This window comes from Amblyraja radiata, chromosome 1 (genome assembly GCF_010909765.2).
Source record: "Amblyraja radiata isolate CabotCenter1 chromosome 1, sAmbRad1.1.pri, whole genome shotgun sequence".
NCBI classification, from domain to species: domain Eukaryota; kingdom Metazoa; phylum Chordata; class Chondrichthyes; order Rajiformes; family Rajidae; genus Amblyraja; species Amblyraja radiata.
In genome coordinates, this window is record NC_045956.1 from 148,637,562 (window position 1) to 149,214,277 (window position 576,716).

General features: G+C 42.9%; 2 protein-coding genes across 7 annotated transcripts; one reads left to right on the forward strand and one right to left on the reverse strand.

Annotated features, from left to right (window-relative positions):
• The first annotated feature begins 74,535 nt into the window (after nt 1–74,535).
• On the forward strand, nt 74,536–401,672 carry cntfr (ciliary neurotrophic factor receptor). Of its 6 annotated transcripts, none has more exons than XM_033032521.1 (11): nt 101,562–101,674; nt 102,699–102,782; nt 114,673–114,727; nt 216,764–216,842; nt 242,765–243,004; nt 321,593–321,710; nt 332,373–332,539; nt 336,123–336,286; nt 384,095–384,278; nt 386,113–386,230; nt 400,630–401,672. In XM_033032521.1, coding segments are annotated over exons 4-11 (1,071 nt in total). In that variant the 5' UTR covers nt 101,562–101,674; nt 102,699–102,782; nt 114,673–114,727; the 3' UTR covers nt 400,631–401,672. The 6 variants fall into 6 exon arrangements, with proteins under 6 accessions (XP_032888416.1, XP_032888388.1, XP_032888412.1 ...); XM_033032512.1 differs by lacking the exon at nt 102,699–102,782 and adding an exon at nt 106,306–106,599 and having other exon boundaries at nt 101,574–101,674; XM_033032525.1 differs by lacking the exons at nt 101,562–101,674; nt 102,699–102,782 and adding an exon at nt 74,536–74,554.
• Nucleotides 198,386–198,829, reverse strand: LOC116984048 (uncharacterized mitochondrial protein AtMg00860-like). Its single transcript, XM_033038150.1, has one exon. The coding sequence runs from the start codon at nt 198,827–198,829 to the stop codon at nt 198,386–198,388; it is 444 nt and encodes a 147-aa protein (XP_032894041.1).
• Nucleotides 401,673–576,716: the final 175,044 nt, after the last annotated feature.

Genomic DNA, 576,716 nt, shown 5'->3' on the forward strand with positions numbered 1-576,716 from the left:
GTTGTGGAAGGCTCGATCACGTAGGTTCTAGGGTGAGCTAGCCTACTGGATGCAAAACTGACCAGGTGGAAGCAGTCACAAGATGGTAATGGAGGATTGTTTCACTGTTTGAAGGAAGACCCTGAGAGCAGTGGTCCACTGCTGTTTCTCATCTACAGTAACTATTTTTATGACAATGTAGTCAATATGGTTAGTAAATTTGTGGATGACATCAAATTTGGTCATACAGTGGACATCTAGGTTTAAAGAAAGATGTGGATCAACTAGGGAAGTGCACTAAGAAATGACAGAAGGCATTCTGACAAGTGTGAGGTTTTGGCAAGATTTGAAACATAGAAAATAGGTGCAGTCGTTGCAGATGATGCAGTTGAGTGAAAATGAATTCTTTATTTAGAACGATAAACAAAGCGTTTCTCTCAACCATGTTCTAAATAATACTAAGCTCCTTCTACATGGGTGGAGCTCGACTGATTAACTGATACAAAAACCTGTGAAAACGCGCCCGCGGTCACGTGACCACGCCAGCCAATAGCATGGGTTTGTGTTGCCCCCAAGCCACCACTAGGTGCCGCTACAGGACCCCCCCCCCCCCCTCCAGAACCCGAGGTACGGAACGGAGCGGGAGGCCGAATGAGGCGACCGGACCGAGTGGAAACGGGGGGCATGACGGGCGGTACAAGTGGGACTGGCGGAACAGAGCCAGGAAACAGTAACGGTGCAGGAGAGAGAGGCACAACCGGTGCTGGGGAAACAGGCACAACAGGTGCACTCGGAGTGACCAGCGGACAGCCTCTACGCCGTGTCTGAGCCATGATCACCGGGCTGGGAGCCATACACAAGCTCGGAGGACGACGTATCTAGATCTGCCTTTGGAGCCGTGCCGATGCCCAACAGCACCCAGGCAACTGGTCGACCCAGTCCGGGCCCGTGAGCCGGGCCTTCAGCACCGACTTCAAATGGTGGTGGAACCGCTCCACCAACCCGTTGGCCTGAGGGTGATAGGCAGTGGTATGATGCAACTGCACCCCATACAGCTGCGCCAAAGATGACCATAAAGCTGAAGTGAATTGAGCCCCCCGGTCGGTGGAGATCTCTCCCGGCACGCCAAAACGGGCAACCCAATGAGCCGCGAGGGCCCGAGCACAAGGCGCGGTGGAGTTGTCAGTAAGCGGAATTGCTTCTGGCCACCTCGTGAAGCGATCCACGATGATCAGCAGTGCGTGGCGCCACGAGACGGCAATAGTGGGCCCACCAAATCAACGTGGACATGTAGGAAACAACCAGAAGGAACCACGAAATCCTGCACCAGCGCCCGCACGTGCCGCTGGACCTTCGATGTCTGGCAGGGAATACAGGCCTCTGGCCCATGCCATGACCTGCTTATGAAAACCCTGCCAGATAAACTTGTTCACCACCAGAGCAGAAGTTGCCCGGATGGAAGGGTGGGCCAGACCATGGATAGCGTCGAAAAACCGTCGCCGCCAACCCACGGGGACAATAGGGCGCGGTCTCCCGGTTGACACGTCACAGAGGACCGACACCCCTGCTGGACCGAAAGGGACATCGACCAACCGCAACCCAGAGGCAGCCGTCCGGTAACCGTCCATCTCACCGCTCTCGCGTTGCGCCGCGGCGAGACCCGCATTATCCACGCCGAGGTCCACAGCCGCCACGGCCGGGACCGCAAGATGAGTCAACGAATCCGTGACCAGGTTCAGTTTACCAGCCACATATAGGATGTCAGCAGTGAATTCAGACACAGAAGCCAGATGCCGTTGCTGACGGGCGGACCAGGGGTCGAATACCTTGGTGAAGGCGAACGTCAGGGGTTTGTGTCGTCTGTGAAGGCCATGAAGGGCCTGCCCTCTAAAATGTATCGGAAGTGATGGACAGCCAACTGAAGGGCTAGGAGCTCCCGGTCGAAGGCACTGTAGCTCCACTCCGGGGGTCGCATATGACGGCTAAAAAATGCCAGCGGCCGCCAGCGGTCGTCAATAAGCTGCTCGAGCCCCTCCGACAGCTGTATCAGAGGCGTCCACAGTGAGGGTGGTCGGGGCATCAGCCCGTGGGTGCACCAGCATGGTGGCCTTCGCCAATGCCTCCTACGCACCATTGAACGCGGCTACGGCCTCGTCAGTCCACACTAGGTCCCGTGGCTTACCAGTGGGGCACTGGAGCAAAGTTCCCATGACCCTGGCAGCTGCCGGCACAAAACGGTGATAGAAGTTCACCATGCCAACAAACTCTTGTAGCCCCTTGACGGTGAGCGGCCGAGAGAATTGGCGAATGGCCTCCACCTTAGCGGGCAGCGGGGCCACACCCTGAGAGGTGACATGGTGTCCCAGGAAGGAAATGGAGCGCAGGCCGAACTGGCACTTGGCAGGGTTGATGACCAGCCCGTGATCCTGGAGCTGTTGGAACAATGTCCGCAGATGCGTGCAGTGTTCCTAGTGGGAGCGGCCAGCGACCAGGATGTCGTACAGATATATAAAGACGAAGTTCAGCCCCTGGCCCACCATGTCCATGAGCCGTTGGAAAGCCTGCGCGGAATTCTTTAACCCAAACGGCGCAGCCATTCAAAAAGGCCAAATGGGGTGATGGTGGTGGTTTTAAGCACATCATCAGGGTGGACGGGAATCTGGTGGTAGCCGCGCACCAGGTCCGCCTTGGAAAAGAAGGTGGCAACCTCCAGGTGGGCGTGAAATCTGGGGATATTGGGGACCGGGTCACGGTCCACGGTCATAACGGCGTTCAAGCGCCGGTAACCCACACATGGTCTCCACCCCACAGATTATTTAGGGACCATATGCAACGGGGATGCCAGACGCCGTACAATTCCCATGTCCTCCATTTGGCGGAACTCCTCCTTTGCATCCTGCAGCTTGTCGGGCGGGAGCCTATGCGGCCGTGCATGCAGTGGGGGGCCCGCGGTGGGGATGTGGTGCACCACCCCCTTGCTTGAGGGCGGTTGCTCGAAACGGGGGGGGGGGGGGAGTCAGGAGCTGCGGGAACTCGGCGAGCAGGGAGGTATACGGGCTATCCCCATCAGCTACCCCTCCCAGCTGCAGATCGGGATGGTCTGCGGTCCATGGTGTCGCGGGCTTGGGGAACTCCGGAGGGACGAGGCCTGCACGTCCACCAGTAGCGAAAATGCTCGAAGGTAATCGGCGCCCAGCAGCAGCAGGGAAACATCTGCAACGGTCAAAGTCCATGAATACAGGCGGGAGTCGAAAATGAGGGAGAGAGTCCACGTGACATACGTGCGGATGGGGCTACTGTTGGTGGCAGTCAGGACGGGGCCTCGCTTACCGGCACGGGTGTCCCGTCCAGTCGGGGGGAGGATGCTCATCACGGCCCCGGAGTCCATGAGGAAGCAAAGTCTGGAACAGTGATCCCGAATCAAGAGGCGGTGATTCTGGCCGATCGCGATAGCCTCTACTGACGATCGGCTGAGGCATTTCCCGCAAACGAGCAGGGGACGCGGCATCAGCGGGCCTCGGCACACCATCGTTGGTGGTAGTAGCACCACCTTGGCACTTACCACGGTCCCCGGGTGGCAGCTGTGCCGCGGCGACAGCAGCAGAAGGTTGGACGTCTCTGCGAGGCAGCTGGTGCGTGAGCGCGAACACCCGGCTGATGGAACCACCGTCCTGCCGTTTGGTGAGCGATAGTTCGGCGGCCCGTTCAGTGAGCTGCAGGGGATCGGCGAAATCCGAACCCACGAGGAGCAGGCATCTGCTCCAGGAAGGCCAGGCATGGTCAGTGGCTGTCCATCAAGGCAAACATCTCACTCCTGAGCGTGGACACCTTTCGATTGCTGAGGCCGTCCATATGGAGCAGGCTGGTGGCACGATCGCACCGGCTGAGCCCGAACGTGCGGAGCAACAGCGCCTTGAGGCCCTTGTGCTTGCCGAATGTGGGAGGGTCCTGCAGGTAGGCAGCAAATGGGTGGCCGTCTCTTGGCTAAGCGCCCCGACCACGTAGAAATATCGGGTGGCGTCCGCGACAATATTTCTGAGTTAGAATTGGGCCTCAATGTAGGAGAACCACACTTGAGGCTGCACCACCCAGAAAACGGGCAGTTTCAGGCCCACAACATTTTGTTGGGTAGGCTGGGCGTCGGGGTTAGCGGCGGCATTCATGATCGAGGTCCAAATTGATGATCGGACCTGCGGGGTCACCACTTTGGCGAGACGACACAGTTGAGTGAAAATGAATTCTTTATTTAAACGATAAACAAAGCATTTCTCTCAACCGTGTTCCTAAGTCAGCCAAATAATACCAAGCTCCTTCTACACGGGTGGAGCTCGACTGATTAAGAATGCAAGAACACGTGACCACGCCAGCCAATAGCGAGGGTTCGTGTTGCCCCACTGCCACCACTATGTGCCGCTACAAGGTGGTACTTTTTGGTAAGTCACACCAGGGCACAGTAAATGACAGTCTTGGAGCGTGCTGTAAGCAGAGGCAGGTGTATAATTCCCTGAAACTATGGATGCAAAGTGTGCATTTGACATGTTTGCCTTTATTATGAAGGGTGTTGAGCACAGGAGTTTGAATATAATTCTACTGCTGTACAAGACATTGGTTAGATCACATTTGGAATATTTTCTCTCTCACTCTCTCTCTCTCTCTCTCTGCTTTTCTGGCTGCAATGGCAACTGTAGCAGGTGTTGCTGCCATCTAGTTTACGTGGGGAGTGAGCGTTTATAGTATCTTGTCTTATGTCTGTGGCACAGAGCAAATTGGCAAAAAGCTGTGATCAGTTCAGCCTCGTCCATCTGCAAATCTTGTAGATCTTGCATCAATCAGGGTGTAAATTTCTCTCATGTTGTTTTAGGTGTTATTTTGGCCAATTCTCTCCATTTCCAATGATGGCCGAAACGGCAGTTAGCACTGAATTACAGGGATGATTAAAGTATCGATCCAATCACAAAACAAATCCTAAGGATTCAGCTGGTAACTACACTCTCCTGAGCCATAAAGATCTGGGGACTGATCCTTGGTCTACACTGATCTGAACTAGGATGGCGCGCAAGAGTAATTTTTAATGCAGCTCTGCCACAAAACGTCAAGCACCGGACTTTTTAAACATAGAAACATAGAAACATAGAAAATAGGTGCAGGAGTAGGCCATTCGGCCCTTCGAGCCTGCACCGCCATTCAATATGATCATGGCTGATCATCCAACTCAGTATCCTGTACCTGCCTTCTCTCCATATCCCCTGATCCCTTTAGCCACAAGGGCCACATCTAACTCCCTCTTAAATATAGCCAATGAACTGGCCTCAACTACCTTCTGTGGCAGGGAGTTCCAGAGATTCACCACTCTATGTGTGAAATTTTTTTTTCTCATCTCGGTCCTAAAGGATTTCCCCCTTATCCTTAAACTGTGACCCCTTGTCCTGGACTTCCCCAACATCAGGAACAATCTTCCTGCATCTAGCCTGTCCAACCCCTTAAGAATTTTGTAAGTTTCTATAAGATCCCCCCCTCAATCTTCTAAATTCTAGCGAGTACAAGCTGAGTCTATCCAGTCTTTCTTCATATGAAAGTCCTGACATCCCAGGAATCAGTCTGGTGAACCTTCTCTGTACTCCGTCTATGGCAAGAATTTCTTTCTCAGATTTGGAGACCTGAAATTGTACGCAATACTCCAGGTGTGGTCTCACCAAGACCCTGTACAACTGCAGTAGAATCTCCCTGCTCCTATACTCAAATCCTTTTGCTATGAATGCCAAAATACCATTCGCTTTCTTCACTGCCTGCTGCACCTGCATGCCTACTTTCAATGACTGGTGTACCATGACACCCAGGTCTCGTTGCATCTCCCCTTTTCCTAATCGGCCACCATTTAGGTAATTGTCTACTTTCCTGTTTTTGCCACCAAAGTGGATAACCTCACATTTATCTACATTATACTGCATCTGCCATGCATTGTCCCACTCACCCAGCCTATCCAAGTCACCTTGCAGCCTCCTAGCATCCTCCTCACAGCTAACACTGCCCCCCAGCTTCGCGTCATCCGCAAACTTGGAGATATTGCCTTCAATTCCCTCGTCCAGATCATTAATATATATTGTAAATAGCTGGGGTCCCAGCACTGAGCCTTGCGGTACCCCACTAGTCAATGCCTGCCATTGTGAAAAGGACCCGTTTACTCCTACTCTTTGCTCCCTGTTTGCCAGCCAGTTCTCTATCCACATCAATACTGAACCCCCAAGCCCCACTTGGGGTAAATCAACGTTAGTTTGAAAAGATGACAAAAAATTGTTCAGGGGCTGGCAGATGATGTTCACCTATCTGTGGGGTAGAGAATTTCTCTTGCGGAATTAAAAGAATGAAACATTCTTTTCGAACAGAAGTGATATTTTTTCTTGACATCAGGATTGGGTATATAAGGGAATAAAAGGGTTGAGCTGCCAGTTTTTCAACAGAGTCTATCTGGAATTTATAACTGATCTGTATCATCACAGCACCTCTGCAAGACCAGCTCATACACCTCTTAAACTGCTTGGTATTCAAAGCAGCATTGGAAATATGTTTTTAAGGGAAGTTTCATTGCCTTTTCCAGTGCTTGAGGCTGTGTAAAGTAAATGGAATGTGCAAATAAATGGAAAGTGTAAAGATAAGCAGATCAAAGGATTCTGCTGAATTCTTTGAAGATCTGTAAATGAAAGTGTATGATGTCTGTATTTTTGACCCAGGTTTGCTAATTTTAAATCTTTGCATTTCTAAACTAAAAAGTTAATATAAGCTTTAATCTCTTAAATCAAATAATCAAAGTCAAATGATACCTTATTCATTTTGTTGGTTGGACTAGAGGTTAAAATAACAATTTGAAGAAGGGATTTTGCTTAACTTTCTTGGGAGAGCTGGGGCCGAGCAAAGTCCTTTAGAGGAGGCCATTTGGTTCAGTATTGTTATAGAGTCTTGTAACTTGGAAACTTCGGCCCAACTTGCCCACACCAGCCTACATGTCCCATCTCAACTAGTCCCACCCGTCTGCGTTTGACCCATATCCCTCGAAACCTGTCCTATCCCTGTACTTGTTTACATGTTTCTTAAATGTTGCAATATTACCTGTATCAACTATCTCCTCTGGCAGTTCGTTCCACATACCCACTGCCCTTTTTGTACACCTCTGTAAATTCATGAAATTATGGCTATTGTAGTTAAACTGAAAGCACAATGGTGTACCCAGGAGAGCTGCTTCTTCATAGCCCCAGCAATTTGAGTACAATCGTAATCTCCATCACTGTCTCCATGGAGGTTTCATGTTCTGCCTGTGACAACATGAGATTCCTCCAGAAGCCGTGATGTCCTTCCTCATACCCATAGATGTCAAACCTGGTAAGTTCTGGCTTCTGCAAATTGCCCAGTGTGTCCATGAGGGGTAGGAACTGATGGTAAGGTAGGGACAATGCAGGAAATGTCGGGAAAAGAAGATGTGTGCAGGATTACGTAAATAGTGCTTCAAAGTTAGCACAAAATCACTGGTCAGATAGGTTGATTCCATGCTGTATGATTCAATGATTCGAGTGCTTGTTCCTGGACTGGCATCCAGAAACCTAGAACTTGGCTATTGATCAAGAACATTAATTCAAACTGCATCAAGTTAGTCAGGGGATTTAAACTGAAGTTATTAAAACTGGGATAAATAAATGAGTCTCATTGATGGTGACCATGGATCTATCAGACTGTTGTACTTTGAAGAAGAAAATCTGCCATCCTATTCAAATCTGGCCTACTTGACATGCTATCAGTGTGGTAGATCCCTCATAGTTCTCTGAAAAGGCTTTAGAAGCAAGTTGCTTCAATTCAAGGTCCAATTGGTGATGTGCACTTATAGTGTTGGCCCTGCTAGAGACTTTCACATCCAGTAAATAGAGAAACAAAAGAGAATCACACTTCTGGTGTTATCCTGATAAATGTTCAATCTTCATCCCTGCATCTGATTCACTTAACGTAATTTTTTTCTATCATGCACACATCCAGTGCAATCCAAATTGTACCAGCACTCCCCAAACAATGCTTTTGAATGCCTTTAAATCACCCCATATCCACAGATATCTGCTCTTCCAAGGATCTGAATGTTGGAATTCATCCTGGGATCCAAGACATTGTCAATAGAAGGTAGGGGTATGAAATTCTCAAATGTTCTCTCCTTGGCCTTGTCCCTAGCTGATGGCAGGAATAATGCTTGATGTAGAATGAAGATCTGTTTGCCTGAAAACCATGCTCATGATTGTTGCCCGGATTCTGGGTGATGCAGAGAAATGTCACTTTTAAGGAATAATCTTTCCGTTAAAAAATGGAAAGTTATTTTCAAAGTACAGGAAATACATAAGCCATTCAACCTCTCAGAAAAGACAAGATAATCTTGATAATGGTGGTGATAATCTTGTTGCCAATGTTAATGCAGTGTAAAGCCCCTGTCCCACTTTCCCGAGTTAATCACGAATTCTCCCGAGTTTTCCTCTTGCTTCAAACTCGGAGAATGTCTGTAGCGAGTCCGTAAGCATCCGTAGATATTTCGTAGCGGCACGTAATGCTAGCCGTAGGTACTCAGGGCATCAGGTAAGTCGGGACATTTTTTCAGCATGTTGAAAAATATCCACGAGTAAAAAAAATAGCCCCGAGTCCCTACGGCTGGCTATTACTGTAATTCTCCGAGTTTGAATCAAGGGGAAAACTCGGGAGAATTCGTAAGTTACCTCGGGAAAGTGGGACAGGGCCTTAAGAAATTGGAGAGAATAATTTAGTTTAGTTTAGTTTAGAGATACAGTGCGGAAACAGGCCCTTCGGCCCACCGTGTCCGCATCGACCAGCGATCCCCGCACATTACATAGATACATAGACAATAGGTGCAGGAGCAGGCCATTCGGCCCTTTGAGCCAGCACCGCCATTCAATGTGATCATGGCTGATCATCCACAATCAGTACCCACAAACATTAACACTATCCTACACACACAAGGGACATTTATATATTTATACATTTTAACATTTATACCAAGCCAATTAACCTACAAACCTGTACATCCTTGGAGTGTGGGAGGAAACCGAAGATCTAGGAGAAAACCCATGCAGGTCACGGGGAGAACGTACAAACTCCGTGCAGACAGCACCCATAGTCAGGATTGAACCCAGCTCTCGTGCGCTGTAAGGCAGCAATTCTACCGCTGCGCCACCGTGCCGCCCTGTGAATGAGACAAAAACTGCATCTATGTCACTGATGCTAATTTATGTCTTAAAGATGTTCCTCTCACACAGATACCCATCTACTTGCCAAGTCATTTTACTCCTCACTTCAAATCACTTTTCATGCCATAGTTTTTAAAAATACACAGGTGTTTTGTATTCCTCGAAAATGGGGTCTTTTACATTTGTCTGTAACGCGAAGCTCTGTCATTGTGCATGTGCGAAGAAAAGCTATTTGAAAAAAAACAATGTGTTGATTTATTTACTTTTTACACTCAAATTCTCTGAGAGTGAATTTTAGTCTTTCTCTACTTTTGTGGCAAGTGATTTGTTAAATTCTGTAACCTGAAGAGCCACAACATGCGGGTGATCAGCAATATATTTGCTGCCCATTATTTCTGGATGTGTGTGGGTGGTCTGCATTAATGCAAATAAAATAATGAAAGCATAACAAATTAATTTAGACATAGCCTGTTTTGGATGTATTGTTTTGTAAGATATAAATCAATTGTTGTACAAGGCTCTGGTGAGGCCACAGTTGGAGCATTGTGTTCAGTTTTGGTCACCCCACCAAAGGAAAGATGTTGTTAAGCTAGAAAGAGAGCAAAGATTTACGAGGATGTTGCCATGACTTGAGGGCCTGAGCTATAGAAAGAGGTTGAACAGGCTGGGGCTGCATTCCTTAGAGCATTGGACGATGAGAGGTGATCTTATAAAGGTGAATCAAATCATGAGAGGAAAAAACAGGGCAGTTGCACAGTCTATTACCCAGAGTAGGGGAATCAAGAACCACAGACATAGGTGTTCGGTGGGAGGGGAAAATTTTAATAGGAATATATGGGGTAACTTTTTCACACAGAAGGCGGTGGGAATGTGGAATGAGCTGCCAGAGGAAGTAGTTGAGGCAGAAACTGTAATAGCATTTTAAAGACATTTGGACATTTGCATGGATAGGAAAGGCTTAGAACGATATGGGCTAAATGTGGGAGCATGGGACTAATGTAGATGGGACACGTTGGTTGGCATGGACAAGCTGGGTGAACGACCTGTTTCCATGCTGTATGGCTCTAATACTCTAAATTGTTAAATAAAATTTGTCGGTATAAATTCATGAAGGAAATTTACTGGTGTGTCTAATTTTCCAGCTATGATTATAGTCCGAAATTAAATATGATTTAAAATAAGACCAGTCAAAGAGAAATGTAGCAAACAGGCTTTCACTGCTGTGTCTAAGGTGGATAAAGAATGTACAGAGTAGAAATAAGAATATGTGCTGAATCCCTGTTAACAACCAGTGAACCACTGCTCTTACCTGAAATTGTGAAGAAGCAGAAACATGGACTCAAAAAATTAAGTTTAAATTAAAAATTACAATTTAACAAAAAAAAATGTTTAAGTAACATTTGAACACACCAAAATAATGTGCAGCAAATATATTGCTTTCAATCTGGGGACAAAACAAACAGCTCTATTTGTGGGTAGCAAAGCTCCAGAAACAAAATAGCGAATTAGTGACCAAATCATCTTTGAAACAAGGAACTGCAGATGCTGATTTACTAAAATAAGACACAAAAAAGATACAAAAAAGGATACAAAGAAAGACACAAAGTGCTGGAGTAACTAACTCAATGGGTCAGGCAGCATCTCAGGTGGGAATGTTTATTGAGTGAACATGGTCAGAACACAGGGAAATTTCCTTAATTTACTTTAACTCCTACTGTGAAACCTATTGCATCTGCCCAAACTTATTTAAAGTATTGATTCAAAAAAGACCCACTTACGACAATGCAGAACTCTCAAAGTACAAGATGGAGCTCAGGATATACATCAACCCATGAAAATGTAGGGAGAGGAAAGAAGTTGACAAATGGAAGGAGAGAAACTTATCAAAAGAAGAGAAACAGTAAAGTAGATGACATTTTAACAGCTGCATCATTTCAACTCTATTTCTGTTCCAGAGGACATGTACTGCGGATTTATTCAAAACCACATGTATCATTGCAGGGGACTTGGAAATGGCCTGCCATACGCTGAATTGGCCCATGCACAAAGTAGTGTGCTATTAAATGCTTTCAAGTGGTTGGCCCCAAGAGATTCTCAAAGTGATGGGTGGTACTGCAACAAATGAATCAATTATTTTGTTGGGTTTTTAAAAAAAAATCCTTATCCTTGGGTGGCTTGATGAGACTAAACATTCATGTTTGCAACGTGCCGGTGTTTGTCATGTGGGTCCCCATTGGTAGGTGGTGGGCAGTTCTCCAATCCTCTCACTAACATGAGTAATAGCCTTGGTTAGCTTTGTGAAGGATTACAAGGTGGGACATCCCATCGTGAATAAACCCATATAGAAACTGCTGTAAACAATTTGTATGGAAATTAAACTTAAATCATTAAAATGTGATGCAGATGGAATGCGTTTTAAGCTATAGTCACAATTTAGCAGTGTGTAATTTGTTAGCTAGAACCAATTTTCTGCATTTTACAGTTAAGAAGAATGTTTTACATTAGGATGAATGACAAATTATTTTGGTACATTGAAAACACATGGAGCCAAAGATTTAATCGTTTAACCATTGAACCAGAAAATAAGTTAAATTAGTGCTAATGAAAAAGCAAGCAAATCCTGTGCATGTTCAGCCTGTTAGATTTAGCTAGTTTATTGTTCTTCTTTGTAGTGGTTCACTTACACATCATTGAAGTTCTACTTGCCTCTTAACAAATAATACTGTTGCCATATTTATGCATTCAAATGCTGGTTCCTCAAAGATGAAATCTTGGTACAGCACTAAATTAACTCATCAGATCAATTTTGTGTTTGTCAGTGTAATTAAGAAACTGGTATTGCTACCACTGCTAGATACCTCCATTGGGGATTATTCTTACTGTGGCTTGGGAATAAATATTTGTTTCTGGGATGGGTGGCTGATTTAACAGGGCAATGGGTTTTTAGGAACCCAGATTTGAAATTTTACTATTTTGATATTTTGATATATATTGATATTTTGTCTATTATTTATTATTGTTGTTTGCTGGCTTAATGTTAGAATCTTACATATTAAGATGCACTTTGTTTTGTCCATGAGACACAGCAACAGACTTAAAAGGGAACTCAACTTTGCTCAAAGATAGACACTAAGTGCAGGAGTAAGTCAACGTGTTAGGCAGTACCTCTGGAGAAAAAGGATGGCTGATGGTTTGGGTCAGGGCCCTTCTTCAGACTGTGAGAGGTGTGAGGCGTGAAGAGTTGGAGGCCAGAAAAGACCAGTACAAAACTCACATCCAGCTATTTACCCACCCCCTACTTTCAGTCTGAAGATGGGTGCTGACCCGAAACATTTTCAAGAGAGAGTTAGATTTAGCTCTTAGGGCTCAGGCAATCAAGGGATATGGGGAAAAAGCCAGAACAGGGTACTGATTTTGGATGATCAGCCATGATCATAATGAATGGCGGTGCTGACTCGAAGGGCCGAATGGCCTACTCCTGCACCTATTTTCTATGTTCTATGTTTCTATATCACCTATCCCTTTCTTCCAGAGATGCTGCCTGATCTGCAGACTTACTCCAGCACATTGTGTCTATCTTTGGTATAAACCAGCATCTGCAGATTTCTGTTTCACTTTTGCTCGTTTGGTTAATTAGCATTAAACAATTTTTTTTAAGCTTACAGTCCTAGCATTCTTTTTTCTCACTGAAAAAAGGTGTTTTTTTTAAAGTTCTTTGTTAAGGGCACATCTTGCTGGGAACTGCTGAGATAAAAAGGAAAACAAAAGAGGGAAAATGGGATATGTTAAGAAGTAGTGTTCAATTTCACGTCACCTTTCCCACCCATGACAAAGGTCACATCCTTGACCTGGTCTGCTCCACAAATCAACCGGTACTCGACCTCTATCCATGCCTCTTCCCCCTCTCTGATCATAAGCTTATACGGTTCACCATCCCTTCTCCGACACCTCGCGCCCGCTTCCTCCGAGAAATCACCTTCCGTAATCTAAAATCCATTGATCCCCACCATCTCTCTGTCCTGCTCCCCACCACTGTCCCCCTGGACTCAATCCCCATCTCACCTGATGATCTCACATACTATCTCAACTCCACCTTGTCTACCTCCCTTAACACTATGGCCCCCCTCAAAACAAGAACCGTAACTTTCAACACATCTTCACCCTGGTACACACCTGCACTTCATAAACTGAAACAGACTGGTCGCCGACTTGAACGACTCACAAATAAATCATCTCTCACAGTCCACCTTGAAGCTTACAAACTCCACCTCACTGACTACAAAGATGCCCTCATTGCTGCAAAATCTGCCTACCTCTCCTCCATATTCACCGATCCCTGCCTAAACCACAGAACCCTCTTCTCCACAGTGGGCAACCTCCTCAAGCCTCGAGCCAACACTCTCCCTACCTCTACTCCGGTTCTCTGCAACTCATTCCTCCACTTTTTCGCTGATAAAATCAGCACCATCTATCAATCTTTATCCCCTGTACCCGACTCCCCAGCATCTACTCCACCACCTACCAAGGCCCCTCCTTTCAACATCTCCACTGACCTCCTTACCCCTCCTCCACACTGTTTCCTCTCCCAGTTTGACCTGGTCACCCCTACTGAAATCTCCAAACTCATCAGCTCTTCCAAACCCACTACCTGCTCCCTCGACCCTCTCCCCACTCCCCTGCTGAAGTCCTGCCTCCCCGTTCTCTGCCCCTACCTCACTAATCTCTTCAACTCCTCATTGTCCCAAGGAATTGTCCCCTCCGCTTTCAAAACTGCTGCTGTCACACCAATCTTAAAGAAACCTGGTCTTGATCCCTCCTCTCTCATTAACTACCGCCCAATCTCAAACCTCCCCTTTCTTTCAAAAACCCTGGAGCGTATCGTTGCGTCGCAACTTCATTCCCACCTCCTTGCGTATAACCTACTTGAACCCCCCCAATCTGGCTTTCGCCCCCTCCATAGCACAGAAACTGCTCTCCTCAAAGTCCTCAACGACCTGCTCACCTCTGCTGACACTGGTTCCCTCAACATCCTCATCCTCCTCGACCTGAGCGCAGCCTTCGATACAGTGAACCATAACATCCTGCTCACCAGACTCAAAGACCTCGGCATTGAAGGCTCTGCACTCAGCTGGCTCCGTTCCTACCTTTCCAACAGATCCCATTTCATCTCTCCACAACCACACCTCTGCTACAGCCACAGTCACTCAAGGCGTTCCCCAAGGCTCCGTACTCGGCCCCCTCCTCTTCATCATCTACATCCTCCCCCTTGGTCAGATACTCCGCCATTTCAACCTGGACTTCCACTGTTACGCCAATGACACCCAGATCTACCTCGGCACCAAATCTCCCCACAACCCCCCCCCCCTCTCCCATATCAACTCCTGTTTGTCAGCTATAAAAACCTGGTTGCAACATAACTTCCTCAAACTCAACAGCGATAAGACAGAATTCCTCCTCATAGGCTCCAAAGCCACACTCAGCAAAATCAATAACCCCACTCTCACCATCGACGGCACCACTGTCTCCCCATCTCCCCAGGCCCGCAACCTTGGCGTGATCTTTGATTCCACCCTCTCCCTTGAGCCTCACATCCGCCATGTCATTAAAACCTCCTTCTTTCATCTCCGCAACATCGCCAAACTCAGACCCTCTCTCACACCTCCCGCTGCTGAAAGACTCATCCATGCCTTCATCTCCTCCCGACTGGACTATTGCAACTCACTTCTCCTTGGCATCAGCTCTACCTACATCAACTGACTCCAACTGGTCCAGAACGCAGCCGCCCGACTCATCACCCACACCAAATCCTGGCATCACATCACTCCAGTCCTCAAACAACTTCACTGGCTTCCCATCTCCCACCAGATCACCTACAAAATCCTGATCCTCACCTACAAAGCCCTCCACCATCTGCTGGCCCCCCCATATCTCACTGACCTCCTCTCCCCCTACCAACCCTCACAGTCCCTCAGATCCACATCAGCCGGTCTCCTCTCCATCCACAAGTCCAACCTCCGCAGTTTTGGGGACAGAGCCTTCTCCAGGGCAGCTCCCAGGCTCTGGAACTCCCTCCCCCAACTGATCCGCAATTCTGTCCCTCACCATCTTCCAGTTCCGCCTCAAGACCCATCTCTTCACCTCTGCCTATCCTTAGCCCCACGTCCCCCTCCCTTTTCATCTGTGCTTGAATTGCCTCATATTGTGTTTTGAATTGAATTCTGCCTTTACATTGTGTACTAGTCATGTCTCTACTATTTATTTCATTCCCCTTACATGTTTTTCCTCTACCTGCTAAATTTTTGTAAGGTGTCCTTGAGACTCTTGAAAGGCGCCCATAAATAAAATTTATTATTATTATTATTATTAAAGTCTTGCAGTTTGTAGGTTAATTGGCTTGTAGATTAATTGTCCCGAGTGTGCAGCGTTGAACTAGTCTATGGGTGATCCTGGTTAGTGCAGATTTGGTGAGACAAAGGGCTGTTCCTCCCTCCCCCCCTTATCCCTCTACAATCGGTCTGAAGAAGGGACCCAACATCACCAATTCATGTTCTCTAGAGATGCTGCCTGACCCATTGAGTTACTCCAGCATTGTGTGTCTTTCTTTGGTAAAACAGCACCTGCAGTTCCTTGTTCATAGACCTTACCTTTAACAGGGCAGGTCACTTTGCTCGGGCCCATTGATGGTTGGCCCTGGCTGCAGGGACCCACTTGGTCCTAATATGAAGGGTGGCCTTGCTGGCCCTCTGCAGTAAGCACTCAGTGGCAATCAAGCCTCAAGGCACGTGGGCCCTGCCACTGATGGTATTGATTGAAGGAAATTCTGGGGATATAACATTGCCTTCTATCATAGTGATAAAGTGTGTAAACAGGCTCTTCGACCCAACTCACCCACACTGGCCAGCAATGGCCCAGCTACCCTAGTCCCATTTGCCTGCGCTTGGTCCATATCCCTCCAAGCTTGTCCTATCCATGTACCTGTCTAACTATTTCTTAAACGATGGGATAGTCCCAGCCTCAACTACCTCCTCTGGCAGCCTGTTCCATACTCTCACCACCCTTTGTGTGAAAAGGTTACCCCTCGGATTCCTATTAAATCTTTTCTCCTTCACCTTGAACCTATGTCCTCTGGTCCTTGATTCCTCTACTCTGGGCAGAAGACTCTGCATCTACCCGATCTATTAATCTCATGATTTTGTATACCTCTATAAGATCTCCCCTCATCCTCCTGCGCTCCAAGGAATAGAGATCCAGCCTACACAACCCCTCCCCATAGCTCACACCCTCTGGTCCTGGCAACATCCTCATAAATCTTTTCAGCACCCTTTCAAGCTTGACAATATCTTTCCTATAACATGTGTCCAGAACTGAACATAAAATTCTAAATGCGGTCTCACCAACGTCTTATACAACTGCAACATGACCTCCCAACTTCTATACTCAATACTCTGACAGATGAAGGCCAAAGTGCAAAAAGCCTTTTTGACCACCTTATCTACCTGCAACTTGACCTTCAAAGAACATTGCACCAGTACTCCTAGATCCCTCTGCTCTACAACACTACCCTGAGGCCTACCATTTACTGTTTAGGTCCGGCCCTTGTTCGACGTCCCAAAATGCAGCACTTCACACTTCTCTGTATTAAATTCCATCAACCATTCCTCCACCCACCTGGCCAATCGATCTCGATCCTGCTGCAATCGTTCACAACCATCTTCACGATCTACAAAATCACTAACTTTTGTATCATCAGCAAACTTGCTAATCTTGCCCTGTAGGTTCTCATCCAAATCATGGATGTAGTTGACAAACAGTAACGGGCCCAGCACCGAACCCTGAGGCACACCACTAGTCACAGGCCTCCAGTCCAAAAAGCAACCTTCCATCATTACCCTCGGCTTCCTTCCATGGAGCCAATTTGCTATCCATTTAGCTATCTCTTCTTGGATCCCATGCGATCTAACCTTCCAGAGCAGCCTACCATGCGGAACCTTGTCGAATGCCTTACTGAGGTCCATGTACACAACATTTACAGGTCTGCCCTCATCAACCTTTTTGGTCAAGTCTTCAAAAAAATCAATCAGATTTGTGAGGCACGACTTCCCACGTATAAAACCATGCTGACTATCCCTAATCAGCCCTTGCCTATCCAAATGCCTGTATATCATATCCCTTTGAATACTCTCAAGTAACTTACCAATTACTGATGTTAGGCTCACCAGCCTATAGTTCCTAGCATTTTCCCTGCAGCCCTTCTTGAAAAGAGGCACAGCATTTGCCACCCTCCAGTATTCCGTCACCTCTCCTTTATTTAAGGATGACTCGTAAATTTCAACCAGGGCTCCCGCAATTTCCTCTCTAGTTTCCCACAATGTCCTCGAATATGTCTGATCAGGCCCTGGAGATTTGTTTACCTTGAAGCATGACAGTACCTTCAGTACTTCTTCGACGGTAACCCTCACTGCTCCAATTTCCTCCGCCCTACTGTCTTTTTCCTCTGCAAATACAGAGGGGGATTACTCATTTAGGACCTTGCCCATCTCCTGTGGCTCCACACAGAGGTGACCGCTTTGATTCCTGAGATGTCCCACTCTCTCTCTAGTTACCCTTTCCCCCCTTATGTATTTATAAAATCTTTTGGGATTGTCCTTAATGCTACCCACCAGAGCTATCTTCTGGCCCCTTTTAGCCCTTCTGATTTTCTTTTTTAGTATACTCCTTAGTTCCCATAACTCCTCCAGGGATGCACTTAATCCCAGCTGCCTATACCTGTTCCATGCATCCTTCTTGTTTTTGACTGACGTCTCAATTTCCCTCGTCAGCCAAGTTCCTTACATCTGCCTGCTTTGCTCTTCACTCTAACGGGTGACGTACACAACCTGAGCTTTCTTCAGTACACTTTTAAAAACATCCCACTTGGCCGATGTTCCTTTCCCCTCAAATAACCTGCTCCAGTCAACTTGAGCAAGATCTTTTCTCATACCCTCAAAGTTGGCCTTACCCCAGTTGATTTAAAAAAAATTTGATTCGGAGAAAAAAAAAGAAATTCTATGACAAAACATTATGGAAGTTGAATTAGTTAGAAACAAATTATTTAAACATTTCAAAGCACAAGTAAAGCCACAAAACACGAAATAATATAAACAATCATTTCATAATAACATTGAATTATTTTAGTTAATAAGCATTGAGTACTAACTTCCATGTGTCTCAATCTTATTGAACTCAATGCAGTCTCATATTCCACACCTGTTCTGAGATGATATAGATCCAATTAATTGCAGATGCTGGTTTACAAAAAAGATGCAAAGTGCTGGAGTAACTTGGTGGGTCAGACAGCATCCCTGAAGAATATGGATAACTGATGTTTCAGCTTGGGATCCTTCTTTATACTGAAGAAGGGTCCGACCAAAAACGTTGTCTACCCATCTTCTCCAGAGATGCTGCCTGACATACTGTGTTATTCCTGCACTTTGTGCCTGAACTAATGTAGGATTAGAAAGACCTTGGTATGTGTGGTGCCACAAAATTCCAGTAAGACTGATCGCTGGGAACGGATGTTTGTGTTGAGACCAATGATGATGTTTACCAACAGATATGGCACCACCCATTATTCAGGAAGCTTCAGATGTCTGTGCTTGACATCCCAAGATCCGAGACTAACTCAAGGTTGAATAGCTGAATGAACATAGATAGAGTGTAATGGTTGACATGGATGAGTTGGACCAAAGGGCCTGTTTCTATGCTGTATGACTCTATGACTATGATACTATGATTTACCTTGCCCTCATCCTGGTGCTGCCTACACACCTCATCAAAGCCCTAAATCACTAAAGCCTACACTTTGGCCACCAGCAGCACTTCCACATCAACGCTGCCCTTCTCAAAATGGCCACTCCTAGATGGCCACAACGGTGGAGCTTACCTAGAGATCCTAGATCCCTCCTTGCCACTCACAATAGACACTGCTTTAAAATGACCATTAACAAGTTAGATAACAGGTCGGTTATTGACATGTGTAGGAAGGAATTGCAGATGCTGGTTTACACCGAAGATAGATGCTGGAGTAACTTAGCGGGTCAGGCAGCATCTCTGGGGAGAAGGAATTGGTGATGTTTTGGGTGGAGACCCTTCTTCAGTCTGAGGATGGAGGCTGGTTTGTGTGATGAACTGGGCTGCATTCATAATTCTCTGAAGTTTCTTGTGGTCTTGTCCAGTTGCTATACCAAACTGCGATGCATCCTGATAAGATTTTAATTCTGTTAAGTTAATTCCAGGTGTTGGTCACTTATTGCAAGTGCATGCGCATGAATTGATGACCTCTTTACTAAACATGTTTTTACTCATGCTGAACCTACGTCTCCTTCTCCCAGAGTCCACAATTTAACTTAGTGTTGATTTCTATATTGCTCCAGTTTTTTACACTTTTAACATTTTCTATACTGAGTTAATTCTCTGACGCTTCCTTACAGTGCTGAATGTTCTATTAATACTAAAGAAAATTGTGAAATATATAGTATTACACAGCCTTTGCTCAGTCATACCTTGGACTCTGCCATTTATGGCTATTTCCTCCATCATCTCTTGGGCTTCAAAGTCTCCTCTGTGTCTAACAATCTTGGAAATTTGCACAAGGCGGTTACTTTTTAAACTACAGAGCAAAACTTAAAAACACCTTTAATATTGTAGAAAACACACAGAACAAGCAAAACATTAGGTTAGAGAAAACAGCATTCAGTAAAAATAGTTAAATATAAAAATATATTTGGAGTCTGATATATTATAGTCTGAAGAAGGATCCCGTCCCAAAACGTCACCCATTTCTTCTCTCCTGAGATGCTGCCTGTCCCGCTGAGTTACTCCAGTTTTTTGTGTTTATCTCCAAAATATATTAGGAAATGGATGGTCATTTTTGCTCAGATTGGGGCAAAATGAGTTTGTGTGTTAAATGAATTAAAAAGTTAGTTAAGTTTAAAACAGTGTGCAGCATGAGCAACAAATAAAAAGGAGGTAAGCTCCACCATTGTGGCCATCTAGGAGTAGCCATTTTGAGAAGGGCAGCGTTGATGTGGATGTGCTGCTGGTGGCTAAAGTGTAGGCTTTAGTGAATTAGGGCTTTGCGGTGGATGATGGCAAGGTAGGTCATAGCATCATAGTCATAGATTCATACAGCATAGAATCAGGCCCTTTGGTCCAACTCATCCATGTCACCCATCCAGCCCACAAAGTTTAATGTGGGGGGATTGAGTTCTCTTCTGGGGCAGAGGTGACACGTAAAAGAGGGACGGGTTGTACATGAACTGGAGGTGGGACAAACATCCAGCTTTGCTCAAGCTACTTGGAAGGGTTTAAACTAGCTTGGTAGAGGGATGGGACCCAAAGTGGGTGTAATGTAGCAGATGAGAAAGTTGAAGCAAATATAGCAAGTCATTTTTTTTGTTTCGCTCCACTGCGGCAAGCCTCAACGACTTCCGCCCAGTTGCACTTACCCCCATCATCACCAAGTGCTTCGAGAGGCTGGTCCTGGCACACCTCAAAAGCTGCCTACCCCCCACACTGGATCCCTATCAGTTTGCCTACCGCAAGAACAGGAGTACAGAGGATGCCATCTCAACGGCACTTCACTCCGCCCTCTCCCACCTCGACAACAGAGACACTTACGTAAGAATGCTGTTCATCGATTACAGCTCAGCATGCAACATCATTATACCATCAAAACTGATCACCAAACTCGGTAACCTGGGCATCGACCCCTCCCTCTGCAACTGGATACTGGACTTTCTAACCAACAGACCCCAGTCTGTTAGGTTAGACAAGCACACCTCTTCAACCCTCACCCTGAACACCGGCGTTCCACAGGGCTGTGTGCTGAGCCCCCTCCTCTACTCCCTCTTCACCCACGACTGCACACCTGTACATGGTACTAACACCATCATCAAGTATGCAGATGATACAACGGTGATTGGCCTCATCAGCAACAACGATGAGTCAGCCTACAGGGAGGAGGTCCAGCATTTAGCAGCATGATGCGCTGACAACAACCTGGCCCTTAACTCCAAGAAGACCAAGGAGCTCATTGTAGACTTCAGGAAGTCCAGGGGCGGCACCCACACCCCCATCCACATTAACGGGACGGAGGTGGAACGTGTTTCTAGCTTCAGGTTCCTGGGAGTCAACATCTCCGATGACCTCTCTTGGACCCACAATACCTCAACTCTGATCAAGAAGGCTCACCAGCGTCTCTTCTTCCTGAGGAGACTGAAGAAGGTCCATCTGTCTCCTCAGATCCTGGTGAACTTCTACCGCTGCACCATCGAGAGCATCCTTACCAACTGCATCACAGTATGGTATGGCAACTGCTCTGTCTCCGACCGGAAGGCATTGCAGAGGGTGGTGAAAATTGCCCAACGCATCACCGGTTCCTCGCTCCCCTCCATTGAGTCTGTCCAAAGCAAGCGTTGTCTGCGGAGGGCGCTCAGCATCGCCAAGGACTGCTCTCACCCCAACCATGGACTGTTTACCCTCCTACCATCTGGGAGGTGCTACAGGTCTCTCCGTTGCCGAACCAGCAGGTCCAGGAACAGCTTCTTCCCGGCGGCTGTCACTCTACTCAACAACGTACCTCGGTGACTGCCAATCACCCCCCCCCCCCCCCCCCGGACACTTATTATTATTTATTCAAATCATTTGCTATGTCGCTCTTCCAGGGAGATGCTAAATGCATTTCGTTGTCTCTGTATTGTACACTGACAATGACAATTAAAATTGAATCTGAATCTGATACAGCGTGGAAACAGGCCCTTTGGCTCACCAAGTCCGCACAGGCCAGCAATCACCCGTACACTATCAATACCCTACACAATAGGGACAATTTACAATTTTTCCCCAAGCCAATTAACCTAGAAACCTGGGCGTCTTTGATTGTGGGAGGAAACCGGAGCATCCGGCGAAAACCCACGAGGTCACGGGGAGAACATACAAACTCTATACAGACAGCATCCATAGGCAGGATCGAACCCGGGTCTCTGGCATTGTAAGGCAGCAACTCTACAGCTGTGCCACTGTGCCACCCTTAATTGTGGAGAGTTTTGTATGTAGCCCAGTCCATCAGAGCAAACTCCCCATCATTGACTCCATTTGCAACTCTTGTTGCCTCAGGAAAGCAGTGAACACGATTAAAGACCTTTCCCACCCAGGTCATTCCATCTTCTGTCTGCTCCGTTGGGCATATGATACAAGAGCTTGAACACAGACTCAAAAACAGTTCTTCCGCTCCGTAATCAGGCTTCTGAATTGGCCTTCCATAAGCTGGAGTACAGTCCGTTACTGCTCTACCCCACTGGAATTAGTCTCTGGAACTGTCTTGCTATAATACAGAGAACTATATTCTGCATTCTGCATCTTCCCCTTTGCTCTACCTATTGTACTTGAGATTGACTTGATTGTATTTATGTTTAGTATTCTCTGATTTAATTTGATTGCACACAAAACAAAAGCATTTAAGAATAAGGGGTAAGCCATTTAGATCGGAGATGAGGAAACACTTTTTCACACAGAGAGTTGTGAGTGTGGAATTCTCTGCCTCAGAGGGCGGTGAAGGCCAGTTCTCTGGATACTTTCGAGAGAGAGCTATATAGGGCTCTTGAAGATAGCGGAGTCAGGGGATATGGGGAGAAGGCAGGAACGGGGTACTGATTGGGGATGATCAGCCATGATCACATTGAATGGCAGTGCTGGCTTGAAGGGCCAAATGGCCTCCTCCTGCACCTATTGTCTATTATCTATTGTCATTTTACTGCATATTGGTGCATGTGATAATAGTAAACCTAAATCTAGAAATCGAGTAGGCAGGACTTGCAGGGAAGAACAGGGAGCGAAGATGGACTAAACCACATTTATTTTAATACAAGAAGCCAGACAGCCCTGACAGACCTTAATGCATGGATCAACGCATCGGATTGATATATTATTGCTATTTCAGCAACTTGGTTGAGGGATGGATGGGACTGTAAGTTCAATGATTTGAACTACTGATGTGACAGATGATAGAAATGGATGTAGGATCAGAGCGGCATTGGAATATTGATTAGGTGAATAACACTGTGGCACTTAGAGAGGATATTCCTGAGGAGGCATTTGGTGCAGCTATTAAAATAGAGCTTAGAAGTAAAATGGGGCTGATCAGGGTGACGGATTTGGTCTAGAGGTCTACCAATAATCAGGAGGAATTGGAGGAGCAAATATGTAGGGAGATCACAGATAGTTGTGAGATAGAAATTTGTAATTGAAGGTGCAGGTTTACAAAGAAACACAAAGTGCTGGAGTAACACCGCAGTCACGGTGGCGTAGTGGTAGAGTTGCTGCCTTACAGCGAATACAGCGCCGGAGACCTGGGTTCGATCCCGATTATGGGTGCTGTCTGTACGGAGTTTGTACGTTCTCCCCATGTCCTGCGTGGGTTTTTCTCCGAGATCTTCGGTTTCCTCCCACATTCCAAAGACGTACAAGTTTGTAGGTTAATTGGCTAGGTAAATGTAAACATTGTCCCTAGTGGGTGTCAGATAGTGTTAATGTGCGAGGATCGCTGGTCGGCGCGGACCCGTTGGGCCGAAGGGCCTGTTTTCCCGTGCTGTATCTCTAAACTAAACTAAACTAAACTCAGCGGGTCAGGCAGCATCTCTGGAGAACGTAGATAAATAATGCTTTGGGTCTGAAGCAAGGTCCTGACCCGAAATGTTACCTATCCATGTTCTCCAGATATGGTGCCTGATGCGTTGAGTTACCCCAGCACTTTGTATCTTTTTATCATTAGACTTTATTTCCTGTTTACTCTGGGAATCTGCAGAGTAGTAAACACAGCCCAGTCCATCATCGGCTCTGACCTCCCTACCATCGAGGGGATCTATCGCAGTCGCTGCCTCAGAAAGACTGCCAGCATCATCAAGGATCCACAGCATCCTGGCCACTCACTCATCTCCCCACTGCCTTCAGGTAGAAGGTACAGGAGCCTGAAATCTGCAACATTCAGGTTCAGGAATAGCTACTTCCCCACAGCCAACAGGCTATTAAACTCAACTCAAACAAAACTCGGAACATTAATAGCCCATTGCACTTTATCTGATTATTTATGTGTATATATATATATATTCAATGGTATACAGTCACACTGATCTGCTCTGTATTTATTTATGCATACTATATTCTGTTGTGCTGAAGCAAAGCAAGAATTTCATTGTCCTATCTGGGAAACATGACAATAAACTCTCTTGAATCTTGATTTTTTTTTAAATCTGGACTCAGCTGGTTTAAGATTATTTCACGGATGTAACAGACCTTGTGCTGTCATGACATCTAAGAACACGCCACATTTATTTTAAAGACAATTTATAGTTAACACATTATAAATTTCATTATGTGGGTCTATGTTGAGAATTATACAGGCTTCAGATCACAGGATTTAGCCGCCTAGCTGTGGCGAACTGTCCTTTGAATGTGATTCTTATTTCCTGTTGTGCAGGATCAAAGCATCCAGTGGGGAACTTCACTGAGGTAGGGTCTGCTTGAGGCTCAGGGAAAAATGTTTTGCATAGACAAGTGACTTGATTCACGTGACGAATGAGGAGTGTTCCTGTCCGCTAAAGGTAAAGAAATTAACTTTGAAGGGTGTCAAATGGGCTCAGCTGACAGCACACATCCCTGAGTAAGAAGGTTATTGATTCATGTCCCACTCTGGAGCTTCAAGGGCGAACACTTGGAGGGACTTTTCAGTGCTAGGTGAAGGACTGCTGAAGGTTGTAATCATTGAGATGATATGGAAAACCATTGGCTCCATCTGTGCTCTGAAGTGGACGTGACAATGCAGATATTGCATTGTGTGATGTGTATTTTTAACAATGCAGATATTGCATTGTGTGATGTGTATTTTTAGAGTGTTATGTAGACCGAGCTTAGCTATCCCCAAAGATCATTAGTGGCTTAAATCATGACAGACATGAAACTGAACCAAGGTCTTCCATGTGCAGTTCACATTAGCACAACTAACATTTTCTGACACCAGGTGTGCATCAAATGCCATTAATATTTTGCTCACACCTGCTCTAAAGGAAAGAATGAATTTTGATAGAAATAATGGAAAATATAGACAGATTGACATAATTTTACACTAGTTTATGTGTCACATCATGAAAAAAGGACATTTGGTTAAATATTCACAAACTTTGACATATTCTACATTTGGACTTACCGAAGAAAAAGCAAATAGATGATACTGGAAACTACCTTTCGATATGTTCTGCTTGAAAAATCATTTTCTTCTCACCTTTCTATCTGATAATTATGCTCTTACTTGACATCAACTAGAAAGCTGCATCTTTGACAAGCTCTGAGGAACCAGGAGCGTAGGTTGTTTTGTTTTGCTATTTGAAATACCATTCTGTCTACATCGGGAGACTTCATCGTGTATCTTCAGGAGTGATTGCTTAAGCATCTTGCAATGTCCACAGAGTGTGATGCAATTAACAATGAATGTTTCTTCCAACATTTAGCTGCTGAAATACTTAGTCCATGGGAACTTCAGTGGTGACATTACAGGCGGAACTCTGTTAATGGAGTGCTATTTTGTCCATGACAACCCAATCAGGGTATGTTGGGGATCTTGAGACACAAGGCAAAGAAATGCCCATCAGCATAGATCTTACGGCAAATATAGTGTTTTCAAAGCCATTGCATCCTATTAGATCTCTCCGCGTGAACAATGTGTTCATAGGCTCATCTTTTTCAAGGCTATCATTTCTAAGACGTGTGATGATCTGCAGGAAGACCTCACACAAAGGGCGGTGGGTGTATGGAACAAGCTGCCAAAGGAGGTAGTTGAGGCTGGGATTATCCCAACGTTTAAGAAGCAGTTAGACAGGTACTTGGGTAGGACAAGTTTGGAGGGATATGGGCCAGGAGCAGGCAGGTGGGACTAGTGTAGCTGGGACATGTTGGCCAGTGAGGGCAAGTTGGGCCGAAGGGCCTGTTTCCACATTGTATCACTCTATGACTCTATGGCCCACAGCTGTGCCCTCGTGCCTGTTCTGCTCTCTCCATGGTGATCAAGATCACATTGCTTCTCCACATCTTCCTAATAAGATGCAGCAGATCTCGGCTGTGTCTCTAAGGTTGCTGCAGCTTCTTCACCACCGCTATCAGACTCCAGAACGAAACACTTATTTTACACCCATGTCCTGCAGATTCAGCAATGTACTCTTACCTTCAACTCTATCTCATTTGGTTATTCTGATATTGTACTTTAATATTTGTTTGGACTACTTCAGATTGCACTACAATCTTGTACCATTCTACTATTTGCTCTTGTTGTATTTATCATTTCTCTATGAGCTTTACTCGGTTTGCTTCAATTTCATTGCACCCTGGTTTATATAATAATAAACTATTGTAAATCTGAATTACTGACAATAGCCAAAGACTTCCTGAAGATTCAAGTTTTTTATTGCTTGCAGCAGGTCAGGGTCTCTTACAATTCACACCAAAGAGGACTGACTTCATTGTGATCTGTTAAGATGGTGGCGGCAATGGATGGAGGAGAAGTGCCAGTGAGCAGGCTGTGGGTTCATCTCCCACGCCCTTGGAGGCACTCTGGGGGTTCCAAGGTCGGCTGTGAGAGGTGCCCTGGTGCACAAAGGCAGAGTGGTGGTTGCGGGAGGCAAAGGGACTGCCTGTTCCCGTGTCGAGGTGTCGGTGGAGTGGGCAGCTTGAGGCCCTACAGCAGCCGGTGAATCAATTGGGTTCAGGCTTTGCTGGATGTCCCAAAGAGGTCAGACAAGCACATGGATCAGACACGGCCTGCAGCGGCACAGACTGACAGTGGGGGTCATCAAAACCAGTACTGACCCAGTGCCTCACTATATCTAGGTACATGTGACACAAAGGTGCAATTGGACTGTTGATCTGTGGTATATTGTACAACCTTCTCAGAGGACGAAAATAGCCAATGATTACCCTTAATCTGTTTAATTTTCTACAACCCCACAATTTAATGAAATATTAAGACAGTTTCAATTCTGAAGTGTTGATCATTTTCAAATGTAATCAATTTGTTGAAGCTAATTGTGCCAATTACCTTGCTCTGAGATTCTTTCCTTAATTCTTCTGCGTCTCTACTTGTATCTTTCATCCACAAACTGCATCTTAAAACCTATACTTCTGACCAAGTTGATATTGTGTGTCTAGCTATAGGAAAGAACTGCAGATGCTGGTTTAAATTGAAGGTAGACACAAAATGCTGGAGTAACTCAGCGGGTGAGGCAGCATATCTGGAGAGAAGGCATGGGTGATGTTTCGATTCGAGACCCTTCTTCAGACTGATGTCGGGGAGGGGGTGGGACAAAGATAGAATGTTGTCGGAGACAGTAAGACGAGTGGGAGAACTGGGAAGGGGGAGGGAATGGAGAGAGAAAGTATGGGCTTTCTGAAGTTCTCCCTGCTACCTTCAGGTAGAAGGTACAGGAGCTACTTCCCCACAGCCATCAGGCTATTAAACCTGGCTCGGACAAAACTCTGATTATTAATAACCCATTTTCTGTTATTTGCACTTGATCAGTTTATTTATTCATGTGTGTATATATTTATATTATGGTATATGGACGCACTTATCTGTTTTGTCGTAAATGCCTACTATGTTCTGTGTGCTGAAGCAAAGCAAGAATTTCATTGTCCTATACAGGGACACATGACAATAAATTCACTTGAACTTGAACTTGAGTTAGAGGTCAATGTTAATACCGCTGGGATGTAAATGACCCAAGCAAAGTATGTGTTGTTCCTCCATTTTTGTGAATTAAAGGTCAAGTGTACATTGGAAGATTTCTTTCATGACTCGATAATGCTTTTTGAATGGAGCTGTTTGGTACCATGCTGCATATTTTCAAGGTATATTAGCCCACTTATTTACTGCTCTATAGAGAGACAATCAAAATCTATTTCCTATTTTAATCTGGTATTTTCCATTTGTAGAAACATATAATTCGTAATCAAGTGCCAGTAGTTCTGACTTTGATCTGGTGCAAATGTGTGTAATTAGAAGCAGAAACAGGTATATCAGTTGGAATAGAAAGAGTGACATTTCTTTGGACAGTTACTATTGCAGCATTTAAGAAACTGATTGTGGATGATCATATTGAATGGCGGCGCTGGCTCGAAGGGCCGAATCATAGAATCATAGAAAGTAGGTGCGAGAGTAGACCATCAGGTCCGTCGAGCCCGCACCGCCATTCACTCATGGCTGAACACTAAACAGACACACTTACCCACAAACAGTAGACACAAGACACAGAACACAAGACACTACCCTCCCCTCTATACCGCTATCACCCCTCTCCACCCCAAGAACCGCGTGATCTCCTGGGGGAGGCAAAAAAACGGATAAAAACCCAGGTCCAATTCGGGAAAAAAATCCGGGAAATTCCTCTCCGACCCCAATCCAGGCGATCGACACTTGTCCAGGAGATCACTCAGGTCTACTATACTAACCATACCTAGGTCCATATCCCTGCCCTCTCCCCGTAGCCCCTTATCCCCTTGGCAGCTAAAAAACCATCTATTTTTGACTTAAATAATTTAACGTTTCTGCTTCCACTGCTCCCTGGGGCAGTGAATTCCACAAACTAACCACCCTCTGGGTGAAGAAGTTCTTCCTCATCTCAGTTTTAAAAGAGCCCCCCCTCACTCTGCAACTATGTCCCCTAGTTCTAGCCTCCCCGATCATTGGGAACATCCTCGGTGCATCCACCCGATCAAGGCCCCTCACGATCTTATACGTTTCAATGAGATCGCCTCTCATTCTTCTAAACTCCAAAGAGTAGAGTCCCAGCTTACTTAACCTTTCCTCATATGTCAATCCCCTCATTGCAGGAATTAATCTTGTAAACCTTCGCTGCACTGCCTCCAGGGCTAGTACATCCTTTCTTAAGTATGGACCCCAGAACTGTACACAGTATTCAAATGTGGTCTCACTAATACCGTGTACAGCTGCAGCAAGACCTCCGTGTTTTTATACTCAATCCCCCTAGCAATAAAGGCCAAAACTCCATTGGCCTTCCTGATTGCTTGCTGCACCTGCATACTGACTTTTAGTGATTCATGTACTAATACCCCTAGATCCCTTTGCGTTGCATTACAACGCAGCTCCTCCTCATTTAGAAAATAACTTGCCCTATCATTTTTTTCCCCAAAGTGAATGACTTCACATTTATTAGTATTGAATTTCATCTGCCAAGTTGTTGCCCACTCACCTAGCTTATCTATATCCTTTTGCAGACTCTTCCTATCCTCCTCACCCCCTACTTTCCCTCCCATTTTCGTATCGTCCGCAAATTTCGATATATTACACTTGGTTCCCTCCTCCAAATCATTTATATAAATTGTGAACAACTGGGGTCCCAGCACCGACCCTTGCGGAACCCCGCTAGTTACCGGTTGCCATCCCGAGTATGAACCATTTATCCCCACTCTCTGCTTCCTATTCGTCAGCCAATCCTCTACCCATGCCAATATATTACCCCCAATCCCACAATTTTTTATTTTTAGCAATAGTCTCTTATGTGGTACCTTGTCAAAAGCCTTTTGGAAGTCCAAGTATACCACATCCACCGGTTCCCCTTTATCCACCCGGGTTGTTACTTCCTCAAAGAATTCGAGCAGATTCGTTAAACACGATTTCCCCTTCACAAAACCATGCTGGTTCTGTCTGATGAAGTCATGTTTATCCAAGTGGCCCGTTAGTGATTCTTTAATAATTGTCTCCAACATTTTACCCACCACCGATGTTAGACTAACCGGTCTATAGTTACCCGCCTTCTGTTTACTTCCTTTTTTAAATATAGGTGTTACATTGGCCATTTTCCAATCCACTGGGACCGTTCCTGCCTCCAGGGAGTTTTGGAAAATTATCACCAATGCATCCACAATCCCCACTGCTATCTCCCTCAAGACCCTTGGATGTAATCCATCAGGCCCAGGGGATTTATCCTCCTTCAGTCTCATTAATTTCCCTAATACCACCTCCTTGGTGATCTTAATAGTATTTAGCTCCTCCATTCCTACCGCCTCCTGTTTATCCAGCGTTGGAATATTTTTTGTGTCTTCTATGGTGAAGACTGATACAAAATACTCGTTTAATGCCTTTGCCATTTCCATGTTCCCCACCAACAACCCCCCAGTCTCACCCTCCAATGGACCAACGTTCACCTTAACCACCCTTTTTCTTCTTATATAGCTATAAAAACTCTTACTATTAGTTTTTATGTTGTTCGCTAAATCCCTTTCATAGCCTATTTTCCCCGTCTTAATTAATCTCTTAGTTACTTTTTGCTGACCTTTAAATGCTTCCCAATCCTCTACCCTCCCACTACCTCTGGCTACCTTGTATGCCCTTGCCTTCAGCCGAATACTATCCTTTATAGCTTTACTGAGCCATGGCTGACTGTTCTTACCCTTACCCCTTTTTTTCTTCATAGGAATAAATTTATCTTGAAGGTTATACAGTAGACCTTTAAACGTACACCACTGCTCATGTACCGTCTGATTCTTGAGTCTGCTATCCCAGTCAACTTTGATCAGCTCAGTCCTCATACCTTCATAATCCCCCTTATTTAGACTAAGCACCCTAGCCTGAGTTTCAACCTGCTCCCCTTCTATCTGAATATGGAATTCGACCATATTGTGGTCACTTGTTCCCAACGAGTCCCTAACTATGACATTTTTAATTAATCCTGCTTCATTACACAGGACCAGATCTAAGATTGCCTCCCCCCTTGTCGGTTCCGGGACATACTGTTCTAGGAACCCGTCTCTAATACATTCTATAAACTCTTCCTCTAGTCTACCCTGCCCAGTTTGGTCTGCCCAATTAATATGAAAATTGAAGTCCCCCATGATTACAGCAGTTCCCTTGTTACATGCGTCAACTATTTGCAGATTTATGTTCTGACTAACAGCGTCACAGCTATTTGGAGGTCTATAAATTACACCCACTAGTGTTTTTTTCCCTTTGTTATTCTCTATCTGTACCCAAGCCGTTTCACTATCCTGATCCTTCAACGCAATATCCTTCCTCTCCATCGCCGTTATTCCCTCCCTTATTAAAAGGGCCACCCCTCCTCCCTTTCTTTCCTGTCTATCTTTTCTAATTGTCGAGTACCCCTCTATATTTAACTCCCAGTCCTGATCCCCTTGCAGCCATGTCTCCGTAATGGCCACGATATCATAACTATATATACTTAATTGCACCGTTAATTCATTTATCTTATTTTGAATACTCCGCGCATTTAGATAAAGCACTTTCAGATGATTTTTACTACCCTTCCTTTCCGTTTTTGCCCCTTTTACATCTAGAGCTTTATCTTCACACATTCTGGATCCTCCTGTCACATTTTGATTTTCCGCTTCCCTAGCCTCCCTTAGCTCACTGTACCCTTACTAAATCACTGTACCTTTAACCAAAAAGCAGAAATGCTAACCTGAGGTTGCACCCAATCAGCTGCTTCCTCTAGTCTGCTCCCACCACTGAATGGCCTACTCCTGCACCCATTGTCTATTCGGACAGGTACATGGATAGGATAGGTTTAGAGGGATATGGGGCAAATGCAGGCAGGCACGACTGGTGTAGATAGGACTTGTTGGTCAGCCTGTTTCCACACTGTATGATTATGATTAGGAACATGAATGAAAAGGATGTGTATGAAATGACAGAATAATGAGGGGACTGGACAAGACAAATGTACATAATTTCACACCAGATTTAAGTTAGATACAGATAACCCTCATTATAATGGATCATGTGTGGGAGGTGGGGAGGGTGAAATGATTTTTGTTATTGTTGATTTCCGCTATAACCGAGTAAGGCATTCGTTCCAACCTCCCAGCAGTCACTCCGTGAAAATATATTTTTTGTCAAATAAAAGCTGTATTTTTGTTACTGCAACCTAAAAATATTTATGGCTGTTTGTTCCATTGTTTAATAGAGTGTCGATCGAAGCAATCGTTTGTCAATTTCAATGCCCTTCACAGTGTAACAAGCCACCTGTGTTCTTAGACAGTGGTGTTTGATTACTGTTGGGACGTTCCATCCGCTATAACCAGAATCAGTCATAAAGAGGGCCGTAATAACAAGGGTACACAATACTGAGAACTTATCATTGATTTCAATTATTGAACGTTCACAACTTTTCTCAAATTATGCAATAGATCCACATTAGAAAAATCTAAGAAATTATACTGTGAGCTGCCTCTCAGTATGTTTTGCTTGAAAATCATTCCCTTCTCAGCTTTCTGTCTGGCGTCTCTGACAAAGTGTTACAATATTCATATTTAGTCATTATAATCATACTTAGTTTAGAAATACAGCATGGGAATAAGCCCTTCAGCCCACTGGGTTCCAGCAGACCAGCGGCCCCTGTGCTCTAGTTATCTCCAATACTCTAGGGACAGTTTACAGAAGCCAATTAACCTGCAAAATTGCACGTCATTGGAATGTGAGAGGAAACTGAAGCAGAGAAAAGCCACCTGGTCGAAGGGAGAACGTACAAACTCTGTACTGATAGCACCCATAGTCAGGATCCAATCCAGATCTCCAGTGCTGTAAGGCAGCAACTCTACCGCTGCACCACTGTGCTGCACCTTCAACATGTTAGGGCTGTATGTTTTTATGTTAGAGACGTATCATGCAAGAGGAAAATAAATTGATGAAGGGATGGTGGATAATTCCAGTCCAAAGCACTTGCCTCTTGTTCAACTATGTAAGCATCTGACAAATTTAAAAGCTAAATATCAATTATTCTTTTGAAAATACTCTTTCTGCACCGGCTGTAATGGTGTCCAACAGTCCTGTGACTTTTTGTACATATCTTTTATAACAGAAAATTATGGTCATATCTGGATTAATGAGTATGTCAATGTAGGTATTATAGCCTGGATAAGGAAGTCAGCCAATTACAATTGAGATGCAAAATCTTTAGAATTCACTGCCACACAGGGTAGTAGATGGTCAGTCACAGAGTCGTAGAGTTCTACAACACTAATTGTGTCCCTTGCCTATCTATGCGAAACCCATTTACCTGCATTAGGCCTATATCAACCCATTACTTGTCCAAATGTCTATTAAACAAGGTAGTTGTATCTGCCTCTACCACTCACTCTGGCAACTCATTCCATGGAATCACCCCCGTGCGTGAAAATGCTTTCCCATCAGATCTCCTTTAAATGTCTTCCCTCTCACCTTAGTGCATTTTAATTCTAAATCCCCCAGTCTGGTGAAAAAGATTCCATCTATCCTACGGATGGCCATTTTAATTTTATAAACCACTGTAAGGTCATCTCTCAGCATTCCAGTGGAATCACCCAAACCTATTCAAACTCATAAATACAATAATATATTCCAGGCAAAATCATGATGAATCTGTTCTGCACTCTTTTTAATTCTACAACATCCTGCCTATGACGTGGTGACCAGAACTGCACATCATACTTAATGTGCATGGTGACCAATGCTGTAAACAGTATGTTCAATATAAGTAAGACTGGTATCAATATTTTTAATATTTTGAAAGGAATCAAATGATTTGGTGATCGGCATGGTGAATGAATATGAGGCACAAGATCAGCCATGAGTTTCTTCAATGGTTGAACAGGCACAAGTGTTCTCCCGTGTCTACATTTTTAATGTCCTTAAATTCTTATTTAACCCTATACAGCATTGGTATGAACTGTTTTCCCTTTGCTTCCTTGATAACCAAAATAGCTGGCCAACAGAAAAGTTTAATATCGGAAAATATTCTTATTTTACAATATTCACTGGCAACACTTAACTCTAGTTTTAGGATGCAGAGCCCACTAAATTTCAATATGAATAAGATTAATTAGAACTGATTTTATCTGTTCTTTATCATTTATGCCAAATCATGCTCATTAATAAAAAAACATTCCAGGCCATATGCAGTTTATTTTATTGGCTTTTGAAATGCATATTTAAAGATTTAAAAAATCAAAATTAAAGTAAGAATAACATTTACCTTTTGGATGTTCACTACATCTGCTCATAATCTAGACAGACACTTCACCACAGTCCTGCTGAAATGGCCTGCTGTTGGGATGCAACCAAGATTTGATTTGTTTATTCTGCTGGGTGTAAAAGATAACATGACATTATTTAAAGAGACGTAAGGAATTTCTTTGGTGTATTGATCCACGTCTCAGAAAACACAGATCACGAGAGTTTAAGAAGATGAGTCACCAGAATCAAATTTTAACAGTAATTTTGGACGGGTAACACATACTGGCCTTGACAAGCATACTTATCTTGAGGAATAATTTTTAAAACAAGAAGTGGCTAATGCCCCTGTCCCACTTAGGAAACCTGAACGGAAACCTCTGGAGACTTTGCGCCCCACCCAAGGTTTCTGTGCGGTTCCCGGAGGTTTTTGTCAGTCTCCCTACCTGCTTCCATTACCTGCAACCTCCGGCAACCACCTGCAACCTCTGGGAACTGCACGGAAACCTTGGGTGGGGCACAAAGTCTCCAGAGGTTTCCGTTCAGGTTTCCTAAGTGGGACAGGGGCATAACACTGTGATCTGGCAGATTTTCAGCTTGTTAAAATTAAATTTGAATTTGCAGCTGGTTTATTTTTCTTTTCTGGTGGCCAAGTACCTGTGGAGTCAATTATACTCATTTCCAAAGAGATTTGGTAAGGTTTACAGTCATAGTCATGGTAATAGATTCATGCAGCATGGAAACAGGCCATTAAGACCATCAAGTTCATGCAGATCATCAGGCACATATTTACACAATTCCTAAATTAACCAATGTTATTCGTCAAACATTCCCATCAACTCACCCAGATTCTACTGCTTATTAGTATAATGTTTATAGAACCAATTAATAGTAAGATTAATCAGGCGGCTGTCTCTGCCCCGAGCGGGCGGTGAGACGTCACTGTCCGACGAATCGGAAACCACTGGCCGGATGGTCTTCTTAGTGGCTTTACATCCAGTCCGCTGCTCAGGCGCTAGCGAGACTGGGCTCGGCTCGGTGTCGGGGATGGCGGAGCGCTGGGCTAGCGGTCCTACCGCCTCTTGCCCCCCACTGATGGAACGCTCCTCTGTTGGAGTCGAACGGGGGACAGGCTTCTTGGAGAGCCTTGTTCTGTTCATTTCTCTTAGCTGTTGGAACAAAGCAAAAACTCTCCTTTTGCCAGGAAATCCCGACCTCAGAGTAGATTTACCTGACCGTCCATCTTTTTTAAACTGTAGCGGGAGTGCCTGACTCCCGCTGCTTCGGCAGAGAGTGAAGTAAAAACTGTTACACGGTTTGAAATCACAGAGCTTTGAAGTCTTCACGTAGTCACTCACGTGACTCCGAAGTAAAATAGTAAGATTAAACGAGAACTTACCAGTTTGAAGTTTGATCTGTATTTTATGAGGATTTACGATGAGGGATTACGTGAAGAGCCCACTCAGCACGCATGCGCGGCATACTTCAAAGCAGCGGTGTGGAATCAAAGATAGACACAGTTATTGAAGTAAACATAGTAAAGAAATGGAGACATCAGTTTATCAGCTTGACCCATATTAATGAGGGTGGGAGCGGAGGGCACGTAATCCCTCATCGTAACTCCTCATAAAATACAGATCAAACTTCAAACTGGTAAGTTCTCGTTTAATCTTACTATTTTACTTCGGAGTCACGTGAATGACTACGTGAAGACTTCAAAGCTCTGTGATTTCAAACCGTGTAACAGTTATTACTTCACTCTCTGCCGAAGTCCTTGAGGGAGGAAGTGTGTTATCGTAATCAACCAATGAATCTTGGTATTTTTTAACAATAACAACAAAGAAATTAAATTGCTCCCCTGGGCTTAAATTAAATATTTGCAGTCTGTAAAAAAAAATTCTGCAAAATAAAGCAGGTTTTGCCAACGGCTTATTATAAAATTTCTGAACGGTCTTTCCCCCCGACCATCCTGCTGTAGCCAGGATGTGGTCTATAGGCACGTCCATTCTTTTTAGCCGTCGACATGGATGCTGCCCTGGTGGAGTGAGATTTGTACATGTTAGTGTTCATCCCAGCAGCTTTTAGCACCTGCTTGAGCCATCTCGAAATGGTTTGGCTCGTCACCCGACCATAAGGCTTTTTATGACTGACCCACAAGACTTTTCATCTCCCTCGAATATTTTTGGTTGTGTCTATGTAGGATAGTAGGTGGGTCATGGCACATAACCGTGGTTCTGGCGGGTAAGTCCGGAATTCCACGACTGGATTAGGTGTTCCTGGTCTGCTCTGTTTGATCATTCCCTGGATAATGACAAAGATCTGGTCTGGAGCTGTGAGCATGGTGTCCAGTCGCAATAGGTGTAGGGACTGGACCCTCTGTGCAGATACAAGTGCCATCAACATGAGTGTTTTGAGCATAGATTGTTCCAGGTTGAGGGATCTGGCCGGTGGCCATCCCCTGAGGTATGTCAGGACCACACTGACATCCCATGTATGGGTGTACCTAGGTCTAGGGGTTAGAGTTGTAAATACCCTTCATTAGTTTGACCACCAGCGGTTGCGACCCCATGGCCTGTTGTCCTGGAGCTGGTTTTAAATAGACAGACAGGGCACTTTTTGTTGTGTTGATGGCTCTGTAGCTGAGTCCTTCATCGTGGTGAAGGTTTGCCAGGAATTCCAGTACGTTAGTAACTGTAGCGGTTGAGTAGGTGGTCCCTGTATCCAAGCAGTACTTCTCCCATTTTTTGATGCTGGACAAGTGCTGTTTTTTAGTGGATGTTCGGAGGGATGCTGACATGGTGTCGACGGTTTGTTCTGATAATCCCAGTCCCAGAAGTGGTTTGTGCAGAATCTGCAACCCAGGAGTTTGATTTTTTCCATGGCACGGGTGGCTTGTGCCCGACACTGGGTGTTAATAACTCGGTCACTAGGGAATACCATCGGAGTTTCAACAACCATGTCATGGAGTATTGGGAACCATGGCTGCGTAGGCCAGTCGGGTACTATCAAAATACCTGAAGCAGAGTCCATTTGTATTGTGCGTAGTCCCCGACTGATGAGGCAGAAGGGAGGAAATGCATAGAAGAAGAATTTCCCCAATCCAGCGCGAACGCATCTACCGCTGCTGCCTCAGGGTCTGGTTCCCAAGCGACATACATAGGTACCTGGTGATTTAGCCTTGATGCAAATAAATCAATATCTGACGTGCCATATTGCTTGATAACTTTTGCAAATTTTTTGGGGTTTAACATCCATTCGATGTTGTCATTAAATTTACGTGACCTGGTGTCTGCCACTGTATTTAGCTTACCTGGCAGGTAAGTTGCTGATATCCAAATATGTCTTTCGACACACCATTGCCAAATTGTGTTGACCAACTTGTTGCATGATACCGATTTTATGCCGCCCATATGGTTAATGTAGGCCACATGCAAGTGATGCATATTTGTGCATATGCTTTTAAACCATAAAAGTCACCCAACATCTCTAGATAATTAATGCCCAGTGTAAGTGGTAATGATGACTCTGGGTTAGTCCATCTACTACCTGTGCTGGATATAGAGTTAGTTGCTCCCCAGCCTTGAGCACTGGCATCTGTTTGGATAACTAACGTAGGGTTAGTGATGATAATGGGGCTGAAACTATGCCAAACGTTTTTTGCCCACCACTGTAGTTCTGATATTGCTTCAGTGGGTAACTTCATGACACGATCATAATGACCTGTATGTCGTTTTGGTGCCTGTACCTTTGCTCTTTGTAAGTTTTGACAGTGCAAAGGTCCAAATTGTGTAGCCGGAAATGCTGCTACCATTTTCCCAATTACTCTGTTACTTGTCGAATAATTGGTAGTTCGTTGACCATTAAATTGTTGCATGATTGTGCCAATTCAACTGTTTTGTCTCTTGGCAATGTTACAGCCACGTAGACTGAATTAATTGTGAAGCCCAAGTAGTCCATGATTGTGGCTGGCTTCAACTTAGATTTATCTGGATGTAAGACAATCCCAGGGATTTGAATAACTGTTTGGTAGCTGATACAGCTAAGATAGTCAATTCCATGGTCTTGCCTATTATTTAAGATATCATCAAGATATGCCATGACAATATGTTTTTGTCTTCTGAATATTGCCAGAGCTGGTTTTAGTACCTTGGTGAATAATCTATGGCTGATGTGAACCCATTGGGTAACGCTTTAAACTGCCATAGCTGCCCCATCCAGGTAAATTTCAGGTATCTGCGATGATCCTTGTGAATGGTACTAAATAGTAAACATCTTTAAGATCAATGCTTGCCATGAAGTATCCTTTGGAAACTAGTTGTTTGACAGTAACAACCGTTTCCATTTTGAAATGTATATACTTAACAAACATATTTAGTGAAGTTAAGTCAATGATGATGCGACATCCACCATCATTTTTGGGTTTAGTGACGAATATTTGATACGAATTCCCAGGGTTCATGTTTTCCCATGATACCCTTTGTAATTAGTCTCACCAGTTCAGATTGTCCCTCTCGTTTCTTTAACGGAGAGGGAAAATACCCCCTGGGGTGAATGTTGAACTGGTGGCAATTTTTCTATTTTGTATCCACTAATGCCATTGAGTATATACTGATCACTCGTGATAGACTCCCGTGCTTCTTAAAACAGGTGTAATCTCCCCCCTGTTAGTATTAAGCCCCTATTTTCTATATGCTGTTAGGAACCAGACCCACCTACCTCCATTGTTATGGGTATTCTTCTGTTTCCTGCCGGTCCAATGAGTCTTACACGTTGTCTGACGTGGCGGTGATGTTGGGGGGTGGCGCATTTTCCATGGGGTCCGCTCTGGGCCCTGGTCTAAAGAAGACTTCCGGGGATAGAATGCGGACCCCGAGCTTTACACCAGTCCCATATGGTAGACGTCGACTGATGGACGCGATGAGGTGCTGCTGCTTAGGAATTATTGTTTTTGGTTTGCTCGTCCCGGGGCCTGCCCTCATGAGACCGAAAGTTTTTTAAGGCCTCTTCCATATTCTTCATATTCTTTGTGAGTTTTTTGCCAAAGCGCAGTGGGTCTGGCTCAGTGGCTGGGGTTTTGCACAACCCCGCAAATTTTGGATTTTATGGCAGGTCTTATGATTTGTTTACGAAGGTTGTGGTCATCTCCGTATTTGTCCACGGAACGAGCAAATGATGTGATGGCTGACGTCAGGAGCCTGAGGATCCGCTGCAGTTTTAGCTCCTGGTTCCGAATATTTGCCTCAACGTGCCCCCACTTTTGGCTGTTTACAGCCGGCACTTTAAGGGACTCACAGTTCTCTGGAGCTGTATACGTTTCTAAGGCCTCATTGACCACTTCTCCTGTAGGGGCCTGTTGGAGAGGTGGTTAATGCTGACCGCTGGTTTGGCCTTTAACGGCCTCCTGCACGTGGGGTTGCCACGTAGCGGTCCACCACACCTAGCAGCTCTTCCAGTTCCTGCACCCCTTGCATACTCCCGAGATCTTCAGCCATCGTCCCCTCTTCTTGACCAGCCCAGTCCTGGTCACCAAAGCTACCCTCGGGTAAGGAGGAAGCAATGGGCAGTGCACAAGGCACTGTGGAGGGAGTGCCTGAACTCCCCCTGCGAGAGCGCCCCTCACGAAGCACGTCTCGCTGGAGCTCCTGCTCCAGGAGCCGCTCCATGCAGCTCAGGCGGCTGTCTCTCCCCCGGGCGGGTGGAGAGACGTCCCCATCCGACAAGTCGGAAGCCACCGGCCGGATGCCTCTTCCGTGGCTTTACTTCCAGCCCGCTGCTCAGGCGCTAGCGGGCTGGGCTCGGCACGGTGTCGGGGAATAGCGGAGCGCCCGGTAAGCGGTCCTACCGCCTTGTTGCTGCCCCCCCCCAGATGGAACGCTCCTCCGTGGAGTCGAGCGGAGGACAGGTTTGTCCAAGAGCCTTTCTTCTCTGCCTGAAAAGCAGAAGGCTCCCTGTGAAAGAAAACCGGACCTCAGAGCTTACCTGACGGTCCGTTCTTTCACCTGTAGCGGGAGCGCCTGACTCCCGCTGCGTCGCTGTAGCCTGCGTGAACGCAATGTCACGCATGCGAGCTGAGCGGGCTCTTCACGTAGTCACTCACGTGACTCCGAAGTAAAATTAATGTTTTAGGGATGGAAGAAGAAAGAGCATCGGCAGGAAATGCGTGGAGTACATGCAAACTGCACAGAAACAGTACCAGAGGTCAGGATTGAGACTGGATCTGTGAGAGCTAGGCAGCAGTTCCTCCAGCAGTGCTACTGTATCAGCATTGTTAAGGAACACAATGTAATTTAAAAAATGGCTGGGTTTGGAATTGGAAGTAAAATTGTACAATGGGTTATGTCGCATGGATTTAGGAGACAAAGAATATAGGATGTATTCTGAAACGTCCACCACAATTACACGATTATCATATGAGGAATAAATACATCAAGATATTAAAGAAAATGTGATTAAATAGGATAGGGACAGATAAGCTTTCTTCCCTAATGGAAATTCAGTGCAACAGGATATGATGCTAAATTAACCTTAAACTTAAGGACAAATACAATTATTTTCACAAAAGCATGGCTGAAATCTTGTCCCTCTCTCATTAATAATCAATCATAGTTTTTAAAGGATAGTTGACAGAATAGATTTATTTTATTTGTTACCTTTCCCTGGAGTGTGGGGAGGGCTAAGGGATGACCTTGCAGAGGTATATAAAGTCGTGAGAGGTATAGTTAAACTGTTAAAGTAAATGGTTGTCTTTTCCAAAAGTAGAGCAGTGCAGAACAAGAGGGCCTAGGTTTAATGTGAGAGGGGAAGGATTTAAAAGAACCTTGCAGGGACATTTCGTCATGCAGTGGGTGGTGTGTACACGGAACAAGCTGGAGGAAGCTGTAGCAGCAGGTACAAGATATTTAGACAAGTACATGGAATGGAAAGGTTTAGAGGGATTTGGGCCACATGCATTCATCATCGTTGAAAACATTAGCGATGCAGTGGTGCTGGTTTCCAATGGGAATGGTGACGGACGCACCACGCATCTCTGTCCTCCAGTTCCTGCAGACTTCTGCCGCTGGAAGTATAGGATTTTGGTGTGTGTGCTTTATCATCATTCCATACAATGCTATGTACGACCGTGATCGCAACTTTTACTGAAGTGTGGATGGCTGTTGGCTCGCTAGAAGCTCATCCGCCCTTTGACAGGTCTTGTTTTTGGGCCTGCTGGGGGTCCACAGCCCCCTCCTCACCTGGCAATCGCAGACTATCCGACCATGGAGCAGGTAGCACGGGATTACATGGTACCCGTGGCGGGGGGAACTCCCCCCGACCTGACCTGCAAATGTGATTAAATCGGTTCTAATACTGTATCTGGTCAGCATGGACTCAGTTGTAATATCTGGTCAGGCTTATAGCCCTGTGACTCCATGACTCTATGCATACCCATTGAAGTAAGCCCTAGCATACAGCATATCAAAATGTAGAAAGCATTTTGTTTTCTCAATAAAATGGCAGAGCATAAACCTCTCAGGATACTAAATGCTAGCTTTATACTGAAGATAGGCACAAAATGTTGGAGTAACTTAGCAGGTCAGGCTGAATCGCTGGCAAAAAACGTCGAGATCCTTCTTCAGACTGAGAGCCGGAGGAGAGGGACTTCCTCTGTTCCCTTACGATGTTCCTCGGAAATATAAGGAAAGTGAGTTTTGGGGTTTTCCATATAAAGTGTCATGCCCAAAATTATCCCTCACGCTTCAAATCCACACTCTCCACGATATAAAGTAGATAAAAATAATTTTTTGTTATGGCGGAAATTTACAATAGAACTTGATTACAATCTACTGCAAGTGGACATTATGATATTAAGGGGCTGTCCCACTTAGGCGACCTAACTGGCGCGTTTAAAAGAGTTTGAAAAAATGTCATGATGAAGACCTCCTTCGACTATGTAGAAGACCCCCTTCGACCTCCTTCGACAATATTGAAGACCAGCTTCGACTAGCTACGACTAGCTATGACTTGGGAAAAAATTGGACACCAAATAGTGGAGAGTGAAGACGACCTCCTTCGATCTCCTTCGACCTCCCTTCGACTATAACGAAGACTATCTACTACTACCTTCGACTACCCTCGATTACCTATGACTAACATGCTGATCTACTACGACCTACTACGACCCACTATGACTAAACCTACGAGTAAAAAAAGAATCTATTTTTTCCATGACGACCTTTTTTTACTCGCGGGCATTTTTTAGCATATCGAAAAAAACGCCGCGACCTTGAGTACGCGGTGACCACTCTCGAGCAAGAAGGAGAGTTACAAAGACCTCCTATGACCTCGTGTCGACCATGCTGCGAGTATGAGTCAAGGGCAAACTCGCCAGAACTCGCGGATTCGGTCGCCCAAGTGGGACAGGCCCTTCATGAGATGTATTCAAGCCATTGATTTTTTTACATTGTAATTTATGATATTCGTATGCAACTGGAACAATATGCATGATAGAAGGAGCCTATTTAGACTATCATGCCTTGCAAGCATTTTGCTACTGTATCCCGGAGTGCTCAATAATTTCTTCCTGTTTCAGGAGACCAGTAATGCACAGACTTTTGGACAGCCTTCTTTCAATTAATTAATTCAACAGAGATTGGGATCTAATTTTTCCTATGCTCCACTATCCCTACACCACCCCAACACCCCTCACTCCCCGTCCCTAATTTCAGATTGAAGAAGGGTTCCGACCCAAAACATCACATCCTTTTCCTCCAGAGATGCTGCATGTCCCGCTGAGTTACTCCAACAATTTGTGTCTATCTTCGGTATAAACCAGCATCTGCAGTTCCTTCCTACACATGTAGTCTAGATCTTCTTGTCAAAGCACAGTTCACTGAGAAGATTTGAGCCATTTTAAGCCATCTGAGTAATTTTAAGAGTACATTTTATTTTTTCTTGATAGAATTAAAAATATAAAGCACAAACGTTGAATGACTATTTATCATAAATAGGAACTGAAAATATTGAGAACAATCAGAAGGTCAGGCAGCATTTGCAGAAAGAGAAAAAGGAAAAATAAAAGATTTATTTTCACTGATGCTGCCTAATTACTGAGTGTCTCCACCATTTATTTTTGTTTTTATTCCATAATTTCATTATTTATACTTTTGATTTTCATTGAGGACTTATCACATTCGTTTATGCTCACTTCAGAGCTGTGTGTGAGTGATTTTAAATCATGCTTTGTGGAACTAAATTATGTAGCTCTTTTGGGATTTTGTGCACATGTTGGAAACTGGAGTTTACTAATGCAGACAGATTTAGACGGAGAAAATTGAATGTTAATTACTGTAGTAGGATTTGGTTGAATGGTTGACAATTATATCAATGGTGACATTTTTTTTTGTAAATTAGAGTTTCCAGGTTTCATTATTACAGTTGCACAATATTAGACACTGCTGAGATAATGTGTTATTTCCCGGTTATAAAGAATGGACAGACACATCATTCACTCTGCTTTGATCAATTACACGATTTGGGCAAAAAAAATACATAAAGTGTTGGAATAACTCAGCGGGTCAGACAGCATCTCGAGAGAACTTGGAAAAATGACAGCCATTATTCCCAGGCCAGACTGATCCCACTGATCCTCATCTCCACTCCAACCATTGGCAGGCTGGGGCCATCGACTCACCAGGGTTCAGGCCCCAGTTCCAGGACAAGGGCCTCAATGCTGCTGGCTGCATCACATGGACTGACTCCTCTGAGTCCTACTAATTCCCTCTTGCAAGAGGGGACCTCAGTAATGGCACAACTGCCCTTTCCCCTATTCCAACCATGCTATTTTTCCTATGCTCCACTATCCTTACACCACCCCAACACCCCTCTGAGCCCCTGTCATATTTCTGAATATGCCACGGAAGGCAATGGAAGCCAATTCACTGGATGTTTTCAAGAAAGAGTTAGATATAGCTTTGGGCTAATGGAATGAAGGGATATAGGGAGAACACAGGAATGCGGTACTGATTTTGGATGATTAGCCTTGATCATATTGAATGGCAGTGTTGGCTCAAAGGGCTAAATGGCCTACTCCTGCACCTATGTCTATGTTCTTATTTTCCTATCTCCCACAAGCCATGCTCCACCCCACCTGCCCTCATGTGACCCAGCCCTTACTCCTGTTGGGCTTTGACCATCTACCCCCCTGAACTCCCACTTGAGGACTGAGCATGCAGACCTCCAACCCGACAGTCCCCTCGACCCGAGTAGTAGCAGTCAAATATGGGACAAGGGCAGTCCCGTATGGGACAAAACAATTAAGCCCAATATAGGGGATGTCCCGGCTAATACGGGACAGTTAGCAACCCTACTTGGTACCCCCATTGTTTCTGCCTCCTCCTGCCCCACAGAACTCATCTCCAAATACCTTGACTCCATCCTCTTCCCCTTGTCCAGTCCCTTGCGTCCTATAACCAAGACACCTCACATGCCCTTCAACTCTTCAATAACTTTCAGTTTCCAGGCCCCGATTGTCAACTTCTCCTTTGACTCCTCTCACTTTCTCCAAGTCCAAGATGTGGCCATGGACTCTCGCATGGGCCTCAGCTATGCCTGTCCTTTGGTCAGTTATGTAGAAAAATCCTTGTTCCAAACATATACTAGCTTTCACCCATGCAGAACTCATTGTTTTTATTAACTTTACCACTAACTTCCACCATGCCCTCACATACACTTGAATTATCTCTGACACCATTCTCCCCTTTCTTGGTCCGTCTATCTCCATCACAGGAGACAAACTAACAACTGACGTCTACTCCAAATTTAACCGACCTCCAGTTATCTGGACCATGCTTCCTTCCACCCTGTCTCTTGCAAAGACCCTATCTCCTACTCGCAATTTCTCCATCTCCACTGCATCTGGTCCCAAGATGAGGTTTTCTATTCGAGGATATCCGAGATATCCCCTTTATTGTTAGTAAAACATGGCTTCCCCTCTGCTATCATAGATGGATCCCTCACCTACATCTCCTTTGTCTCCCGTAGTTCTGCTCTCGCTCCCCTTCCCCCCAAATGGAACTAAGATAGTGCACCACTGGTCCTCACCTTTCACCCCTCAGCCTCCGCATCCAACACATCATCCTCCGACATTTTCACCACCTTCAATGTGATCCCACCACCAGTCACATCTTCACATCATCACCCCTTTCCACCTTCCTCTGAGATCACACCCTCCGCAATCTAGTTCACTCATCCCTTCCCACTCAAACAATTCCCTTCCTGAGTACTTTTCCCTGCAACATCTCCATCCAGAGACCCCAACAGTCCTTCCAGGTGAGACAGAGTTCCTCTAACTTCATCGACTGCATCTGGTGTTCCTGATGTGGCCTCCTGTACATTGCTGAGACCAAGCGTTGACTCGGTTTGCTAAAGGGCCTGTCCCACTTAGGCGATTTTTCAGCGGACTGCCGGCGACTGTCAAGTTTGCGGCACTCGCCTGAAAAACCGGGAACTGGAATGGCGACTGTCAGAGTGGAACACACACACACACACAAAATCACATCGCAAAGGCGGGGGCCAGGGAAAGCGGGGGAGTGCTGTCTGAAATTCACACGGTGCAAAGCCAAGGCGATACAGACACACACCACGATGAACAGGAAGGTTAAGATGGCTAGCACAGTGTAAGTCCTTTAAAAGAGGGGGGGAGGGGAGAAGGGAGGAGAAAGTGGGGTAGAAGGGGGGGAGAGAACGGGGGAGAAGGAGTGGAGACACTTTTAAGAAACCAGACAACTTTTAATTAGCCAGAGATACACAGCTGTGAAGTTTTGCGGACATTTAACATTACCGGTCGGTTATCCTTGGTTCTGAAAACTCGTGCTTACGTTTTTTCAATGAGCCAATGAAAATGCCTGGTCAGCAAAGGTGATTAACTAAAACTACCTACAACTACCTCGACTACCTACAACTACATGGTGACCCCACTACAACTGCACCTACGATTACAGGATAATCGATTTTCTCCATGGCGACCAATTTTTGGTCGCAGAAAATTTTTCAACATGTTGAAAAATTTGCGCCGACCATACTGAGGCCACGACTAGTTCTCAGAATGCGGGAACTCCTCGCGACCATGAAGGAGACTCACCAGAGACCACCAGCGAACACGTGGCGACCATGTGGCGATCATGAGGCGAGTGTAGAGTCTCCTGCACTCGCCTAAAAAGTCGCCTAAGTGGGACAGGCCCTTAAGGTCTATTGGATCTCTCAGTTGCAAATCATTTTAACTTCTCTTCTCTTTCCAATATTAATCTCTCTGTCTTGGGCCTCCGCCATTGCCAGAATGAGGCCACATGTAAACTGGAGGAACATAATCTCATAATCCACTTGGGCAGCATACACCCAACAATATGAACATTGAATCTTTCAATTTTAATTTTAGGTAACTATAAAACTCTCCCTCTCCATTTCCCCCCTAAACTCCCTGCCCCCCCCCCCCCCTTCCCTGTGCCCCACCTGGACTTGCACCTATTTATTTTCCCCACCTCCCCTTCCACCTACATTCCATACTCTAGCTTTGCAATTTGTAATGCCCCTGTCCCACTTAGGAAACCTGAACGGAAACCTCTGGAGACTTTGCGCCCCACCCAAGGTTTCCGTGCGGTTCTCGGCGGTTCCCAGAGGTTTTTGTCAGTCTCCCTACCTGCTTCCACTACCTGCAACCTCCGGCACCCACCTGCAACCTCCGGGAACCGCACGGACACCTTGGGTGGGGCGCAAAGTCTCCAGAGGTTTCCGTTCAGGTTTCCTAAGTGGGACAGGGGCATTACGCTTCAATCCTTTTATCTCACAACTTCTGCCTTTTCATCTCTGGCCTTGTCCACCATCTGCTTATCAACCACCCCCTCCCCCCTCGCCCCTTCACCTGTTCACCTCTTACCTTTCTGGCTTTGCCCAGCCCCGACTCTCTTCCAGTTTTCTCCTCCTCATCTTACAATCCCTGACGAAGGGTCCTAACCCGAAATGTCACCTAGCCATGTTTTCTCCATGCTGTCTGACCTGTGGAGTTACTCCAGCTCTTTGTGTCTTGGTTTTTGTAAACCAGCATCTGCAGTTCTTTGTATCTGTATGAAGTGGGCAGTAAGCAGACATCACACAAGGCAATATAGATGTACCTCACCAGCACCTCCATGGGACTGTGAGTGAACAGAATTTAAGACTGTCTCTAAACTCTCGAGCCTCCAGTCAATAGGATTCCCAAAGGCAAGGTGTCTGCCAGCTGAAGGTTGATCAGCTGGGTGGCTGTGGTCCTTGATGATGCTGTGTGCCGTCCGCACGCACCGCCTATGGTAAATGTCCTGAATGGTCGGGAGACAGTTGCCAGTAGTCAGAAGGGGCCTCCATGATTTTGGACATTACTGTAATCTTGGTAGAATTTACCACTCAGTCTGCAATGCGCAGAATCCTTCACCCAGGATGAATCATGAACCAGAAAACATAGGTTTAAGGTGTGTGAGGAAAGATTTAATAGGATCCTGATGGGCTACCTTTTCACACTGATGGTGGCGGGTGCATGGAATGAACTGCATGAGGAGATCATTGAGGTAGGTACAATAACATCATTTAAAAGACTCTTGGACAGGTACATGCATAGGAAAAGTGAAGAGGGTTATAGGCCAAATGTGGGCTACATAGGGCATTTTGATCTGCATGGACAAGTTGGGCTGTAGGGCCTTTATCCGTGCTGTATGCCTCTGTGCGTCTGTGGACATATTCAGTGGATCTATCATGAATTTATGCCAGAACTCACAGCAAACAGACAAATAAAGTAAATTACTCTATTTAATTGTGGCCGAGACAGTTCCCAATAAAATCAGGTTAAGATTTGCAAACATTGCTGTGAGCTAGATACAAATTGCATGGGCTAGGTACTAATTATGTGCATAAAAGCAAATTTAGATACTAACATAGTAACTTGACTAAACTTGATTGGTAATGAACTGTTCATGTACCTTTTAGTGTAGCACAAGATGCAGCTTGTTGGAGTTTCTGCATTTTGCTGTACAGAGCACGAAGTGGAAAATTGAAATCACAAGCTGGAAAGGGTACAGAGACGTTTTATGTTGCCAGGACTAGAGGGTCTGAGCTAGAGGCAGAGGTTGAGTAGGCTGGGACTCTATTCCCTGGAACACAGGAGGATGAGGGGTGATCTGGTAAAGGTGTATATAATCATGAGAGGAATAGATCGGGTGGATGCACAGAGTCTCTTGCCCAGAGTAGGTGATTCGAGGACCAGGGGACATAGGTTTAAGGTGAAGGGGAAAAGATTTAATAGGAATCTGAGGGGTAACTTTTTCACACAAAGGGTGGTGGATGTATGGGACAAGCTGCAGAGGAGGTAGTTGAGGCAGGGACTATCCCAACATTTAAGAAGCAGTTAGACAGGCAGATGGATAGGACAAGTTTGGAGGGATATGGACCAAACGCTGGCAGGTGGGATGACAAGTGTAGCTGGGACATGTTGGCTGGTGTGGGCAAGTGGGTTGTTTCCACACTGTATCACTCTATGACTGTGACGTTTTTAAAAAACAGATAATGTTTGAATTAACCAAATGTGACGTCTGTTCCAGCACTGCCAACATGCTTTCTTTGAGGGGGTGAATAAAGATAGCTTGATGTGCCAGATTCCTGCTAACCTCTCCTACATAAAAGAAGGGAACATGTTACTAATCATTTTTATGAGGCTTTTAGTGACTGTGCTTGTCATGATTGATCAGCTGGTGTACAATGCATAAGACGTGAAGTTTAGGGAAGTTTCTGATGGAATATGGTGACAATTAGAGTTCAAAAACAATGGTGCTATCAAGTTATAGAGTCAGACAGCACCAAAACAGGCTCAACTTGCCCATACCGACCAACATGTCCCATCTACACTAGTCCCAATTGCCTGCGTTTGGCCCATATCCCTCTAAACAGATCCTTTCCATGTACCCATCCAAATGATTCTTGAATTGACAGTGAGTCTCTCTTCCAATCAATTGACATGGTGCTGGCTCCTTGCACCCTCCAAACAAATCCCGAGTCCAGTCAATTCCAGGGTCAGAATGCATCATTCCTAGATTTGTTCAACTTGCCAAGCCGATATAGGAGCTCCTGAATCATGACAGAGGCAAAGTGCACGAGAAAAGGGCAGTGGAAGATACAGCATCAGTTAACTTGAAAGTGCCATTTGTACAGGACGAAAGTTAACTACCCCTGGACACAACTCAACTATTCTCCATAGAGCAAAGAAACTAGCGCAGTGCAATCTAGAGACAAATTATGTTGTATCCTATCAGGGAGTTAAGACCTATACAGTCTGCAAATGGCATTGTGTGACTACCTTCATACACAGTTTACGTACATTACCATGCTCAAATGAGCGGTTGCCCAACCTGCCCACGCCGACCAAGATGCCCCATCTAAGCATCCTATCGGCCCATGTTAAGACCATAACCCTCTAAACCTTTCCTATCCGTTTCCTATCCATAAACCTTTCCTACAGTAAAGGGTATGCCTGTACTGATGAAAATGCAGGGTTAACCTGCGTATTAAATTTTGGCTGGCACAAAAAAAGCTGCATGATGTGCAGCTCCCCACTCCTGCACATTGGTGTTTGTCAGCTTATCTGTTCTGCCTTCACAGCCTGTGATTATTGAGAGATGCCTCATGAAAACCATCGGCAAACTAAGCACTTTGTTGTAGCTCATTTTAGAACTCAGTTTTCTGCACATTCTTAGGTCTGACAGTTGCAGCTTTGGATACAAGGAACTGCAGGTGCTGGTTTACAAAAAAAAAGACACAAAGTGCTGGAGTAACTCAATGGGTCAGATAGCATCCGGAGAACATGGATAGGTGATATTTCTGGTCGGGGCTCTTCATCAGACTGATTGTTTTAATTTAGTTTTAGAGATTCTGCACGGAAACAGGCCCTTCGGCCCACCGGATCCGCGCCGACCAGCGATTCCTGCACATTAACAGTATCCAACACGCACTAGGGACATTTACACATGCACAAGCCAATTAACCTACATACCTGTACATCTTTGGAGTGTGGGAGGAAACCGAAGATCTCGGAGAAAACCCACGTGATCACGGGGAGAACGTACAAACTCCGTACAGACGGGCTGCAGTTTCGACCCGTCCTCGCGGCCTACCAGCGGGCCTGGAGTGGCGTTTCCTGTCGGGGACCACCCAGAACCACGGCTTCGGCAGCGGCACAGCGCTGGAGCGCTAATGCGGAGCGGAGCGGGCGATGCCTTGCCCGGGTCACCGCGCTGGAGCTCCGGTGAGCTGAAGACCGCCGAGAAAAACATCTCGGAGCTGCGGGACTGTGGAGCGGCTGGCCGCGGGCAGCGGCGCTGTACTTTACATCGGGAGCCTGGGATCTCTCGATGAGATCGCCAGTAGTGGAGCTCCATCCGGCGCGGCCCTGTTGGCCTCGGAAACCGCGGCCTCCAGTACGGAAGCGGCCGTTCCAGGTGTCCCAAGCCGCTGTGAGGATTCTCCCGACGCCGGAGCACCATCACCCGGCGAGAACGGCCTGGAACATCGGGTCTCCGTGGAGGCAACTGTGGAGGCCTCAATAGGCCCGACTATGGGTGAACTGGGGTTGGGGACTGGACAGCTGTAGTCGGGATAAAACCCGGGTCTCCGGTGCTACAAACTCTACCACTGTGCTACCGTGTTGCCCTATGTGGAAGGGTCGGTAATGTTTCTCCACCCGCCCACACCCCCCCCCCCCCCCAAAAGCCACCACAATCAGTCTGATGACCCAACTCATAATGACACCTATCCATGTACTCCAGCAGGGATGCTGCCTGATCTGCTGAATTACTCCAGTACTTTGTGTCTTGCACTGAGCTTTGGTCTGGCTGGTTTCCTCCAGATAATGGAAGGAGATCTCCAGAAAATGTTTTGATAATTAGACAAAGAACGCAAGCGATACATTGCTTTACGACCAAGCAATTAACTACATTTCCTAATTAACCCAGCCAGCAACAAAAAAGGGTCTGGCATTTTAACCATTTGGCAAAAGTTAACTTTATAATTGACTGCGCTCAAACATGCCCATGTGTGTCCCTGGGCTGAATGCAGTACCATTCATGAGCAGAAAGCTTTACTGTTCCTTGAATGTTGATGTGGTTTGCAAGCCCCCATGATTCTTTCCATTCAAGCCAGCCAAAAGCCTAAGATAATTCCCAGAATAGCTTTTGGGGGAATCAAGCTTTTGGCTGCCAGAGTTGAAAGAAGTTCGGAAGAGACATAATGTGATAATTGGACCCACTGGGCTCATATTGGCTCTTTGGTTCCTGCAAATAGCAATTGTACTGAACAGGGCTAGCCTTAGAACTCAGTTTTCTGCACACTCATAGGTCTGTCAGTTGCAGTCAGCTATGTTGAACTTTGGTACGGCAAGTTTCCTCTAGATACGTATAATTCAATGAAGAGATGAATTGCTGTCCACAATTTGCGTCGAAGCAAAGCAGCCAGAGGAAAGACAGCTGTAAGCTGAAACCGGTCAGAAGATAATGTTTTTGGTTAAGAAGCTGACCAGATTGGTGCAATAATCAAAGAGTCTGAATTATCCTAATGTTATATTAATAGCCTTCAATTCACTTCACCATGTCTGCTCATTTCCTTTATTTCACCTGGAAGCAAAAAATAAAACTGAATTTGTTTAGGGTTTAGTTTAGTTTAGAGAAACAGTGTGGGAACGGGCTCTTCGGCCTACCAAGGCCATGCTGACCATCGATCAGCTGTACACTAGTTTGATTTTATCCCACTTTTGCATTACACACTAGGGGCAATTTACAGAAACCAATTAATCTACTAACTTGCACATCTTTGGAAGGTGGAAGGAAACCAGAGAACCCAGAGAAAACCCATGCGGTCACAGGGAGAAGGTATAACCTCCACACAGACAACACCCAAGGTCAGGATCGAACCTGGGTCTCTGGTGCTGTGAGGCAGCAACTCTACCGCTGCACCATTGTGCTGCTCTCACATTTCCAAAGATTTGCTGGAAATCTAGAATTACATCAGAAAATGCTGCAAAGGTCAATTAATTTTTATCAAGGCTATGAATAGATATCGCACGTGATTTAAGTTGAAAAGAGGGGGTGAGGTGGAGAAAAGAAATGGAATGTCTCTGTTCAGTCAGAAACCAAGAGACTAAATGACACAAATAGTGATCATTCTGGCTGATAGTGTCATGAAAATTTGTTGATACAGTTGATGTATATAAAGGAGGTATAAAATAAAAGAAGATAGGGGCAGCACAGTGAAGCAGCAGTAGAGTTGCTGCCTTGCAACACCTACAGCGCCAGCGGCCCGGGTTTGATCCTAACTATGCCTGCTTGCCTGTACGGAGTTTGTACGTTCTCCCCGTGACCTGTGTGGGTTTTCTCTGAGAGCTTAGGTATCATCCCACACTGAAGAAGGGTTTCGGCCCGAAACGTCGCCTATTTCCTTCGCTCCATAGATGCTGCTGCACCCGCTGAGTTTCCCCAGCAATTTTGTGTACCAGGTCTGTAGGTTAATCAGTTTGGTGTAAATGTAAACATTGTCCCTGGTGTAGGATAGTGTTAATAGAAACATAGAAACATAGAAAATAGGTGCAGGAGTAGGCCATTCGGCCCTTCGAGCCTGCACCGCCATTCAATATGATCATTGCTGATCATCCAACTCAGTATCCCATCCCTGCCTTCTCTCCATACCCCCTGATACCTTTAGCCACAAGGGCCACATCTAACTCCCTCTTAAATATAGCCAATGAACTGGCCTCAACTACCTCCTGTGGCAGAGAATTCCACAGATTCACCACTCTCTGTGTGAAAAAAAAATTCTCATCTCGGTCCTAAAAGATTTCCCCCTTATCCTTAAACTGTGACCCCTTGTTCAGAATGTGCAGGGATCGCTGGTCGTTGCAGATTCAGTGGGCCGAAGGGCCTGTTTCCACGCTGTATCTCTAAACTAAACTAAACTAAACTAGGATGAATGAATCAGAGGGTAGAGAAAGGCAATGTTGGTACTGTGAAATGTGAAATAGTGCAGATGCTGAAAATCTGAATTAAAACAGAGAATTCTAGAACTAATCAGCAGGTTAGAGAACGTGTAGGAACAAGGAACTGCAGATGCAGGTTTAAGGGAAATGACAAAGTGCTGGAGTAACAAAGCAGGTCAGACAGCATCGCTGGAGAACATTGATTGGTGGCATTTTAGGGTCAGGACCCTTCTTCAGAATGATTGTGGGGGGGGGGGGGGGGGATAAAGCTGGAAGAGAGGAGGGGCAGGATAAAGCCTGGCAGGTAATAGGATGATACAGGTGAGAGGGGGGTTTGATAGGTAGATGGTTGAACAAAGAAGAAAACATAGAGATGCAAAAATAGAAGGTATGTTAATTGTGAGGCCAGAGAAATGAATATAGATGGAGGGGTGGGGGAGGGAGGAAATATGTGCGTCCAGGTACGGGAGGGGGGAGTTGTTAGAGGTCACCTAAAATTGGAGAATTCTATGTTCATACTTTGGGTTATGAGCCACTCAAGCTGAATATGGGGTTTTTTCTGTTCCTCCACTTTGCCTGTGGTCTCACACTTTCCAGTCTGTGTGTGACCTCACTCTAAGGGAGCATACCTGGTGAGGAAATAAAACAGATTTAATATTATAAAATAGGAGCTCTTTCATCAGAACTGTCCAGTTGTCACATTGAGAAAATCTGGTTATCTTGTCCAGAAATGGAACTCCTCAAGGTTACTTTCACATCTTCAACCTGAAAATTTAACCCCGCTTCTCTCCATACAGATCTCTTAACCTGTTAATCCCATCTCCCTTCTCCCCAACTTTATGATAAATCCTCTGTTTTCCAGTATAACCTATATTCATTGTGGTCTAAAGCACCTGTTTCTGTGCTATACTGTACGATGTAAATGTTGCTGTTGACTTCAGTGATAATTTCTCCGAGTATTTCTACTTAGTCAGCAAGTTTAATGGGTGATTTCAATTTTACTTCGGAGTCACGTGAGTGACTACGTGAAGAACCCCGCTTCCAACGCATGCGTGTCATATCGCTACACGCATTGCAATGAGTCACAGCAGGGGGAACAACGTTCCCCTAGTGGAGAATTTGAAAGTCGGGAGCAGCAGGTAAGAGACTCTGCGTTCCTTCCACTTACCTTTTAGGTGGAGACATGGACCGGATCCATGAAGGCTGCGGAAAACTGGCGGGGGAGAACCGCGGAGTGCGGGCAGCCGGCAGCAGCAGCAACGGCACGCGAAACTTCCGGAGAGGAAACAGTTAATCCCATCTCCCTTCTCCCCAACTTTATGATAAATCCTCTGTTTTCCAGTATAACCTATATTCATTGTGGTCTAAAGCACCTGTTTCTGTGCTATACTGTACGATGTAAATGTTGCTGTTGACTTCAGTGATAATTTCTCCGAGTATTTCTACTTAGTCAGCATGTTTAATGGGTGATTTCAATTTTCTAACCTTGTGTTCTTTCCAGGTATTCACCTTCAGCTCATTGGAATTCCGGACAATGCTTAAACCTTCCTTCCACTCTCCATTCTTTAAAGAAAACCATGTTTTAAATACCTGTTTCAGGATCCTATCTATCTTACAACTTCAATTTCAGGCTTAACATCAAATACACTCTGACAAGGCTCAAGTGAAATAAGAATTGCTGCATTCTGCTTGTGTTAAAGGTATTTTTCAAATGGAAGTTGTCAGAGCAAAATGCGACCGGTTATTCCATGTCAGTATTTAAGTGGCTCCCAAACTCCCACCATTTAACTCATTTCAATTGGCATCTTAAAGAAAGGCGCAGTCTCCAGAGGTGAAGTGGTTGCCCAAAAGCTTGTACAATACAATGCTGGTACCTCTGTATCTCTAGTTTAGTTTAGTTTAGTGGTACCTAGTGTAAACAGGCCCTTCGGCCCACCGAGTCCACGCCGACCAATGATCATCCATACACTACACACGATAGACAAATTTTACGGAGGCCAAATAACCTTGAAATCTGCACATATTTGGAATGTGGGAGGAAACACATGTGATCACAGGGCGAATGTACAAACTCCGTATAGACAGCACCTGTGGTGGGGATGAAACTTACCCGTGGGTAAACTTACCAGTGGGTAAGGCAACAACTCTACCGCTATACTACTCTGTCGCTTGCTATTTATTTGCTGTTGAGCGTTACCTCAGCATGGGCAGCTTTCTATGTGAGGGAGAAGAACTCGGTGGCAGTCGAACAAAACCTGCATTATAACAGCCACCCATGGAGAATGCAGAGACGTTAGACCATTATAGATTGCAGCGTAATTAGGCTTCAAAGGTTTGAAAACCTCCAGTCAAAGCATTTACAAAGGCTAAACCTGAGACTAACATGGCATTGAAAGTAACAGGCCGTACCTTTATCAAATTAGTTATTTTTTCCCATTTGGAAAACTGGTTCAATAATAACCATTCATGTACAAATATATTTATACATATTTATCGTCCTTTATAAATGCACTATCTACTTGCAAAAACCCATGAGATCTTTACTTTATCTATATTTTCTTTCATAATATTATTTTACATAAAGGGTTTTGAAAATCATACCTTCTGTAATGAAAAAATCTGCTCAGGAAATAAAAACATACATTTTACTGTTTATTCCACAAACAGTCAACATTCCTGCCAAAATACATATTTTATCACATTTACAGGCTGTTTGCCCAAACGCATCTCCAGAATAATCATCCGAACAAGAATTTCTCTTCTGGCTTTCAACCAAACTATGCGGTTAAAATGCAATTGATGTTTATATTTGTTGTTCTAAATTATTACCATTCATACATGCCATTCAAAGTATTTTTACAGGGGAATAAATTACATTTCTTTTCTGGGAAGAAGGAACAGGATCCTTCTTCGGAATTCTGAAGAAGGATCCCGACCCGAAAGGTCACCCATTCCTTCTCTCCAGAAATGCTGCCTGCCCCACTGAGTTACCTCAGCATTTCGTGTCTATCTTTGGCGTAAACCAGCATCTGCATTTCCTCCCTACAACATTACTTTTCTGTTAATTTCTTATTTTGGGAAAGTGCTTTTCCCTTCCCGTTTTAACCAAGGTCCATTGTGGACCTGTCCGATCAGGCTCAGAAAACCAGGGTGAGCTAAATCTATCTATTTCAGTGCTTCATCTCCATGGCTGATAAGCAGCAGAAGAGGTTTTTGGGTTGACTTGTGTGATGCAGTGTTTCCTCCCCTTATGCTACTTGCCATCCAAAAAACAATGATTCACTTCCATGCAATGAAACAGCTTTAGAATTTAAGAAATGTAGTCACCTTATTGACACATTAACTTGGCTGGCTTCCTTTTACTTTTTGGTCAAGACAAAATTGTTGTTTTACCAGTGCAAACGGTCCATCATTTTAGTGTGCATTGCTTGAATTCTGACCTTGCAGCTCTGTGTGTGTGTGTTTTAGCTCTGCTATTAGTAGGGGCTTGTGTTTCAATGTTTGGTATTCTGAGTTCACGAAACTGGTAACTTTCAAAAGTGTCACATTACCTTGAAGAAATATTTGAGGCTCAAAACAAGTTATTAATTCATCTGAGACATAAAATGATGGCTTGGCTTTAGCTGTCGGCCGTGAAGGAACTGTGTTTACCGTTCATCATGCTGGCTGCTGCCCACAGATTTTACATGTACTTTTGGGCAGCAGTTTGCATTTATTTATAAGTTCATAAGTTCATTGTTCATAAATTCTAGGAGCAAAATTAGGCCATTCGACCCATCAAGTCTACTCCACCATTCAATCATGGCTGACCTATCTTTCCCTCTCAAATCCATTCCCCTGCCTTCTCCCCATAACCCTTGATACCAGTACTATCTCCGCCTTACAAAATATCCATTGACGGCCTTCACAGCCATCTCTGGCATTGAATTCCACAGATTCACCACCCCCTGATTAAATAAATTCTTCCTCACCTCCTTTCTAAAGATACGTTCTTTCATTCTGAGACTATGGGCTCTGGTTCTATACTCTCCCACTAGTGGAAACATCATCTCCACATTCCATTTATCAGCAGTCCATTCCAGTACTACATTTTCCATAAGGTATCAAGGGCCAGGTGAACAGCTCAAGTAACCACACCAGAGGGCCAGGTTCGATCCTGCCTGACTACGGCTGCTGTCTGAACGGAGTTTATACGTTCTCCCTGTGACCATATGGGTTTCCCCCTTGCGATCCGATTTCCTCCCACACTCCAAAGACATACAGGTTTGTAGATTAATTGGCTTTGGTAAAAAAAAAATTGTGAATTGTCCCTAGTGTGTAGGATGGTGTTAGTGTACTGGCTGATCACTGGTCAGCACGGGCTTGGTGGGCTGAAGGGCCAGTTTCCGCACTGTACCTATAAAGTCTAAAGTAAAGTCTGAATTCTATCTAATTTGAATAAAAAATATTAAGTTAGATATGGTATCCTTATTTTTTTGTGCCAAGTACACTATTCAATTGAGAAAAGCACAAACAGTGGAGTAACTCAGTGGGTCAGGCAGCATCTCTAGAGAACACGGATAGGTAACATTTCGGGTGAGGATCCTTCTTCAGACAGAAGGGTCTGAAATGTCCCAAAAAGACCCGAAGTGTCACCTATCCATGTTCTCCAGCAATGCAGTCCGACCCACTGGTTTACCCCAGCACTTATTGTCTTTTTTTCGTAAACCAGCACCTGCAGTTCCTGGTTTCTACACTATTACAATTCCATTCCACTGAAGTAAAAATAATTAAATGTTGGAAGAGACATATTGTACACTTTATGCATAAAGAGGAAGACCAGTTTCTTCATCACAGAGCCTGAATGAAAAAAATATTTAATTCCATTTAATGTAATTCACAGAATGTCAAAATTGGATTGAGCTTGGCCATGATGCCAAGACCAACTCTCATCCGCACATAATCAATATCTCTCCATTTCCTGCATATCCATGTACCTCTCCCAAAGAAATAATAATCATTCTATTTGTTTATTTTTACAATTTATAATTGTTAATATCTGTATGAATGAGATTCCGTGTTTGTATATGTTAATTGTCAGTGCCAGATAATGCGTTTGACATTAATTAAGATATCACTTCCTCTTGATTGTGCAAGCCTTTACATTTGCTGGTGTATTTAAATTATAGCTAGTGGAGCAACAACATGTCGTTTGTTCATTGGTGTGCTTTCCTGGCCATTGCTTTGATATGGCTGATCCAGGACAAGTTGCTGGTGATATTTACTCCGAGGAACTTGAAGATTACCCCTCGTGTGTAGGAAAGAACTAGTATACAGATGAACGTTGGTTGGTGCAGGCTCGGTGGGCCGAAGGGCCTGTTTCCACGCTGTATCTCCAAGCTAAACTAAACTAAAGTTTGTTTAGAGCTAATGATCTTTATAACTAAGCAAATAAACAAAGATGTTAACCCTAGGTGTATGTACCAAAAGAATTTGGATGAAAGAGTTGATTAGGTGTACAAAATTAACATCAATACAGTTAATGCCATGTTGCAAAATTACCTTTAATACATTAGCAAAAATGCTGGCACCAGCACTGTATAATTATTCATAATATATCAAGGTTCCACTTTGGTTTTGACAATGAAAATTAGTTTTGGTGTTGGCTTCAGATGACTCGCATAATTTAACCAAGGCTGACTGAAAAACATATTTTAGCAAACAAAAGGATACATTTGCCTGAAGCTGAAAAATAGCTCCCAATCAAATGTTTTACAAATAAATGTTTTACAAATGATATTAAAAAAATTCCAAAGCACATCATCGCCACAAGAAAACTTTGTTTTTACAGCAGTCAGTTTGCACTTAGCAAGGCCTGACTGACAGTATTAAGATAAAAGATAAGTTTAACTGCTTAAAGATTTCAGTAAAGGTGGTAATAGCCCCAGGCTTTACCGGTAAAAGAGTGGTCTGGTAGTACTTCTGTTGCATGGAGGTGGCTTTAAAATGCTCTGTGATTCAAAATAGATTACTTTGAATTATATGTTGTAAGCATGCAAGTCCTGTATGATTATGTGTGTGGCGTAGGCGGAGGAATTGGGAGTAGGTGATGGAGTCTTTACAGGGGGCAGGGTGGGACTCCAATACACCTGGACCATTTCCGACACTTCCCTACCATTCCTTGACCTCACCATCTCCATCACAGGGGACAGACTTCTGACCGACATACACTACAAACCAACTGACTCACATGGCTATCTGGACTACACGTCTTCCCACCCTGCCCCCTGTAAAGACTCCATCCCCTACTCCCAATTCCTCCACCTACACCGCATCTGCTCCCAGGATGAGACGTTCCACACCAGGGCATCGGAAATGTCCTCGTTCTTCAGGGAACGGGGATTCCCCTCCGCCACCATAGATGAGGCTCACACCAGGGTCTCATCCATACCCCGCAACACTGCTCTCTCTCCCCATCCCCTAACTCGCAACAAGGGCAGAGTCCCCCTAGTCCTCACCTTTCACCCCACCAGCCGGCAAATACAACAAATAATCCTCCGCCATTCCCGCCACCTCCAACGTGACCCCACCACTCGCCACATCTTCCCATCTCCCCCTATGTCTGCCTTCCGCAAAGACCGCTCCCTCCGCAACTCCCTTGTCAATTCTTCCCTTCCCTCCCGTACCACCCCCTCCCCGGGCACTTTCCGTTGCAACCGCAAGAAATGCAACACCTGTCCCTTCACCTCCCCCCTCGACTCCATTCAAGGACCCAAGCAGTCATTCCAGGTGCGACAAAGGTTCACCTGTATCTCCTCCAACCTCATCTACTGCATCCGCTGCTCTAGATGTCAGCTGATTTACATCGGGGAGACTAAGCGGAGGTTGGGCGATCGTTTCGCCGAACACCTCCGCTCAGTCCGCTAGAACCTACCTGAACTCCCGGTGGCTCAGCACTTCAACTCCCCCTCCCATTCCCAATCCGACCTCTCTGTCCTGGGTCTCCTCCGTTGCCAGAGTGAGCAACACCGGAACAGCACCTCATATTCCGCCTGGGTTGCTTGCGTCCGATGGCATGAACGTTGAATTCTCCCAGTTTTGCTAGCCCTTGCTGTCTCCTCCCCTTCCTTAACCCTCGAGCTGTCTCCTCCCATCCTCCCGCCCTCAGGCTCCTCCTCCTCCCTTTTTCCTTCCTTCTCCCCCCCACCTTCCATCAGTCTGAAGAAGGGTTTCGGCCCGAAACGTCGCCTATTTCCTTCGCTCCATAGATGCTGCTGCACCCGCTGAGTTTCTCCAGCATTTTTGTGTACCTATTATGTAAGGATTAATGGTTTATACAACACGCTGGATTGCTCATTCACCTTCTGCGTTGTATGGTACCCTGAAGTAGAAAATAAGTCAGCCTTACTTGGTAGTGATTGCTTCTGAAACCCACGTTTGACTTCAGCAACGACCCTCAGGCATTGGAAATTGTTTGTTTGGTTATGCTTGGTTACATCAAGAATCTCCATGTACTTCACTGCTGCTCCTGAGTAGTGGTTTGTGAAATCTGGCTGAGCTGCACCATGTCGCATCCCCACCAGGAAGAAAAACATTTTCAGTTCCCCACCAGAACTAATGGAAGTAATGGAAATAATTCAGCCACAGATGTGCAAGAAAGAGAATGAGTTGCCAATGGTCGTGATCACGATCTCCGTGCATATTGTTTTTTATGGTCCCTGCAACAAAAAATGTCCATATATAAAACGCCATCCAGCTGTAAGATAAAGGCGAAATTTGCATTTGCAGGACTGTAAAGCCATAGAAAGATATAGAACTTAAGACTTGGGGTTGTTTTGGCCTGTTCCTGCCCCCATTTACTTGCAAAATACTTAGAATACATTTGGACAGGTACATGGTTAGGAAAGAGAGATGGGCCAAACATGGGCAATTGGAGCTAGTGTAGATGGGGCAGCTTGCTTGTCATGGGCACGTTGGTCCGAAGGGCCTACTTCCGTGCTGTATGACTATGATTCTAAAATATTTAAACACAAATGAAAACAGTTAAACACATTGAATGAAACTGAAACAATTTTAAAGGAAGTAAATTAGTTGAAAATTCTCTTTGTTCCCTGTAGCCATGCTGCCTCCTTGAAATGAGTGGAGATATTTTTGAATGTGTCGTGACACATTCTTGAAATGATACCTCAAGCAGCCAACAGTGACCGGGGCCCCCAGGTTAGCATAGAAAATGTGGATTTGTTGTTGGTCCCATGGGAATGTCAGCAGGTCACTCATGAAGTGGCCAACACAAATCCATCCCAATATTTTGCAGAAAGTTCAGCTGTATAAACACAAAAATGCTGGAGTAACTCAGCGGGACAGGCAGCATCCCTGGAGTGACGTTTTGGGTCGAGACCCTTCTTCAGACTGATGTCAGGGAAGTGGGTGGTACCGAGATAAAATGTAGTCGGTTACAGTAAGACTGGTCGGACATCAGTCTGAAGAAGGGGCTCAACCCGAAATGTCACCCATTCCTTCTCTCCATAGATGAGGCCTGTTCTGCTGAGTTACTCCAGCATTTTGTGTATATCTCCAATTTAAACCAGCATCTGCAGTTCTTTCCTACAAAGTTGTTTAAACAGTCAGTAATGTTCGTGATGGGAGAATCAGTCACATCTGAATAGTTTATCTGACTCCAAGTACTCCCTAGTTTTTGCCATAACATGTCCACCACTCACCTGGGTTGACACAAACCCAATGAATGCTTTATTGATCTTCTGAGTGACTCACTGGATTGCTTATACAGCTTTAAACATTTTTGTCATTGTACTGCAGGTGATACTCTTTCTTTTCCCGAAAGTGTGCTGATGATGATGGCCTACGGGGATCTTACAAGGGATGACTTAATCTGATGTATGTTTACCAAATAGCTATTTTTATGGGTCAGACAGCTTGTCCCCGATAGGAAGATTTCATTTTCCTCAGGTTTGCATTAGATCGCACATCATCCTTCAGTATGTTCCCACTGCCCTTCAGGGCAGAAGTGGTTGGAATGCTAATAGCCCTCTAGATCCGTGTGTCAAAACAACTCAGTCATCATCACTTTGATCTACAGTGGTCACGTAAACAGTGGGGCAGTTAGTTTGTTTTTAACATTTATGCTTAAAGTGATAATTTTAGAATTATCTCTCTCTCTCCCACAGAGGGTAGTTGAGGCCAGTTCATTGGCTATATTTAAGAGGGAGTTAGATGTGGCCCTTGTGGCTAAGGGGATCAGAGGGTATGGAGAGGGCAGGTACGGGATACTGATTGGATGATCAGCCATGATCATATTGAATGGCGGTGCAGGCTCGAAGGGCCGAATGGCCTACTCCTGCACCCAATTTCTATGTTTCTATGTTTCTATTATTAATAACCCATTTTCTGTTATTTGCACTTGATCAGTTTATTTATTCCTCTCTCTCTCTCTCTCTCCCCCTCTCTCCCCCTCTCTCCCCCTCTCTCCCCCTCTCTCCTCTTTCTCCCCTCTCTCTCTCTCTCTCTCCCTCTCTCCCCCTCTCTCCCCCTCTCTCTTTCCCTTTCCCTTTCCCTTTCTCTTTCTCCAATATGACCTATACTTTCCTTTACTATCCTCCTTCCCTTCACATATTCATAAAATATCCCCAGGCTTTCATTTATTTTGCTTACCAATATCTTTTAACGCATCCTCATTGTTTTCCTATTTACCTTTTTAATTTTATAACTACAATTTCTATATTCCTCTAGGCTTGCTTCAGTTTTGAACTTACCATATATGTCTTTATACCTTTTTTTAATTCATTATCCTCTCCAGTATGCTCCACAGCATCTATGGGGTTTTAGATTTGGGATTCTCCCCTTTTTCTTTTATAGCTGAACTATTTGGGTTACATTTTAAATCTTTTTTTTAGGGATACAGAGCAGAAACAGGCCCTTCGGCTCACCGAGTCCACATATTAACACCATCCTGCACACACTAGGGACAATTTACATTTATACAAAGCCAATTAATCTACAACCCTGTACGTCTTTGGAGTGTGGAAGGAAACCGAAGATCTCGGAGAAAACCCACGCAGTTACGGGGAAAACGTGCAAACTCCATGCAGACAGCACCTGTTGTAGTAGCCATTTAGCTTAAGCACTTCAACTCCCCCTCCCATTCCGAATCCAACCTTTCTGTCCTGGGCCTCCTCCATGGCCCACCGTAAATTGGAGGAGCAGCACCTCGTATTTCGCTTGGCCAGAAGTATGAAAATTGACTTCTCTAATTTCAGGTCTCCCTTGCTTTCTTCTCCCTTCCCAGCTCTCCCTCAGCCCACTTTCTCCGCATCTTCCTTTCTTCTTCCCGTCCCCCCCACCCTCACATCAGTCTGAAGAAGGGTCTCGACCCGAAATGTGGGTGGGATTTATGCGTAGTCTGGGGCGTGTTCGTGGCTAGGATTCTGGCGCAGAAGCCCAGATGGTTTAGTTTAGTTTGGTGAACTATGGGAAGATATATTTTTCGACCATGAACACGACCATGAACACGACCATGAACACGACCATGAACACGACCATGAACACGAGCATGAACACGAATATGAACACGAGCATGAACACAAGCATGAACACGAATATGAACACGAGCATGATCACGACATGATCAGGAGTATGATTGGAACATATATAGGCTGGAAGACAATGTACTTCTAGGCTTTCTGGAGTTTTGAACACATGGTATCTGTCTTTCAACGCAGTCAACATGGGCCTGTACTTCATCCTCCAGCACGTAGACTGCCAGGGGACCTATGCGAGGATTTTGTTTGTTGATTTTAGCCCTGCATTCAATACCATTGTGCAGAGCTACTACACTCCAAATTTTCCGAGTTGACTGTGCCTGAACCCCTCTGTCGGTGGATCACCAGCTTCCTGACAGACAGGAAGCAGCATGTGAGGCTGGGAAAGCACATCTCAGACCCGCAGACCCTCAGCATAGGAGCACCGCAAGGCTGTGTACTCTCTCCTCTCCTCTACTCTCTCTACACCAACGACTGCACCTCCACTGACTCCTCTGTCAAGCTTCTCAGGTTTAGCGGATGACACAACCCTGATTGGACTGATCCAGGATGGGGAGGAATCTGCCTACAGACAGGAAGTGACACAGCTAGCGTCCTGGTGATTGTAGACTTTAGGAGAGCTTCTCCTCCCCCCACCCCACTCACCATCAACAACACCACAGTCATATCTGTGGAGTCTTTTAAGTTCCTGGGAACCATCATCTCCAAGGACCTTAAGTGGGGGGCTACCATCGACTCCACAGTCAAAAATGCACAACAGAGGATGTACTTCCAGCGGCAGTTGAGGAAACACAATCTGCCACAGGCAATGATGGTCCAATTCTATATGTCCATCGTAGAGTCTGTTCTCACCTTCTCCATCATGGTCTGGTTAGGCTCAGCCACCAAGCACAACATCCGGAGTGAATCGTCTGATCAGCTGAGAAGGTTATTGGCTGCAACCTTCCCTCCATTAATGAACTGTACACTGCAAGGGCCAGGAAGCGAGCGGGTAAGATCACCTCTGACCCCTCTCACCCTGGCCACAAACTCTTTGAATCACTTCCCTTTGGAAGGCGACTCCGGACTGTCAAAGCTGCCACAGCCAGACATAAAAACAGCTTTTTTTCACGAGTAGTAGCTCTACTCAATAACCAAAAATCTGTAGCCTTCTTTTGCTCTGGTATTTTATTTATTTCACATATTTAATCAATAATGTTTTATTATGAATGTTTAATGTTTTATGTGTCATTCCTAACTGTCACTGTATGTCATGTTGTCACTTGTGGGCGGAGCACCAAGGCAAATTCCTTGTATGTGAATACTTGGCCAATAAATGTATTCATTCATTCATCCATACTTATACAAGTAGAAGTTTTTATGAGTGTTTTGTACCACTACAATAAAGAAACTATTAATCAAGAGACTGTTTCTGGAATACTTGTCTTTCGACGGCTTTGAATGTCTCGTGGAGAGCTCGTGGAATGCGTAAGATTATCTTCTGATCCAAAGTCAGCACATTAGTGACTACCGAGGACTAAATCCTTGAGACGTCGCAAAAACTGTCACTGCATCTGTTGTCGGGATCGAACCCGGGTCTACAACGTAGCATGTGCTGTAAGGCAGCCCCTACATTTGTAATGTGCTCTCTGATTTTTCCTATATAAATGCTGTCCAGTTCTCTGCCACTCAAGTCATTGTATCCACCCCTACTTTTCCAATAAAGGTTATTATGGGAGTGGGCTTTATATGTGAGCTTTAATTAGTAACAATAGAGACTCTCTATTTAACGGAAAATTATGACGAATGGTTTCTCTCCTGTTATGGTAGGCCAAAGGGCCTATTCCTGTGCTGTACTGATGTATATTGTATGTTCTACATAAGTCTTAACCAGATCGCCACAGATATTGAGTGCCATATGTAATATGGTTTTGCAACAATCATAGTTACTTTAAGACTGTACCACATATTTAGTGTTAGTAGATCACAGTAAGAAATGCTGTCCAGGCCTTTGAGCATTTCTTTTATTTAATTATGCAATTTGATTTTAGTTTGAATTATTTTCTAATATCTAAAAAGAGAGTTGCTGGGAAATGGTGCCAGAGGAACTTGTTGATGAACCTATGGAATTTAGATGTTGACATAAGGAACTGCAGAAGCAGCTTTACCATAAAAGACAAAGTGCTGGAGTAACACATGGCACAATGGGCTAAGTGTTCGGCTGGCAACCGGAAGGTAGCCGGTTCAAATCCCGCTTGGAGTGCATACTGTCGTTGTGTCCTTGGGCAAGACACTTCACCCACCTTTGCCTGTGTGTGAATGTGTGTGAGTGATTGGTGGTGATCGGAGGGGCCGTAGGCGCAGATTGGCAGCCACGCTTCCGTCAGTCTTCCCCAGGGCAGCTGTGGCTACAGAAGTAGCTTACCACCACCGAGTGGGACTGAGGAGTGAATGAATAATGCGATGTAAAGCGTCTTGAGTATTAGAAAGGCGCTATATAAATCCCATCCATTATTATTATTATTAATCGCCGGATCGGGCAGCATCTCTGGATCAAATGCCTAGGTGACATTTTGGATCAGGACCGTTCTTCAGTCACATAGGCATGTCCTCCAGAGATGCTGCCTGACGCATTGAGTTACTCAGGCACTCTGCGTATTTTATGAAATTTAGATTACAGTGCCTGGATTAGAATACTGAATATCAGGCTCGCTCTCTCCTAATTGTGATACCATGTGGCTGTGAGCCAAGAGTTTTGTGAATTATTTGAGAGAGTGTACATTGAGAAAAAATACATTAACCCAGGTTGCTAAAGCTCACTTATTTACTAAGCCATTCGTCATATAAATTGCAACCGATTCACCTCTAACCAAATGAGGACACTGGACTTAGTCGATGGAACTGGTGCACTACAATGCTGAGAATTGTATTCTGCACTCTGTTTCTTCCTCATTGCTCTATCGACTGCACTTGAGTTTGATTTCATTTTTTTTATGTACAGTATTATCTGATCTAATTGAATAGCATGCAAAACAAAGCTTTTCACTGTAGCTCAATAATGAAGCTAAACTTTAAACTAAACCTAGCCACAAAAAGCAGGACACATCCAATCCAGCTAATTATTAGCCTACTATTGATCATTAACAGAGCCAATATGAGAGCCAATTTGTTCACTGGTGCTTTGTTTTGGTTCTGCTGGTTACATTCTCATTCTGTTCAGTTCAAGGGTAACATAGAAACATAGAAACATAGAAACATAGAAATTAGGTGCAGGAGTAGGCCATTCGGCCCTTCGAGCCTGCACCGCCATTCAATATGATCATGGCTGATCATCCAACTCAGTATCCCGTACCTGCCTTCTCTCCATACCCTCTGATCCCTTTAGCCACAAGGGCCACATCTAACTCCCTCTTAAATATAGCCAATGAACTGGCCTCAACACCCTCTGTGGCAGAGAGTTCCAGAGATTCACCACTCTCTGTGTGAAAAAAGTTTTTCTCATCTCGGTTTTAAAGGATTTCCCCCTTATCCTTAAGCTGTGAACCCTTGTCCTGGACTTCCCCAACATCGGGAATAATCTTCCTGCATCTAGCCTGTCCAACCCCTTAAGAATTTTGTAAGTTTCTATAAGATCCCCTCTCAATCTCCTAAATTCTAGAGAGTATAAACCAAATCTATCCAGTCTTTCTTCATAAGACAGTCCTGACATCCCAGGAATCAGTCTGGTGAACCTTCTCTGCACTCCCTCTATGGCAATAATGTTCGTCCTCAGATTTGGAGACCAAAACTGTACGCAATACTCCAGGTGTGGTCTCACCAAGACCCTGTACAACTGCAGTAGAACCTCTCTGTTCCTATACTCAAATCCTTTTGCTATGAAAGCCAACAAACCATTCGCTTTCTTCACTGCCTGCTGCACCTGCATGCCAGCTTTCAATGACTGGTGTACCATGACACCCAGGTCTCGCTGCATCTCCCCTTTTCCTAATCGGCCACCATTTAGATATTAGTCTGCTTTCCTGTTTTTGCCACCAAAATGGATAACCTCACATTTATCCACATTATACTGCATCTGCCAAACATTTGCCCACTCACCCAGCCTATCCAAGTCACCTTGCAGTCTCCTAGCATCCTCCTCACAGCTAACACTGCCCCCCAGCTTAGTGTCATCCGCAAACTTGGAGACATTGCCTTCAATTCCCTCATCCAGATCATTAATATATATTGTAAATAGCTGGGGTCCCAGCACTGAGCCTTGCGGTACCCCACTAGTCACTGCCCGCCATTGTGAAAAGGACCCGTTTACTCCTACTCTTTGCTTCCTGTTTGCCAGCCAGTTCTCTATCCAAATCAATACTGAACCCCCAATGCCATGTGCTTTAAGTTTGTATACTAATCTCTTATGTGGGACCTTGTCGAAAGCCTTCTGGAAGTCCAGATACACCACATCCACTGGTTCTCCCCTATCCACGCTACTAGTTACATCCTCGAAAAATTCTATAAGATTCGTCAGACATGATTTACCTTTCATAAATCCATGCTGACTTTGTCCAATGATTTCACCACTTTCCAAATGTGCTGCTATCCCATCTTTAATAACTGACTCTAGCAGTTTCCCCACTACCGATGTTAGACTAACTGGTCTGTAATTCCCCGTTTTCTCTCTCCCTCCCTTCTTAAAAAGACTGGGAAGCTGTATTCCAGAGATCAGGTTTGACATCAAGGCATCAAGTGTAGTGTCAAATGATCTCAAAATCCTCAAAAGATCTATAAAGGTATTCTAAAACTTATTAAATTATGTTTTCTGTTTTCCCAATGATTTCCCAATGTTTTCCCATTGATACTTGCACCATTTTACCTGCCTCCTTTCTTGGAATCAAGTCCACCAATGTTGCCCCTATCTCAGTTGCCCAGTAGTTGTACTAGAGCTCTTCTCCCAACAATAGAAAAGGCATTCAAAACAGGTTAGGGGCGGCACAGTGGCGCAGCGGTAGAGTTGCTGCCTTCGAGTGCCAAAGATCTGGTTTCGATCTGACTACGAGTACTGTTTGCATGGAGTTTGTACGTTCTCCCCATGACTGTATGGGTTTTCTCAGGATTCTCCCACACTCCAAAGATGTACAGGTTTGTAGGTTAATTGATCAAGGGTTGGTGGGGACTCAGTGGGCCGTAATACCTGTTTCACACTGTATCTCTAAAGTCTAAACAAAAGCTATTAAAACCAGAGGTACAAAATAGTCATAAAAGGCAACTGGATTCAGCTAAAGTAAGACAGACACACAATGAACAGAATACGAAAGAATGGAATGGAATACTTTATTGTCATATGTAACTAGGCACAGTAAAATTCTTTGCTGCATACTCAATGTATACAAATAGCGGCCACCTACGTCGCTAACAACGTTACGCGCACGCCGACTCCTCCTCATGTTCCCCCTCCTTCACGGTGGTTCCCCCACGCCGGGTCCTCCATTGTTCTACCCCATCCTCCTCACAGTGGTCCTCCACGGTCTCATCGACAGTGGGTCGACCCGCCAGGCATCGCCGCCGCGGCCCCGAGGCTTCACTGCCACCGAGGCCCCATCATCGCGAGGCCTCACCATTGCCGCCACTTCACTGCTGTCGAGGCCTCACTGCTGTCGACGTTCCGCTTCACGCCTCCGTGGTGCCGACCCGAGCCCCAGCCATGGGCTCCGTCAGCCGCTCTGCCAACCCGGACTCCGTCCTGCGAGCCCCTGGCCGGGCCCTGATCCGGGCATCTACGCAGCAAGATCGAGGCCGCGATGCCTTGATAAAGGCCTCCAGCTGCATTCCCAGTCCCCAGCCACAGCCCGTCGGGAAGATGTGCCACCAATAAGAGTTTGCGATAAAGTGAGGATAAACCCCACAACAGGGTGATATCAAATGTAGCAGAAGGCACACACCACACCTCAAGTCACAATGACGAGGAGCTTCCTACGATGAAATGGATTCCAGAAGGGCCACCTAATTTCTGAAAGCAGAAATGAAGAAATCAGTATATGTTTTTAGTCACCCAATGAAAAATGAGACCACTTTAGCTCAACAATAGGCGTTTGACAGAACTACAACTGTTTTGGACTAGGTCAGGAAGGCCAACCCATCAATTGAGTTTGAGTTGAGTTGAGTTTAGTTTATTGTCATGTGTACCGAGGTACCATGAAAAGGTTTTGTTGCGTGCTAATGGGGCCTTATCACGGGGCGAGTTGACGCAAGATGTCACCAGTGAAGAGGTCGTGGTCCAGCACGAGTCTCGCACGATATAACGGGGGTAGATAAAGAGTTCCCACGGTACTCGGCATTTCTGTTATTTGTGCGAGTGACTTGTCCGTTTCCCGAGCTTTCGCGTTAAATCTTGAATGAACATCGTGAACTACACGTGACACAAATGATGTAACTTTTTTTTTCACACACTATATATATCCTCCCTTGGTTGAATTGGCTCATTTGGAGACATATTTTACTGTGTATGTGGGAGACACAGATGGACTGAGCACAGTACCTCGGTCTTACTGTGTGTGGGAGAGGGGGAGAAAGAGACGTACACTCACAGAGGCAGAGTCTCTCAGCCTGTGTAAGAGGGAGGGAGAGAGAGAGAGGCACACACAAGGTGGATGTGAAATCTCACCTGCCTGTTTCAGTGACAGACACCCGCCGCCAGTAAATGAAGACACCCCCATCTGTCTCCCCCTCCTCTCCCGCGACTCCCCACCTTTCCCTCCCAACTCCAGTCCCGTCCCGACCCCCTGGGAAACTGAATAGAGCAACAATATAGATATAGAAACTGAAACAATATAGAAACTGAATAGCGCAACATGGCAAAAACATCTCTGACACGCTTTACCCCCTTTCTTTGAGATTTTCTGGGAGCCATCTCTGCAAGTGTTCCTGTTAAAAAGATTATCCAACAATGACAATTAGGTGGGACGTCCTCGAAGGACACATGTTCCCTTGTCGATATTTTTACTCACCTTCTGTCCCCTCTGTCCAGCTTCCGGGTTTACCGTTCGCAGGAGTTCCCACGCGCTATATCTCTAAAATCTGAAGTTAGGTAATGTCTAAAGGAACTGCAGACGCTGGTTAATGCTGGTTAATACGCACAGAAGGACACAAAATGTTGGTGTAACTCAGCAGGTAAGTCAGATCTGGGAAGAAAAACATAAAAAGCTGGAGTAAGTCAGCGGGTCAGGCAGCATCTCTGGAGAAAAAGAATAGGTGACGATTCGAATCGGAGCCCTTCTTCAGACAGCCTAATCGGAATTGAGTCTGAAGATGTGTCTCGTCCCGAAACATCAGCTTTTTTTCTCCAGAGATGCTGCTTGACTCGCTGAGTTACTCCAGCTTTTTGTGTCTGTCTTCGGTTTAAACCAGCATGTGCAGTTCACTCCTTACACGGGTCTCTGTACAACATTGATTGGTAGCGTTCCGGACCCCTGGACCCGAGGACTCCGACCTGTATCTCTCAAAGAAGTACATGTGAAAATTTTCTCACGGACCATAAAAATGCGTAACCTTTCAGTAAAGTCCCTTTTAAAGTCCCTTTTAAAGATTATAGTTATTTTCTTGAATCTCATTAACATAACTCATGAATAAGTTGATGTCCATATGCGGATGCAAATCTTTATTTTTATTTATTTTTTAAATTCAATCCCACAGAAGATAATTTTTACTCACCTTCTGTCCCATCTGTCCAGCTCTCCGGGTTCACCGTTCGCAGGAGTTCCCACGGTACCCGCAAGAGTTATTACGGATATCGCACTGGCCACTACGTTCATATAATGTTGCAATACTCAACCACAAGTGTACAAGTCAATCTTGGAGAAATTCAAACTTTCTTGAATTTTCTCCCGAGTGACCAAGTTACACGACTACCTGCCGTTAGCGCTACGGTGGTCCACGGTGGTCCACGAATGCCGTACTGTTATCGCACGAGGTTCCCACGATGTTAAACTCCGGTTAACTCTTGCGTCAAGTCGCCCCGTGAAAAGGCCGCTTTACCAGTCAGCTTGGTTACATGATTACAATTGAGCCATCCACGGTGTATATATACATGATAAAGGCAATAACGTGAATAATGGTTAGTGCAAGATTAAGCCCGTAACGTCCGATCAACAATAGTCCAAAGGTCCCCAATGAGGTAAATAGTAGTGCAAGACTGCTCTCGAGCTGTTCGTAGGTTAGTTCAGTTGACAGAATGATGGTACAGTTGCCTGATAATAGCTTGGAAGAATCTGTCCCTGAATCTGGAGTGGAGAAGAGGGAGTGGCCAAGGTGCGAATCGTCCTTGATTATGTTGGTGGCTATGCCGAGGCAGCGTGAGGTGTAAATGGAGTCAATAGAAGGGAGGTTGGTTTGTACGATGCTTTGGGCTGCGTCCACAATTCTCTCCAATTTCCTGCGGTCTTGGATGGAGCTGTTCCCAAACCATGCTATGATGTATCCCGATATATTGCTTTCTACGGCGCATCTGTAGAAATTGCTGAGAGTTGTTGGGAAGTAGAGGTAGCAGTATACCTTCATGGCTATTGCTTCAATATGCGTGGTCCAGGAGAAGTTGTTGCAGATTTTTACTCCGAGGAATTTTAAGCTTTCAAACATCTCTGCTTCGGTTCCGTCAATGCAAACTGGGGTATGTGTACCGCTTCGCTTCCTGAAGTCGATCTCTATCTCCTTTGTCTTGCTGGTATTGAGATAAAGGTTGTTTCAACACCAGGACACGAGGTTCTCAATCTCTTTCCTGTACTCCGTCTCATCATTATTTGATATCCGGCCTACAATGGTGGTGTCATCTGAAAATTTGTAAATTGAATTAGATTTGGACATGGCTGCACAGTTGTGTGTGTGTGTGTGTGTAGTAAAGAATGGGGCTGAGGATGCATCCTTGTTAAGGATTCCAAGTATCCATAACATTTTGTACCAAAGTAAACTACTCAGAGACTGAGTTATTTTGGATCCCTCCCTCCATGGCTTTTTGTTTTGTTTATTAAAGGTGGAGTGAAACTTATGTGAAAATGGCGGGGGTGGGCATTCATGTTGTTTTAAGGTTAGACTACAAACACATTGAACATTTTATCCCAACTGCTCCCTGTAATATTGCATACATATTTAGTATATACATTTCCTCGGTCTGCATGGCTCTGTGGAGAAAGTCATACTAAGATGCTGACTTGTTATTGGAAGCTGTTATTTCCTTTAATTAAGTAATCTCGTTGGTTTGAGCTATTCATTATTTTTCTGAATCTTCAAGACGGGTGCATCGCCAATGGGCAGTTTGGTGCCTCGGGGTTGCAGGTCTTGTGCCTCTGCCATGCTGTCAGCTGCCTAAATTGAAGTCTCAGTAATGGTCTTCGTCATCTTTAAATGCTCATCTTGTTACAAATGTTGACCTCGCTGTCATCGTCCATCCTGAAAAGGATGCAAGCTTCCAGCGACAATCAGTGGAAGCCATCATTATAGACAATAGACAATAGACAATAGGTGCAGGAGCAGGCCATTTGGCCCTTCGAGGTGACGTTTCGGGTCGAGGCCCTTCTTCGAACTCTAATCTGGGTTGGGTACGAACTGGGATGTCTGGAATCAGAGCTGGAAGAACCGAGGCAGAAGATGGAGGCGCAAGCAAGTCCCGAGAACACTGTGATTGTGGCGGTGGTAGCGAATCTGGGTCAAAATATGGTTGGAGAGCAGGAGGAATCACAGGGAGGGAGAGACAGTCTGAAGAAATGTCTTGACCCATAACATCACCCATTCCTTCTATCCAGAGATGCTGCCTGTCCCGCTGTGTTACCCCAGCATTTTGTGTCCATCTTGAGAATAACTAAAACTCATTGACCACTCAAAGCTCTTCCTGTACAATTTTTATGTTGTACCCCAAAGACAAATTCTGTTACATTCCTCCCTGATGTCCTGAAGTGACATCATAGTGAACTCCAGATTTTCCTCCCCACTGCTCTGAACTCTTCTAATTAGTATTTTGTCTTGAAAGTTGCACAGGAATCATGAAAAAATAAATAAACCTGCAATTCCTTCATCAAATGGGCTGATAGGGACAAGGGTGATTTGATCGGTTTGTTTTTTAAACTTGGGCATACAATTTCATGATGAATGCAAAGGTCAGATTTTCCTCATATCAATTAGACATAAAAGATTGTTTGGGCAGAATGTATGGGGAGATACCAAGCAGGGGGAAATCACATATCTTTGGAACATCTTGACAGAATTTTACTTATTCATTTCAGTAATGCTTGCTCTATTACGGACGAGTGAATCTCCCCACTTACTTGCCCTTTATGGCTTTGTGATACTTTATCCCCCAAGCAATATAAAATGAAAGACCGCCCTTAAATCTTAGCTCTGCGCATTTATTCAGCTGAATGTAACTTTGGTTGCTTTCACTAGGAGTCTATTCCATATGGCCACAACTCAGTGGGAAAAGCTTTTCTAATCACTCGTTTTGCTTGAGGCTTATTAACTGATGAGAGTGATTTTTTTTTTTAAAGAAAAGCATAATAAAACTTCAGGCCAGAAATAAAGCTTTGAAAATAACCCCCGCTGAGATAACCATATGTATGGTATATGAAAGCAAACTGGTGAGGATTTTTAATTAGGTTTTAACTTAATTTAAGCTTGTGATTTGCTCCCACTTTGATTATTGTAAGTATATAAAGGCTGCAGGAGACTATATATAGTGCAACTGCTGTTCCAGCTGAGTTAAATGTTGTCCAGTCCTTGATACCACAAGAAGACGTCCAATTTTGAGGTAAACACAATTGAAACTTAACGTTAGTCTAAACTAAGCAATTGAGCCTTTAAAGTTGCAAATTGCTGTATTCGGCCAGAAGATCTTTACAGCAAAAGGTGGTAACAGACATTTTTTAATCAAAGAACTGGGTGAAACGCAACACCCCAACTCTACGTTAGAAGTTGGAAAGTGCATTAGCAGAGGTGATGCAGATCAAGAGCCAAAATTTACATGGTGCTAAATGTACGTTTGGAAAGATTCCAGGAAGGAGGATGGTGTGAGGTAAGGTGTTCCATAGCTGAACTCTTGGGAAAGCTTCAGCAGGAATAAGCTTGATTTTATGAAAAGTACAGAAGTGAGGATTGGCTAGTGAAATTAAGATATTGGATTCAGATTCCAGATTGTGGAACATTCCAATCCACCCTCAATTAGAGAATTGGTTCAGGTGGGCAGTGCTAGCCCGTTACAGTTTAATTTATTGTCACGAGTACCGAGGTACATTGAAAAGCTTGTGTTGCATGCCATCCAGTTAGCGGAAAGACTATACAGGATTACAATCGGGTCATTTAAGTTTAGTTTATTGTCATGTGCACTGTGGTACAGTGAAAAGCTTTTTGTTGTGTGCTAACCAGTCATCAGAAAGACAATACATGACTACAATCAAACAATTCACAGTGTATGGATATATGATAAAGGAATATATGATAAAGGAATAATTTAGTGCAAGGTGAAGCCAGCAAGGCTGTTCAAGGATAGTCTGAGCAACATCAAAGAGGTGAATAGTAGTTCAGCACTGCTCTCTGATTGTGGTAGGATGATAGATTACGTAAGGAATGTGGTGGCTGAAGGGAGGATAAATGTGGCTAAAACATGGAAAGGGATGATCAGACCAAGGATAACAGTGGCCATGGGACAAATAGTGCTACTTGGGGCAGAGAGTTATTGTAAGTGGAGAGAAGTTTCCATTCTACCAAGTTTGACCATTCTTTCAGTGGGTAGAACTGGGAGCAATATGCTACACTGCTGACATCTCCAAAGTTCAGCCATACTGCACTCCTGGTGAAACTCTGAAGGGTTTCTATGGCCTCTTCACACAAACAACATGCCTTCTGCAGGAATTTCCAGACCCCTCTGACTCCTTAAGGACCACTATCCCACATCATCTCCCAATCCCTGAGCACCCATTCATATAGTAGCAATACTCACGTACACCTGGAGAGGTGGAGAAGGAGTTTCTACCAAGAGGCCATTAGGATTGTAAACTCTTATCTCAACAGGGACTAACTTTACTGTACCACTCTACTGCTTTTTTTTAAATTGCTGTTTTTCCCTTTTTCATTCCGCCCACAATATTGAATATTCTGTTCCATTCTGTTTGTAGTTTGTTTGGTTGTTTGTTTGTTTGCCTTTTTGCACAAAGTCCGCGAGCATTGCCACTTTTCATTTCACTGCACATCTCGTATGTGTATGTGACGAATAAACTTGACTTGACTTGACGACTTGACTTGAAGAGCGTTGTTTGTACAGGTGCACCACCTTTTATCCGAAAGCCTTGGGACCAGACACTTTTCGTAATTCGGAATTTTTCGGCTTTCGGAATGGAAGATTTTTAGCGTAGATTTTAACGGCTGGCTCAGTGGTAGAGTGCTCGGCTCATATCCGCAAGGTCGCGAGTTTGCGCCTCGATCCCGGCAGTTACTCGATCGCGAGTTTGAGGCTTCAATGTAGTTTTTTCTTGCAGAATAGGAGAGAATAGGGAGGGTTAGGCTGGGATCATTCTCTGCGAGATGATCTTAGTGCGGGAGACAAGTGTAGGAGAGGTGTACTGACTGTGTGGGCAGAACTTTGGAAGTGATTGCCCACCATTCTCAAAAGCCGCTGTGTCTCCCTGTCCCTGGGATAGCAGGGGGCGATCAAACAGCACAATACCCCCCACCCCCTCCAACTCCAGAGGAATCCGTTCCCCGATGGGCCGCTACGGCGACAAGTGGCAGTTCGCCCACAGCCCGAGCTGCGCCACCCCAAGAACAAGACGTACCTTGCACACCATCAGCTTCTGCCCCTACGGGCAGCGTGTTCCTCTGGAGTTGGAGCGGGGCTGGGCTGGAGTTGCTGATCTGGGATCTCCGTGCTTGCAGTGGGCCTGGGGGTCGGTGTCCCGATGAGGGGGCGCAGCTCGGGCTGTGGGCGAACTGCCACTTGTCGCCGTAGCGGCCCATCGGGGAGCGGCTTCTGGTGGTCCTGACGTATCCGGCCAGTTTGCAGTTTTCCTCTGGAGTTGGAACGGGGCTGGGCTGCTGCTGGCTGTGGGTCTCTGGGATCTCCGTGCTTGCAGTTGGCCTGGGGGTCGGTGTCCCGTTGGTCCTGACGTCTCCGGTGACTGGCACTGACCTGCTGGCATCGCCGACGTGAAGACAGTGCAAAGCCCCCGCGCCGGTGCAATGGGCGGGGAGCTGGAGAGGGGAGGGAAGGGGTCACACACATGGCCGGGAAGCAGAGGGGCGTAGGTGGGGTGAAACTGAAGGGAGCGACAATCTGCTGCTGCCTGCCCGCTGAGTTAAAAAGTTCCCACGCAAGACTCACGATACACTGTGTATCATGAGTCTACCGTGGGAACTTTTTAACTCAGCGGGCAGGCAGCAGCAGATTGTCAATTATTAACCCTCCTGCGCAATATACCCTCACCTTCTCTTTTATGAATGGGGATTTAGTTCCCCTTTCTTCGAGGACCGACCGGAGGTTCCGCTGTCACCTCTGCGGGCCGCCTTCGGTGAACGTCTTCAAGGACCTTTCTTCAAGGACCGAAAAAATGTCCGCTATTCGGAGCTTTTCGTTATTTGGAATTTCGGATAAAAGGTTGTGCACCTGTATTGAGATGCATTTATTTAAGAGCTGACTGGAAAGTTCTGGGAAGTAGGCTGATGAACTTGCAACTGAATTCAGCAACTGAAACATGAGGATGTTGATTTTACAAAGACAAACCTGAAATGCTGATCTATCAACCGCAGCTGTGCTTCCCACTCTGAAGAAGGGTCCTGACACAAAACGTTACCTATCTATGTTGGGACGACAGATGGCACAATGGGCTAAGTGTTCGGCTGGCGACCGGAAGGTGGCCGGTTCGAATCCCGCTTGGAGTGCATACTGTCGTTGTGTCCTTGGGCAAGACACTTCACCCACCTTTGCCTGTGTGTGAATGTGTGTGAATGTGTGTGAGTGATTGGTGGTGGTCGGAGGGGCCGTAGGCGCAGAATGGCAGCCACGCTTCCGTCAGTCTGCCCCAGGGCAGCTGTGGCTACAGAAATAGCTTACCACCACCGAGTGTGACTGAGGAGTGAATGAATAATGCGATGTAAAGCGCCTTGAGTATTAGAAAGGCGCTATATAAATCCCATCCATTATTATGTTCTCCAGAGATGCTGACTGAGTTATTTCTGCTATTCCAGCACTCCATGTCCTTTTCTTGCTCTTAAAGTTTCAGATATTGGATAATGCTTTGTTAATACCACAGAAATGATTTGAATGAAATGCTATGCTGGTATATTTTCATTTAGCTTACATTCTGGACTGAGCTACTGCTCACTTCTTAGATATGGGTATTAGCTACGTGCCCACATACTGTGCCTGGAGCACCCATCGTTCCTTGAAACAGCAGCAAGATTTTAAAAAATATCTTGTTGAACCAGGTCTTGAACTTTCCACCAAGTCTTTTTTTCCCCTGTAATGATACTGCCCTCCTCCCATGAACGAGAACATCTCTGGTTGTATTTAGACAGCCGGAATACATCTGGCTATTGTAATTAGTTGATCATGCTATTTATGGCAGGGCAAACACCATGACCTGTGACACTAGTCCCACATCGCACATTGTGCTGCAATGGGCCAGTTGTTTTTATGTTAACTGTTTTTTTTGAGATAGCACCAATATTTCAATTTTAGCCTCCTCACCTTCCTCGTAGATGGAAGATTGAAGTCTAGGACTATAGAGCATAGCGTCAGAATAAAAGGACGTACCTTTAGAAAGGAGATGAGGAGGGATTTCTTTAGTCAGAGGATGGCGAATCTGTGGAATTCATTGCCACAGAAGGCTGTGGGGGCCAATAATGGACATCTTAAGGCGGAGATTGACGGATTTTTGATTAGTATGGGTGACAGGGGTTATGGGGTCAGGAAACCAGGGTTGAGAGGGAAAGATAGCTCAGCCATGATTGAATAGTGGAGTAGACTAGATGGGCCACATAGTCTAATACTGCTGCTGGAACATATGAAGTTACTCACCCGGTCCAATTTAAAAAAAAGAGAAGGGGAACTTTTTCTGACATTCTGGCCAAACCTCAGCCCTCGAGCAACAGGCTGCGAAATCATTTCCAAATTGTTGATTGTTGGACCTTGATGTACTCATTTCTTTCATGTTACCACACATTTAAAAAACCCTTTATTGTTCCTGATAATCGAAGGGATGTCAATCAAGTGGGAGCAGCATTTATTGCCCATCTCACTGTGTCCTTGAGAAACTGATGCCAAGCCATCATTCCGAACTCAGGAAGACTGTGTGCTGACAATACATTCAACACATTGTACTGTGTTCAACCCTGGCAATATCGCCATGGGCAGATGTACCTCTGACAGGTACATTGAGGATGAGATCAAGCAGATGTCCCACTGGTACGACTCTCAGACCTCGGGCTAGTTAAAATCAGACCCCTGTCCTAAACAATCACCTTTTTAATCAGCATTTAGCCCAGGAATGAACTCAATGTTAACCTGTGTGCCTGCTTGGATCCTGCTTGGAGTTTTGCATTCCACATTTAGTTCACCTCTTTCCCCCACTCTGTTGCTGGTGGTTTGTCCACTGAAGCTACAAGGATGGAGCTGAGAAATAAAAATGGAATGATCACTTTCTTTAAGTGTACTATAGGCATGTGGGTATTCATGTTTCACAAATTCGATTGAGTTTTTTTGAAGAAGCAGCCAAGAAGTCTGACAAGGGAAGGCCATAGGCATTGTCTAGGTAACTGAATACATAATTGGTTTCATGTAAGGAAGCTGAGGGTTGTTTTGGAAGATTGTCAATAGACAATAGACATTAGGTGCAGGAGTAGGCCATTTGGCCTTTCGAGCACCGCCATTCAATGTGATCATGGCTGATCATCCCCAATCAGTACCCCGTTCCTGCCTTCTCCCCATATCCCCTGACCGCTATTATTAAGAGCCCTATCTAGCGCTCTCTTGAAAGCATCCAGAGAACCTGCCTCCACCACCCTCAGGCAATGAATTCCACAGACTCACCACTTTCTGTGAGAAAAAAAGTGTTTCCTCGTCTCCGTTCTAAATGGCTTACTCCTTATTCTTAAACTGTGGCCCCTGGTTCTGGACTCCCCCAACATCGGGAACATGTTTCCTGTCTCTAGTGTGTCCAAGCCCTTAACAATCTTGTACGTTTCAATGAGATACCCTCTCATCCTTCTAAATTCCAGAGTGTACAAGCCCAGCCGCTCCATTCTCTCAGCAAATGACAGACCTGCCATTCCGGGAATTTACCTTGTAAACCTACGCTGCACTCCCTCAATAGCAAGAATGTCCTTCCTCAAATTAGGGGTCCAAAACTGCACACGATAGTCCAGGTGTGGTCTCACTAGGGCTCTGTACAACTGCAGAAGGACCTCTTTGCTCCTATATTTGGTTCCTCTTGTTATAAAGGCCAACATGCCATTCACTTTCTTCACTGCCTGCTGTACCTGCATGCTTTCTTTCATAGTCTAATGTACAAGGACCCCCAGATCACGTTGTACTTCCCCTTTTCCCAATTTGACGCCATTTAGATTGTAATCTGCCTTCCTGTTTTTGCTACCAAAGTGGATAACCTCACATTTATCCGCATTAAACTTAATCTGCCATGCATCTGCCCACTCCCCCAACCTGTCCCAGTCACCCTGCATTCTCATAGCATCCCCCTCACAGCTCACACTGCCACCCAGCTTTGTGTCATCTGCAAATTTGCTAATGTTACTTTGAATCCCTTCATCCAAATCATTGATGTGTATTGTAAATAGCTGCGGTCCCAGCACCGAGCCTTGCGGTACCCCACTAGTCACTGCCTGCCATTCTGATAGGGACCCGTTAATCCCTACTCTTTGTTTCCTGTCTGCCAACCACTTCTCTATCCATGTCAGCACTCTACCCCCAATACCATGTGCCCTAATTTTGCCCAGTAATCTCCTATGTGGGACCTTATCAAATGCTTTCTGAAAGTCCAGGTACACTACATCCACTAGCTCTCCCTTGTTCATTTTCCTAGTTACATCTTCAAAAAATTCCAGAAGATTAGTCAAGCATGATTTCCCCTTCGTAAATCCATGCTGACTTGGACCGATCCCGTTACTGCTATCCAAATGTGCGGCTATTGCACCTTTTATAATTGACCAGCAACTTCCCCGCCACCAATGTCAGGCTAACTGGTCTATAATTCCCTGTTTTCTCTCTCCAGCCTTTCTTTAAAAATGGGATAACATTAGCTACCCTCCAATCCACAGGAACTGATCCTGAGTCTATTGAACATTGAAAATTTATCACCAATGCATCCACGATTTCTAGAGCCACTTCCTTAAGTACCCTGGGATGCAGACCATCAGGCCCTGGGGATTTATCAGCCTTCAGTTCCATCAGTCTATCCAACACCATTTCCTGCCTAATGTGAATTTCCTTCAGTTCCTCTGCCACCCCAGATCTGCTGACCACTACTATATCAGGAAGATTGTTTGTGTCCTCCTTAGTGAAGACAGATCCAAAGTACCTGTTCAACTCATCTGCCATTTCCTTTTTCCCCAAAATAAATTCACCTTTTTCAGTCTTCAAGGATCCAACTTTGGTCTTAACTATTTTTTTCCTCTTCACATACCTAAAGAAGCTAAAGAAGATAAATACAAAAAGCTAGACAGACAGTCAGACAGTGTCTCGGGAAAAAAGGTGACATTTTGTGTCGAGACCCTTTTTCTGGTTGGTTATTGGAAAGTTATTTTTTGGACAGGAAGCCTGTGACCAGCGGTGTGCCTCATGGTTCAGTGCTGGGGGCACTGCTGTTTGTGGTTTATATCAATGAGAATGTGCAAGACATGGTTGGTAAATTTGCATATGACACTAAGTAGGTAGTACATAGACAGTGGAAGATGGTTATCAAAAATTACAACAGGATTTTGATCAGCTGAGCAAATGAGCCAAGGAATGGCTAATGGAGTTCAATGCATCTAAGTGCAAGGTGCTGCATTTTGGGGAGTCAAATCAGTGCTGGACCTTCAGAATGAAAGGTAGGCCCCTGAGGAGTGTGGTACAGCAGAAGGAACTTTGAGTGCAGGAATAAATATTCATGAAAATGGCATCACAAATGGATAGGGTGGTAAAGAAGATATTGGGCTTGTGAGGGTATTGAGTAGAGAAGTTGGCACTCTATGTTACAGTTGTGACAGATGTTAATGAGGCTGCATTTGGAGTATCGTATACAGTTTTGGTCACCCTGCTATAGAAAGGAAGTTATTAAGATGGAAAGAATGCAGTTGTGATGGGTCCGTTGGGTCCCAGCATCACACGGTAAGGCTGGTCCCCCACCGCAATATTCAACCTCTCCACCAATTCCAATATTGGTGGCCAGTGGGGTGGGGGGGAGGGGGGGGAGGGGGGGCTTTCTGGAGCGCTAGTATGGGTGTTGTGGGCTGAAGGGATGGTTTCCAGAGGGCTAGTATGGACATTGTGGGCCAAATGGATTCTTGGGCTGGCGCCTCAGTCACTCAAGCCTGTTGTGCTGGCAGCTCACTAACTCACGGCTGGTGGGCTGGCAGTTGACTCATGGCTATTCCTTGAAATTCCATTTCAAGCAGGGTGCAAGGCTACCAAATTCAAGTGCAGTTTCTTACCACTTCAAGCAGGGTGCAAGGCCACCAAATTCAAGTGCAGTTTCATACCATTTCAAGCAGGGTGCAAGGCCACTAAAGACAGCGAGTCGTGACCTTTCCCTCCACCATCTTGCAGAGACTGAGCCACGCCCACACTTCTGGGTTTTATGGTCCCTCCCCCTTCCCACCAGAAGGGACATGGCCTTCATGGTGTGAATCTCAACATTTTTTAAACACTAATAACTCTTTTATTTTTCATTGATGGGTAAAATCCTTGGCACCTGATGAGCGGAGGGGGAATCTGAGTAAGATGGCCAAAAATCACAGCCATACTTCATAGCGCTTTCCTAAAATCAATATACAGTGCAAACAGGAAGTGGTCAACATTAGACTTTTAATTATATAGATGGCAAGGCAACTTTAGCATTCTCAAACCAACTTTTCAATTAGGCAAGGCAACTTTGTCATTCTCAAACCAACTTTTCAATTAGGCAAGGCAACTTTAGCATTCTCAAACCAACTTTTCAATTAGGCGGCAACTTTAGCATTCTCAAACCAACTTTTCAATTAGTCAAGACAACTTTAGCATTCTCAAATCAACTTTTCAATTAGGCAAGGCAACTTTAGCATTCTCAAACCAACTTTTCAATTAGGAAAGGCATTCTCAAACCAACTTTTCAATTAGGAAAGGCATTCTCAAACCAACTTTTCAATTCGGCAAGGCAACTTTAGCATTCTCAAACCAACTTTTCAATTAGGCAAGGCATTCTCAAATCAACTTTCAATTGGGCAAGGCAACTTTAATTAGGTAACACAGCTTTAGCATTTCCAAACCAAAGGCAACACAGCTTTAGCATTTCCAAACCAAAGGCAACACACCTTTAGCATTTCCAAACCAAAGGCAACACAGCTTTAGCATTTCCAAACTGTATTTTCAAACTGCATTAAGGGCACTGACAGGTCAGTAAAACCACTCAAAATTTAGTAGACATGTGTTCAGTGTCATTCACAGCTCAGACTGAGAGACGTGACCCTCTCGCTCCCCCATCTTACTGAGACTGACTGAGGCATTCAACACTTCCAGGTTTTATAGTCCTTCCGGTAGGGGCGTGACCTTCAGGAGAGAGTATCTCAACATTTTTTAAACACCAATAACTCTTTTATTTTTCAACGATGGGAAAACTCCTCTTGTCCTGCGCAGCGGAGGGGGACTCTGAGTAAGATGGACAAATATCACAGCCGTAAGTGGCAGCGTTTTTTCTAAAATCAATATACAGAAAAACAGGAAGTGGTCAAGATCAGACTTTTAGTAATATAGATTAGAGAATTGATAGGGCAAATGTACGGAGTTTTTTTATGTAGGGAGCGGGAATCAAAAACCAGAGGACACACAGTAAGTTTAAGGTGAGAAGGGAAAGATTTAATAAGAATCGTAGGGGCAACTTTTTAACACATAGGGTGCTGGGTATATGGAATGAGTTGCCAGAGGAAGTGGTTGAGGCAGGTACTATAATAGCATTTAATAGACACTTAGACAGGTGCACGGATAGTAATGGTTGAGAGGGATATGGGCCAAATATCGGCAATGGGACTAGGTTTAATAGGGCATCATGGTTGGCGGGGACGAGTTTAGCCAAGGGCCTTATTTTGTGATATCTCTCTGTATTGATATTTTGATCTATAAGTTTACTACTATATAGCTTTGACCCCTTCCCTTTTGCTGGACTAACCTAGTTCCAATCCAGGCAAACTCCAAATCAATCTGAATCTTTCCAGTTAGTGGTCATCCCATCTGAACGCTTTGGCTGTACATCTTCTTTTTTTTTAATTTTTTTTATTTTATTAGAAGTAAGTACAGTCATATGGCACCAAAGTGCCTAATATATATTTTCATAATACATTTTATGTACAACTTCTTTTTTTTTTTTTTTTACACTGAAAAAAGATTAGAATAAGAAAAATAAGTTAGATAGTAAAGGATAGAAAGATGTGAAATATATAGTGTGTGAAAAAAGAAAACGAGTAAATGAAGAAAGTTGAGAGAGAGAATAGAGAAAATAAAATTAAATTAAAAAAGAAAAGGAGATCATTATTTATAGTCTTGACCAACCCTCTTCCAGTCCTGAAACAGTTATTTTTTACAATTGTGTTGCACCACATGATTCCAAAAAAACGACGAATGGAGACCAACTCGTTATGAATTGGTCTGATTTATCCATTAGGAGGAATCGCATTTCCTCAAGATGAGCGGTGTCCAACATACTTGCAATCCACATTTTAAGCGTTGGTATTGATGTACCCTTCCAAAATTTAAGAATTAATTTTTTTGCTATTATTAAACCATAGTTAAGGAATAGATTTTGAGATGTATTCAATTTATTACCATCTTCCATTACGCCAAATATAATCATTTCAGTATTAGGTTCCATTCTTGTCTTGAATAATTTTGTAAATATTTCAAAAATATCATTCCAAAATCTATAAAGTTTTATGCAGGAAACTAAGGAGTGTGTTATAAGGCTGTACATCTTCTAAGTTCACATCTCCACTGTCATATATTTTGTAACTAAATGTTCTTACTTTTCTCAGTTACTCCTTGGTTTTGTGGTATTCTCCCCCTTGCTTCCCAGCAGTAGAAAAGAAGAGAAAAGTTCAATTTTCTTTCCCTTTATAGTCTAAAAGCATTTTGTAGCTAATTAAGTACCTTTTTGAAATGTGATCACTGCACAAGTTTGTAATTACTGGACTAGGATCCAGAGTCTGGAACCATTGATTCAGGATAATAAGTTTGAACTTGGTGGGAGTTGAGTTATTTAAATTAATGTTTGTAAATAAACCTGGAATTTAAATAAACGACAACTCACAGTATGGTAGGTATGGATCAACGAGATTATAGTAAAAAAGCTCACTGGTTAGCAAATGTTTTTCGTGGAAGAAAATCTGTCCTGCTTGTGACTCTGGAACCACCAAAGTGGTTCACTGTAATTGCCACAGCGGTTCAAGTGCAATCAAGGATGGAGAATGAATGCTGTTATTTCCAGCAATCTCTGTATTCACTGAACAGATCATTTAAAAAGAAAAGATGGCAGCCAGTGTGCATTCTGCAATCTCCCACAATGCGAAAATGGCCAGGTAACCCCATTTGGATAGAGATGTTGGTTGAAGGATAAATGCTGTTCCGGTCACTGAGGCAAAACCCTCGCTATATACGCAAGGGTTAAAAGACTATAGAGTTTCTCAATAACGTCTGTGCAGAACTTTAGCATCACATTGAAGTATCAGCCTGGAATCTGAAATCAGAGTCTCTGGAGTGGAAATTGAAGTTACAGCCCTAAATTAATGAGACAATTGGTCAATCAATCAAACTGTGGATACTATCTACAATGTACAATTCTTTAGTATTCATAGCAGAAACAGGAATTTCAATCTAGCTGGTGTTCATGGCACATAATTCTTCTGTCTTACTCTTCATAAATTCTCCTGCTGGTTTATTGAACAACCTCTTTATACATTGCTTCATCAGTATCAGTACAACCTTCAACCATTATCTCCTTTGTACAATACTATTCACTGTTGCTACTGTGCATTTTGTTGTCTGGAGTCTAACCTCTAGAATTCATCTCCTTGATATATCTATTCCTCTGTCTCTCTTTTATTTAAGGCAGTCTATATGCTAACATTTTTTTCATTAACGTGTTTACATAGAAACATAGAAAATAGGTGCAGGAGTAGGCCATTCGGCCCTTCGAGCCTGCACCGCCATTCAATATGATCATGGCTGATCATCCAACTCAGTATCCTGTACCTGCCTTCTCTCCATACCCCCTGATCCCTTTAGCCACAAGGGCACATCTAACTCCCTCTTAAATATAGCCAATGAACTGGCCTCAACTACCTTCTGTGGCAGAAAGTTCCAAAGATTCACCACTCTCTGTGTGAAAAAAGTTTTTCTCATCTCGGTCCTAAAGGATTTCCCCTTTATATCTTAAACTGTGACCCCTTGTCCTGGACTTCCCCAACATCGGGAACAATCTTCCTGCATCTAGCCTGTCCAACCCCTTAAGAATTTTGTAAGTTTCTAAAAGATCCCCCCTCAATCTCCTAAATTCTAGCGAGTACAAGCTGAGTCTATCCAGTCTTTCTTCATGTCAAATCTTCTTCTACATGTCAAATCTTTTTTTATTTTTCCAATTTAGAGCTCATAGGAACATTTTCCTAAAGGCCGCTAAAGGCTTTATGTAACGCTTAAAGGGCCTGTCCCACTTAAGTGATTTTCTTCGGCGACAGCCGGAAAATAGGCTGTCGCCACATGATCGCGGGGTGACGCCTGTATTGTCGTGAGTTGTCTCCTCAAGTGTCGTAAAGGGCCTGTCCCACTTACGTGACCTCATCGTCGCGTTGAGGTACACGGGCATTGTATGGCCGCGCGGGGCCGGTCTCACTGAGAAGCGCGGAGGGGTATGTAGTTGTGCGCAACATCATGTGGGGCTCCGAAATTTTTGTAGCGGACGAAATCTTCACGCGCCAACGGCCTGTCGCTTAACTGACGGACAAAGTGGGACAGGCCCAAGACCCTGGCGCGACGCAACGTCTCACCTCCAACAGCAGGCAAATGATCGTTGAGCTCAGCCTGGGGCTCAAGGCCGTTGCGGTCCGGATCCGCTCCCACTTCTACTCCCAGAGCGGGGCCAAAAAAATTGAAGATGGACACAAAACGGGACCGTCGCGCCTCAACGTGACCACGAGGTCGCGTAATTAGCATGCCAAGGACACGTAAGTGGGACAGGGGCTTAACTTTTTTCTCGTCGCCGCTGGATTTTGAAATGTTCAAAACCTTTCGGCGGCTGTGGGCTTGACGTTGCCTGTCTTCTCCTGTCATAGTTGCTGTCGTAAGTTGTCACTAGGATGATGCCAGGATGACGCCAGGAGACGTTGGTTGTCGCCAGGTGATGACCTCGGTGAATTACATTGGCGACCACCTACGTCATCCTACATCAACCGGCGACAGTACCGGCGACTCAATTGTCTTCAGTTGTCGCCGACAGGGTCGTTGCTTGTCATAGGTTGTCACGGGTGGACGTAGGTTGACTTCGATTGTCATAGGTTGTCGCCTGTGTGGTCGTAGGTTGTCATAGGTGTGGTCATAGGTGGATGTCCTAAGTCGCAACGATTGGGTCACCGGTTGTCGGTAGCTTGCCGTAGCTTTGATGTCGACTAGGTGGTAAATTGTCGTAGACATTGGTGTAGGAGGGGTCCAGTCGCCACTTTTTCGGCGACCTGCTACGACTGTGACAGTCGCCAGCAGTCACCAAAAAAATCGCCTAAGTGGGACAGGCCCTTTACTCATTGTGTAATTAGTTGTTGCTTTGTTGCTTTTTCCCTTTTGTACTTCATAAGTTCATAAGTGATATAAACAGACGTATGCCTTTCAGCCCATCATGTCTACTCCGCCATTCAATCATACCTGATCTATCTTTCCCTCTTAACCCCATTCTCCTGCCTTTTCCACATAACCCCTGACACCCATACTAATCAAGAATCTATCCATTTCTGCCTTAACAATATCCATTGATGCCCTCCCCAGCCTTCTGTGGCATTCCCATTATTACCTCTCTTCTCAAATTGCAAAGGCATTCTGAAAATCTGTCACCTTTTTTCTATAACCTCCTTTTTTCCTTCTCAATGTCCCTATCTCTTTTATAAATACAGTTGTACGGTTTATTACTGACGGTTGTTTTTAAAAAAAAATCCTAAGGTACTTAAATTAAACAGAATTCACCTCGTCAGTTTGCTCTGATATTGTACAAGCTTGGTAGAAAGGCAAGCATGTGCTTTACAACAGGTACAGAAGCAGTCAGTATCTTTATCACAACTGGAATCTTACATTCAAGCATCATAACATCTCCAGTTGTTGATCCTTTGTAATGCTTCATGACCCCTAGTGGTATCCCTTGCTCATTACTTCACTCTCAGCTTCTCTCTCACCATTGGCAGAAAAAGCACAAAACATGATCACAAAATCCAATAATTTTACTTTTAGATCTCACACCAGGTATAAATAAGTTCATCAGTGATAGGAGCAGAATTAGGTCATTCGGCCCATCAAGTCAACTCCGACATTTAATCATGGCTAATCTATCTCTCCCTCTCAACCCCATTCTACTGCCTTCTCTCTATAACCCCCGACACCCGTACCAATCAACCCTTATCATTATGTTGCAATCTCATTTAAAATGTTTCATTTTATATGCTTTTTTTCCCACTTTATTAATCATTTTTACCACTCAATGCAACTTATTTCCACAGGAAATATACTACTCTTATGACAATTACAATATTTTCTAAGTAGAAACAAGAAACGACAGAAGCTGGTTAATACACAAAAGGACACAAAGTGCTGGAGTAACTCAGCAGGTCAGGCTGCATCCTTGGAGAACATGGATAGGTAATGTTTCAGTTCAAGACCCTTCTTAAGAGTTTGAGGTTTCATTGATGCTTAAAGAATAACATGCACTCAAATGACCCAAATTAGTCTAGGAAAAGTCCATTTTTATTTTGAATGTCACAAAAGCTTGAGGACAAGAAAGAGGCTTAAAAGCCAGGTAACAATTCTCAAGTTGTTTACCAAGTTCTACTTCTAATGGGCTCACTGGCAGAGCCTTACTCTTAATTAATTCCAAAGAAATATGAAATCAGAACTGAAAATAAGAAGCCTTAGCTCATTGTTATGGCTCCAACAACTTATCTCATCATCCAGCACACTGTGATGATGAGATCACAAAAAAATTTAAAAGAATATGAGCAGGGAAAAGTTGCAATCTTGATTTCAAAGGATGAAGTCCTGCTGCAGTGTATGAGTCAGCCTTTGTTTAATGATCTCATTTTCAGGGGACCAGTAATGTAATAACTTGTCAGGTCATTGCAGTCCTTGCTCTATACCTAACCAGAAAAATCAAATGTGTTGCTATAATATAAAGGATATTGTAGGAAGGAATTACAGATGTTGGTTCAAACTGAAGATAGACACACAATGCTGAGTAACTCAGCGGGACTGGCAGCATTTATGAATAGAAGGAATGGGTGATGTTTCGGGTCGAGACCCTTCTTCAGTCTGTCAGGGGAGAGGGGGATACAGAGATAAGGAAGTGTAAGGTGTGAAAATTCTACAGGTTCCTCGGTCTACATCCCCTTTGTCTCGTTTTCACACCTTACACTTCCTTATCTCTATAACTCCCCCTCCCCCGACTCAGTCCGAAGAAGGGTCTCAATCCGAAACGTCACCCATTCCTTCCCCTCCAGAAATGTTGCCTGTCCCACTGAGTACCCCAGCATTTTGTGTCTATAAAGCATATTGTCATCACTATAGTGCTTAAGTTATATCATGTGCTTTAACAAAATCTGGAATGAACAACACAAAAGCAAAATAATGCAGATGTTGGGCCATCATTAAAAGTTTTGGCCTCTTGAAATGTTCAGCATCTCAGGCAGCATCTCTGGAGGGAAACTGAGTTAATATTTCAAGCAATTGCCTTTTACAGAACTGGAATAGTTAGAGCTAAGTGAATCTTAAAATGCATAGAAAAGTAGAAGAGGACAAATGTCAAATAAATGATGATATGGGTAAAGCTGCAAGCCAATTGTATGAAATTGTTGAGATTAGTGTTATCCCAGAAAAGATGTTGAAGTGCTTTTCATTGTGCTTCCATTGAACATTGTTGGAATGATGCAGGGGGCTGAGTACAGAGGGGTCAGAGGCCAGAAACTTGATCGTATACTTGCAGATTGGACAGATGTTCTGAAGTTTGTCAACCGAGTTGCAGTTAGTCTCCTCAATGCATATCACTCTAGAATTAAGATTTTTGCTATCCTGCTATCTTGTTATTATTTTTGACTAAAATGCTTCAAATATAAAGTGTGAAACGGAAAATGTTGCAGTTTAGACTTTAGAGATGCAGCACGGAAACAGGCCTCTCGACCCACTGTGTCCACGTCGACCAGCGATCACCCCATATACTAACACTATGTTACAGGATTAACCCCAAGTCTCTGGTGTTGGATGGCAGCAGCACTGCTATACCAATGTGTGCCCACCCTGTGAAATGACAAACCAAACAAGGCAACCAAATACTCTAACTCAAAAAAACACAAAAGATAATGGTTCCAATCACACTCAATTCTAGCTGTAGGTTCCATAGGGAGCACATGGCAATGTCTTCCTCGTGGACCAGCTCATCTTTGAGCTCGACACCAGACGTTGTAACATGGGAGTCAGAACCAAGCTGGAGGTCAGATGCTGACTCACCTGACTTCAAACGCCACCATGTGACACACCATTGAGCCTAATAGCAGAGCATGCTGAGCTGAAGGGTCAGGTGCAGCTGGCATTTAAACCTCCGCTTTGTACCAGGACAAGCTGAGCTGAAAATATATTAGATATTGTTACTTGAACGACGTCCAAGAAGCATTTTGACAGGTACATGATAGAACGGGGTTAGAGGGATAAGGGTCAAACGCAAACAGATAAAACTAGTGTAGACGGAGCATGTTGGTCGGTGTGGGCAAGTTGGGACACAGGGACTGTTTCCATCTAGTATGATTCTTTTAACATGCTACTGTTAACATGCTACTGTTAACATGCTACTTTTAACATGCTACTGTTAACATGCTACTGTTAACATGCTACTGTTAACATGCTACTTTTAACATGCTACTGTTAACATTCTACTTTTAACATGCTACTGTTAACATGCTACTTTTAACATGCTACTGTTAACATGACATTTTCAATGGATCTCAACATAAAAACTGCCCATAATTTTCTGAAGAATGGTGGACTGTCCTTCATACTCTTATACGCATTTGCTTATATTCGTTTTGTGTACTATCCAGGCAGATCACACCAGAAAATTGCTTTCACTCTAGGTCCGAAATAGCCAAAGTTGGTTAAAATCAGAATTCAGCTGGGATCAGATTACCAATTCTGGTTCTGATGTAAATATTTTAATGTAAACGTGACAATGGAATTGTAAAACAAGAGAGAACTAACAGCAGTTCAGTTTATTTTTGGTTTTTGGCTAATGTACCGAGGTACAGTGAAAAGCATTAAAGGAATGTAAGCATATCATTAATGCCATTTTAGTTCCGTTTGTAAAAGAGAGGTTTTTTTTGGCAACTACGGTACTTTCACGAATGCAAGTGAAATGAAATTTGAGTGCACAACTGTTCTTCATTTCCATTTTTTAATATTGGGTCTTAAATTTATGCTCTGAAGAAATCTCAGGCTTGCAGACAAGTATTTTCATCTCTTGAGACATATGTGCTTATTTGTGGATGGAAGGAAATGTCTTTCACATAATGCACTATGTTTCAGTTTAGTTTATTGTGTACAGAGGTACAGTGAAAAGCTGTTGGTGTGTGTTAACCAGTCAACAGAAAGACAATTCTAAATGGATGATTACAATTAATTCATTTACAGTATATAGATAAATGATAAAGGAATAATGTTTAGTGCAAGGTAAAGCAGCAAAGTCTGATCAAGGATAGTCAAATGGTCATCAAAGAGTTAGATAGTAGTTCAGCACTGCTCTCTGGTTGTTGTAGGATGATTCCGTTGCCTGATAACAGCTGGGAAGAAACTGTCCCTGATTCTGGCGGTGTGCGTTGTCACACTTCTCTACCTTGTGCCTGATGGGTGAGGGGAGAAGAAGGAGTGGCCAGGATGTGACTCCTCCTTGATTAATGGGCATGTTAACATCAATGTAGTTAGGTTGTGCACATGCATTATAAAAATTCCATGCTTGGTTAAGAACAATTGTGTTTTGACTCCACATTCATGCATGGGAAGGAACTGCGGAAAGGAATGGGAAAGGAAGAGCGGAACGGTGGCACAGCGGTAGGGTTGCTGCCTTACGGCACTTGCAGCGCCAGAGTCCTGGGTTCGATCCTGACTATGGGTGCTGTCTGTACGGAGTTTGCACGTTCTTCCCGTGATCGCATGGGTTTTCTCCGAGATCTTCGGTTTCTTCCCACACTCCAAAGATGTACAGGTTTGTAGGTAAATTAGCTTGGTAAATGTAAAAATTGTAGGATAGTGTCAATATGTGGGGATCACTGGTCGGCACGGACCCAACCAGCCGAAGGGTCTGTTTCCGCGTTGTATCTCTAAACTAAACTAAACAAAACTGAACTGCAGATACTGGTTTAAACCAAAGATAGACACAAAAGGCTGGAGTAACTCAATGGAACTGACAGCATCTCTGGAGAGAAGGAATGGGTGACGTTTCGGGACGATACGGGTTACTCCAGCATTTTGTGTCTATCCACCGTCATAAAATGGATTGAGTCCATGTCCTGTTCTGCTTTATACTATAGTAAAATAAGGAAAACTAATCAAATGCTGTATGCTTTGGGTGTTCCAATATATTTTATAGCCAATGATATACTTCTGTAATTTAAACAATGTCATAATTTAGGAAATACAAAAGCTAATATACACACTCTGTTTGAACAAACATCAATGCAATTTAAGTTAAGACGTAATTATTATCCATTCCAGGCTTATTAAGACTGACTCACCTGAGTTTATTTGTCCACTCTTTGGACAGTTGCTTGGGATTAAGGGTGACAATTTTTACTCCAGTTTTCAAAGTGGTTAATGAGGCCAATGTGGGAACCACATAATTTTCTACAGATGTTAATGGGACTGGTGGGGGGAGGGGTGATTTCAAGAGGTGAAAACAGAACCAGCAGATCCATCCTCAGATATGGTGCCAAAAATTGCTCACAATGCTCCAAATGCGGCCTGACCAGCGCCTGATAGAGCCTCAGCATTGCATCTCTGTTTTTGTATTCTAGCCCTCCTGAAATAAATGCCAGCATCAATTTTATTAGTTGACCTGGAGACACAGGATGGCAGTTCTTTCTTAAACAGTTGAGTATCTTAAATGTGTTGTTAGATTTGGTATCCTTTCTTTGCCTTGGTTCTTTTAAACAACCACATCCTCTCTGATCAACCTTTTCTTTGCTTTATCTTTGTCCCAAGCCTCTTCCGCTGCTGCTATTTCTTCTAGCTTGTTTTTTGCCATTGAATCTGCCATTACAACTATAAGCAATATTTAATCTTTCTTGCAACGGATTCCTCCATCTTGTTCAAAATTATTCGAAGGAAATAAAATGAACTAAAGATTGACTGTTTCGTGAACAGTTCATCTGAAGAAGGGTCTCGATCTGAAGTGAAATGTTTAAGAAACATTTAGATTTAGGATAGGTTTAGAGGGATATGGACCAAATGTGGGCACGTGGGACTAGTGTAGATGGGACATGTTGGTCGGTGTGGGCAGTTTGAGTCAAAGGGCCTGTTTCCACTTGTATGACATAATCAAGGATATGTCGCACCCCAGCCACTCCCTCTTCGCCCTTCTTCCATCGGGCAAAAGGCATAAAAGTGTGAAAACGCATACCTCCAGATTCAGAAACGGTTTCTTCCCATCTTTTATCAAGCAACTGAATCATCCTACCAGCAACTAGAGAGCAGTCCTGAACTATTATCTACCTCGTTGAACTATCTTTGATCGGACTTTACTGGGTTTATCTTGCACTAAATGTTATTCACGTTATTCCATTTATCATGTAAATGTACACTGTGGGTGGCTCGATTGTAATCATGTATTGTCTTTCCACTGACTGGTTAGCATGCAACAAAAGCTTTTCATTATACCTCGTTTCACGTGATAATAAACTAAACTCAACTGTGACTATGACTTTCATTCCAGATGAAGGACCTTGAGATGTCATCTGCCCATTTCCTTCCGCAGATGTTACCTGACCTGTTGAGTTCCGGCAAATGCTTTTTTTTTTTTGCTCCTACTCAAACACTACTTCTTTTGCAACAATTACCCTTTCTTTTCACTTAGATCTCAGTTTACCTTTAATATGATTCCCTTTTGTGTTCAAATTCTACCATGCCCATTTCTCCAAGGATACTGTATAAAAATATCACCAGCTGTCCATTTCTTGTCTGCCACAACCTTTTCATACTGTTCGGTGAGGCTAATATCATCTTCATCTCCCTCCCTCTATCCTCCATTGTTCATCTTCTGGTTGGTTTCAAAATTTGTGCTATGGTAGCACCTCTTCCTCTGACATGCCAGCATGCACACATCAGTTTATTTGCTTTTCATGCATCGGATATTGCTGCCATTCAACAAATTGATAAATATTGTGCATTGAGCCACAAAAGATTAATGACGACTCACAGGTCTAGGAAGAGTAAAAACATTACCACCAATATATGAAATAAAGTGGGGTCATCAATGCAATGAGAATTCTTACCAAAGTAATAGTTCAATATATAACTAGGGCTGTCAAACTTAGATTGCACGTTCTGATGTTTCCACCTAATTAAAACCTCCAGTTCTGGAAACATCACACTTTTGCAAATGTTCACATTTTCTTATCTGAAAGACAAATTCATAACGTTATTGCCTTTGGAAGGCTCATTCTTCAGTTCCTAATAGATGGAAACCATCCAAAAAGAAAATCAACTGAATTATTTATGATTCATCTATATTACTCTATTCAACTGCAGATTTTCTCTTCACGTAGGAAACATATGATTAATATAATAATTCACCAAGGACATTCAAGTGGCAATGTTTTTGTTCCTGCATAGAAAGACCAGCATAATGCATGTCTCTCTATGCACATTCATGAGCTAGTGCCCTCATATCACATGCCTTGTGCTTGCATGTGATGGATTTATTACTATATTTTCCATCAATCTTTTAATTTGATTTGCACAAGGTCACAATAATGGCAGTCACTTGATGGATTATTTCAATATGCTCCATTTTCCTCCTGCTTCCTTCTGTCATTCTTTGTTCCTTCAATCTTTCTTTCCTTTTATTTGGCTCTTATCTCTATATTCTCTCCCTTTGTTTTCATCGCATCTGATTTAAGTGGTCAATGTGATATTAGGCTGTGAATTTTAAATTATTATTTGAGAATTGGGAATGACTTGCCTGATGCCAAGCCTGTGATATTGCAATGAAGGAAAATGGCTGCAAATTTGAACTCACCAAGCTCCTACCAACAGCATGGTGATAATGGCCACATCATCTGTTTTAATAATGACATTTTTAAAAGTATTACTTTTAGAGATACAGCGCGGAAACAGGCCCTGTGGCCCACCAAGTCCGCGCCAACCACCACACGAACACTATCCTAGTCATACTTTGGACAATTTACCATTTTATCAAAACCAATTAATCTACAAACCTATATGTCTTTTGTGGGAAGGAAACGGAGCATCCGGAGAAAATCCACACAGGTGACGGGGAGAATGTACAAACTGTACAGACAGTGGTCAGGATTGAACCCTCTGGTCAGGTATGAATTATTTTACGCCTATTTACATCAGTATGTATACTTCAGAAGTACACCATTAGCTCACAAATGTCCTGGGGTCTTCTGACATCATGGAAGGTGCTATCTAAGTGAATTTTTTTCTTTGCTCTGCTTTTACTTAAGTTCTTTTTCCGGATGATGCCAACATTATTTTAAACCCCCAGCCGTCGGAAATATGTACATGGAGCTGATCTCAGATAAAGGAATTCCTGTGCCAACCCACTTCCTTTTCACTCCAGTTGTACCAATTTAGCTGTGACACAATCAGGCTTGAGTCCAGTTGTTTTCCTCTGGAGTACATATCTAGAACAGAAAGCCAGGAATTATCGGAACCACATGTTCATGCTTCTCTCTCGTCAGAGCAGAAAATCTTTAACCTGCCTCGAGCTGAACCGGTGCTGCTTCACCAGTGCACAGTGAATCTGCAGAGGCTTACTACAGGAGCCCAACCATTCTACACGCTCTGAGGTTCATAAACCACAAAGCATTATTTCTTTATGGACAGTGTTTGAGGGATTTATCCATGCACATGAAATGCATGTACTTTCATTTGGTTTAGTCATGGTGAGATTGTGGTAGTTTCTGATTTAGAAGGCAGCAAATCTCTATTTTTGTATTGAAGATAGACACAAAAATACTGGAGTAACTGGGCGGGACAGGCAGCATCTCTGGAGAGAAGGAATAGGTGTTGTTTCGGGTCAAGGGTCTGTTTTTGTATGAATTAGTCTGTTTTTATGGAACAACACAGGCAGATATTATATATACTAAAGTGAATATCAGAACAATAGTTGCACTTGGTTAAATCAGGTTAAATATATTTAATTTAAATTAGTTCATCACACGATGTGGAAGTTGTTGAAAAAACAGCACTTACTTCCTATTAAGTTCTCCCCGAATCAAATGATCTTTTTGGCAATTTCAAAGAGTAAAGAGTCAATTTCATTGGTGGGTCAAGAATCATAAAAAATGCTAGAATGAGTAGATCATCAGATTTGTATTCTTAAAGGACGCTAATGAATCAGATTTTTAATGACATATCAGTAGATTCATGACAGACTTGTCATTTTAGAAAGAAAAATCTTATATAATTACCTGAATTTATTTTCTGCATCTGCTGTGATGGGAATGGAATTATGTTTTCAGATCAATAGGCCTGGTTTAATTTAGTTTAGTTTCATTTCAAGATACAGCATAGAAACAAGCCCTTCGGACCACCGAGTCCGAGCTGACCAGCAATCCCCATTGCACTTGCACACACTACACATTAGGGACAATTTATACTGAAGCCAATTAACCTACAAACCTTTAGGTCTTTGGAGCATGGGAGGAAACCGGAGCACCTGGGGAAAACCCACGCAGTCATGGGGAGAATGAACAAACTCCGTACAGACAGCACTCATTGTCAGGATAGAACCCAGGTCTCTGGTGCTGTAAGCTGCAAATCTATCGCCGTGTCACCATGTCACCCCTACATCCTTGCTGTATAATAGAAAAGTAACCAATACTATCTTTCCGTGTCCCATCTTGCTCTGGAGAATTCACAAATAAGATCACATCAGGAACAGATACTACATCAACTTTAATATTTTTTAAAGATCTATATCCATTGACTTCAGAAAGCCCTTGCTTTCTCTGTCCATCCCCTTCCCCTTCCCAGTTCTCCCACTAGTCTTACTGTCTCCGGCTACATTCTATCTTTGTCCCCCCCCTCCCCTCCCCCCTCCCCTCCCCCTCCCCTCCCCTCCCCTCCCCTCCCCTCTCCTGTCATCAGTCTGAAGAAGGGTCTCGACCCGAAACGTCGCCCATTCATTCTCTCCAGAGATGCTGCCTCACCCGCTGAGTTACTCCAGCATTTTTTGTGTCTACCTTATATCCATTGATAGTTGCCAACCCAAAAAACATTACCTGTGTTTTAAGTTGGTGTGATACAGTGCTGCACAAGCAATAAAGGAACAGCTTTAACGCCAATTATATGGTTTGCTATCAGATCTCAATGAAGGCAACAGTTGGAATTGTGAGGTGTGGGATATCCACAAGTGGTTCAAGTGAATAATTGGGTGGAAGTCAGGTATTCTAATCTGAATCACCATCCAGTGACCTTGACAGAGCCCTTTAGCAACCGTTCCAATGTTTGTATGACATTCTTGAGGGAGAGGGTGAGCAGCCAGAAGTTGTCGTGCAGAGATAGGAAAACAGATGAAGTCCTGTAAAGTGAATAGAGGAAATTAGGCAAAGGTTGAAAAGCAAGTACCTGCAAGGGATTACTCCCAGTGCCAAATGCTGGTGAGGATAAAAACTGGAAGGTTGGACAGGCTGAGGAGTTGGTGCAGGGAGCTGGGATTCAGATTTTTGGACCATTGGGATCTCTTCTGGGACAGAGGTGATCTGTGCAGGAGGTTTAGGTTTCACCTGAACTGAAGGGAACCAATACTCCGGCAGGCAGGTTTGCCAGTGGTAGTCATACAGCATGGAAACAGGCCCTTTGGCCCAACTTACCCATGCTAACCAAGATGCCCCTTTTACACTAGTCCCACCTGCCTGCCCTTTGCCCATACCCCTCAAAACCTTTCCATGTATTCACACTATCTATTCTCATGCTTTGTACACCTCTACATGATCACCCCTCAGTCTCCTGCGCTCTAAAGAACACAGTCCAAGTATGACCAAGCTTTCCCTACAGCTCAGGCCCTTGAGGTCTGGCAATATCTTCTCTACGCTCCTTCCAGCTGAATGGCATCCTTCTTATGTACGGTGACCAAAAGTGAGCATGGTACTAACTATGCACCTGCACTCCGAGATCCTTCTGCTCTACAACACTACCTAGCAGTGTACCATTCACGGTGAATGTCCTGCCCTTATTTGACTAATCAATATGTAACACCTCGCATTTATCTGCATAAAACTCCATTAGCCATTCCTCAGGTTACTTGGCCAGATGATCAAGATCCTACGGTAATTTTTGATAACAATCTTCACGGTTTACGATACCACTCACTTTAGTTCCTTGGAAGTGGCAACACAGATAGATCAACACTGGTGGTCAAGAAGGTTTTCGCCACATTGGCCTTCATCAGTCTGGGTATGGAGCATAGATGTTGTGATGTTATGTACAAGACAATGGTGAGGCCATATTTGAAGTATTGTGTTCAGCTTTGGTCATGCAGCTATATGAAGGATGTTGTTAAGCTGGAGAGAGTGCAGAGAAAATTTAGGATGAGGGGTGATCTTATAGTGGTGCATAAGATCATGAGAGGAATAGACAAGGTACATGAGTCTTTTACCCAGAATTGGGGAATCATGAAGTAGACCACACAGGTTTAAGGTGAGAGGGGAAAGATTTAATAGGAACCTGAGGGGTAACCTTCACACAGGGTGGCGGATATGTGGCATGAGCTGCCAGACATGTTAATAGAAGCAGGTCGTAGAACAATATTTAAAGGATGATGGATAGGACAGATTTAGAGGGATATGGGCCAAATGCAGGCAGGTGGGACGGGCATAGATTGCGTATCTTGGTTGGCATGAACGTTGGACTGAGGGGCCTGTTCCCATGCTGTATAACTCTGTGACTATATTATAGACCCAAAAAGCTGGAGTAACTCAGCGGGCCAAGCAGCATCTCTTGAGAGAAGGAATGAGTGGTGTTTTGTGTTGAGACCCTTCCTCAGACTCTATGACTCTATTACTGTATATGAACATTGATTGATTTGTGATGCCTACAACAGCCCAATAATCTGCTGAATTTATCTGTAGAAATCTGGATTCATATGGCAGCAAGTGTATCTGTCCACAGGGTGATGAAGGGAATGTTGAAAAGATCAAAAGGACCCAATAAGAAATTGATTTTTTTTCTCCTTGCTTATTTCCCAACTAACCGTCCTAACCTAGGTTAGATAGTTTAGCACAGACTGGTCTTTTTGTCTGCAACTTCAGTATTTCATATGGCTTGTTCAGCAGCATATCATGCACTTTTCATTGAACCATAAGGGAAAGCCCACATTTTATCTATAATATACACTTCCTGGGTTTTCTGTAAGCAATTTAATTAGGATAGGGAAAACAATAAAAGTGTGGAATGGATTCCATCAATACAAACATGTGTAAAGAGAGCAGACGATGTGAAATAGGCTCATATTATTGTAAAGTCTGGTAGTAGCATTAGAGCACTACCACTCAGCATCAATTACTTGTTTAAGTTTTAATTGTTCTCCTGTTAGTAATTTTGGCTGGAGAATTTCTTTAATGATTAGCACATTAAATACACAAAATGCTGCCAAAACTCAAGCATGCTTTTAGAAGTCTAATCAGTTTTGTGTGAAATATGATTTTCCTGAGTGTTTTCTGCTATTACTGCTCAGATTGAATGGCTTGGTGAATTATTAAATTTGCAAATTGGCTTTTTCAATCTGAGATTAAAAACCCTCAGCCAAGCAAAGGATTTCTTGCCTAAAAGGCTATTCATTTATCAGATGTGAATTTGCCACCATTGGGGAAGAAAATAATTCAGTTCTTTGGCTATTTCAGATGCCCTGCAAAGCATTACTGGAGCTGACAAAATGTACAATAATAGGAGTAATCAAAGAGGCCAACAACCTCCTTACAACGTTCATGGATATATTAATTTCAGCTGTCATGTAAAACAATAACCGTAAATTATTCTGATCCTCAGATTCATACATCAGTCTGTTAAGATTTTTTGAAAAGGTCACGTGAAGTGCTAAGGCAAAACTCCAGTAAAGTTGAGAAAAAACTGTTTTGAAGAAAATGACAGAAGGAACAAAGATTAGTAGAATGGATAAAAGGGAAAGGTCTAAATACTATTTTGGCACTAGCCGCCAGTAACTGTGAGAGTTAACCTTGCATTGCTGAATCTCTTTTAAATCAGAGCAAATATTTAACCAATAAGTTACTTTTCTTATAGTTCAACACCCAATGCTTATTTGTTGGCTAAACTTTGAAAGGAAAGTTGGTCAAAGATCTATAGAGCAAGGATTTTGAAAAGAATGCCATATTTTAAGATAATTGAAATAAACATTGCTTAAGTATTTTGAGTAAATGAATGCAGCAGCTGTGCAGAAATATGGAGTAATCAGAGAAAAAATAGATATCATTTCCATATTTCTGGCATGTACATAAATATATAAATGTGTATGCATATACATAATCACCCCACACTTGTCAGCTGAGACAGCAGATAGTGCGTTCTGAATGAGGTGGCAGGATCAGAGCTCAATTAGGATAAAGAGCTTCATGTTTTATGCAGAGATTCCAGGACCTTTGTTTGTATTGATTTGTTAATGTGTACTGTGTGTTTAGCTGCCGTGCTTTAGAAACTGCCTTCAAGCTTGCTTTCCAAGCAGAGGGTTAAAAGGGGAGAAAAAAAGCACACACAAAAAGAAATAAATTTAAGACTTCCCCAACCGTTTAGATTTCCACCACCTCAAGACCTCCAACACCCCTCTATTAAAAAAACCCCTCTATGTTCCACACCTCCCCCTCCTATTATTCAAGAGCAGATACATATTTGCGCTATGTGTAGATGCAGAGAAGATATTTTATCTCCTGTGCGTTTGGCTGGAGGCTGAGCTCTAGGAGGTTTGGCAGACACTGGTGAGTTTTTTTTAATACAAAGCTACACTTCCCCAAACATTGGCTAGGGGGTGCACGGCTCGTCTGATAATTTATTCTGCCCATCACAAATGATTGCTGGTCACATGGTGAGGCTCTGGAGTTTAAAAGTGCTTTAATCTGCATCCAGTGCAGAGCAGCTGGTGGCAAAGTAGAAATATTCTGGCAACACTGGCAACTTTGTCTTATGCTGCGAGGTGCTACTGTGAGAGCGTTTTCAGTAAGTAAAAAAAATCACAAGATGACAGCAAGCTTGAATAAGCTGCATTACATATTTGTTCTTTTATGTGCTCAATGAATTATATTTAAAATACAATGTTGGCTTAGAAATGCTTTTATTCAGATATTTCTTCTTTTAAATTATTTGTTGCAACACTTGCTGGCAGGACAGTCTGAGCTTAATGGGAAGGGGGGGGGTGAGGAAAAATAATTAAAATAAAGAAGATGAAAGATGTTTCACTGGATTGTCATGAAATGTGCGGGTGTGGTTGGAGTTGTATTGCTGGGTGAAAGTGAAGAAAGCACTGCACTGCTAGACAATTAGCTCGGATTCTCTCATCTTTTTCTGTAGTGCTGGTCTTGTGTTTAGGGGTCACAGAAGCTGGTGACCCAGTGTCAGCAGTTCTGCATGGAAGCTATTATGCATTCCTGATTGATTAGATTTAACGGAAATCCTCTTGCTTTTTCTTCTCTTTGCTCTCTCCATTACTTCCAAAAACCTTCAGACCAGGGGTGTGCTTTAGCTTATCACTGCTAGCTGCTAATTGCTAATCTTCCAACGATGTTTATTTGCAGGGGAACAACCGTTAGTCAGTTTCAAGTGAGCAAATAAAAAAATGTGTGCTGAAGGGGATTTTTTTTTAATTCAGCTGCCAACAGTTTTTAGAATATCCGGTTTTCTTTATTTCTCCAAACATGATGCTTTGGAGTCAGGAGTGGGTGGACTGAAGGTTAAGTGTTGAAACTGAGATTCAGTGCATTTGAGATGGAGAGACTTGAGCAATTGACTGTCTCTTTGCTGCTCCAAGCTGTCTTAATTTTCCAGTAAAGACGGAAGCTTTGCTACACCACGCTGCACTGTTACCTTTTAACATGAATGACAGCCCATTTACTCAATTGTTTCGTGGAAAAGTCTATCAGGTAATTTATTCTGTGCTGCAGTTTTAACGAGAGCTATAACTCAAAATGGGATGGCATGATATGAGTCACTCTGCCTCATCAAATCACTGCGATCGTCCTTGCAGGCAGGTGTTTGGAAGAAAACTCTGTTGTTTACGGGGGTCACAACATTCATTTAAAGCCAGAAAACTGCAACAAAAACCCTCGGGGTAAGAGATTGAGGAATGAATATTTCATTTTTAAAGCAGAGCCTTCAGTAGAATAGAGCAATATTGCGCGACTGAGTATCAATGCTTGCAGAAAAATCCTCCTTCAAATATCTATCAGGCGAACAGGTTTAACTGTGTGCCAAAGGAAAATATTGTCTGTAAATTATTTGTGCCATATGTGTTTATGTATGCTTTTGATGTGTCTCCGATTATCTGGTATACTTTATACGAAGGGAATTATATTGAATTTGATCTCGTATGATTCTTGGTAAAAGGTTTATCTGAAATCCTGCCCTCTATGTGACGTGCAGTACTTGAGCAGTTCATAAGCGCAATTACTTTGCAGCTGGTTACAACATGAAGGCTAACAAGAAGGTTGCTGTGAGAAGTGGGAAAGGCTGAGGTTTCCACTGGATGTGTCGGTGGGGAACTGAAGCAACCTGTGTCCACGGCTGGAAAAGGGTAGCTTGGAGTGGAAGTGCTCCAAAAATAAGTTGCAAGGTGGATTCCTGCACAGAATATGTCACCAAATATTTTTATGCAAGTGAAAGATTACTGTGGCTGTAGCTCAGATTATAGTTTATGTACTGTGGCTGATTGGTGCCAAAACTTGCAGAGTGAAATGAATGTCTTGTATTTTGCGTTCAAGGACAATCGTTTTGTCCATTAGTTGCAGCTGATGTGAGAATTTTCATTTTTCTCCTGTAATTATCCAGAATCCTAATCTTCTGCGGTTTTAATCCTTTCAACAATGCAAATACTGAAGCATCTTACCATGATACTTTCTCCGCACTATTTTGAAAGACGGGTTGTAGAGTATTATGATTTAGGATGAGCATGCAAGTTATGATAAAAAAAAATAGGCGGTGCTTATTGCAGAGACCAGAATACAATCCACAGAACTTGATTAATGGTCCTTATTAGTGCATTCCCAAACCGTTAAAATAACACAAGGCTTGACAGATTAAATCCTTTTTGTTGCCTAATGACATTCATATCATGTGCCTTGACCCCTCATTATGCATTCTTCACTTGAGATCCCCTTCTGAATAGAAAATACATATTGGAGCATACTTTAAAAATCCACTTGCGTGCATTTGACCAAGCACGAATTTAATTTTATTAAATCTTATTTCCAAGATATCGTTTAATATCCATAAATAAAAATTGGGGAAGGATCCCTTGTGGCAAACGGAATCATGGCAAGATGTAAATGGTTGGGAACATTGTAATATTAGCTTTGTGTTGATTAAAGTTGATCCAACTAATGTTTCTTAAAAACTTGTTTGTCTCCTTTCTCGATGTTCTTTTGAAGAAAAGTAGCCTGGCCAGTGGTTTCCCAATTTTTGGAGATGTAGGTTTAAAATATTGATATCGTTTTTGAGGAAAATGATAAGGCAAGGTTTACTTCAATAAAGCCATTGTGAGAAAGACAAAAAGACACTTTCCAGAAGAGGAGCTATTGCCATTGAATGGTATTAAATAACTCGTTGTGAATTTAATGTAACATTGCATTTCAAAAGTTACCATGTACCTGGACAGAATCCATTGATCCTGTTAGTACCTAACATTGGTCTACTTCTCCAATTTAACTTAATCAAATTCAGTTACAACCTTTCACGATTGTGGAATTCTATGGTTAGTTTGGAGCTGCTTTTACATTGTTTGAGACCGAGACTCTCTTGGGAACAGCAGAGAAGGAGATAAAAGATTGTAACTGCCTACCACAGCTAAAGTACATTTGCAATCTACAAATCAAGTTGCATAGCACAGAAACAGGCTTTTCGGTCCATCAAATACCAATCCCTTTTTATTTCCCTTTGTCCATTTGCAGAAGTTATGGATACTTTTTAATTTAAAGTCAAGGGGGTGATTAGTTTGATAGGAGTTTATCGCCAAGATCCTTCAGATGATAGAATAAGCAGGCTGCAAGCTGATCAGTTGCACGATTGCTGAGTAGACCAAGTACCCGGGTGGCAAGCCATGAGGTAAATTCTTCATAAATCCGCTGTGCTGACCATTTTCTGAAGGCACCAAACAGCTCTGCAAGGTCAGAAGTTAAGAATGATAACAATTATTCTACGTACCAAAGAAAGGTAATTAGCACATTCATTACAAATGCCAGCCTGCCATCAAATATTATATTAAGCACTTAAATAGATTAGCCATCAAAGTACGCAGTTGTGAAACTACTTTCAAGTGTTGGGACAAGAATTTTCCTCTCTGCAACCAAAATTAAAGTCTCTGCTTGCAGATGAAAATAAGTGATTAATTCATTGGCCATTAAGGAAATCTCAAGCCTGGTAAAGTTGAAAATAGTTGCATTCAGCCCAAATTACCAATATTGTTCAATTAATTATTTGATTAAAAATAAAAATAAAACTACTCTTTTAACATAGTGATAACTATATTGTGTTAATCACAGAAATGCCGTCAATTTGTTGGCCTTGGGTTAACTGAGCAACAGAGTGGACTACTGCTACCGGCATACATTGAATGAATGAGGGCTACATTGTGGATTGTGTCTCTGCGAGTAGGTAATCTCAGTCACTGAGTTCCTATTCACTGTGGGTTGATGTCAGGGAAAGGGACTTGAGATTTTGGTTGGGGTTCTTTGGGTGAACTTGTGTCTACATTTAGAGTGATATACAGCATGGAAACAGGCCCTTCGACCCAACTTGCCAATGTGTCCCAGCTACACTAGTCCCACCTGCCCACATTTGGCCCATAATCCCCCCCAAACCTGGTCTATCCATGCATGGCAACAATTGAGGGAATGTTTGTCAAGGCAGGGAACTAAATGTGCCTTGGCATATTAACAAGGATTCAGCTGAGTCAGATTAACTAATTGTAATGGCAGGAGATTGTGCGGCATGTAGTGGGTATGTAGAGCCACTCATTTGAGCATGGTAATGTATGTAGACTGTGTATGAAGGTAGTCAAACTATGCCATTTGCAGATTGTGTAGGTCTCTACTCCCTGATAGGATACAACATAATTTGCCTCTAGTCTGCACTGAGTGAGATTCTTTGCTCTATGGAGAATAGTTGAGTTGTGTCCAGGGGTATTTAACTTTCATCCTGTACAAATGGCAATATCAAGTTAACTGATGCTGTGTCTTCCTCTGCCCTTTTCTCGTGCACTTTGCCTCTGTCATGATTCAGGAGCTCCTATATCGGCTTGGCAAGTTCAACAAATCTAGGAATGATGCATTCTGACCCTGGAATTGACTGGACTCGGGATTTGTTTGGAGGGTGCAAGGAGCCAGCACCATGTCAATTGATTGGAAGAGAGACTCGCTGTTAATTCAAGAAACATTTAGACTGGTACATGGAAAGGATCTGTTTAGAGGGATATGGGCCCAACGCAGGCAAGTGGGACTAGTGTAGATGGGACATGTTGGTCGGTGTGGGCAAGTTAGGCTGAAGAGCCTGTTTCTACGCTGTCTGACTACAACTCTAAATGTTATTGAATCATTGTGGCTTTATTTTATGATCTGACCTCCTATCATGTTGACTTGCAGCTGGTCAAGTACCTACTGGTGTTAAAACAGAATATTGCAAGGCAATGTGTGCTAGAAGCCATCTTGAAGGAACATAATATCTCCAATTGGTCCTGGGAATTCTGGTCTCTATCCACACAAAGTGAAGAGGGAGCATTGGAAATGCCACTGACAACCTTGAGATAACACAGAAGACCCGCATGAGAGTCAAAAGGAATGTACCTCATCATAAGCTAGAATACGCACCACCCACCCTACCAGAAAAATCAGTGGTTCTCAATAACCGTCTCAGAAAACCACAAAACCAAAATAGAAGTAAATCGTCCTCAATCCCAAGGGATAGTTCAAAGATAAGTAATCCATGAGGAGTTGCAAGGTTCTGTAACATTCAAGCCTTGCTTTGTACACTGAAAGTCCTCCAGATGGCAGAATCACATAAGTCCGATGTTGGAGGCTGAATGCGTCCTTGAGAAGCCAAGTAGATTCTAGTTTGTATATCAACGTGTATAAAAGCCAGCAATAACAATCTGGCAGCGGCATATTAAATTTTTTTAAAAACCCTCAGTTGAACGGATCTGTTAATAGTTCCTTCATCCAGTCATATTTGTGTTAGCAAAAGTGACTTTTATGCACATTATGACCATTATAATTCAGCGGGATGGGAAATGTAGTGTCAAAAGCTTAACCATCTTTTAATTGCAAACATTGCACGAGTATCAAAAACTATGGACTGACTCGCCATCCAATGCTCAGCAATTAACAAAAACAACGGCGCCATTTTCTGACATTTCACACCGTGAGAATACTATGACAATGCATACATAAATGAGAAGCTCTGCTAAATAATGCGCACATTTTTAAATGTGAAGAAAAGACCCTCGTACTATCTTAAATCAGACTTTACTGGACGTTCTCTTGCACTAAATCTATGTATCATTGTGTCTATGTATGTATCTATATCTATACACTGAATGGCTCGATTGTAATCATGCATTGTCTTTCTGCTGACTGGTTAGCAGGCAACAAAAGCTTCTTGCTGTACCTCAGTGCACATGACAATAAACTAAATTAAAAGCTTCATGAGGCACCGGCCATGGGTGACCCAATTTTGGTGATTCACAAACTCCGTCTAATTCATTAAGAAGCTTGAAACGACATGGTGTTTGGGCGACAAATTAAAACAATAGTTGATCCCATGATGGCTGGCACATTTGTTGGAGAGCTCCAATTACAGAGGAACCATGTGGAATTCCATTCCTGACTGAATTGTGGAGGTTTGACCCTTTTGTCTAATGGTGTTGGAATGACTAGCTGGAGGTGCAGAGGGAATTTGCTGTTCACCTGTAATTTTTATAGCCAAACTACTGCTGTTCACATGGTCTTGCAAGTCACATATGGTATGACCATGGGAGAGTACTTGGGGCAAATAAAACACCTGCCTTCTAAACACCAAGGGGAAATGTCCCAGGTAACCTCAGTTGTAGCGGCTGTCTGTTGACATCCTGGCTTCCCCCTATTTGTGGAATTAAATGAATAGTAAGGGAATAAATGCGTTCATACAGGAAAGCACTGAGATAAAAGGTTAACAATGATCTTATAGAAACATAAAAAATTGGTGCAGGAGTAGGCCCTTCGAGCCGTTCAATGATGGTCCAATTCTATACTGCCAACATAGAGTCTGCCCTCTCCTTCTCCATCATGGCCTGGTTTGGCTCAGCCACCAATCCCGACATCCGGAGGCTGCAGTGAATCGTAAGATCATCTGAGAATGTTGTTGGCTGCAACCGACCCCCCCCCCCCACCCTTGATGAACTGTACACTGCAAGGGTCAGGAAGATCGTCTCTGACCCTTCTCACCCTGGCCACAAACTCTTTGAAGCGCTTCCCTCTGGAAGGTAACTCCGGCAGACATAAAAACTGCTTTTTTTTTCCCCCACAAGTAGTAGCTCTACTCAATAACCAAAAGTTTGTAGCCTCATTTTGCACTGGTATTTTATTTCATTCACATGTTTAAACTGTAATGTTTTATTATTAATGTTTTATGTGTCATTCTTAATTGTTTACTGTATGTAATGTTGTTACTTGTGAGTGGAGCACCAAGGCAAATTCCTTGTGTACATACTTGGCCAATAAACGTGTTCATTCAATATGATCATGGCTGATCATCCAAAAGCAGTACCCCACTCCTGCTTTCTCCCCATATCCCTTGATACCGTTATCTAACTCTGAGCTGTATCTAATTCTGTCTTAAACACCCAGTGAATTGGCCTCCCCTGCCACAGATTCACAACTTACTGGGTGAAAAAGTTTTTCCTCCCAAATGGTCTACCTACTCCTTATTCTTAAACTGTGACCCTTGGTTCTGGACTCCCCCCAACATCGGGAACATTTTTCCTGCATCGAGCCTGTCCAATCCCTTAATGTTATGTTTCTACTAGACCAGGTGTGGACCCATTGGGCCACATTCCCCCAAGGCAATATTCCACCACTGACCCATGGTCCCAAACTGCACAGGTGCAGAGGGATTCTTGTTGTGACGCGAGTCATGACAACCATCCCACAGCTGCGCCTCACCATCCCTCTTCCTACCCCATCTTCCTCATTCCCACTCATCCCCAGCAATCCCTCCTCCACTTTCCCTCCTCACCTCCCCCACTGCCCTCCTCTCCCTCTATCACCCCCCCCTCTGCTATCGCCCCCCATTCTCCCTCCTCACCTCTCCCACTTTCCCCTCTCCCCTCCTCTCCCGCTATCCCTCTGCTCCCCACTCCTTCCCCCCCAATGAAAATTGTTTTTATTTATATATTTATTTTTAAATAAAAAATAAATAAAAAAAATCAAATGACAATTACATTTTTTGTTTAAAATAACCTAAACACAATAACCATATAACAATTACAGCACGGAAACGGGCTATCTCGGCCTTTCTAGTCCGTGCCGAACACTTATTCTCCCCTAGTCCCATCTATCTGCACTCAGACCATAACCCTCCATTCCTTTCCCGTCCATATAACTATCCAATTTATTTTAAAATGATAAAATCGAACCTGCCTCCACCACCTCCACTGTAAGCTCATTCCACACAGCCACCACTCTCTGAATAAAGAAGTTCCCCCTCGTGTTACCCCTAAACTTCTGTCCCTTAATTCTCAAGTCATGTCCTCTTGTTTGAATCTTCCCTACTCTCAGTGGGAAAAGCTTATCCACGTCAACTCTGTCTATCCCTCTCATCATTTAAAAAACTTCTATCAAGTCCCCCCCTTAACCTTCTGTGCTCCAAAGAATAAAGACCTAACTTGTTCAACCTTTCTCTGTAACTTAGTTGCTGAAACCCAGGCAACATTCTAGTAAATCTCCTCTGTACTCTCTCTATTTTGTTGACATCCTTCCTATAATTAGGCAACTAAAATTGTACACCATACTCCAGAATTGGCCTCACCAATGCCTTGTACAATGTTAACATTACATCCCAACTTCTATACTCAATGCTCTGATTTTATAAAGGCCAGCACACCAAAAGCTTTCTTTACCACACTATCTACATGAGATTCCACCTTCAGGGAACTGTGCACAGTTATTCCTAGATCCCTCTGTTCAACTGCATTCCTCAACTCACTACCATTTACCATGAACGTCCTATTTTGATTTGTCCTGCCAAGATGTATCACCTCACACTTATCAGCATTAAACTCCATCTGCCATTTTTCAGCCCACTCTTCCAAATGGCCTAAATCTCTCTGTAGACTTTGAAAATCTACTTCATTATCTACAACACCACCTATCTTAGTATTATCTGCATACTTACTAATCCAATTTACCACACCATCATCCAGATCATTGATGTACATGACAAACAACAGTGGATCCAACACAAATCCCTGTGGCACCCCACTAGTCACTGGCTTCCAACCTGACAAACAGCCATCCACCATTACTCTCTGGCATCTCCCATTCAGCCACTGTTGAATCCATCTTGCTACTCCACCATTAATACCCAACAATGTTGGCTGTTAATGAAAATGGAAGAATTTGATTAAAACTGAGTTTTTTTAAATTGCGATTTTAAAAAATTTAAAAAAAGGAAATAATATGCAGGATACCATTGTGACGTTGAACACGGCTGACGTGCAGGTCAAGTGGAAAAGTGATTTTTGTAAAGTTTAAAACGTCAATAACGTAAAATATAACATCAAACCAAACAAAACCACACACACACACACACACACACACACACACACACACACACACACACACACACACACACACACACACACACACACACACACACGTACCATTGTACTTGATTAGGGAACAGCTTTGGCTTCAATAATTTCTGAAACCCTGTTCGGCGATGTTGCCATTTCTTCAGCTTGCCTTTGTACAATTTCTATCTCTGACGTCTCTAGGAGTGGAGTGGGTCAGGTTACCTTGACAAATCAAATGTCAGAGGTATTGGAATGTACTGCGGGTATGAGCTCTTTCTGTCCACATTCTCAACGTATCCACTTCACTGAGGCATGAAAGGATCAGGATTTCTTTGAATGATATATCTGAATTTGCACTTGCGCAAGAGTGCAACAGGAAACCTTGAAACATGCTTTGGGAGAGGATAATAAAGAAATATTTTAACAAAACTGTGTACTAATTTTGTATGATTATGTTTAAAAACTTCCAATCAAATTGCTAAGATAATACTATATTTCCCCCAAATTAATAACATCAAACTTTTTCAGTTTGAAAGCATTGCTGTTACTTGTTTGCTGTTAACAAATGAATAGTCCTCACTGATACACATGGTTAACTGGGTGAGACTTCTCTGCTTTATTTGGATTGTCACAATCTAGATGATTACAACACACTATACTCCTTTCCATATCCAACGTGCCATCATTATCAGCACAACCTTTTGCCTGTATAGGCGAAAAGGCAACCACAAATGTGGGATGATAGCTTGGTTTTCCTTTATATCATGAATATTTGGTTTACAGTTCGGTTTTTTCAATGTTCAATGTATTTGCAAAGGATGTGTCAAGAATTTTAAACCTTTCATCTTTTAAGTGTTTTTTATTTCCCCTTATTTTTAGTTCATGTGGCCAGTGTCATCTTGGGCAACTCAAACTGCTGTTGTTGGATCATGCAAAATGGGCCACAAATTCAATGTTGCCACAATTTTTGGTATAGCCTCATCTTATTTGCCTTCTATTTCTATCAACTCTTTGTTAGCCTCTTGTTCCTACTCCTCAATTCAGTGGGAACAAAAGTGTTTGGCATACAAAATTCGTACAATATCTGACCACTAATTTTTATTAAATAGTCCATCTTGGAATAATATATATTTGCTCCTTCAGAAATGTAATTGCAATGTGTGTTCAGGCCCATGAGCATAGAAACTATTGCTTAGTGCCTGTGTATCTGGACCAGTATTTAATATTGTATTTACAAAATATACCATGGCAGATGTTTGTTTTTCTACTGGTTACTCTTCTAATTACAGACTATTTGTTAGGCTTGGCATGACCTGCAGCTAGCTTAATTATCACTGAGTAAACCATTCTCCTGAAATATGAAGTATTGCAAGCATGCAAATTCACCTTAATTGAGGAATCTATGGTATCAATTAACATTAAATATACAAATGAATAGTCTTGTCACATTCTTTCCTCTAGTTCTTACTAGACTAAGTGGGACCCATTGGGTCTCAGCATCACATGGGAGGGCTGGTCACCTGACACAATATATTCCACCTCTCCACCAAATCCAATATTGCTGGCCAGTGGGGGGGGGGGGCTTTCTGTTGCGCTGGTTCATATTATTTGTTGATCACACACACCCTCCACCTCACACACATGCGCAGATTCATTCACTCGCACACTGGCAGGCAGACGCATTCGCATGCAAACTCATTCGCACAGAGACACACTCACGCAGAATCATTCGCACAGAGACACACTCATGCAGACTCATTCACACAGACACACTCACGCACATTCACACAGACACACGCAGACTCATTCACACAGACTCATTCTCACACGCACTCATTCACTCACACTCGTGTACACACACACACACGCACAACTAAAATGTTAAGTAACTTCAGAACATGTTGAATTTACGGATTGTAAAAGGAATGTTTAAAGCCTCCTGTAGAGGCTGCTGCTGCTGAAGCAAAAACGTGCTTTAAATAACATCCAACAAGCACACTCACCATAGACAGAGCAGTCAGCTCTCTTGAATTATTCAACGGTGCCTGCGCTTGCCGCCATCTTGACGTCACCCTCTCGCTTGTTGCCACGAACTGGAAATTACGCACTCAGCACCAGCTAACCGGAAATGACGTCATCGGCGCCATCTTGCAACTAAGGAAAATCACAGAATGAGCGCCAATTTTGAAATTAAACAGTCCTGATCTAATAAAATGTTTATTCACGCTTGCAAGCAAGCCCTTTAAAAGCCAAGCCAATTGGACAAAAACACTTTGCAAGCCAACAAAACACATTTGCTGAAAACCACATCCCGGGGACTCACCGTGGAGTAGATGTGCGTTCAGTGTTATTCGCAGCTCAGAGCCGTGACCCTCTCGCTTCCTCCGTCTGGCAGAGACTTCGTGAGCCACGACATTTCCAGGTTTTATAGACCCTGCCGCCAGAGAGAATGCAAAAATTTTTAAAAACATTAATATATGAATTTTCATTAATGGGAAAAATCCTCCAGTCCAGTCTGGCGGAGGCGGGCTCTGAGCAAGGAGGCCAAAAATGACGGCCGTAAGTGGCTGCGTTCTCTCAGAAATCGCTTCACAGTGAGTCAAAAGCGGTCAAGATCTTACTTTTAGTAATATAGATAAAGGTATTGGAAATGTATGCAGCAACCGATTTCATGTTTGATTCTGCTGATTTATTACCAGGATGATGATGGATCTGAAGCAAGCCATCTCAGAACAGTTGTCCAAAATTGAGCATATCTGTAACCTCCATCACTTTTTTAACCTGTGGAGAAGTTTATTTATGTAGACATTGTGTGAGATAGACTTTGAAATGTTGCTGCTGGCTCATTATCAAAAATGATAACTTGGACAAGCTGAAGGTGGACTAAGATTGATACATTCCGAGGAACTGTCTCTCAATTTTCTGGGGCAAAATATGAATAAAACAGATTAAGGCACCATGTGTCAACTCTTGGGTAGACACACAATGCTGGAGTAACTCTGTCTGAAGAAGCGTCACCCATTCCTTCTCTCCAGAGATGCTGCCTGTCCCGCTGAGTTACTCCAGCATTTTGTGCCTACCTTCGATTTAAACCAGCATCTGCAGTTCTTCCCTCACATCTGTCAACTCTTTACAGGATGAATGGAAAAATAATTGAAAAGCAAATTATTTCTGCCAATAACATTCAATGGCCAATTGGCCACTTCAAGGGCTCAATGGAAATCTGAAAGTTCACATCCTCTAGGATGGTTATGACATCATACAGCATAGAAATGGGCCCTTTGGCCCAACTTGCCCATGCTGACCAATATCCGCCATTTACACTAGTCCCACTTGCTTGCATTTGACCCATATCCCTCTAATCCTATCCTTTCCATGTACCTATCTAAATGTTGCTTAAACGTTGTGAAAGTACATACCTCAATTACCTCCTCCAGCAGCTTGTTTTATATGCCCAACACCCTTTGTGTAAAAACAAAAATTGCCCCTTGGACTTCTATTAAAATTTTCCCCCTCTCCTCACTTGTGGTGAGAAGCATCATGAAAACATGGGGGGAAATAGAACAAACTAAACAAAATAGTGTTGATACACTTTGATATGGAATGAATTCAGAAGAGAATAGCAACTGAACCATCCTACCAACAACTAGAGAGCTGTCCCGAATTACTATCTACTTCATTGGAGACTCTCAGACTAGGTTTGATCGGACTTTACATTGCACTAAACGTTATTCCCTTTATCATGTATTTGTACACTGTGGATGGCTCGATTGTCACATATTGTCTATTCGCTGACTGCTTAGCACATGATGAAAGCTTTTCACTGTACCACATGTGACAATAAACTAAACTACATCTCAAACTCAAAAGAACCTGGACTTTTACCTGTCTGCACATCCGGACGCCCGCAGCGACGGCTGCGGAGGGTTGAGGTCCAGACCACGGGGGGGGAATTGGAGGAGGACTGGCCAAATTTTGTGCCTTCCACCACAGTGATGAATGCTGTGGTGGATGTTTGTGTTAAATTTTTATTGTGTATTGTGTGTTCTTTATCATTGTACCGCTGCTGACAAATTCATTTCACTTGCACTTTATGTGTAAGTGACGGATAAAACTGATTGTATTGTATTGTTGAATCTTTGGCTCTTTACTAATTAACACACTGACTATCTCTTCATTGCAGGACACACTACCTGTTCCGTGAAACCTCTGTGTGTTTGCCTCCGTAACCCCTCCTGGTAAGTAACTTAATCATATTTTATTGATCATATTCGATTAACTGAAAATGCCTATTGCCACAAATGGGAAGACCAGGGTAACCTTTACAAATCTCTGACTGTGGTTTTCAGAATTGTTTCATATTTGTACCAGATTAAGCGAGCAGCTTTAAGGTGAGTAGCACATGGAAGATGGGTCTTCCTTTGTTCGATGCCCATTCATTGTATCTGATATTCATCATGTGATGATGGGTTGATTGAAGCATTTGATGATATGATGAACAACTGCTGTGCACTTGCACTATCGCAAACCAGAGGTGACTAACTGGTTTCAGATGATGCACTTTGCAAAAAGAACTGAGCTGATTTGACCCATCTGGAACAGTTACCAAGTAGTTTTCATACACTTGCAGTTGAGCTAAAGGGAGCCATATTGTCTTTTTTCATAGCTCACAGCTGGGCTGGAGAAAGACTGAGCGCAGAATCAGGCTCCTCAGCCAGAGTCTGAACCGATCACACAGCACCCAAGTTTTTGGGAGGTGGGAGGAAATTGGAGCACCCAGAGTAAAACCACACAGTCACAGGGATAACATAAACTCCACACAGCCAAACCTGGAGATCCGGACTGAATCCAGATTAATGGACCTGCAAGGCCACTCATGCTCTAAAAAGCCATGTTTCAAACGTTGTGATATCTTCCAGTAAATAATATCTCGAAAATAAAAATATTATTTGCCCTCTTTTTCAATAAAATGATTTCATAACTATTAAAATATGGAGGTTTCATAGTTTAAACAGATAATATAAAACCATCAAATAGAAAGGGCTATCGTAGAGTGAACATCATTAGCACACCAGGTAAAGTCATTATTCCCCACGTATAGTTGGGATTGAATGTAGCATTAAACACTTTGGGTATGTTATTTTCCAGTATTTCTAATAGCCATAGATCATGATGGGATATCTGGTTCATTTAAAAACTAATCCCTGTGGATTATGTTGGGATTTGTTTTACTCCAATGAGATTATCATTAAATGGATCAAAGGCCAGGATCCAGCCACACTTTTGTCTGAGAATCACGTTGTCATTATTGTTGTTTCAAAGACCTTTGCTCTGGACCGAGCTGCACACGTGGGGAAGCTGATGCAGCGCCGTTGCAGCACTGGCATCAACTCTGCAAAGTGGAAAATTGTCTGGGGACCAGTGTTCATAAAAAGCAAAACAAATTTGCTGAATTAACACCCATTCAATCTACTCTAATTCATTGGCAAAATGATAGAAGCTGCAAAGAGCTATTGCAGCTCTTTATCGAGGTTGGGTGTCGCGTGGTGAATGATTCGCTTCCAAATACTCTCGGTCTTTCCACCGTAAACATGGTACAAGTCTGGAGTGTAGTAGAACACTCCCCACTTGCCTGAATCCAGCACCAAACAGCCTCAATTAATGTGACTCTACCACAAATTTATTTTCTCCAACATTAGGACAAGAGGACTGCAATGTTCATCTACGAAATGCACTTCAGTTACTCGCCCAGGCTACTTTAATAGCACTTCCCTAATCTCAATTTTTACCACTGAGGACGATGTGTGGCTCTTTGGTATGTCAACGTTGGGCAAGACTTGCATTGTAAATGATGGATCCCCGGAGAGTGATGCAGAATACAAGGGCATGGTTCCCTAAAAGTGGCGGGTCAGATTGATTGTGTGGTGAAGGAGGGGTTTCCTTCACTGGGAAAGGCTTGGCACATCAAAATACAGCTGTACATGTCATTGAGACCACACTTGGAATACTATGTGCAATACGTTCATTTAGGAAGGAGATGAGGAGAAATGTATTTACTCAGATGGTGGTGAATCTGTGGACCTCTTTGCCACAGAAGGCTGTGGAAGCCAAGTCCGTGGATATTTTTTACGGTGGAGATAGATAGATTCTTGATTAGTATGGGTGTAAGGGGTTATGGGGAGAAGGCAGGAGAATGGGGTTAGGAGCGAGAGATGGATCAGCCGTGATTGAATTGCGGAGTCAACGATGGGCCGAATGGCCTATTTCTACTCCTATTACTTAACCTTATTCCAGTCACCCAGCTACAGGAGGGTGTCATTATGTTGCAATGGGTGCAAATGAAATGGGCTTCAGTTAGAGGGAGAGGTTGGAAAGTTGGTAACATTACTTTGGTGCATTATAGCTGAAGGGTCGTCTTCTGTTGTATGTCTTTTAGACCTGCAGCTCCGTTGAGGCGAGCCAGGCCAACGTGTCATCGTCCAGGTCAATCAGACCTCGTTCACCATTCGGTGGCCGGTGTTTGGGGCAACTGGTGACTATGTGCTCCACTCTCTGTGTTGGGTCCCCACACTCGCAGGAGGCGTTGTCCACGAGGCCCCACCTCTTCATCGCTACTCCATAGCGTCCGACGCCTGTCCTCAAGCGGTTGAGGGTTGTTCACTGCTTTCGGGGCAGGTCCTAGCCTGGGACGTCCATGGGGTCATTGATGTAATGGTGCAGCCTAGATGGTTCAGCTGACTTCCACTGGTCTCTCCATCTCGTCTTGACCCAGGCGGCCTTAGAAGCGTCAGCCGGTGTTGTGCAGAGCAGCTCTTGGACTTGCATGGCAAAGGGGTGCCGTTAAAATAGCTGAAGGGTGACCTTATTGAGGTGTACAAGGTCATGGATTACAGTGAACACTCACATAAGCACTCTTAAGTAGAGAAGGTAGAGATTTATGAAGAACTTTGGAGGATACTTTTTAATTCTGAGGGTAGCCCATATCTAAATTGAACTGCCCGAAGAAGCTATAGAAGTAGATATAATTACGACATTTAAAAGGCATTTACACAGATATATGGATAGGAATGGTTTAGAATGCTATGGGTCAAATGCTAACTGTATGGACAAGGTGGGCCAAAGGGCCTGTTCCATTCTGACTGCACCTTCAGTTCCTCTAACTTTCCCTCTTGGATACCAATATCTGATACATTTCTTCCCAAACAATCACTTGTTCCATTACTGTTTTCTTGTCAACATTTAATTCCATTTTATCTGAGTTAATTGGCCCCTCATTACATTAAAGTTATCCCTCTTCTAGTTTAGTTGTTTTACTTTGGTGATGGAAAAAGACACAAAATAATCCAATCTATTTTTTACAGGCTTTACCCAAATATCCTTTCACAGACATTTGTTCCACTTGGCCTTCCTCATTCCCTAGCACTAGATTCAGCAATACATTCTTCTTATTTGCACATAGAATACATTAGTTCTCCTAAATACATTTCAAAAACATTGCACTAGCTTTCCGTTTACTTTCATATTTCGAACAACATCTGCCAAATATCCTTAATCTATAGTTTATGCTAATTTCTGAAATCTCTCCATTCCAATGACGTTTAGTTTTAGAGATTCAGTGTGAAAAGGGGCCCTTTGGTCCACTGTGCCCACGCCGACCATTGATCACCCATACACTATGGTGCCTATTCCACTGTTACTCCAGCATTTTATGTCTACCTTCGATTTAAAGCAGCATCTGCAGTTCTTTCCTGCACTATCTCTGTTATCCCACTTTTGCTCTTGGAGGAATTTACAGAAGCCAATCAACTTGAACCAGTAAACCTCGGAGGAAACTAGAGCACCCGGAGTAAACCCATGCGGTCACAGGGAGAACGTACAGAGAGACGAGGAGAACTGTCAGAGAGAAGAACTACTGGTGATCTTGGGGCAGCATGCTGGCTCTGGGTCTGGCTTGAACAAATGTTAGTACTTGTCACTAGAATGGTCAGTCCAATGTGTGCATGGCACTTGCTCTTCCTCACTATGTCCAGAGATGTTCCCTCGGACAACATCTGGAGCCTGGATCGCCTCGGCGCAGAGAGAGAACAAAGAGGGAAGAGACAGAGTCTTTAAGATTTTGCTTTCCACCACAGTGAGGAGGTGTTTGGTGAACTCACTGTGGTGGATGTTAAATTTGTGTTGATTGTGTGTTTTTGTCATTTTTTATTATATGTATGACTGCAGGGAAACGAAATTTCGTTCAGACCGAAAGGTTTGAATGACAATAAAGGAATCTAATCTAATCTAACATGTTATTGATGTAATAAACAACTGTAACTATTCAAATTTGATGTTTACTTATTTCGGACAGCCTAATTACAACAGTCAAAAGACGCATGGACATGTGCATGGATAGGATAGGTTTGGAGAGACATGGGCCAGGCACAAGCCAGTAGGACTAACTAAGTTAAGCAATTTAGTTGTCATGGACAAATGGACAGAATCTGTTTCTGTGCTGTATAGACCCATAACTCTATAAGATTTGTCAGAGGTAACGGCCAGAGTGAGGGACCAAATTAATTTGTAAGTTATTTTCTTCTGTGTTTTGTGAATTCCTTTACCATTTACATTAGGATGGAAGTCTCCAATTCTCTCTTTAGTTTATAAATTGCAATCAATTTTGTAGGAGGATACGGCAGCCAAAATCGGAGTGAATTGCGATATAAATTTGGCCTGTGGTTGTCCTACCAGGCTAAAAGCATTGTAGAATGAAACTTTAGCCATCACATGTTCTGCAGCTATAGCCTTCCTCACTTACACAGGCACCATTTATATTGCAATGTCTCTTGTAGCTTTATCATTCGTCAATATTATTTTGGGGATGCATTTCCACAGACATTCCATAAGGCTCCTCTCTTGTCTCCAGTGGGAGTCTGGTCAAATGGCTTGGAGATAAACCCTGCTGCTTTTCTCAATCACTTTTTTTAAATTATTTTTTTATTTTTTAAACCTTCCTTGGCTGTATGATTGGCCAGAGGCTCTGACTCGTACATCAAAGTGAAGAGCTGGTGATGGGCCCTCTTTACCTTTAAAATGTTCCTGCTGTCCCTGCCCACAGAACTGGAAGCCGATGTTCTGTCAGATGATATATATTGGCCTCCAAAGGGCAATGAAAATCAATGGATCCTGCTTTTGTGGAGTGGTGACAGGGAAATGCCTTTGTACAAAATTAGTGCAGGTTGGAATAGTCACCAGCGAAATTCATAGCAACCCCTTCGGGAATGGTATGGTGCCAGAATATTCATGAATTTGAGGTGCAGGTATTGATAAACCCACTCAGAGTTGTCTCCTGGAATATTGACATTGTGACAACATTTTGTTTTGAAATATTCTGACTTTGTGTGGTGAAGGTTGACACACAATGCTATACCAGATAGGGAGCTCCTGGATTATAACTGAGTAATGACAAAGGGAAATGATGTTTCCTAACAAGAGCACTGAGTCTGAAGAAGAGTCCCGACTTGAAATGTCACATATCCATGTTCTCCAGTGATGCTGCTTGACCTGCTGAGTTACTCCAGCATTTTGTGTGTTGGTAAAGTTTGTTGATTCTACAGTGCTGAGTTATCTGTTTTTTTTAAATAAGGGAATCGAGGAGGAAATAATGTTCTGAAATTCCTGTGGCTTTCTAGGGGAAGAGAAGGCAGCTTGGACAGTGCTGTTGTAATTATCCTGCCGTGACTATCCTGACCATTATATATTTCCTATATCAGATGCACAGTGTCTCTTGCCCAGAGGAGGCGAGGACTAGAGGTCATAGGTTTAAGGTGAAGGGGAAAAGATTTAATAGGAATAGACATGAGATTGCTGTTTATCAACACGAGAACCAAAGTTGTGCCAATGAAAGTCAAACGAGCCATTATGAGACTGAGAAACAAGAATAAAACTGTTAGAGACCTTGGGCTTACCAAAATCAACTGTTTAGAACATCATTAAGAAGAAAGAGAGCACTGGTGAGCTTACTAATTGCAAAAGGACTGACAGGCCAAGGAAGACCTCTGCAGCTGATGACAGAAGAATTCTCTCTGTAATAAAGAAAACTCCCAAACATCTGTCTGACAGATCAGAAACACTCTTCAGGACTCGGGTGTGGATTTGTCAATGACCAATGTGCACAGAAGATATCAGGTGCAGGAGTAGGCCATTCGGCCCTTTGAACCAGCACTGCCATTCACTGCGATCATGGCTGATCATCTACAATCAGTACCCTGTTCCTGCCTTCACCCCATATCCCTTGACTCCGCTATCTTTAAGAGCTCTATCTAACTCTTTCTTGAAAGCATCCAGAGAATTGGCCTCCACTGCCTTCGGAGGCAGAATTCTGCAAATTCACAACTCTCTGGGTGAAAAGTTTTTCATCATCTCCATTCTAAATGGCTTACCACTTATTCTTAAACTATGGCCCCTGGTTCTGGACTCCCCCAACATCAGGAACATGTTTCCTGCCTCTAGCGTGCCCAAATCCTTAATCTCATGCTTCAATGAGATCTCTTCTCATCCTTCTAAATCTGAGGGATCACTTTTTCACACATAGGGTGGTGGATGTATGGAACAAGCTGCCAGATGTAGTTGCGGCTGGGACTATCCCAACGTTTTAAGAAACAGTTCGACAGGTATATGGATAGGACAGATTTGGAGGGGTATGAACCAAACGCAGGCAGGTGGGACTAGTGTAACTGGGACATGTTGGCAGGTCTGGGCAATTTGGGCCGAAGGGCCTGTTTCCACACTATCACTTTATGATGCTATACTCCGTTGCCAGATCTTTGCCTGCTGAAATTATCATTTTAGCCTCTTCATGATGAAATCTAAAGATCTTTGGGAGCAAATAGCAGTATCTCAGATATTTGATTCAATGTCAATAGTACGTTTTCAGAATTTTATTTTGACACTCTAATCTAATCCGTTTTTTGACAAATTACCAAGAAGGGATTATATTGTGATGTAAGCCTTCTATCCAAGGTATTTATATTTTCATGCACTGAAGAAACAGTAAAACTAGGTGAAAAACACTTTGATAACTAACTTTTATTTTAATTGTTCATTCTTCGAAGTATTACTTTCATTTGTGCGATGGCATTATCAAATGAGGAGCAAAGTATACAATTCTCATTAATCCGCCCCAACATTGTGCTTTAATTGTAAATTGATTCCTGAACTGCAATAATGTAAAGTCGTCTTTTGCATGACCTCTCAGAATGAAATTATTAACTCTGTGTACAAACGAGGAACCTCAGATGCTGGTTTACCAACAAAAAAAGAGACAAAGTGCTGAAGTTGCTCAGTGGGTCAGGCAGCATCTGTGGAGAACCTGGAAAGGCAATGTTTTGTGTTAGGAACTTTCAGTCGGAAAAAAGATCTCTACCCGAAACATTGCCTGTATCCATGCTTTCCAGAGATGCTGCCTGGCCCACCGAGTTAATCCAGTACTTTAAAAAAAAATCAATTTAATGTGTGTTTGATAATGCCAACTCAAATTTAATCTGTCCAAACTATTTCATTTGATACTCTTTGATCCAGTACAAATGAACATTTATCCCATCTGACTGATCCAAAGATAAAAACAACATTTAAATCTGCCTTTCTACCACATGGTAATATTATAGGTTGCTTAGCAGTAAATGCTATTATGCACCTACTGCTCATTGTGCAATCCTCTGTGAAATTCATTATAGCTCCAAGTTCTGCTATCTACAAATTTGATTCTGTAGTCACACAAATCCAGATCATTAGTGTGTATCAAGTCAAAAACAATGGCTTTGGTACTGTTCCCCAGGGAACTCCAATTTACAACCCTCCAGTATGAAAAGCAGCCACACATTTGTTGCTATTCTCCGTCTCCTGTTACTTAGCCAACTTTAGATCCACTTTGTCACAGTCCCTTTTTAGCTGCATGGTCAAATCTTGATGACAGGCCGATAATGTGGCACCTTATCAAATATCCTGTTGCAAATGCAATATTCTGCACCTACCTAAAGAACTCTTTGTTACTTAACCAAAAAACACAATCAAGATTGGAAGGCATAATTTGCCTTTAATACTCTATCTCCTTATTCACTTTTGATAATCAAGTCGCATCTATCCAAGTGAAGATTATTTCTGCCCAATTATCATGCCTAGAACTTTTCCCACTGCCAAGCTTAAAATGATTGCCCTTCAGTCAAACTTTATTCTGTCATTTATTTTTGAGCAGAGTTTAAAGTTTGTAACTTTCCAGTGCTCAGACCTCACCCCTGATCCTGTGATGTTTGGAAGATAATGGATAAAGCCTATTCATCATTGTCTCTTAATATCCTAGTTTGCATCCCATCTGGACCAGGTGAATTATCTACTTTAAATATAGCCTGCCTTTTCCTTCCCCCCCCCCCCCCACCCCTCATTAATGTTTAGCCCATCCAAAATCTTCCCTTGCTTCAACGTGGACAGCATATTCTTCCTAATGTTAGCAATTCAATTAGTACCTCCACTGTTCCCGCTGCCTCCATGAGTACATTTCCTTTTCAGTCTCGGATTTGCCTCACCTCTCCTCCCACAACCTTTTCCCCGTTCACATGCATGTAGAATAGTTTTGAATTTCCTTTTATGTCTGCTGCCAGTCTTTTCTCATGCTCTTTCTTTGACTTTCTTATTTCCCTTTTCACTTCCCCTCTGAACTTTCTGTAATCAGCCTGGTTCTTATTTGCATTACCAACCTGGAATCTGTCATATGCTCTGTTTTCTGCTTTATTTTACTCTGTCTCTTTGGTCATCCAGGGAGTTCTGTCTTTAATTTCCCCACCATTTTCCCCCATGAGAATATTGTTCAATTACATTTTTTTTCCTGCCAAGCTTTGATTTCCAAATTACCCAGACCAGATCTGTTCTCATCCCTTTTAAATTGGCTTTTCTCCAATGGACTGTTTTTACCTTTAAGTGGTCTAGTTCTTATCCAGAGCATTTCTAAATCACGCTATTAGGATGACTGTTTCCCTGACGTTCCCACAATGATACTTGCTCCACTTCTCCTGGCTTATTTCCCAGAACCATGTCCAGCAATGCTGCTTTCTTCATTGAGTTAGATCATGGAGCTCAAGAAAGGTCTCCTGAACACAATTCAGGAACTCCTAATAATGATAATAATATATTTTATTGTCATGGCACAGAGGTACAACCAGATTTGGTTTGCAGCTTCCATCCGATGTCATAACTTTAATCAACTAAAAATTTAGATACCCAGAGAAACATGATTGATTAAAAAAAAAAGTTAAACAGTATAAAGTGCAAATTGGTCTGTGCCGGGTTGATGTGCGACGTGACCATCCGAGGAAGACAGTTCATGCGGGGGGGGGGCACTCGGCAGGGCCGGTTCAGAGCAGCTATAGCTCTGGGGATGAAGCTGTTCCTGAGTCTGGAGATGCGGGCGTAGAAGGCCTTGTAACGTCTGCCAGAAGGTAGAAGTTCGAACAGACTATTGCAAGGATGCGAGGGTTCTTTGTGAATGCTGACGGCCTTCCTGAGGCACCGTGCATAGTAGATGCCCTCCAAGGCTGGTAGCTGTGTCCCAATTATCTTCTGCACTCTGTGGACGACGCACTGAAGAGCTCTCCTCTCCGCCTCCGTGCAGCTGAGAAACCACACAGATGCCATATGTTACTATGCTCTCTGTGGTGCAGCGGTAGAACGTTGTCAGCAGCTGTTGGGGCAGACCAGTGTTCTCAGGAAGAACAGTCATTGCTGTGCCTTCTTGACCAGCGCAGCGGTGTTGGTGGACCATGTGAGGCCCTCCGAAATGTGTGTGCCCAGAAAACTAAAGCTGGACACTCTCTCCACACTGTCTCCATTGATAGAGATTGGAGCGCATTCCCCATTATGTATCCTTCTGAAGTTGATAATCAGCTCCTTGGTCTTAGAGGTGTTTAGGGACAGGTTGTTATCTGAGCACCAGTCCGCCAGGTTTTGCACCTCCCCTCTGTAGGGTTAGGGTCTCCTCGCCTTTCTTCTAAATTTACTATCCTAGTCTTTACTCAGGTGGTGTTCCCCATTATCACTACCCTATAACATAAACGTTCCTGCAAATTTGCTCTTCAATGTATTTCCTATTATTGGCAGCTCTATAAAATAATTCCAATAGTCTTCTTTCATTTCCATCTTCCATGTTTCAAATGTTGACATCGCTGTCATCGCCCGTCCTGAAAAGGATGCAAGCTTCCAGCGACAATCAGTGGGAGCCATTAGTTGTTATAATAGATGATGGTGATAGCAGAATTAGCTCGGAATATTTCGTTTCCAGCCTCACGACATGGACGCTTCTGCTATGTGGCCATTCCATTAGTATAATAACTGCTCTGGCTCTTATTTTTCAATGGATAGACACCCCTGTGTTAGTCCAAGGACATCTTTTATCAGTAGTGAAATATTCTCTTTAATCAGTACTGACATTCCCTTATTTTCTTCCCTTCCTTGTCTCTCCTGCACAAATTTATATCCAATATTTTATACATGGAATAGATCCATAAACTACTTCAGACTAAATGATAAGAGTGAGGTGTTAAATAGTTCTTTAAGTAATTTAGGACTTGCATTGGAACAGTTTTCTTCTATGAATGAAAATAATTGTGAAAGACACAATTCATGGTGTGACAAATGTATTATTGTTATAATACACCTTGCATGTAGGGTTTCACAACAATGAACGTCCACATGATCCTAGACACCTGTCAAAATATCACCCACTGCCTTTACTATACACTTGCCGATGGCAAGTGCACCACATAACCAGCAACACATTCCATATCTCCACAAGACTTTTATTAAGACTTCAGAGCATTCAACTACCTTTCTGAACTTAAAATGGTTGTTTTTTTATTATCTTTTCCCACATCTAAACGGTACCAGATGCATAATAAATGGAATATTGCACAGGTCGTGGTACATTACAGGGTTTAATTCATTTATGAGAACGAGCTGACAACTCATTTTTGCCTGTGGCATTTATGAATTGTTGGCCTGTCACGCTGATGAAATCTCATTTACTTGCTAGACAAAATCCAAACTTGCGTAAGAGGATGCATGAGGATGGGACCATGGATATAAATCGGAATGGGCAGTAGTGTAAAATGGTTGAAACATTTCTCAAGGCCTTACCAAGTGAACTGGATCTGTATCCTTGGTTTGCACCCAGTCTCATTGGTACGATGCCGGTGGTGTGTCAAGCTTGACTACCACTAAGCTTCAGGCATATGTTTCAATCCATGTATTCAATGTCTGAAGATGGGTCTTGACCCGAAACATTACTTGTTCCTTTTCTCCAGAGATGCTGCCTGACCCACTGAGTTACTCCAGCCTTTTATGTTTGTCTTTAAACCAGCATCTGAAGTTCCTCATTTACTTACTAGACAAGTAGCACCAGTTCTGAGATTAACTTCATTCTTTTAAATTGTGCTGCCAAGGTATAATTCAAGACCTGTGTACCCGACATTTAGACTTTAAAGATACAGCGTGGAATCGGGCCCTTCAGCCCACTGAATCCGTGCCAACTAATGGTCACCCCATACACAGCACAGGGTTGCTTCACACTAGGGACAATTTACAAAAGCCAATTAACCTACAGACCTGTATATCTTTGCAGTATGGGTGGAAACCAGAGCACCCAGGGATAACCCACATGATCATGGAGAATGTCTAAACTCCACATAGTCAGCACCTGTAGTCAGGATTGAACCCAGGACTCTGGCGCTGTAAGGCAGCAACTGTACCTCTGTGTGATTGTGCCTGTGCTGCGGACAGGCCTATTTAAAAAAAAAAAAAAAAAAAAATTTAAATAAAATCAAAATTAGATTAGAATTATGAAGTATCAACATGTCAGCAAAATAATGATTTAAAAGATCATTTAATTTATTAGGGTTAGATTTATTATTGTCATATGTCCCCGAAGTACAGTGAAAAGCTTTGTTTTGCATGCTATCAAATCAAATAATACTATAGATAAATACAATCGTCAAACTCAATACATTACTGGAGCAGTGAAAGATACAGAGTGTAGAATATAGTTCTCAGCATGTTAGCGTAACAATTTTATAGACAAAGTACAATGTCCGCAATGAGTCTGAGGAGAATAGGATCGTTCCTTAACTTATGGAAGGACTGTTTAGAAACCTGATAGCTAAGAGGAAGAAGTTTCTGATTCTAGTGAGTCTTGTGTATCATCTGCCCAATGAGAGTAGGGAGAAGAAGGAATGACCATGGCGAGACAAATTTTTGATTTTGTTCACTGCTTTCCCGAGCAGTGGTAAATGTAGATGGAGTCAATGGTGGAACTCTAGTATGTGTGATGGACTGGGTTACATCCAAAACTCTGCAATTTCTTGTGATCTTGGGCAGAACTGTTCTAAAACCAAGTTGTAATTTGGAGCATTTGCCTTGTTGCCTCTATTCACTCTGGACATCATCCTATTTCCTACCTCTGTTAATTGTGCCAAAGTCAAATATAATTTATGCAGAGTTTTGAAGAGATTCTGCACTGTTGGATAAGATTTTTCTTTCTCTTGAAACCTTTAACAGTAGATCCAACAAGCTTGTTTGCAAGAATACAAAAACCTCATGGCACTATTTTGATAAAGAGCAACAGTGCTAATGCTGCTGTCCTAACCAATGTTTATCCTTCACTCTCCACATTATAAAAGTGGCTATATTTCATCATTTAATTGGTTGCAACATCAATATTTGAAAAATGTCATTTCTTATCTTGAAATATCATAGTCATATTTAATGTGCAATGATTGCATGCAGAGGGCAAAACATTGTTGGAATGACCGATGTGACGCATTATTAATGCATGTTGCCTTGACCAATATGGTTCACGAGATTGTAATCAATTTATTTTATATGTACGAGCCATTATTTCAGCATTCCTGTGTGGACCGCTACTATTAGAAATAGAATGCTTTATTTCAAACTATCCATGTACATAGAACATAGCCTAACCAGTCCTATAAAGCTGCATCATGACTTCCTGCTCTTGTATTCATCACCTCAACCTCTGATGCAAGTATACCATCTGCTTTCTTTACCTCTGTGGAATTATCTGCCTCAGAAGGCAGTGGAGGCCAATTCTCTGGATGCTTTCAAGAGAGAGTTAGATAGATCTCTTAAAGATTGCAGAGTCGGGCGAGAAGGCAGGAACGGGATGGATGATCAGCCACAGAAGATAGTTGAGGCCAGTTTATTGGCTATATTTAAGAGGGAGTTAGATGTGGACCTTGTGGCTAAAGGGATCAGGGGGTATGGAGAGAAGCCAGGTACAGGATACTGAGTTGGATGATCAGCCATGATCATATTGAATGGCGGTGCAGGCTCGAAGGGCCGAACGGCCTACTCCTGCACCTATTTTCTATGTTTCTATGATCAGCCATGATCATATTGAATGATGGTGCTGGCTCGAAGGGCCGAATGGCCTACTCCAGCACCTATTGTCACTGTTTACTTGTATTGCCACTTTCAGGAAGTTATGGACATGGACTGTTCATCAATGCTGTGAAGGGTTATGCCACTAACTGTATATTTTCCCCTTGTATTTGACCTCCCAAAGTACAACAACTCACACTGGCTCAAATTAAACTCCAACTGCTATTTCTTCACCCATTTCTGCAGCGGATCTATATCACGCTGTATACTTTGAAAGCCTTTCTCACAGTACGTAACCCCAGCAATCCCTGTCATCTAAGTGTACTTATCGACCAGTCTACATTTATGTCCAAGTCATTTATATATTTCTATATAATATTACCAACGACAGCAGTCCCAGCACAGATGCCTGTGGAACTCCACTGGTCACTGATCTCCAGCCTGAATATTATGCTTCCACCACAACCCTCTGTCTTCAATCAGTAAGCCAGTTCCGAATCCATACGTCCAAGTCACTGTTAATTCCTTACATCTTAACATGCATGTACATGGATTATTTATGGAATTAATATTTTGTATCTATGTAAATACCAAGCTAGTTTTAACAGCAGTATCTACATGAGCAAATCTTATTGATCATTGTAAGAGTCAGTGAAATGTACTTGCATTGAAATGATTCAATCGGTGTTTGGTCTAAATAACAGTCTGGTTTTATTATCAAAGTCTGTCCAAATAGGTTTGCAATCAGTAACATGGGGAATTGTGCTGTTGGTCATTTTTTATTTGGAATTGGATTATTACTGCCAAAACTCATTTGACATGAAACAATCCACAAAGAGAGGAGGAATTCCTTCCATTAATGTGTGTCAGATTTAGCCGGATCCAAGAGGTGAAAGAACAGAACACAATAACCCAGTGCACCAAACAACATCACTGCCTGATTCTCCTCCTGTCCAAATTTGCTCTTGCTTTTGAAATAATTGCATTCAGCAAATTGTTAGTTATGAAATAATAAAAAAATCTTTGCCAACAATGCTAACTGGAAACATACAGCTCTTTAATATTATGTAAAAGAAACACAATTATATAATACCCAGTGTAACATTATTATGTTTAGTGAATAAATACAGGAAACACATGTAATATATTCACTTCATTGCTGAAGTCCTAATGGTATCCTGAAATGTACTGTTTCCTTTGTTGACAAATGCTCATGTCAACTATGCTTACAATTAGTTTTTGTTTCTTGATGTGAACTTATGGACTTTACTGTTGTGCTTCAATACAATTTTGAATGTAAAAATAATTATCCCCAGGATTTATATCATAGAGTTATTCTAGGTTATCTGCATCCTTAAATCTTGTATTGGTTTTTACTTTTTGTTGTTATTGGCTTGGAGCAATGAGGCCTGTGAAATGTGATTAATAGAGATGCAAGAATGAAGTGAAAAGTGGTCCTTCAATTGTTTTACTTCTCCTCCTACTGAATGCATCAAGCCTTTTTTTTCCAAATTGGCATAAATTAATAATTGGAGCACTAGATTATATCTGCAAAGGATTTGTATACTGGTATTTCACAATAGAATTATTGAAATAGGCTTGCCTCAGCAAAACAGCATTTACTTCAAATCAATAATTGCCTTGGGACAGACAGTACACAAATCCTGTGAAGACTGAATCAAGTAGAAGTGATGGGGGGGAAGATTCCTTTCCTGAAGGGCAACAGTTAAACCAGGACAACCGTGGGCATTGCGGTGGCCCAGAGGTAAAGTTGCTGCTTTGCGGTAACAGACCCAGGTTTGATCCTGAGTACGGGTGCTGTCTGTACATAGTCTGTGTTCTCCCCACGACAGTGTGGGTTTTCCCTGCATACCCCAGTTTCCTTCCACACTCCAGATGTACAGATTTGTAGGTTAATTGGCTTCAGGATAGAAATGGTAAATTGTCCCTAGTGTGCAGGATAGTGCTAATGTGCGGGGAATGCTGGTCGGTGCGGACTCGGTGGGCCGAAGGGCCTGTTTCCGCACTGTATTTCTGAACTAAATAAAACCAGCTTGGCAGCTTTTACGGTCAATTTTGTTCCTTAGCATAAAGTAATCAGATTTACTAAATATAGTTAACAAATTGTCATGCTAATATATAAATGCACAATCGTTTGGTTTAGAGATACAGCATGGAAAGGCAGAGATGGATAGATCCCTGTGACTGAGACGTTGTAGCCAATACAGAAACCTGGCTAAGAGAGGGGCAGGATTGGCGGCATATTGTTCCAGGGTACTGGTCCGACAGGTGAAATAGCGGTAAGGATAAAAGAGGAAGGGGTGGTCCTTTATTGATTAAGGAGAATGACATGGCAGTAGTCCAAGGTGACATTACTGATGGTTTGTCCAGTGAGGCTGTCTGGGTGGAGCTGAGAAATTAAACTGGGTATGATCACCTTGTTGGGAGTGTACTCTAGGCCCCCAAATAGTTAACACAGATTAGAAGAACATATGCCAGGAGATTGCAGGCAGCTGAGGCAATGTACACCAAGACTGTCATGGTGCTGAAGAATTAGATGGTGTGGAATTTAGAAACATAGAAACATACAAAAGAGGTGCAGGAGTAGGCCATTTGGCCCTTTGAGCCAGCATTGCCATTCAATATGATCATGGCTGATCATCCTAAATCAGTACCCTATTCCTGCTTTCTCCCCGTATCCCTTGATGCCATTGAATCTTTGATTCCTTGAATTTGTCATATATATTCAGGAAAGTTTCCTCATGCAATACATAGTTCTTCAAGGGAGAGGGCAACACTTAACCTACCTCTTAGGCAATTATGAAGGGCAAGTGACTGCAGTGTCTATGGCAAGCCTTTTGGGACCAGCAACCACTGTTCTATTATTTTGAAATAGTTATGGATAAAGGTAGAGTGGGCCAACTTTGGTGGTTTCCTGTCTAAGAAGGGTTTCGACCTGAAACGTCACCCATTCATTCTCTCCAGAGATGCTGCCTCACCCGCTGAGTTACTCCAGCAATTTGTGTCCATCTTTGATTGTATCAGACAAACTTGCTAAAGTTGATTGGTGTAGGTTGTTTGCAGGCAAAAGATCATCTGGAATGTGGGATATTTTTAAAAGTCTGATGACAAGAGTTTAGGGCATGCATGCTCTTGTTAGTGAAGGGCAAGACGGTTGGGTGTAAGGAAGCTTGGATGATGAGACAAATTGAAGCTCTGGTCAGGACCAAGAAGGATGCATGGGACGGGTATAGACAGGTGGGACCAAGTGCATCCCCAGAGGAGTTTCAGGAACTGAAGAGCATATAGCTTAAGAAGGAAATCGGGAGGCCAAAAAGGAGGCAAGAAATAGCTCTGGCACATAATATGGAGAATCCAAAGAGATTTCAGATGTACATTGAGGATGAGGGTAACTAGTGAGAGAATTTCCCCTCAGAAACCAAAGCGCTCATGTCTGGGTGGTGCTGCAGGGGATGGGCAAGATTCTCAATGAGTATTTATCTTCTGTTTTTACCCTGGCGAAATACATGAAGACTGGGAAACTTGGGACAGTTGATGATGTCCTGAGTACAGTTCGTCTTATGATTGCTGTGGTGCTAAATGTCCTGTGGCGTATGAAGGTAGATAAACCTCTCGGGCCTGGTCAGATATATCTGAGAACACAGTGCGAGGTTGGACAAGGAATTGCAGGAGCCCTGAAAATCTATTTAAGAAGGGCGGCAAGGAAATGCCTGGGAACCATAGACTAGTGAGCCTATCATCTGTGGTAAGCAGAACAAATACCACAATTAAAGCCAGTAACAATCATGACAACAACATGTAATCATTATTGGGATGTCATTTAAAGAGTGAAGCAATGTGCAGATCCCTCATTCCCAAAGGATGTGCTTGAAATATTTTGCCAAAATTAATCTCAAATCCTACATAAATGTTAACAGCTCAACATAATAAATAGGTGGCACAGAAATTGTTCATCGGAGATTATGTCAATGGAATAATTTTGTTTATGCAACTGGTCATTCTTGCTGCCAGATCCTGACCACATATAATGCACCATGATAATGAGTTAATAGGCTGACAGCATAATCAATAGCAACTGTATTGAGACCCTCTGTGTGATGCCCTAGTTCTGACCCTCATTTACTTCATTAAAAATTCAATTTGTACGGCTGCAACAAAACCTAGTAGTGTTCTTTGCCACATACTGCAGGAAACATTGGTAAAGTAATTTTACTGAGGTTAAGTTTGTATTTTGTTCAGAGCAGATTTTCAGAATATGGGAGAAGTTGTTTCTGCGGCAGTTCTGTGATGATTTCAAGTATCTTGAAGTAAGCTGCAAAAAGTAAAAGAATCCATTGTATTAATTTTGTTTTCCAGTCCATGGAGGGATAAGCATAACATTGTTTGTATGCAAAATACACACTATTTCCCTGCAGAGTGTCTGTTCTTCTGAAGTCATGCAGTCTTGAAACTCCTCAGTCCTTCCCTTATGGTTTTATGAAATATATTAGAAATGCTAAGAAGCGATTTGTGTGGTAAGCTAACTATACCATAACACAGGAGATGTTAGCAAAGTTTACTTTATAGTTGAGTACGTACTATTACTGTGGCAGCTTTATCCTTGGCTTCATTTTAGTAAAATATATTAAATATTGATGCGGGCATATCTCTGTGAATTGATTCTTGAGCTGAATTATCACCATTGTATTACTGGTTTTTTTTCCTTTATCTTTACATTTAACCAGCAATGAGTATTAAATGCCAATATTTTTGAACAATGAACATTATAGCATATGTACACATAATAATGGAAGATTTCATCAAACTTCAAACAAAAATCAGTGCAAAGAACTTCATAATTAGAGAAATTCATGATTACCAAATTCAATAAAGCTCCAGGTGCTATCCACGATTTAAAGTTATTTTTAAATTAATAATCAACATGCAGCATTAGAAATAATACCAAGTGATGCACATTAAAGCTGTGATAGAAATTATGATCTGGTGTTGTGTAAAGACTGATTATTATACACCACTGAAGTGACCGGTGTTGTGGTGATGGTGGATAACTCTTCTTCTTTGAATGCAAATTCATCCTCGGAAACTGTGGATTTAATTTCTGATTTTATACAAGTTTAAGTATTTTGCCCAGTTTTCTACCACAATAATTCCCGTGTTATTCCTCTAAGCTCAAGGTTGTCCAGAAATCCATACCTCCTCTGTTACACCAAAGTAGCATCCATGCATTGTATTTTCCCTTACAAATTCAGTTCCATTGAATCGTATAATTATTACTGCTCGCAAGGTGTTGGTTTGACCAATCTAGCTGTTTGTTGATCAATCCCATTCTCCTGCTCTTTCCCTATAGACTTGCAATCTATTCTAATGGTTAATTGTTTCTACCATCCTTGCAGGCAGTGAATTCCAGATCATAATTGCACTTTAAATATAAACTTATTTGCTCACATCTTCATTGGTACCTTATGCTGTTTTTTATTAATGTTTGTATCCTGGACCTTGAATCATTTGTTCTACACCCTCTTAAGGATCTTTGCCTTTCCATAGTTGGATAATCAGAATTGAATGCAATGCTCCATTTGTGCAGGAAGCAATGATTTGTACTGGTTCAATGTCATGCCACTGCTCTTGTTCTCTATGCAACTATTTATGAATCCCAAGGCTTTATTGATCACGCCCAGCCACTTTCATGGCATTGAGACTAAATTTCAGAAGATGAGTACAAGATATTGTCTATACTATTTAACCCATTTAACATTACTCTGTTATTTATTATGAAATAACTTGCATGGGGAAGAGCTTGGCAGTGCGTTTTGCATTTTTATACTAAACCAATTCTGTTTTCATAACTGAATTCTGGGTAGCAGAACTAACAATGGATCCATTTGAGAAAAGTAGTTGTAGAGAATCGAGGGAGTTTGAGGTTTTGGAATTGTCAGCCAACCTGTGATTTATGTTTCAAGTAAACGCTGTCCTTTTTTTTTTGTTTGAAGAATGAGGCAAATTCAATGATATTATGAACTTATAATGGAATGCAGCTTCCTTGAATCAGCAGAGCTTAGTTTCATTTAAGTTTTCATGTGCAAGAAGTGATATTAATCTATTGGAAATTGCATTTTAGTCTTTAATATCCCAAGGATGGATTTAACTGGCAAGGCAAAATCCAACAGATTTCAGATCTAGCCAGGTATTTAATTTATTGTTATTGTTAATATAATTTCTCTCCACATCTGTCCTCATTATCTCCATTTGCTTTCTGTTCTCTTGCTCTCTGGTATACTCTTGAATATAATTGCTTTTGAGAATTAATTTCCAACGCACAAGATTCCCAGTATTAGTTTATTCGAGTAAATATTTTTCAAATCTGAGCCTTTACTACACATAGTGGGAGAGTTTGGGACCAAAGGTCATCACCTCAGAATTAAAGGACATTCCTTTAAAAAGGAGATGAGGAATTTCTTTAGTCAGGGGGTGGTGAGCCTGTGGATTTCATTGCCATAGGTTATGGAGGCCAAGTCAATGGATATTTTTAAGGCAGAGATAGATTCTTGATTAGTACAGGTGCTGGAAGTTATGGGGAGAAGGCAGGGGAATGGGGTTGGGAGGGAGAGAGATCAGCCATGATTGAATGGCAGAGTTGACTTGATGGGCTGAATGGCCTAATTCTGCTCCTGTCACTTATGAACTTATGAACATAATTGCAGTTAATACTACAAACACCTAACTGTAAGTAGTCGGACACAAAATTAACTGTGTCTGTCTAGCACCATTGAAATCAGTGAAGATATCAGTATCACATTTTATCCCCCAGCCCAGTAATGGAGGTCTCTTGAGGGCAGACCATATTGTAGTTGAGTAGATGCTGGACATCATAAGGTGTCCTCAAAAGTGGAAACCACCAAGCAGGAGGATGACTATTGTCACCCACTCTTTCAATACGTCCAGGCACCATAAGGTTAATCCAGAAATGGCTTCCTACATGCAGTTAAACCCCTGAATGATAAACCCGGCACCTGTGCGACAGATGCTTGGATGACACACCTACAATCAAAACCCCACACACTGATACTATACCCTGAGGAATCCCTTCCATTGGGAGCGAAAGAGACATGACTAGTCTGCAAAGCTCTCATGCAGAAGTGGGGGTACAACTACGATGGACCAACCGAACGTGACTGTGGGGAGGCAACCCCAACTATGGAGCACTTACTTACCTGCCCCATCCTCCCAGGGCCCTGCAAACCAGAAGATCTAAAGGTCTTCAACCCATGTGCCAGAGCCTGCATCATGCAGTGGCTTGGAAAAGTATAGCGACACGACAAGAAGAATAAGGTGTATGAAAGTAGATACATCTCCCCAGCCTGATCAGATATATCCAAGGACACTGGGTAGCTAGTGAAGAACTATGGAAAGACAAAGATTCTCCAGAGTGTGTGGAATAGATTTAGGAGAATGACTCAATGTTTGAGGTATTTCATTTGTAAAGTTTGACTGGAGATCTTGGGATTGCTCTCCTTGCAACTAAGGAAGATTGTGTTTGCTTGAGATGACTCGCGAGCATTTGTTCTGGTTTGCAGATGATTCAAGGTTCAGGACACAAACCATTTTAAAAATAGGCAAAACTACCAATGAAGATGTGAGCAAATACTTTTCTATTCAGAGTGTAATTATGATCTGGAATTCACTGACGAAGGGTGGTAGAAACTAAATCAGCCAGTAGAATAGTTTACAGCTCACTTGAGAAAAACTAGGAGAATGTGGTTGTTCGGTGAGCAGCTCGATTGGTCAAACCAACACCTAAGTAGTAACAATTCCATGATTCAATGGAATTGAATTTTAAAGAAGTATACAATACAACACATTGATGCTACTTTATGGTATGTTTGGTGCAACAGAAGAGGTATCGATTTCTGGACAGCCATGGGCTTAGACTTTGTTAAAGGAATAATATGTGAGATATTGATGCAGCTATTGAAGTCAAAATATTTATCTAATTATTATAAAATCAGAAATTAAATCCTCAAATCTGAGAATGAATTTGCATTCAAAGGTAAAATCCATGATCTTAAATGACCACAATACCTATCACTTCAGCAGTGTATAAGATCATGAGGAATAGATAGGACAGGTGCATAGAGTATTTTACCCGGAGTAGGGAAATCAAAAACCAGAGGACATGGGTTTAAGGGGAGAGATTTAATAGGAACCTGAGGGGGGAATATTTTGCACAGGGTCATGGGTATGTGGAACGAGCTGCTAGAGGAGGTAGTTGAGATGGGTACTATAACAACATTTAAAAGACCTTTGGATGGGTATATGGATAGGGAAGGTTTAGAGGGATTTGGCCAAATGCCGACAGGTGGGACTAGTGTGGATGCAGTATCTTTGTCAGCATAAGCAAGTTGGGCTGAAGGTCCTGTTTCCATGATGTATTACTTTTTCTCTAGAATATATTTGAGTGAAATCAGTTTTACTGATACAACTGGGAATGGCCTGATCTGAATATTTTTTTTTTTAGTCACTGTCTAATTGACTTTATTTAAACCATAGAGAAACATTTACTAGCTTCACTGCTGATATACCAGTAAGAGTACTTTTGTCACCTGCGATGAATAAAAAGTGCTGAAGAGTGACGTTGCACACAAAAGAATCAGCTTAACTTTCGAGCTATCGCCAAGCTGCAAGTGAGCACAAAATAGTGGAAGATCTTTGTGAAGATCAATTTGGTCTGGATGTGTGGTCAATTTTCAGAGCAGAGTCAGTTTTCACTGCAAGACCTTGCCAACCAGTCTAAAACAATCGTGGGAAATTAATTTGTGCTGAATTTAATTTGTAGTTAAGTCTGCACTCTTGTGCTGATTTGACTGCCTTCAAATGAATTGAACTGGAATAGAAATTCTGCCCCCTTGTGCTACTGGTCACAGAACAGCAGAGAGTTTTCCATGTTCTCTGGCCAACATTGCTCCTTCAATAAACACCATCCTGAAAAACATTGACTATTCATTCGTCTCACTGCTATTTGTGGGATCTTGCAAAATATAAACGGCTGGTCCATTTATCTGCAAAGCAGTTCCAGTAAGTTCTTTGTAAGGGAAGACTTTTCATGCATCTGAAGAAATCTATAAATGCAAGTATTTTGTTAATTTTGAATAGAGATACAAAAAGCTTGTTCTTTCATTTGTTCTCTAATTTGTGTTTCATCCTTGGTCGAACTAGTTACAATGAGGGGCACATGATGTCTGTACACAGCAGTTTTGAATAGAACCTGGAGAATGTCATAGCAGTTCTGTAATCTGTCCTCTGCTGGGGTTGCTGAGGTGTTGCCTTAGAATAATGACTGACTATGTCAGCGTGAATAGTCTCTGCTCTGCCTTGGAACAACGGTTCACGTGGTATTCTCCATGCCATGGAGTCGTATAGCGTGGAAACACGCCCTTCGGCCAACTTGCCCACACCGACCAACAATTATGTCAATGGTCTTGTTGTCCCCCAACCTGCCAGCCCACTCTGCCCCTAATGGTGAAAGTCCAGAACAAATCCAATCTGTCCAATGCTACTAGGAGCCATTATGTGATGCCATTGGCAACCAATTCAGCACCATTCCATAAACCAAGCTGTAAGTAAAGGATTGTGGAAGATGGATATTAATGAAGTGCATAGGCCTTGTCAGTTGAGATTTTAATCGATAAATACCGCTCTTTAACATCTTTTGGATTGATGAATTTGATTGTTCAAGTTCAAGTGAGTTTATTGTCATGTGTCCCTGTATAGGACAATGAAATTCTTGCTTTGCTTCAGCACACAGAACATAGTAGGCATTTACTACAAAACAGATAAGTGTGTCCATATACCATAATATAAATATATACACACATGAATAAATACATGCAACTGGGGGGCAGTGTTAGCTGTGAGGAGGATGCTAGGAGGCTGCAAGGTGACTTGGATAGGCTGGGTGAGTGGGCAAATGCATGGCAGATGCAGTATAATGTGGATAAATGTGAGGTTATCCACTTTGGTGGCAAAAACAGGAAAGTAGATTATTATCTGAATGGTGACCGATTAGGAAAGGGGGAAATGCAACGAGACCTGGGTGTCATGGTACACCAGTCATTAAAAGTAGGCATGCAGGTGCAGCAGGCAGTGAAGAAGGCGAATGGTATGTTAGCATTCATAGCAAATGGATTTGAGTATAGGAGCAGGGAGGTTCTACTGCAGTTGTACAGGGTCTAGGTGAGACCACACCTGGAGTATTGCGTACAGTTTTGGTCTCCTAATCTGAGGAAGGACATTATTGCCATAGAGGGAGTGCAGAGAAGGTTCACCAGACTGATTCCTGGGATGTCAGGACTGTCTTATGAAGAAAGACTGGATAGACTTGGTTTATACTCTCTAGAATTTAGGAGATTGAGAGGGGGATCTTATAGAAACTTACAAAATTCTTAAGGGGTTGGACAGGCTAGATGCAGGAAGATTGCTCCCGATGTTGGGGAAGTCCAGGACAAGGGGTCACAGCTTAAGGATAAGGGGGAAATCCTTTAAACCGAGATGAGAAGAACTTTTTTCACACAGAGAGTGGTGAATCTCTGGAATCTCCCTGCCACAGAGGGTAGTCGAGGCCAGTTCATTGGCTATATTTAAGAGGGAGTTAGATGTGGCCCTTGTGGCTAAGGGGATCAGGGGGTATGGAGAGAAGGCAGGTACAGGATACTGAGTTGGATGATCAGCCATGATCATATTGAATGGCGGTGCAGGCTCGAAGGGCCGAATGGCCTACTCCTGCACCTATTTTCTATGTCTATGTTTCTAATAAACTGATAAAGTGTAAATAACAGATAATGGGTTGTTAATAATCAGAGTTTTGACCGAGCCAGGTTTAATAGCCTGATGACTGTGGGGAAGTAGCTATTCCTGTTGCAGTCTTCAGGCTCCTGTACCTTCTACCTGAAGGTAGCAGGGAGATGAGTGTGTGGCCAGGATGGTGTGGGTCTTTGATGATGCTGCCAGCCTTTTTGAGGCAGTGACTGCGATAAATCCCTTCGATGGAAGGAAGGTCAGAGCCGATGATGGACTGGGCAGTGTTTACTACTTTTTGTAGTCTTTTCCTCTCCAGGGCGCTCAAATTGCCGAACCAAGCCACGATGCAACCGGTCAGCACGCTCTCTACTGTGCACCTGTAGAATTTAGAAAGAGCCTTCCTTGACAAACCGACTCTCCGTAATCTTCTCAGGAAGTAGAGGCGCTGATGAGCTTTCTTGATAATTGCATTAGTGTTCTTGGACCAGGAGAGATCTTCAGAGATGTGCATGCCCAGGAATTTGAAGCTCTTGGCCTTTTCAACCATCCACCCGTTGATATAGATGGGGCTGTGGGTCCCCCCCCCCCCCCCTCCTCCTTCCAAAGTCCACAATCAGTTCCTTGGTTTTGCTGGTGTTGAGGGCCAGGTTATTGCACTGGCACCATATGGACAGTTGCTCGATCTCTCTTCTGTACTCTGACTCATCCCCATCAGTGATACGTCCCACAACAGTGGTGTCGTCAGCGAATTTGATGATGGAGTTCGCACTGTGGTTCGCTGCGCAGTCATGGGTATAGAGTGAGTACAGCAGGGAGCTGAGCACGCAGCCTTGAGGTGCTCCCGTGCTGATTGTTATCGAGGCTGACACATTTCCACCAATACGAACAGACTGTGGTCTGTGGATGAGGAAGTCGAGGATCCAATTGCAGAGGGATGCGCAGAGACCCAGTTCTGCGAGTTTGGTAACCAGCTTGGAGGGGATGATTGTGTTAAATGCCGAGCTGTAATCGATGAATAACAGCCTGACATATGAGTTTTTGTTGTCCAAGTGGTCCAGAGCGGAGTGGAGGGCCAGCGAGATCGCATCCACCGTTGATCTGTTGTGGCGGTAAGCGAACTGCAGTGGGTCCAGGTTTTTGTCGAGGTAGGAGTTGATTTGCTCCATGATCAACCTCTCAAAGCACTTCATCACCACCGGCGATAGTGCCACTGGTCGATAGTCATTGAGGCACGTCACCTTACTCTTCTTGGGCACCGGTATAATTGATGCCCTTTTAAAGTAGGTGGGGACCTCAGACCTCAGAAGTGAGAGGTTGAAAATGTCCGTAAAAACTCCAGCCAGTTGGTCCACACAGGTTTTTAGAACACGACTGGGTATACCATCAGGTGCAGGTGCTTTTCGGGGGTTTACCCCTCTGAAGGATTTCCTGACGTCGGCCTCTGTGACTGAGACTGAAATACCATCACAGCGAATGGGGGCTCGGGAAGGCACATCAGTATTCTCCCTATCAAAGCGTGCGTAAAACGCATTGAGCTCGTCAGGGAGTGATGTTTCGCCGACATTCGAGCTGCCTCCTGGTTTCGCCTTGTAGGAGGTGATTGCATTCAGGCCCCGCCACAGTGTGTTGCTGAATTTTATGTTGGTATTGTGGACTCGGCAAGCCACTTTAGCAAACTGGCAGCAATAGTGTGAAGATGAAATGGTAATCTTATGGAGGTGAATGGAGAATTTGACGAATTTATTGTAGCAAAATCAGGCGAGTTGGTCATGGAAAACACATCTTATAATTTCTGAAGGTACACAAAATTGCTGGGGAAACTCAGCGGGTGCAGCAGCATCTATGGAGCGAAGGAAATAGGCGACGTTTCGGGCCGAAACCCTTCTTATAATTTCTAATTTGGTTTATTCTCTAAAACTCGGGATGAAAGCAAGGTAACTGCTGTCAAGATGCCAGGCATTGCCCTTAAAGCTGCAGTTCATCTCCCCTCCATCTCTGAATGGATTAGGGCTCAAAGGAGTGCATTCCCCTCTGGAGCTCTTCCTCTCTTCACAGTAGGTGGCGATTGGCACAACTAGTAAAGCCGATGCCTTGTAGATCCAGTGACCCAGATTTGATCTGGACCTCCTGTGCTGTCGGTGTGGAGTTTGCCGTTTCTCCCTGTGACAGAACGGGATACAATTTGCCTTCCTAAATGCCTAGATTGCTCAGTGTTGCAATCCTTCTTTATTTAGATACAAGTCTGCACTGAGCTGCTTCCGACTGAACTCCATAGCCTCATTGTTGTACTTCATTGGGTTGGGCTATGTGGAATATTACAGTAAGTTGTCCTGGAGCATTGAGCACAACATTCTGCATGGGGGTTCATGCAGGAAAATTGTTTCTTTAACATACTCAAAGTCTTGGCCTCCTGTTAGCAACCTATTGAGATTTTTTTGCCCCTTCCCTCTACCAGCACCTATTGCTGTTCAGTATCGCCACTGCTCATTTCCCAGGCATGTGCTCATCCATCAGGAGTTTCCTGATGTTTAGAGTAATTGGTCATTGCAAGCCTGAGGAAAGACTACCATCCTCTGCATTGGGTAAATATTTCCTGTAGACATGAGCGACTAAAACACCATGTATCAGATGGAACACAGCAACGGCAATAGACGAGCTGTAACTAACCTGCAAGTAGCTGAAGACTCTAAGTAACATCCTTATGAGGTAATTCCTGCTGATGCACATATATCGAACAAACGAGGTTAACACATGGCATCAGCTGAAGCTGCAAATTGGCAGCAGTGCTTTTAAGTAAACATTACAAATTGATCAATAGCAATATCATGATCTGTCTACTTTGTATGCATCATGAGTAAAGGTACATGCAGCAATGCCCTTTACACCCAGGGTGGCTGCAGCGACTTGCACATAAAAGCTTGCATATCAGACCCAATTTCAACCCAGTAAGCTTCAAGCAATTTTAGGAACGAGGAACTGCAGGTGCTCGTTTACAAAAATAAAGTACAGTGCTGGAGTAACTAAACGGCTAAGAGCATCTCTGGAGAACATGGACGGGTGACGGGAAACGTGAGGCAGGAAACATGTTCCCGATGTTGGGGGAGTCCAGAACCAGGGGCCATAGTTTAAGAATAAGGGGTAAGCCATTTAGAACTGAGACGAGGAAACACAGAATTGTGAGCCTGTGGAATTCTCTGCCACAGAGCGGTGGAGGCCGGTTCTCTGGATACTTTCAAGATAGAGCTAGATAGGGCTCTTAAAGATAGTGGAGTCAGGGGTATGGGGAGAAGGCAGGAACGGGGTACTGATTAAAGATGATCAGCCATGATCACATTGAATGGCGGTGCTGGTTCGAAGGGCTGAATGGCCTAATCCTGCACCTAGTGTCATTTCTGGTCTGGACCTGATTTGGGTCAAGCATTAATCTGAATTGGGTCCCAACCTAAACCATGATCTATTCATGTTCTCCAGAAATGCTGCCTGACTGACTGAGTTCCTTCAGCACTTTGTGTTCTTTTAGGTTTAATCAATTGAGCTTTTGAAGCAACATTTTGTAACTTTGTATCATTCTTGTGTCATAGAAGCTGACCATATAGCCCACTGAGACCCTGCCAACTCCTGGAGGGATCCCAGCAGTGTCATTCCCTTATGCTTTGTCCATAGAAATGCAAAGCATTCTCTCTCAAACTCTGATCTTATTCCCTACTAATGATTGAGTGACTTGGGCAGTGATTTCAAAATGATAACTACTCTGATCTAACCTTCTACATATCCTTTGCAAATGATTTCAAATCTCGTCCCCACATCCTTTCGCAATCCATTTAATGGGAAGATATTATCCCTAAACTAACTTGAAGATATGCTAGATATTTCAGAAGGGAGAATGTTCCACACGAATCGGATTATTTCCCACTTGGGTGTTGCTATTGTGTAGGAAGGAACTGCAGATGCTGGTTTAAACTCCAGTTGGACACAAAATGCCAGAGTAACTCAGTAACTCTGGAGAGACGGAATCCGTGATGTTTCGGATCGAGATACTTCAGACTGATGTATTGGGTATTTTTGAGCTGCATCTTGAGTATTGCTATTGTTTATTATTGTCAAGTGTGCTGAGATGCGATGTAAAAACATTATTTTGCATGCGATCCTCCAGGTAAATTATCCTTTTATCAATACAATCAAGCCTTGAATATATTCACAGCTACAGAAACTGTAGATTAAAGACATAATGCAAGGTCAGCAATGAGGTAGAGGCGGACAATAGAATGTATCCTTTGTCTATAAGTGGTTAATTCAAGAGACCGTAGGGAAGAAACTATCCTTGAATTTCATGGAACGTGCTTCCAAACTTTTGTTTCTTCTGCCTGATGGGAGAGTGGAGAAGAGGGACGGATCGGGAGGGAAGCGGTGTTTGATTGTAACGTTTCTGCATGTATAATTTATAGCAGAACCACTAGATTATTTCAGGACCAACAGCACTGCCTGCTATTTTCTTCTCTTTTCCAGGCAACCTTACTCCTATCAGCTGATTCAACACAGACCAGGGCCCATGTTGGGGGCTCTGTGACCTGTATAGCTTTATCCACACCCAACATACATTTTCCCATGAGCTCAATGGGAGGGAATGTATTTATATTAAACACAGTAATATTATTGTCAATACTCACATAGTGCATCCAACAGCTGTGAATTAATAACAAATCATGAGAGTGTCCTTTTAACACCAAAACTGTGGCCAAGATTTATATCACAGAATGTGCCTGGCTTGCACTTTAGATGCATCCTATGCAAAAGCAGCCCATCAGCACAATATGCTGCTATTGACAGGAGAAAGAGGAATGTGATACTTTAAATGCCTTGTTCTGCAAGGGCAATGGCATGAATAATTCTCCTGGAAGGATAATGAAATCAACACCATGGATTTTGAAGGACAGAGTTTATTTATTACACTTTACTGGTCACTTGAGTTGACATTAAATTAGAGTAGCAAAACAAAGAAAGAAGCAGAAATAATAATCAAATTAAATGGTTATTAAAGATGCCTGGGTATAAAAGATTAGTGGATTTGCTTTAATTTATTTCTAAATTTAAAGACCTTGACCAATGAGTCTAAATCTTACAACTGGATCTAGTAATGTAAATTCTGTTAATTAAATAAATCTGAGATTGTAAATTCATATTCGCAATAGTACACTTAAAATATTGTAAACCCTCTTTGGTTCATTAATGCCTTTTTAAGGGAGGACGTTTGCTTTGTGACCCATAGTTGACTCCAGATCTTATTAACCCAGAAAGATAGAATTTGAGGGAATTGGACATAATGTAAGATTTACTACTGAAGTGCCCATGAACCAGATTACAAATGAATTCAGTGTTGAAAGTGTTTTGATAGCAATAATAAAGACATGGGGTCAAAATACGTCTCATTCTGCCCCATCCACTAGAATTAAAGGCACATGGACATTATCTTTAAGGGGCTACAATGTTCGACCTGAACGTTGTGATTCTACAGAAAAACTAAAGAAAATGCTGTAGGTGGAAATCAAGCATCATAATAGCCCAACAGCCCACCCCCCTGAGAGACAAGAATGGAGAAGTTTCAACCACAGAAGCAGACCCACTAGAAGAGCCACTTATCAACACAATACCATCCATGATATGAAATACCTTGATGCTACCCCATGGTACTCTCTTCAGTCCAGTCTCATCACTACCATAGACCACCAAGAAGTTAAACTGATAAGTGGACTGAAAAAATAGGTCTTGAGCCAGGGTGAATCTCTAAGACTTGGCAGAGTAGGATTTTAGGCATCAGTCCACTGCTGTGTCTTCCATACCTAGGTTTGCCTCGGGACCATTGTGTCATAATCATAACCATCTCCATGAAAAGAGAAAAATATGATGGCTGCAATTACAGAGTGGGGTCTCTAAGTGACGGTCACCACTAAGACCCATCTCATCAGCTTTCACCCATAGGCTGAAGAACTGTTTCCATATTTGAAGTGTGGATTTTTTCATGTCAATGACATGATATTGACTGATCAGCATCTTAGTTTAGAGATACAGTGCAGAAACAGACCCTTTGGGCCAACGTGTCTACGCGGACCGGAAATCCCGCGATACTACACTATCCTACACATACTAGGGACAATTTACATTTATTCCAAGCCCATTTGTCTACAAACCTGTACGTCTTTGGAATGTGGGAGGACACCGGAGTTTCTCGAAGAAATCCCACGCAGTCACGGGAAGAACGTACAAACGCCGTAAATGCAAGAACCTGCAGTCAGGATCAAACACGGGTCTCTGGCGCTATAAGGCAGCAACTCTACTGCTGTGCCGCCCTGGAGGAAATATCAAGAGCAACATCAATGAGCATGAATGGTCATGTTGTTAAAAATATTACAAAACCCTTTGCCTCTGATAATCAAGACACACATGGACAATTCTTCTGAAATGCGACTCGGCTTAAAAATTATTCTAAAATCTATGATTGTTGTGTGATGACATGCAGACCATGACTCCATCCAACAGATCTAAAATAGACACAATTGCTAACTGCAGCATTTTGTATCAATTTTTGATATGAACCAGCATCTGCAGTCCCTTTTCTTACAATTCTAATGCAGACTGTGTTAAGCAAGAATAGATCATTTTTCCAGCATTTTTTTTCCCCATCTTTCGTGCAGCATTGTTCCAACTCACCTCCAAGATGATCCTCAGGAGAATTGAATTGATGTTGGCTCCATTGTAGAAGCAAGGCTACTTTAGCCTCAGTCTACAGTACACTGCACAGATAAAGCATTATGTTGTGCATGTTCAGAGACTAAGCTCCAAACCATTAACTTTTTTTTGTATCTGTATGAGAAAATGTGCATTACACAAACCATTCCCACAAAAGTGTTCTGCCGAGCTACCCCATAGTGCAATACTACCCCCGACAATAAAAGATTCATGAGGACACACTGGAAAATATAATCGTATTCTCATACCTCAGGAGAAACCTCTTAATGTAATCAGATACCAATGATAAAATTCACCTTTTTCTTGGGCACCAGTATCGCCTTTCGTTAACTGAAAAATAATGACTTATTTAGTCATTAGAGGGTTGTGAATCTGAGGCCGTCAGTGGATATTTTGAAGACAGAGATAGATAGATTATTGATTAGGCATCAGGGGTTATGGGGAGAAGACAGGAGAATGGGTTTAGGAGGGAGAGATAGATCAGCCATGATTGAATGGCGGAGTAGACTTGATGGGCCAAATGGCCTAATTCTGCTCCTATCACTTAATCTCCAAAGAACAAGATGTTAAATCAAACAGCAACAATCCCAGCCACTCTGTAACCTTCAGAGACATTGTCACCTAGAGAAAGCACCTCAAAGCATTAGAGAGCTACCACCAGCATCGTCTCTTCTAAATCCACTGGCAGGAAATTGAATCGAAAACCCAACTGAAGGGTCATGACCCAGATCATCACCGATCCATGTTCTCAAGAGATGCTGCCCTACCCGCTGAGTTACTCCAGCACTTTGTATTTTTTGTGAACCAGAATCTGCAGTTCCTTGCGTCTACATTGTACTGCTTCATTGCAAAATCTCTCCAAGATATACTTTGAAAAAGTTATCCTCTGAAGACTCCCAACCTGAAATATCACCTATCCTTATTCCTCAGAGATGCTGCCTGAACTGTTGAAAATATTCTGGCAATTTGTTGTCTTTTTGTAAACCAGCATCTGCTGTTCCTTGTTTCTACAAAATCAAAATGAATGGTTTCTCCATGGTAATATTCCCAACAAAAAAAGCCACGATTAACCCCAGCCAGCCCCTGTGCATGGGCATGTCACATGCCTGTTATGGTATTCCCAAAATAGGCATTCAACTTCAACTCCACCATGGCAAGAGATAATCGAAAGGATTGAAGGAAGGATTGGAGGACATTGTTGAAACTTGTAATGTCTCCCAATGACTTGTGAGAGTCCTTGGCCTGTGATGACTTAAAATGAACTAGGATGACAATGGGAAACATAAATCTCTTCAGGTGCATGCAATGGACAAAGAAGTGTGTCAGCTGGCACACTACCCTCCCTACTTGTTGAGAATTGAGAATTTGCTTCCCTACTTGTGAAAGACTCATTGTCCACAGCCGTATCATAACTCACATAATTGGAGAGATATGAGCCGCCAACAACAAATGATCTGCTAGGGGAATTCCGCAAGTTAAGCAATATCTGTTGGAGAAAGGAGTTGTTAACAAGCACTTAAATTGCCATAGCCCATATATAAAATATAATATATAAAACATATAAAATTATTGAGGAACTGTACAGGCTAGAATACAGGAAAAATGGTCCCCATGTTGGGGGAGTCCAGAACTAGGGGGACACAGTTTAGGAATAGGGGACAGGCCATTTAGGACTGAGATGAAGAAAAACTTTTTCACTCAAAGTTGTGAATCTGTGGAATTCTCTGCCACAGAAGGCAGTGGAGACCAATTCAATTGATGTTTTCAAGAGAGAGTTAGATTCAGCTCGGGGCTAATGAAATCAAGGGATATGGGGAAAAAGCAGGAACGAAGTCTTGATTTTGGATGATCATCCATGGTCATATTGAATGGCGGTGCTGGCTCGAAGGGCCGAATGGCATTGTCCTACACCTATTTTCTATGTTTCTATGCCCTGGCAATTCAAGTACTTGTCTAGATTATAGGAAATGGCATGGTGCATGGTGAAAACCACGAAGCATTTCAGGTAATCCAAATCTTTACACGACTGTTTCCAAACCCACTTCCAGTGGCACTTTAAATATACTCGGCCTGGTTAGATCCCGGTCATAAGCAGCAGTGGGGTTTACCTCACTAACGCAGCCAAAAATATCACAGAGGCCCTAAAGAGATGAAGTCCCAAATTTAACAAAGAATAATCAAGTCCCGGCTGTTTCTGGCAGTTAGGCATCAGCCTAAATCGAGCAATATTCATAATTTCATGGCAGTGGCTTCAGGCAGGAAATTGGAGGTGGATTTGTTTTTACTGCTTTCCAATTGCAAACCACCTCAATCAAAGTGGAAGAGAGCAGTGGAGGGATGGAAATTGGCCCTACATGTCTTTTCCTTCTGTGATTTAAGTTGCATTTTAACATAGACAAACGGGGTGGATGATTGAAAGGTGTTTGGCCATTATTCACCCACTTCTCAGAGAACAGGATCCCACATCGCCTCTAAATTAGCCATTATTGATTTTGTACAGAAATGGTGCCGCGGGAGGGGCAGAAAAAATAACCCAACAGAATAGCTGGACTGAAACCATAGAGAAGGCCTGTGTGATGCTGGTAATGGGCATATAAAACAGGAAAGATTTTTCTGTTGCTCAGCACTAATCAATACTTTATTAGAGTGAAGAGTGTTTTATTGTCATATATGTCCCAGATAGAACAATGAAATTCTTACTTGCTTTCTTATTAATGTTGAAATATCTGCCTTGAAACCAAATGATTTGTCACAGTGATTCTATTAATCTCCATTTGATTTAGTGGTGGTTGTAGCAGTAGACAGGATAAAGAAATAATGATTCCATACACCCACTTTAAAACTGTCATGTTTAACACCAGAATAAGCCTGTAATGTAACAGATGTCTCACTTTCAACACTGGTGATTTTTATGATATGTATATTTTCAGAGGAATTTTTTTTTTTTTTTGCTGACAAATTAATTTACAGGATAGTTAGTAATCCAGCTGACAATTTAGCAGTAAAGTTTAAAAACCATTACATTCCAACTATTTGAAGTCCTTCAAGGGGACAGTTTTCAGATACTTAAATTATCCAGAGTGCATTTGCACAATTTGCAGCTGCTACCAACTACTATGATATGAGAAGCGCTGGAGATTTGCAAAAAGGGTAACTAAAGGTCATGTGAAGACAGATTACCTAATGGTAACAACTCGTCTTTTTTTTTCAAATGATAAACCCTGTGTGTACGATGGGACATTTTTGAAAATATCCTTGGATGTTTGTTCAGCATTTTAATTGCAACATCATGTTTGTTACAATGATTAATCTCAATTTTAAGAATATTAAGGCTTTACGTTCTCTGCCAAGTTATATTTATCAGTTGCAAATATTGAAATAATTAAAATAGCAAACATATGTACACATATGTTTACAAATATGAAAAAAGCAGCTTTTACATTGAATATTTTAAAAATTATTTTTGCCCGACCAGTTAGGTGAGATCAATTAAAATTAGGATACGCCAAATTAGAGTTATCTATTCAACTCTCAGCTGGATCTATAAGATACTCAACTTAACTTTAATATGTTTTCACTCAAGTAGGGTGGTCTTTTCGCAAGTTCAGTCATCTGGCTGGTGCAGTTTTCCAGCTGGCAGACTGCTAGTCCTAGCAGAAATTGCACTCCGTTTGAATGTTGAACCTTATGGCTGGTGGTAGAAAATGCACATCCTTTGCCATTGTACACATGAATCTCCTGCCAGCCTGTAACAAGTTGTGTTTCAGCCCGGACACACAGCTTCAGTATCGCAAAAATGGAGTTGAGTTTGGTTGAACCTTCAGTGTGAGGCCCCACTCCTACGGTGCAGAGTAGATCAGCACAGGAAAAGTTAAAGATATTTTACCTGAGAATACTTTCCTGGTTCTGTGAAGATTGATCTCCCAGCAATTGTTGACCATTTCTCACCAGAGGATTTTCTCATCAACCGCAACAATTTAAGTTTCGTGAGGGGCAATGCTTAATTCATTTCAAAGAGCCTCTCTGCCTTTCTTTGAACCCTCATCGGCATCAAGACTAAGGATAAATCTGCAGCTGAATGCTGAGGTCTGCATTGAGCAACACTTTCAGATCATTAAGCAAATATCACTTGATGATGTTACTAATGACTCTTTTAATTAAACAGACCATTGGTATGGAAAGGTGGCAGCACCTCAATTAGATTTATCCTACTCTGTCAGAACCTGTTACCCAGGATTTTGGCTGCAGGAAGAGGTTAGATAGACTTGGATTGTCTTCTCTGGATTGTTGGAGGTTGAGGGGGGTATATAAAATGATGAGAGGCATAGATAGGGTAGACGGTCAGAAGCTTTTACCCCGGGGTGGAAATGTCTAACATTAGAGGGCATGGTTATAAGATGAGAGGGGGAAAGTTTAATGGAGATGTGCGTGGCAAGTTTATTTACACAGAGTGATGGAGACCTGGAACACATTGCTAGGTGTGGTGGTGGTGGAGGCAGATACAATAATGGTGTTTAAGAGGCTTTTAGATAGGCACATAGAAGTGTAGAGAATAGAGGGATATGGATCATGTACAGGCAGATGAGATCAGTTTAACTTGGCATCATGTCCAACATAAACATTGTGGGCCGAAGGGCTCGTTCCTGTACTGTACTGTTCTATGTTTGTGGATGGAATACACATGGGTGAACGTCCATATTATCGAGTGGACGTCAGTGTTATTGTGTTCTTAAGTTTACAATTCATTAGTTTGGATGTTCTTGTGGCCCATATGTCTCACTACATCCAGTGCACTCAAGCCACTTGTCAATGTCTGGTCATGAACCAAACTGGCTGATTGCTGGCATCTGTGATGTTGGGGGCTTTGGTCATCCGTTTGTTACTCTGAATGAAAGCAGCTGTGAAACCTTCAGGCTTTTGAATTTTATTTCCAGAACTATGCCAATTCCATTAATTGCAGTTACTGGTACGCTCAAAGAAAAAGGCCGGTTAAAAGGCCGATCACACCAATGAACATCCTGTTTATTTCAAAATTGTTCCAAGTCACTAAATCTTTATAGAGTGTAACAACTGCGTGCACCTCAACGTTTTTTGGAAGATCTGTTAAGATTTTAGCGATGGATTTAGCAGTTTGTCTCCAATTCTCGGTAGGCAGCGCGACTCTCGTCTGCAGCGGCCTCTGCAGTCCGTCTGCGTTTTTATTATTTTATGTCTATGTTTTAATGTAGTTTTTGTTATTTTTGTTGGGGTATGTGTGTGGGGGGGGGGGTGGGGGTGGTGTGGGGGGGGTTGGGGGTAACTTTTAAATCTCTCCCTGCACGGGAGACCCGACCTTTTCTTTGTCGGGTCTCCGTTGTCGTTGGGGCTGCAACGAGGAGCGGCCTCCAACAGGAAAACCGGGGGCTCTGGTGCCAACTACTCACCTCACCGTCGCGGAGCTGGCCGAGTCCAGAGCGGGTGGAGCTGTGGTGGACGCTGCTGCAACCCGACCCCCGGAGATTCGGAGGCTGCAACTGCGGGTTTGGCGGACGGCACCAGGAGCCCGCGGGTCCCTGGAGGGAGACCGCTTTTCGGGGCTTCCGCAGCGGCGACTTCTCCCGCCCGAGTTGCGGGGTTGAAGAGCACCTGGAGCGGGGCCTACATCACCGCCCCGCGCGGCTTGGAATGGCCGCGGGAGTTTGCGAGCGCACGCCGGGGGCTCTAACATCAAGACCCGGTGCGCGACCTTGCATCACCCGGCGTGGTTTTAATGGCCACGGGACAATTCGCCATCGCCCGCCGGGGGCTTTGACTTTGACTCTGACATGGGGGGGGAGAGTGCAGTGGAGAGAAAAGTATTTTTGGCCTTCCATCACAGCAATGTGATGGATGTTTATGTAAAATATGTTGTGTCTTGGGTCTATTTGTTTGTAATGTATGGCTGCAGAAACGGCATTTCGTTTGGACCTCAAGGGGTCCAAATGACAATAAATTGAATTGTATTGTAAATACTACATGGGCATACCTGTAAATAAACTCAAAGCTGCTGCTCAGCTTGAAATTCTGTGGCTTCAAGTTGAAGCTCGAGGCAGTGGAGGGAAGGGGCAGTGGAGGGATGGGGCACTGGTACATGGGGGGGAAGGGGCACTGGTACATGGGAGGGATGGGGCACCTCGGGCAGCAGAGGGAGGCAGCACTGATGCAGCGGAGGAAAGGGGCACTGGGGTAGCAGCCCCAACCTTTATAAAGGAAATATTCCAGGCCAAATTACCTTCTTCCTAGACTGTCTACTTCTATATGTGGAAGACACAGTGGTGCAGCGGTAGAGCTGCTGCCTCACAGCGCCAGTGACCCTGGTTCGATCTTGACTTTGGGTCCTGTCTGTACGGAGTTTGTACGTTCGTTCTCCCTGTGACTGTATGGGGTTTCTCCAGGTGGTCCAGTTTCCTCCCACATTCCAAAGACGTGCCGGTTTGTAGGTTAATTGGCTTCTGTAAATTCCCCCAGTGGATGTGAGAGTGGATAGAACTAATCCATGGGTGATCGATGGTCGGCGTGGACAAATTTGTTTTCTCGTGTGACAAACAATTACTTTGACAACTTGATTACATTTTTGGACAGCTTCTTAAAAAGCGGACGGCTAATGTATGTACATGCGTGTACACAAACATGGGCATAGATGCACACATTTAGCCTTCTCCACTATTTTGAAAATTTCAATAAATTTGTTTTCTAGCGAGAGAGTGAAGGTTCTGCAGGAGCACTATTTAATGATGTTAGTTAGTCCTTAGTAGATTTCCCAAGAGACTATTTCTAATTTGGGAGCCAGGATGACAAGAATGGTTACACTTGAAGAAGAACGGCAGGGTGCATCCCAAGCAATTTCACCTACTGTTATGCTAACATCTAAAATGACAGACAATATGGCAATCTGAATACATAGCAGTTAGGGCATCAATTCTGCTAAATTAACCATCTAATATTAGAATCAATCGTCCTGACATCTCAGCTGTAATTGGCAAATTACAAATTGATCAAGCTTTTATTTACTTTACACTTTAGAGATACAGTGCGGAAACAGGAAGGACATTATTGCCATAGAGGGAGTGCAGAGAAGGTTCACCAGACTGATTCCTGGGATGTCAGGACTGTCTTATGAAGAAAGACTGGATAGACTTGGTTTATACTCTCTAGAATTTAGGAGATTGAGAGGGGATCTTATAGAAACTTACAAAATTCTTAAGGGGTTGGACAGGCTAGATGCAGGAAGATTGCTCCCGATGTTGGGGAAGTCCAGGACAAGGGGTCACAGCTTAAGGATAAGGGGGAAATCCTTTAAAACCGAGATGAGAAGAACTTTTTTCACACAGAGAGTGGTGAATCTCTGGAACTCTCTGCCACAGAGGGTAGTCGAGGCCAGTTCATTGGCTATATTTAAGAGGGAGTTAGATGTGGCCCTTGTGGCTAAGGGGATCAGAGGGTATGGCGAGAAGGCAGGTACGGGATACTGAGTTGGATGATCAGCCATGATCATATTGAATGGCGGTGCAGGCTCGAAGGGCCGAATGGCCTACTCCTGCACCTAATTTCTATGTTTCTATGTTTCTAACAGGCCCTTCGGCCCAGCGAGTCCATGCCGACCAGTGATCACCCCGAATGCTAGTAATTATACCAAAACCAATTAACCTATATAACTTGTATATTTTTGGAGTGTGGGTGGAAACCGGAGTACCCAGGGGGGGGGGGGGGGGGGGGGGGAGGGGCACGAGGGAAGAAGAAAGGAAGTGAAGGAGGCAGTGGGCTGTGGGAGGGCTGGGAAGGGGAGGGGAAAGAGGGAGAAAGCAAGGACTACCTGAAATTGGAGGTCAATGTTCATACCGCTTGTGTAAACTACCCAGGCGAAATATGAGGTGCTGCTCCTCCAATTTACTGTGGAATGGGGAGATGAAGTGCTGAGCCACCAGGACATCAGGTTGGTTATTGCGAACTGAGCGAAGGTGTTGTGGAAAAGCGATCACCCAGCCTACCCTTGGTCTCACCGATGTAGAGCAGCTGACACATAGAGCAGCGGATGCAATAGATGAGGTTGGAGGAGATACAGGTGAGCCTCTGCCGCACCTGGAAAGACTGTTTGGGTCCTTGAATGGAGTCAAGGGGGGAGGTAAAGCGACAAGTGTAGCATTTCTTGCTGTTGCAAGGGAAAGTACCAGGGGAGGGGTGGTTTGGGTGGGAAGGGACTAATTGACCAGGGAGTTACAGAGGGAGCAGTCTCTGTGCAAAGCCGAAAGGGGAGGAGATGGGAAGATGTGGCCAGTGGTGGGTTCCCGTTGGAGGTGATGAAAATGTCAGAGGATTATCTGTTGTATTATCTTTAGCCATTATAAAAGATGTGTATTTCAAAACTTTTCTCCTACTAGGATTACCTAGAATAACTCTGAGAAATGCATATTTGAATGGAAAATATCACGTTATCTGTTTATATCTGTTACTACTCATGATTACAATTCGGTAGTTCGAGGACAATTTCCAATATTTCATTTATTTTTTACATACAGACAGGGCCGGCCTTAAGCCGATTGGGCCAATTGCTCCCAATTGGGCCCCACGAGTAAGGGGGCCCCGCGCCAGAGTAATCTACTCTTGGCTCGGGTAGATCTACCCCGGGTGGAGGGGGGAGAGAGGGATGGAGAGAGAGTAGAGGGGTGGAGGAGGAAGAAAGGGATAGACGGGGAGGGGGGTGTGAGGGGGAATGGAGAAGGGGGAGCGGGGGAGGTGGGTCGTTCACTCACAGCAGTGCTCCCGCCCCTCCAGTCGCCGTGCTCCACCCGACTCCACCCCTCTCTCTCCCCGGGTAGACGCGGTGAACAATACAGGGAGGGCCGAGCCGAGGGTGTGAGCAACGTTTACAAACATCGGCCTCAGCTCACACCCATCCGCCCGGACCCCAGCATCCGCTCCCGCCACCGGCCCTCTCCCTCCCTTTTCTTATTCCCTTCTTCCCTCCCTCCCTTCTCTCTTTCCCTCCCACCTTCCTCTCTCTTTTCCATTCTCTGATTCGCACCATCCCTTCTTTCTCTCCTTCCCTCCCTCCTTTCTTTACTTCCCTCCCTCCCTTCTGTCCTTCCTCCCTCCCTCCCTTCTCTCCCTCCCTCTCTCCCTTCTCTCCCTCCCTCCCTCCCTCCCTCCCTCTCTTCTCTCCTTCCCTCCCACACACACATAACGCACAGACAACTAACACACTCACATTATGCACAGACAACTAACACACACAAGTTAGGATGGGGTAGAAGCCCAAAGGGTAGGATGGGGGTGAAGCCCAACATTTAATGCCTGGACTGCTTTTTCATCAATGGTTATTGGTTTTCCAGGATCTATTTAATTAAATAACTTTTTTTTCATTTCACAGTCACTAAAACAAGTGGTATTGTAACTGTATACTTTTCAGAGGTGATCTACACATTTTGTTTGTTACTTTTTAGGCTTGCATCTATGCAATTTTATATTAAAATGTAACTTAGATCTGTTTGGTCCATTAAGTCGCATGCACTTTTTAAGCGCACATTTTGATTACTTTCCATTCTACCATACAGTCTATAATAGACTTTAATTATATGAATCTACAGACCTTGGCTGGGAACCTGGGGCTCACCAAAATTGTTCCCAATTGGGCCCCGCAACTCCTAAGGCTGGCCTTGCATACAGAATGTAAAAAGATAAGGAATTTGGTCAGACGCACCTTGAGCACAAGGGGCGGAACAGTGGTGCAGCGGTAGAGTTGTTGCCTTAGAGCGCTTGCAGCGCCGGAGACCCAGGTTCGATCCCGACTACAGGTGCTGTCTGTACGAAATTTGTAGGTTCTCCCCATGAGTTGCGTGGGTTTTGTCTGTGTTTGTCTGTTTGTTCATTTGTTCCGGTGAAGGCGCTGTGCACACGGCAGCCAGACAACAGTCGCTTGTCTTTTTCCTTTTGTTTTCACTTTATTACTGTTGGCAGACCCATTTCCGTCCGGCCATGAATAAAGTTGTATCTATTGTAAGATTTTGTGACTTCATATACAACTACTTCTGTTCATGATCATCATTCCTCTGGATCATAACCTACCACATATTGGACAGAGACGTTGACACATTCAAGCAGCTTCAAACCTATAAAAGCTAAAGTAATAAATCTGCAAAGAGATGTATGAAACAACCATATATATGGGTTTCTATCTGCCGCGTGAAGGATGGGAAATTGAGCTTTATGAGGAACCACGAAGACCTTGAGAATTTAATACGGTATATCGCTCCTGGAATTTTTGAAATGCCCTCTCCACAGAAAGCCTATCAGCAGCTCACATTACATAATGAAAATAATCAAAGTGTATTTTTAAATATTAATTATTTCATTAAAAAACTAAAATTAGTGTAAATAATTTAATAGGTATTAGGATCATGATGATTTTGGGATGCATGATCTTATGCACTGAATGTAACTTAAGTCACATTCAATGCTTATCAAATCAGAATCAATAATTCATTATCTTTCTAAAATATTTCTAAACTAATTGAGTATAAGCCTCCTTCGCTTCAGAATGCAGTTATGTGTGTGTGTGTGTCAGTATTTGTATATGTATTTTTTCTCCCCCCGAGTGACATCAAAGAATCACATGCTTGTCTTCTGACAATATGAACGTGTGCATTTTTTCTGAATTCTGTTATACAGAATTTTTTTTTTCCAACCTGTACTCTCCTTTCTCTCAATTATTAATCTAATTCTTTGGATTATTGTCCACATGGAATAGCCAAACATCACAACTGCAGTTATTTGATCATTGCTGACCTCGTGACTCCTTTGGGCACACTTCGGGTCAAGGGCGGCACGGTGGCACTGCATAGAGTTGCTGACTTACACTGCCAGAGGCCCGGGTTTTGATCCTGACTGCAGGTGCTTGTTTGTGTTCTTCCCGTGATTTTAGTGGATTTTCTCCACGATCTCTGGCTTCCTCCCACAGTCCAAAGGGGTACAGGTTTGTAGGCTAATTGGCTTGGTATATATATAATTGTAAATTGTCCCTGGTGCACGTAGGATAATGTAAGTGTGCAGGGATCACTGTTCAGCGTGGACTCGGTGGGCCAAAGGGCCTGTTTCTGCGCTGTATCTCAAAACTAAAATAAACTAAAAAGTTGAAGGTGTTCTTCAAATGCACGTCATTTTGTGGAAATACTTCTCCATTGCAAGTTGATTCTATTTTTTAAGACCTTGGGTGTAAAGATGGCACATTGGCCAAATGATTCTCAAATATGGAACTGAACAAACTGAAGAGATCAACCTGTGCTGCCCACTTCAACAATGTCGCCATCCCTGGTAAATAGCTTATTTCAAATTGATAGCGAGCAATGAAGAGAAGAAACAGGAGCTGGACTATACCATCACCACCCCACAAATACCCCCCCACCCCCTCCTTTCCTCTAATTCCGCTCTACCTTTCAGTAAGATTACCAGTCATTATAGTTTCAGACTTTGATGCCTCAGGTTCTTTGAGGGATGTTTTCCCAAGTATCTTACTGGCCGATCTGCTTGAAATAATTGATTGTGCGCTTTGATCTGGTTGGATAATATGTTTTACATCAAACCTTTCCCCTTTAAAGTTTGCTTGGTTGCAGCCTCATGTGCCCCGGACAAATGGTCTTTTAATCCAGTGCCAACCTTCTCATTTCCTCTCGAGATGGAACATATCAGCAGGAATGTATTCCTTATCTCACTATCTGGAGAATATCTGCCAAGATTTTTTTTAAATTGTATATAATAGGTACTACAAGCTTGTACATTCCATTGCAGACCACAACATTTATTGCAAAGGAAGTATCTCTGCTTATGAAGTGGTTACATTAATCAAGTTTACACAGAAATGTCACAAGCAAAGCAAAATTCAACATTCATAGTGCATGTCTATTGAAACTTACAAAGAAATTCACAAAGTACACCATTCTCTGCAATTTGACAATGAGTGACTCATAATCCACCATGTTCAGTTTAGAGTTTAGATATAGTGTGGAAACAGACCCTTTGACCCACCAAGCCCATGCCCACCATCAACCACCCTGTATGTCCTACTCATGGGGCAATTTACAGAAGCCAATTAACCTATGTCTTTGGAATGTAGGAGAAAACCTGAGCACACAGAGGAAACCCACGCGGTCACGGGGAACATACAAACTCCGCACAGACAGCACCCGTAGTCAGGATCAAATCCTGGTCTCATGTGTTGTGAGGCAGAAAGCTCTGCAGCTGCACCACCGTGCCACGCTTGCTGTTGTGAATGTGTAGTTTGTGTTGCTGACTCCATTTTTATGGAAATGAGTAACAGAAATTTGATAACCTAGTTAAGAGGATAAGAACCAAGTAATTATTCTATAAAAATCCAGCTATTGAGGCTTTCCCTGTGCTGGGGACCCATGACAATTTTCTTTTGCTGGTGTAGACATTGATGGTGCCGAAGTAGAGACGGTTAAAAGCTTCAAATTCCAAGGAGTAAATATCACCAACAACTTGTCCTGGACCACCCATGTTGAAGCAATGGCCAAGAAAACACACCAATGCTTCTACTTCCTTTAGGAAGTTCAACATGTCCCCAGCAACTCTTGCCAACATCTACAGATGCACCCTAGAAAACATTTTATCGGGATGCATCACAGCATGGTTTGGGAACAGCCATGGTTTGGACACAGGCATTCCTTCAACCTTCCTTCCGTTGACTCCATTTATACCTCGTGCTGCCTTGGCAAGGCCACCGGCACAATCAAGGATGTCGTACCCCGGCCACTCCCTCTTCTCCCCTCGCCGATCAGGCAAGGGGTATAGAAGTGTGAAAATGCACACTTCCAGATTCAGGGACCATTTCTTCCCAGCTGTTATCAGGCAACTGAACCAACCTAACAACAACTAGAGAGTAGTCCCGAGCTACTATCTGCCTCATTGTTATTCCCTTTATCATGTATCTGTACACTGTGGATGGCTTTATTGTAATCATGTATTGCCTTTCCGCTGACTAGCATGCAACAAAAGCTTTTCACTGTACCTCAGTACATGTGATAATAAACTAAACCGAGGCATAATAGTGTATTCACTACTACAAATGTATAAGAACTTTCCTAGATTCTACTTCTTTCGTTACGATACGGTAAGATACCATAGACTTTATTTATCCCAGGAGGGAATTTGATCTGCCGACAGTCAAAAAACACAAAATACATGAAACATGAAATTAAAGTGACAAGTGGAAAGGGGATGAGCAAAGATATGGGGATGGGGGGCAGCCTACCCCATAACAGAAAAGGGAGGAGTAGCTTCAGCAACAGACTGGTTCCACCAAGATGCAGTACAGAATGCCACAGGAGATCTTTCTTCCCTGTGGCTATCAAACTGGACAACTCCTCCCCCTTCTGGAGCAGGTGGATGATGGTGTCCTCAACCCCCATCTTTGTTTGGTAAGCGAGCTGCAGGGCGCCATGTAGGGTTTAACCAGGGGTTGCAGGCGAGTGAGCTCCAGCCTATCCAGGGACTTCATGATGTGTGGAATCAACGACACTGGTCTGTAGTCAGTGGAGGAGCTGGGGCACATCCTCTTTGGTCCAGGCACCAGGCAGGATGTCTTCCACATCACAGGAACCCTCTCCAGGCTCAGAGTGAAGATATGCTGAGGTACTCGACAGAACTGGCTGGTACACGCCTTGAGTACCCTAGGGCTGACACCATTGGGACCCATGGCTTTGCCTTGTCTGCTCAGCTGCTTCCACACCTGCTCTGCCTTGATGGTCAGGCTCACAAGGTCAGTGTTCCCATTCTGCCTGGGGTGGTGGCGACAGCAGGTACACTACTGGCATTTAAGAGGCTTTCAGATTCCGATAGAAACATGGATATGCAGGGAATTAAGGGAAATGGATCAAGTGCAATCAGATGAGATTAATTTAACTTGGCTTTAATTTTGGCACAAACATTGTGAGCCGAAGGGCCCATTCCTGGGCTGTACTTTTCTGTATTCTATTTTCTATATTTTCCCACCAACTTCCCGGTAACCTATTCTTCCCACAATCCTTTCAATGCCCCTGGCTTCTATCACTCACCTAAACACTAAACTGCAGTAGCCAACTAATCTGCCCACCTGCAAATATTTAGGATGTGGGAGAAAATCAGAGCATTTGGAGGAAACACACATGGTCACTGTTAGAACATTCGAGCTCTCACAGACAGCAGCGGAGGTCTGGATTGAACATGGGTCATTGGAGCTGTGAGGTTATAGCCCAGTTAGCTATGCCGCTGCCAGTCTATAGTGGGAGCTCTTAAAGCGACAGTTCCTGATAGCTGTAATGTTATTAGAGCGAAGTTCCTTTCTTGTGTCAACAATGCAGATGTTCTGAGGGGCAGATGTGCCCTTTAGTGGCAGATGGCTAACGCTGATGGGCTTCACTGTTCTCAAACAGCTAACAGCAAACTCTGATCAGGGATTGTAATCATCAGGGACCTCACAACAGCAAAGGAGAGCCTACCAGGGAGACCGACAATATTCCCAAGAGTTCACTGTCAGCTTCATCAAAACAATCTTTCAATGGTACAAAGCTTCTTCCCACATGAAGGACATGTTATTGGGTTTGAAACCTGTACAGGTTGTGAAGGTATATTGGCTTGTAAGAATTTTTCAAGAGTGAGATAGAGATCAGCTGTGATTGAATGGCGGAGTAGACTCGATGGGCCGAATGGCCTACTTCTACTCCTTTGACTTGTGAACCTGTGTGAATGTTATTATGAGTTTGTTGCACTGCACACAATCCAGATTGCTTGTGTAACAGCAGCAAACCAAAAATTAGTTATAATTGCAATTTGCAAATGTTCTTTTTTCGAATTAAGCCATAAAATAAATGTTGAGGGTGAATAATGAGAAAACATACTTTCTACTCAGTCCAACAGAACTTGTATAACAGTTTTGTTATATGGTCTCACCCCAAGGACGGAAGTTCCTTTACTGATCCTGTAATTTAATTGAAAGCCTTGAGAGTGTCGCAGTTAATAGAGGCCCTGCCATGTAGCACCAGTGATTCAGGTGCTGTCTGTGTGGAGATTACACTGTGACTGTGTGGATTTGGTGGGTCAAAGGGCATGTGACAATGCCGTAACTATCTGTATGACTATATAATTAAAGTATCCAATATTTCTGTAGCATAAGACAAGGCAATGGAACTCTGGGAATGAATTACATTTGCTTGTGGTGCCCATTATATATAATGGAAATTTTCAGATGGGCAAGCAAAACTTTGACTGCTCTGTTCAAAGCCAGATGATTAGTATTATGATTAGGGCATTTTACATTTCTTTCAGAATGGATTGATTTTGCTTAGAATTATTTCTGTGCTGAAAACATTTAAACCCAGTTGTACAGGTGCACAACCTTTTATCCGAAAACCTTGGGACCAGACACTTTTCGTAATTCGGAATTTTTCGGCTTTCGGAATGGAAGATTTTTAGCGTAGATTTTAACGGCTGGCTCAGTGGTAGAGTGCTCGGCTCATATCCGCAAGGTCGCGAGTTTGCGCCTCGATCCCGGCAGTTACTCGATCGCGAGTTTGAGGCTTCAATGTAGTTTTTTCTTGCAGAATAGGAGAGAATAGGGAGGGTTAGGCTGGGATCATTCTCTGCGAGATGATCTTAGTGCGGGAGAGAAGTGTAGGAGAGGTGTACTGACTGTGTGGGCAGAACTTTGGAAGTGCTTGCCCACCATTCTCAAAAGCCGCTGTGTCTCCCTGTCCCTGGGATAGCAGGGGGCGATCAAACAGCACAATACCCCCCTCCCCCTCCAACTCCAGAGGAACCAGCTCCCCGATGGTCCGCTACGGCGACAAGTGGCAGTTCGCCCACAGCCCGAGCTGCGCCACCCCAAGAACAAGACGTACCTTGCACACCATCAGCTTCTGCCCCTACGGGGAGCGTGTTCCTCTGGAGTTGGAGCGGGGCTGGGCTGGAGTCGCTGATCTGGGATCTCCGTGCTTGCAGTGGGCCTGGGGGTCGGTGTCCCGATGAGGGGGTGCAGCTCGGGCTGTGGGCGAACTGCCATTTGTCGCTGTAGCGGCCCATCGGGGAGCGGCTTCTTGTGGTCCTGACGTCTCCGGCCAGTTTGCAGTTTTCCTCTGGAGTTGGAACGGGGCTGGGCTGCTGCTGGCTGTGGGTCTCTGGGATCTTCGTGCTTGCAGTAGGCCTGGGGGTCGGTGTCCCGTTGGTCCTGACGTCTCCGGTGACTGGCACTGACCTGCTGGCATCGCCGACGTGAAGACAGTGCAAAGCCCCCGCGCCGGTGCAATGGGCGGGGAGCTGGAGAGGGGAGGGAAGGGGTCACACACATGGCCGGGAAGCAGAGGGGTGTAGGTGGGGTGAAACTGAAGGGAGCGACAATCTGCTGCTGCCTGCCCGCTGAGTTAAAAAGTTCCCACGCAAGACTCATGATACACTGTGTATCGTGAGTCTACCGTGGGAACTTTTTAACTCAGCGGGCAGGCAGCAGCAGATTGTCAATTATTAACCCTCCCTGGCAATATACCCTCACCTTCTATTTTATGAATGGGGATTTAGTTCCCCTTTCTTCGAGGACCGACCGGAGGTTCCGCTGTCACCTCTGCAGGCCGCCCTCGGTGAACGTCTTCAAGGACCTTTCTTCAAGGACCGAAAAAATGTCCGCTATTCGGAGCTTTTCGTTATTTGGAATTTCGGATAAAAGGTTGTGCACCTGTATACATATATAATCTTCTGGTTTGGGTGAAGAGTATTCTTCCAGTATGTAAGATATTACCAGGCCATATCTGATGACATTTTTAATATCTGGTTACATCTTCAGATACATCTCAATATTCACCTATTATTTTCAAATATGCTACCATTTAGAGCAGATAGATGTGCAGGGCAAATCATTTACACAGAGCGTGGTGGGTGCCAGGAACGCGCTGCTGAAGGTAATGGTGGAGATAGCTGCGATAGTGGCATTAAGAGGTTCTTAGACAGACACACAGATTGGCAGGGAATGGAGCATATGGATCATGTGCAGGCAGATGAGATTAGTTTAGCCTGACATTCATTATCACCACAGACATAGAAACATAGAAAATAGGTGCAGGAGTAGGCCATTCGGCCCTTCGAGCCTGCACCGCCATTCAATATGATCATGGCTGATCATCCAACTCAGTATCCACAACCCTTTCCACAAGGGCCACATCTAACTCCTTCTTAAATATAGCCAATGAACTGGCCTCAACTACCTTCTGTGGCAGAGAATTCCAGAGATTCACCACTCTTTGTGTGAAAAATGTTTTTCTCATCTCGGTCCTAAAAGACTTCCCCCTTATCCTTAAACTGTGACCCCTTGTTCTGGACATGGTGGGCTGAATAGCCTGTTCCTGTGCTCAATGTTCTATATCCAGCTGGGTATCTCCAGAGATTCAAAATCAAACATTTTAGAAAATAGCATCAAGTTTATGTGTACTATAAGAGGAGTATCATCACAAAAGTACACTCAAGGCATTATCGTGAGCTTAACATACATTCCTTGCTGCTTGATTTGAGTCCTCCATGCAACAATGCATGCATGGCATCACAATGGCATGCAACACACATCTGGTTGCTCCTGAAATTATTTATGCAAAGGAAGTGCAGCAAAATAAAGCACTAGATTGAACCCTGGGATGGTTGGTTTCCTGTATGAGCAGAGATTAAGCAGAGAGGTTATTTATACTCTTGAGTTTAAATTAATGTATTTGATCTAAAATTTCTATGGGATTTGCATAAATGCAAAGCTGGAGGATGCACTGTATGTGAGAGCTAAAGTGTCCAAATAAAGTGCAGAGAGGTTTAACTACAATGTTACCAGGTCTTGAGGGCCTGAGCTACAGGGAAGGGCTAGCAGACGGATGGGACATGATCATATAGCGGTGTATAAGATCATGACGAAAATCTTTACATAATTAAAACTCTGATCTTTTGCTCTTCCGGTTTGCGCGTTCTTTCTATTTGCGTAAAAACGGTACGGGATAGCGCTACGGTTTTTTGTCAGCTCGCTCACCGTTCTCCTGTGCTGCGAATGCACCAAATTTTGATCCGATCGGTAGTATGTTGTAAAACTTAGCGAGGTTTAAAAATGGTAAAAACTGCACTGCGCAGATTGATCTCCCCTCCTGCCAGTCAGCGCCGCGCGGATTGCTCGCTTCTTCTGTCATTCACCGGGACGGTCCGCCCCTTCCTGTACCATCGCATCTTTACTGGAGCTGGGGATGGCCGGTGGAGGTCTCCAACCGAACACAATTTTCGGAGGGACTGGAAGCGGCCCGGCGCGATGTCGGAGATGTCGCCGATGTCGCCAAACGGAAAGCGGAGAGTCTGATCCCGGCAGAGGAGAGCGTCCAGCGCCCGCTGTGTGTCCCAAACTCACCGCCATCGCAACGCCCCGCAGCTCCAGCCCTTTCCCTTCTGGTCCCCCTCGCTTGCTCCTGCCCCCCTCCCCCGTGATACCCCCTCTCCCCCCCCCCATAGCTCTTACCCCGTCTTTTCTCCGAGCTGTCCCCCGCCCACACGCCGGCGTGGCTGTAACTGCTGGTGCGTACGGGCGAGCTGAGGATTTACGGCGTTGGCTGATGCTCCTCCGGGGCACGCAGGAAGGGAGAGGAGCGGCAACCTTGAGATCTTGGGGAGGGAGAGTGGGGAAGGAGAGGGGATAGAGGGAGAGAGGGGTTATGGAGGGAGGGAGTGACTGACGGTAGGGGAAAGGAGAGGTTTGGGAGGGATTGGGGAGGGTAGGAGGAGAGTGAAAAGAGGGAGGAGATGGAGTGGGGGAGGAGGGGGAATAGAGGTAGAGAGGGGGTGGGGGAGGTATGCAGTGGGGAATAGAGGGAGTGGAGGGCAGTGGGGGAGGTGAGGAGCGATAGTGGGGGGGAAAGGGGGAGGTGAGAGTAGGGAAGGTGGGGGATAGAGAGATAGGAGGGGGGTAGGGAGGGGAGAGGAGTTATGGAAGGAGGGGAGGGAGTGACTGAGGGTAGGGGAAAGTATTAACTCAGCAGTCCAGGCCTGGATATCTTTGGAGGATATGGACAGGCAATATTTCATGCTGTGACGCTTTCTTAATATTCTGTTACCAGGTCCTTAATGTATCCCAGCTATTTTGTTTCAACTGGTAACAGGATACAAAGTTTATGGTTCCATTTTTATGGTCTTCTCTCCTGTCTGTAGAATATATGACTGTGTTTTCCTTTTAACAATTGAATGTCAGTTTGACAATTTTTCATAAATTATTGCTGTCAGCTGGGAGTTGACTGCATGTAATAAAGGATGCTGTGTCAGTAACTCTCCCTCCTGTTATTTAGCCTGCAGGCACTAAACTATCGAAACCTAGCACTGTATTTGTTCTGTTCCAATAGAAGGAGACCATCTAAAAATAATAGAAATTTTGAAAAATCAAATCCAAAACATCTACATCATTGTAAGCACATGTTTTTTTAAACCCTTTAGATGTAGGACAATACGTCTCAGCAATTTGTTTGTGTTCAATCCTGTTTCCCTTTCCAATATGTGTAATGAAGGAACTGTAGATGCTAGTTTAAACCGAAGACAGAACACAAAAAGCAGGAGTAACTCTACAGTCTGAAGAAGGGTCTGGACCTGAAACGTTACCCATTCCTTCTCTCCAGAGATGCTGCCTGTCCCTCTGAGTTACTCCAGCATTTTGTGTCTGTCTTCCCTTTACCAAGGCTAATTTCTTAACTTCCTCCTTCCACTGGACCCTTGGTTCCCATTAAACACAGAATGTTTACATGTCTTCTAGTTTGAAACCAGATGCAAACTATTTGTTAACATCTCCAGCATTTTCTTAGTTTCCATTGTACATGCCTCAGTCTCTCTATTAAAGGGACTCATGTTTACATTCTCTTTTATTTGTAATATTTGTTGTTAATTTTATTCCTTCAAGGGGTGTGTACTTAACGTTATCTATAAATTGTTGCTTAAAAGATATTTTGATACAAAATGAATGTTAGACTTGTTTAACAGGTGATGAGGAAAACAGAGTTAACATTTCATGTCAATGATCTATTGTCACAACTGAAATAAAAACTGTTTTTAATATCTGATCCGCAGCAGCTGTTTTTGTTTTGTTTTTAGCTTTTTTAAGCCATTTTCCAACCTCTCTTGGTTTCATGCATATGTAATTTGTTCCTGTTCTGGTTTGAAATACAAGATTCTTACTTAACTAAATCATTCTCCAACAATAAAATCACAAACTCGATACAGTCACCATTATTCTATTTGTCAAATGTCCTGTTTCTTTATGGTCCGCTCTTTATTTTAAACCATATCCCTCTCTACAGATTCAAGAATCAGCTTTTTTCCCATTGTTATCAGAATCTTAGATGGTTCTCTTCTATGCTAAGGATGGAATCCCAAAATACCCAATCAACCACTTTATGGGCCTTGTGTTTGTTTATTTTTAACCGCATTTTCTAAGCTGTTTCCTTTCTCTTTTCCCCTCAATTACTTTTATCTGTTGTACTCGTGTATGGTATGATTGTATTCATGATATGATTCCCCTGGAAGACATGCAAACCAAAGTTTTGCACTGTATTTCAGTTGATGTAACAATAATAACTCAATACCAATACCAATAAAACCTTAAATTATCTCACCCTGCTTTTGAAATTACTCTCCAAGGGCTTCTGCCACCTCTTTATTGGTTTGTTGCTCTATTAGTTCAAATAATTTTTGTTTGAATCAATAGATCAAAGGCAAATGTATTAGAAAATACTATTACCTCTACAATTGATTTCATCTGCTGTTCTTGGCACCAGATGAGTGTCCATGCAGGCTCCAGCAGTATAATACATACAAGAATGAATCTTTTGTGCTGTCAGAAGGACCATGGTGAATAGTTAATTTGTAGCTACACAGGATGTTGATCCAAAAATTGCAAAATTCAATCTTTAAATTATTTTCACTAATTAAATAAAGATTACAAAGTCCCTCTTTGAATTATGTGCAGGCACACAAAAATGTATGGCAATTTATGTCTTGTCTTACCACAAAAATTATACTTATATGGTGTGTTTCTCCCCAGATTTGTTTGCAATGGCAGATATTGTAGGACTAATATTCCGACACATGACCTTGTGATGGCTTTTGGTAAATTCTGTCAAATGTTTTCAATATTTCACTTCCCACCAGATTACAAAGTCTGATTGCAGTGAGAGTTAATCGTCTTTTGGGTATTATGAAAGATCCTATTATTTGAGGTACAACAATTTAAAACTTGAGGATTTCATCTCACCAATGTACAATGTATTTAGTCACAAAGAGATGGAAGTGCTGCTGTTATATTTTCTGATATAACAATAAATCAGTCTATAAGTGAACAAGAAGGGTCTCGGCCCGAAACGTCGCCTATTCCTTTTCTCCATAGATGCTGCCCCACCCGCTGAATTTCTCCAGCATTTTTTGTCTACTTGCAGTAATAAGAGTTAACTTTAAACATGCAGACAAAGTATTGCCTGTCCCTGTTCAAATAGTTTTGGCCCTTTTGTCTGACATTCTCATTTCTGTGCACCAGTGTCACCTCTTGTCTTCCCCAGTCCTTGTTCTACAAATCTTTAAATATTTCCCTTGAATTTTCTACACCACAGTTGACCTCAAAGTTGAAAGAATACTTGCTGAAGTGAGAACTGTTAATATGATTGAGCATGACATACACTAATACACAAATAATTGTAAATGGTCAGCAGTACATGATTGTTAAATGTACAGGCAGCTGTAGGCATGTAAATGCAAATTTAGTTGATTATAATTCCATTGCTAAAATATTATTTCTATTGCAACATTGTTTAAAAGCATCAAAACTATGCAATCCACATTTCCATCTTCCTTCACAGACGTTTAAGAATCAAGCTTGTTTTTATTTAAACACCGGTAATGATTTTTTTTTTGTTTAGAAATGGATTGTGTTTTCTTTACTGTTTCTGATTAGTATATCTCTTTTCTGCCTGCAAGTTTTTTTTAAACCAATCTTCATAAAAATATCCAAGAGTTTTTATGCTGTTAAATTATAGAACACATCTTTTATTATATATGTAGATAGACACAAAATGCTGGAGTAACTCAACGGGTGAGGCAGCATCTCTGGAGAAAAGGAATGGGTGACATTTCAGGTCGAGACCCTTCTTCAGACTGATGTCAGGGGAGTGGTTGGGACAAAGATAGAATGTCCGCTCTGAGGACTTGTTCTTACTAACTGTACCTAAAGTCCGTACTGAACTGGGGAAAAGGGCATTTAGTTATGCTGCTTCCTTCGCATGGAACCAGCTGCAGAATGAACTGAAACTTAAGGAGCTGGTTTCTATAAACAGATTTAAATCCCTTCTTAATGATGTTGAAGCGGGCTCTTCTGTCTGTACATGCTTTGTTTGATGATGTTCTGACTGTGACTCTATTTATATGTTCTCTGTTGTTTTTTTTAAATTATTGTCTGTAACTGTGGAACTGTGCTGCTGCCTGGCTTGGCCAGGACTCTCTTGTAAAAGCGATTTTTAATCTCAATGAGACTTCTCCTGGTTAAATAAAGGTTAAATTAAAAAAAGGTAGAGACAGTAAGACTAGTGGGAGAACTGGGAAGGGGGTGGAGAACACATATTTTAATATAACAATACATGTTATGTAATATATAATACATATATTATATATAATATATAACAACACATTATATATATTGCATTGTTTTAATTGGTATATGTAAAGATTTTTTTTTCAATTCAGACTATTATACAGTTTCTTCTAAGGCCAGAGAATCTCAAAAATGCTTTAAGTAAGCACTTTTGAAATGTAGTGACTGTTGTAAGGTAGGATGAGATGAAAAGCAGCATCAGATATGTTACAGTGCTCGGGAAAACAAAAGGTTTATTTTAACTTTGGAGAGATTTTTTGGCACAATTGTTATTGGACTCAGCTCCTCCAACAGTTTAGAAGGAAAATGATATTGTGTGGTGCTCATACTGAATAGCACAGAAAAGGCCTAGATTTTATAACTGGGTTTTGTTCACTCAAATAGCTAGAATGTTGTGTGGTGATGTGTTTGGGATTGTGGTGATTGGTGGGTGGAGGACCAAATAGTGATTCTATTATCGTTGGCTATGACATTTCCAATCATGTGAGACAAGTGGGAATAAAAAACGACAAGTGAGTTGCAATCCAATAACTTCAAGAGTGTTTATTTGTCACATACACTGGATATGAACGGGATCTTCATCTGGAGTTGTGCAAATAACAGAAGGATAGCAGAAACAAGATATGAAAAGTTGCCAATAGTTAAAACTAATTCCACTTGAGCCACTTAAAATCATGAATAGATTTTGAGTAACTCAGCACCCAGTTTGCAACCTTACTCAACTGTAAATGATTTGGAAATTAAGTTCATCCAAATTTTATAGTTTCTGATCTTCCCGTGATTTATGAACTTCATTCTGGATTCCTATTTAAATTTTTTTTAGTTTCGTTTATTATTGTCACATGTACCGGAGTACAGTGAAAAGCTTTTGTTTGCGTGCCGCCCAGTCAAAGAAAGGTCAATACATGATTACAATCAAGCTGTCCACAGTAGAGGACAACGGGCACCACATTTGTCCTCTACAAAGTCTGATTAAAGAGATTTCAGAGATCTCCAATGAGGAAGTTGCGAGGTTACAACTGCACACTAGCTGATAAAGTTGCCACCAAGAATAGAATTTTCGATCTCGGTGTACAAAAATAGAATTTCCATTCATTTTCAACTGTTAGGCCATCCCTATAACTTTCACAATGCAGAAACCCCATTGGTGGTTGACAGAGTTTTATAGATTACTAGAGCAAGTTCTGTTCCCCCAACGCGCGTTTGCTGGGGGGGGGGGGGGGGGGGGGGGTGCTGCGGCTTCTCACTCACACTAACCACACACCCCACACACACGGGGGGGAGGGGGTAGAGGGAGTGAATGTGGGGTGAGGGGGAGAGGGGGGGCAGAGGGGGAGAGAGAGGAGGGGAGATGGGGAGAGGGAAGGGGAGGGGAGAGTGGGAGGGGGGAGGTGGAGAGAGAGATTAGAGGTGGAGAGAGAGAGGGGAGAGAGGGGAGGGGAGGCGGAGGGGGGAGTGGGGGAGAAGGGAGGTGGTGGGGGGGAAGGGAGAGGGGGTTGGAGGGGAGAGGGGGGATGGAGGAGGGGAGAAGGGGGTGGAGGAGGGGAGTGGGGAGGGGGGCAGGGAGGGGGGCAGAGGGTGGGAGGGGGAGGGAGGGGGAGGGAGAGGAGAGGGGGAGGGTGGCAGGCGGAGGGGGGCAGAAGAGGGGAGGGGGCAGGGGTGGGTGAGGGGGACAGGAGGAGTGAGAGGAGGGGGAGATGGGGAAGGGGAGGAGGGGGGGAGGGAGGGGAGAGGGTGAGAGGGTCCCGTCCATTCAACGCACAGTTGTGTGGGGGGGAGGAGGTTGCGGCATGACACACACACAATAACCCCCCCCCCACACACACACACACTAACCCCCCCCCCACACACACACACACACACACTAACCCCCCCCACACACACACTAACCCCCCCCACACACACACACACAAACCCACACACACACTAACCCCCCCAAACACACACACTAACCCCCCCCACACACACACATACTAACCCCCCCCACACACACATACTAACCACACCCCCCCACACACACACACACACTAACCCCCCCCCCCCCACACACACACACTAACCACCCCCCCCCCCCACACACACACACACACTAACCACTCCCCGCCCCACCACACAAACACTAACCACCCCCCTTGATATTATATTAATATTATTAATTGGCTCCTTTTTCCCCATCCCCACCCTATCTCGAGGGGCAAAGAGAGTGGGGGCAGAGAAAGAGAGAGTCAGAGAGGGGGGGAGGGAGATGAGAGGAGAGAGACGGGAGGCAGATGAGGGGAGAGAGTGGGGGTGGAGGGAGGGGGGGAGGTGGGACGGGGAGAGGGGGTGGGGGGAGAGAGGGGGAGGTGGGGAGGGGAGGGAGAGGAGAGCGGGGAGGGGAGGGGCGGATAGAGAGGGAGGATGGTAGAGAGGGAGGATAGTAGAGAGGGAGGATGATACTGAGGGAGTATGGTAGAGGGGTAGGGGTAGGGAGGGGGGTAGTGGTAGGGCAACTTGCTCCATTTGATCTTATTTGATTGTGCACGCCAGACCTCGTGAAGGTTGCAATCTCCCACACCTGTCCCATTATGATGTCATATCATATGTAAATGAGATCTATTGTGATTGGACATCTGTGAGATGGCACTGTGACTCATGCAGCAGTTTGATTTTAATTTTTTTTAAATGTTTTTTACTAAAAAAAAGCGGGAAAATTAATAACCAATTTTTCTAAACAAAATGTGGAGGAGGAAAAATTCTACAGTAATATTTTAAAATTTCTCCGTTAGGGCAAAGGATGGAGGAGTAAATCCACAAACGGCTTAAACGAACGTTCGCGAAATAGAATCCGATCCAAACCAACAAACCAACGAGAGTTTTAATAGTTTCTAGACCAAGTGCAGACCCATTGGGTCTGTTCCCCCAAGGTGTGGTTGCAGGGGAGAGGGGGTAGGCAGGGGGGGGCAGCTTGCGGAGTCGCACACACTAACTACCCCCCGCACAGACGCTAACTACCCTCCTTGATATTATATTAATATTATTACTTTGCTCTTTTTACCCCATAACCGCCCTATCCACTGACGCATAGCCCCCAACTCGCAGGCGTATCTAGAGAGGGAGGGGAGTGTAGAGGGTGAGGGCAGAGCGAGAATGGGGAGAGACAGAGACAGAAGGGCAAGAGACAGAGGGGAGCAAGAGATGGGAGGAGAGAGAGGGTGGAAAGGGGGAAAGGGGGTGGGAAGGGAGCGGGAGGTGGATGGAAGGGGGTAGGGAAGGGGGTGGAGGGAAGAGGGTAGGGGAGGGGTGGAGGGGAGGGTGTGGAAGAGGGAAGGGGGTTTAGGGGAGGGAGGGTGGGGGAGGGCAGGGGTTTGGGGGAGTGTAAGGGGGGAGAGAGAGAGATGGAGGGGAGGAAGAGACAGGGGAGACAGAGAGAGGACAGAGAGAGAGATGGAGAGGGAGAGAGAGAGCGGGGAGAGAGAGAGAGAGAGAGAGAGAGAGAGAGAGAGAGAGAGAGAGAGAGAGAGGGGAGGGAGAGAGGGGGTAAGGAGAGAGAGGAGAGGGGGACAGAAAGGGGAGAGAGAGAGAGGAGAGGGGCGGGTCGACAGCCCGAGCGAGGCACTGAGCGATCTGAGGATTGTGAAAAGCAGCGGGGGAACCAGCCTATCGTGGCTTACACCAGCGTGACAGAGCCGGGCCGGGCCAGGCGAGAGGCGCCGGTGATCCGAGATCTGCAGAAGAAAGATCCTATAGCAGAATGGAGCTGTCGACTATTTGTTCTGCAGAACTTTCTCGATCTTTCTGTGCCTTTAATCCACAGCGGCGGGGGGGGGGGGGGGGGGGGCAGGAGCCAGGTGGGCCTTGATTGGTGGGCATGTGGGCACCGTGACGTAGCAGCTAGCAAGCGGCGATTATATTTTAAAAAGTGAGTTTTGTGAACAATTTTACTCAAAATTTGGGGAAATAATTGACCGAATTTAGAGAGGAGTGCATTTATGAAATCGTAAGTTAAATCCCTACCGAAATTGTAAAAATCTCCGCGTTTTTGTGTCTGGTTTTCGAGGAGATATGTTTCAAATGCAAAATGCTGTACACCCACACACACACAGAGTTTTAATAGATACTAGACCAATGGCAGACCCGTTGGGTCTGCTCCCCCAATGCAGCCGTTCCCTACCCGTAGCCCCCACTGCAAATAGATTAGTTTCAGTTTAGAGATGCAGCGCGGAAACAAACCCTTTGGCCCACCTAGTCGGCGCCAACCAGGGATCCCAGCATAACATTATCCTACACACACTAAGGACAATTTTTACATTCATACCAAGCTAATTAACTTACTAATCTGTATGTCTTTGGAGTGAGTGAGGAAAACGAAGCAGCCGGAGAAAACCTACGTGGTCACGGGGAGAACTTACAAGCTCCGTACAGACAGCACCAATAGTCGAGTGTAACTAATAATTAAAATATTTGAGTCCCATATGTTTATAACCCAGACCTGAGAGTCTTAATATCAAGAAATGTGATATTTACAATCTCTTATGGAATTGAAATTCCCACGAGAATAACTGAATAGATTGGATTATAAGGAAATTGATTGTAGAGGAGTATCAAATTGGTGAACCATTTACTATCAATTGATTTGTATAAAAATTGTTCATATTGACATTTTCCACGAATTTGCTGGAATTTTGTGAAGATAAACTTCAAATAGTAAACATGGCCTGCCAACACAGGTACCTTGCCTGCAATTTCTTAAGATCTTTGAGGCACTTCAACATTTTTGGGTGTTCAGGAAGATTTAAAGTTCCTCCACCAGTGACTTGCTTGAATATATTGTATAGTTCTTGTTTCCATCAAATTGGTTAGTTCCATGGTGTATGGAAGCTTTGTTGCTCCGATTGAATGCCACAGTTGGGGCATAACAGTATAACAGTTGGTTTTATGGGATGAGGACAAGAGCTGAGCTAGGGTCCTTCACAAGATCAGTATCTAGCACCCCCTACTAGAACATAGAAATTACAGCTGTGTTTATACATAGTACCCCCATTTCAGGGCACCATAATGTTTGGGACGCGTGGCTTCACATGTGTTTGTAATTGCCGAGGTGTTTTTAAATGCCTCCTTAATGCAGGTATAAGAGAGCTCTCAGCACCTATTCTTTCCTCCAGTCTTTCCATCAACTTTGGAAACTTTGATTGCTGTTTATCAGCATGAGGACCAAAGTTATGCCAATGAAAGTCAAATGAGCCATTATGAGACTGAGAAACAAGAATAAAACTGTTAGAGACATCAGCCAAACCTTAGGCTTACTAAATCAACTGTGTGGAACATCATTAAGAAGAAAGAGAGCACTGGTGAGCTTACTAATCGCAAAGGGACTGACAGGCCAAGGAAGACCTCCGCAGCTGATGACAGAAGAATTCTCTCCATACTAAAGAAAAAAACTCCCAAACATCTGTCTGACAGATCAGAAACACTCTTCAGGAGTCAGGTGTGGATTTGTCAATGACCAATGTCCGCAGAAGGCAATAGACAATAGATAATAGGTGTAGGAGTAGGCCATTCGGCCCTTCGAACCAGCACCGCCATTCACTGTGATCATGGCTGATCATCCACAATCAGTACCCCATTCCTGCCTTCGCCCCATACCCCTTGACTCCGCTATCTTTAAGAGCTCTATCTAACTCTTTCTTGAAAGCATCTGGAGAATTGGCCTCCGCTGCCTTCTGAGGCAGAGAATTCTGCAAATTCACAACTCTCTGGGTGAAAAAGTTTTTCCTCAACTCTGTTCTAAATGGCTTACCCCTTATTCTTAAACTGTGGCCCCTGCTGCTGGAATTCATGAACAGAAATACAGAGGCTAAACTGCAAGATGCAAACCACTGGTTAGCCGCATAAATAGGATGGCCAGGCTACACTTTGCCAAGAAGTGCTTAAAAGAGCAACCACAATTCTGGAAAAAGCTCTTGTGGCCAGATGAGACAAAGATTAACATATCAGAGTGATGGCAAGAGCAAAGTATGGAGGAGAGTAGGAACTGCACAAGATCCAAAGTATACCACCTCATCTGTGAAACATGGTGGTGGGGGTGTTATGGCCTGAGCATGTATGGCTGCTGAAGGAACTGGCTCACTTATCTTCATTGATGTTACAACTGCTGATGGTAGTATCATAATGAATTCTGAAGTGTATAGACACATCCTATCTGCTCAAGCTCAAATAAATGCCTCAAAACTCCTTGGCTGGCGGTTCATTCTACAGCAAGACACTGATCTCAAACATACTGCTAAAGCAACAAAGGAGTTTCTCAAAGCAAAAAAATGGTCAATTCTTGAGTGGCCAAGTGAATCACCAGATCTGAACCCAATTGACCATGCCTTTTATATGCTGAAGAGAAAACTGACTGGGACTAGCCCCCAAAACAAGCATAAGCTAAAGATGGCTGCAATACAGGCCTGGCAGAGCATCACCAGAGAAGACACCCGGCAACTGGTGATGTCCATGAATCGCAGACTTCAAGCAGTCATTACATGCAAAGGATATGCAACAAAATACTAAACATGACTACTTTCATTTGCATGACATTGCTGTGTCCCAAACATTATGCTGCCCTGAAATGGGAGGACTATGTATAAACACTGCTGTAATTTCTACATGGTGAAACCAAAATGTATAAAAATGACCTTTATTAAAATCCGATAATGTGCACTTTAACCACATGTGATTTTTTTTTCTATTACAAATCTCAAATGGTGGCGTACAGAGGCAAATAAATAAATGATGGGTCTTTGTCCCAAACATTATGGAGGGCACTGTACATAATCTAATGTTGGACAGTTCCAGCCTGGGAAAAGGTTTCTGACTGTCTTCCCTATCTATGCCCCTCATAATTTTATATACTTCCGTCAAGTCTCCCCTCAGCCTCCAAGATTCCAGGGAAAACAATCCAAGTTTATCCAAACTCTCCTAGTAGATGAAACTCTCTAATCTAGGCTGCAATTGTTTTATAACATTTTAGGAAACCATCTTCCTTCTATGGAGATAGATGGTTATTCCTTTCCATTAAACAGTGGAAAAAATGTTTATCTGAGAGCATTCTTTCAAGATCTTTTGGGTGTATCTCTGCCATCTGGTCGCAAATTTAAGATAGTTTAATCACCGTGCAATAGTGTCGCTGACAACTGTTTCTCAGAGCTGAATAGAAAAGAACAGATTGTGTGATTGTCTGAAGCCCTGGGTGGTTTACAGTTTGGGAGGAAGTGATGAACATTGGTAGGCTACAACTTTGCAGCCAAGACCTCCAGCCAACTTGATTTTGGACCCCGTGACAGATTATAAACATAGAAAGTAGGTGCAGGAGTAGGTCATTCGGCCCGTTGATCCTGCGCCGCCATTCAATATGATTATGGCTGATCATCCAGAATCAGTACCCTGTTCCTGCTTTTTACCCATGTACTTTGATTCTGTTTGCCTTAAGAGCTCTATCTAACTCTCTCTTGAATACATCCAATTAATTAGCCTCCACTACCTCCTGTGGCAGAGAATACCACAGATTCACAACTCTATAGGTGAAAAGCTTTTTTCTCATCTCAGTTGTTTGATCAAGGAGCTTGAATAGAGCAAGTTTGCAGTAGAAGAAATTCTGTTTGACAGTCATGCTTTTATAGAAAATAAGTTGCCTCTCTTCTTTTCTCGGATACTGACAAAAATGGAAAATGTTCAGTGATAGAATTTCATCAATAAATTGATTAGAGCAAAACCCAAATCTCAAATTGCTGAGATTTCATGCAGATAATTTTGAAAAGAAGAAAGTTCACAGGATGGTATGTGATGTATTCTCGCAGTATACATAGAGTATTGGTTTTCTGTTGTGATAGTGGCATTGTTTATGCTGAGAAAGGAAAGGTTGCACTCTTGAATGCGGGAGACTTAAGGTCTACTTATGGAAGTAATACCATAGCCTAAATATTCAGTGAGACAACTAGAAACAAAAAAAGCCAGTCATAGCCTCCTCTTTCACATCCACTCATAATCTGCCCATACTTTTAACACCTAGAACACACATAAAGCAATAACTCCTCTGTAAGATGGCTCTGGTTGTTGAATCATGCCCCGACTCAAGTCACAACTGTTCGCCATGAGCAATGAAACAAGGAGAGAGGAATTTTGTTGGGGAAATCATTCACAAATGTCCAGCTGGATTTAAATTATTCTTGTGATGAAAAACCAGAAGTTTGTTTATTTATTTATTTATTTTTAATTTATTAGAAGCAAACGTACAAAAATAGAACCAACGGCATATTAAAATTATACAGTTGTTGTACAGCTTCAATTTTAACTTTTTAGCTTTGAATTAGAAGAAAAGAAAGGAGAAAAAGCAAGAAAGAGAAAGAGTGAGATGTGCAAAGATAGAACCCCTAGACTACCAAAGTAGTGTGGCCAAAGAATGAATAAAAGAAAGAAAGAAGAGAGGAATAGAAAAAAATAAAAGGACAAAGAGAAAAAAAGAAAGAAAAGTGGTGATATACCTGCCTCTCAACCCTCCCCACCCAACTCACCCAACCCATAGTTAGATTTAAATCCAAACTTGTGTTGCGCCATACTATCCTTGTAATAAATCAATGAAGGGTGTCCATCTTGGAAAAGTGATCAGGTTTTTCTGCTAAGACAAGTCTGATTTTTTCAAGGTGTAGTGTCTCGGACATGTTTATAATCCACATCTCAACTGATGTATGTTTACAAAATTTAAGTCTTTGTTTTTTCGCCGTTATCAGGCCATAATTAAAGAAACGTCTTAGAAATAGTGATAGCTCAGAACGGGATTCAGAAGTACCTAGTGATCAGTTCCATGTCGGGATCCAATTTTATTTTTAGTGTTTTTGAAAAAAATTCAAAAATTCCTCTCCAGAAATGATGTAACTTTATACAAGAGGCAAAGGAATGGGTTATAGTTGCTTCCTGAAGGAGACATTTATCACAAATAGGAGATACCAGAAAAAAACAGAAGTTGACAATTAGAGGTAAAGTTTCCTTTGTGGTGACATCTATTATGGTTTTGTAGTCCCGCTATTTACAGAACAGCATTTCTAATTACAGTAATTTTTGTGGCTAGACTATATATTGAGGACATAGGCCATATGTTTAAGGTGATGGGAAAAGATTTAATAGGAATCTAAGGGGTAACTTTTTCACACATAGGGTGTTGGGTGTAGGAACAAGCTGCCAGAGGAGGTAGTTGAGGCTGGGACTATCCCAACATTTAAGAAAAAGTTAGACTGGTAAATGGATAGGACAGGTTTGGAGAGATATGGATCAAACGTGGGCAGGTTGGACTAGTGAAGTTGGGACATGTTGGCCATTGTGGGCAAGTTGGGCCGAAGGGGCTCTTTTCACACTGACTGTGACTTTATTTTTAGTTTAGAGATACAGTGCAGAAACAGGCCCTTCGGCCCACCGAGTCCACGCCCACCAGCTATCCCCACACATTAACGCTATCCGACATACACTTGGGACAATTTACATTTATAGCAAGCCAATTAACCTACAAACCTACACGTCCTTGGAGTGTGGGAGGAAACCAAAGATATCGGCGAAAATCAACGAAGGTTATCGGGAGAACGTACAAACTCCGTACAGGCAAGCACCTGTAGTCAGGATCGAACTCGTGTCTCCGGCACTGAAAAGCAGCAGCTCTACTGCTGCGCCACCGTGCCGCACAGACTCCATGATATATGATAAAAGAGCAAGAACGACAGGTTACAATGAGATCTGTACCTGTTAAACCAGAAGGCAGGGTATGCAGGAAGGATTATGTGCTTGTAAATGGAGTGTTTATTAACAGAAGGGAATAGAAAGTAAAACTATATGAGGGTAGATCTACCAATGACTGTAAATATGCAACAGATGTGAGCATGTTCATTGAGGATCTATTTTAGAAATAGGTTGAATTAGGAAGCAGTTTTATCAATAGGTATTTTTATTATAGCATGTAATATGTTACTTATTGTTGTTGACATTCGTCTAATCGATTAATAAGCATTGAAGATATTAACATTAATTCTACAGCTCTCATGAATCTAAAACATTAAAAACATATTTACTGAACTGAATAATTTCATTTGAAAACATTTACTGATAGGAATATACTTCAAGATCTTAAATTGTTGAGAGGTTTATAAGGAGGCTGTAAACATATTCCCCCAATGGATATCTCAAAGCAAAAAAATAATTGGAAGAAGCAAGATGAAATTGAGAAGCCTTGTTAACATACAGATTAAAGTGTGTCTTGTAAACCAGTGGAGATATGGTGCACATTTGCAGCAGGAGTTATTTTTGGATTAATGAAATAAATTGCAGGAATATCCGGTTGGACAAAAGGTTGAAAGATTAGAATGATAATTATCGAAAAGGATGATCTAAATATTTCAAGTAACATAGAAGTCTATTTTGACAGAGGTTTGGGATACTATTTTGCCTTTTCTTTAACTGCAAAGAAAAAAAATGCAGTGGAAATTATGTTTAATGGATGGATGTTCTGAGTCTGGACATTTTCAGGGCAAGGTAGAGGGAGAAAAAAGGAGAGGCAGAAAAGCGCACTTTTCCAGTTTTATTCTGACTTCTCTATTCTCTATATTGCAGCATTCTTAGAGCAATAGGTTGAGTTAACAATGGCTAACAATTAGATTTTTTTTAAAGGAATAATTATATTTTGTGGAGTTGTTCTAGAATTCAGGACATAAACTACCCAATACTGGGGTAATGTAGGAAGCAGATTTGACAAATTTGAGCAGCAAAGATCCATTATGTGAAAATTATGGGGTTTTATGTGGTTACCTTAGACATTAAGTATTGGTACAATTAGTACAAAATTATTAGATTCCAATGGAGAAAGGATGCCCTTGAAAATCGCATCAACATCAGTTTCATGGGTACATATTTACAAGGTTGGTACAATTGCTATTACTTCTGGAATCCTACAATTTTCCATCAGATAAATACAATTAATAGAACAACAATTTTGTGCTCGGTACATAGGATTTGATATTATACACTCCTGATGAGTAATGATCCATGCTGCATCTGACTAGGCAGAAAATCTGGAGATAAATTACAAAGCCATAAAAGAAATACAAATAATAATTTATCATCATTGTCAAAGAATAATTATTCATAGGTCACAACGTATAAAAAATTGTACCGTGTTCCAATATTAAAGGAGACAGTCAGGATGTATGATAAATGCCTTCCAATCTAGCGTGTAACATCAGCAATACAACTGAAACATGCAATGGAACACATAGATCATATACTTTAAGCAATTTATTGATAATTATAATGGTAGCTTGTGCAGTTCTGTTTACTACATCATTTTTATGATTCTTAGGTTAAATTATGAGAAATTAATGGATTTAATTTTCAAAACTGCACATTTTCTGAACTAGCAGGCTGTCAAAGAAATTTACCAGTAAGCTACATTTCTGAAAAATTGACTTTTATATCATCCCGTGGCAAGATCAGAGTCTGGAATTAGGAATGGAAGCAAAAATACATTGTTATCAGTACAGCGAAGAGCTGGTATGACAGCAATGCGCATCTGCATGTCATAATGGATAAGGGGGAAATCCTTTAGGACCGAGATGAGAAGAAACTTTTTCACACAGAGAGTGGCGAATCTCTGGAACTCTCTGCCACAGAGGGTAGTTGAGGCCAGTTCATTGGCTATATTTGTAATATATTTTTTTATTAAAGGTAATCAATTACAATGCTTCAAACAACTTTATATCAAATTAATTCAATTTGCATTAAGTAAAACACTAGTAATACTTATCTACTGTTTTTTTAGAAATAATGATAGAGAAAGAATAGAGGAAGAATAAATCATTAAGAGAGTGATTAAATAATAATTTGATTATATATAGGAAAGAAAAGAGAAACGAAAAAAAAAAAAAAAAAAAAAAAAAACATTTTTAGTAACCACAATATGTATTATTAATAACACTACTACAAGTGATAGTATCAATAAAGACATATATGTAATTCCAATATAAAAATGAATTATTCTCACCAAATCCCGCAGGGTGCACGTCGAGCTGTGTTGCCAAGAACAGCTACTTCTCTAAATACTGTATATATGGAGACCATATCTGTTCAAAAGAATTATACTTGTCCAATAGGACAAATCTAATTCTTTCCAGATGTAACGTCTCCATCATCTCTGTTGCCCACATTTTGGTTGTGGGGGATAATGTTCCCTTCCAAAATTTCAATATGATTTTTTTTCCAATTATTAAACAGTAATCAAAGAAATTTCTTTGATTTACTGTAAGTGATAGATGTAAATCCGGAATTCCAAATATTATTAGCTTTGGGTTAGGGTCCAATTTAACTTTGATGACTTCAGAAATAACTTTAAAGATTTCTGTCCAGTAATAATTCAATTTAGGACATGTAACGAAACTATGTATTAAATTTGCCTCTGCTTTCTTGCACTTATCACAAATAGCGGAGAGATTCGGAAAAATACTATTTAATTTAGTTTTCGAATAATGTAACCTATATAATACTTTAAATTGTATCAGTATATGTCTGGCGTTTAATGAACACCGGTGTATTCGTTGTAGACTTTCTTCCCAGTTTTCTTTTGTTATAGCCAATCCCATTTCATTTTCCCATGCTTGACGATATACTTCCGTTATTGGATTCTCCTTATCCAAAATGATGTTATATATATAGGCTATTAATTTTTCTGTATTTGGATATAAATTAAACAGTTCATCTAACAATCCTGCTTCTTTATTTTTATAATCTTGTGTATTGGATTTAATATAATCTCTAATTTGTAAATACCTAAACAAATGTTGTGGAGACAATCCATAAATATCTTGTAACTCCTGGAATAAAAGAAATTTTCCTTTTCTATACAGATGTTCTATCCTTGTAATTCCTAAATCATCCCATTGTTTAAACCCCCCATCTAATATAGCAGGTTTAAACGATGGATTATTCATAATTGGTAATCTAAATGAGAGATTATCCAAGTGTAGAGTCTTAACTATTTGTTTCCAAATACGTCTATTATTATATATTATTAGGTTGTCTTTATAATATTTTTTTTGTACTTCCGTTGGTGCAAAAATTATCGAACCTACATTGAAAGGTAGACAGTCCTCCTTTTCTATATTTAACCATGTCGGTTCATGATCCATATTTACCCACCAGAAATTCATATTCTTAATCTGAACAGCCCAAAAATAATATAAAAAGTTTGGAAGTGCTAATCCTCCATTTATCTTAGCTTTACATAGATGTTTTTTATTTATTCTGTGATTTTTATAATCCCAAATAAAGCTATTGACAATATTATCAATTTTTTTAAAAAAAGTTTTCGGAAGAAAAAAAGGAATAGCCTGAAACAAATATAACAACTGCGGTAGAAATACCATCTTTATGGCACTTATTCTACCAATCATGGATATAGGCAGTGTTTTCCAATATAAAATATTTTTTCTAAGTTTATCTAATAGTTGAGGATAGTTGGATTTTATTAATGCGTTATGAGTTTTAGTTACGTTAATCCCTAAATATTTAAGTTTGTCTGTAACTACTTTTAATGGGTATTGTTGTAATGTATTAAGATTTATTCCTGTTATTGGCATAATCTCGCTTTTATCCCAATTAATCCTATACCCAGAAAATGCACCAAACTTAGTTATAATGTTTAGCAGGTTGGGAATACTAATTTCCGGTTTTGTAATATAAATCAAAACATCATCTGCATATAAAGAAATTTTATTAATTGTTGTATCAGTATTATAGCCATATATTTCAGGTTCAGATCTAATTTTTTCCGCCAATGGTTCTATCACCAATGCGAACAATAAGGGTGATAACGGACATCCCTGTCTGCATCCCCTAGAGAGTTTGAATTTGGCTGATAAAATTTGGTTAGTCAAAATTCTTGCCATAGGATTCGAGTATAAAATTCTTACCCATTTACAAAATCTATCCCCCAATTGAAACTTTTCCATTATATTAAATAAATACATCCATTCCACCTGATCAAACGCTTTTTCTGCATCTAGTGATATAACCGCTAGTTCCGTATCTCGTATTCTTTTTGAATATATAATATTAAACAAACGTCTGAGATTATGGGATGAGTAACGTTTTGGGATAAAACCTGTTTGATCATAATGTATTAATTTAGAGATCACTAAACTTAATCTCCTAGATAAGACCTTAGTTAATATTTTTTGGTCTGTATTTAAAAGGGCAATCGCTCTATATGATCCAGGATCTTCCAAATCCTTATCTACTTTAGGGATGAGTGTAATTGTGGATTCATTTAAAGATTCTGGTAATTTTCCTTGGTCATATGCATATCTATACATTATTTGTAATCTTGGGGAAATCAGATCTTGAAATTTTTTATAAAATTCTGCACTCAGGCCATCTGGGCCCGCTGCTTTTCCGTTCTTAAGCGAACTAATTGATTCTATAATATCTTTTACTGTTATTTCAGCATTTAACAATTCTCTACCTTCCTGATCTAAGCTATTGATTTGACATTCTTGTAAAAATATTTCCATACTATCTGTTTGTCCTGTTAGTTTTGACGAATAAAGATTTTTATAATATTGTAAAAATCTATCATTAATATCTTTTGGAGTAATTAATATATTTCCATACTCAGATCTAATTCCGTGTATCATCTTCTCATCTTCTAATTTTCTAAGCTGTCGTGCTAGTAATTTTTGTGGCTTATCTCCAAATTCAAAATACACTTGCTTAGTTTGTTGAAAAAGTTTAATCACTTGATTAGAATATATTTTATTTAATCTATATTTTACTGAGGGTAGTCGAGGCCAGTTCATTGGCTATATTTAAGAGGGAGTTAGATGTGGCCCTTGTGGCTAAAGGGATCAGGGGGTATGGAGAGAAGGCAGGTACGGGATACTGAGTTGGATGATCAGCCATGATCATATTGAATGGCGGTGCAGGCTCGAAGGGCCGAATGGCCTACTCCTGCACCTATTTTCTATGTATCTATGTATAATGGATTAAAGTGGAGCCTTATATGTTATTAGTAACAATTTCTCTTTTAATTGCACAAGCTGTAATTACAAAATCCCGATTGCCAGGTCAATATTAAGTCTAATTTATCTCCTGAATTGTAAGATACATCGAAACAGAAAATTGGTGCCCCCTTCCTGTTTTTTCCCACATCTCTTGATTCTGTTAGCCCCAAGAGCTAAATCTAACTATTTAAATCGTCCAGTGAATTGGCCTCCACTGCCTTCCATGGCAGAGAATTCCACAGATTCACAACTCTCTGGGTGAAAAGGTTTTTCCTCATCTCAGTCCTAAATGGCCTACCCCTTATTTTTAAACTGTGACCCTTGGTTCTGAACTCCCCTAACATGGGGAACATAATTCCTGCATCCAGCCTGTCCAATCCTTTAAGAGTTTTATATGTTTCTATAATACAAATGCCGGGGGTGACGGTGGCGGCAGATACAATAGTGGCATTGAAGAGCCCTTTAGATATGCATATGGACATGCAGGGAGTAGAGATTAGTTTAATTTGGCATCGTGTTCAGTATGGACATTGTAGGGCGAAGGGCCTGGTCAATATGCAGCGGTTTTAAGTGAGCTGACTTTATCTTGAAAAATTTCAGCTCATTCAAGGCTCTCCCACTCATGAAGACATCTTAACATTGATTTTATCATGTCCCCTTCGGATCTTGTATGTCTCTGTAAGATCATCTCCAATTCTTCTAAAAGAATGGTCCCAACTTGTTTTTTTTCCTCTTTAGAGGACAACCCTATCATCACAAGGATTAGCCCAGTAAATCTCCTGCCATCTGCCTCCAATGCTACAATATTCCTACACTTTTATTGGGTAATGGGAACGAAACAGCGTTCTGTACTCCAAGTATGGCCTTTCCAACACCCTATCTAATTATATCAAAATAATTATATTTCTAAACTACAGAATCTTTGCAATAAAGACGACCATGCAATTTGCCACCTTACTACATGGTCATAAAATCATAGCGCTATACAACACAGAAACAGACCCTTTGGCCCAATTGCTCCATGGCAACCATGTTGTTTTTGCACCACTTCCTCTGGCAGCTTGTGTCATATACCCACTACCCTCTGTGTGGAAAAACATGCCACTCGTGTCCCCTTTAAATCTTTCTCTTAACTAATGCCCTCCTTTTTCTTCGACCCTGGAAAAAATGCTACAACCATCCAACTTATCTTTGTCCTTGTGATTTTATAAACCCCTTTTATAAGGTCTTTCATATTTCAAATGATAAATCATCCACTTTGGAGCCAAATGTTGTAGAATAGAATATGTTCCATGCTAGAAATAAAGATTCAAAGAGATTTGGGAGTCCATCTACAAAGGTCACCTATAGCTTTGACAAGTACAGCTAGTGCAATGAACTGTCACAGCTTATACCTAAGTGCTGGAGGCTGGGCATAGCCTGGCAAGTGATAAGCAAGTGGCAAGGAGCCTGAAGAAGAGTCTCAACTCGAAAACGTCAACAATTCCTTCTCTCCAGAAATGCTGCCTGTCCCGCTGAGTTACTCCAGCATTTTGGCCAGTTATCTCAGCAAGTGATAGGTGTATACAGGTGATGGAGGGCTGATTGGCAGATGGGTGGAATAAGTGACAAAGGGGAGAGGTGAAAAGGAGATAAAAGCATGTCAGATAAGCAAAGAAAAGGAGTGAAATGTAAAGCTGGATCGAGACATCAGGGTGGAAGTGGACAAGAGGGAGATGGAAAGAGGGGGGAATGAAATGTAAATATGAGACTCGGGGATGGGAGATGAGTGTATGGAGGAGGGGAAAGGAGCAAGGTGAACGGTGGGAGATAGTCAGAGTAATGTGTATGTACTGGTTGGGGGCGGGAGGTGGCGGGTAAAGAGGAGTCCGATTTGGGAGAGATTTCTGCCAGCAAAAATTGCGAGTGAAGGTTGTACATGAACTCCCACATGTTCGAGGTGATGTTGGTCAATGAAAATTAAAAAAAATACAATGCTGGAGATCTGAAACAAAAACAGAACAAGCTGGAAAACCTTTGAAGGTCAGGCTATGTGGCTTTCTATATGGGCTTTTTACGTAACATGCAGACGTAACTCTTTAAAAATTATGTTACTTAATATCATAGTTAAAAGTTAATGCTACCCACATTTCTGTTGAATTTTCATTCTTTTTAATGAAGAATTAACACAATTTCCACAAATTTTTAGTAGTAACACATTCAATAACTGCCAACAAATTGAATATCTTAATAGGCTAGAATATTGATTGTAGTGATCGTAATGTTTCAATATGATAATTGGATGGCCAAAGAAAACTGAGGACATTATCATTCCACAAAATAGGACCAATTACAATATACAACTTGTCATGTCGTATATCTACATAATTTAATTAACGTTACTAAAATGATGATTACTATCATAATTATAATAATTTACAGCCACACACTTGCCATAACCATCATCCCAGGCCTTTTCTCCCTAATAACTGGACTTAACTTTTGCCATTCAATTTCAAATCATGAAATCTTTGTTTGGAGCCTTATGTTATAAATTAGGATATATTCCAGGCTAGAAGTAAAAATTCAAAGCGATTTGGGGCCCATCTACAAAGATCACCTAATGCTTTGACAGGTAAACCAAAGGCCTATTGAAATGTCAGAGCTTATACCTAGAGCCAGAAGGTGAGAGGACATGAGCTAAGCCACAGCCTGGGGTTGATACATATGGATCAATGTGAACATTTCTGTGAAACCACCCTTCCCTCTCCCCTTGGAGCGATATACTGTCCTTGCATGGACTGCAGTGCGGAATTCAGCAAAAATAATTTTGGTCTTCTAAGGGTTAATTAAAAAGGAAAGGTCACACAAACTAGAATTTTATTCCCTGCATTTAGAAGGTTTGGAAAGATTTGCACTCTGGTTTATATGGCCATAAACCTATATGTATTCAGACACTGATGCAGGTTACATGCACCAGAGTATAATGAAATTCCTTGTTCACATAAAGCTCAAACTAAACAGTGAAAATAAAAACAAAAATATTTCTTTGAACTTTCAGTAAGAAATGCAACTTCCCAATATATTGTGTTAGAATGCAATTCCTAAGTATTAGTATTTTAAAAAACTAGGTTTTAAATAAGTATTCTTATCTAACGTTACACCAATATCTTGGTTGATACAGTCACAGATACTCTTGCATGAATCATACCCTTTATTTGCCAACAAATGATTTGTCACTCGTGATTAAAATAACAGATCTAAAATAACATTCCTGCACCATGTAACTTTTATTTAGCAAAGCGCAGTTATATTAAGACTTGTGCTAAATTGGCACATTTGCTAAATGAGTGTTTTAGATATTTTCTTTGGAAAACCATTGGAAACATTTCATAGCAGAGATCAAAAAAGATCTGCAAATATGTAATTAAATAAAGCTGGATGACATATTTAGAATATTTAGAAATAATTGACAGATTAACACTGTTTTAAGTTTTAACTAAAGGTAACCACATCAAACATTAACCCATTTTTGTTGATTTGTATTAAGTACTGTCAATAATTTGTTCATAAGTGATAGGAACAGAATTAGGCTATTCGGCCCATCAAGTCTACTCTACCATTTAATCATAGCTGATCTATCTCTCCTTCTTAACCCCATTCTCTTGTCTTGTCCCCATAACCCCTGACACCTATACAAATGTATCCTCATTCATAGATCAATGTCCATGTATTATTCTTTTGTGTGGAATTAACTATATTATTTAAATAAACATTATCATTGGTTTAAGTTATCAGTTCGGTTTAAAAAAAATTTATGTGTCTTCTAAGCATTTGGAACACGCAAACTGGCTTCCATCCACCAGATTTGACCTTGCTGCTGAAGTATCAGTGATAACCTGTTGGGGGAGCAGTTAAAGTTGCGCAAGTTAAAATAAGGCTAGGCATGCGACTTCCACGACTTTTTCTGCCAATGTACATCAACTCAGTAAGGTGACTCCAGCAGTTTAAAAGATTGCAGCATGTTGGACGATGCTTTTCAAAACTCTGATCCGTATTGAAACCATTTCCTTAAAGAACCCACATAATCATGATGGATATTTTTTAACATAGGACACAAAATTCTGACCTGCAAAATCTATTCACCAAATGCTGAAACACTTTTACTGTAACTGGAATATGGTATTGTATTTTGTATAGTATGTCATAGAGTGTAAAAAAAACAGGTCCTTCGACCCAACTTGCCCACACCGGCCAATATGTCCCAGTAGCCCCACCTGCCAGCATTTGGTCCATATCCCTCCAAACCTATCCTATCCACGTACCTGTCCAACTGCTTCTTAAATGTTGGAATAGTCCCTGCCTCAACTACCTCCTCTGCAGCTTGTTCCATACATCCACTACTCTTTGTGTGAAAATGTTACACCTCAAATTCCTATTAAATCTTTTCCTCTTCACCTTAAACCTATGTCGTCTGGTCCTCGATTCACCTATTCTGGGCAAGAGACTCTGTGGACCTACCCAATCTATTCCTCTCATGATCTTATAGACCTTTATAAGATCACCCCTCATCCTCCTGCGCTCCAAGGTATAGAGTCGTAGCCTACTCAACCTCTGCCTATAGCTCAGACCCTCTAGTCCTGGCAACACCCTCGTAAATCTTTTCTGTAGCCATTTCCATCTTAACATCTTTCTTATAACACGGTGCCCAGAATGGAATACAATACACTAAATGTGGCCTCACCGACATCTTATACAACTGCAGCATGGCCTCCTAACTTCTATACTCAATGGCTGATGAAGGTCAATGTGCCAAAAGCCTTTTTGACCACCCGATATACCTGCGACTCCACCTTCAGGGAACTATGCACCTGCACTACTAGATCCCTCTGCACTACAACACTCCCCAGAGCCCTGCCATTCACTGTGTATGTCCTGCCCATGTTAGACATTCCAAAATGTAACTCCTCACATTTTTCTGCATTAAATTCCATCAACCATTCCTCAGTCCACTTGGCCAATCGATCAAGATCCTGCTGCAATTGATCCAACCATCTTCACTATCTACAAAATCACCCACTATCTGCAAACTTGCTAATCTTGCCGTGTATGTTCTCATCCAAATCATTGATATCAATGACAAACAGTAATGGATTCAGCATCGAACCCTGAGGCACATCATTAGTCACAGGCTTCCAGTCCGAGAAGCATACTTCCACCATCACTGCATCCTTCCATGAAGCCAATTTTCTAACCATGGTACTAGACATTTGTGTTATGACTTCTGAAAATGTAAACAAAATGAAATAATTCCCCGTGTCTTGAGTTCTCAACTTAAGACAACATATCTAGATGTTGAAAGGCTAATTCAGTGGACCAAGCACAGGCTCGGCGATCGTTTCGCTGAACTCCACTCAGTCCGCTTAGGCCTACGTGATCGCCCAGTTGCCCAACACTTTAACTCCCTCTCCCATTCCTATACTGACCTTTCTGTCCTGGGTCGTCTCCACTTTCTGAGCGAGGCCCAATACAAATTGGAGGAACAGCACCAAATATTTCACTTGGGCAGCTAACAACCCAGTGGTATGAACATTAATTTCTCTAACTTCAAGTAGCCCTTGGTTTCCCTCTCTCTCTCCGTTCCTCCTCCAGCTCTCCAACTAGTTTCAACATCTATCTGATTAATTAGACTGATATTTTACTGATTTCCCCTCAGCAAAAAATGTACCATTCTAATTTCCTTGATCAACATCTGCTTTGATCTGTTGTTTTCACACCTTACCCTACCATATCTCTCGTCTCCCCCTCCCCTGACTCTCAGTCTGAAGAAGGGTCTCAACCTGAAACGTCACTCAGTCCTTTCTAGAGATGCTACCTGTCCCGTTGAATTACTCCAGCATTTTGTGTCTAATTCAAAGGATGTCTCTGTCCCAAGGAAATAAACAACCTGCATTTCATCATCTCAGGAAATGTTAAGTCATTAAAATACCAGTTATACTATCATAATATGTGACCATTTTAAGAAATGTTTAGTTTAACCAGCCTGTCTTGCTGGCAACATTACAAATGCAGGTTGTGGAAGATGAATTTGCTATAGGATGGTGATCATAAGGACTGTCGTGTTCATGGAATATTTTATAATGTGCAATCAGGTGGAGGCACCCTAAAATATTTCAGTCTTCCAAAGTACATTTGAAGTTTTAGTTTTAGTTTGGTATATTGTCACAGTTTAGTATATAGTATATAGTACAGTGAAAAGCTTTTGTTGCGTGCTATGCAGTCAGCAGAAAGACACCATTACAATCGACCCATTTACAGTGTATAGATACATGATAAGAAAATAACATTTAGTGCAAGGTAAAGCCAGCTAAGTCCGATCAAGGATAGTCCGAGGGTTACCAAAGAGAGAGTGGCCAGGGTGCGGCTCGTCCTTGTTTATGCTGCTGGCCTTGCCGAGGCTAGGTATATCTTTTATCTATTTTAATCAACTGAGAATTGGGTTGATATCTAAAACGATCCTCGTTGCCTTTGTTTGTGTCCTGGTACAATACAGTTCCTGAGAATAATTGAACCTATCGATTGCAATTAGTGTTTACATTTTGACTGCTTTTTAATTGATGTACAGAAGAGTAGAAATTTATTTGGAAAATAATATTCCCTGGCTGTGAATTACTTTGTACTTGGGAGCATTTGGTGTGTTCACACTGAGTGCTGTACAAGAATGATGAATGCTATTGAATTCTGAGTGGATACGTTGCTTTATTCACTGAATTACATTTCTACCTTTGGGATGACTTTTTCATTGATTTGTGGTGGACTTATTAGGGAATACGTCTTCTGTCCACCATTATCACCCACACCCATGCCCCCAGCCCCCACCCACAAATCTGTTTAATAAGCTACTAGTGCAACCCAAAATTTTATAGTGTTGTGAATTTTGGTTTGCCAAAAGCAGAAATGATTTTTAAATATTTCATTGTAATTGAAATCTCGCACCACTCTATTTTTCTCAAAAGAAAAAATCAGCTCTGGACCCAAAAATGCAATTTTGTTGTTAACAGCAGCTGCAGACATAATGTATTGGCAGTCATTTCAACATTAGATCACAAGAAATATGATGAACCATCCAGTCCTTCTGCCATTTATCAAGATCTTGACTGATCTCCCACCCCAGTTCTATTTTACAATTCTATCTCCTCATCCATTTAGTTGTTTATTAAAGCACCAAAAACTGTCTGGTGAAAGAATGATTGAGCTTTTACAGGCATCTTCCAAAGGTTCACCACCCCTTAGAGTGAAGAGATTTCTCTTCATTTTAGTCCCAAATGGCCTACTCCTTATCCTCAAACAGGTTTCAAACTGTCTCTCGATCTGAGACTCCTCATTCAGATCATAAATCATTGTGGTCAAAGGATAAGCCAAGTTTCCAATACTCTATAGTAATACGAGATGATATTTAATATTTAACTTAGTTAGAATTCAAAATGAAAATATTACAATGTGAGCACATCGACTCCCAAGTACAGTACAAAGAATTTCCCATGAAGGTGTTCATGAAGTTTGTGCTCTATCATAAATGAATTAAAGTGTGATTAACATGTAAATATTATTTCCAATGAATACTTCCAATTATTCTCTGTAACTAACCAAAATTCAAATATGTTGCTCAGCATGTTCTTTCTTCAAAATAGGTTGGAGACTTATTAGAAAGAATGCTGCATTTAACAGTTGTCACAGTCCCCACGAATGCTGCATTTAATGTTGCAATGTTGATTTAAAATTAAGTCGACAATTAACGTGACTTATACTTCACATATTAGCTGTGTGCAAAATTTAAACTGACGTCAGGAGATTTTTGTTTTTAATAAGTATAGCATTAGTCACACGTGTCTGCTAAAATGAGATCATCATAGACTGAACAGTTTTTAAGCATCTGATGACCCTTGTAGTTTAATGACTCAGCCTAGACTTAATTATCTACTATCCTGGTTCAGGCAATATGTAGCTAAGATGCACAGACCACAGATTTATTTGGATTGGTCCCCAGACTATACTGCACTCTATCAGATAATGGAAGAGTAAGGTATTATAATTATTTCTCTCCCCCCCCCCCCCTTCTTCACCTCATCATAAACATGGGATAGGGGGGCAGAGGCCAAGGTTTTCCTGCCAATAGCTATCCAAGTAACTGCTGGTGGAAAGAGCTCATGACAGGAGGGCAGGGACAATGAGTTTCAATTCAATTCTGCCTCCTCCACACCTTCGGTTGAATGTTTCTGGAATGTGTGGAACTACTAAGCAAAAAACATCATTTTCCAAAGAGGACAGAAAACCAAAGAAGAAAAATACTTATGCAGCCTACAAATTTTGAATTTTTATTCTAACCTTTTAAGTAAAACAATCAGGTGCATGGACACAACTCGGTCATGTTTTCTCTTTTTTTCCCTGCGGTTAAAAGCACAAAATAACTGAAAGTCACGAGGACGAGAGAGTTAGCTTTGATATTATATTTTCGCCCATCTTTAATTTAGTACAGGGCATTAGTTGAATAACGTGCTCCAGTTTAATGGATTGTCTGGGTAATTTGCAATGAAAGGTCTAGGCTATGGGAATAGAATCCTAATGGCCCTGTCAGACGTTGATGAGTAGAGCATGGGAGGCCATGCTCTTAGAGCACTGCTAAAAGAAAATAAACCTTGTTTGCTTTTAAAATAGGATACACTTGAAACCTGGCTTGAAAGAATGTGAAAGTGAAACCAATGTCCACGGGTGGTTTAGTCAGGAAGCAGTGAGAGACCAATGGGAAATATTGCATCAGACGGAGCCTATTGTGCAAAATGGAGTAAAAATACTTTTTTTAAAAAGCACCGGTTATCAGATAAAATTTTCTGTGAGACATATTACTATTTTAATCTTGAGAGTCTCTGCAAGCAATTGTTATTACCTCTTCTTTATCTTTCTTAAATATTGATGAATGCAGAAATTGCAATCAATTGGACTAAGAAGATGGAAATTAAAATGTTTATATTTCTTTACCACCTCTGATTGCTCTTGTTAATGTTTGTGCGCAGAATTTGATTCTGCATCACCAGACTAGTTGTGCAAGATATTTCATACCAATTTTATGCTCATCAACCTAATGCGAGAAAGGGCAGGAAAAGGGAAGATCCCAAATATTATAATCAAACTCTGCTATGTTAATACATTTTCCCTCAATTAAATAAACGATCAGGATTTTATGGGTGTCGTTGTATGAAATGGATATCTGATTTAAAACCTTTAATGTATGAATAATCATGGGTATAGTTAGGAGAGCTACTCAGAAGTGACACTGGTGTCAGTAGTGAATAAGAATAAGGAAAAAATACATAATGCAAAGATTATCATTGTGATATAATTATACTAATACAAGAAAAACAAAATAAAAGGTGATGCACAATAATAAAAATGCTTCCTTTGCTGTAAACTCAATTTCAGAAATGATATCGTTCAGCATTACAAAGCAGGAAAAAAGCCCGACTGTATTCAATTGCATCATCTTTATCTCAATTACATTTATCCATTTTGCTCTGCGTCCTTTCTTAATAAATAGCTATCATCTTGATTTTGAAGATTTTAATTATCTTAACCATAGAAATATTTTTAGGCAAGGCAGTTACTGATATACCGTGCTCTTTGTATGAGAAGTGATTTCACTCCACTTGGTCTGGCTCAAATTATATGAATCTGCCCCTTGTACTGGATCTGTCTGACAGGGGAAATAATTTCACTGTATAAACCCGAGTGCAGGACATTTTAAAGATCTCGGTCACCTCACCCTTCAACCTTCTAAACTCAGGGGAATGAAAAGTAAGTTTACCAATCTGCCGCAATTTAGCTCTTTAACCCCAAGAATTAGTATTGTATTTTATCACCCACTTTATATCTTTAAAGTTTACTGACCAAAATGAATAAAAATTAGTGATACAGTTGAAATCTAATTTCTTAACATTGCATAATAAACTGTATTTCGTTGTTGAAATATAAGATAAGGGACTCAGAAAGAAAAGGAACGTTTTAATGGATTTTGCATTAAATCTTAACAAAACGATTTTGACAGTATGGAAAGGAAGAATTCAGCTACAATAATGGGCAATAGCTAACCGAAGGAAGACACAAAATGCTGGAGTAACTCAGTGGGACAGGCAGCATCTCTGGAGAGATGGCATTGGTGCTACTTCCTGCACCCGTGCAGAACTCATGGACATCATTAACTTCACCACCAATTTCCATCCTGCACCCAAATTTACTTGGACCATCTCCGAAATCTCCCTTCCATTTATTGATCTCGCCTTCTCTACCGACTGACATCGGTTATAAACCCCCTTCTCTCCCGTGATGCTGCCTGTCCACTGAATTACTCTAGCATTTTGTGTCTATCTTCGGTGTAAACCAGTATCTGCACAGATCACCAAAGGATACAGGAAATTGATAAATGAGCCTGAAGTGAAATGAAGATAATTTTTTGTTTTGTTTTGGGATGCTTTGCTTGAAATGGAAATGGAAAAAACATTTCAGGGATGAATTAAAAAAGGAGAACAATTAAAGGAGAACAATTCCCGGGATGACGGAACTGTCATATGTTGATAGAATGGAGCGACTGGGCTTGTATACTCTGGAATTTAGAAGGATGAGGGTATCTTATCGAAACATATAAGATTTTTAAGGGCTTTTCACACAGAGGGTTGTGAGTCTGTGGAATTCTCTACCTCAGAAGGCAATGGAGGCCAATTCTCTGTATGCTTTCAAGAGAGAGTTGGATAGAGCTCTTAAGGATAGCAGAGTCAGGGGATATGGGGAAAAGGCAGTAACGGGGTATTGATTGTGGATGATCTGCCATGATCACAATGAATGGTGGTGCTGGCTTGAAGGGCTGAATGGCCTACTCCTGCACCTATTGTCTGTTGTCCATAACAATTATATGCTATCGACAGCAGAATAAAGGGCCTGTCCCACGAGCATGCGACTCCATGCGGCAAGCGCGACCTAAGCGACTCTATGCGGCAAGCGTGACCTAACGTGGTCGCTTGAGCCGTACGGCCTCGCGGGGCCGGTACCAATTCGATCGCCGGAGCCATATGGAGTTGTGCGGAGATGGTCCCGACATCGCGCGGGGCTCCGAAAAACTGACCGTGTTCAAAAATTCCACGCAGCAACGGCCTGCCGGCCCGCAGCTGCCTCGACGCCGTACAGCACGCGCAAACTTCCTGCGGACTTCGCTCGAACTTCATGTCACTCACTCGACCTCCGCACGACCCCCGCTTCTGGTTAGGTCGCGCTTGCCGCATGGAGTCGCTTAGGTCATGCTTGCCACATGGCGTTGCATGCTCGTGGGACAGGCCCTTAAGGGAGTAGAACTATTTGTATACTACTTTACAAGGGTGGGCATAGGCTCAAGGGTTGAATGGCCTCCTTCTGCGCTGCTTTATTCTATTTTTCCATGAACGTAGATTTCTGTAAAATCTCACATACCCATTCTAAGAATTTGTACTTACCAGATACCCGAGGATTGGTGCCAGGTGCATCATTTCAAGAAAAGGTGCAATGCATTCAAACCCAAAAGTGAACCCAATTAAATCCAAATCCCAATTGGACTCAAAATTCATCTAAAACTATCCAGTTGTTCAGGGTTAGGAAGTCTGAGGCAAAAATTACAATGCTGAATGGGGCAATAAAATGAGAAATAAAAACAATATATCGAATAAAATTTAATGGTTAAATTATTTAATATCTTTCATCTGTTTCAAATTGCCCGTGCAAAACCATCTGAAAATATGCTTCAATTTCTATTTTTGAAGTTTACAAACAAAATTAAAAGGCCCATTTTCAATTAGTTAGATGGCAGCTATTAGACAAAATAATGGGATTCATTTGTAGACTTCAGCATGGCTCCAGCTATAAACTGCGTTCCATGTGCCAGAGAAATAAATGATTGCAATGTTTTTGATGGAACATTTAATGAGAGGGGAAGTAGGAGCAAAAGGAGGCTAGGAAACAAACAATTGTGCATGTTGTTTCCCCTGGGTTTGCCGTCTTGGCATAATCTTCTGTCGGAAGGCCAACCTCATAGAGCAGAAGAGTTGATTTTAGAGCTTCAGATCCACACTTATGCAACAGCAACCAAAACAATTAAACTGAGACCATGAATAATAATTATTTATTTCATCGTAACTTTGCTGATGCAAATAGTTTACAGATGCATATTTAAACAGTAATATTTTAAAGTGCAAGAACGAACATCTAACAAATCCGTAAAATTTATTGTCTTTTTCAATGATTACCTTGAATTAAGGAGATTTTATTAGTTGCAAATCCATTAAAACTTATCATGTAAGCTCTATACTTTAAGCTCACGGGACAACGGTTCCTTTACCAAACTAATAATGTAGAGAATCACATTGAAGAGTTTCTATCTTTGTGGGAAAAAAAGGCAAATCTTTTTTAAATGATCACCAGAACAGAAAATTCTGATATTAAACAAGTTGATATATGTAGTTTAGTTTGGTTTGAGTTTAGTTTAGTTTAATTTACCAGTTTAATGGAAACAGGCCCTTCAGCCCACTGAGTTCACACTGACCATCGAGCAACCGGTCACACTAGTTCACTGTTATCTCATAGAATTGAAAACTAGGGGACAATTTACAGAGGCCAATTAACCTACAAACATGCACATCATTTATAGTTCATATAATAATTTTGAAAACAAATCTAATCATTTGCACCGTTATCATGAACACATTCATTTTTGACAACTTTTCTTTATTCATTATTTCCCAGATTATTAAGTGATTGGCCCCATACTATGAAACAGAACAACCAAGACGGTTTGTGCCAATAAGTTTCCTGCATAGATTATTTCCTGGCACCATAACATGTACGAGAACAAAATACTCTAAAATTAACTTGCTGAAGAAAACAACAATTTGTATGAATATAATATGTTTAACATAATGAATACACACTAGATAGCTCAGTCAGAAAGTCAGAAATAAACCAGCATGAACCAAAGAAGATGTAAGGTTGGGTAAACAACATTTCTTTCAATTAATTATGTTCTTGCCGGGACTTTTGGTTAATGGCTAATGGAAAAGAAAATTGGAATCGGGTGAATTTTGGGGGAATATAGAAAATGCAGGAGAGAATTTAAGAAAATAGCTAGGAGGACAAAAGGTGGTGGTCAAATGTCCATGGCAAGTAAGATTAATGAGAATCCCGGGAAAGAATGGGTACATTTGGGAACCAAAAGGGTTCTCGAGGGTATTCACTAAGGAGAAGGATAAAGAAGATAGTGTAGCGGAGCCGAACAGGTGGAGCAAAGTAATTTTTATTTTCAATAAAAACGAAACAAAACTCGTGAAGTATGCGTGGCTGACTGAACTAACAATAATAGCTGCAGTTACTGGGAGGAGCGCTGACTAACTAACACACCCCAAAAAGTCCGCGAATGAACCCCCAGCGGTCTAGTGACCGAACCGACCAATGATGAGGGTTCTGACCACCCCACCCCACCACTAGGTGCTGCTACAGGACCCCCCCCAAAACCCGAGGTAAAGAAACGAGCGGGCATCCAAATGAGGTGGCCAGACCGAGTGGAGACAGAAGGACTGGTGCCACAGGCCGAACAGGCGAAACACGGCGAACAGGCGGAATAGGGCTAATAGGCAGAACAGTCACAATAGGTGGAACGGGCACAAAAGGTGCAACCGGTGAAAGTGGCACGGCCAGCGGAAGACCTCTACGCAGGGGTTGAGCCACCACCACCGGGCTGTCGACATCCTTCCAGATGGGCGGGCTTGAGGCAGGCCACAGAAATGATCTCCTCACGACCCCCGACATCCAACACCAGGCCGCAACACCCGTAAAGGCCCCTCATAAGGCCGCTGAAGCGGAGTTCGATGTGAGTCCCGGCGAACAAAAACAAAATTGCAGTCCTTAAGCGCCGGCAGAACATGAGTAGGAACAACCCCATGGCGAGAGGTCGGGACAGGAGCCAACACAGACGAGGTGGGCTCCTGTGACCCCCGAGCCACAGAAAGGAAATCCACTGGCACCCGTCAAAATCTGCCTTGGACCCCGTTCAGATCCCCAGCAACACCCAAGGCAACTGGTCCACCCAACCCAGGCCCGTGAGCCGCGCCTATATGGCTGAGTCCAACGTGGAACCGCTCGACCAACTTGTTGGCCAGAGGATGGTACGCAGTGGTATGATGCAGCTGCGCGCCATACAGCTGACTCCATGGCCGATCACAAGGCAGAGATGAACTGGGCACCACGGTCGGTGGAGATGTCAGCAGGCACACCAAAACGCGCCACCCAGTGGGCCGCGGGGGCTCGAGCACAAGTCGCGATGGAGATGTCGGACAGCGGAACAGCTTCAGGCCACCTCGTGAAACGGTCCACAATCGTGAGCAGGTGAGTGGCACCATGAGACGGTGGCAGAGGACCCACCGGGTCACATGAATGTGGTCAAACCGGTGAGGAGGGACCACGAAATCCTGAAGTGGCGCAGGTACATGCCGCTGGACCTTGGATGTCTGGCAGGGAATGCAGGCCCGAGCCCAGGCCGCAACCTGCTTGTAAAGTCCATGCCAGACGAACTTGGCCACCACCAATGCAGAAGTCGCCCGGATCGAAGGATGGGCCAGCCCGTGAATAGAGTCAAACACACGCCACTGCCAACCCACAGAGACGATAGGCCGTGGCTGCTCAGTTGGAGACATCGCACAGGACCGTCACACCCGCAGGACCGAACGGAACATCGGCCAACACCAATCCCAACACGGCAGTCCGATAGCATTGCATCTCGTCTCCATCGCACTGTGCAGCAGCCAGCCCAGAATAGTCCAAAACATGGGGACACGGCCCGTACAGCATGGACTGCAGGGCGAGACAAAGCATCTGCCACCTGATTCAGTTTGCCCGCCATGTGCCGAACATCGGTGGTGAAGTCAGAAACAAACGGCAGGTGCCGCTGCTGACGAGCAGACCAGGGCTTGGACACCTTCGCAAATGCAAATGTGAGCGGCTTGTGGTCAGTTAACACCGTAAATGTCCTGCCCTCCAGGAAATACCGGAAATGAAGAGCGCCGAATAAAGAGCCAGAAGCTCTCGGTCGAATGCATTGTAGTTCCATTCAGGAGGGTGCAGGCGCCAGCTCAAATAGGCAAGCGGCTGCCAGCGACCGTCGATAAACTGCTCCAGGATCCCTCCGACAGCAGTATCTGAAGCGTCAATGGTGAGGGCGGCTGGGGCAGTATGGCATTGGCCAGCGCCTCCTTGGCACCATCGAAAGCGGCCTCAGTCTCGGCGTCCCACATGAGATCCTGCGGCTTACCGGCCAGGCACTGGAACAAAGGCCGCATGATCTGAGCCGCCGCTGGTACAAAACAATGGTAAAAATTCACCATCCCCACAAACTCCTGTAGCCCCCTGATGGTGAGCGGCCGAGGAAACTGCCAAATCACCTCCACCTTGCCGGGAAGAGGCGTAGCGCCCTGTGGGGTAACATGGTGTCCAAGGAAGGAAATAGAGCTGAGACCAAACTGGCACTTGGCAGCATTAATGACCAGGCTGTGATCCCGGAGCCGCTGGACCAGCATGCGGAGGTGCTCAACCAGAATGTCATCAAACTAAACAAAAACAAAGTCCAAGCCACGAGCAACCATGTCCATCAGGCGCTGAAAAGCCTGCACAGCATTTTTACGTCCGAAAGGATCCGCAGCCACTCAAACAGGCCGAACGGAGTAACGATGGAGGTCTTGGGCACATCATCGGGGTGGACGAGAATCTGATGGTAGCCGCGCACCAGATCTACCTTGGAGAAAACGGTAGCACCATCCAAGTGGGCTGTGAAGTCTTGGATGTGCGGGACTGGGTAGAGATCAGCAGTCTTGACGGTATTCAGGCGGTGATAATCGCCATATGGCCGCCACCTGCCGGACCACTTGGGAACCATATGAATTGGGGAAGCCCCAGGGCTGTTGGTGCGCAGCACGATCCCCATGTCCCCCATCCTCTGGAACTCCTCTCTAGCTAAACGTAACTTGTCGGGCAGGAGCCTGCACGCCCGTGCGTGCAGCGGAGGACCAGCAGTGAGGATGTGATGCACAACTCCGTGTTTAGGGGTGGTGGAGTGAAAACGCGGAGTCAAGATCTCCGGGAACTCTGCCAGGATCAGAGCATATGCCCCACCCATGTCCGACACAGATCCGAACTGCAGATCGGGGGAAACAACGGGCCGCAAGGCTGGGGGGAACCCGGAGGAACGAGGCGCTGGCCCCTAACGTCCACCATGAGGGAAAAGGCCCGAAAAATTTGGCGCCTAGCAACGGCTGAGAACCGTCCTCAATCATGAAGTGTGAGAGTCGAGTAATGGCGAGAGTTGAGGATGAGGGAAAGAGTCCGAGTCCCATAGGTGCGGATGGGGCTGCCGTTGACGGCGGTCAGGGCGGGGCCACGCTTACCAGCACGGGTATTGAGGCCACATGGCGTTAGGATGCTCAGCTCAGCTCCAGTGTCCACGAGGAAACGAAGCCCGGAATGGCGATCACTGACATAGAGGCGATGTTTCTGGCCAACTGCGATAGCCTCTACTGACCTCAAATTACTGGGCCTCGATGTGCGCTAACCACACCTGAGGCTGTACCGCCCACAAAACGGACAGTTTTAGTGCAACCGCGTTCTGCTGGGCGGGTGGGGTGTCGAGGTTCTCCGCAGCGTTCATAATGAAAAGAAATCCGAAAAACGTTCGGATCAGCGGGGTCACCACTGTAGCGAAGCCAGACAGGTGGAGCAAAGTAATTTTTATTTTCAATAAAAACGAAACAAAACTCGTGAAGTACGAATGTCTGACTGAACTAACAATAATAGCTCCAGTTACTTGGAGGAGCTATTATTAGCTAACACACCCCAAACATCCCGCGAGCGAACCCCCGCGATCACGTGACCGAACCGACGAATGATGAGGGTTCTGACGTCCCCACCACTAGGTGCCGCTACAATAGTGAATTTAGGGAGGGAAATATCTATAGCTGGAGCATGTTGGTATTAAGAAGTTTTGATGATAGGTGTTACGGAAAACATATGGGTTGATCAATCCCCATGGCCAGATAATATCTGGAATGGCCAGCATGGTGTTGTGTGGGGTAAATCCTGTCTCATCAATATGATTGATTTTTTTGAGGTAACTGAGGAGATGGATAAATATAGTTTATATAGGTGTTTGACAAAGTCCTGCATGTCCAGAAAATTAAGACATAAGCACTCAAAGCAAGCTGGCTAACTGGATCGAAAATTGGCTGGTTGATAGAAAGCAGAAGTTGCAAATACAAGGGCGTTCTTCTGGAAGAGATTGGTGATTGAAGTCTGCGACCAATGGTGCACAGTAGGAATTGGTGTTGGGACTCTTGTTGTTTATGATAAATATTGATGACTTGGATGTGAATATAGGAGGTATGATTAATAAGTTTACATATGACGTGAAAACTTGTGGTGTCTTGATTGTCTAGGTTGTCCAAAGCTATAAAAAAGATCAGATGGAAAATTGTGTGAAACTTCAGCAGGTAGAATTTAATTCTGATACAGATGAGGTGATGCTTTTTATAAATGTAATGGGGGATAGGACATGTACAAGATATAGGTATATTGATGAATAGGAGGCTCTTGTGGAACATGTCCATTGTTTACTAAAAGTAGCTACATGTGATATAGAACTAGGTTTGCCAACTGTCCCGTATTAGCCGGGACATCCCGTATTTTGGGCAAAATTGGTTTGTCCCGTACGGGACGGCCCTTACCCGTATTTGACTGCTACGATTCAGGTCGAGGGGACTGTTGGGTCGGTGCGCCGCGTCCGGCCCCATCTCGCCCGTCCCGACGTCGTGCAGCCCATGGAATGCAGCAGCAGCGCCTCGCCCGTGGCCACGTCAGTCGGCTGCCCGGCCAGCTGTCCGACCTTCGAACCTTCGCTTACCGCCGACACCACCACCCCTCCACATGGCCGATCATCAGTTCATGAGTCGCGCGGGCCAAAACTCTTCAGCTGGCCCGCCGGCTGTGCTTTGTGTGCAGTCCAGCATCCGGGCCAACTCGTCATTCACCCAGCCACGGCCAAGTCAGTCAACGAATTGCCGTCGGGAATTTGTCCCGTATTCTGACCTTTCGTCCCTTATTTGGGAGTGAGAAAGTTGGCAACCATATATAGAACAGTGCAGAATGTTTATGACATGCTTTCTTTCATAGGTAGGCGAGGCTATGCTTTCTTTCATAGGTAGGCGAGGCATAGAAAATAAAAGTTAAGACTTTAAACATCAACTGTACAATACTGTACATCAACTGTACAATACACTTTTTAAACCTCATTGGAGTATTTGTGTTTAATTCTATTCATCAAGATAGAGGAAATATGTGGTTGCACTGGAAAGATTGCCAATATATTCATCATCATGCTGCTTGAATAGTTATCATGTGAAATTGGATTGGCCACACTTGTATTCCTGGAGTGAAGAAGAGAGAACGGTGTGATGACAGAGAAAATAAAATTATGTGGCATCGATGAGAAAATAGTAAGGATCTTTTTTTTCCCTTTAATATGGGTGTCAAAAACAAGAGGGTACATGCTTAATGTTATGGGGAAGAATTTTAGAAGGGATTTGACGTGAAGGTTTTTTAAATAGACAGTGGTTGATAGCTGGAGCAATCAATTCATTTTGGAGCCATTTAAACACATACTTGAATGAGCAAGGCATAGAAGGGTGACACAGCGATAGTTGCTGCCTTACAGTGCCAGAGACACTGGTTTAATCCTGAGTACAGGTGCTGTCTGTACAGAGTCTGTACGTTCTCCTCGGTTTTCTCTGGATGCTTTGGTTTCCTCTCTCACTCCAAAGTCGAACAGGTTTGTTTGTAGATGGGGAAACAAGTTGGCATGGAAATGAGGGGCTGAACGGTCCAATTTTGTACCCTAGAGCTCTATGACTCCATGACTCTGAAAACTGACTGACTAAGGGGAAATATCCAGACTTTAGAAATGAGAATACTGAAGCATACTGGTGAAGAACATGAATTACTGGATGCTCAAGAGACCAGAAGTGTAGGAACAATATAGATAAGAAATTTAAGTAGGTTGTGGGGAGGATGAAATTTATCACGAAGGACCAATACACAATGTGGAGTCTGAGTTAGGATAATGTGGAAATATTTTGGATTTGCTCATGTTCTTACAATGGATTGAAGATGCAAAGGCAGTCAAGCATGTGGTGAAATAACTGAGTGTAGAAGTAATAAAGTATAACCACAGTGGTTAGAGGTTCAGCTTCATGCAGATAGGACTTCAAGGCCTGATTTGCATATTGACATAGATCTTCTTAATGTTTAACCAGGGGATATGTTGTCTTGCTCAAGACTAAATGTCTGCAGAGCAGTCTGGTAACACAGTGGAGGAATGACAAAAGATATTGTTGAGACAATAGACAATAGGTGCAGGAGTAAGCCATTCGACCATTCGAGCCAGCACCGCCATTCAATGTGATCATGGCTGATCATCCCCAATCAGTACCCCGTTCCTGCCTTCTCCTCATATCCGCTGAGTCGGCTATCTTTAAGAGCCCTATCTAGCTCTCTCTTGAAAGTATCCAAAGCACCGGCCTCCATCGCCCTCTGAGGCAGAGTATTCCACAGACTCGCCACTCTCTGTGAGAAAAAGTGTTTCCTCGTCTAGTTCTAAATGGCTTCCCCCTTATTCTTAAACTGTGGCCCCTGGTTCTGACAAAATGTTGTCAGTAAATACATAGATTTTATTTTTGGATAAAGGCAAAGAGAAACAGCTGTAAAGAAGAAATTAGAGACAGCACTGTGACAGCGACACGAGATGTAATTTATGATTTTTATTACATTTTAGCCTTCGAATGCTGAACACAACCTTATGCAATAGTTTGCAATATCTATGCTCCATAAGCTTATTTGCATCAATGTAGCAACTTGTTGAGGTCTAAACATATTGACATCTGGATGGTTTGGGTGTAAGTATTGTTTTTTACCGTTCCCTCCTGACTATCTTAATGGAAAAAAATGTCAGTTTTTCCAAATGTTGGAGAATCGTAAAGATGATTTTAAACATGAGTGAGTGAAGCTGGTAGTGTTCTTCTGTAGAATGCAAAATGGAGTCTGCTTGTGTCATTTTGTCTTGGTATAAATTTTAACTTTAGACTAAGTAAGGAGGCCAAAGCTTTTTTTCTTAAGTGGCAGGTACACCCTGAAGATATGCAGACCAAACAGGCAATTTATAGTGATAATTTTTTAACATGCACAGGAGGGAAGGGAACCATTCATCTCTGAGTCCCACAATTATAATATAGGCATATCCTATGACATTGAGAGGTATCTCATTTTAAGATTGTAACATATGGGAATAGATTCATACAGCGCAGAAACAGGACCATCGGCCCAACATGCCCCATTTACACTAGACCCACCTGCCTGCATTTGGCCCGTATCTCTCTAAACCTGTCCTATTCATGTACCTATCTAAATGCTCCTTAAACAAAATAAAGAAACAAAAATCTTTAAAGATAGAAAAATAATGTGGATCAGGAAAAGAAGCTCCCTTTCCTTCTTTAAAAAAACCCTCCCGATGCAGCTAAGTCAGAAAAGCATCACATTTGTTTCATCCAATGGCTTTGGGTTGATCACATCTCCATTGTTGACCACAGTAGGATCTCTTTTCACACAGAGATTCACCACTCTCTGTGTGAAAAATGTTTTTCTCATCTCGGTCCTAAAGGATTTCCCCTTTATCCTTAAACTGCGACCCCTTGTCCTGGACTTCCCCAACATTGGGAACAATCTTCCTGCATCTAACCTGTCCAACCCCTTAAGAATTTTGTAAGTTTCTATAAGATCCCCCCTCAATCTTCTAAATTCTAGCGAGTACAAGCCGAGTCTATCCAGTCTTTCTTCATATGAAAGTCCTGACATCCCAGGTATCAATCTGGTGAACCTTCTCTGTACTCCCTCTATGGCAAGAATGTCCTTCCTCTGATTTGGAGACCAAAACTGTACACAATACTCCAGGTGTGGTCTCACCAAGACCCTGTACAACTGCAGTAGAACCTCCCTGCTCCTATACTCAAATCCTTTTGCTATGAATGCTAACATACCATTCCCTTTCTTCACTGCCTGCTGCACCTGCATGCCTATAGGCTGGTGAACCTCACATCAGTGGTAGGGAAGCCATTGGAAAGGATTCTTGGGGATATGGTTGGCTGGCAGATGGAAGAGAATGTTCTAATTAGAGTTAATCAGAATAGCTTTGTCTGCAGCAGTCCAAGTCTTTGCAAACATGATCGAGTTTTTAAAAGAAGTGATGAAAGCATTTGATGAGAGTAGGACTGTGGATGTTGTAAACATGGACTTTAGTAAGGCATTTGCCAATGTCCATCTTAGAAGGCTGATCCAGAAGATTAAGATGCATGGGATCCACAATGACATGGATTCAGAACTGGCTACCCCCTGAAGACTTGCAGGCAACTCAAAAATTGGTGGAGTTATGGACAGTGAATTATATTATCCCAGAATGTGGCAGGATATTGATTAGTTATAGATATTTGCAGAAAAATTATAGATGCAGTTTAATCTGGGCAATTTGGGAGATTAAATGCAAGGGGCAAATATATGATTAATGGCAGGACACTAATGGCCGTTTTTGTTGTTTTCATTGTCGTTATTATTTATCTGATACGTTGGAGCTCCACTCGGGCAGTGGGCCTGAAATTTCATTGTATGTATTTACAATTACATTAAAGTGTATTATTATTATTATTATTATTATTATTATTATTATTATTATTATTATTATTATTATTATTATTATTATATAGAGGGATATCAAGGTCCAAGTCCACAGCGCCTGTAAGTAGCAAACTAAGGAAATGGTGTGACAACAAATGTATATGGTATCTTTCTCCCAATCTGTCCAAGTCCTTCTGCAGAGACCCAGCTTTCTCTAGAGGTTACACTTTTCTTTATGCTTTCTCCACACTGCTTTCTCTGCCCCATCCACCTATTCACCTAGAAGTAAAAAATAGCATCTGGTATTTTGATGGGCTCCAGCATTATGTAACCTGGATGCCGTTTACTTTGTAGGCACGCTGAGTTCTATGTTTCAGCATGGCTTGTCAGGGAAGAAAATGAGTTGTTAAGTTAAATTCTAGAACACCTTTATAATTTACATGTATGAAAAACATGCAGATGAATTTTCAGGAATGGTAACAATAAATCCTCAAACCAATCTTTGACCAATTTCCCTCCGGGGAAAAATAAATTTCCACCGTATCATAAACTGTTCCTCCTCACTAATCAACGATCAATATAACTGCTTATTCACCATACTTTGTCCTGACAAAAATGCAGGTGGTTGTCTTGCCAACCCATTTATACTTTTCACTTCATACTTGCTGCTTGTAATGTTAGGCAAATCTGCCTCTCTTTGGATATAAAGAATTCTGACTGACTCTTTGCCCCCACTTTTTGTTTAATATAGGTACCTTGGGATTTCTCCGTACTGTTATGAACAAGTTGTAAATTCTTACCATTTAGAGACTCAAAATCAATAATTTGTATCTACTTACATTCATAAGAATTTTTTCATACTAAACCTGGTCAAAAACAACCAAACACATGGCACATAAAATGGACCCGAGTTTTTTTTTCTTTGAATAACAATGCCTTTTTCAATGCTGCAACCGCAATGTGTTTTCCATTAGAGAATATTAATAAGAATTATATTTACTGCTCTATAGTGGGTTTAAACATCTGGAAGTTATCAGTTGCAAAGGAGGCATGTTATAAGCCAGAACAGATATATCATATCACTTTTGTCTTTTTGTCTTTTTTTCTTGGAATACTATATAATCAATATAAATATCTCCTTGCTTTTAAGTGCAGCATAGTGAGTCTTTCCCAGGATAAGGGAACGCAATGATAACAAAGCTTTTTCTTACTCACTGTGGGCAGAATTGGAGTCTCTTTCGCACAATGCTGAGGAAATGTCAGCTGTGTTTTATTGTAATTGAAATCTGGGGGTAACAGCATCAATCTTGAAAAATACCCTAACTGCAACTTACGATGTAATCAATGCAAAGATATATAGTGTTACAGCACTGTTTCACCAGTGTTCATTTTTTTTGGTAATTTCTTTTCACTTAATTGACAAGGATATGCTTTTTAGATATTTGTGATTTATTTTTAAATATTTTCGCATGTTGCATCCTCCAATATTGCTACATTGCTCATTACTCTTGAGGGCATCAACTCCTGATTTCAATCCATTTCTTCGGGTATCAACAGCTCCCAATTCATCAACCATTTTAAAGCTGTAAGCTTTGACAGGCTTTTTCAACTGTACGAGAGGCACAGCTGGAGCTAAAAATACCCTCAGTGGTCATTCGCATCACATGCAATTTCTGGTGTAGCACAACGAATAGACTTCAGAAGCAGGTTGATTTTCATTCACCCCATAACTCTAAGATCTCAGGACACAAAGATTAGATGTGGTATTTCCAGCTTGGTAGGTGATTTTGAATAGCATGTAATTGAACCTAGGATCTTTCTGGTCATTGACATTTTGGTTATGTGTAGCTACCATCATAGAATCATTGTCAGAGAGTCATAAGTACGGAAACAGACCATTCGCTCCAAATCCAAATATGAATTATTTTCCCTCTTTAAATTTCACATGTGAAGGCTTCATAGCGGAGAAAGCTAAAACAGACATGAAATGTACAAACTTAGGGTGTATTCTCCCAACTTTACAAAGTTTCAGAGTGATCGAATGGAGGGGTGGCATGGTGGCGCAGCAGTAGAGTTGCTGTCTTACAGTGCCATAGACCCAGGTTCGATCCTGACTATGGGTGTTGCCTGTACTGAGTTTGTATATTCTCCCTGTGGCCGCATGTGTTTTCTCCGGGTGCTCCGGTTTGCTCCCACAATCCAAAAATGTACATGTTTGTAGATTAATTGGCTTTGGTAAAAATTATAAATTTTCCCCAGTGTGTAGGATAGTGTTAGTGTATGAGGATTTATGGTTGGCATGGACTCAGTGGATCGAAGGGCCTGTTTCCATGCTGTATCTCTAAACTAAATTAAACTAATGGAGTTAAAATAATAAAGGATCTAATAGAGCGAAAAACATACAAACTATATTCCTTGTGGGGAGATCTAGAACTAAGTCACAAATAAAATTGAAGCGATGAAACTACTACCTTTCGAAAATGACAAGGAAACCTAAACGGTCACACCTTCTTTACGAATAGGTTATTTGAAATTTTCACCAGTAGGATCAAGGAAATGTTTTGTTTTGAGTAGGTATGGGTCATAAACAAATGAATAGAATTGAGATACGGATGAACCATTGGCCATTTTTTTTTATTGACAGCAGAGGATTGATGCACTAAATGGTCTAATCCATCTATAATCCATGTTTATAAATGGTAGATGGATAACTTGCTCCATGGTCAACATTAAATCAACTTTTCTCTCTTAAAATGGGTAATGTGTTTCCGAAACAGGTTTTGATGGTATTAAATAGGAACTTGCTTCTGATGGTATTAGACTGGAACGTCAAGGGCTGATTAGCGATTGTTAGAATGGTTTTGTAAGTGGGAGATCATGACTTACAAATCGGATTGCATTTTTCGAAGGAATAACCAAGAAGGTTGATGAGGGCAAAGCTGTAGACGTTGTCTATATGGACTTCAGCAAGACATTTGATCAGGTTCGGCTAGGTTCTCTTCACTGAAAGGTTAGATCCAGGGAGAGCAAGCCAACAGAATAGAAAATTGGCTTCATGGAAGGAAGCATAAGGTTATGGTAGAAGGTTGTTTTTCGGACCAGAGGCCTTTGACAAGTAATGTGCTTCGCTGCTGGGTCCATTGCTGTTTGTGGTTTATAGAAACAATTTGAATGAGAATGTACAAGGCATAATTAGTAACTATGCAGATGGCACAAAAATGGGTGGTGTCAAAAATTACAGCAGGATCTTGATCAACTTGGCAAGTGGGCTGAGAAATTATTAATTAATTTAAAGCAAGTAAGTCTGAAGGATTGCATTTTTTGGAATACAAACCAGGGCAGGACCTTCTCATTGAATGACAAAGACCTGGGGAGTGTTGTAGAACAGACGTATTGTGTATTGTGTTCAGTTTTGGTCATAGGAATTCCTGCTATAGGAATTATGTCGTCAAGCTGAAAAAAGTACAGAGAACATTGGCAGGACTCAAGGGCCTGAGCAACAGGGCAGGCTAGGTCTTTATTGTCTGGAGTGCAGGGGGCTGAGGTGTGATCTTACAGAGGTATATATATTCATGAGGGGAATAGATAAGGTGAAAGCACCGTATTTTATGCCGAGAAGGGGAATCAAGAACCAGTCAACATCGGCTTGAGGTCAGAAGGGAACATTTAATAGGAACCTGAGGGGCAAAGGTCACACAAGGGTGGTGGGTATGGAACGAGCTGCCAGAGGAGGTAGTTGAGGAAGGTAGTTTAGTTTAAAGATACAGCTGGGAAACAGGCCCTTCGGCTCACCGGGTCCACGCTGACCAGCGATCTCCGCATATTAACACTATCCTACACACACTAGGGACAATTAAAAAAAAAACATTTACCAAGCCAATTAACCTACATACCTGTACATCTTTGGAGTGTGGGAGGAAACCAAAGATCTCGGAGAAAACCGGCGCAGGTCACGGGGAGAATGTACAAACTCCGTACAGACAGCACCCGTAGTCGGGATTGAACCTGGGTCTCTGGGGCTGCATTCGCTTTAAGGCAGCAACTCTATCGCTGCGCCACCAACAGTCACAACATTTACAAGACATTTGGAAAGATAATGGTTAGGAAATGTTTAGAGTGATATGGGCCAAATGCAGGCAAGTGCGACTAGTGTAGATGGAGCAACTTAGTTAAGTTGGGCGATAGGGCTCGTTTCCATGCTGTATAACTCTACGACTCTATGTGCTGTTAGAATAATATTAATTCAGCTAAGAAACCAACTGACATCAAGCTCAGACTGCTGTGGTGAAATTAGTAATCATTCAGTTGCAAATGCTTTGAACAAAATTAGCTTTGACATCTTAGTTCCTATTGGGAACAAAGCCATAGTGCATCACTGATAATAATTAAAAATCTGACTGTAAATATATTGAAGCCTGGGGGAGGGAGGGGGTTGCATCTGACTTGGAAAACTGGAGCAATTTTTATGGTGGAAAAAGGATCTTAAGACAAAGTAGAGGGAAAACTGACGTTGGAACTGGACATTTTTGGGCACTACAAGATCATTTAAAATTTCAAACTAGCATTCATTTGGAATTTCAAAACTTAGCCCAGATCCCTTCACAGGTTTTTGTGTTTTTATGACTATTGGCACATCAATTTCCCGCCTGGGATGAATAAAGTTCTATTGTATTGTATCGTATCATATCATAGCTACATCCATGTTCAGTGGTGTGAAGGAACCCAAACTGGCACTGTTCAAATTGGTACACAACTACTTACAGAATAGTTAAGGATTACTTCTTCTGAGTGTTGGAACAAATGTACACATTTTCACACGATATCCCCCCCCCTTCCCCCCACCCTAACTTCCCTGTGCTCTACCTGAATGTGCACCCATTTTCTCCCCACCCCTTCCCCTGCCATCAGATTCCTTCCTCTGGCTTCACAATTTGCGCTTCTATCTTTATCACACATCTTTTGTCTTTCCATCTCTGGTATTTGTCCCACCATCAGCCTATCAAAAAAAAACCCATCACCTGTATCTACCTGTAGCTCATCAGGGTATGTGCTGCCCTTGCTCCTTTCTATTCTTATTCCCCCATCCCCACCACAATCAATCTGAAGAAGGGTCCAGACCTGAAATATCACCTATCCATCTTCTCCAGAGTTGGTGCCTGACCTGTTGAGTTACTCCAGCACTTAGTGTCTTACATCTTCATACTCTGGATAGTATTTTGTACTGAACCATCTGCATTTCCTTGTTTGTCCATGTTTACACATTTTGCTTGCTTGGCCACATTAGTTCACCATTTTTGCAGTACTCTGGATGCAGATTTGCTGGTGCTAAAATATGTTCTTGTTGAAGGCCTGTGCAAAGATCAATTGGATAATTGCCTTTGAAGCCTTCCTCTTGGAATCGAGCATGATTGGGAGAATAAACACAGTGGAATAAGCTGGAAGAAGAGTGAGGATGTGAAGAAGTAAGAGGAGGAATTGGAGGGGCAGTTATTTTCTTTAGCGGTAGTCATATTTAGGAAGAATGTTCTGTAGTATCCTGGGCGAAGCTGTGATATCTTGGCAGCCATTATATGCCGGTGCCTTGTGCCATTGCAATTGCTGTCTGAACATGCATGGTATGAAACTGATACTGGAGGATGGCATGGTAAGCTTTCACTGCAGCACGTGTGAGGTTTTTAACAGAACTAAAGCTGTGAGGAACTCAGCGGGTGAGGCAGCATCTATGGAGCAAAGGAAATAGGCAACGTTTCGGGTCGAGACCCTTCTTCAGAAGAAGATGCATTAAAGGGTATTCGCTCCAGGGAGAGGTTGGACACACTTGGATTGTTTTCTCTGTAATGCCTGACAAAATATATAACATTATGAGAGGCAGCGACAATATAGACATTCAGAACCTTGTTCCCAGTTTGGAAAAAAACAAATACTAGAGGGCATAGCTTTAAAGTGAGAGGGGGAAAAGCTTAAAGGAGATGTACAAGGCTTTTTCTGTTTACGCTGAGGGTGGTGGGTGCCAAGGAACATGCTTCCAGAGTTGGTGGTTTAAGCAGATATTGTCATTTAAGCAGAAGTGTCATTTAAAAGTCTTTAGGGTCGACATATGGATATGTAGGGAATGGAGGAATGCACAGGTGATAAACTGGGCATTATGTACGGCATGGACCTCGTGGGCTGAAGGGCCTGTTTTTGTGCTGTATTGTTCTATGTTATCAGATCCAATAGGATGTAGAATATCTCTCTTCCTACTTACATCTACACCAAACAAACTCTGGTCTGCAATTTCTTCTATGGTTAGCCATTCTGTTCAAGTTAGTTTTCATGTAGATTGATTCCCACCAAGTACTCATGCACAATGTACCTTCCTTTTATGAGGTATAGGCTACCTTTTAGTGAGGGGTGGTATTTAATCCCCTGCTAATACTTGCAGTTTATGACTATTTACATAGGATTATTATATTTCTTCCCGCTCTGCATTCACACTTGTTGCCTATCACGTTAGCACCATGCAAGTGGAAATCATAGATCCATAGACAATAGGTGCAGGAGTAGGCCATCCAGCCCTTCGAGCCAGCACCACCATTCAATATGATCATGGTTAATTATCCAAAATCTGCTTTCTCCCTCTATCCCTTGATTCTGTTTGCCCTCAGAGCTATATCTAACTCACTCTTGAAAACATCCAGTGAATTGGCCTCCGCAGATGCACAACTGTGTGGGTGAAAAAGTGTTTCCTAATCTCAGTCTTAAATGGCCTACCCCTTATTCTTAATCTGTGACCCCTGGTTCTGAACATTGGGAACATTTTTACTGCATCTAGCCTGTCCAATCCCTTAAGAATTTTATATGATTCTATAAGATGCCCTCTCATCCTGCCAAATTCCAGTGACTATAAGCCCATTCTTTGGAGATATTCTTGGACAAGCATGTGCCTCATTGTCTCCAATCATTTACAATCATTGATAGATCAGTGGAGACAACGCAAAGTTGCTATTATGCTATCAATCAACTCAAATGTTGTAGATTTATTTTTCGTTGCAATCTTCCTGCACATTTTCAAGCCATAACAATGTTTACCCCCTTGGTGGAAACAAAGAACTGCAATGCTGATTTATACCAATGATAGACACAAAGTACTGGAGTAATTCAACAGGTCAGGCCGCGTTTTTGGAGAAAGATGATGGTGAAGATCCTGTCTGACCCGCTGAGTTACTCCAGCACTTTGTGTCTATCTTAACCCAATTGGTGTTTTATTTGATTTGAAGTCAGCAAGAGCCAAGGTTGCTAGATTAATAGAGTGAATTAAGGACTATCCCGCTCAATGTCAACTGAAACTATGATTGTGAGGAAATGATGCACTAGAAATGGAAATAATAATCAAGGATGTTGATCACACCACATAATGGGACAATTTATGAGAGCACTAATCTGTAAAACCACTTCAACCCTGCCAGATTGTTTCACATGAGAAAATTATTTTTCACAATAGGTAGATGTGATTATTTCAGTGTTTGTTCTGAATAATAAGCATGAATATAAAAGGACCTTAGTTATTAAAACCAGCCTTCTGTCTGTAAGATGTGTTGGTATTATGCATATGAATTGAAATAAATTAAAATCAAAACATATTTTAATAATTGTATTCCTCATAAGCTCCTTGATGTTTGTTGTTCACCATATGGGCCAATGTAAATAATAACAGTTCAGAGCTGATAATATGTTCCGCTCAGTTGCCAGCATTCACAAAGTTGGGTAAACCTTATTTTTTATACTATCGAGTTTCTAACTTGTCATTCAAGGCCCACTTTGTGTTTTAACCGTTTACTTTCAGCCAGTGCTCTCAATAGCAATTGAGATCAGGGCTCTGAATCAGCTAAGTTTTATATTTAGGGCCATTGCATCAGATTAAAGCATGTGCAGGAGACAGCAGATGTCGCTTCTATGGTTTTCATCTTTTTTTCAAAAGTGATTTTCTCTCTAGGTGGCTACATTTAACATTCCCTTTGGCAGTTAGCAGCCTCAATGCTGTAATTTAATGCTTCACAGACTGGGCAACACATGAAACAAATTTTTGTTTTGAAGAGAGTTCTTCACCTCACTTTTCATAATAATGCATGACTAATTATATCATTGCACACCTACCTCATCTGTTTACAGCATCATTACCATTTTGCTTTCCTGACTACTTGCAACTTGAAACAAAACAAACTATTGTATCCTGTCACAATAATTTCAATCTGTTCTTTTTCTAGTACATAATCATTTGAACTATTTGATAGAGGATGCTTGTATGGAAAAGCACATTATTTTGATGGATGTACCAGAGGGATTCTCACTGCATTTAACATGTACACAACTGTTTTAGGAATCCTACACTGTGAGCTTGAATGAAAAAGATTAAATTCTCTTATTTGATGAACACGTTAAAAATGGGTTTAATTACATCTTCATACTCTGGAAAGTATTTTGTACTGACACATGAATTGAACAGCAGATGAGCAGATGTAAACCATTATTGATTAATGCAATACTCATTTTTCCCCATATGAAAGTAACATTTCTAAGCTGATCATTATATGCAAACTGCAGGATTTTAGCAAAAAAGAAATTACATAGAAACTAGTCTTGCTTGTTTATTCAAATAAATTGAAATATATTCTATAAGTGGTACTCGTATTAAAGTATTCCTTGTAGTTATGTTTAAGATTATGCTGCCAATGGTGAACAGAAATCCTTTCCTGCCTCTGATTTTCATGAATGTAATATTAGGACAGTCTCTAATTGTTCCAAATGTTCCAAGAGCTTGAGAGCAGTCTATTGGACAGGAATCTACCCATGAGATTCCTCGCCATTTTCTCCAGGAGAATATAAGCATTTCTCCAAAGGGAAGCAGTGTCCATTTACAATATGTTGGATGATATTTTGCAAAATAAATCTTTATTCTTTTAGTATATGACATGGATAAAAAGGAGATATCTAAAATACAGAGTAATAGGACCACTAAATATTTCTGTGTGCAACTTGTTTGGGATATTAGGCAAATCAACAAGCAAACAGAAGTGTCATGTAAGTGAACCACTTTTCTGATTGGAATCAAAATGTTTACAGTGCAAGTGTTACTATGTTTTGTATTTGAGCAGTGGGAAAATAATTGTGTTATTTTTAGAATCTTTAGAATCTTGCTCATCCTCAAGAAAATTGTGTGTTTTTTAAAATCTTTCTGCTTGCAGCACTTCCCCGGTTTGGGATAAGAACAGAACTAAGAGGTCAATCATTAGATTGAAAGAGAACATGTTAACTTTCTGAATTCTATAAAGCAATGCTGAAAATCATAGCCTGCCTTTATCCCCAAAAACCCAATCTGATCCACATTTTCCAGTAGTTCATTCAATCTTTTTTTCATTTTTGTGATGTAATCAGATAATCCATTATTTGAAAGATTGTAGATGCTGGATCAAATACAATTTTCTGGATCTAGAAGGGTACATTTTTATGTATGTGAAGTTACTACAACATAGAAGGTTATTCAGCCCATGGTGGCTCACAGGAATGCAATCCCATCAATACCACTTCACTTTGTCTTATTTTCTTGGTAGCCCTGCAATTTATTTTCTCCCTCATACCCATCCACTGTCCTTTAATTCTTCTCGCTGTTCTCCTATATTTAAGCGTAATTAACAGTAGCTGATTAATCCAGCATTTCTTTGAGAGTTAGAAGAGACCAGGGCACTAATCCGTAACACACATGGTATCTGGGTGTGGTCTATGGGCAGCATCCAAGGTCAGGACTGAGCCTGCCTCGTGAGTGCTGTGGTATTAACAGCTGCACCACTATATGCAATTTCTATCATGGGATGATGAAATAAAGACAAATCAGAGCAGGTGATGTACCGATCAGGCATAGACTAATTTGATGCAGAATATACTCTGGGCTGGAATAGGTTATTCCTATTCCCGGTTCTTTAAGCTAATATACCATCTTGCAGTAGTACTTTATATTGCTGTTTGATAAGAAATTCTAAGATTCTGAACATGTTTCTGGCGCTAACTTGTAGCGTTCACTGTTCAGAATCTTAGAATTTCTTATCAAACAGCAATGTGAAAGCACTACTCAATCCTTGCATTATTTTACTTATGTATGATTGTGCTTATGTGTACTGGGATGTAAGCATTTCGCTGTTTCTAGTTGCACGTGACAATGAAGTAATTACTACTGCTACTACTGATGATTAAGTATAGAAGTGTGAAAACACACATCTCCAGATTCAAGGACAGTTTCTTCCCAGCTGTTATCAGGCAACTGAACCATCCTACCAATAACTTGAAAGCAGTCCTGAACTACTTTCTACCTCATTAGAGACTCTTGGGCTATCTTTGATTGCACTTTACTGGCGTTATCTTGCACTAAACATCATTCACGTTATTCCCTTTAACATATATCTGTACACTCTGTTCGATTGTAAACATGTTCTCTTTGCGCTGACTGGTTAGCACGCAACAAAGGCTTTTCACTGCACCTCGGTACATGTGACAGTAAATGAAACTAAATTTAATACACCAGAGGCTGGAAGGGAAATTGATAATTTCAACTATATTCCTGTTCATCTTAAGCTCAGCGGTGGAACTCACAGAGTGGGGAATTCAACACATTAAAACTGAAGTTTAAAATGAAGCAGATGAGCTCTCGTGTGTCTAAGGAGGTCAACTACTTATTTCTTAAATAGTGTTAAAATTACCTGCAATTGTCACCGTAGATTTGGATGATGTTGTGGTCAAGCTGCACATACTTCATTGTTAGAGCTATTGTGAACGCAGTTCAATCTATGATGGAAACAGATATATTTTCCTCATTACTAAAGTGATTAAAGATGGTTGAGAATACTTCCCAAAGGAATTCCTGCAGATGTTTGAATGCTGTGATGAGTAGCGTTCAATAACCAAAACCATCATCTTTACTGTTAAGAATGAGTTTTGCAGGATTCGCTCAGTTGAATGCTGCTATGATGACAGTTGAATAATTATTATCATCTTTTCTCTGTTAGCTTTTGCATTCGTATCAAGGTTCCGCAGAAGTCTGTGCCTGACAAGCTTTTGATTTTTATCCTTGTATGTTCTTTACTTTATTCTCTGTGATTCTCTTGATGTGCCCTTATCTGTCTCTATGTACATCCCTTCCTCACGGTCTGGTCTTTCCCTCACAAACAGCACCCCCGGTCCCAGTCACACATCAAAGACTGATGTCATCGGATTTGGCACAGTTTTTTTGAATTTCATCCCAATCTGGATTTCAAACAAGTTAATCACAGAATGATTCCAAAATAAACTGCTAACACTTGTGTAACGATAATCCAAGTTTGGCTACTTTCATTAAAAAAAAAAATTTTGATTGAATTTTATTATCCCTGCATTCAAAACCAATAAGAAGAAGAAAAATAAAAGGTTAAGATTAATCCCAACAAGGGACATTGGGTGTGCTGTCTCTTCAGGCAATTGACTGCAAATTTCTACCTGTCAAGTTGTCTCATTTGAAGTGGAACCTCGGAGGTTTCTGTTAGTGCTCAGCATCATGAAGGATGACAGATTGGATTGTTGGTTTGACTCGGGCTCCTGGGGTCTGTACAGGCAAGTCCTTAAGAGGAGGATGTGTTCATTGAAAGAGTGACGCTCACGTTCACAATGCTGCTCTGTAGATTAAGAGTCCCAGGAGCTGTCTTTTAGACTGATGTTAATGATTTCACTTGTTTTCTTAACAGATGGCGAATCTTGTTGCTTCTGCCTACTGTGTGGTGCTGGCGATTCTGCTGGTGCGTACTCGAAGCCACAGCGGGCCGGGTAAGTTGGAAAACAAATAATTTCCATTCGCCTTCCATTCACCATGTTCCATTAACCTTACCCACCTCAGGCAGAAAAAAAAACAAATTCCAAGAATTCAAAACTGGATCTCTGAAACATCCATTTTTTCCCTACAAAATAACATGTTCGTTTTCTGATTTTCTCCATTCCTGGCTGCGTGCTGGGATCTACCTGGATTCCTATTGTATCCTTATGTATCTATGCACTGTAAATGGCTCGATTGCAATCACATATTGTCTTTCTGCCGACTGGTTAGCACGCAACAAAGGCTTTTCACTGTAGCTCGGTACACGTGACAATAAACTAACTAACATTTTATCCATGTCACAAACGAGTATGATCAGAAGACACTGGAAACACAGGCTACATTCATATATATGGCTGCTGTGATATATCTTATTTTTACAGCTGAGCGCTACAAATGAGATATTTCAGTATCTAATTTAGGATTAGATTGCAAACTGGTTACAACAGAAACATTGGTGACTGAAAATAAGCTGGAGCAACTCAGCGGGTTAGACAGCATCTCTCGAGAAAAGGAATAGGTGATGTTTCAGGTCTCGACCCGAAATGCTGTCTGACCTGCTGAGTTACTCCAGCACAATGTCCTTTTTGTAAAATAATCGAAGACCTGTCCCACCACTGTCATTCCTTCTTCAGCACTGGCAGAAAGTACAGAAGCTTGAAAGTGCACACCACCAGATTCAAAAACAGCTTCTTCCCCTCTGTTATCAGGCTTCTGAACGGTCCTTCCATAAGCTAGGGTCCTGTCCAACTCACCTTTCCCCCATGAGGACATTGAACTTTGTCTAAGGAATTGATGCATTACAATGCGCTATAATGCTGAGAACTCTATCCAATAGCAATTGTTGTATGTTATGATTTTGACTCGCCTTATTCATGCCAGCTATCAAGTATTCGGCTGGAACAATATAATTTGCCAGCACTTGGTCCTTAGTCTTCTATACCTTGGTAATTCAAGTGCTCATTATTAAATGTGAGAATCACTGCGTTCATCACCTTCTCAGATAGTGCATCCTAGATTCCAACGGCCCCCTTGGTAACAAAATAAGCTTTCCTCGTATGCACTCTAAGCCTCTTGTTCTCTACCTTTAACCTTTGCTCTCAGATTATAATTTAGCTCAATATAGGATGAAGATTAATTTTGTCTTTACCCTTTTATGCATATCTATCTGGTTCCCCATTGGCCTTTTAGATCATAAGATTATGTGATAGGAGTAGAATTAGGCCATTCGGCCCATCAAGTCTGCTGATCTATCTCTCCCTCCTAACCCCATTCTCCTGCCTTCTCCCCATTACCTCTGACACCCGTACTAATCAAGAATCTATCAATCTCGGTCTTAAATATATCCACTGACTTTGCCTCACAATAATTTTACACTGTAAGGAAATCAAACTCAGCTATCTAGTCTACTTTAGTTTATTTTAGAGATACAGCGTGGAAACAGTCCCTTCGGCCCACCGAGTCCGTGTCGACCAGCAATCATTCCATACACTAACACTTACCTGCAAATGGCGGGTGTGCAGGATTGGGGCGCTATTGTGTATGGCTGCTCTGCCTGCAGTCCGTCTTTTCACCCTTTTTAGTGTCTAAAAACTTTTTATTTTGGAGCTCTAATCTTTTTATGTGGGGGGGGGAAGGGGAAACTGTATTTTCTCAGTCCTACCTGGTCGGAGATGCGGTTTTCCTCCGAATCGCATCTTCGCCCTCTCCGTGCGGCCTACCTTCGGGACTGGAGCGGCGTTTCATGCCGGGATCAGCCGGGACTACAACTTCGGCGGCGGCACAGCACTGGGATACCATCACGTAGTGGGCAATGCCCTACCCGGGTCGCCATGCGGTAAGCTCCGGAGTGCTGTGACCACCGACTCCAACATCGCGGAGCTGTGGCTGCGGGCGTCCGGCCGTGGGCTGCGCTGGATTTAAAACAATGCGGAGCCTGGGATCCGAGATCGCCAGAGTCGGAGCTCCAACCAGCGCGGCCTGAGGACTTCGGGAGCCATGGTCTCCAGGGAGGAAGCTCCAGACAATCCAAGCCGCTGAGGAGTGTTCACCCAACGCCGGAGTTCCATCTTCCCGGCTGGAGGGCCTATAACATCGGGCCGCCGTTGCGGCGAATGTCTGCGGAGGCCTCAAATAGGCCCCGACCTCAGGTGGAGGAGGAGGAGGAGGACTGGACTTTTTGGTGCCTTCCCTCACAGTGGAAAGTGTTGATTCTGCTGTGGGGGGACGTTCATGTTGAATCCTATAGTGTATTGTGTCTTTTTTTCTTCCTTATTTTATATGGATGTCTAATTTCTTCTCTGTACAGCACTTTGGCTTCAACATGATTTGATTTAAAAGTGCTATATAAATGAAAATTACTTATTTACTTACTTACTATCCTATACGTGAGGCACAATTTACCCTTTTTTTTACCAAAGCCAATTAAATGACAAACTCTTTCGAGCGTAGGAGGAAACCAGTGCACCCAGAAAAAAAAAACTTGCAGTCACTGGGGGAATGTACAAACTCCGTACGGACTGCACCCACAGTCGGGATCAAACCTAGGCGTCTGCCATTGTAAGGCAGCAACTCTACCGCTGTGCCACTGTGCTGCAATACATTTCCCCCATCTAAATGAAATGCTCCGTCCCGGTCAACATCCAGGTGAATCTGCACTGCACCATCTTAATTGCAATCAGGTCTTTCCTGTTATGTAGTGACCAGAACTGCTCACACGATTCCAGTTGAGGCAACCAAACTGCACCCAATAAATATAATTAAGATGATATTGTAATGTTCTTAGTTCATAAGTTCCAGGAACAGAATTAGGCCATTTGGCCCATCAAGTCGTTACTGCCATTCAATCACGGCTGATGTAAGATAGGCACAAAAAGCTGAAGTTAGTAGAAACATAGAAAATAGGTGCAGGAGTAGGCCATTCGGCCCTTCGAGCCTGCACCGCCATTCAATATGATCATGGCTGATCATCCAACTCAGTATCCCGTACCTGCCTTCTCTCCATACCCCCTGATCCCCTTAGCCACAAGGGTCACATCTAACTCCCTCTTAAATATAGCCAATGAACTGGCCTCAACTACCATCTGTGGCAGAGAATTCCACAGATTCACCATTCACTGTGTGAAAAATGTTTTTCTCATCTCGGTCCTAAAAGACTTCCCCCTTATCCTTAAACTGTGACCCCTTGTTCTGGACTTCCCCAACATCGGGAACAATCTTCCTGCATCTAGCCTGTTCAACCCCTTAAAGAATTTTGTAAGTTGCTATACGATCCCCCCTCAATCTTCTAAATTCTAGCGAGTACAAGCTGAGTCTATCCAGTCTTTCTTCATATGAAAGGCCTGACATCCCAGGAATCAGTTTGGTGAACCTTCTCTGAACTCCCTCTATGGCAAGAATGTCTTTCCTCAGATTAGGAGACCAAAACTGTACGCAATACTCCAGGTGTGGTCTCACCAAGACCCTGTACAACTGCAGTAGAACCTCCCTGCTCCTATACTCAAATCCTTTTGCTATGAATGCTAACATACCATTCGCTTTCTTCACTGCCTGCTGCACCTGCATGCCTACTTTCAATGACAGGTGTACCATGACACCCAGGTCTCGTTGCATCTCCCCTTTTCCTAATCGGCCACCATTCAGATAATAGTCTACTTTCCTGTATTAAATTCCATTAATCATTTCTCAACCCACCTGGCCAAGTAGAGAGTATTCTGAGAGATTGGATATACAGGCATTTGGAGGTGACAAGGGCTGATTAGTAATATGTCGGAAGGAACTGCAGATGCTGGTTTAAACTGAAGATAAACAGAAAAAGCTGGAGTAACTCAGCAGGACAGGCAGCATCTCTGGGCAGAAGGAATTGTGACGTTTCGGCTCAAGATCCTTCTTCAGATTAGTAATAGTCAGCATGGGCTTGCACATGGGAGGTCGTGTCTCACAATCTGATTGAGTTTTTTGAAGACGTGACCAAAAAGGTAGATGAGGGCAGAGCAGTAGATGTATATATGGACTTCAGCAAAGCATTCGACAGTGCCGCATGGTGGGCAGCAATGAAAGGTTAGATTGCATGGGATCCAAGGAGATATAGCTGAATGGATAGAAAATTGGCTTCATGGAAGGAAGCAGAGGGTGATGGTGGAAGGTTGGCTTCTCGGACTGGAGGCCTGTGACTAATGGTATGCCTCAGGGTTTGGTGCTGGGCCTGCTACTGTATGTCATCTAAATGAATGATGATAAATACATGGCAAGATTGGCAATTTTGCAGATGATACAAAAGTGGGTAGTTTTGCAGATAGTGAAAATGGTTGTGAAAAATTGCAACAGGAACTTGATCGATTGGCCAGGTGGATTGAGAAATGGTTAATGGAATTTAATACAGAGAAATGTGAGGTGTTGCATTTTGGGAAGGCTAACATGGGCAATCCTACACAGTGAATGGTAGGGCTCTGGGGAATGTTGTGGAGCAGATTGATCTGAGAGTGCAGGTGCATGGTTCCTTGAAGGTGGTCGCAGTTAGATAGGGTGGTCAAAAAGTGTTTGGCACATTGGCCTTCATTAGCCAGAATATTGAGTATAGTATTTGGGAGGTCATGTTTCAATTGTATAAGATGTTGGTGAGGACACATTTAGAGTATCGTGTTCAATTCTGGGCACCATGTTATAGGAAAGATGTTGTCAAGCTGGAAAGGGTACAGAGCAGAATTACGAGGATCTTGCCTGGCCTAGAGGGTCTGAGCTACTGGGAGAGGTTGAGTTGGCTGGGACTCTATTCCTTGGAGTGCAGGAGGATGAGGGGCAATCTTATTGAGGTGTGTAAAATCATGAGACAAATAGATTTGGTAGATGCACCGTCTCTTGCCCAGTGTAGGTGAGTCGAGGACCAGAGGACAGGTTTAAGGTGAATAGACAATAGGTGCAGGAGTAGGCCATTCGTCCCTTCGAGCCAGCACCACCATTCAATGTGATCATGGCTGATCATCCCTAATCAGCACCCCATTCCTGCCTTCTCCCCATATCCCTGGACTCCGTTATCTTTAAGAGCTCTATCTAACTCTCTTAAAAGCATCCAGAGAAACGGCATCCACTGCTCTCCGAGGCAGATAATTCCAGAGACTCACAACCGTGTGGAAAAGTATTTCCTCATCTCCGTTCTAAATGACTCACCCCTTGTTCTTAAACTGTGGCCCCTGGATTCCCCCAATATCGGGAACATGTTTCCTGCCTCTAGCGTGTCCAAACCCTTAATAATCTAACATGTTTCAATATGATATCCTCTCATCCTTCTAAATTCCAGTGTATACAAGCCCAGCCGCTCCATTCTATCAATGTATGACAGTCCCGCCATCCCGGGAATTAATCTCGTGAACGTACGCTGCATTCCCTCAATAGCAAGAATGTCCTTCCTCAAATCTAGAGACCAAAACTGCACCAATACTCCAGGTGTGATCTCACTAGGGCCCTGTACACTGCAGAAGGACCTCTTTGCTCCTATACTCAACTCCTCTTGTTATGAAGGCCAACATGCCATTCACTTTCTTCACTGCGTGCTGTACCTGCATGCTTGCTTTCAGTGACTGATGAACAAGGACCCCCCCAGATCCCGTTGTACTTCTCCTTTTCCCAACTTGACAACATTTAGATACAAATCTGCCTTCCTGTTTTTGCGACCAAAGTGGGTAACCTCACATTTATCCACATTAAACTTCATCTACCTTGCATCTGCCCACTCACCCAACCTGTCCAAGTCACCAGGCATCCCCATAGCAGAAGGGTCCTCACAGTTCACACTGCCACCTAGCATTGTATCATCTGCAAATTTGTTAATGTTACTTTTAATCCCTTTATCCAAATCATTGATGTATATTGTAAATAGCTGCGGTCCCAGCACCGAGCCTTGCGGTACCCCACTAGTCACTGCCTGCCATTCTGAAAGTGACCCGTTAATCCCTACTCTTTGTTTCCTGTCTGACAACCAATTTTCTATCCATGTCAGCACTCTACCCCCAATACCATGTGCTCTAATGTTGCCCACTAATCTCCTATGTGGGACCTTATCAAATGCTTTCTGAAAGTCCTGGTATACTACATCCACCGGCTCTCCCTTGTACATTTTCCCAGTTACATCCTCAAAACATTCCAGAAGATTAGTCAAGCATGATTTCCCCTTCGTAAATCCATGCTGACTTGGACCGATCCTGTTACAGCTATCCTAATGTGCCGCTATTACATCTTTTATGATTGATTCCAGCATCTTCCCCACCACCGATGTCAGGCTAACTGGTCTATAATTCCCTGTTTTCTCTCTCCCGCCTTTCTTAAAAAGTGGGATAACATTAACTCCCCTCCAATCAACAGGAACTGATCCTGAATCTACAAAACATTGGAAAATTATCACCAATGCATCCACATTTTCTAGAGCCACTTCCTTAAGTACCCTGGGATGCAGATCATCAGGCCCTGGGGATTTATCAGCCTTCAGTCCCATCAGCACTAGCAAACCTTCCCGTCAGAACGTTGGTCCCCCTCCAGTTAAGGTGCAACCCGACCCTTTTGTACAGGTCACCCCTACCACAGAAGAGATCCCAGTAGTCTATAAAGCTAAATCCTTTCTCCCTGCTCCAGCCCCCCAGCCACACATTCAGATCCTCTGTCTCCCTGTTCCTGCCATCACTAGCACGAGGTACTGGAAGCAATCCAGAGAAAACCACCCTAGAAGTCCGGCATTTCAGTCTTCTGAACTCTCTAAACTCGCGTTGCAGAACCTCCTTCCTCTTCTTCCTGTCGTCGTTTGTGCCCACGTGCACAACTACTGCTGGCTGTTCCCCTTCCCTCTCGATGATGTTCTGAATAAGGTTTGTGATATCTTGAACCCTGGCACCAGGGAGGTCACAGACCATCCTCATGTCTCGCCTGCCGCCACAGAATTCCCTGTCCGCATCTCAGACAATGGAGTCACCCGCCACTATAGCTCTGCCTGACATCAGTCTCGACAGTCGAGTCTCATCGCTAGGATTGGAGCAAACGACATGCCCGCCGCTCAGTCTGGAAGCGTCGTCTGCCCCGACAGCTCCCAAAAGGGTGTACCATTTTTCATTTGGCACAGCCACTTGGGTCTCCTGTACTCCACGGTTACTCCCCATTTCTCACAGTCACCCACCTTTGCTCTTACTGTATCCTTGAAGTGACAACCTCACTGTAGGTCTTGTCCCGGAAACTCTCATTTTCCCAGATGGCCCTGAGGTCATCCAGCTGCTTCTCCAGTTCTCTAACACGTTCGTTCAGGAGCTGCACCTGGACACATTTTTTTCAGGTGTAGCTTCCAGAAGCACCAGCAGTGTTCCTGTCTTCCCACATCCTGCAGGAAACACACTGCTCCAACATGCCTGCCATTTCTTCAGATGACAAAGTCACAAATTCAAACAAGTGTTGCCTCCTTGCCTCAGCCTCCTCGCCTAAGACTCTTGAGCCACTTTTCTCACAAGGCAAAAGACTCGCACTTTTCCCACAAGGCACTTTTCTCACAAGGCCGCTCCTCGACTGGCCCCTCCCCTAGAGCAACCTTGCTTATATTGACTGATAAATTGCCTAAATCGCCAATTTACCAAATTGCGAATTAAATTCCTTAGTTTTAAACTGTCTTTCCCTGTGGCTCACCTTCTTTCTCACAGACTTACAAGCCAATAGTCTCTTCTCTCTGCTTCTGCTTGCTGCTTATCTGAGCTACACGTATGGACTGGGGAAAAGATTTAACATGATATTTTCACACAAAAGGTGTTGGGTGTATGGAACAAGCTGCCAGTGGCAGGGACTATCCCAACATGTAAGAAACTAGTTTTACAGGATAGATAGATAGATAGATAGATAGACAGACAGACAGACAGACAGACAGACAGACAGACAGACAGACAGACAGACAGACAGACAGACAGACAGACAGACAGACAGACAGACAGATAGATATAATTTATTGCCACACAACCAGGGTTGGTGGAAATTTGGGTTGTCAGCAGCAGTACAATAATAAAGAACACAGAATAAAACTGTAACACAAACATCCACCACAGCATTCATCACTGTGGTGGAAGGCACAAAAATTTGGCCAGTCCTCCTCCATTTCCCCCCCCCGTGTACAGGACCAGAGTCCAGAGTCAGTCCAGGATCGGCTCTTCCTCACCGGAGACCGCGGCTTTAGATTGTTGTAGGCCGCAGGCCGGCGGTCGAGATTTAAAGTCCCCGCCGCAGCCAGAAGCACCGTAGACTGCAGGGCCGGCGGTCGAAGCTCCCCTCCAGGGGTGATGGTAAGTCCATGCCGCACCCGCGGTAGAAGTTGGCCGCGGGCCGGCAGTGATGGCTTCTTCTTCCCCCGGGTCCCCCACGAGGGATGCCGGGCTGTAGACGCCGCACCAGCTGGAGCTCTGCAGACCGCGACTTCAGGCTGCGACTTCAGGCTGCCGGCTGCCCCGGGCCAGCGAAACGGAGCGCTCCCCTCCAGCGAGCCCCAGCGAGGGTCGCCTGCTCCACACCGAGAGTCCACGCTGCGCCCGCCGCTGAAGCCCCGGGCGCGTCTCCGGGAAAGGCCGCGTCGATCCTTGATGTTAGGCCACGGGGGAGGCGACCTGGAAAAAGTCGCCTCTCCATGGAGGAGGCGACCGAAGCGGTTTCCCCCGTACCCCCCCACACCACCCCCCACACAAATCACACGAAGAAACACAAAATACACACTTTAAAACATACTAAAAAATAAAAAAAAGCTGGGAAAACTGACGCGCTGCTGACATGGCTGCACACAGAGGAGCGCCCCCTACAGACTAGGAAGATCAACATGAAGGTTTGGAGGGATATGGACCAAACGCGGGCAGGTGGGACTAGTGCAGCTGGGACATGTTGGCCGGTGTGGGCAAGTTGGCCGAAGGGCCTGTTTTCACACTGTATCACTCTATGACTCTATGACTGCTCTTGTTCTCTGTCTTTCAGATGGTATGTCATAAGATCATAAGTGAGAGGAATAGAATTAGGCCATTCAGCCTAGTGTCAACTCCGCTATTCAATCATAGCTGATCTATCTCCCCTTCCTAACCGCATTCTCCTGCTTTCTCCCCATCACCTCTGACACCTGTGCAAATCAAGAATCTATCTAACCCTGCCTTAAATATATCCACTGACTGCCTCTACAGCCTTCTGTGGCAAATAATTCCACAGATTCACCACCCACTGACTAAAGAAATTCTTAATCATCTCCTTCCTAAAAGAGCGTCCTTTAATTCTGAGGCGATGACCTATGGTCCTAGACTCTCCTGCTAGTGGAACCATCCTCTCCACACTCTGTCCAAGCCTTTCACGATTCAATACGTTACAATGAGGTCCCCCCTCATTCTTCTAAACTCCAGTGAGTACAGACCCAGTGCCCACAAACGCTCATTATATGTGAACCTGCTCATTCCTGGGATCATTCTTGTAAATCTCCTCTACACCCTTTACTGAGCCAGCACATCCTTCCTCAGATATGCGTTTGCTTTCTTTACTACCAGGGAATGTCCAGTTCCCTTGACGCCCAATTGGTTAATGTGGAGTTAATCTATTGACCAAAGGGAGCTTGCAGCTTTCACTGCTGATCTTAGAACAAATGCCATACTTTGCCCCATCTTCAGCTGACATGAGGAAGATTTAGTTTAGTTTAGAGATACAGTGCGGAAACACCGAGTCCGTGCGGCCCAGTGATCCCTGCACATTAACACTATCCTACACACACTAGGGACAATTTACACATACACCAGGCAATTAACCTACAAACCTGTACGACTTTGGATTGTGTGTTCGGCACGGACTTGTAGGGCCGAGATGGCCTGTTTCCGTGCTGTAATTGTTATATGGTTATATGGTTATATGGTGTGAGGAAACCAAAGATCTTGGAGAAAACCCACGCGGTCACGGGGAGAACGTACAAACTCCGTACAGACAGCACCCGTAGTCGGGATCGAAATCGGGTCTCTGGCGCTGTAAGGCAGCAGCTCTACCGCTGTGCCTCCATGGCCACAGCGGTAGAGTTCCGCATTGCTGACAAATCTTTTTTTTTCTTTCTGGACTGTAAGCGCTTAGGGTGATTGATGCTGATGCTACTTTCCCTGAATGGATTATCCACACTGTGCCCTGGTTCACAGGTGATGCATGACAGATTATTGGAATCTGGGCTATGTCTGTTGTATTGTATCCCAACATCAATAGAGAAAATTGAAAAGGAACGGGAGCGAAGAATGGTTTAAATTTAGGTAGTATCTATCACAACCTTAGGACATCCAGGAAAACACTTTTTGAAGTGTGGTCACCATGCATAACAAATCCGCTAGTTTGTACCAGTGTCTCCCAAAAAAAGTTATGTGTTAATTCACAAATACTCTGTCCAGTAATGTTGATTGAGGGTTGCATTTTGGCCAGGGCACCAAGAATGATTCATTTGCTCTCCTTCAGGAGAATTCCATTGGCAATAACATCCACCAGAGAAGATAAATGGGACCTCATTTGATCATCTCATGTAAAAAATAATAAAGTAATACATGATGAATAAAAAAAACTATGTATATAAACTCATGTATATAACAGTAGGAAACTAATTAGTAAAATACAAAAAATAGAAACATGGCTCAGGACCATGAGCTTATATTAAGAGGACCAGAGTCTTCATTTGGGGATTAAAACTTTTCTTCAGAACTTCTGATCTATAGGAAAATACATGCCTGAAAAATCGATCAATGACCTGTTCTCCTCACTGCTGTCACTTGACTTGCTTTATGTTTCAAGCTTTTGCTATTTTTGTTTCATATTTCCAGCATCTGCTTTTTGGTAGATTTTATTCAGTTCCATTATATCACCCAGAGTCAGGTGAGGCTGGATTTGCACTCGTCTTCAATTTAGAGTTAATATTCCAAAGCTGTCAACAATAAGTTTGGGATTTGCCTTTTGGCTAGATGAATGGACCAGTGAAATTTGATTCTGGGATAAGTCTTGAGAAGGGTTAAATGATTCACAGGAAAAAGTGTGTGTCAAATGGACTGAAAAGTTAAAGAGCTGTCAATCTTGACTGATGAACTGTCTGAAAGGAATTTGAACCAGATGTCTAAACGTGTACCCTTGAGGAAGCTTGCCTCTTGCAATCCAACTGCCGGGAATCTTTTTTGAATTAGTAATTAATAAATAGTGGATCTTTGAATTCTGAACTTTCATTTTTAGAATTATCTGTGACTTCTTTTAAATGATCAAAATTAAAAACTCCAAAACACTTTGAAAATTAATGAGAATTAATTAATAATTATGAATTTTATATCCAGACTATTGCAAATGAATGCAAGGTTGGGATGGCTACGTTGTACCACGCATCTGTCAGAAATACTTTGTGCAGGTCTCAAGAATCTTAGAATAGAAATAAGAGCGACCAGAGATAAGGACAGTAAACATTCACTAAGCTGCTGCCAGGAATGAAAGTTAAGATATTTCCTGGAACAGAGAATGTTAATTGGAGTTTTCAAAGTTTATGAAAGGCCCTGAGGTTAGAAACGGAGAAAGGTTTGCGGAGAAATTCAGTGCGTTAGTTTGTGCCAGCCCAAACCCTGAGTTGAACAGGCTTTACAAGTTAGACGCCAGCAAGCTGCAGGTAGGGGTGGGTGAGATGTCAGGTGATTCCTATGCTAAGCCATCCATTAGGTCAGATGTGACAAAGATGTGAGAGAGATAGTGAAGATGGGTCTGTGTGTGAACGTCATAGGACTGGCAACTCTGTTATCTAATGGTTCCTTTCTTATAGCTTACTTCTTAAAGTTGCTCCCAATATCTGTTCAATCCACTCACATTATTTCAATTCAGTTTAGATTATTGTCACGTTTACCGAGGTACAGTGAAAAGCTTTGGTTGCATGCTAACCAATCAGCAGAAAGACAATACATGATTAAAATAGTTCCATTTACAGTGTATAGATACATGATGAGGGAATAACGTTTAGTGCAAGGTAAAGTCCAATCAAGGATAGTCCGAGGGTCATTAAAGAGATAGATAGTAGTTCAGCACTGTTCTCTGGTTGTGGTAGGATGATTCAGTTGCCTGATAATAGCTGGGAAGAAACTGTTCCTGAATCTGGTGGTATGTGTTCTTGCACTTCTGTACCTTTTGCCTGATGGGAAAGGGGAGAAGATGGTGGCCAGGGTGCAACTTGTCCTTGATTATGCTGCTGGCCTTGCCGAGGCAGTGTGAGGTATAAATGGAGTCAATAGAAGGAGGTTGGTTTGTGTGATGGTCTGGGCTGCGATCACAATTTGTTGCACTTTCTTGCGGTCCTGGATGGAGCCGTTCCCAAACCAAGCTGTGATGCATCCTGATAAAATGCTTTCTATGGTGCATCTGTCGAGGTTGGTGGGAGTTGTAGGGGGCATGCCAAACTTCCTAAGCCTTCTAAGGAAGTAGAGGTGTTGGTGTACCTTCTTGATCATTGCTTCAATATGGGTGGTCCAGGAAAAGTTGTTGGTGATATTGACTCCTAGGAATTTGAGGTTTTCGATCATCTTTACTTCGGCTTTGCTTCCTGAAGTCGATCACTATCCCTTTTGTCTTGCTGACGTTGAGAGAAAGGTTGCTGTCTCGACACCAGGACATGTGATTCTCAATCTCCTTCCTGTACTCCATCTCATCATTGTTTGCTATCTGGCCCATAATGGTGGTGTCATCTGTAAATTTGAAAATTGTATTAGATTTGTACATGGCTGTACAATGATGTTAAATGTTGTCAATGTAATGTGAGAGCTGGAAGGAGAGACTTAAGGTTGAAGCAGGATTGATGTGGATACAAGGTTCAATATCACTCCCTCAAATAGTCATTGCTTCAGTATGTGCCCCACAACTCCTACTTTTATGCCAATCATCGTAACATCTTCACTCAGTGCAAGATAGTCAATTATAGCCAGTTATTCATAGTTGAAGATGTATTTACTTAAATTATTACTATGTTACTAACTATATGAGATTGTAACGTCTTGGATGCAGATTGCTTCTAATTAAATTGGTTGTTGAAATCATGTAGCTATTAACCAAGCTAAAATGAAGGACGAGTTTCAATTTATTTAGCGAAAAACAGGCTGCTGCAGGAACTCAGTAGTAAGGCAGCATCTGTGGAGGGAAATGGATAGATGACATTTTGGGTCAAGAGCCTTCTTCAAATTAGAGTCTGAGGGGCCCTGACTCGCTGTGGCATCTGTCCTTTTTCTTCCATAGATAACCATATAACCATATAACAATTACAGCACGGAAACAGGCCATCTCGACCCTTCTAGTCCGTGCCGAACACATAATCTCCCCTAGTCCCATATACCTGCGCTCAGACCATAACCCTCCATTCCTTTCCCATCCATATAACTATCCAATTTATTTTGAAATGATAAAAACGAACCTGCCTCCACCACCTTCACTGGAAGCTCATTCCACACAGCTACCACTCTCTGAGTAAAGAAGTTCCCCCTCATGTTACCCCTAAATTTCAGTCCCTTAATTCTCAAGTCATGTCCCCTTGTTTGAATCTTCCCTACTCTCAGTGGGAAAAGCTTTTCCACGTCAACTCTGTCTATCCCTCTCATCATTTTAAAAACCTCTATCAAGTCCCCCCTTAACCTTCTGCGCTCCAAAGAATAAAGCCCTAACTTGTTCAACCTTTCTCTGTAACTTAGTTGCTGAAACCCAGGCAACATTCTAGTAAATCTCCTCTGTACTCTCTCTATTTTGTTGACATCCTTCCTATAATTAGGCGACCAAAATTGTACACCATACTCCAGAATTGGCCTCACCAATGCCTTGTACAATTTTAACATTACATCCCAACTTCTATACTCAATGCTCTGATTTATAAAGGCCAGCACACCAAAAGCCCTCTTTACCACCCTATCTACATGAGATTCCACTTTCAGGGAACTGTGCACAGTTATTCCCAGATCCCTCTGTTCACCTACATTCTTCAATTCCCTACCATTTACCATGTCAGATATTGCCTGACCAGTTGAGTTTATCCAGCAATATCTCTTTTGCTCAAGATCTGCAGTTTCTGGTGGCATCTGCAGTTTCAGATGGCACCCTTTTCAATCTACTTGTGTAATAAATATCTGTACAAATTATTAATACAACCGTAACCCTAACCCTAACGCATGAACACAATACATCCCTGTGTACCTCCAGGCAGCTTGCATTCTCAGAAGAATTAAAGAGAAAATTGAGAGCAATCAAATGTCAGTGGCTGAAAATGTTTCAATTATAACCATTTATGCAGCTTTCACTAGTTTTAACACAACTTGGCGCCTGTTACAGAATGATAATTATACTGAGCTGAACTCACTGACAAAGAGACAAATTGATTCACATGTTTCAGCATTCGTGTGTTGGATAGTCCAAAGACCACACTTTAGGAAGACATAAAGCTTAGAGGTGAGGCAGAAGGAAAATTAACTTCCTGCTGACTACGTACAAACATCATGTAATCCACAATGAGTCCAATAAAGTGCCTGAGCCTTCGGATTAATGATCAAAGACGTGGCCTAGAGACGTGAATTTGAATCGTGACTTGGCAGCAGGAAAATTTTAATTCAAGAAATTATATTAATTGATTGTAAAAACAGTGTCATTAATGGTGACTTCAAAATACATGAATGAATGTTTAGTAATGTGCTCAGGGAAGGACATTTGCTGTCCTTACCCAATCTAAAGTAAATTAAGCGCTGGGCTCAGTGCAACGTGGTCGACTCTTAATTAGCCTCACATTGCAGCAAAGTAGCTACTAGATCTGCTGCCTCCCAGCTCCAAGTGAACTGAGTTCGATCATGAGCTTGGGTGATATGTGTGGAATTTGCACATTCTCCCTGTGACCATGTGGTTTTGGTCTGGATTCATCCCACATTCCGGAGAGATGTGGGTCGGCAGGTTAACTGGCTGCAGTAAATTGCACCTACTGTGTAGGTAAAATCTGTGGAGTGTTGATAGGAATGTGGGGTGAATAAAATGAAATCAATGCAAGATTAATACCAGTAGATGCTTCATGAAAAGTGCAGGCCCATTCTTAGTCTCGTGTGTGACCATAAATATGAAACATTGTGGAAGACATCTCTTCTAATTCTGAAAGCATTACCGGTATATTGTTTTGTACTGTATATATCATTCGTATATTTTTAGAAGTTTATCAAATGAGATATTTATGTTATGCTGACAATGTTTGTTTAGGGTCAGAGGTCAAATATGACTGGTCACGTGTGTGACCTCACACAAAAGCATTTTTTTCATAACAGTTTTATCTCACAAACTCTTGTGAATTTTAAAAAGCTAGAATGTTCATATCTTTAGCAGACATGCATTATAGTTCTGTAGGTAGGAAAATAGCAATGAATAAGATTAATCTCTCACAATAATTTTTTTTTGTATTACTTATATGATGCCATTTGGTAACGTGTGTGACATTTTGGTTCACTTTCCAAACAATGGCCCTGCAGTGGAACATCCTATGTCCATGCTACATGACTGTATGATTCTATAATTAAGAAACATTTAGAAATAGCCTCATCCTCGAAGGAAGAAAAACAATACCTTGTCTGAAGAAAGGTCCTGCCCTGAAACGTTGCCTATCCATTCCCTTCACAGATGCTGCCTGACCTGCTGAGTAGCTCCAGCACTTTGTGATTTGCTCAAAATTCTAGCATCTGCAGTTTCTTGTGCCTACCATGTAGCCAATGCTATTGGCTGGTCTTCGGAGGGTTAATTCAAAAGCTAGACTGCTTGGCTTAATCTCAGTACATGTAAGGAATGGAAATCAGCCTTATTGCCAGTGAATAAGTGGAGGTCAGGTGAATGCAGGATCCCACCTATGATTTATTCTCACTCTGGCAATCTGTAAGAGCTTGCTAACTTGGCCAACATGTGATAAATGGTCTCTTAGTTTAAGTCTCTGAGAGAAATTCACAGCCATAGATATTTACCAAAGAGGCAATGAGCATTTTGTGCAAATACTTTTTTTTCCCAAAGGAAGATATCATTCAGAAATAAGACTTTGGGCACTTGAACAATTGATAATAGAATGTAAATTTAAAAACATTTAAAAATATAATGCTGCCATAAATTCTGCAGCTTTCCCCTGTTCCCATTTTACATTTTCCATCACCTAAAAACATAATACATTTTGCATTTTATATGAGAGTTAAATATTGGGGTAGATAATTATACTTACTCATTATTATCCATGGGATGTAATTCTTTGTATTGCCTAAAGGATTGTAACAAGACCAGTATTTATTGCCCATCCCTAATTGCCCTTGAGAATATGGTGGTAAACCACTGGAGTCCTTCTGATGTCCTCTTTTGAAGTCCATCACCTTCAATTGTATCAATGCTCCTTGCTGCCATCCTCAGTCAAATACTACCTTGAGATCAAGGGCAATATCTCTCACCTCACTCCAAGTTCAGCTCAGCTCAGCTCTCAGAACAATGTTTGGAAAAAGATTGGCCTGGAGTCTACCCATTCCTGGTTGATCCCACAGTTGTGAAAGTCCTGGGAAAGATATGTTATATTTCAGGTTTGATGATTTCAGTGTAAGGAAAATAAGGTAGATCATATTTATAGATTGGTTTTAAGTAGTTTCCAGACATTCGGTAGCATTATACTGAAGACAGAGTGGTAGATACGTGACCAGAAACTATGCTTCGATGCTATTGTTTAGAGATCTTTCTTGGGGGAATGCAGACTTGTTTTGCTTTATTTGTGCTTGTTATTGGGTTTCAGTTTTGGTTTATTATTGTCACATGTATCAACATACTGTGAAAAGTATTGTTTTGCATATTATCCATACAGATCAAAAATACAATCAGTTCAAACTCAAGTACAATAGATGGAGCAAAGGGGACGACACAGAGTCAGAATATAATTCTCAGCATTGTAACGCAAAAGGTTCCTTAGATAGAAAATCCTATGGCGCAGTGACTTGGAAGTTATTAAAGGCCTGATCAGTATAAGTCTGCATTCATTATTTCAAGTAATTATGAAAGATTATGTGTTTTGAAAGGGGATCCATAAATGAAACAATTATGAAGTTCAAACGAACCTACCAGAAAAATAAGAGCTAACATCAATGTGAAGTTTTAAATTTAGATTTCCCATAGGTTTTAAAGATTGCTCTTGTCAAAAATTTTAACTGGTTTTAACAAGATGGTTGTGAGTCGTTTCTTGTCTGAGCTTCTTGAATGTCCAAATTCGCATTTGGAAGTGATTGCACTGACAGTGTCTTGACCTGTGCATTTACAGTTCATTACCATGCCCAATTATTGTGGGGGAAATCTCCAAAGCTCAAAGCATCAAAAGAAATAGTCTACATTGATCAAGATTCCACACTTTCTGGTGGAATTAACAACTTCAGCCCTGAATCAGGTGCCTTTCATATAGTTTGCTTCCCTGGCTATTTTCCTATGGAAATTGTACAGATTCTTGAAATTAATGTACAAAACGTGTAGCTACTAATTTCACTCCACCTTTAAATTACTACGTTTGCTGATCATTCACTATTTAAGAAATGAATCACTGTACGAAAGCAATAGTCATGACCCGATATCTCCTGTCTCAAAACCATGCCCTTAATCCTCATTAGTGACATTCCAGACCACAAATAGCAAGCCTAGAATTCTTAACATGAACAATGTTCTTTCTCTCGGATTGGAATAATTTCCTTTATCAACGTTAACCTTTGAATAAGATGGAGGCCAGCTGAATAAACATTAGACTCCATTTTTTTTTCCTTTCAAACAATCACTTGCTGTCTGATGTTTTTGAATCTTTGAGTAAGAGGTGAAGCATTGAATTTGGGTTTTAATGGACAAAATAAATGTGTGTTGAATTGCATCTTCAAAGCCAGGAAGAATCACAAATGCCAGACTTGGAGACACAAATATTCAGTCAGGGGCAGCACAATGATGCTGTGGGTAGTGCAGCTGTCTCTCAGCTCCAGCAGCCCAGGTTTGAGTCTGGCCTCTGGTACTGTTGGAATTTGCATGTTGTCGGCTCCACAGCATGTGTTTCTCCAGGATGCTTTTGCCACTGTGGGTGGCTGGTGAAGGAATCAGAGGCTGTTAATAAGCATGTGTTAGAAAATAAGGGTTACATTGGGACTGTTGGAATCTCTTCTAAAGCAGAGGTGACCTGTACAAGAGGGATGGGCTGCACCTGAACTGGAGGGGAACTATTATCCAGGCGGGCAGGTTTACTAGTGCTACTCGGGAGGGTTTTACCTACATTAGCTCGGGGAATGGGATCCAATGCAGGTGAGGCAGGTGAGAGGCTGGAAGTGGTACGGAAGGCAATGAAAGTAAATTGAGTTAACTGGATAGACAGGAGCACGGCAGGGAGTGAGGAAGGACTGTTGGATTAAATAACATTTATTTCAAGACAAGAGGCCTGACGGGTACCAGTGGATGAAAGCAGAGAGTGGATGGGTACGTGTGACTGGGAAGTAATAGCCATAGATATACCTGGCAAAGGGAAGAGAAGGAGTGGCAGCTGATTGTTTCAGGTGCTACAGGCGAGATAAAGTTGGGGTAAAAGAGGAGGTTGAATTACTTTCGCCAAGTAGCATTCTGAGATGATATTACTGATGGTCGTCCAGTAAGGCAATGTGGATGGAGCTGGGAAATAAAAAGGGGATGATCACCTTGTTGGAATGCCCCCAAATAGTCAAAGGGAAATCGAAGAATAAATAAGCTAGGAGATTGCTGGCAGCTGCAGGGCAAATAGGGTTGTGATGTTAATGGATTTTAACTTTCCCAATATAGACTGGGACTGCCATGATGCCAAGGGAATAGACAGGGTGGAATTTGTCAAATGCGTTCAGATGAGTTTCCTTTGGCAATATGTAGAGGGCCCTACAAGAGAGAGGGTAAAGCTTGAGCTACTGTGAGGGCAAGTGATAAAAGAGATTAATCTTCAACTTTTTCAGAAAGTCAACCAAACTCGCCAGTTAACTTTGCATTATAATATGAGCAGATGTTTAATTTGTAAGTTCCTCAATAAAGGCAGCCTTAGTCTGGTTGGTGCAGGGCCTTCTACCTAAATGTAACAAGGCCTGAACAAGCCTCAATCACAGAAGCATCTTGAAAACATTGACAGACAACGTTGCCTCCATCCCAGTCTTCGCTAGCTGTCAGCACTGACATTCAACACTATTCATATGATAGCAAAAATATTATTGATATTTTAAGCATAAGCATCCAAAGTAAATACATTCTTTTTTTTTTTAAAGCACAAAGGTGCAGCTGGTAGAACTGCTGCACCACAGCACCAGAGACCCGGGTTTGATCCTGACCTCTGGTGCTGTCTTTAGGGAGTTTGCACATACTCCCTGTGATCGTGTGGGTTTCCTCCAGGTGCTCCGGTTTCCCATCCCACATCCCAAAGACATGTGGGTTTGCAGGTTAATGGGCCTCTGTAAATTGCCCTGAGTGTGTAGGGAGTGGATGCAAAAGTGGGATAACATAGAACTAGTGTGAATGGGTGATCGATGGTCGGCGTGGACTAAATGGGCCAAAGGGGCTGTTTGCATGCTGTATCTCGAAACTAAATATTCCATCTCCTTTAGCTGTTCCTCTCTGTTGAATAAGGTGGCTGAATCTGCCTGATGTGACAGATTCAACAGCCGCATTTCCCAGTGCAACTGCTGGAGAATTGGAAGAAAATTGGTCTTCTGCATTTAGTCCACCTGAGGAGTTCAACATCCATATATTCATCACTCCATTTTTGAAGAATTATTTCCAGATATCAGTCCTTAATCATCGGTGCCTGCGGTCTTTGACTGTTTACACCAACGACTGCACCTCCACTGACCCCTCTGTCAAGCTTCTCAAGTTTGCGGATGATACAACCCTGATTGGACTGATCCAGGATGGGGAGGAATTTGCCTACAGTCAGGAAGTGACACAGCTGGCGTCATGGTGCCATCATAATAACCTGGAGCTCAATGCTCTTAAGACAGTGGAATTGATAGTAGACTTTAGGAGAGCTTCCCCTCACCCCACTCACCATCAACAACACTACAGTCACATCTGTGGAGTCTATTAAGTTCCTGGGAACCATCACCTTAAATGGGAGGCCACCATCGAATTTACAGTTAAAAAGGCCCAACAGAGGATGTACTTCCTGTGGCAGCTGAGGAAACACAATCTGCCACAGGCAATGATGGTCCAATTCTATACGGCCATCGTAGAGTCTGTCCTCACCTCTCCATCATGGTCTGGTTTGGCTCAGCCACCAAGTATGACATCCGGAAGCTGCAGCGAATCGTCCGATCAGCTGAGAAGGTTGTTGGCTGCAACCCTCCTCCCATTGACGACTGTACACTGCAAGGTCCAAGAAGTGAGCAGGTAAGATAATCTCTGACCCCTCTCACCCTGGCCACAAACTCTTTGAAGCACTTCCCTCTGGAAGGCAATTCCAGACTGTCAAAGCCGCCACAGCCAGACATAAAAACAGCTATTTTCCACGATCAGTAGCTCTACTCAATAACCAAAAGTCTGTAGCCACCTTTTGCTCTGGCAGTTTATTTCATTCACATGTTTAAACTATAATAAGTTTTATTCGTAATGTTTGAATGGTTTATGTTTTATTCTTAATTGTTTACTGTATATCGTGTTGTTACTTGCGAGCAGAGCATCAACTTATTCATTCATTGCAATTTAATTGAAAGGAAATATCGAAACTCTTTTCAGCTTTATAAATCTAGTGTGCATGGAATCACTAAATTAGCTTTAATATCTTAGGGGTATATGTAAATTCAGTTGCCTGTACAACTTAATGTATGTGCACAAAACACTACTAACATTATAAAACACTAAATTCAACTGTGTTTCCTTCAATGGGACTTTATTGTATATTTAGCACGTAGAGATTTCTCTTCCTTTGGTGGTAGACCTTTCTGGCAGGGATCAGTTTGTGGCTCTTTTTTGCTCTACATTCATGGTTTCCTTGTGACTAGAATTGGTTTCAGTGCTCAGTCTGTAGACTGCCTATGCACTAACTGCCCTGACCATAACTTCCTCTGAGTTGCTTCTACTGTTTAGTCTACTGAATACAACAAATTATTGATTGCTGTGGTACATTGACTGGAGATTTTGGCCACTGAGCCCACTCGGACTTCCGGGTTCTTTCAACTTTATCCTTGGCATTTTTCAGCATTTTCATGGTGTGTGTATTTTGTTCATTTTCCCCTACTCTGCTCAACCTTTTGCAGTCATGTGAGTATTACGTTTCATCTGCCATCATTTTTCCTGCCCGTATATTTTGTCTAGCTTGTATTCCAGTTTCGGAACTGTCTGTTCTGATTCCGCTTCTCTCCTAGTTCAGCATCATCTGCAAATTTGTTCAGTCTGCCTTTGTTTTGAGAGTTCAAATTATGATGTGAATTAGAAACAGTAATGGCCCTAACACACATTCCTGCAGCATTTCACTCAGCATGCATCCCACCTCCTCTGTCCTGAAAACCTCAACCATCGCTGCACAATTCTATCGGTTCGACAAAAGTGGCTCAGACAATTCTCATTTTCAGTGCTGCCTCTGAAGCAAACTTTTTTCATTAGAATCTAATTGCAGTAAATTTATGGGGACACATTCAGTGATATAAGATATCAGCAAACTGTTCTGTTCTGATTTCAGAATTCTGAAACAAAAAGTTATGGCTCTGATATCAAATGCTATTTCCCAAGAGAAGGTGCGTTTAGAACCTATTCACAAATTAGCTCTTTTCTATTCTTATAGGATTTAGAAATGAATTGAATAGGTGACAGGTTGTTTCCTCAGAGTGGAGAGTTTGGTTACATTACAAAGCATGATCTTGGGAGTAAGTCATTCCGGACTGAGATAGGGAATTTCTTTACCAATATGATTATATGGTTTTGAAATTGTCTATGGTCAATAACTCGTGTCTGACTTTTGGTAGATGTTTGGATTTGAGCGAATGAAGGAAAATGAGAAGCAGAGCTGGAGAAACCTTATGGTCTGATTCTTCTGCTTAGAACATAGAAAAGTATAGCACAGGACAGCACAGAATATGAGGTAATCGTTTGACTCAGTGGGCCAAAGGGCCTGTTTCCGTGCTATATCTCTAAAGTCTAATGGATAGTGTAAATGTGTGGGGATCAATGGAGAGTGCGGACTTGGTGGGTCGAAGGGCCTGTTTCAGCGCTGTATCTCTAAACTAAAACTAAACTCAACTGAAGAAACAGTCGTGTTTATATGAGGGGTATAGCACGAGACAGAACAAACCTCAAATTTACATAAATCAACCTATTGACTGTCAGTGCGGTTTCCTCACAATAACTGGGAATGGGCTGCACTGTAACTCTTACGAAAGCGGCAGGTTAGGCACTGATAAGTCAAATGGATGATTTCTATCTTCTTAGTAGCGTTAAAATTGACTCACAGATCTTCTCACCATATTATGGGTCCTACACAGGAGATTAAGGTCCCACACAGGAGATTAGTGGACAAAATTAGACCGCATAGTAGGGATTAACGGGCCCTTTCAGAATGGCACGCAGTGACTAGTGGGATGCTGCAAGGCCCGGTGCTGGGACCGCAGCTATTTACAATATACATTCATGATTTAGATGAAGGGATTAAAAGTAACATTAGCAAATTTGCAGATGACACAAAGCTGGGTGGCAGTGTGAACTGTGAAGAGGATGCTATGAGGATGGGTGACTTGGACAAGTTGGGTGAGTGGGCAGATGCATGGCAGATGCAGTATAATGTGGATAAATGTGAGGTTATCCATTTTGGAGGCAAGAACAGGAAGGCCGCTTATTATCTGAATGGTGTCAGGTTAGGAAAAGGGGAAGTACAACGAGACCTTATGATGTCCTAGTACTCATTTTCAGTCACTGAAAATAAGTAGTGAAGAAAGCTAATGGCATGTTGGCCTTCATAACGAGAGGAGTTGAGTATAGGAGCAAAGAGGTCCTTCTGTGTTGTGCAGGGCCATGGTGAGACCACACCTGGGGTATTGTGTGCAGTTTTGGTCTCCTAATTTGAGGAAGGACATTATTGCTATTGAGGGAGTGCAGCGTAGGTTCATAAGGTTAATTCCCAGGATGGCGGGACTGCCATATGATGAATGAATGGAGCGACTGGGCTTGTATTCACTGGATTTTAGGATGAGAGGGAATCTTATAGAAACATATAAAATTATTAAGGGATTGGACACGTTAGATGCAGGAAACATGTTCCCGATGGTGGGGGAGTCCAGAACCAAGGGACACAGTTTAAGAATAAGGGGTAAGCCATTTAGGACTGAGATGAGGAAAAACATTTTTACACAGAGAATTGTGAATTTGTGGAATTCTCTGCCTCGGAAGGTAGTGGAGGCTGATTCAATGGATGCATTCAAAAGAGAGTTAGATAGAGCTCTTTGGGCTAGTGGAATCAAGGGGTATGGGTGAAGGCAGGAACAAGGTACTGATTGTGGATGATCAGCCATGAATGGCGGTTCTGGCTTGAAGGGCAGAATGGCCTACACCTGCACATATTTTCTATGTATCTATGTATGGTATTCTCAAATAATATTTATATTTCACTCAATTTTGATTATGATAGGCATTTACTATGGAGGTTTTTTGTTAATCCAAATGAAAATGTTCAACATTATGAAGGGAACTGACAAATTTGTTTTGAGCAAAATTGTTCTAATTTTGCTTACAACCTGGGAAGTTTAACTTTGGTAGTTTAGGGATACAACATGGAAACAGGCCTTTCGGCCTACTGAGTTTACTCCACCATTGATCACTTGTTCAGTCTTGTTCTAGTTAATGCCACTTTCTCTTCCACTCCTTATACATTAGAGGCAAATTACAGCAGAGAATTAACCTACAAAACTTCATGTCTTTGGGATGTGGGAGAAAATAGGAGCACCCAGAGAAAATCCATGCTGTCACAGGGAGAATGTACAAACTCCACACAGACAGCGGCCACTGACAGGATCAAACCTGGATCTCTGGCCCTATGAAGCAGCAGCAGTGCCACTGTGCCATCCTAACATAGAAGGAGGCTGTGTAGCTCATTTAAACTATGTCAGTTGTCAGAACATCCCATCCTCCCACCTATTTCTCGGCATCCTATTCTCTCCCATCTGTCTAATAAATCCCCCAATTTCTCTGACCACCCATCTACAACGCGGCAATTTATAGTCACCCAAACATCCTACCAGCACATGTCTGGGATGAGGGAGGAACCAGAGCATGCATGGCAATGTCATGCATTCACAGGAAGAATATGCAAACTGCACATAGACAACCTCAGAGACCAGAATTAAACCCGGATTGTTTGAGCTGTGAAGCCTTGCAGTAATGGCTTCAAATAGTGGATTAAGAAAAAAAATAAAGAACATGTGGCAGGACCTTTTAATGACTAACAAATTTAATGGACCAAAGAATCTCTGCCTGGTCCGAAGAACTCACAGATCATTGTCAGATTTGTGCTGTATAAATTCTTGTCATTATATGAAAATAAAGTCCCTAAGATATTGAAATGAGAGCAGAGATCATTGAAGTACTCAACAGGTCAGGCAGCATCTGTGGAGAGAGAAATTGTGGTAATGTTTTGGGTGGGTTGATGATATCTAATCAGAAGATGTTAGAAACTTGCAAGTTGACGTATTCCTATATTTACCATTGAACGCAAGTCTTTGTGAGGCACTCTATGGATGTAATAATATTTCCTATGAAATAAGCGGGGAGTTTAATCGCCCCAACGTGCAGGGCCCGACCGCCGGATACGGGAGCCAAGATCGTCCTGTCAAAGGAAGGCATGAGGCCCCCGACCGCGGGAGACCAATGAAGGGAAGAGCTTTTTTTTGCGCCTTCCATCACAGTGAGGAATGTGGGGAGTCACTGTGGTGGATGTTTATGTTAAAATGTATTTTGTGTGTTTTGCTTTTTATTGGTATGATGAGTAGGGCAAGTCAAATTCCTCGTATGTTGCAAAACATACTTGGCTAATAAAGTATGATTATGATTATGAAATGCAGAAGAAAAATCTCCTGTCCATCCATTAAGTGCTGAAGAATTAAACTTGCATTGCGGGAGCTCCGGATAGCGGTCGCGGGTCCAGGTGGAGACCGCTTTCCGGAGCTCCCGCAACGCAACTTCTCCAGCCCGTGTCGCGGGGTTGGAACGACCCGAAGCGGGGCCGTACATCGCCCGGCGTGGCTTAATGGCCGCGGGACATTCCAGCGCCCGCCGGGGGCTCCAACTTCGTGACTTTTAGACCGGGAGCGGGGCTGTACATCGCCCGTATGACCTAAAATGGCCGTGGGACTTACCATCGTCTGCCTGGGGCTTCAACATCGGGAGAAAAATGGAGAACGGGGAGAGAAAAGACTTTGCCTTCCATCACAGTGAACCTCCTCCTCACTGGAAATTGTAAATTGAATTGTGTGTATGTCTGTAGGAAATTGTCATTGTTTGTATGGCTGTGGAAACGGAGTTTCGTTTGAGCCTCACTGAGGTTCAAATGACATGTAATAAATATTGTATTGTATTGTATTATATTGTAACTTATGACTCCCCATCATAAATTCAGTCCTGAACAACAATTGGCTTCACGTCAATCAAAGCACTTAATCCCAAAAAGTGAATGGGAAGTATGTTGACTTTTATTGTCCTCTTTCTTGGCTCACTTTGCACTTTGATTCCTGCTTATTATGACTGCATTGCCTGTCAGTACTTCCTCTAGGTTCAAACGTCAAAAGTGGGCACTTTAATGAGGTATTGGTGAGCAGATATTACTAGCAAAAGGCAGCATCTATGATTATATCACTGATGTTTTCTTTCATTTCAGATGGACGAAAATACTACAAACGGATTGGAACCAATGTAACCCTGCCGTGCGAGACTTCTGACAGTCATACTCCAGTGCAATGGAGATTTAATGGACATGCAATAATCCACAATGAAGGTCACTTTCTTCAAGGCACCAACCTCACCCTCATAAACCTAGATTCATCACACAGTGGGACCTACAGCTGCCATGAAAAGCACAGTGGAAGCTTGAAGAATCAAATAATTATTCAAGTTGGAAGTGAGTAGCTTTTCCACGTTTATTTTTTCAATGGAATCTATCAGGATGTGGCACTTTGAGAAAACTGCATTACTGTGTTCACAAATAACTCGGCAGTAGTGTGATTGAAATATATTAAAAGGTAGGCGAACGGTAGGGATGGTTGTGAAGGAACCAACTCAGTCAGTGGTACACCAATAACCTCAGCACCAACTTTCACAAATGGCTTTCACTAACTATTAGAGCAACATGAGCTAAGCAAAAGCCAAATGTAAACTGTATATTTAGCAAGGTTGCTTAATATCTCCAGTTACTGATTTTGCACTTTCTTTGTAGATAAAGGATAGGATGTGTGCTTTGTCATTGAAAACACGTGAAACTCTAGACTTTGCTATCAAATGGAGAAAAATGTCATTAACTTGTGTAGACACTTAAACAAATTAAATAAAGCTCTGGGGATATCTTGTAAGATTTAAGCATTCTAGGATTCTTGGTGTTGCCAAACATTTCATTACTTAAACAATAAATTACTTTGCAAAGAAGTGCAGGGAATTTTGCAGCAGTTTCATTAGCATCTGGAGCTCAATTTGAGTATATGTTTAGTTTAGTGATACATCATGGAAATTGATCCTTCGGTTCACCAAGTCCATGCCGACCAGCAATCCCCATACACAAATTCTATCCAACACATTAGGGTCAATTTACTGAAGATAATTAACCTGTAAACCTGTGCGTCTTTGGAATGTGGGAGAAAACCTGAGCACCCAGAGAAAATCTATGCAATCACAGGGAGAATTTATAAAATTCGGTACAGCCAGCGTCCTTATTAAGAATTGAACTCAGGTCTTGGTGCTGTAAGGCAGCAACTCCACCGCTGCACCACTGTGTAAGTCTGTGGCACTGTACCTCCATGTATCAGGAACCTGGTGATACAACTAGTGTGGCCTGCTCAGCACGATCAACTGGTGTCATTAAAGGGTCAATTGGGAAGGAGTAAGAAGGGATAATGTTCATTGGTATCCTTGTTCTTCTAATGGATTTGAGAAATTTTGTGGAGACTGCATTGAGGATACCTCTCCAGTGATGCTGCAGGCACCTGCTGTAGGTAGTCCATATTTCCAAAGCAGTGATCATTGGATTCCAGACCATAAGGTTAGTGCTAGGTCTGAGATCTTTACAGAATGCTTGTAGTATTGAAGAAGGCCAAATAAACGTCCATGTCCATCTTGCTCTGAGCAGGAGCAATCCAGTTCATCACACACCTCTGGCCTTCAAATTATTTCCATTCCGTTTCTTTATCCAACTCTTCTTTGAATACCAAAAATAGACACAAAGTGCTGGAGTAACTCTGCGGGTCAGGTAGCATCTCTGGAAAAAAACGATGGGTGATGATTTGGGTCAGGACCCTTCTACAGACTGATTGAAAGAGGGTGGGGGGGGGGGGGGGTTGGAACTGGAAACAAGGAAAGACCTGGGCAAATTAGGGCTTGCAACAGATGACCTCAGGCAGGGTGGTCCCTGATTAGCCAATTGTTGGCTAAGGATGGTGTGATTCCAAGAGGGATACATCATTGTGAACTGTGGAACTGGTTAACCAACTGTTAGTGGAGGAAGAGGATGTTGCCTGACTCGCTGAATGACTCCAGCATTTTGTGTCTATCTTTGGTATAAACCAGCAACATTTGAATACTATAATTGAATCTACCTCCAGTGGCAGTGCATATCAGACCCCTGATAACCAGCTGCATGAACAAGATTTAGTGTCACTTTCAAGGCCCGTGCAAGTGCATTAGAAACAGTGGTGAATTTCATCATCCATGTCTGCTTCTCCCAAGATGTGGAAAGTGATCTAAGACTACCAGGATCACCTTGTGGATTTTAATTGCCTGGTGTGTGATGCCCCGCACCAACACAGATGGAATTTGAAGGCAATTCATCGGAAATTCTAGATGAGAATAAAATCAGGAAGTAAAAATTGTCCATTTTCACTGCCAAACCACATCTGGGGATATCATGTTTCCACTTACTAGAAGATTTCACTACACCACAAAGACAGGCAATTGAAAGGAAGAGTCTGTAATCTGTTTAAACAGTAAAAAAGAGAAGGCAGTACAGAATACTTGAATTGTGTCTCCTCCAGAATTCACACAGGTAAGAAACAATAGGCTCAGCATGAACTGCTGTTGTGATGTGATACTGATCGTGCCTGGCAAAGTCAATGTAGGCAGAAGGCTCAGGAAGATAACTGTGTCACTTCAACAGTTCACAAACAAGGTAAGAAGCCATAGGCTTGGTACAAACTGCTGCTATGAAGTGAAGTTAGACACAAAATACTGGAATACTCAGTGGGACAGGCAGCATCTCTGGAGAGAAAGAATGGGTGGCGTTTTGGTTCAAGACCCTTCTTCAGACTGATGTCAGGGGAATGGGTAGTACTGAGATGAAATGTAGTCGGAGACAGTAAGACTGGTGGGAGAACTGGGAAGGGGAGGGGATGGAGAGAGAGGGAAAGCAAGGGCTATGAAGTGATACTGATTGGGTCTGGCAAAGTCAATGCGCAATGCGCAAGTTCTAGAGGAGAGCTCAGTGTCTGTAAGTCACTTGCTATTTACAGAATTCTTGAATGGGCTGAATCAAGTACACATGAAGTTGGCTCCCTTGTACTTCTTTCATTTCCTAATATCAGCCAAATGCAGCAAAGCCTGATTGTGATAATCAAACTGAAAACAGTTGTGTCAGGGTCAAAAGACTGAACAACTATCCAGAAAGGAAATGTCAGATGAGACCTCTTAGGATTTCAAAGATGACAGCAGGAAAGATGAAAGTTCCAGTGTCCTTTGTGAGTAAGAATGACGTTTGGAATTGAAGGTAGTGTGAAAGCAGAGGCAGAAATATGGAAAACTTAAGAAGTAAGGTTGGTTTTGTATAATTGTAAATGTTGGAACTAAGAATGTGGTGTTCCGAAATATATAAATGATATGTACAAAGACATGAAGGTAATTGTGCTGAGGCAATGATGCAGAATAGGATGTGAGACAAGATATGTAGGAAGGAAATACAGATGCTGGTTTAAAATGAAGATAGGCACAAGAAGCTGGAGTAACTCAACGGGTCAGACAGCTTCTCTGGAGAAAAGGACAATAGACAATAGGTGCAGGAGTAGACCATTCGGCCCTTCGAGCCAGCACCGCCATTCAATGTGATCATGGCTGATCATCCCCAATCAATACCCCGTTCCTCACTTTTCCCCATATCCACTAACTCCGCTATCTTTAAGAGCCCTATCCAGCTCTCTCTTGAAAGCATCCAGAGAACCTGCCTCCACCGCCCTCTGAGGCAGAGAATTCCACACACTCACAACTCTCTGTGAGAAAAAGTGTTTCCTCGTCTCCGTTCTAAATGGCTTACCCCTTATTCTTAAACTATGGCCCCTGGTCTGGACTCCCCCAACATCGGGAACATGTTTCCTGCCTCTAGCCAAACCCTTAACAATCTTATATGTTTCAATAAGATACCCTCTCATCCTTCTAAACTCCAGAGTGTACAAGCCCAGCTGCTTCATTCTCTCAGCACATGACAGTCCCGCCATCCCAGGAATTAACCTTATAAGGAATAGGTGATGTTTCGGGTCGAGACCCTTCATCAGACTGAGAGTCAGGGGAAAGGGAAAAGAGATATATGGACAGTGATATAGAGAGGTATAGAACAAATAAATGAAAGATATGCAAAAAAGTAATGATGATAAAGGAAATAGGCCATTGTTAGCTCTAGGCTAGGTGAAAACGAGTTACAGACAATGAAACTCTCAAGGATGACAGTGAAACTAGTACAACAACTAGGGTGGGGGAGGTAGACACAAAATGCTTGAGTAACTCAGCGGGTGAGGCAGCATCACTGGAGAGAAGGAATGGGCAAAATTTCGTGTTGAGACCCTTCTTCAGACTGATGTTAGGGAAGGGGACGGGACAAAGATAGAATGTAGTCGGAGATGGTAAGACGAGTGAGAGAACTGGGAAAGGGAAGGGGATGGAGAGAGAATGCAAGGGCTTTCTGAAGTTAGAGAAGTAAATGTTACATACCGCTGGGGTGTAAACTACCTAAGTGAAATATGAGGTGCTGTTCCTCCAATTTGCGCTGGGCCTCCCCCTGATAATGGAGAAGGCCCAGGACAGAAAGATCAGATTGGGAATGGGATGGGGAGTTGAAGTGCTGAGCCACTGGAAGATCAGGTAGGTTAAGACTCAGAGAGTGGTGGCTGTGTGGAATGAGCTTCCAGTGAAGGTGGTGGAGGTAGGTTCGTTTTTATCATTTAAAAATAAATTGGATAGTTATATGGACGGGAAAGGAATGGAGGGTTATGGTCTGAACGCAGGTGTATGGGACTAGGGGAGAATACGTGTTCGGCACGGACTAGAAGGGTCGAGATGGCCTGTTTCCGTGCTGTAATTGTTATATGGTTATATGGTTATAAGACGGACTGAGCTGAGGTGTTCAGTGAAACGATCGCCGAGACTGCGCTTGGTCTTGCCGATGTAGAGAAGTTGACAGCTGGATCAGCGGATACAGTAGATGAGTGCCGGTGTTGTCTGCATTACAGAATATTGCAATAAGGTTCAATTTCTCAGAATTCAAGTTTCCACCCCCAAAGCCAGTGATGCACGGGTCATCCGTCTTATTTTAACACCAATTGTTGGGACAATTTATCCACCACTTTCTCCAAATACCTCCCCTTTTTGCAACTGCATTTCATTTTAAAATGTTATTTTACTCAATTAAGCCCTACTCAGTTGCAAACGTGAGTACTGCACCCATATCTGGTGATGCTTTCCCAATACTTATCTTATGAAAAGGATACTAGAAATAAAGCTTGTCTGTTGTATGACAGGTGATCCCTCTTACCTAACTTGCCTCCAACCTTTCACTATTGTCAATAGAGCTGGGGTGGGAAAAGGTAATAAAAAGAAGACATCTTACTTACCAAGTTGTACATTTTGTTAAACCATCTTTGGTATCTGATAAATTCCCACTTCAGATCCTCAAAGGTTCAGCCTTGACAGTTATTGCCCTGAGCAAGCAAACTAAATTATAGTCATGTCCACTTACGCGCAAACCCAAGACACTTTAACGAGTAGATGTTAAATTACTGCTACAGATAAGTGAATAGAACATGAAATAGAATCCCATTTCCTACATGAACTTTCTGATTCACTTCTTTCAACTGATTCACTTTGTTTGTTTATTCTTCATATTCTTTTGTCCATATTACTCATGTTACGACATATTCAACTGAGAACGATAGTCAAGTTCTGCATTAAATATGACCTGAACAATTTTGAGAATCTACCATACCCAGCAATGAAGCAGTCAGAACATTGTGAAAGTTTCCATTATATTTATGAATATACAAGAAATTGTGCAATGAGAAATTCTTTCAATTTTTTCATCTTTTAATACACGATTTACCGCAGGCAAGTAAACAATACCAAAGTGGAATTAGAACGTAAATCCCACAATTACTTTGACAGATTCCAAATTGTTACCAACTCAGATTTTGCTTTATTGAGCAGTTTTGGTGAGGAGCCAAGGGCAATTGGACAGAACAACACCACAATTCTAAACATTAATTCAAAAGTCAAGGCCAATTTAAGAATAGCTGTTATTTGATTCTTAGCTTGGGTTTGAAAGGTTGTAATTTGTGTGCAGGTGTGGAATGCACTGCCTGTTTAGGTGAGGGAGGCAGGTAATGTCACAACATTATAAGATTTATCTAGATGAGCATTGAATTGGGAAGGTATACAAGGCTACAAACCAAGAGGGGGCTGTTGGGATTAGTGCAGAGATGTACTTCATGACTGGCTTGGATGTTGTGGGCTGGAGAGCCTGTTTGTGTGCAGTACGACTCAATCTACGTTCTGTACATTAGTAAGCAGCTAACCTGCCTCTCTGAGGTGGAGAGAAGTGGATTCGGGTCCCATTATAGTGAAATAAACATGGAAATCTGGATTAAGCAATGCTGAGGGGATGTTGCTTTGCTGAAGGTTAGATTGTATACTGGTTTGCTCTCTAAAGTGGATGCAATAATTTGCATTGCTCTACTTTGACCAATAATAATCCTGTTTGGAATTTATAACTCAACCAAGATTGCTGTAACAAATTATCATATGATAAGATGTATACCATCAATGGCTGTCTCTTACTAAAACATCCAGAACTGCAAGATTAATAAATATTCACTTACACAACTTGTTCCAGCATGCTCCATATCCCTTGCATTCTTTTTCTTTTTCTTTTTCTGTTGCACTTTATATTCAAGTTGGTGGATAAAATATACGGAAATAAACACCATGATGAAAATGAGGTAGAAGAAGGGAAATCAATGAAAGAGAAAAACTAAACAACGAGGATTGTAGAAAACAAAGATCGCTGCTGTCACATTAATACTGCACAGATTGATCTAAATCTGAGCCAAATATCACTGCCTACTTGCATCATTATTAACTTGAGAAGTAGAGAGTTCCAGGCCACGAGAGAAATAAATGCTGATTGCTTGCTTCCACTTTCAGTGAGTTCACAATGATTAAGAAATAGCTCACTATAGCTGTCAGTCCTTTTCAACCATTGAAATTTTAAACCCACACCTTTTTGGCACAACTTTATTAGCCAGGCTTTTCATACTGTTGCCCGAGCCCATCATTGCTAGACTGATGATTAGCATTGATTGCCATCGTTTAAGATGAAGCCCTCACAGGGTAAAGTAGACAGAAAAGCTGCTCTATCCGCAATTTCTAGGATTCACTAACAGCACTTCTATGTAATTATTGATGAGTGACTGAAAAGATTCCTTGAGGTAACTCTCCTCTACAATCCAACCTGATTACTCCCAAGGACATAACGGAAAATAAGTGGGAAAAAAACACATGCTCAGCCTGCTCAGCATTTCACTTGCGCATCCTTACACAGACGCCATTGGCCCTTCATCTCTCGCCTGGTTCTAAGTTCACAATATAGTTTTTTTTGTATTCACATACTTCATTGTTGTTTTCCCAGGCTGGAATAACAAAAATGGTAATGAATCCTTACCAAGTCTGAGAGAGAGTGCGATGATGAATTCAAGTGATAGGAAACCAAAAGCTCTGGATCACTCCTGTGGACTGACACAGATGCCCGGCAAAGCGATCACCCATTCTGTATTTGGTTTCTCCGATGGAAGGATGTTTCCACTAGTGGGAGAGGCTATGATTAGAGGTCATAGCTTCAGAATAAAAGGACGTTATTTTAGGAAGGAGATGAGGAGAAATGTCTTTAGTCAGAGTGTGGTGAATCTGTGGAATTCTTTGCCACAGAAGGCCGCGGAGGCCAAGTCAGTGGATATTTTTAAGGCAGAGATAGATAGATTCTTCATTAGTACAGGTGACAGAGGTTATGGGGAGAAGTCAAGAGAATGGGGTTAGGAGAGATAGATTAGCCATGATTGAATGGCGGGGTAGGCTTGATGGGCCGGATGGCCTAATTCTACTCCTATTCTTATGACCTTATGAAGGCATTAGCTTGGAAGAGCCTGCTTCACCTGGATGAACTGATTGAGCCCCCGGATGGTGGGAAGGGAGCAGGTGAAAGGATAGGTGATGCATCTTCTGCAGTTGCATGGGCTAGTGGTACGAGATGGAGAGTGACTGGTGGGGATGGAAGAACAAATCAGGCATCTCAAAATGAATGGTTCCTTCGAAATGTTGAAAGGTGAAAGAGGAGAGATGGTGGAATCTTGTGGCATCTGGAGGAAATTGCAAAGGATAATCTGTTGAATGCAGAGCCTGGTGGAGTGGAAGGTCAGGACAGGGGTGACCGTTCTCGTTTTGTCTGGGAAGGGATGGGGGTGAAACTTAGATGAGTGAAATGGATGAAATTGTTCTATTATAATGGTGTGATCTCCTTTGCATTGAATTGGAAAGTCTTCAGAGTCTGCACTGTTTTTCCCTTTCTACTAATGGGCCTGTCCCACTTAGTTGATTTTTCAGTGGACTGCTGGCGCACACACACGCACACGCGCACATACGCGCGCGCACACACACACACATTCACACACACACACACACACACACACACACACACACACACACACACACACACACACACACACACACACACACACACACACACACACACACACACACACACACACACACACACACACACCGCTTCCTTCACCAGCCCGTGTGAATTTTTTATATAGAGCTACCCCCGCTTGCCCTGTCTAAAAAATTCACACGGTGCAAAGCCAAGGTGAAACAGACACACACCGCGATGAACAGGAAGGTTGGCGCTGTAAAAAGACAGCTAAAGCACAGTGTGCGGTAAGTCCTTTAAAAGATCGAGGGAGAAGGGGAGAGAAAGAGTGGAGACAACTTTAAAGAAGACAGAGTTACACGGCTGTGAAACTCGGTGAACATTTAACATTACCGGTCGGTTATCCTTGGTTCTGAAAACTACTGCTTACCTTTCACCGGTCAGCTCTGGCTACAACCTGCGGGAACCTCTGAATACCTTCGACCTCCTGGCAACCCATTAGGACCTCCTGGCGACCCACCTACGGCATGAGAATTCTCGCTACTCTCCATGGCGGCTTCATTCAAGTCGTCGCTAATTTTTCAACTTGAGGCCGTGACTAATTCCCAGAATTTTCTCCTTTTTGAATTGAATTGAATTGAATGCCTTTATTGTCATTCAGACCTTACGGTCTGAACGAAATTTCATGCCTGCAGTCATACATACAATCATACAATAATAACAACAATAAACACAAATTAACACCACCACAGTGAGTCCTCCAAGCACCTCCTCACTGTGGTGGAGGCAAAAATCTTAGGGCTGCTGTCTCTTCCCTCCTCTTCTCCCTCTGCGCTGAGGCGATACCCCACCGGGCGATGATAAATCAGTCCCGCGGCTCACCGAACCCCGCAACGGGCCGGCTCAAACACCGCGGCCCGGGGTGGTCGAAGCTGCCGCCCTCCAGTCCAGCGTACGCAGCCACTGGCCCGCAGCTGAACCCAGGACTCAGGTCACCGCCGCCAGAACGCCGTCCCAGCCACCGGAGCACCGTTCCAGCCCCGAGCCGGATCGCCCTCACGTGAGTGCCGTTCCTCCCTCGAGCTGGGCCACTCCGACGGGAGCGCCATTCCTCCCTCGGGCTGGGCCACTCCGACGGGAGTGCCGTTCCTCCCTCGGGCTGGGCCACTCCGACGGGAGTGCCGTTCCACCCTCGGGCTGGGCCACTCCGACGGGAGTGCCGTTCCTCCCTCGGGCTGGGCCACTCCGACGGCAGTGCCGTTCCTCCCTTGGGCTGGGCCACTCCGACGGGAGTGCCGTTCCACCCTCGGGCTGGGCCACTCCGACGGGAATGCCGTTCCTCCCTCGGGCTGGGCCACTCCGACGGGAGTGCCACAGCCCCTCACGGGAGAGTCTCGGCCCCTCGCCAGGCCATCCTCACGGGAGCGCAGTTCCAGCCCCGAGCTGGGCCGCCCTTTATGGGAGCGAACCCAGGGCGAGTCCTGACAGGCTGCCTCCGGAGTCCCGAGGTCGCCAGCTCCGCCATTAGGCCTCAGCGCAGACGGAGGCAGAGAGGGGGGATACGACGAAAAAGTCGTATTCCCCCCAAGGGAGAGACAGCAAACCCCGTTTCAACCCCCCCCCCCCCCCCCCCCCCCCCCCCCCCACATAAACACAACCTAAAAACCAAAAACACAACTAGACAAAACGAAAAAAAACAACACAAAAAAGTAAAAACAAACGGACTGCAGGCGAGCCGCAGTTGTTCCCAGCGCCGCCACTTCCGGTTTTTCTCTTCTTTCTTAATGCCAATGATTATCTTTACACCCTCTCCCATGCGGGTGGATTCAAAGTAAATATTTGGAAGGATTTCTTGCTCATGATTGCTCCTCTGGTTTGTCACAGGACCTATTCTATTTTTTTGTTACCCTGAAAGAAGCAACACAAACAGATAGAGTGGTAAAGAAGTCGTATGGTATGCTTGCCTTCATCATTTGGAATTTTGAGTGTAAGATTCAGGAAGCATTGCAGCTCTAGAGAAGTTGGAGTATTGTGTATAGTTCTGGTCACCCAATTACTGGAAGGATGTGGATGCTTTGGATGTGGAGTGCAGAAGAGAATTATCATTAGGATGCATTAGCTGCTGCATTAGGGTGTATTAACTGTAATAACTGTTTTAACTACAAACTGTCAAGGAAAGAGCGTTCACGTTGAGGCCCTGGTTCCACCTGTATTTCCACCACTATGCACACGAAGCGCAAGACAGACACCATTGTATGCAAATGCCAAGAAGTGTGTTCAGCTCTGGCTGAACAACTTCTAATTTTGTGTGTGGACTCGATAAGAAGAAGAACTGTAAGGAAAGATTGGACAAACTTGTAATGGTTTCTCTGGTGTGTCGGAGGTTAAGGGGAGACCTAATCTGATCTAGAGGTTGAATCTTTATTATGCAAGACTTTGTGCATGTCTTCCACTGCTCTCACATTAATTTATCTTAAAGTAGCTATTTCCAGTTCATTTCCGCTTTGAGAACTGAAGAAAACAGGAGCAGTAGGTCAAGAGATCCTTCAGCCAACCCCCAGCTTTCAATACAATCATAGATGGTACAGCCCAGGCTGAACTATCCTTGCCTTCTGTCATAACTGTGTAAAATACAGCGTTAAAACAGGCCTATCAGCCCTCCGGATGTACACCAACCATCAATCACCCATTCACACTAGTTGTACTTCCCATTTTCACATCCATACGTCTTTAGGATGTATAAGAGGAAACAGGAACATTCGGAGGAAAACCCACACAATCACAGGGAGAAGGTGTAAACTATACACAGCACCGAAGGTCAGGATTCAACCCAGTAGTAGCTCCACTAGCTGCCCCACTGTGCCATCCATTTAATATCTCCCCAATATACCATATTTATCCCTTAGAAATATGTCTCATACCATCTCTTTTCTAGTTGGGCATATTACACGCTGGTTAAAAAGAGTGCCCTTGAATGCATTCTTATAACTCTAACTTCTGTGTCTTATAGAAAACAGAAAAATAGGTGCAGAAGTTGGCCATTCGGCCCTTCAAGCCAGTACCACCATTCAATATGATCATGGCTGATCATCCAAAATCAGTACACTTGTTCTTGCTTTTTCTCCATATCCCTTGATTTCTTTAGCCTTAAGAGCTAATTTAACTCCCTCTTGAAAACATCCACTGACCTCCACTGCCTTCTGTGGCAGAGAATTCCTCAGATTCACAACTCTCTGGGTGAATGTTTTTCCTCACCTCAGTCCTAAATGGCCTACCCTTTTTCTTAAACTGTGACCCCTGGTCCTTGCTCCTAAACTCAAATCCTCTCGCAATGAAGACCAACATTCCATCAGTTGTCTTCACTACCTGCTGTACCTGCATGCATACCTTCAGTGACAGATGTACATGCACACCCAGGTCTCGTTGCACCTCTCCTTTTCCTAATCTGACACCATTCAGATAATAATCTGCCTTCCTGTTCTTTCCATCATAGTGGATAGCCTCACATATATCCACATTATATTAATGATTTGGACGAGGGAATTGAATGCAACATCTCCAAGTTTGCGGATGACACGAAGCTGGGGGGCAGTGTTAGCTGTGAGGAGGATGCTAGGAGGCTGCGAGGTGACTTTGATAGGTTGGGTGAGTGGGCAAATGCATGGCAGATGCAGTATAATGTGGATAAATGTGAGGTTATCCACTTTGGTGGCAAGAACTGGAAAGTAGACTATTATCTGAATGGCGGCCGATTAGGAAAAGGGGCGATGCAACGAGACCTGGGTGTCATGGTACACCAGTCAGTGAAAGTAGGCAAAAGGTACACAAAATTGCTGGGGAAACTCAGCGGGTGCAGCAGCATCTATGGAGCGAAGGAAATAGGCGACGTTTCGGGCCGAAACCCTTCTTCAGAAAGTAGGCATGCAGGTGCAGCAGGCTGTGAAGAAAGCAAATGGTATGTTAGCATTCATAGCAAAAGGATTTGAGTATAGGAGAAGGGAGGTTCTACTGCAGTTGTACAGGGCCTTGGTGAAACCACACCTGGACTATTGCGTACAGTTTTGGTCTCCTAATCTGAGGAAAGACATTCTTGCCATAGTGGGAGTACAGAGAAGGTTCACCAGACTGATTCCTGGGATGGCAGAACTTTCATATGAAGAAAGACTGGATAGACTTGGCTTATACTCGCTGGAATTTAGATGATTGAGGGGGGATCTTATAGAAACTTACAAAATTCTTAAGGGGTTGGACAGGCTAGAGGCAAGAAGATTGTTCCCGATGTTGGGGAAGTCCAGAACAAGGGGTCACAGTTTGAGGATAAGGGGGAAGTCTTTTAGGACCGAGATGTGAATTTTTTTTTTCACACAGAGTGGTGAATCTGTGGAATTCTCTGCCACAGAATGTAGTTGAGGCCAGTTCATTGGCTATATTGAAGAGGGAGTTAGATGTGGCCCTTGTGGCTAAAGGGATCAGGGAGTATGGAGAGAAGGCTGATACAGGATACTGAGTTGGATGATCAGCCATGATCATATTGAAAGGTGGTGCTGGCTCGGGGCCGAATAGCCTACTCCTGCACCTATTTTCTATATTTCTATGTTTCTATGTTTCTATACTGCATCTGCCATGCATCTGTCCACTCACCCAACCTATCCAAGTCACTCTGCAGCCTCATAGCATCCTCCTCGCAGCTCACACTGCCATTCAGCTTCGTGTAATCCGCAAACTTGTTCTGCTATAGTCTCAGTTTGCAGTTGGGTAGAGGCAATCCGGCATTATTGCTGTGATCGGAATGGCATTATTTAAAAACTCTGATTCTCCACTATTAGAATTGCAAAGGTTACTGAGTTACTGAAATCACTTTTTTTTAAAACACTGATTCGTATTCAGCTGGCAGCTAAAGGAAAAGGTGCCTCTTTAGTGAGGCAACTCTTGCAGCGGGAATCAGCAGGTGAGGACCTTTCAGAACCTTTTTCTGGAAATCGGATGAGAGGACAGTATCAGGGATCAGACATATGAGAGGACTAGGAAGGAGGTTAGTCGTTGGAGCTAGGGTTGACCAAAGGCTTCCATAAGGGCCTGATGCGCATTCATATAGTCATAGTCATACAGTGTGGAAACAGGCCTTTCGGCCCAATTTGCCCATGCTGACTAAGATGCCTCATTGACACTTGTCCCACTTGCCGACTTTTAGTCCATATCCCTCTAAATGTTTCCTATCCATGTACCTGTCCAAATATCTTTTAATCATTGTTATAGGACATGTCTCAACTACCCCCTCTGGCAGCTCATTCCATAAACTTACCACCCTCTGTGAGAAAAAGTTCCCTTCAGATTCCTATTAAATCTTTCCCCTCTCACCTTATGTCCCCTGGTTCTTGATTCCCAGGGTAAAAGACTCTGTGCATCTACCGTATCTATTCCCCTCATGGCCTTATACACCGCTATAACCTCTCCCCTCATCCTCCTGCGCTCCAAGGATTAAAATCTTAGACAGCCCAAACTCTCCCTATGGCTCAGGCCTTCAAGTCTGGCAACATCCTCAGAAAAGTCCTGCACCTACCTGGGAAGGAAAACTGGGAAACCTCTCACTCATTGTTGGATGACTTTTTCACACAATGGGTGATGGGTCTATGGAACAAGCTGCCAGAGGAGGTAGTTGAGGCAGAGACTATAACAACATTTAAAAGATGTTTGGACAGGTACCTGGATAGGAAAGATTTAGAAGGATATGGGCCAAATGCACAGAATGGACAGGATGCAGCAACAATTGCCAATTTCAAGTCACCAACTTTAAACTGGCATCCTATTTGTGGGATTGTGAGATACTGTGAGTATGTTATATGTCCCAGCACTTCTCATTTGAGCATTCAAAACCTAAAATCAGATGGTTTAGAACACAACACCGGAGGCATGTGTATATATTCAGGATGTGCTCCAAATAATTACATTTTTAAGCATTCCTCTATTTTGAACACCATTGTGCAACTTTGAACTTTTTTTTTTTGCTTGTGGTTTTGTTATATAAATTTTCCAGATGGCTCATTATGGTAATGGTGCTATCCTGACATTAGCACATAAAAATTGTTCCACTGTGGATTTTTGAAAACAACAATATTCCATTCCTTCTCTCTCCAATAGTAAAGGCTGAGGTTTATGAGTCTTCTGCTTTTTTTTTGTATTCTTTGATGTGGTTTGGATGCTGTTTTCTTTCTTAACTACGCTACATGCTAGTTGTGTACTGGTGAGCCCAAAAGGCCATGAGTAATGCATAATGTCACAACTTGCAAAAGCCTGCAATTTAAAAAGGGTTCACAGAGGTAACTTGAATTGATTGCGATTGGTAGCCAGAAGCTTCATTCCCCCTGCAATCTATGTAATCAGGGTGTAGATGTAAAAAATTAATGAATACTATAATGAATGGAAAATACATTAATTTAATTCCATTGATCTTTTATAGGATAGCAATAAATACTAGCAGGCCCTATACAAACTCGTAATGAACTGTGAGTTAAGTGCTTAACATTCCCCCTGTTATAGTACACCATCAGAATTTGGAAGGAGAGGACTTCTGCCACCCAGGCTATCCTGTTTCGATACATCCAAATGTGACAGGCTCAGATAATTAGCACAGCACATTGAATTTCTGCAGGGTGTGTAGATTCAGACAGCACGACCTGAATAAAATGGCAGGTTTTGGGGGAGAAGCTGGAATGAACCCGCAAAGGGAGCCTGCTAAATCTTTCAAATTGTAGGCTGCTGGAAAATAAAATGAGGAGAAAAAGAGGCCATATGTGCCAGAGTTATATGGAGAACATTGCTGTTTAATGAAACATGCTGCAAGATAATGGGAAAATGGCATTACTAGAGGAAATGTAATGACACATGAAAAGAGCGGGTGGCTGAGACAAAGGAAGAGCAAGCAAGTTGAAAAAGTTTAGCGTGATTGTTAGCCGAATAATGAATTTGCACCTTGATTTTCCCAATGTAGAAACAAAGAACTGAAGATGCTGGTTAATACTCAAAAGGACATATCGTGCTGGACTAACTCAGCAGGTCAGGCAGTATCTCTGGAGAGCATGGTTGGGTGACGTTGCGGGTCGAGGTCTCACCTATCCATGTTCTCCAGAGATGTTGCCTGAGTTTCTGAGTTACTCCAGTACTTATTGTCCTTTTGATATCCCACTGTTCTCTCTACACTTCCATAACATAAAATAAGCCCACTTTCCCAATGCTGATGAAAGGTAACGACCGGAAATGTTCTCTCGCTAAATGTTGCCTGACCCAACAAGCTTTTCCAGTATTTTCAGTTTTTCTCTCATGTTTCCAGCATCTTGAGTTGTTTGTTTTTTGAATATAGACAATTTAAACATAGAAACATAGAAATTAGGTGCAGGAGTAGGCCATTCGGCCCTTCGAGCCTGCACCGCCATTCAGTATGATCATGGCTGATCATCCAACTCAACAATAGGTTTGGGCTTTGTGGTGCAGTGTTGACCACACCGAGCTTCATTGCGTCCCTCAGCATGTACTCCTGGAGTCAGGATGGGCTAGTCGGCAACATTCCCTGATGGACATCTCGCTCTGCTGGGAGGTCAACAAGTTTTGGGCAGACCAAAGAGTGCCTTTCACCAAGTTGATGACCTTGCAGCAGCACTTGATGTCTGTCTCCGAATGAGTCCCTGGGAACAGTCCGTAAATCAGAGAGTCCTCCGTTACGGAGCTGTTCAGGATGAACTGTGACAAGGAGCTTGTATTCACTGGAGTTTAGAAGGATGAGGGGATATCTTATAGAAACATATAAAATTATAAAAAGGACTGGACAAGCTAGATACAGAAAAAAAATTCCCAATGTTGGGTGAGTCCAGAACCAGGGGCCATAGTTTTAGAATAAAGGGGAAGCCATTTAAGACTGAGGCGAGAATAAGCTTTTTCACCCAGTGAGTTGTGAATTTATGGAATTCCCTGCCACAGAAGGCAGTGGAGGCCAAGTCACTGGATGGATTTAAGAGAGAGTTAGATAGAGCTGTAGGGTCTAGTGGAATCAAGGGATATGGGGAGAAGGCAGGCATGGGTTATTGATTGAGGACGGTCAGCCATGATCACAATGAATGGCGGTGCTGGCTCGAAGGGCCGAATGGCCTCCTCCTGCACCTATTTTCTATGTCTAAGGATCCTTGCATCATTTTCCAGACTCTCTTTGTAATTCTACGCTCTGCAAAGAGGTGGGCAACCGGCTCCTCTCAATAGCAGCCATCCCGAGGGCAGCGTGCACTTGTAGTAAGATTCCGACGGTGCAGGAAAGGTCTGATTGGGAGGGCCCCTGGCACTGCCAGCCCGGCGAGGTCTAGCCACAGAAACTTGACTTCACATCCAGATGAGAATATTTAGTGGTTATTTTCCAACTGAAACCTTAAAAGGCAATTGTCATCTGGACCCAGGTGCATAGATTTCATAAAATCATAAGAGATAAGTCTATTCAGCCCATCAAGTCTGCCACACAATTCATTCATGGCTGATCTATCTTTCCCTCCTAACCCCATTCTCCGGCCTTCTCCCCCTAATCTCTGACACCCTTATGAATCAAGAAACTGTCTATCTCTGCCTTAAATATATCAACTCATGGCCTCCACAGCCTTCTGTGGCAAAGAATTCCACAGATTCACCACCCTCTAACTAAAGAAATTCCTCCTTACCTCCTTCCTAAAAGAAACTCCTTTAATTCTCAGGCTATGACCTCTAGTCCTAGACATTCCCACGAGTGGAAACATCCTCTCCACATCCACTCTATCCAAGCCTGAAGATTTCACTGAAGAAACCATTATTTTATTTAGTTATATTCCAAACTTGTAACTTCCTGCTCATTTTTGAGAACTTAATCCTGTTTAAAACAATAAAATAACATGTTCTGTTGTAGAGATTATTTAGATTAGCAAACCAAACTGATCTGAATTTGACATACATATGCATCTAATGCATTCATTTACATTGCATGATTACTGCCTGAGGGATAAGATTGTATTTCAAGGAAAGTAACTAGTGAAGCACGGTAGAGAAACTTATATAATGATCAACTATAAATTGGTGGATTGAAGTGTATTATATAAAGAATAATAAATAGATTGATGTATGTAAGCATTCCCTAAATGCCTACACACAGAAAATACTTGCACTCATTTCTGTAAAAGTAAACATTTTTTTACACACAGGAATGCACACATATACAGTATACAGGAGCAAGAATAGTACACTTATGCCCCTGTCCCACTTAGGAAACCTGAACGGAAACCTCTGGAGACTTTGCGCCCCACCCAAGGTTTCCGTGCAGTTCCTGGAGGTTGCAGGTGGATGCCGGAGGTTGCAGGTAGTGGAAGCAGATAGGGAGACTGACAAGAGCCTCCGGGAACTGAACGGAAACCTTGGGTGGGGTGCAAAGTCTCCAGAGGTTTCCGTTCAGGTTTCCTAAGTGGGACAGGGGCATTAGTCCCTCAAGCCTACCCTGCCATTCAATTTTATCATCACTAATCTGCCCAGTCCCCAACTCGGAGATCCATTGCATCTGTATCACCACTCACCACCACACCACTACCTCCCGTGACTAACAATGCTATTCCACATATTTTTCTCATTTTTGTCCCACTTTCCAGAGTCATTCACAAATTCTCCCAAGATATTCACGAATTATCCCGAGTTTTCCCCTTGATTCAAACTCGCAGAACGTTCGTAACGAGTCTGTAGGAGTCCATAGATATATCGTAGCGGCTCGTTATGCCAGCCGTAAGTACTCGGGGCATCAGGTAAGTTGGGACTTTTTTTCCCACCCTGACAAAAAATGTCTACGAGTAAAAAAAAACCCCCGAGTACCTACGGCTGACATAATGAGCCGCTACAATAACACTACATCAGATCTTTGTAATAGCTATTCACTTGAAATTGTTTCTTTCTCTTTGTGCTGTCACCTCATTTATCTTCTTATGAATGCTGTGCATTCTAATAAAAAGCCTTAAGGGCCAGTCTCACTTTCACGACTTATTCAAAACCACTGCCGAGTTTAAAGGACGTAAAAAAAAATCAAGATCGTGGTAATCTACGAACTCCTACGACCTTCCAAGACTATGTTCACAAACTCCTACGAACTCCTACGATTATGTCTATGAATTCCCACAACTATTTCGATGCCCTCCTTACGAGTAAAATGTTGCAATTTCTTTCATCCCAACCATTTTTTAACTCGTGGACATTTTTTATTGGCTGGAGAAAACGTCCCGACTTACCTGTAGCTACGAGTACCTACGGCTGGCATAACGATATATCTACGAACTCCTACGACCTCCTAAGGACTCGTTACGAACATTCTGCGAGTTTGAATCAAGGGGAAAACTCGGGAGAATTCGTGAACTACCTCGTGAAAGTGGGACAGGCTCTTTAAGCTTTGATTAGTTATAACTGTTACGACATTCTCAATTTCGATTGCACACTTTTAATTATTTTCTACCACTTCCAGGCACATTTGCATTTTCAGTTATCACTTCACGGCCCATTTACATCATTCTGATTTATTTCTATTACACTTATTCTTTATACACTCCGATCCTTATATTAGGTAAGTAGGAATTTAATTGTTCTGTCTGGGGCCTATGACAACAAAACACTCTTGACTCCATTCTGTTTGCATCATGTGATCACCAAACATTGATGTCTTTGTGATGAATATATTCGAAGGGTACCATAATGAGAGGTAAAAACAAGTATTCAACTGTTTCAATATCTGATAAAAAATTAGCTAAATCTGTCTTTCATTTACTTTTTTTAGATCCATAACTCACTAAATTTGATCTGCATGATTTGCCTGCATACTGCCCACAAAAACTATGCGCAAGTTATATACTTTTGTTCACATTTGTGATGCAATGCAAATTTGTTCAATCAGGCTGCAGAAAAAAAAATCTAGGTGCAATTTAATGTGTCACAAATGCATTACAAATATTGTTTATCTGCAAGATTCAGCAAAACTAACATAGTATATACCTAGACTTTATTTTTTGCATTTGGTGATCAGCAATTATAAAGTGCAAACTTTTGTGCACATTGTAAACGATCTCCTCTTTTAGGTCATTAATATATTGAATTAACACCCAAATCTAAGCAAATAATAACCTTGATTGATGTGTAGCAAGGAACTGCAGATAGACACAAAAATCTGGAGTAACTCAGCGGGACAGGCAGCATCTCTGGAGAGAAGGAATGGGTGACGTCGCGGGTCGAGATCCTTCTTCAGACTGCAGATACTGGTTTCCACCGAAGATAGACACAAAATGCTGGAGCAACTCAGCGAGAAAGACTGCATCTCTACATAGAAGGAATGGGTGAATGTTTCGAGTCAATACCCTTCTTGATTGATTTACATGTTGTCTCTAATGCCAACTAGACCATGTATCAAGAATTATTTCATAAAAGAACAAAATATCTTAGATAGCACTCAAGAAACTATAATCAATAGATTGCTTTATTTGAAGCCAACATCCACATTAACTTGTAGCGAGGATTCAGAAACAGCCAACATTTGGACTTTAAATAATCCATTTTTATTGCATTAATTGAAAGAGGAATATTGGGCAGATCACCAAGAGGACACCTTCAACCAGAATCTTTATATATGACTAGCAAATAGATGGGATCCCAGTTTAACCACAAAAGGACACCGTTTTATCTGCACAGTATTGCCTTGTCACTGCAGTGAAGCTCCAAACTAAATTGTGTGCTTAGATTGTACTGGGGCTTTAAATCATACCCTCTTGACTCAGCCAAGCTAACAAGACTGGACTCTTTTCCTTAAGCAAATATCTTGGTTTGCAAATGAATGAGCAGCTTATGCTTTGAGTATGATGTTGTAAAATATAAACCTCAGATATAATTCATAAAAAACTGAAGCATAATTTTTTTTGCCTCTTTTTGCATGTTTCTGAAAGATGCGATAAGACTATATAGAAATGTTTACCATTAGCATAGTACAACATAAATATATACATTCTGCCAGGGGGAAAGAGATTTGTTATTGGGGCAGTTGTCACAGCAGTTGGCTCTGGTCAGCCATCATTTTATTTTTGCTCTGCACTGACATCAGATATGAGTTTGCTCTGTTACTTGGAAGTAAAATACACCACTTAATCACAAGAGGTGATTGGAAAAATAGCCACAATACAATAATAAGCTTCTGTTTTCTACTGGTTTATCCAGGGTCCATCTTCTCCATCAGCTACAAAGAGGAGCAAAATTATTGCATGTATGTAGTATTGATTTACAGTAAATATTAATGCAGTTAAATCTCAATAAACATGCAGCAGATTGCTAAATAAATATTATACTTGGATCAGAATGTTTATGCAAAAGAATGTTGTACTTCAGCCTGGTTAATCAAAATACTCCACAAATTTGAAATTAAAATAATTTCTTGATGAAATACAATCTTTCACATAGGACATCATTCTCCGAAAAAGCAGAAACAGATGGTTAGATGGTCAATAAATGGAGTTGAAAGACCACAAGTAATTAGAAGATATTTTGTCCTAGAAACAGGATACAATCATGTGTTGTCTTCTTGTGGAGGAGGAATGTTGTTTCTGAGAGTGGATGGAAACTGATTTGGTTCACTGCAATTCTATGGTTGGATCAGAGCTCCATTTGGGATCAGTTTTCTTTATCTGGAGTCAGCTGCAGCAGAGTGGTTCCTGCCAAAAATCTGAGCCTGAGTTGGTTGTTTTGATTTGCTCCCTTTGACTATATTTCAGTAGGACATGATGGCCACAGCCTGCCAATTTACAATCAAGTGCATTGCTGGCAGAATTTCAATCCTGGTGTTGTACTGGGCAATGCTCAATAAAGGAGCACATTGTTTTAAGTTGGCAGCCAAAATTATTTCTATTCTTTTGATTATCAAGGGCAGCATACATATGCATATGAATGCTTCGCCATTTTTATTTTCAAAATTCTCTACCTCACCGAGCAATCATGGGATTATGAGAGTCTGATCTTTTTAATGAACCCATTTCCAAGAAAATTTTAATGATACCCTTGTAAACATGGAAAAAACAGTAAACATCTTAATCAAAATTAAATAATTGTGTCTGGCTCAGAGATTGGCCAGATGTACAGAATTCGACAGGCAGGGGAGGGCTGCTGACAGACTGGAATGCAGAGTATTGTTTCCATTTTTAATTCTTTGTGCATTGTAACATGTACCTTAATGTTTGCATGAGGCCACCTTTGCATTCATCGTTAACAGTTACATGTTGCATAATGTTTAACGTTACTTGAAATAAAGTGTTCATTGACTCGTTTTCATTTTTGCTATGTTGCTGAACTTTGTGAATCTTACAACAATCATTCATTGCTTCTCGTGCCAAAACTCTGAACTTGAAAGCTCTGCTTTTAGGTCTTGTGATGGATTTTTGTTTTCCTTCAGAGGAGCATTGAAGTTTATTGCAACTGATTGATAGCAATTCCCAGAGTGGTTTAATTGGCAAATATACAACCAAACTCTGAGTTGAGTCATATTGCCTCGGATCTGGTCGCCACACTATAGGAAGGATGTGGGGTCTTTGGAGAGAGTCCAGAAGAGGTTCACCAGGATGTTGCTTGGATTAGAGTGCATTAGCTATAATCAAAACTAGAATTGTTTTTTTTCTGGAGCATCAGAGTTTTTAGTTTTAGAGATACAGCATAGAAACAGGCCCTCTGACCCACCGAGTGCACACCTACCATCGATCACCCATTCACACTTGTTTTATGTTGTCCCATTTTACATCTACTTCCTACAAAATTAGGGACAATTTACAGAGTCCAATTAACGTACATCTTTGGGAGGTGGGAGGAAACTGGAGCACTCAGGAAGTAGCAGATGCCCTGAAGTGATTTCAATGTGCGAATCTAATTTTGTGGTTGAGGTGACAGTAATGTACTGCTTGATCTTTGCTCTTATGTTATAATTTAAACCTTTCAATTGGATTTCTGCCTCATAATTAATCAAAGGCACCCCTTCACGCTCTCTTCTTCATCACGCTGCACATAGATTGAACCGCGCGTGGATACCAAAAGAGTGGAAAACTGCAACAAATCAAATTCATTTTGTTCTATGCCAATGATAGCTTTGTGGCAGTTCCTATTCATTTAATTTCTGATTCCATGGTTTCCCTTAAACTAATTCATAATAATCATTATTACTTTCACATAAATCAACTAATTTGGCAGTCATTTTTGAGTCCACACAGCACCACGATACCAATGAATATCTGTGTAGGAAAGAACTGCAGATGCTGGTTTAAACCGAAGATAGACACAAAATGCTGGAGTAACTCAGCGGGACAGGCAACATCGCTGAGTTAGTCCAGCTTTTTGTGCCAATGAATCTCTGTTGGCTGTCGAGAGTTGCTGACAAGATGGCCCAGTGATTCTGCTTTTGATTTTCATTCTTTACTCTATACATGGATTTAACGTTTGAATGCTGTTTCTTCAGAAGATTTACATTGGAAGCCATCACAGGATTTTAGTGTTAACATCGTAGGCCCCCTTCGGTCATGACTGACCATGGGTGATGCATCCTAGTTGTTGGCTGCTTGCTTCAAACCTCGGCTAGAGCAGCATTGCTTGTGGCTGAAGAGAGCAATGCAGGAGTGACAGTCTCTGTCGCAAAGGTCACATTTGTGTGTGATCTCTGGTTTGTTGAAATTGCTGCGTTCCTTTCTGCGTGCCCGCTTGCCTGCCGCTGCATTCAACAGTTTCTCTTCCTCCGTTTGAGATGTTGGTTCAGGGTACCTCTCCACCTCGTGCGGTCAGCTGCATGGCAATCCCAGGACTCCACATCGATGTCTAGCGCTTTCATATCTCTTAGTGTTAACAATAAATTAACTTATCATTCATCTCGCTTCCAATATATGGGAGGTTCCTATTACCATGTTATCTATCTCATGTTCTCAAATAAAATCATGAGAGGAATAAATCAGGTAGATGCACAGAGTCTCTTCCCAAAGTAAGTGAATTGAGGACCAGAGGACATAGGTTTAAGGTGAAGGGGAAAAGATTTAATAGGAATCTGAGGGGTAACTATTCCAGACAAAGGGTGGTGGGTGTATGGAACAAGCTGCCAGAGGAGGTAGTTGAGGCAGGGACTATCCAAACATTTAAGAAACAGTTAGACAGATACATGGATAGGACAGGTTCGGTGGGAAATGGACCAAACGCAGGCTGGTCGGACTAGTGTGGCTGGGACATGTTGGCCAGTACATGTTGGCTGGGACATGTCATGTTGGCCAGTACATGTTGGCTGGGACATGTTGGCCAGTACATGTTGGCTGGGACATGTTGGCCAGTACATGTTGGCTGGGACATGTTGGGCCGAAGTGCCTGTTTCCAGACTGTTTCACTCTATGACTCTATAACTCTAAATAAGATTTCACTTCATTTGAAACTCCTTTCAGTATCTGAAGGATGTAATGAGCTTTAAAAAAAAATCCAAATAACTACTTAAGAAAGTGATTACAAATTTGGAGTAGACAATGAATAAATATGCTACCAGGATTGTGTGAGAATTACAGCTCATTATATTGATGCAAATTATTTCATTCATGTAGCTACCGAACAAGAAAATCACATCATGTTGCTCAGCCGCCATGCCTTGTAAAATATGACCCTTAACTCAAAGTACTTGAATTCAAATTATCCAAATGTTAGCAATTGTCTGTATTATTTAGACGTATATATTTGCATGATACATAAACATTTCATGGATAAGTTTTGTAATTAGGAAAATTTTTATCGGCAGAAGTAATTTCTCATTTTCCCATTTTCACACGAACATGAATAAATACGAGCAGGTGTAGATCATTAGGCCCTTCATGCACCATTTAATATGATCATGGATGATTTTTAAGTAACTGTTTCTTTAGAACTATCTATCCATCCTACTTCTGCAATGATAGTGGCAGAAAATTCAACATTAACATCCTCTGTGTATGCACAATTTTTCAACGGCCATTCTTTTTTTTTACATTATCTTGCATCTTTCCATCTTGCCCACCAGCAGAAAATTTCACTCATTTTGTTTTAAATTACAAAAATAAACGGTCAATTTGATCAACATTACTAATTATATGTGCAGCAGTGCGACACAGGGGCACAAGGGCGGCACGGTGGTGCAGTAGAGTTTCTACCTCACAGCGCTTGCAACGCCAGAGTCCCGGGTTCGATCCCGACTATGGGTGCTGTCTGTACGGAGTCTGTACGTTCTCCCCGTGACCGCGTGGGTTTTCTCCGAGATCTTTGTTTTCCTACCACACTCCAAAGACGTACATGTATGTAGGTAAATTAGCTTGGTACACGTGTAAATTGTCCCCAGTGTATAGGATAGTGTTAAAGTGCTGGGATCGTTGGTCGGTGCGGACTTGGTGGGCCGAAGGACCTGTTTCCACACTGTATCTCTAAACTAAACTCAAATAATCAGTGTTCGCACATCTGTTTTGTACAGAGCACCATTGCAACTCAAATGAGCCCTTGGGGTGACGTACCTTCAGTTGTTTGAGGTGTTTTTCTCACCGGATTTTACCTCTCAATGTCCAGTAGCGGCCCTTCTCCACAGAGTCTTTACATTGTCTGCAGCAAACTTCAGTGCGTCCTTCAGCAGGTACTCCTGCAGTCTGGACTGTGCACTCATAGTTTGCCCAGGAACATCTCAAAAAGAACATGTCTGAACTGAATCCCCAATGAATTGAACCTGAACTTCTCAACCTCTCAGCATTACTGTAAGGCATACCTGACTTTATGCTGAACACTTCCCACTGTCTTTATTTTGGTTTTATAAATTGGCATGACACATTAGCATAACAGTAAACTAGTATCTCCCAACGTTTTTTTTAAACACCTGTTTTTAGCTGGACTTTGTTTGGGCAATTCACCCGTAACTTGTGCTAGGGAAGTCAAATAGATAATACTGAGATATGTGTTCTAATATTGAGGAGATTTGATAAAAGAGCACAGATTAATCTTCAGTACTGTATGCCATTTTCCACATTTTATTAATAACTATTGTAAACTTCTTTCAAACCAGATTATAAGGAAAAGGAGCAGGAGTAAGCCTTCTGACCATCTGAGTGTTGCACTATGCATCAAGATCATGTGATTTTCTACCTCAGAGCAATTTTCCTGCACTATCCCAAATCCTTTAATTTCTATTAGATTCAGATTTCACTCATTATTTTGAATGAATTCAACAACTGAGCCTACATAGCCCACTAGGCAGAGTATTCCAAAAGATTCACCAACATATGAATGAATAAATTTCTCCTCATGCACTCATGCTCACTCAACCCATGACTATATCTTCTTGAAGTTGGTGATCATCTTTCTTTTATTTGGGGATTTACATTCATGCTTGAAAGCTCCCAGATTAATTAATCCAATTGTAATACATATAATCACAGTCTAAAATCTCCAGAATTCTAAATCTTAGCTTCCCTCTTTTGCTAAGATCACATTTTGCCACAAGATAGAATTAAAGCCAGCATAAACTTAACATCCCAAACCAAAGTTATAAATCAGAGCATTTCAACTAGCATGCAAAGTAAACTAATCCCCCTTGTGCACTTTCCTGGTGCCTGTTTTCATTGTGAATGTTCCTGTCCAGATGCTCCAATGTAATTCTATCCCAGTGGACTTGTGAAGGGTGTTGACTTTCTATGTAGTTTGCAGATGGCCTTGAATGATGACCTTGAGTAATTTGAAGCCAGGATTGCTGAACTTTATGAGCATGAACTTTATGAGCAGTCTGTCTGTTCAGGCAACAAATACCAAGTACATTCATTGATGGAGAGTTGGCATCATTTCTCAATATGCGCTGGGTAAAATTTTAATTAATTAAGATTGTTGGTGGATGAATGCTGAAATTTAGTATTTGAGTAGCATCTACTGCTCGTGGTTCACTGGAGAGAAATGCTAATTGAAGATCAATTTGAAGGCTTCATGCATGTTAGCTTGTTGAACTATGTGCACCACTGTTTCAGACTTCCCAATGACTAACTTTGGTTATTGACAGATTCAAATACTTTTACCCTCTGTCTTTACATTGTGTGTCTGGAGAAACCATTGGTTCCTAAAGAAACAGAACAATCCCCCTTCTACTGTTTCCTCTACTAAAGTCTCCTATGCAACATACACACATAGAAAATAGGTGCAGGAGGAAGCCATTTGGCCCTTCGAGCCAGCACCGCCATTCATTGTGATCATGGTTGATCATCCACAATCAGTAACCCGTGCCTGCCTTCTCCCCATATCCCTTGATTCTACTAGCCCCTAGAGTTCTATCTAACTCTCTTTTAAATGTATCCAGTGAATTGGCCTCCACTGCCTTCTGTGACAGAGAATTCCACAAATTCACAACTCTCTGGGTGAAAACGTTTTTTGTCATCTCAGTTTTAAATGGCCACCCCTTCATCCTTAGACTGTGGCCCCTGGTTCTAATCTCCAGAGAATGCAAGCCCAGTTTTTCCAATCTTTCCTCATATGACAGTCCCGCCATCCCGGGGATGCACTTCCTCAATAGCAAGGCTGTCCTTCCTCAAATTCGGAGACCAAAGCTACACACAATACTGCAGATGTGGTCTCACCAGGGCCCTGTACAACTGCAGAAGGACCTCTTTACTCCTATACTCAAATCCTCTCGTTATGAAGGCCAACATGCCATTAGCTTTCTTCTGCCTGCTGTACCTGCATGTTTACTTTCATGAACCTATTCTGTCCGATGCTGTGCATTCCCCAATGTCTTCTACATCAAAATGAGTACAGATTGCTCACCATAGAAGCCACATCCATAACGCATCTCCCTTTGGCAGTGCGGTCTGATTTATTTAGTGCAAACTACTTGGACCCACTTCTGAGGCAATAATCCAAAAGTTATTAGAAGCTGTACCCAGAAATCATGTAAAATAGCGGGGAGCACGAAGTTGTCTTATTCTCTGCATCAGAATCAACATACATTAATCACATATCTTTCTGCCTGTTTTTTTTGTGCCTCCCAGCATTTCTTCCCGCTTTCCCCCCAAAGGCTTTACTCCCTCGTTATGGCTGGTACGGAGTTTACATACTAAACTATTGAATGACGACATCGTCAGATTGTCTCAGAGAGATTACTGTCTTTTAATCAGTCTAGTGCAGCCAGTATCCTCCAAATGATAGAGCTTATTTAATTATCAAAACTCTTTAAGGATAATAACTCTGCTTTTGGTTGCATTTGTCTTTAATTTGTTTTATTTTTCTAAAATTTCTCTAACATATACCAAATGGATTTCATCATAAACATGGATGATTTCCCCTGACTTGATTTAGGTCATTTTTATTTTTAAAGAAGAAAGCATGTAAAACATAGAAATAAGTAACAGATGGCCATAGGGTAAATTAGAAATGTTTACCTTGTCCCTGGGTGCTTCCCGTACATGCTCTGGCACACATCCAGTTCAGGAGTTTCCTCCCAAACTTCCATTGTCATTCAAATCAAACTTTAAAATGCAATTTTAAAACACCTTTGAAAGATGATACAACTTGAGCAGTTCATCCCTGTTTGACAAACTTGAGTTTAGTTGGATCCCATTATTTTTTTAGTTTGCAGTCTATACTGTTTAAAAAAAACTACAGTCTTAAGTACTTGTCCCTGCACCCATTTATTAAATCATTATGTAACCAAATCTAATTTAAAAATCAACATTAAACCTTGCAGCATTATTCGAATGACAAAATATATCCCTAATATGTAGTATTAGGTGCTCAAGAGATTACACTTCAAGCGCTGCCTGCTGCCTTTAACGAAATGTGATAAATGATTTGTATTATTTCTGGAGTAATGGCAATATGAATTGAAGTTCAAGGCTCTGTTATGTGTGAACAGTAACGATGCCTTAGATTGTTTCTGCAGAAACTTCAAATTGGAATTAAATATAGGAGTTTTGTAACAAGAGGAGCTGAATAGTAGTAATGTAATAATAGAGGTGAATTATTCATTGATCACAGGTGTAGTTTTTCCTGATGGATTGAAATCACTGCTTGATTATGCAAGCTGGTAATATATTTATTTTCCCAATATTTATCTTTCCAAATTGGACAAAGAGAAATATCCCTTGGACCAAATTACAGTGTTATTTGTGATTGTGCCTGATTTGGATGTTAATAGATTCATTCTGTTGTTGGACACATTTAGCCGTTAAATCAAACGAATAGTAAATGTTATGAAATCATTTCTATTAGTATGTTTTAATTTTTTATCAGCTATCACACTGAACTTTAAGGGAAAAATAAAATATATATATTTTTTCATGAACTGTTGCACATGTGTTCCAAAGTAGTTTGCTTGGGACATCTTACTTGGCTGGAAGTGAGTAGAATACATATTTGCTGTGTGCAGTTAATTTCTTGCTGTTGTCTTGTTCCACGAACAAGAAACGCTCATTTCATAGACAATCATTCGAGACCAGTCTCAGAATATCCTGTATATAAATGGAAATGTATAGGATATAGGGACTGATTACAAATTTATTTAAATTAACGGCTTCTTTGGTTGTTATTCGTGCTGAATTAATCTCAGCCACAATCCACGATTAGCAGACCTTAATGGTTGATTTTGAAATTGGATAGTGTATTTGTCCATTAAAATAATAAGAAGGAATCATACTTAGAATGCATCTTCAACTGTATTCTCGTAACTGGCTGACAAATGGGTTAAAATCTGGTGGCGGCTCATCGTAAATACAAGTGTGTTTAATTAATGTCTCTTGAATCAGAAAAATTAAAACAGTATGGACTGATACAGATATAGGATGATTCAGACTGCAAGTAATTCATAAAATAGATGCAATGTCCATTGTATATCATCTGTACATGAGTCAATAGGAAATACTACCCTTTGATGACTGAACTCTGTGTAGATTTCAAAATGTATTCATTTTCCATTGTTTGACATCTGGAGAGACTATGATGAAAACGGGATGCTAAATGTTTGGCAGAGGACACGTTTAAAACTCTAGAGTGTTTCCAATGTCATTTAAGAGGAAAATTAATATTGCCACTACTAAATATAGCACAGGCATTAAAATTAAAATTAATATTTTTCTAGTATTGACTTTAAATGGAAAAGATTTGTTGGATTTTGGTGTAGAGCCTTGAAGTTAATTTTTTAGACTATTATGTAAATAATGTGAAAATAGGAATAAAATTGTTGTTTCCTGTTTAGTGCAAAGAGTAAGAGAACATGATTGTATATTATTTTACTAAATGTTTTACTGACAGAATGCTTGGATTTAACAATAATGTTATGAAATAATAATAGTTCACAGTTAAATTGTAATTGAGAAATTGATATGGAACTCAGAGCATTAATGAAGTAGTGGGAAAAATAGTATAAAAGGGTGACATTTTGGTCGTTCGGAGATTTAAGAGCTTCTTTAAAAAGGCTTTAAGGAAGAAAAACTTATGGAACAATGAAATGAAAGCGGTGGTATCGGAATTATGTGTCAGTGGTGTCTCGTCTTTCTTTGGGTGTGGAGACGATGTTCTTTTTCAGTGACTGAGAAAGAGTGTTTTGCTTTTACTTTTCAGCCACAGTGTCATGTCTGCCTTCATGCAATATAATATGCCTTTACTTGCAAAATGAATTTTGAAATCAGAGCAAGGTTACAGTATAACTGTGACAAAAGAGATATTCACCAAAAAGCTTGTTCAAAGGTGACAAGTTACTCGGCCAGATAAAATTGCAATATCCTAGAAATGGTTAACGTGCTTTGTCCCATCCGAGATTATTTATTTCTCAAAAAGTGAAATGGAGTAAAAATGTCAATGTCAGGTTAGATGATGGTTACAATTGAATCCTAGGGTAAATGCTCAGTTTGTGGAGTGGTACAAAACAGGTAGTATCAGATTGTTTGACTGTTACTTAATTTAATTTGCTGAAATTGAATGAAACATTAGTGTTGTGCACAATGCAATAATCTTCCATCCTACGGCACCATACCAGAAGGGTCTCCTCTTCTTTCTTTAATCAGTATCTGACACTGAAAACGGGATGGCGCATTTAAAAATTGGAATGTTATTCAGGACGTGTGGCTGCAGAACAGCAATTGCACGGGTCCATTGCTCCAGAAACATTGGTCCTGACCTGTCCATGACAAAAAAGCTATTAGAAATGATCAAGAGATGGGGACTGATTTTTCTCCCATTCATCTGTGAAAAACAACTATGAAACTAGATTTTTATTTGCTTTTTACATGATTTTTATTACATGACTGGTGAAGGTCTGTTTCCTCCTTTTGCATGGTTTCAAACAGATCAATAGTCTTAAGAAAATGGCCTGAGATGCCAAAATGCCTTAAATTATGAGAAACCCATCATTTAAGCATTTAAAAATTAAGTCAATATCTATGAATTAACATAAGATCATATATTTATATGTACTTCAAACAATTGACATTGATTGTGTTCCTTTGTCACAATATGAAAGATGGTAATAGGAAAAATGTGATTAATAGTTATATCTAATTGTTTTGCTGTAAGAATTATTTTTCTTTCTATTTCTCTTTCTCATTGTTATTATTTATGATCTTGCTCTATTTTTTGTCTTAACATAGTTTGCAATTTATTGTTCCATCAATAACTCATGCTCAATGAGTCAGCTGATATATATATATCATGTACTCCATGTTCATGTTGACATCTAATCATTTATCATCTACATATTACCACATAAGATCCTGGCAGGGCTTTCTCTTTATTTAAACAGCTGAACAAGATCCCCATAATCCTTAATCAAATTAGGTGCTTGATGTATAGTGACAATTTTACAAGCAAGTTGTCAATGTAACGGGCTCGTTAGTCAACTGGTCACGGTCAAATACATAGTGTTTGGTGGAAGTTTGAATATCTATATCACATTAAATTAAGTGAACAGGGAAACATGCTTCATTCAATACAACATAAGAGTTTTTCCACAAGTGCAAACTTTCCAATGATCAACTGAAAGATACTGCATTAACATAGGAATTTGCCAACAAAATATTCTGAAGTACACTGTTAGAAGTGTTCATTTGTGCAGCAATTTTGTTCAATACTCTCAGATTGCAGGAGTGTAAAAACATGGTTCCACATATTGCCGTTTCTACCCAGAGACAAAGGCTGAGAGCACAGAAACATGATAAATAGGAGAGAGAGAGAGTTATATAGTCAAAGGAAGCAGGAGACACTGCTGATTCCAGAAGGAACAGTGGATGATTATAATCCCAAGGGATAGATCCATTACTGCTCCAACAATAGCCTATATGTTTAGGATGGCCTCTACTACTTTCAGTACAGTGACCTAAATACATAGCTTTTATATTTAGTCTGTTTTAGAACCATCACAAATGTGTCAACTGGGCTTGTATTCATTGGAATTTAGAAGGATGAGACGAGATCTTGTAGAAACATATAAAATTCTTAAGGGATTGGACAGGCTAGATGCTGGAAAAATGTTCCCGATGTTGGGGGAGTCCAGAACCAGGGGTCACAGTTTAAGAATAAGGGGTAGGCCATTTGGGACTGAGATGAGGAAAATCATTTTTACCCAGAGAGTTGTGAATCTGTGAAATTTTCTGCCACAGAAGGCAGTGGAGGCCAATTCACTGGATGTTTTCAAGAGGGGGTTAGATTTAGCTCTGAGGGCTAACGGAATCAAGGGATATGGGGAGAAAGCAGGAACGGGTACTGATTTTGGATGATCAGCCATGATCATATTGAATGGCGCTGCTGGCTCGAAGGGCTGAATGGCCTACTCCTGCACTTGTTTTCTATGTTCCATGTTTCTATGTCTATGGTACACAAAAATGCTGGAGAAACTCAGCGGGTACAGCAGCATCTATGGAGCGAAGGAAATAGGCTTTATAATGTTTCGGGCCGAAACCCTTCTTCAGACTGATGGGGGGTGGGCGTATAATGTTTCGGGCCGAAACCCTTCTTCAGACTGATGTTAACGCTATGTATGTCTGTGTATGGCACCATCTATTCAATTACATTTATTTCATTTCCCTCTGAGTCCTATCCCAATCTGTCAGTTTTGGTTTTGAAACTTTTACCAGTTTACTTGGATGATGGGTGTCAATTTATTCTTCCCAAGGTAAACAAGTTTGTTGAATTTAATATTTACACAAAATGTTGACACAAAAGCACTTTGCATGATAACAAAATCTTTCCCCAGATTACGTGGCTAGAATTACGCACAAGACACTTGCAGCCGTTTATTCTTGATACATTTAAATAATGTACTGGCAGATCACTCATTTTAGAACTACCTCAAAACATAAATGATTCACAACAGTGTAAGTAACAAGAATAACCAATACGTCTGGATTCCAAAAACAAAGTTGTTTGATTGCTACAAGTATAAAATAAAAACAGAAAGTTCTGATGCTACTCAGTAGGTCAGGTAGCATCTATGGAGAGACAAATAGACTCAATGGTTCAGATAGGAAACCTTAACTCTGTTTCTCTCTCCACAGAAGCTACCTGACCTATTGAACATTGGACTTGACATCCAAAAGGCACAACATTTTTGCAGGGAAGTGGGTGTATAGAAAATATTGGTCAATTATCCTCCCTTTTCCTGAATAGGTCCTAATAACATAGAATGGGCATTAAACATGAAGACAGGTTAAAAAAAAAATACAGAGGTTAAAGGAAGGATGGATGCCAAGCATATGTTCACCAAATGAGAATAGAATTGTATAAGATGTTACCAGAAAACATCATTTTAGTAGACAGTATAAACTGCCCATTCTACAACTGAGACATTTGAATATTGATTTATTTAACTTCAAATAACCCTCTCTCTCCGTCCCTTCTCCACCCTCATCGTCCCACTAGTTTCACTGTTGTCTTGCTTAGTTTCACTGTTCGTATCCACTCATTATCACCTTTTCCACAGCCAACAAAGAACTATTGTGGGCTCCACCTTTCCTTGATCATCAGGCTGGCTTTGATTTCTTCTCTTGGTACCTTTCAATCATATCTCTAGTTTCCCCCATCTCAGCCTGATGAAGGGTCTCGACCCAAAACATCACCTATTCCTTTTCTCCAGCGATGCTGCCTGACCCCGCTGAGTTACTCCAGCTTTTTGTGTCTACTTTTGGTGTAAACCACCATCTGCAGCTCCTTCCTACATAGTCAATAGCATATACAGATTCCTGAAGAACTTGTGCTGCAGGATGGGCAGGCATACTGATATGTCCTGGATCCTAGAAGTCTTAAGGTGTTATAAATGTATTAATTGCTTACTTTTTTAGATCTGCTTGTCATTGAGACTATTTCCACACGGACATATACCTATTAATAGCACAGCAGCAATCTGGGCAACACTACAGCTCAAATATTTGGTTCACACTCAGAGTAATCTATCTAAGAGCAGGGATTGACTCAGCCTCTGACTCATTTCCCTTAGTTATATAGTTCACAGCCAATCGACAAGATTAAATGTGACGTTAGACAAAATGTGTTCCAAAATTTAATCAGGGGAAAAGATACAATAGTAGAGCTAATAGGACTTGATGTTTCAATCCCTGTAATAAGTCGGCACTCTTGATATTTGCAGTGGGATTGGAGTGGTGAAAGGTAGGGTAGGTACGTCATTGAGGTCATCAGGAGGCCACCCTCCTTCTTTGATGTTTCATTGATAAGCCCACAACGTCTCCAGAGGGCTCAACGGTGATACCTGGCATCCCAGCTACACCCCCCTCAGTTCCATACCCTCCTGTCTTCATTTTGCAGCCCAATTGTTATCTTTCCTTTTGATCCAAAGCCAATTGCTGCTTTTTTCTGCAGAATTTGATAATGACTTGATTGCTTGTTGGAAGGAGCAACCCCTCACCCCCATTTTCTTTAATAGACTGGTCATAGATGCAGCAACAAATCCCCTGCATCCCACTTCTACAGGGAAAATCTTGGTCTTCCAGCCATTCTGGGCAGCTTCAGTTGCCAGTTCAGAGTACTTGGTCTTTTTCCTCTCACAAGCTTCTTCAACACCATCTTCCCATGGAACTGTCAATTTCACAACGTATGCCAACTTGGCTGTTGTGGACCACAGGACCATGTCTGGCCAGAGTGTTGTAGCCACAATGTCTGGGGGAAACACAAGCTTGTTTTCCAAGTCCACTTCCATTTTCCAATCCCGAGCAGGCTGCAGAATGCTTGCATCCTTTGATGTTATCTGGTGCTCTGGAGGTTGGCCTGCTGGTACAAATGTTGTGAAGTGAACATTTCCTGCCGATGTTTGTGGGGAAGCATTTGTAATTGTTCGCCTCTGTTCCAGGAATGATGCCAGCTGTCTGAGAACTTGGTTATGCCGCCACGTGTAACGCCCTTGGGCGAGGCTCATAGTGCATCCTGTTAAAATGTGCCTTCGTGATGCAGGTGCTTGGCAAAGGGAGCAAGCGGGGTCTTCTCCGAACCACCGCTTCAGAATTTGGGTTGATGGTAGTACATCATAAGTGGCTCTGATGACAAAACTTAGCCAAGATCTTTCCATTTGCCAGATGTCATACCAGCTGAGTTTCCTCTTTTCCAGGCTCTCCCAGTTAGTCCATTGGCCCTGCCTGGCCATTGAGACGGCCTTGGCGTGTCGTTCTGCCTCCTCCCATCTTCTCACCTCCTCCACCACGAGCTGTCTCTTCTGCACTGATGTTACCTTGTGCCACTGAGGAGCTTTTGGGACAAGCCCGAGCCCGGCACTCCTGTGTTGGACTTGGCCAACCACATCCCGGAAATGAAGAGCAGACTTAACACTCTGAACGGCTTCAGATGGGGTCCACTTCCTCCCCGTTGCCACACGTTCGAATAACAGTATCTTCAGATTCAGTGAGGGTCATGACCAACCTTGCGTTAATGCATTTGAACTCTTCCACAAGTCCTGCAATGGATAATTCCAATTTGCCACTCCCGTACAATTATCATATCACTACCTTCCAATGGAGAAGCATCGAGTGACATCCACAACTGTTGGAAAAACTAGAGATAAACTTGATGGACCTTTTCAGAGAGGAAAATAGAACATGGAGCGTAGAACCGTGTAGCACGAGAACAGGTCTTTTTGCCCACTGTGAGGGTGCTCAACATGATGCCAAGTTATAATAATCCATTCTGCCTGCACACGATTCATATCCTTCCATTCCTCGCATATGCATGTGCCTATCTAAAAGCATCATAACTGCACTGTCATATCTGTGTTCACACCACTGGTGGCAAGGCATTCAAGACACCCACCACTCTATAAACAAAAATTGCCCAGGTCATCTACTTTAAACTTTCCCCTCTCACCAGTCGATAAATAGAGGACGTTCCGACATTGGCCTTTTGTTTGAAGCATAGAATGCAATGAGCTCATCAGAGAGAGACCCATTATTGCCAGTGATACTGCCCGCCTTCGCTCTCTAGACCGTTACAAAGTGCAAATCTTGCCACAAGTTACAGTGTCCATGTCTGCCTTGGGACTGCAGCTTGGAGTGAGGACATTTGTTTAGTTTTGAAGGAGATAGGCAACGTTTCGAAACGTTGCCTATGGGTTTCGGACGGAAATGTTGCCTATCTCCTTCGCTCCATAGATGCTGCTGCACCCGCTGAGTTTCTCCAGCATTTTTGTATACCTTCGATTTTCCAGCATCTGCATTTCCTTCTTGAACATTTGTTTAGTTTATTGTCATGTGTAACGAGGTACAGTAAAAAGCTTTTGTTACGTGCTAACCAGTCAATGGAAAGACAACACATGATTTCAATCGAGCCATTTACAGTGTATAGATACATGATACGGGACTAGCGTTTAGTGTAAGGTAAAGTCTGATCAAAGATAGTTTGAGGATCGCCAATGAGGTAAATAGTAGTTCAGGACTGCTCTGTAGTTGAGGTAGGATGATTCAGTTGCCAGATAGCAGCTGGGAAGAAACTGTCTCTGAATCTGAAGGTGTGCGTTTTCACATTTCTATACCTTTTTGCAGTGACTGAACCTGGCTGGTCCTGATCTTTTCTCACCTCCATCCTTTAACCTCCCCCTCCCCGCCCCCTACTTTCATTCTGAAAAAGAGTCCTGACCTGAAACGTCACTCATCCTTTTCTCTTCAGAGATGCTGAGTTAGTCCAGCACTTTTTTGTCTATCTTTGTGTTCTTTTAATCTGTGTTTGCTCATTTTTAATCTGCAGTGCCCACTATGACCAGCATGTGTGGCACAATTGCAATTGCAACATGTTGGCAGTCCTGCATGTGACACAACAATGTGATAGTATTCACAATTGAACTGGTCTTTAATGTCTTATGGCAATTAATTAAATATTTGTTTGGATCTAAAATACCATCTTGTTCCTTTTTCACAATGCAACTGTAATACAATAAATGTAAACCATATGGATGACTAATGGTAAGATTGAATGGGAAACTAATTATTCCCTAACTAGACAGATGAGATTAACTGGCGCCTTTCACGGCATTAATACATGGTAAAAAAATGTTGCAGCTAATTTTTTTTAAAATTCTGATATTGTTTGAGAGACACACATTTGTGTACAGTAATATAGTCGTGTAAAAACTGATCTAAATTAACGTTGCTTAAGGATAACTAAGTCATGAAACCAAAAAGCACCGTGTGACTATCATTCAAATATTCAATTTATTTTAAAAGAAAATGGCAGGCAAGTCCTCGGGTAATTGTGTATTACAAAAGACAGCATCTCGAAGAGTGCAGCACTTCAGTATTTTGCTGCAGTTTCCACCTAAATGTGCTTGTCATTGAGTCATACAGCATGGAAACGGGCCCCTCGACCCAACTTGCCCACACCGACCGACATGTCCCATCTACATGTCCCAGCTACTTGTGTTTGGCCCATATCCCTCTAAACCTATCTTATCCATGTACCTGTCTTAATGTTTCTTAAACATTGTGATAGTACCTGCCTCAACTACCTCCTCCGGCAGCTCATTCCATATACCCACCACCCTTTGTGTAAAAAAAAGTTACCCCTCAGGTACCTATTAAATCTATCCCCTTTACCTTAACCTGTCCTTTAGTTCTCAATTCCCCTATTCTGGGTAAGTGATTCTGTGTGTTTACTCGATCTATTCCTCTCACGATTTTTGTACACTTCTATAAGATCACCCAGTTATAGTGTAATTGTTTCATGCAGCAAAGATAATTGGGCCCATCGAGTGCGCAATGACCAATAACCACCCATTCTGGTATTTGCTCCACCAGCAAGAACATCTAAAGACGAGGCAACTATTTTCCTGAGGACCCACACTCTATCCGCAATGACTCTATCTTGAGCCTCTGGTTGCTAGTCGCTTCTAATTCTTTTCCCATTCACACCCAGACCAGCCTTTCCTCAGTCTTCCCCACAGCCAATGTGAGACCAAACTCAAACTAGAACAACTCCTCATATTCCACTTGCATCGCCCACAACCCATGAACATTGAATTTTCCAATTTAAGGTCACCCACACCCTTGTGTTCCTTTTCCCACTCCAACTGATCCACCTCAGTCTCCTACGCCCTGTGTTTACGCATTCTATTTCCATCTGGCGGCTATCAATCACACACTTATCCACCTGGGTTTCTCTTCACTTGGCCGACCCTCCCTATGATATATCTCAGGAAAACAGGCTACAAGATGGGAGGAACGAGTGCTTGGTTAGGTCAGTGGTGCCAGAACTTGCATGAGGCTGACCTGCTTCAAGCAGATGTGTTTGATCCTCAAAGCCAAGAAAAGAGATGGAACTACTGGGGAGAAGTACAGAGTTCTCCTCCACCTGCATCCCTTCCTATGGCTATACAAGCCACAACTTTTCTACACTCAAGTTTCGCAATTTGTAACTCTTTATCCTTTTTGGGCTCTCACCTATCTTTTCATCTCTGGCCTTTGTCCAACAATCTGCCTATCAAAAGACTGCTCACCTGGGTTCACCTATTACTGCCCCTCCTCTCTTCCGTCCCCTCACCCCTTTAATCAATCTGAAGAAAGGTTCTGACCAGAAACGTCATCTATCAATGTTCTCCAGAGATGCTGCCTGATCTAATGAGTTATTCCAGCATTTGGTGTCTTTTGTTGAGAAAATTCTGCACCTTCTTTGGCTGGGTTTGTGTTGTTTCATGTCAGGATTCTTGAATCATATCACGACTCATTATGGAAGAGATTACTCTTGAATTGAGGAATTGCCAGTGATGATTATTTCCAATGATCTGAAAAATTGGCATCACCAGAAAATAAATGTTGAACTTCAGTTTGAAACTTATTTTTGTGAAAATGCACTGCAGGTGTAGTTGCAATGCATTGATTTCCCCACACACACCACTCACATTCCCAATTCATAATTTCTAGGAGCAGAATTAGGCCATTCGGCCCATCAAGTCTACTCTGCCATTCAATCATGGCTAATCTATCTTTCCCTTCCATCCCCATTCTCCTGACTTCTCCCCATAGCCTCTAACACCAGTATTAATCAAGAACCTATCAATCCACACCTTAAAATGTTTCCATTGACTTGACCTCCATAGCCGTCTGTGGCAATACATTCAACAGATTCACCACCCTCTGACTAATGAAATTCATCCTTTCTCAACGTACATCCTTTTATTCTGAGGCTATGGCCTCTGGTTCCAGACTATCCCACTAGTGGAAACATTTGCTCCATATTCACTCGATCCAGGCCTTTTACTATTTGGTAAGTTTCAATGAGGTTCCCCCTCATCTAAACTTCAGCGAGTACAGACCCAGTGCTATCAAATGCTCGTTATCTGTTAACTCAATCGTTCCCAGGATCATTCTCATAAACCTCCTCTGGACCCTCTCCAAGGCAAGCACATGTTGAGGGAGTTCAGAACCAGCGGTCACACTTTCAGAATAAGGGGTGGGCCATTTAGGACTGAGATGAGAAAAATAAATTTCACCTGGAGAGTTGTGAATCTGTGGAATTCTCTGCCACAGAAGGCAGTGGAGTCCAATTCACTGGATTTTTTCAAGAGAGAGTTAGATTTAGCTCTTGGAGCTAACGGAATCAATGGATATGGGGAGAAAGCAGGAACGGGGTACTGATTTTGGATGATCACCCATGATCATATTGTGTGGGGGTGCTGGCTCGAAGGGCCGAATTTAACCTGCACCTATTTTCAATGTTTCTACGTTTCGACATCCTTTCCTCTTATATGGGGCCCAATTTCCTTCTTTCCTGAATCCTGATTTTGTTATCGCTTGACCAGTCTGGCCTTGAACCAAACAGCATGGCCATGGTAGGTGGCCGGGCCTTGATGTGCAGGGGGGAGGGGGGGGGTGGGGCAGATGTGGGCCAGAGCAACCCTGTCCACAAATCTTTTTTGCAGCTATTGACTGACATCAAGATCTGTTCCAGGTCCCCGCTTTCAAAATCTTCAGGCATTCAGAAACACAGAAAACCGAAACAAATGGGATTACACTAATAACAGTTAGAACACGATTAAAGCAATTGAGGACATTAAGCTCATTAAAAAACATTAAACACAGTACAAATTATCCAAAAAACGTTAGCAGCCTTGTTCTTTCTGCCCCCCAGTACTATAATTCCCCATCTAATTGAATTGGTATCCTATAAGTGGAGGACAGCTAGGAAATCCTTTGTGGAACACAGCCTATGCATTTGGGGCATCTGCATTCTCCAATGGACTTCTAAAAGTTCTTCTCCACTGCATTGAAAAATATTGACTGATCCGGGTGTCAATATTGGCAGAACATGAAAAATGTGGACCGTCACTTTTGATGTGCATGCAAATACTTTCCTTTAAACACATGTGAGGCAATCTCCCAAGGTGCTGTACTTGCATTGTAAGGTCAATTGAAGTTTATTGTTTAGTTGAAACTGTTTAGCAAATTGTGAATAAATGGTCTCTGGAATACAATTCAATCTATGTCCATCCATATTTTATAATCAGCAAAATTTCCTCAGGTCACAATTAAAAATGACGACTGAGAACATAACATTTGGAAGAAAATGATTTGCGTGATACTTACGTGGGAAGGATCAATATAATTGTGAGCTTTGGACTATTACTATAAAAACTATCAGAGGCAGAGGCAAAATACTGTAGCCCTCCATTAGGTTAGAAGGTTTTGTTTAGTGACACAGCATGGAAACACCCTTCGGTACACCAAGTCCATGATGACCAGCAATTACCTGTACACTAGTTCTATTTAAACACACTTGGGACAATTTCCAGATGGCTGTTAACCTCAAAACCTGCTCTTTGGAGTGTGGAATGAAACCTGAGCACCCAGAGAAAACCCACAAGGTCACAGGGAGTATGTACAAACTCTGTACAGACAGCACCCATAGTCAGGATCAAACCTGGGTCTCTGGTGCTGTAAGGCAACAACTCTGCCACTGTGCCACTGTGCCACTTCAACCTGTGAGATCTGGGGTAAACTGGCAAACTGGATCCTATATTGGCTTTGAAAATGGTGCTCGAGAGTTACAATCTGCTTGGAAGCCTTTGACCTGTGCAAGTTACCTAAATTTGGAGAATTCAATTTTCATACTTTTGGGTTGTAAGCCATCCAAGCTGAATATGAGGTGCTGTTCCACAAGTTTGCATGTGGGCTCACTGCAACAATGAAGGAGGCCCAGGATGGAAAGGTCAGTATGGGAATGGGAAGGGAAATTAAAATGGTTAGCGATCAGGCAGACCAAGCCCAAGTGTTTGGGAAAATGGATGCCTATTAACCATATAACCATATAACAATTACAGCACGGAAACAGGCCATCTCGACCCTTCTAGTCCGTGCCGAACACGTATTCTCCCCTAGTCCCATATACCTGCGCTCAGACCATAACCCTCCATTCCTTTCCCGTCCATATAACTATCCAATTTATTTTTAAATGATAAAAACGAACCTGCCTCCACCACCTTCACTGGAAGCTCATTCCACACAGCCACCACTCTCTGAGTAAAGAAGTTCCCCTCATGTTACCCCTAAACTTCTGTCCCTTAATTCTCAAGTCATGTCCCCTTGTTTGAATCTTCCCTACTCTCAGTGGGAAAAGCTTATCCACGTCAACTCTGTCTATCCCTCTCATCATTTTAAAGACCTCTATCAAGTCCCCCCTTAACCTTCTGCGCTCCAAAGAATAAAGCCCTAACTTGTTCAACCTTTCTCTGTAACTTAGTTGCTGAAACCCAGGCAACATTCTAGTAAATCTCCTCTGTACTCTCTCTATTTTGTTGACATCCTTCCTATAATTAGGCGACCAAAATTGTACCCCATACTCCAGAATTGGCCTCACCAATGCCTTGCACAATTTTAACATTACATCCCAACTTCTATACTCAATGCTCTGATTTATAAAGGCCAGCACACCAAAAGCTTTCTTTACCACCCTATCTACATGAGATTCCACTTTCAGGGAACTGTGCACAGTTATTCCCAGATCCCTCTGTTCACCTGCATTCTTCAATTCCCTACCATTTACCATGTACGTCCTATTTTGATTTGTCCTGCCAAGATGTAGCACCTCACACTTATCAGCATTAAACTCCATCTGCCATCTTTCAGTCCACTCTTCCAACTGGCATAAATTCTCTGTAGACTTTGAAAATCTACTTCATTATCCACAACCCCACCTATCTTAGTATCATCTGCATACTTACTAATCCAATTTACCACACCATCATCCAGATCATTGATGTACATGACAAACAACAGTGGACCCAACACAGATCCCTGTGGCACCCCACTAGTCACTGGCATCCAACCTGACAAACAACCATCCACCATTACTCTCTGGCATCTCCCATTCAGCCACTGTTGAATCCATCTTGCTACTCCACCATTTAATACCCAACCATTGAACCTTCTTAACCAACCTTCCATGAGGAACCTTGTCAAAGGCCTTACTGAAGTCCATATATACAACATCCACTGCTTTACCCTCATCAATTTCCCGAGTAACCTCTTCAAAAAATTCAAGAAGATTAGTCAAACATGACCTTCCAGGCACAAATCCATGTTGACTGTTCCTAATCAGACCCTGTTTATCCAGATGTTTATATATATTATCTCTAAGTATCCTTTCCATTAATTTGCCCACCACTGACGTCAAACTAACAGGTCTATAATTGCTAGGTTTACTCTTAGACCCCTTTTTAAACAATGGAACAACATGCGCAGTACGCCAATCCTCCGGTACTATTCCCGTTTCTAATGACATTTGAAATATTTCTGTCATAGCCCCTGCTATTTCTACACTAACTTCCCTCAATGTCCTAGGGAATATCCTGTCCGGACCTGGAGACTTATCCACTTTTATATTTCTCAAAAGTGTCAGTACTTCCTCTTCTTTGAATCCCATAGTTTCCATAGCTACTCTACTTGTTTCCCTTACCTCACATAATTCAATATCCTTCTCCAATATTATTCTCCTCGGTCTCGCCGATGCAAATAGGCCATATTGGGAATACCGAATGCAGTCGATGAGGTTTGAGGAGGTGCACTGGGTCTCCCGGTTGCGCACCATTTTAATCTCCCTTGCCCCCCAAAGAGTGTGGGTTGGTGCTTGATTGGCCACAGTACATTGCTCCTAGTGTGTAAGTGAGTCGTAAATTATTGAAGGACTGATGGAAATGTAGGGGAGATAAAATGTGATTAAAATAAATGGTTGCTTGATAGTTGCATGGGGATTGTTGGGCCGAAGTGCCCGTTTTGATGCTGTATCACTTTTTTCTTGTTTAAATGCAATATATGCTCTGTATACTTAATAGTTTCCTTCCTCTAGTTATCCATACGGCCAGCTGTTATCCAGCTGAGAGTGAATAAATAACCTGTTCCTAGGCACCATTCTATGCAGGCAAAGTGCCATCATACATTCTGAATGACATACCCTTCATATTCCATTCATCCCTTCAATGTTGTCTAGGTTTTCCTACTCCGAATGCAATTAGGAACTTTCTATATGTTGTAGCATGAACCCATGTCCTCCTATGTTGAATGATCCACAAAGATCACAGCAACATATTACTGAGGGCTGGAAACAGTTAGTAGAGTGCAATTTAGGCCATTTTCTTGCACAATAAGATTTAAAAGATTGCATTGCACAATGTTCAATCTTGCAGGCATTAGCTCATATGGAGAGAGAACTGTAAAATGCTAACAGACCTTTGAAAAGGGAAACATATGAGAATCTGAAATGGGTCTTGTCAGCAAGTTAGAGGCATAGTCACAATAATTCTCTTTTGCCATGGTCACTACAATAACTTGCCTTATATACTATGTATAGATATTGGAGAATGTGGAATGCTTTACATTTCTGGTAACACTTCCTTTTGGCCACTTTCACACCCCTTCACTTTTTGCACATTTTGTTACATTACGGCCTTATTTTAAAATGGATTACTTTTTTTTTATCATCAATCTACACACAATACCCCAGAATGAAGAAGCGAAAACAGGTGTTTAGAAATTTTTGCAAAGTAATTAACAATAAATAACTGAAATATCACATTTACATACATATTCAGACCCTTGGCTATGACACACTTCAGACCCTTGGCTATGACACACAAAATTAAGCTTAGGTTCATCCTGTTTTCATTGATTATCCTCGAGATGTTTCTACAACTGGATTGGAGTCCACCATTGGTAAATTAAATTGATTGGACATGATTTGGAAAGGCACACACCTGTCTATATAAGGTCCCACAGTAGACAGTGCATGTCAGAGCAAAAACCAAGCTATGGAGACAAATTAATTGTCCATAGACATCTGAGACAGGATTGTGTCAAGACATAGATTTGGGGAAGGGTATAAAACATTGCAGGTCCCGAAGAGCACAGTGGCCTCCGTCATTCTTAAATGGAAGAACTTTGGAACCACCAGGACTCTTCAGAGAGCTGGCTGTCCGGCAAACTGAGCAATCGGGGGAGAAGAACTGAGCAATCGAGGGAGAAGGGCCTTGGTCAGGGAGGTGACCAATAACCCGATGGTCACTCTGACAGAATTCCAGAGCTCCTCTGTGGAGATGGGAGAACCTTCCAGAAGGACAACTATATCTGCAGCACTCCACCAATCAGGCCTTTATGGTAGAGTGGCCAGACGGAAGCCACTCCTCAGTAAAAGACACATGACAGCCCGCTTGGAGTTTGCCAAAAGACATGAGGAACAAAATTCACTGGTCTGATGAAACCATGATTGAACGCTTTGGCCTGAATGCCAAGCGTCATGTCTGGAGGAAACCAGGCACCGCTCATCAACTGGCCATTGCCATACTTACGGTGAAGCATGGGGGTGGCAGCATCATGCTGTGGGGATGTTTTTCAGTGGAACTGGGAGACTAGTCAGGTTTGAGGGAAAGATGAATGGAGTAAAATACAGAGGGATCCTTGATGAAAACCTGCTCCAGAGCGTTCTGGACCTCAGACTGGGAAGGAGGTTCATCTTCCAACAGGACAACGACCCTAAGCACACAGCCAAGACAACGCAGGAGTGGATTTGTGACAAGTCTGTGAATGTCCTTGAGTGCCCAATGAGAACCCGATCGAACATCTCTGGAGAGACCTGAAAATAGCTGTGCATCGATGCTCTCCATCCAACCTGACAGAGCTTGAGAGGATCTGGAGAGAAGAATGGGAGAAATTACCCAATTACAGGTGTGCCAAGCTTGTAGCGTCAACCCCAAGAAGACTTGAGGCTGTAATCACTGCCAAAGGTGCCTCAACAAAGTACTGAGTAAAGGGTCTGAATACTTATGTAAATGTGATATTTTACTTATTTATTTTTAATTACTTTGCAAAAATGTCTAAACATCTGTTCACTTTTATATTATGGAGTATTGTGTGTAGTTTGATGATAAAAACATGAACCCATTGTAGAATAGGCTGTAGTAACAAAAAGTGGAAAAAGTGAAGGGGTCTGAATACTTTCTGAATGTACTGTATTTATAACATTTGCTGTTCTTATTTCAGATTTCCAACAGTCATTGCATTAATGTTCTCCAGCTTATATATTATCACTGTTCAACGATTTCTGCATTGATAAGAAATGAGATTTCAAAAATTTACAAATTGATCTCAAAGTGAGACACCTAAACTATTTACCTTCCTCCCAGTGTCTCTCGCAACTTGAAAGGCATTTCCTGTTTTCTATTTGCCTCAGTTCTGCTGTATAGAATTGAGTTGAATTGAAAACAGAAGATATCCCACGGTGAACAGACGTTTATTGGAGTTGTGGGAGCAGACAGACAAGGGGTTGGAATTGGAAGTGTTGTCGACCAGCTGTGGACAGCCACAGCAAATGTGTTTAGTTTAGTGATACAGCATGGAAACCATATCTGAGGAAGGATGTGTTGGCTCTGGAGAGGGTCCAGAGGAGGTTTACAAGAATGATTCCAGGAATGAGTAGGTTAACCTATGATTAGCGTTTGTTGGCACTGGGCCTGTACTAGCTGGAGTTTAGAAGAATGAGGGAGGACCTCATTGATGCATACAGAATAGCTTGGATAGAGTGGATGTGGAGAGAATGTTTCCAATAGTGGGAGAGTCTAGAACTAGAGGTCATAGCCTCGGAATTTAAGGATGTTTTTTTAGGAAGGAGATGAGGAGAAATTTCTTGAGTCAGAGTGTGGTGAATCTGTGTAATTCTTTACCACAGAAGGCTGAAGAGGATAAATCAGTCGATATTTTTAAGGCAGAGATAGATAGATTTTTGATTAGTATGGATGTCAAAGGTTATGGTGAGAAGGCAGGAGAATGTAGTTGTGAGCAAGAGATAGATCAGCCATGATTGAATGGTGGAATATAATTGATGGGCTGAATGGCATAATTCTACTCCTATTCCTTATGACCTTATGAAATAGGACTTTTTTGCCCACCAAGTCAGTGCCAACCAGTGATCACCTAGTCAAGTCAAGTCAAGTTTATTCGTCACATACGAGATGTGCAGTGAAATGAAAAGTGGCAATGCTCGTGACCTTTGTGCAAAAAGACAAACAAACAAACAACCAAACAAACTACAAACAGAATATAACAGAATCACATACCTATACACGACTTCGATCCTACACACTAGGGACAATTTACAACTTTACCAAAGCCAATTCTTTGGAATGTCTTTGGAATGTGAGAGGAAACCGGAGCACCTGGAGAAAGCACATGCGGTCACAGGGAGAACGTACAAACTCCATACAGACAGCACCTGTAGTCAGGATTGAATCCAGGTTCCCGGCGCTGTAAGGCAGCAACTTTACGACTCCACCACTCTGCTGCTATGTAATAAGTAAATTCAGCAGTTAGTACAAATTTGTGCAATCGTAGATACAAATAGCAAATCACGTGATGGAGCTAAACCAGAGCATTGAATAATAATAATAATAATAATAATAATAAACTTTATTACGGACTCGAGGTCCAGACAAGAGGCAACATTACATTAAAAATGCATTGCATATTAAATATCATAAAATACATATAAAATCTTAGTATATCACTTATAAAAACATCATAAATTATATATATTTTTAAAAAACAAAAAAACAAAACACAATACATAAGTTAAAAATCCAGATTAAAAGAATGATCAATGTCCTACAATGAGACAACGATACCAGTGTCTCCACAGCTGGGATTCGTAGTGTGTAGTGCTAACCCTTATGTTTGACAAGGCCACAATAATCAAATTTTTAGAGTCATTTATCCTGCAAATGAATTTATACATGTGATGTCTTAGGATTGATTGATTATTGATTGATTGATTATACCTTTAATAATCCTTTACAGGAAATTACAGTGCCACGACAGCTTCAAGACAGACATAACACCACACATTTCCTCAAATAGCTTCCATACTTAACAAGTTAAAATACAAGTTAAAATACAAGTTAAAATACAAGTTAAAATACAATGAATGAAAAAAAAAGTGCAGTTATTTATGCGCATTATATAACCTTATAGCAGCTGGTATACAAGACTTCCTATGTCTCTCAGTTTTGCACATTGGTGCAATCAGTCTCTGACTGAAGATGCTGCTCTTGATCACCTTCAGGGCATGGAGTGGGTGAGTGGGGTTGGTCATTATTGAACCCAGTTTGTTCAGAGTTCTGGCCTCTGCCACCTGCTGGACCGTTCGTTGCTCAGCCCCGACCACTGAGCCGGCCTTCCTGATCAGCTTGTCCAGTCTGTTTTTGTCCGCTATGCGGGCGCCATCTCCCCAACAGGCCACAGCAAAAAACAGAGCACTGGCCACCACTGAATGGTAGACACTGCACAGCAGGGGTTGGCAGATGTTAAATGACCTCAGCCTCCTTAAAAAATACAGTCGACTTTGTCCCTTCCTGTACACCGCCTCCATATGACCCTTCCAGTCCAGCTCACTGTCAAGCTGCACCCCAAGGTACCTGTGGTTAGCGACCACCTCCACCTCAGTGCCCTTAATGGTGATTGGTGTTGGTTGAGTCCTCCTCCTCCCCCTCCTGAAGTCCATAACTATCTTCTTGGTTTTTGTGGTGTTAAGATGGAGGTTATTGTGTGCACTCCACTCCACAAAGTTGCTTATTATGTCTCTATACTCCTCCTCATTGCCCCCTTTGATGAGGCCGACAACAGCTGTGTCATCCGAAAATTTCTGCAAAAAGCAGCTGTTGGTGTTATATTGGAGATCCGCGGTGTAGATGGTAAACAGGAATGGAGCCAGCACAGTTCCTTGTGGAGCCCCTGTGCTGCTCAAGATGGTGCTTGAGACATTGTTCTGTAGGCGCACGTACTGTGGTCTGAGGGAAAGGTAATCCAAACACCACAGTACCAGTGATGGATCCACTTTCATCTTCTCCCCTAGCAGTCGGGGCTGAATTGTGTTAAAGGCGCTTGAGAAGTCAAAAAATGTAATCCTTACAGATGCATCAGTAGTGTCCAAATGTGTGTACACCCTCTGCAGCATGTAAATGAGGGCATCATCGACACTGATGTTAGGCTGATATGCAAACTGTAAAGGATCCATTTGAGTTGACACACTAGTCCTGATGTAGGAAAGGACAAGTCTCTCAAATGTCTTCATAATATGTGAAGTGAGCGCTACTGGTCTGTAGTCATTGTGGTGAGTGGGATGGGTCTTCTTTGGGACAGGTACCAGGCAAGATGTTTTCCACAGCCTTGGAACCTTCTGTAGACGCAAGCTCAGGTTGAACAGGTGTGTTAGGATACCACACAGCTCTGAAGAGCAGGTCTTCAGTAGCCTTGGGCTGGTGTCATCGGGCCCCACTGCTTTCCCTGGCTTCAGTCTGTCCAGCATCATCTTGACCTGAGCAGTATGAAGAGTCATAGGTGGGGCTGCTGGTGGAGTGGGAGGTGGAAAGAGGGGACTCCGTACAGGTGACATCTCAGGAGTGTTGGAGAGAGGGAGGGGAGGTGGAGAGGAAGCAGCAATGGTCAGCAGACCAGGTGGGGGAGGCTGGGATGGTGTGGGGCAGTCAAATCTGTTGAAAAATCTGTTCAGATCATCAGCCAGACTCTGTTCACCATCAGGCAGTGTACCACCCTTCTGCTTCATGCCCGTGATAGCTTCTAAAGTACTGACTCCTGCAGCCACAAACATATTACTGGCACTACACCATCTAGGTTTCCTTAGCAGTGTTCTCATAGCATCGTGATATGCAACCTTTAGTCTCTGCATACTTGTCTTTCCATAGTTCGACCACAGGTGCGCAGTGTAGAGTGGTGTGCAGTATGCTCTAAATAGCGACATCTTCACCAATAGTTATGATGTTGAGGTAATTTAACTTATATGCGCCTCTAAGCTTTGGATTGTGATTTTAATCAATATTCTGTTGCTGCTCTCTGTAATAGATCCAATGTGGTAAGATGCACCCAAAGTTGATTCTCAATGACGCAATTTAAAAATAAGTATCGCATTGAGTATTTTGAAAATGATTTACAAAAAAAGAATGAGTAAACCCACCCACAGCAGTCTGTAGAAGGTAGCAAATAAAAGTAGGTAATACTAGAAACAATTAGCAGGTCAGCTGCATCTGTGGATTGAGAAAGAATTTCAATGGTTCAAGTTAGTACCCTTTCAATAGAACTGGGAAAGAAATAATAAATACTGAATTTAGTAAATGAATTGTAAATCTTTACTATTTATATTTAATAATTACCTTTTTATAATTTTAGTCAGGGAAGGCACTGCCTACCTTGCCTACCCTGATGGCACGTGCCTGATTGAGAGGAAGGTTGTTGTCTATTCCATCATAGATGAGGCCCTCACACGTGTCTCCTCGGTACCCCGCAGCTCCGCTCTTGCTCCCCCTCCCCCCAGTTGCAACTGGGACAGAGTCCTCCTAGTCCTTACCTTTCACCCTATCAGCCGTCGCATGCAACACATAATCCTCCAACATTTGCACCACTTCCAAACGGGATCCCACCAATAGTCACATCTTCCCATCTCCACCCATTTCTGCCTTCCGCAGAGACCGTTCTCTCTGCTGGTTAACTTGTCCCTTTCCACCCAAACCACCCCCTCCCCAGGTACCTTCCCCTGCAACTGCAGAAGTTGCAACACCTGTTCCTATACCTCTTCCAACCTCATCTACTGTATCCATTGTTCAAGATGTGGACTCTTCTACATCGGCGAGACCAAATGTAGACTGGGCGATCGTTTTGCTGAACACCTTCGCTCAGTCCACCTGAACCTACCTGATCTCCCAGTTTCTAAACAGTTTAATTCTCCTTCCCATTCCCACACTGACATTTCTGTCCCAGGCCTCCTCCATTGTCAGAGTGAGGCCAAAAGCAAATTGGAGGAACAGCACCTCATATTTTGCTTAGGCAGCTTACAACCCAGGGGTATGAATATTGATTTCTCTAACTTAAAGTAATCGTTGCATCCCCTCTCTCTCCGTTCCTCCCCCGCCCAAGTCATAGCAGCTTCTCGTTCTTACCTTGCAAACAGCTAACAATGGCCAGTTTCTTTCATCATCGTTGCTTTTTTTGTATATCTTTCATTCATTTGTTCTATATCTCTCTCCATCTATATCTTTCATTTCCTTTTCCCCTGATCCCCACTCTGAAGAAGGGTCTCGACCCAAAACATCACCCATTCCTTCTCTCCAGAGATGCTGCCTGTCCCACTGATTTCCTCCAGCATTTTGTGTGTATCTTCAGTTTAAACCAGCATCTGCAGTTCCTTCCTACACTTTGTCTCAACACCAGGTCACGAGGTTCTCAATCTCCTTCCTGTACTGTGTCTCATCATTATTCGATATCTATCCCACAATGGTGGTGTCGTCTGCGAATTTGTAAATTTAATTAGATTTGTAAATGGCTGCAAGGCCATGGATGTACAAGGAGTTAAGAAGGGGGCTGAGTACACAACCTCGCGGATCTGACCTTGGGTGCTGTCCGTGTGGAGTTTGCATGTTCTCCCTTTGACTGCTTGAGTTTCCTCTGAATGATCTGGTTTCCTCCTATATCCCAAAGACATGCAGGTCTGCAGGTTAATTGGCCTCTTAATTGCCTGTCGTTTGTTGGTAAAGTGGGATAACATCAAACTAATGTGAATGGATGATCAATGATCAGTGTGGATCATTCTGAAGAAGGGTCTCGACCCAAAACGTCACCTATTCCTTTGCTCCATAGATGCTGCCTCATCCGCTGAGTTTCTCCAGCATTTTTGTCTACCAATGTTTACCAATGATCAGTGTGGACACGGTGGGCCAAAATATCTGTTTCCATGCTGTACCTTCAAACTAAATTCCACTTAACTAAATGTAACTGACCTGTAATTACTTGCTTTATCCTTACCACACTTTTTTTTTAACAATGGTAAAATATTAGCAATACCTCCAATTCACTAGCACCCCTCCATTGGTGAGAGGTGCTTAACAAATAGATGGCCTTTGCAATTTCCTCGCCTATTTCTTTCAACATCCTGGTATGGTTTATGCCAGGTCTTGGCAATGTATTTATTTTCAATGATGACCCTCCACTGCTACTATGTTTATCCCGTTCAATATTTTTAAATTGTTCAACTTAACCATAAAATTGGCATCATCTCACTCTTTTGTGAAGGTGATTGAAAAGTCTTCATTAAATTGTTACCTACATTCTCTGCTTACACTTGTGTTGACCTTTTTTTTATTTTACATGAATGGCAGGCCCAATATGCGCCCTCTCCCTCTCCCTCTCTCCCCCTCTTTTCCATGTATCCCACAAATAATTCAACGACTATGAGCAAGTCTGTTTTTAGTTTAATGTTTACAGATACAGCGCGGAAACAGGCCTTCCTGCCCACAGAGTCCGCACGTTAGCATTACCGAAGATCTCTGAGAAAACACACGTGTGTCACAGGAAAAACATACAAACCGTACAGACAAGCAGCCATAGTCGGTATCGGACCCGGGTCTCTGGTGCTATAAGGCAGTAACTTTACCTTTACGCCACTGTGCTGCCCACATGGACGCACACATGGACCGTTATATCTGGAAAAAATCCTTCATATCTGCAAAAACTTTAATATTTGCTAACTATTTTATCTTCATTAAGCACATATCAAAGAATTCTCCATGTTCCATGTTGCATGTGATGAAATGGTCGCGCTGTAATGATTTTGTGTCCAGGTTATCATTTGCAAGCTTTATGTTGCGGTAAAATTCTCTCCTTGTCACCAAAGAGAAATAATGACATCTTAACTTTCATCTGTTCAACTTTATTTGCGTGCAGTGCACACGCTTCCTTTGACTTTCGATGCATTAGACATGCTTTGGAAAACGAGGAGTTTAGGTGGTTTATTTTTGTACACTCTCAATTCAATCACCTACTTGCTGATTCTCAATGTGCATCGATGTGTTCACTTAGTTGGGATGGTTCACGGTTGACATTTTGAATTCTCATCCATATATGGCATCTACATTTCTTAATTTCATCAACCAGGACTTCACACTCAATACCTCCATCGTTCGCTTTTCTCAGGCACTGGAAATAGTTAATCATTTTTTAAATGACAACAAATTGATTAGTATGGACGTCAGGTTATGGAGAGAAGGCAGGAGAATAGGGTTGAGAGGGAAAGATAGATGAGCCATGATTGAATGGTGGAGCAGATTTGATGGGCCTACAACTTATGAACATAAAATTATCAGTTCATTAATAAAATGCTTACAGTAGCAGCAGTACTTTTACTCTGGCCTTCTTTCAAATCATTTCCCGCTTGAACTTTCTACCTTGATGCTGCTACAATACAAAGGGCAGGTGCTGAGTTGACATAATCCTTAAAGGAGCAATTGTATTAAAACAACAATTATTGTCAGGACACAAATGTTACACTTCCTCTCAAGCCACCTCATTGGATTCCTGGATGCTTTTGGGCCATTAAGAATTACTTTTTGCATCTAGATGATTTATGATGGATGTGGGGAGAACACAAGTCAATGGATATTTTTAAGGTAAAGATAGATAGATTCTTGATTAGTACGGGTGTCAGGGGTTATGGGGAGAGGGCAGGAGAATGGGGTTAGGAGGGAGAGATAGATCAGCCATGATTGACTGGCCAAGTAGACTTGATGGGCCGAATGGCCTAATTCTGCTCCTATCACTTATGACCTAAAATGTTTAATGCTGATTCATTGAAGCAGACAGAATTACCTGGGTTCTGTTTAAAAGGCAAGCCTTTAATTGTCCGCAGCATATTTTTGAAAAATCATGGACAGATCACTCAAAATGGAAATTGTCATCATGAAATCCAGTCCAAAGGCAACTATTCAATGAAATGCAGCAACTTGCTTGAAATTCCGATGAATAAAGGACATCAGACTGAAAATAATAATGTTGTCACCAGTTTGAAGGACAGGCCTTTGAGGCACATTTACAGGATAGCGTGGAATCCAATGTCTCTAAGAGCTTAGTCAGCCTGCAGAAATAGGTCAAGGAGGGAGAGAGAATTAACCTTCATCAAGAGCTAACAGGTCCTATAACAACCAAGATAGACACAAAATGTTGGAGTAACTCATTACCACTAAGGCCATCAGGCAACATCTCTGGAGAGAAGGAATGGGTAACATTTCGGGTCGAGACCCTTCTATAAAAAGCTAATTGGGCCGATTAGCTTTTCCTCTTTCTTGTCACCTTATGTGTTCTTGTGTGTGGCCAAAAACTATTTGTAGCATGATTAACCATTAAGTAGCAATAAATGCAAATACTGTAGGAACTTCTCTTCTTTCACTGCACGCTCATGTAAGTCATAAGGGCCAATCCGTTCACCTTCTAATATCTTCTTCATGTTGCTTTCGTCATGGGTTTTAGTCGGTTACTACATTATGGAGCTCAACACAGCAAACTTCAATACTTTCACAAATTGTTTTTGTCGATGGAGTCACTGGATTATGCTCCAGCACCATCATATCCATGATTACATTTATTCATAATAGATGAATTGATGCACTGGGCAGTGAGAATTATATTATACTGTTAGATTAAAGCTGCTCATTGCGGACTGAATTATAATGAACCTTAAGATTTTGTAGGACGTAAACTGAATTATATTCTACTATCTTCCCAGGAAGAAAGCAATAAACAAACCAGTAGTAGTTTCCTTGTTTCACATCCAGCTAAAGCGATACAGAGTGGAAATCTCTGCCACAGAAGGCAGTGGAGGCCAATTCACTATATGTTTTCAAGAGAGAGTTAGATCGAGCTGTTAGGGCTATCGGAATTAGGGATATGGGAGAAAGCAGGCATGGGGCACGGATTTTGGATGATCAGCCATGATCATATTGAATGGCGATGCTGCTCATATATATTAGTTGGGAAATGTTGCAAAGTGGCACAGTTACACGGTAGCTTCAGTGACCTGGGCACAGCCCTGACCTTCAGTGCTTATCTGAATGGAGTTTACACTACTTCGCTCTGACCATGAGTTTTCTTCTGGCTACTCACCAAAGATGTATGAGTTGGCTGAGTGATTAGCTGTTGCAATGCATTACTATGAGTTGGAGAATCTGGGGAGCTAATGGGAATGTGGGGAGAAATGAATGTGGGAATGGGATTACTGTGTGAGTCAGCATGGGATGAAATGGCGTCCGTCCACATTGTAAGGAAACGTACACTGATAGCTACAGAGACTAGAGTTTATTGGAATAAAAAACTTCAAATGCTGATTATTAAAATAAACATAAAAATTAATTGCAGCTCAGTCATTTTCTGAAGAAGAAAAGCCTACATGAAGCACTCCCTTCCCTTTCCCTTTCAGATATTATCTGATCTGACACACTTGTGCAGAGCTGTTAATATGAAGTTCCTTCAGAGAATAAGTCATTCACTAGGCTCTTCAGGAATTAGATTAACCTGTACTAAGTATTGTGTCTCAATGTCTCTGCATCGACATCTGGTGAGAAATTGCCCACTAAGGTTGAACATCAGTAATGCAGACATAGGCAAAAATGCTGGAGAAACTCAGTGGGTGAGGCAGCATCTACGGAGCGAAGGAAAAGGTGACGTTTCGGGTCGAGACCCTTCTTCAGACCCGAAACGTCACCTATTCCTTCGCTACATAGATGCTGCCTCACCCGCTGAGTTTCTCCAGCATTTTTATCTATCTTCGATTTTTCCAGCATCTGCAGTTCTTTCTTAAACAGTAATGCAGACATGCTCAGTTTGGAAAAGTAATCAGATTCACTCAGTTCAAAGTCTCAATCGCTGCAGCACTGTTGTCACTAACCATTACCATGACAAAGTAATTTGTACTAGTTTAATAAAGTGTGTTGTACTTAGTTTGTGTTAATAGCAAACATTCTTTAACAGTAACATACACATTTTGTATCTTTACAAGCAATCCACTTTACCAGTAATCCACTTTGCATCAAAGTTGCTGAGATAGTGACCAAAAAAAGGCACAATGTGCTGGAGTAACTCAGCGGGTCAGACAGCATCTCTGGAGAACATGGATAGGTAATGTTTTGGGTTGTATTACTGCCTGTCCTGCTGAGTTACTCCAGCACTTTGACTTTTTTTGTAAACCAGCATCTGCAATTCCTTGTGTCTCCTCTATGACCATAACCATTATTCAGAATGGGACTATTTTGCAACTTTGGAGCAAATTTTTTTTCCTCACAATTTCAGGATGCTTTGTGAATTATTGGAGCAGGGTTTGCATTATTTTATGTTCAATTACAATGATTAGCCATAATTAACTCTCCCACCTCAGAGGAAATATGAACAACATTCAGCACCAAAGTTGTTTAATGAAGGCTGGCTACGAGTTGGCTACTGCTAACCAATGCCTGCTCAATCATTTTTCAATGATTTTCCAAATCGGATTGAGATGACCCTTTGGCATAGTAATTTAATTATAGATGGGCTGGTGCTGAGGTGATGACGAGATGCAGGCAGGGAGCGAGGATAGGAAACCAGATTTTGGAAAAAGTTATTTTACAAACTACATGTAAATCCCTGTAGCACTAAACAATAATGAGGGAAGTACCAAACTCTCACTAGACTTCCCCCAGGAAACATTTCTGCAGAATGTTAGTCAGTGCCAAATGCAACACGTTTCTCTGTGTTTAAAGGAATGTTTCTATGTAACTAGGAAACTAGAAGACAGAAAAGATTCATTTTCAAGTGCATATATTTCTCTCTGTCAGTTGCTAATCACAGAGGCATATTCATTTTGCATCATCCCTATTGCTTTGATACTAGCTGGGGTGTCTGGAGACTAGAGGTTGTGCTATTAATCTCTCATCGCTTAATTTTAACATTTTTCAATCACAAACAATACTGCCTGTTCATGTGATTCAAATTATTTAAACCTTGGAAACCCCCTGCCCATTTCACAACTTGTTGTGTGCTGTAATTTACCACATAGAGGTGCTGATAGGTATGTCCAGATCACCCATATCGACCTAACATCTTGGCATGTGACTGGATACTAGTGCCCCTGTCCCACTTAGGAAACCTGAACGGAAACCTCTGGAGACTTTGCGCCCCACCCAAGGTTTCCGTGCGATTCCCGGAGGTTTTTGTCAGTCTCCCTACCTGCTTCCACTACCTGCAACCTCCGGCAACCACCTGCAAACTACGGGAACCGCATGGAAACCTTGGGTGGGGCGCAAAGTCTCCAGAGGTTTCCGTTCAGGTTTCCTAAGTGGGACAGGGGCATTACTGAGCCATTTCATTGTTCTATCCATAATAATGTTGTGTGCCTGCCACATCAGGAATCAGGTCCGGCTTTAGGAGGTGCGGGGCCCAATTGGGAACAATTTTGGTGAGCCCCAGGTTCCCAGCCAAGGTCTGTAGATTCATAGAAATACAAATATAGTCTGTTATGGACTTTATAACTCTATGGTAGAATGGAAAGTAATCGAAATGTGCGCTTAAAAAGTGCCTGCGAGTTAATAGACCAAACAGATCTAAGCTACATTTTAATATAAAATTGCACACATGTAAGCCTACAAGTAACAAACAAAATGTGTAGATCACCTCTGAAAAGTACATAGTTACAATACCACTTGTTTTAGTGACTGTGAAATGAAAAAAAAAGTTATTTAATTAACTAGATCCTGGAAAGCCAATAACCATTGATGAAAAACTAGTCCAGGCATTAACTTTTAGGCTTCACCCCCATCCTACCCTTTGGGCTTCTACCCTATCCTAACTTAGTTGTGTGTGTGTATGTTAGTTGTGTGTGTGTGTGAGTTGTCTGTGCGTGATGTGTGTGTGTTAGTTGTCTATGTGTTATGTGTGTGTGTGAGGGAAGGAGAGAAGGGAGGGAGGGAAGAAGGAGAGAAGGGAGGGAGGGAAGTAGAGAAAGAAGGGAAGTAGAGAAGGGAAAAGAAAGAGAGGAAGGAAGGAGGGAAGGGAGGGAGAGGTCCGGCGGCGGGAGCGGATGCCGGGGTCCGGGTGGACGGGTGTGATCTGAAGCCAATGTTTGTAAACGTTGCTCCAACCCCCGGCCCGGCCCTCCCTGTATTGTTCAGGGTGTGTCCCTGTGGAGAGAGAGGGGGTGGAGCCAGGGCTGTGTGTGTGAAGCATGGCGACTGGAGGGGCGGAAGCATTGCCCCGGGACCGTGAGGGAACGACCCACCTCCCCCTTCTCCATTCCCTCTCACACCCCCCTTCCCGTCTACCCCTTTCTTCACCCACCACTCCTCTACTCTCCCTCCACCCCTCTCTTCACCCTCCATCCTGGATAGATCTATCCGAGCTGAGAGTAGATTACTCTAGCGTGGGACCCCCTTAGGCGCAAGCCCAATTGGGAGCAATTGGTTCAATTGGCTGAAGGCTGGCCCTGTCATGCTAACAGAAATGATCCAGCATCATTCCAAAAAGTTGAATGCAAAGAGTTTACATGCACAAAGGTTTTCTAGGAAACTCTGCAAATCATTTCCATTTGGAATGCATAAATCAGATTGCCAGATTCACGGGGCAAAATCTGTCATTTTTGTAATCCAGTGAACTCCCATGTAATCCAGTGAAGAAAAGGAATAGATGAAGTTTCAGGCCGCCTTAGTTTGATGAAGGATCTTGACCCAAAAGGTCGCATATTCCTTTTCTCCAGAGATGCTGCAGGACCCGTTGAGTTATTCCAGCATTTTGTTTCTGTCTTTGGTGTAAACCAGCATCTGCAGTTCCTTCCTTCAAATGTAATCCATTGGCGGAACTCTTTCTTGCCGGGTTCTTGCCATTTAACCGAGGAATCATCATTCTAGTTCTAAAATTTTAATGGGATTTGTAGGGCAAGATCTATGAAGGAACTGGAAAGGAACTGTAAAGTTTTTTTTTAAAGTTTATTTTGTTGCTCATTTTCTTCTTAGTGTTTTTAGTTATTTTAATTTTAAAACCATGTTTTAATGATTGCTAAAACAAATAACTCAAAAGACTGGAGTAACCTGGGGATCAGGCAGCATCTCTGGAGAACATGGACTTGCAGGCATTTTCTCCAGATATGCCACCTGACCCACTGCGTTACTCCAGCACTTTGTGCCTTTTTTAAAATATTACTGCATCTGCAGTTTTTTGTGTCTCCGTTTTAAAGATTGCTATTTTAATTACATATTTAGTTCAATTTCAGTGTCCCAATACATTAGAAAACTGTTAATATCAAAGGCAGCTTTCAGAGCTAAAAGTTCCCATCTCAGCTTTATGATCTGATAGTAATGTATTTGGAGGAAATTCTCAGAACTCAACTACCTGCTGGCGAGATCAGGCCACAGGACTTGAGGGTTCAGAGATCAAGTGAGATAAGTCCTTTCTATCCAGCCCACATATGCTTAGGCATGTGCCAACTGCGGGAAATGATCTCCAAGCCTAGTATTCAATGCTCACTTGGGTAACACTAATAAACATCAAAGAAGAATCAGATGAAAGATACCTACAATGCCATTAGACAATTGGCTTCATCTCAAATTTAAACCAACACCCACTCATATCATTCAATCACTAAACTCAAGAGAAAAGGCTTGATTCAAAAATGTATTTTTCCAGGTTTTCTTTATTTTAATCTGATGTAACATTTTTAATGAAAGCCAGCTGAGCACATCTGTAAATTTCTCCATAGTTAAAAGTAGGTAACCAGAGAGACAGAAATTAAAAATAAAAGGCGCCCTAGGATTTTCTGGAGAGTTTCAACGTAATTAAATTGTTTCAAAGAATTTGCATGTAACTGATTTACCTGGTTATTCTCTGAAAAATCACTCCACACAAATTACCTTAATCATTTATGCATCTCCCAGGATAGGCCTGTTGAAAACATTTGACCTCATTTATATAACTCCACCAGTGCATTTCAGTTTCCTGGATATATGGAAATCTATGCCGAAGCATGTAATCACAGCACAGCCTGATGACATAAGGTCATTAGGAATAGGAGTCGATTTAGGCCATTCGGCTCATCAAGTCTACTCCGCCATTCAATCACAGAAACATAGAAAAAAAAGGTGCAGGAGTTTGCCATTTGGCCCTTCGAGCCAGCACCGCCTTTCAATATGATCATGACTGATCATCTAAAATCAGTACCCCTTTCCTGCTTTTTCCCCATATCCCTTGATTCCTTTGGCCCTAAGAGCTAAATCTAACTCTCTATTGGCTAATCTACCTCTCCCTCCTAACCCTGTTCTCCTGCATACATTGTGTCTCCCTATAATGTGGCACAATTACAATTTATAGAGGTTGCTAATGATTTTTCTTGCATAATTGAATATACATTTCTTACAGCGAACTGCAGTGTGTTTAACCAAGATGCAGTCAATCAACATGTAGCGCAGGGAATCATACAACACTGAAGTAGGCCTTCGCCCGACTCATCCATGCCGACTAAGATGCCTCATCTATGCTTGTCCCATTTGCTTGTGCTCAGTCCATATCCCGCTAAACCTTTCCTATCTAAGTACCATCCAACTGTTTTTTAAATGTTGCTATTGTACCTACTACAACTACCTCCTCTGGCATCTCGTTCCATATACCCAACACCTTTTAAGAGAAAATGTTGCCCCTTAGATTCCTATTACATTTTTCCCTTCTAATAAACCTATGTCCTCTGTCCCCTGGTTTTAGATTCCTCTGCTCTTGGTCACCCTTCGGTTTCCTGTACTCCAAAGAATAAAGTCCTAATCTATCCAACCATTCCCCTGGCAACATTCTCATAAATCTTTTCTGCATTCTTTCCAGCTTAATGACGTCCTTCATATTAACTGGGAGACCAAAACTGAACACAAAACCCCAAATACGGCCTCACTAATGTCTTCTGCATCTATAGCATAACGTCAACTTTATACTGAATACCCTGACTGATGAAGACCATTGTATCAAAAGCCTTCATTGCCACCTTAACTACCTGCTATGCCATTTCAGGGAGCTGGGTACCTGTACTCCTTGATCCCTCTGTTCCGCTACACTCCCCAGGACACAACCATTCACTATGAAGATTCTGTCCTGGTATGACGTCCCAATATGCAACACCTCCCACTTTTGCGGATAACATTATAGTATGTGGTATCATAGATAGTGATGATGGGTATCAACAATTACAGCAAGTTCTTGATCAATTGAACAAGTGGGCTGAGGAATGAATGCTAGATGAAGTTTAATCCAGATAAGTGCGAGTTGTTGCATTTGTGGAAATCAAACCAGGACAGGGCAAGATTAGTCAGGCTGGGTCTTTATTCCTTGGAACTCAGGAGGCTGAGGGATGATCTTTCAGAAATGCATGAAATCTTGAGGGGAAGAGAAAAAGTGAACTGCATAGTGTATTTTTTTTTCCGGGGGTGAACAACTACAACTAGAATCAACAACTAGATGGCATAGGTTTAAGGTAAGAGGAGAAAGATTGAAAAGGTACCTGAGGAGCAGTTTTTTTCACACAGAGTGGTGAGTATATTGAGTGAGCTGCCAGAGGAAGCAATGGAGGCAGGTACAGTGACAATATTTAAATGACATTTGGACAGGTCACCAATAGGAAAAGCTTAGAGGGTTATGTGCCAAACGCAGATCAATGGGACTAGCTTAGAAGGGTCATCTAGATCAGGATGGGCAAGTTGGGCTGAAGGGCCTGTTCCCATGCTGTTTGCCTCTATGGCTCTATAATCTTGAACATAGATGACATATTTGTTTATTTCTTTATCAGTTTTATTTTCAGTTTTATTCAGAATGATTTTAGTTAGATAAAATCTCCACAGCAAACCCCATGAGCTACTTGAACTGAGCAGTTCATTTTTTGTCCTTTAAAGTGCTGGAGTAACTCAGCAGGCACTTTGTGTCCTTTAGTGTGAACCAGCATCTGCAGTTCCTAGTTTCTATGGACAACAAGTGTGATTGCCTACTCCCATCTCACTTGCCTACCCGTATTCAGAATTTTGAAGATAAGTTTAGTTTAGTTTAGAGATGGAAACAGGCCCTTCGGCCCACTGAGTCTGCGCCGACCAACGATCCCTGCATACCAGCACTATCCTACACACTAGGGACAATTTACAATTTTAGCCAAAACCAACTAACCTACAATCCTGTACGTCTTTGAAGTTTGGGAGGAATCCGGAGCTCATAGAGAAAACCCATGGGGAGAACGTACAAACTCTGTACAGTCAGGATGGAACCCGACAGAGTCTCTGGTGCTGTGAGGCAGCAATCCCACCGCTGTGCCACTGTGCCACCCAAACATGCGAGCCTGAAATGGCTGAGTAAAGGATACCACTGGTAAAGCTGAGTCAAAGATAACACTGGTTCAAAAAATGAGCACAACTTGCTCAGACATGGTCACAGCTGCAGAAGGCTGCAGGGAGCGAGCAGCTGTGGGTGGAGGGATAAAACAAAGGGACCAGGGTAGATTAAATAATAATTAAATAAAAATGCTTAAATAAGTATGGACTTCTTCCTTGATTTCTGGAAATAATTAATCCCAAATGCTATTTGAAAGAGATGGAGGTGATAATGACGTCACATACTCTCAGGGCTGCCAACAGATTACATAGACACCAGCAACTCACATCAACGGACAATACTGACAATGTTCTTCTTCAGACTCTGCAGCCTGCTAAAAATATGGTGTGCAACATCAGGTGGATTAAGAAGGATCTCTTTATGCTTGAAGCTGTGTTTTTGGCAACTGTCCATCCCCAGTATTAAACCCTGTAAGATTGTAAGCATGAATAAAGAATTGATGTTAACAAAGAAGCTGACCTGCTTATAATCTCTTGTCTGATTCTAAAATTTTCCAGATGTTGGGGCTCTGGCCCTTGTCCACTGAACTTGGTGAAACTCACAGAAACAATTGGTACTGATGTGAAACACTTTCTGTGTGTGTGTGTGTGTGTGTGTGTGTGTGTGTGTGTGTGTGTGTGTGTGTGTGTGTGTGTGTGTGTGTGTGTGTGTGTGTGTGTGTGTGTTTGTGTGTGTGTGTGTGTGTGCGCGCGCGCGCACACACGCACATGCCCGCCCCATGCATACGTGCGTTTTTGTGTGCTTATGATCTGGAGTTTTTTGTTCCACACACAAATACAAATCGAGCTTTCGCTAAATGCAGAATAAGTCTGTGCATAGTTAGTTTTGGTTATATTTGTTCAATACGTCACAATCCATCATTGCTTCGATCACCATCGACCGTCAAGTATTGATGCATTAAAGTTGGTAACTATGCCAAATATCAGGCACTGATGCAGGTTGAAGGAGTTCAGAATCTAATCTTGCAATACTATTTTAAGTGCTCCACATGAGTTGTGTAGTTGACAAAAGCATGGTAGCCAGCTGTTCAAGTTTGAGTAGGCTGCTTAAAATTATTAGAACATAAGCTGTGCACCACAAATTAGGTTGTCCACCTTAATTAAAGATATAAAACTGGTGATTATTTATTAAGCTTCCGAATAAATTTTCAATGGCAGCATAAAATCCAAACCTCACCTTGCTTTGAATTTTGGCAACAGGTGGCATCTTGTACTAATGACATTCATAAGACAAACAACCGGGGCTGATCACCCTGCGGTCGGCCTGCCTCGACTGAGGGGGTCTTGTGATAAAAGACCGAAACACCCAGTGATGTTGAGGTACACAACTGAGGATGTGTCTGATTGGTAGCAAAATTACCTAGTGGTCACCCCCATGATGATGGTGAAGAACCTTAGGGATTGTAACATCCAGTCCTACTATTCAATACAATTCTATTCAGCACTATCTTTTAATTCCAAATTATTGCAGCAATTGATGGTTTTAGCACCAGATCTGAATGGGAGATGAAAAGCATCAAAGACCAATTAGTACATGTTAGTAAGTCGGCAATTAAGAGCTTGATTCCGTTTGAGTCATTAAGATCCACTATTTTGTCAAGTGACTGTTAATAACAGTCTAAACAGAAATCTTGTAGAAATATATTTTTTGCGTTTTACTCATGAAGAATCTGTCTTTTGGACTAGGTTTTAGTGCGAAATCTCAAGGTAAAGTGTATTGATTAATTGCTTTTAAGGCTTTCAAACATGGAAGAATTAGAACCTAATTTTATTAGTTGAACCTTGAAATTATAATTATCATGTATAATTTATCATTTGATACTTGGTATTTAACTAATGAGGCTGTCTGTGCAGTCATTGTAACTTGAATTTTATTTGAGAATTACAGACTATTAAGGTAATGGTACACGGCACCATGAGGAAAGGGCATCTGAATAAAGCAGTAAAACTAATAGGGCTGGTCTTTTTATGGCAGCTATTTCTTGCTGATAGTATAGACTAATAATTTGAAATATGACTAGTGATGCTCATCTAGTCATTCTGTGATAGAGTCATGCTGCATGGAATTGGTCCCTTGGGCAAATCCGTCCTTGCTGATCAAGGTGTCCATCTCATTCAGTCCTATTTGCATGTGTTTGGCTGAGATCCTTCCAAACCTTTCCTATCCTTGTATCTGTCTAAATTACTTTTTAAATATTATTATTGTGTCTACCTTACCCATTTCCTCTGGAAGTTTGTTCCATGTACCGTATATCTCTTTGTGAAAAAGTTGCCACTCAGGTTCCTATTAAATCTTTCCTCCGTCACCTTAAATCTATGCCATCTACAGTAGTTTTTATTCTCCTTGGGAAAAGACTCACCCTGTTTATGTTCCTCATGATTTTACACAGCTCTGTAAGATTTTTTCTTCAGTCTCCTACACCCCAAGAAATCAAGTCCTAGCTTGTCCAACCTCTCCCTACACTTGAGGCCCTTGACATAGAAACATAGAAAATAGGTGTAGGAGTAGGCCATTCGGCCCTGCGAGCCTGCGCCGCCATTCAATATGATCATGGCTGATCATCCAACTCAGTATCCTGTACCTGCCTTCTCTCCATACCCCCTGATCCCTTTAGCCACAAGGGCCACATCTAACTCCCTCTTAAATATAGCCAATGAACTGGCCTCAACTACCTTCTGTGGCAGAGAATTCCACAGATATAATACAATACAATACCGTTTATTTGTCATTTGAACCTCACATGAAGTTCAAACAAAATTTGGTTTCTGCAGTCATACAACAAGAAAAGAACCAAGACACACACCAACACAATTTACACAAACATCCATCACAGTGAATCTCCTCCTCACTGTGATGGAAGGCAAAGTCTTGTCTCTCCCCTGCTCTCCATTCCTCTCCCGAAGTCAGTCAAAGCCCCGGCGGGTGCTAGCAAGTCCCACGGCCACTTAAAGCCGCGCTGGGCGATGTAAGGACCTGCTCCGGGTCCCGATGTCAGAGCCCCCGGCGGGCGCTAGCAAGTCCGCGGCCATTTAAAGCCGCGCCGAGCGATGTAAGGCCCCGCTCCAGGTCACTCTCAACCCCGCAATTCGAGCGGGAGAAGTCGCCGTTGCCGGTGCCCCGCAAAGCAGTCTCCCACCGGGGACCCGCGAGCTCCCGGTGTCACCATCCACCGGAGTCAGGTCGCAGCAGCGCGCCACCGCAGCTCTCCACGCTCCGAAGCCGGTCAGCTCCACGATCGTAGGTCCGCAGCTCCGCAGGCTCCGTGACTTGAGCTGTCGTCCGGTTGGAGGCCGCTCCACGGTGCTAGGCCCCAACGGCAACGGAGACCCGACAGGGAAAAGGTCGGGTCCCCGTACAGTGAAGAGATCTAAAAGTTTCCCCCACCCATCCCCCCGCCCCCCACACATACACAGTCAAAAACCCACCACAAACTACACACTCAACAGGACTGCAGAGGCCACTGTGACATCGGTCGCGCCGCCAACCCAAGTGTAAAAAATGATTTTCTCATCTCGGTCCTAAAAGACTTCCCCCTTATCCTTAAACTGTGACCCCTTGGTCTGGACTTCCCCAACATCGGGAACAATCTTCCTGCATCTAGCCTGTCCAACCCATTTACTACCAACTACTACCAACATCCTTCTAACTCTTTTCTGCACTCTTTCCCGCTTAATAGCATCTTTCCTGCGGTAGGGTGATGAAAACTAAAAATACACCAAGTACATCATAATGCTGTATGACTTTGTGATGTTCAAAATGTGACCTGTTTCACATTATGCAGAGTAGTAACATCAAATTAAATTTAACCATCACCTGTCCAATTTCAGACAGATGCAGAAGAGTTGCCAGTGTACATTTAGCCAATTCACATAATCGTACAGTCAATTGACCTCAGTCAATTTAAAGCTGAGAGTGGATTTTTATTTCGGTGGATAACTGCAAAGAAATAAAGCACCCATTTAGACCCCTACAAAGAAATGAAATGTCCTGAAATAGTTGCTTGACAATATTAATTAGCATTAGCATGGGGTTTGGATCATTTCAGATGAAAAGGTATTCACAGTGTACAGGTATTCACAGGCCCACATGGTAGGCTTGTCTGGAAGATTAGATTGCATGGAATGGAAGGTGAGCTAGCCATTTGGATTTAAAATTGGACTGGAGGGAGAAGAAATGTCTCCTTATCTCCATGTTCAAAACTGGCTACCGAGAGCCATAGTTATACGACGTGGATACAGGCCCTTCAGCACAACTTGCCCACACGACCAACATGCCCCATCTACATTAGTCCAACCTGCCTGCGTTTGTCCCACATCCCTTGAAATCTGTCCTATCCATATACCTGTCCCATTGTTTCTTAAATGTTGTGATAGTCCCTGCCTCAACTATGTCCACTGGCAGGTCATTGCGTAAACCCACCACCCCTTGTGTGGAAAATGTTACCCCTCAGATTCCTATTAAATATTTTCCCCTTCACCTTGAACCTACATCCACTGGTTCTCGATTCCCCTTCTCTGGGCAAATAACTGCATAACCTGATCTATTCCTCTCATGATTTTATATACCTACAGCGCTCCAAGGAATCAAGTCCCAGCCCGTTCAACCTCCCCATAGCTGAAGTCCTGGCAATTTTTAAAGTGGATATAGATAGATTCTTGATTAGTATGGGTGTCAGGGGTTATTGGGAGAAGCAGGAGAATGGGGTTAGGAGGGAAAGATAGATTAGCCTTGATTGAATGGTGGAGTAGAATTGATGCCAAATGGCCTAATTCTGCTACAATCACTTATGATCTTATGATCTTTTCTATAACATGCTGACCAGAACTGAACACAGAACTCTAAATGCGGCCTCACCAACCAATGGCAGGTGCAGTTTAATGTGGATAAATGTGAGGTTATCTACTATGGTAGCAAAAACAGGAAGGCAGATTATTATCTAAATGGTGTCGTTGGGAAAAGGGGAAGTACAAAGGGATCTGGTCATCAATCAATGAAAGTAAGCAAGCAGGTACAGCAGGCACTGAAGAAAGCGAATGGCATGTTGGTCTTCATAACAAGAGGAGTTGAGTATAGGAGCAAAGAGGTCCTTCTGCAGTTGTACAGAGCCCTAGTGAGACCACACCTGGAGTATTGTGTGCAGATTTGGTCTCCAAATTTGTGGAAGGACATTCTTGCTATTGCGAGAGTGCAGCGTAGGTTCACAAGGTTAATTCCCGGGATGGCGGGACTGTCATATGTTGAAAGAATGGAGCGGCTGGGCTTGTATACACTGGAATTTAGAAGTATGAGAGGGGATCTTATTGAAACAAATAAGATTATTAAGGGTTTGGACACGCTAGAGGCAGGAAACATGTTCCCAATGTTGGGGGAGTCCAGAACCAGGGGCCACTGTTTAAGAATAAGGGGTAAGCCATTTAGAACGGAGATGAGGAAACGCTTTTCTCACACAGAGAGTTGTGAGTCTGTGGAATTCTTAGCCTCAGAAGGCAGTGGAGACTGGTTCTCTGGATACTTTCAAGAGAGAGTTAGATAGGGCTCTTAAAGATAGTGGAGTCAGGGGATATGGGGAATTGAATAGTTGAATTGAATATTTATTACATGTCATTTGAACCTCAGTGAGGCTCAAACGAAACTTAGTTTCCACAGCCATACAAGCAGAGACAATTCTTACAAGACATACAAACAATTCAAATTACACAAACATCCATCACAGTGAACCTCCTCCTCACTGTGATGGAAGGCAAAGTCTTTTCTCTCCAGGAAAAGGCAGGAACGGGGTACTGATTGTGGATGATCAGCCATGATCACATTGAATGGCGGTGCTGGCTCGAAGGGCCAAATGGACTACTCCTGCACCTATTGTCTATTGCCTTATATAACTGCAACATGACTGAAAACAACCCAGTCATTCTCACAACATGGTACAACATAGTTTTTAATAGTTTTATTAAAAACTATGTCCCTACTCAATGTCCATACTCAATACATGAAGGCCAATGTATCAAAATCCTTTTGGACCACCCTATCTACCTGTGACGCCACCTTCAAGGAAGGTACATGTAAGGTAACTGCAAAACATTCTGAGGAGACAAGACAGCATTTGCTGGAATCTTGAGCAAAATAGAGACTGCTGGAGCAACCAACAGGATAGGCAAATTCTGTGGAGGGAAATGGACAGACAAAAGTTTTGGGTCAGACAAAATTTCCCTGCATTTCCATTCTGTATCCCTTGCACAAATGGGCAGTATTCCTGAAGTTTTGTTGCACTGCATGCCAACCTTTTTTGTTTGCTGCACCAGGACTCCCAGATCTCTCTGCGCTATAATGTTATGTAGACTGTGCCGAAATCATAATTTGCTTTTTCATTCTCCCTTTAGTAGAGGATAACCTCATATTTTCCAGCATTTTACTCCATCTGGCAACTTCTTGCTCACTCACATAACCTAAGGATACAGAAGAGAAACAGTTTGTGGAAAATTGCCAGCCTATGTGATCAAAGACAAGCAGAAAATAAGAATGATGAAGTTTAAAAAAAAATCTGATAGATTCTCCTTCACAAAACAGATTTGTAGAATATGTTATTGAAGAAGAAAATCAAAGCAGAAAACATGAATGGGTTCAAGAGACAAATAAATATGATTCTGAAGAAAGGAATGCTATCATATGTAGGCATGTCTGTAGAGCTGATATCAAAAGAAGTAGAATATTAACAAATCATCTTTTCCCATTTAAAGTTTTCAAATTGAACATGGAACATAGGACAGTACAGCACAAGAACATTCCCCTTTAGCCCACAATGTCTGTGCTGCACATCATGCTAAGACCATCACTTATCTATCTGCACATAACCCATATCCCTCTATTTCATGCATATACATATGTCCATCCAAAAGTATTTTAAATGCTACCAAAGTATCTTCTTCAACCACCACACTGTCAATGCAATCCAGGCACTCAACACCCTCTGTGTAAAAGACCTTGCCCTCGTTCATTAGATCTTTCTATCCGAGGAGAAAAAAAAACTGACTGTCCACCGTGCCTATTCCTCTCTATTCCTGACTCTTGTACTCAATGCCCTGCCTCTTCAAATCGTTTACCTTGTCGTGGTAAAGAGGCTTGCGTGTCCCCATGAGAGCGATGCCGTCGGAAGCACCAGCTTCTGGTAGGGCCACCCATGGTGGTAAGATCGAGGATGAGGGTCCAGACTAAGAACGATCCAACCTACAAGACCTCAACGGTGGACCAGGCGGACAAAGTTATCTTGAACTCAACGGCTGTGAAGGCGGATGAAGGCTGCAACAGATCTATCAGCTCCAATCGTCTTGGTTCCCTTGCCAATGGAATTAGTTGATTGATTTGTGAAGGACCATGTGCTTGTTGGAGGGCAACATCAAGTACACGTTAAACAAACACGTACAGGCGTCTTCGTTCTGTGAGCAGCCACGACTCGATGCCCTGACCGAAGAGAGCAAACATTCCATATACCTCCTCCTTTACCACTCTATCGACTTGAGTTGCTACTTTCAGGGAGTATGAACTTGGACCCTTAGATCCCTCTGTACATCATGATGATGTGGATTAAGAAGAGAAAATCATAGGAAGGTTAATTCTGGTAGTATTTTTACTTATGCATTATTATGTAAAATGATTGAAAGCTATTTATTCACCATAGAGCATGATGGAATATTGAGATAAGGATTGGGGAGAATGCCATCTCTGGCAAAAGCAAATGTTTTTCACACTAAATCGGTCTAACTGGTCACTTCAGTTTTTTTTGTCAAATTAGTTTTGGAAAAAAAACTCGGATAGATAACACATTAGCCAATGTCAACATCAATAAATAGATGAGTGGCCCCAGTCAGCTTGTCTGTTATGTAAACCTATTACCTTAACAAGTATAGACCAGACTTGGCAGAATGAATTAAATTGAAATCATGATGGCATCAGTGGTTCTTTCCAAATGTGCAAAGAATGATTCAGTGCCCTGAAGCATAACACTCTAAAGATTAAATCAGGGAAAATCCCTGTGATCCATTGTGATTGAAGAAGGATCTTGGACATTACAGCGTAATTTGAAACAAAAGAGATACAACGCTTTCTTGAAATTAAATCTCTAAAAATAGGGTGACAGTTAGATTTGATAATATCAAACTATTCAAATGCCTAAACATGTATCCGTTCACTTGATTCATCCGGATAATGATTTTGTAGTAAGCCAAATCCTGTACAGAATATGGACGCTACAGTAAAATTCCATGGAAGAAAATCAAAGCAGCAAATATATGTGGATTCAAGAGGCAATTAAACGTGTTTCTGAAAAGAAAAGGCCTGCAAGCTTTGGTGTGGTCAGATGTGTGAAGACAGAGAAATGGATGTTTTAGATATCAATGAATTGATAGCAGTTTTGTGCAGAAGTAAAGATCAGTCAAGATCGTATTAAATGGCAGATCAGACAGGAAAGGCTCAACGGCCTACTCTAGCTTCTAAACAAGCAACAAAAGATGATGAGACAAATGCAGATTTAGAGGCACGAAGCATAGATAAAACCAACAATGTTGAAGCTATTGGTGAAATGCTGAACACCTACACTCAATCTGCCTTGGACTACACCCAATTATAGGAAGGATGTCAACAAAATAGAGAGAGTACAGAGGAGATTTACTAGAATGTTGCCTGGGTTTCAACAACTAAGTTACAGAGATAGGTTGAATAAGTTAGGTCTTTATTCTCTGGAGCGCAGAAGGTTAAGGGGGGACTTGATAGAGGTCTTTAAAATGATGAGAGGGATAGACAGAGTTGATGTGATCAAGCTTTTCCCTTTGAGAATAGGGAAGATTCAAACAAGGGGACATGACTTCAGAATTAAGGGACAGAAGTTTAGGGGTAACATGAGGGGGAACTTCTTTACTCAGAGAGTGGTAGCGGTGTGGAATGAGCTTCCAGTGGAAGTGGTGGCGGCAGGTTCGTTGGTATCATTTAAAAATAAATTGGATAGGCATATGGATGAGAAGGGAATGGAGGGTTATGGTATGAGTGCAGGCAGGTGGGACTAAGGGGAAAAAGTTGTTCGGCACGGACTTGTAGGGCCGAGATGGCCTGTTTCCGTGCTGTAATTGTTATATGGTTATATGGTTATATGGTTACACGATCTTCTGTTTTTTTAACTCCACTTCCCATTCCCATACTGACCTTTCTGTTCTGGGCTTCCTCCAATGTCAGTGTGAGGCCACACGCAAATTGGAGGCAGCACCTCATATTTCGTTTGGGCAGCTTGTAACCCATCGATTTGATTACCGATTTCCCCAATTTCAAGTAACCCTTGCATTCCCTCTCTCTCCGCCCCTCTACCACCCTTGTCGCCCTGCTAGTTTCATTGTTTGCATCCATATATCACTTTGTTATCACCTCTTTTTCACACAGAGAGTTGTGAGTCAGTGGAATTCTCTGCCTCAGAGGGCGATGGAGGGCGGTTCTCTGGATACTTTCAAGAGAGAGCTGGTTAGGGCTCTTAAAGATAGGGGATATGGGGAGAAGGCAGGAACGGGGTACTGATTGGGGATGATCAGCCATGATCACATTGAATGGTGGTAGCTCGAAGGGCCGAATGGCCTACTCCTGCACCTATTGTCTATTGTCTCTTCCACAATGGACCACTGTGGGCTCCACCTTTCCTTGGTTATTGGTACCGGCTCTGATTTGTACTTAACATTTTCATACCTCTAGTTTTCCTCTTCTCTGACTCTCATTGTCTGAAGAAAGGTCTTGGCCTGAAACATCGCCTGTTCTTTTTCTCCAGAGATGCTGCCTGACTCACTGAGTTACTCCAGCAATTTTGTGCCTATCTTTGAAGTTTAATACATATCATCCAGAAGAATCAAAATTGACCACGTGGGAAATATGGGGACGTATGCATTAAAAGGGATAAATAAACATTGAGCTCTCCATCATACAACAAAACAGTTGTAAAGATCTATTTTATATCAATAATTTAGCAGGATTATATTGCCTACTTCTGTGCTAGAAATTATCAGGAGGGTGGTGTCTAATACGTTACTAGAACTACTAAGTTCTTTATTATAGAAGAGAAGGCCAGAGAACTGTTGTCATTTTTTTATTTTTTAACTAGTGTTTATATCTATTGTACTCTACAAGCACGATGAGTTATTATCCCAGGTAAACAAAAAATGCTAAATTAACTCACTGGGTGCAGGCAGCATCTCTGGAGAGAAGGAATGGGTGACGTTTTGGGTCGAGACTCTTCTTCAGACTGAGTTACAGGTAGTTAGTTTTGTTTATTGTCACATGTACCGAGGTACAGTGAAAGGCTTTTATTGCGTGCTATCCAATCAACAGAAAGATAATACATGATTACAATCAAGCCATTTGTAGTGTATAAATACATGATAAGTGAATAACGTTTAGTGCAAGGTAAAGCCAGCAAAGTCCATTCAAGGATAGTCTGAGGGTCACCAAAGAGGTAGATAGTAGTTCAGCACTGCTCTCTGGTTGTGGTAGGATGATACAGTTGCATAATAACAGCTGGGAAGAAACTGTGCCTGAATCTCCCAAGTGATTATAGTCTGGAACGTGTTGCTAGATCTACTGTGGGGAGAGATTCGATCGTAGCATTTAAAAGGGAGCTGGATAGCTTGCAAAACTGTGAGGATTGTGAGTGTGGCAGAATGGCTCTGGCTGGATGTTTTTGCACAATTATTAAAGCTCAATCAGCCTCTTCATATCCATCAGCTAAAATAAAACAATTCCATCTTCACATCTAGGTCCACAAATCATATATCCAAATGTAATTTTCTCATGTTAAATTCAAAACATCTACTGTGCAGGGAAGTGGCGTGAATTTAATGAACATTAGTGAGTACGAGACTAAGTGGGACCGTTGGGTCCCAGTCACCACAGGGGGTGTGGGGTGGGAGGGGAGGTGTGTATGTGGGCAGGAGGGGATTGAGGGGGGGGGGGGGGAGGGAATGTGGGGGTGGAGGGGGGTGTTTGGTGGAAGCGGTATGTGTGGGCAGGGTGTGGGTGGGAGGGAGGATGTGGGAGGGGGAGGGAATGGTTTGGGGGAGGGGTGTGTGTGGGCGGGGGGTTGTGGGGGGAGGGGGTTGCGGGTGTGGGGGGAGAGAGGGGGCTTGTGGGGAGCGGGGAGGTTGTTGGGGAGAGGGGGGCTTGTGGGGAAAGGGGTGTGTGGGCAGGGGAGGGTTGTGAGGGGTGTGTGGGAGGGAGGGGTGTGTGGGAGAGGGTGTGAGAGGGGGGGTGTGGGAGGGGGGTTGTGGGAGGGGGGTTGTGGGAGGGAGGGGTTTGTGGGAGAGGGGTGTGTGTGTGGGAGGGGGTGTGTGTGGGAGGGGGTGTGTGTGGGAGGGGGTGTGTGTGGGAGGGTGTGTGTGTGGGAAGGAGGTTGTGGGAGGGGGTTTGTGGCAAGGGGGTTGTGGGAGGGAGGGGCGTGTGTGGGAGGGGATGTGTGGGAGGGGGTTTGTGGGGGGGGGGTGTGTGTGGGAAGGAGGTTGTGGGAGGGGGTTTGTGGCAAGGGGGTTGTGGGAGGGAGGGGCGTGTGTGGGAGGGGATGTGTGGGAGGGGGTTTGTGGGGGGGGGTTGTGGGAGGGTGTGGTGTGTGTGGGAGGGTGGGGTGTGTGGGAGAGAGGTTGTGGGAGGGGGGTTGTGGGAGGGTGTGTGTGTGTGGGAGCGGGGATTGGGGGTAAGAGTGTGGGGGGGGAGGGTGTTTGGGGTGTGTGTGTGTGGGAGGGGGAGGGGTGTGGGAGCAGGGGGGGGAGAGCTCAGAGAAAAGATGGGGAAGATCCATGAGGGAAAGTGCAGTATCACGGGGGAGGGGGGGCAGGAGCCAGCGAGGGGGACCAGAGAGAAAGGGGTTGGCGGTGCGATGGGGACTTACAGCTGCCGCTGGTCACTTCGCTGGCCGATGGTTGCTTCGCTTGTCGCTTCGCTGGTCGCTTCGCTGGTCGTCCGCTTTCTGTTTGGCGACTTTGGCGCCAATCTCCTACTCTGGGCTGGGCTGGACTGGGCCGCCGTTTCCGGTCCCTCCTTCCAAAAATTGTGTCCTATTGGAGACCTCCGCCGACCATCCAGAGCCTCCCGCAGCTGCAGCAAAGACGCAATGGCACAGGAAGGAGCGGACCGTCCCGCGGAGTGGCAGTAGAAGGGACCAATCTAAGCGGTAGTGAATGGCAGGAGAGGCAATCGATCTGCGCACGCGCGTTTTTAAAGATTTTTAAACCTCGATAACTCTTACCAGCTTCCACTGATCGGAACAAAACTTAGTGCAATCGCAACACAGGAGAACGGTGAGTGAGCTGGCGAAAAATCGTAGCGCTATCGCGTACCGTTTTTGCACAAATAGAATGACTGCCAAACCGGAAGCTAACAAGATCAGAGTTTTAGTTATGTATAGATAGATAGATAGATTACTCTAATTTCTTTACTGATTCATGAGAGACAGATAAACTCGAAAAAAAACTAACATTTCAGAGTATAATCCAACACTCTCTGTGGACCACCCAAGCACAAGTGGCTGTAACTGTTGTAAATAAAGATTTTTTCATTAGTGCAAGAATCTTTGTATTGTCTTTTTGGGATTTCTAGTATTTAAGGAGATCTTTTTGCTATAAAAAACATTTCAAGCAATTTTACTTAAATTATTCAGTTCATGAACTATCAGAACTGAACTTCCAACTTGAAACCTTAACTAACATTTATATTTTTTCTAGTAATATAACTTGATAAGAATAAGTATCACCCCCATCTTGCTGCACTAATAAATGACAGCTAATTGAATGTTAACTGAGTTTAAGTGGGTATTGTGAACTTAGAAGGTACCTAAAGATAGGAATTAAAATGATATGGAGTGTGAATAATTAAAATTCTTGTAGTGCAAAACATTGCTAGGTATGCTTTTGTTTAAATTCATGGTAAAATGCACAGTTGAGAGATACGGATTGCAGAGTTCGTAAATCCAGCAGGGAAATGAATAGTTTCTGAGTTCGTTTTTAATTACACAGTCGGGTTCCTTAATTTATGCACTTATGCATTCATTGTCATTGGTGGTATTCAGCAGTTCTGTTGGAGTATTAACCTCCTGTGGACTAAGTGAAATGCTTTGTACCCAATGGAATGTCGGGTCATGCACTATAATGTTCTTGGATGTGGACTCGTAAACCCTGGAAAAATAATTTTCAACATTTATGTTTGCTCCTTTTTAGGATCTAAATGCGTTTCTATGAAATGCAAAGCAAAAGTAGTTGCTGTCATTGCAAAATGAAGACCAGCAGAAAGTTATACTTCAATTTGTTTAATCAGTAGTTATAAGCTCCTTGGTATTAGTATAGAAGGTAGAGAAGGTTATGTTATTCTTTTCATGGAGTTAAATATTCTAGTTCCCAACACAGCATTTTTACAAGCAACTAGATAGAATGTTGGCAGAAAATTGATTGCTGATTGCAATCAATTCCTTCCTCCCTTCACTTCCTCTATCTATCACAAAGTTAGTGATGTTCTTTAAAGGTTCTCTGTGCAAGTATCACTTTAATAGAAAGGACCCAGCCACACAACGTTGCCTCCATCAGAAGCCAACACACATCTGTATGTGACTTCTATGTACTTCACTTGCCTATGTAATCAAAGCTCAACAAAACTTGCAGCAGAATATTGATCAGTTAGGCAGGTTGGCTGAGGAATGGCTAATGTAGTTTAATATAGATAAGTGTCAGGCGTTGCATTTTAGGAAGACAAACCAGGACCTCCACAGTGAATGCCAGGGGAGAGTTGTAGAGCAGAGGGATCTAGGAGTATGTCCCTGAAAATGGGGTCACAGGTAGATACAAATTTGTTGCCAACATGCTGTATTTCAGTCTTCCTCTGGACCATCAATATTGTGGAACTTCTTAGGTTGTCAACTATTTTAAGCTTCATATTTACTTGTGACAGGTAAAATGGATGAAGGGGTGCCAGCGGCTGTAGTTTATCTAGACTTTCAGAAAGCCTTTGATAAGATCCCGCACGGGAGACTGGTGACTACAATTAGAGCACATGGTATTGAGGGTAGGGTGTTGACATGGATAGAAAATTGGTTGGCAGACAGGAAGCAAAGAGTAGGAGTGAACAGGTCCTTTACAGAATGGCAGGCAGTGGTGAGTGGAGTGCCGCAAGGCTCGGTGTTGGGGCCGCAACTGTTTATCATATGTATTAATGATTTGGAAGAGGAAATTAGGAGCAACACTAGCAAGTTTGCAGATGACACAAAGCTGGGTGGCAGTGTGAACTGTGAAGAGGATGTTAGGAGGTTGCAGGGTGACCTGGACAGGTTGAGTGAGTGGGCAGATGCGTGGCAGATGCAGTATAATATAGATAAATAAGAGGTTATCCACTTTGGCGGCAAAAATAAGGGGGCAGATTATTATCTCAATGGGGTTAGGTTAGGTAAGGGGGAGGTGCAGCAAATTCTGGGTGTCCTTGTACACCAGTCACTGAAAGTTGCCGTGCAGGTGCAGTAGGCAGTGAAGAAAGCTAATGAATGGTGGCCTTCATAACAAGAGGATTTCAGTATAGGAGTAAAGAGGTTCTTCTGCAGTTGTACAGGGCTCTGGTGAGACCACTTCTGGAGTATTGTGTGCAGTTTTGGTCTCATAATTTGAGGAAGGACATCCTTGTGATTGAGGCAGTGCAGCGTAGATTCATGAGATTGATCCCTGGGATGGCGGGACTGTAATATGAGGAAAGATTGAAAAGACTAGGCTTGTATTCACTGGAGTTTAGAAGGATAAGGGGGGATCTTATAGAAACATATAAAATTATAAAAGGACTGGACAAGCTAGATGCAGGAAAAATGTTCCCAATGTTGTGACAGTCCAGAACCAGGGGCCATAGTCTTAGAATAAAGGGGAAGCCATTTAAGACTGAGGTGAGAAAAACTTTTTCACCCAGAGAGTTGTGAATTTGTGGAATTCCCTGTTACAGAGGGCAGCGGAGGCCAAGTCACTGGATGGATTTAAGAGAGAGTTAGATAGAGCTCTAGGGGCTAGTGGAATCAAGGGATATGGGGATAAGGCAGGCACGGGTTATTGATAGGGGACGATCAGCCATGATCACGAATGGCGGTGCTGGCTCGAAGGGCCGAATGGCCTCCTCCTGCACCTATTTTCTATGTTTCTATGTTTCTAAAATCTGTTGCGTTGTTTTAACGTGGTTAGTGAGATACCAGAGATAACAAAAAAAAATAATCATTTTATGTTTCAGCTAAGCAATCTTAAAAGCTATTGTCCAAAGTTAAAATGAAAATAATTTAAATGTATATTTTTAGAAGTTTATCTTTTTGATAAAATGTTTTAATAGATATCAGGCCATGTGCTTCCCACTTTAGCAGGGATCTTCCTTGAATTGTTTTGTTTATTAAAATAAATAGTCATAGAGTCATGAAGTCATTCAGCATGAAAATAGGTCCTTTGAGCATGTCAACAAAGACGGCATCCAAGATCTAGATCAAACCTGGGTAGGTGGAATTATGAGACAGCAGAAGCACTTATGTTACTTGACGGTTAAATATTCACCAGGACTTGGAAATCAATGGAACTGAATTTCAGAATGTGTGTCTAACACACTGCTCCTACTGCCGTGAGGGAGGGGGAACAATGGAGGTCCTGGCTTGGGGAGAACAAAGGTGGTCCTGGTGCGGGATACTTTGTAACTTTGTCGGCACCCTTTATGTGGCGACTATTGCATACCGAGCAAAGAAGTTCACTGTGACTTTGTCACATGTGACAATAAAATATTCATTCATTCATTCATTCATTCATTCATTCATTCATTCATTCATTCATTCGTTTATTGCATTTAAATGCTGTGGACAGAGGGTGATTTTCCAGACAATGATATAACAGTATTGCCCATCGTTACCTGTAAACTGTCAGCAATGTAACTTTCCACCGATATCACAGAACATCTATTCTGTATGTCAGGAAAGGAAAACGAATAGATCATCTCCTCAGATGCCCTGCAGCAACAGTCCATCCCACAACAGTTGGCAATAACTACAAGATACAGCAAACTGCGCAGAACAAATAGAAAGATTGGACTCGAGACACCACAAATAAGTAGAAATGTCAGTCTAGATATTTGTACTCGTGTCTCTGGAATGAGACTTTATTGCACAACTTTCTGGCTCAAAAGTAAGATTGCTACCCAATGAGCCGTGGCTTCAGCGAAGTGATTGGAGTAAATTTAAAATATTTCTTTCAAACGTGAAGAACATTCTGGTATACAATTAAAAGCAGTTTTCTTTTCTTTTGGCTTGTCGTTGAAATGCATTTTGACTTTATTGAAATCATTGACAGTTTAGCACAGAAGGAGGCGATTTGGCCCATCATCTCTGAGTGGGCTCTTTAATTTAGTTTATTGTCACATGTACCGAGGTACAGTGAAAAACATTTATGTTGCATGTTAACCAGTCAGCGGAAAGGCTACATGATTACAATCGAGCCGTTCACAGAGTACCGATACATGATAAAGGGAATAACGTTTAGTAGTGGTGTGAAAGAGTAGAGCCATTGTAACGAATGATTGCAGATCTACATCTGGGACCAGCATGCAGAGAGTCACCTGGCTTGGGTGCCATCTTGGAAAGGTGGACTCATACTTGATTTTGCATTCCCTCTTTCTGATGCTAACCCTTTGATTTCTTCATCCTCAAGTACCTGCCCCATTCCATCTTAAAATTAACTGGTTTCAATGTTCATGATTTATTCCGGCAGTTTTGAGGCTATGGTATTAAGCAAATCCATTGACAAAATTGTGTTTCTCAACTGAATGTTCCTTGTGCTATAAAAAAAGTTGACGGCACAATGGCGCAGCGTAGATTTGGTGCCTTACAGTGCTAGAGCCCTAGGTTCGATCCTGACCATGGGTGCTGTCTGTACGGAGTTTGTACATTCTCCCCATGACCGCATGTTTTTTCATTGGTTGCTCCGATTTCCTCCCACACTCCTAAGACGTACAGGTTTGTAGGTTAATTAGCTTTGGTAAAAAAATTCATTGTCCCTAGTGTACATATTTGCATAACCTACTAGTGTATGGGGATCACTGGTCAGCTCGGACTCGAAGGCCTGTTTCCGTGCTGTATCTCTAAACTAAACTAATATAAACTATATATTCCTGCCAAAAAGGGAGAGACAATTTATTTTGCATGTCAAAATCATAATTTGAAAAGAATGACGCTAAATGTTGCAATGTTTTGAGCTCTTTAATGTGACCAATAATGACAGTCATTTGAATTTACTCTTTTTCTTCAAACTAGACTCTCCGGGACAACCCAACGTGGTCTGCAGATCAAATGCCTACCCTGACATGTTCTACTGTACATGGCAGTTGGCAAGCCCAACTTACATCCCAACCGAATTTGACATCTCCGTAAGGTTTGTCTGGCATAACTGCTTCTGTTGTATTGTAATTGATGTATTAATTCATTCAAAAACATCCTTTATGCTTGAGAATGAATTTATTCACTCCATCCAAAGACAGGTTATGCAAATATGTAGGTTCGAGCATGATTGAATGCGTTTTTTTAACCTGAGGTACAGCCCAAGGGACAATTAAACACTTTGTGGCACGCAAAGCTGCCGGGGAAGGTTGTGTAGAGGTGGATTGATGAATAAGGTGAGAGTAAGAGAATATTTATGTCAACGTTTTGGAACATTAGGGTACAAGGAACGGCAGATGCTGGCTTACAAAAGAAGACTTAAAGTGCTAGAGTAAAGCCCCTGTCCCACTTACGTGTCCTTGGCATGCTAATTACGCAACCTCCTGGTCGCATTGAGCCGCGACAGTCCCGCGAAGGTCACGCGTGACTTCAGTCGACCGCACAGCCGTCTGGAGCGCGTGACGTCATTTGAAGATGGACACAAAATGCAGGAGTAACTCAGCGGGACCGGCAGCATCTCCGGAGGGAAGCAATGGGTGACGTTTCGTGTCGAGACTCTTCTTCAGTCAGAAGAAGGGTCTTGACACAAAACTTCGCCCGTTGCTTCTCTCCAGAGATGCTGCCGGTCCCGCTGAGTTACTCTTGCATTTTGTGTCTATCTTCAATTTTCTTAGCCCCGCTCTGGGAGTAGAAGTGGGGGCGAATCTGGACTGCAACGGCCATTAGCCCCAGGCCGAGTTCGGCGATCGTTTGCCTGCTTCTGCTGCTGCTGGAGGTGAGACATTGCGTCGCACCAGGGTCTTGGGCCTGTTCCACTTTGGCCGTCAGTTACGCGACAGGCCGTTGGCGCGCGAAGATTTCGTTCGCTACAAAAGTTTCGGAGCCCTGCGCGATGTCGCACACAACTACATACCCCTCCGCGCTTCTCAGTGGGACTGGCTCCGCGTGGCCATACGATGCCCGTGCGCCTCAACGCGACCACGAGGTTACGTAATTTGTATGTCAAGGACACGTAAGTGGGACAGGCCCTTAACTCAACAGGTCTGGAGACCAGGAATAGATGACTTTTCAGGTCGAGACCCTTCTTCAGACTTTTGGAATCTTAAGTGGGCAGAGCAGAGGGGAAATTGCAAGCTGGCTTTGAATAAACTTAATGGCTTTGTATTTAATATGTTGTTTTACAATGTTTCATTTACTATGTATATCTTATGGATTTATTCTATTTAAACAAAAATGTGGTACAATAGTACAAAGCTCTTCAATATGGGCAATCTGTTCACATTTCAAGAGCTAATTGTTATTTATACATTGATTGTTATTTAAATGCATACTTTGGACTCAATGGGCAGTTCAGGCAAAAGTGTAGCTAACATTGCACTAGTTTTGAGATATGATTTTCTGCTCAAACTCATTTACATATTAGCAAATGTAAAATCTTGCCATGAACCAGTATTATCTGGCCACATTTTATAATTCAACAATTTATTTAATTAAAAATGTATTTTCAAAAAATTGTTTGGCTTTGAAGAATAAGTAATTTCATGAATAGGTTTGGTAACTAACACAATTTAGTAATTACTTCCTGAAATGTGTTTAATGGCAAATTAATAAGAAATATATTAAAAGTGTAAACCCCATCACGTGAGTAACTTAGTGTGAGATTATTGCAAAAGATTCAAGACTGGGAATCAGCAGGGAAGTGAACCAGATGAAGGATCAGCTGTGATTTTCCTGGATGCCTGAATATGTCTAAAACACAAGGCTTTTTATACATATGGTAGAAACAAAACGTAACTGGCAAGTATGTGGGACCATTCAAGAATAAAGGGGGGAAATGTATTCTTGGAGTAAGAGGGTATGGGTGAGATACTAAATAAGCACATTGTAATAATATTCTTAATTGGGAAAGCTCATGAGACCTGCGTGGGGTATACCAATATGCTAAGGAAATTTGAGATCAAGATTGAGATAGTTGAATTTCATGAAGAATCTTATGGTGGATAATGGGATCTATCCTAGGTTATAGAGAGACGCAAGAAAGGAGATGGTGTGTGCCTCGATAAAATTCTTTGCATCATCTCTAGCCACAGATGAGGCTCCAGAGTATTGGAGTCCTCTCACTGACTTGAGTAATTTTGGCTCAGAAAAAATACGCTGGAAAAACTCATCCACTGTTTGTTGATAGGAAATTACAAAAACCTACATGTCAGCAGATCATAAATAATGGGGAAACAAGGAACTGTAGATGCTGGTTTACAAAAGAAGCCAGAATGTGCTGGAGTAACTCAGCAGGTCAGGCAGCAAGCCCATCGAACATGGATGCATGATGTTTTGGATCGGGACCCTTCTTCAGACTGAAATAACTATGCTTGTCACTGAAATAAATTTCTCTATGACCTGGACTGTGCAGTACTGCTTTTTTTCAGTGTTATGCAATTGGAAGTTGATTTAAATCGTGCTGGAGACCATTTCCAGGAGACATCATGTCAACAGAGAAGTTCAACATGTGCTTTTTGCCCTGGTCTCCCTTCAAGTACAATGTCGGATGCACGTGATAACTTTGTTCTCCATGCAGCGTATCGTGGGGAACCAAGGCGAGAGCTGGGTGGGAATGGCAATGCCAACTTTGAACAATCTGAGAACCATTTGAACATAGTCCTGCAGTGTTGACCTGGGAAGTTTCCAAAGAAAGTTAAAAACGTCGCTTTTTTTGTATCCACTCGCCTCCCTTAGAAGCTGATCCTTCACCTTGTTTGCTCCCCTGCTGATTCCCAGTCTTAAATCTTTTACAGTAATCTCACACTAAGGTACTCACATGATGGGGTTTACACTTTTAATATATTTCTTTTTAATTTGCTATTAAACACATTTCCAGAAGAAATGTCTAAATTGTATTAGTTACCAGCACCCAGAACAATCTCAAGTCAATGCCGCCAACCCTTGATACTCTGAAATCCTTTCTTCTCCGGACTGAGGATAACATACTTGCTCTAGTTCTGTGGGTTCTGAGTTGATTGATGAGACCAATGCCAGGAAACACAGGATTTTCCACATATGGAGGCAGATGGATGGGCAGATGTATAATATGTAAAATGGTGTCAATAGACACAAAATGCAAGAGTAACTTAGAGGGACAGGCAGCATTTCTGGTGAGAAGGAATGGGTGACATTTCGGGTCGAGACCCTTCAGACTGAAGAAGGGTCTTGACCTGAAACGTCACCCATTCCTTCAATGAAGAGATGCTGCCTGTCCTGCTGAGTTACTCCAGCATTTTGTGTCTATCTTTGGTGTAAACCAGCATCTACAGTTCCTTCCTGCACATATAAAATGGTGTGCTCATTTCACTGGTTACTTTGAGCTTTTATGTGGTGCTGGTACATAGACTTGATGTTCCCAGTGCCATATTCAATGCCCCCTTCTCTTTGAACAATTTACCTACAAGTCACTGGTGAGCCAGATTTACCTACAAGTCACTGGTGTGTTGCACCTTCTGAATAAGGCTATAGAGTCACAGAGTCATACAGCATGGAAAAAGGCCCTTTGGGCCAACTTGCCAACACCGACCAATATGTCCCATCTACACTAGTCCCACCTGCCTGCGTTTGACCCATATCCCTCTAAACCTATCCTATCCATGTATTTGTCCAAATGTTTCTTAAACATTGCAATAGTACCTGTCTCAACAACCCCTCCTACACCAGTTCGTTCCATACACCCACCACCTTTATGTGGAAAAAGTTACCCGTCAGGTTCCTATTACGTCTTTCACTCGATCATGGAAAGAGTGAGGAGCACAAAGACAGCATGAATACCGAGCCCATACCTGATGCACTGCATGTGGGGGCGGGGGTTCTGTGGCTCCCAGCCTGTGAATTCCCACTTGTTTAATCCCTCCCTCCCCCAACCCCATGCCTCTTCCCTCCTGGCCTTGGGTTAAACTTTAGCCCTCCCACTTGAGTTGAGGCTGGGACTACCCCATCGTTTAAGAAACAGTTAGACAGATACATGGATAGGACAGTTTTGGAGGGATATGGACCAAGCGCAGGCAAATGGGACTAGTGTAGCTGGGACATTGTTGGCCGGTGTGGGCAAATTGGGCCAAAGGGCCTGTTTCCACACTGTATCTAGACTGAACGACTCATTCAGTTATAGCGAACAATCGGCAACAACGGACGCCATTCAGGCGTCGCCACCCCTCCTCCTTCTCCCCCCCATGGTCCATTTCAAGGAACATCACTGCTCCTTGCTAATCCAAACAATATAAAAATCATTGAGGCCCTGCTGCTTTCCACACACTTTAAATATTAAAATGAAGTCAAGCCAAGTCAAGTCAAGAGAGTTTATTGTCATGTCCCCAGATAGGACAATGAAATGAAATGAAGCCAAATTTACCTGTTATATTTTGACAAAGCTACCAATAAAACCTCTTAAAAATTAACTACATAGTCCTCAAAGACATTTTTTACCCACCATAAACAGTATGCTGTTAAAAAACTGCTGTTAGATTTATTTTGTCAATCTACACGTGCAGAAGTGTGCGGTACCTAAGGGGTTGATGTTTTTTTCCACTTCCTTTGCCACAGTAATAATCACTTTCCTGCCTCTTTGGCTTTGCATCATTAATATTTCTCAAATGTAACTGCTTAATGATGCTGGCAGTTCCTATGTTAATGGGAGGTAATGCAGCCCAATATCCCCATATGTAGCACAACTGTTGGCTGATGGAACAGAGTGCGCTGTCTGCTGGATGATCATTAGCCTGTGGGTTTCTGAGTTTGAATTATGCATACAAAATGTTAATTTCCATTTGAAGCCAATCTGGTGCCAAGAATCTAAATGCATTTCAATGCAAATCACTGCACCAAGGTCATACTTCAGTAATGCTGACACCCATATTAGATTTGGAAGAGACTACAGGAAGCTAAGTGTATTTGCGATTTATAGTTTTCTTTTGTTTCTAATGTTTCTCAAAGTTGACTGATCATAACAACAGTTTTAAAGAACTACATTAATGATTGAATATCACATCATAATCACATACTGAAAATTTCATGTTAGGATATAAAATGTTTGCAATATTTTAATTTGGGATATTTTCAATTATTTTTTCAATAAGTGTATGTCTAGTAAAAGCGGAAGCTCATAAGAGTGTGAGAGAGCTTTTTAAACTAAATATGAAATGGTAAAAGGTGATATTTTTATTTGCCTGTAAGAAAATGCCACAAATAATTTAGAAAAGAAAAGAAGCATTAATTGACTACTTGTAGAGAAAAAAAATGCAGATGCTGGTTAATACACAAAAGGACACAAAAAGCTGGAGTGATTCAGTGGGCCAGACAACATCTCTGGAGCGAAGGAATGGGTGACGTTTCGTGTCGAGACCCTTCTTCAGACTGAAAGACAGGAAAAAAATGCAAATAGTTTAAACAAATAAACCAGATTCCTTTGTCTCTTCTCTGGAGCACTGCCTGCCTGCTCTAGGCTTGCGATTACCTGTAGGATCAATTCAGTTCTAGAATCTGATCAGAAACAACAAGACAACATCTTACCCTTTTAGAACTCTCTGGTATACAATATAAAGCAGCTGTTCTTAAACTTTGGAAGCAACAGTATCCTGGGCATATGAGGACATGTTTATGTTTATTTATATGTGCTGCCACAGCTCATTTTGCTGAAACTATTATGTTGCTTTCAAAGAACAAGCTTACTGTTATAAATAAACACACATCAGCCATCATGAAATATATGAACCAATTTTGTGTCCTGGATGATCAAGTTCAATGAAACTCGTCTGATTTTTCTATTGATTATTCTTTAACTCAGGTCTGTGTAATATGTGTTTACCTAAGAGCAATGCTGTCTTTAGCTTAACATAGTCTCTGAGATGCTAAACAACATATTGGTATAGACCAAAGCCTTGAAGGCTGCATATTGCAAGTTCTTTATCCAAAAAAGAATAATTTCCTTCCCAATAATCAAAGTGTGTTCTTAAAGTGTGTTCTTAAAATTCCGGAAGTGGCGGCGCTGTGATACGGCTGCGGCTCGCCTGCAGTCTGTCTGTTTTTACTTTTTTTACTTTTTTGTGTTGTTTTTTTTGTCTAGTTTAGTAATTTTTTTGGTTATTAGGCGGTGTTATGTGTGGGGGGTGAAACAGGGCTTTCTGTCTCTCCCTTCGGGGGAATGCGACTTTTTTGTCGTATCCCCCTTCTCTTCCCCCGTCTGCGCTGAGGCCTAATGGCGGAGCTGGCGGCCTCCAACCTGCGACCGACCTCGAGGGTCCGGAGGTAGAGCCAGCCAGGACTCACCAACGCGAGGCTGGCCGTCTTCGAGCTGTGGCGACGTCCGGGTAGCGGCACGACTCGGCGCTCCGGTGAGGGCGGACGGCGCGGGCTGAGACACTCCCGTGCGGGCGGCACAGCTACCGGCTGGAAGGCGCTCCCGTGTGAGCAGCCCGGTGCGGGGCTGAGACGCTGCCGTGTGGGTGGCCTGGCTACCGGCTGGAAGGCGCTCCGGTGAGGGCGGACAGGCTCCCGGCTGGAAGGTGCTCCCATGGGGGCAGCCCGGTGCGGGGCTGAGACGCTGCCGTGTGGGCGGCCCGGTGCGGGGCGGAGACGGTGCTCCGGCGGCTGAGGCAGCGTTCTGGCGGCGACCTGGATCCGGGGCTCGGCCGCGGGCCAGTGGATGACAATGTCATGAGCTCGCAGGTCACAGGCTGGTGCCTGTTTTCCGGAGCACCCGTTGCAACAGCTGCGTCCGCTGGACTGGAGGGCGGCAGCTTCGACCACCCCCGGGCCGCGGAGCTTGAACCGCGGGACTGACTTACCATCGCCCGGTGGGGTATCGCCTCGGCGCAGAGGGAGAAGAGGAGGGAAGAGACAGTAACTCTAAGACTTTTGCCTCCATCACAGTGAGGAGGTGTTTGGTGAACTCACAGTGGTGGATGTTAATTTGTGTTTATTGTGTGTTGTTATTATTACATGTATGGCTGCAGGCAACAGCATTTCGTTCAGACCGAAAGGTCTGAATGACAAATAAAGGATTCAATTCAATTCAATTCAATTCAAGAACAATGGTTGACATTGTAGGCTGAACAACAGATGAGCAGAAATCTCAAAGATTTCTTAATGCAGAAAAAAATCCTGATGGGATCTATCCTTTACGGTTATTGAGAGAGACTACGGTTATTAAGAGAGATGAGAGGGGAGATTACAGGAACTGTGATGAAGATCTTTGTATCCTCTCTAGGTAAGGACTGCAGAGGAGCCAGTGTCACCCCTTCCTTTAAGAAAGGAAGTAGAGATAATCTAGGAAATTAAAGGGCTGTGAGCCTCACGTCAGTGTTAGGGAAGCCATTGGAGAGGATTCCTCAAAATAGGATTTACATTTGGAAGAGAATGGGCTAATTAAGGACAGCCAGAATGGCCTTGTATATGGCAGGTCTTGTCTTATTAACTTGATCACGTTTTTTGGGGTGCTGGAGGAGATGATTGATGAGGCCAGTGCAGTGGGCATTGTGAACAAGGATTGACAAGGATAAGACAATTGATAAAACCCATCATGGTGGGCTGCTCCAGACAGTTAAGATGCATGGGATTCATAATGATTCAAATAGTTTGGGTTCAGAATCAGTGTACCCATAGAATACAGAGGGTGGTTGAGCAATGGTGTTAATCTGGCTGGAGGTCCATGATCAGTGGTGATCTTCAGATATCGGAGCTGGGACCTCTTTTGTTTATGACATATATAAAGAATTTGAATGTAAAATTAGTGTAAGAAAGAACTGCGCATGCTGGTTTAAACCGAAGTTAAACACAAAAGGTAACTCAGCGGGACAGGCAGCATCTCTGGAGAGAAGGAATGGGTGAAGTTTTGGGTCGAGAACCTTCTTCAGTCAGAAGAAGGGTCTCGACGCGAAACCTCACTCCAACTTTTTGTGTCTATGGACGTAAAATTAGATTTGCTGATTAGTAAGTTTACAGATGACACAAAAATTGGTGGAGTTGCAGAAGTTGAGAAAAGCTGTCATGGAGGGATACAGATCATATGCCATGAAGTTCCTCACATCTATCACCATTTCAACTGCAATATTTCAAGAACAATTAGCAAGGCATTAAAAGTAGCCCAAATGTTATACTGCCTTGGTAATAAGCTATCATCACTCTGACATTGTTACACTACCCCACTCCCAACACTTTAACTAAATATGCTTATTGAAATTCCATGAGCAAAAGATCCTCATAATATTTGTCTGTCAGTCATTGAGGTTCAAAATAATAACATCTAAGTGGCATGGAATGGATCTATTTCATTACTGGGGCTGTGTTAACACGGTCATTTGTATAAGTAGGAGCTAAAATATTGACGTTAACTTGATAATGGTTTGAATTGTGACTGAATGTCTAGTATTCAGTAGCTCTGAAAGACGAAAATGGTTTATTTCAACCGTGTGCGAATGTGGCGCCGACGGACGAGAGGCCGAAGCAAAGAAGTCGAAGCCAAAGAACCGAATGGAAAAGAGGCCGAAACGCCAATAAACCGAAAGATTACGAAGACGAAACGCCTACTAACTGAAAGGATGGGACGCCTAAATGCAAACTAACCGAAAGGGCGGGTCGCCTAAAAGCCAACGAACCAAAAAGCTGCGTCACCTAAAAGCAAACTTACCGAATGGCCGCTCTGTCGAAACGCCACCTACCTGAAAGGCGGCGTCACCTACAGGCCAAAGGACCGACTGCCGCTCAACAGAAACGTCCAATAACGGACTTGACGTTGCCGGGGGGCGGGACTTGTCAGCGATTGATCCAGAACCCCGCGTCAATCACATCACCGTAAAGGCATGAACATTGTCCCACTCCTCCACTCCACTCCACCCGACCCGCAGCCCGCGGAGGGAGGCCGTGAGAGAGTGGGAGCTGTCCCGAGCGATGCACACCTTCGGCCGCTTACAACTTGGTGCTTGGGTTCAGATTGCCCAATCACCTATGGCTTGTGTGGGAAAATGAACCCCACGCTCCCATCTCCCCCTTCTCTCTCCCCTCTTCTCTCTCTCTCCCTTCACTCTCCTCCTCTCTCTCCCCTCTTCTCTCTCATGCTCTCTCTCCCCTCTTCTCTCTCCTGCTCTCTCTCCCCTCTTCTCTCTCTCCTCCTCTCCACTCTTCTCTCTCTCTCCTCTCTCTTCCTCTCCTCCCCCCTCTCTCCCTTCTCTCTCCCCCTTCTCTCTCTCTCCTTCTCTCCCACTTCTCTCTCTCCTCCATCTCCACCCATGGGAGCGTCCCACAGTCACTGGCCGCGATTGGACCCCAAGCCCCACACCAGGGTGATTCTCCCCTGCCCCTTCTCTCTGCCTTCTCTCCCCCTTCTCTCTCTCCTCTGTCTCCACCCATTCTTCAGAGTGCGTCTGAAAGGTCTCGACCCGAAACGCCATCCATTCCTTCTCTCCAGAGATGCTGCCTGTTTTGTGTGTGGGAATCACCCTGGTGTGGAGGTTGGAGTCCAATGGCGGTGCATCGCGGTCAGTGACTGTGGGGCGCTCCTGCGGGTGGAGACGGAGGGGAGAGAAGGGGAGAGAGAGAGAAAAGGGAGGGAGAGAGGGGGTGGGAGAGGAGAGGAAGAGAGGGGAGGATAGAGAGAAGAGTGGAAAGAGAGGAGGAGAGAGAAGAGGGGAGAGAGAGGAGGTGAAAGAAGGGAGAGCGAGAGAGGGGGAGAGAGAAGAGGGGAGAGAGAAGGGGGAGACGGGAGCTTTTGGTTCATTTTCCCACACAAGCCATAGGTGACTGGGCAATCTGAACCCAAGCACCAAGTTGAAAGCGGCCGAAGGTGTACAACCCCCACTCTCTCACGGCCTCCCTCCGCGGGCTGCGGGTCGGGTGGAGCGGAGGTTTGGGACAATGTTCATGCCTTCACAGTGATGTGATGGACGCGGGGGTCTGGACCAATCGTTGACAAGTCCCGCCCCCCGGCAACGACATGTCCGTTATTGGACTTTTCTGTTGAGCGGCAGTCGGTCCTTTGGCTTGTAGGCGACGCTGTTTTTCGGGTAGGTGGCGTTTCGACACAGCGGCCATTCGGTAAGTTTGCCTTTTATGCGACGCAACTTTTCATTTATAGGCATTTCGTCTTCGGACTCTTTCGGTTTATTGGCGTTTCGATCTCATTTCCATTCGGTTCTTTGGCTTCGACTTCTTTGCTTCGGTTTCTTGTCTGCGGCGCCACGTCCGTTACCTATTTCAACATATGTTTGAAACACTAGAAAGCTAATCTACCTGTTTAGTTACATAGTCACACGTTCAATCCACAGAAAGGACTTGAATGTGCAATCTAGGCAAGTGCGATTAATATTTAGGAACACTATAAGTTTTACAGGTCTGCTTGGATTCAAAACTTTATTGACCGGAATAACATTGCACCAGACTGAGCAGTGCACTCACGGAACATAAGTGTTGCATTCTGATTCCTTACCATCATTTCAAGAATAACTTTGCCTCATGGCTATACTGATAACAATGCTATTGTATTACGTGGAGAATGCTCATTATAACTTCAACCCACATTAAAGATCTTAAACTGAAATTATTTGAAATCTCTATCTTAGAAAAATATCACAATGTTCTGTGCAGAATGATTGTTTCTCACTGATTGCACCTGTTTTTTTCACAGGCATGGAGATAAGGAAATTGAGAGCATTAAGGGAGCCAACCATAAGAACAGGTGCAACATAAGATTTCCAGAAATGTTTTCTACAAGCAAGTACACAGTGACAGTAACAGCAAGGAATGCACTGGGCTCCAACTTTTCAACCATTTCATTTAATGAAATTTCCATAGGTAATGTTCAGCAATGAAAAAACTGGGAACAGCTATAGTGTTAATATAAAAGTTAAATCAAACTTATTTAGTTTTGATTTGGGGACAAGAATCCAGAGCGAATTGTATGTGCTTTCAATAGTAAACAAGTTCAATTTTCCTGGCTGCATGATGAATATCCCACAGAAATGTGCAGGACAAGTTGTTATTACACATAGGGTAGTGGGGGCTGAAAACGCATTGCCAGGGGTGGCAGTGGAGGTGGATAGTGGCATTTAAGAGGCTTTTAGATAGGCACATGGAAGTAGAGGGATATGCATCATGTACAGGCAGCAGATTAGAACAATTTAACTTGGCATCATGTCTGGCACAAATATTGTGGGTCGTGGGGTAGGTTCCTGTGCTGCATTGTTCTATGTTCTATACACATGTTAATTACACAGTTAGAAATTAAATTATTATTTTTGCATGCAACATATACGCATGTAACATATATAAACACATTGCCTTATAGTTGTAGGGAAGGAAGTGGATGGGTGGGTAGAACATTGAGAATATCTCTGATAGATTGTTCAAATTAGTTAATGAGGTAGACAAAAGCAGTTTATACCTCTTTGTGTATATAATGTGCTGCAAATAGCAGAACTCTGGGACCGTGATAGATGAGGTAATACTAATGGAGGGAGAAACAATGAGGCCAAGTTATTGATAGCTAACTGACAGAATGACTAGTTTTGATATAGACAGAACGTGTAACTTAAGCAAAGTTGGAGAATTTAAAATTGAGCATGGAATTCGGCAAAGTGTTCAGTGTGAAGATGAGGTGTTGTCCTGAAGTTTAAGCTAGCCCCAATTGTAACAGTGCTGGAAGTCACTGTCAGATAACTCATAGAGGAAGCAGGAAGAAGAAATAATGTGGCAGGCAACTAATAGCTCGGGATCATCCCGACAGACTCCGTACAGATGGACTTCAAAGTGAAAACCCAATCTGTGTTTGGTTTCTCCATTATAGAAGAGGCCACATTGTGAACACTAAATGTAGTACACTAGATTGTAAGATATGCAAGTGAATCAATATTTCATCTGGTATAATTGTTTGGGTACTGGGATAATGAGAAGAGAAGGGGTAAAAGGGCAGGCATTACATCTTGTGTAATTGGGTGGAATAGTGCCAATCTCTTTCATTGATTGAGAGGAAGCATAACCAGAATATGGATTTTTTTTTTTGCCATTAAATATTGACATCCTTTACATCTAACAGATGTGTTTTCTGGTAAATATCACCCCTTTTATACTTAGTACAAAAAATTACAATTTTTTGGCAAACATTTTCTCTTCAAGATAAATGTTTTCAACCATTTGAAAATTTCTGATCTGTATCATGCATTGGAAGGTAGTACCACCGACCACTGGAGCTTAATAACATGAGCAAAATTCACAGTGATCTTGTAAGATTATGACATTGACTGCATATGGAACACAGTGGTATGATAGTTATTCACTAGGTAGGCAGCCAATGTTCATAAGATCAGGTGATTGGAGCAAAATTAGGTCATTCGGTCCATCAAGCCTACTCTGCCATTCAATCATGGTTAATCTATCACTCCCTCCTAACCCCATTCTCCTGCCTTCTCCCCATAACCCCTGACACCCATACTAATCAAGACCCTTGAAGGTTCTAAGACCCTTGATTAAAGCCATGCATTTGAATACAGCCAGAGAAGCTAAGGAGATTGGATTCAAATAATTGAATGTAACAAAAAGCTTGTCTCCACAGAGGTAACCCTGAAACTCCACAGTGGCATGAAATGTGCTGTTCCCTCTACCATGTCTATATATCATTCCCAACATATTGTCTTAATTGCTTCCTCAGCACTGGGACAATTAGTAATGGACACTAAATTCTGACACTGGCAGTTATGGTCCCACCCTGTGCATTGTAAGCTAAAAAAGAACATAAACCCTTGAACATCTATTTCAAATATTTCTGGTTCCATGTTAATTCCTGTTTCTTAACTGACAATTCCACTCATCCTTTTGTGCATAATCGTAGCCACGATCCTTGTTATATCTTTACCTTTTACAACTTCAAGCACTGCAGAAGAATACTTGTCAGAAGGGCTACAACATCCATTTGCCTATAAAATTGGAGATGACAGGTTTTAACATATAACCTTGAATTTTTAAAAAGGTGTTTCATGTTTTTAAAATATTCCCTTAGTCTAAGAATTAATTTAAAAAACATGCCATTGCAAGATGATTTGTTAAATTTAAAGTGTGTACCAGATATGGAAATTGGTCTGAAACATTATATAATGTATGAAATTGAACAGATTTATATATAGTGTCTTGCATAGAAAGAGACAACTGGGTTGAAATTAATGCTCAACTTGAAACAAAGGCTTTGTTAGTTGCCATGAAATTACATCATATCAGAAACATGACACTGAAGGCATCCAAAGGCATCGGAGTTTTCTCCATAATCAATAATTGCAAATTAAATGACATCATGCCAACCATTAGGTCGGAAAAAGAAATACGCAAAATGCTGGAGTAATTCAACGGGTCAGGCAGCATCCCTGGAGAACATGGATGATCACAAAGATAGTTGGACAGAAAGGGTGATGGGACTTTCTGCAGAATTTCACATTGGAACAGCCTCCTCCCACTGCCCTTCCATCCCCCAAGTGGAATTTGAACACAAATTACACATCCATTATTCACAGGGCACCTGTCAACCAATTGGACAGGATAGGCTTCAAACCAGGCAAGGGAAACACCAGGCAGGTCTGATGCCTACATTTGAAGAACGTGCATCCAATCCTTAAACATCGGTGACATTCTCCTCTTATCATCACTGAAATTTGCAAGGGCTTTAGATTGCGGCTAGTTTTGTTCAGGTGACAAGAAACCATACTCCACCAGCTGAGCCCATGTATTTACAAAGCTAAACTCTACTCAACAATTCTGACAAGAGAGCAAAACAAAAGTAAGGCCATTCAGAGGTGATGTGAGGAAGGCAAGTGGATATTTTGGACACTCTTGCCCAACAAGCCTGTGATTTTGGGTTCATGGAATGCCTCATAAGATTCATAGATTTGTAGCAAGCAAGGCACATGACTGAGCTGGACATGAAGTTAAATTAGAGAGCTCTGATGTGACTATTGTACAGATAGGAGGGGTTGAGTAGCCTAGACCTGCTACCACGACAACAGAAACATAAACTAACAAAGAAAGATGACTATCAGCAGCATAAACCTTGTGTTTTGGTATTGAACAGAAGTCCTTAATGTTCTGACCTAAGGAGCACTAAATGCAAAAACATCTATCAAATATCAGTTAGCCTACCAATTAAATAATCCCTTTAAAACATAATTTTGAACATGTGTAGATCTAAAAGTAACAACTGTATGGTATGTTAATGAATTAGCATGGGATCATATTATTCCTGATGATAACAAAACAGAAAAAGCTATTTCTGAATGTCGCGTAACATTGCTCCTTTAGTTTGCAAGGGCTGACATTGAAATGCACCTTTCGTTCAAGCATTATGAAACCTCATGCATAAAGCAAATGCTTATTTGACTTTTTTTTCTCTTTGCAGTGAAACCAGATCCTCCAGAGATAATTGAAGTAAATACAATTCCTAAATCTCCAAGCAGACTGGAAGTCAAATGGAGAAATCCAGAGTCATGGCCTGAGCCCGATACTATGCCCCTCAAGTACTTCCTGAGGTACAAGCCTGTCATTCTGAATGACTGGCAGCATGTGAGTGTTTCTTATTTCAGCTACACTTTGCTAACTACAAAGTATAACATTATTACTCCATTGAATCATTCCTCTTAAGACAAAAAATGAATGTCTTTGGAAATCAAACATACATTTCAAGTAATTAAGGAAAGTCATGACGGTTATCGGTGAGATGTAGAAACAAGGAACTGCGTGTGCTGGTTTACAAAAAAGTCATGAAGTGCTGGAGTATTGCACTATTTAATGTGTGTGTGTGTGTGTGTGTATCTAATAATATGGTGTTAAAAGTGACCGTTCTTGAAAGGAGAAAGATTTGCAGGATTGGAGGAGATGTTGGGGGAGGCAGGCACGTGGATAGCTCATGCATTGTGCCAGCCTTTATTCAATGAGCCGAATGGCCTCCTTCAAGGAAATATGCACACTCGGATCCTAAAATGGTCACATTCATGAAGTAAAGATAAATGTTGATTACTTCTTCAAACTTGAAGTCTTCTTCTTGCATATGGTGTGCACAGCCTAAAGTTGCAGGTCAACTTGTTCTATTTGTTCTTGTTTGTGCACATCGGTTTGATTGCATTAGTCGAAACAGGGTGGACCACATGAAGGTTGCAATCCCCACCCGAGAACTTGGTTGAAATTTACTTTAAAGGGATATAAAAGATGGAAGCCACACTAAAGAAAGTATCTGATTTAAGAACTTTAAATTAGATTGTAGATGGCTCAGCTGGTTTTCTTTCCCATTCAAAAGAATAGTATCGTGTCTGTAATAATGTGATATCCGATATGTAGTCTCATGAAAGTAAAATCAGCGTGCATTCACATATTCTTATTAATATGCTTAAGTATCCTTGTTATTTAGATACTTAAGATGGTTAATCAAGACATTAGCTATTGCAAAATTGTGCGCAAGTCATGTATTAATGTTTTTATAAGGTGCCCCTAATCCCTCGAGGAATTTCTTTCAAAGAGCCATTAAATTGGCTTTATATTGTTTAATAGCAAATTTGGTAGTAGGAATAAAGGTGCAGATTATTTTCTAAATGGGGAGAGAATCCATAAATCGGTGCAAAGGAACTTGAGAGTGCTGGTGCAGTGTTCCCAAAAGGTTTCTCCAAGTCGAATCAGTAGTAAAGATAGCAAATGCAATGCTAGCATTTATTTCGAGAGATGTAATGTAATGCTGGGAAGTAACAAGGAACTAATACTGAGGCTCTATACGTCGCTGGTCAGGTTGCATTTGGAATATTGTGAGCAATTTTGGGCACCATATCTGAGGAAGGTGGCTCTGGAGAGGGTCCTGAGGAGGTTAACAAGAATGATCCCAGGAATGAGTAGGTTTACATATGATGAGCGTTTGACAGCACTGGGCCTGTACTCGCTGGAGTTTAGAATGTTGTTCACAATACTGATGTAATAGTACTTATCAACACATGGCCTAAGGTGAATGTTAATGGCTATACTATTGTGATTTAAAAAAACCCACAGGAAGTGTCTGAGTCTGTTGGATGTAGGAGAGATTATGAGACCCAACAAACATCCCAGCTGTGCTACTGATGTCTTATGTTCCATAATTAGTAATGTTTCCAACCAAACAGTTCCATTGCAGGCATAAAAAACAGCATTCAGCTAAAACAGTGGATCATAGGCCGGACCTACTCAGTCCATAAAATGGAGAAAATAAATTAAATAGGTCCAATTACCTCGACACAATCTCAATCATGTGCATCCGATGGAAGGTGTAATGTAATCAACCATTGCTTCTACACTGCCATACATTAATATCCTGTTCCAGTGATCAGCTTGTGTCTTCCGTTCTCATCATAAATAATCCTTGATTTATGATTGCTCTGTTTATGAAATGTTACTATAATGTTATTGATTTTTTGGGGGGGGGGGGATTACATATCTTCGATGAACAAATCTATTTTTCAATGTGACCAACAATTTACCCCAACTTTTCGATTCACAGATGCCACTTAACAAAACATTTTCCAGGAAAGCATCCCCTTCATAATTCAAAAACAGTCTCAATAACCTTCGTTTACCCATGGACAAATAAGGCAAATTCCAGAGATGAGGTGGAAGTGCCTGCTTTTGTTATTTGTTGACTGATTGTGGTCAATCACATGGAGTCGGGGGGGGGGGGGGGGGGGGGGGGGGGGAAGAGTCTTCAATGGCAGAAGTCACACATACTGCAAAATAAGGCTGTCATTGTGGTTGTTGGAACTGTAGCCTCAGGACTTTTCCTCTCAAGCAATTCCAGTTTGAATACCCTATCGACCACTTTCACTCACTCAATCACTAGTGTAGTATGAGGCTTCTGTACTGCAGTAACACCTGAAAGCTTCTTCCCTTCTCACCACCATCCCCTAATTTCATCAATGAATCTACCATGATCCACATCACCAAAGTCACCTGAAGCCAGAAACACTTATTTGAAGGCTGGCCATTCTTCAGTGAATACCCCCACTTCAACCCCCCCAAAAGGTTTTCCATAATGACAACAGAAGTATGATCAACTATATTTTACTTGCCTATATGAGTTCTACAACACTGCCACGGACTAAGAAGCTTGCTTGATAAGCATCTAATCCACAACTCTGAATATTCTCTTTCTTCAATGCAGGCATAAAATGACTGCAAACTTCACAGCAAGGCTTCTTTTGTCATGCCACTCAAATCTGTAGTCTCTACCACCGGCTATCAGGCAACTGAACTATCCTACCACAACTAGTGCTGAGTAGTAGCAGTCCTGAGCTACTCATTGTCTACCCCATTGGTGACTCTCGGACTATCTTTGCCCGACTTTACTGGCTTTACCTTGCACTAAACGTTATTCCCTTATCATGTGTCTGTACACTGTGAATGGCTCGGTTGTAATCATCATGTATTGTCTTTCCGCTGATGGCTAGCATGTAACAAAGCTTTTCACTGTACCTCGTTGCATGTGACAATAAACCAAACTAATCTATACCTGGAAGAACATCAGGCACATAATAGACCAAATCTCCCAATTCCCTCTCCAACTCACATGATTTTGATTTGGAAATGTATTGACCCATTTTTTAAAATTGCTGCTGGGATAAAATGCTGCAGCTTTCTTCCTCTTTGCACTGTGAGCATAACTCCACCAACCAGATTGCAGTATTTGAGGACGGAAAAAGGTGAAGGCTCACATGGCACAAATTAATAAGAGACAATTTCAGAAAGAATTGTGAAGACACATGTTAAACACTACTAAATAGTTCAGCTTCATCCGCTATGATGCTCGATGGTCTGTGCTGAGCTGGCATTGTTTAGTCAGAGCAACTGTTGAAGACTTAGAATCGACTTCTGCTTACTTAATGCAAAGAGGAAAGAACTAGCATATGTTAAAGCAACCTTTCACTATCCAGTGACTATGTTAGAAAGTGCTCTCGAAAGTAGAGGATTGTGTTTGGTTTTGATGCACAGTATTAGTTTATGTTTTAGTTCAGAGATACAGCGCGGAAGCAGGCCCTTCGGCCCACCAAATCTGTGCCGACCAGCGATCCCCGCACATTAACACGATCCTACACACACACACTAGGGACAATTTACACATACACCAAGCCAATTAACTGCCAGACCTGTACGTCTTTGGATTGTGGGAGGAAACCGAAGATCTCAGAGAAAGCCCATGTGGTCACGGGGAGAACGTCCAAACTCTTTTCAGACAGCAGCCGTATTCAGGATTGAACCCGTGTCAACGTACAAACTCCTTACAGAGAGCACCCTTAGTCAGGATCGAACCCGGGTCTCCGGCACTGCAAGTGCTGTAAGGCAGCAATTCTACCGCTGTGTTATTGTTGAATTGCTTTTCCACCACACTGCATGAATTCATATTCAGAATTGCTCAACTGCACTGGGCTCTAGAGGGTTAAATATACCCTTAAACTCCAGCTCGAGGATGAATAATCACCTTTAGAAAATGAATGAAGGAAGTTAGATTTAAAAAAAAACATGGGCGACCTTTGTTTAACTGTTTTAGTTCTGGCAGCTTTTTACAAAACACGTCCTGAACTGATCCTGGCAAAGTCTATGGTAGGCACACATTACATGGATCACATCTCCTTGAAGACAAAGGACAGATAATTAAATATAATAAAATATTGATTTTACTTAACTAAGCCCTTAAAATGACAAAAAATATGTCTCATAGTAAGGTGCAATTTATTATCTAACGAATACTTTAAAATGTTTGGCATGTATAACAAATTGATCATGCACACAGGATGAATGAGCTATATCTAGTCATCAACTCTGTAATGAATTAACTGAAACACAAGATGCAATGGGAAGAGACACCGTGCAGCATGACTCTGATTTAATGTTTTTCATTAAAAGAATACTAGAAAAATGTCATCTGCTATCAAAGTGATGCATTTTCATATCCTTTATGCAGTTTCCTTTTAAAAACCAATACATCCTGGAAGATAAATGAATGATTTCCATGGAAACAGTTGTGGACTGAAGCAGAGGACAATGTGCAGAGGAACAAAGGAGTAAAATAAAGGTTAAAGAACGAGAATAAAAAGGGAGATGTGACAGTTAAACATTAAGGCAACATATTTGAGTCCGACACTGGGTGACATTGGATACCTTGCACAAGTTGCGAAGGGATTTGGGCTTTCAGGACCATCTGGATGTCAGTCTGCGGTGATAATGATCATACATCTCTTGGTAGGAATAATGGCTATCTGCCAAAACTGTATTATTAATGCACACTCGGCAAAATGACATTAGCGTGGTTTTATTCCTGTCTAGTGCTGTTTGATGCAGAAATCGTCTCCTGGAAGAGGGGGAAGGGGAAGGCAAGACTTTCATGAGATAGCTGTCACAGGAGACAGCTGAATAACTGCTTTTGCAATGCTAATGGTTCCGCAATGCACTGGGTATTGATTGCCCATTAATCTGACTGCTGATGGTTGGGCAAAGTGGCTTTTGGCAGCAGCACAAAGCCTTTAAGACACAGACCCAGGAAGAGAGAGAGAAAAAAAGTACATCTGAGGCATGTGACTTTGTAAGTATCTGGCTACGGCCAGATTAAAGAAATGTGCAGTTCTTTGATATAACCTCCACATTGGCCTTTTCCATTTTTAAAATGACCCTTAGACAATCGGAGCTATTGTACTCCAGATGAAATAGTTTAACTCTCAGGCTTTTGAGTATTGCATTTCTGAATTAAAATGCTAAATATTTACAAATGTTATTTACAGAAGAAACAAAACCTTCCTCTATTAAAAGTGCATTTTATTTTGTCAATTTGCTTCAGGTTTTTAAATATTTGGAGGGCAACAGCATAAATGGTTGAATGAAATATGTGCTTTCTTTATTCCTTTTATAATGTGTGAATTACATTTTAAGTAAAACACATTAGGAAGGTTTCTTGATCCAAGGCAGGATTGGCAATAAAGTGATAAATTGTTCCTGGGCCATGCTTTCTACCACATGGTTTCTACCCCATGCAGTCATCCCTAATGAAGAGTGAATGCTGAGTAAATGAAGAGTACAAATGTTAGGTGACGATCCAAACATCTTAGGGATGTAACACCCAAACCCCAGTTCCTCAATTCAAAAGATGCAAGTGACCATTTGGACACACTAAAGGAGTAAAACTACCAGCCGGATCAATCAAGAGGCAGTATGACGGGAAGCAAGAATTATGAGGGTACAGAGAAGCTCATATTTTAAAGCGCTTGTATCAATTTAAATCATGTATGAATTTATACTCCAGTATTCCAAATAATGAAAATGTAAGAAAAATTTCAGCCGAGAAAAATCTGAAAAAAGAAATTTAAATCACATTAGTGATTTTCATCTGATAATATTATTTGTTCCAAAATGTTGGGGTGCAAATACAATGATGTTAGAGCTTGTATGGACAGTTACATCAATAGCTGTTTTCCACAGTAATTTTATTATATAATGAGGTTAAATGGTTAAGGACACCTTTCTATCAAAGTAATGTGTTATTGCAGTTTCTTTTCCTGCGTTCTCATTCCTTGCAATGCAAAATAACAGTTCTATAGGCACTTGGTACTTCCAGTAACTTTGTGCAGCTTCAACGTGTTGAATTCTAAATTTGTGCAACGGGGAGAAAAAGGAAATAGTGAGTATTCAGCTTATTTATACATTTCCACCAATGTGATAAAGGGCAACATTGCTCCTATGATGAGTGTTTGTCGGCACTGGGCCTGTACTCGCTGGCATTTTTGAAGAATGAGGAGGGACCTCCGTGTAACATACGGATTAATGAAAGGCTTGGATAGAGTGGATGTGGACAGGATGTTTCGACTAGTGGGAGAGTCTAGGACTAGAGGTCTTAGCCTCAGAATTAAAGGACGTTCTTTTAGGAAGGAGATGAGGAGAAATTTATTTGCTCAGAATAGACAAAGTAGACAATAAAATCTGTGGAATTCTTTGTCACAGAAGACTGTGGCGACATAGTCAGTAGATATTTTTAAGATAGAGATAGATAGATTCTTGATTAGTATGAGTAGACCTGATGAGTATGAGTAGACTTGATGGGCTGAATGGCCTAATTCTACTCCTATCACTTGTGGCATTTTGACCTTATGAACATGAGCAGGAGAGGAGAATGCCTAGTCTCCTGCCTTTATCTAACACTCACAAGTGACTGCTTTCCAATAAGCGGTGATCAATGGTCACATTTTCCTTCTGCTTAAACCTGATCCAATGATATTGAAAAACAATTGTAGCATACCTATTGGATCTCACCAGTTAACTCAACGCAGACTTCAAATTTATCCCCCCCCTCATTGTCGGAATGGCTGAGTTCCATGCCAGCTATTCCACTTAGTAACTGAGGCAAAGGGGGAGACGTATAAATTGCCGTAATTACCCCTTTAACTTTGAAGATACACACCTGTTATGTCATGAAACATCTGTCAGACTGATGTTCTATTTTAAGATAGAAAGTTATGATGCAGAATTAGAGACACAGAAACACACAAAATCAAAGTTAATTTGGTTCTCCGATAAAGAATATATTCGAAAATAGCTGGTGCACAACCTTCACCACAAAGCTGAGGTGCTCAACTATTCCATTTGGATTAATATTGAGCATTTTTGTCCATTCGTGGAAGTAACATTGTAGAAGAGAATGATTGCTCTTTCACTTATACGCTTCACAGGGAACAGAATCAGAGGCTGACAAATAGACTGAAATCCCTCATATGAATGCAATATGTTCCACACATATCCATTTTTCAAAAGAATCGCAAGCATAGTGCAAAACCACCAGAAGTTTTAACGCCGGATGTAATTCTGGTAATATTTTAGAATGACTGAAATGACAGAGCACAGTCACTTGCAGCACGGTGGAAACATTCTGAAATCCTTAAGCGGTTAGTTTAGTTTAGTTTAGTTTAGAGTTACAGCGCGGAAACAGGCCCTTTGGCCCAACGAGTCTGCACCGACCAGCGATCCCCGCACCTTAACACTATCCCACACACACGAGGGACAATTTTACATTTTTATGCATTAATACCAAGCCAATTAACCTACAAATCTGGACACCTTTGGAGTGTGGGAGGAAGAGAACGTACAAGCTCCGTGCAGACAAGCACTCGTAGTAAGGATCGAACCTGGCACTGTCAGGCAGAAACTCTACTGCTGTTCCACTATGCCGCCCTATCACAAAGAAAACAAAATCAAGGATTTGGCTGGGGAAAGATTCAATGGTACAGCACTTGGTTGATAGCAAGGAAAGTGCTGAGACACACTATTTTACACTGTTTTTGGTTTGTGGACCCGTTATATACTACAGCCCACAAAACACAGAGTCCTCCACTACTTTACAAATGTTCTTGTGTTTCTTATTTCCCTCTGCTGAATGTTTTATCGACTGTTCCATAAATCATTCGTCTGATCAGAGTTTAAGATCGTAACATTTTATGTCCTTTATGTGTTTTACCTGCTCGTCTTTTCCTCTCCTTTGGTAAAGAAGCTAATTCATGTTCAGATACTATTCTTTATGGGAAGCTATTTTTTGGTGTATTATTCAACTGGTCAGTTTTGATGATGTGTCTGGTGTTAAGCTATTTAACATTGCAAAATAACAGAGTTAAAGAACACAGTCTGGGAAGGGTCACGTCCCAAAATGTCACCCATTCCTTTTCTCCAGAGATGCTGCCTGTCCCGCTGAGTTACTCCAGCATTTTGCAATACTCCAGCATTAACTCAAACCCGCCATAGGTAGTCCATGGAGAATGTCCAGTCTTTATTATTGACCCAAAAGGTCCTGTTGGGGAAAGGGAAGGCAGAGACTGGTAAAGCAGCTGCCTCACAGAAACAGAGAGCTGTGTTTGATTCTGATATCGGATGCTGTCTGCGTGGAGTTTGCACATTCTCCATGTGGGATTTCTACCACATCCCAAAGACGCGTTGGTTTGTAAATTCGTGGGCCTCTGTAAAATTGCTACTAATGTGTTGGAAGCAAATAAGAAAGTGACGACAGTCTGCCCTCGTCATTATGGACCTCTTTATGACAGATTTCAGTTATAGTGGACCAAGGTGTCCGTATGTGAAGGAGGTTGGTGGCCGGTGTGCAGAGATGTGCAGCGGAAAGGTGGCAGCGAGGAGAGAGTGAGCAGTAAAACACTCTCAAAGAGCGCTGCATTGGGCACATCTTTCAGCGGCTGCAACGCAACGATGTCCCGGGGTGTCAGATGTAGACGGAGTGCGCGCCACTGCACCTGCGTTGCCCTGGCATCACGTGCCTCAGTTGCCCCGGTAACAGCGAGAGGCTGCCGTTGCACCGACCCCCTCCTTCCGCGAGGTTATCCAATAATAGGGTGCTGAGTGGCCTACTTCTGGTTGTGGGAGCGGAGAGAGCGAGCAGCATGAAGGTGGCGTGAGTATTGGGCCGGACCGTGGCGCACCGTGTGTGTGGCCAGGGGCCCTGCGGCTCCCCGGCCTGTGAAATCCCCCTGGTTTAGACAACCCTGACCCAGCGCTTCTTCCCACCTGGCCTTGAATAAAATAGTTAATATTTGCCCCTCTTACTCAGTAATGGGCCTTAGGTGACTTTTTAGGCGACTGCAGAAGAGTATGCAGTTGCCACATGTTCACGGGTGGTTGCCGGGGAGTTGTCTTCATGGCCGTGAGGAGTTCCCGCATCCTAGGAACTAGTCGCGGCCTCATTATGGTCGCCGTGAATTTTTCAACATGTTGAAAAATTAGCGACGAGTAGAATGATGCCTCCATGAAGAGTAGCGAGAATTCTCGAGCCGTAGGTGGGTCGCCAGAAGGTCCTAATAGATTGCCAGGAGGTCGAAGGTTCTCGGAGGTAGGTTGGTGCCGGTGCTGACAGGTGAATTTCATTGGCTCATTGGGAAATAAAAGTAAGCAGTAGTTTCCAGAACCAAGGATAAACGACCGGTAATGTTAAATGTCCGTCGAGCTTCACAGCCGTGTATCTCTGGCTTCTTAAAAGTTGTCTCCACTCCTTCTCCCCCCTTCTCCCCCCTCTACCTTCCTCTTTTATAGGACTGACCGTACACTGTGCTTTAGCTGTCTTTTTACAGCGCCAACCTTCCTGTTCATCGCGGTGTGTGTCAGTATCACCTTGGCTTTGCACCGTGTGAATTTTTTAGACAGGGCAAGCGGGGGGTAGCGCTGTCTAAAAAATTCACACGGGCTGGTGAAGGAGGCGATGTGTTTGTGTGTGTGTTCCACTCTGAGAGTCGCCATTCCAGTTCCCGGTTTTTCAGCCGACTGTTGCCGGCAGTCCACTGAAAAATCGTCTAAGTGGGACAGGCCCATAATAGTGGACAATGGGCGAAAATGGACATTCCCTCACCACCCCTTCCCCGTGAACTTGTGGGGCTGAAGGGCCTGTTACATTGTTGTATCTCTAAACTAAACTAAACTAAACTAAACATCACAGCATACTGGATTCTGGCCTCATCTGAAATTTGACACGCTTCCATTAGAGGTTATTAACTAGAAATGAGAAGCAGGAACCCCGGCTGAGCTTTACTCTTTCCTAACCGAGAGACGCTAAGGTTACATCTAATATCAACCCACTGTCCCTGAGCTGGCATTCCAATTGACCTCAGCTCACTCAGCAAACCTGGGACGATCCTATCTGTGTGGATCAAAAATATTTTTTAATTGAAGCATGATCTATCTTGTCTTCTTTTAATTAAATGGGGAAGAAATGCTGATGGTAGCTTTGAAGCAGAAATGTTTTCTTGGAATATGACATTCCAAGGTGCTGGAGGCCTCCTTCATATATCCAAAATGACATTTTGTGAAAATATGAAATTGTACAGTAATATGGCGATATTTGATTTGATTTGATTTGATTCAACTATATTGTCATTGCACAAATACGAGTACAGGTACAACAAAATGCAGTTTAGCATCTAATCAGAGTGCAAGGAAGTAAAAATACTGGTTAAAACAATATGTGCAATGTGGATGAATTAAACTAGTACATAGTGCAAATAAATATATACAGATAAAAGAGTATAAAAGATAGCTAGCGTCGGGCCTGTGAATTCAGCAGGGTAATGGTATTTTGGAAAAAGCTGTTCCTCAGCCTGCTTGTGTGAGACCTGAGGCTCCTGTACCGCCTCCCTGATGGGAGGAGGGCAAATAGTCCATGGTTAGGGTGAGAGGGGTCCTTAATGATTTTCCCGGTCCATCTCAGACACCGTTTGCAGTGGAGGGCACCCATGGCAGGGAGCGGGGCACTGATGATGTGCTGAGCGGTTTTCACCACCCGTTGCAGTGCCTTCCTGTCAGCTGTGGTGCAGCTGCTGTACCATACCGTGAAGCAGGTGGTCAGGATGCTTTCAATGGTACAGCGGTAGAAGTTGGTCAGGGTCTGGGGGGACAGGTGAACTTTCTTAAGCCTCCTCAGTAAGTAGAGGCGCTGCTGCGCCTTTTTGATCAGTTTGGTGGTATTGAGGGACCAGGACAGATCCTCTGAGATATGTACCCCGAGGAATTTGTAGTTGGAGACTTTTGTCACTTTATTGTCACTTTACTAATTCATCGTTACATTGCATCTTAAAATAAGTGAAAATGTTCAAGTTTTAGGAAATCATTGTAAAGGTTATAAATGGTAATAGGGACGGCACATTGCCCCGATTACCAAAGAAGAGTCCCTTTTGCCTTTTTCTTCCTAGTTCATTTGAGCCGACGTGCATAACAACTTCTGGCTGCTCTCCCTTCCCATTGTAAATGATCCGCTGCTAAGCTGACTGTTATAGTTTTCCTCATCTAATTGTCAAGAGTGTTTAATATTCACCTGCACTCGGATGGGAACAATTACATTCTTGCTAGCTGCAGTTTTACAGTAATATTAACACAGGACACAACAAATAATAGCCCTGTCCCATGGCACGAGTTCATTCCAAGATCTCTCCCATGTTTAAAAAAATTCAAACTCATGGTAAGCACGGAGAATGAACTTAGTGGGTACGTCGGAGCTCGGGGACGTCTCTTAGCGCTAAAGGCAGGTACTCGGGAAGACTCGCTAACGGCAGGCAAGCACGGGAAGACTCGTGAAGATTTTTCAACATGATGAAAAATGTCCACGAGAGCCCCGAGTACCGACGAGTGGCCATTAGGGTAAATCTCAGAGTTCGAATCAGGGCAAACTCGGGAGAACTCTTGGAATGAACTCGTACCATGGGACAGGAGTTTAAGGGTACAATAAACAATAATGTCATGAATTATCAGTTAATTATTATTAGGATAATTAGTATTGTTATCAGTTAACAGCTATCAGTCTGAAGAAGTGTCTCGACCCAAAACGTCACGTATTCCTTCTATCCAGAGATGTTGCCTGTCCCACTGAGTTACTCCAGCATTTTGTGTCTATCAGTTACTGGCTGTTGGTATATTACACTGCTATATGAGAGAGGTTCACACTCACTTCTGCCTAACATATGTATTTGCCTTGACAACGTCAAATTACATCATGGATCAAAAGATGCCTCCTGGCATTAAATATATATGTTTAGTAGAAGTAAATTAATATGGGTGGCGTGCTTGATGACTGCTGATGGATTGTGGAAAGCATGTGCCAAGAAAAAAGGAAGATGCATTTCGGAAAAGCCTTTCAGGACATCCCAAAATTATTTATAATGATGGCATTCTTTAAATATGTAGTTGGTATTGGAATGTCGGCAGCACATATCAGTACCAAGCGAGTTCTGCAGGTATGGATGTGCTATCATTTTGTTAAGATAAAAAAGCAAAGATGATTAAGGGGTGTGTCAGTAGAGCTATTGCCTCATAGCGCAATAGACCCAGTTCGTTCCTGACTACGGGTGCTGTCTGTACGTGTTCTCCCTGTGACCGGCGTGGGTTTTTTTCCGATATCTTTGGTTTCCTGCCACACCAAAGACGTACAGGTTTGTAGGTTAATTGGCTCGGTGTAAATGTAAATTGCCCCTAGTGTGTGTGTAGGATAGTGTAAGTGTGCGGGGATCGCTGGTGGGATGAAGAACCTGGTTCTGCGCTGTATCTCTAAATGAAATTAAACTAAACTAAATGCAAACAATTTGATGGCAGTCTCTGAAAATAGAGGAGCTATAGGAGTACCTTAATCTTTTCCATAGTGCCTTAAGTCAGGCTAATATCTTGGTTCAAACATAACAGAGATGTGATATTGCAGAGGGTAGAGATACATGGGATCTAATGCATCTACAACAACTCTGAAATATTTAACCTGAAACTGGCAGATTTGTATTTACTTCCGCCCACTCAACAGGGTTGTAACACTGCAATAAAATATGAAAGAATATTTAGAATAAGAGAGATACATATCACAGAGTGCCAACAATCTAAGCCACAAGATTCAGGGGAAACAGCAGCATAATGTAAAAGGGACCCACAGCCCCAGGAGGGAATTATCATTGATTACATAAATATATACAATTATGAGAGAAATAGATAGGATAGACAGTCAGAACCTTTTTCCCAGGGTGGAAATGTCCAATAGCAGAGGGCAGAGCTATAAGGTGAGAGGGGAAAATGTTTAATGGAGATGTGGGGGGGCAATTTATTTACACAGAGTAGTGGGGGCCTGGAACCATTGCCAGGATTGGTGCTGGAGGCAGATACAACAGTGGCGTTTGAGGCTTTTATAGATAGGCACGGGTGTCAGAGGTTATGGGGAGAAGGCAGGAAAATGGGGTTAGGAGGGAGAGATAGTTCAGCCATGATTGAAGGCGGGGTAGACTTGACGGGCCGAATGGCCTAATTCTACTCTATCGCTTATGGAAGAGCATGGAATAGAGAGATATGGATCATGTACACGCAGATGAGATCAGTTTAACGGCATCATGTTCAGCGCAAACATTGTGGGCAGAAGGACCTATTCCTGTGTTGCAATGTTGTTCTATGTGGATAGAATACACATGGATGAACTTCCGTACAATCTAGTGGATGTTAGTGTAATTGTGTTCTGAAGTTTACATTTCATTGACTTCTGGCCCATATTTCTCACAATATTCAGTGCACTTAGCCACTAGTTAATGTTGGGTCGTGAACCAAATTGGCTGCGCTTGGTATTTGTGATGTTGGGGGCTGCGGTCAGAATCCAAAAAGATAATCCGTTTGTTACTCTGAATGAAAGTAGAACCATGTTAGGCAGAAACATTGTGGGCCGAAGGGCCATTCCTGTACTGTTCTATGTAGACTCCTTGTGGGCTAGAAGGAGCCTGAGCTGCTTCCAGCCACTCAAAAAAGTTCCTTCATACTTCCCAAGAAAGTTCACTATTTCAAGAGGGTTTATGGCATATATACAAAAACAGGGATGTAGTGCTGAGGCTCTATAAGGTGCAGGTAAGCACGCATTTGGAATATTGTGAGCAATTTTGGGCACGATATCTGAGGAGGGATGTGCTGGCTCTGGAGAGCAGGGCTGCCAACTCTCATGCATTGAGAGTGAGAGTCACGCATTTCATGAAATTCTCATGCTCTCACGCTGATGACAGAATTTCTCACGCTCACAATTTAAAAAAAAATATACATAAATAAATAAAATCACACTCCTCCACACTCACTAATGAGAATAGTTTTCTGTCGGCTAGTTTCCCGTAAAGAACGAGCAACTTGATTGGCTTAAGCCCATCGCACACTATTTAAAATGGCAATGTAGACAAAAATGCTGGTGAAACTCAGCGGGTGAGGAAGCATCTATGTCTGAGTTTGACCCGTCTTCAGACTCAAGCATTTCTCCAGCATTTTTGCCTACCGCTCCACAGATGCTGCCTCACCCGCATTCACATTCCCGTGCAGATGGTGTGATAGGTGAGACACGGCGGTGGTCCACGCACCGAACCCGGAGGCACCGCTCACACCTCCCACCCCCACCTCCGGCGGCTCTGTGTCCGGCGGCTGCTCTGACCACGCCCCATGGAGTTTTAACCCCGGCCTGGAGCCAGGAGCGGACCGGATGAGTGGGGGGCATCGGTGCCGCCTCTGGAGCCGCAGGAATGAATCTCGGGCTAAGGCTCCGCTCCGATTCCTGACCCCCGGGTCACTGACCCTCATCACCCCCGGACCCCTGGGTCACTGTCCCTCACCTCCCCCGGACCCCTGGGTCACTGACCCTCATCTCCCCCGGACCCCTGGGTCACTGACCCTCATCTCCCCCGGACCTCAGCTGGACACAGAGCACCTGAGCCGGCCCACATTCCCGGGGGGGGAGAGGGAAATGCTCCCCAGACATCGGCAAGTCTCTGCTCACTCCGGGTGTTGTCGCTGCTTCACTGACACACACTCTCAAACACAACCTAACACACACTCTCACACACCCTTACACACTGGCACACACAAGGTTTAAAGGGATATGGGCCAAATGCGGATAAATGGGACTAGTTTAGATGGGGCATGGTGATCTGCATGGACAAGTTGGGATGAAGGGCCTGTTTCCATGCTGTAAGACTATGACAAACTGTTAAAGGGTGCAATTGCTCTGGAGAGGACCCAGGGGCGATTTATGAACATGTTGGCAGGGCTGGAATTTTTTTTTCACTTTGAAGAAAGATTTGATAACTGGGATTGTATTCTCTGCAGCAACGGAGGTGAAGAAAATACTTAGTTGAGGTGAATAATATTATGAGAATAGGTCCTGTTTTGCTTAACAAAGAGTGTAGGAAGGAACTGCAGATGGTGGTTTAAACTGAAGATAGACACAAAAAGCTGGGATAACTCAGCGGAACAGGCAGCATCTCTGGAGAGAAAGAATGGGTGATGTTTGAGGTTGAGACCTTAAGACTGAAGAGGTTGAAAACCAACCATATAGATGTAAAACACGATGACTGGAGATGTGTATTATCCAACTAAGGGCAGAAATCAGAATCATGTGTTCATCTTTATTGACATGACACCACAATAAATATATTACAGAAAAAATAATTTAATGGGGTGGCACGGTGGCGCAGTGGTAGAGTTGCTGCCTTACAGCACCACAGACCCAGATTTGATCCTGACTATGGGTGCTGTCTGTTTGTACATTCTCCCTATGACCACATGGATTTTCTCCGGAAATTCCGGTTTCTCCCACATCCGAAACAAGTGCAGGTTTGCAGGTTAATTGGCTTCTGTAAATTGTCCCTGGCATGTAGGATAGAACAGGTATATGGTAGATTACTGGTCGGTGTGGACTTGGTGGGTCGAAGGACCTGTTTCCATATATATGTTTTCCATATATATCTTAATTTCATTGAACCATATACTTGGTTGAATATGTGGCATTATTTTTGTCTTGTTTCGATAGTCAAAGGGTTAGGTTGATTGATTTATTCGTGCAGAACGATGATGGAAGTCTGACTCCTCTTGCCTTGTTTCTATGTTTTTGTTTCTCTATATATATGCATAACAGCATAATTTATAATTTGATTTCCATACATGAATATACTAAGATCATTCATGTGCTGTACGTGTTGATCAGAGCCTGGCTCTACTGTGGAATGTAATTAGGAATGTAATTTAGCCTAACCTTATTCATACCTAATCCAATTTGAAGCATAAATGTTGCATTCAAGTGTAAGTTAAAAGACTTACTACAGTATGCACCAGATTGCACAATTTCAAGCTGAAAAATGCAAAAGCTCCCTACCCTCTCACCCTCCTCCCCCACCCACTCCCCCCCCCCCCCCCTCGGTTGCTGCACCACCTCACAATTTCTCACTCTCAACTCTCACCCAATGTTGCCAGCCCTGGGAGAGGGTCCAGAGGAGGTTTACAATAATTATCCCAGGAATGAGTACGTTATGAGGGTTTTATCGGCACTGGGCCTGTACTCGCTGGAGTTCAGAAGAATAAGGGGGACCTTATTGAAACAGAAGAATAGTGAAAGGCTTGGATAGAGTGGATGTGGAGAGGATGTTTCCACTTGTGGGAGAGTCTAGAACTAGAGGCCACAGCCTCAGAATGAAAGGACGTTCATTTAGGAAGATGTGGAGGAATTTCTTTAGTCAAAGGGTGGTGAATCTGTGGAATTCTTTGCCACTGAAGGCTGTGGAGGCTAAGGCAGTGGATATTTTAAAGGCAAGGATAGATAATTTCTTGATTAGTACAGATGTCAGAGGTTATGGGGAGAATACAGGAGAATGGGGTTAGGAGGGAGTGATAGATCAGCCATGATTGGATAGCGGAGTAAACTTGATGGGCTGAATGACCTAATTCTATGCCTATCACTTATGACCTTATGATGTTCAGTAACTATATCTGCACTCCTGGCATCAAAAGGTCACCATTCTCACTCCTCTGCCAATCATCGCTCTTCCCATTCCAAAACTGATCCACCCACCAGTTAATTGTGTGAGATTGTGACCAATTGTCCATTGCGCCCCCTGCCACCAGTGGTGGGTTGACTAGTCAACAAGGGCACCGCCTGTTTCCTCGCTTGGCTGCAGGGTGTGAAGTGAAATTAAAAATGCCAGTGAGATCCAACTGCTAAATTTGTCACTTTTCTGTGCAGTTGCGATTCCTTGCCCGATTCTCCAACCACTTATATATTTGTGCCCTTTCTGCTTCTATATGCAATTTGCAGCATTGACTATCATTCTATCCTGCAGCTGATTGCTAGGAAGGATATCAAAAGTGGGAATAATTAATTCCCTTTCGAACTGTACACTTTTTCTGCTAGATAATTCCCTCTATCACTTGACATTTACATAGTCCATTAAATGTAATGAAACATCCCAAACCAATCATAGAAGCATTAGAGAACATCTATTAGCAAGCTACATGTTAGCACAGGTGGGCAAAAGCCTGATAGAGAAGATTTTTGTAAAGTCTTTCAAAGGAAGAGAGGGAGATAGTGAGGGGTGGAACTGCAGTTGCTGGTTTAAATCAAAAATGACCCACAATGCTGGAGATACTCAGCGGGACCGGCAGCATCTCTGGAGAGTAGGAGAGTAGGGTGACGTTGCAGGTCAAGACCCTCATTGCGACATCAGTCTGATGAAGAGTCTCGACCCGAAACGTTACCCATTCCTTCTCTCCAGAGATGCTGCCTGCCTGTCCCGCTGAGTTACTCCAGCATCTTGTGTCTATCTTCGAGATAGTGAGGAAAATGGTGGCTTGAGCACAGAATTTCTTGGGAAGCTTTAGGGATTGACAACTGGTCGGGGAACTAAAATATGAATACTCAGAAGGTCAAAACTGAAGGAATTTAGACATCTGGGAGGGTTGTGGAATTGGAAGAGATCACAAAGGGAGTGAGCAATGAGGCCATGAGAAATTTGAAGACAGAATGAGAATTTTAAAACCAGTGAACTTTCTCCCAGCTTACTCATACAATACAATACAATACAATTTATTTGTTATCATTTGAACCTCTTGAGGTTCAAACGAAATTTGGTTTCTGCAGTCATACACACAAGAAAAAGAACCAAGACACAACACAATTTACACAAACATCCATCACAGTGAATCTCCTCCTCACTGTGATGGAAGGCAAAGTCTTATCTCTCCCCTGCACTCCTCTCGATGTCAGAGTCAAAGTCCCCGGCGGGCGATGGTAAGTGTCTCGCGGCCATTAAAGCCGCGCCGGGTGATGCAAGGCCGCGCTCGGGGTCTTGGTGTTGGAGCCCCTGGCGGGCGCTAGCAAGTCCCACGGCCAATAAAGCCGCGCCGGGCGATGTAAGGGCCTGCTCCAGGTACTTTTCAACCCCGCAACTCGGGCGGGAAAAGTCGCCGTTGTGGAAGCCCCAAAAGGCGGTCTCCCACCAGGGACCCGCGGGCTCCCGGTGTTACTGTCCACCAGACCTGCAGTTGGTGCCTCCGAATCTCCGGGGTCGGGCTGCAGCAGCGCGCCACCACCGCTCCTCCCGCTCAGAACTCGGCCAGCTCCACGATGGTAAGTAGGTCCGCAGCTCCGCGACTGGAGCCCCAGGTCGTTCCGGTTGGAGGCCGCTCCACGGTGCTAGGCCCCAACGACAACGGAGACCCGACAAAGAAGAGGTCGGGTTCTCCCTACAGGGAAAAGATTTTAAGTTTTCCCCCCCACCCCCCCGCCCCCCACACACATACTCAGTTTAAAAAAAACCACTATAACTACATTTAAATGAGACAAAAAAGAAAAAAAGACAGACGGACTGCAGAGGCCGCTGCGACGTGACTCATCACTCAAGAGTAGTATTTTATTGTCATATGTCCCAAATAGAACAATGAAATTATTACTTGCAGCAGCACAACAGAATATGTAAACATAGTACACTGTAAACAACGTAATAAACTAGAAAATAATGTTCAATTTGTGTGTATATATGCGCACACACACACACACACACACACACACACACACACACACACACACACACACACACACACACACACACACACACACACACACACACACACACACACACACACACACAAACACACGCACACACACACTGCGAGTCCTGTAAATTCCATCAACGTTGTGGAGGTCAGAACCAGTGATGGACTGGGTTCACCACTTTTTGCAGTCTCCTTCGCTCCTGGGCATTCAAGTTGCCGAACCAGTCCATGATGCAACCAGTCAACATGCTCTCTACTGTGCACCTGTAGAGGTTCAAGAGAATCCTCTCTGACATACCGAATCTCTGCAATCTTTTCAGGAAGTAGAGGCGTTGATGTGCTCTCTTTATAATTGCACCAATTTACTGGGTCCAGGAAAGATCTTCAGAAATATGCACGCCCAGGAATTTGAAGCTTTTGACTCCACTACCGTCCCATTGATATAGATAAGTTTGTGGGCCCTCTTCCAAAGTCCACAATCAGTTCCTTGGTCTGACTGACATTCAGAGCCATGTTGTTGTGATGGCACCATTTGGTCAATCGGTTGATCTCACTTGGGCGGCACGGTGGCGCAGTGGTAGAGTTGCTGTCTTACAGCGAATACAATGCCAGAGACCCGGGTTCGTTCCCGACTACGGGTGCTGTTTGTACAGAGTTTGTTTGTTCTCCCCGTGACCTGCGTGGGTTTTCTCCCAGTTCTTCGGTTTCCTCCCACACTCCAAAGACGTACAGGCATATAGGTTAATTGGCTTGGTAAATGTAAAATTTGTCCCTAGTGTGTGTAGGATAGTGTTAATATGCGGGGATCGCTGACCAGCGCGGACCCGGTGTGCCGAAGGGCCTGTTTCCGCGCTGTATCTCTAAACTAAACTAAATTTCTATACTCTGACTCATCGCCATGTGTAATTCTTCGAAGGACGGTGGTGTAATCAGCGAACTTGAAGATGGGGTTACCACTGTGTCCGGCTACACAGTCCTGAGATTCACTCACAACTGAATCAAAATATACAGTACAGTAGCAAAGGCACTGAGTTACATGCCGTGCCACCAACTCACCATCATTTTATGTTGTGTCATTAGCTAGTGTTTAGTATAAATTGTCCCTGGTGTGTTTAGAGTCCACACTGACCAGCGATCCCCACACATAATCACTATCCTACACACACTAGGGCCAATTTATAATTTTACCAAGCTAATTAATCTACAAACCTGTACATCTTTGGATATTGGGAGCACCCGGAGAAAACCCCATGCAGGCCCCGGGGACAACGTACAAACTCTGTACAGACAGCACGCGTAGTCAGGATCGAACCCAGGTCTCTGACGCTTTAAGGCAGCAACTCTACAGCTGTATCCCCGTACCACAATAGATTTTGGTTGTAACTTGGATTTCGTCACATAGTAAGTCATCAATGCCAGATATTTTACGAGCTTATGTTTTATTATCCTGGAGGAGCCTAATGGAGGTCAAGGGGAAAAGGAAAATCCAATGAAACGCAACTGCAAGGGGAAGTTTCCATTATCTTCCTTGGTAGAACTTGTCTCTCTTTAATTTGATTGTTAAATGTATCAGATTTTGGAAATTCAAAGGACCAAAAAGGTAGGAAAATAAACAGAGAATTGCCAGTGCTCATATTCATGTGATTGATGTGCTGGAAAATGTGAGCTTGAGTAGAACCAGGCTGATGTGAAACATGATCTAGATCCGCACAGCGACGTACACCAGCCAACTTCTAAAAATAATCATATGTATGTGCATGCGGCACACAATATGATGTTTTGGTCGCTTAACCCTTTGTTTTCAATTAACGCAATTGTTTTCAATTTAAATTTTGTTTCTGTAATCTGACACGATCAATCATTCAAATGGTTCTTTCTTTCAGGAGACAGTTTCCTATAAACTCCCTGAATCCTTCTTCCTCTCTTCATTCCTGTAAAACCTACCTAAATATTTTTGTCTTCTGATTTTGCATCTTAAGTATTTAATGTCAAATTTCTTGTCATTACACTCGTATGAAATGTTTTATGTTATTAAGGTCGCTCTATTGATACCGTTATCAGTTTTACTCTTTTTGAGACCACAGGACAATTGTGCTCGGTTTAACCTGCTGCCTGCCCTTGCCACCCACCTGCATCTGACCCAAGAAGCACCCAGAGCCAGTGCAGGATCTCCACAGTACCACTGAGACCATGGCCCAGAAGGCCTTGAAAGCCATTAAATAACAAAAGACCTTTGAGTCATAGAGTCATACAGCATGGAAACAGGCCCTTTGGCCCAAGTTGCCAAAACTGACCAACATGCCCCATCTACACTAGTCCCATCTGCCTGCATTTGGCTCATATCCCACTAAACCTACACTATATCCATGTCTAAATGTTGCGACAGCACCTGCTTTAAAAACTATGTAAATTACATTTAAAATCTGAAAAGCACTAATTTCAGAAGGACCTTCTTGGACCTTAAAGGTCCTTCTTGTGCAATATTGCACTGGATATCGCTAGTAATTTAAACCATCTCAGTTTGGCAACTTCCATGGTGGATTAGGGGCCTGTATCTCTTATTTATTGAATAACTGACGAATCATTAAAGAACAGTCTGGACAAGAAAATATAAATTTAAATGATTAATTCACTAACAAAGCTAAAGAGAGCAGAATAGAGAGAGGGAAACAAAGGATTAACTAAAAAAGAAAGCTGAATATTGAAATTGGTTTCAATTGTGAAAATAGCATATTTGCAAAACAAAATCATCAAACTATATGTGAGGATTCAAGAACTTTATCTGCCACCCACACATACAGGATGTACTGTAGTGAAATGAAAGTGGCAATGCTTAATGGGTTTGTGCAAAACAGAACCAGTATTTACAATAAAAAAAGAAACAACAATGTTTACAATATTTACAATAAAAAGAGCAACATTATTTGCAGTAGAAGTGGATATAAATAAATATAAATAAGTACGTGTATGCATTATAAGTATGCGTGTGTGCGTGTGTGCATGAGATGGGCAATATGTGGGACATGGTGGGGCCCCTGGTGAGATCAGTGTTTACAGTCCTGATGGCCTGCGGGAAGAAACTCCGTCTCAGTCTCACTGTTTTTGCTGCGTGACTGCGGAGGCCCTTGCCTGACCGTAGCGCAGCTGGAACAGTCCGTTGTTGTGGTGGTGGGAGTCTTTCATGATCCTACAGACTCTTGTTTTGCACCTCCAGGTGTATAGGTCCTGCAGGGGGGAGGGGGGGAGTGTAGTTCCGTGGTGCTCTCTGCAGAGCCTTCCTGTCCTGGGCAGAGCTGTTGCCAAACCAGGCAGTGGTGTTTCCTATCAGGATGCTCTCTGCGGCTCCAGAGTAGAAGGATTAAAGGATCCTCAGGGAGACTCTGAATTTCCTCAGCTGCCTGAGGTGGTAAAGGCGCTGCCTTGCTTTTCTCAGCAGTGTGTCAATGTGTGTTGTCCATTTCAGATCCTCTGTGATGTGGACTCCCAGGTATTTAAAGCTGCTCACCCTATCCACAGATGTCCCATGAATCCACAGTGGCGTTTATGTCCTTGGTTGTTATGCCCTTCTAAAGGCCACAATCAGCTCCTTAGTTTTTGTGACATTCATGAAGTGGCTGTTATCCTGACACCAGCGTGCCAGTTCAGCCACTTCCTCCAGGTAGGCTTTCCCATCGTTGTCGGAGGTCAAGCCCACAACCACCATTGTGTCGTCAGCAAACTTAATGATGGAGTTGGAGCTGAACCTGGCCACACAGTCATGTGTGTACAGGGAGTGTGCTGGAAATCTGAAATAAAACAGAAACTGCTGTGGGTCAGGCAGTGTCTTGGGAACGATAAACTGAGCTTACATTTCAGGTCTGAGACCTGCATCAGAAGTCGAATCTCGGACCTAAATATTAACTTTGTTCCTGTTTCCGCAGATGCTGCTCAGCTTTCTAAGTGTGTGCAGAAATGTTCTATTTTTGTCACACACTTGCAAAGGGTCATTCTCAGCATCATGGAGGTTGTTTGATAAAGCCTCTCGCAGAGGTTTAAAAAAAATATCTCACTGGAATGGTAGTCTTACTATTTTTTGTTGAGCTTAATGCACAGTGCTTGCTATTTTGATGCTGGCTCAGCAAAGTACAGTGATTGTGGAACATCTGGACGAGAGTCTAACTTGGACGATAACATCTTGATTTTGAGAACTTGCTGTAGCTGTCTGTATATATGCAATCAATCAAGATTGCTGTATGATTTACTCTTTAGGAACACTGTGGAATGATAGTTTTCACCATTGTTTTCACTATCCAGACCATTGCAATGAGGCTGTGATGGAAAATAAATAAGGTGCAAAAGTTGAATCAATTTATTATGCACAATATGCTTTAATTTATCCTAAAACCATACCATAGATTTTATTTAGCAAAGGGAATAATTCTTGTAGTTACTCACAGAATTTTTGGAGGCACTTGAGAGGCAGTTGACAGTTCCTAATTCTCAACATGGCACCCTCCACGAGGAATCTGTATGAGCTAGTAACACCCCAGCTTTATACTTCAACTAACCATGCTGAAGAATGTGAACAGTAGGACACACCGGTGTGGGACGTACAGGAGTTCTGATGGGAGTGCTGTTGAGTTTTGACAAATCTAGGGCCAGATATAGGGATCCATTGAATTCTGAATTGCAATCAGTTGTGGACATGTTTGTCACTCATGCCTGATGTAAATTATGAAAAGGGTCATTGTGGGGAGGAGCATGTATTTGTACAGAGACATGGTTCATTTGTGATGAATGAATCAGGTTTGGTTTAGCCAAATTTAGAGATACAGCATGGAAAAACGTACAAAATTCTTAAGGGGTTGGACAGGCTAGATGCAGGAAGATTGTTCCCGATGTTGGGGAAGTCCAGGACAAGGGGTCACAGTTTAAGGATAAAGGGGAAATCCTTTAGGACCGAGATGAGAAAAACAGAGAGTGGTGAATCTCTGGAACTCTCTGCCACAGAAGGTAGTTGAGGCCAGTTCATTGGCTATATTTAAGAGGGAGTTAGATGTGGCCATTGTGGCTAAAGGGATTAGGGGGTATGGAGAGAAGGCAAGTACAGGATACTGAGTTGGATGATCAGCCATGATCATATTGAATGGCGGTGCAGGCTCGAAGGGCCAAATGGCCTACTCCTGCACCTATTTTCCATGTTTTTATGTTTCTATGAAACAGGCCCTTGGACCCATCGGGTCCATACCTACCAGCGATCCCTACACATTACCACTATCCTACACACACTAGGGACATTTTACAATTTTACCAAGCCAATTAACCTACAGACCTGTATGCCTTTGGAGGGTGGGAGGAAACAGGAGTTTTCCAGAGAAAACCCATGAAAGTCATGGGGAGAACAAACACCATGCAGACAGTACCCATAGTCAGGATTGAATCTGGGTCTCCGGCGCTGTAAGGCAGCAACTCTATCGCTGCACCACCATGCCTCCCATTTGGAGGATCTAAGTGTAAGTATTTCTGACTCCAATGAACCCAATTTGGGGTTTTAAATTTCCTTTGCAGCATCTAAATCACAATATATAGAATGAAATATGTATTTCATTGTGAAATCATGTACAGATATCAAAGAGTACAGGAAATAGAGGATTAAGATCAAAGAATGAAACATAGAATAATATAACATCATCGCTCCATGTATGTTCTTTCAAAAAGACTTGAAGATTAAACTGCTCAGTACTTGTAAGATTGATAAACTAAATTTCAGTCATGGGGATTACAATAGCATACCCAAACTAAATCATAAGCACATGAAGGCTATGATATTATATATTTTTATTAATGTGTATGTGTATGAAAAAAGCGGAATTTTGAAGGTGCAATAATAATTACTGCAATCTGGCTGGATTGGGTGAATTAAAGGGTGAATTAAATATAAAGCTTATGTTGGTTTCATTGGCATATATATTTTGTGTTATACGGAGGTATTACAGCATTTTCTTTGTTAAAAAGAGGATTTATCTGTGATGCAGCAACAGCTGGGACTGCATCCCCAGGATTGATTTTTGCAGAGGTGAAAGGTCTTGAGAGGAACAGACAGGCCATGAATATTTTAAAAAAATAGCTATTATCTGTCATGTTATTTTGAGAGAGAATTAGTAAGCAACCAAATAAGCACATTGGGGAAAGTATTTGTTTTCTTCTTAACTTTATTTTTACTAACCATTTCTTGGGTGTCAGAGGTTATGGGGAGAAGGCAGGAGAAGGGGGTTAGGAGGGAGAGATAGATCAGCCATGATTGAATGGCGGTGTATGGAAAATCAATTCATATCTATTCAGATCACATTTATAAAAAAGCCAACCAAAGACTTTTCTCCTTCAGCTCAAGAAGTTCAGAATGAGGAAACAGCTCCTAATCCGATTTTACACAGCCATCATCCAAAGCATGCTCACTTCATCAATAACAGTTTGGTACAGCAGTTTAGACACTCACTCCCGTAATAAACTACAGCGCATTGTCAACAAAGCATCCAAAATCATCAGCACTCCCCTCCCATCAATAGAATCACTCAATCTCAAACAATCCGTGTCAAGGGTGAAGAAAATCATTTCTGATCCCTCCCACCCAGCTCACCACATCTTCCACCTGCTGCCGTCAGGAAGGCGCTACAGCTCACTGCCCGCCAAGACATCACGATTTAAAAACAGTTTCTACCCACATGCAATTCGAACTCTGTACACTCTATGACAACATCACAAAGCCACCTCGTGCATGTACTGTATACTGTATGTTGTTGTGTTTTATGTTATGTTTGACGGGAATCAGCCTATTGTGTAACATCCTGTACTGAACATGAATTCCACCAGCTTGACTGTGTGGTCATTAAATAATCTGAATCTGAATCTGAAATCTGTAGACTTGATGGGCCGAATGGCCTATTTCTTTTCCATTTCCATTTTCATAATGGTATAGCATTATAGCATCCTTAGCATTAAGGAAAACCTATCAGACGTAATGCATAACTTTGTTCTCAAATATTTCTTGGGTAACAGTGATTTCCATTTTTGATTTAATTATTACACATAGTGTTTGATTTCAGGATGGGCAAGTGGTCAATTATAGGGAAAGAGTTTTGTTTTTAGTTTCATAGAAACATAGAAACATAGAAAATAGGTGCAGGAGGAGGCCATTCGGCCCCTCGAGCCAGCACCGCCATTCATTGTGATCATGGCTGATCATCCCCAATCATTAACCCGTGCCTGCCTTCTCCCCATATCCCTTGACTCCACTAGCCCCCTAGAGCTCTATCTAACTCTCTCTTAAATCCATCCAGTGATTTGGCCTCCACTGCCCTCCGTGGCAGGGAATCCCACAAATTCACAACTCTCTGGATGAAAAAGTTTTTTCTCACCTCAGTCTGGACTCGCCCAACATTGGAAACATATTTCCTGCATCTAGCTTGTCCAGTCCTTTTATAATTTTAAGTTTCCATAAGATACCCCCTCATCCTTCTAAACTCCAGTGAATACAAGCCTAGTCTTTTCAATCTTTCCTCATATGACATTCCCGCCATCCCAGGGATCAATGTCGTGAACCTACGCTGCACTGCCTCAATCACAAGGATGTCCTTCCTCAAATTAGGAGACCAAAACTGTACACAATACTCCAGATGTGGTCTTACCAGAGCCCTGTACAACTGCAGAAGAACCTCTTTACTCCTATACTGAAATCCTCTTGTTATGAAGGCCACCATTCCATTAGCTTTCTTTACTGTCTGCTGTACCTGCATGCCAACTTTCAGTGACTGGTGTACAAGGACACCCAGGTCTCGCTGTACCTCCCCCTTATCTAACCTAACCCCATTGAGATAATAATCTGCCCCCTTTTGCCACCATGGTGGATAACCTCACATTTATCTACATTACACTGCATCTGCCACACATCTGCCCACGCACTCAACCTGTCCAGGTCGCCCTGCAACCTCCTAACATCCTCTTCACAGTTCACACTGTTTCGTTTAGAGATACAGTGCAGACACAAGCCCTTCGGCCCACCGAGTCCTGTGATCCATGCACATTAAAACTATCCTTCACACACTGTGGACAATTTACACTCGTACCAAGCCAATTAACCTACAGATCTGCACGTCTTTGGAGTGTGGGAGGAAACCGGAAACCTATGCAGGTCACGGGGAGAATGTACAAACTCCGTACAGACAGCACCCATTGTCGGGATCGAACCCTGGTCTCTGGCACAGCAAGCGCTTTAAGGCAGCAACTCTACCGCTGTGCCACCGTGCCGCCCTGTTGAAGTTGAAGGAGATTGAAGAAGATAAATTATGACATGGCAAGAGAAGAGTTACTTTTCAATTAACACTCAAAGATGGAGAAGTCAATTATCACTTTGCAAAACAAAAGAGTTCAAGACAAAATGAAGTCCAGGTAGAAAAGCCGAAATGTTTGTAAGTAATCAAACATGTACAAAAGTAATTCTATCTGGTCTTTTTGTCAAGAATATAATAACAAAAAAATCGGAGCATAATTAAAGCCAGCAATAAAAATGGCAACATGGCATGAGAGAACAGGAGAGTGCACCGTTAGTGTGTGGTAAGGATTATTTTATACTTGCACAAGAAGTTAAGGGAATGACAAAAGATTGCTGGGATCCCTTTGAGACATTTGTCAGGGCAGGTTATCGTGGAACAGAAAGATATATCTGGCCACTTAAAAAGATAATAGGCATCAGATTTCACATCTGAAGATGAAGCCGTGGCCTCATCGAATAGGTTTGTCATTAAAACTGCTGCATAAGAAGCACTGTATAAATGGTTGTAGCTAAAATGAAGGCACTTACAGTAAAAGTAAAAATGGTTCAGACAGTGCCATTAACCTTGTACTATTTAGGAGAATAAGGGAACTTTACACGAGCCATGGGATTTTATTGTTTTGAATAACCCATCGAGTATTAGATTGGTTCCCTGGAATTGGTTTGTATAGTTGTTTCGTTTAGGAAAAGGAAGATATTAGATTTTGGAAATTATACGAAACTGATTGTGAATTTGACAGTTTCAGCTGTTGGAAGTGAGCGTAATAAATTGGTTGCCCATTGGTGGTTGTCCAGAAGTTGAAGTGAACCATTCTTTGAGTATTAGAAAGCGCCTTGAGTATTAGAAAGGCGCCATATAAATCCCATCCATTATTATTATTATTATTCTTTGGTATTGTAGACAACTATTTCTCGCAGCAAAGGAGACTCATTTCTTACATCAATTGAGCAACAAAAGAATCGGGAAATTCACCCTGATTTGCAGTAAGAATATTACAAGCACAGTTCCCAATGGCAGCTGCTTGGAGATATCAAGGTTGTCACACCATTGCCATAGTCTATCATGGGAAGGGTGTGAGATATTAAGGGACCTCTCTCCACACCAAACACAGAGCAGGTTACCGAAAAAGATGGCCGAGAAATAGTGAAAACCTATGCAGAAGGGAGTGATGGTGGGGAAGAGGGGAAGCTGGAAGCATTTGTGTCTTCAGCATGTCTGGTCATTCACCACATACTCTCTAATCGTTTGCACAGATCCAAGTTCCATGCTGTGAGGACACCATGGAAAGTAAGATTTAACCAATTTTAATTCATAGGTGTCATACGGCGCAGAAACTCATCCATGCTGACCAAGATACCCATCTAAGCTAGACCCAATTCCTCATTTGACCCATATTCCTCTAAATCTTTCCTGTACCTGTCCAAATGTCTTTTAAACAATATAATAGTACATGCTTCAACCACTTCCTTTGGCAGCTCATTCCATATATGTTTCAGGGTTTCAAGGTCAGTTTATTGTCACATGTACCAGTTAAGGTACAATGCAATTTGAGTTACCGTGTAGCCATACTAAGTGAAAAGCAACAAGACACACAACCACATAAAAGTTAACATAAACATCCACCACAGTGGATTCTACATTCCTCACTGTGATGGAAGCCAAAGCTCAATCTTCTTCCTCTTTTGTTCTCCCGCGATCGAGGCAGTCAAACCATCCACAGTCGGGGTGATCAAAGCCCCCCTCAGCCGACGATCGAAGCCCCCGTCGAGGTGATCGAAATTCCCGCCTCGGGGTGGTTGAAACTCTCTCCCGCATGCAGCTCCCGAATCGGCCTCTTCTTACCAGAAACTGTGGGCTTCATGATGTTAAAGTCAACAGGCCCCGTGGTTGGATCTTCGACTGCCAGCAAAGGGATCACAAGCACCGTGATGTTAAAGTCCTGCAGACTGCTGCGGCTTGGAGCACCCGTCGGTCTCCAGGAAAGGCCGCCAACTCCACGCTGTTTGGCCACAGTGGGGATGGAAAATCAATACTAGAGGGCATAGCTTTATCTTGAGAGGGACAAAGTTTAAAGGAGATATGTGGGGCAAGGTTTTTACACAGAGGACGGTGAATGCCTGGAATAAGTTGCCAGGTGTGTTGGTGAAGCAGATGCGTTAGTGCATTTAAAAGGCTTTTGGATAAGCATATGGATAGGCAGTGAATGGAGGGATCTGGGTTATGTGTAGATAGATAAGTGGTGGGCTTGACTTCATATTTCATGTATCGTGTATCTTTGTGTTTTATGACTGTTGGCAGATCAATTTCCCTCCTGGGATAAATAAAGTTGTATCGTATCGTATATTCGGTATAGACATTGTCGGCCTATTCTTGCGCTGTACTATTCATTGTTCTGTGACAAGTAACAATTGACCAGTAATGATCCCTGAAGCACACCACAAGTCACAGATTCCCTGTCCAAAAACAACTCTTCATGACCACCCTACTATTTCCTATTATGAAGCCAATTCTGTATCCAATTAGCTAGCTCACCATGGCTCTCATGTGATTGAACACTCCACAGCAGCCTACAATGTGCAAACTTAAGGGCCTGTCCCACTGCGGGGACCTAATTCGCGACTTTAGAAGAGTTTGCTTCATCAAGAATCTTATTCAGATTCATATGGCATGACCCCCAATGCATAATCCATGCTGGCCAATCAACTGTCTCTGCGTATTCCTCAGAACACCCTCCATTAACTTTACTGTCACAGACATTAACTTTACTGTCACAGACATTAGCTTTACTGTCACAGACATTAGGTTTACTGGTCTCTACTTCTCAGGTTTTTCTGTGCAGTCCTTTTTATACAAAGGCACAATTTTAACCGCCCTCCAGTTTTCTGACACCTCACGCTTAGCTAATGGTGATGCATGCATTCTTAAGAAATTCTACCCTACCTAAGCCCACAGAACTATGGTAGACCCAGTCTACATTCGAAAAGTTAAAACAGAGAAATATTGGGACGCTTTTATCATGAATCTCCTACTCTGTCAACCCTATTATCTTTGCAACACTCTGCAAACTTCCTGCATATTCGTTTCTCTAATTCCCATTGACTATTTGGAAGCCTTCACATCAAAACTCTCAGAACTGTGGGAACAAGTTATTCTCGACCCAGGGAAACTGTCCAGGAAGAAAGCAAAGTTACTAACAGTAGTTCTTTCATAGAATTGATGATGATAATTTAGAGGAGGCACAGTGGAGCAGTGGTAGTGTTGCTGCCTTACAATGCTAGAGACCCCAGTTTGATCCTGACTAGACATGCTGCAGTACAGAGTTTGTTTGTTCTTCCTGTTACTGCATGAGTTTTCTCTGAATGCTTCAGTTTCCTCCCACACTCCAAAAATGTCCAGGTTTGTAGGTGAATTGGCTTCAGTACAAATTGTAAATTGGCCCTCGTGTACGGGATGATCACTGGTCGGCGTGAACTCGATGGCTGAAGAGCCTGTTTCCATGCTGTATATCCAAAGTCAAAAGGATATGTGCCTAGAAATTCATCCCCAGTCATTAGCACTAAAATATACAGTGCATACCCCATTGCCTCGGATGGTATTGTGCCTCCAAAGAATAAATGTTGGAGGCACAATACAATGCAATGATGTTGCTTTATAACACATAAGAATTACCTATCAAAAGAAATTACCTAGTAACATTATACTTTAGCCATAATGGTTTGTATCAGGAGATGCATAATTGTAGCTATTTCTTTATAGACATTGAATCGGCTGAATTTGTTTTTTACTGCACACCAAGCTGGCTTTTTGTTGATATGCTGGGGACAAAAAAAACTAGTCTTTGTTGCAATTTTTTTCTGAACAAAAGTAGTGATTCTGCAAATTCTATTATTCTCACATTGCAAATAGTAGGAGTGGGGCCATTTGAGTCGAAGAAACTAGGTTTTGGCAGAATGAGCAGTGGCTTACTGTTGGATTCTTGGAATCTGACTACAGGACAAGTAAGGGAGAAGCAATGGGCAGGCAGCACTGCTGAGGGGGGTTGAAAATCTTGGCTTCAGCAGCTCTGCCTTGTGATTTTTCAATAGACCCTTTGCAAATATTGCATTAATTATTCTTTGAGGGATTTTTTGTTCCTTTTAGATGAATGAATATCACTGCGGAAAATATAATCATGGATACTAAATGTGTAGGAAGGAACTGCAGATGCCTGTTTACACCAAAGATAGAAACAAAATGCTGGAGCAAATCAGCAGGACAGGCGGCATCTCTGGTTAGAAGGAATTGGTGACGTTTCGGGTTAAGTCCTGAAGAAGGGTCTCGACCCGAAACGTCACCCATTCCTTCTATCCAGAGATGCTGCCAGTCCCGCGGAGTTACTCCAGTGTTTTGTGTCTATCATGGATTTGAAAGTCCTCTGCTACTTTGATGGATAGTACATATAGGTGAAGCTAAAATAATGGTTATTCATTTTATTCATAAATTCTTTATTTTTACATGGTGACTTTAAGAACTTTTATTTTCAACTTCAACTTTAGTTACGGACAGTTATAAAGTGGATTTTAGTGAATACAACTTGTGGCCAGCAGTCCCAGTAAATGATCAGATTTACTCCCAGTATTTGTTATTCTGGAGATTCTTTCACACAACATGAATCAGTTGCAATATTTAAAAAAATCAAAACTTGTGAACAGCAAATTAGTTTATGTTCTTTATGTTAATGAATGCAAAAAAAAATGAAACCCTTCAATTGCATCTGAGATTTACATCTCAATCCAAACTATGTACACAATCAAGATCATTATAATAACAAATTCACACTACCAGAGATTAAATGTTTGTTATTGCATTTCATCCCATCTTTCATCCACAGGATCCACAGTGACTTGATCCTTTGGATTCATTACTGGCTTACTCATAGAAATCAGAAGACTGTGGTGGGAGGGTGTTATTCTGGCTGGAGGTCTTTGACAGCGATCTGTGTTGAGAATTCTGTTGGTAGTGATAGATATAAATGTAGACGCTAGAAACTGCAGTTGCTGCTTTACAAAAAAAGACACAAAGTGCTGGAGTACCTCAGTGAGTCAGATAGCATCTCCAGAGAATATGGATAGGCAATGTATCGGGTCGAGGCACTTCTTAAGACTGATTGTAGTGGGGGAACTGGAAGGGCGTGGAGTTTAGAACAAAGTCTGGCAAGTGATAGGTGGATACATGTTAGATACTGGGGTGGGGTAGGGGGTTGATTGGTAGATTGGTGGATGGCCAGATGGGAAGAAGATAAAAGTCTGTGAGATAAGGTGAGGAGTGAAATGTGAAGCCAGGCTAATGGATATTGGTGGAATGGGAAATGGGTTGTTTTAGTTATGCCCCTGTCCCACATAGGAAACCTGAACGGAAACCTCTGGTGACCTTGCGCCCCACCCAAGGTTTCCATGAGTCGCCAGAGGTTTTGGTCACTTGCCTGGAAAGCCTCGACCAAAGTGTGAGCTGCATCTACTGTCCAACCGCACACTGCTACCTGCTACCGACCGCACACACACACACACACACAAACACATCGCGAAGGTGGGGGCCAGGGACAGCAGAGGAGTGCTGTCTGCGCGATGAAGAGGAAGGTAAACGGCTGCCACAGAGCACAGAGCGTGTGAGGGAGGGAGAGAAGGGGAGAGAAGGAGAGAGAAGGGGAAGTATTGTAGTTGAAGGAAGTTTCTACTTTCAAAGTTTATATCTTAATTCCGTTATCAACATTGATCTGCTCTCTCCCAAGATAGTTTTCTTTTGATTTATTCTCTTCTTGTATCCCCTCCCAAATGATCTTATTACATTAAGTTGCTCATGGGTTACAGATACAACCTTCATCTTCTGGGGTTAGTATTAGGAACTGGAATGGCATGGTGGTGCAGGAGTAGAGTTGCTGCCTTACAGCGCCAGAGACCTGGGTTCGATCCCGACTACGGGTGCTTCTCCGTGACCGGCGTGGGTTTTCTCCAGGATCTCTAGTTTACTCCCACACTCCAAGGACATACAGCTTTGTCGATTAATTGGCTTGGTATAATTTCAATTTGGCGCTAGCGTGTGTAGGCTAGTGTAAGTGTGCGGCGATTGCTGGTTGGCGCAGACTCGGTGGGCCGAAGGGCCTGTTTTCATGCTGTATCTCTAAACTAAACCAAACAAAGCGGTTCTGGATCATGCACATCTTTATTTCTTTATCATCTTGGATTTCCCACATACCCGTATAATCTCTCTGAAATACAGAGAGTATCTTATTCCACTTTATTTTCTGAAAATGATATGTCCATGCACAAAATGCCAGAGCTTCTGGATTATCTTTCTGCTTGTTTCCGTCTTTGATGTCTGGTGTCCATTGTGGGACGACTGCTGATGGTTTGATCATTTTGCTTTTAATCTTGCTGAGGTCGTCTTCGCTTCTACGGGTAATCCACCTTCCACTGTCCAAAGGATATTAGAAATAGAGAGTAAAGAATGAGTTCCTTGTCTGTAGGTTACACAAAGTGGCAGGGAAGGATAGATTTTGATCAGTGTAGATATAATACTTTTCCTTAGTCTGATGTTGTACTGGATTGGCTTGAGAAGCAAATCAAGTGATAATATCTCCTGCCTTTCCTTTTAAGTACAATTAAGAACTTCACATTTTGCATCCTTGATGGTGCACACATGTAGCTGTGTATCTTGTATCTTGCATGAATTGACTGAAGTTTGATGTATTCTGCAATGTAATTGTGGTTTCTCCGACGCTAGGCAGGTGTTGCTCTTCACTGCTTGTGATCCTGACTGTGAACAAAAACCCATGAAGTTTGGATGATGGAGGGACTGAGCGTCCTTAACCACCTGGCATCATTATATCATCAAACATAGATTTTTTTCTTGATGAAGTGGGTGAGGGGGGGTGCTAATAGAAGTGTGCAAAAGTCAACACACATTGCTAATGGCTACACAACTTGCATTGCATGTGATTAAGAGGAGTTGGGGTCTAATTTTGTGATATATGACTCTATGAGGTACCTCTGATAATTTGCTTGTGCTAGTGCCATGCCAGCATATGGATCAGGTAAAAGATCTGCTGTATCGACTATTCATATTTCTGATATTCTTCTTGATTTGCAAAATTCAGAGATTTTGATGGAACATTGGGCAATTTCTGTTGTCAAAGTCCCAAAGTAATAACATAGGAGATGAAGAGAATTTATTTTTACCCAGTGAGAAATAATCCGCAAAGATGGTGGATAAAGATTCATTCGTAACGATCAAAGGGGAATTGCATAAATACTCCAGTGGAAGTGGAAGTGGAAAAAAAAAACTAGAGCTCCAGGGAAAGACTAGATTAATGAGAATTTCAAAGAGCTGGCACAAACACAATGGGCCAAATGATTTCCTTCTGTACAGTAATTCTGTGCATCTCAGTCTGAATCAGGAAAAAAATTTAAAAATTGAAATTAAAAAAAACTCTAATTCCACCATGCAATGTTTTGTGCCTGTGAATATTTGTAATTTTATTTGTAGGATGTGTGTATTCAATGGTGTCTGTATATTTATATTTATATTCATATTCATACCCTATCCTAATTGCCATTGAGAAATTGGCAGAATTGCCAGAGATGTTCTATGCGGATTTATGATATTTCTTCAAATTTGCTGCTTTCCTTCTGTAATTCAGAAAACGTTAAACAGTTATTTGAACGTGCATAATTTTCCATTAAGATATTGCAGTGGATGGTAGCAAAATTGTTGCGAGGCTTGTTGCGAGACTTCACTCGTAATCTGCGCTTCAGATACTTTTTTCCAACAAAACCTTTGTCTTTTTTACATTTGTTTCATCCAATTGTTGATTAATGGAAGTAATTATGTTTCTATTCGAACCTTGTTGTGAAATTCCTATTTGAAAGTAGACCTTTTGAAGTAGTTTTGCTCGGTCTGGCAAGCTCATATCCAAACATTTCCCTCTCAAAAAATATTTTGCCCTCGAGGCACATGGCCTTCTTCCAACAGTATCTCACAACAGTAGAAAGAATAAGGTTAACAAATAACCACCTCATTTAATAACCAGAACAATACGGTTTTATTAACCTTATTTTTTTGTTAACCTGATTCTGGCGTTGGACGTGTGCCACATGCTTCCAATAGTATCAGGTGAAAACTCAACCTATCCCCCATGTAAACTATTTAAAACACCTACAAATATTTCCTTTTTTTAAGAGTATAGTAATAATTAATTGAGAATTGACTGGATTGTCCATTACATACGCCAGACTAATGCCTGAAGTGGCAGAAGTGACAAAACTTAAGTCAAATAATAGTGGAACACTCTGGACTAATTCTACAAACCTTGATATTTGATAGAAGCTACAGCTACAATTATGTAAAACTACTGCTATGAGGAATAATAGTGGACGCCACCATCTTGTCATTTCATGAAAACTAATGGCCATAAAGAACGATTCTATTTAAGATGTTGTTATTCAAATCTTCTATCAATACCCCAATTTACAGTTCTCATGGTGGAGCAGCATTAATTTGTGGAAAAGCCAGGGCTTTCACACAGTTTCATCGTGGTGATATAGTATACAGCAGTTTCATTCTTTCCTTTCCTAAGGAAGAGGTACTGAACAAATGCATGAGATTTAAGAACCCTTATTCCCAACCCTTTTCCCTTGCAGCTTTTCCTTTCTTTTCTCCCCAACCATTTTCAGGTTGATGTCCCTTTCTGATCATGGTTAAATTGATGTACTTCGCACAAATAATTAAGAGAAAAAATTTGGAGGTAAAAAATAATACTCTCAGCACCATCCACTTGTTTGAACATTTTCAAGACACTATAACCAGATTTTTATTCCTACCTACAGCCTTATTTAGATTTAATTTTATAATGAAATGCAATGACGTTGATGCTCTGTATAAAAAAACCTGAGATTGTTGCTCGCACAAAAATAAATGATGCTATGAAAAGATAGCATGATGTAAAAGAAGGTAACACTGAGAGTTAACTTCACATTTAGTCCCATCCCAAGGTATTTAAACGCTGGAGGTCTTGGTGAAATGGTTAATTAACACCAAACAGATGGGGCCAGATAATCTTGAGCATTTCGGCAGTAATCGTTCCTGCCTGTTTTTAATTCATATTGCCATGTTCAAGCGGTTTAATTTTTTTTCTTACTTTATAGCCTTTAAGTTGACCCTATTCTCTATTCAGATCACATGGCAGGCATTCTCACAGCATTGGGGCATGGGCGTAACTGCCTCTCATATCATGGTACCTGCAAGAGAAAAACATTTTAATCTTGGAACAATAAGAATGTTGCATGCAAGTAAGACCCCTGACTGCAGTGAACTTTTGTTCACCTTGTTTTTTGGAAATGGATGACCTGATTAAGGACAGGGTGAAAAAGTTCTTCATCCATTCACCCAGCAAGCATGACCCCTCCACATTAATCATAATGTCAATTGAGCATGTCCCACTCTTTCTTTGAAGAATTGGAATACATTAGCCCATACACTCCATGCTTTTGCTGTGCTGATTTAAGATATATGCATTTGTTATACAATATCCAAAACCATAGGACAAATAATTGCACTGAACCTGAGGGCATCTTCTCAATTATAGTTCTTAAAATTAAAATTCTCCCTTGATTTATTCAGACATACCTTCCTCTGTTTCTTTGGGACATGAAGACCTTGGGACTTCCTGTGTCTTGTGTCTACCTGTGAAGACCTTGGGACTGCTACCAATCAAGAGTTGTACTTTTGACAGAAGTGTTGTAGAAGTCCTGGAATCTCAATGAACCAGAAATGTTGCACAAGGAACTCCAATAACAAAATGGATCAAAGCAATCTTCCGAATGAAATACATAGCAGAATTATGCCCAGGGAATATTTCACACTAGGAATAGAACCTACCCAAGTTTTCACCATTTGATTTTTGCACCATCAAACTTTGATGGAAACATGTTGCCATAGTTTGGAAGGGAGGAACTTCCTGTAAGAATCCAATTTGAAGTCTATAGAGGGTTGTCCTTTATATAGTTTTCGTCTATCTCCCAAGGCAGAGGAATCAATGGGCAGAGGGGGTAGCATGGTGGCGCAGCAATAGATTTGCTGCCTAATAGTGCCAGAGACATGGGTTCCAGTGATATGGGTGCCAGAGACATGGGTTTATACGTTCTCCCCATGACCACATGCTTTTCCCCCAGGGTGCTCTGGTTCTCATTCACAATCCAAAGATGTACAGGTTTGGAGGTTAATTGGCTTTGGTAAAGATGATAAATTATCCATTGTGTGTAGGATAGTGCTAGCGTACTGAGACCGCTGGTCAGCATGGACTCGGTGGGCCGAAGGGCTTGTTTCCACGTTGTATATCTAAATTAAACCAAACTAAAACTAAAGGGCATAGTGTTGAAGTTGAGGGGGGTAAGATTTAATAAGAACCTGAGGGACATCTTTTTCACAAAGCGGGTGGTGGATATATGAGCTGCCAGAGAAAGCAGTTGAGTCAGAAACAATAACAGCATTTAAAAATACATGTGTACATGTACATGGATAGGAAAGGTTTAGAGGGAAATGAGCCAACTGTGGGCCAGCTGCCCCAAGATGGGACACCTTGATCAACGCAAACGAGTTGAGTCTATTACTGTGCTGTATGACTCCACAAGTACAAAAGCAGCCTTGAGTCTGCAATCTATGTTTAGTTTTTAATTTTAGTTTTAGAGCTATACTGCGGAAATAGTCCCTTCGGCCCACTGAGTCCTCGCCGGCCAACTCCCTTTCTTGGGGTCCAGATCCAACCTGATTTTTCCAAGTCATCTGCATATTGAAATCTCCCATAACCACAGTGGCATTACCTTTGTTACATGCCAATGTTAACTCCTGCTGCAACTTGCACCCTATATCCAGGCTATTGTTTGGGGGCCTGTAGATAACTCTCAATAGTGTCTTCTAACCTTTACAATTCCTCAATTCTATCCACTTGTATAATGTGCTCTTTCCCTTCATACGTATCAGTGATTGTATGAAATGGAACATCAGTCACCTCTTACCTTTACAATTCCTCAATTCTATCACAGCAACGCTACATCATCAGTCCCCACAAGGGACTGAATTTCATCCTTCACCAACAGAGCTACCCCACCTCCCCTGCCCATCTGCCTGTCCTTTCTATAGGACGTATAACCCTGAATATTCAGTTCCCAGTCCCGATCCTCCTGCAGCCATGTCTCTGTAATCCCCACAATGTCATATCTACCAAGCTCTAACTGAGCCTCAAGCTCATCTACTTTACTTCTTATACTTTCGCAATCATATATAATACTTTAAATCCATTACTCACCTCACCTTTCACATGGATTCCTATTTCACTTGGTCATACTCTCCTATCCCTTCGTGAGCTTTCTGCCCCGTTAATTCTGGTGTCTTTCTTAACTTTTCACATACTCTCTTTCCCTTTAACTCCTCCCTTCTATTTCCAGTTTGTCTCTCCCCCCCCACTACTTAGTTTAAACCCACCAGTGCAGCAGTGGCAAACATGCCTGCCAGAATTCTGGTCCCCGGACTGCTAAGATGCAATCCGTCTCTTTTGTACAATTCATCCTTAACCCAAAACAGATCCCAGCGGTCTAAGAATCTAAATCCCTGCCCCCTGCACCAGCTCCTCAGCCGCACATTCAGATCCCCTATCTCCCTGTTCCTGCCCTCACCAGCACGAGGAACTGGAAGCAAACCGGAGTTAACCATCCTTGAGGTCTTGCTTTTTAGCCTTCGTTTGAGCTCTCTAAAGTCACGCTGCAGAACCTCCTTCTTCTTCTTCCTGACATCATTTGTGCCGACATGCACTACCTAGCAATGTTACAAAATTATTAGATTTTAAAAATCAAGTCTGCAATTTATCCCATCAGATAAAGCATAAAAAGAAGTTTAATTTCACACCTAATTCACTTTCATATCTTCAGTATTAAAAAAGTTATGGCCAGTTTCATACTCGGAAATTAGCATCTTATTGCTTTTCCATTGACTTAACTCAAAAGCTGTGATCAAGGTCAAAAGTCAAAAGCCCATAACTTTCTTAAAAATTAAGAGAACTGAAAGAAAATTTCAGTTATTGTAGATTGTAGCATTCTGAAACAAATATGAAACAATCTTACTTGGATGACCTGAAATTAAAGCATATAATTAGTTAGTTACCTAATTGTAGCTAATTACAACATTCAATTGCTAGATCTAAACATCTATCCATTTCTTAAGAAAACGTTAACATTTTTAAAAAGCCTAAGTGTCCAAATAACATTCACACAAGATTTCACAATATAACATGATTTTTAAATCTCATTGTCATGAATTTATAGGCCAAATGGAAGGAATTTAGTGTTTGATTCCCGTAAATTAATGGCCATGTAAATCATCTTGCGAGTGGGATTTTGTGGAACGCGATCGTTTGGAACGTTGCGGTTGCAGTGAATTTAAACCGCATATAGGCAGGATAAATACTGCTGGGTCGTATATTTACATAATCACATTTTCGCAACGTGAAAGTTTGATTAAAGGCATCCTAAGAAGCACGTTTATATGTAAAAATAAACGGTGTACCTAGCTTTGTCCCCCACGTGAGATCTGTCCCATTGTCGGCGTTCAATGCTTTAGCAGACGATTTTAATTTTACTCCTATTAAATTATCCAGCGTTAATTTTAATAAATTTAATAAAACGGCAGTCAGAGCGATTTTTTTTCAGCAACTAAACAGATAAGATCAATTACCTGATAAAGATCAATTTGAACAGGCTGGAGAAAAACGGCATTTTAAACCCGCCCCCCTCTCAAAGGCACCAAAGTCGCACACACGGCCAGTGACAGAACTGCAGCGCTGCTGAAGGTAATTTTTGTAACATACCTACACTACCACTTCCGGCTGCTCACCTTCACCCTTGAGGATGCTCTGCAATCGGTCCGTGACGTCCCGGATCCTGACACCAGGGAGGCAACACACCATCCTTGAATCCCACCTGTATGTACCAGCCGCAGAAACCCCTGAATGTACCTCTCACTATGGAGTCCCCTACTACCACAGCTCTGCCTGACGCCTGTCCCTTCGGCTTTGCTTCAGCACCATGTTTCGACTTACAGACCTGTCCGCCGCTCAGACTGGCAGTGTCTTCTGTCCCGATAGCTTCCAAGAGGGCGAACCTGTTTTCAATAGGTACATCCCCCGTGATCTCCTGTACTCCAAACTTCCTTCCCTTCCTCATCGTTACCCACCTTTTCTCTTCCGGTACCTCCGGAGTAATAATCTCGTTGTAGGTCCTGTCCAGGAAACTCTCGTTTTCCCAGATGATCCTGAGGTCATCCAGTTGCCTCTCCATTGCCCAAACACAGTCATTCAGGAGCTGAACCTGGACACACTTTCCACAGTGGTAGCAGCCAGAGGCATCAGCAGTGTCCCTCACCTCTCACATCCTGAATCATTTCTTCACTGCGTCTCACCCTCTCCAACTTTTGGCGTAGTCTCCTCCCTCAGCCTCCTCGCCGAAGACTCTCGAGCCAAAGACTCGCACTTTTCTCACAAGTCGCTTCCCTCAACAAGTCCGCTCCCCAAGAGCAAACCGTTCTTATATTAGCTGATAAATTGACTAATGCACTAATTAGCTAACTTACTGATTTATAATTAAAGTTCTCAGCCATTCCCCGCACCCACTCCTTCACCTGCCGCTCCTCTGCCGACCTTGAAGGTATGTGTCGCAGGCTGGCCCGAACTGGTTTTGAAATCACCCACTCCTGGAAAAACACTGAAAAACTCCCCTAGAGATTACCTTCTCAGCCAATCCCCAATGACAGAAGGATTGGAGGTTGGCCTGTGAAATATGAAATGAAAATATTCAAATGAATAGGTTTGTTTTGGTCATTTTCATGATGTCAAATGAGATTGATGGCTGAGTGAGTTCTCCACTGAATCCCACCTGAGATGGATTCAGATTCAGATTCACATTTATTGTCAAATGCACCATGTGCAGTGGTATTTGAGTTACCATGCAGCCATACAATTCTTCTTCTTCTTGCATATGGATTGCACAGCCTAAAGTTGTAGGACAACTTGTTCTATTTGATCTTCTTTCATTGTGCATTCGTCGAAACAGGGTGGACCATGTGAAGGTTGCAATCTACCACCCCAGCCATACAATGAAAAGAACACAACACAATTAATAAAAGAACGATAGAACTGAACATAAACATCCACCACAGTGATCACTGTGATGGAATGCAATAAAGTTCAGTCAGTCTTCCTCCTTTTGTACACACGTGTTTGGGGCTTTGACCTTCCATAGTCGCCGCTACAGACGGCCCGATGTACAAGCCCTCTCGTCGGGATGGTGGAAACTCTGACGTCGGGAAGGATGGAACACACTTCGCGGCTTGGAGTGCCCGATTCAATCACTTTCTTACCGAAGATCGCGGCTTCTCGATGTTATAAGCCGCAGGCAGACCAGCGGCCAGAGCTCTTCTCCGGCGATCCCCGGCAAGGGATCCCTGGTTCCGGGATGGTAAAGTCCGCTCCACGCCCACTGCTAGAAGTTCCGCAGACCGCGGCTTCACGATGTTAAAGTAATTTACATACATTTAGACATACTAAAAACGAACAAAAAAAGTCGAAATGACTGACAAATTGCTGTCGAGGCTTCTTAACTCTTTTCTCACTTTGGAGTTATATCTGGCACTTACGACAATGATTGTTGGAAGCAAATGATATTATTCCTGTTGATCCTTTGGACAACTATCTGTTTGCAACCATCTTCAGTTGTTTCGGGATGAAATTTTCTCATTCATTAGCTCAATTAAATTGTTACCCTTATCCAAACGCTCAAAGGGTTCAGCCATCTCAATGTCAGCATTAGTGGAGCAGCTCGGAAGTTGGGAAAGATGTGTTTGAGCCAGAGAGGGCACAGAAAAGATTCATAGGGCTATTACCTGGAATGGTGGGCTTGAGTTCTAAGAAATTGGATATACCAGCTTTCCCCTGTATCAAAGCAGAATGAGCAGTGATGTGATAAAGGTATTTTGAATAATACATAGAATAATAAAGGTATATAGAATAATCTAGGGAGGCCCAGCGGAGCAGCGGTAGAGTTGCTGCCTTACAGCACCAGAGACCCAGGTTCAATCCTGACAACGGGTGTGTCTGTATGGAATTTGTACGTTCTCCCTGTGACTGCATGGGTTTTCTCTGGGTGATCCAGGTTTCCTCCCACATTCCAAAGACGTAACGGTTTGTAGGCTGATTGGCTTCTGAGAATTGTAAAACAAATTGGCGGTACTGTGTATAGGATAGTGCGAGTGTGCAGGGTGATCGGTGGTCGGCGTAGATTTGGTGGGCCGAAGGGCTTGTCTCTACTCTGTATCTCTAAACTAAATTGGGAGGATAGACAGAGGCTGTTTCCAATAGAAAGGTGATCTAAACTAAAGGGCCTGTCCCACTTGCATGCAATTGCATGCATTTGGCGCGACTAAAACGTGGTCGCTTGAGGCGTACGGGCACCGTATGGCCGCGCGGGGTCGGTCCCACTTAGAAGCGCGGAGCTGTGCGGGGCTGGTCCCAGCATCGCAGTGTCCAAAATCTTTGCACGCCAACGGCCTGTCGGCATGCAGGCGCATTGCGGTCGTATGCAGCGTCTTGACGGCGTACGCAGCGTCTTGATGGCATACGCAGCGTCTTAACGGCGTATGCCTAGCGCATGACGTTGATGACGTCACCGCCCGACGCCGTGCGACGCCCAAATTCAGTCAGCCTGTCTCCTGCCCAACTGATTGGTGAGTATGATGCAAATTACTTCACGCGCGAACTTAGCGCGTACTTAGTGCGAACTTCACGTGAACTCTGCTTCCGTTTGGTCGCGCCAAATGCATGCAATCGCATGCAATTGGGCCAGGCCCTTAAGGCATGGGTTTGTGAGAGGACGGTGATTTAAAGAGGATCTGAGGATTACATTTTGCCCATGAAGAGTAGTTGATAACTGGAATGAGCTACCAGAAGAGGTGGTGGACGCAGGGGCAATATTTAAGAGATATCTGGACAGGTACTTGAATGAGCACGACATTGAGGGAAATTGAATTAACACAGGCAAGTGGGATTAATACAGATAGACATCATGGTATGGCATAAGCACAGCGGTCAGTGGGGCCTGGATCTGTGTTACACAACTCTTTGACTCTAGTGCATTTACGAAGCCATTAGAAAGTCCATCCATTCATGAGTAATGATTTGGTTCTGCGAGAAAGTAAAACAAGGAGTACATTTATTGATTAAACTATTGCAAGCTACCTTAATGCAATGAGTCATAGACATTGAATTTTAAAAATATATAATTGAAATTGCTATTTCATCAAAAAAAGGTGAGACAATATTAAAATATACATCTCCTTCAAAAGGTCTGGAGCATTTGATTATAATTTTGTTCAGGCTGGGTATTGTGCTTTTTAAAACCTAAACCAGATTATGACAAAGTCAACCTCAGCAGTCCTGTCGGAAATGGAACTTACTATAAGATTAATCTGTCTGGATACATCAATGGATTAGGAATTGGAATTATTTTCCATATGTCTTGATGATAGTGAATACACTGTTAAAGATGAACCCGATTACCAAGTGTTGTGCTTGGCTACAGCCATTGCGATTTCCGTAAATTATATTAGTTTTTACTGCAGCTGTTTTCTCGGCGCATACATGTATCCACATCTGGGTTCCCAATGCTTAATTTTAAATTCAAGTATTTTATCTTCCTTGGTTTCATTGCACTAACCTAAAACGTAGAGTGTCCTCAACGTAGATGACAGAATGTACTTATCTATCAAAGTACTTATTTATTTATCATGCACTTATTTACATGCCAAGAGGATCACGTGGCATCTGCACAACATTGTCCATATTATTTTAATATTGAGGCAATATCAAGATTGAGCTCACTGTTATCCTAGTGTGTACTACAAATTATCTTCCAACTGTGCTTTCCTTTAAGACAGATTCCCTCACAGTCCCCAGCCCCGAGGTTATCTTTCATATCCCATGCTCATTTATGCCAAGATTAGTTATCTGGTGCCAGATCTAAGAATCTGTCAAGATTTGAGCAATTTATCAGCAGTATTCTGAAAATGTATCCAGATTCACCTGAATACAGCATTTGATATTAAAAATTGTAATATTTCAGCGGAAGACTTTAGCTCAAGAATCACCCTGAAAATGTTATAAATTTAGATGCCGATTTTATGAATGGTCTTTCTAGCATTTTATTATATATATTTCCAGATATTCTATAGATTGTTTCTTTCCATGATGGATGACTATAAATCTGGACCGGAAATCTAAGCTTATCTGAAACTCTCAACTTCTGCAGAGTCAGGCTAAAATCGAGCTATGCTGCTTTGGGAATAATGATTTCCTATAGAAATGCGCATCTTCTAAGATATCTGAGTAGAAGAGAGACTTGGCAATGAGCCAGGTTTCCACTGTTCCTATTGATTATGAAGGTTAATTTAGCAGTTTGAATATGGACATACGATCAATTGGCTTATGTTATTTTTTTGAATGAAATTGTGTCCAAAATAAGGCCAACATTCCCATTAGAAACATAGAAACATAGAAAATAGGTGTAGGAGGAGGCCATTCGGCCCTTCGAGCCAGCACCACCGTTCATTGTGATCATGGCTGATAATCCACAATCAATAACCCGTGCCTGCCTTCTCCCCATATCCCTTGATTTCACTAGCCCCAGAGCTCTATCTAACTCACTTTTAAATGCATCCAGTGAATTGGCCTCCACTGCCTGAATTCTCTCCAGTCAGAGAATTCCACAAATTCACAACTCTCTGGGTGGAAAAGTCTTTCTCATCTCAGTTTTAAATGCCCCTCCCCCCCTTTATTCTTAGACTGTGGCCCCTGGTTCTGGAGTCCCCCAACATTGGGAACATTTTTCCTGCATCTAGCTTGTCCAGTCCTTTTATAATTGTATATGTTTCTATAAGATATCCTCTCATCCTTCTAAATCCCAGTGAATACAAGCCCAGTCATTCCAATCTTTCCTCATATGACAGTCCCGCCATTCTGGGGATCAATCTCGTGAACCTGCGCTGCACTGCCTCAATAGCAAGAATGTCATTCCTCAAATTAGGAGACCAAAACTGCACACAATACTCCAGATGTGGTCTCACCAGGGCCCTGTACAACTGCGGAAGGACCTCTTTACACCTATACTAAAATTCACTAGTTATGAAGGCCAACATGCCATTAGCTTTCTTCACTGCCTGCTGTACTTGCATGTTTACTTTCAGTGACTGGTGTACAAGGACACCCAGGTCTCGTTGCACTTCCCTTTTTCCTAATCTGACACCATTGAGATAATAATCTGCCTCCTTGTTCTTACCGCCAAAGTGAATAACCTCACCTTTATCTACATTATACTGCAGCTGCCATGCACCTGCCCACTCGCTCAAACTGTCCAAGTCACCCAGCAACCTCATAGCACTATCTTAGTTCACACTGCCACCCAGCTTTGTGTCATCTGCAAATTTGCTAGTGTTACTTTTAATTCCATCATCTAAATATATATTGTAAATAGTTGGAGCCCCAGCACCGAGCCTTGCGGCACTCCACTCGCCACTGCCTGCCAGTCTGACAGGGACCCGTTTATTCCTATGCTTTGTTTCCTGCCTGGCAACCAATTCTCTATCCATGTCAATACCCTACCCCCAATACCATGTGCTCTAATTTTGCCCACTAATCTCCTGTGTGGGACCTTATCAAAGGCTTTCTGAAAGTCCAGAGACACCACATCCACTGGCTCTCCTTCATCCATTTTACTTGTCACATCCTCAAAAAATTCCAGAAGATTAGTCAAGCAGGATTTCCCCTTCATAAATCCATGCTGACTTGGACAAATCTTTTTGCTGCTATCCAAATGCGCCGTTATTATTTCTTTAATAATTGACTCCAGCATCTTTCCCGCCACCGATGTCAGGCTAACTGGTCTATAATTCCTCGTTTTCTCTCTCGCTCTTTTCTTGAAAAGTGGGATTACATTAGCTACCCTCCAATCCACAGGAACTGATCCTGAATCTATAGAACATTGGAAAATGATCACCAATGAGTCCACAATTTCTCGAGCCACCTCATTAAGTACCATGGGATGCAAACCTGGGGATTTATCAGCCATCAGTCCCATCAGTCTACCCAATACTATTTCTTGCCTAATGCAAATCTCTTTCAGTTCCTCTGTCTCCCTAGATCCTCTGTCCTCCAGTACATCTCAGAGATTGTTTGTGTCTTCCTTAGTGAAGACAGAACCTGTTCAACTCTTCTGCCATTTCCTTGCTCCCCATAATAATTTCACCAGTTTCTGCCTTCAAGGGACCCACAGTTGGCTTTAGTAATCTTTTTCTCTTAACATACCTAAAGAAGCTTTTACTATCCTTCTTTATATTCCTGGCCAGCTTTACCCTCATACTTCAACTTTTCACCCCGTATCGCCCTTTTTGTTACCTTCTGTTACTCCCCTTAGAATATTTCTTCCTCTTTGGAATGAAATGATCCTGCACCTTCTGGATTATGCCCAGAAATTCCTGCCATTGCTGTTCCACTGTCATCCCTGCTATGATCCTTTTCCAGTCGACCTTGGCCAGCTGCTCTCTCATGCCTTCATAGTCCCTTTTGTTCAACTGCAACACGGACACTACTGATTTAACCTTGTCCCTCTCAAATTGCAGATTAAAACGTATCACTACCTCCTAGTGGTTCCTTTACCTTGAGTTCCCTTATTAAATCTGGTTCATTAGATAACACTAAATCCATAATTGCCTTCTCTGTGGTAGACTCCAGTATAAACTGCTCTAATCCATCTCGGAGGCACTCTACAAACTCCCTTTCTTGCGGTCCCGAACCAACCTGATTTTTCCAGTCTACCTACATGTTGAAATCTCCCATAACCACAGTGGCATTACCTTAGTTACATGCCAATTTTAACTCCTGCTGCAACTTGCTCCCTATATCTAGGCTACTGTTTGGGGGCCTGTAGATAACTCCCATTAGTGTCTTCGTACCTTTACAACTCCTCAATTCTATCCACAATTCTATCAACTTGTATAATGTGCTCTTTCCCTTCATATGCATCAGCGATTGTATGAAATGGAACATTATTCACCTTAACCTAGGAACCCCAGAAACAGATCATCAGACATTAAAATGCCTATTTTCTTTCTGCAGTGAAGGTTAGAACAATTTTCTTGATTTTTAAGACTTTGAATGTGTAATTTATTCATTTAAATTAATTCACTGGAATTTTTTCATGGAAATGTTTTAAATGGTGAACCAGTAAAATTTGTATTTAAATGGCTCCATATTTTCATTATCATTTTCGAGACTGTGAAACTGAGTTGGTGAAGAAGACTTTAAATGCTGGATGTCATGAAGGTTGAAGGAAACAAGCGATGAGATAATTTTGACTGTACTATGTCATTGCTTGTTGCAGTAGTTTGATGCACAAACAATGAATACATTGGAGTCCATTTCTATAAAGTGACATTTGGATTACTGCAGGGGAATGTAGAGAAACTTGTATTTCAAAAGGGTGATACAATCCTAAAAGTGTCAAAAGTGAAATATATTTTATTGTTGCTTTGCTTCTTTCCATTATCACTTGTCAATAGTTGTCTGATGATCTGTTTCTGTTGTTCCTAGGTCGAGGTGACTGATGTTCCATTTCATACAATCACTGATGCGTATGAAGGGAAAGAGCACATTATACAAGTCGCTGCTAAGGACAGTGAGATTGGGACCTGGAGTGAGTGGAGTAAGGCTGTACACGCAACACCATGGACTGCATTGGCATCAGATTACAAGCCTGAAGAAAATATTAACAATGGTATGCTGTAATATAGAAGTTCAGTTTTTTTTCCAATTTAAATCCATTACAACCCTGAAAGTCTTCCCAAGCTAAAGGATGAAAAACATGGTTGGCCAAGTTTTTAATATTATCCTTTTATTGAGGTCGGGAGAATTTGTCCAATTGCAATGTGTACACCTGTCATGCACTTACATGTAAATTGTCATTCACAAACAATATATTGTTTACATATTTGTGCAAATATGTGTTTCTATTTTTGAGACCTGGCTTTGAATTTACCATGCAGAAATCTTTAATAATTATTTTTCCTCTGAGGATGCTGAGGTCTGCTATCATTCTGTTCAAATAACATGTGGGTCCATCTTTATTGTTGCCAACTTTTGCATTTACCTCTTTTTCGTTGGCTGGTCATTGATTGGTTTTCAACCTCCATCACTTTGCTTAAGCTATTACTGCTCATTATGAGTCGAGACATTGAAAACCAATAAATTACTTAGCACTGCAGTACACCATAATGGATCACACTTTAACCCAGTATTCACATTCACTCTTGCCTGGTAGAAGCCTCTTTGTCAAAACCCCTCCCCTGACATCAGTCTGAAGAAGGGTCTTGACACGAAACATCGCCCCATCCTTCCCTCCAGAGTTGCTGCCTGTCCCACTGAGTTACTCCAGCATTTTGTGTCTACCATTAAAATACTAACTAATTTTCTCAGTCTGGAAATGGTAGAATGACTGGAGCCAGTCAGGGAACCGTGTCTGTTCGCGCTTTGATGATGCTTAGAATTGCCAACACATAGACGGAATTTCAAATTTTGCATGTTGTACTGCCACGCTACCTTATGGTTCTACCATAAAACCATGCCAATGATAACTAACTGTTAAAGGCGATATGTCATGTTACTCAGGCAGTCTATGTCATTCCCCTATGACAACTTCCTCAATTCTACCTTCCTCAATGCCAAATATTGTTAATAACAAAATACATGAAAATAGATATCTTAGATCTAAGAAGAGGACAGAGACTGAAAAGATTTTAAGGAGTAAATCTGACAGACTATATTCCGAGTGTGCAATTTTGATTATAACCCACGTTGTAGAAATGATTTAATGATATCATAACTTTTTCTCAATTCCTTAACTCAAGCAAACCTATATGCAAGGAGAAAAAGAAACGAAAGCATGAATTTATATAGTAGACACAAAATGCTGCAGTAACTCAGCGGGACAGGCAGCATCTCTGGAGAGTAGGAATAGAGTTCCATCTCTTCAGAGATGCTGCCTGTCCTGCTGAGTTACCCCAGCATTTTGTGTCTATCTTCAATTTAAACCAGCATCTACAGTTCCATCCTACTCATGAATTTACACAATGTTTAGTCACATCCTTCAGACATATTTCAAAAGTACCTGATGTACTTTGAAACGCAACGTATAATAAGTATTAATTAATTTCCCAAAATTGTGCCTCAAATTGTGACTGGAATATTTATGTTTAAATATTAGCTCGGGATCTTTAATATTCACTAGAAGAGAGGGTACAGCAAGTGGGGAATATTTTGGCTGTGTAGTATTCTACTAGTGCTTCCTTGCCCTGGATTAAGACTTGAACTCATTGGGGTGAAATCTGTCTTTGGTTGCCAATGCTAAACCCATGGCGATTGAAGTTAATGGAGCCAAATGCTTAACTAATACTTGCGCACATGTTTAGCATTACCAAACAATGATAAATTTATGCCCATGACTGCTTGACTGTGTTGCAAATAAAAAACAACAAAGCCTCAGCAAATGTAAAGTATTGATGTATAATAATATAAGCTCAATGACTTTGATAAATCCTTTGTTACTTCAACAGTTTCAGACATCTTAACCAGTACAACTCCAAGCGTTAGTGCCAACCGACAAAACAACTCTCCGAAAGTGGAATTGTCCATGATCTTGTTCCTCGGCATGCTCATGGTTTTATTTATCTGGTAAGATGCACAGATTCTTAATTTTATCAACTGCATTTTGTACAGGAATTGAATGAATGAATACGTTTATTGGCCAAGTCTTCACAAACAAGGAATTTGCCTTGGTGCTCACCTAAATGAAAGTACAGGTGCACAACCTTTTATCCGAAAGCCTTGGGAGCAGACACTTCTCGGATTTCGGAATTTTTCGGATGTCGAAATGGAAGATTTTTAACGTAGATTAGGTAGGTAGCGCGGGCGGCTTGGAAAGTCTGGAGCGGCTGCCTCCTCCCGGGACACGAACAGTGGGAATCATTGCTAATATCAATGGCTTTATGAGGTGAGGGTGTTAGTCAGTGTTTGGGGGCCTTTTTGTGTTAATGGGGGGGGGGGGGGGCTGTTAAGGGTGAAAAACTTTCATGCTTAGTCCCCTACTGCTGCGCTCGGCGAGGCGGGGAAGGCGCCCTGAGCGCTTTGTCGGCGGTCGCCGTGCCGACGACATCCCCAGCATAGCCGGAGCCTGGGGCTGACGTGGGCGTGGGCGGCCGCGGGCGGCACTGGATTTGGAGCGCCGCGGAGCCAGGGATCGAGTATTAAAGTTCTCTGGAGAATTAAAATTTCCCCCTTCACCCCCCCCCCCCCCCCCTCTTCACATAAAAGCCCTCCAAACTAACTGACTAACATTTAAGCAATGATTTACAGATGTTTAAGTGTCTCCCCGGTCTCCGGGGAGGAGGCAGCCGCTACAGTAGTACAGACCTGGGTTGACCGTGGGTCGTTTCGGGTCAAGTTTGGCGCCAAATGCGAGCTTTGGTGTGCAGACGACATCCTGGAAAAAATGTCCGGGTTTCGGAGCTTTTCGGTTTCCGGAATTTCAGATAAAAGGTTGTGCACCTGTATTTGTATAATAATTATTTTGATTTATAGAATGTCCAATTATGACATACATTATGGATAAATTTAATTAATTACTTCCATTGGCATAATGCTGACATTTGGAAATTGGAGGGCTCAGGTAAGCTCAGCAAGCATTTTCATTTCTATGATAATTGACACAGGGCGGTGCAGCGGTAGAGTTGCTGCCTTATGCCCCTGTCCCACTTAGGAAACCTCTGGAGACTTTGCGCCCCACCCAAGGTTTCCGTACGGTTCCTGGAGGTTTTTGTCAGTCTCCCTACCTGCTTCCACTACCTGCAACATCCGGCAATCACCTACAACCTTCGGGAACCGCACGGAAACCTTGGATGGGGCGCAAAGTCTCCAGAGGCTTCCGTTCAGGTTTCCTAAGTGGGACAGGGGCATTACAACGCTTGCAGCATCAGAGACCGGGGTTTGATCCTGACTACGGGTGCTGTCTGTACAGAGTTTGTACATTCTCCCCCTGACTGTTTGGGTTTTCTCCGAGATCTTCGGTTTCCTCCCACACTCTAAAGACGTACAGCCTTGTAGGTTGATTGGCTTGGTATAAATGTAAATTGTCCCTTGTGTGTGTAAGATAGTGTTAATGTGCAGGGATCGCTGGTTGGTGCGGACTCGGTGATGCGAAGGGCCTGTATCTCTAATAAAAAATCAGATGGGCACAAATCCAGAGCATGAATATCTTCTGTTTTAGTTCTTACTGTAAGGTCCTATCAGTGACTTTAGAGATTTGGCCTTTAACTTACTGCACTACTGTGAGCAATAAATCTGAACTGAATGACATGTTTGTAAAGTAAATAACCTGAAGCAATACAAAGCTCTCATTTGAAGGCAGAAACAACCTGCATAACAAAATAAGATCCTTAAGGGCCTGTTCCACTTAGGCAACTGTCACAGTCGTAGCAGGTCGCCGAAAAAGCTGTGACTTGACCCCCCCGCGACAATATCTACGACAAGCTACGACAACCTACCACCTAGTTGACGTCAAGCAACGGCAAGCTACCAACAACCGGCAACCCATTAGGGCGTCCACCTACAACCACACCTACGACAACCTACGACCACACTGGCGACATCCAACGACAACCAAAGTCAGTCTACATCCATCCGCGACAAGCTACGACAAGCAACGACCCTGTCGGCAACAACTGAAGACAATTCAGTCGCCGGTACCTTACGACCAACGTCACCTGGCGACAACCTATGTCATCCTGGTGACAACCTACGACAGCACCTACGACAGGAGAAAACAAACTAAGTCAAGCCCACAGTCGCCGAAAAGTTTGAGCGTTTCAAAATCCAGCGGCGACAGTAAAATGTTACGACTCTTTAGGCGACTTCAAGAGACTACTCACGACCATACAGGCATAACCCCGAGACCATGTGGCGACAGCCTAGCCGCCTGTGGTTGCCGAAAAAAATCGCCTAAGTGGGATAGGGGCTTTAGTATACTACATAGGGATGACATCCAAATAGATTAGTGTCAGAGAAAATTGCATCTATGTGCCAGCTCTGGCTAGATTGTATTTCTGGACATATCATGATCAACTTCCATTGGGACTCAAAGCAAACTTCTGAACTAGAAGTTATTTTGCTGTTGCTTCTGTTGCTGTAGAATCAGTTGTGCAATTACTTATTGATGAAAAATTTGCAGTGTGTTTGTGGTATTTGTCATGATGTGATCTCCATGTGAGGTTGTTGAACACTATAAGAATATGCCACAATGCATTGTTGAATCTCATGAATCTTGGTACTATTTATTAACATGGCATGGGGTGATTGATCAAATCTCTGGAGTTATCAACTACTACACTTGTTCATCAAATTCTTTCCCAGTAATACACCATAAAAAAGTATTAGAAATTCTGACATTCTATCGATTGTTTTCAGTTTAACTAGAATTTGCGACTATTAATATTGAACTCTTGTGAGTTATTTATTTACTTTGTTTGGTTTGTCATTAATACTGTTTCGGCCACTTTTTGATACCCACCCCTACTTCCCTTGTTAAAGTAAAAAATGCTGGGACCACTCGGCAGGTCAGGCAGAGTTCGTGGAAAAAGGAACAGTTAACCAATATTAGACACCATTCAGGTTTACAAAAAAAAACCACAAATTGCCAGAATAACTCAGCGGATTAAGGGGCTGTCCCACTTAGGTGACCTAATTGGCGAGTTTAGAAGAGTTTAGGAGAGTTTGAAATAATGTCATGCTGAAGACCTCCTTCGATTATGTAGAAGACCTTCTTCCACCTCCTTCGATTCTGTTGAAGACTAGCTTCGACTAGCTATGACTAACTTCGGGAAAATTGAACACCGAATAGTGGAGAGTGAAGCCGACCTCCTTCGATCTGCTTCGACCCCCCTTCGACCTCCGTTCGACTATGATGAAGACTATCTACGACTACCTTCAACTACATTCGACTACCCTCGATTACCTACGACTAACATGCCGACCTACTACGACCTACTATGACTAAACCTACGAGTAAAAAAAATATCTTTTTTTTTCCATGGCAACCTTTTTTTACTCGCGGGCATTTTTCAAGATTTTGAAAAATACGCCGCAACCTAGCTAAGGCCTCGAGTACACGGGGACTACTCTCGAGCATGAAGGAGAGTTTCAAAGACCTCCTACGACCTCATGTCAACCATGCTGCGAGGGCAAACTCGCCAGAACTCGTGGATTAAGTCACCCAAGTGGGACAGCCCCTTTAGGCAACATACCTACAAAACATTTATAGGTGACATTTCTGGTTGAGTACCAGCCTGTAGAAGGGTCCCAACCTGAAACCTTACCTATTGTTACCTATGTTATACTACTTGCCTGTTCTCCAGAGATGCTGCGTAACCCGCTGAGTTACTTTGTACCTTTTCTATTAACAGTGAACCAATGTTAACCAGTATTCAATTAAACCTCTTGAGGTCAAAGGCATATTCTCTACTCTAGTGTGCAGTTCTTCCATTCATATCTAGATTAATGTGTGAAAGTTGAAAGTTATTTCTATCGGGACATGATGAGCAGATTAAAATGTAGCAACAAGGAACTGCTGATGCTGGTTTACCAAGGAAAGACACAAATGTTAGAGTGGGTTAGACACCATCTCTGGAGACATAGGTGACATTTCGAGTCGAGTCCCTTCTTCAGACCGAGGAGTCTGAAACATCCTGAATTGACCCAAAACGTCACCTATCCACATTCTGACCAGCTGAGTTGCTTCAGCATTTTGTGTATTTCAATGAGCAGATTATTGTTGAGTAAGAACTCATTGAGGCCACCAGCTTTGAATCCTTTCCTTGTGGAAAGATGCCAACCAGCGGAGGAATTAATTGTGTTAATCCCGGCCTTTATTTTGGGATAGAAGGGGTTTGGGGGGTTTGCTCAGCAGAATATTCCTAACTAATCTTCCACACTATAAATTGATAGGAAACGTCCACCATATCAGATGAAAATCAGTGTCATAGTTATCCAACGTTTAACCTCTCAAGAGGCTCTTCAGATAGATTAATAGACATCATTTTTGGAAATGAACATATATTCTTTGTCCTCTTGCATGTTCCTACTATTGACTTACTCAGTCCATATGCCATTCTTCAGAATAATTCAAAACTGAACTGTCTCATTTGCTGCTATTCAGGTATTTTATGGGTGAGTTCAGATACAAGTGCCCTTTTTATGCATTTGCTGTTGAGCAAAGTATCTGTTGTCTTCCTTTCTCATTTCAGTCTCCTCCCCCAACATATTCAGTTCGATTTTCCATTTCTGCCTCTTCTGTTTGGATTGTCTTTCTCTCTTTCTTTCCTTCTTCTACAATGGAGGGTAATTTTCATGTTTTTTTCATTTATCACTACAAAGGCCTATTAATGATTCACTGTTTGCCCCTTAACTGGGTGGCTTATCAATGGGCAGTTAAAAGTTAACCGCTGAGTTATGTATGGGTCGCATCAATGAAAGCAGATTTCATCCTCCCAAGGTTTATCAAACAATAGGAAAGTAGTCAGTTTACATACACTTTTATCTAATAGCTGAATTAAAAAATGGAGTGTATAATTTCCTGTTACACAAATTATTCCATTCATTTCTCCTTTTTGCTTCTTGCTGCTAAGCAGTGGGCTTCACTCTCTATTTCATGCGGCAGTTTATAGGAGGTGCAGAAGAGACAATACATTGCAGGAGATAAAGGAATAAACTGGGGAGTTGGATATTAAAATAATTTTTAGAGGGTTTAACCAATATCAAGGAGTTGAAGATAGTAACTTAAAGATGTAAGCAACCAGAATGCTGAAAGTTTTATTTTGTGAAAGTTTTATAATTTTGACTTTCTAACTTATGCAAATGTATCAGCGATAAGTCAATTCACTCTTAATGCTGCATTTAGCTATCTTCATCAAAATTCTTTCAAGATTTTACTTTAAAATGTGCTGGAAGTTACCTTCATAAATTTAACCTAATGAAAAATGGACATATGTTTATGTGTTGCAACCTATGAAAGCTTTTTCATCCGCATAGGGATTACTGCTTTGCAGAATTCTCCGCACAAAAAACCCACCGGATTAAAAACATTACTGGAAACTATATGTTAATACTTGTGAGAAAATAGTTACGCAAGTGGTTGTTGACAATGCAGCTATGTACTGCTGCAGCTGACAACATTCCACTGGTAATTTTTTTTCTTATATATGTGCGCTGCGCAAAGCACAGCTGGAGCAGCTGGTGAGATCTACTTGGGAGAAATGAACAACAGGAAATGCTGCAAAGAACTGTTGTTAGAAGGACATACAGGTAGAATTTACAGTTATTTAGTCTAGATTATTTATTTGAATCAATCTGTCACATAATCTCAAAGATTCCCTAATTGTATTGCAAGGACCAAGATCATGACTTAAAGATATATCACTGTTATTTCATTGTTGCTGACGCTTGATATTGGTTAAACCAAGATGCATGAACCAGAGTTCAAATTCCATCTTGCAGCTGTGTAATGAAATAAATCTGGAGTTTAGAGTTAGTATTAGATATTGTGACCATGGAACTTCTGTAATGACATTTTAAAAAGGAAATCTGGTTAGTTACTCTCTGTTAGGAGAAAAAAGCAGCCATGTTTTACTGGTTTGGCCAATGTGTGACAGCAGACTCACAATTCCATGATTCTTGAACCCTAATCAATTGAAGACATCCGTATGTGAAGCCATTGTGAAAGTTTGACTACAGAAGAACTTGCATCGGCCTATAACAAAATTGACTATATGTGGTCCCAGCCTTCATCAGAATTTACTAATACTCTCATCTGAGGGTAACAGCCATTTCATTCAAAGACCAAACAAGGTGATGGTAGAAGGCAGGATTGTACAGTCCCCTTCCCATTATTCCCACCTCCAAACGCCATGAGCTCCTGCGTTCCTGGTCTTCAGATTGACTTGTGTAGGAAGGAACTGCAGATGCTGGTTTAAACTGAAGATAGACACAAAAAGCTGGAGTTACTCAGTGGGACAGGCAGCATCTCTGGAGAGAAAGAATGGGTGACGTTTTGGGTTATGGCCATTCTTCAGACCTGTCGGAAAGATAGCGGAGTTGGGGGATATGGGGAGAAGGCAGGAACGGGCTACTGATTGTGGATGATCAGTAATGATCACAGTGAATGGTGGTGCTGGCTCGAAGGGCCGAATGGCCTACTCCTGCACCTATTGTATATTGTCTAATGAAACGTCACCCTTTCCTTCTCTCCAGAGATGCTGTCAGTCCTGCTGAGTTACTCCAACATTTTGTGTCTATCTTCAGATTGACTTTATTGGTATGAATGTATCTGAGTAGATGCATTGTGTTGGTTCACAATGCAAAAGCCGACCCAGAATAGCAATTGAAACTAGGACTGTGATTCACCCTTTACAAGGAGGAACCACATGGAGATATTTTGACCAAATTGTGAAGGGAAGCACGATATATGTTCACCAGTAAAACAAGACTAAGCAGACTGATGCTGGCATGCAAATTTGGGCTTCATTGTTGATTGACCCTCTATGAACTTGCCCGATGAATTGAAACCAGAGAGTGAGGAGAACTTGAAAGTTATGGAGAAGTGCCACAGAAGAGAAGTTGATGCCAGTATATATTATCCATAATCATATTTGATGACAAGGCTTGAGTGGCCTAGTAAAATAAAATAGAAAAAACTTGAAATACTCAGTAAGTGAGTCAGCAGCAGTGGTGAGAGAAATTAGGCAATTTAGGTCGATTAAAACAAAATCTGTTACTAGTGTTATATGTATCAGGGTGTAATTTGTCCCACTTATGAGCCCAGAAAACTCCTGGAAGAAATGCTGCTCGTCTCCTCAAGATTTATATTTATGCCTATTCCTGATTGAAAGATTGTTAACCTGAAATATTAGATTTGTTTCTTTTGTGATCAGAAGCATATTTTCAGCAAATTTTTTTCGGTTATTTTGTTGAGTTTTGCTTTCTGCTATTTTCTTCCTGGTGTCATTGGCAGGTGCCTAAATCTGAATGGAAATATTTTCTGCAAATCTTAATAATCTTTAAAAATGGCGTTATATTGCCTGGCACAACTACCTCCTCTGGCAGCTCATGCCATATACCCACCACCCTCTGTGTGAAAAAGTTGCCGCTCAGGTTCCCATTAAATCTTTTTCCCTCTCTACCTTAAACCTCTGACCTCTAGTTCTTGATTCCTCTACTCTGGGTAAAAGACTCCTGCTCTAAGGAATAGAGTGCTAGCCTGCCCATCCTCTCCCTATAACTCAGGCCCTCGAGTCTGGGCAACATCCTTGTATATCTTCTCTGCATTCTTTCCAGTTTAACAACATCTTTCCTTTAGCAGGGTGACAAAAATCATGAATTGATGGCAAGTTATGAATATGAATGCAATGAATTACCTGAAATCATGAACACTGCCAGCTTGTTACAATATTGAAAGTGATTCACTGATATACTTTACGAATCACTAAACCTAATATCCCTTCATGTGACTCCAGTATGGCAATGCAGATCGTTCTCAATGCTTTGAGAAACTGTCTGCCACTGTAATTTATACATTTAAGGTAGTTGAATGATGTACAAACCAAGAAAAATATAAAACCCAGAGAAAGGGCAAACCAGGCACACATGATACAAACCTTTCTGTGTTTTGAAAGTGATGAGTTGGATACAGAACAGTTTTGATTTCCAAATCAAAAGAAAGGGGTTATGGGGAAAAAGCACAAGAATAGGGTAACGAGGGAAAGCTAGATCATCCATGATTGAATGGCGGAGAAGACTTGATGGGCCAAATGGTCGAATTCTTCTGAAATATATACCTGCCTTAAAGATAGTAACAGATTGATTACTAGATGTGAAGATTCTTTATATGGAAAGATTCAAGAGGATGGAGATATACCCAGTGGTCTTTAAAATGATGAGAGGTCATTTAAACATGCAAGATCTTACACGGGCGAAATGGCTGTTTTATGGTTAGAAGATCAAAAAAGCAGAAATTTCTGGGACAACCATCTCCATCTAAGTAAATAAATTTACTCTTCACCACACACCTTCATCCTGAGAGAGCAGCTATCGAAAGGATTAAAATGCCAATTGGAATAAGATTATTTTAGAGGGCTTTGAATCCTCAGATTTTTCTTCCTAATCAGCATATGAGTGAGTATATTCAGAATGCAAATCTTAGATTTTTGTAAAGTATTTAGGGGATGCAAAAGTGGAGGTAGAGCAGATATGAGATCCTGTGTGGGCTATTTTAGCCATTTCTAATGTAATCCTGATGCCCTCACAGACTCAAAAACATTATACTTTTGCTTTAGCAAGAATAAGTGACGTGAATAGAGAAGTAATATAAATTGGTGATTTAAACATCTAGAGGATTAAACATCTAGATGGTCATTTGATCCTCTATCACTACATAAACAATGTGCTCAGGATGCATTCACTGTGATTTTGGTATGTTATTTAAATTGATAAAAAATTACGAGGATATATTATCCTCCATAATATGTTTTCTTATAGGAATTTCGGGCATGGCAAGAAATTCAAAAATAGAAGAAGCTACTATGTATTTCTTTCAGGTCATTTAGTGCTTGAAAGGTTAAAAATGAGATAGCTATTTTGTTTAAACAACAGTGACTCGTCAAACTGCCTTGATCTAGCACAGTGAGTTTTGGACCACGAACAAAACCGACGAAAAATTGGATTTATTTTATAATCCCCTTGGTACAACATATATTCTGTAGCATGGGTATCATAAGATTTATAGGGCTGCCAGTTCCCTCCATCTCCTGGAGAAACACAGTTTCCGGTGTATTTCCATCTTCACCTACTCCTTCTGCAAACACAGTGCAAACAAGCTCCTAGTTCATGATAGAGCTGCCTTTTCAAATAGTTTTGTTTTTAATTCATCCCCAAGGTATTTAGTAGGCTTGAGGTCAGGGTTCTGAGCCAGTTCACTGCTGGGACGGTGCACTCTGATCTAATTTCCACTTGATCATAAGCTTTGCTGTTTATGAAGGCCACTACACCACCTCCAGGAAATCGAGGGAAAATGTTGGGTAGAAGAAAGCAGCACTCAATACAAGTTTATGCCACTGTGGCTTAAAATGCAAGAAGAGTTTTCATTGGCAGGAAAAATGCAACTACTTCACATAATAAAGATTTGTTTCCAGACAAGAAAGAAAATATCCCATGCTGAGGAAAAAAAGGCTGTAGAAATTCATAAGGAAGAATGAATATTTCCCCCCCCTCCTCAGACATTTTTATAATAATTGTTTGTAATCCTAACAGTAAACTAAATAAATAAAGAAAAATCCTGGGACAATTGTCTGGGCAAGAGATTCTGTGCATCTACCCGATCTATTCCTCTCATGATTTTATACAGAAGTGGGATGGATAATGAAAGTGACAGACAAATGGAAGTTCTGAATCACCCACCCCTGCTAACCTGAGTGCTAACAGTGGTGTTTTGCAGAGTGATAACCCAATTTTTATTTGTTTATCCAAAGTTGAGACCACTCCCTGAACATCAAATGCTGCACGATAAACTGAAGTCTCTTTGGACCTCTGCCATTTTAGGTTTTTTATACATATTTTAAAGATTTACTATGATTCTTGATTCCACTACTCTGGGCAAGAGACTGTGCGTCCACCCGATCTATTCAATTGACAATAGACCATAAACAATAGACGATAGACAATAGGTGCAGGAGTAACCCATTCAGCCCTTCAAGCCAGCACCTCCATTCACATTGATCATGGCTGATCATCCACAATCAGTACCCCGTTCCTGCCTTCTCTCCATATCCCTTGATTACGCTATATTTAAGAGCTCTAACTAACTCTCTCTTGAAAACATCCAGAGAAACAGCCTCCACTGCCTTCTGAGGCAGAGATTCCACAGATTCACAACTCTGAGTGAAAATCTCCGTTCTAAATGGCCTACCCTTATTCTTAAACTGAGGCCCCTGGTTCTGGACTCCCCCAACATCGGGAACATGTTTCCTGCCTCTAGCGTGTCCAATCCCTTAATAATCATATATGTTTCTATAAGATTCCCTCTCATCCTGTCAAATTCCAGTCTATACAAGCCCAGTCGCTCCATTCTTCGAACATATGACAGTCCCGTCATCCCGGGAATTAACCTTGTGAACATACGCTGCACTCCCTCAATAGCAAGAATGTCCTTCCTCAAATTTGGAGACCAAAACTTCACACAATACTTCAGGTGTGGCCTCACCAGGGCCCTGTACAACTGCAGAAGAACCTCTTTGCTCCTGTACTCAACTCCTCTTGTTATGAAGGCCAACATGCCATTTGCTTTCTTCAGTGCCTGTTGTACCTGCATGCTTACTTTCAGTGACTAATGTACAAGGATACCCAAATCTCATTGTACTTCCCTTTTTCCTAACTTGACACCATTCAGATAATAATCTGCCTTCCTGTTCTTGCCACCAAAGTGGATAACCTCACAACCTCACCCAATCTGTCCAAGTCACCCTGCATCCTCTTCGCAGTTCACACTGCCACCCAGCTTTGTGTCATCTGCAAATTTGCTAATTATTAATCCCTTTTCATCTAAATCATTAATGTATATTGTAAATAGCTGTGGTCCCAGCATCGAGCCTTGCGGTACCCCATTAGTTACTGCCTGCTATTCTGAAAGGGACCCGTTAATCCCTTCTCTTTGTTTCCTGTCTGCCAACCAATTTTCTATGCATGTCAGTCCCCTAACGCCAATACCATGTGCTCTAATTTTGCCCACTAATAGACAATAGACAATAGGTGCAGGAGTAGGCCATTTGGCCCTTCGAGCCAACACCGCCATTCAATGTGATCATGGCTGATCATCCCCAATCAGTACCCCATTCCTGCCTTCTCCCCATATCCCCTGACTCCACTATTTTTAAGAACCCTATCTAGCTCTCTCTTGAAAGCATCCAGAGAACCTGCCTCCACCTAATCTCCTATGTGGGGGCAAATGCTTTCTGAAATCCAGGTACACTACATCCACTGGCTCTCCCTTGTCCATTTTCCTAGTTACATCCTCAAAAAATTCCAGAAGATTAGTCAAACATGATTTCCCCTTCATAAATCCATGCTGACTCGGACCGATCCTGTTACTGCTCTCCAAATGTGTCGCTATTTAATCATTTATAATTGACTCCAGCAGCTTCCACACCACTTAATCTTTCGTGTCCTTATGCTATATAGTGGCTCCCCATTGCTGTACACATCGTTGCGCTATCGGAGTGTTAAGTGCAAGGTCTGCAGTCGTACATGGATTATCCTGTTTTCTCTCTCCGTCCTTTCTTAAAAAGTGAGATAACATTAGCTACCCTCCAATCCACAGGAACTGATCCTGAGTCTATTGAACATTGGAAAATGATCACCAATGTGTCCACGATTTCTAGAGCCACATCCTTAAATACCCTAAGATGCAGACCATCAGACCCTGTCTACCCAACACAATTCCCTGCCTAATGTGAATTTCCTTCAGTTCCTCTGTCACCCTAGGACCTCTGGCCACTAGTACATCTGGGATATTGTTTGTGTCTTCCTTAGTGAAGACAGATCCAAAGTACCTGTTCAACTCGTCTGCCATTTCCTGATTCCCCATAATAAATTCACCCATTTCTGTCTTCAAAGGACCCACATTCGTCTTAACTAATTTTTTCCTCTTCACATACCTAAAGAAGCTTTTACTATCCTCCTTTATATTCTTCACTAGCTTACCTTCGTACCTCATCTTTTCAACCCGTATTGTCTATTTAGTTATCTTCTGTTGCCCTTTAAACGTTTCCCAATCCTCTGGCTTCCCGCTCATTTTTGCTATGTTATACTTCTTCTCTTATATTTTTATATTGTCCTTGACTTCCCTTCTCAGCCACGGTTGCCTCTTACTCCCCTTAGAATTTTTATTCCTCTTTGAAATGAACTGACACTGCACCTTTTGTATTATTCCCAGAAATACTAACTATTGTTGTTCCACTGTCATCCCTGCTAGTGTCTTTTTCCAGTCAATTTTGGCCAGCTCCTCTTTCATGCCTCCATAGTCCCCTTAGCTCAACTATAATACTGACACTTCCAATTTTCCCTTCTCCCTATCAAATTGTAGATTAAAACATCATATTATAGTCACTACCTCCTAATGGCTCCTTTACCTTGAGTTCCTTTATCAAATTCCTCTCGTGATTTTGTTTGTTTGATAAAACTATCAACATCATTATGTTATGCTTTCATCCACAAGTCTTATAGTGTCACAAATCTTGTGTCATCAGCAAAGCTGCAAATGTGCCTTTCCTTTTAATGAATCCTGTAAAATCACAAAGAACCTTTGAGGTTGATTCTTCTGAGATGCCACTCACCACATCCTGTCAATTAGAATGTCTCGCCGTTATTCCTATTCTTTGCCTAATCTCCTAAGCAAGTCAATAATTTGTCAGCGTCAACTTTAATTAATATATCCATGCAAGGGATTTGCCACATGTCCCCTGGATATGTGTGTCAATAAAATTATAGACATTCTGCTGTCTCAGGAGAAGGTTACAGCAGGGTTTTCAAAGTCAGGGAAATGATAGCTTGCTCATCATTTTATGGGATGAATTGAAAAAAGCCACAATGTTTAGAAAATAAATCATTTGCAACAAAATAAGAATGGGGAAAAAAACGTTATCTCTTGATGCAAAGTACTTGGTGGGAGCGTGGCTAATTCAAAGCTTTCCGTGATCTTCCCACCATGTAACGATCAGCTGCAGGAACACTATAAACCTTTCAACAATTTTTAATTGATTCAGTGCCACCAAAAATGGTTTGTTGCTCCGTAGAGTCATGGAGTAATACAACACAGAAAAGGCCCTTCGGCCCAACTTGCCCTTGACAACCATGATACCCCATCTACCTAGTCCCACCTGTGCACATTTGGCCCATATACATCTAAACCTTGATAGACAAAGAGTGCTGGAGTAACTCCACGGGTCAGGCAGCATCTCTGGAGAAAAAAGATGGGTGACGTTTCGGGTTGGAACCCTTAATCATACTCACGGGTCTATCTTCGGTATAAACCAGCATCTGCAGTTCCTTCTGACAGATCTCTGTTTAAACCTTTCCTATCCATGTACCTGTGCAAATGTTTTTAATGTTGTTGTTGTTCCTGCATCAACTACCTCTTCGTTCCACATACCCACTACCTTCTGTGACCAGATGATCTCACAATGTCACGCAGTTTCCCCTATGATTTATAAATACCAATCTGCTATAACAACCATAATAATAGACCAAACTTTACATAAAATGTAACTTCTAAAATATAAAATTGCACGAGTGATGAGTGAACAATTGGATGAAATTACAGCTTTGCCACAGTAGGCTGTGGAGGCCAAGTCAGTGGATATTTTTAAGGCAGATATAGATAGATTCTTGATTAGTACAGGTGCCAGAGGCTAAGGGGAGAAGGCAGGAGAATGGGGTTAGGAGGGAGAGATAGATCAGCCATGATTAAATGGCAGAGTAGACTTGCCTAATTCTAATCCTGTTTCTTATGTCCTTATGACCTTTGTCTGGAAATGGGCATTTAAATGTTCATCTCCTGGTCAAGGGGAGATAGAAAAACAAATTCAGATGGGTGTTTATTATCATGCAGGTGCAATAAAATACATCTTTTTTTATGTGACAGAATATTTTACAAATCTAAATATAGAAACTGACCACTCCTGAAAGAAGAACCTATATTATGAATTTGCTGCTTTTACCATATAAATTATTAATGGCACAAACGTTATATTCAGCAGCTTCCGAAAGGTCAACCTCTCAGGTGCTAATGAATAATTAATGCATGATCGGTCGTTGGTATTGTAATTATTGTAGAAAAATGCTTGCTGGGATAACTGGGGAATGTCTTAGAGAAGGGACTGAATGCAATTGTTACACTGCTTTTAAAGTGAGAATGAATTTTGAAATGCATTTTTGCATTGAAAATATTTCTAATGCGTTTTTATTTTGTGTTTCAACAGACCGTTACTTTGTGTATCTGTAGTAAAAGACAAAAGCAGTTATGAGAATCCGTGCTTTTTATTTTGCACATGTGATGGATCCAATGCATCTCCCTTTTCAACATGATTCCCAAAAATAACTCCTCGGAATGCGAAGCTCAGATCCCTGTGAAAGTTCACAGAACACGGACACATTAACAGAAGGAAAGCAAAAGCATGGATCTCGACTGGACACACCATCACGCTGAAGTATTTTCTTTGAAGGGCAAAAATGAATACCATTTAATCTTGCATCTGGTGAGGGAAATATTTTCCAAAAAAAAAAATGAATGTGAACAAAACCAATCACATACAGCTAAATCATCATGCCAAAGACACCGTGATCTCCATGACCTTTTTCCACAATGCTCTGCTTTCCGAAATACAGGCATCTGTTTAGTGAGGGCAGTTGCCAATAGATGATGGTTTACTGTTCGTGACAGCACTGTGAAATTTTGAGTGTGAGAATTGTGGTCAGTAGGTTTATTACAATTGGTTTGAAACAATGTTTTGTACTTATGGCTGATATCAAATGATGGGATGTCTTGCTCCACTATGAACATTATGCCCTAAATTGCCTGTGACGGACTGCATTGTTTTTTTTTACTGGAAGACATTTGTATGCTATTCAGTTATGACAATAGAAGATTCTGTTGTGTTTTAAAAAAGCACATATCTTGATTATTATCTTTCCTTAAATAACAATTAAAAAGAACAAAAACATAAAAGGGATCAATTTAACTTTTCACATACTGTCCAAGAGTGCCACCTACATAAACTTGACGCAGTTAAATTTAGTTGTGCAGGGAAATCATAGGTTCTCTGCTACCTTTCAATTACCATGGAATTAATTTTTATTGAAATCAGTAGCTCAGTCCTCAAATTTCTTCTTTAAAGAAGTTAACAATTTATCGTTAAAATTCAAAAATGACTTATTTAACAAGTAGTGGTTAAGTGTTAGAATTAGACCATTGTAAGTATTAGAATCAGATTTTTTTTTGATTAAAACAAAATAACACTTGTTAGAAAAGGGTCATTTAACAAAGGTGTGTTCTTGAATATAAAATAATTTGTTTTATTGCCAAGGTTCTGTGTGTAGTTAGTACCTATTACTATGCTTGGTACACCCATTTGAAATGGCATGATAAATGCGCTTATCAAATCTAATTTCTGTCCAGTCAAAATCAAGTTCAACAACATTTATTTAATAATATTTTATAATTATACAAATCAAGTCCAATTTTAAATAACATAATTAATGGAAGCTTTGAGCCATGTGTTATTTCGAAAAGTGTGCAGTGGCCTATAAATTGGATTGCGAGTACTGTGTTTTACATTACGGTACAATTAATTTTTAAAGGCTCAATATGTAAACTGTGTCTTTCTACATGAACCATGCAATTTGCATCATGTGTAAGGCGTTTCCGAGTGCATAACACGTTAATAAATGTAAGATGGTTGATTCATAGTGTAGGCATTAGATGACATTATCCATTGTGCAATGCTCATTATAAGCATTGGAGCAGAAATTGGATTACGCTTTTCGTGTTGAGATGCGTTCTTGGGCAATCACTTGAACCATACATTCATAGTGCTAGGAAGAAACTGCAGATGTTGGTTTAAACCGAAGATAGACACAAAATGCTGGAGTAACGCAGCGGGACAGGCAGCATCTCTGGAGAGAAGGAATGGGTGACGTTTTGGGTCGAGACCCTTCTTCAGTCTGAAGAAATATCACCCATTCCTTCTCTCCAGAGATGCTGCCTGACCCGCTGGGTTACTCCAGCTTTTTGTGTCTATCTTCATTCATAGTGCTAAATGTGTTGCAATTATATGATTTAAAGTACTTCTTGGTCTTTTCATATTTGCTGCACTTTGAAAACTGCCAGTAGGAGGCCACTTGATCCTGTGCAGCGACTTTGGGTAAGGCCCCTTGCTATTTCACTAATCATCGGGTCTTCACATTATACAGCATGGAGAGAGACCCTTGGTACAACTTGTTCAAGTTCAACCAAGTTGACATCCTGGGGTCCCATTTGGCACTGAGGCTGAAGAACCCTTCCTAATCATATATCTGCCCAAATGTCTTTTGAAAATCAATTTTATTTGTGTTTATAGCTTCCTCTGGCAGCTCATTGCAGATACAGACTACCATCTGAGCCTCAAAAGTCCGTCTTAAATCACTCCCCTCTCACCTTAAGCCTGTGTCCCTTTAACATTCTCTCTCCTGGACAAACCACTGTGGGTGTTCACTTTAGCCATGCCCCTGATGATCTTGTACACCTCTCTGCCACCTACGTTCCAAAGAAAACAGTCAGAGTCTATCCAACCTCTCTCCATAACACAAGCCTGCATGCGTTGAATCTCTTCTGCATTCTTTCCAATTAAGTGACATCCTTCCTATAGCTGGACAACCAGAACTGCACACAATACTCCAAGTGTGGTCTCACCAATAACCGGTGCAGCTGCAACATGATGTGCTAACCTTTGCACTCAGTGCCCTTCCCAATGAAGACCAGCATGTCAAGCACCTTTTTCTGGGGACCTCTGAGTTCTACCCACATAGCCTCACAGGACAATTCCCCCAAAATATCTTCTTTGAGCTTTGTCGTCATGCCCCCCCTAATCAGAAAAGCAACTCTCCCCACCCCTCCCCCACTCTCTAACCTATTTTTCTATCACACCTATAGCATTTATACCCAAAGAGATCTATTGGACAGGCATTTCTGATTATGGGCCAAGAGAGAAGGGGGGCGGAGAAAGGTCTTTCTCTTAAAGAGGGTACAATGTTCTTACAACTCTCCAAAGAGCAATGCGTAAGGCTACTGGTTATTTTTTTATATCAGTGGTAACTGAGCTGTAACTGTAGGTAAGCTGAGCTCCATGCATGGACCTCTGCTTGAACTTCTCTGCCTAAAAGGTGAAGATCACTATCATCATTAACTTCCTAATCTTCAGATCACTTCAGACAGTAGCAGTGGATCATATAGTGCTGTATCTTTAGGGAGTTCACTGATAATGCTTTTCGAGTTAGCGAGACCCATTTTCCTTGGCAGAGATCATTAGGCAGAGTATCCATGAGGGTATGCGAGGATATTGGGGTCCGTGCCTGGGTAGTGATAGACTTCACTCATGTTGGTCTTCAGGTTCTCATCGCTCTTCATGAATTGGAAGGGTACTCACATCATGAACGTCATCAACATCCCATATATCCAGTTTATATTAACAACAATAAACGTGTTGCCTTGCTGACTACACAGCAGGAGGGAATCTGGAAGATTTTTTTAGCACAGCTGAAAAACTGATAATTCAGGGGCTTACCAACTAAATGTTACCATATTAAGCACTAAGTAAACTCTACATAAATCAAGGCTACAAAGCCTTGTCATGAAAGGAAATGAATAAAAGGAATGGTGATAATTTGAAGAGTATATTGAACATCCTCAACCATCCTGATGTTTTCTGTCTAAAGTCACTTCCTAAGTTCATATCATTAGTTTCCCGCATAAGAGCCAATGATGAAGACTTCTTATTCTATTAAAACATTGCCAGGTGTGAGATGACTTTTAGTGATTTAGGTTTAGATTTATTATTGTCACATCTACCGATGTACAATGAAAATCTTTGTTTTGCATATTTTCCAAACAGATTAAATGTCCCATTCATAGACACAATCAAGTCGAACAGTACATAGAACAAACGAGAAGATACAGAGTGCAGAATATAGTTCTCTGCATTGTAGTGCATCAGTTCCATCGATAAAGACTAATGGCACCCCCTTAACAGAAATAAACTGTTGACCTTGGAAGATACTCTGAAGAAATGCGTTCAGTTTAATGTAATTATGTATACTGACCATTTCATTCAGACTGCTTTGATACTCTAGGCTAGTTCAGTTCAGTTTAGTTTATTATCAAGTGGGCCGAGGTACAGTGAAAAGCTTTTGTTACGTGCTAACCAGTCAGCAGAAAGACAATACATGATTACAATTGAGCCATTTACAGTGTGTAGATTCATGATAAGGGAATAAAGTTTAGTGCAAGGTAAAGCCAGTAAAGTCCGATCTAAGATAGTCCGATGGTCACTAAGATCATAGTTCAGGATTGCTCTCTGGATGTGGTAGGATGATTTAGTTGCCTGAGAACAGCTGGGAAGAAACTGTCCCTGAATCTGGAGGCATGTGTTTTCAGTTTCACAGTCGCACAGTTATGAATGATGATGCAGCCTTCAGAATACCTTCATATCTAAAACTCCTTTCCATTATTGTCTGCATTCGGCTTCAAAAAGCCTCACTTATGAGATCACAGTATCACACACTTCTCAGGGGCCTAAAGATTCCACTTCCAACATAATACTTTCAGGAAGAATAGACACACTTAATTAATTAGACATTGTGAGTAATCGCTAAGTCCCTTCTAATGTCTAAAATGCAACTGGGTAACTGATCTATGCAGCAAATACTTCCACCTTGCATCATTGAGAATCTTTCTATATATGCTGCATTCCAATGGCTATTAATCTGGGTTTGCCATAGCAACTGATGTATGACCTTCCCTTCTGGTAGTAAGGTGTACCAATCCCGCTATGTCTTTGACCATTGCTGCCGTGGTGCCGACTGTCCCTCCACTTAAAACGATGTGTTTCACGTAACCTGCTCAAGCCCCTTGATACCAGTTCTGAACGGCCATTAAGTGGAGTCACCCACAAGAGAGCAAAGTCTTCTCAACCTTTTCCTCCTCTTCTCCATTGGCTGGAGGATCTAGAGGAAGGTTCCAGTGGAGAGGTGGCGATGGGGTTGGTCTCTCCTGTGGCTAAGCATTTATAACGTTGTGATTGTGTAGTTATCTGAAGGAATTAAGAGGAGGGTTCAGCAAACATGCATATTAACAAAAACTGAATAGTTACTTAGAAGACGGGAGGAGACACCTCAGAAATCTTCTGTAAACTTGCATAAACTTCTTTAGTCAGAGGGTGGTGAATCTGTGGAATTCATTGCCACAGACAGCTGTGTAGGCCAAGTTATCGAGTATTTTTAAAGCGGAGATTGACAGATTCATGATTATTGTGTCAAAGGTTACAGGGAGAAGGCAATAGAACGGGGTTGAGATGGAAAGATAGATCAGCCATGATTGAATGGCAGAGTAGAATTCATACCACCTTGACATTCCCAAGTCTTTCGGGGTTGATGTCCTGTAGGATCCCTATTTCCATTAAAAGGAGAACCCCCTTCTCCATCCTGCTGTGTACATGGAATGGAAATGTCCATCTACCCGTTGCCTTAGACTATCTTATCTGACAATAGAACAAGTTAATTTAAATGTGAATTTTTTTTTCTTTCATATTGTAGATGTTACCACTGATGCAGAGCTGGATGAGTCAGTCGAACCATTAAGTAGTGTATTAGGGTAGCAGGACTCAAAAGTAACAGAGTGAAATAGGCATGTAGGTCGACATGTGTGCACGCATACTTCTATGTATCGAGTCGTGAAGCAGCTACAACTTCAAGGCTGCTTCTGAGAGTTACAGTTCTCAGTGAAAGACACATACTTTGGCACGATAAAAAAAGTGATTGAATTTCTGCCTGCAGTGCTCCTATGCAGCGATCGCTCCTCTCTTTGGTAGACACAAGCTTATTTTGGTGCAGCGCACCTGACGCTTCCACATTGTGCACAGGGCTGCAAGCAAAAGATAAGTCTGTTCAATGAACTTTATGGAACTTTCTTGTCGCCAGAAACGTGGAGACTGCCTAGGTGAGGTCTGCTGCATCATTTTAGCAGTTTGGATGCAAAACAAAGCATTCCACTGCACTTAGGTACATGTGACAATAAAGTATCATTGAATCATTGAATTGAAGTTCAATGGGAAGTGGGAGATATACTCCTACTCTGCATCACCTCCCATGTAACCAATGTAGCAGAAACCTGCACATACACTTCCAGCAGTGGGTGGCACAGTGGACATGTACTCTTTGTGGCCTAGAGGCTTGATGAAAATTAGGAGATGAATGAATCAAAGTATGAGGGGTGATCTTATAGAGGTGTATAAGATCATGAGAGGAATAGATTGGGTAGATGCACAGAGTGTCTTGCCCAGAGTAGGGGAATTGAGGACTAGGAGACATAGGTTTAAGGTGAAGGGGAAAAGATTTAATGGGAATCTGAGGGGTAACTTTTTCACACAAAGGATGGTGGGCGTATGGAACAAGCTGCCAGAGGAGGTAGTTGAGGCTGGGACTATCCCAACATTTAAGAAACAGTTAGACTGGTGTATGGATAGGACAGGTTTGGAGGGATATGGACCAAATCTAGGCAGGTGGGACCAGTGTCGCTGGGACATGTTGGCCGGTGTGGGTAAGTTGGGCGGAGGGGCTTGTTTCCACGCTGTATCACTCTATGATTGCATGATATCGATCATCATGAAGTGTAAATTAACAGAAGAATGAATTGTTGCATGTTCAAAATAAACATGGGTGTTTTCAGGTGATAAAATTAGTGTATGAACGAATCAATCTGTGCTTAGTATTGATCCACTAATTGTTATGGACCATGTATTAAAAGGCAAAATAAAGTATTGTGCGCTCAGCCTACACATAGAAACTTTCACAGCAATCTTGATAAACAAAGCCTCTGTGGCACCAGCATGAATAGGTGCAGGTTAATAACTCAGCACAGATTTGATACACCTGTTTAGGAATGATCCAATTTCTAGGCCAATGTTTCCTGGGCATTTGTCTGTCAAATGTGGACTACTGTAAACACAGTGAGATCCATTACAACTTTTCTCCTCAAGGCTTAAGAATGTAAAGACTTGGATAGTTTCCTGCTTTAAGATTTAGTCGATATGCCAAACAATATTTTTGCCACCCAAACAAAGATATGGTCACATTTATTGAAGCTTCATTAAAAAGATACCATTGCTTTTTACACTGGTTAGAAATATCTTTTAATTTACTCTCTGATATTAGAAGTAAGAGATTTCTCCATTTGTCTGTCTTGTAATGACTGTTTGAAGGTAAACTACAACTACCTGCTTGAAGACTTATTGAAAGTTACGGTGAAACTGGCTACCTCTGCATCTAAACCACGTGGCAAGTTCTTTCTACATTGTTAGACTCCATTTATCACTGTTCCTATATTCTATGGAGCCTTGGTAAGGTTTATTCTCTGGTACCAAAGGGGAAATCACTTTTAACAGGGATTTATTCTCATTAATGATTATTGGCATTATATTTATTAAAGCTTAGTCTACTTCCTTCCCATGAATTGTATTATGATTGTAATCTGCTGCATGTGGTTTAATATTTATCACAGATATTTCTGGTGTAAGATATTGCCTTATGAACCGATGAAATGGATACTTCCGAATATTGTATTAAAAGAACAGTATTAAGTGATGATTGCATTTCAAGTTATTCACCCAGTTATCCCCATTGTCCTAATTGTGGCAGCCGCTACATTTCATGCTACTACCACATCTGGTGCAATCTACTGTGGCAATACTTTATTCAGTCATAAAGAACGTGCCCATCATTTCAGACCTGTTGGAGTAATTTTTAAAACAAATTAATAGAAAAGATTCCACTGTGTGTACTTTCTCCCTTTCGTATGAATAACTACATCTTATGTGAACAATCTAAAACACTAGTGTTTGTGCTTAACATGTTTTCTCTGAGAATACTTATTACTAGTGTCCATGTTATCCAGCTTTTATTGTATTCCATGTATCATTTTTGAACAGTAAAGTTGAGTTTTTGGACCTATGCAGAGTCATTTGTTTTTCAACTGTGTAACTCGTAATTCTTGTCGCACTTTTAACAAGTTACAATATTTTGTAACGGATGAGATCGTGAAACATTTTGTTGTATGTTCTTTGAGTAAGTATAATGAGCCATTACAAACTGCAGGAGCACAAGTTCAAGGCACACGCTATGGTGGTTTGATGGGATCAAACTAAAATAATAAGCTCACAGAAAACATTTAGAACAATTTTCTGGAACAACCATGTTTTCTTCAACTTATTATGTGTAGTGGGAGAGGGATAATCAGTAATATCATATGAGAAGATCCTCGGGAAAATTATCACAAAGTAATAATATTTTATAATTAGTTTGAGAAAGTTACAATTTAACCAAAATTAACTTTAAATACAACCAATTCTGCTGGGTACATTGGTAAAAACAGATATTTTTTAAAAAGGTTAAAGCCTTGAAAGTATTTTGAAATATTTTGAAGTGTCATCTTAGAGCAGGTACATTCTACTGATAAATTAAATACTCCCTGAGAAAAATAAAATATCCATATCATGAGTAACGACACTGTTAAGAATCGTATTATCGTATCGGTGGTGCATGATTTGTGGTTATATAGGCAACAGTGACATTTATTAGAAAGAAAGAACTGCAGATGCTGGTAAATACACAAAAGGGCACAAAATGCTGGACTAACTGAGTGATGAGTCAGGCAGCATCTCTGGAAAACATGGATAGGTGACGTTTTGTGTTGAGACCATTTTTCATGTTCTCCAAAGATGCTGCCCCATTGAAATACTCAAGCACTTTGTGTCCTTTAGTGACATTTATTACCATCCTTAAGTATTGCAGAAATGAGACCCTGAATAATCAATTGCATTGGTAGGTCTGGTGTCACATATAAACCAGGCTGAGTGGATCCCTACACCTGTGATGCTGCTGCAAGAAAGATGTTTATTGTACCCGTACCTCAGTGTGCTTGTGCATATGACAATAAACTTGACTTGACTTGGATGGTAGATTTCCTCACCTGTAGGATATTAGTGAACCAAAAGGATTTTAACAACAATCCAGTCATATCTTTGGTACATTGGAGACTATATTTTCAACTTGCAGATGTATTTAATAACTAAAAGTTAAATACCTCAGCTACCATGATGAGATTCAAACTCACACTTGGTTGAAGTGTTTGAAAACTATGATGCTGTACCAAAACCTTGCCACCACAAATGAAATCACCATCGCTGTTTTAACTGACTAAAGTTTATAAATGAACAAATTATTCTCCTTACACCAACCTCACTCTTTTCTGCCAACTTGTCTACTTTCTCCTCTCTTCTCCTCCCTTCTCTCCTTCGACAAATTTTTAGAAACCATAGAAAGTAACAAACCTTCCTTTGCAATATTTGATACAAAGTGAATTACAACATTTGCGGGTTGATAAGTGTAAGCAGTAAACAGCTGTGGGTTGATTTGTATAGAATCAGCTAGTTAATTCAGGATTACAGTGTCCTAATGAAAATTTCAGAACAATGAATGGGGGTAGCACAGTGGCGCAGCAGTAGAGTTGCTGCTTTACAGCGCAAGAGATCCAGATTTGATCCTGATTACGGGTGCTGTCTGTACGGAGTTTGTACATTCTCCCTGTGACCAGGTGGCCTTTCACCGGGTGCTCCATTTTTCTCATATGTTCCAGACGTACAGTTTTCTCGGTTAATTGGCTTCTCTAAACAGCCACGGATCCGAAACTGGGATTACATAGAACTACAACTAGTAAACTTGGATTACATAGAACTACAAAACCAGTCAACATGTGATCATTGGTCAGCATGGCCTCAGTGGGCCGAAGGGCCTATTTCCATGCTGTATCTCTAAAATGAACTGATCCTTCATTAGACCTCACCAGTGATTTCAGTGTAGACATTCAAATCAATACTGCATTGGGAAATTACCTGCTATGACATCTGTCCTCATACATGGAAAGTTTCAGTTCAATCCTTGTGATTGAGGCAGTGCAGCGTAGGTTCACAAGATTGATCCCTGGGATGGCGGGACTGTCATATGAGGAAAGATTGAAAAGACTAGGCTTGTATTCACTGGAGTTTAGAAGGATGAGGGGGCATCTTAAAGAAACACATAAAATTATAAAAGGACTGGACAAGCTAGATGCAGGAAAAATGTTCCCAATGTTGGGCGAGTCCAGAACCAGGAGCCACAGTCTTAGAATAAAGGGGAGGTCATTTAAGACTGAGGTGAGAAAAAACCTTTTCACCCAGAGAGTTGTGAATTTATGGAATTCCCTGCCACAGAGGGCAGTGGAGGCCAAATCACTGGATGGATTTAAGGGAGAGTTAGATAGAGCTCTAGGGGCTAGTGGAGTCAAGGGATATGGGGAGAAGGCGGCACGGGTTATTGATAGGGGACGATCAGCCATGATCACAATGAATGGCGGTGCTGGCTCGAAGGGCCGAATGGCCTCCTCCTGTACCTATTTTCTACGTTTCTATGTTTCTATGTGAATCTGGGCAAACACAGGCTATTCCTTTCCCTGAAGCTGAACAATTTGAAGATAATAATGAGAGCGTGTGTAAAGATGGTAAGATCACTAAACTATTTCCTATCCTCTGATGGGCATTAGGCCAAAAATATTTTGATCTCTGGAAATAATTAAATATTCAAGAGTTTAGCGTAAATGAGTGGCACAGCGGTGCAGTAATTAGCGCCGCTGCCGCACAGCTGCAGGAAGCCAAATCTGATGTTGGCCTTGGGTGAATGGAGTTTGCACATTTTCTTCATGATGCATAGATTTCCACAGGGTTCTCAGATCTCCCGCCATATCTCAAAGATATCCTGCACAGTTAATTGGGCACTGTAAATTAAATCTTAATTAGCAAAATAATCAAATAATGGGCATATAATAGAGAATAAGTTGTAAGAAGTGAGAGGGAATGGGATTACCCAGATGGGAGCTGGACTACAAATGGGCTCTTTCTACACTATTGTAATATGAGCAACCACATTTATGCATGATAATCTCTTATCAATGAAAGATTAGACAATACATAATGCAATTTCCCAATTTGTCTCTGTGACAATTTCTGACTGTGTTCGTCATTTTTCTGACAGACATTTTTCTGGCAGAGTTATTTGTCTCAATTTCTGACTGTGTTCGTCATTTTAAACTGTTTTCGAAGATGCGTGATTTTTCTTGTTTGTGACCTGTCCATTAAATTCATGGCAACTGGAATGTTGAGTATTGCAATGCTTCTTCGCCTTGAAATCCTTTGGCACTACAACTTCTACACAAATTCAATCGTCTGTCATCAACAACACAGTATTTTCCTCCTCGATGACCTTCAACACTGGAGCTGTGTGCTTACTCCCCTGCTCTACTTGTTATATCCATGATTGTCATCTTACACAGCTCTAAAACCATCTTTAAATTTGCTGACCATACTGCTGTGATTGGCTGAATAACAGGCAACAATGGGTCAGAGTACAGGTGGGAGATTAATAATCTGATTAAATGGTACAGGGTCAACAGTTTTCTTCTCAATGCTAACAAGACCAAGAAGCTGATTGTTGACATCAGCAAGGGAAAGCCAAGAAACCACGAACCCATCTTTATTGACAGGATGGCAGTGGAGAGAGTTACCAGCTTCTTGTTCCTCGGTGTGCATTTCACTGGAGATCTGCCCATCAATGACACAATCCCAAAGATTCAGATTCAGATTAAGATTCAGATTCAACTTTAATTGTCATTGTCCGTGTACAGTACAGAGACAACGAAATGCATTTAGCATCTCCCTGGAAGAGCGACATAGCATATGATTTGAATAAATATTTACATTAGCATATATACAGACATAGTGTTTTTCCTGTGGGGGGAGTGTCCGGGGGGGGGGGGGGGGGGGGGGGGGGGGTGATTGGCAGTCACCGAGGTACGTTGTTGAGTAGAGTGACAGCCGCCGGGAAGAAGCTGTTCCTGGACCTGCTGGTCCGGCAACGGAGAGACCTGTAGCACCTCCCGGATGGTAGGAGGGTAAACAGTCCATGGTTGGGGTGAGAGCAGTCCTTGGCGATGCTGAGCGCCCTCCGCAGACAACACTTGCTTTGGACAGACTCAATGGAGGGGAGCGAGGAACCGGTGATGTGTTGGGCAATTTTCACCACCCTCTGCAATGCCTTCCGGTCGGAGACAGAGCAGTTGCCATACCATACTGTGATACAGTTGGTAAGGATGCTCTCGATGGTGCAGCGGTAGAAGTTCACCAGGATCTGAGGAGACAGATGGACCTTCTTCAGTCTCCTCAGGAAGAAGAGACGCTGGTGAGCCTTCTTGATCAGAGTTGAGGTATTGTGGGTCCAAGAGAGGTCATCGGAGATGTTAACACCCAGGAACCTGAAGCTAGAAACACGTTCCACCTCCGTGCGTGCCGCCCCTGGACTTCCTGAAGTCTACAATGAGCTCCTTGGTCTTCTTGGAGTTAAGGGCCAGGTTGTTGTCAGCGCACCATGCTGCCAAGTGCTGGACCTCTTCCCTGTAGGCCGACTCATCGTTGTTGCTGATGAGGCCAATCACCGTTGTATCATCTGCATACTTGATGATGGTGTTAGTGCCATGTACAGGTGTGCAGTCATAGGTGAAGAGGGAGTAGAGGAGGGGGCTCAGCACACAGCCCTGTGGAACGCCAGTGTTCAGGGTGAGGGTTGAAGTGGTGTGCTTGTCTAACCTAACAGACTGTGGTCTGTTGGTTAGAAAGTCCAGTATCCAGTTGCAGAGGGAGGGATCGATGCCCAGGTCACCGAGTTTGGTGATCAGTTTAGATGGTATAATGGTGTTGAATGCTGAGCTGTAATCACAATGCTGTAATCACAAATAAAGATCATCAGCACCTTTACTATTTTAGAAGATTGAGGAGATTTGGTATATTGCCAATTAGTCTATCGAACTTCTATGGGTATTTGGTGGTGAGCATACTGACTGGTGGCTGCATGGCCAGGTTCAGTAACATGAATGCCCAGGAAAAAAGGTGGCTGCAGAAAGTGGAAGACAATTCCCAGTCTATCACGGGTGCTACCTCACCATCAAAGAGATGTACAGGAGGCAATGCCTCAAAAAGATAGCTAATGTAATTGAGGTCCAACACTATCCTGGCCATGCTTTCATCTCGCTGCTACCATCAGGAAGGAGGTACAGGAGCCCGAGAACCATGACCATTAGTTTCAAAAACAGCTTCTTCACAGCTCAAAGGTACACAAAATTGCTGGGGAAACTCAGCGGGTGCAGCAGCATCTATGGAGCGAAGGAAATAGGCGACGTTTCGGCCCGAAACGTCGCCTATTTCCTTCGCTCCATAGATGCTGCTGCACCCGCTGAGTTTCCCCAGCAATTTTGTGTACCTTCGATATTCCAGCATCTGCAGTTCCCTTTTGAACATTCTTCACAGCTCTCTTGTTTCTTGAAGTTCAACGGACATTTGATGATCAACAACAGTGTTTTATCTCTTATCCATGCACAATTTTTTTTCCCCCACTGAGTTTTGCGTGCTTCCAGGGTTGCTTAGATTAGAACCTAAATCAGGACATCCCTCTATTCCAACTAAAGGTTTCAGGTCTAACCAACCCAGGATGCGAGATTAAAGCAATACTGCCAATGCCTTGGCCCTAAACACCAGCAGTTCCATCAAGATCCACACCATTAGTCAATTGCTCTTCGATTACTATTTATTACCACTCCAGGTCCAGGTAAAGGCCAGATTACTTTAGTTTAGTTTAGTTTAGCGATGTTAGTTTACTTCAATGTCCATAACAGCAAACATTATAAAGTCGTTTCTAATCAACTGAAGAATGTGGTTGGTAAGTAGACAGCTAGTGATCGGCTGCTTTCTTTTGGCAAGTATGATATCTTGTCAATGTTGTCAAGATACTATCTTGCAGATACTTTCACTTAGATGAGTTTGCGCTCGACTCAAACTCGCAACATGATCGACACGTGGTCCTAGGAGGTCTATGTAACTCTCCTTCATGCTCAAGAGACGTTCCCGCATACTCGAGACCTCAGTTTGGTCGAGGAGTATTTTTTAGCATGCTGAAAATTGTCCGCGAGTAAAAATTCGTCGGCATGGAAAACATCGATTTTGTTTTACTCGTAGGTTTAGTCAAAGTAGGTCGTAGTAGGTTGGCATGTTATTCATAGGTAATCGAAGGCAATCAAAGGTAATCGAAGGTAGTCGAAGGTAATCGAAGGTAGTCAAAGGTAGTCGGAGATAGTGTTAGTACAGTCGAAGGTAGTGGAAGGAGGTCGTCTTCACTCTCCACTATTCGGTGCCTAATTTTCCCGAAGCTAGCCGAAGCTAGTCTTCAACATAGTCGAAGGAGATCGAAGGAGATCGGAGGAGGTCGTCTACATAGTCGAAGGATGTCTTCTACATATTCGTAGGAGGTTCTCTACATAGTCGAAGGAGGTCGTAGGAGGTGTTCTACTTCGGCGATACAACAAGACCATGACATATCTCCTAAACTCACAAATTAGGTCCCCGCAGTGGGACAGGCCCTATAAGCTAAGTTAATAACTAAGTTTTAACAATAGTTTTTAAACACATAATAGTATTGTGTGACATCAATTGGCTACATGCAAAACTATTATAATTTTATTTGCTCGATACTTTATCTTTTATCCCTCATAACGTCCTAGATACATGTGGAGAGGATGTTTTCACTCGTAGGATTAGAGGTCATAACCTCAGAATTAAAGGACATTCTTTTAGGAAGGAGATGAGGAGAATTTTCTTTAGTCAGAGGGTGTTAAATCTGTGGAATTGTTTGCCATAAAAGGCTGTAGAGGCCAAGCCAGTGGATATTTTTAAGGCAGAGATAGATAGATTCTTGATTAGTATGGGTGTCAGAGATTATGGGGAGAAGGCAGGAGAATGGGGTTAGGAGGATGAAATGGATCAGCCATGATTGAATGGTGGAGTAGACTTGATGGGCCGAATGGCCTAATTCTACTCCTATTTCTTATGATTTTATGACCTTATGGAAGCTCCGCCTTTAGTTGGGACGACAGATGGCACAATGGGCTAAGTGTTCGGCTGGCAACCGGAAGGTAGCCGGTTCAAATCCCGCTTGGAGTGCATACTGTCGTTGTGTCCTTGGGCAAGACACTTCACCCACCTTTGCCTGTGTGTGAATGTGTGTGAGTGATTGGTGGTGGTCGGAGGGGCCGTAGGCGCAGATTGGCAGCCACGCTTCCGTCAGTCTGCCCCAGGGCAGCTGTGGCTACAGAAGTAGCTTACCACCACCGAGTGTGACTGAGGAGTGAATGAATAATGCGATGTAAAGCGCCTTGAGTATTAGAAAGGCGCTATATAAATCCCATCCATTATTATTATTATTAATAGATCAAGTCTGCCCGTCCACCTGTGGCAGATATCTCAGTGTAGAATACAGGCACACATCTAGGGTTCGAATAAAGGAAGAGACTTGTAATGTTGTCAAGATACTATCTTGCAGGTACTATCGCAACGTTTAAGAAACATTTCGACAAGTAGAACATAGAAACATAGAAAATAGGTGCAGGAGTAGGCCATTCGGCCCTTCGAGCCAACACCGCCATTCAATATGATCATGGCTGTTGGTCTGTGTTGGCAAGTTGGGCCAAAGGGCCTGTTTCCACCCTGTATGGGTCTATGACTCTAAGAAGAACAGTCAGGCTAAGGACTTCAAATAGGAATTTAAATAAATATCAAAGCATTGATAAAAAAGAGAAAATGGGATATGTGGTCAGTACATCTTGGGTTTTGCAGATCTCCTCGGATGTACTTCTTACCAAATTTTCCAGTGAGCGTGGATCCTTCCACTCGGCCCTCTTCCCCCCCCCCCAAACCAATTTTTTTAAAAATCTAAAATGAGAAAGACAACAAAAGCGGTCAAAAGCTTTAAACCAAACTTTAATTATTCCAAGAAAAATGAAGAGCAGCTAATATATTCCTTATGTTCTCTGCAATCATTCATCTCCATTCAAAGCAATGGAAATGGTCACAAACTTGAGACATTATGGTTGGTGATTGCATATATAGGAAGCCCAAACGTTGTCTCACTATTGTGAGGGAGTGCCATTGTGAACAGATTGAATTAATAGTATTTCCCTGCAAAATGTCAGTTCTTTTACTTTCAAACTTCTTTGTGTATATGGAATTTGCTAAATTTTTCACCCGGATATGTTTTTAATTCCCAGTATGCTGTTAGCATTTTATCAATTTTTCCCCCTTACTGTTGATTACAGTATCATCTTTTGGGCGTGGTAGTATTGTGGTTAGGTTACGGGACTATCAGCCAAAGTTGTGGACTATAATCCAGAGAATTGATTCCATTCATGGAATTTAATTTCAAATAAATAAATAAATAAATCCGGTATTCTTTCTTTGACAAAGCCAGTCTCTGCATTCAAATTCCATAAAGTTGCATCACTAATATCCTTCAGAGAAATAAATTGTCACCCTAAAGGGCCTGTCCCACTGTGGGGACCTAATTTGCGAGTTTAGAAGAGTTTAGGAGAGTTTAAAAAAGTGTCATGGTCTTGTTGTATCGCCAAAGTAGAACACCACCTACGACTTCCTTCGACTATGTAGAGATCCTCCTACGAATATATAGAAGACTTCCTTTGACTATGTCGAAGACCTTCTTCGATCTCCTTCGACCTCCTTCGACTATGTTGAAGACTAGCTACGGGAAAATTGGGCACCGAATAGTGGAGAGTGAAGACGACCACCTTCGACTACCTTAGACTATACTGACACTATCTACGACTACCTTCGAGTTCGACTGCCTTCGATTACCTTCGACTACCTACGATTACTTTTGATTGCCTTCAATTACCTACGAATAACATGCCAACCTGCTACGACCTACTTCGACTAGACCTACGAGTAAATAAATATCGATTTTTTTCGATGCCAACCAATTTTTACTAGCGGAAAATTTTCAGCATGCTAAAAAATATTCCTTGACCAAACTGAGGCCTCGAGTATGCGGGAACTATTCTTGAGCATGAAGGAGAGTTACATAGACCTCCTGTGTCGACCATGCTGTGAGTTTGAGTCGAGTGCAAACTCTCACAAATCAGGTCCCCGCGGTGGGGCAGACCCTTAACCTGCTCTGACCTGTATGTGCCTCCAGAGCCACAACTCACTTTGACTCATTGCTAGTTCTTTCATGTTCTTGAGCATTTTCGTCCAGATCCACTCACAACCTCCTATGCTCCAAGTAGAACAACCCCAGATTGTACATTGTGTCCATTTAAGTTCTTCATCTAGAGAGTCACAGAGTGAAGCAGCACAAAATTAGACTCTTTATCCCATTGAATTTGTACTGATCAACAACCGCCCATTTACACCAATCCTGTGTTGATCACATTTTTATTCTACCCACATTCTCATCAACTCTCCTCTGATTCTACTATTCACCTAAACACCTGAGCCAATTTGCAGCGGCCATTCAACAAAACTAACCTGTCTGTCTTTTCCGATATGGGACGATGTTGGAAAACTTAGAGCTTAGAATTTAGTCACAGGGAAAATATTTGAATTACACTTAAACATCACCCAAGATCATAGAGTCATAGAGTGATACAGCGTGGAAATATGCCCTTCGTCCCAACTTGCCCACACCGGCCAACATGTCCCAGGTACACTAGTCCCACCTGCCGGCGATTGGCACATATTCCTCCAAACCTGTCGTATCCATGTACCTGTCTAACTATTTCTTAAACGTTGGGATAGTCCCTGCCACAACTACCTCCTCTGGCAGCTTGTTTCATACACCCACCACCCTTTGTGTGAATATGTTGCCCCCTCAGATTCCTATTAAATCCTTTCCCCTTCTCTTTAAACCCTTTATCCTCTGGAGGTGAAGACTAAATCCATTCCTCTCGTGCTGTGTGACCAGGTACCTTCGCCTGCAACCGCAGAAGCTCCCACACCTGTCCTTATACCTCCTCCCTCAACTCGGTCCAGGGACCCCGACAGTCCTTTCAGGTTAGGCAGAGGTTCACTTACCTCATCTTCATCTACTGTATCCGTTGTTCAAGATGAGGACTTTTATACCAAACGTACACTGGGTGATTGCTTTGCTGAACACCTTTGCTCAGCCTGCCTGAACCTTGCTGATATCCTGGTTGCTAAACAGTTTAATTCTCCTTCCCATTCCCACACATATCTTTCTGTCCTAGGTCTCCTCCATTGTCAGAGTGGAGGAACAGCATCTCCTATTTCACTTGGGCAGCTTCCAGCCCAATGGTATGAATATTGATTTCTCTAACCTCAGGTAGCCCCTGCAATCCCTCTCTCTCTATCCCTCCCCCACTCAAGTCACACTAGTTTCTCATTTTCACCCAACAAACAGCTAACAATGGCCTGTTTCCTTTATTATTGTTTTTTTGTTGCATATCTTTCATTCATTGTTCTCTATCTCTCGACATCATCGTCTATATATCTCATTTGCCTCATCCCTAACCAGTCTGAAGAAGGGTCTTGACCTGAAACGTCACCCATTCCTTCTCTCCAAAGATGCTGCCTGTCCTGCTGAGTTACTCCAGCTTTTTGTGTCTATCTTTGGTTTAAACCAGCATCTGCAGTTCCTTCCTACACATTTCATGTCACATCAATTTGTTTGAATTTTTTAAAGAAATAACCATGAAGGTTGATGAAGGCATGTAGTCTAGATGAACTTCAGCAAGGTCCCGCATGACAGGCTGCTCTGGAAGGTTAGATCGCACAGGATCCAGTGAGAACCTAGCTAACTGGATAGAGAATTAGCTTCATGGTAAGAAGCAGAGGGCAATGTGAAAGATTGGTTTTCAGACTGGAGGTCTGTGAATAGTGATGAGCCTCAAAGGTCAGTAGTGGATTATTACCGCATATCATCTATATCAACGAGAAGGATGACAATGCACAAGGCATGAATAGTAAGTTTACAGATGATACTAAAATATGTTGTATCGTAGAGAGTGAAGATGATTATCAAGAATTATAGTGGAATTTTGTTCAGCTAGGCAAATCAGCTGAGGAATGGCAAATGGATCAATTCAGAAAAGTGTGAACTGCTTTTGGAAGTCAAACCAGGGCAGGACTTCACAGTGAATGGTAGGTACCTGGGGGGTGTTGTCGAACAGAGGGATGCAGCAGTACGAATACATAATTCTCTGAAAGTGGGGTCACCGAAAGATAGGATAGTGAGGAAGACTTTTGGCATGCTGGCCCACATCAGTCAGGAAGCTGAGTATAGAGGTTACAGTTGGACATTACGTTAGTGAGGCTGCACTTGGAGTATGTGTTCATTTTTGCTCACCCTACCATTGGAAAGTTACCATTAAGCTGGAAAGAGTTTAGAGAAGATTTCCGAGGATGTTGTCAGGTCTCGAGGGCGTGAACTATAGAGAGAGGTTAAGGCTTCATTCTTTAGCTTGAGTTTGAGTCTACGTTTAGTTTATTGTCATGTCTACTGAGGTAGAGTGAAAAGCTTTTGCTGCGTGCTAACCAGACAGCAGAAAGACAATACATGATTACAATTGAGCCATCCACAGTGTACAGATACATGATAAAGGGAGGAACGTGAATAATGTTTAGTACAAGATAAAGTCCAGTAAAATCCAGTGAAAGATAGTCCGAGGGTCTCCAATGAGGTAGATAGTAGGACTGCTCTCTAGTTGTGGTTGGATGGTTCAGTTGCCTGATAACAGCTGGGAAGAAACTGTCTCTTAATAGAGAGTTGCATTCAAGAGCGAGTTGGATAGAGCTGTTAAAGATAACTTTAAGTGGATATGGGGAAAAGGCAGGAACGGAGTGCTGAATGTGGATGATCAGCCATGATCACAGTCGAAGGGCCGAATGGCCGAAGGGCCGAATGGCCTACTCCAGCACCTATTGCCTATTGTCTAATATCGAGGCGTGCGTTTTCATACTTCTATACATTTTGCCGGATGGGAGAGGGGAGAAAAGGGAGTAGCCAGGGTGCGACTCCTCCTTGATTATACTGCTGGCCTTGGCAAGGCATAGTGAGGTATAAATGGAGTCAATGGAAGGGAGGTTGGTTTGTGTGATGGTCTGGGCTGCATCCATAATTCTCTGTAATTTCTTGCGGTATTGGATGGAACTGTACCCAAACCCTTAGAGTACAGCGGCATGATCTTATAGATATGTATAAAATTATGAGGGGAACAGCTAGGGTGAATGTGCAGATCTTTTTCCCAGGAAAGAGAATATAGTTTTAAGGTGAATGAATAGGAACCTGAGGGGCAACGTTTTTCCACAATGGAAGGTGGCGGATATATGGAACAAGGTGCAAGAAGACGTAGTTGAGGCAAGTACAATTATTTAAAAGTAATTTGGACAGGTACACGGACAGGATGGGTTTAGAGGGCCAAACACAGGAAAACAGGGACTAGTTTAGATGGGGGACCTTGGTAGACATGGATGAGTTGGGCTGAAAGATCTGCTTACATGCTGTTTGATGCTCTGATAAGCACCAAGGCTGTGGCTGCACTAAGTATATTGGATAGGACACATTGTTTACATGCCCAACAGATATGCCATTCTGAGCTCTGTCATGGGAAGAGATTGCCAGCTGGACAGCGACAAAGATTCAAGTGTGTTCTCAAAGCCTCCTGGAAGAATTTCAACATCCCTACGCGTTCGCTCGTGTGTCAGACGACGTGTAGCTCACTGTTGGCTTCTGTCGCCGTCCGACATGTTGACAGAATTGGTCGCCCGACGCATCACAAAGTGCATCGTGTCATCGTTTTCAGGGATCGCCACGAGGAGATCCCCAACATCCCTACTGACTCTAGCCAAGGACTGCTCAAGGAAGGGAAGGAGCATCTAGGATAGTATTGAGAGTCACAAGGCCATGCATCAGGAGTGCATAGAGACTTTGAAAGAGCAGTCGCCATGCTCTCCATTCCATCATTTCTTTCCTGATTGTCTATCTTTTCTGTAATAACCCATCACTTTTTCAAATGGCTGGGAAATATTTTCATATTCCTTTGGTCTCTTCCTAGCATTCTTTTCTTGCCTTCTTTCTAATTTCTCCTCTGAACATTCTGTCACTTATGTTGACACCTGCTATCCGTCAAATGCTCTTTACTTTTCCTCTATTTGTCTCTTTACCGTCTTGGTCTTTCGGTGACTTCTGGCTTCAATTTCCCATTCCGTCTCGCACATGGAAATGTGTCTGGAATCAAGGTGAAAAATCCTAAATGTCTCCTATGGTTAAAGTGTCACTTTGTCTGCCAAGCTTTGATTCCATTTTGCTCAGATCAAACCTGTTCTCGCCCCTTTGAAATTGGTCCTTCTTCGACTGGCTCCGTTTTAACTTGGAGTAGTGCATTTCCTTTTCCACAGCCATTCTAAACTTTATGATGTTAAGCTCACTGTTCCTAAATGCTTCCGCACTGCTCCTTCTTCTGCTCGGCCTGGCTTCTTTCCCAGAACCAGGTACGATTTCATTTTGGCCAAAAGGTAGTGATCAAGAAAGCTCACCGAATACACTTCAGAAACTGCTCTCCTATTTGCACCTCATGTCATTGTTTTCCTGATCTACACCTGGATAGATGAAGGCACCTTTCTCTGCCTCCCCCTCCCATTACCACTACTATCCACTGGCCTTTGCATGATTTTGCAGGTTCTCTCAATATCCTTCCTACAGTTCGACTGTCTGAGAATAGTCAAAATGATGCATTTGCACCAGAGAGTGACTTCAAGATGCTATCCACTTATTTGTGGTTCAGTGATAATTTGAGAAATCAAAAGGAATGGGGCCAGTTATTTGGTATGGGATGATAGAAGCGAAAAATCATCGCATTAGATTGCAATGCACAGTTAACATTTAGCCAAAAAAACACACAAAGTGCTGAAGTAACTCCGCAAGTCAGGCGGCATCTCCGGAGAACATGGAGAACATATTTGTGTCAGGACCTTTCTGCATACCGGAATTGTAACTTATCTATATTCTCCAGAGATACTGCCTGACCTGCTGCGTTACACCAGCAGCTTGTGCCTTCTTTTTGTAAACCAGTGTCTGCAGTTCCTTGTTTCTCCTCAACCTTTAGCCAAATGGTCCAATGCAGGCTGCATACAAAATTATTGCTGCCTCCATATTATCATCATATGTCAGCTTCCATCTAGTGGTCATAAGTAGTCATGTGATAGGAGTAGAATTAAGCCATTTGACTCATCAAGGCTCCTCCGCCATTCAATCATAGCTGATGTATCTCTCACTTCTAACCCCATTCTCCTGCCTTCCCCCCATAACCTTTTGCCTGTGACAAAGAATTCCACAGATTCACCACCTTCTGACTAAATAAATTTCCCCACATTTCCTTCCAAAAATAACTTCCTTTAATTCTGAGGCTATGACCTCAAGTCCTGGACTCTCCCACTAGTGCTAAACCACATTAATGATTGCATTCGCATGCTGATGATTGAAGTCAGTCATCAGCATGCATGCATGCAACACAGTAGTTTGCTGAAACACAGTAGTTTAGTTTAGAGATACAGCACGGAACAAGCCCTTCAGCTCACTGGGTCCGCGCTGACCAGCGATCCCCGCACATTAACTATCCGACACCCACTAGGGACATTTACACATATTGTATTGTATTGTATTGTATTCAATTTATTGTAATTATCTCATAAGAGACAACGAGATGGATTTTCTTTGCAGTCAAGTAACACAAAAAATAAATAATAAATAAAAAATAATAATTTTTTTTTAAAAGCATAAACACAGAAGTCCACGATACAACATAACCCCACAGTGGCACCAAAGTTGAGGAAGGTACCATAGTCCAGCCAGCCTCCCCGTTGATCTTCCCAGATGTTCACCCGTGGTCGGGGCCTCCCGAGCACCGGCAGTCGCCGCCACGGGCGTCCCGATACTCAGGCCCTCTCGCCGGGAACGATGGAACCCCGACGTCGAACCCCGACGGAGAACATCCTCAGCGGCCCGGACCTCCAGATCAGCCACCTCCCACCGGAGTCCGTGGCTCCCGAAGTCCACAGGCCGAGCCGGGCGGAATCGCAGGACTACGCGAGGTTGGTCAGCGCCGCCCGCTGTTGCCAAGTGTTGATTGATGTCCATATAATAACAGTAACTTACACCGTGATAATGATTCAAAGACTTTATGAACTGCACAGCAAGCACAACTTATCGCTTGCACGTTCCACTTATACTAAAGGAATGCAGCAAGCAGTGATAACTGAAAAACTAGTGGGGGTAACTACAAATGCATGACTCATAACATGAGTCACTAATCTACATCCCCCCTCTTAAAGAATCAACAACAATACAGACCCATAAACTAAACAAGGCAAGTATCACAATCGATGACAGACTGGAGGAAAGTCAAACATAGTCCGGATATTTCACGACCGGCCTGCAAACACAACCAGCATGTGTATGATAGAGACCATCTTCGTTCTTTTTCCCCGGGGAAAAAGCAGGCGGTTTTACCGCCATGGGGGACTGGACCAACGTCCCTGGAGACGAAGCAGGAGACTATGGCGCAGGCGAAGATGGAACAGACAGAGGAACTGTTGCAGGCATGGATTGTTGTGCTGGCACGAGCATGCGGGTGCCACTAGACGCAGACGGAAGTGAACTTGTACGATCTGGATAGTCCGGAGGAGGAACTGGCTCATTCACAGGCAGGATGTGTTGCCTGTTGCGTCTGTAGGTGCCGCCATCGGCACTAACGATATATGATCGTGGCTCCGAAGCAAGTCCAGAAATTACTTCAATATGGCCATGGCCTTTGTCAGTCTGTAAACGGACCACCTGCCCCTTTGTCAGCGGTGGCAGTGGCCGACTTGTCTTGTCAAACCATTGTTTCTGAATGTCACGCTTCTGTTACAACCTGGATCGAACCTCCTCAGGTGGAAACACTTGTGGGATCAATGCCTGATCTGCTACAGGCACTGTGGCACGGGTTTGCCTTGACAACAACCGCAGAGCGGGCGAACCCAAGATTGGGTCACGGGAGACGTTTTGCGTAAGTTGAGCAGATCCAGGAATATGTCCGATTTTGCTCTGTAAGAACGTTCCATGAGCTGTTTAGCACATTTGACAGCCCGTTCAGCCAGCCCGTTAGTCTGGGGGTATTCAGGGTTGCTGGTGACGTGGTTGAAATTCCAGTGTCTAGCAAATTCCTTAAATTGTTGGCTGGTGAACTGACTGCCATTGTCAGTTAGCAGTCTGCCTGGAGATCCTTGGACAGAAAAGTGACGAGATAACTTTGAAATCACTCCGCTTGAAGTGGGGCTGCTGAGAAAATCAATGTCGAACCATCCTGAATAAAAATCCATGAGCACCAGGTACTGCTTGCCATGCCAGTCAAATAAGTCAGCTGCGACTGTAGACCATGGGAGCGCAGGTACAGGATGTGACAGAAGTGGTTGCTTTTGTTGGTGAGGTGCCAAACTGTTGCACACTGCACAGGATGCCACATTTTTGGTGATGTATTCGGCCATGCCAGGCCAATAAAACATGCTTCTCGCCTGTAAAACAGTGGCTTCAGCACCTGGGTGCCCCGCATGGACAGCGTTAAAATACTGGTGATGTAGCGAAGCAGAAACCACGGCCTTGTGTCCTTTTAAAATAATGCAGCTCGAGCTCATCTCGGGCAGTGAAGAAGGGCTGGACTGGCAGAGAATCGTTGTAGTGTTTGTCTGGCCAGCCGCGCTTAATGACGGAGGTTAGCGACCCTAGGATACTGTCAGTAGCAGTGTGGGAAACCGGGTCCTCCATACAGGACGAAGGGATAAAAGACACAGTCATCACAATAAAGTCATCATCCGGCGAGGGCGGATCCTCGCAGGTCTTCCGTGGTGCACACGAAAGAGTGTCGACCAGGTGCATATCTACATAGCAAGCACAACTTATCGCTTGCACGTTCCACTTATACTAAAGGAATGCAGCAAGCAGTGATAACTGAAAAGCTAGTGGGTGTAACTACAAATGCATGGCTCATAACATGTCACTAATCTACACCAAGCCAATTAACCTACATACCTGTACGTGTTTAGTGTGTGTATCGATGATCTCGAAGAAAGCCCATGCGGTCATGGGAAGAACATACAAACTCCATACAGACAGCACCAGCACTCGTAGTCGGGATTGAACCCGGGTCTTCGGCACTGCACGTGCAGTAAGGCAGCAATTCAACCGCTGCGCCACCGCGGCCGCCATTCGTATGGAATGAGCTCCATGATTTACTAGTGCAACATTGATGAATTTGTTCACAGAGTTGAAGAGCAGAGTCTGTCAACTTAGGTAGGCCGAAAGGTCCTCCAAGCACACTGTGGAACAATAGTGGGAGGAGATAGCTATGAAGGTGAATACCAGGAGTGCAGTTCCAGGGACCAGAAAAAATGCTGCATACATATAGTCAAGGTCAATGAAAATAATTCAAATAGCATGACTCGTAATAATACATAAAAACATAAGCAGAGGAAAACAATGCCACAGACAGCTGTGGAGGCTGTGGCTGGATATTTTAAATGTGGAGATGAACAGATTCGTGATTGATAATGTTGTCAGGGGTTATGGAGAGAAGGCAGGAGAATGGGGTTGAGAGGGAAAGATAGATCAGCCCATCAGTCTGAAGAAGGGTTTCGGCCCGAAACGTTGCCTATTTCCTTCGCTCCATAGATGCTGCTGCACCCGCTGAGTTTCTCCAGCCCTTTTGTCTTCCTATAGATCAGTCATGATTGAATGGTGGAGTAGACCATAATGGACCGAATGGCCTAATTTTGCTCCTTATGAACTATGAACTTATGAACGCAGCATTTTCTCCAGAAGATCACCCCTTCAACAAACCAAACACGACTGCTCCCCAATTGACTGAGGGTCTTTTATCTTTCCTTGGAGGGAGGGAGGATTATGGTTGTGGGTGGGTTGGGGATCAGATGGAAGTAGCTCTAGTTTATAAAGCTGCATTATGGAATGATTGATGAGCGGGAAAGTGCAGAGAAGGATGCAAGGCAGCAGGGATTTGGGTTAAATGAAGGTCGTAGACAATAATGGGTGGTCAGACTTTGGAAATGGGTGGTCAGACTTTGGATTCGATTTTAGCAGGGAGATGAGTTCCATGTGGTGAGACGAACACCTGTGACGAGATCATGAATTCAACAAAAATAATTAATTTCCTCAATGATCTACGAATCATGATTGTCTCATAAAAAGTTAACAGTATCATTCTGAACCACCAGCTTTTACCAACATAACCAGGGTATAAGTTCATGATTACCACGTCAAGGCAAAGTTCATCCTCTGCTCAACTGACCATTAATCACGGGCCAACTGTGCTCAATGTCAGACTACTCTTGGGGTCCATCAGCAGAGCATGAACTTCGACATATTTCCCAGCATTTAAACTGGAAAACTACCTGACTAAATGAGTCCAGTGGACCCATTCATTTTGATGAAAAGAAATGGTTGCAGGGAATAGGCCAAGTACAAGGTAATTTCCTTTCTTTGATTTCATAAAGCTGATTTAAATTTATTTAACTGTTCTTAATTGTTTCCTAGTGTTTTTAAGTGTTTTGGCATGTTTACTTTTTAAACATGTTAACATTTTCTGTGGTATTTTTAAGCTTTAATCTTTTTTGACTGTTTTGACTGTGATCGTCCACAAGTATGCAATCTCAACGAGAACTTTAATGGAAGGCAAGCCTGCGGACAGGCTTAAATGGACCTCCATGCACCACCAGGGGCAAATCCTGCTCATTTTGATCATTCACTGTCCTATGCAGCGATGGCCCTTGTCAGCCAAATTGGTACCAGCTTCTCCATAAAGTCCACTCCTGGCAGGAGAAGTGACCAGTGAACTTAGGCAGTGTGCCAGTCAACAGGGCATTTTAACTTCAGAGCGACTCAACTGCTTTCATGCTAGTATTTGACCCAGTGACAGCAAGATGTACAGACTGGAGGACATACAGACACAAGGACTAGTTTACAAGTCTGAAACCTATGGCGATCATCTGTTTGGGAGAATGAGAGTATTAGTATCAAGGGCACACGAGGTATTCCATTCATGGTGGATGGAGTTCAATGATAGTGATGTTCAGTCTCTAAAAGTCGGCAGGGTCTTCAGATGGTTAACAAGAGACTCTAATTGTTGAATAATGATTGGATATGGAAAGGTGATCTTTGCGGGATTGGGAAGATAATGAAACAAATTACAGCCAAGGTGTAGATAAAAAACAAACAAGATGCTGGAATCTTGTGCAAAACATAGAACATAGAACACAGTACAGCGCAGGAACAGGCCGTTTGCCATACAATGTATGTGCCAAATATAATGCCAACACCAATTCTTTTCTGCCTGCACATAATCCATATCCCTTATTTACCTGCATTTAATTGTACCCATCCAAACGTCTCTTAAATCCCATTATCATACCTGCCTCCACCGCCAGCTCTGGCAGCACGTTCCAGGCACACGCCACGCTCTATGTAAAAAAAACGTTGCCGTTCTCTCCTTAATGCTATGCTCTCAATCGATCAAACTTAGCGGGTCAGGGAGCATCTGGGGAGGGAATGTTCAGACAATGTTTCGGGTCGGGACAATTCTTCTGAAACTGCAGTTTAGCCATTGTGTGTTTACTGAAGAGTTTGTTAGCCTGAAGGAGATATCATTGCTTCTCCTGGCCAACAACTAGAGCTGTAAACCCAGCTGCTTCATCAATTCATCCTTTCTCGACTGTTTTCACATTCCCAGCCTTTCTGTCAAAGTTTAAAAAGGAAGTGAATGTCAAGTGAAGGTAGCTGAAAAGTTTATATGACTTAGACGATCAACTTATTCCCACGGGGTGACTCGCCTTTCATTAAAACCATATATTCACGGGTTTGAGATATCTGATACATTGTTACAGATTTTTAATTAATTTTAGGTAGACAAAAATGCTGGAGAAACTCAGCGGGTGAGGCAGCATCTATGGAGCGAAGGAATAGGTGACGTTTCGGGTCGAGAAAGCATGGACTACCTGAAATTGGAGAAGTCAATTATCATACCGCTGGGGTGTAAACTACCCAAGCAAAATATGAGGTGCTGCATCTCCAATTTGTGGTGGGACTCACTCTAGCCATGGAGGAGGCCCAGGACAGACGTCGGATTTGGAATGGGTGGGGGAGTTGAAGTGCTGGGCCACTGGGGGATCAGGCTGGTTAATATGAACTGTGCAGAGGTGTCGGGCAAAGGGATCTGATGTAGAGCACTTGACACCTGGAACAGCGGATGCAATAGATGAGGTTGGAGGAGGTGCAGGCGAACCTCTGCCTCACCTGGAAAGACTGTTTAGGTCCTTGGATGGAGTCAAGGGAGGAGGTAAAGTGACAAGTGTAGCATTTCCTGCGGTTGCAAGGGAAAATACCAGGGAAGGGGGTGGTTTGGGTGGGAAGGGACGAATTGACCCGATGCCCTGGTTTGGAAAACCTCATCCTGGGTGTAGATGCGGCGCAGATGGAAGATTTGGGAGTAGGGGATAGAGTCCTTTCAGGAAGCAGGGTGGGATGAAAAGTAGTCCAGATAGCCATGGGAGTCAGTGGGTTTGTAGTAGATGTCGGTCAGTAGTCTGTTACCTGCGATGGAGATAATGAGGTCTAGAAACGGTAGGGAGATGTCGGAAATGGTCCAGGTGTATTTGAATGCCAGATGCAAGTTAGTTGGTGAAATGGACGAAGTCAGAGAAGTCTGCATGTGTGCAGGAGGTAGCACCAATGCAGTCGTCAATGTAGCGGAGGTAAAGTTCTGGGGATAGGGCCACGGTACGCCTCAAACAAGGATTGTTCGACGTACCCTACAAAGAGGCAGGCATAGCTAGGGCCCATGCGCGTACCCAAGCCTTGGATTTGGAGGAAATGGGAGGAGTCAAAGGAAAAGTTGTTGAGGGAAAGGATCAGCTCCGCTAGGCGGAGGGGAGTATCGGTAGATGGGGATTGGTTGGTTCTGCGGTCGAGGATGAAACGGAGGGCTTTAAGACCCTCCTGGTGGGGAATGGAGGTGTAGAGTGACTGGACATCCATGGTGAAGATGAGAGAATGGGAGCCTAGAAAACAGATGTCATGCAAGGAGTGAGGTGGCTTGGACATAGGTAGGGAGGGATTTGACTAGGGGGGATAGGAGGAGTCGAGGTATTTGGACATAAGTTTGGTGGGACAAGAACAAGCAAAAACATTAATGGGTCTGCCAGGACAGTCAGGTTTGTGGATTTTGGGGAGGAGGATGGAGGCTGGAGTTGATGAAGTCGGTGATAGTGTTTGAGATAATGGCCTGGTGCTCGTCTGTGGGGTCATGTTCCAAGGATAAGTAGGAGGAGGTGTCTGAGAGTTGGCGCGTGGCCTCAAACCGGTCGAGATCAGCACCCCAAACTGCCATGGCACCTCCCTTGTCGGCAAGTTTGATCACCCAGTCTGGGTTGTTGCAGACCGAGTGGAGGGCTGTACATCCAGGGGGGAGAGGTTAGAGTGAGACAGGGGAGTGGAGAAGTTGATGTCCCGCCGGCAGTTTAAAATAAAAAGGTCTAAAGCAGGTAGATGGCCATGAAGGGGGGGGGGGGGGGGGAGTCCAAGAAGAGGTGGTCCGTTGGAGACGGGAGAAAGGGTCATCACTCCTTCCCGTGGAAAAAATGCTTGGATGCAGAGGCGACGGAAGAAGAGCTCCTCATCGTGGCGGTAGTAGAACTCATTGAGGTGGAGATGGAGAGGAACAAAGGTGAGACCTCTGTTGAGGACAGATCGTTCGGTATCAGAGAGGGGGAGGTCAGGGGGGGATGGTGAACACACGGCAAGGATGGGGGGGGGGGCCGGTGGAAGGGAGGTGAGTGGACGGAGGCCAAAGCGATGTCTGATAGGGGGGGTGGTGGGTGGTCAGGGAGGAGGGGGGGTATGAGGAGTATAGTGTGCGTGGAGAGGAGCTGGGGTCTCATGGTGCAAGGGGGAAGGGGAAGAAGCAGTGGAACACCCACTGAGGTTCCCCGTGTTAGGGAGACGAGCACTAGGACCCAGCACAGTTAGACCCCGTGGTGTAAGAGTCTGCAGCTTGGAGACTTCAGGCCCGGTGCTGAGCCTTGGACTCAGGTAAGGCGATGGCTGCGGCCTGCTAGTGGGCGGTGGTGTGGCGAGGGTCGGTAGAGTCACTGGTGGAGGCCCGCGGGGAGTGGAGTCCTGGTCAATGGGCGAAGCGTCGGAAGATCCGTTCAGCGGTTGGCCAGTGATGCGGCGAGGGTCGGCGGTCCCGGTGGGGTGGCGACAGTCGGAGGTAACGGTGAGGCAGCGAAAGTCGGCGTTGTCGGTGAGGCGGCGACTGTCAGAGGTAATTTTATTAATTTTAGCTCTGTTTTTGGATGTTATCATTCATGCTATTCATAATGAAGGAGAGGAAAGCATGGACTAGGCTTTCAGCAGCTGAGGTGAGAAATATTATGAAGATGGAGCTAGGGGTCTTTATGATAAATATTATATGGGGTGAGAAGTTCATCATCGTATCTAATAGAATGCCAAGGTTCCAAACCGACAAAGACAGTAGAGAAGTTAATGATATTGATAGTGACAGAACATGGTTTATAGTGCAGTTGAAGACAAAGTCTTGACCGGTTTAGAATATTAAACATAAATATCCTACAATATTTAAGACACACATGAAACCAAGTTAAACAACAGTAATCCCTTCCGCCTGCACCTGATCCACATCCCTCCATAACCCATATCCCTCCATTCCCTGCATATCCAGCCTCATAAACGCCACTATCATATCTGCCTCCACCACTATTCCCAGCAGCATATTCCAGGCAAGCACCACTCTCCCTGTAAAAAAATGTCCCTGCACATCTTCTTGAATCTTTACCCCTCTCACCTTAAACCTAAGCCCTCTAGTCTAAGACATTTCCGTCCTGGAAAATGTCCATGCCAAACATGTTGCCATGTTAAATGAATCTCCTCCATCTGCACATGATCCACAAGCCTCAAATGCCCCTATCATATCTACCTCTATCTCCACCCCTGGCAGCGCATTTCAGGCACCCACCACTTTGCGTAAGAAAAATTGTCCTGCACATTTCCATTAAATGTTGATCTTCTTCCCTTAAAGTTCTGGCCTCTAGTTTTTGATATTTCCATGCTGGGATAAAAGGTACTGACTAATGGTTATAAGAGAAGCTTATGGGTTATCTCGGAAGATATTAACAGGCAGTCTGTTAAGACAGAGACAGATGAGGAGTCACAAAGCCAACAAGCGCATCATCTATATTTACAAGTCTTTAAATCGGAAGGAACTGCAGAGGTTGGTTTAAACCAAAGATAGACACAAAATGCTGGAGTAACTCAGTGGGTCAGACAGCATCTCCGGAGAAATGAAATAGGTAATGTTTCGAGTCGAGACCCAAAGAAGTCTCGAAGAAGGGTCCCGACTCAAAACGTCACCTATTCCTTTCCTCCAGCAATGCTGAGTTACTCCAGCTTTATCTTAGGTCTTTAAATAATTTTGCTAAGGTCGATGAATACTGAAGAGTTTGACAGAAGTGGGGAAATAGGAGTCACTGCTGAATGTAGATTCAGCAGTACGGCTCAATAGGGTAGTTAAGAGAAAATAAGAAGAGTCCAAACAAGTGTGAGATGTGGAGATGAATAGTCCAGTTGAACATGTTAAAGGTTGCCAAGGGATGGGAAACATAATGAAGAAGAATTCATTGCAGTATAGCGAGACACGTGGTGTTAAACAAAGTGACCTTTACTGGTTTAAACTAAGAACAGCTCACACGCGACTGGGGAGGGTTCTCCCAAAGTTCCATATATATAACCGGGCACACCCCTAAGTCACGTGACGACTTCTTCCCGTCAAACCTTGTCTTGTGACCATGCCAGTCCTAGGGCCGAGGATTCGCTGAATAAGTGGCCTAACCAACCTAGCCACAGCAGGTCTTTTACTTTAACATAAAATTACCATGCATAATTATACAACAATGCAACAATTGTTTGCAAAACTGATATCTTAAATGATCCGTACCAAGAAAACGTTATGGCACATCCTGTCCCTTCCATATCAATGGATCATAAAATGATTAAGCTGACAATCTTTAGATTTTGAGATCTACACTTTTTTTAACGCCATGGATTTTATTTTATCAATGTGTTTCAGATTTCTCCCTTCAGCTATTTTTCTTTGATACACTTCTTCAGCCGTTACATTTCCTTTTGCCTCAATGCAGAACAAAGTAACTCGCCATATGATCAAAACCTGAATTCAGCCTTCCATCTCACCAGTCAAGGGATATGCACCAAATAGACAGGAGTTCAAATGAATGTTACTTCTACATGTTGTGTCGTTCACCCCGGGAGTTTTAGCCACACGTCATCAGTTTGGGGTTCCAGTTACCTCCACTACAAAGAAAGACGCTTTGACCAAAAAATGTCCCATAACTCACTTCCACTGGTAGTCATAACTCAACAGTATAAAATAACAAAGTACAACCTTATGAACTCCTTACTCCTTTGTGTAGGTCTGTGCCTCCTGCGGTGTGCATTCATGAGTATGTTTCTGTTTATATATTCAGGCATATTTTCATTTTGTGTTCTATTTCCATTAAAATAATTAGTTATGAAAGGCTCAAATCAGTCACTAAAGAGAAAAAAAAATACTTTGAACTTTCTTAAAATGGAATATAAACATGTCACCTTCCTTGAGGAAACACAACTGACTGATACAATATGTTCAAAGTACAGGAGAAAATGGATTGACTGAGACATTTTCGCTGTGAACTTTTACAAATTATTTGGAGAAACGCTGATACCATATTGGTTAAATTTCAGGCTCTGAGAAATTCCACGTTATTAATTCTGCCCTATTATTATTATTCATTTGTGCTTCTTTTCTAAAACGTTTCCAGTTACTCAACATCTTGAAAGTTTATTCTCTTCGTCCAGTTTATTCTCTTCCTCACAGCGTGCTACGATTTCACATGGAATGATCATCCTCTCATGAGTTGCCGAATTAGCCATGTTTCATATTGTATGCATTCATAGACAATATGTTATCAATAAGAGGATAAGAGTTAGGAGCTGGTCCTTTGAACCTGCTACACCATTCATCAAGATCACGACTGATCTATCTCAGTGCTACTTTCCTGCATCTACCCTGTCAATCCCTATAAGAATTTTGTAAGTTCCAATGAAATCACTGTTTATTTATCTTACTGTAACTCTGGAGAATAGAGGTCCAGTCTAGTCAATGTCTCCTCAAACCACACCTACCATCCCAGAAACCAATCGAGTCAATTTCTGTTGCACTTCCTTGATGGCAAGTTTATCCTTTTTGAGGCAAGGAGACCAAAACAATGTTGTAGACATACTCTCACAAAACCCTTATATAATTGCAACAATGCCCCTTTCTTCTTAGAACCTAGAACAGTACATCACAAAAGCAAGCCTTTCGGCCCACAATATCGGTGTTGAACATGATGCCAAGGCAGACACAAAGTGCTGGATTAACTCAGCGGGTCAGGCACAATCTTTGGAGAAAAAGGATGGGTGACGTTTTGGGTCAGGTCCCTTCTTCAGGCTCAACTCTCAAGACCATAGAAACATAGAAACATAGAAAATAGGTGCAGGAGTAGGCCATTCGGCCCTTCGAGCCTGCACCGCCATTCAATATGATCATGGCTGATCATCCAACTCAGTATCCTGTACCTGCCCTCGCTCCATACCCCCTGATCCCTTTAGCCACAAGGGCCACATCTAACACCCTCTTAAATATAGTCAATGAACTGGCCTCAACTACCTTCTGTGGCAGAGAATTCCACAGATTCACCACTCTCTGTGTAAAAAATGATTTTCTCATCTCGGTCCTAAAAGACTTCCCTCTTATCCTTACCATATCTTATCTACCTGCGTATAATCCATATCCCTCAATTCCCAGCATATCCATATGTTTATCCAAAAGCCTGTTAAATGCCACTAACACATTTGACTCAACCGCCAACCCTGGCAGCGTGTTGCTGTCACTCACCACTCGCTGTGTAAAACGTTACCCCACACATCTGCTTTAAACTTTGCCCCTTTCACCTTAAAGTTGATTTTTCCATCCTGGAAAAAAGATTCTGATGGTCTACCCTTTCTATGCCTCTCATAATTGTATATGCAACACACAGAAAACAATAATAGGTTTGAGCAAAATCTATATATTTTATTTACCTGTCTTCGATTCTTGCACAATAGAACTCAAAATACCATTTGTGCCCTAATTGCTTTATGTTATCTTTCATGGTAGTTTTCAGTGATTTGTTTGCAAGGACACTTAAGCCCCTTTGAACAGCAGTATTTTCCACTCAGTCATTTTTGTTTGGTACAACAAAATGGATGATCTCATGTTTTTCTCATTACATTCCTCTGCCACCTTCTCGGCACTTACTCAGCTTGCATAAATCCTCTTAAAGCCTCTTTGTATTCTCCTCATGCGCTAGTTCCCCATTATCTATTCTACTAATCACATAATGAACAATATTAGATTTGTTAACTATAATATACCTTTCAGAAATCAATGTAGATTTTGCACAAACCTATTATTCTTTTCTGTGTTGTATTTATACATATTTTACTGTAGATTCGGGCATTTTCTGTACGTCTGATGTTCGACCAACTGTTCAAGCCTGTTGTGACAGTGAATGCATTGGACCACATGGCTAAATGAAAAATGTCTTTATTCATCTAGAGACTATAGAAGACACCTGGTGGAAGGCAAGAAACACAATAGAATCAATCCAAACTCATAGTATATTGCGTTTTTATAATCTTAAGTATAGAGATAGCAGCGGGTCATAAGGTCATAAGGAATAGGAGTACAGTTAGGCCGTTCGGCACATCAAGTTTACTCTGTCATTCAATCATGGCTGATCTATCACCCCTCCTAACCATATTCTCCTGCCTTCTCCCAATAACCTCCTACACCTATATGGACTTGGACGTTCGATAAGGTTCCACATGGTAGGCTGCTTTAGAAGGTTAGATCACATGGGATCCAAGGAGAGATAGCTGAATGGATAGCAAAGTGGCTCCATGGAAGGAAGCAGAGGGTAATGGTGGAATGTTGCTTCTCAGACTGGATGCCTGTGACTAGTGGTGTGCCTCAGGGTTCGGTGCTGGGCCCGTTACTGTTTGTCATCTACATCAATGATTTGGATGAGAACATACAGGGTAAGATTAGCAAGTTTGCTGATGATACAAAAGTTAGTGGTTTTGCAGATAGTAAAGATGGTTGTGAACGATTTGGATCTGGATCGATTGGCCAGGTGAGTGGAGGAATGGTTGATGGAATTTAATACAGAGAAGTGTGAGGTGTTGCATTTTGGGACGTCGAACAAGGGGCAGGGTCCACACAGTAAATGGTAGGCATCTGGGTAGTGTTGTAGAGCAGAGGGATCTAGGAGTACAGATGCATGGTTCCTTGAAGGTCTAGTCGCAGGTAGGTAAGGTGGTCAAAAAGGCTTTTGGCATTGGCCTTCATCAGTCAGAGTATTGAGTATAGAAGTTGGGAAGACATATTGCAGTTGTATAAGACGTTGGTGAGACCGCATTTAGAATATTGTGTTCAGTTCTGGGCACCATGTTGTAGAAAAGATATTGTCAAACTTGAAAGGGTTCAGAAAAGATTTATGAGGATGTTGCCAGGACTAGAATGTGTGAGCTATATGGAGAGGTTAAGTAGGCTGGATCTCTATTCCAGGCCAATGAGGATAAATCTAATAGGGGTATACAAAATATTTTGCCCAGAGTAGGGGAAGGTGTAGCAACACTTATAGGGGTGTATTATAGACCGCCTAATGGGGAGCGAGAATTGGAAGAGCAAATATGTAGGGAGATAGCAGGTATTAGTAGTAAGCACAAGGTAGTGATTGTGGGAGATTTTAATTTTCCACACATAGACTGGGAAAGGGCTGGATCGTTTGGAGTTTGTAAAATGTGTGCAGGATAGTTTTTTGCAGCTATACATAGAGGTACCTACTAGAGAAGGGGCAGTGCTGGACCTCCTGTTAGGAAATGAGACAGGTCAGTTGACGGAGGTATGTGTTGGGGAGCATTTCGGGTCCAGTGATCACAATTCAATATAATTATGGAGAGGGTCAGAACTGGACCAAGGGTTGAGATTTTTGATTGGAGAAAGGCTAACTTTGAGGAGATGCGAAAGGATTTAAAAGGAGTGAATTGGGACATTTTGTTTTATGGGAAGGATGTAGAAGAGAAATGGAGGACATTTAAAGGTGACATTTTAAGAGTACAGAATCTTTATGTCCCTGTTCGGTCGAAAGGAAAGAGTAATAATTGGAAAGAGCCATGGTTTTCAAGGGAAATTGGACACTTGGTTCGGAAAAAGAGAGCGCTCTACAATAATTATAGGCAGCATGGAGTAAATGAGGTGCTTGAGGAGTATAAAGAATGTAAAAAGAATCTTAAGAAAGAAATTAGAAAAGCTAAAAGAAGATATGAGGTTGCTTTGGCAAGTAAGGTGAAAGTAAATCCAAAGGGTTTCGACAGCTATATTAATAGCAAAAGGATAACGAGGGATAAAATTGGTCCATTAGAGAGTCAGAGTGTACAGCTATCTGCAGAGCCAAAAGAGATGGGGGAGATATTGAACAGTTTCTTTTCTTCGGTATTCACCAAGGAGAAGGATATTGAATTATGTGAGGTAAGAGAAGCAAGTAGGGTAGCTATGGAAACTATGAGGATCAAAGATGAGGAAGTACTGACACTTTTGAAAAATATAAAGTGGATAAGTTTCCAGGTCCTAACAGGATATTCCTTAGGACATTGAGGGAAGTTAGTGTAGAAATAGCAGGGGCTATGACAGAAATATTTCAAATGTCATTAGAAACGGGAATGGTGCCGGAGGATTAGCGTACTGCGCATGTTGTTCCATTGTTTAAAAAGGGTTCTAAGAGTAAACCTAGCAATTATAGACCTGTTAGTTTGATGTCAGTGGTGGGTAAATTAATGGAAAGGATACTTATAGATAATATATTTAATCATCTGGATAAACAGGGTCTGATTAGGAACAGTCAACATGGATTTTACTTCGGAGTCACGTGAGTGACTACGTGAAGAACCCCGCCAGGACGCATGCGTGTCATATCGCTTTCACGCTTGCAAAACGACAGGCGGGGTGGAGCGTTCCCCCGCAGCGGTAAGTTTGAAACCGCGACCTGCAGGTAAGTGATTTACTCTGCGGTAGTGTTTGTCCCCGCGCTGTTTTTACACAGGGGGGGGGAGCTGGACAAAATAATGTCCACAAGTGCTGCGAGTGAAGCTGGCTGGGGAGGACTGCGAAGTTGCGGGAGCCAGCAGCAGCTGAAGGCACAAGCCCCGTAAGTGGGATCAGCTGTGCCGACTTTTGGTCACCCGCCGGCCAGAACACCACGGCCGGGCGGGAGACCATTCAGAATGGGGCCGTCGACTTTGACAAGTCGAAACGGCAGGAGGCGGGGTGGAACGACGTTCCCCCGTAGCGACAGTTTAAACAAGGACCTGCAGGTAAGTAAAACTGCGGTCTTTATTCTCCCCATACTGTTTCACAGGTGGGGAAACATGGAGAGCTGTGCAAATAACGGCAGGCGGCACAGGAATCACCCGTAAGGGAACAGCTGTGCCCGACTTCGCTCCCGCACCGGCCAGATTAAACACCATGGCTGGGAGACTATACAGAACGGAGCCGTTGGCTTTGACAAGTCAAAACGGCAGGAGGAGGGGTGGAAGACGTTCCCCCTTAACGGCAAGTTTTAAGCCTGGACCTGCAGGTATGTGATATTGCGGTCTTTATTAGAATAGAATGCCATTTTATTGTCACTATACACATGTACAATGAGATTAAAAGCAGCTCGTACTCAGTGCAGACATGTAATTAGTTCAAAAAAACAAAAAACAAAACAAAAGGGAGGAGGGGGGTGGGGATAAGGTGCACAGTTCTGCGGCGCTATATACATATCTATAAAAAGACAATGGGTGAATAGAGTGAATAAATAGGATTGCTATATACAGTATGGGTTATTGCACATATTGAAAATTACAGTTACAGTACAAATTACAGTAGGTGGATAGATGGAAGTTAGGTTGGGTGGTTAGGCTGTGAAGTCAGTACATGTGTGAGTTCAGGGAGGTTATAGCTTTTGGAAAGCAACTGTTCTTGAGTCTATTTGTCCTTGTTCTGATGCACCTACAGCGCCTCCCTGAGGGCAGCAGGTCGAACAGGCCAAATGCAGGATGGGAGCTGTCTTTGATGATGTTCTTCACCCTGCTGAGGCAGCGGGAGGTGTAAATGTCCATCAGGGAGGGGAGAGGGCAGCCAATGATCTTCTGTGCTGCCCTAACTACCCTCTGAAGCCTCTCCCTGTCTGCCATGGTGCAGCTGCCGTACCATGCTGTAATGCAGTATGTCAGCAGGCACTCAATGGACGAGCGGTAGAAGATCAGCAGCAGGTTGGAGTCCAGGTTGTGCTTCCTGAGGACCCTCAGGAAGTGCAGCCGCTGCTGAGCCTTCTTAATGACCGCTGTGATGTTGTCTGTCCAGGAGATGTCAGCGGAGATGAGGACGCCGAGAAACCGGAAGGTGTAGACCCTCTCCACACACTCGCCGTTGATGTATAGGGGGGGCTAAGTCGGTGCTGTGCCTCCTGAAGTCGACAATGAGCTCTTTTGTTTTCTTGGTGTTCAGAGCCAAGTTGTTTTCTGAGCACCAGGCTGTCAACTTCAGGACTTCCTCTCTATAGGCTGCCTCGTCTCCCCTTGAGATGAGTCCGACTACTGTAGTGTCCTCAGCAAACTTGACGATGCGGTTGTTGTTGTGGGCCGGACTACAGTCGTGGGTGTAGAGACAGTATAGGAGGGGGCTTAGCACACAGTCCTGTGGGGAGCCGGTACTCAACATGCGAGTGGAGGAGAGGTGGGTACCTAGTCTCACAGTCTGGGGCCGGTTGGTGAGGAAGTCCTTTATCCAGGCAAATGTGAGAGTGGGGAGGCCGAGAGTGACCAGTTTGTCGATGAGAATGTCCGGAATGATAGTATTGAAAGCTGAGCTGTAATCCACAAAGAGCATCCGGACGTAGCTCTGCCCCTGCTCCAGGTGGCTCAGCACAGAGTGGAGAGCTACGGTGATGGCGTCTTCTGTGGATCTGTTTGGGCGATAGGCGAATTGGTGGGGGTCGAAGTCTGGAGGGAGAAAGTCCTTGATGTGCTGGAGGACCAATCTCTTGAAGCACTTCGTGATTACCGGAGTGAGGGCCACGGGACGGTAATCATTTAGGCTGGTGATGGGAGACTTCTTCGGCACTGGGACGGTTGTGGCTGATTTTAGGCAGGACGGCATAACTGCCTGGTCCAGGGAGAGGTTGAAGATTCTGGTGAAGATGACGGTGAGCTGGTGGGCACACGCTTTAAGCACCCTACCAGGCACTCCATCCGGGCCGGCAGCCTTCTTGGGGTTCACTGCCGGGAGCACCCGTCTGACATCATTCTCCCTTACAGTGAGTGGAGTAGTACAGGAGCCAGGTGAGGGTGGGAGCAGGGCTGTAGCAGATGAGTGCTGCTGTTGTGGTGTTTCAAAGCGGGAAAAGAAGCAATTTAGCTTCTCTGCCAGCGGCGCACTCGGGTCTTCTGTTGTTGTGGCACAGCCTCTGTAATTTGTGATGTCTTGTATGCCCCGCCATACCTCCCGTGTATTATTGCTGGACAGGTGGGACTCTATGCTCCTCTTATGGTCCGCCTTGGCTTTTTTAATTCCACTTTCCAGATCGGCTCGAGCAGCCCTGTACAGAGCTCTGTCACCTGACCTGAAGGCAGCATCGCGGGCTCTGAGGAGTGTGCGGACCTGGCTGGACATCCAGGGTTTCTGGTTTGGGAAAACCCGAATGTTTTTGTCCACAGTCACGTTTCCGATGCAGAACTTGATATAGTCCAGTACCGTTCCTGTGAAAGTTTCCAGATCCTGGTGTTCGAATATGTCCCAGTTTGTCTGTATAAAGCAGTCCTGTAGTTTGGAGAGTGCATTTTCAGGCCAGGTTGTAACAGACTTTATGGTGGGCCTGGCACTGCGTCTGAGGGGGGTTTAGGCTGGGGAGAGCAGGAGGGAGAGATGATCTGTCTGGCCGAGTTGGGGGAGGGGAATGGCTCTATACGCATGCTTGATATTGGTGTAGACATGATCCAGCGTGTTCACCCCTCTAGTAGAACACTTGACATGTTGATAACATTTCGGCAGTACAGTCTTCAAGTTGGCCTTATTAAAGTCCCCTGCAATTATGTGAACACCTTCGGGGTGGGCCCGCTGCTGTTCGGTAATGGTGTTCAGCAGGAGAGAGAGCGCCGTGTTTACATTGGCGTCGGGTGGAATATACACAGCCGTGACAATCACTACTGTTAGTTCTCTCGGTAGAAAAAAAGGCCGGCATCTTACAGACATGTACTTGAGGTCAGGGGAACAATGATTGTCTATGATTGTCCCGTTGTTGCACCAGTTCTCATGCACGTAGATACAGAGGCCCCCTCCCCTGCTCTTACCGGAGTCCATAGTCCTGTCCCCGCGGAGCAGAAAGCGTCCTGCTAGCTGCATGCTAGCATCAGGTATCCCCGGGTGAAGCCAGGTTTCGGTGATAATCAAAACACAGCAGTCATTCCCATATTGTTCCCATACTGTTCTACAGGTGGGGGGAAACATGCACAAGGCAAAGATGTCGACCAGAGCTGGCGGGGGAAGACCGCGGAGTTGCGGACGCCAGCAGCGGCCGGCGGCACAGGAATTACCCGTAAGGGAACAGCTGTGCCCGTCTTCGCCCCCGCACAGGCCAGATTAAACACTGCGTCTGGGCGGGAAGGCAAGAAGAAAACCAAAAGAGTCGAGGACTGATGAGTCCGACTATGGGCGGCCAGCGACCGTGAGCGCTGGAGCCGGTTGGAGCGGCTTATGGAGCCGAGCTCTAACAGGACAGGCTCCGGGAGATAGAGTCTAGTCACTGTGGGCACTATGTAAAACCCACAGCAGCACCTCTTGTAGGGCTGCACAGTGCATCTCCCTCGTCAGAGGTGAGTACTGGGGGGGTCAATTCTGGGCTGACCCTGAAGAGGGGTTTTGACGAACAAAACTACAAGTGTGCAGTGGGTGCAGGAAGGCAAAATTTACTGGTCATGGTGTCCAAATACATACAGCCAGACCACGATGGACACCACTGCAAAAATACTTGGGACCAGGAAACTGCGCATCACTGAATGTTCCAGTCGTGGAAATAGCATCTGGAAACATGTCGGAGCAGGACTTAGGAAAGCCCTGGGGCTCATAAAGGCGACAACATTAAGGATCTCCTACAGCCAAAGACAGCACCCTTATGCACCCACCAGCAGAACAAGAGAAGCTGGTGAAAGCTCAAAGGCCGGGCATACAGGACAGCGGTCTTTTAGACCATAGCCCAGACCGGCCTTTCTGGAAGATGCGCAAACCTCCAACCCAAAAACAAACCCAGACACCGGCGCCTCAACCTCCACGAAGACCACACAGAAGAAGCAAACTTCCACTGGTAACAATGGAGGTAGGTGGGTCTGGTCCCTTACAAATTATAGGAAGAGTGGATAATACACACATTGGTGGGAGATTACACTCTTTTGGATACATGATACACTTATATCCTAAGCGGTATCCAGGGATATACCATTGAATTGTGCAAAAGGGGTAATGGGTAAACCCAACACGATTGGCTGGAATTTGTGTCTTATATCTTTACCAAAAACAAAATAGATGGTGACAGTCGCATCATCATCGAATTGACCAAATTGAATACATTGTACTATATATTCAGTACAAAATGGGAACTGGTAACTGCTAAAGGACTGATTTCCAAAGGCTACTCCATGGCTAGCATCGACCTAAAAGATGCTTACTATTCAGTGCCTACACGGACTGATCACAAACGTTATTTTTTTTTAATTCAACTGGATGGGGCAGCTCTGGCAGTATAGAGCTCTACCAAATACATAATCATATGATCATACTAATTGTGGGCATAACTTTGGAGTTGGCCTAACTAGCTGTAACAGCCACCATACAATTGGGTGAAAACTGGGGTTATCATCCATCCATTTAAATCTAAACTAACGCCTACCAACATAATGGATTATTTGGGGTTCACTATTGACAGCTCACATGTTGGTGACTTTACCAAAGGACAAGGCTACAGTCTTAACTGAGGCCTGCAACAACCCCACTGACATCAGTGACCCGTCTATCAGATTGGTAGCAAGTATAATTGGCATATAGTGTCTGCCTTTCCAGCCACACAATTTGGACCTTTGTATTACCAAAAATCTACAAAGGGCAAAAATACAAACACTCAAAGTTAATACTGGTCATTTCGACAGACCAATAAGCCACCAATCAAAGCTTATGGAATTTAAATGGTGGAGGGATAACATTCGGCATTGTTCCAACCCTATCGTTATCAGCAAACCCTTGGGGGGGCTACAAACTGATGCCAGTGCGCTTGGTTGGGGTACTACCAATTTCCATCTCCATCTGTGGAGGTAGATGAAAGGCACAGGAGGCATCATTATCACAGACACTGGGCATAAACTACCTGGAAATGTGGGGTGCGTTCTATGGCCTAAAGTCATACTGCTCTGGGATAAATCACCAGCATGTCAGACTACAGAGTGACAAACTGACTAATACAATTTGGTAAGGGTGTATCCAGAGAAATATTGGAATATCAGCTACTTACCTACCAGGTAACCCAAAATTCAATGACAAACATCAGGTCACGCAAATTCAATAAAATAAGACTTAATCACCAGTTACCAAACTGTGTTTCTTGGGAACCAGACCCTAGGACAGCAGGGACAGATGCTTTTCACTGCATTGAGGGGGCAATTGTTTATCTATGCATTCTCTCCTTTTCTGCATCATCAGTCGGGTATTACGAAAAATACAACAAGACTCAGCGTCTGTTAATTGGTAGTGCCGATTGGCCTACTTAACCATGGTTCCCTGTAATACTCAACATGGGTTTTAACCATGCATCACCATCCTGAAACAACCAGAATATTGGTTCATCCCGTAACCGGGGAACCCATCCATGTCAAAAACAAAAAAAACTATCAATTTGTAGAGTCTAAAGAAACCTCTACTGCAACTGGGACTGGCGGACCGAACATTGAACATTATCTCAGCGGGCCACAGACAGTCCACCAAAAACTATATCTGGTATACATCAGGAAATGGGAGATATATTGTCACAGAAACAACATCACCTACAGTTTGATGAACATAACGTCTGTTCTCGAATTCCTGGCAGGCCTCCATTATGATGAGGGGCTCAGTTACAGTGCCATTAACTGCGCCAGAAGTGCCCTTTCAACATATCTATGGCGAGGATCAGAGCATCATTCTGTTGGGACTCACCCCTGGTAACCAAACTTATGAGGGGAATTTTTAATATCAATCCCCCAAGAACCAGGTACTCTCTAAATGGGATATGAGTATTGCCCTAACGTTGCTAAGGAATTGGTCTCCAGCAACAGCTCTGTCCCTGCAAAGACTGAAGCACAAAACAGTCATGCTGATGGCTTTGGTCACGGCACTAAGGGTGCAGTCGTACATAGTTAAGGCTGGACTATATGACTTCTTCAACAGGAATATAACGTTTCATATTACGAATTAGTCAAACAGAACAGACCGGGATCATCAGGCCTCAAAATAGAATTTAGGGATTACCCTACAGATATCGTCTCTGTATAATAAGACAATTATTGTTCTATATGGAGAACACCAAAAACATCTGAGGCTATGAGATGGCACTACTAATCAGCCACAAACAAACCCACAAAAAAGTGTTGGTTCAAACTATTTCCAGATGGTTGAAACAGGTTTTAACAACAGCTGGGGTGGATACTAACATATTCAAATCTTATTCCACCAGGGCTGCAACTACATCGGCAGCTATGGAGTTGGATGTACCAATGAACCAAATCCTCGAGACAGCAGGATGGATCAGGGGAAAATGTTCCAACTATTCTACCACAAACCAGTAGTTAAACTGGAACTTTGCAGAGCCAATTTTAAGTTCTGTAATATAATTTCACCCCATAAATAGGGGTTATAATTTGTTGCTAACAATTTATCATGGATTTCAATGTTGGATTCATGTCTAAACATGTTAACACAATTCCTCCCACTGTCAATTAAGGCAGATGTGATGCATGGACTCGTTTCCACGGCATGAAATCACAGAGCTTTGAAATCTTCACGTAGTCACTCATGTGACTCCGAAGTAAAATAGTAAGATTAAACGAGAACTTACCAGTTCGAAGTTTGATCGTTATTTTATGAGGAGTACGTTGAGGGAATATGTGCCCTCCACTCCCACCCTTGATCATATACTCAACTGCTATTTTCTTCTCCAATCGTACTATGTTCAGTCATTACAGTTATCTGTGATTTCACACCGCTGCTTTGAAGAATGACACGCATGCGTCCTGGCGGGGTTCTTCACGTATTCCCTCAACGTACTCCTCATAAAATAATGATCAAACTTCGAACTGGTAAGTTCTCGTTTAATCTTACTATTTGTGCTTGGAAGGTCATGTTTGACTAATCTTCTTGAATTTCTTGAAGAGGTTACAAGGGAAATTGATGAGGGTAAAGCGGTAGATGTTGTCTATATGGACTTCAGTAAGGCCTTTGACAAGGTTCCTCATGGAAGGTTGGTTAAGAAGGTTCAATTATTGGGTATTAATAGTGGTGTAGCAAGATGGATTCAACAGTGGCTGAATGGGAGATGCCAGAGAGTAATGGAGGATGGCTGTTTGTCAGGTTGGAGGCCGGTGACTAGTGGGGTGCTTCAGGAATCTGTGTTGGGTCCACTGTTGTTTGTCATATGCATCAATGATCTGGATGATGGTGTGGTAAATTGGATTAGTAAGTATTCAGATGATACTAAGATAGGTGGTGTTGTGGATAATGGAGTAGATTTTCAAAGTCTACAGAGAGATTTAGGCCATTTGGAAGAGTGGGCTGAAAGATGGCAGATGGAGTTTAATGCTGATAAGTGTGCGGTGCTACATCTTGGCAGGACAAATCAAAATAGGACGTACATGGTAAATGGTAGCGAATTGAGGAATGCAGTTTAACAGAGGGATCTAGGAATAACTGTGCATAGTTCCCTGAAGGTGGAATTTCATGGAGATAGGGTGGTAAAGAAAGCTTTTGGTGTGCTGGCCTTTATAAATCAGAGCATTGAGTAGAGAAGTTGGGATGTAATGTTAAAATTGTACAAGGTATTGGTGAGACCAATTCTGTAATACGGTGTACAATTCTGTTCGCAAAATTATAGGAAAGATGTCAACAAAATAGAGAGAGTACAGAGGAGATTTACTAGAATGTTGCCTGGGTTTCAGCACCTAAGTTACAGATAAAGGTTGAAGATAAGTCTTTATTCTTTGGAACGCAGAAGGTTAAGGGGGGACTTGATAGAGGTATTTAAAATGATGAGAGGGATAGACAGAGTTGACATGGACAACCTTTTTCCACTGAGAGTAGGGAAGATTCAAACAAGAGGACATGATTTGAGAATTAAGGGACAAAAGTTTAGGGGCAACATGAGGGGGAACTTCTTTACTCAGAGAGTGGTAACTGTGTGAAATGAGCTTCCAGTGGAAGTGGTGGAGGCAGGTTCGTTATTATCATTTAAAAATAAATTGGATAGGTATATAGACAGGAAAGGAATGGGGTGTTATGGTCTGAGTGCAGGTAGATGGGACTAGGTGAGAGTAAGTGTTCGGCACAGATGAGAAGGGCTGAGATGGCCTGTTTCCATGTTGTAATTGTTATATGGTTTATATGGTTATATGAGGACCAGAGGACAGGTTCATGGTGAAAAGGAAAATATTTAATAGGAATCCGATGAGTAACTTTTTCACACAAATGGTGGTGGACGTGTGCAACAAGCTGCCAGAGGAGGTAGTTGAGGCTGGGACTATCCCATCGTTTAAGAAATAGTTAGACAGGTACATGGATAGAAACATAGAAACATAGAAAATAGGTGCAGGAGTAGGCCATTTGGCCCTTCGAGCCTGCACCGCCATTCAAGATGATCATGGCTGATCATCCAACTCAGTATCCTGTACCTGCCTTCTCTCCATACCCCCTGATCCCTTTATCCACAAGGGCACATCTAACTCCCTCTTAAATATAGCCAATGAACTGACCTCGACTACCTTCTGTGGCAGACAATTCCATAGATTCACCACTCTCTGTGTAAAAAATGAGTTTCTCATCTCGGTCCTAAAAGACGTCCCTCTTATCCTTAAACTGTGACCCCTTGTTCTGGACTTCCCCAACATCAGGAATAATCTTCCTGCATCTAACCTGTACAACCCCTTAAGGATTTTGTAAGTTTCTATAAGTTCCCCCCTCAATCTTCTAAATTCTAGCGAGTACAAGCCGAGTTTATCCAGTCTTCCCTGCTCCTATACTCATATCATTTTGCTATGAATGCTAACATACCATTCGCCTTCTTCACTGCCTGCTGCACCTGCATGCCTACTTTCAATGACGGGTGTACCATGACACCTAGGTCTCGTAGCATCTCCCCTTTTCCTAATCGGGCACCATTCAGATAATAGTCTACTTTCCTGTTTTTGCCACCAAAGTGGATAACCTCACATTTATCCACATTATACTGCATCTGCCATGCATTTGCCCACTCACCCAACCTATCAAAGTCACCTTGCAGCCTCCTAGCATCCTCCTCACAGCTAACACTGCCCCCCAGCTTCGTGTCATCCGCAAACCTGGAGATGTTGCATTCAATTCCCTCATCCAGATCATTAATATATATTGTAAATAGCTGGGGTCGCAGCACTGAGCCTTGCGGTACCCCACTAGTCACTGCCTGCCATTCTGAAAAGGACCCGTTTACTCCTACTCTTTGCCTCCTGTCTGCCAGCCAGTTCTCTATCCACATCAATACTGAACCACCAATACCATGTGCTTTAAGTTTGCATACTAATCTCTTATGTGGGACCTTGTCAAAAGCCTTCTGAAAGCCCAGATATAACACATCCACTGGTTCTCCCTTATCCACTCTACATCCTCGAAAAATTCTATAAGATTTGTCGGACATGATTTACCTTACATAAATCCATGCTGACTTTGTCCAATGAATTCACCACTTTCCAAATGTGCTGCTATCCCATCTTTAATAACTGACTCCAGCATTTTCCCCACTACCGATGTTAGACTAACTGGTCTGTAATTCCCCATTTTCTCTCCCTCCTTTTTTTAAAAGTGGGGTTACATTAGCTACCCTCCAATCCTCAGAAACTACTCCAGAATCTAAGAGTTTTGAAAAATTATCACTAATGCATCCACTATTTCTGGGGCTACTTCCTTAAGTACTCTGGGATGCAGCCTATCTGGCCCTGGGGATTTATCGGCCTTTAAACCATTCAACCTGTCACAGTGGACAAGCAAATAAAGATGTTCCCAAACCGGAAACCCTGGATGAACAAGGAGGTTCAGGATCTGCTAAGGGCACGCAACAATGCCTTTAAATCCAGGGACGCTTCTGCCTACAGTGCGGCCAGGTCGAACCAGAACAAAGGCATAAAAAAGGCCAAAGACATCCACAGGCAAAGGGTGGAAACCACTTCAATACCGCGGACTACAAGAGCAGCCCCGCCTGCCCCCACGGTGATATCACACTGGCCAACGAACTAAACACCTTCTTTGCCCGCTTCGAAACTGGCAACACCACCAGGAGTGGAATAACCCCGGCCATGGCGGAGGGACAGGCCTTAACGTTGAGCACTCAGGAGGTACAGTGCGCTCTGCGTAGGATCAATCCACGCAAGGCTGCAGGCCCGGATGGAGTCCAGGGAAGGATACTAAAGGACTGTGCTGTACAGCTGGCAGAGGTATTCACGAGAATCTTCAATCTGTCTCTATCTCTGGCAACGGTCCCCAAGTGCCTGAAAACAGCCACCATAGTGCCGGTTCCGAAAAAGTCTAAAGTCACCAATCTGAACGACTACCGCCCGGTTGCCCTAACTCCAATCCCAATGAAGTGCTTCGAAAGGCTGGTCCTCTCCCACATCAAATCCAGCATCCCTGCCTCATCAATTTGCATACAGGGCAAATAGATCAACAGAGGATGCCATCTCTCTGGCTCTTCACACTGTCCTGACTCACCTGGACAGACAGGGCACGTACGTGAGGATGCTCTTCATTGACTATTGCTCTGCATTCAATACGGTCATCCCCACCAAGCTCACCACCAAACTCCACCAGCTAGGCCTCAGCTCGCCGATATGCGATTGGATCCTGAACTTTCTGACGGAGCGACCGCAGGCAGTGAGACTGGGCCCGCACCTGTCCTCCACTATCACCCTAAGCACCGGCACACCACAGGGCTGTGTACTAAGCCCCATGCTCTACTCCCTCTTCACTCACGACTGTGTTCCTGCATTCGACACCAACACCATCGTGAAGTTTGCAGACGACACAACAGTGATTGGGCTGATCACCAACGGTGATGAAACAAAATACAGAGCGGAGGTGCAGAACCTGGCGGACTGGTGCACACGTAACAACTTGTCACTAAACACCTCCAAGACCAAGGAGCTGATTATTGACTTCAGGAGGTCCCATAATGGAGAATACGCCCCAATCTCCATTTACGGGGAAAGTGTGGAGAGAGTGTCCAGCTTTAAGTTTCTGGGCACACATTTCAGAGGACCTCACATGGTCCACCAACACCGCTGCACTGGTCAAGAAGGCACAGCAACGACTGTTCCTCCTGAGGACATTAAAAAAGACTGGTCTGCCCCAACAGCTGCTGACAACGTTCTACCGCTGCACCACAGAGAGCATATTAACGTATGGCATCTCTGTGTGGTATCTCAGCTGCACGGAGGCAGAGAGGAGAGCTCTTTAGCGCGTCGTCCATAGAGCGGGACAGAGCTACCAGCCTTGGAGGGCAACTACTACACACGGTGCCTCAGGAAGGCCGTCAGCATCCATAAAGACTCCTCACACCCTTGTAACAGACTGTTCGAACTACTTCCCTCCGGCAGACATTACAAGGCCTTCTACGCCCGAACCTCAGAAACAGCTTTATTCCCAGAGCTATAGCGGCTCTGAACCGGCCCTGCTGAGTGCCCCCCCACCCACCCCCCCTGGACTGTCTCCCTCGGATGGTCACGTCACACAGCTTATTTATTTATTTTACTTTTCTTTACATCGGTTGGAAGCTGCATACTAAATCTCGTTGCACTGATGTGCAATGACAATAAAATATATTATTATTATTATTATTATTATTATTTACCTAACACCACTTCCCGGCTAACCTGGATTGCACTCAATTCCTCCATCTCATTTGACCCCCAGCCCCTTGCTATTAGGACAGGTTTGAAGGGTTATGGACCAAGCACAGGCAAGTGGGACTAGTGTAGCTGGGACATTATTGGCCAGTGTAGAGAAGTTCCACACTGTATCACTGTTTGACTCTATGACTCTATACTAATCAAGAATCTATCTATCTCTGCCTTAAAAAAATATCCACTGACTTGGCCTCCACAACCTTCTGTGGCAAAGAATTCCACAGATTCACCACACTCTGACTAAAGACATTTCTCCTCATCTCCTTCCTAAAAGACGTCCTTTCATTTTGAGGTTATGACCTCCAGTCCTAGATTCTCCCACTAGTGCAAACATCCTCTCCACATCCACTATCTAAGCTTTTCACTATTCTGTATGTTTCAATGAGGTCCACCCTCATTCTTCTAAACTCCAAGTACAGGCCCAGTGCCGACAAATGCTCATCATATGTTAACCTACGCATTTCTGGGATCATTCTTGTAAACCTCCTCTAGACCCTCTCCAGAGTCAGCATATCCTTCCTCAGATATGGCACTCAAAATTGCTCACAATATTCCAAATGCGGCCTTATCAGCACCTTATGGAGCCTCAACCTTACATCCCTGTGTTTGCATACAAGCCCTCTTGAAATAAATGCTAGCATTGAGTTTGCTTTCTTTACTATCGATGTTTCAATGCAATTCTAATACATAAACTCACATCATTCACTTTAATATTTAATTAGATAAATGGTTCCAAAGAAGTTAATGTTTACATTGGGAACACTTTGTAACTGACAAGGCACCTCAAAATATTCAAACATTTTTGTTGGGACAAAATGGTTCACATGACTAGTCTAAAAGCTTCTGAGGACAGGCATCCACCGTGAAGTACTTTGAAAGACTGGTGATGGTGCGCATTAACTCCAGCCTCCCACCCAGCGTTGCAGTTGACACCTGCGTTGCAACAGATCCACAGCAGACACCATCTCCCTAGTCCCTGGCCCTAAATTCATCTCTAGAACATCAGAAAACAAGGACTCATTCATTACATTACGATTTATCATCCATAGCTCTGCCTTCAACACCATAAACCCATCCAAACTCATCTCTGGGTTCTAGGACAAGAAGACACAAAAAGCTGGAGTAACTCAGTGGGACAGGCAGCATCTCTGGAGAGAAGGAATGGGTGATGTGAGAAGGGTGAAGAAGGGTCTCGACCCAAACCATCACCCATTCCTTCTCTCCAGAGATGCTGCCTGTCCCGCTGAGTTACTCCAGCATTTTGTGTCTACCTTCAAGATTAAAATTAACATTGTTTCTCTTTCCAGGGATGCTTCCTGGCCCGCTGAGTGTTTCCAGTGTTTTCTATTTTTCTTGTAGATTTTCAACATTTGCAGTTGTTTTTATTTGTATTTTCCCAAAGAAGATATAATGCCCATTGGCCTAAAGTTTCCTGCTCTCTGTCTCAGTCCTTTGACCAATATTACATTGACCATTTTCCAACCCACTGCAACTTTTCCATAATTTCGGATATTTTGCAAGCTTACAATCAATGCATCCATTTATTTTAATTCCTGATCTTGCATTACAGGGAACTTGTCTGTATTTATTTTTCCTAATACCTCACAATGGTAAATGTTGTATGTAGCATCCTCCTTATGTCACCTGATTTTTAACTATTATTGCGATGTTCTTAATGTCTTCTAACTTGAAAACAGATAAGAAATTAAAGATCTCATGAAATACTTGGTCAAAGTCTCTGCCATAGATACAAAATACGCATTTAAAGACACTGCCATATTTAGCATACATCTTCACTTCCCTCTTTGTATCTAACACCTACTCGAAATCTTGATCTCCAACAATGAATCTCCAACATCAAACTTAATTGCAATTGTAATTGTAATTAATTTATTAGCCAAGTTTCCAGATCCATGTTTGTAATGTATATAATGTAATTAGCATATGTTATGTCTTGTGCGAGGGGACGCATGCGCTATGGGAGACTCATGGTGGCGTCCTACAATAAAGTAGCTTGTGAGTTTACTCCTGTATCTGAGAGTTCTTTTAAGTCAGTTCCAAGTACCCAAAATACACTACAATTGGCGACGAGGATGGGATAGAGTTTGTGAACTCACCCACAGGACTGTTTTGCAACACTCAGGATTGTTTAACAGTTTAAACTGTAGATACGGAGTTGTGTCGCAGTTGTTTGCGAGCTGGACAAGAGAGGCCTGCAGATCCCTCTATGCCGGGGACTGCATTTAAAACATCAGCTGTACAAGTCGGCGAGTTTTGTCAGGCTATCTCTATGTTGTGTCTACGTGGCAAGATGTCGTCCTTCGGATTGTTACTCATTTTAGACTGAGTTGTTTTCTTATTGTCAAATTCCTCAAGCTGAATAGTCTTTGTATAAGTTTTAGGTGAATTGTTACACCAAAACACACAACAACAGCACGAAGAGGATAAAAGAACAGAAAAGGAAAGAAGAAGGACTGTCAGAAAAAAAAGGTTGTGTTTGGAAACAAAGTGGAACGGCACCAAGCCAAAAGATTTGGCGCCAAACGGTTTTGGATTGGCGCCAAAGAAAAGCAAGGTCGGAACAGGAAGCAAGGAAAACAAGTGGGGCAGTAAGTAAGTGTCACCGAAGAAAGCAGCCAAAAGCTGGAAGCCTAACCAGCAGGACAGCGACGGTGTCAACTTACCTGGAACATTTTCCAGGGCTGTGTAGCCAAGGCAAAGGGGCAGAAGAGGCCCAGCAGCTGCCACCAACTTCGGACATTTTCCAGGGCTTGTAGCCCATAGCCAGGCCCAGGAGCAGCCAACGACGTCGAGTGAGGGCCTAGTACCGGGTAGGTCACGGACAGGTCCAGTGAAGCCACCGACGAAACGGTGAAGCCCGGCTGGGAGAGGAGTCGGCCCAGTCGAGGGAGAAAGCCCGGCCACGCGTGAGAAGCGGACCGGCAGAATAAAAGAAAACTGGCCACGAGAGAAGCGGTGCGGTCGTGAAAGAAAGCCCGGTCGGGAGTAGAGTCAGCCCGACCGTGAGCAGAAAAGAGGGTCCGGCCGCGCAAGAGAAGCGGACTGGCCGAGGGGGAAAGCCTGGACGCAAGAGGAAGTCCGGACCCGAGCAAAGAGTGGGTCCGCACGAGAGAAGCAGGACACATCGCTCAAGCACTTCAGCCCGGTCGGGAGTAGAGTCAGCCCAGTCGTGAGCAGAAAGTGGAGAAAGCCCGGTCGCGAGAGAAAGTCGGCCGCGGGAGAAGCGGGTCCGCGCGAGAGAAGCGGGACACAGCGCTTAGCCAGCCCCCGACTAGCAGCAGTAACTAGCAGCGACACACCTTCCGCAGGGTGTCCATGGAGCCAGCGACGAGCCAAGCAGCGGGTCCAGTGGAGAGCAGCGGGAGGGCTGTGGAGCCAATGGGCAGGCAAGTCGGCGGAGCAACGGGAGTCGACTTGGCAGCGAGCCAGCGACAGCAAAAGTAACAGTGAAGCCCGGAGGAGCCAGCAAAAGCAGCAAAAGTGGAGGTCTGGCGAGGCCAGCAGCAAAAGTAGCTGGTGGGGACAGCTCGAGAGGTCGAGAAGGCACCAAAGTCCATAGGCCGATGAGCTGGACAAGTGAAATCCATCAAAGTAAAAGCAGGACTGTAGAATGTAATGCGTTGTTCACTATTCCTTCACAGTAAAAGCGGTACTGTTTGGATGTAATGCATTGGTCACTGTTATTAATAGTAAATCTGTGTGCATAGCAGGCATATGGTTAAAATGTTCTAAATGTCTATTAACATGAAATGTTGGTTAATTGAATTGAATTGAATTGAATTGAATTCCTTTATTGTCATTCAGACCTTATGGTCTGAACGAAATTTCGTGCCTGCAGTCATACATACAATCATACAATAATAAACAACACTAAACACAAATAGTAAGATTAAACGAGAACTTACCAGTTTGAAGTTTGATCTGTATTTTATGAGGAGTAACGATGAGGGATTACGTGAAGAACCCGCTCAGTGCGCAGGCGCGGCATACTTCCAAGCAGCGGTGTGGAATCACAGATAGACACAAATATTTGAAGTAAACATAGTAAAGAAAAGAGACATCAGTATATCAGTTTGATCCATATAATGAGGGTGGGAGCGGAGGGCACGTAATCCCTCATCGTAACTCCTCATAAAATACAGATCAAACTTCAAACTGGTAAGTTCTCGTTTAATCTTACTATTTTACTTCGGAGTCACGTGAGTGATTCCGTGAAGATTTCAAAGCTCTGTGATTTCAAACCGTGTAACAGTTAACACTTACACCACTGCCGATGTTTTTGAGGAAGGGAGTGTGTTATCGTAATCAACCAATCAATCTGTTTTTTGAATCTAAAAAATGGGATTTATTAACAATAACAACAAAATAAATTGCTCCTCTGGGCTAAATTAAACATTTGCAGACTGTAATATAGTTTCTGCATATAGCACAGGTTTTGCCAACATCGCTCAAGCACTTCAGCCCGGTCGGTAGTAGAGCTCATATGGACCATATGGTTTCTTGTGACTGACCCACAAGGCGTTTTCACTACCTCGAATACTGTTAGTTGTGTCTATATAGCACAGTAAGTGGGTCACTACACATAACCGTGGTTCTGGTGGGTAAGCCCGGAAGATCACGACTGGACTTGGCGTTCCTGGCCTGCTTTGTTTTATCAGTCCCTGGATCATAAAAGATATTTGGCCTGGAGCTGTCATCATGTGGTCCAGGCGTAACCGATGCAGAGACTGGACCCTCTGTGCGGACACAAGTGCCATTAACATGAGTGTTTTGAGTGTCAATTGTTCGAGGCTGAGGGATCTGACTGGTGGCCACCCCCTGAGGCAAGTCAGTACGTCACTGACATCCCAAATATGGGTGTACCTTGACCTGGGGGGGTTAGAATTGTAAATTCCTTTCATTAATTTGACCACCAACGGATGAGAACCCATGGCCTGGAGTCCTGGTGCTTGTGTTAGGTAGGCAGACAGGGCACTTCTTGCCGTGTTGATGGCACTGTAGCTGAGTCCTTCGTCGTGGTGAAGCTTGGCCAGGAATTCCAGTACGTTGGTGACTGATGCAGTTGTGTAGGTGATCCCTGTGTCCAGGCAGTACTTTTCCCACTTCTTGATGTTGGTTAAGTACTGTTTTTTGGTGGACGTTCGGATGGATGCTGACATGGTGTGGATAGTTTGTTCCGACAATCCCAGTCCCAGGAATGGTCTGTTCAGAATCTGCAACCCAGGAGATTGATTTTTCCATGGCACGGGTGGCTTATGCCAGAAACTGGGTGTTGTAACAATTCTGGGTCACTGGGAAATAGCATCGGAGTAGCAATATCCATGTCATGGAGTACCGGGAACCATGGCTGTGTAGGCCAGTCGGGTACTACCAAAATACCTGACGCAGAATCCATTTGTATTTTGCGTAGTACCCAACTAATGAGGCAGAAGGGAGGAAATGCATAGAAGAAGAAATTTCCCCAATCCAGCGCGAACGCATCTACCGCTGCTGCCTCAGGGTCTGGTTCCCAAGCGACATACCTAGATACCTGGTGATTTAGCCTTGATGCAAATAAATCGTTATCTGGCGTGCCATATTGCTTGACAATTTTCGCAAATATTTTGGGGTTTAACATCCACTCAATGTTGTCATTAAATTTGCGTGACCTGGTGTCTGCCACTGTATTTTGCTTACCTGGTAGGTAAGTTGCTGATAGCCAAATATGTCTTTCGACACACCATTGCCAAATTGTGTTAGCCAATTTGTCGCACGATAAAGACTTTATGCCACCCATATGATTAATGTAGGCCACCACCGTAGTGTTATCTATTTGTAGCCAAACATGCAAGTGATGCATGTTTGATGCATATGCTTTTAAGCCATAGAAGGCAGCCAACATTTCTAAACAATTTATGCCCAGTGTAAGTAGCAATGATGACTCGGGGTTAGTCCATCTGCCACCTGTGCTGGACATGGTGTTAGTTGCTCCCCAACCTTGAGCACTAGCATCTGTTTGGATAACTAGCGTAGGGTTAGTGATAATAATAGGGCTGAAACTATGCCAAACGTTGTCCACCCACCACTGTAGTTCTGATATTGCTTCAGTAGGTAACGTCATGACACAATCATAGTGACCTGCATGCCGTTTTAATGCGTGTACCTTTGCTCTTTGCAAATTTTGATAGTGCAAAGGTCCGAATTGTGTAGCCGGAAATGCTGCTACCATTTTCCCAATTGTGCTTGCTACGTGCCGAATAGTTGATCGTTTGTTGACCATAAGGTTGTTGCATGATTGAGCCAATGCAACTGTTTTGTCTCTAGGCAAAGTTACAGTCATATGGATTGAGTTAACTGTGAAGCTCAAGTAATCCATGGTAGTGGATGGCTTCAACTTGGATTTATCTGGATGGAGGACAAATCCTAAGTTTTCGAACAATTGTTTGGTAGCTGATACAGCAGACTCCGCCAATTCCATCTTGCCATGTAGTATCCTTTGGAAATCAATTGTTTCGCAGTAACAAATGTTTCCATTTTGAAATGTATATACTCAACAAACATATTTAGGGATGTTAAGTCAATGATGATGCGATATCCACCATCTTTTTTGGTTTTAGTGAATATGTTTGATACAAATTCCAAGGGTTCATGTTTTGTTTTTTCAATGATACCCTTTGTAACTAGTCTCATCAGTTCAACTTGTCCTTCTCGTCTCTCTTTTACTGAGAGGGAGAATACCCTTTGGGGTAAATGCTGAACTGGTGGCAAGTTACCTGATATAAACTGTATTTTGTATCCACTAATGCCATTGAGTATATACTGATCATTCGTGATAGACTCCCATGCTGCTTTAAACTGGTGCAATCTACCTCCTGTTAGTATTAAGCCTCCACCTCCCAAAAGTTGATAGGAACCAGACCCACCTACCTCCATGGTTACGGGTATTTCCTCTGATTCCCTTTGGTCGGACGAGGTTTGCGAGGTGTCTGATGTGGCGTGTTTGTTGGGGGTTGGTGCATTTTCCATGGGGTCCGCTCTGGGCCCTGGTCTAAAAAAGACTTACGGTGAAAGTAAGCGGACCCCGAGCTTTCACCAGTGTTGAATGGCGGATGTTTACTGGTGGATGCGGCGGGGTGCTGCCACTTGGTGGTGTGTGTTTTCAGTTTGCTCGTTTTATACCCTGCCTTCATGAGGCCTTGAGTTCTTGAGGCCTCGGTCATGTCCTTCATGCGTTTAGGTAGGTCTTTCCCGAAGAGCAGCCTGTCTGGCTCATCGGCTGGTGTTTTACACAGCCCGGCAAATCAAGGATTGATGGCAGGTTTGATGATTTCTTTCCGCAGATTATTAATTTCAAACTGCGTGTTACACAACAACGCGAGTGTATCCTGTTGATTGGTGGTCATCTCGGTGTTGTTTATAGAACGAGCAAACGAAGTGATGCCTGCTGTCAATAGTCAGAGTATCCTCTGCAGCTTTAGCTCGTGGTGCCGGATGGTTGCCCCAATGTGTCCCCAGATTTGGCTGTTCACCGCTGGTACTTTTAGAGATTCACAGTTCTCCGGCGCCGTATAGGTATCTAAAGCTTCATTAATCACCTGCTCCTGCAGAGCTCTGTTGGAAAGGTGATTGATACTTGCCGCTAGTTTGGCCTCTAGCGGTCCCCCTGCACGGGGTTTTGACACGTAGCGGCCCACTACACCAAGCAGCTGTTCCTGCTCCTGCACCCCCTGTATACTCCCGAAATCTTCAGCCATAACCCCTTGTTCTGGACCAGCCCAGTCCTGGTCCCCAAAGCTATCTTCTGGAAAGGAGGATGCAATGGACAGTGCAGGAGGCACTGTAGAGGGAGTGCCTGACCTCCCTCTGCAAGAGCTCCCCTCCCGGGGTGCACCTTGCTGGAGCACCTGCTCCAAGAGCCGCTCCATGCGGCTCAGGCGGCTGTTCCTCCCCCTCCTGGGTGGAGAGACGTCCCCGTCCGACGAGTCGGATGCCACCGGCCGGTTGCTCTTCCGTCTGGCTTTGCCTCCAGCCCGCTGTTCAGGCGTTAGCGGAGCTGGACTCGGCTCGGTGTCGGGGATAGCGGAGCGCCCGGATAGCGCTCCTACCGCCTGTTGCTGCCCCCCCTTCTCCTCTTGCGGAGTTGGACGGGGGGCAGATTTCTTCGAAAGTCTTGTCCTGAGTGTGGACATTCTGCAAGAGAAGACAGCCGGCTCTTCTTCGGTAAGGAAAGCCGACTTCTGTTCACTTACCTGATGGTCCGTCTTTGAAATTGCAGCGGGAGCGTTTGACTTCCGCTGCTGCCGCTGTTGCACTGCTGGCGTAATGCCGCGCCTGCGCACTGAGCGGGTTCTTCACGGAATCACTCACGTGACTCCGAAGTAAAATTAACATCCACCACAGTGTATCCTTCAAGCACCTCCTCACTGTGGTGGAGGCAAAAATCTTAGGGCTGCAGTCTCTTCCCTCCTCTTCTTCCTCTGCGCTGAGGCGATTCCCCACTGGGCGATGGCACAAACAGTCCCGCGGCTCACCGAACCCCGCAAACGGGCCGGCTCAAACACCGCGGCCCGGGGTGGTCGAAGCTGCCGCCCTCCAGTCCAGCGGACGCAGCCGCTGGCCCGCGGCTGAACCCAGGACTCAGGTCATAGCCGCCAGAACGCCGTCCCAGCCACCGGAGCACCGTTCCAGCCCCGAGCCGGATCGCCTTCACGTGAGTGCCGTTCCTCCCTCGAGCTGGGCCACTCCGATGGGAGCGTCATTCCACCCTCGAGCTGGGCCATTCTGACGGGAGCGCTATTCCACCCTCGGGACAGCCCCTCACGGGAGAGTCTCAGCCCCTCGCCAGGCCGCCCTCACGGGAGCATCACAGCCCCTCACGGGAGCGCCGTTCCAGCCCCGAGCAGGGCCGCCCTCACGGGAGCGAGCCCAGGGCGAGTCCTGACTGGCTGCCTCCGGAGTCTCGAGGTTGCCAGCTCCGCCATTAGGCCTCAGCGCAGACGGAGGCAGAGAAGGGGGATACGACAAAAAAGTTGCATTCCCCCGAAGGGAGAGACAGCAAGCCCCATTTAAACCGCCCACCCCCACCCCCCCCCACATAAACACAACCTAAAAACCAAAAACTTAACTAGACAAAACGAAAAAAAACAACACAAAAAAGTAAAGACAAACGGACTGCAGGCGAGCCGCAGCCATTCACCAGCGCCGCCACTTCCAGTATAAACCTATTATTATAAGAATTAGTAATAGTCAGTGGGCTGGATCACTTCTTAGTGTGTAGAAGGATTAAGTCTAGTGCAGAATACACAGTGAGAGAAAAGAAGATAGTGCACCTGAATAGCAACAGGTAGCATGGCTTTTCAAATTGTAGGAAACGTGCCCCAGTTAGATTCTGGGTGTAATTTTGAGAAATGGACCAAAGTCTTGGAGGCTTGTTTCATTTCCAATGATATCGCTGCAGAGGAGAAGAAGAGAGCATGGTTCATATTAGGCTTAGGAAGAGAGGGTTATCAAACCTTACGTATGTCACTGCTGCCAGCAAAGCCCACAGATAAAATGTATGAGGAGTGTAAGGAGGCTTTAATGGCTCATTTATCTCCAAAAACTCCAAGGGTATCCAGAGGCAAGGAGCCTGAACTAAAGAGGGCAGAGACTCTCAAAGGACCAAGGTCAAGTGCAAAAGGACAAAGGTCAATTGCAAAAGGACAAAGGTCAAATGCAAAAGGACAAAAGTCAAGTGCAAAAGGACAAAGGTCAAATGCAAAAGGACAAAGGTCAAATGCAAAAGGACAAAGGTCAAGTGCAAAAGGACAAAGGTCAAATGCAAAAGGACAAAGGTCAAGTGCAAAAGGACAAAGGTCAAGTGCAAAGGGACACAAGTCAAGTGCAAAGGGACACAAGTCAAGTGCAAAGGGACACAAGTCAAGTGCAAAGGGACACAAGTCAAGTGCAAAATGACACAGATCAAGTGCTAAGGGACAAAGGGAAAATGCAAAGTGGCAGAAGTCAAATGCAAAAGAAATTGCCATCCAAAGGGCAACCCTAGCTATTCAAGCTGCATGCAATGTACGGAGAGAAATCCGGAACAAACAGAAGGCAGCAACGGTAATACAAGCAGCATTTAGAAGGCACAGAGTATACCGTCAATACAAGGCAATGAGATTGGCAGCTATAATAGTACAAACCCATTATAGGGCACACCTTCAAATGGAAAGTGATCGCAAAACTTACATGAAGGTACACAGAAGCGTTGTACTGCTTCAGGCAGCCTACCGTGGAATGCTTGTTCGAAGGCAACTGCGGGGCATGCATAAATCTGTCAAGGTCATACAGACTTATTATCAGATGTATAAACAGCGTCAGTATTTTAAGAAACTATGCTGGTCTGCTATTGCTGTACAACAACGATACAAAGCTTGCCAGATAAGAGATGTCCAAGTGAGACAGTATAAGAGTTTGAGGGAAGCAGTGGTGTGTATTCAGGCCTTATACCGCGGGATCAAAGCCAGAGTATTGGTAGAGAAAACCAAGGCAGCACGCTGTATTAAGTCATTCATAAGAATGTGCATTACAAGAAAGCATTTCTTGATGCAAAAGGCGGCTGTAGTCACTCTGCAAGCTGCATACCGTGGTTACCGATTAAGGGTACGGTACAGAGCTATTCGACAAGCAGTCATTTCAATCCAGAGATGGTACAAAGCATGTAAAATAGGGCATTCCCAGTTTGTGCAATATCAGTCAATGAGAGATGCAACTATTGCCATTCAGACTGCCTACAAGAATATGGTGGCTAGGCAGTGGGTTAAGCAAAAGAGAGCTACTGTAAAAGTGCAGTCAGTACTCCGTATGAGTTGGTATAAGAAAGACCTAAGGAGACAAATAGATGCACAACAGAAAAGGCTGGAATGATACAAAAGGCTTAAACGATATAGGAAAGACTTCCTCAAACCGATTTATACAGCAGTTGTAGTGCAGTATCACTACTGTGCTTATGTAGTAAGAGAAATATACAGAACGCAAATCAAAGCCACTGATGTATGGCAAGGACAGTATAGATCCTACTTCTTGATGAATAACCAGAAAGGTGATTTAAGAAGACAAATAAATGAACAGCAAAAAAGGCTTAAACATTGCAAAGAACGGTTAAATAAATGTGTGACGATGAGCAAAAAGCTGTTAACAGAAAAGTCTAAAGAAGAGAGGCTTGTCGGTCGAGACAAAAGTATGCAGGACCGATTGCGATTAGGACACTTCAGTATAGTCCAGCATGGAGCTTCCTTCACTGAGCAATGGACAAATGTTTATGCATTGCAGCTGTCATTATACAACAAGAGCAGATAAATACGTAGCGCCAGGAAATTGAGCGACAGAGAGCGACTGAAAAACGAAAACCTGCAGTCATGTGTCAGATCCCACCTACAAATAAGGAACAGAAACAGAGGAAATGTTAACTTTAGCAGAATATCAAGAACAGGAAGAAATCTGCAAACTAGATTAGGATATTTAAAAAGGGAAGAGGCAGAGATACAGGTAGAGCTAGAGTGATTAGAAAGATGAGTGGAATGAACCATTATAAGTGCTAAGTTTAGATACGATTATTACAGTTATGAGGGAGTAATGTAAGATGACTGTAATAATATAATTTTGCAACAGTGTGTTAATCAATTATATTTAACGTACTAGAAATGGTGTTATTCGCCTCCAAGCTAAAGGGGGAGCAGTGTAATGTATATAATGTAATTAGCATATGTTATGTCTTGTGCGAGGGGACGCATGCGCTAGAGGAGACTCATGGTGGCGTCCTACAATAAAGAAGCTTGTGAGTTTACTCCTGTATCTGAGAGTTCTTTTAAGTCAGTTCCAAGTACCCAAAATACACTACAATGTTTGTTGATGTATTTTACCCTTCTTTCCTTGAAGAAACATAGATCGTTGAGCAGCATTAAGTTGCTAAAGAAAAGTACCTTGTTGTGGGCATTCTAGTTTAGTTTTAGTTTAGAGGAACACTGTGAACACAGGCCCTTTGGCCCACCAAGTCCATGCCGACCATTGATAACCAGTTCACACTAGTTCTATATTATTCCACTTTCTCTACACATTAGGGACAATTTACAGAGGTCCATTAAACTACAGACACATACGTTTTGGGATGTGGATGGAAAGCGGAGCACCCAAAGGAAACCCACGTGGTTACAGGGCAAATGTGCAAACTCCACACAGACAGCCCTTGAAGCCAGGATCAAACCCAGATTACTGGCATTGTGAGGCAGTGACTCTTCCAGCTGCTCCACTCTGCTACCCTAGTTAAGTGTAAACTCTACGGATTCAGGAAATCCTTTGTTTGGTCAAATGGTTATGCTAAAGGGCCTGTCCCACGAGCATGCGACTGCATGCGGCAAGCGCGACCAAACCGGAAGCGGGGGCGAGTGATCCCGTACGAGTTGACGTGAAGTTCGAGCGAAGGCGTACGCCGTCAAAATGCTGCGTACGGCGTCGAGACGCTGCGCACGCCCGTCGAGGCAGTGCGTACGGCCTCAATGCAGCTGCGGGCCGGCAGGCCGTTGCCGCGCGGAATTTTTGGACAGTGTCAGTTTTTGGGAGCCCCGCGCGATGTCGGGACCAGCTCCGCACAACATCCATACGGCTCCGGCGATCGAAGTGGGGCCGGCCCCGCGAGGCCGTACGGCTCAAGCGACCACGTTAGGTCGCGCTTGCCGCATGCAGTCGCATGCTTGTGGGACAGGCCCTTAACTCAACTAATCTCAACTGGAGCTGTGATCTGAATCCACAGTATGGTACCAATAACCATGGAGTGGAAAAAGGAAAATGATATGAGTACACTTAGGGATGAGCTAACAGCCAGTCCTTCTAAGCTGGAACAAGATCAAACATACCAGCATTACTTCTGTTAGCAATTATTAAGCATCGGACTTCTGTCAGAAATGATGTGAATAGCTGGCATTAATACAAACAAGAGCCAATCTTTAAAACAACCTGTTTAATTGTAAACTACAAGCAGTAATCAGTTTTGAAATGAAAAAGACAGATATGTAAACAAACTGTACCATCTGAAGAGCAAAGGCTTCTAGCCCATGGCAAGAGGCTTCTTCAGAGATACTGTATGCTTTGCAAACTGCCATTACCATGAGATATTCTCCTGTACATCAGCCAAATGAAATACAATAGGATACATTAATTGGCCAACATCAAATCTGGCATGAGACATCTTCAGCTGTTCTTTTGCACTATTGTGATAGTGTAGGAGGGTTGTCCACAAGACTTATTTAGTCTCTTAATGCATCAAACATGGTCATGGACATATTGTTTTTGCCATTCAGTAATTGGGATATTTGTGTACACAGACACTAATTTCTCACAACACTAATTTCACGTATCTGGATTTAGGTTTAGGTTTATTATTGTCACATGTACCGAGGTACAGTGAAAAGCTTTGTTTTCCATGCTATTCAAACAGATCACATATACCATACATAGATACTTCTACTTCTTCTTCTTCTTTCGTGTGGCGTGCACAACCTAAAGTTGTTGGACAACTTGTTCTAATTGATCTTCCGTTTGTACACGTCGAGTTGATTACATTAGTCGAAACAGGGCGGACCACATGAAGGTTGCAATCTTCCACCCCAATACATAGATACAATCAATTCAAACTCAAGTACAAGAGGTAGAGCAAAGGGGAAGAAACAGAGTGCTGAATATAGTTATCTGCATTGTAGCACATCAGTTCCTGAGACAAAGTCCGATGTCCTCAAAAGGGTAGAGCTAGATCAGCCTCGACCCAAAACGTCGCCTATTCCTTCTCTCTATACATGCTGCCTCACCAGCATTTTTGTCTTCCCTAACTTATGGAAGATCAGTTCAAAATCTTGATAAGGAAGGGAAATATGCTGTTCCTGAATCTGGTGGTGTGTGTTTTCAAGCTTCAAAAGATTCTGCCAGGCAGAGGCAGGAATAATCACTCTATCTCATCATTGCTGGTGATCCGACCCACCACAGTGGTGTCATCAGCAAAGTTGTAAATGGAACTGGAGCCGAATTTGACTGTACAGCCATGAGTGTAAAGGGAGTATGATAGGAGACTGAGAATGCATCTTTGCAGGGCGCCAGTGTTGAGAGTTATTGCTGAGGAGGTGTTGATTGAAGCCTGTGGTTCAGTAAGTCGAGGATTCAGTGACAGAGGGGAAAGCTGATTCCTAGATCCCAGATGTGTAAGAAGGAACTGCAGTTCCCATTTGCTGTTCACAAAAAGACACAAAAAGCTGGAGTAACTCAGCGGGACAGGCAGCATCTGGAGAGAAGGAATGGGTGACGTTTAGGTGACTTGTGCTGAGACTATATGCCCAGATCTATATACATCCTCGAGGGGAAATATTCTCTTAGGATCTGTCTTCTCCTCAAGTCCACTTAGATGTTTCATTCCAGTGAACTCCAATGAATAACGAACCAAGCTGCTCAACGATTTCTCATAAGACCACCCTTTCTTTACAGGAATCAATCTGGTGAACCTTTTCTGAACTGCCTTCAATAAAGATATCAAAATTGTATACATTACTCTGGGCATTGGTCATATCAACATATCAATTCTCTAGCAATACAATCGATAATCACATTTAATCCACAATATTGTGAGCTCCAACCTTTCCCAGTAACCTTATATGTGGCACCTTGCTGCAAATGTATTTTAAGACATTATGTCCCATTGGACAAATACTATATTAAAGCATGATATTGTTGTCCAAGAATTTTGTGGAGCTTTTAAATGGTGGTGATTCACATCAACTGTGACTAGAATTTTGATTTGACACAACTCATGAATGTGTTGTTGATAAATCTACACAATGAAGTAGTAGAATGCAGATTGGTAGCCTTGATCTCTGCACCCTCATCTTAAACAGGGAAATTATAAATGGGGTGCCCAAATACTAGTGATCCTGAGGATGATCCAGAAAGCAGTTGACCATGGAGGACATCAGTTTAGTTTAGTTTATTGTCATGTGTACTGAGCTATAGAGGAAAGCTTTTTGTTGCGTGCGATCCAGTCAGTGGAAAGACTATATACGATTACAATCAAACCGTCCACAGTGTACAGGTACAGGATAAAAAGAATAACGTTTATTGCAAGATAAAGTCCAACAAAGTCCGATTAAAGATAGGCTGAGGGTCTCCAATGAAGTAGATAATAGCTCAAGAATGCTCTCTCGTCATTGGATGGTTCAGTGGCCTGATGACAGCTAGGAATAAACTGTCCCTGAATCTGGAGGAGTGTGTTTTCACACTTCTGTACCTCTTGTCTGATGAGAGAGGGGAGAAGAAGGGGTGACCATGGTGAGACACATCTTTGATTATGCTGGTGGCCTTGCCGATGCATCGTGAAGTGTAGACAGAGTCAATGGAATGGTGGTTGCTTTGTGAGATGGTCTGGGCTGTGTCCACAATTCTCTGCAATTCTTTAAGGTCTTGGATGGAGCTATTCCCAAACCATGCTGTGATTCAGCCTGATAAAATGCTCTCTATGCCGCATCTGTAGAAGACCTTATCAGTCAAGTCCTTTTCTTGAAACTTCATTCAAACTCCAGGCAGCACTTTCAACAATCAAACCACCCTCTATATGAGGGAAGGATGTGATTGCGCCAGAGAAAACACTGAGGTGTTTCACCAGGATGTGGATGGAATGGAATAGTTTAGGTGTAAGAAGAGACTGGATAAACCAGGTTTGTTTTTCTTGGAGCAGAGAAGGCTGAGAGGGAAACTGTTAGTGGTTTAAAAATTATGAGAGACATGGAGAAGGTAAATAGTAAGAAACATTTCCACATGACAAATGTGGCTAAGACTGGATGGGTGACCGTGTTGTAGTAGGAAGAGCTGCTGCCTTACAGCGCCAGGGACCCAGGCTCGATCCCGACTATGGGTGCTGTCAGTACAGAGTTTGTGTTTTTTCTCTGTGACCACGTGGATTTTCTCCGGGTGCTCCTGCTTCCTCCCACACAAGGCATACAGGTTTGTAGGTTAACTGGTCTCAGTAAAATTGTAAATTGTCCCTAGTGTGTAGGATTGTGTTAGTGTACGAGGTGATCGTTGGTCAGCGTGGACACGGTGGGCCGAACGGACTGTTTATGCACTGTATCTCTCAATTGTAAAGGCATAGTTTCAAGCTGACTAGTAAGAGATATGCAAGGGTTCCGAGGATGTATTTTTCTATCCAGAAGCTGGTTTGACTTTGGAACACAGAGAAGGTGACGGAGGCAGGTACTTTCACAACATTTAAGAGCACTTGAATTGTCAATGCAGCAAAGGCCACCAACTAAGTACGGGTAAATGACTTCAGTGTGAATAGGTATTTGATGATCAGAGTGGGCTTGGTAGGCCCAAAGGATCAGTTTCTTTGCTCTAGGACTATATGACACTATCAAAAATCCTTGGCGGCAGCAGGATAAACTAAAAATAGTGTTTGTGTGATCCTTGCAAACGTACGGTATATAAAGTAAGTGAACTTTCCAATTGTTGGCTGGGAACAAGTTCTGGGGGGGGGGGGAAGAGGGGGTTAAATTAGGAACAGCGTGAAGCCTTTGCAGAGGACATGACGATATTTAATTGAACCAGTTATATGGAGGAACAAGGTAAGTTGAATAGGAAAGTATTGCAGATGCTGTTTTAAATCCAAGGTAGACACAAAATGCTGGAGTAACTCAGCGGGACAGGCTGATGTCAGGGGAGTGGGCGGGCCAAAGTTAGAATGTAGTCGGAGACAGTAAGACTGCTGGGAGAACTGGGAATGGGGAGGTTAGAGACCCAGTGAAGTTAGAGATCCACTGGGGTGTAAGCTACCCAAGTGAAATATCAGGTGCTGTTCCTCCAATTTGCGCTGGGCCTCACTCTGACAACTGAGTTTACACTTGGTCTCACTTTTTTCTCGCTTCTTGGTCCCCCCATTCTTTCCTTCACCCTCTTCCCCCATGCCCGACCTGGACACAGCTATTTCTCCCATTTCCTTCCACCTACATTCCTTTCTCTAGCTTCACAACTCACAACTCTTCAACTCACACCTTCCATCTTTTCATATCTGGTTTTAGTTCAACCATCTACCTACCATAAAGCCCCCACCTGTATCAACCTGTTACCTGACAGGCCTTGCCCTGCCCCGGATCTCTTTTAGCTTTCTTTTCCTCAGGTACAATCAGTCTGAAAAAGAGCCACAATGCCTGCGATTTCAGACCTGCAATTTCAGACAGCGCTCCCCGCTTTCCCTGGCCCCCGCCTTTGCAATGTGATTGTGTGTGTGTGTGTGCTGTCGGTCGATCCAGCTCGTGGTTTTTCAGCCGAGTGCCCCCGAGCTTGAAGGTCGAAGACAGTTGCTTAAAAGTCGCGTCAGTGGGACAGACCCTTAAGATACACTGTTGTAATAGTGGTTCCAATCGACTGTATAAGAACATAGTTTGATTAAGACTGCTATTATAATTGGAGTCCGACTCGTGGCTGTTCAACCAGGGGTTCTGATCGCTGTATCGAGGGGGGGTTGTTCCGTTGGTTGAAAACACCACGAGGAGGGATTAAAATATACTGTGATTTGCTTTTGGAACTGTACAGTTAACAAATGCGATAATAGACGAATGCTTGTAGTTTATACGGGAGTGTGGTTTTGTATGATAATAATAACAGGTATAATTTCTTGTCATTGTACGATTTTGCTCGCGTGTTTGGAGCTCATTTGGATGTATTTAGATTAAGGTTGCTCTGGCTATAGGAAACTGGCTGCAGAAGCGTATTTGATTGTGTTTGACTGTGTTTAATTGTTCACTGGAGCGCCTTAACTAATTTGACGATTGAGGATTGTTAAAATTGTTGGAGTTGGAATTTGGATTTGTGGGAGACTGTAGAGGAATTTGGGTACTGGATTGAAAGGATTGATTGTGCGATTGTGTTGTGAGAAGTGCGAGATTGTTGACGTGCTATGGAGCTTTTCGGGAACGAGTTTGATAAGTCTAGAGTTTGCGAGAGAGGTGTGAATTGTTAGGGATGTGTGAGTGCTTAGGAGTTTATTTCCATTGTCTGCAAAAATGGGAAATCAAGTGGAGCGAGATATGACTGAAGACTCCGAAAGTCCATTGTTCAAGTTCAAGTTCAAGTTCAAGTGAGTTTATTGTCACGTGTCCCTGATAGGACAATGAAATTCTTGCTTTGCTTCAGCACAACAGAACATAGTAGGCATTTACTACAAAACAGCTCAGTGTATCCATATACCATAATATAAATATATACATACATGAATAAATAAACTGATAAAGTGCAAATAACAGATAATGGGTTATTAATAATCAGAGTTTTGGCCGTGCCAGGTTTAATAGCCTGATGGCTGTGGGGAAGTAACTATTCCTGAACCTGGTTGTTGCAGTCTTCAGTCTCCTGTACCTTCTACCTGAAGGTAGCAGGGAGATGAGTGTGTGGCCAGGATGGTGTGGGTCTTTGATGATGCTGCCAGCCTTTTTGAGGCAGTGACTGCGATAAATCCCCTCGATGGAAGGAAGGTCAGAGCCGATGATGGACTGGGCAGTGTTTACTACTTTTTGTAGTCTTTTCCTCTCCAGGGCACTCAAATTGCCGAACCAAGCCACAATGCAACCGGTCAGCATGCTCTCTACTGTGCACCTGTAGAAGTTAGGGAGAGTCCTCCTTGTCAAACCGACTCTCCGTAATCTTCTCAGGAAGTAGAGGCGCTGATGAGCTTTCTTGATAATTACATTAGTGTTCTTGGACCAAGTAAGATCTTCAGAGATGTGCACGCCCAGGAATTTGAAGCTCTTGACCCTTTCAACCATCGACCTGTTGATATAAACGGGGCTGTGGGTCCACCTCCTACTCCTTCCAAAGTCCACAATCAGTTCCTTGGTTTTGCTGGTGTTGAGGGCCAGGTTATTGCGCTGGCACCATAGGGACAGTTGCTCGATCTCTCTTCTATACTCCGACTCATCCCCATCAGTGATACGTCCCACAACAGTGGTGTCGTCAGCGAACTTGATGATGGAGTTTGCAATGTGACTGGTTACGCAGTCATGAGTATACAGTGGGGGGCTGAGCACGCAGCCTTGAGGTGCTCCCGTGCTGATTGTTATCGAGGCTGACACATTTCCACCAATACGAACATACTGTGGCCTGTGAATGAGGAAGTCGAGGATCCAATTGCAGAGGGATGCACAGAGATCCAGTTCTGCGATTTTGTTAACCAGCATAGAGGGGATGATTGTGTTAACTGCTGAGCTGTAATCGATGAATAACCGCCTGACATATGAGTTTTTGTTGTCCAAGTGGTCCAGAGCGGAGTGGAGGGCCAGCGAGATCGCATCCACCGTTGAACTGTTGTGGCGGTAAGCAAACTGCAGTGGGTCCAGGTTTTTGTCGAGGTAGGAGTTGATTTGCTCCATGATCAACCTCTCAAAGCAGTTCAACACTACCGGCGTTAGTGCCACTGATTGATAGTCATTGAGGCATGTCACCTTACTCTTCTTGGGCTCTGGTATAATTGATGCCCTTTTAAAGCAGGTGGGGACCTCAGACCTCAGAAGTGAGAGGTTGAAAATGTCCGTAAAAACTCCAGCCAGTTGGGCCGCACAGGTTTTTAGAACATGACCGGGTATACCATCAGGACCAGGCGCTTTTCGGGGGTTCACCCCTCTGAAGGATATCCTGACGTCAGCCTCTGTGACTGAGACTGAAATACCATCACAGCGAATGGGGGCTTGGGAAGGCACATATTCTCCCTATCAAAGCAATTAATATGCAATGAATTCCCACAAAAAGATGAGAGGGTGAGATAATTTTCAGGAGCAAAGGAATCAAAGGATACAAAGGACATTTATTATCACATACACCAATTGGTGTAGTGAAATTTGACTTGCCTTTGCAGCACACAAATAAAGATAAGACACAATATCAAAGAATTTAACAGTAAACATAAAAACATCCCCCCACAATGGTTCCCACTGTGGGGGAAGGCAGCAAAGTCCAGTCCTGTCCCCTGTTCTCCCATAGTCGGGGCCTATTGAAGCCTCTGCAGTCGCCGATATGGCAGCCCGATGCTTCAGGCCCACTCGCCGGATGATGGAGTTCTGGCGTCGGGTGAACACTCTCAGCGGCTCAGAGTGTCTGGAGTGGTCGCTTCCTTCCCGGAGACCGTGGCTCCCGAAGTCCACAGGCCGCGCTGGTCGGAGCTCCGACACTGGTGATCTCGTCATGAGATCCCAGGCTCCGCGGTGTTTAAAGTTCAGCACCGCCCGCGGCTGGAAGCTCCACAGACCGCAGCTCCGCGATGTTGGAGTCGGCGGTCACAGCACTCCGGAGCTTACTGCACGGCAACCCGGGTAAGGCATCGCCCGCTCCACGATGGTGCCTCAGCGCTGTGCCACCGCCGAAGCTGAAGTCCTGGCCGGTCCCGGCAGGAAACGCCACTCCAGGCTGTTGGTAGGTCGCAGGGAGAGGGCGAAAACACGGCTCGGAGAAAAACCGCATCTCCGACCAGGTAGGGACTGAGAAAAATAGTTCCCCCCCCCCCCCAACCCCCACATAAAAAGACTAAAAGACCTCCAACACAAACACTTTTAACTAACTAAAATTTTTTTTAAAGAGTGAAAAGACTAACAGCTGCTGGCAGGGCAGCCATACCAGACGGCGCCCCCTACAGTTGGAGCATTGAATAAGGAATTAGGGGATGAATTATGGCCGAAGGGAGGCGTTAAAACATTGAAGGGAATAAAGTATATAGAACAAATTATTTGGCAATGTGGTAACAGTGAGGTAGCGAAGGAGTTAATAGGATTGTGGAGAACATACTATACAACACGGAAGGCAAATAAAGATGTTATAAGAATGGTGAATTGGAAGTGAGCAACTTCACGGCTTGGGATAGAGCTGAAAGATACTGAAGTCTATCAACCTTGAGAAAGGAGCAGGAACGTGTTAGGGAGCAGGAGCAGAGAAGAGGGAAATCATCCGAAGGGAAACTGACCCCAACAGACCTTGAATTTAAGGACCCGGCGGTTGGCATTGACCTTAAAGGGGAGGAAGACGATTATTTAAAGAATGGGAAAGCTTTCTAATTAGAGGTTCACAGCCTTTCCTCTTTCCGTCTCACGATCCCAGTTCAGATATACCTTGTTTAGCTTGTGAACACGGCACACATTTGGATTCGGCAGCACCTTTAACTCCGCCTACCGAATTTACACCAAAGCTGGCTTCACCAACAGTAGTGATGCCAGCACGGAATTAACAAATCCCGATTACTTCATTAACGATAGATAGTTCGGTAGCTCACGGGACCAGGGGGAAAGTTAGAATAGAGCCAGTGTTCAAGGATAAGAGCTTTAAAGGAAAAGTGCAACCTTAGCCTGTGCCTAGATGAATTGGACGGGCAGCGGGAGATCATAAGGAACCATTTGAAAGGTACCGTGATTCCCTTAGCGAGGAGGAGAGTGCCTCTGAGGGTGAGCTCATAGCTGGAGATACTAAAACAGATCCCGATATAGCATATATTATGAGAGCAGAGCGAATAACTAGTTTCCTAACAGTTCATAGTTAGGTAAGTGCCTACCCCCACTTTCGATCCAGTTAGTGCAGAAGGTGCAAATAATCCCCGTACGACAGATGCCCACACCCCATGGAAGCCCAACGAGATGACGACAATGCTGGGCAAGATCGCTGGTAAAAATAAATCACCTGCTTCATTTGTGGTGTACTTAAGAACTACAATGCGTGGGCATTATACAGACTCCCGAGACCTATGGGATGTGATACAACAGGAAACATCAGATTTCCAGCAGCCTTAGGACATCCAACATATGAGGCATTGGTAGATGTAATGGCAGACGATAGTGCAAGGGAAGAGACAGTTTTAACTCCCCTTGCGAATACATTTCAGAGACCAGTTGATCTAGCTGGAAGTTTGGAAATAAAACCCAAGAAAGAAGAGGAAGCAGATGAATTCTTGGGAACATTTTCAGAACTGTACATGGATCAATCAAGTGACCTAGATTATCAGAGTGGGGCACATTCTCCACAACACTGTACCATATTGTTAAACTGTCTTCCTACCAACGTGGTCAAATGATTGGTCAAACAACAGTGTCAGTCAGATGGCTTAGGCAGTGAGATACCACTGGAGAGATATAAAAGAGCAGGAAGATCAGCCTGCAGATAAAACAAAGACAGAGTACGTGGCTAAAAAGGAGATGCCAAAAGCAGACTTAGGATGGGGAAATCCTAGAGTAATGACAGATTGTGAATTTGAAATTTGGGAAAAACAACTGCCACCAGATTACCTCAATGACATACCTGCCTTAGAGCCCCACCTCCAGTTTAAATTCCATTTGGAATATTTTGGAGGACCAAGAAACCAAGAACCAAGCTGATATCCCCTAAACTAAATTGGAGAAGGAATAAAGTGATGGGGCCAGATCTGTGCTATATTTGTGGTGAAACAAGGCATTGGAGCAGATAATGTCCAATGAAAGAACAAATAGGAGGAAGGGGTTGTAGATGATATATGCATGTGACCCTTAATATAGTTACCTCATCACTACTAACCACTCCCCATATCACAAGTATAATTACAACCTCCCCACCCACATATCCTTTCTATCCCTCCTCAACCTTCGCAACATATCCCGTGACCCTGCCATGGGCTCCACTGCTCAGCGGCTCATGTCTCGCACTACCAGACCTCCTATCCCGGTGGCCCAGTGCTCACTCATCCCCTCTGTCCTCAACCCCGCTGCTGTTCAGGAGCGCATTGCCTTTAAGCGCGATGTCCAGAAACGTTCCCATGACAAGTCCTGCCGCCCCCTGCCGCGCCTTTTCCCCGGTCAGGCAGTCCACTGCGAGCCCCGCATCCCCTCATGCCCTTCTGCCCTTGTCTTCTCCGTCCCCTCCCGGCTCCCCTGTTCCACTACTTTGTTTGTCTTTCATTTCCAAGGGGAAGGATGTAGATGATATATGCATGTGACCCTTAATATAGTTACCTCATCACTACTAACCACTCCCCATATCACAAGTATAATTACAACCTCCCCACCCACATATCGCTCTCTAGTTTCCGTGACAGACTACGTACAGCTAGTGCTCTCTGTAATGCCACAGTATGAATAAAAGAAGTAAAGTCACAGTGTGTTGATAACATTTCTTTACATGGGTCAAAGAAGAGAGTCATGAGGTCAGAGGAACCTTTGGGACCCTAGAAGTTACAGGAATACTCGAGATCCTAGAGATCATAGAAAACCTTTAAATTCTAGAGATCAGGAAGAGCCGAGAGTAAGCTGGCCAGAAGATCAGGGATCAAGAAGACATACACTATTTCCACAAACCAACCCATTTTCACAGTCCTGATCCACCAGCCAGTCCAGAACTTACGAAAAAAACAACCTGACCCCTACCTCAGTACCTATTAGAATAATCTAAGGGAGTTGAGTACGCCATCATCATAAGCACTAGGAATGGTACTGGGAAGATAGTAGGGGAGAATAACCCAGGATTAAAAAAACAACAAAAAGACCCATACATACATACATATCTGGAGGAATATTGTAAGGTAAAGTAGCAGCCTCAGCAGTCTGCTTCAGTTGTAACCCATTAGGTCACTAGAGCAAGGAAAGCCCAGCGAAGAGACAAAATAGAACAGAGAAGAACAAAGAAGCAATAAAGAGACTATGAAGGGAGACAAAGTAACTGTTGGTGATGTGAAGGAACTCGATGAGAATAAGATTTGGCACTAGTTCAAGGAGAGGAGGGAGCTGTAGAATACCCTGAGGTACCAGTAAGATTAAATAAATTATCCAGTGCAAGAGACGCAGGAGCAATAGTGGAAAGGAGCAATCACTATGGTGGAACCGAACAGTTATAAAGCAAACGTATCTAACTTACATGTTGTTGTGTTTTATTAGGCCTCCAGGACAGTGTTACCTACCTACAGTACGTCATCATCTGGGGAGTGAGGTATCCGAGCATGTGAACCCTCAAGAACGGGCAGAAGACACCGCTCAGGTAGGATGTGTGAACATTAATCCCATCCAAGTAGCTCCCCAGAAAGTGGTAACACTTTTCCTTTAATATCCAAGAAGATCATAGGCCACCAACAGCATTGACAGATTGATTTGGGGAATGCCAGAATAAAACTACTAGTCAATCTTCAAGAACTATATAGGTTGCTCCTCACACTAACATCCCTACTTTTGCAGTTCCGAAACTGAAAAAAGATCAATATAAACTGGTACAAAATCTAACAGCAATTAACTCAGTTGTAAAGCTGCTCCATACATACACTAGTGCCAAACCCTGCTAACATCTTAACTCAGAAAAATTAAGAACCTAACACTTCATACCAGTGACGAAGATGATTCGAGCCTCAGTGAATTAAGAAGGTACAGGAAGCCTCCAGAGATTAAAATAGATCATTAGGCAGGCTCCAACTTTGGAGAGATTGTACAACAATCCCATCCAGCTTTACTGCACGATTTTGTCTGAATGGGCAATTTTAAGTCTGGCACAAAAACATGGGAATAGACATTGTTCTGGGGACACCCACTCTGGGGACCAGGGGACACCCACTCTGCACCTAAATTCTAACTACCATGTATAACAGTTTATAACCAATTGCAAATTCGATCCTTTATCAGAAAATTGTAGGACATGGTTCATGTCCATGGCAGTGTTATTGGAATGACTTTAAAACTTAGCAATTAACAATGGCCTACCAGAATAGCATGGAATCTATTTCAGAATAATTGAAATTTTTGATTTAGACACTAGGTGAAAGTATCTTTTCTTGTCTCACCCCTAGAAAAACAGTCAGGAATGGGTCAGGCCTGTTAGTAATCTTCAAGAAGAAGACAGACCCTAACAAATGTCAGGAATTGCGGTGCTAATCTGACAGTGAGAGAATACCCTGGGAAAGTAAGATGATAGTACAAAAGTAATAAGATGAACTAAAAGCTTGAGTAACAAGTCTCCCTCCAGGAGGTTGCTGCTAAACACCTAGAGAGAAAGAACCACTATTGACTATGAGTCTGTTCAAGATATTATAGAAGGATTACATCAAATTAGAGGAGGTGCCAGTTATAGGTATTTGTCAAAGTCGATGCATTCGGCCGATGGATCAAAACTTGTCCAACTCTTGATAATAAAGCGGCTACTGTTATCAAGGAAATAAAGAGAAATTATCCCTAGATTTGGTATGCTTATTCGACTTAGTTTAGATAATGATCCACGTCATATTAGAACAAATTAATAGAAATGATGCGAACAGCTGGCGATCCAGCAGCAATTGTATTGTGAGTATCGACCACAGGCTGCTGGACTGGTAGAAAGGGCAAGTCAGACCCTGAAAACTAAACTGGCTAAATTGAAGGCAGAGATTGAAATTGGTTTGATTAAAATTACTTCCCATAGTTTATTTCAAATGAAAGTCACGACTGTAGGGACATCTGGACTGAACCCAGCTGAAATCATTATGATAAACCCTTGAGAATACCCTAGAATCAAGGTCCAATGGAAATGATCAACTTCCATCATGTGACTGCGGAGATGACCGTCTACATTCTAGCTTTGACTCTAGTGTTGAAAGAGTTATGTTGTAGAGTGAGAGCAGCATATAGTGAAAGGCCTTTTGTTGAAGGTAGAAGGGAATAATGCATGGGTACATCTCCACCACTGCAGGAGTATCAGTGGAAGTATGGACTGCTAACTTACTTTATTCCAGGTTCTTTTAGAAACTTCATACTCGACTATGGATCAAATAAAGATAAATTATCAATATGAATGGAGGGGATTTGCACCCAGGAAAACTCGGGAGGTGAAGACTCATCAGACGGAAATCATAAAGCTACGCCCACACAAACTTGGTAAGTTTGATGAAATTCTGGGAAAATACATCAGCATCTTTTTGTTAAGATATTTGTTAGAATAAAACAGTAACTATTGCATTTGGGTTATCATTAATGATGGGTTATCATTATGATAAAATGGAGGAATATTAATATTGGCCAAATCAGAGTTAGTATAAAATGGAGGATCTATGCATCTTCCTTTTTCTTGGCCTTTTGCTGTGTAAAGCTACAGGCTGTGAGCCGGTGCCAGGAAGTCTAAGTCCCAGATTGATATGTCAGATAAGGTGAGGTCCAGATGTCCTCTCCATTGTTAAAATGTATGAGGACTCTGCAGAGAAGATCAGAGGTGTTGCAGATGCATAATCAGGATCGGTCATTTGCAGAAGGGTTGTAAATACTGTTAATAATGTTGCAAGGTGTTTGTACTGCTGTTTGATGATTGGCTGAAGTGTGAAGTCATGGTTGAATTGTTTATACTGCCAGGGGAAATGTTGCATTACTTAGTTAGCTGACTTATATCCAGAAGCTTCTGTAGAAACATTGTAATGGGGCACTTTGTAATTAGGTTGGGGAACTAACAATTACTGTATAATGTGATCGATATGTGTGATTGGCTTGTAGGGGGTTGCCACCCCCATCTAGTTCTGCCCCACAGGGTCCGATGACCTATAAAGGTGACCCCACTAGGATCGTTGTCGATCTTCTGGAAGGGCGCTTGGGATTACATAACCTTTTGGAGGTGTCTGCTTGCACGAGGCTGAAGGGCTTGAACGAGCAGAGACAAGGATCGATCCTGCGGTGGTTGGGTATAGTATAGGGAGTTTGTTGTTGTTTCATAAAATAAAGTTTAGTGGTCCAGTGCTTGACTCAGTGTTTTACTGGACTAGACTAAGGGGGGTAAGCTTTAGGAGCATAATTACAAAAGTGCAAAAGCAAGGAAAGTAAATCAAACTTTTCTGAAGAATAACAGCCTTTTGGCTCAGCTGGAATACCATCCTCAATTCTCACATCTCAAGAAGGGTGTCAAGACTTAAGTAGGGTACAGGAGAGATTTACTGGACTGCTACTATAAATGAGGGTTAGCAAATACATGAACTGTTCTAGAATGCAATTCCTGGAATGCACAATCCAGTAGTAATTTCTAAGCTTGCGTTACTTTTGAAAAAAGTGGACAAAATACACGCTTTGAAAAAAGAGTGAAAGAGTCTCTTCCACAGAGAAAATGGAGTTCATTTTGTGCTGGAACAATCTATTATTCTACCATGATGGGATTTATTTTGCAGATAAGCCAAACGTCTATGTATAATCATGGTGTAATGGATTGACAATTTGTGAAAAATATATCTGTGAATTATTAGATTATTGTGGTACAGCGGTAGAGTTGCTGCCTCACAGCTCCAGAGATCTGCATGTCTTCGGAATGTGGGAGTTCGACGTGAATGGCATTTCGATCCTGACTATGGGTACAGTCTGTGCGGAGTTTGTATTTTCTCCGTGTGATTGCGTGGGTTTTCTCTGGGTGCTTTGGTTTCCTCCCACATTCCAAAGACGTGCAGGTTGATGAACATCTGCAAATTGCCCTAGTTTGTAGGAATCAAAAGTGGAATGACATAGAACAAGTGTACGGGTGATTGATGGTTAGCATGGGCCAAAGTAAATTAGAATCATTATTAATCCAGCACAGATAACCAGAGTCACTTGTAGTTAGTCACAAGACAAGGATACAGACAGTCCCAAGTCACAACAGGGAAGGAACATGGAATATATCTTCTGTTGATCATTTTCCACTTGACAGAAGGTGTTTGCTTTCCCACAGTAGCCGGTAAATCCATCCCTATCAACCTCGCTGGCCTCCTCATTGCTAGTTCACATGTATGGGATCCCACTAGTTTAGTTCAGTGAAGTGATACAGCGTGGAAACAGGCCCTTAGGCTCCCCGAGTCCACACCAACCAACGATCACCCATACACTAGTTCTACCCTACAAACTGAGGACAATTTATAGAAGACAACTAACCTTTAAACCTGCACATCTTTGGGTTGTGGGAGGAAACCAGAGCACCCGGAGAAAACCCACGAGGTCGCAGAGAGAGGGTGCAAACTCCATATAGACAGCACATGTAGTCAGGATATAACCCGGGTCTCTGGCACTGTCAGATTGCTGGTCCGCTCCTGCATTGGGTGTTGGTAACCTTGGCTGGACCTGTATCGAAATAGGCTGAAGCCGACAGTACATGATTACAATGGTGAGAAGAAAGTGTAAATTGAAAAGTATTGAGCAGGTATATCGAATCTTAGATTTTGTTAGTCTGGAAAGTGTTGTTTTATGATTCTGAGAAGAATAGGTTTTTGACAGAGCAGTGGTGCAGCTGGTAGACCCGCTCCCTCACAGCTCCAGAGACCTGTATTCAATCCTGAACTCAGGAGCTGTCTGTGTGGAGTTTGCATGTTCTCCCCTGTAACCGCATGGGATTTCTCCAATGTGTAGGGAGTGACTGAGAAAATGGGATAACATAGACCTCGTGTGGATGGGTTATCGATCGACAGCACGGACTTGGTAAGCCAGAAGGCCTATTTCCATGCTAGTTTCATCCCACATCCCAAAGATGTGCAGATTTGTAGTTTAATTGGCCTTTGTCGATTAGCCCTAGTGTGTAGGAAGTGAATGAGAAAGTGGGATAACATAGAACTAATGTGGATGGGTGATCAATGGTTGGCCTGAACTCAGTGGCCAAAGGGCCAGTCTCCAAGCTGTATCTCTAAGCAAAAATGAATAAATGAAGCAATGATGTTGATTTCAACACAATAAATAAGAAACCACGAAGCAGGATTAGGCTACAGCTAATGATATTTGATGCTTTGGAGTAAAAAAGGGACAAGTTCAGAAGGTATATGATCAGTAGGAACATTGACAAATTAACAATGGGAATTGTTAAAGGCAAAGAGCTTTCTTCTATTGCCACTCAAAAAGCCTGAAGATACTGGAAATCTGAAATAAAAATAGAAAATCTGGAAACACTCAGCAAATTAGGCAGCATCTGCGGAAAGAGAATGAAAGGAACTCAGCCCAGAGCTGGCAAACGATGGGTGGATACATAAGGAACAGCAGATAGTGGTTTACAAAAAAAGACACAAAGTGCTGGAGTAACTCGACGGGCCAGGTAGCATCTCTGGAGAACATGGATAGGTGATGTTTTGAGATGGGACCCTTCCTTAGACTGATAGTGGTGGTGAAGTGGGGCTAGGGGAAAGCTGGAAGAGAGAAGGGTGGATCCATGTGTGGAGGGGTTGATGGGGATATTGAATCAAGTGGGGGAGGGAAGGGTGGAGAGACGACAGAAGCAGAGAGATGATGTGGAGATAACAAAGGGCAGCAGATTATGAAGTTTGATAAGTAAGGAAGGGGAAGATTAAAACCAAAACCAGGGTGGGATGGTGTACAGATAAGAGAGATGGGGGTGGTGGGAAGGGGATAAATGACCAAGTGGGTCATGGGTAATGAAGGAGTTAGGGAGGGGATAGAGAGGCTTGGAAGGATTTGGACAGAAGTGGGGCGTGTGAGTACACCTAGGTAACTCAAGAGAGATTTCTATGGAAAGAGAAACAGAATGAATGTTTCAAGTCAAAAACTCTTCTTGAAACAAGCTTGATTGGAACATAGAAACATAGAAACATAGAAACATAGAAACATAGAAACATAAAAATAGGTGCAGGAGTAGGCTATTCGGCCCTTCGAGCCTGCACCGCCATTCAATATGATCATGGCTGATCATGCAACTCAGTATCCCGTACCTGCCTTCTCTCCATACCCCCTGATCCCTCTAGCCACAAGGGCCACATCTAACTCCCTCTTAAATATAGCCAATTAACTGGCCTCAACTACCTTCTGTGGCAGAGAGTTCCAGAGATTCACCACTCTGCGTGAACATAAAAGGGAATATCCCTGAAAGGGCGATTTCAGACCCTAACGCTGATATTCCTGCTGTACTACCCACTTCTCCTCCTCCCATTTTCACTGCTACCTAAAATTAAATTGTTTCCCCTCTTTGCCGGTTCTGATGAAGGGCCTTGGACCTGAAACATTAACTCTGTTTCCCTTTCCGCAGCTGTGACCCGACTTGCTGGGTGTTTCAGGTTTTCTGCTTTTATTTCAGATTTGCTGTGTGAGAAAAACACAGCTTAAATGTGAATAACAATAAGCTAATCCTGCTTGCATATGTGGATACAAAGCAAATGGAATTTGTAATCTACATCAATCGTGTTGCAGACTTTATCCGAAATCCATCAGGAGAAACTGCCTGAATTTATTAATCAATCATGCAGAATGGTAAAAGCAATAGACGACAGAGAATACAGATTTGCAGCCTTCCGTTTTCCTGCAATTTAAATAGGTTTGTAACATTTAGTCTCATGGTTAATGCATTCCTGTTAGGTATTTAGAATTAGCGCTCTCCCTGTTTAACATTTAATCTATTGAAGTGTATAAGGGAATGCATTTCTGGATCTGTTTCCAGTGGCATTTGAATTGACAAGATGCAGCACATATCAAAAGATCAAGCTGGTTAAAAAACATGCCAGTAATGAATTTTCTTTCAATAGGATTACAACGTTAATTTTTCTTTACAGAGCTATTTTATAATGTATTCATCCAGCAATGTGCCTTGTAACTTGTGTAATATATGGAACATATTGCATTATCTCAATTTGGATCCACTTTTATTCCACGGGTTGCTTGGAATCAGCAGCAAGATCGCTATTCCTCAGATTCAACTTTTATTTGAAAACAATCCAAAAATAAAATCCTGAAGATGTTCAAAATAGTGAATAAAACAAAAAATGCAATAAATACTCATCAGACCAGGCAATATTTTGTGGAGAGAGAGAAAAAAAAAGTTAACATTTTAGTCTAATGATCCTTCAAATGTTTACTATTTAATTGTTGGTACCTTTCCAGGATTCCTGGTGCATTTAGGCAATTATCAAATAATATATTAGCTTTTTATTTTGAAAAAGGATCGGACTATAAGAATAGGATCTTGATCAGCTGGGCAAGTGGGCTGAAGAATGGCTAATCGATAATGGCTAACACACAGATAAGTGCGAGATGTTACATTTTGAGACGTCAAACTACAGCAAGATATTCACTGAGAATGGCAGGATCTGTAGAATCCTGTAGGAATCTAGAACTGCAGGTACATCTCTATATTTTTCGAGGATGTAACTAGTAGAGTGGATAGGGGAGAACCAGTGGATGTGTTGTATCTGAACTTTCAGAAGGCTTTCGACAAGGTCCCACATAAGAGATTAGTATACAAACTTAAAGCACACGGTATTGGGGGTTCAGTATTGATGTGGATAGAGAACTGGCTGGCAAACAGGAAGCAAAGAGTAGGAGTAAACGGGTCCTTTTCACAATGGCAGGCAGTGACTAGTGGGGTACCGCAAGGCTCATGCTGGAACCCCAGCTATTTACAATATATATTAATGATCTGGATGAGGGAATTGAAGGCAACATCTCCAAGTTTGCGGATGACACTAAGCTGGGGGGCAGCGTTAGCTGTGAGGAGGATGCTAGGAGACTGCAAGGTGACTTGGATAGGCTGGGTGAGTGGGCAAATGTTTGGCAGATGCAGTATAATGTGGATAAATGTGAGGTTATCCACTTTGGTGGCAAAAACAGGAAAGCAGACTATTATCTAAATGGTGGCCGATTAGGAAAAGGGGAGATGCAATGAGACCTGGGTGTCATGGTATACCAGTCATTGAAAGTAGGCATGCAGGTGCAGCAGGCAGTGAAGAAAGCGAATGATATGTTAGCTTTCATAGCAAAAGGATTTGAGTATAGGAGCAGGGAGGTTCTACTGCAGTTGTACAGGGTCTTGGTGGACCACACCTGGAGTATTGCGTACAGTTTTGGTCTCCAAATCTGAGGAAGGACATTATTGCCATAGAGGGAGTGCAGAGAAGGTTCACCAGACTGATTCCTGGGATGTCAGGACTTTCATATGAAGAAAGACTGGATAGACTCGGCTTATACTCGCTAGAATTTAGGAGTTGAGGGGGATCTTATAGAAACTTACAAAATTCTTAAGGGGTTGGACAGGCTAGATGCAGGAAGATTGTTCCCGATGTTGGGGAAGTCCAGGACAAGGGGTCACAGCTTAAGGATAAGGGGGAAATCCTTTAAGACCGAGATGAGAAAAACATTTTTCACACAGAGAGTGGTGAATCTCTGGAACTCTCTGCCACAGAGGGTAGTTGAGGCCAGTTCATTGGCTATATTTAAGAGGGAGTTAGATGTGGCCCTTGTGGCTAAAGGGATCAGGGGGTATGGAGAGAAGGCATGTACGGGATACTGAGTTGGATGATTAGCCATGATCATATTGAATGGCGGTGCAGGCTCGAAGGGCCGAAAGGCCTACACCTGCATCTATTTTCTATGTATCTATGTATCTATCTATAAAGGGCCTGTCCCACTTTCACAACCTAATTCATGACCTCTGCCAGGTTTACCCTTGACTCATACCCGCAGCATGGTCGTCACGAGGCCGTAGGAGGTCGTAGGTAGGTTGTGATGTTAGTCGTAGGTACTCGTGTCATTAAGTAAGACGGGGCATTTTTCTAGCCTGATGAAAAATGTCCACGAGTAAAAAAGGTTGTGAATTAGGTCGTGAAAGTGGGACAGGCCCTTTATATGTAGGGGGCGCTGTCCTGTGCATGGCTGCCCAGCCAGCAGGTGTCTGTCTTTTCATCTTTTTATTTTTATTTAGTTAGTTAAAGTGTTTTGTTTGGAGGTCTAGACTTTTTTATGTGGGGGGTGGGGGGGTGGGGGGGGGGAGGGGGAAACTATCTTTCAGGGTCCCTACCTGGTCGGAGAGGCAGCTTTTCTCCGGGCTGCAGCTTCGACCCGTCCTTGCGGCCCACCAGCGGGCCTGGAGCGGCGTTTCCTGTCGGGGACCGCCCAGAACCTCGGCTTCGGCGGCGGCACAGCGCTGGAGCGCTATCGCGGAGCAGGCGATGCCTTGCCCGGGTCACCGCGCTGGAGCTCCGGTGAGCTGAAGTTCGCTGAGGAAAACATCGCGGAGCTGCGGGACTGTGGAGCGACCAGCTGCGGGCGGCGGCGCTGAACTTTACACCGGGTGCCTGGGATCTCTAGATGAGATCGCCAGTTGTGGAGCTCCAACCGGCGCGGCCTTGTTGGCTTCGGAAGCCGCGGCCTCCAGTACGGAAGCGGCCGTTCCAGGGTGCCCAAGCCGCTGAGAGGACTCTTCCGACGCCGGAGCAACATCACCCGGCGAGAACGGCCTGGAACATCGGGCCTCCGTAGAGGCAACTGTGGAGGCCTCAATAGGCCCGACTATGGGTGAAAAGGGGTTGGGGACTGGACTTTGTGCCTTCCCTCATAATGGGAACTATTGTGGGGGGATGTTCTTTATGTTTAAAACTCTTATTAATGTTATGTCTGTATTCCTTCTTTATGTGCTGCAAAATGGCAAGAAGCATTTCACTTCACTACACCTAGGTGTATGTGAATGTGACCAATAAAATACCTTTGATACTTTGATATACTAAAAGTCTTCCTATTGTTTGTGTTTGTGCCCACGATCTGCCCATGATGTGTCTCTGTATCAATCTGGTTTTCCTAACTTCTTCCAAATCTTCCCATTTTCACACATCCTACTCACATTTTTCCCATCGCATTCCCACCTACATTTCCGAAGTTATTAATCCATGAAATTTTAAAAACAGCCGATTTCTTTAAACTCACCCCCTTTGGAAAAAAAAAACTGAGTAACATAACAATGCACTCGCAAGGCAGGATGGGATACGTTGGGGGAATGGGTGAGTGGTGGAATGCACTTGGGTCTGCACTTGGTCTAGTAGTTCTCTGAAAATAGCCTCACAGCTAGATAGGGTGGTCAAGAAGGCATTTGGTACATTGGTATTGGGTATAGAAGTTGCACCCTTATGTTTCAGTTGTACAAGATGTTAGTGAGGCCACAGTTGTAGCACTGAGTTCAGTAATGGTCACCCTTTTAATGGAAGGATGACATTAAGCTGGAAAGAGCACAGAGAGGATTTATGAGGATGTTACCAGGACTTGAGGGGCTGAGCTGTAGGGAGAGTTTGGGACGTCAAACCAGGGCAGGACCTCAACAATGATAACAATGGTAAGGCTCTGGGCAATGTTATAGAGCAGAGGGATCTGGAGTACACGATAAAGGTGTTGTCCAGAATATTTGAAATTCTCAACCCCACAGGAATGTGGATAGTTAGTCTGAGTATTATCAAAATTCACGGGATATTGATACGTGGGAAATGGAAGTTAAGATAGAAGATCAGCATTAAATTCTAGTGTAGATTCAAAAGGCCAACTGGAAATTAATTATTCCTTATCCTTAACATTCTCAGAATTGAGGTCAATCTCTTGAGCTAGATAGGGCTCTAAAAGATAGCGGAGTCAGGGGATATGGGGAGAAGGCAGGACCAGGGTACTGATTGGGGATGATCAGTCATGATCACATTGAATGGCGGTGCTGTCTCAAAGGGCCGAATGGCCTACTCCAGCACCTATTGTCTATTGTCTATTGTAATGTTAGACATAGGATAAGGAATAATTAAATTAATTAAATTATAATTCAATTCAATTATAATATGCCAGTCCAGGGTGGAATTAATGAGCATGTGAGGAAGAATGTATTACAGTGAAATAAGTAGGGATATGGGATTCTTCTCTGAGAGCAGGCATAGATCAGCTCAGTCGAATGTTGTAAGGGAAGGATGAATGTAACGTGAAAACAAGATTTAGCAATGTTCTTGCCAATGACGCCCACATCTCGAGAGGAGTTCAATTCAAAACTTCTGGCTCAGAGGAGAGAGTACTATTACGGGGCCAAGAATATTTCTGAAGAGTGAGGAAAATTCAGTTAACTGGAATAACAGTTCGAACACTAATCATTCAAGTCCAGCACAAACTAGTCATTTTAATTATTTTAATCATGATGATAACTTTTACCTTGAACTACAGAGTAGGTTATTAGCAAATATAATTACAATTATGGAAGTGATTATTCACCAACAACTAGATTTTCTTTCTAGATTGCTGCAAGTAATTTATACATATAATATTCTTATAAAATCAATATTGTTATGAAATTTGCCTTTTATTATTTGCTGTATTATAAATCTATTTTGTAGATTACATTAAACATTTCATGTTGGCATATCAAAAACAGCAACAGACAAACAATAAAATTAAAAATGACCACAGATTTTATGAGTAAATAGCAAAGATTCCTTGCATTAAATGCATGCTCAAATAACCAAATAAATCTTCACTTATTCACCATAGAAACATTATATACATTAGAGATTTCCTGCTTATTCATGTCATTATACTGCATTCTCAAGTTTCCATGCCAGATGCTGCACATGTAGTTATTGGTCAAAATTCCAGATGGATGGTAATAGCTATTATTTCAGAAATATTTTCTGTAAATGTGCAGCCTAATGACTGATCTGTCAATGTAAGTAATTGAATCTGCTCTGTAATTTTTTCAGTCAGTATTTGATTAATATTTTACATTTCTAATACATTTTATTTTGCTCATGTGCAGAATGAATTGAAAAGGTTTGATTTCATTGTATTTGCCTGGCAATAGTGAAAGCTTAAACAACCTCATACTGGAGATATTCCGGACCACTAACATCTCCCCCCCCCCCCCCCCCCCCCCCCCCCCCCCAATGAGCAGCCAATTGGAGCTGCCGTTACCATTGGCAATGCATGTAAAAGACACTGCAGCTTGTCGGACCTCTCTCTCTCTCTCTCTCTCTCCCTCTCTCTCTCTCTCTCTCTCTCTCTCTCTCTCTCTCTCTCTCTCTCTCTCTCTCTCTCTCCCTCTCCCTCTCACACACTCCCCCCCCCCACTTCCCCTCCCCGGTGAGCGGCCCAGTCGGAGCTGCCATTACCATTGGCAACAATGACTCTGCAGCGTACTTAAATGATTCCATTGTGATTGGTGGACTGTGAGATGGCATTGTGACATCATCACTGGAAGCTGCTAGAAGAGACTACCTGTGAAAGGCAGTTATATTTTTCAAAGTTGGCTTTTTAAAATAAATTTAAATATTAATAATGTGAAATATAACATCAAATCTGAAGTAAACTTGACAAGACCGATGACGGGAATAATCTGAGTACGGTTCTGCAAAAATTTCAGCGCTACTGGAAGAGTCTCCCTCTCAAGGCAGTTATTATTTACAATGGTGGCTTTTTTTAAACTTTAGATATCAATAACATTTGAAATATGACATCAAATCTGAAGGAAACTTGACAAGACCGACGATGCGAATAATATGAGTAAGGTTCTGCAAACATTTCAGCACTACCATGTACCGTTTTGGTGAATATACAATAACACGCGCACACACACACACACACACACACACACACACACACACACACACACACACACACACACACACACACACACACACACACACACACACACGCATAGAAAAAATATGAGACTTTTAATAGTATACTAGACCAAGTGGGACCAGTTGGGCCCCGTACCCCAACGTGGGGGGGGGGGGGCATCACACGGGAGGCTGGTCCCCTGAAGATGGAGTTGACGATCACCCCGGAGACAGGTGCCTCCGGAGCCAATCACCCCAGCACCCATTCGCCCAGCGCAATATTCCACCACTCACCCATAAGCCCAAACTGTGCAGGCGCAGCCCATTTCCCCTCATCCCCCAACACTCTCTCCCCCTCCTCTTCACCCTCCCTCTTCTCTCCCCTCACCTCCACCCTTCCTCCCCTCCTCCACTACCTCCACCTCTCCCTCCCCTACCCTCAGTCACTCCCTACCCTCAGTCAGTCCCTCCCACCCTCCATAACCCCTCTCCCCTCCCTACACCCATGACCTGTTGGGCCCCGTTTCCCCAACACAATATTCCACCACTCACCCGTTTCCCCAACACAACCCATTTCCATCACTCACCCGTCCCCAAAGCAACCCGTTCCCCCAATGCAATCAATCCTTCCTATGTGGGGGGGTGGGGGGCAGTCGGCATTTCCAGAAGCCAATGAATGGACTCGACTTTTGAGTCGGTGTCGGTGCTCTCTGGAGCCAATCAATCCTTCCCATGTGGGGTGGGGGTGGTCGACGCTTTTAATAGTATACTGACCCAAGTGGGACCCGTTGGGGGGTTCAAAAGTCTCACGTTCTCCTTGCTCCTCTTGAAGTTGCTGATCCCATTGTCTCTCTGTCACCTCTTCCTCTCCTTTTCCTTACCCTCGGACACTCCCTCCCTCACATCTCCCCTTTCGCACTCCCCCACTAAAGAAAATGTTTAAATAACATTTCTTCTCCACCCATCCACCACTCCGTCAACTCTCATAGCTTCTGTATTGGCATCAGACATCACATTGTGATGTCATTTTCGGTTGTCGGAATGTTCACGGCAGCTTGTGTAAATGAGATCCCATTGTGATTGGAGGAGTGTGAGATGCCATTGTGGCATCATCACTGGAAGCTGCTAGAAAAGTCTCACTCTCACAGTCAATTATTATTCTCTGGCTTTTTAAAAACTTTAAATATCAAAATCTTGTGGAAATATAACATCAAATGTGAAGAGACTTGATAAGAACGACCATGGGAAAAACCTGAGTAAAAATCTGCAAAATAATTTTGCCTTATTGTGTACCGTTTTGGCGTAGCTCCTGAGATAACAGACAGACAGACAGACAAAAAGTCGAGACTTTTAATAGTATACTAGATCAAGTGCAGACCAGTTGCTCCCCCAACGCACCCGTTCCCTATCCATAGCCCCCACGAGAGGCATGGTGCTCCAACTCAACCCATTGCTGAAGGTAAGATTCGAGCACTCCACGGCAAAGATCATGGCTCGTGAGCCTCCCCCAGCAATGGAGTTGAAAAAAAAATCCCAATAGCATCTTCCCAATTGCAATATCAATTGACCCTCCCCCTCCTGTCCTGCCAGGAGCTATGATGGCAACATTTTTGCAACTGTCCACTTGCTGTGAGATGCAATTGAGCTGAAAAGTTCAGAGTTCCTCTCTTGCAACTTTGTATCAGAATCAGAATCAGAATTAGAATCAGAATCAGATTTTATTCACCAAGTATGTTTTGCAACATATGAAAAATTTCACTGGCCATGTCAGTCATACAATTAAAAGCAACAGACCCAAAAACACATTTTAACATGAACATCCACCACAGTGACTCCTACACATTCCTCACTGTGATAGAAAGCGAAATAACGTTCAAGACTCTTCCTTTGTTCTTCCTCGGTCGGGGGCCTCGAGCCCTCCGTTGACAGGACGAACTTAACCCCCGTAGCCGGCGGCGTTCGGGCCCTCCGCATCGAGGCAATCAGCTCCCGCATCGGAGGGATGTCAGCTCCCCTGCACCGGGCAATCGAACCTCGTGTCGGGGCTGGACGTACCTTCCAATCAAAGTGTGTTGGAAGCTCTGAGATATGATTTTAACTGGAAAACCATTTTAAATCCAAAGTTTTGTCAGATCTTTGAGCATTTTCTTTAATAACTCGAGAAATAAAGCATGAATTTTTCGGATAAGTAGTTTTGGACTCCACAGGAAAAATCTCTACTGGAATATATTAAAAAATTACTGTTACTGCATAGATTTTTCGTGAAGATGTGATTACAAACACACACACACACACACACACACACACACACACACACACACACACACACACACACACACACACACACACACACACACACACACACACACACACACATACACACACCATATAACCATATAACCATATAACAATTACAGCACGGAAACAGGCCATCTTGACCCTTCTAGTCCATGCCGAACACGTATTCTCCCCTAGTCCCATATACCTGCGCTCAGACCATAACCCTCCATTCCTTTCCCGTCCATATAACTATCCAATTTATTTTTAAATGATAAAAACGAACCTGCCTCCACCACCTTCCCTGGAAGCTCATTCCACACAGCCACCACTCTCTGAGTAAAGAAGTTCCCCCTTATGTTACCCCTAAACTTCTGTCCCTTAATTCTCAAGTCATGTCCCCTTGTTTGAATCTTCCCTACTCTCAGTGGGAAAAGCTTATCCACGTCAACTCTGTCTATCCCTCTCATCATTTTAAAGACCTCTATCAAGTCCCCCCTTAACCTTCTGCGCTCCAAAGAATAAAGCCCTAACTTGTTCAACCTTTCTCTGTAACTTAGTTGCTGAAACCCAGGCAACATTCTAGTAAATCTCCTCTGTACTCTCTCTATTTTGTTGACATCCTTCCTATAATTAGGCGACCAAAATTGTACACCATACTCCAGAATTGGCCTCACCAATGCCTTGTACAATTTTAACATTACATCCCAACTTCTATACTCAATGCTCTGATTTATAAAGGCCAGACACCAAAAGCTTTCTTTACCACCCTATCTACATGAGATTCCACTTTCAGGGAACTGTGCACAGTTATTCCCAGATCCCTCTGTTCACCTGCATTCTTCAATTCCCTACCATTTACCATGTACGTCCTATTTTGATTTGTCCTGCCAAGATGTAGCACCTCACACTTATCAGCATTAAACTCCATCTGCCATCTTTCAGTCCACTCTTCCAACTGGCATAAATCTCTCTGTAGACTTTGAAAATCTACTTCATTATCCACAACCCCACCTATCTTAGTATCATCTGCATACTTACTAATCCAATTTACCACACCATCATCCAGATCATTGATGTACATGACAAACAACAGTGGACCCAACATACATCCCTGTGGTATCCCACTCGTCACTGGCCTCCAACCTGACAAACAACCATCCACCATTACTCTCTGGCATCTCCCATTCAGCCACTGTTGAATCCATCTTGCTACTCCACCATTAATACCCAACCATTGAACCTTCTTAACCAACCTTCCATGAGGAACCTTGTCAAAGGCCTTACTGAAGTCCATATATGCAACATCCACTGCTTTACCCTCATCAATTTCCCGAGTAACCTCTTCAAAAAATTCAAGAAGATTAGTCAAACATGACCTTCCAGGCACAAATCCATGTTGACTGTTCCTAATCAGACCCTGTTTATCCAGATGCTTATATATATTATCTCTAAGTATCCTTTCCATTAATTTGCCCACCACTAACGTCAAATTAACAGGTCTATAATTGCTAGGTTTGCTCTTAGACCCCTTTTTAAACAATGGAACAACATGCGCAGTACGCCAATCCTCCGGCACTATTCCCGTTTCTAATGACATTTGAAATATTTCTGTCATAGCCTCTGCTATTTCTACACTAACTTCCCTCAATGTCCTAGGGAATATCCTGTCCGGACCTGGAGACTTATCCACGTTTATATTTCTCAAAAGTGTCAGTACTTCCTCTTCTTTGAATCTCATAGTTTCCATAGCTACACTACTTGTTTCCCTTACCTCACAGAATTCAATATCCTTCTCCTTGGTGAATACCGAAGAAAATAAATTGTTCAATATCTCCCCCATCTCTTTTGGCTCTGCAGATAGCTGTCCACTCTGACTCTCTAATGGACCAATTTTATCCCTCGTTATCCTTTTGCTATTAATATAGCTGTAGAAACCCTTTGGGTTTACTTTCACCTTACTTGCCAAAGCAACCTCATATCTTCTTTTAGCTTTTCTAATTTCTTTCTTAAGATTCTTTTTACATTCTTTATACTCCTCAAGCACCTCATTTACTCCATGCTGCCTATAATTATTGTAGATCTCCCTCTTTTTCCAAACCAAGTGTCCAATTTCCCTTGAAAACCATGGCTCTTTCCGATTTTTACTATTTCCTTTCAACTGAACAGGGACATAAAGATTCTGTACTCTTAAAATTTCACCTTTAAATGTACTCCATTTCTCTTCCACATCTTTCCCATAAAACAAAATGTCCCAATTTACTCCTTTTAAATCCTTTCGCATCTCCTCAAAGTTAGCCTTTCTCCAATCAAAAATTTCAACCCTAGGTCCAGTTCTGACCCTCTCCATAATTATATTGAAACTAATGGTATTGTGATCACTGGTCCCGAACTGTTCCCCAACGCATACCTCTGCCACCTGACCCGTCTCATTTCCTAACAGGAGGTCCAGCACCGCCCCTTCTCTAGTAGGTACTTCTATGTATTGCTGCAAAAGCTATCCTGCACACATTTTACAAACTCCAACCCATCCAGCCCATTTACAGAATGTGTTCCCCAGTCTATGTGTGGAAAATTGAAATCTCCCACAATCACTACCTTGTGCTTACTACTAATATCTGCAATCTCCTTACATATTTGCTCTTCCAATTCTCGCTCCCCATTTGGCGGTCTATAATACACCCCTATAAGTGTTGCTACCCCTTTCCCATTTCTCAGTTCCACCCAAATAGTCTCCCTAGACGAGCCCTCTAATCTATCCTGCCAAAGCACTGCTGTAATATCTTCCCTGATAAGCAATGCAACACCTCCACCTCTTGCCCCTCCAATTCTATCACACCTGAAGCAACGAAATCCTGGAATATTTAGTTTCCAATCACAGCCCTCGTGCAACCATGTTTCACTGATCGCCACAACATCATACTTTCAGGTTTCAATCCAGGCTCTAAGTTCATCCACCTTTCTTACAATGCTCCTAGCATTAAAATATACACATTTAAGAAACCCACCCTCTCTTATTCTCTGTTTATTGTCTTTTTCTTCTCTCTCCTCCCTACATTTTGGGTCAGAGTGCTACCATTCTCTGCCTCCTGCCTCACACACTGACTGCTAGCTTTCCCAATTTGAGTCCCTCCCCCCAACCATACTAGTTTAAAGTCTCCCCAGTAGCCTTTGCAAATCTCCCCGCCAGGATATTGGTCCCCCTCGAGTTCAAGTGCAACCCATCCTTTCTGTACAGGTCGCACCTTCCCCAAAAGAGGTCCCAATGATCCAGAAACTTGAATCCATACCAACTGCACCAGTCCCTCATCCACTCATTTATCCTCCACCTCGCTCCATTCCTACTCTCACTGTCGCGTGGCACAGGCAGTAATCCTGAGATTGTTACCTTTGCAGTCCTTCTCCTTAACTCTCTACCTAACTCCCTAAATTCTTCTTTCAGGACCTCTTCTCTTTTTTTACCTATGTCGTTGGTACCTATATGCACCACAACTTCAGGCTCCTCTCCCTCCCATTTCAGGATTTCTTGGACCCGTTCAGACACATCCCTGACCCTGGCACCAGGGAGGCAAACTACCATCCGGGTCTCCTGTCTGCATCCACAGAATCGCCTATCCGACCCCCTGACTATAGAGTCCCCTATTACAATTGCCCTCCTCTTCTTTTCCTTACCCTTCTGAGCAACAGGACCGGTCTTTATGCCAGAGGCCCGGCCGCTGTCGCTGCCCCCAGGTAGGCTGTCTCCCCCACCCTTACTCAAACATGAGTACTTATTTTCAAGGTGTACAGCCACCGGGGTACTCACCAGTCCCTGCCTCTGCCCGTTGCCCTTCCTAACTGTGACCCAGTTTTCTGTCTCCCGTGGTCGTGGAGTGACCACCTCCCTGTAACTCCTATCTATGACCTCCTCGCTCTCCCTGAGCAGATAGAGGTCATCGAGTTGCTGTTCCAGGTTCCTAACACGGTCCCTTAGGAGCCCCATCTCGACACACACACACACACACACACACACACACACACACACACACACACACACACACACACACACACACACACACACACACACACACACGCACACACACACGCACAGACACACACACACACACAATACAATACAATAAAGTGACAATACAATACAATGCAATACAATAAAGTGAAAATAGGTGTTAAAAATATATGCAAAGGAATTAAAAAGAAATAACTTAAATATCACATTTACCTAAGTATTCAGACCCTTTACTCAGTACTTTGTTGAGGCACCTTTGGCAGCGATTACAGCCTCAAGTCGTCTTGGGTATGACGCTACAACCTGGCACACCTGGATTTGGGTAATTTCTCCCATTCTTCTCTGCAGATCCTCTCAAGCTCTGTCAGGTTGGATGGGGAGCATCAATGCACAGCTATTTTCAGATCCCTCCAGAGATGTTCGATTGCGTTCAAGTCCGGGCTCTGGCTGTGTCACTCAAGGACATTCACAGACTTGTCATGAAGCCACTCCTGCATTGTCTTGGCTATATGCTTAGGGTTGTTGTCCTGTTGGAAGGTGAACCTCCATCCAAGTATGAGGTACAGAATGCTCTGGAGCAGGTTTTCATCAAGAATCTCTCTGTACTTTGCTCCGTTCATCTTTCCCTCGATTCTGACTAGTTTCCCATTTCCTGCCACTGAAAAACATCCCCACAGCATGATGCTGCCACCACCATGCTTCACCGTAGGTGTGATATTGGCCAGGTGATGAGTGGTTCCTAGTTTCCTCCAGACGTGACGCTTGGCATTCAGGCCAAAGAGTTCAATCTTGGTTTCATCAGACCAAAGAATCTTGTTCAGGTGCCTTTTGGCAAACACCAAGGGGGCTGTCATGTGCCTTTTACTGAGGAGTAGCTTCCGTCTAGCCACTCTACCATAAAGGCCTGATTAGTGGAGTGTTGCAGATATAGTTGTCCTTCTGGAAGGTTCTCCCATCTCCACAGAGGAACTCTGGAGCTGTCAGAGTGACCATCGGGTTCTTGGTCACCTCCCTGACCAATTCCCTTCTCCCCCGATTGCTCATTTTACTGGTACTTTCATTGAAGTCATGATTGTATTGCTTCATCAACAGCTTTTCTAATTTACCAGTAGATATTTGATTAAAAGCAGCGGGAGGGTAGTTCTTATGGTTCCTGCTTTCGTTATTCCCTCTCAAGGAGCCATAGATAACCCATCCTAGTAGGGTTTTCACAGCAAACGGTCCATCACCTTCACTGCTCACAATCTGTATAGGTTCCAATGCCTTCAAAGCATTTGTTCCGATAAGTAGGTCAATACCAGAATTTATTTTAGATATTTTGACATCCTTCAAGTAAGGCCAATGTCTCATGTCCTCACGTCTGGGTATATTTTGATGACCAACAGGCATGGTCAACACTTCAGATGTTGGTATAAAATTATCTTCATCCAAACTGGATGTCTCCATACCATTCTTATCTTCATTCATGGTACACAATCGAATCTTAATCTCTTCTCCTGTGATGTCCATCCTTCTCATCAGGATTTCTTTGCAAAAGGTAGCCAAACTTCCATGATCCAAAAATGCATATGTTTGCAACACTGTATTCGTCTTTCTATTCCTTGCCTGTACTGGTAAGATAGAGAATAGAATAGAATAGTTAGAATAGTTTCTTTATTGTCATTGTAACATGAACCATGTACAACGAAATTGTAAAATGTCAGCCAGTCAGTGCACCATTCAAACATTTCTAAAAAGCTAACGATACATACAAGGTAAAATATTTTTAAAAAGATAAACTAAAATAAATATCATAAAAATAGCACGCATAAACACCCAGCCCTACATCCTTCTGTCGATTTCACAGTCTCTTAGTATGTATCGCCCCTGCGTTCCTTGGCGACTACATTTAGTGCCTTTATAGCAGTGGGGTAAAAACTGTTTTTAAGTCTGTTTGTCCTTGTCCTTGTAGATCTGTACCGTCTGCCTGACGGTAACAGTTCAAACAGGGAGTGTCCGGGGTGGGAAATGTCCTTTATAATACTCTGGGATTTTTTGATGCAGCGGGAACTGTGTAAGTCCTCCAAGGTAAGGAGAGGGCAGCCGACAATCCTCTGGGCGTTGTCAATGGCCCTCTGGAGATACAGGCTTCAACCCCGGCCCCAATATGAGCAGTTACTTGAGGCAAGGTGACAGCATCACTAGTAGCTGGCTGTTTGCTCCGGCTCCTTCTCTTCTATTTGTTCCGATGGCTTCTCTTCTATTTGCTCTGGCGGCTTCTTTACAGTGTGAATTGTTTCAGGATGATTTTGCTTGCATTTATCACAAGTTATAGGACTCTCACAGTCTCCCACCATGAGTCCTTTTTTCAAACATCCAAAACAGATTCCCTTCTCTTTCAAGAAATCCACCTTTTCTTTATATTCCTTCTTCTTGAATCTTCGACACCACCTTATGGTGTGACCAACTTCATCACATAACAAACAAAATCCTTTTTGCTTGATGCTAGATACATCTCCTTTCATTCCACCTGTTGTTTCCACAGGTATTATAGTGGCAGCAAAACTGCCTCCCTTAGGTCCTGATCTTTCTTTAGGTTTGGTAAAGGTAGAACCTTTGACAGTTGCAATTGGTTTATGATCTTCATATGGTGTGGATCTAACATGTACCGTACTTGCTTTTCCAAGAAATCCACCAGGTCTGGTAACATGGCTACTCGCTTCTTCTTATCCAATATTCGGCCTGCTTTATCTCTCCACTTTTCTCTCAGTAGTCCGGGCAGTTTTTGAATGATGGCTCAGCTTTGAATGATAACTAACAAGATTCATCTCCTCCGTGTGGTTGAGATTTTCCATCGAGCTACAACAACCTCTAAGAAATATTGCAAAATTACTTAATGCATCCACATCTTCTGGCTTGATATATTTACAAGCATGGGCTTTCTCCATGTATGCATTAGCAATCCTCTGTTCGTTACCAAAATGTCCTTGAAGCAACCTCCTTGCCTCGTGATAGCCTTGGCTGTCAGGCTTATTTTGACAACTTTCTACAAGTACCTTAGCACTTCCGCTTGTGTCATGCACCAGAAATCGTAAACGCTCTTTTTCATCATTAATTTTCATTTCTATTACTTCGTCAAATGCCATTATGAAAGCTTCATACCACAAAGGATCACCATTATATGTAGGAATTTCTACTGGTGGTAGGGTCAAAGAGAGATTTTGTCGAGCTATGAGCTTGGTGAATTCAGCTTGCCTATTCGCCAATGCAAAGAATCCATCCTGAGATCCTTGGCTTGGCACAAACGGATGATAGACAGGTCTCTGATAATAATACTGGCTTGCTCGAGTCTGTATATCAGGCCTTGAGCGTACTCAGCTGTTGGTTTATCCCGAGCTTCTACAGTGGCCCCATAAGTAGTTTGTTTCAGTCTAGCACCCATTTGCTGAAATGAAGTTTTGTCCATCTTTTGGCTACGTGCTAGTTCTGAGTCACGAGGCTGGATATCCTCTGGTTGTAGATTTGATCTAGCTGTTGTCTCCTTTTGAGCAGCTCCTTTTCTCAAATAAGAGTTCATTGCATCAGATGCTCTAGAGCTGCATTTTGAACCCTCACTTTCCATTAACTCCTTTTTCGATGTGACAACCGCCAACTTTGTGGCTGGTTCCAGGTGTTTTTTTCGTCACCTCATCTCTTCTTCTTGTCGCCTCATCTCTCCTTCTTGTCGCTCAATCTCATATTTCTCCTCCAAGGCATCCGCTTTTATTGAGAGAGCGGCTAGATCAGCTTCAACTTCCATTTGAGGAGAAGCCCTTGATGTTGAACGGCTATAGAACCAGATTTATGTCTTGATCTTCGTGTGGATATGTTAATCCTGGCTAAATTGGAGCAGCCATTGCATTAAAATCTAGTAAAGGCTTATGTGCTGCTAGGCCATTTTGGTCATTAAATGTCCCTTTGCAGAACTGAGACAAGCTGCTGAATGATGCCAGCATGTCTGTGGCCCAGGTAAATGCTGCAGAGTTGGGACATCTGCAGATGTCTTACAATGAAGTGTGAAATGCATAGAGTTAATTGGATCAATGCAAACCAAGTATTCATATTGTAAATAACGTTGCGAGACAGTTACCCTGTAGTTGTTAATAGGTTGAAATGTTAAGCCTTGTCTGGGTTATTTGAATCCCACGGCACCTGTTGCATAATTCATCTATGTTAGCTTCCTTCTCGTAGCCTTACCAGATACAATGTATTAGTTACTATGTTATTGGGTTGGGGAACTGTCAATCATGCACTGTTGTAATCGATATGTATTACTGGACTGTACAGATACCACCCCATGTAGTTTGGCCCCTCAAGGTTCGGGGACATATAAAAGGCAGCCCCCACGATGTCCTTTGTCGATCTTCTGGAAGAACGCTTGGGACTGCGTGATCTTTTTAAGTGTCTCTGCTTGCACGAGGCTAGAATTGAATATACGAGATTTTGTTTGATTCAAAACTGTTAGTATTGTTAGAGTCCAATTCGTGGTGGTTCGATCGGGGTTTGTATTCTTCCGATCGCAGTGTCGGGGGAGGGATCGTTCTGTTGACCGAGTACACCACGAGGAGGATTTATTAGAGCGTGTGATTAATCACAATAATAAGTGGATACTTGTCATTTATATTGGTATGTGTCTTTGTCTACTTATAATTGGGGGAATAGCTTCTTGTTTGATAATAGGTTTGCTTGCGTGGTTCGGGTTTATTTGTATTTGTTAACTTAAAGTGTTCTGAGTGGGAGAGATTGCTACTAGGAGATTTGAATATTAAGCACCTTAGTTTGGGAGACTGGAGATTCTTTGTTTATGGGCTGAAAGTTGAATGGGTGATTGTGAATAAGATCAAATTGATAAGAAAGTTGAGTGCGCGATTGAAGGGTGACTGAGTAGAACAATTGAATAGAGTGATTGAGTAAAGTGACTGAACTGATCGATTGAATAGAACGATTGACTAGCGGTTGAATAAAATTGAATGTACAATTTTGCGAGAGAGGTGTGAATCTGTTAGACGATGGCTATTGTGTGGAAGCGATCTCAGTGGCCTTGGAGACTGAAAGGGAGGAGCGAGTGTAGAGGAGGTATGAGAGCTTTGAAACTTATCTGTATTGTGTCTATTGTATAAGAACATGGGAAATAGTCTAGAGAAGGACCTAACAAACATTTCCAGAAGCCCATTGAAAATGATCTGCAATAAAACTCCTCAGAAGGCAGAAGGATTAAGAAAATAAAGAATTAGGAGGCGAATTATGGCCGATGGGTGGGTTGAATCCAGAACATGACTAACCTATATAGAGATAATTATCAAGGTGTAAAGAAATTGTCCCTAGATTTGGATTTCTTAATTGGCTTTATATTAATCTACAACATACGGAAATTAATTGATTAAATTTGAACAGCTGGGAATTCCACAGCAATTGAATTGTGTTATGGACCACGAACTATGGAATGAAGAGGGTGAGACGGACCCTAAAACTCAAAATATTAAATTGAAGGCTGAGACTGAATTTGTTTGAATTGAAGCATTTCCCATGGTTTTTTTGAATAAAAGTCATGCCTGTAGGGAAATCTGGATTGAACCCAGCTGAAATTTATATGAGAAACTATCATCAGATATACATTGAAGAACACCGTGTGACTACGGAGAGAACTGACTATATGTTAGTGTTGGTCCTGGTATGGGAAAGATTAATAGTACAGCAAAGGACGTGATTGACAGTGGATGAATGTATGGGAAAGCATCAGTGCATGAATGGTAACTTACTTCACCCCAAGTTCTGTTAGGTAAGGGGGAGGTACAGAGAGACCTGGGTGTCCTTGTACACCAGTCACTAAAAGTTGGCGTGCAGGTACAGCAGGCAGTGAAGAAAGCTAATGGAATGTTGGCCTTCATAACAAGTGGATTTCAGTATAGGAGTAAAGATGTTCTTCTGCAGTTGTATAGGGCTCTGGTAAGACCACATCTGGAGTATTATGTACAGTTTTGGTCTCCTAATTTGAGGAAGGACATCCTTATGATTGAGGCAGTGCAGCATAGGTTCACGAGATTGATCCCTGGGATGGCGGGATTGTCATATGAGGAAAGATTGAAAAGACTAGGCTTGTATTCACTGGAGTTTAGAAGGATGAGGGGGTTTCTTATAGAATCATATACAATTATAAAAGGACTGGACAAGCTAGATGCAGGAAAATGGTCCCAATGTTGGGCGAGTCCAGAACCAGGGGCCACAGTCTTGGAATAAAGGGGAGGCCATTTAAGACTGAGGTGAGAAAAAACGTTTTCACCCAGAGAGTTGTGAATTTGTGGAATTCTCTGCCACAGAGGGCAGTGGAGGCCAAATCACTGGATGGATTTAAGAGAGAGTTAGATAGAGCTCTAGGGGCTAGTGGAGTCAAGGGATATGGGGAGAAGGCAGGCACCGGTTATTGATTGGGGACGATCAGCCATGATCACAATGAATGGCGGTGCTGGCTCGAAGGGCCGAATAGCCTCCCCTGCACCTTTTTTTTATGTTTCTATGAACATTCTCTCTGTAACCATATACATTTCCCTAAGTGCTCTGATTTCCTCCCACATACCAAAGTCTTGTTGGTTGGTAAATTAATAGGCTGCAGTTAATGGTCCCTAGATTAGCAATTGACAGGAGAATTCAGGAGGATGTGGTAACGATGTCCTTACAAAAATAACTAATCTCGATGGGAGCTTTAACATTACATGGACACAGTCGGCCAAAGGGCCACGTTCCATGCTGCATGGTTCTATGACTCTCAGAATCTTTAATGGAGGGTGTTCAAAGTGTGAAGGTTGAACTTCATCTACACCCAGACAATGCAGTGGTCTCTTCTCATATATAGATGCTTCTGCGGCAGGTAGATCAGTGAAGGGAAGGCCAAGGAAGCTTATCCCTCAGTGTGGTTTTGCAGCAATCCATCATAAATTAATTAATAGAAGATAATTATACTATTACTGGATGAAACGTGCATCCCACATGCAGGATGTGGCTTAAATTTTAGTTCAGCAATGAATGAATATCAAGCTTTGCCAGACTTCTGAGTCAAACATAGAGTGATGGAGTCATACACAGTCTTATAGCCCACCTAGTCCAGTCAAACATCAAGTACCTATTTACAATTATCCCAAGTATCCATTGACTCCCCATTGATTCTATCACTCACTTACAGGGGCAATTAACTTACCAATCCACACATCTTTTGGATGTGGGAAGAAAGCAGGGTTATCCCACATGGTCACAGGGAGAACATGCAATCTTCGCAAAGACAGCATCGGGGATCAGGATTGAACTCAGTTCACTGGAGCTCTAAGAAAGACACAAAAGCTGCAGTAAATCAGCGGGTCAGACGGCATCTCTGGGGAAAAGGAATAGGTGACATTTCGGGTCGAGACCCTTCTTCAGACTGAGAGTCAGAGGAAAGGGGAAAGAGATATAGATAGATAGATAGATAGATATGCTTTATTGTCATTCAGACCAAAGTCTGAACGAAATTGCAGCAGTCATACATATAATACAATAAAAAAACAACAATAAACACATATTAACATCCACCACAGTGAGTCCACCCAGCATCTTCTCACTGTGATGGAGGCAAAAGTCTTAGGTCTGCAGTCTCTTCCCTCCTCTTCTCCCTCTGTGCTGAGGCGATACCCCCCGGGCGATGTTATAAATCAGTCCCGCGGCTCAAACACCGCGGCCCGGGGTGGTCGAAGCTGCCGCCCACCAGTCCTGCAGACGCAGCCGCTGGCCCGTGGCTGAACCCCGGACTCAGGCCACCACCGCCAGAACACCGTCCCAGCCACCCTCACGTGAGTACCATGCCGTCTTCAGCCTCGGGCTGGGCCGCCCCCGACATGGGCGCCGAACCTCCTCCGTGCCGGGCCGCCCCGACTTGGGCGTCGCTTCTTCCCCGGGCCGGGCCGCCCCGACTTGGGCGTCGCTTCTCCCTCCGGCCGGGCCGCCCCGACTTGGGCGTCGCTTCTCCCTCGGGCCGGGCCGCCCCGACATGGGCGCCGAACCTCCCTCGGGCTGCGAGCGTCGCACCTCCCCGTTGGGCACCTCCTCGTTCCACCCTTGGGCTGGCCGCCCTCACAAGAGCGCCACAGCCTCTCACGGGAGCACTGTTCCAGCCCTGAGCCGGACCACCCTCACGGGAGCGAGCTCAGGGCGAGTCCTGATGGGCTCTGCCTCCGGAGCCTCGAGGTCATCAGCTCCATTAGGCCTCAGCGCAGACGGAGACAGAGAAGGGGAATACGACAAAAAAGTCACATTCCCCCGCAGGGAGAGACTGCAAACCCCGTTTCAACCCCCCACCCCCCCAAAACACAAACTAAAAACCAAAAACTAGACTAACCAAAACAAAACAAAGAACACAAAAAACACAAACAAACGGGACTGCCGGTGAGCCGCTGCAGCCAGTGCCGCGCCGCCACTCCGACAGTGATAGCGAGATATAGAACAAATGAATCAAAGATATGCAAAAAAGTAACGATGATAAAGGAAATAGGCGATTGTTAGCTGTGAGCTCGGAGAAAAAGAGTTACAGACAATGAGTCAATTAGACCATCTCTCCTAGCTGTGCCACAGTGCAACCTGAGGGAGTGTGATTTCATTCATTCCAAATGAAAATGAGTCACATTGTTTACAAAATATCGTTTGAGTTCACTTGTATTCAAGGATAGAATAATAGGTTTACTTGTTAGTACACTGTAGTAAAATTATAGTAAAGCTAATTTTGACATCATGCAGATGGACTTCATAATGAGAGAATGGGAAGAACCAGCCTTTTATCCAAAGGGACAAAATGAGAATACCAGTGAGAGAGATATTCCAGACTTTTTCCCCCAAACATACTTGTGGGTGGACTAGGATGATCTCAGTGGAGCCTTCTTCTCCTTTACACCTTTTAACTGTGGATGTTATGTAACGTAAAGATGGGTTGAAATTGAGGATGGGGAAATCTGATGAACATTTCATTTTGTTTCTCTTCAATAATTTGCAGCTGTATTGCATCTGTGTCTCTCTGTGGTTCCAAGAAAATAAAAGGAAACATGGTGTGAGTTTCTCATGCTAAGTTTAACACGGGCAGCATCTCCACCTGGAGGTGCCCTTAGTCTTATAGTCATATGCTTCTGGCATCTGGTTAACATCATTCCATCACACCCAATTTGTAATAGACCGAAGAAACATGGACTACTTGAATTCATGAAAATGATGGAATTATTGCCACTCTTTGTTCTTCTTTATTTATTTGGAAGCAGAAAATGTCAGATTTCAGGGAAGAGAGAAATCCTCTGGCTTATATAACCAAACTCAAACATTGCAAAATTGTGACAAACCCTCTTGACTCATAATAATTTCTCAGGCAGAGTGCAAGAGGTTACTGATGGCTTAACAAGTCAGTATATCATTGAGTGACTGGTTTGTGTAAAATCCACTGAATGAAGCTAAGGTTCCATTTGGATTCAAACATTTCAGCACGCAATGAACAAAATGACACCAAGTTTCAGCAAGGTAAAATCAATCAGAGCTCCCGGTCTTTCACATTCGGAAGTTTAACATGATCTATGTTGAAAAATAGCTGCCCATGTGTATTGGATAGGAATTGGACTGTGATGCCCTGGGCCATAGTAAATTTAATTTGGCCACTGCTTAAGAAAACTAAGAGAGCTATTGACTCCTATAGAACCCTAACCCAGGAAAAACCCCAGCATTTCCAATCGAAACACAGATCAAGAGAAACAAACTGCCAGCACCATAACATGTAGTTATGGGATCTTTCTGATGAAAGAACAACATAAAATCCATAGACTAGAAACAAAAAGGACAATGTACAAAATGTACTGAATAAAATATTTCAGAAGAACTAAACTTGAAATAAAACAGAAAATGTTAGAAACAATAATAGTGGAGGAAAGAACGGAATCAACATTTCAAGTCATTGGTCTTTCATAGAAAACATATGTATGGTTTTAGCATCAAGATGTCTTTAGATTCTGGAGCATTTCAACAACAATAGAATCACCATCTAAAAAGAGCTAGTGCTATAGTAGAGAATTATGAAAAAAGGATTAAGTTTTATTGATCTAAACCTGGCTTTTGTTTATAAAATAATAAATGGGGAAGTTTACAATTACTTTTGAGTAATTTCCTAATTGAAAATTATTTTCTTACCGTTCCCAGATGCTTATGGAACCAAATATAGAAAATAGACTTGAGGTTGAATTTGTACTGCTACTTTCTGAAGGAGACCTAGTTAATAAGAGGCGATTGTGGATACAGTTATTAAATTTCATACTCAAAGAATACATTCAGTTGATAATCAGAAAATCAAAATACTAATCTCAAGATTTTCTTTCGGTTTGGTAAATATAGATGTTACCGAGAGAAAATCCAAACATAGATTGTACTGCATATACAACGATTGTATTACCTGCAAGGAGATCAATTTCAAAACTAGAACAAGTTACAAGCAATTAAAATATTGCACACTAGATTTTTTTTCCAAAAATGTGCCACACAATATCTGGGTTCGAATTTAACCTCGGATGCTGTCTGTGTGGATTTTGTACATCCTCCCCGTGACCGCATGAGTTTCCTCTGGGTGTTCCGGGTTTTACCCACATCCCAAGACGTGTGGGTTTGTGGGTTAATTGACCTCTGTAGATTGCCCCTAGTGTGTAGGTAGGGGACAAGAAAGTGTGATAACATGGAACTAGTGTGAACAGTTGATCAATGGTCAGCGTGGACTCGGTGGGCGAATGGGCCAGTTTCTACGCTGTATCTTTAAATTAAACTAAAGATTCAAGGATCCAGGATTGGAAATTAATGGCAAGAGAGAAATTTTGAGACTGCAATGAATCTAAGAAGGATAGTCAGAAATATGACATGACATCAATAATAAATGTGTAGGAAACATACAGTATTTGAAACTTCCTTCGCTGCTATTTTACTAAAATGTTAACCAATTGATATGCAGTAAGATTGCTAAACTAATGTACAATGGCAATTCATATTAATTCTTTAGCATGTCTGCTATTAATATCATGTACTCTGATTAGTTAAAATGTGCTGCAATTATTATTTTTTACATTCTTATTGTTACACAAGATACCAAGAAAATTGAAAAGACTAAAAGGCCTGTCCTACGTAGATGATTTTTCAGCGGACTGCCGGCGACTATCAAATTCCCGGCAGTTGCCTGAAAAACTGGGAACTGGAATGGCGACTGTCAGAGTGGAACACACACACACACACATCACAAAGGCGGGGGCCAGGGAAAGTGGGGGAAGTGCTGTCTGAAATTCACACGGTGCAAAGCCTAGGTGATACAGAAACACACCGTGATGAACAGGAAGGTTAAGACGGCTAGCACAGTGTACGGTAAGTCCTTTAAAAGAGGGGGGAGGGGGGAGGGGGGGGAGGGGAGGAGGGGAGAAGGGGGGAGAAGGGGGGAGAAGGGGGGGGGAGAAGGAATGGAGACACTTTTAAGGAGCAAAAAAGGCCTGTCCCGCTTACGCGACTTTTTCGGCGACTGCCGGCACCCGTCATAGGTCGTTACAGGTCGCCGAAAACTTTCAACATGTTGAAAATCCAGCGGCGACCAGAACAAGGTAGACTCTTTGGGCAACTACTCACGACCATACAGGCTTCACCCCACGACATGTCGCCAGGGTGTCGCCTGTATGGTCGTGAGTAGTCTCCTAGTCACCCAAAGAGTCATGGCGTCTTTCTGGTCGCCGTTGAATTTTCAACATGTTGAAAATTTTCAGCGACCTATGACTGGTGCCGGCAGTCGCCAAAAAAGTTGCATGTGGGACAGGTCCTAGACAACGTTTTTATACACAGCTGAGAAGTTCGGCGGACATTTAACATTACCGGTTGATTATCCTTGGTTCTGAAAACTCGTGCTTAGGTTTTTTTTCCCCAATGAGCCAATGAAAATGCCCGGTCCGCAAAGGCGATTAACTAAAACTACCTACGAGTACCTCGACTACCCATAACTACATGGCAACCCCACTACAACTGCACCTACGACGACAGGATTATCAATTTTCTCCATGGCGACCAATTTTTAGTTGCAGAAAATTTTTCAACATGTTGAAAAATTTGTGGCGACCATATTGAGGCCGCGACTAGTTCCCAGAATGCGGGAACTCCTCGCGACCATGAAGGAGACTCACCAGAGACCACCAGCGAACACGTGGCAACCATGTGGCGATCATGAGGCGAGCGCAGAGTCTCCTGCACTCGCCTAAAATGTCGCGTAAGTGGGACAGGCCCTTAAAACTGGAAGAGGTCCAGTCATGAAATTGTAGTTAAGTTATTCGAAATTTGAATATTAGAGGTTTATAATTTGTAGGAAGAAAAAGAAGATAAAGAGGGAAGAAGCTTTAATGAATTAGACTTGGGACAATGCAATCAGATTTTATTTTAATGGAGCAAATGCAGGAAGGAAAATTATGTTGCATTATATATATGGCAAACTAAAATAATGTGTTTTTTACAATGAACATGAGTACAGATGTTTTGAGAATTCTGTCAGTGTATTATATTTCAATTTCTTTTCCCTGTTAATTTTATTGGGCAAAAATATTTACTTGTTAAATTGAATCCACAATGTAGCTGGCAACAATGTAGCTGGCAAATCTGGATTCCAGAAACTCTTGCCAGCCATAAGATGCAAGCAGCAAGCAGTTCCATACTGTATTCCGATCATGTGTAGGAAAGAACTGCAGATGCTGGTTTAAATCGAAGGTAGATACAAAATGCTGGAGAAACTCAGCGGGACCGGCAGCATTACGGGAGAGAAGGAAAGGTGATGTTTCGGTTTGAGACCCTTCTTCTCGACCCAAAATGTCACCATTCCTTCTCTCCAGAGATGCTGCCTGTCCCGCTGAGTTACTCCAGCATTTTGTGTCTACCTATATTCTTATCATTGGAGTTCACTTAAAATATAATTTCCAGAGAAATATCACAGAAATGGGGTTGGGTAACTTCATGCTAATAGGACCATCCTTCACCTGATCATTGATCCTGAATGTGTAGGATTTATCATAATATTATATGCGGAAAGTTATCCTTCCAAACATGTTAATGGCGTTAGTGTTAGTGGCGGCGCCTAACGGCAGCGGCTCGACTACAGTCGTCTGCCTTTTTTTAATTTTTGTCTTGTTAAATGTATGTCTTGAGTTAGTTTTTTTTTTTTTTTTTTCTGTGCATATGTGGGGGGTGGTGGGGGGGCTGTGGGGGAAACCGTTTTAAATCTCTTCCCTGTGCGGGGACCCGACTATTCCCTGTCGGGTCTCGGATGTCGTTGGGCCTAACATCGTGGAGCCGGCGGCGACCTCCGGCCGGGGCTAACCTGAGGGCTCCAGTTGCAGAGCCTGCGGAACTGACATCGCGGAGCTGGCCAACTTCGGAGCGGAAAGAGCTGTGGTGGCGCGCGGCTGCGACCCGACTTTTGGAGTTGGAGGCACCGGCCGCAGACCCGGTGGACGGGAACATCGGGAGCTCCAAGTCCCTGGTGGGAGACCGCTTTTCCGAGCTCCGCAACGACGACTTCTCCCGCTGGAATCGCGGGTTTAAGGACATGGAGCCGGGGCCTAACATCGCCCGGCGTGGCTTAAACGGCCTCAGGACTTACTATCGCCCGCCGGGGGCTTTAACATCGGAGCCCCAGTTCGCCTTGACACTGCAGTTGGACTGCTGGACCACGGGAGAAGGAACAAAGGGAAGAGATAAAGACTTTGCCTTCCATCACAGTGAGGAGATGTTGGAGACTCACTGTGATGGATGTTTATGTAAACTGTGTTAAGTGTGGGTCTTGGATTGTTTTGTAATGTAAAAAACTGTAGAAATGATATTTCGTTCAAACCTAGGTTTGAATGACAATAAATTGCATTCTATTCTATTCTAATAAATAACTAAATGGAAATGTTGTTTGGGGAATAAGAGAGCTTCTAATAGTATGCACAATAAGACTTCAAATATATATTTTTAAACAAGCAACAATTTACTGCATGTAATCAAAATATGGCGTACATTCAAGATTCCAAATATTTTGATTAAAATAGAATAAGGCTTAAATTTTGAACATTTGGACTATTGCCAATTTTCATGTAAACCAAATGTAAATCAAATCAGAGAATGTGCTGAGTTAAGAACCAAAAAGATATTTCCTGATGGCATGCTTCTCTCTCTCGTTACTTCACTAACTGAAATGCATATTGTGAACTATCTTGGCAAAAGTAGTAAAATCAATGCATTTACTCTTTTGTAATTTTATTTTATTGGTATTGGTTACATCTATTTAACATACAAAATAAGACAATTTACAAGTGATTTTGCAATTGTTTTTAGTTAATGGCAAATGAATGAAACCCAATTACTTTGCAGTGGAAACACCAAATTGGACAGTTTGCGGCAAGTAAACATAGAAACATAGAAAGATAGAACATAGAACATAGAAAGATAAGTGCAGGAGTAGGCCATTCGGCCCTTCAAGCCAGCACTGCCATTCAATATGATCATGGCTGATCATCTAAATCAGAACCCCGTTCCTGCTTTTTCCCCATATCCCTTTATTCCTTTAGCCCTAAGAGCTAAAACTAACTCTCTTGAAAACATCCAGTGAATTGGCCTCCACTGCCTTCTGTGGCAGATAATTCCACAGATTCACAACTCTCTGGGTGAAGAAGTTTTTCCTCATCTCAGTCCTAAATGGCCTGCCCCTTAATCTTAAACTGTGACCATTGGTTCTGGACTCCCCTAAAATCGGGAACATATTTCCTGTCCAATCTTCTAAGAATGTTATGTTTCTATAACATCCGTTCTCATCCTAAATTCCAGTGAATACAAGCCCAGGCGACCCATTCTTTCATCCCGCCATCCCAGGAATTAACCTCGTGAACTAGGCTACCCTCGCTCAATGGGAAGAATGTCCTTCCTCAAATTAGGACATTGTGCATTCTTATTGCACACAATATTCCAGGTGCGGTTTCACCAGGGCCCTGTACAATTGCAGTAGGACCTCCTTGATCCTAAACTCAAATCCTCTCGCAATGAAGGCCAGCATGCCATTAACTTTCTTCACTGCCTGTTGTACCTGCATGCTTACTTTCAATGACTGATGTACAAGCACACCCAGGTCTCGTTGCACCTCCCCTTTTCCTAATCTGGCACCAGACACATAATAATCTGCCTTCCTGTTCTTGCCACCAAAGTGGATAACTTCACATTTATCCACATTGTACTGCATCTGCCATGCATCTGCCCACTCACCCAACCTGTCCAAGTCACTCTGCATCCTCATAGCATCCTCAACGCAGCTCACACTGCCACCCAGCTTTGTGTCATCCGCAAACTTTGGAGATGTCACATTTAATTCCCTCGTCTAAATCATTAATATATATTGTAAATAACTGGGGTCCCAGCACTGAGTCTGGCGGCACCCCACTTTTCACTGCCTGCCATTCTGAAAAAGACCCGTTAATTCCTACTTTTTGCTTCCTGTCTGGCAGCCAGTTCTCTATCCATGTCAATACCCTACCCTTAATACCATGTGCTCTACTTTTGAACACTAATCTCTTGTGTGGGACCTTTGTCAAAAGCTTTTTGAAAGTCCAGATACACCACTTCAACTGGCTATCCCTTGTCCATTCTACTTGTTACATCCTCTTTTTGATATGTCTTGCATGAACACAGAACAGTACAGGACAGGAACAGGCCCGTTAGCCGACAATGCCCATGTCAAACATAAAGCCAGGTTAAACTAATCCCCCCTGCTTGTACGTGATACATATCCTTCCGTTCCCTGCATATCCATGCACTTATTTAAAAGTCTCTTAAATGCCAATATCACATCTGCCTCCACCACTATCCCCGCAGTGCATTCCAGGCATCTACCACAAGTGGTAGGTATCTCAGCAGGTCAGGTGGCATGACTGGAGGACATGGATAGGTGACGTTTCGGGTCCCAACCAGAAGGGTCACTGTTATATTCCGGACAGCAGAATGAATAATAACTTACACGCTGGTTGCCTGGATCACGAGAGCGAGAGATTTATTAACCATATAACCATATAACAATTACAGCACGGAAACAGGCCATCTCGGCCCTACAAGTCCGCGCCGAACAATTTTTTTCCCTTAGTCCCACCTGCCTGCACTCATACCATAACCCTCCATTCCCTTCTCATCCATATGCCTATCCAATTTATTCTTAAATGATACCAACGAACCTGCCGCCACCACTTCCACTGGAAGCTCATTCCACACCGCTACCACTCTCTGAGTAAAGAAGTTCCCCCTCATGTTACCCCTAAACTTCTGTCCCTTATTACCCAACATTCCCTGCTGATATTGAACATCAACTCATTAACATATACATGAATATGTATAAATACATTACAATGCCCTTCTTTTTTAAGTATTAAATCTAAGTATTCAGTTACAATTTTGATGTTGTGATACTTGATTCAAACCAGTATTTATGAAATCTTAAATGATAACATAATATATTTATTTTACATATCTACACATTTTTGTTTTACTTGTGCAGTGATTTATTTAACGTACAAATCTAACCTGACCACTGGTTTACGAATCCTGCCTGATCGTCTAACAGTAACAGGTGCAACAGGTTTAGGTGTTGACTCAACCGTAGGCTTGTTTGGCTCTGTTTTAGTACCCTGACTTTGACTGTGGGAACTTTGTTTCGTACAGGTCTTTGCTCATGACCGAACAATCTACTGCCGTGTCAATACACATATCGATTAACTGTTCATTTATCAATAGTTTAGTTCGAAAGTCCTTGCCTTGGCTGGTTGTAGGCTTATGGGTGTTGGTTGCATAAATGGTGTACAACCCAAGTTCATTTCCATCTTGGTCACCTCCAAGTTGTGAACTCCTCTCCGGTGTTGTTGCTTGATTTTCGCAGATTGTTGGTTTCCTGTTTTAAGCTTGGCCCAATATGCTGAGGTGATATGGCCTTTCTTCTGGCAGTTATAGCACTTGGCCATTTTGAACTGACAAAATTGGGATGAGTGATTACCGTTGCAACGATAACAACTGGCTGAACTTGGCTCCCCGCCATACTTCGGTTTTGGTTTAGCGCCTCTTGGTTTGGCCGTAGGCACTGCCTTGTGACTGTAAACGGCCACTGCAGTCCGTGGTGGACGAAACTTGCGAGCATTCTTTGATGCCATCTCCATTGTGGTAGCAAACTTGTATGCTTTCTCGAATGGAAGACCTGGAGTGTTCATGAGATTGGACTGAATTCGTTGATCCACTAGACCACAAACAAATCTGTCGCGTAGTACTCGTCCAAGAGAGGTTCCAAAGTTCAGTGCAAACTTAAGTTTTGCAAGGCAACAATGTACTCACGGGCAAGGAGATTCACGAGTGTGCCGTACACTTCAGGATCGATCTCCGTGAGCAGAATCGCTTTCATGCGTTCACAAACAGCCTTATTTGTTTCAGTCACTATCTCTCCTTCACCACTAATCTCCATTATGTTGTTTGCCGTGAAAAGCATGTTCGCTCCCTTCATATAGAAGCTGAACGGCTCACTACTCTTGTCAAAAGTGCCAAGGTTTCCGATGTGGCCCGTGGACGCTGCCATCGTCCACGGGCTACAAGTCCATTCAGAAACCTCGATTTCCTGTCTGTTCTGGTGTAACAATTCACCTAAAACTTAGCTGTTCAAAGGCTATTCAGCTTGTGGAACTCGACAAAACAAATCTTATACAATCCCAAGGACAGCATCTTGCCACGTAGACACAACATAGAGATAGCCTGTCAAATTCTTGACGATTTGTCCAGCTGCTGTTTTAAACTACAGTCCCCTGCATAGAAGGATCTGCGGCCTATCGTGTCCAGCTCGCAAACAACGGTGACACAACTCCGAATTTACTGTTTAAAATGTTAAACAATACTGCATGTTGCAAAACAGTCCTGCACTGTATTTAAAGGATGAGTTCACAAACCCTATCCCATCCTCATCGCCAATTTTGTTATATTCCGGACGGCAGAACGAATAACAACTTACACGCTGGTTGCCTGGATCATGAGAGAGAGATTTATTACCCAACATTCCCTGCTTATATTGAACATCAACTCATTAACATATACATGAATATGTATAAATACATTACAATGCTCTCCTTTTTTAAGTATTAAATCTAAGTATTCAGTTACAATTTTGATGTTGTGATACTTGATTCAAACCAGTATTTATGAAATCTTAAATGATAACATAATATATTTATTTTACATATCTACACATTTTTGTTTTACTTGTGCAGTGATTTATTTAACGTACAAATCTAACCTGACCACTGGTTTACGAATCCTGCCTGATCGTCTAACAGTAACAGGTGCAACAGGTTTAGGTGTTGACTCAACTGTAGGCTGCTTTCCTGCTTATTCGCAAATCCGACTGGAAGGGAATACTCGTTTTATTCAATGGTACACAAAACATACTCACGTATAGACTACTTCCTAGTGGATACAAAACTAATCCCTTATACTATGAACCCTAAATATCACACCAATACGATTTCAGATCACTCTCCGCTAACTTTCGTTCTAAAATTAGAAGGAATATCTACGAACAAATTGTTCTGGAGGTTTAACTCGCAAATTTTGAAAGACCCACAAGGGAGTATATATCTAAAAAAACAGATGGACCTATTTTTTGAGACAAACGATACATCAGACATATCGCCCACTTTATTATAGGAATCATTCAAAGCATTTATTAGAGGAGTCATTATCTCGTATCAAGCTTTCCAAAATAAAAAGAATAAGAATGAACAAAGACAATTAGAAGAACAAATTAGAAAACTAGATATAGATAATGCTAAAGATCCAACTATGGATAAATTATTATCAGAGAAGGTTATAAGATTATTCCAAATTACAAAACAAGAACATTTCGAATTTGGGGATAAACCCCATAAACTTTTGGCACGCCAACTGAAAAAACGGGAAAAAGATCATGCAATTTTAAAGATTAAATCAGATAGAGGGGAATTATTAACACTTCCTAATGATATCAATAAAAGGTTTGCTCAATTTTACAAGAATTTATACACATCAAAAACGCTAATAGACAATAATAAAGTTTCAGAATTTTTGGACAATTGTAACCTTCCTAAACTAGAACTGAAGGAACAAGAGGAACTGGGAGCACATCTAAGGAAATAGAAGACACAATAAACTCACTTAAGAATGGAAAAACACCAGGACCAGACGGATTCAGTAATGAATTTTATAAATGTTTTTACGACATAGTTACACCACGTCTACAGAAAATGTATACATACGCTTTTAAAGAACAAATCTTACCTGAAACACTAGCAGAATCAACTATCACATTAATACTTTAAAAAGATAAAGATATAGAAGAACCAGGCTCATATAGAGCTATTGTTAAATACGGACCAAAAAATATTAGCGAAAACACTGGCTAGAAGACTAAGTCAATATGTTAGTAAATTAATAAATGAGGATCAAACGGGATTTATACCTAAGAGACATTCATTTAATAACCTGAGACGTCTGCTTAACATAATGCACTCTCACAAATCTCAAGAACAAGAGTTAGCTATCATTTCATTGGATGCAGAAAAAGCGTTTGATCAAGTAGAATGGGATTATATGATTAAAGTATTGCAAAAATTTCAAATGGGGGAGAACTTCATCGCATGGATAAAATTATTATATAACAAACCCACGGCTAGAATATTAACTAATAATATACTATCTACGAAATTCCAATTAACAAGGGGCAATAGACAAGGATGTTCATTATCACCGCTGTTATTCGCTCTGGTAATTGAACCTTTAGCTGAAACAATTAGAACACACCCGGATATTTACGGTTATAATACTAAATATTCAAATAACAAAATATCTTTATATGCAGACGATGTATTACTGTATATCACAAAACCCCAAATCAGTATACCAAACATATTAAATCTAATTGAGGACTTTGGATCTTTCTCAGGATACAGAATAAGCTGGAACAAAAGTGAAATTATGTCGATAAAACCGAAAGACTCAACACATCTCTTGAAATTCCCCTTTAAAATAGCCACAGAAAAATTTAAATATTTAGGAATTGAAATCACTAGAAACTATCACGCTATGTTTAATGCCAATTATAGCCCCTTACTTAAGAAACTAAATAATCTAATCAAATTCTGGAAAATGCTCCCGAAGTCTTTAATAGGTCGAATAAATGCTATAAAAATGATCTTTTTACCACAAATCCTATATTTATTTCAATCAATTCCAATATATCTTCCAAAAATGTTTTTCAAAAAACTAGACTCAGACATTACAAATTTTATATGGGATTATAAATCCCACAGAATACAAAGAGCACACCCTTAGTAAATCAAAAGAGATAGGTGGTCTAGCGCTCCCTAATTTTATGTACTATAATTGGGCAGTAAATATTAAAAATATGATTCACCTGCTGGACAATTCTGCCCAGCAGGTGGACTGGATTGTAATGGAGAGAGAGGACTGCTCTCCATGTAATACAGGAGCGACTCTCCTCTCACCAATGAATCTGAATAACAAAAATTATAATAAAAATCCAATGATACATAGCACAATTAGAACTTGGAAACAAACAAAACAGAATCTAAAATTAAGAAATCTATCTCTTTTAATGCCAATAGTCAATAACCCGTCGTTTAAACCTTCAATTATAGATAAATCATTTACACAATGGGAAAGAATGGGAATCAAAACGCTCGGAGACTTGTATGAATTAGGAAAATTATTATCATTTCAACAATTACAACAAATATAATTTGAAAAATAATCAATATTTTAAATATCTTCAAATCCGTGACTATATGAAAAAATACACAAAAGACTATCATAACATGTCCCCAGACTTATTGGATGAAGCCATGAAGACAAAGGCTGAATCAGCAAATCTAATATTATACTTATACAACATTGTTTTAAATATAGAAATACCTACAACCGATGGTATTAGAAGAGACTGGGAACAAGAACTAGCTATAAAAATTTCAAAAGAGAGCTGGGATAAACATTTACTATATGTGCATAAATGCTCGATCAACGTACGACATACTCTAATTCAATATAAAACATTACATAGACTATATTATTCAAAAACTAAAATAAATAAACTTTTCCCCAATGTCTCACCCATTTGTGATAAATGTCAGTCACAAGGAGCTACCATAGCGCACTCTTTTGTTTTTTGTATAAAAATCCAAACATTTTGGAACGAAATATTTGAAATCTTCACAAAATTATTTAAAATAAAACTTGTACCAAAAGCAGAATGGATCATTTTTGGAATATCGGAAGGTAACCCCGAATTAAACGTGTTTCAAAAGAACTTACTTAATTACGGGCTAATAATGGGAAAAAAGCTTATACTCAAATTTTGGAAAAATGCTCCAATACCAACAATAAAAATGTGGATTTCAAACATGTTCGAAACACTACACTTGGAAGAGATGAGACTCCTCCTAGCAGGCAAAGCAGACCACTTCCAAGTTCAAGTTCAAGTTCAAGTGAGTTTATTGTCATGTGTCCCTGTATAGGACAATGAAATTCTTGCTTTGCTTAAGCACACAGAAAATAGTAGGCATTTACTACAAAACAGATAAATGTGTCCATATACCATGATATAAATATATACACACATGAATAAATAAACTGGTAGTGCAAATAACAGAAAGTGGTTGCTAATAATCAGAGTTTTGTCCGAGCCAGGTTTAATAGCCTGATGGCTGAGGGGAAGTAGCTAATCCTGAACCTGGTTGTTGCAGTCTTCAGGCTCCTGTACCTTCTACCTGAAGGTAGCAGGGAGATGAGTGTGTGGCCAGGATGGTGTGGGTCTTTGATGATACTGCCAGCCTTTTTGAGGCAGCGACTGCGATAAATCCCCTCAATGGAAGGAAGGTCAGAGCCGATGATGGACTGGGCAGTGTTTACTACTTTTTGTAGTCTTTTCCTCTCCAGGGCGCTCAAATTTCCGAACCAAGCCACGACGCAACCGGTCAGCATGCTCTCGACTGTGCACCTGTAGAAGTTAGAGAGAGTCTTCCTTGACAATCCGACTCTCCGTAATCTTCTCAGGAAGTAGAGGCGCTGATGAGCTTTTTTGATAATTGCGTTAGTGTTCTCGGACCAGGAAAGATCTTCAGAGATGTGCACCCCCAGGAATTTGAAGTTCTTGACCCTTTCAACCATCGACCCGTTGATATAGATTTCAAAAGACGTGGTCTGCATTTATGGAACTATTACAAGCATAAGGTGCAATAGTAATTTAAAATATAAATGGTACCAGGTACCAGGGGGGTATAAAATATATATATTTTTTAAAACACGGTTGGTATATCCTTTTTTGCGAGTTTTGTGTTACAATAGAGCGATTGTTTTTCCTTTTTTTTCTTTTCTTTCTAGGGTCTTATTTCCTTTCTTTACTTCCTTCTCTAACTTGTTCCCTGAGGGGCTTTCTTTTCCCAACACTTTCCTGCACCTTCCCGATTCTTGCTCACTTTCCTTACTTCTTTTATTTCTATCTTTTTTAAAGCTCGAAAAACGAAGTGGTACAACAAATGTAATAAGATATATCTGATGTGTATTATTGTAATTTACTGTACTTCTAATTTAAAAAAAAATTTTTTTTAAACATTCCCTGCTTATATTGAACACCAACTCATTAATTTATACATGAATATGTATGGATACATTACAGTCACCAATCAATGTCCTCCAGAGACGTTGCCTGACCTACTTGAGTTACTTCAGCACTTTGTATTTTACTCAAAATTCCAGCATCCTCGGTTCTTGTATCTACATTGAGAACGTTGCAGATTCCACAATATAATGTCTCTCCCACAAAGTCAAATGATTTGATCATTATCATTGATAATAGCTCTAGACTCCAGTGCCTCCATGTACATACTGATCCTGGTATATCTGACCTCTTTTCCAACCATTCCCATGGTTGCCTGCCTGCCAACTGTAATCCCAGATCACATACTCATCTGCTTCTGTGGCAGAGCACTCTCAAATCTATGAAACCGATCACAAACATGCATCAGAGCAAAATCTGCAGGCAACAAAAAAGAAGTGCACAAAAAAGAACAGTCATTTAAATGTAAGATAGAGCACCTAAACAACTTAATTCATCATCTAAGTGCTTTAAAAATGTAGACAACATGTTTATGAAGTGTAAGCTAGTTTCTACCTAGAAATGTGAATGCATTTTGTAAATTACTAAAACAAAGTAAATATTATACTTCTCGAATTTAGTCAAAATTTCCACAAGTTTCTGAAGGTTATTGCATATAATTTAAGTAGGACCTCATTGTCAACAACACTGCATGGAAAACAATGCTCAGGTACCTGACTAGCACAGTGTCATTGATCCAGGAACTAATTGATCCTGCTCCTGTTGGCCACTTGTGTCTAGTGGGGCACAACCGGAATCAGTTCTTGTGTCCCAGATGTACACACTCAATGTCAAAGATTTGGCTGAGGAGACTGCTGTTGCTTCTCCAAGTCTGCTGATGACATAACACTATGTAGGAATGTCAGAAATGATGGAAACACAAAGATGTTTCAAGAGGACATTCACCAGCTGAGTGGAAGATGTTGTACAAAATGGGAAACGTGGTTATCCTCTTTGGTAGAAAAGACAGAAACAGTAAAGACGATGTATTTCTCAGCTGGTGATAGCTTGAGAAATTATGTATGTTTAAAGGAATCTGGGTGTCCTTGAATACCTATCACTGAAAGTTAATATACAGGTATAGCAGGCAGTTATGAAGGCTAATAGTACATGAGTTGAGAGTAATAGCAAATATGTTTTGCTACAATTGTATAGGACCTTAGTAAAATCGCATGTAAATCTGGGTCTCTTTACCTAAAAACACATATGTGATTACTATAGAGGGATTCTTGAGATTCACAATTGGTTCCTGAAAAGGTAGACCTGCCTTGTGCAGAGAGGTTGTATATGTTAGGCTTGCATTTTCTGGAGTTTAGTAAAATAAGAGGTGACCTCATTGAAGTGTACAAAATTCTTACAGAGCTCAACAAAATACATATTGACAAAATATACCCCTTGCCCAGGTGTATAAAACTAAGGATCAAAGTTGCAAAATAAGATTAGGGCCATTCAGCAATAAAGGGTGTATGTTGCATTGTTTAATGGAGTATCATTGCACAAAGGGGGGGCGGCACGGTGGCGCAGCGGTACAGTTACTGCCTTACATTGCCAAAAACCCGGGTCTGATCCTGACTAAGGGTGCTCTCTGTACGGAGTTTGTACGTTCTCCCCATGACCTGCATGGATTTTCTCTGGAATCTCTGCTTTCCTCCCACACTCCAAAGACGTACGGGTTTGTAGGCTAATTGGCTTGGTGTAACTGTAAATTATCCCTAGTGCAGGACAGTGTTAGTGTGCGGGGATCGCTGGTCAGTGCGAACTCGGTGGACCAAAGGGCCTGTTTCTGCACTATGTCTCAAAAAAAATTAAAACTAAAGGGTCAATAGAAGTGATTGCTTGTCAATTGCAATGGCCACCTGCAATGAAACTGTATTCTTAAGGGACAATGGTGTCTGATTACTGTGAAAGAAGGAACTGCAGATGCTGGTTTAAACCGAAGATAGACACAAAAAGCTGGAGTAACTCACTGGGACTGGCAGCATCTTTGGAGAGAAGGAATGGGTGACGTTTCGGTTCAAGACCCTTCAAGGGTCTCGACCCGAAACGTCACCCACTCCTTCTCTCCAAAGATGCTGCCAGTCCCGCTGAGTTACTCCAGCTTTTTGTGTCTATCTTTGGTTTAAAATCCAGCTTTTTGTATCTATCTTCTGATTAACCATGGTTCTTGCATGATCAGCCATGATCATATTGAATGGTGGTGCAGGCTCGAAGGGTCGAATGGCCTACTCCTGCACCTATTTTCTATGTTTCTCTGTTTCTATGATTACTGTGAGGAGGTTACATGGAAACTATTTTTTCCCCCAAGACTGCTTTTTCCAAACAAGTTTTTTTTCTCTGCTTATCAATTTTCAAAGTCATTCTTACATGATTTTCTAATTCCCAATCAAAATTGGGTTAAAACCGATTCACCCCACATGTTATAAATAGTATTCCCTAAATCAATTATCATGTTATATCCACATCACATCCACATCATTCTCAGCATTCTCACCCAATAGAAAAAATATTGTCAGGAGTATGAGCCAAGGATAGATGATAGAAACAAGGAACTGCAGGTGCTTGTTAATACACAAAAGGACACAAAGTCCTGAAGTAACTAAGCAGGTCAGGCCGTATCACGGGAGTACAAGGATAGGTGACATTTCGCATTGAGACCCTGAGTTACTCCAGCACTGTGACCTATGAATGGAGGGTTTATTGCTATATTTGCTGTGCTGCTTAGAAAGGAGAAATTGCTTTCCAAGAAATGATGAAACATTACTTTTAAATTAACGAAAAATATGCAAATATATAATCAATATTTGTGTTAGGTTCGACTAAAGAGAATACAAATACTCAATCTACCTGAAAGAGCTACATTAGGCAAGGCATTTCAGCTCTAATTCAGACCAAATATCTGATGGAGAGCAAATGTTTCATAGAAACATAAAAACATAGAAAATAGGTGCAGGAGTAGGCCATTCGGCCCTTCGAGCCTGCACCGCCATTCCATTTGATCATGGCTGATCATCCAACTCAGTATCCCATCCCTGCCTTCTCTCCATATCCCCTGATCACTTTAGCCACAAGGGCCACATCTAACTCCCTCTTAAATATAGCCAATGAACTGGCCTCAACTACCTTCTGTGGCAGAAAATTCCACAGATTCACCACTCTCTGTGTAAAAAATAACTTCTCTCTTATCCTTAAACTGTGAGCCCTGGTTCTGGACTTCCCCAGCATCAGGAATAATCTTCCTGCATCTAGCCTGTCCAACCCCTTAAGAATTTTGTAAGTTTCTATAAGATCCCCCCTCAATCTTCTGAATTCTAGCGTGTACAAGCCGGGTCTATCCAGTCTTTCTTCATATGAAAGTCCTACCATCCCAGGAATCAGTCTGGTGAACCTTCTCTGTACTCCCTCTATGGCAAGAATCTCTTTCCTCAGATTGGGAGACCAAAACTGTACGCAATACTCCAGGTGTGGTCTCACCAAGACCCTGTACAACTGCAGTAGAACCTCCCTGCTCTTATACTCAAATCCTTTTGCTATGAATGCTAACATACCATTTGCTTTCTTCACTGCCTGCTGCACCTGCATTCCTACTTTCAATGACTGGTGTACCATGACACCCAGGTCTCGTTGCATCTCCCCTTTTCCTAATCGGCCACCATTCAGATAATAGTTCCGTTCCAGGTGGCCCAGCCGCCGAGAGGACTCTCCCGACGCCGGGGCAAGACCACCCGGTGAGAACGGCCAGGAACATCGGGCCTCCGTAGAGGCAATTGCGGTGGCCTCAATAGGCCTGACTTTGGGGTGAACTGGGGATGGGGACTGGACATTGTGCCTTCCTCCACAGTGGTATCCATTGTGGGGGGATGATTTTTTTGTCTAATGTAATCCTGTAAGTCTGTGTCCAAGATGGCTGCCGTGAAGAGAGAGTGGACGCTGGCACGAATTGGTTGCCGCTGCTCTCTCTTCACACTGTGTTTTTGATTTTCTGTTTTTGGAATGAATTCTGTTTTTAATTTGTGTCTCTGTGATGTCTTTATTACTTATTTTATTCTGATTATATGTTTTACTATGTAAGGTGTCCTTGAGATTTTGTATGAAAGGCGCCCATTAAATATAAAATTTATTATTATTATTATTACTTTCCTGTTTTTGCCACCAAAGTGGATAACCTCACATTTATCCACATTATACTGCATCTGCCATGCATTTTCCCACTCACCCAACCTATCCAAGTCACCTTGCAGCCTCCTAGCATCCTCCTCACAGTTAACACTGCCCCCCAGCTTCGTGTCGTCTGCAAACTTGGAGATGTTGCATTCAATTCCCTCATCCAGATCATTAATATATATTGTAAATAGCTGGGGTCCCAGCACTGAGCCTTGCGGTACCCCACTAGTCACTGCCTGCCATTCTGAAAAGGATCCGTTTACTCCTACTCTTTGCTTCCTGTCTGCCAGCCAGTTATCTATCCACATCAATACTGAACCCCCAATACCGTGTGCTTTAAGTTTGTATACTAATCTCTTATGTGGGACCTTGTCGAAAGCCTTCTGAAAGTCTAGATATAACACACCCACTGGTTCTCCCTTATCCACTCTACTAGTTACATCCTCGAAAAATTCTATAAGATTCGTCAGACATGATTTACCTTTCATAAATCCATGCTGACTTTGTCCAATGAATTCACCACTTTCCAAATGTGCTGCTATCCCATCTTTAATAACTGACTCCAGAATTTTCCCCACCACCGATGTTAGACTAACTGGTCTGTAATTCCCACGTTTTCTCTCTCCCTCCCTTTTTAAAAAGTGGGGTTACATTAGCTACCCTCCAGTCCTCAGGAACTAATCCAGAATCTAAAGAGATTTGAAAAATTATCACTAATGCATCCACTATTTCTGCGGCTACTTCCTTAAGTACTCTGGGATGCAACTTATCTGGCCCTGGGGATTTATCGGCCTTTAATCCATTCAATTTACCTAACACCACTTCCCGGCTAACCTGGATTTCACTCAGTTCCTCCATCTCATTTAACCCCCGGTCTCTTGCTATTTCTGGCAGATTATTTATGTCTTCCTTAGTGAAGACAGAATCAAAGTAGTTATTCAATTGGTCTGCCATGTCCTTGTTCCCCATGATCAATTCGCCTGTTTCTGACTGCAAGGGACCTACATTTGTTTTAACTAATCTTTTCCTCTTCACATATCTATAAAAACGTTTGCAGTCAGTTTTTTATGTTCCATGCTAGTTTTCTTTCATAATCTATTTTCCCTTTCCTAATTAAGCCTTTTGTCCTCCTCTGCTGGACTCTGAATTTCTCCCAGTCCTCTGGTAGGCTGCTTGTTCTGGCTAATTTGTACGCTTCATCTTTTGTTTTGATACTATCCCTGATTTCCCTTGTTATCCACGGATGCACTACCTTCCCTGATTTATTCTTTTGCCAAACTGGGATGAACAATTGTTGTAGTTCATCCATGCAGTTTTTAAATGCCTTCCATTGCATATCCACCGTCAACCCTTTAAGAATCATTTGCCAGTCTATCTTGGCCAATTCACGTCTCATACCCTCAGTCACCTTTCTTTAAGTTCAGGACCATTGTTTCTGAATTAACAATGTCACTCTCCTTCCTAATGAAGACCTCAGCCGTATTATGGTCACTCTTGCCCAAGGGGCCACGCACAACAAGACTGCTAACTAACCCTTCCTCATTACTCAATACCCAGTCAGAATAGCCTGCTCTCTCATTGGTTCCTCTATATGTTGGTTTAGAAAACTATTCCGCATACATTCCAAGAAATCCTCTTCCTCAGCACCGCTGCCAATTTGATTCACCCAAACTATATGTAGATTGAAGTCACCCCTTATAATTGTTTTACCTTTGTTGCACGCATTTCTAATTTCCTGTTTGATGCCATCCCCAACTCCATTACTACTGTTAGGTGGCCGGTACAAAACACCCACTAGCGTTTTCTGCCCCTTAGTGTTTCGCAGCTATACCCATATCGATTCCACATCCTCCAAGCTAATGTCCTTCCTTTCTATTGCGTTAATCTCATCTCTAACCAGCAAGCTACCCCGCCTCCTTTCCTTTCTGTCTATCCCTCCTGAATATTGAATATCCCTGGATGTTCAGCTCCCAGCCTTGGTCACCCTGGAGCCATGTCTCCGTGATCCCAACCATATCATATTTATTAATAACTATCTGTACATTCATGATCTGTTTTGGAATATAATCATTGGGGCTTCTTCATCAACATCTAACATCTTCCTTGTTCCCCAATGCCCTGAAAACTGATGTTCGCTTTATGGAGCAAGTTAATGTAGTTTGAGATTTCTTTAGATGTCTTTCAACTATTAGCCACTTTTATCAAACATAAAGGTTGTTGGGAACATCTGAAGGATTGAGGGCAATTATTGACTTGTTCGTATTGCCTTAGAAAATTGAGCCTGATACTGATGAATGTAACAATTACTTCTTGCCAGATAATGTTTTGGAAATGTGCGGCGGTCTTTCCATAACTTGCACTAAAAACCCATTTCTCCCAGGATCATGGTACCTTTATTCAGAGTGGAATTTGTACGTGGAGTGTACAAGAGCAAAGCAAGTTGACCTAAAAAGTGTAAGTATTTTTTCACCGCAATTTCTTTGAAAACAATAGAAATGCCAAGCAAAGCATGGACAAATAACTCTCGCCCTTTATCTGCCAACACAGAAAGTGACAATCTCAAGGTTTCAAGGTCAAGGTTTCAAAGTCACTTTAATGTCACATGTGCCAATTAAGGTATAGTGAAATTTGAATTACCGTACAGCCATACTAAGTGAAAAGCAATAAGATACACAGCCACATAAAATAAAAATTAACCTAAACATCCACCACAGCGGCTCCACACATTCCTCACTGTGATTGAATGTAATAAAGTCCAAGCTTCTCCCTCTTTATTCGCCCGCGGTCGGGGTTGTCGAACCATCTGCTGTCGGGGCAATCCAAAATCCTCACGGCGGGGTGACCGAAACCCCCGCATCAGGATGGTTGAAACTCTCCGCGGCTTGGAGTTCCCGAATCAGTCTCTAACCAAGGATCGCGGGCTCCACGATGTTAAAGCCCAAAGGTCCGCGGTTGGAGCTCTCCACAGTCAATCCCCAGCAAAGGGATCCCAAGCTCCATGATAGTAAGTCCGCGCCGTGGCTGCGGATGAAGCGCTGGGTCGGTCTCCAGGAAAGGCCGTGCCTCTCCACGCTGTTAGGCCACAGTGGGGACGGAGGATACGATACGGAAAGTAAATTGATTTTCCGTCGAGGTAAAAGATTGAAAAATGTTTCCCCCAGCCTCCCCCCACCCCTGCATAAAACAAACCGAAACACTAAAACATAATCTGTAACACGTACTTAAAATAACAAAACAGAAGAAAGGACAGATAGACTGTAGGCGATGCAGCCATTGCTGGCACCACCTGGTGGTCCCACCTATGCCAATTCCTTCATTGCTGCTCTAGGATCTGCCAAATTAATGTATCCCATAAAGAACAGAACAGGAAAGTAATGCAAATGCACAAAGTTATAGCGAAGATCGTATTACTGGTCATGATACATGGTGCTGCAAGCCACACACAGAAGTTAGACTGATCGCTGAAAAATTCATCTCGCTCTTTAATGTTTGCTTTTCTACCCTTCATTTAGCATCCTTTTCATTGATGTGCCTGGAAATTCTTTGGCATGTGCAGACATACAAATCCAAGTAAACAACAACCACTCACTCTCCGTTATCTATCCTGCTATTTACTTCCTCAGAGAATTCCAACAGATTTGCCAGGCAAGATCTCCCCTTCACAAAACCTTGCTGACTTTGTTTTTTTTTATCATGAGCTTCTATGTACCTGGAAACCTCATCCTTGATGTAGGTCTCTTAAAATCTGACCACTGAAGTCAGGCTAACCAGCCTTTCGTCACCCCTCTTGTGCCTCGCCCCCTTCTTGAACAGTGGAAGAACATTTGCAATTTTTCAGTCCTCCGGGACCACTCCTGACTATTCCTGACTCTAATGATTCTTGAAAGACTGGTGATTAATGCCTTTGGTTTCACTACATGGATCACTGCTAATGAGTTTGGTCTGATCAAAAACAAAACAGTGATGCCACACTCACTAAGGAATGGCCCTGGAGTGAGAGTCTAGATTTTTCATGCTCAAGTCTTTGGAGTGTGACTTGAATTCCCAGACACTGTCTAGATGTCACCAAAAGAGTCCCAGAGGATACATAATGCAGGCCTTAAAGTTAAGGTATTCAACTTCTTACATGTCTGGTACTCCTGAATACATGCGGCAGATGATAGGATTGGCAGCAGACCCAATGACATATTGTACCAACACATCTACAGAAGAAATACTAACGCTAATGTGAGAAATAATCTTCAAAGTTTGCAGAGATCCCGACAAAGTGAGAACATTCATGATCAAAAGCAGCTTTAGTTTAGTTTAGTTTAGCTTAGATTAGATTAGTTTAGTTTAGTTTAGTTTAGAGAAACAGCATGGAAACAGCCTCTTCGGCACACCAAGCCCGCGCTGACCAACGATCTCCGTACACTAGCACTATCCTGCACACTAGGGACAATTTACAATCTTTACCGAAGCCAATTAACCTACAAACCTGTACATTTTGGAGCATGGCAGGAATCCGGAATACCCGGAGAAAACCCATGCGGTCACGGGGAGAATGTACAAACTCCACACAGACAGTATGCATAGACAGGACAAAACCCAGTTGTCTTGTGCTATAAGGCAGCAACTCTACAACTGCGCCACCATGCCACCCTTTAAGATATGGACTTTTTTTCCACTGACACCCCTCCATTTTTCTTGCATACTGCTTCCATAACAGGAATGAGAAATGATAAGATGTTCCTCAATGTCCATTTTTTTCTTCTTGGAATGTAAGTGAACCATATAAAAGATATATATGATCTTTAAAAATTAACTGTTAACATTACAATCTGTAAGTCAGTACAGGATCATTAGCTTTTATGTTCTGCAATTTGTTCTCATAAATGCAACCCCACACTTGACAGGTTTAATCTTAGAAGTGGTCAGATTGAGATATATACTGTATGTAACTAGACCAAGTGCAGGCCCATTGGATCCGCTCCCCCAAGACACCCATCCCCTATCCGTAGCCCCCACGGGAGGCGGGGTCCTCCAACTCAACCCGTTCCCGAAGGTAATATTCGAGCACTCCTCCGCAAAGATCATAGTTCGTGAGCTTCCCCCAGCACTGGAGTTGAAAAATAAATCCCATAGCTTCTTCCCAATTGAAATACCAATTGACCCTCCCCCTCGTGTCCTGCCAGGAGCTATGATGGCAACATTGTTGCAAATGTTCACTTGCTGTGAGATGCCATTGAGCTGGAACGTTCATTGTTGCTGTCAGTGTTCCTCTCTTGCAACTTTGTATCGAAGTGTGTTGGAAACTGCGAAGAATGATTTTGACAGGAAAAACATTTTAAATTCAAAGTATTTTTAACATTTTCAGTAATGTCGAGAAATAATGCCTGAAATTTTCAGATATGTAGATTTTGGACTCCAGGGGGAAAATCTCTACCGGAATCTGTAAAAATGTTATCGTTAGCACATAGATTTTTTTGCGAAGATGTGAGAACACATGAAAAAATAAACACACAAATCCACATACAAGATCAGACTTTTAATAGTTACTAGACCAGGTGGGACCCATTGGGTCCCTGTCACACGGGAGGCCTTGTCCCCCAATGCAGCCCGTTCCCCAACACAATATTCGACCACTCACCCATAGCCCCCACGGGAGGCCTGGTCCCCCAACGCAACCCATTCCCCAAGGCAATATTCCACCACTCACCCATTTCTCCAACACAACCCATTACCCCAACACAATATTCCACCAATTACCCATAGCCCATGGCTGCTCATTTCGCCTTATTCACCCTCCCTCATTTTTAAACTTTAAAAAAAATGCAAGTCAAGTCAACTTTATTTGTCACATACAAGATGTGCAGTGAAATGAAAGTGGCAATGCCTGCGGAATGTGCAAAAACAATAGAACAGAACAGAACAGAACAGAACAGAACAGAACCAGTATTTACATTTTAGAAAAATAAAAACGTACAACACAACAGTAAATTAGTACCTGGTGAGATTAGAGTTCACAGTCCTAATGGCCTGTGGGAAGAAACTCTGTCTCAATCTCTTTGTTTTCGGAGAGCGCTTGCCATCGGAGGCGCTTGCCTGACCTTAGCAGCTGGAACAGTCAGTTGCTTGGGTGGTAGGGATCCTACCAAGAAGCATTTGCACCTGCTAGCAAGCAGAACTCAGTGTAATGTGACTTTAAAAAAATGCAATTGCACTTGCTAGGGCTAGCAGGACTCAGTGTACTTAGACAGCAACAATGTTGCGAGCAGGGCTTCAATCAGGGAATAAATAAAATGCACACCTTCTGTGATCCCCCCTGCCCTCCAACTGTACGACCATACCCTTAATTTCCCTCGCTCCATAGATGCTGCTGCACCCGCTGAGTTCCTCCAGCAATTTTGTGTACCCCCAATAAATAAAAGACAGTAGTTTTTATATCAAAGTTTTGTCAGATATTTGAACATTTTCATTAATAACGCGAGAAATAAAGCATGAAATTTTCAGAAAGTAGTTTTTAGACTCCAAGGGAAACTTCTCTACTGGATAATGTAAAAATTTTACATATTACTGCGTCATTTTATCGAGAAGGTGTGATTACAAACAAACACAGACACATCCAAGATCAGACTTTTAATAGGTACTAGACCAAGAGGGACTCGTTGGGTCCCGTCTCCCCAACACCTGGTTGCATCACACACACACTAACCACCCCCAACACACACACTAACCACCCCACACACGCACGCAGTAACCACCCCCCTTGATATTGGAGAGGGGGACGAGAGAGGGGGGAGAGAGAATGGGAGAGAGGGGAAGAGAGGGGGCGAGAGGAGATGAGAGATGGGAGCGGAGGCCGGGAGTGGGGGGTTGGGGAGGGGGAGGAGGGGGAAAGAAGGGGGAGGAGGGGGAGCGGGGCGTGCGAGGGGGAGAGAGCGAGGGGGACGAGAGGGGGGGAGGAGAGGGGGAGAAGAGTGGGAGCGCGATGGGGGTCGCGAGAGGGAGCGAGGGGGAGCAGGAGAGAAGGGGAGAGGGGGGGAGGAGAGAGAGGGGGGCTGAGAGAGGGGGGAAGGAGAGAGGGGGAGGAGAGAGGTGGGGGATGTGAGGGGGGCAGGAGAGCGGGGAGGAGAGAGGGAGGAGGGCGGAATGAACAAGGCGGGCGGGGGGAGAGGAAGAGGGGGGAGAGAGGGGAGAGGGGGTAAGAGGGGGGGAGAGGGAGAGAGGGTGAGAGAGGGGTAGAAGAGGGGGAGAGAGAAGGGGGGGATCGGAGAGGGGCGGGGGATGAGAGGGGGAGGGCAACGAATCGCATGGAAATAGCAGAGGGCGGTGGGGAGAGAGGGGCGGGAGAGGGGAGATAGTCGGGGGGGAGAGAGCGGGGGGGGAGAGGAGGGAGGGAGCGAGGGGGGGGATGAGAGGGGAGGATTAGAGACGGACTGAGAGGAGGGGAGGGAGAGGGGCAGAGAGAGGGGGAGGAGAAGGGGGAGGGGTGAGGAACGAGGATTAAGGGAGAGGACGGGGGTAGGGAGGGAGGGAGAGGAGGGGGGGGGGGAAGAGGCGGGAAAGCAGGGGGCGAGAAAGGACTGAGGATCGAGGGCGAGAGAGGGGGAGAGAGGGGGGGAGTGAGAAGAAGGGGGAGAGAGGGGGGGGGATTGAGAGGGGGGAGGGGGAAGGAGAGAAAGAAGGGTGAGAGGTGGAGAGGGGGAAGAGAGGGGGGAGACGAAGGGGGGCAGAGAGGGGGGGCGAGAGAGGTGGAGAGGGGGGGGAGAGGGGGGAGAGATGGGGGGGGAGAGGGGGAGAGAGGGGGGAGAGGGAGAGAGTGGGGAGAGAGGAGGGGAGAGAGGGGGAGAGAGGGGGGGGAGGAGGAGAGGGGGAGGAGAGAGGGGAGAGGAGGGGGAGGAGAGAGAGGGGGGGCAGGAGAGAGGGGGGCGGATGCGAGAGGGGGGGAGGATTGACGAGGGGGAGGAGAGGGGGAGGGAAAGAAGGATGAACAAGCGGTGGAACAAGGCGGATGAGAGGTGGTGGAGAGAGGGGGAGGAGAGGGGAGAGGGGGTGAGAGAGGGGGAGATAGGGGGGAGAGAGGGGGGGGAGGAGAGAGGGGGAGGAGAGAGGGGGAGGGGGAGGAGAGAAGGGGAGAGGTGGGAGAGGGGAGAGAGAGGGGGGGAAGAGGGGAAAGAGGGGGGAGAGAGGAGAGAGGGCGAGAGAGGGGTAGAGAGGGGGAGAGAGAAGGGGGAGGAGAGAGGGGGGGGAGAGAGGGGGGAGGGGGAAGGAGAGTAGGGGAGAGGGGGAGAGAGGGGGGAGAGAGGGGGGAGAGAGGGGGGAGAGAGAGGGGGGAGAGAGGGGGGAGAGAGGGGGGGAGAGAAGGGGAGAGGGGGGAGAGAGGAGGAGAGGGGGGAGAGGGGGGGAGAGAGGAGGGGAGAGAGAGGGGTAGGCGAGAAGGGGAGAGGGGGGAGGGAGGGGGAGGGGGCAGAGAGAGGGAGAGGGCGGAAATGAACAAGGCGAGCGGGGTGGACGCTGAGCGGGCGGTGCTGATGCTGACCGTGTGGGGCAGACGGTGAGCGGGCTGGGCGTATGACGTGTGGCGACCAAAGGACTGCAAGTCGAAGGGGTGACATCACTCGTAGCACGTGAAACTACGGTGCAGACCCATTGTGATCATCAGCGAGACCATCTCATTTAGATTCACAGATATTTCAGATTTGTGAACATTTTGATTAATAACTTGAGAAACAATGTATCAATTTTTCAGATAAGATGATTTTGGAGTCCACGGGATAAATCTCTATCGGAATATGTAAAAATGTTACCATTAGCGTGTCGATTTTTTGAGAAGATGTGATCACACACACACACACACGCACGCACGCACGCACGCACGCACGCACGCACGCACACACACACACACACACACACACACACACACACACACGCACACACGCACGCACGCACGCACGCACACACGCACGCACGCACGCACGCACACACACACACACACACACACACACATACACACACACACACACACGCACACACACACACACACACACGCACACACACACACACGCACACACACACACATCCAAGATCAGAGTTTTATAATTACTGAGATATGATGAATGAATTAATAAATTAATTAATTAATTAATTGATTAATTAATTATTTAATGAAAGAATGAATGAAAGAATGAATGAATACATTTATTGGCCAAGTATGAACACATACATGGAAATTGCCTTGGTGCTCCACCCGCAAGTAACAACACGACTTACAGTAAAGTTATAATTAAGGTTATAAAGGCAGTGAAGTCTGTTCAGCTGATAGTTTTTTTCAAATTAGGTGGATTGAGGTAGATCAAAGTTCATTATTTCTAAGCTGTACAAGGCCAGATCTAAGCTAACTATCAGGAAGAATAAATGAATACTTATGCATTTTCTCAGTCAACTAGTAAATCTGGGGTTTTATATACGACGGACGTACTGAGATTAGTTCACCCCAAGATTTCAACAATGCAAATGTCAGGTATATCATTTTGGCAGGCATATCTTGTCATAGCAAACTAAGTTGTACTCTGACATGTACACAGAAAGGTTATAGAAATCAAGATTCATACCACTGGAATATAAGCTGCCCAAGCGAAATATGAGATGCTGTCCCATAGTCAGAGGGGGCGAAATGCAAATTGGAGGAACAGCTTCTCATATTTTGCTTGGGCAGCTTACACCCCAGTGGTATGAATATTGATTTCTCTAACATTTTTGTGAACATGTCAGAGTACAACATAGTTTGCTATGACAAGATACTTTCAAGAGAGAGCTAGATAGGGCTCTTAAAGATAGCGGAGTCAGGGAATATGGGGAGAAGGCAGGAACGGGGTAGAGATTGGGGATGATCAGCCATGATCACATTGAATGTCGGTGCTGGCTCGAAGGGCCGAATAGCCTACTCCTGCACCTATTGCTATTGTCTATTGTGTCTAACTTCAACTAACCCTTGCATTCCCCCTCTCTCTCCATCCCTCCCCCACCCAAGTCGTACCAGCTTCAAAGTCGTCGTGTTGTCTCGTGTGTAACTCGATCTCACCTAACATGCAGCTAACAATGGCCTGTTTCCTTTATCATCATTACTTTTATACATATCTTTCATTCATTTGTTCTATATCTCTCTACCTCACCGTCTATATCTCTCGTTACCCTCTCCCCAGACTCTCAGTCTGAAGAAGGGTCTCGACTCGAAACGTCGTCTATTCCTTTTCCCCAGAGATGCTGTCTGACCCGCTGAGTTACTCCAGCTTTTTGTGTCTATCTTGAGTTTAAACCGGCATCTGCAGTTACTTCCTTCACAGAAAAGTTAGCCAGTTATCAGGTGTCAACATTTGATGAAGCAGCTTGCACACATTAGCAAACACCATCCCAAATGGGCAGAGAAGATGTACAATGATCTGAGCATATGTTTGTCAGGGAAATACACAACCAAATTGAAAAGCATTACTTGATTCTCATCTCTACGAATGAATTAGTTTACTTGCTCCCCTAATATATGAACAAATTATTCAAAATAAACATAGGAAAGTGATTAATTTTACCATTGCTTGTAAGTAAGAAACCATGCTATGATATATCTTAAATAAATAGATTTGCTTCAATTCCTGAGCCTCTATCAAAAGCCTCCTCTTGAACTACCCCCTCATGTTAGGAAAATGATTCCAGATAAATGCAGTAAGTTGTTCTCTTGAGAATTTATTCTGGAAAAATAAACAAAGCCTCCCCCCAACTTCCCCACATCCCAACCCGATAGTCCTATTCATAAATACACCATCTGGTACATCTGAACAATAGATCAGTTTGAATAGCTGGATATTCACAAGGGCCGATATAATAATTTTGCTGCAGTAATGTCCGTGGCTGTAGAGAAGAAAGGAAAAGATTGGGGAAGCAATTTAACAGCGTTCCTACCACCTCATAGGTCAAGGCATTGTGGCAGAGTAGTGCTTATGATACTCGACCAGCAGAGTTTAAACCCCATAGGTTCAATAAATGTGGTCATTACTGAGTTGCCCCAGAAAATTAATGACTGCTAAAGCTGTTGGATTATTGCAAAAATCCACTGTTCACATGATTTTTAATCGTAGCTTGCAATATAAGGGTAGTTAGCAGAAACAGTTACAACTGTAAGAAGATCTATCAGCTCATAAAGTCGCACAGACTTTCCAACATTCTGAGAACAATGTGGAAATATTACTTCAGCTAAGTAGTAGAAAGGGGTTTAAAAGCATCAGAATAAAGGTTTAAATAAAGGCAGTGGAGATTTCAGCTTGATAATATTGTGCGCAGGTTGTGTTGCAACTGGCAGTACCACAGTGCTGTAAATGATAAGGAAATTTAAACTGCAGATGGCTATTGTCCAAAACTATCAGTGTACCGATTTATAGTATTTTATGTTAAAAAATCATTGAATTTAGGAAATTGTCTAGAGCTTTAAGTTCCTCGGCATAAATATCAGCAATAATTTGGCGGCACAGTGGTGCAGCGGTGGAGTTGCTGCCATACAGCACCAGAGACCCGGGTTAGTTCCTGACTGTACGAAATGTGAATGTTCTCCCTGTGACTGCATGGTTTTCTCTGGGTGCTCCATAATCAAGGACCACACACCCCAGTCTTTCCTTCTTCTCCCCTCTCTCGTCGGACAGAAAATACAAAAGCTTAAAAGTTTTAAGAACAGATTACCCCCCTGTTGTTATCAGACTCTTAAATGGTCCTCTAATAAAGTAGGGATGTATTCCTGGTCTCCCAATCTACCTCATTGCGACCTTGCTCTTTTTAAAATCTGAACCTCCTCTGCAGCTGCAACATTATCTTCTGTACTCTGTTTCCTTTCTCTGTTTGCACTACCTGTTATACTCATGTATAGTTTGATTGTAATCATGCATAGATGATTTACGTGATAACACACAAAATAACGTTTTTCACTGTATCTTGGTAGCTGTGACAGTAATAATCCAATAACAAAGCCAGTTTAGAGTCAATCAAATTGCTGGACAAAGACAGATCAGGTAACAATGATAGATTCCTTTCCTGAACCTGGTGGATTTTTACAACAAACCAATGGTTTCATAGTGTAGATCAGTGTCACTCATGTAATGAGTCACACTTTGAGGCTATGCCCACTAGTTTAACAGAAAGCTTCTCTGCCCTTTCTCCCTCACTTTTGGACTTACGTGCTAAGATTAAGTTACCTAAGCTGTAACGTTAATAAAGTTTTTGGATCTTAATCACGGTGTGTGACTTAAGTTATTCCAACAGCAGAAGCTCAACATGGTGTCAGAGTACACGGACTCATTCCTTGCTTAATTATATTGCGTTTATTTTAGTTTCTTGTTTTCTCCGGTATATATTACTATGGCTTCTGCTCTCAGAAAACCAGAGATCCTGGTGTTTGACGAGGACCTCGCAGAACGGTGGCGGGTGTTTGAAGATTTCTCAATTTACATTGAAGCGGCTCACCCTCAGATTCAGATTCAGATTCAATCTTTATTGTCATTGTGCAGTGTACAATACAGAGACAATGAAATGCAGTTAGCATCTCACCCAGAAGAGCGAACATAGAATAATGGAACAGTAAAATATATATATGTACATACAGTAGCAGTAGTACAATTTTTCTGGGAGAAGGAGTGTCTGGGGGGGGGGGGGTGACTGGCAATCACCAAGGTGCAGAGTTAAGTTATGTAACAGCCACAGGGAAGAAGCTGTTCCTGAACCTGCTGGTCCGGCAACGGAGAGACCCTACTGCTTCTCGATGTTCGAGCGTCAATTCTTCTTAATCCAGCAGGCACAGAAGCTGCTCGACTTGCCAGACGATTTCATTATGAACCGGCTAAATTTGACCCGGCTGGTGTTCAGATCGCTCCTGCTGAGTCTATCCGAGACCCTGACTGCCTACTATGCAAATTCCGACAGTTATGTGAGTTACGTCGTAACTTGGTCATGGAGAGGCATTTGTTTTTATAGATCTTATAGAATCTTATAGAATCTTATAGGATCTTATAGAAACATATAAAATTATAAAAGGACTGGACAAGCTAGATGCAGGAAAAATGTTCCCAATGCGGGGCGAGTCCAGAACCAGGGGCCACAGTCTTAGAATAAAGGGGAGGCCATTTAAGACTGAGGTGAGAAAAAACTTTTTCACCCAGAGAGTTGTGAATTTGTGGAATTCTCTGCCACAGAGGGCAGTGGAGACCAAGTCACTGGATGGATTTTAGAGATAGATAGATAGAGCTCTAGGGGCTAGTGGAATCAAGGGATATGGGGCGAAGTGAGGCACGGGTTATTGATTGGGGACGATCAGCCATAATCACAATGAATGGCGATGCTAGCTTGAAGGGCCGAATGGCCTCCTCCTGCACCTATTGTCTATGTTTCTATGTTTCTATGTTCTTTTCCCAAAGCCAGATACAGGGAGAACCTGTGGAGATGTATGTCAGTGCGTTGAAGCACATCACCAATCGATGCGATTTCAGGGATATATGTGATAACCTAGTCCGTGACCGTTTGGTCTATGGTATCCGCAATGACAAATTTTGTGACGAGTTACTGCGGGATGCTGAGCTTACTCTAGAGACTGCTGAAAACCGCTATCTCATTGCTGAAATGGCTGACGCTCATACAAAAGTTTTAGGGCACTCTGCTGGTCGTGAATTTAATGTTGCGGGCATGTCTTATCAAACCTCTCGCCATTCCCCTCAAGTGCCCGACAACTCTATCGTGAGACTAATAGACAATTGTTTTAACTGTGGGGGTTCGCATGCTGTTGCTCGATCTGCAGCATTGAAATGTGCATCGGTCTGCAGAGATTCCTTGGCATGGTTAACGACTTGAGCAAATCTATTCCGGACTTCAGTGAAATATCAGCCCTGTTGCGCCAGCTTACACACAAAGACACTGCTTGGACTTGGCTCGAGCAACATCAGAAGGCGTTCGACACTCTTAAGCAGCAGATGTCTTGTGCTCCTACTCTAGCTTATTTTAATTCAAAACGACCAGTCATACTGACTTGTAACGCTTCACAACATGGACTGGGCGCAGCATGTCTTCAAAATGACGGAATGATGCAGGGCACCCAGGCGCTTCAGTGTCAGTGTCACTCATGTTATGAGTCATCCTTTGTAGCTATGCCCACTGGTTTAACAGAAAGCTTCTCTGCCCTTTCTCCCTCACTTTGGGAGTTATGTGCTAAGGTGAAGTTACCTATGCTATAACGTTAATAAAGTCTTTGGATCTTAATCGCTGTGTGTGACTTAAGTTATTCCACCAGCAGAAGCGCAACACATAGTATTCCTTATGATATTACCTATTTATTCATGAATTTCATGGAATTTAAATACCTCAACCTCCAAGGTGGGATTGAATTCATATCTTATCCAAATAGTCCAAGCCTCTACATACCAGCCATTTTCAAGATATTTTGGCTGTAGTTTCCTATTTTTATGAAGCCATATCTAAAATGTCAAACATTCCCTGTTTAACACATGATGAATAGTGGGTATACACCAATGAGAGTATGCTGATTTAAACGAATATCATCCATTTACTGAGTAAACAATGAAAGTAAATGATGACAAAAAAATGGATAGATTTTTCCGAATGAAATTATTACGTAATGAGCCATGAAACTGATGGGTGGCTGCCACTGGAGTTGATGCAAGTGTTCACAATAGCTGTAAACGGTCTACATGCTTATGTTCTCAATTCTTTTTACTCCATTCATGTTCGTTTTTGATCTCTTTTGAAGGAAAAGCAAATGCACACAGTAGTACGGTCCCAGTCGCAGAGGTGACCCCAGTGAATTCTGCCTAAGTGACTCTCTTCGCATCCAAGCCTAGACAGTAAGTATGGGGACAATCATCTGCCCGAGACTGTTTAGTTTCATATTACACAGTGGTTTGGAGAAGCTTTTATGTCTACTTTTAGCTTAATTCCATTATGACAAATATATTTTTTACAGTCAAATAAATTAGCCCAACCATCAATTGCCGCATTATTGAAACATCTGCTGGTCAAAAATGCAGATGCGATCTTTGTACTTCTAAATGTACATTCTTCAAGTTTATAAACACCAAGCAGTCATGGAGGCCAAAACCCAGCTTTGCATTTATAAACATTGACTAAACTCATTGTCTATCAATCCAGTGCAATCTTTGTATCTATAAACACACAGACTTCTCGACTGCTTTGATAAATCAGGGACACAGCTGTTTTGGATTTTTGCTTCCGCACCATTATTGAATTCGTATAACACCTTATCACATCTCCCAGAAACATCCCAAATCCATTACTAATGCCATGCAATGGATGCGGCAGCCATTTTCTTCATAAAGATGTCCCATTAAAGGCAGTGAGATGAATAACCAGATAATCTGTTTTTCTTGGCTTTCGTTAAAATGAAACGTGTGGGCAGGAAATCAGGAGAGCTTCCTGCTCCCCAAATAGAAATTGTTTTTCAAAGCAAGCTGCTATTAATTCTCATGCAGCAACAGGAAATGCCATTAATATAGGCAGGTAGCAATACTTCATTTAAAGAAATTAAAACGTGAACTATAAGGCTCAAATGCAAAATGCCAATAAAATTGGGTTCTGCAGGTATTCGGTGCACACAAGTTGCCATCTAGCGCAGTCAAAGAGTACTAGACCTATACCTATTCATGACTGACTACGATGTTCCTTTTACATTCTTTTAAGTGATCACAGTTTTGCATGTAGATTCAGATTCAGATTCAGATTCAGATTCAACTTTAATTGTCATTGTCAGTGTACAATACAGAGACAACGAAATGCAGTTAGCATCTCCCTGGAAGAGCGACATAGAATATGATTTCAATAAATAAAGCTATTTACATGTATACAGACATAGTGTTTTTTCCTGTGGGAGGAGTGTCCTGGTGGGGGGGGGGGGGGTGATTGGCAGTCACCGAGGTACATTGTTGAGTAGTGTGACAGCCGCAGGGAAGAAGCTGTTCCTGGACCTGCTGGTCCGGCAACGGAGAGACCTGTAGCGCCTCCCGGATGGTAGGAGGGTAAACAGTCCATGGTTGGGGTGAGAGCAGTCCTTGGCGATGCTGAGCGCCCTCCGCAGACAACGCTTGCTTTGGACAGACTCAATGGAGGGGAGCGAGGAACCGGTGATGCGTTGGGCAATTTTCACCACCCTCTGCAGTGCTTTCAGGTCGGAGACAGAGCAGTTGCCATACCATACTGTGATACAGTTGGTATGGATGCTCTCGATGGTGCAGCGGTAGAAGTTCACCAGGATCTGAGGAGACTGATGGACCCTCTTCAGTCTCCTCAGGAAGAGGAGACGCTGGTGAGCCTTCTTGACCAGAGTTGAGGTATTGTGGGTCCAAGAGAGGTCATCGGAGATGTTGACCCCCAGGAACCTGAAGCTGGAAACACGTTCCACCTCCGTCCCGTTGATGTGGATGGGGGTGTGCGTGCCGCCCCTAGACTTCCTGAAGTCTACAATGAGCTCTTTGGTCTTCTTGGAGTTAAGGGCCAGGTCGTTGTCAGCGCACCATGCTGCTAGGAACTGGACCTCCTCCCTATAGGCCGACTCAGATTGTTTGATTAAGATTAAGATTGGGATACCAAAGAAGAAGAAAAAAACAACTGTACAGTTTCATCTTTCATACAATGCCCCAGAAACTTCACTTTCCACCTGTTTCAGTTCTACCTCTATAACGTGATCTCCAACCATCTAGTTGAAGTTAATTTGAGCAACTTCATATCTGAATTGCACCACCCAGACTGTACAATTTGAACCAGAAACCACATTGTAACAAACACCCCGTAACTACACCATATCCTGGAACATCCAGGTTCAGGAACAGCTACTTCCCCACAGCCATCAGGCTATTAAACACGACATCAAACAACACTGAACTATAACAGCCTATTGCACTTTATCAGTTTATTTATGTGTATATATATGGTCTATGGTATATAGACACACTGAACTGTTCTGTATTATACTTACAATATTCCGTTGTGCTGCAGCAAGCAAGAATTTCATTGTCCTATCTGGGACACATGACAATAAAATACTCTTGACTCTTGACTTGACCATAATAATTGTGCAAACTTGTAGTAGAGCTCCACCACCTGTTTATTCTTAGAACAGCTCAAAGAGAAATAACGGGAATGATCATGTACATGCAGATGAGATCAGTTTAATTTGGCATCATGTTCGGCACAAACATTGTGGGCCGAAGGGCCCATTCCTGGGCTGCGCTGTTCTATGTACCTTCTTTTGTTACAGTAAAACATCATAGCGTTTAGTGCCGGTGGCAGATCAGGACCTTCTCAAAAAGTAAAATCACAAATTTGGTCAAAATTGGTCAAGAGCATCATGATGCTTCACATCAGAAAGTAATGTTAAAATATCACCTATGTGGTTCCTGATGGAATTGGGTTAAATTCCGAGCAGACAGTGAGACTTTGCTGCTTTGCAATCAATTAAGGACCACAGGTCTTCAAGACAGCCACAGAGCAGCAACACCTACTATGTAGAGATATCGTCAGGGGAGAGCGAGAGACCTCCTTGATTCACAAAGAAACAGAGATGGGGCCCTCATCAACCTTCTTGGTTACTTCTTCAAAAACTAAATCAAATTTGTGAGAAACGATTTAACACGCACAAAACCATGCCGACTATCTGAAGAAGGATCTCGACCCGAAACGTCACCTATTCATTTTCTCCAGAGATGCTGATTTGATGAGTTATTCTAGCTTTTTGTGTCTATCATCCATTATCAACACCTACCTTTCCAAATGCATGTATATTTTATCCCTCATAATTCCCTCCAGTAACATTCCCACCAGACTTACTGGTTCCCAGGTTTTTTTTTGTTGTAGCCCTTCTTAACTAGAGCCACAATATTAGCCACCCTCCTGTCTTCCAGAACTTCACCATGTCTAACGATGATATACATAACCAGGGCTCCTGCAATCTCTTCCCTAGTGACCTTGGATATACCTGACTGGGCCCTAGTGATTTCTCCACCTTCATACACCTTCACATCACCTTCTTGACTGTAGTAAGGACTGTCGTCGAACCATCTTCATTACTTTTTCCAAGTTCCCCTTGTCTTCATATCTTTTTCCACGTTAGAAAGAGAGGAGAAAAAATCAATGACCAAAATCAATACCTTGTCCATATCCTGCGGATCCTCACATAGATGACCACTTTAGCTTCGAAGGGCCCTATTCTCTCCCAAGTTACCCTTTCTCCTTCAATATACTTCAAAAATCTCTAGGTTATTGTATATAGAATATATTATTGTATATTTGATATAGAATATACTTCAAAAATCAGTCTGAAGAAGGGTCTCGACCCAAAACGTCACCCTCCTTCTCTCCAGAGATGTTGCCTGAGTTACTCCAGCATTTTGTGTCTACTTTCAAAAATCTCTTTGGATTCTCCTTAATCTCTCCATTCTGGTAATAATCAAGTTTGACTTTCAATGTGAAATTTATTCCTACCTCATAATTCTTCCACCTTACTTGGTCTGCTCTTCTGATACTTATCACGGCAACTTCTAACAGAGGGACTGTCGATAGAGGCTGCAAAATATAAGCGGGAGGGCATGACGGAAAAAAAAATCTGTCCGTTCTGCAGGTGTCCACTACATGATCGGAATGGGTGTGAGAACATGAGTCGAAAGTGGTCGCTTGTACACGGATGTGTGACACTGCAGTGATCTTATCCAAATGTTGCAAACTGAATGAATTGCCGTACTTCTATTGATGAAATTTCATTAGATTTTCCACATTGTGCATCAACGAGTACTATGGTTTTAAGCGTATTTGGATTGAGTGTAAAGACCTTTGCGTTGCAATGTTAGCCCCTTCAGTACATCTCTCTGCCCTGAGCACGTCAAGATGATTAGTGTATCATGATGTGCATTTCTCACATCAGTTTCAGTAACATTGGTGAATATTCACTATAGATATTGTTCAATTGGCCAAAGTGTGCAATTTCTCAACCATTGTTCACATGTGTAAAGTGCAGCTATTCGCAGAAAAATGTACTTTGTGTAGAGATCTGTGTTCTCAACGTTAGGTACTACTCAAGCAAATAGATAGAGCAGTAAGCACTTTAGGTAATTGAATCAGTGATTCACTCATTGTGTGCTGCAATTGGTGCAGATGGAGGAAGAGGTTTGCTAAGGAAGGAATGGGTTCCCTCAGGGAACAGAGGGGTAATCTATATGTGGACCCAGGGGATGAGCGAGTTCCTAAATGAATATTTCTCAATGTAATTTATCAGGGAAAGGGATGTGGAGACCGGAGGAGTATATCAGGATGGAGAACAATCAAAATAAAAATAAAAAGTACTGGAAACATTCAGCGGGTCAGACAGCACCCATGAAGAAAGAAATAGCAATTATGATTCAAGTTAGGTCATCAAAAGGATTTTTAGTTGAGAGATACAGCAAGGAAACACGGCAACCAAGTCCACGCCGACCATTGGTCAACTAGTTCTATGTGATCCCACTTTCTCACCCCCTCTCTACACACTAGAAACAATTTACAGAAGCCAATTAACCTACAAACTTGCACGTCTTTGGGATGGGGGAGGAAACTAGAGCACTTGGAGGACGTGCAAACTCCACACAGACAGCACCCGTAGGCACTGAACCCGGTTCTTTGGCTCTGTGAGGCTGCAACTCCACCGCTGTGCCACTGAGCTGCCCCTACATGTTTACACGTTTATCGGAACATGCTCAGTTTCAAAAAAATTCAAATTATGATGAAATGAAAGCATTATCTTTATTTCTCTTTCATGCAGATACTACTTGGCCCACTGAGTATATTGGGCATTTTATGATTTTATTTCACATTTCTATCATCTGTATATTTTTGATTTTCAATCTGTGGAAACCCATCTGGCTGTTCAGTTTAATTTTGTTTAGGAATACAGCGTGGAAACAGGCCATTTGGCCCACCGGATCAACGCCGACTAGCAAATCCCCGCACATTAACATCTGCCTACACACACGAGGGTCGATTTACATTTATACCAAGCCAATTAACCTACAAACCTATACGTCTTTGGAGCGTGGGACAAAACCGAAGAACTCGGAGAAAACCCACGCGGTCACGGGGAGAACGTACAAACTCTGTACAGACAAGCTCCCGTCGTCAGGATCGAACCCGGGTCTCTGGCCCTGTGAGTGCTGTAAGACAGCAACTCTACCGCTGCGCCACCACGCTGCCTCCTGTTGTTGATGTTGCTGAACATATAGAAGAAATAAACCCAGGAGTCAAGAGTAAAACTCTAGGGAAGGGGATACTGGGGAGGGGATTAAAAGACTGAAAGTGAACTTCATTCATTGTACTAGTGTGTTAGGTAGCTTTTATTTCTCACATTGGAATCATGTGATCTCACCTGTCCCTTCTTGCTCCAGACTCAGGAAAATCTAGTCGCTAGGCAGTTTCCATGATGGGTTGCTGATGTGCTCCACTAGATTGCTGCCCCCACCAGTGAAGTCAAAGTTATCCCTTCATAGGCTCACAATCAATTCATTTCTGGACAGGGCTAATAGGAATGAACAAAAATCAGCCTTCTCAAGGTTGCCTACAACTACATGCTTTTCTTGAAAAAAAAGAGCTGATTATATGGTCAGGTTAAACATTTTGCAGTACCAGGCTACTGCATAATTATACATCCACAGACACTGAGGCCAAGAGTGACTCTTCTGACATCCAGGTTTAGTTTAGTTTGGTTTAGAGATACAGAGCGGAAATAGGCCCTTTGGCCCAACGAGTCCGCACCGACCAACGGTCGCCGCACGTAACGCTATCCTACACTAGGGACAATTTTATTTACATTTATACCAAGCCAATTAACCTACACAACTGTACATCTTTGGAGTGTGGGAGGAAACCAAAGATCTTGGAGAAAACCCATGCAGGTTACGGGGACAACCTACAAACTCTGCACAGACAAGCATTCACAGTCAGGATCGAACATGGATCTCTGGTCAACAAACCATGGTTGACCATTCTACTCTTGTTTGTAATAAGTTAATGCAGTAGATAATTTCGAGTCTGAAATTGTTGAAAATGAACAGTAATTGGAGTCCTGATATATTGACAAAACAAACTCTGGCAGCCTTTACTGTTGCTATTGTTGTATATCTAATGCAATTTTTAAACAATCTTTCTGTGTTATAGTTTGTTTTATATGTAAATATATTCCGCACCAAGTAATACCGTTTACAACATAGGATCTTATAGATAAATGAATGATGAACTCAAGTTCATGATCTACCCTAGGAATCCAAAATACCGGTATATTAGGATTTTGGATGTGCTTGGACCAGAAAATTTAGAATGGTGATTATTCACTCAAAAACTATACCACAATGCCTAACTTTATCAATTAAAATGAAAGATGATCAACGTTAAATGCTCATGGACACAAAATGCTGGAGTCAAATATGAAAGTCAAATATGTTGCTATAATATAAAGGATATTGCAGGAAGGAACTACAGATGCTGGTTTAAACTGAAGATAGACACACATTGCTGGAGTAACTCAATGGGAAAGGCAGCATTTCTGGAGAGAAGGAATGGCTGACATTTTGGGTCGAGACCCTTCTCCAGACACACATTCCTTCTATCCAGAGATGCTGCCTGTCCAGCTGAGTTACTCCAGCATTTTGTGTCTATCTTCAGTTTAAACCAGCATCTGAAATTCCTTCTTAAACATTAAATGTTTACTCTTTCCCTCTGGCTGATTTATCAGAAGCTAAACTACTGAGTAATATCTAACTCAAGAGCTCCCCCTACAGGGTAAACATAAAAATAATATAGGCGTCTGAAATGCAGATTTGATTGTGCTGAAGAAGACACAGACTGCGAGAGAGGCAGCATCTTTGGAGAACATGGATAAGAGAATGTTTGGGTCATGAACCTTCAACAGACCAAACAGACCAACAGACACATCATCCTCTACGATAATCCTCAATACTGGAGTTCCTCTACGATGTGTTCTCAACCTCCTCCTTTACTCTTTATCCACCCACAACTGTGCAAATCCAACTCAATTTACAAATTCACGGACGACACCGCCATAGTGGGCCGGATATCAAATAATGACGGGACAGAGTACAGGAAGGAGATTGAGAACTTTGTAACCTGATATCAAGACAACAACCTTTCTGTCCATGTCAACAAGACAAGTTCAAGTTCAAGTGAGTTTATTGTCATGTGTCCCTGTATAGGACAATGAAATTCTTGCTTTGCTTAAGCACACAGAAAATAGTAGGCAATTTACTACAAAACAGATAAATGTGTCCATATACCATGATATAAATATATACACACATGAATAAATAAACTGATAGTGCAAATAACAGAAAGTGGTTGCTAATAATCAGAGTTTTGTCCGAGCCAGGTTTAATAGCCTGATGGCTGAGGGGATGTAGCTATTCCTGAACCTGGTTGTTGCAGTCTTCAGGCTCCTGTACCTTCTACCTGAAGGTAGCTGGGAGATGAGTGTGTGATTCAGGAAGTGAAGTGGTACACAAACCCTGGTATAAATTGATGGCGCCGAAGTAGAGATGGTTGAAAGCTTCTAGTACCTAGGAGTAAATATCATTAGCAACTTGTCTTGCACTAGCCATATCTAAGCAATGGCCAAGAAAGCACACGAATGCCTCTACTTCCTTAAAAGACTTAGGAAGTTCAACATGTCCCCAACAACTCCCACCAACTTCTAAAGATGTGCCATAGAAAGCATTTTATTGGGATGATTCACAGCATGGTTTGGGGACAGCTCCATCCAAGATCGTACAAAATTGTAGTGAATTGTGGATGCAGCATTATGCAAAGCAACCTCCCTTCCATTGACACCATCTACAGCACGCTGCCTCAGCAAGGCCAACAGCATAATCAAGGATGAGTCTCACCCCAGACACTCCCGCTTCACCCCTCCCCCATCAGGCAAAAAAGTATAGAAGTGTGAAAATGCAAACCTCCAGATTCAGGAACAGTTTCTTCCCAGCTGTTATTAGCCAACTGACCCATCCTATCACCAACTAGAGAGCGGTCCTGAGCTACCATCTACCTCATTGATTGTTGCATTCGACACCAACACCATTGTGAAGTTTGCAGACGACACAACAGTGATTGGGCTGATCACCAACGGTGATGAAACAAAATACAGAGCGGAGGTGCAGAACCTGGCGGACTGGTGCACACGTAACAACTTGTCACTAAACACCTCCAAGACCAAGGAGCTGATTATTGACTTCAGGAGGTCCCATAATGGAGAATACGCCCCAATCTCCATTTACGGGGAAAGTGTGGAGAGAGTGTCCAGCTTTAAGTTTCTGGGCACTCACATCAGAGGACCTTACATGGTCTACCAACACCGCTGCGCTGGTCAAGAGGGCACAGCAACGACTGTTCTTCCTGAGGACATTAAAAAAGACTGGTCTGCCCCAACAGCTGCTGACAACGTTCTACCGCTACACCACAGAGAGCATATTAACGTATGGCATCTCTGTGTGGTATCTCAGCTGCACGGAGGCGGAGAGGAGAGCTCTTCAGCGCGTCATCCACAGAGCGCAGAGGATTATTGGGACACAGCTACCAGCCTTGGAGGGCATCTACCACACACGGTGCCTCAGGAAGGCCGTCAGCATCCATAAAGACTCCTCACACCCTTGTAACGGACTGTTCGAACTACTTCCCTCCGGCAGACGTTACAAGGCCTTCTACGCCCGAACCTCCAGACTCAGAAACAGCTTTATTCCCAGAGCTATAGCGGCTCTGAACCGGCCCTGCTGAGTGCCCCCCATCCCCCCTGGACTGTCTCCCTCGGATGGTCACGTCACACAACTTATTTATTTATTTTTCTTTTCTTTTACATCGGTTGGAAGCTGCATACTAAATCTCGTTGCACTGATGTGCAATGACAATAAAATATATTATTATTATTATTATTATTATTATTATTATTATTATTATTATTATTATTATTATTATTATTATTATTATTATTATGATTATTATTATTATTATTATTATTATTATTATTATTATTATTGGAGACACTATGATTATCTTTAATCAAACTTTACTGAACTTTATCTTGCACTAAATGTTATTTCCTTTATCCTGTATCTGTACACTGTATGGCTTGATTGTAATCATGTATAGTCCTCTCATATTAACTGGATAGCGTGCAACAAAAAGCTTTTCACTGAACCTTAGTGCACGTGACAATCAACTAAACTACTTAAACTCAACCTCTTCAGTCTGGTCACTTATCTAAGTTCTCCTGAGATGCTGCCTGACCCACTGATTTACTGACAGTGCTGTGTGTCATATTTTGTAAACCAGCATCTGTACTTCCTTGTTTCTATATCTCTCTTTGATTGTGCTGGCTTAGCTGTTCACCCTGGAAGTATCTTGTGATATCTAAAATTAGAGCCAGCACACCTTAGCTTAGTCAGAATTATTATGTTTCATCCATCCAGTGAAACTGCTGGAGAGTATGTATCTTTGATTTGTGAGTGCAGAATGTAAAGTTTTAATGTATAGGTATATACAGATACTGGTTTATACCATATATACAGATACTGGTTTATACCATTCTGTATACCATTATACCAATGCTGGTTTATACCAAAGATAGACACAATAGACAATACACAATAGACAATAGGTGCAGGAGTAGGCCATTCGGCCTTTCGAGCCAGCACCGCCATTCAATGTGATCATGGCTGATCATCCCCAATCAGTACCCCGTTCCTGCCTTCTCCCCATTTACCCTGACTCCCCTATCTTTAAGAGCCCTATCTAACTCTCACTTGAAAGCATCCAGAGAACCTGCCTCCACCGCCCTCTGAGGCAGAGAATTCCACACAAATTGCTGGAGTAACTCAGCGGGTCAGGCAGTATCTCTGGAGAATAGGAATAGGTGATGTTTGGGGTCAGAACCCTTATTTAGATAGATGTCAAAGTTTTCATTCAGTTTTCAGGAACTAGCTATCATTCGCAAGACCAACATTTATTTTTCCATCCCTAATTGCCCACAACAAGGTTCCTTCTTGACCCAATATTAACTTATTCAAGAACACAAGAAAATAGGATAGGAGTAGCAACCAGGCCCTCTAGCCTGCCCCATCATTCATTATGAATATGGCTATGGCTAATCTGTACTCCCCTTAACTCATTTTCTGTGCCAGTTCCTCATATCCCCCAATTTGAAATTCCTTCATCTTTCAAATATCTCCACCATCCAATGTTCTGGTCTCCACCATCTGTAGAGGCAGAGAATTTCAGATATTCGCTTTTCTTTGAGAGAAAAAAATTGTCTGCACCTCAGTCTGAAATGAGTAGCCTATTAATTTGTGCCCACATCCCATTGATTGTGGCACTCACACAAGTAAAACTCCCAAATTACTGACAGTGCACGAGTTTCGTGATTTAGATCCAATAATGGAGAGGGACCAGCGAGTTTTTTCCCAAATCAAAACAGTGAGCGAACAGGAGGGGAATCTGAGGGAATGGTGTTGCCATGTGCCTGTTGCCTTTGTTCTTCCAGTAAAGGTCATAGGCTTGAAAGGCCCTGATTTTCTCTTTCTTCAGATGCTATCAATACATACACATTCAAAGCAGGGTTGATTCCATGGTGTCCAAGAATTATTCTCTGATCCATTGGCCAAGGAAAAAGTGACATTTGTATTTTGTATCTTTTTGCTCCACGTGTGTACAGTTTATGTACTGACCTTTGAAGGAGCTATACTGTGTAAGTTCCAAAACTATTTGTTTTTTTGTTGAGGTACAGGCAGCCAGGATTAAGTTAATTAGATAGTTTATTGGCATGTGTACCGAGGTACAATGAAATGCTTTTTTTGTTGCATGAAATCCAGTTAGTGGAAAGACTACACATGATTACAATTGAGTCGTCCACAGTGTACAGGTACAGGGTGAAGGGAATAGTTTTGAGTGCAAGGTAAAGTGTAATGTTGGAGGAGTTTAGGAGACTGAGGAGGATACTTAACAAGGAAATCAGGAGGGCCAAAATGGGGCAAGCAATGGCTCAGGCAGATAAAATTAAGGGATCTTATTTGTACAATATTAAAGAGATTTCATTTGTACATTATGTGGGTAATTAGATGGAGAACATGGCCTTTCAGAAACTTAAGCAGTCATCTACGTTTGGAGCTGGGGGAGATGGGCAAGGCTCTCAATGAGTATATCTCCTCTGTTTTTACAGTTGAGAAAATCTTGAAAGTGATGGAAGTTGAGACAGTTAATGGAGATGTCTTAAGGACAGACTGTATTATGGTCAAGGAGGTACTGGATATCCTTGGGCATATGAAGGTGGATAGATCTCCCAGGCCAGAATATATATATATCTGAGCATGGTGTGAGAAGTTAAAGAAACTGCAGAACCCATGGCTGAGATACATGAATCATTGTTAGACACAGATGAGGAAGGGTGTTTAATGTTCTGCCTGTATTTAAGAAGAACTGCAAGGGAAAGCCTGGAAATTATAGAGCAGCATGGCTTTGTACCTGGTTCTGTGCATGGGAGATTGTGTCTTACGAACTTGATTGAGTTTTTTGAAGAGTTGACCAGAAAGATTGACCAGGGCAAAGCCAAAGACATTGTCTATATGGATTTTGATATGGTTCAGCATGGTTGGCTGCTCTGGAAGGATGAATCACGTTGGACCCAGGGAGAGGTAGCTAACTGGATACATAATTGGTTTCATAGAAAGAAGCAGAGAATGGTGGTGAAAGGGTGTATTTTGAACTGAAGCCCTATGACTAGTAGTGTACCTCAGCGATCGGTGCTACACCCATTGCTCTTTATGGTTTATAGCAATAATTTGGATGAGAATGTACAAGGCATGATTAGTAAGTTTCAGATGACACTAATGTGGGTGGTATCGTAGAGAGCAATGATGGTTATCATCACTACAGGATCTTGATCTGCTGGACAAGTGGGTTAAGGATTGGCAAATGGAATTTAATGCGGATAAGTACAAGGTGTTGCATTTTGTGAAGTCAAACCAGGGCAAGACCTTCAGAGTAAATGGTAGACTAGAGGAATCTAGAAGTACATATTTCCTTGAAAGTGGCTTCATATGTAGAAAGGGTAGTCAAGAAGGCTTTTGGTACATTGGCATTCATCAGGTAAGGTATTGTGTATAGAAGTTGGGACATTATGTTTCAGTTGTACAAGACATTGGTGAAGCCACACTTGGAGTAATGTTTAAGAAAGAACTGCAGATGCTGGAAAAATCAACGGTAGACAAAAAAGCTGGACAAACTCAGCGGATGAGGCAGCTTCTATGGAGACTGAAGAAGGGTCTCGACCCGAAACGTCGCCTATTCCTTCGCTCCAATGCGGCCTCACAGACATATTATACAACTGCAACGTGACCTCCCAACTTCTATACTCAATAGATCTCAACCCGAAACATCACCCATTCCTTCTCTCCAGAGATGCTGCCTGTCCCGCTGAGTTACTCCAGCATTTTGTGTCTACCTTCTATACTTAATACTATGACTGATGCTATGCAGGGTTTGAAGGGATGTGAATGATGTGCAGGCAGATGAGGTTAGTTTTCTTGGCATCAAACAGTGTGGGGTGAAGAGTTCATTCCTGTGCTGTAATTTTCGATGTTCTATGTGTTGTGTTCTTTACGCACTCATTCATGGTTAGAAATGTTTGAATAGATTTATTTCTCAAATTACTCATTGGTTTATTTTCAACAAACCAGTCCATTCACTGTAAAGAAACATTTAACTACAACCAATTTTTATTTTTTACATTTACTAATGTTTGAACAAATTGTAAATCATAAAATAATATAAACATACTCCCAAATGATGCCCTCTACAGTTTCAACAACATAATTTATACTTTAGCAGAACATTCCATCACTAGATCACATCAAGAATGATATTTAAGAGAGTGACATTACATGAAGATATTTATGTCCCCATTTTCATTCTTTAGATGTCTTGTTCTGACATAAAGCAGATTGAGTTTGGCACCAAATGTAAACTTGTCAGTTTGCAGTCTTGTACTTAAAGGTCAGTTCATGGCCCCCCTCGTTACAGGCCAAAACATGAACAGCGAAATATGTCATTATAAGCAGGTTCGCAGAGCATTATTTCATCATAATTAATAGCTGAGAAATGTGTCTCTGTACGCCTTTTATTCCCCCTTAATTATATTTATCTTCATCAGAATAAAGAATTTAAATGGAAGATACTCCGCTGCTGTTGCCTAATGTCATTTAAGCATTTATGCATTTGTCTTGTGTAGGAAGGGACTGCAGATGCTGGTTTAAACCGAAGATAGACACAACAAGCTGGAGTAACTCAATGGGACTCAATGGGGCAGGCAACATCTCTGGAGAGAAGGAATGGGTGACGTTTCAGTCTGAAGAGGGTCTTGACCCAAAACGTTGACCCAGAGATGCTGCCTGTCCCGCTGAGTTACTCCAGCTTTTTGTGTCTATCTTAAGCATTTGTCTTAACCAGCTCAGCAAAGACTGGGGTTTATACACAGTTTTTTTCTGTCTTGCATGTGCTCAGATACTTTACTGGCCTTTTAATGAACTAAGATGGAAATCTGCCACTTGGCAAAAATCCTATCTAGAGTTTGTCTGAATGAGAAATGTAGGGAATAGGACTGGACTTCTCAAAATCTTTGTGACTTTGTGATCATACTCACAAACTAACACATTTCAGTTAGTCCATCCTTTTAAATTCTCTTCACATTTCATGCCTTCCCATTTCCCATTTCTTAAAGAATTTGAGGTAAATTCTGATACATCTCAAAGATCGGGTGGCAGTGGGCGAGACATTTGCTTTTTCTGCCCACCCAATGATTCTATTCCATGCAGCTATTATCCATTTCATAAATTTGAGGTAAATTCTGACATGTAGCAAAGATCGGGTAGCAGTGGCCAAGACATTTGGTATTTTAATATTCACTGTGACAAACCTGTTTTAATCATAAACCACATAGAGATCTAGCTGAGGATAGTATAGCTAAGGAAGGAAACTATTAAAACCAAACTGCACTGCTTAAATAGGTCGTGTACAAATAGCATCCATGTTAGATGCCTATAAAGAGATGCCTCCCTCCGGTACATCTGTTTCCCTTTTATCCCCCTTCTTTCCCTCCTCCCTGACTCTTTCCACTCATATCTCTCATTCTGGCACTTCCATTTCCTTTTTATTCCCCACACTTTCCCCTCATCCCTCTTCCCTTCCACCATATGCCCCCCTCCAGCTTTACATTTCTTTCCTCCTATGCTGCTCTCCTGATGTGACACCTTTTTGTCTCCTCATCGGGTCTAGCCTTTGTCACTTACGACACCAATATGGCAAACAAAGCCTCCTATATTAGCCACCATGGAAATTAGCTAATGTATCACTTGCCAAGCTTTGTACTACCTTCACCTCTCCTTTCCAACTTTCTCTCCCCCTACTGCAATCATTCTGAAGAAGGTCCTGATCCAAAATGTCGACTGTCCATTTCCTCCACACAGATGCTGCTGACCCACTGAGTTCCTCCAGCACTTTGTGTTTTGGTCAAGATTCCAACATCAGCAGTTTCTTGTGCCCATATAGTGATACTTTCCTCTGTCTTGAAATAGCTGGAAGACTAAATTAATCTTGGTTTCAATGGATCTCTTACAATAGAAAGGAGGGAGGCTGCAGTGAGTGCTGCTGTGGCAAGGGAGCACATTCCCACTCCTCAGAATGATTGTTGTGATCAAGCACGGAACTCGCTATCAAAATATGGAGGGGACCGGGGGACAGGGGAGGCACAATTTTTTGGCGTCCGCAGGCGCATGCGTACACTCACACACACATGCTCGAGGCTTCGGAGGCTCAATCCAGCGCTAAATGCAGCTCAACTCTGCCTGTCTCGCCGGGTTAACCTACAGCCCTGACTGGACTGACGGGATACCAGCGCTGCTTCTCCGCGCTGGCCATATTTCCCGCAAGCCCAGGCAGGTTAACCTGGCGGAACAGGCTGAGTTGAGCTGGGTTTAGCGCTGCTTCTCTGCGCTGGCTGTGGGCCTGGGGCCGGGTATAGCTCCCGTCTGATTCCCGACTTGTCTGGCCACCTGTGGGGGGGGGAGAGGGGATGGGAGGGGGGCACTCGGGTGGGGACAGGACAGCGCCAGAGAGCCGGCTGGGACTGATCCTGGCTGCGGGATCTCCCTCCTCCAGTCATCGCGCTGAATCATCATGTCCCGCCCCCATTGCCTGCTGACCGATGTCTCTCTCGTCCAATCGGCGCCCTCAATCAGCAGTCCCACAAAAACTTTGGGGGGAATGTCCCCCACCTCTCAAAACATGGGGTTGACGTGTCCCCTCTGGCCCATCCGGGTTTTCCGCCTCTGGTTGTGATCATCTTATTATGGCCAGAATGCCAAATGAATCAGATTATACAACGTTGGTGTAGTGATAGACCTCTTGTCTTATAGCACCAGAGACACGGGTTCGATCCTGACTATGGGTGCTTGTCTGTACAAAGTTTGTACGTTCTCCCCATGAGCTGCGTGGATTTTCGCCAAGATTTTCGGTTTCTTCTAACGCTCCAAAGACATACTGGTTTGTAGGTTAATTGGCTTGATATGAATGTAAAATTTCACTTGTGAGTGTAGGATAGTGTAAGTGTGCGGGGATCGCTGGTCGGTGCGGACTCAATGGGCTTGTTTCCATGCTGTATCTCTAAACCAGTGCTTCTTAAACTGGTGAATGGTTCACCCAAGGGCGAATTAAATTATTTTGGGGTGAATGAAACTAGAGGGGTGAATGAAGGGTGAATGACTTAAATTATTCAGATATTTATATATATTTTTCTATACTTAAAAAAGGCATTGTAATTCTTCTGACGTTGTACAGAGCCCTAGTGAGACCACACCTGGAGTATTGTGTGCAGTTTTGGTCCCCTAATTTGAGGAAGGACATTCTTGCTATTGAGGGAGTGAAGCGTAGGTTTACAAGGTTAATTCCCGGGACGGCGGGACTGTCATATGCTGAGAGAATGGAGCGGCTGGGCTTGTACACTCTGGAGTTTAGAAAGATGAGAGGGGATCTCATTGAAACATATAAGATTGTTAAGGTAGACAAAAGTGCTGGAGAAGCTCAGCGGGTGCAGCAGCATCTATGGAGCGAAGGAAATAGGCAACGTTTTGGGCCGAAACCCTTCTTCAGACTGTTATTTGGATTGTTAAAGGTTTGGACATACTAGAGGTAGGAAACATGTTCCCGATGTTGGGGGAGTCCAGAACCAGGGGCCACAGTTTAAGAGTAAAGGGCCTGTCCCATGAGCATGCGACTGCATGCCGCAAGCGCAACTTAACGTGGTCGCTTGAGCCGTACGGCCTCGTGGGGCCGGACTCACTTCGATCGCCGGAGCCGTATGGAGTTGTGCGGAGCTGATCCTGACATCTCGCCGGGCTCTGAAAAACTGACACTGTCCAAAAATTCCGTGCGGCAACGGCCTGCCGGCCCGCAGTCGCCTGGACGCCGTACGCACCGCCTCGATGGGCGTGCGCAGTGTCTTGATGCCGTACGCAGCATCTTGACGGCGTACGCCTTCGCTCGAACTTCACGTCAACTCGTACGGGATCACTCGACCTCCGGTTTGGTCGCGCTCGCCGCATGCAGTCGCATGCTGGTGGGACACGCCCTGTACGGGGATCACTCGACCTCCGCACGGCCCCCGCTTCCGGTTTGGTCGCGCTTGCTGCATGTTCATGGGGCAGGCCCTTAAGGAGTAAGTCATTTAGAACGGAGACGAGAAAACACTTTTTCTCACAGAGAGTTGTGAAATTCTGTGGAATTCTCTGCCTCAGAGGGCGGTGGAGGCAGGTTCTCTGGAAGCTTTCAAGAGAGAGCTAGATAGCGCTCTTAAAAATAGCGGAATCAGGGGATATGGGGTGAAGGCAGGAACAGGGTACTGATTGGGGATGATCAGCCATGATCACATTAAATGGCGGTGCTGGCTCGAAGGGCCGAATAAACTCCTCCTGCACCTATTGTCTATTGTCTATTAAAGTGGTTAGTAGGCTCTTATTGGTTTTAATGGCAGTGGAGCTGGAAATTTGAAAATTAGCAAAAAACATAAGATCAGCCATGATTGAATAGCAGAGTGGACTTGATGGGCCGAATGGCCTAATTCTTTTCCTATCACATGATCTTATGATCTTATGATCTCTAAACTAAACTGAACTACAAGTAATGTTTGAAACGTTCTTAATATAGGCTAATTAATGATACATATTTTCCCTGTGGCACTTGGAAAAGATCAGCAGGGAGCAGTGATGGAAGATGATTCGGAAGATGATTTTTAAGTTTTGCTCAAGAATCAGAAACAACAAGTTTCCTGAATATGTGTTCCTCTGTCTTACCTTCAGTTTATTTGCTGATATTTTGGCACAAGCTGGCACATGAATGGCTGTTGTGGTTCAGCTCTACACCTGTAATCCTGTATCAGCCTCCTTTGGAAGCTAGCTCCCACTGAGATCTCATGAATGTTTGTAATTGCTTTGTGGAAGATTCTGACATCCATCAGGTGGGGAAGATTGGAACTTTACCATGCCATGATTTCTTTCCGGGACTAATTTTCATCTAACTTTATGATTAGCTGTAAATGTTCATAATTTACATCTTGGCTTAAAATCGATCACACGTAGAACCATCCCCGAAAAGACTTAAAGTATTAATATAATTAATCATGTGTATCTCCTGCAGGCTATTACTTGAAAATCGGAATGCAGTTCCTATCGTACAATCTGTCATCTGTTCCCATGAAGAGGAACTGATTAAGGGAGAGTGAGTAAGAATTTTCGATCTATATTTCGATCCAGTAATTGCAGTACATGCGGGAGCAGTCCCTTCAGAAAAAATGTGTCAACAGGTGTCAACTGCTCTACATCGGTGAGACCAAGCGCAAGCTTGGCGATCGCTTCGCCCAACACCTCCACTCAGTTCGCAATAACCAACCTGATCTCCCGGTGGCTCAGCACTTCAACTCCTCCTCCCACTCCGAATCAGACCTTTCCGGCCTGGGCCTCTTCCATAGCCAGAGTGAGTCTCACCGCAAATTGGAGGAGCAGCACCACATATTTTGCTTGCGCCCAGACCCTCACTACTCTCTGACTGGGAGAGTGTTAGAACTAGTATTCAGGGCCACCACCTTATTCATCTATCGATCCCAATACCCCAAATGCACATAGCGGAGCTCGTAATAGGAATGGGCAATCAAATCCCAGGGAACAAACTTCCTTAACTCCGACCGTTCCGTCCATTACAGACAGTCCGAGAGTTCACGGTACCAGACGCCAAACTAAGAAAAATACTAAATTAGTGAAGGAGAAAGAAGCGCATACCCCTAGATAAATTGAACGAGCAGTTAAGGAAGGAAGGAAATCCTTTAGAAAATACCGTGATCCCTCTGAAGGGAAAGATACATCTGGGTGTGAGACCACAATTGAAGAGGCTGAGGTAGATCCTGAAGCTAAACAAACAACCCTGAGACAGTTCCCTGTAAGGGAAATGCCTAATTCTTCTTTAGATCCAACTAATGCAGTGAGTGCAAATAATCCCCGTACAATTAGAGTCCAGCAGGAGATTGTAGTATACAGCTCACATTCGGTATCGGCATTGTTGGGGCAGCTTCAAACCCAGCATTTAAGAATAACCCGCCAAAGTAAGTATGCGATCCTACCTGCTAAACAATCCAAAATTGCTGTTTAAACACTGTACATTAATTAACAGCCTATTTTCTTATTTCACCCCCAGAAGAGCAAGCAGAAGCAGGACATGACTGTCTATTTGTTATAGAGGAGGAAACATCAGTGAGAGCGGACTTGAGGGATGTACCCATGGAAGACTCTGACATCACATTATATTGGTTAACGGTAGTGCATCCATTGGACCGTGGGGTGAGAGATTGTCTGGATATGCAATTATAAATCAAAAGACGGAAATTGTAGAAGCAGCTGCTTTTGATTCACCCTATTCATCACAACAAGCTGAATTATTCGCTTTAATTAGGGCTTGTATCATTGGGGAAGATCTAAAAGTAAACATTTACACTGATTCTGGATAAGCATTTGGGATGGTGCTTGATTTCAGACAATTATGGAAAAATAGGGGATTTCTAACTTCTGCAGGAACCCAAATATCACACAAAAAAATGGTGACAAATTATTGAAGGCCTTAATGCTACCCAGACAAATCTCTGTAATAAAATGTAATGCCCATACTAAAGGACAGACCCCAGTAGATATTGGAAACCGTAATGCTGATTTAGTAGCTAAAAAGGTTTAATCGGAACGTAAGGTGGTGGTACCTAGAATGATGAGGCAGACTAAAAGTGTAGCTAATAAGTCCCCCTTGGAGAAACTGATGCCGACCATCCAAGAAATTGTTCAATTACAAGAAGAGGCTACTGAAGAAGATAAGGAGAGATGGAGGCAACTGGGATGTGTACAGGATTGTATGACTGGGCTGAGGACCACTCCAGCAGGGCAAACTTGCATGACAGACTAATTTGCCATATGGGTTATTGAGTGTATGCACTATGCAATGCATTGTGGTGCAAGAGCAGTAGGGTACACTCTATTAACTACTTGGTGGCATCCAAAATTACAATCTTTTGCTCAAAAGGTGAACAGTAATTGCCTGGTCTGCCATCAATACAATCCAGGGAAAGGAACAGGATGTGAAGCAGGGAAAACACCATTGCCTATGGGCCCCTTTGAGACATTGCAAATGGACTATATTCAATTAGAAAGATGCCACGGATACAAATACGTTCTTGTCATAGTCGATGTATTCAGCAGGTGGATCGAAGCCTACACAACCCTTGACAACTGTTGTCAAGGTGCTAATGAGAGAAATTGTCCCTATATTCAGTATTCCCATTCGACTTAGCTCAGATAACGGTCCACACTTTATTGGACAAATCAATAAAGAATTCTGTGAACAGCTGGGGATCCAGCAGTAATTACACTGTGTTTATCGATCACAGGCTGCCAGACGTGTAGAAAGGGCAAACCACACCCTTAAAGCCAAATTAGCCAAATTAAAGGCGGAGACTGGACTTGGATGGATTAAATTACTTCCAATAGCCCTATTTCAGATGAGAGTCACGCCTGCAGGAAAATCTAGATTAAGCCCAGCTGAAATTATTTACGGTAGACCCCTGAAAACCCCTTGGAACCAGAATGCAATGAAAATAGTTAATTTCCACCATATGACTGCAGAGATGACCGACTATATCATAGCCTTGACAAGAGCCTTAAGGGATTTACATTGTAGAGTGAGAGCAAGCTATGAGGATATGCCTTCACTAGTAACTCCCATTAAAGTAAATCCTGGAGACTATGTCTTAGTGAAGAATTGGGTAAGGAAGAATCAGAAGTTCGTTGGGAAGGACCATACCAAGTTCTTTTAATGACCCCGACTGCAGTAAAGGTAGAAGGAAGAAATGCCTGGGTGCATCTTCATCATTGTAAAAGTATTAGAGAAGGTTTTCTCCCAGGTTTTCTTAGGAATTCTAATCAAGGACCAATGAACTATCAAGACGGATGGAGGGAATTCGCGCCCATGAAAACTCGGGAGGTGAAGACTCCTCAGACAGAACTTTTGAAGTTATGCCCATGAAAACTCGGGACGCTTCACAAGATTCTGAGAAGCTACATCAACATCTTCTTGTTGGAACATTGTTAAAGTATAGTGGTCATCATTGTATTCTGGAGTTATCATTTATGATGAGGGTTATCATGAATGATAAAATGGGGGAATTTTAATATTGGCTAAATTAAAGACACCATAAAATGGAGGATCCCTGCACTTGTTAGAATTGCTTAACCCATGTCAGCTGAACTTTACAGGCTTTGATTGGCACCAGCCAGTCTAGGCTCAGAATGATATGCAGGATGGTAAGGAGTCCAGGAGTTCTCCATGTTTCTCTTAAATTGATAACATACTAGACTAAGTGGGACCCGTTGGGTCCCATGTTCACACGGGAGGGTTGGTCCCCCAACGCAATATTCCACCTCTCCACCAATTCCAATATTGGTGGCCGGGGGGGGAAGGTTTCTTGAGAGCTGGCATGGGTGTTGTTGGCTGTAGGGACTACTGGTCCCCAGAGGGCTAGTATGGACATTGTGGGCCAAATGGATTCTTGGGGTGGCAAATCAGCCCCTCAAGCCTGATGTGCTGGCAGCTCACTCACAGCTGGTGGGCTGGCAGTTGACTCAAGGCTATTCCTTGAAATTCCATTTCAAGCAGAGTGCAAGGCCGCCAAATTCAAATCCATTTTCTTATCATTTGAAGCAGGGTGCAAGGCCACCAAATTCAAGTGCAGTTTCTTACCCAATCGAGCAGGGTGCAAGGCCACAAAATTCAAGTGCAGTTTCATACCACTTCTAGCAGGGTCCAAGGCCACCAAATTCAGGTTCAGTTTATTACCACTTCAAGCAGGGTGCAAGGCCACCAAATTCAAGTGCAGTTTCCAACCACTTCAAGCAGGATGCAAGGCCACCAAATTCAAGTGCAGTTTCATACCATTCAAGGAGAGGGAGAGGAAGGGAGAGTGGACGCAGGCGCGCTTTAGCTGCCGCTGCTCTCTTTTTCACATTGTGTTTTTGATTTTTTTGTTTTTGGACTGAATTCTGTTTTTAATTTGTGTTTCTGTGATGTCTTTATTATTTATTTTATTCTGATTATATGTTTTTTATTCCTGTTAATCTCTGTAAGGTGTCCTTGAGATTCCTGAAAGGCGCCCAAAAATAAAATTTATTATTATTATTAAGGAGGGTGCAAGGCCACCAAATTCAAATGCAGTTTCATACCATTTCATGCAGGGTGCAACAACACCACATTCAAATGCAGTTTCATACCATTTCATGCAGGGTGCAAGGCCACCATATTCAATTGCAGTTTCATACCATTTCAAGCAAGGTGAAACCACCATAAAACCACACAAAACACCACACACAGTTCAGTAGACATTCAGTGTGTTCAGTTGCTTCACAGCTCAGAGTTGTGACCTCTCCCTCCCCCATCATACAGAGACTGAGCCACACCTACACTTCCGGGCTTTATAATCCCTCCCCCTTCCACCGGAAAAGGTGAGGCCTTCAAGGTGTGATTGGCAGGACAACGATTCTCAACATTTTTTAAACACTAACAACCATTAGCAGTGCATTTTTTACTTCATTAGCAGTGCATTTTTTCTTCATTAGCAGTGCATTTTTTCTTCATTAGCAGTGCATTTTTACTTCATTAGCAGTGCATTTCTACTTCATTAGCAGTGCATTTCACTTCATTAGCAGTGCATTTTCACAATTAGCAGTGCATTTTTACTTCATTAGCAGTGCATTTTTACTTCATTAGCAGTGCATTTTTACTTCAAACCAACCATATTTTCATTTTCAAACCACATTAAGGGCACTCACAGTTGAGTACTCACACTCACATGTGTTCAGTGTTATTTTGAGAGACATGACGGCTTCCTCCATCTTGCAGAGACTGAGTGAGGCACACCACTTCCTGGTTTTATAGTCCCTCCCCCTCCCTCCAGCAGGGGCAGCTGAGAGAATGGGGAATTTTGTAAAAACATTAATATCTCTCTCATTTTTTATCGACGGGAAAAATCCTCCGCACCCGAAAGGCGGAGGGCGGCTCTGAGCGAGATGGCCAAAAAATGATGGCCGTAGGTGGCGGCGTTCTGTCGGAAATCGCAGCACAGTGGGCTAAAAGCGGTCAAGTTCAGACTTTTAGTAATATAGATATAGTGGTTTTGCAAACTAACCTTAAAGGCATCATTTCTATTGGGCCACTGCAAAAGCATTGTAAAACAGTGTACATAATTTTGCAAGATGGTCATCCAGTTAATTGAAGATTGGTCGAACTGTTAAGCCTAGGAGAAATTCTTTGATTCTCAGGGCACATGTTTCAATGTTTGTTCTTGTTAGCTTCCTTCGAGAGCTTTCTTTCTTATACAATGTATGAGCTGTTGTATTATTGGGTTAGGGGAATGCCTGTTATGTATGGGGTTAATCAATATCTGTAATTGGGTTGTTGAGAGACCACCTCCATGTGGTTCGGCCCCTCGAGGTCCCGGGACATATACAAGTCCGCCATCACAAGGCTCAGTGTCGATCATCTGGAAGAGCGCTCAGGGCCACGTAAACTTCTGGAGTGACTCTGTCTGAGCGAGGCCTAGATGGTTTGAACAGGCAGACGCGAGGATCGAACCCGCGGTGGGATAGGTACAGTGTGTGATCTGTGGCGCACTTTTGGTAAAATAAAATTTAGTTGTTTCAAGTGCTTGATTCAGTGTTTTTACTGAAACTAGACTGGGGGAAATGAGCAATTATCAAGATGCTCCCAGGAATCTCAGGATGTTGGTTAACCTATGATGTGCGTTTGTCGGCACTGGGTTGTACTCGCTGGAGTTTGGAAGAATGAAGGGGGACCTCATTGAAAGTCAAAGGCTTGGATAGGGTGCATGTGGAGAGGATGTTTCCGCTAGTGGGAGAGTCTAGGATCAGAGGTGATAGCCTCAGAATTAAAGGACGTTCCTTTTGGATTGAGATGAAGAGGAATTTCTTGAGTCAGAGAGTGGTGAATCTGTGGAATTATTTGCCACAGAAGGTTGTGGAGGCCAAGTCAGTAGATATATTTAAGGCAGAGATAGATAGATTCTTGATTAGTACAGGTGTCAGAGGTTATGGGGAGAAGGCAGGAGAATGAGGTTAGGAGAATAGATCAGCCATGATTGAATGGCGGAGTAGACTTGATGGGCCGAATGGCCTAATTCTTTATGACATGACCTTATAATCATTTTACCTTTCTCTCCTGTATTCCCTCTCTCACCACTCCTTATATTTTCAGTTTAGTTTATTTCAGTTTATTTCAGTTTATTTCAGTTTAGTTTACTGTCACGTGCATCGAGGTACAGTGAATAGTTTTTTGTTGCGTGCTAACCAGTCAGTGGAAAGAACATACATGAATACCAGCGAGTCATTCACAGTCTACAATTACACGATAAGGGAATATGATACAATGCGATAGAACTTTATTTATCCCAGGAGGGAAATTGTTCTGCCAACAGTCATAAAACACAACAAGATCCATGAAACATGAAATTAAAGTGACGAGTGAAAAGTACAGGATTGGGGATATGCAAAGATTGGGGAGGGGAGGGGGGGTGGGGGGAAGGGGAGTCAGTCTACCCCACGATGGAAGGGGGAGGAGTTGTACAGTTTGATAGCCACAGGGAAAAAGGATCTCCTGTGGCTTTCTGTGCTGCATCTTGGTGGAACCAGTCTGTTGCTGAAGGTGCTCCTCAGGTTGACCAGTGTATCATGGAGGGGGATGAGCTGTATTATCCAGGATGCTCTGCAGTTTGAGGAGCATCCTTCCCTCCAAGATCACCTCCCATGAATCCAACTCTGCCCCCAGGACGGAACCAGCCTTCCTGATGAGCTTCTTGGTTCTCTTGGCATCAGCGGCCTTCACCCTGCTACCCCAGCACATGGCAGCGAAGAAGATGGCACTGGCTACCACCGATTAATAGAACATCTGCAGCATCTTACTGCAGACGTTGAAAGAGCGAAGCCTCCTCAAAAGGTGCAGATGGCTCTGTCCCTTCTTGTGGAGTGCCGCAGCATTCCTGGACCAGTCCAGTTTACTGTCCACGTAAACTGCAAGGTACTTGTACTCCTTGGTAAACTGCACATCCATACCATTGATGGAGACAGGGGACAGGGGTGTTCCTCTCTTCCTAAAGTCCACCACTAACTCCTTTGTCTTGTCCGTGTTGAGCTGTAGATGATTCAGCCCACATCACTCAACAAAATCGTTGACTACACCTCTGTGTTCAGCTTCCCTCCCCTCACTGATGCAGCTCACAATTGCAGAGTCATCCGAAAACTTCTGCAACTTCTGCCGAGTTGCATCTGAAGTCCAAGGTGTAGATGGTAAACAGGAAGGGAGAGAGGAGCGTTCCTTGTGGGTCCACTGTGTTTTACACTACCATGTCCAAGACACTGTTCTCTAGCCTGACATACTGTGGTCATCAAGTCAGGTAGTCGAATAACATTTTGAGCAAGATAAAGCCAGTAAAATCTGAGCAAAGATCGTCTAAAGGTCACCCATCTTAATATTTTCATCCTTACCCAAATTTCAATATGTGCCTCCTTATACTTTAAGTTTAGGTTTAGCTTTATTGTTATCATGTATCAGGTATAGTTAAAAAGCCATGTATTGCATGCTTTGCAAATAGATCAGATATTCTATAATTGGCGGTCACTCAAAACAAGTATGACTATCTTCTCCTCTCCATAGGGTCATCTACTTGTCTGTAGATGTCTTTAGAGGCCGATCCGCGATCCACACACCTTGGTGCAACGTGGGCAGTGGAGACTGGTGGTGGTTGGTAGTCGTCGAGCCCCCTTCTCTCTCTCCTTACGGTGCTGGCGCTTTGTCTCTGCGACACGGTGTAGTTCTGTTTCATGATGTGCAGCTCCTTCCTGCATGGATTTCCTCCAGGAACGCCTGTCCAGTGCAATTTGCTCCCAGTTGCTCGATGTTCTATGCATAAGTACAATCAAATCAAACTCAAGTACAATAGAAAGAGCAAACGAGAAGATACACAGTTCAGAATATACAGTAGTTGTAGCACAACAATTTCATAGATAAACTCCAATGTCTGTAATGAGCTTGAGGAAACCTAGCTTATGGAAGGACCATTCAGAAACCTGATAACAGAGGAGAAGAAGCTGTTCCTGAATCAGATGCTGTATGCTTTCAAACTTCGGTACCTTCTGCCGAACAGCAGCAGGGAGAAGAAGGAATGACCAGGGTGGGACAAATCTTTGATTATGTTGACTGCTTTTCCAAGCCAATGTGAAATGTAGATGGAGTCAATAATGGTAAGTCTGGTCTGTGTGATGGACTGGGCTGCATCAAAACTCTCAACAATTTTGCAAATGTGAAGTAATCTGTAATTTTTTCAAAAGTTAAGGACGCTATGTAATAATAATAATAATAATAATAATAATAATAATAATAATAATAATAATAATAATAATAATAATAATAATAATAATAATAATAATTATTATATTTATCTCGGACTCAAGGTCCAGACAAGGGACAACATTACATAAAAATACATTGCATATTAAAAATATCATAAAGTACATATAAAATCTTAGTATATCACATAAAAACATCATAAATTATATATATTAAAAAAACACAACACATTAATTAAAATCCAGAATAAAAAGAATGATCAATGTCCTACAACGAGACAACGATACCAGTGTCTCCACAACTGGGATTCGTAGCGTGTAGTGCTAAACCTTATGTTTGACAAGGCCACAATAATTACATTTTTAGAGTCATTTTTTTGATCCTGCAGATGGATTTATACATATAATTTCTTAGGATAGCTTCTAAAGTACTGACTCCTGCAGCCACAAACATGTTACTAGCACTACACCATCTAGGTTTCCTTAGCAGTGTTCTCATGGCATCATTATAAGCTAATCAGATTTCTTCCCATTTCAATGTTCATGTTTTCAGTTTACTTGAGTGAAGGTTATCCCTGCCATAGAATGGAGCAAATTTCACATTAAACACTCAAGCCTAGTACCAAACATCAAGACCAAAGTTAAGTCATATTCTTCCCAGAAACATGCCTTCGTGCAACAGCAGAAGAGCTACTATGCAAAAATGTACAAGTTTGTTTTCTCAAGTTACATTCATTCAGTCATCTTAACGAGTTCATTAATTCTGTGTCAATTAATGGTAAATTATATATTGTAGCGGAGACTCGCAGGAGTCCAGCCAAAAACTAAGCGAACACAAGTTGTGTGCTCAAGAGATGTTTATTCTCTCCGATACAGCTCCCTACTCCACCAAGGTCACAGGCATTGCTCAGCCGTAAGTACCAACTCAGGTACAAACCCCATGACTAGCGCCTCCCACACCGAGATGCCGCCATCCAGAGCCGAGGGTTCGTTGTGCCCGTGGCTTGCCACCAGGTGCCGCCACATAACCCTTCCCCCCGAGAACCAGAGGCACCGAACCGGACAGGACACCGAACGAGGCGGCTAGAATGCGTACATACCACCCCACGCCCCGGGGGCTTGCTCGGTTTGGAAGAATCTCTGGGAGCCCGGGGCGGTTGGGCCACCTGGACTGGCTCACTCAGGTCCAAGTGGGCCGGCTTCAAATGAGCCACGGACACAGTTTTGCACTGGCCTCCCATGTCCAAATCAAATGTAGTAGGCCCGTGCTGCAGCACGACAAGGGGACCTTCATATGGGCGCTGCAAAGGCGACCTGTGAGAGTCTTTATTAAATTTTATTCTATTTTTTATTAGAAGCAATGTACATACATCTTAATCATGATATGCAACATAATATCTTTCGTGTACGACTTCTTTTTTTTAACTTTAACCAGTGATAGAAAAATAAAAAAGAGAAAGAAGAAAAGAATGAGGGTAGTAGTGAAGTGTAGTCCGCAGTCGTTGATGTTAAATGAATGATAACGGTTAAGTAGACTGTGTCCGTGAAAGTGTGGAAAAAAAAGGAAAAAAAGGCCCCAAAGAGAAGAGGGCCATTAGAAAAGAAAAGAAATAAGTAAAGAATCCAAAGAAGGTAGAGCTAAGCAATAAAGAAAGGAAGTGTGCCTAATTCATAACGATTCACACCCATCACATAGCGACCTGTGAGAGTCATGGCAAAGAAAGATGTATCGGCAGCCCATAAGCAGCAGTGGCACATGGGAAGGGGCCACTCCATGACGCAACGTTGGGACGGGAGACAGGGCGCCGACCCTCTTCCGCATGGGGACCAGCACCGATGACGGCAGTTTCTGGGACCCATCAGCAGCAGGGACAAACTCCCCGGGGACAAACCATACACCAACTCCGCGGAGGATGATGACAGATCCTTCTTGGAGGCCGTCCGAATCCCCAACAGGACCCATGGAAACTTGCCCATCCACCCAGGGCCCGTGAAACGAGCCTTCAGGGCGGCCTTCAGAATGTGGTAGAACCGTTCCACCAACCCATTCGACTGGGGATGATACGCTGTCGAGTGGTGGAGCTACGTCCCCAACAGGCAGGCCGTGGCGGACCACAGTTCAGACGTGAACTGGGCACCCCGGTTGGACGTGATGTGAAGTGGAACCCCAAAGCAGGCAATCCAAGTTGCCACGAGGGCACGATCGCATGACTGAGTTGAAGTGTCCGTGAGTGGGATGGACTCCGGCCACCGCGTAAAATGGTTCACCACCGTAAGCAGGTGTGAAACACCCTGAGATGGAGGCAGTGGTCCCGGGATGGAGGCAGTGGTCCCTGGGTGGATGTCCACGTGACTTCGTACACGTGGACATCGTGTCTTGAATGGGCGCCCGGACGTGTCGATGCACCTTTGATGTCTGGCATGGGATGCACTCCCGGGCCCAGCGACCGACCTGCTTCCGAATTCCGTGCCACATAAACCTTGTGGCACGGACGATGCGATAGGCCTTGGCTGATCCGTGGATATGTCACAGAGGATGAAACCCGAGGGACCCAACGGCACGTCCTCAAGCAACAAGCCAGAGATCGCGGTGCGGTACGGTATGCCGGCATCTCATCGTCCGCCAGCTGGGCCGCCGCCAAGTCGGAGTAATTTGTTCCCAAGGCCGGGTTAAGCACGGCTGCAATTGCCGGACGGGTCACAGTATCTGCCACTAGGTTGCATTTCCCGGAATACTCCGAAATAGAAGTCAGCTGCTGACAGACGAATCAAGGATCCGAAACCTTGGTGAAAGCAAACGCGAGGGGCTTGTGGTCCGTGAAGGCTATGAAGGAACAGCCTTCGTGGAAGTTCCGTAAGTGCCACACTGCGAGGTGGAGGGCAAGCAGCTCCCGGTCAAAATCGCTGTAGGCAGCACGCAGGTGATGGCTAAAGAAGGAGAGAGGCCGCCAACGGCCGTTAACCGATTGTTCCAAAACGCCCCGCCGACCGCAGAGGCCGAGGCACCCATGGTAAGGGCTGTGGGGGCATCGGCCGATGGGTGCACGAGCATAGTCGCCCGAGCCAAGGCCTCCTTCGCCCCTTCAAATGCCGCCGTGGCGACAGCGTCCCAACTGTATCACCCGTTGCTTGCCTGTCAGCAACTGGAAAAGTGGCCGCAAAAGTTTGGCAGCTTCCGGAACGAACCGGTGCTAAAATGTTGACATCCCTACGAATTCCCGGAGGCCACGTACTGTCGCAGGCCGCGGGAACTGGCGGATTGCCTCAACCTTGTCCGGCAGAGACACTGCTCCGTGCCGTGACACCCGATGCCCCAGGAAGTTGATGGCCCGGAGGCCGAACTGGCACTTGCCAGGGTTAATTACGAGGCCATGCTCACTGAGGCGCTGAAGAGTAGACGCAGGTGGGCGCAGTGTTCCACTCGCGGGCGACTTGTCATGAGGATTCATTGGACAAAGTCAGTATGGATTTACAAAAGGTAAATCATGTCTGACGAATCTTATAGAATTTTTCGAGGATGTAACTAGTAGCGTGGATAGGGGAGAACCAGTGGATGTGGTGTATCTGGACTTCCAGAAGGCTTTCGACAAGGTCCCACATAAGAGATTAGTATACAAACTTAAAGCACACAGCATTGGGGGTTCAGTATTGATGTGGATAGAGAACTGGCTGGCAAACAGGAAGCAAAGAGTAGGAGTAAACGGGTCCTTTTCACAATGGCAGGCAGTGACTAGTGGGGTACCGCAAGGCTCAGTGCTGGGACCCCAGCTATTTACAATATATATTAATGATCTGGATGAGGGAATTGAAGGCAATATCTCCAAGTTTGCGGATGACACTAAGCTGGGGGGCAGTGTTAGCTGTGAGGAGACTGCTAGGAGACTGCAAGGTGACTTGGATAGGCTGGGTGAGTGGGCAAATGTTTGGCAGATGCAGTATAATGTGGATAAATGTGAGGTTATCCATTTTGGTGGCAAAAACAGGAAAGCAGACTATTATCTAAATGGTGGCCGACTAGGAAAAGGGGAGATGCAGCGAGACCTGGGTGTCATGGTACACCAGTCATTGAAAGTAGGCATGCAGGTGCAGCAGGCAGTGAAGAAAGCGAATGGTATGTTAGCTTTCATAGCAAAAGGATTTGAGTATAGGAGCAGGGAGGTTCTACTGCAGTTGTACAGGGTCTTGGTGAGACCACACCTGGAGTATTGCGTACAGTTTTGGTCTCCAAATCTGAGGAAGGACATTATTGCCATAGAGGGAGTGCAGAGAAGGTTCACCAGACTGATTCCTGGGATGTCAGGACTGTCTTATGAAGAAAGTGGATAGACTTGGTTTATACTCTCTAGAATTTAGGAGATTGAGAGGGGATCTTATAGAAACTTATAAAATTCTTAAGGGGTTGGACAGGCTAGATGCAGGAAGATTGCTCCCGATGTTGGGGAAGTCCAGGACAAGGGGTCACAGCTTAAGGATAAGGGGGAAATCCTTTAAAACCGAGATGAGAAGAACTTTTTTCACACAGAGTGGTGAATCTCTGGAACTCTCTGCCACAGAGGGTAGTCGAGGCCAGTTCATTGGCTATATTTAAGAGGGAGTTAGATGTGGCCCTTGTGGCTAAGGGGATCAGAGGGTATGGAGAGAAGGCAGGTACGGGATACTGAGTTGGATGATCAGCCATGATCATATTGAATGGCGGTGCAGGCTCGAAGGGCCGAATGGCCTACACCTGCACCTAATTTCTATGTCGTCCAAGTAAACAAACAGGAGGTTGAGCACACGCCTCATGTGTCCATCAGGAGCTGAAAGGCCTGCGCGGCATTCTTTAGGCCAAAGGGCATCCGCATGAATTTGAACAACCCGAACGGGGGGATAATTGCCAAATCTGGGGACATCCTCTGGTCACACCGGGATCTGGTGATATCCCCAGACTAGGTCGATCTTCAAGTAGAAGCTAGCCCCAGCCAGATGGGCTGAGAAGTCCTGTATGTGGGGAATGGGGTAACAGTCAGCGGTCATGGCCTTGTTAAGGTGGCGGTAGTCCCCACACGGCCTCCAGCCACCAGATACATTTGGCACCATGTGCAGGGGGGAGGCTCATGGGCTGTTGGAGTGTTTAACGATGCCCGTGGCCTCCATGCTCCTAAACTCCACCTTGGCTATGAGGAGCTTTTCGGGAGCAAGCCTGCGGGCGCAGGTGAGGAGCGTTGGACCCGGTGTCAGAATATGGTGCATGACACCATGCCTCAGGCTGGCCGAACCAAACTTGGGGGTGACAATGTCTGGAAACTCAGCCAGTACCTGGGCGTAGACATTGTCCACCATCACCGCGGGGTTGATGACTGGTGCAGTGGGCGCAGTAGAGTGCAAGCAGATCTTCTCGAACTTTGATGCGTGGACGAGTCGTTGGCCACTCACGTCCACAAGGAGCGACTGCGCCCGCAAGAAATCTGCGCTGGGCCACGTCTGCGATGATGAAATGGCATGCACCAAATATGACGGGAACCGTGCAGATGCCATATGTGCGGATTGAACTGCCATTCGCAGCAGTTAACAGGGGGGGGCTCTTAACAGCACGAATGTCCAGTCCAGATGGGGGCAAAACGTTGACCTCCACCCCGGTGGAGTCAGATCTCGTCAGATCTAGTCTGATCGGATCCTCAAAGCTCTCCCCCGAGAGCTGCCGGCAGATGTCGCTGCAGGTAAGTAAATTCAAATAGCGGGCAGGGCAGGTGGTCGCCCATGAGCGTGAGCATCTCGCTCACAAGAGCCGAGGGCTTCCGGTCGGCGAGCCCGCCCATGTTGAGGGCCCAACACGCGCGCTCCATTCGGCTCAGCCCGTAGATCCGGAGCAGCAGCTCATTGAGGCCTGTGTACTTACCCGCTGCTCGCAGATTATCGAGGTAAGGAACGACCCGACTGGCCGTCTCCTGATCAAGAGCGCTTACCACATAGTGGTAACGGGTCTCGTCAGCCGTTACGCCGTGGATGTAGAATTGGGACTTGGCCTGTCGGAACCAAACCTCCAGCTGTGAGGTCCAAAATGTAGGCAGCTTCAGGGAGACCGCGTTGAATTCGGCCTCGTGGGCCTCGTAGGCGCAGCGGCGGAATGCATTTTTTTTCCAAATTTCCCTTTCCGGATTACACTCCTGGGCGTCGGGGTCACCAGTGTAGCGGGGACTCACAGGAGTCCAGCCAAAAACTAAGCGGACACAAGTTGTGTGCATGAGACGTGTTTATTCTCCCTTTACAGTAGCGTTACAGCTCCGTACTCCTCGAAGGACACGGGCGTTGCCCGGCCTTAAATACAAACCCCGTGACTAACGCCTCCCACACCGAGACGCCGCCCTCCAGAGCCAAGGGTTCGCTGTGTCCGTGGTTTGCCACCAGGTGTCGCCACAATATATTATTAGTAATTATTGGCAAATGGACCTCAATTCAAGGGAGGAAGCAAGAATAAACCAAACCTAATGAATCTAACGTCTGTGACAGAGAAGTTACGAGAAGGAATTCCGAGGGACAGGATTATTCTATAGTTGGGGAGGTGAGAGTTGATCAGGGATATTGACCAAAGAGTTGTTGGTGTGAGATTCTGTCTGACGGATTTGATTGTTTTTTTTTGTAAAAGTAACAAAATGTACTGATGTGTGCTGTGTGGATGATGTCGTCTATGTGGACTTTAGTAAGGTCCTAAGGCAAGTTGGCAAAGTGGATCAAAAGATGGATTGGCAATAAGTGACACTGCATCATGACGGAAGGTTTCCCCTTGATTCGAACTCGAAGAATTACAGTAATAGCCGTTCGTAGGTACTCTTTTTTTTAACTCGTGGACATTATTCAACATGTTGAAAAAACGTCCCGACTTACCTGATGCCCCGAGTTCCTACAGCTGGCATTATGAGCCGCTACGAAACATCTCCGGATTCCTACGGGCTCTTACGAGCTCGCTACCGACATTACCCGACATTGTCCAAGTAAGAATCAAGGGGAAAGGGGAGAGTTCGTGAGTAACTCGGGAAAGTGGGACAGGGCCTTTACTAAGAATATGGTTGAGGCTGTTAAATAAGTTTGTGGCACCCTTGGAGCTGCTTCAGTGAGAGAAGACTTCTATCTCATCTGTCCAGCCAGGATTTGGAAAATATTCCAGAGTTTATCCTCTCCCTTCCAATGCTTATTTTTCTCTCGACATTTCAAAAGTATATTTTAGATTTGTGTACCGAATATAAACGGAAAGCTATAAACCAAAAGCACATGAGGAATTTGGAGCTATCTAGTTTTTCCATTGACTGATCCCGATTTTGATCTGCCATTTATGCCCAAATAGTTTTCAGTTACTTCCCTTTATTTTTTAACTGCAAGGCACTCAGAACAAAAAAAACGGAACAAATTTACTCCAAAGGTATAACCTATTTTCCTCTGGCTAAAATAGTCATGTAACTATTCAATTTAATACTCAGCAGAGTAGCTATGCCCTATCCATTGTTCACCCATGAAAGTATTTTACAGGCCCAGTACAGCAAAGCTAATATTATTGCTAAAGATAGACACAAAATGCTGGAGTAACTCAGTGGGACAGGCAGCATCTCTGGAGAGAAGGAATGGGTGACGTGCCGGGTCGAGATCCTTCTTCAGACTGGTTAGGGATAAGGGAAACGCGAGATATAGACGGTGATGTGGAGAGATAAAGAACAATGAATGAAAGATATGCAAAAATGTAATGATGATAAAGGAAACAGGCCACAGCTGTTTGTAGGGTGAAAATGAGAAGCCAGTGCGACTTGGGTGGGGGAGGGATAGAGAGAGAGGGAATGCCGGGGCTACCTGAAGTGAGAGAAATCAATACTTCTCTGTATGCTTTCAAGAGAGAGCTAGATAGGGCTCTTAAAAATAGCGGAGTCAGGGGATATGGGGAGAAGGCAGGAATGGGGTACTGATAGGGGATGATCAGCCATGATCACATTGAATGGCTGGCTCGAAGGGCCAAATGGCCTACTCCTGCACCTATTGTCTATTGTCTATTGTCATGCCACTGGGCTGTAAACTGCCCAAACGAAATATGAGATGCTCTTCCTCCAATTTGCATTCAGCCTCACTCTGACAATGGAGGAAAACGAAGACAAAAAGTCTGTGTAGGAATGGGAAGAAGAATTAAAATGTCCAGCAAACGGGAGAGCAGATTGGTTCATGTAGGTTAAGGTGTTCCGCTGCCTCACAGCTCCACTGACCCGGGTTTGGTTCCAACCTATTGTGCTTCTTTGTAGAGTTTGCATGTTTTCTCTGTGACCACACAGGTTCCCTCTCCTTTTCTGATTATGTTGACTGATTTTCCAAGACATTGAGAAGTGTAGATGGAGTCAATGGTGGTTTCCTCCCACACCCACAAATATTTGGATTGGAAGATTAATTGCCCACTGCAAATTACCCTTTAGGTTGGTGAGCGGTAGAATCTCAGGAGGACTTTATTGGAACGTGGGGAGAATAAAATGAGTCTGGGCAGAATTATGTAAAAGTGGATGGTTGATCGCAGCTCTGACTCAGTGGAATGAAAGGCTTGTGTTGGTGCTGCTTCTCTGTTAGTTTACAAAAAAAATCTTTGCCTTACCCATTTTGTTACTGTTATTGGACTAAGATCAATCTGACCATTTTGTGTTGGGTACTCTTTGAAATTAGGTTTTGGATAAGTCAACATTTATTTCAGTTCAGATCATCATAACCAAAGTCATTCTTTTCAGCTGTTGCCAGCACCTACATACATTTGGGTCTGACAGCATCAACCATAACAGTAGACCTATTTTAGTGATGTTGCTTGAAGAATAAATAATAGCTAGAATACACAGGCACCTCTCGTGCTCTTCTTCATGGTGTTTCAGAGAACCATCAAACAACCCTTTATGCAATGTGGCTTTCATAAGGAGAAATGTCTTTAGTCAGAGGGTTGTGAATCTGTGGAATTATTTGGCACAGAAGGCTGTGGCGGCCAAGTCAGAGGATACTTTTAAGGCAAGGATAGATAGATTCTTGATTAGTATGGGTGTCAGAGGTCATGGGGAGAAGGTAGGAGAATGGGGCTAGGAGGGAGAGATAGATCAGCCACGATTGAATGGCAGAGTAGACTTGATGTGCCGAATGGCTTAATTATACTCCTATTACTTATGACCTTATGACCTTATGATCCTCTAGACAAAATTTAGATGTTCTCTATGATCCTGCACTGGGATTTATCTCTGTATCCATTTTGGATACACAAAAGGCTATTCCAATCAATTGAATGTTGGAATGTTGGTCCCTGCCGCTGTAAGGTAGATACTACTGCTGCGTCACTGTGCCACCCTTTCCGTTCACAACCATTCAACACATAACATGTGAGGACTTAGCACAGAATCTCCTCTATCTGGATCAGAATATCAAGACTTCAGATCTGAATGCAGGTCTTAAGCATGTTGTAGGCTACCACTTTACTGCTTCAGTGAAAGACTGATCCATTGCTTTAACAATAGAATTTCATATCAAATGCTGAAGCAGGAGACCATTCAGCCATCCAATTCATTCTAGCTTTCAGAGATCGATCTAAATCACCCTGCAAAGCATTCTCTCTCAGATACCCATATACTGTATTCCACTTTAACCATTTAAAAAAATAATTACTGTCATCTAGAAACATAGAAATATAGAAATTAGGTGCAGGAGTAGGCCATTCGGCCCTTCGAGCCTGCACCGCCATTCAATATGATCATGGCTGATCATCCAACTCAGTAGCCCGTACCTGCCTTCTCTCCATACCCTCTGATCCCCTTAGCCACAAGGGCCACATCTAACTCCCTCTTAAATATAGCCAATGAACTGGCCTCATCTACCCTCTGTGGCAGAGAGTTCCAGAGATTCACCACTCTCTGTGTGAAAAAAGTTTTTCTCATCTCGGTTTTAAAGGATTTCCCCCTTATCCTTAAGCTGTGACCCCTTGTCCTGGACTTCCCCAACATCGGGAACAATCTTCCTGCATCTAGCCTGTCCAACCCCTTAAGAATTTTGTAAGTTTCTAAAGATCCCCCTCAATCTCCTAAATTCTAGCGAGTACAAGCCGAGTCTATCCAGTCTTTCTTCATATGACAGTCCTGACATCCCAGGAATCAGTCTGGTGAACCTTCTCTGCACTCCCTCTACGGCAATAATGTCCTTCCTCAGATTTGGAGACCAAAACTGTACGCAATACTCCAGGTGTGGTCTCACCAAGACCCTGTACAACTGCAGTAGAACCTCCCTGCTCCTATACTCAAATCCTTTTGCTATGAAAGCTAACATACCATTCGCTTTCTTCACTGCCTGCTGCACCTGCATGCCTACTTTCAATGACTGGTGTACCATGACACCCAGGTCTCGCTGCATCTCCCCTTTTCCTAATCGGCCACCATTTAGATAATAGTCTGCTTTCCTGTTTTTGCCACCAAAATGGATAACCTCACATTGATCCACATTATACTGCATCTGCCAAACATTTGCCCACTCACCCAGCCTATCCAAGTCACCTTGCAGTCTCCTAGCATCCTCCTCACAGTTAACACTGCCCCCCAGCTTAGTGTCATCCGCAAACTTAGAGATATTGCCTTCAATTCCCTCATCCAGATCATTAATATATATTGTAAATAGCTGGGGTCCCAGCACTGAGCCTTGCGGTACCCCACTAGTCTATAATCAGGAATTATCTACAGCAGTCAATTAACCTACAAGCATGTGTTTAGGATGTGGGAGGAAAGTGGAACACCATGCACATTCAACCTTGCTCATGGCCAAGCTACAGTATGTTTAAAGCATCCGAGGTCAGGGTTAAATTCAATCCCTTGATTTCTGAGACAGCAATCCGATCCACAGCTTACACCCCAGCGGTATGAACATTGACTTCTCTAACTTCAAGGAACCTTTGCTTTCCCTCTCTCTCCATCCCTCCCCCTTCCCAGTTCCCCGACCAGTCTTACTGTCTCCGGTTACATTTTATCTCTGTTTGTTTTGTTGTTACCTTCACCCAACTAACAATGATCTATTCTCCATTTTCCTTGATCTCCATTGCCCTGTTTTCACACCTTCACACTTCCTTATGCATCTATCTCCCTTCCTAGTCGACATCAGTCTGAAGAAGGGTCTCGACCCGAAACGTCAGCCATTCCTTCTCTCCAGAGATGCTGCCTGTCCCGCTGAGTTACTCCAGCATTTTGTGTCTATCTTTTGTCCTAATCACTGATAATGATTAATTTCTAGATTAGTAACTCCATGGCGTCACAAAAATGCTCACAAAATATTTTTAAAACACTCATTAAAATGTATAAGGAGAATTATCATACCATGATGAGACAGAGAGTGAAACAAAATGAAACTATTCCCACTGTTGAACCTTAAATTCATAGTCATAGACTCAAGTCATACAGGCTCTTTGGCCCAACTTGACCAAGATGGCCCATCTTGCCTGCATTTGGCCAATATCCCTCAAAACCTTTCATTCCTGAACAAAAAGAGAATAATCGCATGCTCTTACATGACCCCCATGGTCATATCAGTCTGACAGCATTTTTTTTAATCCTTCCATTGGCTCTGAATTCAATATTACAAATTGCTCATCCAGGATGTTCACCAAACTGTCTCCCTGGCCATAGCATTGACTTTGAGCTGAGCTATCAGGAATCAAGGGATATGGGGAGAAAGCAGGAACGGGGTACTGATTTTGGGTGACCAGCCTTGATCATATTGAATGGGAGTGCTGGCTCCAAGGGCCGAATGGCCTACTCATGCACATATTTTCTATGTTTCTATGTTTAAGGGACAGATTATACGCAGCACAACAGTCAGTTTCCACTTAGGCAGCCAAATTATTAATCAGAAGGATGCCCATAAGGGATGGCACAATGACACAGCTAGTAGACCAAATGCACTAGAGACAAGGCTCAATCCTGACCTCAGGTACTGCCTGTTTGAGTTTACATTGTCTTGTTGTGACAGTGTGGTCTTCTTCTGGCTGCTCTGGGTTCCTCCTATGGCCCAAAGAAGTGCAGGTTAACTGAACAATTGAATTTGCCCCTGGTGATAGAATCTGAGGGAAGTAGATAAGAATGGTGGGAGAACTTGAATGTATAAGATTATTAGAGGCATAAATTGGATAGACATTTAGAATCTTTTTTCTCAGGTGAAAAAATCAAATACCAGAGTGCATAGGTGTAAATGAGCGAGGCAAAGTTTAATGGAGATATGTGGGGCACGTTTTTTTAAACAGAGGTTCGTGAGTATTTAAAAAAATATGTTGCCTGGGGTAGTGGTTGGAGCAGAAGTGTTAGTGGTATTTAAAAGACTTTTGGATAGGAATATGGAGATGCAAGGTAAAGATGATAGGGGTTATGTGCAGGTACACCAGTGATGGGCTTGGCATCATGTTCGGTAAGGACTTTGTGGGCCGAATATCCTATTTTTGTGTGTACTGTTCTATGTTTTATGAGACTTAATGGAGGGTCAGTGTAAATGGTTGGCTGATGGTCAGCATCAGGACTAGGTGGCCCAAAAGACGTGTTGCCATGCCGTATCTCTCTGTAACTCCGTGATTGAAGCTTAAGAACGATTTTTTAAAGCTGTAGAGCCATGAGTCATGAATAATTTAATTTTTTGAAAATACTTGCTAAAAAGGATTACTTATAATCTTCAAGAGGCAGTCATCAAAGTATACAGCACACAAAGTTCTCGTATCCCTGCCACTGTCAACAATAAATGTGATGCCCATAATCTGAAAACTAATTTCTTAAAGCATGTCAGGCCAACCAAATTAATAATTTGTTGAATAGGCCGATTCCTGTTATCCTTCATTTGATTACTTAACTGCATCACCTTATCCTTTTTAACTATGTTTTAAAAAATGAATGCCGACCTCAGCACAGGCCCCCTACTACAGAATAGGCTGTAGATATATTGGGAGATTTATTCTACCTTGAGGCTGAATACAATCTAGAACACTTTCAAACATGTATGTATAGGTATGTTACAATACTTACCTTCAGCGGCGCTGCAATTCTGCCACTGGCCGTGTGCGCGATTTTGGCGCGTTTGAGGGGGGGGGGGGGGTTAAAACGCGGTTTTCACTACCTGGTCCTGTATTATATTTTGTTGGGGTGCATGTTTTGGCTGAGGAATCGTTCCGACGGCCGTTTTGATTTATTTATTTTTTAATTCGCCCGACAAGTTAATCGCTGGAGTGATTTTAAAATCAGCTTCTGAAGCGGTCAACGCCGACAATGGGGCCGGATTTTATGTAGGGGACAGGTAAAAGAAAGTAGTTTATTTTTATGTATAAAAGTGTTTCTTAAGATGTATTTAATTCACATTTTAAGTAGCGAAACGGTTATTTTATTCCCCGAACGAACCGGCAGATTTTTGCTGCAGATATGGGGGACTAAATCACTGCAAACGCAACATTCCAAATGGTCGCGTTCCAGAAAATCCCACTCGCAAGTTGATTTAAATGGTCATTAATTTACAGGTATTAAACATTAAATTCCTTCCATTTGGCCTATAAACCCATGACAATGAGATTTAAACATTATGTTATATTGTGAATTCTTGTGTGAATGTTATTTGGACACTTAGGCTATTTAAAAATGTTAATCTATTCTTAAGAAATGGATAGATGTTTAGATCTAGTAATTGAATTTTGTAATTAGCTACAATTGGGTAACTAAATAATTATATGCTTTAATTTCAAGTTATCTAAGTAAGATTGTTTCATATTTGTTTCAGAATGCTTCAATCTATAATAACTGAAAATTTCTTTCAGTTCTCTTAATTTTTAAGAAAGTTTTGGGCTTTTGACTGTTCTGATCACAGCTTTTGTGTTAAGTCAATGAAAAAGCAATAGGGAACAAGATGCCAATTTCCGAGTATGAAAATGGCCATAACTTTTTTAATACTGAAGATATGAAAGTGAATTAGGTGTCAAATTAAACTTCTTTTTATGCTTTATCTGATGGGATAAATTACAGACTTGATTTTTTAAATCTCAAAATTTTGTAACATTGCTACTATGTAGCAGTAGGTGATGGATAATAAGCCATAACCACAGGCTACATTTTATTGTTATTTTTTTTATTTTTTAGGGACAAACCAGCTCTTGAAGTGAAGTGTAAGTCACAAGTGCTTTATCTGACCTCCCACAAAACTAAATTGTAGCTGCGTCTCCAGAAATGTTATTACTAGAGCCAGGATTTTGCCATAAATGCCATGTGCTTTTTCATGCCTTTTTTTTGATAATTTCACTAAGATAATGCCTTTTTCACGATCGAGTGCCTAAATCAGTCTTTTTTTGCTGTTTTGCTAAAAAGTTGTGCTATTTTCTCTAGTTTTACCATGATCAAAATAACGTTTTCTATGTTAGCACGTTAATATTAATGTTATTATTAACATGTTAACATAGTATAAATTGCAAGAAAATTTCCACCACCGGGACGAAACCAGGGGCACCACTGTCGGTCGTTCATTCATTCGTGCCATTGCCCACTGATTCAGTCTTCTCCAAAATCTATTTATTGCTTCCAATTTTGCAAACTTCCCACAAGTTACCACTTCCCTTGAGAAACGTGGTGAAACATTAGTGAATAACTTGCAGGTTTTCAACAAAGTAATTGACGATATTCGTAAAGTTCCTGGCGATGTAGGTAAAGACGTACAAGGAAAATGTGAGAGAGTGATTTTAGCTAACAAATATCTTGAAGAGATACAAAACGTAGCTAAAGTTCTCAAAGGTATTTGTAATGCACAAGATATCAACATGAATATAGAGTCTGTAGCTTGTTTCGGGTATGCACCAGTGACCTCAACTGAGGTAGCAAGAAGGTAGACAAAAATGCTGGAGAAACTCAGCGGGTGAGGCAGCATCTATGGAGCGAAGGAAATATGCAATGTTTCGGGTCGAAACCCATCTTCAGACTGATGTGATGAAGTTTTTCACAACTGAAGCATATTCTGTCTGACAGATGGCATAGTTTAACACCAGATCATTTGGAAAAAAATGCTAGTAATTATGTGCATCCAGGCAACTTTGGTCATTTAATGTAGTATACCTTTATATTATAATTTTTAACCATATTTTGGTGGTGGAAATGCAAGCCTTTTTATGCCTATTTTTGTCAATAAATGCCTTTTTCGTGCCTTTTTAGTGCCTATTTTATACTGCCTTTTTGCCTGCCTATTTCAGAGGTTTTTGGTGCCTAAACATCCTGGCTCCAGTTATTACTGACAGTGGCAGGATGTGAACATTTCTTGTGTTGTACAATTTGACGCCAGCCTCTGGCACTTAATAAGTGTTCCTGTTCCATTAGCAAATATTTTCAAAATAATTAGGTTATTCATAACCCAGGGTTCTAAAGTCTTAAAAGAAACTTCTTAAACTTCAGCTCTTAAGTTTAAATTAAGATAGGATAATAAAAGAAAACTATCCTCCAATGTGTAACTCCATACGATCAATCATTTTTATTATTTTGTAAATGATAAAAACATGGCATGCATCACCTAAACATTTTTTTTTTTTTGCCACACCAAGTAGAAAAGGCTTTTATGTTCCAAGCCCACCCCAGACAAACACATGTGCGGTAGACATTCAGGCAAACTTGTGCCATGTGTACAAAATGTACAGTGAAGCCAGCTTTGAGTCATAGTCTACAAATGTTAATGGATTTCCTTTTTCTACTAATTTAACAGAGATTGTAATCATTCCCATAGCATTCCCATACCATGTACCTGGTCAGGCCATGGGCAAAGGATTATCAAGCAATTGGGTGATATGCAAGTGCTTACTCGAAGACCTTAAGCAGTGATCACAAAGCATGTGAATACCACGATTCTTTCCCTAGGAACCTATCACATTGTGAAGAGTCCAATCCAACTATGAAGCAGAAGATACTGTTCTAGAGAGGTCTGTGGGTCTGTGGTTGTCCTGTTCAGATGATGTGTGTAATTTGGGAGGACATTTACCAATGAAAGGTCTAATGCTGATTAGTTATAGAGTCGTACAGTCATATAGTGTGGAAACAGGCCCTTCAGCCCAACTTGCCCACACCAACACACATGCCACCTCTGCACTAATCCCACCTGCCTGTGATTGACTGATTGGCTATTAGATGGTTGTGCAACAATTGAAAGAGATGTTTGAAATATGCACACTGAGCATAAGGGCAGCTGGTGGTAAATTGACCGCACACCCAGAGAACTACTACCTGTACCTGCCTTCAAAC

Excerpts from the sequence above, each read along its gene's own strand:
- LOC116984048 (XM_033038150.1), bottom strand. The coding sequence starts at position 198,829 with ATGCTGGTCCAGCGGCTCCGGGATCACAGCCTGGTCATTAATGCTGCC.
- cntfr (XM_033032487.1), top strand. The coding sequence starts at position 213,963 with ATGACATGGATAAAAAGGAGATATCTAAAATACAGAGTAATAGGACCA. Across the intron at positions 216,843-242,764 it reads TCGAAGCCACAGCGGGCCGG|ATGGACGAAAATACTACAAA; the intron begins GTAAGTTGGAAA and ends CTTTCATTTCAG. Across the intron at positions 321,711-332,372 it reads GAATTTGACATCTCCGTAAG|GCATGGAGATAAGGAAATTG; the intron begins GTTTGTCTGGCA and ends TTTTTTTCACAG.